At 40.0% G+C, this 423789-nt stretch overlaps 5 protein-coding genes across 14 annotated transcripts; 2 read left to right on the top strand and 3 right to left on the bottom strand.

Moving 5' to 3' along the window:
• Window positions 1-12001: 12001 nt before the first annotated feature.
• Window positions 12002-27566, bottom strand: CIDEA (cell death inducing DFFA like effector a). The gene is made up of 5 exons (XM_075744473.1): window positions 27462-27566; window positions 23233-23389; window positions 22896-23042; window positions 19518-19699; window positions 12002-16332 (listed from the first exon to the last, which is right to left on the bottom strand). Exons 1-5 carry the CDS (start codon window positions 27497-27499, stop codon window positions 16200-16202), a joined length of 657 nt encoding a protein of 218 aa, XP_075600588.1. The 5' UTR covers window positions 27500-27566; the 3' UTR covers window positions 12002-16199.
• A 21893-nt stretch (window positions 27567-49459) lies between these two features.
• IMPA2 (inositol monophosphatase 2) lies at window positions 49460-71507 on the bottom strand. Its single transcript, XM_075744495.1, has 8 exons — window positions 71369-71507; window positions 65531-65664; window positions 60901-61005; window positions 59493-59538; window positions 57077-57185; window positions 53469-53577; window positions 53165-53316; window positions 49460-52362 (listed from the first exon to the last, which is right to left on the bottom strand). The coding sequence occupies exons 1-8, from the start codon at window positions 71486-71488 to the stop codon at window positions 52247-52249; spliced, it is 891 nt and encodes a 296-aa protein (XP_075600610.1). The 5' UTR covers window positions 71489-71507; the 3' UTR covers window positions 49460-52246.
• A 122-nt stretch (window positions 71508-71629) lies between these two features.
• MPPE1 (metallophosphoesterase 1) lies at window positions 71630-105820 on the top strand. 4 transcript variants are annotated; one of them, XM_075744491.1, is made up of 10 exons: window positions 71630-71758; window positions 95198-95582; window positions 96454-96562; window positions 96877-96980; window positions 97559-97639; window positions 100028-100136; window positions 101033-101104; window positions 101216-101338; window positions 102114-102254; window positions 103681-105820. In XM_075744491.1, exons 2-10 carry the CDS (start codon window positions 95308-95310, stop codon window positions 103858-103860), a joined length of 1194 nt encoding a protein of 397 aa, XP_075600606.1. In that variant the 5' UTR covers window positions 71630-71758; window positions 95198-95307; the 3' UTR covers window positions 103861-105820. The 4 variants fall into 4 exon arrangements, with proteins under 4 accessions (XP_075600606.1, XP_075600609.1, XP_075600608.1 ...); XM_075744494.1 differs by having other exon boundaries at window positions 103399-103808; XM_075744493.1 differs by lacking the exon at window positions 71630-71758 and adding an exon at window positions 76318-76409.
• On the top strand, window positions 81880-90447 carry LOC142600404 (uncharacterized). 3 transcript variants are annotated; one of them, XM_075744498.1, is made up of 7 exons: window positions 81880-82108; window positions 82905-83044; window positions 83636-83716; window positions 85585-85675; window positions 86571-86757; window positions 87661-87758; window positions 90097-90447. In XM_075744498.1, exons 1-7 carry the CDS (start codon window positions 82076-82078, stop codon window positions 90223-90225), a joined length of 759 nt encoding a protein of 252 aa, XP_075600613.1. In that variant the 5' UTR covers window positions 81880-82075; the 3' UTR covers window positions 90226-90447. The 3 variants fall into 3 exon arrangements, with proteins under 3 accessions (XP_075600613.1, XP_075600616.1, XP_075600615.1); XM_075744501.1 differs by lacking the exon at window positions 81880-82108 and adding an exon at window positions 82117-82290; XM_075744500.1 differs by lacking the exon at window positions 81880-82108 and adding an exon at window positions 82117-82318.
• Window positions 105821-107157: 1337 nt separating the features above from the next.
• Window positions 107158-318971, bottom strand: GNAL (G protein subunit alpha L). 5 transcript variants are annotated; one of them, XM_075744486.1, is made up of 13 exons: window positions 233434-233450; window positions 232756-232927; window positions 232311-232383; window positions 231416-231470; window positions 231110-231229; window positions 168744-168841; window positions 119931-119985; window positions 117114-117187; window positions 116177-116235; window positions 115810-115930; window positions 114416-114546; window positions 112559-112626; window positions 107158-107459 (listed from the first exon to the last, which is right to left on the bottom strand). In XM_075744486.1, the coding sequence occupies exons 2-13, from the start codon at window positions 232892-232894 to the stop codon at window positions 107313-107315; spliced, it is 1140 nt and encodes a 379-aa protein (XP_075600601.1). In that variant the 5' UTR covers window positions 232895-232927; window positions 233434-233450; the 3' UTR covers window positions 107158-107312. The 5 variants fall into 5 exon arrangements, with proteins under 5 accessions (XP_075600601.1, XP_075600599.1, XP_075600600.1 ...); XM_075744484.1 differs by lacking the exons at window positions 232756-232927; window positions 233434-233450 and adding an exon at window positions 318221-318971; XM_075744485.1 differs by having other exon boundaries at window positions 232756-233506.
• Window positions 318972-423789: the final 104818 nt, after the last annotated feature.

Below are 423789 nucleotides of genomic sequence, written 5' to 3'. Positions count from 1 at the left end.
CTTGTGTTGCTGTGACATGACCGATGTCAGCTAGACTGTGTGCTCTAACCTTGTCTTTCCATAAATGTTCTCCAGTAAGGCTAGCAGCTTCTTGCAAATGACCTCCAAGTAGCCCACAGACACCATGCTTGGCTGAGTCAGATGTCTTTCTGACATCAGTGAAGCAGCTGGAGGATCAGCGTGTTTGCCTTGCAAGCAGCCACCAGCACAGGATTGGATACTATGTGCCTTTTTTCTGCTGAAGGACTCAAAATAAATGTCCTTCTGTGTGTGATCTGCATTTTTGGAAGAGATCCACGAACAAGTCATCTGTTTAGTATTCTGATTAGTGAGGTTGTCTTGGGCTTTGCTTGAATCTATATGTCCTTGAATATGCCTTCCAGGCCTGGCTTTCCCAGGCTCTGCAGATCCTTCCATATACTGTTGTGTGCCATCAACTTGCCATCATTTCTGCTGGTATGCCACTTTTTAAAATTCAGTTAGATCCCAGGTCCAGCTATGGGGAGGGCTGAGCGTGTGTTCCCAATAAGCACATGCACATGCATATGCACACGCATACCCCACACACATATACATACACACATGGCTGGCCGCACTGATTGACACAGGCAGAAAACACAGCACTCATGCAAACACAAACAGCACTAATGGCTTCATCTTGTTTTGCTCTCTGGCTGATCAGGACAGAAGCTCATTAATGGAAAATATATATGTATTTGCATACATCTATACTGTATGGATCCCTCCAGTAGCTGGTCTTAGACACTCACCCTATTCAGTAGCTGACCCCCAGATCCAAAGTCTTCCCAGTTGCTGGCACCTGGAAGTGTTATCTCGAGAGGCTCACAGGTCCACCTCAGTTGCTGGTATTCAGACCTACAGACAGAGACACACACAAACTACGGCTCCCTCCTCCAGTAGCTGGTCTTAGGTCATTCAGCCCATTCAGTATCTGGCCCTTGGATCCCCAGTTGCCTCACACAGAGACACAAACACGCAAACAGGTCTCTCTGGTAGCTGGTGGAGAGTTGTGACCTTAACAGTAGCTGACCCCCAGATCCCACCACAGTCTCCCCAGTATTTGGCTTGGACCCCGTGGTCCCTCCAGTAGCCACCTCATGGATCCTCTGGTCTCTTCGTTATCTTACCTGGATTTATGGCTGCTCCAGAACTTGACTCCCAAGCTTCTTACCCTACTCTCCAGCTAGCCTGGCATGGTGTTTACTAGTAACCACACACTGACATACAGATCCACATAATGTGCACGCACTCTGGTGTCACCAGTTGCTCCATCACAGGCACACAGGACCCTATGTCTTGTGGCCCCCCCTTCTAATTCCTGGCACTCAGACTACCATACACATACATATGCACAGAATATAGACTCCCCTCTCACACAGGAAAATAATAAAAACACAGTTTTTATTAGACAAGACAAGACAGACTGAGGTGATCAGGTGCAAGGCATAGCCAGACAGATGTACTGACCAGCAACTTGTTTACACCCAACCAGGCCATTTTAGCCCCATATCCTTTTATTTTTCCATACCAAACCACCTTTATCCCCGCTTTGATTCCTCCTCTAAACGTCCCATAAGTCGTCTTGTACAATCCCAAACCTGCTCTTCCCCTCCATCCCTTAGAGAGTCCCACACCCCTGCAGGCAGTAACCCTTCTCTGTACAGTGACCTATGAAGCCTCACCCATTGACTTGTGGTGATGGGTGTCACACCTGGCCCATGGGCCTCTCTGGGAGGAGCCAGGGTGGGAGCTCCTTTTCTCTGGGTATGTTACTGGGGTTCCCACACCTGCCACTGCTCCTCAGTGCTCCTTTGTGTTCATGCAGATAAGCCTTGAACCCTATAATCCAGCAGTACATTAAACTAATTTGATCGTCTGAATCAAATTATATTTTGAGAAGAAAAGTAAGAAAGAAAAAAAGGATGTAGGTAGGCCAGTGGAGGCCGGTAAAAGAAGGAATGAGAGTGTATTGTAGTAGAGCCTTTAGTCCATGTGCCTCCTGAAAAGCTGTGTAGGTTGCACTGCCAGTGGCTGTCATCTTTGAAAGGTTTGTCTATTTGGGAGGAGCAGTTGGTCAAACACCGTTTAGAGGCCAAAACTTCAGCCACTTTCCCACACCTACAAAGTAACCCACTGAAGTACGTGTAAAACTGTAGAACCGTGTGCCTGACGGTGAGCAACAGTTTACCCAACGAATTTGCATCTCACTTGTACATATTTTATAGCTACGTAAACATGTTCTAATATACAAGTCAGACCTGAATCAACCTGCAGCTTTTCCATGTTCTATTGCTAGTAATCTGAAAAGAAGCAACACCCGTTTGTTGGTCATTGAATGTAAATGTACCTTCAAATCCTTTTCATCCATGGTTGTGTTTACTTAGTAGTTCAGCTGACTTAGGAGGTGGAGGTGCCATTATAACCTGTGTCTACAAAAGCCTGCATATTCTCTTTAAGTCTCCACAGGCTTGGTCTGGGATTTTAAAGGTACTTAGGTGTTTCAAAATCCTACTATGTACTTAACTGCTATGGATTACTTCTGGATGTATTTTAAAACCCCACTAAACACCTCCTGGAAATTTAAGTCACCTAAATGTCTTTAAAGATTTCTCTCTAGGTGCTTCATCTGACCGAGTCCATGAGATTCATTCTATAAATAGATAAACATGGGAATACATTGTAAATTCAATGTAAATACAATGGATTTTTCACTTGTATTTGGCTGTGTAGTCTCTTTCTCAGATACCTATAACATATATTGACTTCTAACCTTCATAACTCATAGTCTTTTTTTCTCCCCATTCACTTCATAGGCTAATTTAATATTTAGAGTATGCCTTTTTTCACCATGCACAAAATGGGAAGAAAGCTTTCTTAAGATTTCACTTGCAGATTTACTCCCTTCATTGCTTTTCCTTCCTTTTGCAATTTTAACTCCTATTGTTAAAAAAAAAAAGTCAATTAATATATTCAGCCTGAAAATTTAGTAAGATGTCACGACAGCTACAAACTATCAGCCCAACTTTGCAAACTCATGCTCCAGACAGCCTCTTGAACAATTAGTTTACATGACTGACTTACATTCTCAAAGTCTCTCTTGCTCCCAGGTGTGGAAACAAAAGATTAAATAGTGAAAGAGGTCCATGCTTGCATTTTAGGGAGTGGCATGACCCTTTATGATAGACAGGACATGGATTAAGGAAGATCTGACTTTGAGGCCAAGTCTGGATTAGACTGACATTTCTAGATGGTAAAAGGCTAGAACAGTTTGTTTCCACTGGACAACTCTTTGGTGCTCCAATGTGATGGGCAGAGCCTATGTGGTTCTTTATTCCTGTCAGTCAGCACTGATAGGGATTTTGGCTGTCAGTCTTAGCAGTGGTATCAGAAACAGCAAATGAAATATTCATATTGCTCCTGTGCGAGATCTAGGTGCCTTGAAAAAGCTGTATATGTTCATTATCAAGACAAACTGATGGGGCCATGTGGGGTTGCAGAGCCTCCAGTGTTCTTGTCTTCAGCCTTTCTCACGTACTCCTTGCTCTTGCAAAGGCTAAAATAGAAATGGCTACCTACAAGATGATGAATTTCACAAGGCAGGACAAAATGTGTAAGGTGCCCATGCTAACAGAGTAAAAGGATTTTCCAGTAATAGCAGCCCAAGCAACAGTCATCTCCCACAAAGTCACATGGAAATTTGCTTTAATGCCCTGGAAAAACCCCAGCAAAGTTCTTCTGTATTTAGCTAGTCATATGATATGATTGTTAAGCTGCTTCCTGCTTTTCAGGAAACACATTTGTGTTTATATCAGGGTTGTTGCTAGGACTATTTCTATTTACTGGAGTTTTTAAGACTAGAGAGAAATTCATGTCATAGCAGAATAGTTAACATGATAGCTACTATTTTCTTTTTCAGAATGATAAATATGCTGTATTTTGTTACATAAGAACATCAACAAGGGTCTATCCAGTGTTGTAAAGTTCTTTAGCACTTACATTAAGTACGAAAGCAATAAATATAATCCACATGGTAGATTCACTCTGACAGCCTGTAGCAGACTAGCAAATGCTACTAACCCCATGGTCACCTTCAGGAGGAAGGTCCCAGGGTCAGTGTTGTTCCTTTCGTTCCTCTTTAGTCTGAAAGTTTTCATGCAAGTTAAAAAAAGGGGGGGGGGGGGGGGAAACTTAAATCAGTTTGGCTTTGTTGTTTGGGGTTTTGTGTGTGTGTGTGTGTGTGTGTGTGTGTGTTGGTTTTTTGCTTGGTTGGTTGCTTTGGTTTAGTTTTTTTGCCTGGCTTCCTGAGGAAACAAAGCACGGGAAGTCATGCTCTGTGCAAGTATGTACCCATGTATATCTACCACCACCTCCTTTCCAATCTGTCAAACTCTTGTGACAAAATCTGCGAGAAGCACCTGAGTTCCAGAGATATTGCAGCTGCAGAAGAGTCTAGAAACAGCTCAAGAACCTGACAGCATGGTCAAACCTTTTAAAGGGGGACTGGAGACAGCAAGACACACACACAGGAGCGTACAGTCCAATAAGGCTAACAGCAGCGTATACATTTATCACAGGTGTTTTACAGCTTATATTTTGCCTAGAAAAGCCACTATGTTTCATATGGTCCTCAGTTTCTTGATTTGTTCCTCTCCCCTCCCATTAAGCTTGTTGCTGTGGAAGTTGTGGTGTCACTAATTGCCACCTATGCTCAAACATAGTACTCAGGGGGGTTGTTTTAACGCTGCTCACCTGTCTGCTTTATAACTGCAGCTGTCAGGGGAGATAACACTGGTGCTTGTGGTTTAGCCCACAGATACGGGCTGATTTTTGTAATGTTAAAGCAGAGGTCACTGCATCAGGTCAAGGGTAAATATGTTTATGGATGAAATGTCTGAGACACCATGAAGGAACACTGGAGGAATTTCACCATCTTGTCGAAAGGAGCTTCTAGCTGCGTTTTCACATGTTTTTCATTGTTTGATAAGATGAATGGAAACTCACTATAACTCCAACCCTGAATATTAACGTATTTGAGTTCAGTCGCCTTTGCACTTCCCAGCACTTACTGTCTTTTCATTTGTAACACATTTTCTGTCCTTTGGAAACAAGTACTGTGTTTCAGCTTTTTGTTTGTACCTGTGTTTAGCCTCAATGCTAACAATAACTCATCTAGGACTTTTTGCAGAGTTGGCTGTAGTGATTTTTATGCAACAGCTGTAGCAGCTGGAGAAGAGGGAGACATGTACCTGCCTGTTTTGTCAGGCAGAATGTGTGTTTGGTGTGGCTGTGTTTTTAACTTCCATTCTAATAGGTCACTTAGCTACATAAACAAACAGAGACAGAGAATTGGCTGCACCGCGTGTTCAAGAAAGTCAGTAAAATATCCAGGTTATGTTTTGTTACAGCTACAACCAAGAGTATGGGAATACAAAATTAAGGCAGGAATTAATCTACATTCAACTCTCCAGCCTCTCTGCACATCAGAGATTTTGGGGAACTGAGATGTTTGAAGGACAGAGTGAAAACAAATTTTAGCTGGACTGTGTATTCTCCATTATCTGTATCACACAGTGAGTGAGTGGTACAGCTGTAAGAGGATGATGAATCTGAGATACTGCTGACTTGCTTTTGGAGTTTAATCAGCTCTGAATAGATGCCAATACAATGCAGGGCTTATCGGTAAAAAGTCCTGGTGTTTCGAGTGTGGGAGACAGGAGAATGAGGACAACATGGTCTTTTAACCAGAAGTCATGCTAAAGATTGTCAGGAGAAAAAGCATATTCTGACCAAATGAGTACACTGACAGCAGCTGGTCTAGAATACATGGAAGATTCACCTAATCGGGAATTACATCTCTGACAGTAGCCAGTGATGGGTGCCAGGGAAAGAGTATGGTAATGCTTCTCCCAAAATGCCCTTCTACATCCTGGCAATCAGTGACTAAGGATTTGTTGAACCAAAGACTGGATCTGGACCACCATGTTTAATAGCCCTTTTGAAGCATCCATTAAGTTATGCAATTGCTTTTTTAACCCAGTTACACTTTCAGCCTCCAATGACATCACTTGCCACACACAACTGAATTCTGTTCTATGAAGAAGTATTTTCTGTTATAAAGCTGATGCCTTGATTTGGTGCCCCATGATTCTTCTATTCTGAGAAACAGTGTCTAACAGTTCCTAATGACCACTGTAGCTGTGTGTAAGGTGAAGGTTTTAATATTTGTTTCGTTCTGTCTTTCTCTGTCTGTCCAACATTTTCTGAGCTGGAAGTACTAGCCTGATTAAATCTCCCTGTGTTTGAGGGGGACATTCCACTCCTGTGATGGCTTTTGCTTATCACCCTTCTCTATGTGTACTAGCTCTACTGCAGCCTCTGTGAAATGAGAGTGACGGTATTCAAATCATGGCTATTGATTTATGCTTCCTGCTCTGGTCTTCATTTTCTAATAAATCTTAACATTGTGTTCCCCTCTTGACTCCTGCTGAGCTTTTTTTTTTTTTCATTGAACTATCCACACTACCTCCAAGATGTCTTTTGAGGGTGGTAACAGCTAAATTAGGTCCCGTCACTGCAGATACACAGAGTTGGTTTTCCCTGTGTTATGCAGTTATGGGTACTAAATTTAATCAGGTCTTGTTTTATTCAAATTAGTATCATGAAATACTTCTGACCTTCCAAGTGATAGCAGTTTTCACTACCCCGAAGATTTTAATAGAATCAAAAAGCTTCACCAGTTCATTATTTTTTCCTCAGATCGTTTAGAATTAAGCTGATCGAATCCAAGCACAACCAATGGATCTGTTCTAGACTTACTTTCTTGTCTTTTGTTACTAAAGCAGAAGAGCATCTGCCTCTTATCCCATCCAGCTCAGTCTCCTTAAGACTCTTGAGTAAAACACCTTGCAACACTTGACAGTAGAGATCTGTACTGCAAGGTGTTGGAAGGGAAGGGGGGGGAGGGTAGGTGTAGGTTGCATTACACGAAATAACTTCTCATGGTTTTATTCTCTGAGAAAAAAAGAAAAAAATTAGACCTCTAAGACAAAGGGTTGGAGTCCTGTCTAGACTGTCAGTTATTTAACACTTACTAAGCCAAACATGTATTTGAGATGAAATGTGTAGCTTTCCAAATAAAAGTGATTCATCTTACTGTGCAAAACACTTCAGAAAAGTAATTTCGCAGCTAAAATAAATTATAAATCGCTCCGGTCAGGTCTTGGGTTTCACAGGTGAGTCACAGTTTTCTTCCTTACCCTCTTTCTGGGGTGGTGAGCAGCTCCTGGCTGCCAGCCTTCCCTCATCAGCACAGGTCCTACTCATCCATCACACATGTCCAAACCACATGAGCATACCACTTCTAGCCTGCTTGACAAATGATTCTCTCAGATTACATTTGTAAGAAAAGCACCATTTCTCGCAAGTCCATCAGCCCCAGGACAAACAGCACAGCAAAAGCTACGACTGGACAAAGCCCGGCTTATTTTTAACAGCGCAGCCCGCAGCACTGTCAAGGGCGGGTGGGTACGGCCACTGACGGAATGTGGTCTGGTACTGAATGCACAAAAGCAGCTGAAGCATCCCCCTCTGAGCAGGGTACTCCGAGAGCTACCGATTGGGAATTAGGAGAGGAGGACAACGTTTACACACAGAGAACGGATCATTTTTCTTTCAGAAAACCACTCCACAGCAGTGAGACAGAGGGTGTACGCCCATTGCCTCGGACTGCAGCCTATTAGCTGCATTACCATATTAATGATTCAAAGGCTTATGAATGCTAAGAATGTAAAAGGTCAGTTTGGCCCATGGCCAGGACTCAACCCACTGCCCGCCCACGGTGAATAATCCGTTTCACGGTCCGTTTGTTAAACAGTGTACCAGAATGCGGGAGGATATGGGGTTACAATATATGTTGTCTGCACAATTGAATGCCATTGCTTTGCGGGAAGGGTGTGGAGACACAGTTGTTGCCTGTGCGCAGAAGATTTGCAGAGAGATACATCTCTGTTGTGTAAAATGATTTCATTGTGGTGTTCGCATCTCTGTACTGAATAGGGACTTTATATTACATGTGGCCTGTATGATCTGTCAGGAATAGGGCGCAGCTCTAAGTAGTCAAAAGCATTTCATCTCAGGACGGCAGCTTGGTTAGTGTGGAAGACAGTTATGCTAAAAATGCTACATAAACAAGGAGGCTGACCAGTTCCATATAAAAAGACTTAATATGAACTACAGATAGAGCAAGACAGATATAAATGTTGGGAGCTTTTTAATTTACATTGCTTAAACACCTGCCCCTTCCCCACTTCCTCAGTCAAGAAGTATCTTTCGCTTGAATGTGGCCAAAGGGAATCTGGAAAAGGTGATGAAAGGCCACAAGAGGAGCAACATAACAGGTTACATGTGTAAAGAGGTCACCAGAGCAAGGCATAGAAAAATAGCAGAAGAAATTGAGAGCTTGAAGCTGGTGACATCTAGGTAATGGCATCAGACATACAGAAAGGTTTAGATGAAGGAAAACAAGAGTGCAAAAAGTCCTGGGAGTTTCCAAGTGAAAACCGGAACGTAGCAGTTGGAATTTTCTGGGGAAAGAAAACCAAAAACCAAACACATGCCAAAACCAACCAACCAACCAAAAAAAAACCAACCCCAACCAACCCAACCCTTGGGAGAGGTAGAAATCACAGAAATAAAAATTACTTTTATCCATTAGATTGCTACTGCCTTTAGTCATTGCTAATGCTGCTAGTGACAAAACTTGCTTTGTTTTCACTGATCACAACTCTTGTAAAAACTAAACATGGTACCATGTCAGGGCCAGATAAGAGGAACTGAGAGAATTGCTTATTGAATTCAGTGGTCACAGAGGTGCAACTATTAGACACTGTACTTTTCTTATCTAGATGAAATTCTGATCTTAATGTAGTTTGCAAACAATGCTCGTAATGATGATGAAAACCACCTTGACCATCCCATCCAAAGATGAAATGGCTTTTCAGGCAAACTGGAATAGCTAGCTATTTGCAGCAACTTTCAGTAATTTCTGATTTCAGATAAATGTGTTTATTGTTGAATAATCATTTGTCTCTGAAAACACATTAGCTATTCTGCAAGATAGTGACTTTTATTTGAAATGCATGATCACTCAGGCACTCGAGTGCAGATTAGAACAATACTCTGCAACTGTTCTAGGCAGCTTTGCTAGGCAACTTCCCTAGGTGGGCAAGAAAGCAGAAAAGCTGCAGCTGGGAGAGCACCTAAATTAAGCACATTTGGTACAAGGATCACTGAAATGATGCCATTTGTGCTTTCACTTTTCAGGAATAAAATAGAGAGCACCATAGACTTCAGTTTGTCTAGCTCAATAATACATCAGTAGTCTTTAGGCTTAAATAAGATTAGTTATTGTTTTCTTGCTTATTCTTTCCTGATTTTTGAGATGGGGGAAGAGCATTTGAAAACACTACTTAATAAAGAGCAGGAGCAAACCAAGTCACATACCTGCACAAGGGAAGATGCTTTGTAATTAGAAGTGCTTTTAACATAAAGAATTATGGACTTCACAGTGTAATTACAAAATGTCTCAGAAATAATTATACCTAGCTTTAAGACTTTAAAGGACTTCTTAGACATCTGAGATTTCTCTGGGTCTATAATAGACTGACTACCCACATCATTACACTACTGTTTTCTTAAATATAGTTGTTGTCTGAGGATCTAAGCTTTTTTTTTTTCCTTTAAACACATAGCAGAATCACAATCGACCTGTGACAATAGTTACATTGCTTTAGAAAAACCCCAAACTTAATCTATACATAATGTATGCTAATTATTAAAGCAGACTTTTTGGAAAACTGATGATCAATCAACTTTTTATGTTGGAACTGCATAGAATGCATTATCCTGATTCTGGAGTCTACTAAGACATACTGTATTTTTAGTGTTACATTTCATTAGCTGTTTTATAAAATAATTAACAGTACTATTTCAATGCTGTATTTCAAGTGATAATTAATATTTATTAATAAATATTCCTAGCCAAGAATACATTAGGAGTGAAGCCTGCTATGAATGATTCAGATTGATGGGTGACCTTAGAAAAATGATGCTTGAGACTGAGGTTAGTAAATAGTTTGTATCGTGACAACTGAAAATATTAACCTTGTCCTGTGTATGACTAGATTTTGCCTCTGCAAACACGGAGCTGTGAAAAGCCATTCAGAAAACACTCCAAAAGTGTTGCTTCCAATTTTACTGGCCACATACAGCACAGGCAGCTTGGTTTTTGCTTATTCTTACTTTTAGTGCTTTGGGCTTGTGGTGCATTAGCATTGGCTGACTGCCAGGTGCCCACAGAGCAGCTTTCTCACTCCATCTCCTCAAGAGGACATAGGGAGAAAATAAGATGAAAAAAACTTGTGGGTTGAGATAAAGACAGAGACATCACTCACCAATTACTGTCACAGGCAAAACAGACTTGACTCAGGGAAGATTAATTTATTGTCAGTTAAAAAAAGAGTAGGATGGTGAGAAACAGAGACAAAACTAAAACCACCTTTCCCTCTCCTCTGCTTCTTCCTAAGCTCAACTTCACTCCTTCATTCCCAACTCTTCTACCTCCTCTCCCTGGCCCCAAACGGCACAGAGAGATGGGGGTCATGGTCACTCCACAACAGTTTCTCTCCGCTGCTCCTTCCTTCTCACACTTTTCCTCTGCTCCAGCATGGGCCCCTTCCATAGGATACAGTCCTTGAGGAACTGCTTCAGCGTGGATCCTCTCCCACAGGGCGCAGTCTTTCAGGAACAGACTGCTCCAGTGTTGGTCCCCCACAGGCCTTGCCAGAAAACCAGCTTGGGCTCCCCTCCATGGGCCACTGCTCTTGCCAGGAGCCTGCTCCTCCATGGGCTCTCCACAGGCTGCAGCTTCCTTAAGGCATATTCACCCGCTGTCACAGGGCATCCTCCTTGGGCTGCAGGGGGACAACTTTCTTCACCATAGTCTTCTCCATGGGCTGCAGAGGAATCTCTGGTCCAGCACCAGGAGCACCTCCTCCCCCTCCTTCTTTTCTGACCTTGGTGGCTGCAGGGCTGTTTCTCTCTCACCTTTTTCTCTGTCCTCTCTCACAGCTGCTGCACAGCATTTTTTACCCTTTCTTAAATATGTTTCCATAGAGGCACCACCATCTTGGCTGAAGGGCTCATCTTTGGGTGATGGTGGGTTCGCTTCAGAGCCAGCTGGCAGCAGCTCTGTACAATGCAAAGACAGCCCCTGTGGTCTCTGCTCACAGAAGCCACACCCATAGCACCTCTTCATCCCTCACTACCAACACCTTGCCACTAAACCCAATACAGTGCTATTTTGTGCTTTTCCACAGCAAGAAACCAGACCTTGGTTCTTCCACAAGAGAGGGAACCACTCGAGAGTCAAGCTCTGTAAAAGTATCACTTAAGCTGAGTAAAGGATATACTTATTAGACAGAGGTGCACTAGACTGATATCACACTTGCATGCTATTCCTCCTGAAGACTAAGTTAATCCTGAACTAGAGAAATCTAACATTTCACTGAACTACATTCATATTTCCCTGCAATCAAGATACATACTATTGTATCTGCAGGTAAACAACTGCAGGGAGTTTTCCATGAGGAATTATAAGGCCCTTGATCCTTACAGAATTTAGTGAAAACCAGAGATTGCCAAAGCCTTCTATCCCCCGCACTCAGCAGTCTGTAGTCTTTTGCAGCTTTAGGAAGAGGTGGGGGAAGGCATTCCTTTTGTATGAAGGGAAACAGTTTGCACAGTTTCTCTGAGGCCAGAAAGTGAGTCAGCAGTAAAGAGTTAAGAGCCATGTAGTAGTATCCAGTTACTTCACTGCCGCAGTCCAGCATTCGGAAATGGTCTGTGGCAGACCATAGATCCATTAACATTCATGATTATTTCAGGAATGAGTTATTCTGGAAATTAATAAATGACATCCAAAGCCACCACTTGAATTTATTTATTCATGGACAATATTTCTTAAAATTGGTACCACACATCAGAAAAATATTGCCATCACTGACACATAATTCTCAACCATCTCAATTTTGATAGCAAGTTAAATGTACTGAGCTTGAAAGTTGTGAAGTGGTGAAACACTATCTTTTCCCTTAGCAAAACAGCAATGCTCATGTTTATAAATATCTTAACTGTATATATGACAAGGTAATGTAAAGAAAGTAGTGATAAACACTAAACTTCACAAGGGTACTTATACATAACTGAAGTGGTATGTTAATCACATTAATATCTCCAGTAAAACTTGAGGCATCAAGTAAAAAAAAAAAAAGTATCATGATTTTAAACTTTCTTTTGTTTTTAAAGAAGCTTGTGCCTTTAGTTCAAGTGCTATCTCAGGAAGAAGCATGCTGAAATGATTTAGAGTTATAATTCCAGTCAGTTACAAATGATGATATGTAGTTATCTTTCACAGTTAATATTCAGAATTACCAACATTTCCTAAATTGTTAACACCTACCTCTCTACTCACTGTACTGAGAAAACTTCCAGCCCAAAGTCCTATTTTCCTTTCTTTACCCTTCCCTTCTGTAGGGAAGGGATTCAGGATGTCTCTTAGAGTATATTCCAAATGGTCTTAGGAATTTAGATCATGCCTTTTCCTCTCCCCTGGACAGAACAACATGTAATCCTATTTCTTCTGAAAGAATAGGAAGGTGCAAGAAAGCAATAACTTCATGGGTTTATGAAAGGAAGGAAATGAAGTAATGATAAATTACACACAAAAGCTACCAGATTCTTCATTCTGGTCACTAAGAGAGCAACTTTGCTTTGCCTGCAGAACATGAACAGTGCCTGAGTCAACAAGATTGAGTACTTCAGTGAAAATTCCTTTTTTGGTAACTACAGTACAACTTAGTGCACTGCTAGTAAGTGATGCAAAGCAAGAGGCAAAAAGGGCCAGTGCAGGCAAGGAGGCAGTAAACACGTTTTACACCTTCAACACATCCGTGCTACCAGCCTTGACTGCAACAGTAACAAGTGCTGATTAACTGAGCTTATGGAAAGAAAGACTAAAGCTAAAAGTGTCAAGTGGCAAAGCTAGCTGCTTCTCCACATAGTTCCAGTTAAAGAGCCTGTGTGTTAGTTCTGTCTCTTGCCAGATATTATACTCCACTTGTGTATAATTTTCTGAAAGCTAGATAATGCTAAAGTTGTACTTTGCTGTGTACCACATACAGCTGAGGTAAAAGCTATGCCTCCTAAGCAGTCTGTCTAAAAAAAATAATCAAACCTGTTCCAACTCAGGGAATAACTTCTCCTCCAGTTTGGCCCAAAGCCAAAACTTTATCTCTAGAAAGAGGTTGGTACAGTAGCAAATATCACCCCCCCCCCCAAATACTAAGCCTGTGGCAAAACCCAGACTCAGAAGCAATGAAGCAATTTCAGACACTTCTCCCATTTTCAGAAAATATCAAAGCTGAGTTACTTTGTTCAGCTGTTTGCATTTTGAATTAGAGGAAGGAGATGCTCTGAGATGGAGACTTTGCAGCTCACATGACCTTCAGCAGCTCAAGTTTTAAGTGTTAAGCTGCCAAAGAAGCAGCTGCTTAAAAACATTGCAAATTCACTCTGCGTTAGCATTTTAGATAAGGTTAGGTTCTAAGAGTGCCATTGGAAACTACGGAATGTAACAATTGCCTCCGGCTATAGAAGGCTGGAATTTGAGATCTGCACAGTTCAGACTTGCAAAAGCTTTTGCATTTATTAGATGTTGAAGATGCATTTCATACAAATTAATGCAATATTGAACTCTGCAAATTAGGGGGTTTGTGGGGATTTTTTGGTGGAGTTTGTTGGGGTTTTTTTAGTATTGGTGCTCCTACCATTAGGAACAGAAGTATTCTTAGGAGCATTACATAGAATTTGCTTTCAGGAGATGTGCTTGTTTTAATAGAATAAGTTGCCCCCTAAAAGCTGAAAGATTTAATGAGTCTTTGCACTGCATCAGTTAAATGCAATTCATTGATAGGGGTAGAAAGAATTTGGCCAACAGTTATCATAGCAACAATCACTTGGGGCAAGAGGTGAAAACAATACAGATGAAGTATAAAGCTTCCATTTTAACATAAGCTCTCTCTCATTACTCTCAGAATAGCCTATTGTTTTCTTCTGAAGGAAACCTGACAGTACTGCAAATTACTGCCATTCTTCCCTTGGAGAAATTAGGAAAGAACCAGTCTTCCCCTCATCCAGTTGTGTGCCCTCCCCCAGCAAACATGCAGAAGTAGTTGGGAAACAACAGAAAACAGGAAAAAACCCACAAGGTTTTTCTTAGCTGTCTACTTATTTGAATACCATTACTGAAGAGACAGGCAGAGACCTAGTGAACTTGAGTCCATCAGATCCTTTAACACTTGGATTTAGGCTGCTTTTCATCACAACAGTGATTTGAAAAATGCAGCTCCAGCTGGCTAAGTCACAGCCATAAAGGGAAGGCAAAAATAAGCCTATGATGGTAAAATTTGCAGATATAAGCAAGAGTGATATTCCCACGTATTAGTGCCATCTGAAGTGAACAGACCCAGCTGACAGGTCAGACTAGATCCCACCAACCATGATGCCTGGTCTTTTCAGTCCACCTGCTCCTCTTTTAGCAGATTAAGTTTTCCTCCAGCTAATCAGTGCAGTTGATGCACATAGTGGATTCCTGTCTCAGCAGAGGCATGGCAAGCACTGTGGGGTCCATACTGGTCCTTTTCCCTTCCATTCCCACTGCTTTCTTCCCCTGCCTCAATTGTTCATTCTGTCATCAGACCTTCTCTTCCTAGGTGGCACCTGCCATCAGGTCAGACACATTTACCTGTATATGCTGCCACCTTAAGATCTTTCAGTCTTAAGCAAGACTATAACAACTTACTAAAATTCTTCATGAGCAAGCAAACGAAAACATCAAAAGCCACACCTACAAAGTTGGTCTTTTTCCCTTCTTCAATGGGAGTTTGTATTTTGACACAAGATGCCTGACACTGCTCATTTTCCAGTTTTCTACACTGCTGAGGAAAAGCTTGCTGGAAGCTGGTCATACTAGCAGTTCACTGAACTATAGAAAACATTCTGAATAAGTCTATCTAAGAATTAAGAACTTTGCCCTTTAATACAGCTTGTCTTGGGAGACTATAAAACCACAAATGTCGAGTCTAGAGCATATGTTACACAAGACTAGATAGTGTCCTGCTGCTCCCCCCTAAATACAGGGGCATGAAAATCCAGCATCTCTTAGATGTACCTGAAGTACAATTTGGGATGTAGTGTCATCTTGTAACTGAACAGCAAGAACTACAGAAGTGATGGTTTAACCCCTGAAGGAAGCTTCAGCAGGTTGCTTATAAGCCGTATTCATGAAACGGCCAAATTATTCAATACTTCAGGCAGAACTGGACATCAGACCCATTAAAGAAATACATCAGGTTCTTCAACTGGTACGAGCTATGCTATTCAGTACTTTCTGTAGATTTGAAGAAAAGTGTAAAGAGTGAAAATTACATGTTTTCACTTGTTTTAATGGAAGTAAGGCTAAATTTTAAGCTTCTGCTTAGTAGTTGCACTTTTTTCAATTAGACTTCATGAAAGTAGTCAGTCACTGAACCAGGATTCAGTTGTGTTGTGTAGTTCCATTGTTAACAGGAGTAAGTAAGTACACTTAACCCTTTTGTACCTCAATGCCAGTTGGACACTAATACCAGCACTGTTAAGAATTAAAACCAGAAAACGACAGCCTTCTCCATCCCACCCTTACAGCCCAGTCTGTTCAGAAGGCAAGTAGACAGCCATGAAAAATCCAACCAAACTATGTTTTGATCAGTGCAAGAAATATTCCACTGGTACAAAGCAAGCAAGTTTCCAAGTATACTTATTCTCCATTTTGAGCTGCTGGTGCAAAAACCTGCCTTCTCACCTTTTCCCAAATTCTCAGACATTAGGCACCCATCATTTTGCTATGTTAAGAGCCTGTGAACACCAAACATTTTATGACTGAGGCCTACAAGCATTCCCAAATGGGGAAAAATGTTAGTTCACATCAGTGGACATCCCCCTACTATAACATCATTACAATCAAAGTTGGGCAAAACAATCTCTTTAAGCAAAAGGATCCGATATCAGAAGTGCAGCTGTGTTCACTACTCGCGCCTTGATCTTGTACACGTGCCATCTTCGTCATATTCACCCATCAACTGCAACATGTATGTTCCAGTATAGAGAAGAAACTGTCCAGTTATTTGTGCTGCATGGGACATTAACTGAAGCACCTTCCTAGAAGAAAAGCCATTTGTTAAAAAAAATAATTTCACCAACAGGGTGACATTGCCCCATCCCCCCCAACACCTTTAGGATGAGTTAGGTAGATATATTTAAGAGCGCTCTCATTCCTCCTCACTTCTGAGAAGCTGGCCATTTTTGTACCTTTTTTAGAGCAAATACTTCTGTGGCCATTGGTTGACAGACAACTATTGGCATGTTGGCAGAACCAGAAAACACATTTAACAGAGCAAGCTGTCATCCTGATAGACATTTACACTCATTCTGCAAAGCCATTACTCAAACTACCAGAGCACCACCGAAGATTTAACTTTGCCTGGGAGCTCAGCAGCATTCCTGCAGCATGAATCCACCTCACGTCTCACCTTTAGGCCATTCACTAATACAACACTGCATGTATCTCCAAGCTACAGATCAAACTTGATTAGATCTGAAACTGAGCAATCATGTTACAGTGGATGCTCAACAGCAAAACAAGTGAAGCCAGGCAAATTAATACTGTCCAAGCTGCAAGCTTTAAGAATTCTCAGTTCACAACTATTCTTTTTAAAATTTTTAATAAGTATCAGCATTCAAATACATAATACTGTTTGAGAATCAGCACAGATCCATAAACTAAGGTCTACAGGATAGACTGTGGATCACCACAGGATTGCAGAGGAATAGAGATCATGTCTGAGTGGCCATTTATTCAACTTAGTTATACTTGTGTCTTCCTTCCATTCTCCAAGAAACAATGGGGACATCAGTGCTGAGCACTATGTTCAAGCCTCATCCCCTGAAAGTTAAGTAGGCCTTCACAAGTACGAAGCTGAGGATTCAGGGAAGTGGTACACAAGAACTAGAGCCATTCCAAAACTGGAAAGGGTTCAGTTTCTGAAGATGCAGAAACCAGACCAGCCTTCCTCTTCTGCAAAAAAAGGGGGAAGATTTTCTGAATTCCTGTCTGAGAAAACATGCAACTGTGACCCCTCTGCTGCTATTCACTTCTCCTTTGCACTCTAGCGGAGAGGGCAAAGTTGTCTTCATACAAATTCAGATTTTTCCACTGTGATGAAAAAAGGTTTGCAGTCAAAATCCAATGCTTCAAAAGAGTAGAATACCCTGTACTTAGAGCCTGGGAAGCCTTTAAAAAAAAACCCCAAACAAACACTGTACCCTTATTCATGCTTCCTGCACATATGCCATTTGAGTATGTCCTTCCCTCCATCAGTGAGTACAGGCCAAGGAGCTTTACAGCTGTAAAGCAAGCTGCACCTGGTACTAAGCTTTTGAGCAGCTGCAGTGTGTCACTTGCACACCAGAGCAGTTGTCACTTAAGCCATGGAGGAAGTTATTTGTTGAACTGGACATTTGATCCTTCAGTTGGACACTACAGGGAGAAACCGTTAGGGGAAATGCACTGATCAGATCTGGCAGGCTTTGAGTCCCTCCCCCTGAGGAACAACTGCAGCATTTTAAAGTCCTTTCCCTTCACACTCCACAGGTGGGCTCAGGGAAAGGGCATCACAGTTAGCAATTTACAAGTCATTAGCAGAGGGACTACACCAAGAAACTAACATTGCCTGTCCCCAATTTTGATAGCAAGTTGAGACAGGCCATCTCACCATTGTGTTCAAGAGTACCCAAGGTTTTTTCTTCTGTCACACTCATTCTTTGCTAGCAGGCTATTCTCCCACCCTGACACTTCCCTTACAGCTCAACTCTGTAACATAACAGTGCTTCCACAAGAACTCCACAGCTACTTCAGCTGTTTGCCAGTACCATTTCTTTCTCACCAGCTGCCCTGTGTTGGCAGGGATGCAAAACTGTCACTTCAAACTCTCCTTAGCAGTGCAAGTTCCAGTGCTGATACTCATCTCCATAGCAGATAGCCAGAAATCAGAGTTTGTTCTGGCTCAAGAGACTTGACAAACATAGGAACTAGAGGAGCACAGCTGTTTACCCTTTGCTTTGAGGAAACCCTAATGAAGCCAGTGCTACAGGTGGGTGTAGCATATAACTGGATAATCACTGTAGCATGACTGAAGAGATGAGTCTCATCTACAGTCATACCAGCTGTAACCTGAAAGATTAAGCAAGGGACCACTGAAGTAGACTGGGAGAGGTCAGACAGAGACAGGGAACAAGATTAGCATTACAATGCTTAACACCTGCATCATGAGAGAAGGGACAATTTTGAAGGCTTCAGACTACATGTTGTTCAGGGGAAGTGAAAACCTCACTTACAGGCACACACATCTGTGTTCTGTACAGAGCAGATCTTGTACTCAAGTAATAAAAGCCAGCAACACTGCACTGTTGTGTCTCAACCAGAATTTGAGAAGTCAAGTAAAGAAATTCAGGGCTGCAGCTTAAACTGCTGTCAAAGTACAGCACTTCTGTGTAGGAGTCTGGACTCAGATGTTTTCTTCAACCAGGGCAGGACACAGCTGGTTTTGACAAGGCACTGACTTTCAACACACTGATGAAAGCAGTGGACAGGACAGGTATTAATTTGGCCCTGCATAAGGCAGCATTTCCCAACAGCCAGTTCTACCAAACTTACAACTGCTACAGAATGATCCTGCAGGAGACGATGGTCCTTGCTGGGCTCCATTAGCTTGCTTAGAGACCAGCTGGCTTAAACAGTGACATCAGTCTTACTACAGATGACAAATTCACATTAAGACAGTAGAGAAAGTGTCATATCTCTTCCATTTTCCTTTGCCTCCATGTAGCTCAGGTCATGAATTTGGCAGCCAGGTATTGCAAAGTCTGAGCAAGCTTTAAGACCTCTGCTGTTAGATCTCAAATTCCTCTCTTGTTTCATCCCCTTGAAGTCCCCCCTTCAGGAAGTCCGATGCTTCTACCTCAGCCTCCTGCATTCTTCAAACAAGTCAAAGGAATCTGCGGAAATTCTCTCAGGAAAACAAAGAGACTGTACCAACACCCTTTCAGTAAATAAGGGTTAATAAGATTTTGCCTTCAGTGAAATTTAAGATTCCACTGTACAAAGCTATAGTAAGTTTTTACAAACGAGTGATCTACCTTACAAAGGAAGAGTCAGCATATTGGCCAGTATGTAATAAAACTTAGTATTTTTATTAATTCTAAACACACCTGCTTCACCAAATCAACAAGCAAACAAAGATTTTACATTAATGCATACACCTCATCAGCAGTGGAAACATACTTACCGCAATATGCTTTTTGCTCCCATACATTTGATGTCATATGAGACAGAGTAGATCTCATAGAAGGTCGCCTTGATGTTTAAGCAGCCAATAAAATCCTTAGGGTTCAGCTTGTACAGATCAAACGTGATGTTAGCTACTCCCATTTTCTTCTTTTGTCTCACAGTGGCAACTCCATTTCTTGTCTAATTAAAAAAAAAAAAAGAGGGAGAGAGACAGCTTGTACCATGAGCCAGGAAACTACAGCAAGACAATTGTTAACAGTGTGGCTCTTTAGAAGCAGCTTGCTCATTCTAGTCTTGGAGCTAGCTCTTGATCAACTCTAAACTAGAATTAAAAGCATTAGCACAGAGAAAAACAAGGCTGTACCTTACATAATTTTATTCAAATTCTGAGCAGGCTTCTGAAGCTATTCCAAACAGACACAGAAGTTCTAGAGTGACATAAGCACCTCTATTTCTTTTCTGTAATACAGCTGCTTCTTCAGAGTATACTGAAGCCACAGGTAATACCACTGGACAGTGTTCCTGCCATTTAATTATCTGGTGATGTTCCAGCTGCTAGCTGAGGCAGCACAGTCAGTCCCCACTGAAACAGGCCACCAAATAACCAGCATGACATTAGGTTCCTCTGTTTAGGAAGGAACACAATACTGATGAGCACCCTTAGAGATATTGCAAAGATGACATTTGTGAACAGTCATGTCCTCATTTTCAAGTCCTGGCTCACAACAGGTCCTCATTTGAAATCTGGGGTCTCTTTCTTCCTACTAAAAAAGTAACACGGGAAAGGAACCACTACTGATTAGACCTAGGATTTAATACTGAGTTTTTAAGAGAAAAAGCAAAGGAGGAGCATGGAAAGTAATCTTCCACCTTAAATCCAGCCTCCTTTATTAAAAACAGCCCTTGTCTGTTTCAGGGCTGACAATAATGCTTTCAGGATTGCTTGCTTCAAGAGAACAGACAGAAAATAGCAAAGAATACCCATATTTGCAGAGACATCTAGTGGATACACAGGCTACTCTGCTCAGCACACTCAAGGTTAATGCTGTAGCAGCTGCCAAGCTGTTTTTTGCGTGCTAAATGAAGCAATAGAGTTGTGTAAGACTGGGCCTTTTTGTACTTGTCACCCCAGCACTCAGACAGTGCCGTGATAAGTCAGACCAAGTTAGACACCGTAGTATCATTAACCAGCAATTTTACGCCCATTTTACTGCTCCCTCCTCCATTAGCACCCAGAATATTTGGATAAAGCATGGCAGAGCTTGTGCTACACTCCAGATGATTTGTGAAGCTGCAGCAGTCCTCCTGCAGTCATTCAGCACACCCTGAAGACGGGCAGCATCCAAACTTGTTCTGCTGCCATGCCAGACAGGACACAGGGCAGAGGGGAAAGGAGCAAGGTAGAGTCATAGAATCATGGAATGGTTTGGGTTGGAAGGGACCTCAAAGATCATCTCGTTCCAACCCCCCTGCTGCAGGCAGGGACACCCTCCACTAGACCACATTGCCCAAAGCCTCATCCAACCTGGTCTTAAACACTTCCAGTGATGGGGCCTCCACAAGCTCTCTGGGCAACCTGTTCCAGTGCCTCACCACTCTCACAGTAAAATGATAAGAAGTACAGCAGTACAGTGAGCAGCGAAAGCACAAAGCAGCCACTAACGAGCACTAGACTCTAATAGATAGTAAGGCAAGCAAGCCCCATGGCAAGCACAGGAGCCTGCCAATTAATAGCTAAACAGCTAATACTAAATAGCTAATAGCAGCTATAAATTCAGTGTAGCACATTCTGATCAAATCTGTCATTATCTCGAACCCTTCGAGCCCCACGTTGGGCGCCAAAAAGACTGTCGTGGTTTTACCCCAGCCGGCAGCTGAGTACCACGCAGCCGCTCGTTCACTCCCCCCCATCAGGATGGGAAAGAGAATCAGAAGAGTTAAAGTGAGAAAACTCGTGGGTTGAGATAAAGACAGTTTAATAGGTAAAGCAAAAGCCGCGCGCACAAGCAAAGCAAAACAAGGAATTCATTCACCACTTCCCATGGGCAGGCAGGTGTTCAGCCATCTCCAGGAAAGCAGGGCTCTGTCACGCGTAACGGTTACTTGGGAAGACAAACGCCATTGCTCCGAACGCCGCCGCCCCCCCTCTCTCTTCCCCCAAGCTCCTTATAAACTGAGCATGACGTCATATAGTATGGAATACCCCTTTGGTCAGTTTGGGTCACCTGTCCTGTCTGTGTCTCCTCCCAACTTCTTGTCCACCCCCAGCCATCCCGCTGGCAGGGCAGTGCAAGAAGCAGAAAAGGCCTTGGCCTCGTGTAAACACTGCTCAACAATAAGTCCATAGAACAAAAACATCTCTATATTATCAATGCTGTCTCCAGCACAAATCCAAAACATATCCCCACACTAGCTACTATGAAGAAAAATCAATCCTCTCAGCTGAAACCAGGACACATCTAAGTCATACCCTGGCTACAAACTCTTCTCCACTCTCGGGGCTCAAGGCCCAGATGCAGCAAGCTGATAAGCCAGTGAGGTATCTTGGGGAAAAAAACACCATACAAACTGCCCACATGGCAACAGGAGACTTGAGAAAAACAGGGCCGCACAATTGAGCCATCCGTGTACAAACGGAGAAGAGTTAGGCCAGCTTACAGCTCCTCAGCTAGCTCTGCACCTGGTAGAGGAAATTGTCATGCTAGCTTTCTAGCAACAACCATCATGGAAAGAGAGTTAGGAGTTTGACTCTGTCTTATTAACATACAGATGACTATTCTCCCACAAAACCACAAAATGGACACTGATTTGATACAATTAGAAGACTAAAGCTAGCTGATCTTAATAGTTCTTAAAATAGCTTGTAGCATGTAGACTAACATTAGGTTTTGATGACTTTTAGCTGCAAGATTAAACACAGGCCTTCACTAAGCTATTACTGCATTGACAAGGCAGAATTGTTTTACCTTGCTTAATTTGGACATTTTTTTTTCCTAAAAGCTAACCTTTAAAGACATAGTAATTTTAAACTTGATGCAGTCAAAGTCCTAATTTTCTTTGTTACAAAAAAGCTCAAGAACAAATTTATTGCTGAGGCTCTCCAAAAGCAGGGGATTTCCCCTATAATTCTTTGCAGTTGTAATATTTCATTTCAATTCTTGGCAGATCTTTGCCAACAGTTCTGTGTCCAAGCAAGGGACACAAAACCAAATCAAAACATGATTTGTCATGCAGGAAGGCTCAACAAGGAGTTAATACCTTGCCTCCTTTAGGGGAAGTTTTCTTCCTCTTCTCCCCTTTTTCCAAAAATTTTAGCAGCCACCGATGTTCCTCCATCCAGTTCTATTTAAGTGAGAGAGAAGCAGTCACCACTTACTTGTGTCCATTTCTGTCCTTTTTCTAGAACCATGAAGTGTGTATTATCATCCAGGGACCTGAAGAACTCTTCTGTGTCCACAACCGTGCCATCTTCCTCCAAAACCAGAGTAATTATTCCAGCAGATATAAGGAAGGCATCTAAAGTCTGTAAAAAAACCAGTAGATTTCAGCATTTGAAAGAGGGCCTATCATTTCATATTAAGACTTGCTTATCTGACATACTCTCCAGAACTTCCCCAGTAATGATTTTTAGAAGAATAAGAGCATGCGAGTTGCCTTTCTGGGATACTGTACTTCACTATAAGTTTCATCCAGAGTGGGAATATTTGCTGTACCTTGCTGATAAGCTCTTGCAGGCTGCTTGCAACAATTCCTTTCCGGCTGCTTCGGGAGGCATTTGACACACGGAAAGGTCGCCCTGCAGGCATGAGAGGAGGGAACAGGGTCTGTTTTGTTACTGCTCCCACAGATGCTCCCATGGATACCAAAGATCTAAGACAAATAAAAATTCAGCGTAGTTATAAAAATAGTCACATCAAGTACTGTGGAGAAGGAGGAGGACCGTTGAGTTCAGTGACATAAGCACATTATACAAGTAATTCACAGGTCACATTAGACTTGTGGAGCTTGCTTTCAAAGCTAAATACTATATAGCCGTCCAGATATGTTGTCTCTGACCTTTCTCTTGCCAGTGAGATTTGAAAACACTTCTAAAATTAAAAACATTTCAAGCAGATGTGGGCCACCTCTAGCTCAGCTGAAATCAAGGTCACAATTACAGTGAGGCTGACAGGCTTTAACACTGAATTAGAAAGGCAGTAGCGCTTACTGCCTTCAGCCACTTAGATCATTCTCTTTACCTGCAAGATAAACAATGAGATAAATAGTTGAAAGTAGTTTTGTGTGTTAAGACATGAGTTTGCCTTAAGAATACTGAATGTATTATCCATATTCAAAACACACAGCATCAGAACACAAGCAGAGCTTTCCGATATAGTTATGCTTGACCTCCAAACAGCCAAGGCATTTATCTTGTAAATAGTAGCTACAGCCTATAAAACTTCATCTAGTTTGGAAGAAAAACCAAAACCACAAAATAAGACTTGTTTGTGCCCTAATATATCAAAAGAAGTCAAATGAAATGAAAATTAAGATCAAAGTATATAAATGCAGAGTGTTGGAGCAGGCTACCAGAGAGACTGGAAGAATTCAAGCACTTTTAGAAAGATGTTTTAAATTTTCCCAGGCAATCATATGTTTTAATAGTGACTGTTTAGGTTCCCTTAGGCAAGCAGAACGCATAACACCAGTAACTGCCTGCTCCCATACCAACGTACAGACCTGCTCCCATCTACATCTAGTGACAGCTTTTTGCTGCCAAATTACATTGGTTACTTCAATAGCCAGCTTGCCAAAAATCACCCTCTACATGACACCTGAAAAGACTTGATCTCTAGCAAGTCTTTTAAAGGGAGACAATATTTTGTCTCCCACATTCCTGAACTTTACCCCCTGTATACCTTTTGCTCCTTAATACTGAATTGCACAGGAGTGGGAAAAGGGATGCATCTCCATTTTGCTCTCCTACATAGGTGTAAAAGGTCAGCTTTATGTAGGAAAATCTATTCTCAGGCACTTTCACAGAGTGGGAGTCAACTAGCAGTCTCTTTCTGCAGCCAGAGAATGAATACAAGAATTCCTAGAACAATGACGAAGTGGTATAAAGTTACTCAACTAATAATGTCTCAGTCACACCCTTTGTACAAGTCCACATTGGCCAGGGACGATATCTTTTCCAAACGTCTTATCTGGTCTTTAAGCATATTTTTGAGATGTACAGAAAATAGTTTTTATGACTGGCCAAATAGAGTTTCAGCAATTAATTTATTCCCTGCTCTCATTCTGAGCTGCTCTTCTACAGGGTTTTGGGCTATTCCCTTTCCTCTGTGCACTAAAGTTGCCTTTCCTCTAGAACTTCTCAGCATTATTGAAGCTTTTATTTTTTTTAAAGAGGTATGTTCAACAGTTTTATTCTAGCTCAAGCTAATATCTTCTTGGTAGCGTTGTCTAAGCAGTAGGTCCCTGGCATTCAACAGTTTGCATATATACACACACAGAGCTGGTGGAAATCTCTCTCCTTCCTGTAACAAGGCTGGTTAGGATGAGCAGTCAGTATGGTTTTCAGGAGACAGGCACTGTTTCAAATTAAAGAGCTAATAAGCACTTTCCTCCTGGAGCAGGGTCAAGACCAGGGAGGAGGGCAAGATGACAGAGTAGCACTGACAAAGTCACTGAAGCTCCACAGAAGGGAAGTGTGCTAGGACAGGGCATGTCTATTAATCACTGATTAAGTTAATAGTCCCCTAATCACCCCACTGGTCTGTGGGCAGCTCCCACTCTGAGTCATTCAAGTCTTTTCCTCAGAAATGAAGCCTGCTCATCTGCCTTGGGGCTGATGACTCCTGTTCCCTCTCATACATTTGAGAACTAGCACATAGAAGAGTTGAGTGGTATACATACGACAGTACTGCCAAGATTTTTTTTTGCAAGGACAGAAAATACCAAACCTGTTGAACAGTTTTCTTTCCTATCACTTAAGCCAAGTTGTTATTCACAAAAGACAAAGCATAAGGAAAAAAGCCAAAACATACATTCTGATACAGAAGGAAGAGCATTAGCAGCACAGCTCATGGGCAGGACTTGAGCTAACAGGGTTCACATCAGGCATTAGCACAGCCATACAAGCAACAGTTTGCAGCTCTGAGCAGAAGTTTCTTCAGGATTCGAGATCCATTACCTCACACTACTGCCTAGTTCTATCAGATGTAAAAAGTCAGGGGGGGGACCCCAAAACTACAGATTAAGAAACCAGGACTTTCATTAGCTCCACCAGACAGTCACTTAACAGGAGTCCAAGTCTCAGGGAGTTATTTAACACTGATGCCATTTCACCTACATTTCAATAAAACCAGCAATATCATCTTTAAACTAAGCCTGCTTATGAAGCAGTGAGCCTGGGCTCCAGTGCAGGCTGAGGTTTCCATTAATGAGAAGTCAGCGTGATTTAAAAAAAAAAAAAGCCAGATAAACAGAGTATGTAACCCTTCTATTTCTGGACCTATTGCCGAAAGCTTGGGTTTTCTTTGTTTCCCTCCGCACACAAAGGCCAGCAACTCAGACAGGCCAGCCTACACTCAGGGCTCCTAGAAAGATCCCTTTTTGCTGCAGCTGACCTCAGAAACCAGACAAACCAATTCCTGACGCAGGGAATTCCTCTGCTAGACTGAAGGTACCAAAAATAATTTCCTATTAAAAGCTGATCAAGATAAGTCAGGAAACAAGCAGTGGAGAGGAAAGGAACATACTAAGGTGCAATCAGTTTTACTAAGAAATTGAGTGACACATTAGATACAGACAACTCCACTATTATTTTATTATTCTCTAAAGTCAAAAAGATCAAGTCCTAGCTCTTCCCTAAAGGGGAGAGGGGTCTTATGTCAGTGAAAAACACAAAAGTGTATTTATAATTGAAAGAGCAAATATCTTCATACTCTAGCATCTTGTCAGTTTGCTTGGTATAACCACAGCCTGCTAGAGAAGGACTCACAGATACTACCCCAAGCATGCAGCACAGTATCAAGATTAGTGGGAAAAATGAATTTTTTTTTTTAAGAGAACCTGGAGATTAAAAGCCTGCCTTGAGCCCTGTACACATATTTCACTCTATCTTTGTTTGCAATATGCCTCATATGTTTGTCTAAGAATGTGGTGCAATGGTCTTTGGTCTCACTCAGAAAAATCAATGTTGCACAATATAAGTGACTTCAGAATATAGCATGATTTGATTTTTAGGTTAGAGTTCATAGGCAAATGACAACAGCAGTAACAGCAAAGCAAGAAGTGTCAGAAATTAGTCAGGGGACTTAGAGTTCAACCAGATTGCAGACTTGGTCTCCCTGCTGAAACATGACCTATAGAGATATCAGAACCACAGCTAGAACGAGAAGCATTTTTGAGAGGCATACAGAACTATACTCTCATGGAGATGATTAGCACACCTGAAACAGAGGCCAGAAGCCCTGGTCATGTTGTCACTGAGTACAAGTCGCTCCTAACTACACCAAGGCTCCACACCTGACACACCAGCTCCTTGCACACAAGACAGCTGCTTCTCTACTGCTGAGAGGTGAACACATCCCAGCCATTATACCCCAGAAAGGAGTTAAAACTACAAAGCCCCTTCTTGTTCTTCCCTCAGAAGAGCTTCATGCAGGGCTTGAAAAGCTGCAAGAACATGCCTACTTGCTTCTCCCACCTAGCGACTTTCAAATTTAATCACACGCACACCCGCTGTGACCAGCCCTCACACCGTGCTTGGAAAGCGCCCTTCGCTCCTTTAGAGCCGGAGCCGACAGAGCTACTTAGACTCGGCTCTCCCCGAGCATCCCCCGGCAGCCGGACCCACCGCCGAGATCAGGGCGGGGTTAGGGGGGGGGGGAAGGGAGGGGATGCGGCCGCCGGGGGGGGGGGGGATGTGCGTGATGGGGGTGATCCCCACACTCACCGCGCCAGCGAACCCACAGAGTCCCGCACCACCTCCATGACCGACCTGACCACAGAGCAGCGCCGGCCTCGACGCTTAAGTGTTGCGGACGGTGCTCCTCCCCGCGGCGGGGCGGCCTCTCCGCGCCCGGCCCTTCCCCCCGCGGCGGCCCCGGGAGCCGGGCCCAGGTGGCGGGCTGGGGAGGAGCGGGGGTGGGCTGGGGGTGAGCTGCTACCACAACCGGGCCCAAGCAGCTTGTCCAGGCGGCGCTGAGCCTCAGCTAGGCTTAAAGCTCGTCCGCAGCACATAATGGCGTTCGTTAGTGGGCGGGGATGTGGTAAGAGGTGCAAGGTGCCGCACTTGGGAAGGAATATTTCTTCATCTGGGTTTTGTCTTATGATTTACCTAGGAAAGGAGCAAGAAGGATTTTGTTTAGTGTGTATCTGAGTTATATACTACATATTAGCTAGTTACAGCTAATATAGCAACTATGGAAGCCGATCTCATTTGAAGCCTCTCGGCATTAGAACAAATCAACAGATTAAGCGTCTCAGCTTCTGATTTTAGAGCCTGCGAATAAGCTTACAGCTTGGATTAATGTGTACAGTAGCTTCAGTGGAGGTATTTAGTGTTATTCCTACAAGCAGGAGAGCAGTGACTTCTGTTCACTGAGCAGCTACAAAGGCAGTTTTTCCTTTTTATGTATGCCTGTGCGCACAAATACGGTATTTTTTGGCTCTGAAACCAGGTGCTGTTTCTCAGAGCTGTAAAATCTCTGCCGCACAGGGAAAACGGAGCCGGGAGCCTCAGAACCCAGCTCTCAGGCAGCAGCATGACCTCAGGCCAGCCTGAACCGGGAAACCCTACCACTGCTGACGCGGGAGAGGCTCAGAGGCCCTTGCCACCAGCACTCGAGTTACCCCCAGGGCCGGGAATAGGTACTTACCTGGTTGCCTGGATTGTTTTTCTTGCACCAGTCTGTTTAAGGCAGAAGAGCCGCTCACATATTTTTTTAGTCTCCAGGCTGCTCTAGCAGGCAGGCTGACACCTGCTATATGTCTTCAATCCTTGGCTTTAGGGCCCTTATCAGCTATTAAAAACCAAACTAACAACCTTTTAGTTCAGGGCAAATTGTTTTCTTGGATGTTATCTCCTTCCCAGCCTGGCAGGGTAAATAGCTCCTTTCCTCAGAGTAAAGCTTAGACCAACAAACTTCCCACTGGGAAACTGAGCCCAGACTTTTATCTCTTTCTCCTCAGGCTACTTAGGGTGTGGGGACCCTTCTCATATGTTAACTCTTTCTTTTCCTGTTTTCTATGAGATTTAGTTTTGTTACAGTTCTGCAATTTGTCCCTGGCAATACCTCACAGAGAGCAGGAAATGGGGAACAGTAAATAGTTCTCTGAGCACTGGACTCCAAACAGCCTGTTTTTCCCTAGATTTGGATCTTGTGGTTGATTGTGAACCACAACCGAAGTTATTCATGCAAAGTGGCACATTTGTAAGGAATTCTTACCAAGTGTTTCTCTACTGTGGCAGAACTTGTGTATATACTGCAGCTTTTCCTGCTGTGGAGGGAGAAAATAGAGGAGAAGATGTTTTGTCAGATGGTCTGTCTCATCCTACCTCGGTGCCCCTTAGAAACCATATGGAAATTACAGTAACTTTAAGGATTTTTCCTAACAGGCTGGGGCACAAATGTCTGGAGGAGGTGGAAACTTTGGTCTTGCAGAAGCTTACCTTTCCTCCGATCATGTGCCTCGTCCCAGAGGTCTCTGCAGAGACATCCAACCAGTGCAGCCACTGCCAAGCAGCCCCCCCGAGGTGGCACTGGTGCAAGGACTGCCACAGCTCTAGGGCAGGGACAGTGTGTTTTGCAAGGACGCCTCCTCCAGTGGCATTAGTGCTTCAACTTGCATGGCAGTTGTAATAACTGACACAAATGCAGCTGTTTGCTTAAGAGTAACAGGAAAAACATGTCTTTCTGAAGTCTATCCTGATCTGTAAGGAGAGGAGGGTATTACATACTGTTTTACAAGCTGCATTGATGCTCCTTTTTTTCTGAGCAAGTAGCAGTAAAGCCATCAGATGGGTAAAATTACTGACCTAGGAGCCAGGCACCACAGCAAAGAAGTGTCTTTGAACACCAGCAAGACAGCGTGGACATCAGATGTGTGCAGAACCTACTGAGGAAGAGTATAAAACTGTAGCATGAGCCAAATCTGGCAGGCCAAGGCAAAAAATGAGATCTCAGTAAAAACGGATGTGACAAGATAACATTCAGTATAAAGACACTAGCTGTAAGAGGAAAATGAAGGCAGAATCATCCCACTCTTTTCCAGGGAGGCAAAACAAACCGTAGGTTGAGATGAGGAGGCCAGAATACTTAGCAACATTTTGCTTCAGTCATCACTGAAAACATTAATCACGCAGGGGACAAAGTACATGGCTGATGTTGAAGGAAGTGAACACTAGAGGTGGAGTTAAATAAGCAGCTGTGTTAATCCCTCTTACTAAATTACTGTCTTACTGTCCCTTTGCTGAGGTGCAGTGATTGACTCCGTACTTGTTACTTGTTCACTGCAGTTCAAGTTAAACAAGTTTGCTTAAGTCACTCCTCACAGGGGGTCATTTGCTATGAAAAAAGTCTGCACGTGGCACATTTAACAAGGGGGAGAAGGCACTTGAAGTAGTTTTGCATGCAACTTCACATTGGTGAGTGTGCAGTATCAAGCCAGGTTTTCCTTACCTTCAAGAAAAAAATGACAAGTTGGAACAAACTCAGAGGAAAGCGTGAATGATCAGAGATCCAGAAAACATGGTGTATGGGCTGTGTAGTGTGAGAAATAGGAAGATTCAGTGGAGATGTGAATCACAGGCTTCAATGATTTTACAGAACTCCACGAAGATGAATGGAATAAAATTTTCTTTATGCCTACAGGGGCTTAACCTGTAGGAAAGGAGAATTAAGTTGTCCATGAAGAAACATTTCAACTGTAAGTGGACCGTTAGGTGCTGGGATCAGTTGCCTACTGAAGATGTGAAGTCCATTAGATGCAGACATTGCTTGGGCCAGTGTTCAAATGGCACAAAGGACAAATCAGGACACCAAGGATGAATTTGGACATTCTTTCTATTTCTCAAAGCTCCAACAAATTACATGAGCAAGATTAATGCAGAATAAAGTGTTTCCGTACCTTGCCTCCCTTGACCTAAGGGGGGAGTGCACAAAGTGAACAGATGTACTTAAAGCAGCGTTAGCAACAAAGGTGACAGATTACAAAGGCTGGCTTAGATTTGCAAAAGCTAGCCTTCTGTTCAGCCTTTCTCTTTTCGGCTAGGTCTGACCTTGATTTCTTTTAGAACCACTCTTGTGACCACCCTTAAGTAAATTAAATTATTTCTTACCCCTTCCATAGAGACCCAACTTTCTATTCTTCACTGTGTCCTCAAAATAACGATACTTGTTTCTAAACCACTTTTACTGTTCAGCAGATTTCTGTCTCCACTGCCTCTGGTTCTGCTTTATTTCTGTCAGGCTGTTCATGTTAAACATTTGGTCGTTCATTATAAATATTTGTGTTAACCACTACAGCACCATCACTGAAAGTGTTTAAGAGCATCTTAGACAAGCATCTGTCACAGAAGGCTTGGAAACAGCTGATTATTTTGAGATAAGACTGTGGAGTGGAAGATCTCATGAGGTTGTTTTTTATCATTTTCCATCTTTTTCAGAATCTCTGTTAATGAAACCATATTTTATAATGCCTGACACCTTTGCAGGAGCCACCAAGTGTTTTTATTAGCTACACAGGAGAGGATGAGGCTCCTCCTAAAGGTGATCTCACTGATTTGCAAGACTATGCAGAAGAAGCTGGGAACATTTTTTTGGTACTAGTTAAAATCCTCTGTATTTGGCTGGAAATGGTTCTGTGGCCAGCAAAGATTCTGATGTTGGAAGCCCTGTTTGAACAAAAGGCTAACCCTTCGCTGCAGTGAACCACCTGGCCGAAAAAAGTGTTCTTTATTATGAGATTTCATGGGTGGGTATTTTTTTTTTATTTTGCTCTTTTTTTTTTTCAGTGATTTTAACAATAGGATCAAGACAGTGTTGATGGACAGGCACATGCTGTATACATGGGAAAAAATATCCTGCCAAGAGTATTTCAGTGGTGTGAAATTCTTTGAATGCAAATTCAAATTTAGATGTTTTATAGTTAGACAGGATATTAAAATCAGGTCAGGCTTTGCCCTCATTTACCCCCTTTGCAATACTGTATGTGTGAATGAATTGCAGGTAATTATGGACAGCATTTAGCTGAAAGCTGACATTGAGAGCCACATTGTGACAACAGTAATAAAAAGCAGAGATGTTGCCCATGAGATTCATTACTGAAGATAATGTACTGGAAAATTAATATTAATTTATTCTGATCATGCCAAGGATAATCTGAAATATTTTATTTTACATTTCAACAGTTGTAACTTCAAAAATGTGTATGCTCCAAATAAAACTAAATCACCATTAATTTTTTTGTTTGTTTGTTTCTAATGTCTTTAAAGTTTATTGTTGTTTAGTGATACTCCCTACAGGAAGAAAAGAAAATATTATTCAGAAAGAAATACGACTTTTAATTTTATAAACAATTAAATTTTATTTTATGAGACTTTTCTCCACAAAAGGAGAGGCTACCAAGTGTGTAATTGTCCCATAGCTGCACAGCAATGTTATGATTTTTGTAGCAGATCTTGAAGAGGTTCAGACTCCAGGCCGCACTCCAGAACTACTGACCCCCAGATTGAACTGTAAGCTCACACTTCTTCGGAGCTGATCTAAGAAATTAAAAAAGTAGATTAAAAAAAAATTTTCTTGGAGGAGGAGTATCTTTAGTCTATGTCTTATATGACATGCTTTCAAAGTTTAATTAAAAATAACTATTATTGTATTTTGGTTTTGTCCAAAATATAAAGACTAAGGCAATAATAGTCAGACAGCTTAATGGGTGACCTTTCTGAGGGTCCCACTGCATTTGAACCAATGTGTTTCAGCCGGTGATGCATTGACCTCTGAGCTTGCTCAGTCGTTTTTAAGAGATGCACAAACAGGAACTAAATTCATAGATGCTACAGAGTAATCTATGTGAACATGAAATTTCCAAAGCAGTTCCACTAGGAAATTTTTAGGGACTACAGATTGAAACAGAGCGAGAAAAATATTGCTGTGACCTACTGCTTTTAGATTCTGCTCAGGTACTTTTCCTCTCTGGATAAAAAGGCTCTTGGTAAGCTCCAGGAGCTCTCAAAGTCAAGCGACTGTCAGACCTAGTTTGGGGTCCAAGCCCCAAATGCCTTCTGACCAGAGCTGGCCTGCCTCAGTACCTATCCCTGCAAGATATCCACAGTCAGTCTTCAGACTCTAACAGGTCTTTTTTTACACTGTGACTACTGCTACTATGTGTGTAGCTGTCTTTTAGAATCCCTTAGGAATAGGAGTAGTTGTTAATCATGGGGTTGGTCTGTGGTGCACCCGAAGACCCACTGTTTTCCCTCAGGCCTGCCTTTAGGTGGGTCAGGCTGCAGAAGGAGGGGCGTTGGGTTTTCTGCCATTAAGGTCGATAGTTGCCAGATCTGAATGACTGAGCCTCACTTGCTTTCCACCACCGCCCAACTGCACCTTCCTGCCCTTGAGCACCTCGGCTCCAAAGTCCTTGTCCTCTTCTACCTCACGAACTCAGATTACTGTTTGTGCTTTACCCAGTGGCCCCAGCCCATGTAGCTGTCTCCTGGCCTGTCCGCTTTGGCTTTGCTGGTTTTGACTCTGACCGTTGGGTAATATGCCTGATAAACCCAATTAGCGTCGGTCATGATGCTTCAGAGCATGAAGTTAGTGTACCCTTTCACTTATGGTGAGGCTAGAGCAGGTGAGCATTGATAATAAGTCTGGATGATTCTTGAGAAATCATGCTGTTTATCACTTTGCTCCAACTGGGCATGTTTTCCCCGTGGTCTACCATCCAAGCAGCACGTGGCCCAGTCTTCCTTAGTTTCTGAAATTAAGCGAGTGGAACATGTTGAGGAGGATACGGGGCTGCCAGCCTTATCTCATGGTCACACTTGAGCCATTCTCTTTCTGACAGATACTAGGGGCATATTACTACCACCTGATAAGAGAGCTCTTAAACACACCCAGAGCTGGAATATTCACTGTCATGTTCACCCATGTTCCTGTGATGAGTGACTGAGAATGACTCTGTTCCTGTAACGCCTTATTGCAGAGTAACTTTGGAGCCAAGGAGCAGATGTGAGTCTGGATATCAGTCATTCTGCTGGCTTCCATGAGGTTCAAAAAACGTGGTTATGGCTACATTCATGCAGCAAAGATCATGAGCTTCTTCCATGTGAGTCACTAAGGTTAAATACTTTTATCATCGTTTTGTCACCTTTGGACATGCATGTCATCCAAATTAATCTCTTCTGAAATGCCACTGAACTCCTGTAAAGTTATATGAAATCTTCATTTTTTCTGTAAAGTATAGTATGCTGAGAAAATTATAGCTGCTGCTTGGATCTTCTGCAAATATGAAATTAGGAAGTGATTTCTTTGGAGTTGGAGTCAGTAAAATCTTCTGGATGCTTTGGGAAGGTAGCCCAAAACATTCTGTGGGCCACGATTGTATGTGTGCCCATTTTTTGTGTTACTAAACCCAAAGTAATTCCCTGGAATCTGAAGATCTATTTATGTTGATCATGACTTGTGATGGTCTGAGGAAAACACATTCGCTTAGAAGGAGGCTATTTAATCCTGGGCAAAGGATAGCGCTCTCTGATGGAAGAAATCACACTCTTGATCAATTGGTAGAGGGAATAACATAAATCTGCAGTTGAAGCAACCATCTCTGAAGGAAATGGAAAGAAGACCTGTAACTTTTGCAGTGAGAGCAAATGGCTGAAGTTCTTTTGTGTAGATACGTGTCCCACTGGCTCTGAGTCACTGAACTCACAGACTGTGTTGCACGTGCTGCTCCTTCCCATAGAAACAGACTTCACATCCCCTAGATAAACAATCGTCTGTGTCCCCTCCTTCCCTCTGCAATGCTGACCCAATAGTCATTTTTCAGATTGTTGCTAAGCTTCTTGCTTATAGGTGGTTGCTCTAAAAAGAGGATTTGTCCTCCTGTTAGAATGGATCCAATAATCTCGTCCTCCAGAGCTTTTCTCATCCCCATAGTGTCATTCCTTTTTTCTCCCCCAGGTAGACATATACATACGCATATACACTGTGTGTGATGACGTTAGATTCCTATAACCACCTCCATGTCCATATTGTTGGAGAGAGTTGAGCAATCACATGAAATATTACCAATCTTTTATTAAAATAGACTTAAACTCCTTTCTACCCCCAAACCCAGATAATGTTGTTTGTCACTCTGAATACAACAGAAATCTTATAGCAGCTCTTTGAGGCTGAAGAAATCCATTTATTTTTATAATTTGCATGACATATATACATACTATGTAACAGCTGTAGCCTCTTAATTTCATGGTGATTTGTTGTAATTCATGTTGATTTCCTTGTAATTCTGCAAGGAAATCTCCCACATAGTCAATGCCAGTAGTTCTTGTAAAAGGTTGGAAATGCAAACAGGTCATTCTTGCAGTAATTAATTCTCTATACATCTGATGGATTTTCCATTCAGGCCCAGCTGAGTGGGTTAGCAAAACAAAGGCAGATGGCAGCAGATTATTTCAAACACTTTTTTGGTCAGTGGGTAATCAGCACAGATTTCCCCCCCCTCCACCCTTCACTTAGGGCTCAGTCAAAGCCCATTAAGTAAATGGAAAGACTCCTATTGATTTTGATGGGCACTCAGCAAAGCCTCTGTCTCAACAACTTTCTTTGCTAAACTTTGGCCTACTCATCCTTTTTGAATGTTTTGGGGTTGGTTTTTTTTGTTGTTGTTGTTTGTTTTTAAAGAAAGCAATGCTGACATAGTCACTCTTGGGGGAGAGAACAAGCTGTACTTTTATACGTGTGATATACTGCCATAAGCATATCCAAGGTAAAAGGTCAGCCTGTTTTAACTCCATGAATCTTTTGCCAATTAAGTTCAATTTTTAGGGAAAGCATAGGGATGAGGGATCTGGCTGAAATGTGTGCTCTGGCTGCCTTCTGAGCTGCATCCCCTGGAAGAGGTCGATGAGGAAGCTGGATTTGGCCTGAGTGCAGACCTGGGAGCTCAGGTCTGCTCAGTGGATTCTCAAAGGCTCTCGGCTTTAGGTGTCTTGTGAAGGCTTTGGCCATCATCTGCTAGACGCTGCCTACTTGCTTCCACTTCGAGACATGCTTTTTTAGGCAAATCTGTCATCTTGGTCTAAACCTTGTTGCTATTCCTGGGGCAACCTTGTAGAGATCGGTTGTATTTCATGTTATTTCCCAAGATCTAACTGAAGCACCCTATCTTGTTTCTCCATATTGACTATATTCATATCTATTTCTTTTTTCAGTGTAGCACATTCGTTTCTGTGATGCTGGCTCCTGCCTGTCAGTGTCAAATGTCCATTTTGCTTCTACCAGTGGGTACATGTAGACCCATGGTCCCTTAGGATGAATCCTTTCTGTCTTAGATTATATGTTGAGTCTTTCCCTCCTAACACACATAGACAAAAGCATTAAACATGCAGTGCCTACGTGTTGCTTGACAGAGGCTATGCAAGTGTTAACGAAAGAGACGTCTGCACGGAAATGAATTCCTCTCACAGAGCTCAAGGAGAGACACAGGGGGCCGTTTTAAAGCGCTGCTCTTGTACTCCCATATTGCGGCACATCGGCAATGCCAGAGGTGCAGAGCGAACCTGTCGCTTGCCCTGGCCGGCTGACTGGGATGGATGGGGGAAGTCCAGTAAGACCAGCGTGCATCAGCAGGCAGTGCAGGCGGGCGTGCATCCGAGTGTGCGGGCACAGAAACCCATCCCAATGTAGGACTGCCCTCTGTTGGCAAGCCAGGCCGGCAGAGGTAGCCTCTAGGAAAGGGTTGGGTTTTTTTGGGGGCAGAACTCAAGTTAGGGCAAGGTACAGCTCCCCTGGGCTGACAGATGGTGCAGGATGGCCAGACGGTCCGGGACAGCCCCAGGCGGCAGCCATCTCCTCGTCACGCCAATGACATTTCAGGAAAACAAGACCAGAAAGGGATCAAATGTTGCTAAATCAATAACCGCATCAGATTTTGTTAGGCTGCTTCTGTACAACCCTAGAAGGACGTGAAAAGATACCTAAGGATCTCATGTATGCACCCCCCTCACTTCTTCAAACAACTCTAACCAGAAATAAACACACATAGTTGTCAGGATTTGCGGAAAATATTCTGCTTTTGCATGGCCTTAAGTCATCACATGTACTTGCTTCCTAATATACCGGCACTAATTGTTTGGTTTAAAATGGGATTGAATGCAGGCGTTTTGTCATAGCCTCTCAGGTGTGATGGCATCTCCAACGTCCCCAGGTGCAGGAGGCAGAGCAGACTGAATACTCAGTCTGAAAACAGGCCAGTTTAAAACTTCCAGACTGAACAAGTCTTCCAGAGTGAGCTGCTTCGTCAGATGTTCTTGATCCGAACACTGGTCAGAGATGTGCTGTGTCACGGCGTGCTCTTTTCCCTCTGCCTTATGGCAGCTCATTGCACTACTGAACAGAATCAGGGTGAACAGAAGTTTGCCCACCTCTGAAATTAAAATCCAGAAGTGCTGGTAACTGCCAAAAGGTATCCCTCTCAACTGTCACATGTAGTATCTGTGCTGGTTTACAAATGTTTAAAGATACTACAGGATTGCTGCATAGTTATGTTTGTTTTTAATGATCTGCTTTTTAAGTTCTCCTCCTCAAAGCCCCTTGATAAAGAGCCAGAAAAAAAATGCCAAGAACTGTTTTTTTTCCTAGGAAACAGAGACAGCGGTCAAAATTCAACGTGGGTAGGAATAAAAGGTTTCTGTTGGTTAAAATGGACTTACATGTTTTCTATCGATTATTTTCTAATTATCAATATGTGATCCAAGATCAACTGGTTCTGATTTTAAGGATTTAAAATGAATATACTTGACTGTCAGCAGGTGGCTCTGTGTTAGGACCGAGCTCTATTCTTGATGTACACACAGAATTGGAACTGTTTCAAACAATCTATTTTATTTTTTAAGCCAACAGGAAGGTAATAAAGGCCTATGATTTGTCAGTAGGAAAGATATTTGTCAGGGGAAAGATAAGAAAATTAAAATCTCTTGCTTGAAGGGAAGTGTGGTAATGCTGACATTATGCTGCTAGAGGAAACATCTCATCATTTTAAGAGTAGCCATGTCAGCTCTACTAGATATGCAACCAGGTTTTTAGGTAATGCATCAAGCATTTTATTTCTATTTGAAGGTTTGGGTTTTTTGTTTTCCTTCAAAAATCCTTACTACTTATATAAAAGACATTTTCAAGGTATGATGCCACTGAGTGACAACAGTGTTAGTGGAAGCACTGAAACATAGGATCTTAACTGTTTTACCACAGTAAATGGGAGTTGTTCCATTTCTTTCAGTGGGAGTAGGACTGGCTCCTCAGTGCTTCATAGCATCAGGCTGAGGGTTGCTGCAGTGGCTCTCTGGCAGGGCTGCAGATCAGATGGAGTCTGAAGCTAATCCAGCTGCAGCAACCATTTCATGAATACATAACAATATATCCTTGTTTGAAGTTGTTTATGTAGCTATCAAACCAATGTTCATGATCTAGCCCAGGAAGCTTTGCAGCTATCAAAGGTAAAGTTGGCTCAGGGATCCCCTACGCCTTGAGCTGTGCCTGTGCCTGTTGTTTCTGAGTTTGGCATTTTTTGGTCTTTCTTTGGAAACTGAGTTTGCATGCTGCTTTGCACATGTGTCTTGTCCAAAGCAAATGACAATTTAATTAGATAAACAATATAACGCACACTGGATAAATGAGAGGAATGTGCTTTCCCAGTATGTCAGTTATCTTCTTATTTTAATGGTGGGAAGCAGTTGTCTTTCATAAGCAGGTGAGAGGATCCTGTGCAAATGTATATTTAAGAGCCTTTATGAACATATGAGAATTAGAGTTAGGTTTGGACAGAGAAAACTGGCTTATACAGGATGATTGATCTGTGGAGAGAGTACAGTGTTTAAGGAAGAGGCAAAAAAGGAACCATATGTTAGCCACAGCTAAATATTCCTGGCCATTTCCATAGTTCAGCATATAAGTTGCATTAAATGTACTTACAGTACTTATGCTGAAGATGTTTTGATCTTTTTCATGAGATTCAGAAAGAAATTTAGGCTCTTTAGGAAGGACAGGCAGGGCAGACAAGGAGGGGGTGTTGCCCTCTATGTCAATGACCAGCTGGAGTGCATGGAGCTCCACCTGGGGATGGATGAGGAGCCAACAGAGAGCCTATGGGTCAGGATTAAAGGGAGGGCTGGGGCAGGGGACATCATAGCGGGGGTCTGCTACAGGCCACCTGACCAGGGGGACTGAGCAGATGAGGCCCTCTATATGCAGATAGGTATAGCCTCATGCTCACAAGCCCTGGTCCTTATGGGGGACTTCAACCACCCTGACATCTGCTGGAGGGCCAACGCAGCAGAGCACAAGCAATCCAGGAAGTTCCTGGCATGCATTGATGGTAACTTCCTCCTCCAAGTGATAGAGGAGCCAACAAGAAGTACCATGCTGGATCTTGTTCTCACCAATAAGGAGGGTCTTGTAGGGGATGTGAAGCTCAAGGGCAGCCTTGGCTGCAGTGACCATGAAATGGTGGAGTTCAAGATCCTCAGGGCAGCGAGGAAGGTGTACAGCAAGCTCACTACCCTGGGCTTCAGGGGAGCCGACTTCAGCCTCTTCAGGGATCTGCTTAGTAGAATACCATGGGACAAAGTCCTGGAGGGAAGAGGGGCCCAAGACAGCTGGCTAATATTCAAGGGTCATCTCTTCCAAGCTCAGGAGAGATGCATCCCAACAAGAGGAAGCCAGGCAAAAATGCCAGGAAGCCTGCATGGATGAACAAGTAGCTCTTGGACAAACTCAAACATAAAAACAAAGCCTACAGTGGGTGGAAGCAAGGGCAGGTAGCCTGGAAGGAATACAGAGAAACTGTCCGAGCAGCCAGGCATCAAGTTAGGAAAGCCAAAGCCCTGATAGATTTAAATCTGACAAGGGATGTCAAGGACAACAAGAAAAGTTTATATAGGTATGTCAGTGATAAAAGGAGAATGAGGGAAAACACAGGTCCCTTCCGGAATGAAACAGGCCACCTGGTTACCCAGGATATGGAGAAGGCTGAGGTACTCAATGACTCCTTTGCCTCAGCCTTCACTGGCAAATGCTTGAGCCACACTGCCCAGCTCACAGAAGGCAAAGGCAGGAATAGGGAGAATGAAGAACCGCCCACTGTAGGAGAAGATCATGTTCGAGAATATCTAAGGAACCTGAAGGTGCACAAGTCCATGGAACCTGATGAGATGCATCTGCTGGTCCTGAGGGAACTGGCGGATAAAGTGGCCAGGCCACTCTCCATCATATTTGAGAAGTCCTGGCAGTCTGGCGAAGTTCCCACCGACTGGAAGAGGGGAAACATAACCCCCATTTTGAAGAAGGGAAGAAAAGAAGACCCAGGGAACTACAGGCCGGTCAGTCTCATCTCCTTGCCTGGCAAGATCTTGGAGCAGACCCTACTGGAAAATATGCTAAGGCACATGGAAAATGAGGTGACTGGTGACAGCCAACGGGGCTTCACTAAGGGCAAATCATGACTGACAAACTTGGTGGCCTTCTATGATGGGGTTACAGTGTTGGTGGACAAGGGAAGAGCAACAGATGTCATCTACCTGGACTTGTGCAAGGCATTTGACACTGTCCCGCACGACATCCTTGTCTCTAAATTGGAGAGACATGGATTCGATGGATGGACCACTCGGTAGATAAGGAATTGGCTGGATGGTCGCACTCAAAGAGTTGTGGTCAACGGCTCAATGTCCAAGTGGAGAACAGTGACGAGTGGTGTTCCTCAGGGGTCGGTACTGGGACTGGCACTGTTCAACATCTTTGTCGGCGACATGGACAGTGGGATCGAGTGCGCCCTCAGCAAGTTTGCCGATGACACCAAGCTGTGTGGAGCAGTTGACATGCTGGAGGGAAGGGATGCCATCCAGAGGGACCCTGACAGGCTTGAGAGGTGGGCCCATGCGAACCTCAATGAAGTTCAGCAAGGCCAAGTGCAAGGTCCTGCACGTGGGTCGGCGCAATCCCAAGCACAACTATAGGCTGGGCGAGAAATGGATTGAAAGCAGCCCTGAGGAGAAGGATTTGGGGGTATTGATTGATGAGAAGCTCAACATGAGCCGGCAGTGTGCGCTTGCAGCCCAGAAAGCCAACCGTGTCCTGGGCTGCATCAAAAGAGATATGACCAGCAGGTTGAGGGAGGTGATTCTGCCCCTCTACTCCGCTCTTGTGAGACCCCACCTGGAGTACTGCGTCCAGCTATGGGGACCCAGTACAGGAGAGACATGGAGCTGTTGGAGCAAGTCCAGAGGAGGGCCATGAAGCTGATTGGAGGGCTGGAGCACCTCTCCTGTGAGGACAGGCTGAGAGAGTTGGGGTTGTTCAGCCTGAAGAAAGGAAGGCTCCGGGGAGACCTTATAGCAGGCTTCCAGTACCTGAAGGGGCCTACAGGAAAGCTGGTGAGGGACTGTTTATCAGGGAGTGTAGTGACAGGACAAGGGGTAATGCGTTTAAGCTAAAAGAGGGTCGATTTACATTAGATGTTAGGAAGAAATTCTTTAGAGTGGTGAGGTGCTGGCACAGATTGCCCAGAGAGGTTGTGGATGCCCCCTCCCTGGAAGTGTTCAAGGCCAGGCTGGATGAGGCTTTGGGCAAGGTGGTCTAGTGGAGGGTGTCCCTGCCCATGGCAGGGGGGTTGGAACTAGATGATCTTCAAAGTCCCTTCCAACCCCAACCATTCTGTGATTCTATGAATTACATCCTTTTCTGAAATTCAGTTCTGACATATCTTCCAGTCATACCAGTCCTGTTCTGTGACATTCTGCTTGGCAGTGAATTATTTCTCTGTAATTAGAGCTTTATTTTCAGTTTATTTAGGGATGGGGGCATTTTTGTTTGTTTTTAGTATTCTACTTCACTGAAGGTATTGGTTTACCTAAGGTAAACCTAAAGTGAGACTTTAAGGGAGCAAAGTAGTAAATCAGATTCCTGAGGTTCCCTGTGTACCTTACTTTTCAATACAGCCTTGCAATGGCAGAGAGCTACTGCTCATCATGTTGCTGCCACGCTGCATTGCAAAGGAGAGTTTTCCACTCTTTCGGTTACAGACTGGTGCTACTGGTTCAGTTTGTTCTTTTTAAGCTTTAAAACAATGAAGATCAGTTTAGTTCTCCAGGTGTCCCAGGGTACAGTTGTTCACCGCTAACATCAGCATGCTGATGGTGCTTATTTTCTTTTTCCTTTGTATCTTGGAAAATATGTTGTCAAAGGGTCCTGTAACAGCCCCTGAGGAGGGATCACAGATCATCAGAGCATTGCTGAGGTTGGAAGGCACCTCTGGGGATTGCCTAGTCCAACCCACCTGCTCAAAGCAGAATCAACTAGATCAGGTTGCTCAGGGATATATCCAGTGGGGTTTTGAATATCTCCAAGGATGGAGACTCCATAGCCTCTCAGGGCAACCTGTGCTAGTACTCAGTCACCCTTCAAATAAAAAAAGCAAACAAACTTTTTCTTATGTTTAAACAAAATTCTTGTAGTTCAATTTGTGCCCGTTGCCTCTCATTCTGTCACTGGACGCTGCTGAGAAGAGTCTGATTCCATCTTCTTTACTCCCTCCCACCAGGTATTTATGTACTTTGATAAGATCCTCCTGAGCCTTCTCTGTTCAAGGATCAACAATCCCAGCTCTCTTAGCTGCTCCTCCTCTGTCAGATGCTCCAAGCCCTTAATCATCTTAGTGGCACTTTGCTGGACTTGCTCTAGTATGCCTCTCTCCTTTGTACTGGGGAGCCCAGAACTGGACCCAGCACATCAGCTGTGGCCTTACCAGTGCTGAGCCTCACCAGTGCCTCCCTTGACCTGCTGGCAACAGTCCTCCCAATGTAGCCCAGGATACCATAAGGTTTTGTGACAAGGGCACATTGCTGGCTCATGGTCCACTTGTTCTCCAAGACCTCCAGGTCATTTTTGCAAAGCTACTTTCCATCCAGTCAGCTCCTGGAGTGTATAGTACTGGTGCACGGGGCTGTTCCTCCCCAGATGTAGGCCTTAGCATTTCCCGTCATTGAACTTCATAAAGTTTCTGTCTGCCTGTTTCTCTAGCCTGTTGAGGTCCCTCTGAATGGCAGAACAACTATCTGGCATATCAACCACTCCTCCCAGTTTTGTATCATCTGCAAACTTGCTGAGGGTCCACTCTGTCCCATCATCTAGGTCATGAATAAAGAAGTTAAACAGTATTAGTATAAACCCACTAGTGCAGGGATACTGCACTAGTGGCTGCTTTCTACTGGACTTTGTGCCAGCAGATCACAACCCTCTGGGCCCAGCTGTTCAGCCCACTTAATTGGCCACTTATCTAGCCTGTACCTTATCAGTTAGTCCATGAGAATGTTACAGGAGACTGCACTGAAAGCCTAACTGAAGTCAAGATAAACATCAACTGTTCTCCCCTCATCCACCGAGCCAGTCATCACACCACAGGAGGCTATCAGGTCAGTTAAGCATGATTTCCCTTTCATAAATCCATGCTCACTATTCCCAGTCACCTTCTTGTCCTTCATGTGTTTTGGAATGGTTTCCAGGATTATTTGCTCCATCACCTTCCTAGAGATCAGTGTGAGGCTAACTGGCTTGTCATTCCTGGGGTCCTCCTTCTTGCCCTCCTTGATGATGAGTGACCTTTGCCTTCTTCCAGTGCTCAGGAACCTCCCCAGATCACCACAATATTTCAAAGACAATCAAAATTGGCATCATTACAACATCAGCCAGTTCCCACTGCACTTGTAGGTGCACCCCATCAGGTCCCATGAACTTGTGTGTGTCCAGTTCAAGAGGGAGAGCTTCAGCTTTAAAGCATGTCCCATGGGAAGAAGCCCCGCTGATGCTTTTTCCAGGTCTTTTTTCAAAACAGATCTTATCAGCTTGTATCAGACGTGGCCAGCTAAACTTTGGGGCACATGAGTGCACTTAGGGCCCTGACAGTGAATTTGTGAAGCTGGCTATTAGGATAAACTGTCTGATTTGCAGGAGGAGTAAATGGGAATTGGAACTCAAAGCAGCCATAACACTGATGAAAATCTGTGTTTTGTGCTCTGACAGTGGGGAGAAGAAGAAAGGAACTGTACAGAATTTACAGGTTTTAATGAAATTCTGCTCTTCTATGGCTGCTATGAGTCACTTTGTATTTATTTCATCTGAGCATCCTTTTTGCATGTGAAGTTTGACTATGCTGCTTCCTGAGTGGATTTACTTCTTCAGGAATTGGAGAACTGAGAACAGAAAATAGCTTGATTAAAGCTCATGTGCTCACAGGACTTGATTAAACTGAGAGGTGTGTACAGCATGACAGTTATTTACAGATAGTACAATACAGACTTTCTTTCTTTTATTGTTATTATATTGATAATATTTATTTGTACCTGAAAATGACAACTTCACCATACTTGAGAGTTTTTCTAATTTGCACAGTGGTCTATTGATTTCTGTGATCATTGATTTCTAGCATTCATTACAAAATAATGAGAACCTCTTTAAAACTACACTTGTACACGGTACAGTTCAAAACCAATGCTAGTTTCCAAAGGACAAAGAATAACACTGCAAAAGAGAAATACAAGAATGCAACACGGACATTTCTGCATTTTTAAAATCTGTTTTCATGATGAAGTCTCTGTATGATGGAGATCAGCTTAAATTCAACTGATACCAGTGGGTGGAGAGCATTCATTGAAATTGCACATGCTTACGTGAGGAATTAGTAAGGTCTTTGGTTTCTTGATCCAAAGTAGGTTATCAGATATATAATCCATCTTTGCCTTGACTTTATAAAACATCCAAAGGTAATAATTCTTAGCTTCCAATATAATAATTACAGAAGAAGGATGTATTCGACAAAATGGATAAGAGAAGTCTATATGAATTATTAGAAGGTCTATATGAATTCCAATGACTTGCATGTTTTGTTTGTTTCCAGAGGTACACTTAGGTTCAGATTTACTACAGACTAGCAAGTCAGTGGGGGATATGCTGGTGTAAATAACCAGCCTTAATCTCTTTTGAAGTCAGGTTACATCCATAAGACTAATTCCTCCGCCCACTGCTGTTTTATGTCTAGATGGAATAGTGTAAGGATGCAGTGCATCTGAAAAGATCTCCAGTAAAATAGAAGTGATTTTCTCCTAACTTTGGAAATGCAGTATTAAAACCTGGTAAGCCCTTGTACATTGTATATTTATTTCTACATTTGAGAAGTGAATGCAAAATACTAATATTCTATTAATGTAGCATGTCTCGTCCCTTTTACAAATAGTAAATGATTACACCAGGTACAAGGCAGGAGAGAACCAGCATTACATTTCTAAGTTTCTACACATATGTATAATAATGACTATATTTTACAGTAAAGAATCATTAAAAAATTTGTTGTCTGAAATATTAAGCGTGACCCTGAGGCATGCTGAGCACCTGGAAGAACACTTTAGAATAAGTCAGTGTCTCCAGAAACCCTGACCATGTGTCACCTGATGGATGTATTTGTATTGCAGAAGACTGTTAGCTGTTATTTCAGTACAAAGGCTGAGCTGCAGTGATAGTCACGCCGTGCCTTGAGCTTCACAACATCACCAAAGTTGTGTCCCCTTGTGCCAGTAGAGGCTTTGGCTCCTGTTTCCTTAAATTGGGCTCACCGGCATCGTCTGGTGGCACTGCTCAACACCACCAACATTAAACACCACTTGGCAAGAGAAAATATCTGTGTTTCTCAGGAGAACAACGTGTTGCTTATTGCAATGGACAAACAAAAGTGATGGAATTCCAATTTTGGTTCCATGTTGTCTGATGGCTTGGCTAATACTGCTTGAATTCATTTCAAGATAGAATAAACCAGTATTTCCACCATGAATATATCCAATTCATGGTCTTATACGTGACCATTAATGTCATAGTATTTCAAAGGACTGCTGCGTCACTGATTCAGCAACGGTGCGCTTTGATATATAGTTCTGCTTTCTCAAATAGCCTTTAATTCAAATACCACCATTGCATATTTATGGCTGAAAGAAAAGCACTGTGAAAAGACACAGACCTTTCACACTTAAAGAGGTTTCCAGCCTAATGTGATAAAGTTTATCCCTTCCCTACTGACCTCTTTAATACCTGCCATAATCTTTCTGTGCAAAGAATGTGTCTGCAAGCCTTTTTACCTTAGCAAACAAGTCTCAATAAATGTTTTTCTTTCCACTGATTAATACATTGAATTTGATTGTGGCAGGTGGCTGGAGACACAAACACTCAGAAGTTTAAAGATAATATTTGCGAGCCTTTGAATGAGTAATTTGTAAATAAGAAAACCCCTATTCTGGTCTCATTTTTCATCTATTATATATATGTATATATAAATAAAATATTATTGTTCCACCATTCAATTAATACTGAAAAATAAGACTGCATGGAAGTATATGAATATTTTTTTTCAGATAGTATTGGCACACATCCATTAGCAGTGATTTTGACTGTAACTGCTAGGGTTTCCTCCCAGGAGGAGGAAAATGCTCCTTTTGGAGCTGATTGACATTCCATGCTGCAAACTGGGCATTGCTGCACCAGAGGAGGCTTTCCCTCCCTCTGATCAGATAGAAGGTTCTGCCTGTGAAACATAGTTTTGACTATTTTTTTTTTCTCCTGCAAACAGATGCAATTCCACTGATTTATCCAATTCATCCCAGTAAGTGTAAGCAAAAAGACTCAGACCTCAATTTTGAATCCATTTGTTTCAGTGAACTGGGAAGCAATAGTTTTAATGGCTATATTATACAAATCCTGAGTACTCACTAAAAGAATAACAGCTTTTAGTGAAACTGAAAGTCGGTAGCTAACTGAAGAAAGCGTAGTCTATTAGGTTGTAATATTAACGGAGCACGCAGTGGTAGTGTGCATAAAAGGTTGTAGAGAATGACTGTGTAAATGCTGTATATTAGGGTATGCACTGAAGTATTCAGCGTGATTGAATGGATTTCAGTAATTGTACAAAAGCAACTGCAATTAAAGAGCCTTCTGAACATGAAGTAATTCTCATACTGTTTGTGTTTCTCTTGTTACCTGGCTGTACTGCAGTACATTCATTGTATGCACAGATTCCACAGCAGTATGCAAGGCAAATAGCACACGAGTTTTTGCAACTGAAATAGTAACATTTAGTGTGCTGAGATACAGAATTCTGCTGCTCTGTGTTGTGAAACACATACCTTCCCATTCTGTGATGTGAAAGGGCACACTTTGACCTCCAATCCATTTTATTCTAAAATTCACTGTATAAATACAAGGGGCTCTGCAGAAGTACAAACCCACTATTGTAATGCATTTTAAACTTACAACTTCAGGAGTAAAACCCACGGAAATCCAGAGTTAGTGTCAACAGTTATTCCTCTTTTGAATAAAAGTAGTTCTTTTGCTACTTGAACATGGCATGCTTATAAAATGCAGTATCCTATAGTGCTACTGTCACATCTAGTGCATGGATTAAAAGCAAATAGAAGTTCCTCTTTCTGCTGTGTGTTGGTTTTGCGTGGCAAGGTTTTGGTAGCGGGGGGGCTACAGGGGTGGCTTCTGTGAGAAGCTGCCAGAAGCTGCCCCTGTGTCTGACAGAGCCAATGCCAGCCGGCTCCAAGACGGACCCGCCGCTGGCCAAGGCCAAGCCAATCAGCGCCTCTGTGATAACATATTTAAGAAAGAGAAAAAAAACAGAGAGCGCTTTTGCAGCCAGAGAGAGGAGTGAGAAGATGTAAGAACATCTGCAGACACCAAGGTCAGTGAAGAAGGAGGGGGAGGAGGTGCTCCAGGCGCCGGAGCAAGATTCCCCTGCAGCCTGTGGTGAAGACCATGGTGAAGCAGGCTGTCCCCCTGCAGCCCATGGAGGGAGGATGAGGGGGTGTAGCGATTCCACCTGCAGCCCGTGGAGGACCCCACGCCGGAGCAGGTGGAGACACCTGAAGGAGGCTGCGGCCCCATGGGAAGCCCATGCTGGAGCAAGCTCCTGGCAGGACCTGTGGACCCGTGGAGAGAGGAGCCCAAGCCAGAGCAGGTTTGCTGACAGGACTTGTGACCCCGTGGGGGACCCACGCTGGAGCAGTTTGCTCCTGAAGGTCTGCACCCCGTGGAGGAGACTCACGTTGGAGAAGGCCGTGAAGGACTGTCTCCCGTGAGAGGGACCCCACGCTGGAGCGGGGGAACGATGAGTCCTCCCCCTGAGGATGAAGAAGCGGCAGAAACACCGCGTGAGGAACTGACCGTAACCCCCACTCCCCGTCCCCCTGTGCCGCTGGGGGGGGCGGAGGTTGAAGCTGGGAGTGAAGTTGAGCCCGGGAAGATGGGAGGGGTGGGGAGAGGTGTTTTAAGATTTGGTTTTATTTTCTCATTCCTCTACTCTGTTTTGCTTAGTAATAAATAAGATGAATTCCCTCTCTAAGTTCAGTCTGTTTTGCTCGTGATGATAATTAGAGAATGATCTCTCCCTGTCCTTATCTCGACCCGTAAGTTTTCTTTCAGTGTACCTTTTCTCCCCTGTCTAATGAAAGAGGGGAGTGATAGAGCGGCTCTGGTGGGCACCTGGCCCTCAGCCAGGGTCAACCCACCACATGCTGTTGGTGAATGATTTATCACATTCCTTAGTGTTGGGGAGATGTTTTATGAAAGACTTAACTGTAACACACTGTAAAATGGAAACTGCTGTAGGAACCATAATTCTGACTTCTCTACATTTTAAATCTTGGTGATACAGTAGTGAAAAAGAGTGCATTTTTGTATACGGTTTCTCTACTGGCATAAAGGAAAAAATAATTTAAACAGTAGCTCTAGGAAGTTACCAGGAAAAAAGGTTCGGTCTGCGTTAATTTGATATAGCAGCTTAAGTCTTATTTCATTATTCAACAATCCCCTTGCACATTTCCTGTGCATACACTGAACAGATCCAGCCTTGCTGAGGGAAAAGCATAACTCTAATACTGATAGCAGAATGGCTGGTGGTGAGTGATATTTTTATTGCTTTAATTAAAGCCATTGCTAACAGCAACCCAATTCTAGATGAAATATGGAGAATACTGCCTGTGGGCCTCCGGGTAAGTGCTCCAATACATGCAAATTTCTTTAATACTGTGAGATTAGCTAGTGTAATCAAAGGAAAAATATCAGTCCTTCAGCACGTATGAACCATGCCAATACTTGTTGTGTAAAATCTGACAAGCTCAACAAGACACACTGCAAAGGAATCACCCACTGACCCATTTTCCTGGACTTTACAGCTATTTCTGCTCTTTATTCCACCAGAAAGCACCATTTGAGACCAGGCCAGCCAGCCTGGAGGTATAAAATGTTCTCCACCAGTGACCTGGTGAGGGATGCGGACAGAAACTGGGATAGCTCCGGGAGGCTGAGCACCATTTGTGTACAGAGGAAGCACTTGCTTTTCAGAGCACAGGCATCTTTGTGCTGGTGTTTATGGAGAAAATCTTCATCCATCTTGGATGCCTAATTACAGATGCGCTTATGTACTCTAATGTATGTAGTGGAAAACATTCGCAACATTTTACAATAGCTGGTAGGGAAAAGAGTCCACATGTTTAAGTGTTTTGGGGGATTTACGTTTCTGGCTCATGTGCTGCAGTGACTGCGTTATGAATGCTCGCGCTCAGGCAGAGAGCTGCCGGACACGCGTGCTGAGCGAAGTTTCATCTGGCTAGCAAGAAAAAATGAAGGGAGAACAAACTCTGGTACAGTTTAATTCAGTCAATATGTGTAGTCAAACAGTTTTAAGGCTGCACTTTGACGAAAACTTTGAACTGGCGTAATGTGGCCCCCTCTGTGAATGGAGCCGTCCTGCCTGCCCCCTCGCTACCCCCTTTGGTGCCTGAAGTCAGCTGCTCGTGGTGGCCAGGGGCTGAATTGGCTTGGGAAAACGATCTGTCTGTAAAATAATCCCTTTTTTGTTTACTGGGGTACTTTACAGGCAGATCACCACTCATCTGGTCCACTGGAAGGGTTCAGAAATGTTTGTACTGGCACACGGGCGGCAGAGGAGGTGGGGGAAGACAGGATTGCTGCTCCACACACACACTGCCAGTTTCACACACTTGAACTGCAGCCTAAATAAAAACCAAAACTGCATCCCAGGCACAAATGAGAACTTGTGAATGGGTTTCTGCACCTCTCCCTTCCCACCACGCTTGGCTCCCAGTTTCGCAAATTGCTGGCGAGTGCCATGGAAGATTTCCCTGCTTCGCCGAGCCCTGGGAAGCCAGCGCACACCAGCCCTAACTGGGTCAGAGACTTTCTTTGTACCAGCGGGCTGAGCTGCTGGGAAACCTTGCCAGAGCCACGCAGCAGCTTCTCGCACACGCTCCTCTCCCAGAGCAATGGGGGACGGGGTGAGGAGGGGGAGCGGATGAAGTGGGGCTGAGCTCCCACCACACTTGATCCCCTGCCAGTGTAAGCTTCCTGACAGGGCTTACGGCCACGGCAGAAGTCCGAGTATAGCCCTGGCTGCTCCCACGGCTGCCAAGGCTAAGTGCCTTGGGATCAGAGTGATGCCACCAAGCTCCACATCTGTCACTCGGATCTCTGCTGTGCTCAGAAAGTGGGGGGAGGGTGAATAAGAGACAAGTGAGCCTATTAGTATTTATTATTTCTATTATTATAGCACCTCAGTGCCTAGTCGTGGACCAGAATTGCATCCTATTAGCACTGTGCAAACCCAGAGCCAAAGTACTACAGTCCCTGCCCCAGAGGGCTTACAATCTCCATTTCCGAACTGGGGGGGTGGGGGATGTACGAAGAAATGGGGGGAGTATGAGGGAGCAGTGACAAAATGTTGATCACTGTGACGGACAGAGTTGGTTTTCTGGTAAGAACCATCGGTTCTTAAATGCTTAGTTGGATTTAGACATTCTTCACACAGTCAATACTTTGTATTTCTTGTCAAAAAAAAGCATCAAGAAATGAGACAGAATTTTATGTTATATTCAATGAAAAACATTTTCATTGCAATAAACACATGTAAGGTTATTTTAAAAAATATTGTTTAGTTTGTATGTTCTAAGCAGATATCTGAACACGTTTACAAAGGCTACACATGCAGTGTATAAAAAGAGTTAAAATTTTTTAACGAACTTAATTTTTGGCTCACTCTATTTAATTTGCACTCTTGCAAAAAAGCGATACCTTTTAATTAATTTTTTTAAGAAAAAGATAGAAGTTATTTCATCTTGACTACTTTTCTGGACATACCTGTATTTTCCCTGTGCTCATGATTTAAAAAAATAATCTAAAGAGAAATGATCAGCTTGGTGGAATTAAAACCAATGCTAGATACAAGAATAGAGAACAACTGTGTATTTAGGAAATGTGTGCAACTGATTTTACAGGTTTCTCTGATCAAAAAGTGCGATTACAACTTTGTGCGAGAAGGGCATGTGATTTCTAACTTTTAGCAAGCATATCTTATGTGCATATTTTTAATAACTGTAAGGGGCCAAATCCTGCCATTCTGTTCAAAGTTTCTCTAACATCAACAGCTCCTTGACACTGTGCTCTATTCTGCTGGCCTCCTGCTGTGTGTCATAGTTAATACTGTGAATAACTCAGAGTTCAGTATTCCTGGTTCTAACCATAATTACTTTATGGTAGTAAGTGTTTGCAGGTTTGAATATCTTACAGAGGCCGGTAGGACAGTATGATTTATCCCCATGCAGAGGGATGAAGGGAAACAAGATCTAGCTGGACAGTTTGTAAAATCATTAAACATTTTCCATGATCAGCTCTGTTATTTGCCATTTGGATAGCCCCAACCGAAATCCCGTAAGTAACCTATACTCTTTACCTGAAAATAACTTCCAATATTAGCTTTCTTCTATGCATTCTCTAAATTGCTGTAAACATCGAGGATACCCATATATATATATACATACACACATGGGTATGTGTGTGTATACATGCATATACATGTGTAGGTGTACACATATACACACATACACACAGACATACATATATGTACATATTCATATACATGGATATATAGCTATGACATAGTTAGGAAACAACAATAATGTCACTTTTATTGCATTCTTAATTATAGAACAAGGGTATTATAGGCACACGTCTTAACTATTCGTCCTTACTACAGTCCTAAAACTCATTTACCTGAGATCTGCATCTGTAAAAATAAAGTTCCATTTTTAGCTGCATGTTACAAAAGACTAAATATCAGCCCCACAGATATGAAATTACAACTTAATTTTGAGACTAATTTACTACAAGTAAAATATGCTATCTTATAAAAAAGATACTGCTGAAAGAGATACATATTAAAAAGGAAACATGATTCTTAGAGGTTTAAAAATCTGCCTATGCCTTCCCACATTGTAATAAATTTATAAAAAATATTTGACACAGAAAATCTCCACAGAAAGCATCCTGCTGAAATCACGTACCCTTTAAGCCACCCATCTTGCAAAAGTTACATAGTTCAGGAGGGCAGACTCCATATTGTAGGTATTTAATTTTCATCATCCCGTCCGTAGTGAATAGTTTGTATTTCCTGAGCTATGAACATAGCCATCTCTCTGGTGCCCGCAGCAATCACTCGGCAGGACATAAGATCCAGAGGTCCCCCTGAGGACAAGAGGATTAATGAGAACTGTCTTAGGAGATGTAAAAAGGCAATGTAGTCTTAAATCTAAACCATGCCGTAATTAGGCTCAGAAACACTGAAACAACTTCATATGTAGCTCCTTTTGTGGTGGGAAGGACAACCTAATTCAGCAACTCCTATCTGGAAATCTCAGGCAAAAACTGATTTCAGAAAATTCTAGATACAGAGCCAAAGCATGCAACAGAAGCAGCAAATGTCCAGATTTGTTCAGTATCCAACAAGAAATGCAATGTTCCCTTCTTTTAGCAACAGCACGGGATAGAACAGAAATGAGTTCAATCAGCATACTCTTCCTCTTAATCCACCATCTTTCCACAGTATCCACCAGTAAACCATTACTCTGAGATGTGTACCATCTAAATGAATAAAATAATAATCCAGAGACTGTGCTGTCCTTTACTCCGAGAGACGTCCTTTCTCGGGAGGCCCTCTCTGCCAAAATCTGTTTGGAGTCTGAGCATATCTACCAATCTCTAGGGCTAGTTCTTTACTGTAAGTCTGATGCTTTAAAGGAATTACTCAGAGTCACGGTAATATAGTTTGACTCAGAAGACCTTTGATGTGATGAAACCCCGGGCTGGAATTACATCAGCGTGTTACAAATAACCAGCCAGTCTAGTGGAGAGTACAGACGTTTCTGCAGAATATTGCTAGAAACAAGAAAGAGCCACAGGAGAAGGACTGTACTGAGGTAACACAAGTTGCCCTGAAATAGCCACCCAGTCCCCAAAAAGTCAATGAAAACAAGGATATTTTACTCACCTGAAGTGTCTATCACAGTGCCACCCGCCTCTCTAATAATGACAGTCGCCGCTGCCAAGTCCCAGCAGTGTAACCCGAACTGGTAATAGGCATCTGCAGCACCGGATGCCAAGTGGCACAGAGCCAGGGTCGAGCTCCCAATGACACGGACCCTAAACCCCGCGAGAAGGGGACATGGTAACGTAAACCAATTTCAACCTATGTGTCGGGATTGCAAAATGTGCAATGTACTTGTTTGGTTTTTTTGGGGTTTTTTTTGATGAATTTTGGTCATAAATGTGAGACATATTGTAAAATAGCTTACCCGTGTGCTTGGGCCTTGAGCAATCTCTCAATGTTACCAAGGAACAATTTCAAAGTTGCAGGGTCACGTTTTGGACCAATTTCTGTTAAAATTAAGGCCTTCGAGATATCTGCAATGTAGGTAGTTGTTTCCATTAATCCAACAGCTTCCAGGTAGATTCTGGACATTTGTTTTTAAATTAAACACTAATGGACTTTTCATAGAAAAACAATTTTCACGTCCCTTTTTTTTACCCCAAACTCTTTCATAGGATAAGTGACAAGTTTGCAGAAAAATTCAAGCAAGATTAGATTTCTTATATAAAATGGTCTGATCTAAACACACTTTAAAAAAAAAGAACAGGAAGATTAAAAGCAAGAATGCATTCTTACATTCCTTCTCTTTCCATACATTGTTTTATTTCATTGACCGGTCAGCTTTTGGCAAATTCATTAACATTAGCAGTCAACTAAAAATAATCCAGTGACCTAGTAACTATTAATGATGCTAATCTAATCATCTTTGAAAACAGGATGGTTCTTGAATAGGGAACTTTAATGTAATTTGTTAACAAATGATAAACATTTGGGAATACAGTATGAGGAAAGAAAAATTTCTACCTAAATCGCCAACCACCCAGTAATAGCTCCCTTTCATTCTGACATTTCAAAGACCGAAGACACTTTATGACTGAAAAAAAACCCTTTCTTATCACAAACTAGTGTATTAATTAATAATAATATAAGAATATTATATCTGTATTGTGTTCAGCAAGGGAAATTCTGACCTACAGCAGCTGCGGATGTCAGCCTTGTGTGCAGTCAAAGGAAAGACTCATGGTGACTTGCAAGATGTTGAAGTAGTCATCATACGAGATCTGAATATTGCTAGTATATAACAAGCATATGCCAATGCAGGTGGAGACGTTGATCAAACGTCAAGTGTCCCTGCTTCTGCTGTGCCAGTTGAATTTGGAGGCATCAAAGATATGACAAAACTCAAAGGTTTAGTGGCTGATTACTTACTAACTAGGCTGTGCCCAAGTGTCAGGTGTCACCTTCTACCCTGGGTTAAAGTCTAGGCATTCATTCAGATAGGGAATCTCTACCTGGTTATTACAGCTAATTGCATAAGTTGAAAATTCTTAGCAGAAGTAGCAAGGAGGTTTTCAAAAGCAAATTAGGCTGGAGTGAGACATTGAATTAAACAGGCTACCAATGAATTTAGTATTGCAGAAGAACATTATGGATTCAAGCAATGCAGTAAATGTTTGGTGAGTAACAGGTATGTAATTAGATTAAAAGTTACAGGGTATCACAAAGCTTAACTGTAAGAACATAGATTTAACAACCACTTTTTAAATTACTGCATTAAAATATGGAAACACCAATCCAGGCATGCTGCAGGGTATTTGTTGTTTAGCCACCACTGAAAACTCTGGATGGCAAAAGCAATCTACCTTAAATCTTTTTGCGTTAACAGATCCAATTTATAATTACGGAACATTTAATGCATGCCTCATTGTTGAAATGCACCAAGCATTCACACCACAGTCATAGCTAGGTCACGACTAAGACAGTTGTTCTTTTGAGTTATTTAAATATATTTCTAATGTATAAATGGATCTCTTCAATTTTCATCAAGGCTACAGGTAGAAATCGGATGAAGAGCCGAAGGCAAGGAAGAGGGAGGTCTCTGCATAGGAAAAGGAACTGACTGAACACAAGACTTGATGGGGTTTCAGGAATTCAAGGTACAAGAGAAAATTTACTGACTACTCCTCAATCTGATAGAGGCCAGAAAAATAAGGTGGCTGGGTAGAAGAGATTTAATAGTGATATGGATAGATTTATAAGGAAAAGACCAACTCTGTTGACCACATTAAAAAAAGAAAATACACTTACAGTATTAGTATGTGCAAGGCCTGACCTGAATCTAAGCTTGAGAAGAAAAGTATCACTTGAGATGAACGGGAACATGGATCCTTCATTCAAGTGTAACCTGACTGCTTGCACTCCCATACCAGACCTTTACAAAATTTGGCATTGACAAAGAACAGCGTTTGCCTGGACTGTGATTTCAAATGAGTAAATCCGAACAATGAATGTATTGTGTAGATCAATGTTATACAACAGTCACATTTCCTGAAAACAAAAGGCATGAAGTAACATGACAGCCTAGATCTCCAACACATCATGCATTGGTGAAGGCTACTTGAGTTCCAGTGGCAGGTACAGGGAAACACGCTCTCTGTTCCAGGGCTGATTTATTTCACTGAAGCCACAGTCCTTACAGGAAAAGAGCAACTGTGATTTTATACACTTAAAACATCAATAGAAGTGAGACTAAAGAAGATCCATCTTCACTGGTGAAATTACCCACCACCAAATGATGTCTCTCAAAACAAAGGAAAATTTCAAAGCATTTGGAAGGGCAGAAGGTCCACTTCCCTTGCTATGTTCTAGACACTCGTATAGACTGGATGTCCAGAGAAAGGAGGACAGAAGTGTCATGTGCCAAAATTGTTCCTTGCTCAACCAGAAACTTGAACTTTCTGACTGCAAAAGCAAGCAAGGCCATTTCAAGAGTGGCTCAGCCAGCCCACCTGGGAGCACCTCCAGTTTTTCCTAATAGCCTCTGCGAGCATGGGCTTTTGTGGAATATGAGATATTCGAGCACTGACAAAAATGTGATGTATAATCAAGGATTAAAATCTTAGGGGTTGACTTCACAATTTGCTCCATCTCTTCAAATAGGGAGACCTCAGCTCACTATTAATTTAGGTGAATAGCCAAACTTCCCAAATTTCAAGGAAGTTTTGATGCAGGGTCTGCTTGGGGCACTATAACAAATCTGTATGTTAAATTGCTTTAATTTACTGTGTTTCAAGTTCATTAAATCTCTTTTAGAGGTGAAATTTTTACCATCTCCTGTGTACAATGATGTACATTTTTGGCACATGTCTGCTTCTGTCTACAACTGAGTGTTATGTTCTCCTCTGCATTTTGATTGATTAAAAGAAAACTTCTCTGACTATTGTTATCTATTATCATTAGGTAAACAGGCAGATCTATGACTTGGTTTACCAGTAAAAGAATTCCATTAAAGTGTGGACTAAGTGTTGCTAGCTATTTGTATGTTGAAACATACCTCACTCACAAAAGCAAGCTGCTAAAGAACCCCTGATGAAACATGCATCCTTTAGTTTACTGTTAGCATATATGCCTACAGACATAATATACTTTATGATGTACAAATTTATTGGAAAATAAGTGAATAACGGCCGCCATAGTACTCTGAATTTGATTCACCATTCCCATTTCACCTTGCTCATAAAAACTGGAATGAAACTGGTGAATCTGCTCATTCTTCCTTATTTTAAACAATGGTTATGAAGCAAAATAATTTAGGATTATTTAAATAGTTCATATTCAGATGTATATTTTAAAAAGAAAATGAAAAAAGTTGTGATTTTTCAGAAGAAAACAAACACATAACAACAAAGTTATCATGCAGGTGAAATACTTTCCATCAGGATAATGATGTTCATTATCCTAATGATGATTTGCAACAACTCTGAAACAAAATTAACATATTCCTTTTAGAGTTCTAACAAAATCTAGACCAACCTGTCTCTTTTGATACCTGAAGCCTTTTGTCATTACAAAATGCCCCTTGACCTCTTCTACCAGTGTATAATCGTTCTTCAGTGCAGTGGTAAATTACACCAAATTCAAGCTTTAAGATTTTGAAAAGGAAAGAAATGAATGCAACTCAAATTACTCATCATAAATATAAACAACTACTAATGGCAGAAAGATCAGCAATATTTTAATTGGTACACGTAATCAAAGATTATATTGATGCTAATAAACTGGAATCATTTTACTATTACTGCGATATTGAGATATAGGTCATATAAAATTCAGTTTATAAAGAGAAGTTAATGCAATCTGTTTGTAATCTTCTAAACTCTTACTTGCAGCTTGTTTGTGTTCATATTAGAATGGATTAAATGCTAAGTTGATTTCAGATTCAGTTGTACGTTTTTACTGAAAGTACGCAAGTCCTCTAAGGCCAGATTCTGAATGTTTAACTACTGAGCAGTTATACCTAGAAGTAATCCCACTGACTTTGGCCGGACTCCAAAGATTTGAAGCCCCAAATACTCAGGCGTCCAAACTCAGAAGTCATGGCACGCTGTTTATTAACAGTGGATACTTTTATATGCAATTCACCTTTCATGATGCATTTAATTTGCCTACCTTTTCAACCAAAGTAGTACACCCCAGTCACTTGTTCAAACCTTTCTCTGCAAAATCCTTTTGTTTACACATAAAAGTGAGAATCTCATGAAGTCCAAGAGAAGGAGTTTGAAGAGAAATACCAAATATTGTGACCCTCGATGAAAGCTGGAGAATGAGCAACACTAGAATTTTTGTGGGAGTATCTATTTACTAATGAGAAGAGGGTCAGAATTTGACCCTTGATTTAAACCCAAGGTATTTAATATTTCCATTACTTTAATAGGTTTCACCAAAAGATTTTAAAACACTTTACAAACTTCAGTGATCAGCTCCTAAAATCACCCCTAGATAAGTACTATTAGCAATATTTTGTTTAGGTGTGGACAGATACACAAAAATTAAGTGACTTGCCCAAGGTCACAGAAGTTGGTAACAAGGTCAAGGAAACAACTCAGATGTTTTAGACTCCCAATCTTTTCCTGCTGCCCTCCTCCATTCAATGAGAATAATCATTGGTGTTTCATCAGAGGCAATTCAAATAGACTGTCCTCACTCCCTACCCTAAGGTCCCATCTAAACCAAATTGGTCTTTTTTTTTCTTGAGGAACATACTATTAATAGACTCTTTCCCTGAAGACATCTGCAGGAATTTCTTTAGTACTGTTCAAGGCTTACATTCAGGCCGGTTCCCCTGTGTGTACTTTGGCTCCTTTTTAGCTTACTGCTTTTTTCTGCTTTTCCCATTTGTTTACTGAGGGAGATTTAACATAATTCTTTATTTTTGTTTCAGCTTTGTTAAGTTTACATAACCCAAAATATGCAGCATCAAAATCATGATGGTGTTCTAGAAAACATAAATATTAGAGGAACCTGTCTGGTAATAATATGTAGTATTCAAAAGGACCTTTGGGAATGAATAAACTTCAGAAAAGCATAGAAGTGTTTCTCTGCAGTTTCCATATTTGAAAAGTCTTGCTAGAGAAGTACACAACATTATTCCATTTAAATCAGTAAGAGCCACTAGCACATCTGAAAACTACATTGTTATTGCACAGAATTCTTGCTGGCTTCACTTACAGCTATACATATATTTAAGATCGTGGAATTAGGCTGAAAGAGGCACATTCCTTGGCAATTTGAATAGCTATTTCTTCTGTATATAACAAACTGTAAACCGACAACATCTGGAGAAAAGGCACTAACATGCACGAGTATAGCTAGGAAACTCAAAATGGCACATATGAAGACTAGGTACTTTTTTTCCCCCCTGTAATCAAGCTCTCATGTGGGAAATACAGTTATTTTATGATGTTAAGAAAACCACAAAGGCAAATTAAATGAACCAGGCCCATAATTTTGCACTCTTCATAGAAATCAGTTCTGAATTGCCTCATAGCAGCAGTTAGCTTTCACAGGTACTGCTAGCAGGAAAGAAGCAATAACAATAACGTAAGAACACTGGGAGATATGTTTAAATTACAAATAGGCAGCACTATATTTAACTCATTATGGTTTTGTCTTACAAAACCTTGCTCACACCAATACTCTCTTTTTTCTCCCACACAAATCCTATAATATTTCTAATAATTTGTAAGAATTGTCTTGTAATTGCCAGTTTGTGTAAGTAAGTTTCGCAGGACATCCATTTTAGACTAGTGGAGTATGATCAAATGCTTTTAAAAAGCATGGAAAAAACTGAGTAGTGGCTGATTTTTAAAAAATTTTATTTTATTTAAAGTTCCCATGTGGTTGGTCTAACCAGCTCTCAGGTACCCATCTTAAAGAATATACTTCATACCTCTTTGTTAACAGCAAATCCAATGCTCACTGCCACTGTTGGAAATCTGTGAAAAATAAGAAAAGAAGTATTACTGATGAAAAATCTCTCAACTTACTCCTTATGCAATTCCTTTAGGCAACAAAACCCCACATGGAGCTCTGTGATTTTTCTTGTGTCAAAATGCTCTTGGCATTGTACTATTTCTCCTTTGTCAGCCTCTTTAACTTTGTCATTTCCTTTAAAAATGTAATTTAGTATTGGAGAAGGCAAGAAATAAAACACATGAAGGTATCAGATTTTTATACTAAACATGTTGTATATTATCTGTATATGATCTTTTTGCTTTAGTGTAATTGAATTACCCAGTAAATAATCATTAATGTTGTTATAACAAGTCATCACTTTTAAGAGCACATTTTGTTCAAGTTCAAGCATCTGAGACAGCAATTAAGTAGCATGGAGATACCTTGCTGCTGACATCAACACAAGTAGAAACCAGTTCCTCTACCATCTCTTTTATCAAAGTGATGATACTGTAATTAATTTGGTCCTTTTGACTAAAGTATATTCATTGCATTTCAAACAATGAAATAAATTCTTTCCTTAAAAACACTTTTTAAAAAGGGCTGCAAAGTAGAGGTCCAGAAAATATTGCTAGAAAGAGAAAATTTCATTTAATTGCATTAAACACCAGCACATGACCCCCCCCCCTTGAATTCTATGTAGTTGCATCAAAAGTCAAGGAAATGCCTTTTTTTTTTTTTTTTTTTAATGATAACTGCAGTTATGTTAGGTCACTAACTATAAGGCAGAACATATTGAAGGTTTTTAAGTAGAAGTATTATGAATAGTCATTAGTCTACAACTTCTGGCACTCAAACGAAGAATTAAACTTTTGTATTTCTGCAGTAATGATCCCTAGATTTCTTTTTTTCAGAGAGGTATTATAGAAATTTAAAACCAGTATCTATGTACAACTTAGTTTTCAGTTCTACTCTACATATATGCAATGGTTGTACTTCCCAGGAAAAATGAAGCATTTGTATTTGAAAGGAATGTGTAACAACCACATAAGGCGTTAGGCCAAGTGTCATCATAGCACAGCCTTGTTCCTCCAGTTCAGCTCAAGTCTCTGCACGTTAATGTGCGGTTATATATAAACGAGCTGTGAGTCAAGAGCTTTGGGTCATTAAGCAATCAGCAGAAACTTCAGCTTACTTTTAAATAACAGTATAGGGCTCTCTCCAGCACACACACACACTCCCTCAGATACACTACGTGAGGTATGAAGAGATAAAGGGATGACTCCTACTTATGAGTCAAAGGAACAAATCTACCACAGTAAAACACCTTTAAGTGGAAGGGAAGATTTGTGAGAAGCTACATTTTGCCTTTTTCTATATTTCCCAGTTCACTGTCCGCTTACCTGTGCACAAAGTTGCACGTTCCATCAACAGGGTCAATAATCCAGGTCGGACTGTCAGTGAGGACACATTTTGAACCAGCAGCAGTGGATTCTTCTGCAATAAACCTGCATTCGGTGTGGAATAAAACAAGTGTCCCAGAAAATTGGCTTAGATATGTGACTTGGAACGACAAACTCCATCTTTCTGTTTCTAAAGAGATACTTAATTTATATATTTTAATACATATAATATACATAAAGTTTTTGTATAAATGTATATGTATGTATACACATACATATTGCTTTTTTTTCATTTGGGAATGGGGAAGTTTCATAGAAACTTTGAAGCACAGTTCTCAGATTTATGACATAGTATTTTACACGGTAAAAAAGAACTCAGTTTATGCTAACTTTCCCAATACACCATTAAGAAAGTCATGAAAATGAATGCAGAAATGGATATGAACTGGCATCCCTGGAACTCTAAAAGAAGTTTTTTTTATGCAGAATGTAATTTTATGGGTTAGGCCTGTCTCTTGCATTAAGTAATATAAACTGCAAACTGTAGCTGCTTCTCTTTTGCAGTCAAATTCAGTCAGCAGGAAATAATGCACTCTTAGAAAATCCACAATCTCACTCCTACTTGAATTTTTTACAGTAGTCTGACTCAGGAAATTAAAAGGTTTACAAAGCTGAACTTACTTTTTCCCATGACCCAGAGAAAATCAACAAATTAATTTTTTTTGTTTGTTGTTTGGATGCACAAGGCACACATTGAAATCTGAACTCATCTTCTGTTCTGTTGTTCTGTCCCAGTTTCTTTTAGTTGATATGGTTGGGTTTTTTCTTCTCCTTTTTCCCTGGGAAATGAACATCCAGTTCTGGCACACTTCCTGCTGACCTTAATTATCCCTGCTCTCCCATAAACTGTTCAGGGTCTGTTTCTATAACTGTTGTGCAGGTGCTGCTCTCACAGATTTGAATAAAGTCCTGTATGTACAGAAGGTGTAGAATCAGATCACTAGTACTGAATCTTGCTTTTAGTTTCACATTCAAACAACTGATAGTGGTATTCAGAGTTCCGGCAAATGCTTGAAGACAAAAAAGCTTTTCTTGAAGATACAAGGAGAAAAAAAAAAAAAAAAAAGGATAAAATGAAGAGAACATGTCTTGCGCAGAAACAGTTACGTCCCTAGAACTAGAGTAGCAGCTATTTGATTTTGTGCCCTCAACACACACTGCGTGATGCCACATACCGTTTGCAACCATGAGCTTAAAATGTTCTGCAGCCAGCATAGGACACTTCTTGAATTTTCTAAATACTGCTTTGCCAGTCCCTCAGTAGAAAGGGACTATTTTGATGGCATTATGGGCCCCCAGTTGGTATGAAGAGGGAAGTAGGAAGTGTTTGTTACTATTTTCATCTCCATTAAAGATAACAGCTGAAGGACAAAGTGTTAGTGTGCAACTGAGAAGCAAGAAAGACCTGAACAATGTTTGAAATTGTCAGTCAATTGCAGACTCCTTACTCTAAATATCCCATCATTTTGTCTTGTTGGTGCTGTATTGTTTGTCTTTTGCTTTTACAAATCTTGTAATTAGTACCTAAACCCAGCACTACACTCTGGCTGGCTGCTGGCTGCAGAGGAAGCTCATCTTCTTGCAGATGGAGCACCTTACATCCCATCTAAGCTTGTACATCTTCATCCACAAATTATGCCTCTGCTTCAACCCTCTGCCAGCTCCCCCAGCTAGAGCCTGAACTGCAGCTGTTGTCTTGTCAGTCAAAGAAAGGTGAAATGGGAACCTCTTTAAAGACAAGAGTAGTTCTGTGTAAGTTCTTGCTCTCAAATATCCCAAGTCTGCCCCTTGCATTTTCCTTACAGCGGGGTGTGACGCTGCAGACGTCACATACAGAAATGCTAACGCGAAGCCAGGGCATAACAGTGCCACTCATAAAGTCTTGATGTCCTAGAACCACTTTTCCAAAATGGACGCAGGACAAATTAGGTGCATATTTTATGAAATTTGGACTAACAGGTTAAAATAAGCCCCTTGCCATTATACAGTACTGGGAACAGGGAGAGTCCCTCAAGGTCAACATCAGATGTGTTGTTTTATGGCTCTCTGTCCTGTAAAAACATGCAAACTAAGCAAAACATTCAGTCTGAAGTACCGGAGACCAAATTTTAGGAACAGCTTGAGAAGTGGGAAGGGTAGCCATATTATTACAGTAGTTAATTTAATATGCCAGCCTGCCAGCTCTGTTGATCTCTCTTCAAATCTGGATTAAAGTTTTCTCTCCCACTGAAAATGAGTCCAGTAATTTTATCCAAGCCTTAGTGCACATCTGTTCATACCACGGTGCCACTCTGAAATAATTGCTGGAAGAGCAGGGATACTGCAGCACAGCATAAACTGCAGCAGGAGTAATAGCCAGTTGAGTGCAGCAGGTTGAAACTGGGGCTGTCCCTCACCTACCTCCTTACAGGGTCTGAGGGCAGAAAGCCAGGAAGCTAGAGTTGGATGTCACCCTCCTTAATGGCTGTGTCCTGGTTTGAATGTCTACAGGATTAACACCAAAGATGAGAACTTGTGTAATGATAACACTGGGAAATGGTACCATAACCTTTTTCAACCAGTCACCCCTGATATTCTGGCTGTGCCTACCCACACTTCAAAGATCTACCAGAAAAAGTATCCTTTTGAAAAGACTCGCTTGGAGTATGTCAGAGTGCTGAAGAGAGAGTGAGCAAAGATGAAAACTTGGGTGACACATGAATGAGGATGATACATATCGCTTAGCCAACGGAGAGAAGAAGTAACAAACACGGGACAGAATTACATTTATAACAGGTTTTCTCTTCACTTCTGAGTACACCTCCAACATCTCAAGACTCGTCACTGCCACAATGCAAATGGCACAGATTCTAATGAAATCCCTTTTAATTTTACAACTCCTAGGATACATTGTTTTGATTCAGAAAACATAAGAGTCAAGATAGTTTAAGAGAAAGAGAAATAACAGAAATCTTCACTGTTAGTTTCAACAGCCAGATTAGGGGAAAGACTGAACACAATTTAAATGATCTTTTAAAGTTTTCATTGCATTTTAATTTAAACCTTGATTGCTACTGTGCACTCCTCATCGCAAGTGTTTTAATCTAGTCTAGTTAAATCTAGTTTTAATCTATTGTTTAATTTAAATGCATTTACTGTTTGAACAAACTCCAACCCAAAACCAACAACCAATATCAGCAAAAAATAATTCTCTCAAAAACCCAGCAATTCCTTCATTTGCTTATAAACTCAGAAGTTAACTGTATGGAATTAATAAAGTCAGGGGTTTTTTAGTTCCCAGGTCTACATTGACCTGACAACTTTTGTTCCCATTCTGAGTAACTTGAGCGCTTCTGATGATTGTCATTTTATGAGAAATGTGTATGTTTTATGTTCTTTGCCAGACTGTTCAAGAAATAAAACAACATGAGAGTGGAGATGAGAAAAGAGCACAGCCAGCAATAGTAGAAGGAATATTACACAAATAATAGGCTTCTAAAGCCTGGCACTGTCTTGAGAATCGTGGCCAAGAACCACACATTATGCTGTACAGTACTGCTTCAATATGTGATCACATACAACACGTATTTAGAAAGCCATATTTAGTATATAATGTTCTTTCTCCTCCTTCTTATGGTGGTGTTTTTGTGTTGTTTTTTTTTTTTTTTTTCCCAGCAGCATCGACAATCAGATTAGTAGCTGAGCCCTCCAGATTTCCATCTTTGTTGATTTCTGCACAGCGCTAGAGCGTGAGGCTCATCTCCATCAGAGATGCACACAGTTAGAAGGAAGTCATACAGTGTTTAAGGGATACACAGGCTCTGCACTGACTCTGCTGGAAGATGAATTTTATCCCCGTGGACTGAAGTCAAACATGGAAATCGATTGCAGAGTCTCTGCATCAAACCAAACGCAGCCAACTAATACAAAACCACACTCTAATCTGTGCACATGGTAGGAGCTGTTACTTTCAAACTGACCATAATAATTCCAGAGGAGTCAATCATCTGATCTATTTTTAAAACCTTGGGTTGACACCTCATATAGTAATTTATATCCTGTTTATGTATACGCATCAAATGATGATGATGATAAATAACCCTGCTTCTCACTGATTTTAGGATTCTATACAACACAAGGTAAATGTGATGAAATACGATACTTGTCCTGATCTGGCAAATGCTTACGTGTGATGCAAAAGAAGGTGAAGGAAAGGTCTGCAGGATGGGACCTTTTCTATCATTAGTTTCAGCTATATTTTAATAGATCTCCTTAGCATAATTCTTATACAATCGAGAATAGATCAGTATTCTGAAAATCGTGGAGATTCATATGAAATCTTCACACATGATGTCCCTACAGGGGAAACAATACTATTAAATACATATATTAAGAAACATAACTATTAGAAAATATAAAGTATAGGGAAGTGATACTTTTTAAAAAAGGAGTCCTATGAAAGTGTCCAAGAGCAATGGGTTAATATGTAAGAGAGATATATAGACTTCTAAATTTACTTTTAAATGCCAGTCAGATATACAGCTCTTAAAGCAAAAAAGGTCATTGATAGTTTCTTTCTACAGGCACTCACCTGTGGGAGGGAAATTTCTCTTTCAGAACAGAAATAATTAAATTTTCCACAAAATGATCTGTTTCTGTCACAAGATCTGCTGCAGACGTCTTTGTGGACACTTGTTTTTCCTCTGTTAGAGCTTTCCTAATAATCTGAAACAGAAGTTCACAAATCAGATTTGTTGGCCATTCATCCTGTGCACACTAAAATAATATATTTACTGAAAAATTATAGCTAATCCTGAAAAAAAAACTGTAGGTCTAATTCTACCAGAGGCTGTTCTAATTCTTCTGGCTAAAAATCCTTCTGGGTCTTTGGGAACACAGCATTTTGAATCACTCTTCAAGAACCTCTCTTGACAGTTCACAACAGGATTGATGAATGGGATGCAACTAATGGAATAAAAGGATGATGGCAATCATCATGATTTAGAAAACTACAAAAAATACATGTAAGATAAGAAAGAGCCTCGAGGCTCAGGAATTTTTAATGGAAACCCCTTTTTCTTTTTTCTTTTTTTTAATTTACAGGGCCAATACCCCACTGGTCTCTTACTTTAAAAAACATGCAATAAGGCAAACCCCATTCATTTCTTTCTTTGCCAACAAAGACATACAAAGTTTATTTTTTCTTGTGTATATGGGTTTTTGGAACTTCAAGCGCTGACCACCCACTAGTTCCCAAAGAATTGCTATATATTTAACAAAAACAAAAATTTAGACTTTTTCCTAGATATGGAACCAGTGATCTAACCCTGGATTCTCTTCTGGAAAAGTCTGTATCTCATTTTCAAGGGTTATACTGTTATAAACTCAGAACTAAACCACATCAAGTGCAAATGCACATATGGGAAAACAGTTAATAAAAGCTTTTTCCCAATTTTCCCATTTTCTTTGTTTTTTTTCCCCACTCCTTCATTAAAAAGAAAAATAAGGGGGCAGGATGCAAAAGGAGCTGACTTATTTTTTAACCAGTGAAAATGATAAACTATTTGAAATTAGGAAAACCAAATCAAAGCAAAAATTAAGTACCACTTATTTGTCTAAATATTATTATTAGTTAATAAAGTTATATTAGTTGTAACTTAATTTATTAACTAAAACCAGCACCAACAAGACCAACATTCCAAGTCCTGTCTAAAAACTTATATATTTCAATTATTTAACTAAATTTCCATTGATCAAAGTATTTTAAAACCATTGAGAAATGTTTGATGACCAGTTCTGTTGCATTATGCATGGGAAAGGAACCAGCAACTCCCAAATTTCAGTCTCAGCTCTTGGTTTTCATAGCATAAAATACTACATTTGAAGGGTGTGCTGGTTGTTCTGATGAGTGATGGATATTGCTGACTGTCGCCTGGGTATGGAAGGTATCTGGACTAATATTTCTGTTTTGTGAGCTGTAAAACATTAGTTATGCCTATTTACTGAGCTCGTGAGGGCAAGTTAATACTTTTAGGTTTAAGTTCTTGCTGAAGTTCATTATTATATATCAAAATATTAGCCACACTTAATCTTTTTACTCCCCTCAATGCCCTGCACAGTTTTCTTGAAGGTTTTACCATAAAAGCATAAGAAGCATGAAAGTGCAGCTCTAGGAAGGCCCTTGGTTGGGATCCTCTTTGGTCCAAAGCAAAATCCAAAACACTCCAACCACCTCAGCTGTGTATGCTAAAAAAAACCTGCTACCTTTTATCTGAATTGCTTTTCTTTGTTTTTATATTACCTATATGCAAGTAAATGCGCTGTGTAGAACTGGGCTTAGAACCTCGCACAGTGAAATAGATGAGGAATACACTCCTTTTGATAGAAAAGATTTGATTTTCTTCTTAGCAGTGCCATGTTTTTGACTTCTATTCAGTTTTAATACATAGTAGAGTGACAAGATTCTTGCAGCTGTCTAAATCAGTACATGCCACTGCTCAGCAGGGGAGTGAGATCACACCTGAACCTTGCTGCAAAAAGAAGAGCGTAGGTGAAAGCTCTCTCCCATGGATGTCCTCTGCAATCGGTTGCTTTTCATCGTGTGCTCTGGCACTTGATCTCTCCTTTCTGAATACAATCCTTTGCGCTTCTCAGCACTGAATTTAAAATTTTTCATTTCCGATCCAGTTGTTCATGACCATGTTTAACTTTAACCCTGTCTGTTCCTCCGGTGACCTGCATGTGCCTGCCTGAGGAACTCAGAGAGGTCAGAGAGGTCCAGAATTCAACTTATGTTGAATAAACCCTAAAAATCATCTGCCTACAAAGAATGTTAGAGCCTGGTGACTCAGAGCAGTTTGAGAGCATCATTCAGCTCCTCTCCTTGCAGAAGCCTTACAATAAGGTTTGTAGATACTACTGGAACTGCCTGGTCTTCCCAGGTGGGTGTGGAGCTCCATAAAAGTCCCTCTCTAGGTAGCAGGCAGCAGGTAAGTGGAAGACCAAAGGAACTACTGGTTGATGAAATTAAAACAGCTGATTGCTCCTTATCACTGTTGTACAATGAATATTGGCTAGATCTTATCCTATACCCTGTTTGGGAGCATTTGGGGGGGATGATGCAAAGTGAGGAGCATTTACACCAGTACATGCATGAAGATGACATCACAGAGCAAGACCCAGGTTGTCCCTGCTCCTTAATTCATTTGCCAGGGAGCAGGGGAAATGGAGCCCCAAGGGCTCAGTGCAGTCACGGTCCTGCGTTCTTCCTTTCCTAACACCTTTCTGACATTAAGTCATAAAAAAGGAGAATGGAAAGGACAGAGGGCTAAGATGCCTTCTTCTCCAATACCTCCCACCTACAGTGAGGTGCTCATGTTAGATATTTTATCTCACCATACTGCTAGCACTCACCACACACTTCTGGGAGCTGAGTTACTTGCTTGCAATATTGTCCTGAAATATTTGCTCTAGATATCTAGATAAAAAGCATAACTACCTGCAAATAATTTAGGAAATACCAATCTGGTTTGCTAAAAAATCATCCATGTTCCATAGAAAATATCCTAACAATATCCCCTGGGAGCAAACATGGGGGAAAAAAAAATCTTGGCTTTTTAGAGTATCAGTAGAAATTTCACCTTTTTTAAAGTGAGATTCTACTAGGTCTCTTATGCCTTATAAAATTATTTTCTGGGGAAAAAAAAAAGAGAGAAAAAAAGTAGTTTGCATGGACTTCAACATGCTAGCTTCTAGTCTCAGTTTCTTACCCTTGTTTTCACCTGGATGCACATCTACTCATTTTGGTGAAGTTTCTCCAACTGTAATTGCAGAGAACTGTGCAAATATTACTCAGTGCTCTCAACAGCATCAAAGATGCAGAGACTAGTCATGCCTGCTTTTCTTTAGCAAAAAGTCATATTAAGAGTTTACTCACAGAAAAAGGAGAAGGGAGGTTCAGAAAAGTGCACTTATATTTGGCCTTATAGAGCAAATTAGACATAATTTTAATGCAGGTCAATTACAGAGATTACAAAACCATGGCCATTCTCATTATGAAATAGCCATACATATTAAATGAAAGCCTGTGATATTTTGTAAAAATAATGGAACTAAGTAAGAGGACAGGCAAGAGAGGCAATGATTTTTAACCTGGGAATAGAAGTTACTCCAGCAACATCACTTTTGACACATATTCAAGCAATCATTTCATTATCGGTCTTTAAAGTTTAGAAGAAATTATTCCAGATAGATGCCTATCTGTTGAAAAGAAAATATATTTTAATTATACTCATGAAACATGATGCAATATAAACCAAATGGTCACGTAAGACAAAAGGAGAGACCAGGAAACTGTATCACTGGTTAACTTTTCCTAGAAATCCAAAATCTTGACTTGCATGCCTTTCTTCAGGTTGGCTTCTGCACCAAGACCCTTGTAGAAACTATCTAATGATTCCAAGCCTTCCTAACCTGCCGTGGTCCTAAGAAAGGGGGGGCCTTAAAAGAAAGGCTGAAGTGGCAAAATTTCATGCAGGGTTGGAGACAGGACTCAGATGGGGGGAGACAGAGAGTACAAGCAGATTTCTGGGGATGGAGGCAAAGGTGGAGAGGTCTCAGGGATGGGAAGAGAGGCAGAAGAAAAAGATGAACTTGACCAGTGGAATTGATTATTTTTGAAGACCAAAATAAAACTCAATTTTATCAGTCAATTTTCGACAAAAATCCAGTCCTGTCAAACCTATGTTACACTGCATTTTGTGTCCTTATCTCTAGCTTCTTTTGGGAATAGCTGGAAGTGGATTGACACTTAAATAAAAGATACGGCCCTACTTGCACCTTTTCTTTCAAAGGATCACTGATGGTTTTCATAACTAAAAACATTTCTTAACATTACAAAGTTAATAAAATCTCTACCCAGTTCCAAAGTCCTACTTAAACAACATCCTTGACCGGTTTAAATTTGGCCTGCCAAGGAATCAGCCATTTCCTGCCAGTTGCAAGTTAGCGATGGCAAACTGTGAACTAAAAAGATGCAAGGATTAATCTTCTGGAATGTTTATTTCTTCCAGGAAAAGGTGCTCAGCTGTGATCTTCTGGGGGATTAAAATGGCCAGAGACAGTTACAGCTGTCTTCACAAATTGATGTTTTGACAAATAAGGTGTGGAGGCTTGAGCAAGTCATGAGAGTCTCTCTTGTGAAATGGCTGGCAGAATGAGTATGCTGGAGAAACTCCCGTTTGGAGAGTCTGAGAGAGAATGACCTGTCATCCCTATTTGGACTATCCATTCATTCCCTGTATTACTAAACCAAGTCTCCTCTCCAGTGGCGTTCTGTTCATCTTTGTATGCGTCTTCTACTAAGGAGAAACTACGTTTAACAACACATATTAAGGAAAAGTCACAGGTCCTGGACTCAAGATAGAAAAGCGGGCTCCTTAAATCATAGTGTACAGGTCCAAAGTGTGTTTCAAAACAGAGCAGAATGGAAGCACAAAAGAAATACATGTTGCTGAGGTTTGTGTTTTACCCAATTTCTCATCTGAACAATCTGCTGATCCCACTTCTTGGCTCTGTTGAAGCCAGTGGAAGTTTTGCTGCTGCACACAGTGGGGCCAGGATGTCTCCTGAGATGACTAACCTTCTGCTGTGTTGAAACACAGATTTTAAATAAGCTACCCTAGAGCTTTGCAGAGCCACTGCTGATTTATCCCTAGCAAGCAAATTTCAGTCACTCTGAAGACACTGGTGTATATAACAAGAAGACAAAACCTCTCTGACACGACTATTGTTCTCTGCACAAGCTGCCCAAAAACAAATGCTGGAACTCTAATGTGTAAATACACAATATTCTGGATAAATGCACCACATCGTAACCCCTCAGTTGTACACAAATTCAACCTTAGCATCACAGCATGCTCCAACACATTACAATACCACAATAAACGCCTGCTGTATATTTGAAAAAGTTACTAAAGCACCTTCACGCTGACAAATCTTTCCTCCTTATTTTTTGTTAAATGAAATAAAAATACTCCAGGTCACAAAATAAATCTGCTTTCACCTGAAGCGCCTCCTCGTCCTTACGCTGGATGCAACCCCCGAGGGACGCGGCCCCCGCTGCCGTCATCCCTCCCGCTGCTGAGGGAAGCAGCCGAGGGCTCCGGCGGCGGCCCGGCTGAGGGGGTGCCGAGCCCTGCCGCCCTCCTCCCCAGCTCTGCCGCACCGGCCAAGTGCCCACACGGTCCTTCCTCAAATTTAGAAGCGCACCCGGTACAACCGCCCGGGAGAAGGATGCTCCAGCCTCAGGGCAGCTCGACCCGACACCCACCCGCCGCCCGCCGGGCCCTTCCGCAGCTCCGTCCCGCCGCCGGGCAGCGTGCCGGAGCGCAGCCGAGCGGAGCGGGGCGGGCGGCGGCGCGGCTCTCACCTGTCCGGCGCGGAGCGCTAGCTGCACCGCCACCTCTGCGCACTCCTTCCAAGGGTCCCCGCCGCCGCCGGCCGGCGCCGCTGCCCCCCCTTCCTCCTCCTCCTCCTCGCACGGCTTCATAGCGGCGGCAGCAGCTCCGCTGCCCTGGGCAGGGCCGGGGGGCGCTGGGGGCCCGGCTCCCCGCCGAAGAGCGGCTGCGGAGGAGGGTGTCCGGCGCGCACACCGCCGCCCTCCCGCCCGCTCGGTGCGCCGCGGCCGCCGCTGTCACTCTGCGCCCCGGCGCCGCCCCGCCGAGGGGAGCGGGGCGGAGGGAGGTGGCCCGGCGGCTGCTACGATCAATGGGGAAGGCGGGCTGCAGCGCGGCGCCTGGCTGCTGGGCGCTGACTTTAGGTGAGCCCCGGGGGCGGAGAAGGGCCGGGAGAGGCGGGGGGTGCTATGGAGAAGAGCGGCGAGGCAGCGGAGAGCAGGATGTGGCGGGGAGGCCGCCGGCCCGGCCTGCCCCGCGCCGCCGCCGCCATCGCCATCGCCATCGCCGTGGCCATGGCCCGGCCGGGAGCCCCGCCTGACATGGCGCCGCGGCCGTTACCGCTGGCCGGGCCAGGCCCCCCGGCCTGGAGCTGGGGCGTTGTTGTTTCCTCCGAGATAACGAGCTGCCGTTCCCTCAAGCCCGAGCGGCCCTCAGGGCTCTCGAGCGCTGCCTGCGGGAGCTGCCTGTCAGCCGGGGCCGGGAGGCCCGGGGCCTGCCTCCGCGTCGGAGGCGAAGGGCGATCCCGGGGAATGGGAGGCCGGCCGTCGGCGTTATCGGATCTTTGGGGGAAAAGCTGACGGCTAGCATCAGCCAGCTCAGGAATGAAGGGGAAAAGTGTGGGAAAAGTGGCCTCTGGAGTGGAAAGGCAGTTCAGATTTTTAATTTCAGCAGCTCATTAGTGCTTGGGAATCAAATACATTGCCCGTTAGATTTGTCACTTGGCTTTGTACGTCATTTTGGATTTGTCAGGGATGAGAAGAAGAGAATTAAGAACCTGCTGTTCCAGAAACCATATAGCCAAATTACCATGCATTTGAGCCAGCAGAGTAGGGGACTGGTGGCAGACAGCTGAGCGATTCTAGATCCACCTTGTAGAAGAGCGGCCTACAATGAATACGTGCTTACGCAATAGAGCAACCGGTCTGTAATACTTAAAACACTGAGTGCTAGGAACGTACACTTTATCTGCTGAAGTGAGGCTTTTCCAAATGACATCTGATGCACATCGGTGCTGAATCGGACAAAAAGGAGTCCAGGGATTGAGTGCATGAGTGAAAAAGGCATTAAATACATCAGGTGTATGAAATTTGTTATTGTCTTTCAGCACCTGTTTTGTGGTCAATGGTTTCATTTTCAGTGATCTTTCAGGGGTAGAACAGAGATGCTTTAGTGGTGACCGCATTTACATTAAGAAAATTGCATAACACCACCACTTACTATCTCTGATGTGAACACAAAATAAATCGTTAATTTTCTAGGGACTAGACTAAGTTTAATGGGCATAGGTATTCTGTATAACCTAACAGACCCTAAGTCTACATCTGTTTTCTTCCTTGTTTATCTTGTAGGACACAGATGACTTTGGGATGAGAGGGATATAACACTCCTGTCATATGTAGTTCACAAAAATAATAGACACTTTTTAAAATAAAAGGCTTGGACCTTTTCCTTCTAAAATAAGTGACAAAATTTCACAGACTGTAGTGCAAGAATTCAACTTCATTCTTTGAATTTCTAAGCTGCACTGTGGCAGTGGATACCACAAAGACAGCAAGGCTGTCAGTCTACTTAGCAAAACATTTTCTAGGTGCCATTTTGAATCAGAAAAAAACCCAGTAACAAACCCTGAGAAGGTGAATTAACTAATAAGTGAAGTTTAAAAGTTTGTTGAAAGTATGAAATTTTGTTTAAAGAAATCCCCACCAAATGTTTGTCAGTCTTTCTGCTGACTAACTATTCTAAGTCACTTGTTTCCTCCGACCACGTATCTGCTTCGTCCTCACATAGGATTAATTTCATTAAGCACAATAACCCTACAAACATGTAATGTAATTTGGAATAGTGTGGAACAGAATTCCTCTGGATTCTTCCTTAATCTGGGTTTCCTCCAGGTTTTAGAATTTTGTGCTTTTTATTGATGCTATGCTCAGCATAACTTGAGGTGGCATCAGGACCTTCCCTAGAGAGTTTCTGTGCTGGGGCAGATGGGTAGACATATTTACATATTGTGTGTACTGGTGAGATGTAGTGAAAACAGCTTAAACTTTGGCAAATAAGAAAATCTACAGCTAACCATGGCTTTGCATTCTAGGGAGCATCTTAGACGAAGTGTTTTCTGTTTTTTTCCTTGAAAGATGAAGTTTTAGTTACTGAATTGGCCAACAGTAAAACAGTCTATAGCTTTTGCTGAAACCAGCTAGTTACTATTCTGATGTAGAGCATATGGTTTCCTCCCTTGTGTCTCAGGTCCGCTGCAAAGCCTGGAGATTTGTTGTGATTAGGCTGCCGCAGGGGCATTTGAAAGGTCTGTTTAACTCATGTTTTAAAAACAGGGCAGTGTGAATGATAGTGTAGTGGGCAGGATGCAGAAATACCCTCACTGAAGGTAATTGTGGAAAATGGTCATCACAGAGAAATACTGTTGCAAAGGAGGGGAAGTCCTCTCCTCGATATTTTTCTAAGCTAGGAGTATGTCCTCTTTCTAAGTGATGTCTGAGCGACATTTGGAAAATAAGCAACTCCATCTGGCTCAGTAAAATTTCCCCAACCTTTGCTGCGTTCTGCTGGTAGAATATTAGTAAAAGGATCACCAAAGGCTGAACTTGAGAGGCTAAAATGTCAACTGAATGAACCCTCTGTTTTTACAGATTCATTCCAGCTATGTGGCTCATGCAGGTAGAAGATTTAAAACAGAACTAAAAGGCCAGGAAATAATACTTCTTAGAAAATCAGTGGCTGCAGCTAGTGTTTTAAGGCCCTTCAAAATACTTTGCAAAAAAAAATGCAGCTGCCTGTAAAGCCCATAAACAGAAGGCAATATTTCTCTTCATCATTCTCCTAGTCTGTGACAACAGTTTTTATTACTGTTCTGAAGTTTTTTTAAGCCTTCCTTAGCCTAGACCTGCCAGGCAGCATGAGCTTCCTCCTTTGAGCTGCTGAGTAATTTTGAACGTCCCTTCACCTCTGAGCAGGTCGAGACTGCTCTCTCCCTTGCTGGATCAGACTCTTGGCTCATCTTTCATAACTGCCAAGGTCTTTCATAACCTCTGATCTTTCATAACCCCACACACTAGCCAGTTCCTCTCACTTGCCTTTCATAACCTACACACATGCCACGTGTTTAATCTCATCCACTTGGAATAGGCCTGTCCTGGATGAACTTGAAATACTTGTGTTTCTTGGGTGCTTTGTCTGTCTGAATCCTGAGCCCTGACTAGATTAGTGTAGAGGTCAGACTTCCTTCCCTGAAACAACGAACGCTCAGTGAAGGGGAAAACCCATTCCCTCTGACCTCAGAGCAGAAAATGGAGCGTAGTCGTGGATTTCCATCTCTCCCGGGGTGTGAATCCCTTGTCAGCTTAGGTGTGGCTCAGCTGGAGGTGGTAGTCTCCTTCACTTCCCATCCTAAACCACTGCACAGCATTCATCGGCATGGCTGCTCTGCATGCCACCCAGAGATCCCTGTTGCAGTCTGCTCGGTCCATAGAGCAAAAAGCAGAGTCACTCAGAGGGGAAGCTGCTGCAGCTGAAATTGGTTTAATTATGCCTCAGCTGACAGCTTGCCATTCTCTTCTTCGACAGTAATTGCACACTGCAGTGATGCAATAAAATCGGTTGTAGTTTTTGCAGAGGGAGGGTGACCTCTCTGTACCTAGCTGGCCAGTGACATGGCTTCCGCAGATGTCTTCCAGTGTGGATCCTTGTCACTTCACAGGTTTGACAGATGATCTCTTAATAGGGAATTAAATGGGAGAACAAGTGGCTAACAGCTTTAATAAAAAGAGAGAGGGGAAAAAAAAAAAAAAAAGAAAAAGGAAGTAATCTTTTGGAATTATTAGCCTGAGTGTGAAAGAGCATTTCCTCAGCATGACAGCCAGAGGCTTGCTGCGCTGTTATTAAAGCACTTCAGTGGGAATCCAGGCAGATGGTCTTTTTACACAGCATAGGATTATATTGGATTAGTCATATAAAATTGTTGTTTACTGTCTCTAGCCCTGGAGCTTTTATCAGTGTCTCATGACAAATGATGTTTGAATCTGCCTTTAAGAGGTAGCCCAGATGACAAGCTTTTTGACTGTGCAAACTACTACAATATTGTAGTAGTTTAGTGCAATCATAATGTTGCAGTGAGAGATTTTATAGCTGATAAAAGAGGATGTTTGGCCCAGATTTTTCTTTTGCCTTTTGGGTGTACAAGAAGGGAAGGTAAATTGTAAGGAAATGCTCTCTCTTCTTGCTGGACTCCCTAGAAGAGCTGTGCTGATCCCCCTTCTGCTTCATCAGAGACAAACAGCAATTATTAACACTGGCACCTTTTTCATAATGCTCACTAATGACTCATTAATGACATAACACTTGATTAATGCACAATTCTAAGTAGTGTATTAGACGTTTCCTGTGTTCCCTTTCTGTCATACAGAGTCGTACTCTGACTACCTTTCTTCTCTACTTCCAGAAGGCCCAGGGATCACTGCTTGGACTCCCTCCACATTTTTCCTCCGGCCACAAACTAACCAAAAGATAGGCTCAAACATGCAGTGCAGATGTTTCCCTTCATAGCTGCCCTGGGGGCTGGTTAATGTGGAAATCAGAGTTTTGGCTTCAAGGTCTGACAGACAGCTCTACTGGTAAAATGGCATCCTTCAGTGTTCTCTGGAGTTTTCAAACTGGCTCTGTCATCCCGGGAAATTTTCCCTTCCAGGAGGTGTGGCTGTGAGAGCTTTCCTGGGGTGCAAGTCCTTTGATTCTCCACTGAGATGTTTTTTCTTCTCTGGAGGGAGTTCTATGGACAAGGTAATACAGTCCCAAGCTGTTACTCTTTTTCCTAGACCATGTCTGTGGGTGTAGAATAATACATGGTAAAGGTCTTTTTTCCCTGGCCTTGAAGTAGAAGTGGCAGACCGTCTCTGCCACATGCATGCCAGTATTGGTTTTTGAACATTATGCACTGAAAATACTAAAAATAGTACACACACCTCCCACTCCCAACTAGTATTGTAACCAGATGTTTCTGTCACTGAAGGTGATACAGAACATCTGTCAGTGTGCTCTGGCAGGGATCCCTGTAGCTTAATTTGATTTAAGAATATGACCTCTGTTTGGTTTTGTCAGCTTTAAGATTAAACTGATTCTTATGAGAAAAGATTTCTTGTTTCTAATTCTGCAAACAGTCATCTTAAATCCAATCAAATCTTGGTGCTTTTTGTCTTGATATGCAGGAAATGTTCACGTTTTGAACTGAATTATCAACTTTTGCATTTAGCTGTCTTCTGTGGTTGGGCCAAGGCTCTGCAAGGCCAAACTGCTTCTCCGTGTTTCAGGGAAGGCTCCTGAACACAAATGGGGTTATTACTTCCTGACCCAAGCTCAAACAAGAAGGAGAAAGAGCCTTTTTCCCATGTTGGCCATCTTGTTTGAGATTGTTCTGTGATTTTTCAGCCGGCATTTATTAAGATTGGCAGCACCAATTGTGCCAAAGAATGTAACAGGCAGAAAGACTGCACAAGCTTTGCCATCTTCTGTCCTGAAAGGGACGCAGGAGTCATTGCTGACACAAGTGGTGGATGGAATACGAGAGAGATTCATTTGGGGCAGGTGAAATTTTTCTGTGTTTTTACAAAGGCATGTAGATTTTCATGGGAGAATTTTAATTCCTGGAAAATCTCATGAGGATAGTAGGTCTCTGAGGTTTGAAAGGACACGTACTGCCCTTTAATCTGTGCGGAAAAAAGCTATGCTTGGAGTTACTGTAGGATTGCATCAAGTAATTCCATGCTCATATATTTTCTGACAAATCAATTATTTTGGTGCACATGTAGCTGAAAAAAAAAGTGCTATGGGTCACATTCCTGCTGTTTGGCAGTAAGTAGCAGGCTCAGCACCGCTGGAATCAATGATATTTTCATTCGTGTGTGCCAGTGTGAAATGTGTCTCTCTCCATGCCAAGCTGAGTTAGAAACAAAAATGCAAGGAAAAAAGAACATGTTCAACAGACCCGCTGAATAACAGTGTACTAAAATGTTTCTGCTGTAAGTGTTTACGGTGGAAAGTAAATATCTTAGTGGCATTTCATACATTTACTGCCACAGAGAAGTTATTTAAAAATCATGTATTAGTACCTCTGGAAAAAGAACATGTTTCCTAATCAAGTACACAGAAGTCTTTTATCATTTGTATAAACTGTGGTTTGTATATACGTGCAGGCTAACATTATCTTTTGATTTTTGGATGCTTCAAAATCTGATGTCCACTGCTACTCAGCCTTGGGCCATTTTTTCAGATCTATCAAGTATCTTTAATTTGGAAGAACAGATGTTCATTTTGAAGAGGAGCCGCTCAAAATCAGTGACCACTTTTGAAAATGTTTGATCGTAATGTGCATGATAAAATCTACAAGACCTTCAGCTGTAGCTTTTCCCAAGAGTTTGAAGATACAAATAGGGTTTTTTTGGTGTCATTTGGATCAGCACTTGTTTGATAAAATCTGAATCTTACACAAACTCCTTGCAAGTCTAGCTGCATAGTTGAGAAACTTGCTGTTGCGTGTTTCCTCCATCTATCTTCAATTTCCATGCCAGCCATGGAAGAGCAGGACAGAGGAGCTGAGAAACTGCAGCTCAGTTTCTAGGTCAGAAATTGGGAATTGTTGTTTCCTTTTTAGCTCTGTTGGCTCATTTCCCAACTTTCCTGTGTGCTGCTTTCCAGCCCCTATATGAATAGAGAAGATGGTCTACTGGTAACAATTTTTGAGTTCTGAAAATATTTGGGTCTTAAAAGGGTGCCTAGCTGCTACATTGTTGTTGTGGTGGGTTGACCCTGGCTGGAGGTCAGGTGCCCACCAAGCCCCTCTATCGCTCATTACTCCGCTCCTCAGCTGGACAGGGAGGGGAGAAAAATAAGATGAAAAAAACCTCATGGATCGAGATAAAGGCAGTTTAATACAGCAAAAGCAAAAGGCTGCTTGTGTAGGCAAAGGAAAACCAAAAGATTTATTCTCTACTTCCCATCAGCAGGTGATGTCCAGCCACTTCTCAGGAAGCAGGGGTTCAGTACGCATAGCGGTTGCTCTAGAAGACAATCATAAATAATGAATGACCCCTCTCTTCCTCCTCCTTTCTCTCAGCTTTTGTTGCTGAGCAGACATCATATGGTATGGAATATCCCTTTGGGTCAGCTGTCCTGGCTGTGTCTTCTCCTAAGATCTTGCCCACCCCCAGCCTACTGCTGAGCAGGGAATATTGGAGAGACAGCCCCGGTGCTGTGCCAGCACTGCTCAGCAGTGGCCAAAACACTGGTGTATTATCAACACCTTGCTGGCTGCCGATACACAGCACAGCACGGGGAGGGCTGCTGTGGAGAAAATTAACTCCGTCTCAGCCAGACCCAAACCAGTTGTCAACTGGGTAAGCAGGAGAGTGGCAGTGTGCCCAGAACTAGTTGTTGTGTTTGTAGAAGGGCTAGGGAAACAGGGTCTGCAGGTTTCACATCTGAGAATAACCCAAGACCTATCGTGGGCTTGTTTTCTCTGCTGCTTGTGACCTGTCTAGGTTGCTCTCTGAGTGCTGCCCAGTGCTGCCCTTTCCACGCCTGCTCTAGTTTCTGCGGAAGCCCTGAATTAATCCATCTGTGCTTCCTCCTCTTTTTGTTTTACTGCTCCACCCATAGTATTTAAAAAAAACAACAAAACCAAACACCTGGCCACCATAGGAATATAAGTCCTAGCAAGTCTTGCACATTCTTTATAAAATACTATTTCCTGATATTCAAGTGGCCTTGTGTTGTATGGTATTAAGCAATTATGATTTTCCTGATGTTCCCAATGTTGAGGAAAAAAGTTGTTACCCTACTCATACTGTCTACAGTGAGTTACTGGTGTATAGGGTATGATGGATTCCACTGTGCTGATCTTTCTCCACCACACTACAGCTCCCCTTTGTCACTTGAAAAATTATTTCTGAAGTAGTAATTTTACAAAGTTTTGCAAAATATCAGACTTACTATTGTATCAGAGTATGTTTTCTTCTAAATTAATAACATAGAATCATTGAAATGTTGGCCTAAAAGGGGCTTTAAAATGATCTTTTTGTCTACTTGCTGTTTGCCAGTACGCTGCGCATATTAGAAATACCTGTATCCAAAATCATGCCTGATCACTTCGATACATTTTTAAAACCTCTAGTGAGGGAGAACTGTATATTTTTCTTCTTTGATATTCAGAAAACTTGCTGTATTTTCTTCATCGTGCAATTTTTATTCCTGTTTTGTGGACTCCTCAGGATCTCACCTGAGATCTTGTTTGTGCTGGATAAAACAGAATAGAATGGAGTAATTACCTCTCAGGATATTGCTGCTCCATCTGAAAATGGGACCAGCCAGCAATGCTGGCTGGTATTATATCTCCCAATTTTTTTTTTAATGTTTTTTTATTTTTTATTGCTACTGTAGCTAGCTACATCCAGCTGTATTTTTATCAAGAAGTGACTTCCTAGTTTTTATCAAGAAGTGACTTCCTAGTTTTTATACTACGAACTGTCAATTGCTAATTTATTCAATGTTAGTTGCTGATTAAAGTAGCAGTTTTGTTGCCAGGCTATCTATGGACAAGGTGACTTGGCATGAGCCCCAAGAATTAACAGTGTTGTGTGGCTGCTGCTGCAATTATGGAACCAATACAGAAACCTTCACAGACAGAGAGGATTTCTGACAGCGTGGGCATGTCGTTCCCTCCCATGCACTCTCGGATTATTAACAGCCTCACAGCTTGGATCTCATGTATATTCAGCTCAGCACAGTGGCTTTTGCCTTGCACTGTGACCTGTAAGAAGTGCAGGGAGTTGGCCAGATGAGCGATGGGCTGATCGGGGTTGATGGCAGAGGAGGAGAGATGCTGGGGTTGTGCCCTGGAGCTAGAGGTGTAGCCACCTCCCTTAATCTGATTACATCTACAGTTCCCACTTGCAGCCTAATGCAGCCCGAGTATTGTAGAGTTGTAGAGCCACAGTAGTCAGTACTCAGCTGTTGTCATCTCCCCCCCTTCTCTTCCCAGGCATGAATGGTTCCTCGCAAAAATTCCCAGGCTCTGTGATCAGGTGCACAGCACAGTCAAGATGGAGGGTTAGGGGGCATCTGGCAACATTTTACACCAAAAAAAAAGAAAAAAGAAAAAAAAGAAAAGAGAGATGGCAACATGCGATGGGCCATAAGTAACAGTAGAGGAAACACTTTATATAAAGGAGAGAGAGAACAGAAGATGACAGATTTGAGAATTAGCTAGAGAATGAGAAGTAGGGAAGGTTTTGAACTGCTAGTAATGAAGGCTACTGAGACCAGCAGGCAATAATCACTGCTTTGGGTCAATCTTGCTGTGATGGGTGATCTTCTTGTGGCTGGTGAGTGCCTTCTGTTGGTATGTTACCTGTAAGGTTCAGCCTGTCATGAGGGTGGAATGCTTTCGTCCTGCCTGTATGCCCTCCAACCATGGTCTGCCAAAAATACCTGCAAAATACAAAAACCAAAGGCAAACCCCAGCAAACACTAGTAATACCAAGTAGCACAAGCGCTGAGGATACACCCCACACACACGTTGGGCAGCAGCAATCCCAGGCGTGCTGTGATCTCCTGCCTTGGTGGGTATTACTTGAACGGCCTGTGCCGTGGTTTCTGTTGTCATGGGAGCGGGAGATGCAGAATATACATTATGTAGAGATACATAACTTGGTGTGTGTTGATGTACAAATGTGTCCACGCAGATCTGTAATCGGCAGTATTCTCAGTCCCACAAACTCACTGTTACTCGCAGAAAATAAAATTGCGAATAAAACTAACGACGATTTAAAAGAGACAAGCTGACACTGGGTGTTTTTACGCTGGCTCCGGAGAGTGAGTTTCACAGCCCCTGTAATCAAAGCTGATTGCGGAGCCCCGCCGTCACTCCGGTGCGGGCCGGGCGGGAGATCTCTGCCTCAGGGGAGGTAAAACGCGCCTGGGGAGCTCCGGGGCGAGCCCTTCCCAGCCGCGGCAGTGTCCCCCGGGGGGCGCTCGCTGGTCAGGCGGCCGCCGCTCTGGGCCCCGCCTGCCTCGCATCCCGGTCGTGCCGCTCCCGAGCGGGGAGGGAGCGGGAGGAGGAGATCTGCCCGGCGGCCGCTCCCGCAGGGCCCGGGGCTTCTCTTGCTGCCGTTTCCCTGGCAACGGGGGTGGGTAGGTGGGGGGGGGGGTGTAGCCAGGGCCCTTGACAGGGTGCGGTCACGCGCCTATGACGTCCGCTGTTAGGAGCCTATCTGGATGGGCTTTGATGGGCAAAGGCGCCTGCTTGAGAGCCGCGAGGCGAGCGGTGGTGACAGGCAGTGTGTAGGGCAGCTAGGCGGGGACCTTCCACGGCGCGGTCGCCCCGGGGCGGCGGGTGCGTTTGAAAGGGGTCGGGAGCGGGCCCTGGCCCCTCCTGGGGCGTCGTTCCCGGCGCCATGGCCCTGCCCTCCGTCCACAAGTGCCTCCAAGTGAGTGGGGCTCCTTGGCGCTGCCAGCCCGCGGGGTCGCCTCCCGTCCGCCTGGGGCACGCCTCGGCTCTCGGGAGCCCTGCGGAAAGCCCTTCCGCCCCGGCCCGGTCTGCTAGAGAGCGCTCAGGATCCCTCGGGCACGGCGACTCTCGGCTCGGCCTGGTTTACCTTTACCTTCAGGGGTAGAGCTCGCACTTCCAGCAACTCAGGGTTGCTGATCTTCCTTCTTTTGACTGAATATGGGTCGATAGCATCAGTTTTACTTATTACCCTCTAGGTTCGGGCATGGTAGTTGCATTTGGTGCATTGTGGGTGACAGGCGCGATTATATACTCCTGGGTGAGGTTCAGCAAACGTGCAGGCCGGAAATTCTACTAATGTGGCTGTAGTTTATAGTCATTCAGCTTTGGTGATGTTAAAACAAACCAACAAAGAATAAATACAAGCCTAGTTGCAGACCTGTAGTGTGGAATTTAGACGTATAACTGAAAACGTGTATGTTTTGTCCCTTTGTGGTTTATTTTTTTTAAATACAAAACCAGTTTGCCGTATCATCCACTAATGAATTATGAAGTTACATTTGAAACCTTTAATATATATGTTAAAGAAGCTGTGATTTAGTCTATTCTTCATAAAGTTTGGAGCAAATTATTTTTTCTGCCATTTCCCGTTACGTATTTATATAGTTCAAGACGAATGTTGTAAAAATTTTGGGAGAGTTTGAATTTGAAATCAGCTAAATTAACACTTGATCTGTAAAAGTTGCTTGATTTTTCTTTTTTAATTCTCTTTTCAGCTCAGTGATGAAAATGAACAATTACTCAAGAAGCTGAAAAAACTACATATAAAAAATAAGGATCTAGAAAAGAATATGGGTCAGATCCAAGAAAAACTGCATCTTCAGCAGTTAATGCATGACTATGTCACAAGCAGAGAGTAAGAATTGTCAGACATTTTGCATCAAAAGAAACACAGTATTTTAGGACTTGTACCTTGTTATTCTTCAGATGAACTAGGCCTTACCTGTTCTGCATATTTTGAGGGGCTGCCTGTGAACAGGATAGTGGGCATGGAGAATGCTGGAGGCATGTAAAGGAACAAAGGATAGTTGGGGCAACTTGGACAAAACTGGTTGTAGTTAAAGAAACAGTTTTAGTGTGTATAAGTAATACTCCTGCTTAGCCAACATGCTATCTCTGACTAAATGCAAAGAGTTTTAGGCTGTTTTGCCACCAGACAGTAGTAAGGTAGTTAAATGGCCTCAATGCTGTTTAGAAGATTCAGAAACTGTGACCTTAGGACCTGAAAGACTATACTGCTAGTGTTTTGAAGGGTGTCCTCCCAGGATCTAAATACCTGTTGGCAAAAATTTTCGTGTTTAAATGTTGGTATGTTTATGATCCTGCATGGAAACCTCTATTGTCAAATCAAACTGAAAAGTAATTTAGCCTTTTTAGTTGCTTTGTTTGATCTAATTAAAATTGTAAAATCTGATTTTATTAAGCTGTTGTGTTTGTTTCAATTAAGTGTTCAAGTTCAAACAGAAACCCACTTACAGCATGAGGGTGGATACAGCAAGGATCTTAATCTAGAGGGTGACAGTGTCAGGTGAGTTCTTGGAAATTGGTTCTTCACAGAATTAAACATTCTTCCCTGTAGGGTAGAATATGTTGTTCATGGTTAAGTCCGTTGAATTTTGTTAACTGTTATGGAAGCGGCTTTCAGCCTTTGAAACAATGGGAAATAATTTTATTTACATTTTTAAAGGGAATAGTAAATCTTAGATTAAACTTTAAAATAGTGCTAAACAAAGAAAAAAATTAATTTCTTTCTCAAATCTTTCACTGAGAAAAATTGAATGGGCTAAGGAGGCTCCTTCATAGATGTGTGTGCACACACATGATCTTTTTTGTAGATTTTTAACCTAGAATTTAATTTTCTAGTTTGTAGGAGCTTTCTTAGCTCATTTTTATAGCTCAATTTTATGTGTATATAAAATAAGCTACAAAAGTGATTCTACTTTTTAGTCTAATTGATTTTAGAAGTGAGCCACTACTTACTGTAGTTTGCCAATTAATGCTAGAAATAAACTCTTGTAACTGCTTTTTTGATACAAAAGATACATTTTTGCTTTAAGGAAATGTATATTGAAATAATTTAACAACTAGACATGCTACATGTTGGTCTGTTCCTTTATGACTTGGTTTTAAAATAAATAGGCTGTTCCATTCTTTCAAAGGCTACTTTTTGCCCACTTACAGAAGTGGGCTGTGGATCTCACAAAGATACAGTCCCCACTGCTCTTGATTCAAGCACCCTGTTTGTAGTGTTTACTTTAGGTGGCTGTAGAAGGCCCATTTTCTCTTTTTCTTTCTTTTTTTTTTTTAATACCTTTACAGTGTACCAAATTACTTACGAACTACGTAGGAAGGCTGGGTGTCTAGCTCTGGGCTTGAAATGAGTACCTAATTAGATGCTTATGTTGAAGAAGTCTGAGTTATTCTTTGAATCTAGTGCTGGACCTGCTTTGTATTATGTTCCACATAGATAACCTGCCTTAGCTTTTTTCCCTAGCTGTTCTGTACTGGTATCGCTCATCATGCTTTTGGTGTTCAGTCATGACTTAGTATGAATGCCAACTCTTATTCGAATTCCTAATAAAATAGGAAAAATGTCTGTTCATGTTCATCAGTTACATTATGGGCCTGTAGACTGAATGCTGTGAATTACTGTAGGAAATTAGCGTAGCAGAACTTGATGCAAGATAATATCAAAGGGAAAGATAATATCACAAATCTGTTTAGTTGACATCGATTTTGCCCACTCACACTCATTTTTTCATAGATTTCATTCAGTCATATCCTCACACCCACATACTCAGAAGCAATGAGGTGTGTGTGCCCAAGTGATCTGGGCAGGGTTGCTTGTGTGCAACACGGAGAGCTGGGGACGCTGTCTAATGAGTCCTCACCATGGGCTCTTGACTGGTGGCAAGGAACTAGTTTCTGGACAAACGTTTTTGTATCCTTTGGGAGTGGTCTTTTGCTATTCCTGTTGTGCTAAGGGGGAGAAGATTGTTATATGTGACATGCTGCAAACTTGTTACCACCCTCCTTTTGATAGTGTATAGGTCTTCCATCAACAAGTTATTTGTACTGAGATTTAATCAGACTGCAGCCACATAGGCTGGACGAAAACAACAGCATCCTTGGTCTGGCTGAGTGACAGGGATTCTTTGCCATCGATACAGACTGTTCTTTTAACTCTCGCTTTGCTTTTTTTCTCTGGTGCTTTCTCTTTGTGTTGCTGGTCACGCTTCTTTCACACCCATCTTAAATATTTCTGTTACAAGTCTCTACAGTACAGCTATGGTCCAAGTGAGCTCTGTGGGCTGTCAGCAATACTTTTGTCATAAAGGATTCACATTTTGTTTGCTTTCATATTTTGTTGTAATTTATGCATTTCTTCTGTTTTAGACTACTTCATATGTATAATGATCTGCAGAAACGCTATGTTAAAGAAATCAAAACAAACCAGGAACAAAGTGAGGCAATTAAAAATCTCACTGTAAGTAGAATTTGTAGGAGGTGGTGTCAAATAGCCAAACATACATTTTCAGGTAGACTGAAAAGTAATTCTTATATTTGTAAAATGGGAATGTATATTTCTTTTTATACTAATTTTTGTTTCCCATACCATTGAGATAGAGGTCTGTAGTTCACTTTGAAAGCGAACTGAGTCACTGATATGTCTGTAACTTAGTCTCCCCTTTCCTTGCTTTTTTCTTTGCTTACCTACCTACCCCTCCTTCCAACTGTATATGCATCTTCTGACCTCTCTGGCACCAGCCCTGATATTTTTCTGTATGTGTCATGAGCTGTTTTATTTCAGAAATCCAGCAGTAAGCTAACCAAAGGCAAATAGTCTTCTGTCAGGTAGCAAGATCTGTTGGCTTGTTGTGCAAAGAGACGAGCGTCATAATTGGAGCAAAGCTAGGGTAGGGGTTCAAGGAGTTTCAAGTGGGTATTGCCTCTTTAGGCATTGATCAAGCATTACAGCTGACCAGTCTAATGAATTTCCTCCTAGGAGTCTGGAACATGTGCTACATTTGTTTGTAAATTAATATTCATTATGATTTGGATTATATGTACTTTTTCTTAGAAGTTGACAATTGCTGCCGTACAAGTATGCTTTATTGTGCGGAAAGGTTTAGTATCTTTGTGCATGTACATTTATACTTTCTTGTGAGTATGTGCTCAGTAACAGATTTTTTTTAAAACACTTTTGATGTATGCAAAACTTCACTTGCTGTATTTTTTTCTCCTTTCAGACACTTTAGATTAATGTAGTTTTAAGTCAGCAATTGAAAACTCTAGGTTTGTATTCAGGATATGTTTCCAGTTGTATTCAGTTGAACTGTGTTTGTTCTATGCATTTTAAAAAAAAATTAGTTTCTTGACAGATTAAAATTCATGAGCTAGAGCATAATCTTCGAGAGCAGAGGCAAAGAATTGAGCAATTGGAGTGTAAAAGGGTTTCTTGGAAAACTAGTGCTGTTTCTGGAAAAAGAAGGCGAACCCCAGAGGGAGAATTAACATCTTGCAGGGACATTTCTGAAAAGAAGGAATCCTGTTGCAGTAAATATTTAGGTAATGGTACGGTTAATTCTGATTATGTTCCTTTCAGTATGCTCATCACAGAGATTGCATTTAATTTCTGATCCAAAGGCATGCTCCAGGTTATTTCTTCTACTTCAACCAGCAGTATCTAAAATGTTTTTCATTTTTGAAAAACTGTTATGTAAGAATGGCATCTTGTAATCAATGTCCTATCTATGGATCCAGCCCTGCATTTTTTTGTGATAAAAATAAGTTTGCTGCTTTTATCTTTTTCTGAAATTGGTATATCGGTGTAATCATGGATGGGAGTGCATGGCTGTATTTAGTACTATTCATTATTTTTTCCAGTAAGCTGTATCTAAGCACATCTCTTAGTAATGATGTTTGCTGCTCCGTTCTTTGGTTTTCAGACACTGATACACAAAAGAACCTGCTTTTAGGTTTTAAATGTGGGACAAACCCAGACAGTACTGGTTCTTCCTCACATCAGTAAATCCACAAATTAAAGTGCAATCCTGTTCCACTTCAAAGCATAAAAAAAGAGATTGAAGAGATCGTATAATGTAGGCATAATTTTCAGGAAATGTGCTGTCAGCAAGGGCTTTGTGACCCTCTCGTAAGTCAGGAAAAGGTAATCAAGGCATGTGATGTCTGTTTTGTGGATTTTAAAGTAAATTAATCCCACATGCTAAGAATCTGGCAGATTCAGATTATCCAATTGACAGATCTTATTGTTTTTCATAGTACCTGGGAGTGTGCTGGGCCGAGTCTTAAGAATAAATCACTTTATGAAAAAGGTACTTTAAAAAGCTGAACCACAATTTTCTAATATCACAAAACGTAGGCAGCTCTTTAGCTGTAATATGATTCATATGAGGGGGAGGTTGACTGTAATGGTTGAAGTCTGTATTTTTTTTTTTTATTTGAATATAGAGCTATTGTTGAAGGAGATTAAAAAGCTGAAGAAAGAAAATGAAAAGTTGTCTACAGAAAGGAGAGCACTAAAAAATGAATTAGCCGGATTAGACAAGGTAATTTGTTTTAGGACAAGTTTAAGAATAGGTGATTTTTGAAAAACTAACTCTTCTGCCTGAACTGAAACTTATCTTTAGGCTGAACATATGCTGTTATCAAGCAAAATACATAAAAAATAAATCTACAGCATTCTGAGTAAAAACGGAAATTAATGACTTCTTGAAACTTTAATATCCTACAGTACTGCTTGGCTAAGGAAGAATAATGTAATTTAATTTTTTTTTTGTTTTTTAAATAGCTGTGGATTTTCTTTTTTTTTTTTAATGTTTGGGCAATTTGGTTTCCTTCATGAGAAATTATTTGCCTCGGATCATTATGACATTAAAATTCTAACTGCTGGTAATACTCTTAATTCCTTCCAACAGACATTGGCAGAGATAATAAAAAAATATATTTTTATTGAATGATCACTTCCATTGCTTCATGATGTCAGTGAGAGAAAAGCTATTTTCTTTTGAACTTAAACATACCGAAGTTGTGCTGAGAATTCTAGGCTTTGGGAGGGCAGAAGGCTTTGAACTTTTTGTTATAGACTGATAGATGCAGAAAGTGAAAGTGTGAAAACTTGCTCAATTCTTGAAATTATGTGAGAAGATGAAGAGATCTTATCTAGCTATAGAGGACTTAGTTTAATGTACTGACCTAAGATTTTATTTTCAGCAACAAACTTGTTTAAATCTTTTTTTTTTTTTTTCTTATTCAAGTCTTGTGTTGGATTTTTTTTTTTTTTTTTTGAGAATCTGTTTTCTCATCTTGCAATCCCCTCTCACAAGCTAAGTAACGTCCTAGCTTTCATTACAGGGGCAACGGTAAAACATGGTGATAGTTCATTAGATGTGAAACTTGTAGAACATTGAGCCAGGGTGAGTTCTAGATCTCTGTGTTTGGGAGTTAGGGATAACTTGTGGCTGAAAGTTTCATCTTTCAGAAGAGAAATATATAAATCTGAGGTTATGACTTTTTATCTGTGACCCTTTTTAAGGTAGTTTTAAATCACTGTACATTGTTTAAGATGAATGTAGCTGTTCATTTAAAAAAAAAAAAGAAGAATAGGCAGGAGAATATGTCAAATATAGATGGATATACGTAGATACAGTGTTACTCTGGTAGATAGGACTTACCAAGGTTGGTGAAATTAACTCTTGGACGATTACACTCTGCTTGTTTTCCTTGTATTTCCCAACAACTTCTGATTTCACTTACAAAGGATCAGAATTGCTCAATAGACTCAAGTTAAAGGAGCTGAACAAAACACAGTTCCATTTAAGCTATGGGCCTTCAGTATTTTTAATAAATGAAGTTTATTTCTATGAAGCTGAATTTATCTCCTAGTTGAATTAGGTATAGCTAGTACTACTTGTAAGTTAAACATTCTGGGATAGTATAATTACAAAAGGATCAATATGAGAAAGTAAAACCACATAGGCTGACATTAAATAAGTTCAACAGGACTTGTTTTTTATAGCTTTCTTACTGGACTGTCTATGTTCTGTGTAGCCTTACATATTGATCTTTTTCATTCCCTCCTTTGTTGCAAATTGCTTTTATCTGAGCCAGTTGAACCTGTTGGATAGTGTTATCCATTTTAGGCCTTGTCAAGTTTAATGCATCATAAATCTTATCCTTTTGAATATGAAAAATCAAAGTTTTTAACATAGCGTAGTCATAAATAATAGATCCTACTCTGAAATAGGACATTCATTAACAAAGTGTAGTTCTACTTAAAGTTCTAAATGGATATTAGCAATTTACAAAGCAGTTAAAGTCTAAAAATATTTTGTATCTCTCTAGGTCTAAATATGCTATTTATTTTTCCATCTTAAACTCTTTAGTATTATCTTCTTCAAATGCAAACATCATCTTCCTTACTCTCCTTATCTCTCTCCTTGCTTGTTGTCCCCTTCTTGTAATCTTGCAACTTTCAGATCTTCGTTGTTAACGGTGTGTTATCTGCTTTACTGCTGACTTCAGCACATATAGCTATATTTTTGCACAGATGAGTTTAACATTATTCCCTTGTCATTTTGGACTGTAATTTTGTAGCTTTCTGATAAATTTTTTTTCCTTCTCTTAATTCATCTTTCCTATTCTTAGTCTGTATTTCAGGCTCTAACATAACTTGAATTCTGCTTGCATTGTGTGTTCAGGGCAAAGTTTTAAATTATTATGTAAGGTTATAGCTGATTGCCGTAGCTGTGTTTGCATAATTCAGCCATATATTAATAAAAATATAGAAAGTGCCTTTGAACTTGGGAACAACTGAAATACTGACTAGCTTTTATTGAAAATGTCTTTGAAAGAAACTCTAAGGTGAATATGTTTGGGTTTTTCTAGGATTTTTTTGAAGAGATAGAAGATCTAAAGCTTGCTGTACAGGAATCTGTGAAACTGAATAATCAGTATGAAAAATGCTTGAAACAAATAAGTGTAATGTATGGACTTCCTTTTTCAGCACATTTTTAACTACTGATTAATTTAAATGGCAAGTAGATTTTTCCACATATTTTTTATACTTACTGCAACATTTAAACCTACCATGGCTTATGTAGTACCACATTTTGTTAATATTATGGATTCAATAATATGATCTTGATATGACAAGCTGCTCTGAAATGTTTTTGTATTTTGTGCCTCTGATTTTTGTTTATATCGTTTTTAAATAAACTATGGTCTGTATAACTTCAACTAAGTTTCAAAACCTTTCTCTTTCACACTTGTAAAATATATTCATTGCAGGAGGCTGTGGGTGTTTATGGGAATATGATAAAATCTTTGTATTTTAATTTGAGGATTTTCCCAATTTACCCTTTTCTGTAAACTATATAAAACCAAAGTAGATAGGTGGATTTGGCATTCTTTCTGAATGTCAGCCCTAACGATGTGCCAATGCAGACAGAAATTAATTCTATCATTAAATTATTACGAAGGGATTTCTTAAAAGAAAAATGCTAAATTGCTGCTTGGAGTTTTTCTTTAATCACAATAAGAAGTTAAAATTTGTGGATGAGGGAAGGATTTAGGGTTTAGAATTTGAAAGAGTGTATTCAGAAAGATGGGTCAGAGTTGTCCTGCAGTATCAAAACAAGAATTCATCAGAAGCTCTTATTTGATTGAACAGCTCTGGTGTTTGAAGTGCTGAAAGGAAACTGGAGTGCAGAGTGTCGCAGATCACAAGGTAGAAATGTCACGTTGCTTCAGAGAGCGAGCGAGCTTGGAATGATAAGAGACAACTCCCAGCTGCAAGTGTACCTTGCAGAAGGGAAACCTTGTGAGATTTGAACCTGAATTTGTTTGTAACTGCGTTTTACAACAGTTTAACATAGTTGCATTACAGATCTATATTTAGTTGTAAATCTGTAATTTGTGACATTGTAATGGGAGAATTGAGAGAAGACTTTATCATGAGGTTAGAAATACTAAGCTTATTTATAACCTAATACGGCTTCTTTAGCCTAGTAAAAATACTTGCATGCTCATTAGGAATAGGACTAGGGTTAGGACTCTTGTATCTCACTTTCTGTGTTACGACAGTTTTATGTAGTTGTAAATTAATACATAAATTGACTTTAAAGCCTACAGGGTGTTCAGAGTTACGTATTCACTAGATAAGAGAGAGGGTAAAGCTCCAGAAATACTTGCTTCCTGATCTGGCTATAGACCGTTGTGTCAGGTTTCCCTTGTTTCGTTCTTGGCTCACTTGTAAATTAAAGGGATAATGTTCTGAACAGAGATGGAAAAGGGAAAAAGAAGAAGAAGAGGAGTCGTCATGCAGGTTTGTGTTGCCAGTAAATTTGACGGATGAACAGGAAGAATAGCGTGCATGATGGAATTATTGTAAGTGCAAAAATGTATCTAATGTTTATTAGTAAGCAAAATAAACAATGCTGAAGAAGGAAAGCAGCAAACTTTTTTTTTGGAGCACCAGTCACTTGAGCATTGTTTTTTCCACAGTTTTCTGGTATAAAGTTATACTTCTAGCATGTTTAAACTTTGGTGACATTATTAAATGAATCAGTAATTGTCCTTGTCCACAGGGTGATTTTTAAGTGTTGAGCAGAATAGTTCTTAAAACACGTAGGTGAGGAAAGGTTCAAGGTATTTCTCTCTTGCCTAAAGAACGTATATGATGACTGAATACAAAATTGTCGTGACTAGCAGAATTTTGCTGTTTGCCAGCTACTGAAGATCAGAGCTTTCTGTTATAGAGTATGTTCTTTGCCCAAACAATTGAAAATAATGAATATGGTGAAAATACTGATCTCACCTTTATGATGAACTTTTAAAAATCAGTTTTGTATCAGGCCACTGAGATATCATAACTGAGATCCTCAGGCTCTAGTAAGAAACCAGATTCTAGTCTAAATAACCAGCCATGCAAGGAGGAGTAGTACCAATGTATTGTACAGTGACCTGCTGAACCACAGTTCCGTCTTGCAGTGTGTGCAGTCTGACAGCATTATTTTTGACCTTTCCATCATGTGTGAGAGGATTGCTTGTTTTTCTGTGGGTCTCCAGTCCTTGGGTACCCATATGTGAGGTTCAGATTACTACTGCACATGCCTGGTTTCCAGTTAAACTGCTTTTACTTTGGTGCGCAGAGATGTGCAGGCACAATCCTGAGTAAACTGTTCAGCTGGGATGTGAGCAGCCATGGGTGGCAGAGTGAGGCAGGCAGGGATTTCTGTCAGCCAGTAGTAGGAGTTGTCTTTCAGCTCATCACTGACTTTCTGTGATATTCCCCCCCCCCTCCTTCTCTTTTTTTCTTTCACTATCAGAAAAGCTGGAAATGTAGGGTGCAGATGGGAGACCTCTGGCATCTTCCACACCCGCGGCACAAGTTCCAAAATAGCAACAGCTAGCAGCACAAATGCCGCAACAGGGAATGTGTGTAGAAATGACCAGCTCTGTGGTTTTGATTATGTCAGTTCCTGCTTATGACTTGAAAATGGCAGTTTTGCATTGAAGATATTTTTCTTTTCTACTATTTGCAGCTTTTTTTTTTTTTTTTGCATTTGATGGGATCATTTTACTTCAGAGGATCTCCCCCCCCCCCCCCATCTATAAGACTGGCTTTTTGCTGCAGCTCTGTCGCTGTTTGGACAGCTTCTGAAGAAGTTTGATGTGTGAAAACTAATGTAATGAAAAGCTTCTAGAGAATGCATAGATATCGATAACAAAATGACAGATTTTATTTGTTTTAAGTTTTGTGCAGGTTGTGAGTAAGAAGAGACATAGAGTTTTTAGTTTTATATGTATTACTTTTTTTTACATGCCTAATGCAAGTTAAACAACTCACTGGCATTTTCTATTCAAATCAGTACTATTTTTCTTGGAAGAGGAGACTACCTAGGACTACCAAGTCTACTTCCAAATTCTGGGGTAGGTGCAGTTTGTGCAGGATAAGGCCATATGATTTGTGTGCTTACAGTTAAGAATTTACGTGTCTTTTGTCCTTGTTGCTGTATCTGTTGAACAGATGTTTCTGCTTTAATCTTGCCTTGTTGTGAGATGTACAAACAAGATCTTGTTGATTTTTATTGCTAGTTAAGGTGCAGATGAGATTAATATTAAACAAGTTAATCAGCCTTTATCTGTAGTTCCTCTGTGTTGTGAAATTGTGACGTCTGGCCAGTGGCTTTCTCCTGCTAAACTAAGTTTAGATAGAACTGAATTGCATGCAATTAAGTATTAGTCATGCTAGCATTAAATAATGCATATTAGAAATGTTACATGATGCAGACTAATGGTTCTTTGTCTTGAATAACTACTTTGTAGTGGTGATATGGGAAGCTTGTGTTTGAAAATAAGCCGCTTAATAGCCGCTCTTATTATCAAATAGAGGTTTTGATTAGAAAAATAAGATAATTACATGTCAGTTTTTGATTTCCATGAGACATCAATCACATGGGCTAGGGTATAGGGCAGTAAAGCAACTTAAGTTTTGTTCTGTGTTCTGCATGTAACTGAGACTGGGATTTTAGAAAAGATCCACTAATTTTGTGTGGTTCTGTAATTTTGTCCTAGTGTTCCTAATATTTAGGGTCTAAATATACAAAAGCACTAGTATTCATGGTTTTAATCAGATTTAGTCAGTGGAAATGAACATTGGCTGCTAATTGTTGTCTGAGTACTATGTTCAGTAATTGCTAAGATCTTGGATCTTAGTCCCGTGTTAGAATTTTTCTACTGTAGGAAGCAAATTTGCAATCCCATTCTTGGGTGGGGAACAAGACTTCTCTTTCTCTAGAAGTCTGTTCGTGAGCATGTGAAGTAACATCTCTGTAGCTCTGCTGGAGTCCCTTGTACTGTGGCCGTGACCATACCTTTAAAAAGTGGGTCTTTCAGACATGCAGTGCTCTTCGGACTAAAACCCCGAGAGGTTGCGCGTGGAACCTGAGTAACCTTTAAAGTAAGGCTAGTATCCTTGCCCTCTCAGGTGTGGGATACTTGTTTCTTGTGGACACTTAACTGGAAAAGTGTTTCTGCCAGGGACTCTGGAAGTAATGGAACTGTGAAAGTGTGCGTTTCCTCCTTACACCAGGAACAATGACTTTCTGTTAAATGCCTGTAAACAAGTGAAACAATCAGTGAGCCCTGTTACAATTGTGGCTTATCAGACAGAAGACATTTGCTATGGATTGGCCTTTAAAATGGCATAAAATACTAGTTTCAAAAGGATAATTTCCCTGTTTGGGTTACAAACTATCCAGTGTGGAAGAAATCAGTAAATACAGTAAGCTTACCAGCTGAGACTCATTTTCCCACATTTCCCTTCAGCTGTAGCGGTTTCTGTTTCCGAGGCATAGATGTTTCTTGGTTTCCCCTTGTTAGAAGTGAAGCAGTGTTAGCGAACTAGTCATGTATCTGTGCTTCTGTTCCTGGAAAGCTCCGTTAAACTTGCTCTGGGATAGTAAATTGCTTTTGGTTCTTGGAGATTAGTAAAGGTGGTAATTGCACTGATTTGGTGGAGTCATGTTATGTGACGTGTACCAGAAAGTGGTCACACGTGGCATTGCAGTGGCCAGGATGATACGGATCCTAATGGAATTCCCTTCTATTCCTCTTGTTTTGTTTGCTGCTGTTCAAGCTGAGCTGTGTCTTTATGCATCTTTGACCCCTAGTCACAGTGTTTTCACTGTGGAGTTAAAAAAAAAACAAAACAAAAGCATCATGCAGCAAGATCCTGGCTGGCTTTAAACTAGTTGCCTAGGTTCTGGAAGGAGAGAGTACCAACCTAGGCTCAGCAGCATGGCCGTCTGTCTGGGTTATACAAGTGTATCTGAAGGGAAAGACCAACTTCGCTTTTTAGGTCAATTATATCTGAATCTTTCAGGGTGACAAGAAGTGAAGGCTGTAGGCCTTACATGGGAATTTACATGGCTTTTCACAGGGAATGCTGGCTTAATGAATATTTAATTTTTTGCTTTCTCTGCAGGGATTTTGTACTGATATGAAGCCCAACGTGGTCATTTGACTACCCCCTACCACTTTCACCTGAGAGAGGAGAACTGAGCCATTGGGAAAGAGACTTATGCTGGTACTGCGATGCTGACTTCTAGCTCAACTGCTGTGAAGAGTCTTCCTTTGAAGAGGAGGCTCTGTTTCCTGCTGAAACTAGTGTGCTTTGTCAGCTCAGTGTTAATATTTTGTGAATTTTTAATTTATTATGTGGTAATTTTTCAATGTCAATGGCCAGAAGTGAAAGCTGGAGCTCACGTGGGTAAAAAAGAGAGTTCAACTTCAATCCTAAAGGCCATCATTTTAGCTGATACTCATCTGCTTGGTGAAATCAAAGGGCATTGGCTGGATAAGCTAAGAAGGTAATAATTAACTTTTTGAATAATCTCTAGCCTGGGTTTTAGAGTTTTTAATAGTAGCTAATGGGACAGATGTTTAAAATTGATGTTGTGGTACATGTAAGAAGTGTGCATGCTGCCTCTGACTTCCTGTCTGGGTCTGTGCTGGATAATAAACCAGTGTTGAAAGGTTAATGAACGGCACTTAGCGAGGCAGCGCAGTCCTCAATGTGCAGGCAGTATGTGGGCACAAATGCCTGAACATTTTTGATGGGTCAGATAGTCTTTTCCAGTGTGTAACTATTTTATAGAATGCATTCAAAATGAGCCCGATAACTCAGATGTCCCAATAGTTAATACCTTTAACTGCAGAGATAAGGAAGCGGGTAGAAATTATTCTCTGTAGTAGAAGTATTGGCGGCAAAATCACATTTAAAGACAAAGATAATCCCACCCTATGCCTACAAAGCCATGTTGTTTCTGTTAATCCAAAAAAAAAAAAAAAAAAAAGCAGAATGCTGAAAGAAAGTACTAATTGTACCATGATACGAACATTATAAACTTTTGCTGCAGAAACAATAGCGTAGTAAAACATGAGCAATAATTCACTGTTCTAATTAAGGGCTGTTTAATGGAATTGTAATGAGTAGAAATAAACAAACCAATATTTCTTTTTGCATGAGTTGGTCATGCTTGTGTTGTGGTGGAATTATCCACCAGGTAAGATGTACCTACTGTACTTAAGCCTGATTTCTAAGTATTTAATCTGAATTTCCTATTACCACTTTGGGTGTGTAGGAGCCATCTTCCCATTCCTGCCAGGCTGTGTTTGTGTATTCAGAGCTGAGGATCCAGAAGTTAGGCAGTGATGACTGGGTGTGTATTTTCCTTTCAGGGAATGGCAAATGGAAAGATCTTTCCAAACTGCCTTATGGTTACTGCAGCCAGATATTGTTTTTATTCTGGGAGATGTCTTTGATGAAGGAAAATGGAGCTCACCTCAGGTATGACATCAACAGCTCTCTTGTTTCAAAAAATGAGGATTTCTTGAAGGAAATGGATGGCAGAAGACTTGGTATGCAAGGCTGTGTTTAATATTACTATAGTTGTCCTACTGGTAGAATTTCTTGTGTTTTAGATATGAGTTGAAAAGCTGTGATTCTCCTTCATTTTTGGTAGTATCTCTGCACTTTACCCCTCCTCATAAAAAACTTATAAAATGTAAACGTCTCACTGAGTGTGTGCTTCTGTATTATATACCAGTGCTCCCCTTTGATACTGTCAAACAACATTTATTTATTTATTTATTTCCATGCAGGCCTGGACAGATGATGTCAGGAGATTTCGGAAAATGTTTAAGCATCCAGTTTCTACTGAGCTGCTGGTTATCGTTGGGAATCATGACATTGGATTTCATTATGAGTAAGTCTTGTCAGTGAAGGGAGTACGAAGTGCCAAGAGCGAACTGTCGGCATGCAGGTGGTAACTCGTTTTGTGTCTGAGTGACCTCTTGTGTGTTTATCAGAAAGTTTTTCATCATAACCACATTGGAAGGGATTGTAATTTAGAGCAAGATCTTACAAAGTATCCATCTGTGCACAATGCACCCTAAGAATACATTTTAGAACAGTTTTCAGGCTACTTCTGTGCTTCTCTGAGCATATGTGAAGTTTTTCAGAGCTGGTCTTTCTGCGTTGGCAGAGAAGTCTTGAAACTGCTTTTCCTTACGTTGGGCCTCTTGTCTGAGCATATTCCCTTTCCCATTATCTCAGCATAGAAGACTGCACGTGCCCTCGCTCGCTGTACTTCTACAGGGCGGCAGTGCTTATGCTGATGTGACTGGGACAGAGCGCACTATGGGTGTCAGAGCGTCCCCCTGAGTTTGCTGAATGAATATGGGATCTAGATAATGAATCATCTACAAACTGTCAAAGCAACCATGTCAGATGATTTACAATGCCAGTTTCTTACCTCAGTTGTATTTTTGTTCTGTGACACAGAATGACTACTTACAAGGTAAATCGATTTGAAAAGGTTTTCAACTTTACTTCAGGAAAGCTAATAACTCGAAAAGGAATAAAGTAAGTATACTTAAATTTTTTTTTTCAACATTTACAGTAGTGATTACTGAACTAGCAGACTTGAATGATTGAAAACTGAGAAACTACATTTCTAATAAGTAGTATGGGAATGCTTAACTTAAAGCCTTTTTTTCTTTAAACTTTCTATCTAACTTGTGATATGTTAAACATCAAACACTTTGTACGAACCTGTAGTTTGATATGGAGTGGAAGCTGTACTTGAGCTAGGCGAATTGTAACAATTTCCTTTTAAATGGAAAAGTACTGTGGAGTCAGAATCAAATTCTCTGGTTTGCCCTTCTTCTTCCTCGCAGCTGCTAATGACCCGTGGCTGTAAACATAACAGAATAATAGGATTCAGTCAAGAAATGCAAACAAACCCTCTCTGTGCTTACAAGTTAAGAGTTTCATTAATTTTAATAACTTCTTTAGTCTGCAGAACATAAGTCTTGTTTGAGGAATTTGGGAGCGTAGCAGTTGTTTGTCCACAGTTCATCCACAGGGTGGGGTAATAATGCACAAGCTGGTTTTGGCTTAGAGGAGACCTTGTTACAGAGCTTGTTCTCAGAGGTGTGTGGCTGCAGTTGTCCGCCGAGTGCCCTCTTGTTACGCTTGGATACCGTGCAGGAACCCGACGAGGGGAAGCAGTAGTGGGTTTGTGGAAAGGCATTTGTCTGTAAACCTCAGATATATGAAGGGAAGACCCATGGCCACGTGTGCCATCAGGTTATAATCACTCACGCAAATGTAAAATTCAAAACCTACAGGTTTACACTGGTTACCTTAATTAAGAAAACATTAAAAAATATTCTGAACAGGTCTAGAAATGATGTGCCTTTTTTAGGACGATCTATCAGCTTCATGACTGCTCAGTATAATGCTGTTGTTTATCATGGACACATGGGGTCCTCTAGATATGTATTTCAGCTATTTTAAAAAATAGTTATTAAGGAATAACTTTGCCCCTCTGCTCTACTCTTGTGAGACCCCACCTGGAGTACTGCGTCCAGCTCTGGGGGCCCCAGTACAGGAGAGACATGGAGCTGTTGGAGCGAGTCCAGAGGAGGGCCATGAAGCTGATTGGAGGGCTGGAGTACCTCTCCTGTGAGGACAGGCTGAGAGAGTTGGGGTTGTTCAGCCTGGAGAAGAGAAGGCTCCGGGGAGATCTACTTGCTGCTTACTAGTATCTGAAGGGAGCCTACAGGGAAAAATGGTGAGGGACTGTTTATCAGGGAGTGTAGTGACAGGACAAGGGGTAATGGGTTGAAGCTGAAGGAGGGTCGATTTAGATTAGATGTTAGAAAGAAATTCTTTACTGTCAGAGTGGTGAGGCACTGGAACAGGTTGCCCAGAGAGCTTGTGGAGGCCCCTTCCCTGGAAGTGTTCAAGGCCAGGTTGGATGGGGCTTTGGGCAACCTGGTCTAGTGGAGGGCATCCCTGCCTGCAGCAGGGGGGTTGGAACTAGATGATCTTTGAGGTCCCTTCCAACCCAAACCATTCTATGATTCTATGAATATCTCCATGTCCCCTTTGATAAAACAGCACAGCAGAATTCTTGCATGCAGTTGCAGATTGTATGTCTAGTGTCATATTCATTAACTGAAAAGAGCTGCACTATTAATGAAATGTTCCTGGATAAACAAATCTATGGTATAAAAGTAGCTTAATTTGATAAAAGAGAATTTTTTTGGTTTGACCAGTATCTCTTAAGTGGAGGCATTCAGCTCATTTATGTCTGTAAAACATACTGAATTGAACTGAGAATCTATCTTGAGTCCTGAATGAGTGACTAAACCGGTATGAATCTTGTGGCAGAAGTTCAAAGTTGATTTGAAGTCTACAGGCAAATCTTTTTCTATTACAAATAAAATCCTGGTTTCTGTGTGAAAGACTGCAACTAAGTTTGTTCAGGGTAGCCAGCAAATGCAGTGCTGTTTTGCTTTTCAGTTGTTCTGAAGGAATCAAATGTCTAAAATTACATCTCCGAGGTCTAAAACGTGTGTGGGGAGAGAAACAACCCTCAGAATTCAGCTTAGTGGGCTTCTAATATTCCACTAGAATACCACTTCAGTATCTGTTATAATATAAAAAAAATCTTGAAGTGTAAACATGAAGCATAGTATACAGTATATTGTGCAACCTAATTAACAGCTGATTATAAAGCAGCCTACCAGGTAGAGAAACAGCTACAATATGGATACCCAAAAGAAGATTTCTAGCATGTGATTTTGGAAGCTGTTATGTTCTGCTGTTGTGTTGAGCTGTGTCCAACTTTGAAACACTTGCATTTTATAAAATAAAATTTATCCCATGCACGTGCATGAATAGCAAATACTTTCCTGTCCTCCCCACTCCCCTTCTCTTTGCCTGCTCCCTGGTATTTTCCAGCTTTGTCCTAGTGAACAGTGTGGCTATGGATGGCGATGGCTGTGCTGTCTGCCGTACCTCAGAGGCAAAGCTTGTGGCGCTTTCTCACAAGCTGAATTGCTCCCAGCAGGTAAGAGTTCATTAAAGATCTGATTACAGCCAGCAACTCGGCTGCCGCAATGGGAATACTGATGCTGCAGCAATAGTCAGGATGTAACTAAGATGTTCCCGAAAAAAATCTGCTTCCAATTCATACTGCAACTTGTTAGCAAATCTTTCTTCTCCTCATTTGCCTGTTATCATTTTTACTTAACTATTAACTGTGTCGCTCTGTGTTAATGGTGTTAAACTTACTTGTCAGTGCTGCCAACAGAGAGTGTCATTTCCTGTGTTCCAAGAAATAACAGAAGTTCCGTAACCCTCCCTTTGACTCCAGATACATAATTACTGCATTTGTGTTTGTGCATATTGTTCTGTTTCGTGTTCTTCAAGCTAGCCTGTTCTAGTTTTCTGATTCTACTGCAGATAACCTGGTAATGTTTTAATTGTAGTATTTTTGTCATCAAATCCAGTTGCTGCTTCTTTTTCATTCCTCTTCCCTTTTTCATAGGCCAACCGGACGCACGGTAGGCAGCACAACTGACTGGGCTGGCAGTCAATTGGGAAACCAGCTCCCAGGGGAAAAACTGTTAGATTCTAACTGCTCACTCGCTTGGGCTGCCCTGAATCTCTCTTGCCTTGTTTGTGCAGTGAGATTCTGCTGTTACTTTCTGCATTCAGAGAGAGGGCAACTGTAGTCACAGCATATACAGAAAGGGCAATTAAAGCATTTCCCCTTCCATCCACTGAAGAGGCTCTTAAAAGTTTATACAGTGGACAGGATTTAGACACTACTCTGATGTGATACTGCTTTTCACAAAAAACAAAACAACAAAAACCCTCCGACCCTTCAAACCCTAGCTATTGTTTAATTCCCTTCCCTACCCTGTGGTGAAGTCAGTATGTATGGTTTGGTTTTATTCACAGAAACCGAATCATTCCAACAAAAGGTGCAGTGATGTGGAAAAGCTCCCAGCTTCAGAACCCATCCTTTTACAGGTGTGTTGGAGCTGGGGTGAGGCAATGTGTTGACGTGTTTTTAGTGTATTTATTACTGTTCCAGAGAGGCTGGATCGTTAACAAGTGATCCTTGCTTTGAATGTCTCCCAGCATTACCCTCTCTATCGGAAAAGTGATGCTGAATGCAGTGGAGAAGATTCTGCTCCTCCAGAGGAGAAGAACATCCCATTTAAAGAAAAGTATGACGTACTGTCTCAAGAAGCATCGCAAAAGGTTTGATACATTAGGTACTTGAGTATTGGAGGGTGGGTGGGGGGCAGGAGTGTAGATACATGTAGATTAAAACATTTTGGAAAGGTTATTAGCCGAGACAAACAGACCACCGCTGTTCTTGCTTTAGTGAGGCCTTTGAAAGGTGGCTTGTGCAAGCTGCTCCCCTGGGATCACGGTGAGCACGATCTTGGTTCTGCTGGGCTTCCCAGGTACAGCCCCTAAGTCTTGGCGCGCTGAAGTCTGCTGCAGTGCCGTTACCTCCTCTTTAGCATTTGGTACTTTATGTACCGTGTAGGTTATTGACAAACCTTGTAGAAAGCCAGTATTTTCCAACGCTTTGAAAGCACTGCTTTTGCTGAAGTAGTAACTACAAGAAAATACTCCCAGAAAATCTAATGGGCAGTATTTGTGTCCTTCTGCATACATGCCTTCACTTGGGATTGGCAGTGCAAGATTCTCCCTTAGACAAAAAACCAGCATTGCTTTCCTGAACCCATAGTTTTTCTGTTTGTGATGTCAACAGCATGGTACTGTCTTTGTTTTTCTCATCTGTACGGCCAAAAAAAATGCCAGTTTTTGGGATGAGGGACAAACTGGTATGATTAATATCACAGCATTGACACATCTCATTGGAAAACAGAAGTTAACACAAAACGCTTTGTGAGGATATTAGAATTCCCATAATTTCATTCTGTCAGAAGAAAAAAAAGGGTCTTAAGCTTAATTTCTATTTAGTTATGACTTAATTCTTGTGCTTTCTCATTTTGTATTCTAGCTGATATGGTGGTTTCATCCGCGTTTGATTCTCAGTGGACATACACATAGTGCTTGTGAAGTGCTGCACGCGGGGAAAATTCCAGAAATCAGTGTGCCGTCATTCAGTTGGAGGAATATAAACAACCCTAGTTTCATCATGGTAAGTTTTAATTTTTTTTATTTTTGTCAGGTAACTTTCATAAATAAATCAACATGGCAGTCAGCTATATTTGAAAACTGATTCTACCTGTAAAAACAAAAAAATAAAAAAATTGCCTACCCACCCGGCCCACTCAGTACACTGCATCCACTTTATAAAGTCCATCTGTGGGAGCCACATGTTCTATGTGGTACAAAGCAATGCTCCTAAAGATCTAATTAGTGTCTGGGTACAAGCATCGAACATTTTCTTATAAAGAGGGTGCATTGTAAACTATTGACTTGTAAAAATAATCAGTATTGTGCACTGAACAGTAGAAAGACTAGTTTGACTTGGTTGATTTACCAACTACGAAAACAAGACCGTATCCACCTCAAACTCTTTTGCACGGTGATCGTGGTTTTCAGACTTGTGCATTAACCGCTTCACACAGCGAAAACATTTGTCATGTGCCAATAATAGTCCGCCTCCTCGGTTCCAATTCACATTTTATACAGTGTGTTGGCTATGCTCTCACAGGCAGTTCCAGTGCTTGGTTATATCTTTAGAGGTAAATCAATTAGTTCCCCAGTTCAAAAATAAAACAACTCCTAGAAACTTGGAGTAAGAAGCAAAACCTACAATCTGTTCACGGAGTAGTCTGTGACTTGGGAGGGGGAGAGGAGGGGAATCCCTCATGTATTTCTACTGCTGTTGAGTTTAGGCTGCTTTAATACACGGATAATCCCAAACTTTTAAATTCATTTTATGCAAGTGTTAATATTTCCTGTTGAAAGTAGTTCTGTTTATTCCTTATTCCTGAGAGTAGCTGCCTTCAAACTACACGCGCTCTTTGCACACGCCAGACAGTGCATCTTCACTGCAAAACAAGAGGTTGGCTAAGTAAAGTTGCATCATCTTCACTACTGTTTTAACTCGGCCTCGGTCCGTTGTAATCTTTAATTTGAACTGCAAAGTCAAGCCAAAACCCAATGAAGTTCTTTGTTGTTCGGAATTTGGATTAGCCAACGTGTTTTTTGCAGCATGTACTGGGTAGGAAGAGGGTTTGCGGGGAGGAAGGGGCGCATTAAAGAAACCTAACTTCAGCCTGGGAAGGCTCCTTCCAGGTGGATTTACAGCATCTGAAGTTGGGCTTCTCTCAAAGGCAGATCAGATGAGGAGCCCAGCTCTCTATTTATGCTAGATGGAATACAAGGAAGGTTGGCCTCTGGGCTAATGTTGGCCTGGTGAATGTTCCAGTTATTGCCCAGCACCGCAAGGTACGGACTCTTCAGCCCCCTGGAGAAGGCACTGGTACTAGGAAACTGGCCCCAACCCTTGCCACCCAACACAGAATTTAGAAATCGGAGATCTGACAGCCATGATGTTTACTCCTGATTCAGAACCCACTGCAACAGCGAAGTGACAGTCTTCATTTCTTTTCCAGGGCAGCATAACACCAACTGACTTCTCCCTCCACAAATGCTTCCTTCCGTATGAGAGCAGAGTCTTTGCTATATACTGTGCAGCAGGTGCTCTGCTCGTAATCCTGATACTAGCTCATTTTCAGCTTCTCACTCCATTTTATTTTGCTCAGCGTTTAATCAGTAAGCATAAAGCAGTATGAAGAGCCAGACATCTGCATTCAGTCACTGAAATACCAAAGCTGAGAACAGTCAAACATCAGACTATATTCATGCCAGCAAATGACCTAATTTGATTGCTAGTCTGAAGGCAGGTTGCATTTACACATACCATAGAAGTCCTATACAGCTGATATGACTACTACAGGATAAATAATTAACTGAAATGAACGTTTCATGCTGTACAAAAATACTGTATTCTACAATCAAATGAGTCCTTTTCCTGCTATAATTTTTGTATCAAATATGTATATTAAAAGTGTAACTGTACATTATGTAAATCCTATAGCCTCATCACTTCTCTGCACTAGTGTCTTACCCTGGTGGAGGCTCAGTCCTGCAAACTGGAAAGGTTTCTCTGTTTTATTGCTGCATGGCCCTTCTAATGTCATACTTCTTTTTGTTAGGGTCAGGCAGAAACTAGATTCATCAGCACTGAGAGATGTGGGTTTCCGTAACCTTTTTAGGAGGTTGTATGTGAGGGACTGTGGTTCGGGAGAAGGAATCTTCCAGTTCCTGACACGTTAAATTGTTAGCTGACTACAATTGGCAGTTATCGTCTACCAGACAACAATGGGAAGAAGCTTGTGGATCCAGTTTGCTGATACACACTTGAAACCTGCTTAAAAAAAAAAATTAGGGTGACACCTCAAGCTGCTGTTTTTAAAAAGATGTGCTATGATGAGCTTAAAAAAAGAGGGCCCTATTGCATCCCAGAGATCTGTGTGGTGAGGGGCCCTCCAGTTGCCGATCTTCTGCAAGAAGGAAGGTCAAATACAGCTGCAGTAACATTATCCTATGCCTTGGCCCTCCGTCTACGGACAGATAGGGATAGGAATGCGCGTCAGGGCTGCCAAGTTCTGGTAACTTTATGGTAGAGTCACATTTTGAATGGCACTGTCCCCTCCATGGGGAGGTAGAGGCCGCAAGCCATGCTGCAGAGCTGGGTCACGGTCATGTCCCCCGCCCCGCCCAGCCTGGATGGCAGCATGGGGAAGGTAAAATCTGAGCTCAGCATCTTCGCACGCTGTGTAGGAGGGAAGGTGTGACAAACCTACTGCTGCTCCCCACCCGCCCCGAAAAAAACCAGAGGGACTATTTCACACCAGGACCAGTTTTCCTGCTGATGTTCATGCAGAGGCTGGGAGCTCTAACCTGAACTGCTGGGCTGGGGCTGTTGTAAAGAAAAGACTAACTTTTGTCAGTCGTGCTATTACTTTCTTTGGCATAGGGAGTGAGAGAATCTTTGCGTTTGGGAATTTTATTTATTATTGGCTTATTCCAGCCAGCCTTTCACTTTTTGGGAAGTATCTGATGACTAAATTGAACATGCAGATAGCAAGGTATACATGTTTCTGGGAAGAGGAAGTTGTCATAGTATAGTATCTAAACTGAGATTGTTTATCATCAAATAGAAACAAGTTGTCATCTGTCGTCTGAATTTAAAAAAATGATTGGGATTTATAACTACTAACGATGCTTATAGTAAAAAGTTAATCGAACCTGCTGATTTATATGCCCATGTGGGGAATGTGTTAGCTCTGAATCTCTCCCTAAATTTAAAAGGAAGTGAGGGGGAATGGTCCAAAGTGTGGTAAAACACTCTATAAAGTAATGTAGTCTAACACTTCTCTAGGTTTCTGTTATTGCAACTGTAATTTTAGACATTTGTACAGGTTATCTTGGACACAGGAAAAGTATATAGTCACAGACATAAAACACCTATGTATAAAATATAAAGCAGTGTTATAGTTACTAAAAAGGACATGCCTTATTGCTACAGCAATTCTTGCTTTTTATATATTGTACTGTACCACAACTTGTTTTGAGAATGTCATTTGCATAAATTATTCAAGTTTGAGAAATATTCACACATTTTGATTCTACAATATTTAAAATAAAACAATTTTCTAATGTGTCTCTTTATTAAAAGAGAAATAAAAATGTCATCTTGTAATTCTCTTAGGCCAGACACAAGGGTTTATACACCTTTTTTTTTTCTTTTTTTTTTCTTCTTTCTCGCTATTTACTTGCACAATGAAAGCCGCTGTTGGTACAAAGATTGAAGAGCTCTATATAATGGTGCTTTACACATTCACAATCGGTCTGTGCAATTGTGAAGTTCTATGAATGACCAAAGAATTACCAAACATATTTTCTAAATATAAAGGAAAAAAAAAAAAAATCCTTGGTTCCCATTAAAACAACACCAGGTTGCAATTTGGACGCTTGAATGAATTCCAATGTTTTAAAGCTGAGACTTCAAAAGAGAAAGGCATGTTTGCTGCAACATCCGGTGACTGTAATACCTTACTTGGAAAGGTAAGTGGTTAATTTGCATAATTTATAATTTTTATACTAAAGAGCATTTTTATATAAACCAGAAAAAAACCCCTAAACTCTACAGATAAAGTTCTTACCTCCAGTCACTGCTGCAGGTAAGGTTGACATCAAGCTGTACAGCGCAATCAAAAACATACTTACATCTTAGCTCATTTTACAGGTACAGCCATAATCAAGGCACAAAGATCTTCTACAAGTATTTTTCTTCAATAAAGTTGTACAAAATAATATTACATTTTACAGTCTGTACAATATAATAAACCAGCAGTAAAACAAAAAATATATATAGGGAGAGGACTGTTGTCCAAGAATGATCTGAACTAAAAGGATCATTTGTGGACAGCACAAATAACGTAAGTGAGGGTGGTCAATTTTCTGCCTAGATGCAACAGGCTGAAAAGTAGCTGTAATTCAAATGCCTGAGGTGTGCAGAGACACTTGGCTCCAGAACCCCAGCAAAATTGCTTTGTCTTCACTATTCCTCTCATAATCTACTCTACTTCCTGTGCCAGTAACGGCTTAAAAGAGGAGGTCACTGTATCAGTTGACCTGCAACTCAGAAATGCTAAAAACTGTGACAGAGTAATAAATATTGTGGTGCTGCTACATTGTGTGTCTACTTCCTCAACAGTATTTAATAACCTGATACAAAGTGCATTAATCTTTTTTTTTTTCACCCATCAAGTACTCTTCAATGTCATGTTAAAAAGGAAACCCACACAGAGGGATAGCTATGACTTCAGTGTCATCCAGCTGACATACCAGTTTGAACTGACGTTAACCTGCTGGAAAAAATTTAGCAGGTCACGTTCAGTTGGAAAAACAAAACCTAAGGGAACAGAGGTAGCCGAAGGGCTTAGTGGAATGACGAAGAAGTGGCATGTCAAAATAAAGCACAAAAATAGTCCCAAAAAGCATGAAGGAAAACCAAACCAAACTTGCTTCAAATCAGCTTTAAGGTTAAATAATTAAAGTAAACAAAGTGAAGAGACTGACATTTCTATAGTATATTCTTCCACCCTGTGTGGGGTAGTATCAAGAGAAAGAGTAAGGAGCAAAGAATTTAAAACCACAGGTTCCACGGTGATCCCCCTCACAAGAGTTCGTACTGGCGGAGGTGCATCCTTTGAATGATGTCTCGACAGTCGTTGAACACTCTGCGGATATTTTCTGTGTCCACTGCACACGTAAAGTGTGGGTAGCAATAATGCCTGCCGTCTCCGCTCGCCGTACTTATCCTCTGTGGGAAAAGAGGGGGGGAAAAAAAGGGTCAGGTGCCGTGCCACGGGAAGTTTCACATCTCGGTGGTCTATAAACATGGAGCACCAAGAAACCTGGGAAATTCTCTATATAGATCATTGAAATAAATAAGTAAAAAGAAGGAAGGTCTGTGGTCTAGTCCAACGTGAACCACTAAATTGAAACAAAGATGAAAAATAGTTATGGATAACACTATGGGGTCAGTATATGAGTACGTTGTAAGAGCCGTTGCTGCTATTGTCATTTGCATGAGCTGTTATTGTTTGCAGATCTCTGTGCAGCTAATCGGTGCGGCATGCAGCACTGCAGTCTGCCATGCATCTGTCCCAGGATTTTGTTTTCTCTTCTTTTTTAGTGCCATCATGTGGCAAATTTTTGAACTCTTGTTTTAAATCAGCAACACAAAACTGAAAACCTCCCAGTCGTGAAGCCAGTGGTGGCAGAGAACAGCATCCCACTGCTGCTGCTTCTCGCAGCCCCTCAAGTTACCTTTACTCAGAGCACTATTAAGCCAGCTGAAGACTTGATATCATTACTGAGACCAGAACACTGGAATTGTCACCAGTGGCCAAGGTCCCACAGAGTAATAAAACATGCACAAATCCAGTAAACCTTAGACAATGCAGAATTAAATTTTAACAAGGCTATTGCACAATTTTTTAGGTTGCTAACTTAAGCTCCAGCATCACTTCACCTGTGGTTATCTTGCTAAAATTCCCCAGGATCTTAAAAAAATATTTTAAAAAAAATTCTTAATTTTTTCTGTATTACTGTTGGACTGATAAATACAAATCCATTCTAGATCATTATCTTGAAAAATATATATGGAATGTCATGAAAGCAGAAGATGTCATGAAAGCAGAAGATTCTATGATTCTATGGTCAGTTCTTGGGCTAATTATTTTTATAAATCTTTACCAAATTTTATTACAAATTATACTGGCTGAACAACAAAAGACAATGTTTTCTCTCTCTCTCTGGCTACACTATATATTTTTAATACAGTGATTTATTTTACATGGAGGATTCACCTTTTAAATACCTGCAGCTACAGATATACAAAACTACAGACATTTAGAAACCATGATTTACATAATTAGATCAACAAATTGCAGATTTTTGCAGGTACTTTAGGTAACATTAGATATTCAAGTCTAATTAAACAAGGGGTGTTCCATATGTATACTAAAAATTACTTTTTTGTTAGTAAGCTACACTCACTTGAACAATAGTTCAAGGCTTACCCTCACAAAAAATAGTAATTCAATAACGTATTCAATTGATGGGTAAGTTGTTCAGACCATAGCTGAAGCATGAAGTACAATAATGAAACAAGAAAAAAAAAAGTTTTACGAAGTACCACAATGGTGGCAAAATGCTGAACCTCAATTAAAATGTAGATTGTATTTGTCTACCTGCAAAATCTTCCAGAAGGATTTGGGGAGATCTTTGTTTTGCAAAATCTGGGGGAATCAGACCCTTAGGAACCCAAGGACTGAAAGGACAGTGGTGTGCACGGACATTCAACGTGGTACTAATTTTAAACCAGCAAAAAATGCAATAGCCTTTCCATTTTTGATACAATAGCTGCTTTACATTTCCCCCCCTGCCCCCGCAGATCTGTTGTTCTATGACAGTGGTATAATGCTGCCAACTCAGATGCAGCAAGGAGAGACCAGTTACTAAACATTTTATTTTTAATTGGACCTAAAAAAAAAAAATAGTGTTCCTCAGAAGATAGTCCGGTCTGCCTTCTAACTACTGTGGCACTTGCTCATTCTTACCTCACAGGCCTCAGAAGAGTTCAGCTGTGGCCTGTTGCAGGGCTCCGTGGCTCTTTTGCTCTGCACCGAGACCTACGTCCATATGTGCAGCCTGCAGCTGCTATTGCCACCTTGCCCTCATTCCTTCCAGTGCACTTCCTTCGCGCAGCATGAGCTCAGTACACTGTAACAAGCGCATTAATGTCTCCATATGCTCTGCACACAGCAGTTACGTACTGTGAGGATGCGAGAGGGGGCTCAGGCTCCCACTCTGATGTGCTCTTTCCAGGACCAAATGTTACATGCTGTCAGCGAGGGACAACGTTCAAACACTTTCAGGGCCCCACAGATGCTGGCAGTAGGGAGCACACCGTCCTACTGACCCAGTGTGCAATCTTTTGCTTGTGTTTTGGTAAAATGAGTGTTCTTCCACTAGGTGTTTGCTTATGTTTGCCATGCACTGATTCTGCTAATGTCTATGGTAGTAAGCTGCCCACAATGTTCTGGTGACACCTGGTTACATATAAGGCTTGTCAAAGGATGTATTTTCAAAATGTTAGTTGTGTTTTGGTGTTTTTTTTTTTTTTTTCCTTTGTCTCCTGACAGCTCTGTAGTTCTCTCATTTTCGGATAAATGCAGTATTTTCATGCCTACTCAAAACTCATTTTGACTAGTAGTGTGTTACTTAGCACCAGTTCAGAGGGGAAAAATAATATCCCCTGGGAGAGCAGTGAAAGAACATTTACTTTCCTGTAACACAAGCAGGAGTAATAATACTGGCGTCCCTATACTGTGGGGCTCAGGACGACAATTTTCAGCGAGGAGCCAAATGCACAACTCGAGGGAGCCCAGTCTGTGGGTTTGAACAGCAGCTCCTTCACCTCCCAGATTCAGATTTTAAAAAACCAGCACGAACCAGAGGGGCTGGTGCCTCTGTTTGAACCAGGGCTACCTATACACTGGGGATGTATTAAAACAAAACATCAGCAGATGGAGAGCCCTGTGTCCAAAACACCAAAATGGGGCTGGGGAGTAGCCTGAACAAGGAGCACACGAGCACGCTACCTCCATGAAGAGCTTGGGAGGAGAAAGGACGTGCCCGAGCTGAAGGAAGGAGAATTTCCTACAAGAAATGTCCTGCCAGCCCTCACCCACAGCTCCCCCCGTGAAAAACCAATGGTGCCGAGCAGCCAGGCCTGCCATCCAAGCCCTCAGACACCACAGGCATCGGGAGCTGATGTATTTTACCTTGCTAATACTCACATACTACTGTGTAGCAACAGTTGTTGGAAATGTGTTTGTATAGTTAACCTCCTTCTAACATTCTTCGAATTACATGCTTTGAATTTGCCACTACCAGTGCCTACAGCCAGGAAGAGTTTTAAGGGGTGCAGCGCCACAGTGGTGATGTTCACGCATAGCCACGCCTTATGCAGACCCGCTACCATGATACAAATTGTAATAAAGCTTATAAATGAATAAAACCAGATTTCTCTGACTTGTGTCTGAAAACACAGAGGGACAAGGAAAAGGTCCTAAATGAAAAGACTCGGAAAGAAATGTATAAAGCAGAGCCTAGAAGGCTGTAGGTAGAAAATACGCACCTTTTCTTCCTTGCACCTGGCTAAGGACGTCGGACCCCTGCCCAGTCTGTATGCCAAGCTTATCTCCCCTGTCCCCTCCTGTCCCCTTTGCCCCCCTGCCCCGAAGCCTCAGCCTTTCATGCCTGACCCTACGAAACTGGAAGCCACCGTTTCTGCTTGTCCTTCCCCCACCCCATCGTCCCTGCTGGGCCTGTGCGCGGCCTCCATTACTCAAGGCAGGTGCAGGCTGTTCAGAGCATTTATGGGAGTAGAAGCACCTCGCTCGCAAGGCTTTCTTTTCAAACAGCCCAAAAATTTCAAGTGACTGTTCAAATAACTACATCCCTCTGTTTCTTTACGTTGAAAAAAACATGGCCTATGCCCCCTCCCTTCCTTACTCGCTTTGTAGGTGGCCTCTTCTCTAACGCCAATGAGTCATGGCAGGTAAGGACCTTGTCCTTGATGCAGTGTTTTTTTCAAATAATGGAAATAATAGATAAAGGTGGGGAGTTTCACGCTAGTATTTCCAATTTGGTTGTCTTGGACCCTCCTTCCAAACTGGGCACCATCACCTGCTTCACAGCATTTCAGCATTAATGCAAGAGAGATTTGGCTTTAAGTGGGCTTTTTTTTTTTTTTCAGTAACTCTTATGTTAATACAGTGCACTCTGATGTTTTTCCTCATAAGCTGGAAGGTTAAGGTGGTGAATGGAAATCCCTAAAGTGTGAACACAGGTAATTGCTTCTTTCTTCCTTGTTGCATCAACAGCTGTAAATCCTAACAATACTTGTAAATGCATAATGACTTTAAAATTCTTAATTCTAATCATTAAATTTGTTCTCTTGAACACCACCATAGAGTTTCTACCAGAAGGGCAGGATGCAGAGAGCACTGAGCTTTGGTTCTGATCTCTGCTACTGCTTTGCACTGTTGGAACAACTCGGTATGAGGGAAGATTGGATTAAGCCCCTGTTTCTGATGGCAGTGCTGGGCTGGGATTGTGTGCCTGATAACTGCTTCTATCTGCGAAACGCGGACAACACCTCTTCAGCTCCAGCTTTGGAGGAAAACTTAATTACAAGAATAACTGTGACCAGGCAAGGAAACTTTCTTATGATTCCTCAGGAGGGCCATGATACCAGTCCTAGGGTGAGGCAAACCTCCTACCTGGCACAAAAGAAATCTATTTAAGGATAAAATCGCCTTTTTGTTCATTCTTGCTGGCTGACCACTGCCAAAGCCCTGGGAGGAATGCAAGATTAAAAAAGCCTGTTTGCTTAAACATGGACTGGACTGATACACAAAATGAACATTCAAGGCATCAGCCAGTAGCATCTTACAGATAGATAGACAACCACAGAAAACCTAGTAGTTAATTGGCAATGGAAAGAAACGGTGCCTGGCATCTAAGCCCTGCACAAAGAGCGAGGGTCGCCGCACCCACATCGAACCTGGAATCAAGCAGGAAGGCACACGACCTTTTTTCAGCTCATATTTTTTACTTGTTGTGTGATACTTTGCAGGGCGGGTGACATATATAAAATGGGCATAAAAATGTGCAAGCAATAGGGAAGGTTCTGCAAGATGGGCGGCTGAAGAGAATTAGGGAATTGCCAGTCGTTCTCCTCTTCTTCTAGCTTTCTGCAAAAACCCATCAGTTTTCCCTAAATAAGATATGCCATCTGCCAGTATTTCTTATGATAGAATCACACATAAGATCAAAATTACTCACTAAAAACTCATCCCGGATGAAGAACTTGGCTCTTGTGACTTTGGGGTCTTCTCCTGCATCTGGTGTTGCTGTTCAATTAAAAACAAATGACATCAGAAACATGAAAAGCAAACAAACATCTACTTTACATAATAAAGGTTTCACAAGGAGGAAGTAGTCCTTTGATACAGAAATTAAAATATTAAATACCCACAGGAGATTCCCGATAGGTAATTCTAAAATAGAAAGGTACTGTAAAATCTGAAGTAAACTTCTGTGCCTTTTAGGGACCTGAAAACTGCTGAAATTGTTGCAACAATGTCATTGCTCATATCATATCATGAAGAGGCTTACTCACACACACAGGTTTGTTCACATAGATATAAACCATGTGGGAGTTAGGGTTTAACTTTTATCAGAAAATATGACTAGAAAAAGCAGCTGAGCTGTTCAGTTTCTGCATCAGAACAGCATCTCTTGAATAAAGCTTCTGCAGGCAGGAATTTGGGTTTAAAAATGGTTTAGTCCAAGATTACACTTGAAAAAAATGATAGCATCAGAAGGTCTTTCTATATATATTATTTCTAGGCCTCGAGTCAGCAGAATACTTAAGATACACTGCCCATCAAGGGGCCTTAGATTAAATTCTTGTTGAGCAGGAGACTCATTGGTCAGTACTGTTTGTTGGCAGATGAAGTCATCTCTATCTAGGCCATGTAACAACTATATTTACTCTAAGTGTAAAAACCAATACAGTGAAGAGATAACCTATTAATTTCCCTTCAGTGTGATTTCTCCTCATCTAACAACACACCAAATCAGATGCTTCTGAACATAATATGGTAAAGGGTAGAACTTATCAGAATATGGAAACATATTTTTTACTCTTATTTATAGTGGTAGGGGTAAACATCGAGCAGCAGCACAATCAGCAGCGTCTTAGAGTTCAGTGCTGCTGTCCTTAAATAATGTCAGCTGAAATTAAAGAATAAATAAATAACAACAGGTTAAAAATAGAGAACTGCTTCACGTGTGAATATTCTGGGTAACTCTGGATATCCGCTGTGAAACCCCGCTGAGAAACACCAAAAGCTACTTCATTCTGACAGCTGGCTTACTATTAAAAAACGTTGAAAATTTACCCAAACTCTATATATGTGGTGTATGTTTGGGAGAGGGAAATGTGGGTGACAGTGACAGAAGATTTATTCTGACAGCTCTTAGCATTATTAAACTGGTGCCAGGTTAACTCAGATTTTAGGACAGTTTCTTTATCCTCTCGACTTGAAACTCAGCATCATGCTCCTGAAATTCCAGACCTAAATGAAAGCTGAAAATAGCTTATTACCCTCTCCACTTCTATAACCCAGGCTGTTGTTGATGGTTAGTGGAGAAGGAAAGCCCTTTCCTTCTCCTGGTCACTGCAAGCACTACGCCGGGGGCATCACTCGGGTAAGGCAGAGGCTAGCAGTCAGAAAGGACAAGTTTTACCGCTTTTGCTAGCCACAGACCTGAGATATTTGGAAGCCTTCTGCCTGGCATAAAACTGGCATAATATGAGAGTTTACTTATGTAATATGTTATTGCAGTGCAGGAATCACTGTACTTCTTGAAATGATAAGAAACCAAACCCATGCTAATCGCTCCACTGTCACAACTCTCTTTGTATTTATTGATATGGTTTTCCTCCACTAAAGTTCCTTTGCTGGTCTGCTGGGCTTCCCGTCAGTATTTGCAAAGGCTGAAGTTTACAGTGTTGGAGGATGTGGAATGGCCGCAAAATAAATCTAACGAATCCCTAACAGAGAGACACAGAGAGAGGAACTGTGGGCTGGGCTATGCCAGCAGGTCCAACCGCTGCATGGTGAAAAACCTTACCATCCTCAGGTACAGTATAATGCGCGTATTCAGGAAAGTAATCTTCGATTTTTGATTTCCCTGCCAAGACTTTTTCAGCCAGCATGTCCTGTTTATTCAAGAACAAAATGATAGAAATGGTCCGTAACCACCTGTCAAAAACCAAAACAAATGTTTGTGTTATCTCTCACATGTTAATCAAGGAAAACATATCACTTCAATAGAAAATTTTCTGGCTGTCCCTATGTGGACAGAGAGTGAAGTAGAGTGGAACATGCTTCAACAGGAAAAAAAAGATGACCTAAATTATTGTTTCGATTGGGCTGCACCTGTGCTGGTGGATATATTTATAGGATCTGTAAATACATTTATAAAAACCACAGCAGGCATTACTGAAGGGAGCAGTCTTCAAATATTGTTTTCTAAATTATCCTTTTGCTGTTGAGTTGGGAAAATGATGACATTTCCTAAAAGCACCATAGTCCAAACCCAGACATTACTGTCTACTTTGTTTGGTTCTGCTGAAGTGAAAGAAAAAGGCTGGAAAGCTGCCTTCCCTCAGACTGCTCTGCCTTAACTAACAGTTCATCCACACAGATATCCCGTGTTTTAGGGTGGCCTGTATGACACCTGATGAATTAAAAGAAAATAATATCTTTTCTTCCCCAATTAATACCTATCCATCACTGTGACGATGTACTTTTGGGACTTGCGCTTAACATTTTTCCTCATTCTACCTTCAATCACTTCTCAGTGCAGAGCATCCTCATATGTATGTGCTGAAAACGTTGCTACCTTATTTTGTGTGATGTTTTTACTTATTCTCCATCAGGAATCTATTCAGATTGCTATTTGGTTACATATTTACAATTTACATGCACTGTGGTGGAATGGCAATTTAACGGCAATTACAATTAGATTAGATCTGAAATATCATCCCACAAGGCAGAGAAACTGTGCTCTCAGAGACGGGTCTTACGAGAGCGGCTGCCCACGCGGGTACAGAGCGCAGCACCAGCCGGTGAATCGAATGCAATGCCAACAGCTAGCTGCTCCTGCCACTGTGTTTGAGGAGCAGACGAAATGTAATTTGGAGGATGCTCTCAGCCTCGGCCGAGCAGCACAGTGATGCCAGGAACGGGTCTCCCCTGCTTCCTTCACAGCAGCTGGCATGGGGAGCTTGCCTTTTCCAAGCTGTCCCCATGACCCGCATCGTTTTGGCAGCAGCGGCAAAACGCCATGGCTGCCGCTGGGGAGGGGTACGCGCTGTGGGGGCACTCTGTGACCTGGCCCCAGTTGGACAACTTCTGAATAAGCAATCTGAGCATATGGTAAGGGGAGTCCTGTTTTGTAAGGAGTCGAACCGTAGCTGAATTGGGGAGGGTGGGGGGGGGGGAAAGGAGGCATGTTTTTACCTATTATTCCAGATACTTTTGAAAAGGTCCAGAGATTCCCGTAGTCTGTTTGTGTTATTGTCTTCCCTTATTACCATGTTGTAGCTGCTGCAAGCCACAACGAAGATTATAGCCGTGACATCTGGGCAGAGCACACAAAAGAAAGAAAGGAGAGAGAAAAGAACATAACCATTATCCCAGCACACACTCCTTGGAGTAACACTGCCATTATGCCCCAAACTGCCAAAAATACCCAAAGGAAATATCTGTAACACTGGACATTAGTCACTGTATTAGGGACACTAGATTCATGTGTGAACACGAACACTAAGTTGCTCACACTTCAGAGAATAAGTTCAAAATAAAAATATGGAATATTTTTACTTACCATTAAAGCATTGGATCCATTTTCTCCTCTCATCTCTCTGGCCACCTACATCAAACATGCTGTTAAAAAGCCATAGGATGTTATATCACTTATGTGTACTAGGAAAGTCACACAAAGCATGCAGCACGAGGGTTCACTTTAAATTTCTGACAGCCCCAAGGACAGCAGAAGTAAAACACTGCCCAAAGGGGAGAGAGATCTGCTGATGCCGCACTGCATGCCAGAGAGCTGCACAGCTCCACCTGCCCTGCTCTGCCAGGAGAAGGCGACTGAGCCCATAAAATGAGAAATATACTCTTTTTCCAGGGCAAGTGTTGGCCTTTCTAGCCCACAGAAGCGCATGTGGCATTTAACGTTGGACGTACTGTACTAGAAGCAAGGACAAGTTTCGGCCTGTTTTGAAGGATGATGTGGAGAGTGCGTGTCTGTAAGGAGGAGGACACGGGGGCAGCTCTGCCCCATCAGTGCTGCCACCTTTCTGGGCAGCAGTGAGGGGAGGAAGCCCAATGGCAGGTATTTTACACATACACAGCATAAAACTCCTGCAGCCCTCTAGAAGGGAGACATTTAACTCTCCTCGTCCCACCATACAAAGTCTGACTCATGGCAAGATTCCCACTGACTTCTGTGAGATCTTATCCTCAAAAGTACTGTATGAGTTTACAGTGCTGTACCAATGAACCGGTTAGTAAAAACTGCCACAGACAACCCCACAATAGAGCATCACTAATACATATAACTAATATCAGCTCTTTTTACAAAGTATAAGGCAATTTTACTAAGACTTATGAAAGAGAGCTAAAAAACCAAACCAAACAAACCCCTCCCCCCAACTCCCACCCTAAACCTACTATAACAAGCCTACATGATCACAGACATCTGAATTAAGTTGTTAACAAGTAGTATGATATTCATAAATTATTACTAAGAGACTTACTGGAAATTTACTTTATCTACTTGAAATCTTGTTTCAAAAATCCCTGATGTCAACACTCTGCATCTTAATAGGTCCTGGAAATGAGAACACAGAAGCTCATTAGCAAGGTTTTTTCTCTAACCTCATTTTGTTTTTAAAAGCATGGAATATTATTTTCCATGAAAAGTCTTAAATGTTCCATTTAATTAAAGTTCAATCAGACTTGTTAGCAAAACTATATTTGTCCATACTGACACAGTGGATATACACAAACATCATCTCTGCATGGCTTGTGCACACTCGGAAAGCAGGAGACACTAGACATGTTCTCCCTAGCGCACACTGAAACCTGTTACTGATGGTCATATAATTTTGTATGTGATGTAGATAATGAATTCTGAAGTTACATAAAACTAAGAAAAATATGTTATTCATGTCGTAGAGTCAAGTATTCAAATGTTAGAAAACTCTAGATTTACAGTTGCCCAGGCAACCTTAATTCTGCCCTCTTTTGTACTGAATGAGACAGGAATCCTATCAAAATAATCGCTTGTGACTGAGTAATGAGAGCTCTATTACAGAGCACAGGGGAACAGAATTTAGGTTGTACGTAAATCTGCCATTTTTTTCTTATTTTTCAAACTAGCAATACTTTACAACTTAAATAACATTCTTTTAATAATTAAAAAAAAATTAAATTCCTAGATTCTCAAAGGAAGTAGGCAAAAGCAATTTATGATGCATACCTCAGGCAACTAGCTCACCGTGTGCCATCATCATCACCAGCAGCATTTTTAACCTTGACTATCCAGCACTGCTGCTTGGGCAGTGGGTGCAGAACAAAATCGGAGGCCGGAGAAAGCTGCCGGCTGCCTGATGGGGATGAACCCCACTGGGCAGCCACCTCTCGGCACAGCTGCCTGCCTGGGGAGCGCTCCCTTCCTGGGGTGAGGGAAGGGGCGCTCGGTCTAGCTTAGCCCTCTTTGCCACACAGCGGCTGCGAAAAGCGGGGGGGAGGGAAGGAGGCAGTCAGCGGTGCAGAATCCAAGCAGTTTAGCTTCTTCCCCTACCCTACCATCTAGTGCTTCAAGTACTCTGGTAGCTGGGAAACCTCATCTGCTTTGACAGCTGCATGAACTCAGTTGAAGGCCACTTATTTAATTATTTTAGTTATTTTATATGTTACTGTAATTTTCTGTCACTCACTGACATTTATTTGTTATTGGACTCAGTCATTATTTTGAGATGGTGCAAAAAATATTAAAGAAAGTAAGGGAAAAAAGGAAAGTAGTGATTTTTACCAGTTAATTCAGCAGGACAACTGGTACAGCATAACAGGATGAAAAGCCAAAAGCAAAAGAGAATCCCTCCTTTAGAGCAAAAGTTTTGCACCTGCCAAATACCAAAGGCCTCTTTGGATCTTTGGAGACACAGGGCATTTCTTCCCAAAGGAAATATCAGGACAAAATTCTAGATGACGAATGACTGCTCCAGGTAGAGAAAGTTCTCCCAGGAACAAACAGGCCTACACTAACATAAATAATGAGAGCAAAAAAGAGGCTTTGCTTCATTGACTTCTCTCTCCAGCTGAGTGGTATCAATGCTAAAATCAGACTGTGAGGTCTAGATGGAGTAAACCCCATTGCTACTGCTTTGGTCTGAAAATGTCTTGAGGGCTTTAATAATTGATCCTATATTGGGTCAACTATACAAGTTTCACCTTATAATACAATGCATACTACTTTTCACTGCCTTCTATTTCAGGATATGGTCAGAGTAATTGGACAGGCTTGTGGTTATAGACCTACACTCGGTCTGAAGGAACAGGCTCTGCTCCGCATACTTCCTTGTGTGATCTCTGGCAAGTCACTTCATTTCTCTGAATTTCAGTCCCTGATTGCACAATGAGATTTGGCAATTGTATTTTTTCAAGGGCATCCACTCGTTATTACACTTTGCACGGCTAGACTGAATTATCCATTGCAAGGATTCTCTTCTGCCACCTCTATTTGCAGTTTATGGCGTGGTCCACAATCTTGGCTGAGACTACTAGATGACAGCAGCACTGAAAAACAACAACCTCAGAACAAGTTTGCCAAGGAGACAACCTGCCCAAGGAAACCACACAGCCTGAGCTCAGGGAAGGCAGCCAAAGCCATGCACTATGGCGAAGACCATTCTTGCATCAAGGCTGCACCACTTCAGCCTTAACTTCCTGAATGTGTTTGTCATTAGAGCATTCTATCAAGATGTATCTTGATATTTGGGAAAAAGGTGTACTGTCCTGAAAATAAGGCTTAAATAGAAACTGTCTTGCCCACAGGAGATGGGCACAGGCTGGAAAGAAGGTGTCTGCACGCCTGCAGAGAAGCCCATGAGGTCTGCCGCTGCTGCTGGTGTTCTCCCCTGAATTTGGACACTAGATCTGCTGCAGGCTTCTGCCTCTGATGGACACGGGAAGCCTCCCTCGGGGTTTCCATCACTTCCGCCATTGAAATAAAACACTGCTTCTGTGTAGTGAAGGCTGGTGAGGGAAACCGTAGGCTTTTACGTTTATATTTTCTGTTCCCTTCACTTTGTTTGCCGGACACAGAATGGAAAGCAAGAAGAAATAACAGACATATTACAGGAATCACTGACCTACATATAATAAAAGACAAGCTTGCACCAGCAAAAAGCCTGTTCTTCTTTAATATCCATTACTTAAACTGCTAGACTGTATTTTGATACTACGCAGTATACCCTATTTCAGCTGCTGTTGGGACTAAAATAAATTACGTAAAGAAATCATGCGAATGGGCATCCTGGTTCAGACCTTACCCCATTAGTCATACTAACCTGATCTGTGGGTGTGTAGTCATCCATGCTGACGCTGTCAATTCTTTCTAAAAAGCTGGAAGAAAAATAAACATGCACTTAGATATGTAAAATACTGTCTAGTATAACACTTTATACTACCTTTTCTGGTTTAGACTCCTGCTGCAAAGTAAAAAGTCCAATGGTAAAGGTATGAGCCTGATGATTTACTTACATTGATTGAGGTTACATTTTCCAAGTCAAACAGCTTTTTCCCCAGACTTTGTTTCAATACATGGCTTCCATGCTTTCCGTTATGCAGTACTCACAAGTGGTCCAAATGCAGTTAAATGCTATAATTTTGTGAAGTCTACTAAAACATCCTAAGACTAAACATGTGTCATAACATTCTATGGTTGTTTAGACATAAAAAAGATTTTGGGGTTTAAAAAAAGAAAATGGGGCAAAGGGTTGCCTTTATTTAGCATAATACTAATCTAGCATAATGTTATGTTAATTACAGTCTCAGTAACCTTAGCAGAAATGCTTGTTAATATACACAAATAGCTTAGGACTGACATGTTGCCCTCAAACACTGCAACTAAAGCATAAGAAGCGGAAAGCAAAACTGGTATGAAGTGGAGGTTAACCAATCTGACTCTTTATGTCGCCAAAACTCAGTGAGATGTGTAAGGTGAAACACAAACTCACAACTGCAGGGAAGGACATGAGAAAAGGGAGCCAGAAAAAAAGGAGGGACCACATTCTCCAATTATTTAAAAAATCTTGTCAAGCTTTAATTCTTTCCTAGAACATGTTAGAATGGCAGTATTAAGGACATAAAAATATGATTTTGCATGTATAGCTAATATAGTGAGGTTCTCCTCTCTCTTTCACCTATTTCTTAGATTTCATGTGAGCTCAGCTGTCTCATTTTTCCCGGACTGCCTATATGACTTAGAAGCTTTCTGGAATTTCTGCATTGTTACTTAGTATTTGGCAATGAATATCCCACCATCTGACCCATCTTGCTACCACATTATCAAGATTTCTTTATCAACTGGCAAGTTTTTCTCAATTTTACTTGGGTGTGCCTGTGGAATCTACTTAATTGCAGTGGGAAAGATGAAAAACCAGTGAACTCTTGACTTGCAACATGACTCACTGTCAACACAGGGGTCACACACATTGACCAGTTGAAAAAATACACCCCTAAAAGCCTGTTTGTAATTCTCATAGCACTTTCCCACGGATACGAACTGAAATGAAAAGAAAATACGCTACGTATATATTTACTTATACTATATTTCCTTTTTGAACCTCCATTGTTATAACAGGGAAACAAAATGCAGTATCTACAGTTAGAATATCCAGCTTTTCTTTCCGGATGATCAAGGTGTCAAGGCCAAGCATATTGTTAAAAAATCACTGTTTAGCATGACATGATGCGTGCCTGATAACAAAACTATTCTGAACAAACTATAAAAAAAAATAATCACCTTTTTGCAAAACTGCCTCCCTCACCAAAAGCCACCATAAACTTATACAAAGATATAAAAGTACATCTTTATAGTCAGCTACAGTCACTGTGAGAAAGCAGCTGTACTCAGACTGAACCTTTTGGTCAGATGATTTTCATCACCTTGAGAATATTCATTAAGCAAAGTTTAACTCAGTTACCCCTGCAGTTAATACAGACACCGAAGCAGAGCGAGGTATTTTTAACTGGTGCACCTCTCATTAACACAACTCTCATCTCACGCTTGCAGCACACGAGATGTATAAAGAAGGTAAAAAAACCCAAACTGAAAATGCCTCCAAGCTGAAACTCTCCCTAAACATGGAGCAATTTTCCTTAACATGGCTGTTCAGGTAGCACTCCTGTATTTCCAAGTCCATTTCAAAGTTCTCTTTCCGTTTTCTTAACAGTGTGATGCAACAGGCTCGGAAACAGTCACTTTTCATCAGGGTAAAAGGTTAGCAGAGGGGTAAATCCAGGTCTCCGAGCGCAGTAAGGCAGACACACCAGCAAGTTAAACAAGCCTGCAGAAAATGTGCAGGAGCCTGAGGGAGAGCCAGCAGACTGCTGTGGGCAGCACAATCGCTTGCACAGCTCGGGATCGATAAATGCAACAGAAGTCGGGGGAAAAATGCTCCTCAACTACAGCTGGCACGGAAAGAGCTTTGGTTAGGGGTGTGGACAGAAGCGACAGGTGTGGATGGTTGGACTTGATGACTTAGAGGTCTCTTCCAACCTTAAAGATTCTATGATTCTATGATTCCAAAAGTATTTGTGCACAAATACGACTCCATCACAAACCTCACAAGACAGAGTGAATCAGTGTTTTTCTTGCAGAAGCATTCCTTCTGGAGTTGATGTATAAATCAGAGACGATAGATCTTGTCTCAATACCAAGGTCATGTTGGCAGACTTTATCCAGAATGATTAAACATGGTATTTAGTACCAATTCACATCTCTCTCACCTATACAACAAGCACTTCCGGAAGGTTATTGGTTGTTAGCATCTGCATTTTCCAAACAGGCAAATTACAGTGAGGAACAGAGGAGTAACGCAGAATTACACGACAAATAATCCATGGCAGGGTTGGGAATGAGGTAAGTCTCCTAATTAGATGTCCTACGTATCGGCCCAAGTCATTTAGAAATCATCAGCTTCCTCCTGGTAAAAGGATCTGTTTCAAATACCCTAAACAACAACATCACAGCTAAGAGAGTGTGAGCTCTGATAAATATTACGTGCTTTAAAATTATCACTTGACATAGCAGCTGTAACATTTTATGCTTGTAAGGTTGCTGGCCACATAAAATAAATGCAATGATTTACAAGGTTTTACCTGCCATGCTGCTGTATTAAGCTGTAATGATATCACTGGCATCCAATAAATCAACAGGCAATTATTAGGAGTTGGCTAAATTTCGTAGATTTACAGAAAATTAACCTTTTCAGTGTGTGATGGACAGGCTTCTGAAGATTTCTTTTGCAGCTACATTAAACGTGCACTGAGATTTCTAGACACTGAAACACAAAAAGCTATACTCTTCCTGTTTTGAAAGAAAACGATTTCTCGAATATCTTTAATATAAGCTCCTTACTTGGCTAATTAGCACACTATCAAAAAATAGCTCTGACAGGCAAATGTACATAGTAGGTACAAGTAATGGATTCCAGATGAGATAAGGAGTCAGTACTGCCTCATCACTAAATACACTAACTTCATTCTCATTACTGTATTAAAATGGGAAAACTGGAATCACTTTTCTAAATTGCTTTCTAAAGTGCGTTAATTTCTACTAATCCTAAATGCCTCCAATAATTATGTTCTGGCATAATATACATTATTTCACACATATACATTTATATACACACCAGCAAATTTTAAATTTACATGACTAAAATTTCAATTTAAAGTGCTTAAAGCACGAAGATACCTCCCAACTGTGGCAACGCTCATGTCTCCACTCAAAGAATCAGTGTGAGGAAAACACAATAGCAGAGAAATGAATAAAAATGGACATCAGTATCACTTATTCTCTCTTTTTAGATCCTGTATTTTTCAGCTCAGGGATAAAATTATTTTCGCGGAATTATGCCTTTATACAATACTGACAAGTCTTCTATTTATGCAGCTTCTATAGAAACCCATACTCAGGATTTATGTTAATTCTGCAGTGACTACTTTGCATGCATGTGCAATGAACTTTAAACTCACTCATTCAACTGTGAATAAAACTGTAACATACGATATAATATTTATATTTCTACTTCACAATTGTGGTGTTATTTATAAAGGATTCAGTCTGATAACTGGTATGACATTTAAGTTCTTTTTAATTTCACGGTAGGGTGTTTTACATTTCCTTACATGGAACAGCACAAATTTTTTTTTAAAAACTAAATTAGGCAAGATATTGGAAGGAAGGTCTTCACTGCTCTGTTTGGAAATGCAGTGGTTTGGTTTGCCCCCAAATTAAAGCAAAGAAAAATGGACTGATAAAGTTAAAAAAAACCAATCACGAGCTACTGACATTATTATATCTATTATTAAGCTGATCTGTAGTTTTATAAATATCTTCAGTGAGTTTCCTAGGAAACTCAGCTGACACTTAGTTTGACAAGCAATCTCTAAATTTTATATTATGCAAGCTGTGAACACAAAAGTACAGGTTTTAGATGTGCCTGCCAGTGCATGTGGGAACTATCAATAAGCATTATTCTCTTTAAAAACCATAGCAATTTGAGCAGCATTAGCAGCTATACAAGAATTTCTGAAAAAAGGATTCATAAATGCACAAATAAAGAGGAGGTAATGGTACATGAAAATCCTTTTCTTACTGGGTAAATCACTACGCAGCTCTGTAGAGATATTCTGACCCCACAAACAAAATCACAATTAAAAGAAAAATCACGTCTTGAGAAGAATACGACAGACACAACCTCATGCTATATTTGTAAGTGTATTTTGACATCCAAAGAATTGGAAAGATGAAGTGCTAAACCGCAGATCAATACAACAAACTACACATTTTAATAAATCTTCATCTACTTCAACCATTTTTTATACTCTCACCCCAACATTTCAAAGGCCTTGTATCAAATAGTTGCTGTGGAAAACAAAAAATCAAACCCACGTCAAAAATGCTCATCTCTAAAAGAAAAAGGTAACGTGACACATCTTTAAGGCTGTAGCTTGAAGTTCTTAGAGTGAAGAATCTCAAATTTATCCTCATGTAAGTTGTCAGGGACAGTAAACCTTTACATTTCTGATGGACCATTAAGAGCTTTGCAAACTCCTCGGGCTCAGAAACCTGCAAAAGCACCATAATCTACTATGTGAAACCATCCAGGACCAGGACTTTGAATTCCATCCTCTTTGGACTGCAGTAAGTCACAGGTGAGGCAGACATTTCACAAGGACAACACCTACCCCAGGTCTCTAGGGAGCTGAAATGGAATAAATATTTTTTTTTCTTTCTGTTGCAGTTATTGGGGACAATATAAAAATTTGAACTTACCCCCCCCTTCTTTCCATTAAAAAAAAATATATATATATTAATATCAGCTAAGGGATTACAATCCTGTTAATTCTTCCTGCAATATTCGAAATAGGAAACTACAGATTTCTAGTTTGGAGAATACCTTAGGCTTCACAGATGGGCTTCAAGCAACCTCACACCATGCTGATATATTTCCTGGTAACTGAAAAAGACTTAATGAAAACAGCCCCCTGTAGTATTCTAACCCCTAAAGGATTAATTTTCCCAAGTCACTGCCGAAAATATCAGCAGAAATCCCTCAGAGGACACTGGTAAGGTTTAATGGCTAAGGATTTTCCTGTCAAATTTAAATAGTCACTATGTTTTAAATACAGGTTCTGTGTGGTAGTGGAGTATTTCCCCTGTCTCCCTCCCTACCGCTGTCGCAGTGGGTTCCCATGAGGAATCAGCCCAGCAGCGAAGGCTGGAGGCAGAGGGAAGGGAGGGCCTGACGCCTGGTTTGGATCCACTCTGGCTCACCTACGTCGTCCTCCACTCATGAGTGACCGATTGCTGCATAAGCTCTTAGGGAAGAAAACATCCAGTGCAAACACTGAAAATGGTACCGAAATTGTGTATTTATTTCTGAAGGGTTAGCAATCTGTGTATTGATAGTCATTTTCAAGCGTTTTTGGCACCTGCTAAGACTGCCGGTTCCCCAGCACTTCCTTTTTGCATCCGGACGTTAAAAACCCCGTCTATTTCAATACCGACGTGAACCCCCTATACCCGTCTCTTCAGCCGCCCGCGTGGGTGTGACACACTTGGAAGAGGGGAGATGACAGCAGGTAAGGGGGAAGCTGCTGCTCTCCCGCCGGGGCCTGCCGGGGCTGGGGCCTGCCGGGGCGGGCTTGGGGACTGCAGGGGGCAGCCTCTGCCCGGCCAGGCTCCCGGCTCCCGGCTCCCGGCTCCCGGCCCCCGCCCTGTGCCCGCCTCTCCCCGCTCCAGGCACTTCCCGGACTACGGCTCAGTTGGATCTCGCGGTGAGATTTTGCTAAAATACAGGTGAAACTTGAATTTAATAAAGATCTCCAGAATTTACCTTGCTTTTTTTTTTTTTTTTAAACTTTTAAAACCCGTATTTTCTCAAGGTCTGCCAGTCTCCCAGCAGACCTCAGCCATCTCGCCCCGGGGTTGACAAAGGGCTGCTTGGAGGTTACTAAAAAACAGGTAAGATTTATCCACAGAAACACACCTTCACCCATGCGCAACTCACGTCTCGTTGGCAAGGAAGCTGTTGCAGCCAGGAGATGAAAAGGTTAAACAGGAGGCCAAGAGGGAGAGCAAAGTACAGTCATGCCTGAAACCCGCCGGCTTGTTAACAGGCCAGTGAAGTTTGAGGATTTGTGGTTTAAAAGCGTTTGGCCAGCCCTCTGCTTGGGGCGAGCGGGGATGTGGCCGGGCGGCAGCCGGAGGCAGGTCACCCACCGGCCCACCGGGACCATGGACAACCGATACGCAGCCTGGATGTTGTATGACTTCTGGAGAAGCTGTGTGTTTCCCCACAGCAGCACCAGCCCCTCTGAGCTTGCTTAAGAGAGAGAGGGGTAAAAAGACTAGGAAGGGTCTTGGGCTACTGATGGCCATCTCTCCTAGATACACAAGCAACGGCACTTTGTTGTCCCCGTGCCCGTACCACTTGCTGGTGGCACAAGCAGCTCAACAGAGAAGTGTATAACCTGTTTTGTTTCATTGCATGGCTGCTGCCAGCTGTGGCCCCATCCATCATGAAGTCATCAAGAGCAAAGTCATCATGAGACGCTTTATTGGTACCAGCAAACTATGCTCCCCAGTAATCCCACGAAGCAGGAAAACTCTAGTTTAAATCCCATTTACAGATGATGACTTTGGCCGAGACATTAAAAGCAAAGACAGATGACGAAGGTTGCAACTGAGTGCTCATACACCATTCACCAGGTTACCCTTTCCCACAAGGAGCCAGACAGCTGGCAGCAATCAGGAGCACATTTGGAGAGGATAAAGAAAGATGGCTAAAACCTGTAGAAGAGTTTTCTTAATCTATGGGCTCAGTTAAGAGAGTTTCTAAGGAGATACCCATTTTAACCTCACTTTCTCCACTGCTAAGTTCTCTTTTCTCAGTATGTACTGCAGAACATTTCTAAGCTTCACAGGCTTTGGCATGTGTCCAGCTATTAACCTAAACAAATGCACAAAAAGTTCAACTGCATTAGGCGTTTCAGATCTATAAGCAGTACCCCCTTTCTGCTTAATAATAGGAATCCCATTTTATTTTTTTAATTGAAAATATATGAACTAAACTAAAAAATGAATAAACAGTATGACTTCCATAACTGCTTGCCCCCACTGGTTCCCTAAATTTGTTAAGAAGCAGTGTGAATTTTGGGAAATGTATTTCTCCCTTCTAAATTTAGCAAACTAACCACTTTTTGGCTTAGCAGATGTTTTTGCTTTCCGAGCAAGAGGCCTATGGGGATCATCATTAACCCTCTTCTTAACATAAACACTGACTAAGACTTAAATCTGGAAAACTGTCATTCACACAGAAAGGTTAACAGGCTCCAAGAGAAATGAGACTCATCATCTGCAACTTCTGCTATGTGGGATCTCAGAGAAGAGGCAAGAAGATGGGCAAAGAGAGAAAGAAAAGGAAAGGTTATTTTTTTATTTATCTTAAAAGGAACAATATTTTTCTACTGCGTATGATCAGGCGTTTTATTCCCAGGGGGTGCAAGGGCTGAGCTGCTGCAAAACATGGACTAATAATGAAGTACTGATAAAAATCTGAGGCTTAGACTGGCACATGCAGACCCTCCTTCTGACCACATTCACACCAGCTTGAATCCGCTGACTTCAGTGAACTTTATTTTTCCTCATGAGAGGACAGTCCTAGGCAGATAATCATTACATGTATATTGGTACGCCCATGGAGCATTTATATAGACACAGATTTGAGTTCTGCAATGTAAAGGCTACATGGAGCACATTCTGCAATTGTAAGTGCAGTTTTGAACAGAGGACCAAAAGATAATAACCTGAAAACAGAAAGCTCATATTACATCATCCAGAGATTTCTGGATCCTGACTGCTTTGTGAGCTGACGTATGGCAGACTAGGATCTCTTTATCCACTGTCTGAATGAAACAACTGTTTAACATCTTCCAGCAACTACACAAACTGGTGCTGGAAGTGAAGCAGAGAATACCTGAAACATCAGATGAGATACACAGGAAGAATGCAACCGTCCCATCAGGACCTGGAGAATGTGCCTTTAGACAGAATAATAGATCAAAACCCTGGGTTTATGTCCCACTAACTAAAGTGCATAGAAGATCTCACCTCCACCTCTTCAGGCAAATTCTTCAAAAAGAACTTGGACTTTGATGTTCAAGAAGTTGAACTGTGGGAAAACACCTTGATAATATTTGGAAGTGTAAAATGTATCAGGTTTACAAGCACCAACGACATACCACAAGGTTGCCAGGGGATGTCAAAAGTTAGCAAAATGTATTTTCACTGGACGTTGCAGATACAGCTTTCCCTGTTACTTGCAAGTTTATCTTGCTGTGATATGGAAAATTTATTTCAGTGCAACTTACACATTCTGGTTGATGGGTTTGTTTTCAAAAACTGTTGCACTGTGGATATCCTCTTAGTGTATACAAAATCCTCCAAGTGCTGTGAGTCCTGAAGAATGTCAAATCCAGGTTAGAAAGAGCACTGGTTGTTGGAAATTAAAGATCTCTTACTCTGGTGGAAGTGGTTTGGAATAATAAGTCTGCTACGGTGATTGCCAGAAAGGAAAAACCAGTTTGACTGGAGTTTTCTATAGGAGGTTGATAAAAGAGAAAGCAGAAAATCCCCAAACAGGAGAAGCAAAGGTAACAAAACACAGACTTAAAAGGAAGTCACGAGAAGTTTGTGTTTACCTATGGCACCAGTCCAGGCTCAGTGCAAGAGAACTTGCTGCCAAGAGATTTCATGTCTAAAAGTCAAACCAGATGATTCAAAAAAGAGGATGCTACTAACCCCCAGAAAACCCAGACGAAGAAAAGTGAACGCTTCAGGGTGGCGAATGCTCCTGGCCAGGAAAAGCACACATCCATGTTTATTACTGTTTTCAGATCTATGCATTTTTTGTGACATGTAAATGAAAGGAACAGTGTGTTAAAATCCTGCGCAAAATGAGAGCGTATCTGTTTGCTTTCACCTACCGTTTGTTTGTCAGGCATTGACATGACCCAGAGAATTGACATGGCTGGAGTCCTGGTGAGTGCTGGGGTTAAACAGGAGGACTGGCACTAATTCCAAGGCTTAAGATTCAGATCACAGGACCAGCTCTCGTCAGGATGTCTTAGAGGTTCCAAGACATAGACAGGATCCGGTTCTGTAGATACTGTAGATATCTACAGTTCCTATAGATATCTACCATTCGAGGAATATGAGGGCTTCTAACATATGTCCTACCAGAGAAGGAGCTTTCTAGGGCTGTATGTAAGACATGAAGTACATCATCAGTGCAAACTAAGAAAAACGAAAAATTTGCTCTACGGAAAAGTCAGGAAGGTGACCAGCTTCCTACACAGTGGGAACAGAGGAAGTGTTAATTCAGACCTTGCAGAACACCTGATAAAAATCCTTGTCCCATCTCTAACATTGCACTCTCATACCTTTACCTTGTGTGAAGGGCATGCTTCAGGAAAGGTAAAGGTCATGCTGGACACAAACTCTATGAGCAGCCCTTCAAAGTGCAGGGCTGTTGTGTGGTTCACCAGCACATTCTCAGAGTTACTGGAATAGGATACTACCTTGTCAATCTTCAAGGCAAGAAAACTTACACAACAGGGCAAAAATTAGTGGTTCAGGAGTTAAAGAACAGAAAGATGCTGAGGACTGCCATCCTTCCAGTGGTTCCAGAGCATTTTACCCCAAAACACCCAACAGAACCATTTCACCCATCATTCAGAGGTAGACATGTTGCCTTCCCTTTAGCAGAGTGAAGAGAGACGGTAATGTTTAACCTTCAATGGGAAGGACTCAAAGCCTCCTCTTCCCAAACTTGTTTGTGCCATGCACCAGAATTTATTAGGGCTTCCCTACTTGTAATATAGAGCATACAGGTTATCCTGCTTGTTCCCATGCACAACACACTTTGGAGCTGTGCATGAAGAACACCATCAGATAAATATCTATATATAATCAGCTGCCTTAGAAATTACCAGGTGAAAGTAAGAACATCAAGCAGAGCTCTAGCAGTGCAAATACCAATGCTAGACATAACCATTAGACTCATAAGAAAATTCCTGCATCTTTACAAATGATGCTGCTGAAGTGTTTTCATTAAATCACCATTATCCTGCCCGTTTTAGAACAGGATATATTTAACCACTGAATGTATTCAAGCAATTGGTCATAACACCTACGGCTTGGCTGAGTGATTACCTCGGGTAGCTGGAGGAAGGCATGGAGCTGAAGTGGGGAGATGAATTGTTACTACAAAAATAGAAGGAAGAAGGATACAGTCCTTTAGCCATGTCCAACTTGCCAATAATTTGCCTAATTCTGTTTAATAGTTACAAGCTATTATTTAAACAAGGGTTATAAAACTAGTGTTCAAAACTAGCCCTACAACCCTGCTACCCGTACATTTGACAGTAAGTCATGTTAACACTAATGTTTACTATTAATACCGCATTTTGTGAAAAGCATTCCTAACTCTGCACTCTCTATACTTTTCTTTCCATTCCCATCAACTTCCCTTGATGTTTTTCAGTGTACAGTGCATTTGTACTATTAAAACAACAACACAATGAGTTGGGTTTGAGGAATGAGGAAAATAATTATGCAACAACCTATGTCCTGCTTCAAGTTACTTTAAAGATTACATTATGCTTCTGTTTTTCCATCTCTCTACCCTGTACCCAACAGGTGGTTGTCAGTTTGGGGGCCTGGTTTACTACAAGCTGGAGCAAAGGGGTCTTGGTTTGTGGGTAACAGTGAATTCGCAAGCAATCCTCGCATCGCCGCTGCTGCCCGCGTGGGCACCGTGCTGAGGCGCACACCGCCAGTGCCAGCACGCCACCACAGCCCGAGGCAGGAGAGCTAGGGAAGGGGGGGGGGTGCTGAGCAGCACTGGCCATGCCGCGCTGGTGCTGCAATACAGCAGCAGCACCCAGGCCAGCCCGAGGACCCGCGTGGAGCCTCCTGTAAGCCCAGCAGTTGCAGCTCTTTGCAAGATTGTGGCCAATGTCACCACCCCTTAGGGTATCGTGGTGCTCCTGTGAGAACAGCTTTGGCCTTTACAGCTGAAAAGTCACCCTGCCACTTTGTTGGAGCTGATGCTTTGTACCACGTACACATCTGCGAGGAAGAGCAGAAGCTTGATAAAAGCTTATTTTGTAAAAAAAAAATAAAATAATCCACTGAGGCCAATTTTAAATCCTGGACAACTTCTAAAGCTCCTAAAAACAGGCACCGAGAAGGAAGATGAACTTCTCAATCTATCTTCTCCACCCATACAGTTAGTGGAAAAAACATGGAAGATTTATGCAATAGCAGCTGGAGAAGGCTGAAAAGGATCTACAAATAAGGCATAAATGTCCGAAACCCAAAGCCACTTGTCAGTTCACATTTCAAAATGTTGTTTTCTCTGTTTTTTTTTTTTTTTACCTCTTAAAGAGGAGATTAAAAACACCATTCCCATCTTGCATGTAACCTGTGGAAATGAAAACCAGGAATCATTTGTTCTCTAAATATGGAACCATCACTCAGGCGTTTATGTAATGATGTATATAGCCGGTGATATATTGGCAGGTCATCCTGCAGTCGGGCTGTGAGTGCAAGTATAAATTTTGTATTTTCAGGGAGAAAAGCAGATGGATTTTTATCCTTTTGCTTTTTCTTTCCCACTTCAAACCTGAGGGCTCCTAGAACAAAATTTCTTACCAGATTATCTTTTCCCATGAAGCTGTGTGCGCATGTGACATTGTGGCTCGGATGCTGGGAAATGCTCTGAGAAGGAGCGAGCCCAGCACCCGTCTTGAGGGCGAGAACCACTTTTGTGATAGCCACTAAGGATCTGACTTTTCTTCCCCAGGAAAGTCCATAGTAAACCAAATTATTATATAAAAGTTCTTCATACTATTGCTTGGGAGAGTGAGTGCCTTCAGGAGGTAGTGCCAGGAGGATCTAAAGTAGGGTGCGAAGACAAATAAGGACCTTTCACGTTAGCCTCTGGGATCTTGGCTCTGCAGTGAGATGAAACTTCAATCACACAGAGTTGGACATTTGTCAAACAATAAATCTAGGAAGCTTCACTAAGCGATTCCAGACCTAAACTGCAAAGTTACAGACAAAACCCCAGCCGTGCGCAAAGGAGTATCCTATAGAATTACTATCTCTGCCCAATACCTCAAGAGTGAGTTTTTAAATTAATGGTGTAGTATTTTAAAAAATGCTCTTCCCTTTCCTACAAAAAACCTAAAAAATGTTTCTCCAAAATGGCTTTCAATGATAAGGTGTATTGTAGTTCAGTGCAAATAGAGTGAAGATTAATTAGGGTCTAGACATTTTATTAAAGTCATCACAGAAACAGAATCAAACCACAAAGTTTTGTTGTTGTTTGGTTTTCTACTTCCCAGTTAAATGGGATTTCTAATCCCAAATACCAGAGCGCAGGTATGGCAGCCAAATCTGCAGGCATTTATTTTAATCGAATAAACACACAGATAATTGTTAATCTTATAATCCCTTCAAATCATTAGTAACCTTCTTAATTAGATTACAAATAATCCAGTACTAACACCAGCACTGTAAATACTGATCTCTTGCCCTTAACAAATGTCTGTCTTGCAACAGGGTATCACGCATTAGACTTCAAAGCACCCAAAGTTCACACTTCCTTCAGAAAAATAATTATTTTGCTTTGTGGAGGGGCGCATTGACACAAAGTTTAAGTAAATCCAAAAAGTACACCTTTACAACATAACCGTGATGACACTTTGAAAGCAAAAGCCATTCCTTAATTAGGCAGGTGCTGATACTTTCCCTGTTTTACAAGACACTTTTTTGAGATGGTCTCAGTACTACTCATATTCAAAAAAGCAAAAAATAATACTCACACTTAAAGGAACCATCTCTGACTGAGGTTTTTAAATTTCACTATTTTATTAAGTATTTCTAATACCTTCAGCACAAACCCTTGAAAGCCCCACAACAAATGGAAAACAAATCAAGAAGTGTAAGTAAGAAACAACTGCACATCTTTAGAGACATACGTCTTCTTTTACTCGTTATGTCTTGGATCTGGGGCTGCTCTGACCTAAATGCAGCTCGAGCGCTGCAATGCACTTCTGAGCAGATTCGGTGTCAAAACGTTACGTGGACAAAAGCCAAATCACAGAAGTGAGGAAATGGGGATGTTTCCAGCTGGTTTTTATGCCTTTTGCTTGTGTTTCTTCCCTTCTCAGCACTGAGAAACTGTATGACGGGCTCCATCAGGACACTTTCTGGGTGTCCTGGGCGATCCCTGCCCCGCTGGACAAGATGCAGACATTACGTAGACTGACAGCCCACACCGGTAGGAAAGAAATGATGACCAGAATTAATCTGAAACATATTAGAAGTGCATTGAAAAATTGCTGATCTGCTCTTCAAAACTGACACTATTTTCAGGGTGAGTCATTTTCTCATAGAAGCTACGGGTAAGAGGGAATTTTAATAACTGCAGAACAAATGTAGATTAAACACAAATAAACAGCAAGATATTTCAACTATGGGGCAGCGTTGTGCTTTTCCCCGCAATATTTTTTTCTTTGGTCAGAATGATTAAATATTTCAGATACACAGATGGACTAAGAAATTCAGTGCAAGAAAAGCTTTGATTCTATGGAGACTCACTCTCAGGCATAGTTTTAAGTTTAAGATATAAGTAATCCTACTGAATGCAACAAGAGTTTGTAATTCAATGGGACTGCTCACATGCTTAAAAGATCACTAATATGTGCAAAATTTTGGACATTAAGCCTGAGCGAAGGTCTTCCTCTTAAAGCAAATGGAGATCCTAGTTCATACCTGTGTCATTCTCTACAAGTGTAATCATCTTGCTATTAAGAGTAACCTGTAAAGAGATTTTTCTAAAACCCAGCATCTTTAGATACAGATCGTTAGCCCTCTCTCATATCTTCCACGTAGCATGCTTAACAGAGGATATAATAAATGTAATAAATAATGCTTCACGTAATAGCAGTTTTGCCAGCACCTGACCTACAGGAACCATCGGCATACAGTGAGCACTGACAGGCTGCTCTGCAACCTCCCGCAAGCCATCAGGAACAAGTCAGGCTCCAGCTTTACCTCCTGGTGTGGCACATCATTACATTTTAAATGCTTCTCTTCAATACAAAGTGGATGAATTTAAATAATCTTATGAGGACACTGGAACAAAGCCACAACCGAGCTCACTTTCTAGGAAGTGCCTGCTCCCTGTCCGGTACCTGCCGTGGGTTATCTATCTATCTGTCCGTCTGTCTGTCTGTCTATCTATCTATCTCTGGGTTATTATCACCTGCCACACCAACCCAGGGGCTGGTCTGTAAGGTGAGAAGGCCCCAGGTTATATGCTGCTTTATAAAGCAAGACCTGCACATTGATTTGTTCAAACAACTGGGAAAACTAATACTATGCCCAGGTCGTAATCTTCTATCATTAATGCTAATTCATCCTCTGAGAAGAATCACCATACAAGTGCTATGAGGTATCTTCAATTACCCATGCAGACTTTGTTTTCCAATGTGATTGATTTTCTTCAGCAGTTCACCTGACAATATTTTCTGTTCTGGCAAGGAATACAACACCATGCAACACCCATGTCCTGCTTAATTCCAGCAGGAGAATAAAAAAAGGACCAGAAAAGTCAATTAAGCCATAGGAACTCACTCCTTTACGCCCTTACCCCACGGGTATTCTTCTAAAAGCGTTTTTAAGACAAAATTTGTTGGTACTGAGAATTTGAATGACTACGGTCTTTATCTTTAAATGTGACAGAAGAGAGAGGTGCCTGCAAGTAGAACACAGGTGAACAGCATCGGTGACCCAACTAGACTTTTCTGCATTTACTGCTTCAAACACAGCTATACTGATTATCATCAGAAGGCTGGTAATATGTTGGCTAGAATTAAAATTCAGTACAGATATCATATAGACACCAAATGTCAAGGACATGACCACGCATAACATTGAAAACACAATTCAATACAATGAGGGATTGGAAGTACAGTTTTACAGAAGAGCCAGTGCATCATGGGTCATAATATATATTAAAATGACCAATGATATAAAATAAAACATGACCTACAATTGTTTGTTAAGGTAACAAATGGAATGCAAGATACAATGAGAAACCAATGGATTAATATTCATAAATAAAAATAATACTGTAAAACTATACCTAACAAAGAAAATTAATTATGACGTGAAATGAAATACAGCTGGAACGTTCTGAAGGACACAAAATGCATTTTGCATAAACCTGCACCCAACCATTTTTAGGCTGTGCATAAATTAATTGCTCTACTTTTTATCTATAATTGTCAATAAAAGTATTTGTCTAGATTAGCACTAAGCCATCTTTAAAATTGCAAGATGTATTTTATTCTAACTTTCCCCAGAATGTGCATTCAGGTGATCAGGACTGCCCTGGGTAGCCCCAGAGTTCAGTTATATATATATATATACACACACACACACACACACACGCATCTGTATCAGCATTGAAGAGCTTTGTTCCGTTATTTACATCATCTACTGAGCATCTGAAGGAACATCTCTGAACAAAGCATTATGAGGAAAATTGTGGAAGGAGCAATTTAGATAGAAATATATCAAAATTGAAGCCATGAAAGAAGGAAAGGTTTGCTTATTTATAGTACAAAGAAATTCCATCTGGTTAGGCTGTGGGGTTTTTCTTGTAGAAATTAAACAGGAAATTAATCTCTTCCCCCCTTATAAAGCAAGGCATTTTCATTTATGATGCCAATAGCATGATATTTGTAGATTTGTGTGCCATCAGTCGTTAATCAGCCTCATACCATTTATGAGGTAGAAGGATATCTCCTGACAGATACAAAAAACAGATTTAGAACCAAAGCTGAAAATTATATAAAGACGGATATATAGATACACATTTTAGCACCCTGGAGTACATTTCCAAAAATAAACTAGTCAAATGGATATCTTCCTAAAAAAAGCTGATTGCATAAGCATAATTACACTAAACGCAAGTACCTGCACTGGCTCTCTGCAGGTTATATATAGTTCAAAGTTACATTACACATTCTTATTCTAAAATGCTATTGTTCTAAGTTCATGCCTTCTCTCATAACCCCTTCAAAAAAGCCCCCCCGCCCTCACTGCTAGCCCAAGTACTATTTCCCTGACATTGCTGTGTAACTTCTTAGAACCCAAATAAATTATTTCCCCCTTGCAACCCACACTGATTATCAAAAGACTATTCCAGCAGTTAACAAAGTTGCTTAACTGCATCATTCTCTCCAGATTATAGTGATACAGTAGCGCTTTTTAACCAATTCTGGTATTTCTCTATTAATTGCCAGGATTCCTCTGCTTGCTTATAGTTTTAATTTTGTACCTCAACAACTTTTTGTCATCTTGGAACACCGACTGAGAGAGGCGCGTATTTCAGGACGCAATTTATTAGATATGCTGGGGCAAGATCCTCTTCAGAAACCTTAAGCTGAGACTGCTGAGCAGAATACTGAGTTGGACCCAAGGATCCAAAAAAACCTCCTGCCGAGTAGTACCCAAGGGCAGCGCTACCTGCAAGATGCACACTGAGGCAAAATGCTGGTTTTTTCCCCCCACCCTCCTGCCTTGCTTTTTGATAGAAAATCCCATTTACTGAACTTGTACAAAAAGGGCTGAAGTTCATTTTATTATCAAGTAGAAAGTGAGCATAAAAAGCACTTCTGGGAGGAAGGAGATGAATTGGCAATGCCAAGCATTAACATACAGCTCTGCTTATCAGTGCCAAGGCGCCACTCAGACAATCCAAACACCACTGTAGCTTCCACATTATAGATATATAATTTTTTTCCCTCTCGTTGTTACATCCATCAGATATACAGCTGCCTGACAACAAATTCTAATTATTCTGCCATTGAAGGGTTAAAACCAGGAGGCGGACCTAACCCCAAGGAGGAAGCCCTTGTGTCAGCAAGAGCAGTTTTGCTGTATGTATGACACAAGCATGACAATGCTGTGGGAGGGGACCCTTTGCATGACATTTTGCTGACAGCAAAGGCTTTGCTTAGAAATTGAGGGTACAGATGAGCAACAGTTTGTACTGATGCTGATGACAATCCAGATAATAACTTCTGCATGTTGCTTATGACTTTGTATGCACAGTATGCAATTCTTCCAATACGTGGTATATAACGATGAATGTAACAGTATCTATTAAAAGTAAACCAGCTGATGTTACTTAAAGCTACTGAAATAACAGACTGCATATTTCTGAGAAAATGCAGAGTAGAAACAAACAAAAGGCAATGCATACTAGCAGAAAAAACATCTGTATGCTTTACTCGATATATAGGACACAAAATAAGCATCTTTCTGCTTCCTGTTGGGTATTTGTGAAAAAGTTTATTCGATATTTAATCCCATAGGGGAAGACTTCTGTTTGCTCTGCATCTAGCTTCTGGAACAGGTGTCTACCCATGTTTCAGATGCTGGAGGAATTAGGTAAATATGCAGCTATGAGCTGATCCTACTCCCAGTGAAATCAATGCAGCAACCTCACCTTCCCTAGAATGAAATCAAGCGCCCTTTGCAATTTACCTTTAAAGTTCAGCAAGGTGTGTGGAAGTTGCTGAATACACCACATTTGCAGATTAAGTAAGAGGGGCTTTCCCAACGTGCTAAGAAACAGAAGATATTATTAAAATCCAGTACCATTATTTCAAACAATGAGTTGAGAATAATGCTGCAAGATGTATCAGGCCGAAATAGAAAAAGAGAAAAAAGAAAGGATGGTTCGGATAAGGAAGAGGAAATGCTGAACTAGCTGAACTAGAACTTATGAAACTCACATCACAGAAAAAAGACACCCACAGGATACGTACGTAACTATGGATAAGAGAAAACTATAACTGAGCCATTATCTTCATGGTGATCCACAGAATTACTGCAGACATCTACTGAAATTTAAATTAGCCAGCTCAGTTACGGATAGCAGTATATCTGCTATGTCAAGGCTTCAGTGCCTGAGCCCCGTCTTTTAGAAACCTGGCTGTATTTAAGCTTTTTCTTTCTGCACAGGCGCCCAGACTGGTTAGGCTAATGGCAGCCTGGGTGTGTGCAGACAGGCCGCAATTGCACCTGCAGCCTGCGTCAAAAGAGTCAAAGAGCCTGAAAAGGAGCTGACAAAAAGAAGGAATCCAGAAAAAAACCTTCTGAAATACATATATCAGAGAAAAGCTAAGACTCATTTATAGCAGCTTCTTTACAAGAGACTGTGGAACAAGAAAATTATAGCTATTACAAGCTGATTACAAATATTACGTCCTTGAAAAGGTCTTGCAACTATATAGTAAAGCAGGCTTTGATCTACTTGTATTTAATTTACTACATAATTAAAACAGTCCTATAAGCCAAAATTAATTTAAGCAGTCATATGTTAACCCAGCATAATTTTCAAGAAATCTTCTTCCCTTTCAATTATATTGCCATATGTTAATACGATTGCTTTTTATAGATTTTTTTATTTACATACATGTCATAACTGACCTGCTGAAAGATTAGATTTTACAATAGCCCAGTAAAGAAGCATCTGTTCCAAGTTTCACTGTTGCAGCAGATTCACAGCAACTATTATTCTTTTTAACTTGTGATTTTTTTGCATCACTAAGAGCTCAATGCAATTATTTCCTAAGTGTGCCATCTCTGGTTTGTGCTTCATTCAGTAAAAACTGTTTTACAGATGCCTTAGTGGTAAGCAGAGCTGTAGAAGCTATAATTTGTGAGCTGGATGTGACGTACAACTTGGCTTCATGATGCCTCGCAGGCATACCGTTTTATTTATTTTGCATATTACTGATAACACTGAGGTGTGTGTTTGAAAGGCCGACACAGCATCCAGCGAGCAGGAGACTCCCCACCCTTGCTGCCTGCTTTGGTTTCCTCCCAAGGCTGGGACAGGAAACGCCGCGGTTGCAACACACGCAACTCCCCAGCCCTTCGTAGGCAGCATCGGTGCTGCAAAGGCTACTTATTTTGGCCACAAACACATAGGTGATGACTAACTTGTGTTTAACTGTGGCAGATTTGCTGAGAATAAACAGCAAGTTATTTGTTACAGAAAACAGACCATCGTTTGCTACCATCAGCGAAATCACAATTAGCTCTCGCTCACCAAATTCTGTTTTTCTGAGGCCTAAAAGCACCATAAAATTCCTAGCTGAAGACAAACTCCTCTCCTGTGATTTGTTGTTACTTCAAAATGAAATGTTTTCAGCTTATTTATATTCTGACATTACAACAGATGCTGGTAGGAGCCATTCTAGCAAAACCAGACATGAGAATGTGTTGCACCTTGCATTTTAAAGCTATTTTTCCCCAAAGTATTTAAGACGGGAAAGATGATGGGTATTGGAATAAGGAGGTGGTGTATCTGTGCAAGGGAATGGTGCGACAAGGAGCAAGAAGCTGACATTCATGTGTTTATTCAGAGATATTCACGGCCATATCTTCTTGTCATATCTTACAGTAAGGCAGCACAGGACACTTGGATTCTTAATTCAAGCAGCAACTGCGGATTCTGAGTTTGGCTGGACATTCCCTTGCTTTAGCTACAGGCATGTGAAAACATTTATTTATCACCAACAGAAGAGCTGTCATTTTTTGCCTTTCTATATAAAGTGAAAATTTCTATAAATCATATCAAATGTTTTTGCTACCTTTTCATACAAGAATGTTGAACACACTTGGAAAGGGACTCTGGCACAAAAAAAAATTAATCAAAATACTTTCTTTAAAAGAAAGAAACAGTAATGTCTGAATAGTTTACAAACACTCAGCTTGGAGTCCATATCGTTAGCATTACTGAATGAGTTAGTATGTGCATGTAACAATCTCTAACAGTTCACTGCTGCTACTCTTTTTCCTTAGCTATTCCTACTCCCAACATTATATTCTATTTTTTTTTTCCTGGCTGCAACTTGCCTAAAATTTATTGGCAGAAATGTATAGCCAGTGGGTCAGACCAGGTTACAGCTCCTCTTTGACACTGAAGTCTATTAAACCTACAATTTCAGGAAGAATCAGAGTCCTTCCCTGCACCTATGCAGGACTTGTGCCACGTTTGCCATGCCTAAGAACTCACCCATATCGTCGTGCTTTCCAAACCCAGGTGCCGGCTCGAGGCAACTTTTCCCCCAGCCCAGGGGAAAATCCCGGTCGGGAGCGGCAAGGAGGTAACAAGAGGGACTCGCTGCACTCAAGAGTCCCTTTGTGCCAGTGCTGACACAACTGGCAGTGATGTTTGCATTTGTCTTTATCTGCCTATTGTGTATTAATCTCATCTAACCCTTTTTTTTTTTGCATAGGCTGCTGTTGTAGGGAAATCGTATTATTCAGCTTTCTCAGGCTGACATCCGTTTTCCCAAGTCACATTTTCACAGCTCTTTGCGTTTACTGTAAGAGCAGCAAAGACTCTCTCATTCCTCAGGCTCCCAAAAGAGAAATCCCAACAAATTCCAACCCTATAGTTCATTAAAATACGTGCACCTGCAGGACCGACAGAGTATGCATCACCCGAACAGATAGTTTTCAGGAAGAAGGGAAGCAGATTATTATTTTTTTTTAAACCATCGATTGAGATGAAAATTTTCAAAACATTTTTTAACTTTCATAAAGGTTGCACCTCAACTGCTTAAGTAACAATAAACTGATTGACTGACTATAAGCTTTGAGCTTGGCAAGTGATTTTAAGTAACAGACAGTCTTGAAATTACTGAGTTAAAATATATTTGTGCCTTCAAAAGCATGCGTACACATGGAAACCAAAGTAAATGTAAGTGAAAGTTAATCTTTGAAAGGTTCAGTGAGTATTTACTCAGGTTAATGTATAATTTCTCAGGACAGATGCATTTCATGCAAAAAATCCACAAAATAATAAAAATACTAATTATGAACGGAAAACCTCACAGCTGAATATGTCAATCTAACTCTTGTGTAAGAGTAAACTATTAGCTCATATTGCTCTTCTGCTTGCTGAAAAGGAACATCTCACAGGCTGTAAAGCAGTGCTTTCACGGCAAGGACATCCCCTATGCAGTGCCTCTGCAGAGAGCTGCATCTGCTTTTGCTAAGCTTCTGTATCTTCAGACAACAATTACACTTGATAAGAGACATAGACAAAAAAATAAAGATTTCTCAATAAAATGCCTAATGGTAAGGACTGCATCAAGCGAGACAATGGGACACCAGGAAACGCAGAATTCTTATTACGCTCCCATGTTTGCAAAATAGGAAAATCTCCTAAGAAACACAGTTGGTAAGTCGGTGCATTTGCTTCTCGCGTGAGGCTTTGACTCAGGTTTTTTAGGTACCTGAAGCTTGTTTTTTGACAGCGCCCTTGTTTTGTTTACAGCACATTGCTGGGATACTCCCTTTGATTCAGCCTGACACACGTGACGCTCCGCCAGCTTCTGTTCTGCAGTGCTGCTGCTGTTGCTGCTGCTGCACTAAAAATAGCTTCCGCTTGCTTTGGCTCCACATCTAATTTATGGAAACTCACAGAAAAGAAGGCCCCTGTTAGTGGGTGAGCGACGTACGATTTTGCAGCTTGTGCTCTTAATCTCACCCGGCCCATTAAAATGCATTGCTGAAAATGTTAAATTTAAGCCTGGAGTTAATGGTGGTTAGGGGAAAAGAAGATAACGCTTAAAATGTTTCATTTATTTTTAAGGTGGTTTAATAGTAACTTAACTGAAAATGTGGAACAGTCGGGCTATGCTATGTAAAAATGTCTGGAATTTAGAATAGAAATTTATAAAGAGCTACTAGTGCTCACACTTGTTCAGGGCAAATGCTGTAAGGATTTTCTTAATTATTTGACAAATTACAGTAAAATGACAAACCTCCTGTTTGCAGTAACAGCTTTCAGATTTTGATATAAACTTCATTGTTCCATAAAAGTCATCATATAAGTACATCCTTCAAGAAATGCTGATTTTACAGACTTTGCCACAAAATCTGCCTCTGCATGAAACAATATTTTGCAGGCATACCTCAACACAAATCCGACATACATCTTTCTCTGAAAAAATCAAAGTTTACGTTAAAATTCAAATGCCAAAGGAAGTTCAAGTAAGTGGTTATTTTTCTTTCTACAGAAGAAGGGGGTTTGATTTTCTAAAGTGGAATTTTTCAGATATTCATTCGTGGCACCATGTCTATGAGTGTCACTGGCTGCGCTGGAGCTAGTTTTAAGTGAAAACTGAATCGGAAACAGGGATGGCGTTAAGTCTGGTATCTGTACTAATGCACTACTTTTTTAATGGATTAAACCTGCGAAGACAGGAACACTGAAGTAATGAATAAAATTTCCAAAACTGAAAATGAAGGCTTGTTCTGCTTTAAAAGTTTTTAGGGTGAGTAATGAAGACGATAAGGAAATTGGGATTCAGATTTTATTTCAGATATGAACTTCTAAGCTAAGGAAACTTCAGATGGCAATCAGTAGCTTAAGCAGAGGGAGATTTCAAAGCTTTAATCTGGTAAAAAAAACCCCAGCAAATAAACTGGCTGGCTTTGTCCAAAAAGCCTCCCTGCATAAATTTAGCAGTCTGTTTGCAAGCTATCAATTTAAGGATTGGTATCTAAACTGTTATCCAAGTAGGGACATTACTTAGCAACTACCACGGCTAAAAAGGAATCTTCATAAGTCTCAAGAGAGGTTATGATTTATTGACCAAAAAACTCCAACAAAATCCCCAAACCAGTTTAGGCTGGCTACAGTTAGCTGCTTATGAGTTACATGACTAAGTAATGGCCACAGTGAGTCTATATCAACCTATTTACACAAAAAATACTGTGTTGTGTTACCATTAAAAGGTCTTTAATCGAACAGACAATTATTAACTTCAATATGTCTTTTAGGCAAACCCTTTTTTTACATCCTGCCATGGGGAAAAAAAAAAAAGGACAAACAAAACCCCCTGACATGCATACACGTTCAGAAAAAGGGTATAGTCTAAGAGAAGAATGAAAAACAGCAGCTCTGCAGCAGAGTTTTTGTATGCAACTGTGCGTGATGGAGAGGGAGAGGAAGGGAGCGAGGAAACGGTATGATTTAATGCTCGCAGGAGTGTCATTTTCCTTTCTACCCTAAGTGTTCAATTCTTTTATTTTCAAGGAGTTCAAACCAGAGCTTTAAAAGCCTCTTTTTGTATCTGGGGCATATAAACATGAAATTCTGTTTACATTCTTAATTATAAACATGTATTGAAAATCCCTGGTCTATCTCCAACCCCAAATCAGTTTGATAGCATTCAAATCAATGTTTACAGTCTGGCACTTGTTGCCTTCGCAGCCTCAGCTCTGTGCCTCCATGCTGCTGATTGAAGCATAAAGTCCCGCAACCTTGCACCGTAATTGCTAGATAGCAAAAGAGAGAGGTGGGGTGTAGATCTAAGGTCTTCAGCTTAGGAGAGGAGAGAGAGCAGAGGCAGCCATCCCTTTAAACATCTCGCACCCTGCTCTGTTCGTCTCTCCGATCAGCGCTAGGATAACAGCGTGTGAATACAGAGCTCGGCCCTGCCTTAATATAATTCGGAACGTTACGTAAGTGCTTGATAAACAAAGCAGGCAGCTTGAAATGAGATAACCTAGCCATGTGTATATTCAGCTGACTACTTATTTAGATTCCCAGCTAGTATGCTGCGACTGCGATAAAGGGAAAGAAAATGGCCGTAAATACCAACCTCTAAAGGCATTCTTGGTTCTTTTAGGTTTTAACAGCATGTGCAGGATGGATAAGCATGTCAACATTTTAAGTATGGCCAGATTACATTTTTTATTTCCTTTTTCCTCTCCTGCTTCTGAAGAGTAAAATGGCTGGCAATGCAGGAAGCATTTCAAAACCATTTTCCTACCTACCCATAGCTACACAGGCTAGGTCACATCTTCTACAGGCACCTTCAAAAACGTACTACAAACTAAATGATACTTCTCAGCTTTGCAAAGTTAATTCCAGACAATAATTAGGATGGAACTTGCCAGACTCATTATCTAAATGTCCCACTGCACAAAATATGTGTGCAATGTCATGGAAGACCCCAGGAAAAACCTCAGACGCAGTCTCTAAGGTATACCTTTTCTGGCGAGGTAAGAAACATTTCAAGCAACGTTGATTACATCTGTTGTCTTATTGCTGAATGAAAATAAAAGCGTGAGGCCCTGAAAAGAAAGGCCATGAAAATAAAAGCATGAAAGCAAACTGACCCAGCTTCACACTGATAAGCAATTATCGAACATGGTATGTTTCGAGTCAATTAAAAACCTACTTTTAGAGAAGTTTACAAATACCTTAAAACAAAAGCACACTGCTCCAGAACAGCAGCTAGAAAAGGCAGGGAAAGGAAAGAAAGAATGCATGGGAAGTGCTGATAAAAAAACCCCCAAACAAAATGAAACAAACCAAGAACCCCAAATGAGAGTTTAAACATAAGCTACACTTCTAGAAATGTTATCTTAGTTGCACTAAAAATATACATCAAAATGCCCACTACTGCTATCTGAAGCTCCCTTCTGCTGGGCCCTCTTCCTTTAGAGCAAACAAAGTCGTAGTAATAGCTAGCTTTCCTCCAACTTCCCCTGTGAACAAGATCCGCTGGTGGATATAAGCGGTCAACCACTGCCACCAGTTCTACAAACTTCCACATTTCTCTAATCCTATTCATTGTCTTGCCTTATTATATTTCTAAGTGGTTTAACAGCACATGCCAGTATTTTTCATAACTCTTCAGAGGAGTGGCTGTTACTTCTCACCCATCACCATCTCAGGTCAGACAGGAGGCATCGTCCAAAAGTTACACATTTCTTACAAAGTCCAGAAGAAAAAGAAAAGCATGATCGTTCATATTCAATATGATTTGATTTGTACTTTCTCAAATACTACAACTTTTTTAGAACCACAAATCATTTTTGGCTGCCCTACACTGAAAAAATGGGAAGCACACTCTCCCAGCTGCCACATGAAGCAGTCTTTCTCATGAAGAAACGTTTTCAGGTTGTTGGTTGTTTTTTTTTTTAAATTCTAAATTTTTATGCACGTGTCCTTAACTCATGGAAGAAAATTGCTTGCCATGAGATTTATCTTGTAGCTACAAAACACACCTTGTGGCTATCTGGTCATCTGCTGAAGAGTTGGGGTTGACTAAGCAAAGGGATAGAGAGACATATTCAAGCACCTCCCTCCTTCAGGGCCAGAGAAAGGCTTTACTGATCACAATTCTACGCCTCGGTTTATCTCATAGAATCACAGAATCATTTAGGTTGGAAAAGACCTTTAAGATCATCAAGTCCAACCGTTAACCTAGCACTGCCAAGTCCACCACTAAACCATGTCCCTAAGCACCACGTCTACACATCTTTTAAATACCTCCAGGGATGGTAACTCAACCACTTCCCTGGGCAGCCTGCTGCAGTGCTTGATAACCCTTTCAGTGAAGAGGTTTTTCCTAATATCCACTCTAGAACTCCCCTGGCACAACTTGAGGCCATTTCCTCTTGTCCTATCGCTTCTTACTTGGGAGCAGAGACCAACACCCACCTGGCTAAAACCTCCTTTCAGGGAGCTGCAGCGAGTGATAAGGTCTCCCCTCAGCCTCCTTTTCTCCAGACTGAACAACACCAGTTCCCTCAGCTGCTCCTCATAAGACTTGTGCTCTAGACCCTTCACCAGCTTCATTGCTCTTCTTTGGACTCAAGCTCAAGTATGGGGAGAAACAGAGACCAAATCTGTCTACACATGGAATTTTAAAGGCTTGCCATTTGTCATCTAGTCATCTCCACCAGGATGGGTGGAGAAGGAGTTTCTAAAGTGATTTGAAGTTTCCTCATCCCAGAAAATGTTATTTTTTACTATAACTTTGGGATTGAGTGGCAAGACCCAGATCTGCCAGAGTAACAGGGACCACTCCTCAGAACTAAAAAGTCTGGCAGCAGCTACAACTATCATCTCGAAATGTGGCCAAGAGACTGGTTGCAACAGCAGATACGCTGGGCAGGCCTGTGGACTCTCCTGTCTGCGTGAGGTGCAGGGACATCTGAAGTTCTTTCCCAAGTTCACGTAGTAAGCAGTAAAATAAAAGCAAGTCAATGCAGCACACACAGTGTAGTGTACCACGCTGCAAGATTAAAAATAAGACATGGCATACTTGTGAATTACACTTAGGTTGGCTGGTGCAACTCTGTGCAATGTGCAATCAGTACTTCCCATAAAGAGCTACTATGTAATTCAAATATATTACTATTTGTTCTATACCTATTCCAGCAGAATAAATTCCAGTTGAATTTCCAGAATTATGTCTGTTTAGGAGGACTAGCTACCACACATCCACAGATCAGCCAGTACATGGGCAGTGCCTCCTAATATCAGCTGGAAAATCCACAGTAAAAATAGCAAGGACGGTTGAAAATCTGGTGACAACTCTGGGAACTGCTCAAACACGAACCTTAAGTACAGACATGATTTACGCTGGGACTACTCACTGCGTGACAAAGAAAACAGTATAAGCCCCACCAGTGGAGAACAAGTTTATGTTAAGAGTTGTTATCATTATTTATTGCTTTCCTTTCCAGTTCTATCACATCACAAATAAAATATGTAGATATTTTTCTAGCTGTGTTCAACTAGCAACCAAAGCAACTAGAAAAAAATACTTTTTTTAAGACGATGAAGTATTATATGGCAGTGCACCCTTATGCTGTTTGTGTTCTTACACCATAACGGACTCCCCTATAAAAATCAAAACCACTCAAAAGAGATTTTTAAAAGGTCAGCTCAAGCAATAGATCTAATAAAAAAAAAAGTAAAGACGACTGAGCCAGCTTACAGAAAGGATATTTCTAAACTACAAAACAAAGAAAATAATTTGTGCTTTAATGACAGGCTTTTTGATCCTTATGAAAAGCCCCTTTTCTTTCTGAAAGCCCTCTCTTCTCCTGTAACTGCAAGGAGATTTTGCTGCACCATCTGCAGTGGACGTGGCAAACAGCCGTGCACAGAGAGAGTGGCTGCACTGGCTGCGTGAAGACAGATTGCAAGGGGGCTGCTCCACTGCTAAGAATACAAGAAGAAGTCCCCATCACAGCTTGTGGGCAAAGGAGATTACTGAATATGTTTCTCCAAGGCCTTGTCTGCACTAGAGAGCGCCTTTCTGGAAAAGCCTCTTAGGAAGAGCCCTTGTATCAATGCAGCCATATTGATTGTGTGACTCTTCTCATGCTCCTCTTCCAATAAAACCTTAGAGAAAAAGCCAACTCTTTCTGTAAGGCACAGACCATCCAGGTCTATTGCTTAGCATGCCTAAAATGGACAGATGGCAGATGAAATTGTAATATAATTTAATCAGCAGGAAACCAAACAGCATATATAATCTTAGCAGTCAGTCCTACAGAAGGACACTCCATTCAAACACTGCCTACCTGCACTGTATTTATTAAAAAAGATGCCTTCCTGTATCTATTCTAAACACAACCACAGATTATATAGTGTTATCCATTTTAGGGACAGATTACTGCTTCTAACACTTTAGAGCCCTGAATGGTCACTTTCTCCCTAGGCTGCTGGATCACTAGAAATTCCCGGCAAACAGCCCCTGAGTGAACTCTTCTAAGACATGTGGTGGTTATACGGGTCTGCTGCCTTCACCGACGCTTCTGAAATGCAGCCTGAACTAGCTACTGGGTAACCTTTTGAAGACAATATTCTCTGGTGACTTAAACACACCTGGGAGCTTTCTTATCACCAAGCTTGGCTCCTTTCAAGCATCCTCCATGGAACACGCTCTTTCTACTAAGAGGAGCAAAGACTCCTAACTTTGGCTGGTATTATGTTTGTTTTGCATAGTCTAAAGCAAACAACCCTCAAAGTCATTACTGGAAAGTATCTACATAAATATCTACATTGTCCCCAACAGTACTGCAAGCATTAACATTAGTCATAGACTCACCACATTTAAAAGCTCTTTGATGTATGTATTTCACAATGAACAACTTGGATTTTGTCTACATTCGGCACACAGTAAAAACACATCGACTACTGAACACAGTTTTACTGTTAGTATAGATAGGGAAAGTGGTACTTAATGACGTTTGAATTGGTCACAGTTTACACACGGGTCCTTACGCACATTAAAGACAAAACTGTTGACCAATTGTTTTCCTACATAGTGTATTTTCCCAGTGTGGATGAAGAGTTGAACTGGCTAGGGAAAAATGTTCCTCGATCATTTTCTAATTTTCCCCCTGCTGTTTAGGGGACCTTGGAACAACCTGTGCATCACAAATTAGGTAAGCTAGTTATGCTGCTTGTGTCCTTCATTCTAATGTAAGTATTTTTCCAAAAACTTGAAAACATCTGCAATATTAAACAAAATAAAAAAAAAAATTAACTTATAAAGTGGAACTAAAAGATTTTGACTGCACTCATTTTACTTTCATTGAATCCAACTATTAGGATTCATAGCCCAGTTCTTACAAACTTATAATTTGGTCTCATATAAAGCTGTAGTAAAATGGAGCAGAGTTCATTTGATGTGCTGTACAAAGAGAATTGAGAAGGACCAGACCTGTATCTGTACCGCAGCAAACACTTTCCAGGAAGTAATGAAGCTGTACTGATACTTTCTAGACAGAATAATGATGTCTCTGGCAAAGAGCGGCACTAACAATTATTTCACAGCGATCAGAAAGACAAGCCAATACCTACGACGGTATTGTACTGAAAAAGCCTGTGACTCCTCCACAATAACCTTCGATATTGAACACAGTAACAGCTTTTACAAGGTCTTAAGGAAAGCACTATCCTGTTTTTTTTTTCACAGATAGGTACTGCATTCTCAAGCTACACCTCAAAGTTCTTTTTCCTGATCTAGTTTGCCCTTTCGCTTCCCCTGTGTAAATAAGGAAGACAAAAGTCATAAGAAACTGAGATAATGCATAACAGATACCAAAACCCAGCATGATCCATGATTACAGCCTGCTGCGAGCTGCTCACAAATTGAAGAGCATTCAAACAATAGCACATGTTCTGAGATTTGGACATTGAGAATTCCCTTGACTCCTATTCATATGAGCAAGCTATTGAGAAACGCTGACATTTGGGCAATAAAAAAACACACCAAGAGAACACTGATTTCCCAATACAACTGCCGTTGTAGTTTTCCTAGTTGTAAACCGATTCCCCCCTTCCATCTCCACTGCGGAATTGTCACAGCTTCTTTAACCAGCGCTGACAACAGGCCATTCACCTCACTGTGCATTGTATTGCACAGTTTCAGACTGATCCTTAGAAAGGCATCTAGCTGTATCTCAAACTACCAACATGGAAAATACAAAGCAACATTCCATGATTTCTGAGAGTGAATGGGGGGAATAAAATAAAAAAAAAAAAAAAAAAAAAGAAGAGGTGGAATGCTTTCAATTTAGTTCCATTCTTCAAATAGAACAGAATATTACAAATAAAATAACCAAAGATCCCCAAACCTGTATAATTTCACTAAACAGGCTTACTAACAAGCCTGCTGTAAAACCGACAATCAAATAAGATTAGTGAAAAAACAGCTTCCATACTGTTTTATCTTACCGTAATCAGACAACTTACACCACCAGAACAAAAACCAGCCTTGAGCTTTGTGAACAGAATACAATGCAACATGAGCACAGTCGTTCTACGAACGCAAAGCCAATTTACCTCTAATTCAATCTTGCGCAAGAACAGAGAGTCATGCAGTGACCTGGAAGGATTTTTGTTTTTAAAATGGAGAAACACTGCTGCTTGCGATATTCTAGGAATATGCCCAATACTGGACCATTATACTTTGTTTCAAAGTCTGCAGAACGTCTCCGGCATGATCTGACTACAGTGTGAAGTTGCAGATTTGGCTCTATACCACATCTCTGCATACTCGTCTGAAAGCCATCATCCCCAAATAATCCATGAAACATTTATGAGTTGGAGACTACACAGTGCCCTGGGGAGGTAACGGTATAGGGGAAGTGACACAGGGGACTTGAAGACAAGATGAGGGACTAAGAAGCAGAGTCTCATTTAGTGCAGCGGCTAGGCAGAGGGGAGGAAGGAAAGCAGATTATTTTCAGAGCCTCCTTACCTTCTCAAGTAGCAGATCAGGAAGATAGGACTCTGGAGAGAAATATTCTGAGAATATTACCTGCACATGTGTAACACGCTCACTGTTGCTGACACAACTGTATATACGGAAAAATATGGAATTTTCAATGCCAGAAATTGCAACTGATAAGTCACTTCTAGCTCAGAGCACCAGACAAGGTATGCCGATGGGTGAGTCACAGATCTGAATGGGTCCCTGCAACCGTATTACATGGAACCCAGAGGACAGATGCTTTGAGAAAGGTCTTGAGTTTAAACACAAAAAGACAATGAAACAGCCGCGAACGAAGGGAAGCACCTCTTCTGCACAGCCCATAACCCTGTCACGCCGCGCACAGTCTGCCATCACGTTCCCGGTGGCTCAAAATCTTTCACGGTTGATGGGAAGCATTTTCGTTGCTGTTACTGTTTTTGTGTTGAAGGTTAATGCAATTCTGTATATTTTCTTTCCTTTACACTCCTCATCGGCCTCCAGCATGTAACAAACAGTAATCTCAATGCCCTCTTTTAGTTTCGCTTTGAGAAACAATTAGGATTTGATTATTTCATCTCTTAGCAAGAGAGAAATAAATAAGGAGTCCTCACATTCCTCCGAAATGAGCTCAAGGACTTCATCCTACTGGGCACTTCAGGATTTAAGAATTCAGCTGAGGCCATACAATTGGAGAAATGCTCCTTTCAATTGAAAAGGTAGTTTCTTAGAGACAAAGAGTATTTCACACTTCAATAAATATTTAAAAGGATTATGGTTCTAGATAGCTTGTTTCCTGAAACCAGGTTCTACTTGTTACTTTATTTCTGCAAGGTTGTCATCATCTGAGAAGGAGATATGTTACCTACCCACTTTTAAACTCTATAAAAGCAGAAATGCATGTAAAACTTAATATTTGATTTTTTGATAGTTTAAATATTTATGGGGAATTTCCCACATACTTTAGTGGGAGTATCTGATGGATTCTTTTCACTTGAGAATCATGAAGCAAGAATGGATTTAGTAAAAAAAAAGAAAACATCTGTTCTGAAAGAAATGCCCGTTTCCCCTTTTTCTCCTGTTGGTATATTTTGTCTGATTACATCAAATAAGCGCATATCTTTATAAGTGAGGTGGTGCTGTATGTAAAGAGCTTGGGGTCTTCTCTGCCACTACGTTACGAACTGTCTTGTGGAAGCAATTTGCAGCATGGACTGAGAGTGCAACGTGCACTGTACTGAATCCCCGCAGGGACACGGTGAGGGTTTGCAAATGCCCACAACACTCACACGAGGTTTTCCATTTGCCATTATTTCCCTACAGCATTTATGGTTGATTCCTAGCAGAAAGGAGAACCATTTCAAAATGCATGGAGTACTGATGGTACTGCTGAAGTTGGTCTCAAATGAAAAGAAGTCTTTTCCCTTCTTTCCTCCCCTTTTTTCTCCCTAAACTCAATTTTGTGGTTCCTCTGGAAACAGTGCCCTCTCTGTCATGCATGCCCAGATCTTATCAAGCAAATTGCTACATATGATGTTCTCTTCCTTCATCACAAGGTATGAAGAAGGAGCCACATGCCCAGATAGAATGGAATTACCACAATAAGAATTATGCAGAAAGCAGACTCCTATCAAGATAGTTTTACAGACAAATGAGAAGAGCCCCCAACTGTGTTATGAACAACAGAAAAATACAGTTGCATTATACAATCCAAATATTAAGATAATTTCAAAGTTAGGTCAGATGGGTCTAATAATGGCCTGTTCCATAACAGGATGCAGTAAAAAAAAAAAAAAAATCACATATAAGAACTTCTTCAATGTATAAGTGCAAAGCCTTTAGTTCATTGAAAACTGCTACAGTGCTCTCTAGTCTTTACAGATAAATGATAATCTCTGAATGAACAACCCTGCATTCTGCCTATGCAGATTCCATAAAACAGAAAACTATGAAATTATTTTTAAAAAGTCAAAGTAGGCTTGGTAACAGTAGATAGAATAAGCCAACTTTACATATCCAGGCAGATGGGTGAACCTCCTTGTGACTGACCAAGCTGACACATTACCTACTTATCTCAAGAGCCCAGAGGCCCGTATCATAGCAAATGGTCAATCTGTCAAGAATAAAACAACGAACAAACAAAACAAGGTAAAGTAAAGAAACGGATCTGCAGATATTATTAGTAAGTGGAGAGAAGAAAGGGAAATATGTCAGTCAACAAATTTAGACCAAGACCACAAGTCAGTCATACGTCTGTGCACTGGAACAGAGGAAAAAGGACAACGGAAGTAAAATCCAAACATGCTGAATTCTGCTCAGAAGACTTCCAGCCAGTGTCGCAATAACTGTTGCACATGTGTAAGGTGAAAAAGCTCCAGAAAATAAGCAGCTTTTATGTTGAAATCTCTCTGAAACAGTGTAATAGCAAGATACGCCTCTGTCTCCATTTTAAGAGATAAAACTGATTGAAGATCAGCAACTCTTAACTTGCCAATGGTTGGAGAAAGCGAGCGAGTCTTCTGAAGAAGCCACGATCTCTTTCAAGTTTTCAGGGACTTCTGTCAAGGTACAGGGAAATAGTCAGTGTTGTGCCTACAGAGCACTCTTCTGGTCCATTTTTTTTTTACAGTGGGCTTATCCACTGCTTTCAGGCCAAGAGGACAGTAACACACCTGTTAAAAGAGAAACCCTCCCCAGTGCTCTGAGATCCACAGAAAAAAGATAACTACAATCAATTTATTAGAGGCAGAATGAATCTGGGACTTTTCACTTGAAAAGCTTTTTCTGTTTTTCCTCCAGAAAAAAGTGTATTGTGCTCCTAGCCTACTTGCACAGAAGATATCTTCTGGAACAACAAGGCTAGACGAGATGAAGAAAACAGTCTTGCTTGTGGAGAAAGACACTTGTTTTAAGCTCATCACACAGGCTGAAGGGTTCAGAAAATTAAGTATTTTGGAACTGTCCTTCAATTCCTTCCTTCCTAAAGAAATTCACAGAATGTCTATAGAAGATTATTTTTTGCGGATTTTTTTTCTTTGTTGTTAAAGGCATTTCTTTCTATACTTCAGCTTTTGTGGTCTTCTCCTTTAGTTTCATGATTCGACACTGTGCAATCCCATACCGTTAACATTATGCCTTCATTAAACAGACATGGGAGACTACTAGCAAGGTTATGTGTTGGTTCAGTGCTTTAAGACTGTGCATTCCTGCCTAAAAATACTTACTGCTTTATTATTTTTGCCCTATTTGCAAGCTCTGTATTATCTTGGCCAACCTAGAATCTTCTCTTTCTTCTTCTTTTCACCCTCTAAATAGGTATAACTTGTTTACGACTTATGTAAGAGCATTCCTAAAATCAGTTTTAATCATCATATAATCATTCTTTCAACGTATTGTATATTACGATGAGCTCCCTGCCAGAGGTACATAATTGTGTATTTATAAATGAGTTAATTTCTATGAATAAGCTTTAATGGAGGTCTCACGCTTGCCAGTTTTACGTAACGTAATTTGTAAATTATTACTTTTGAAGTACTACCAGGTCAAAAACGCTGAAGTTTTGCCTGTGCTGGTTGGCACTGACAGGAAGCGATGCACCACAACCTCCTCTGCAGCACCTCTCGCCTTGACGTGAGACCCTGCAAACGTCAGCTGCCTACGAACTATGGAGGAAACAAGTGAGTAACCAGTGCATAATATGAGTTAAAGCAAAAGAAAAAAAAACCCAAACAACAAACCAGAAAGACTTCCATGTAGTTCTTAATAGAAAATGAAACTAGGGGAAAACTAGTGACTACATTTGACTTCTCTCTTTCTTTTTTTTTTAAAACAGTAATAACAATGCTGATGTAATGAACTACGCTTCTTTCTGGGGCCTGCCATTCTGTAGAATGCAGCAAAATGTTTGTTCATTGGCATGTCTCTTTAGAGAAAAGCTTTTCAAAGCAGACTCCAGTATGCTCATGAAGAACATCTTGTATATGGCAAACTTGCAGAAAAAAAACATTTCTAAGACCCTGACAATGTAAGGTAATAGGCCAACAAACTCAACGAAGATAAAAGTCATTCTGGATAAAGAAGCTCCTTTACCAGCAGCGCTTACGTTTACATTCCCTAAATAGAATAAACCCTACTGGCAATACTGCTCTTTAACACTCTACTGCTCTTTAACAAACTGTTTTTTAATAATTGCTATGGTAGTGTTGGCAACTACAGGTTTGACGCAGTTGTGCCAGTAAGTAAGTGGAGGCCAAGAAATTACACCCATGCTGATCATTAAACTTCTTCACAACGTGGTTGGAAAGAAACTTAATAAGCAATAATTATCCAAAATCTGTACCATCGGACTTTCAGGATGCTAATGTCCAGAATGCAAATCTTCCCAACCCCAAACACATTCTTCTAAACCAGAAGAAAGGTATGGAAGCTTTCTTTTACAGAGACAAAAAATGGCAAGGAGGCAAAGGCAGGGAGTCAAGAAACGCATCAGCAGGCTTCGGTCAGAAAAATGTACTTAAATGTTATTTGGATATTCAGCCCAATTCCTTTGCTGTGACAAAGTATCTGAAAAACAAACATACACCCCCAACCTCCCCCACAATGTTCATGAAAGGAAACTAAATCTGAAAATTATTCTCAGAAAACCCATACAACTGATTTCAACATTCACCTTTTCCTGCATTAGCAATTAAGTATGAACAGCTTAAGATAATCTCTCTTATTTGATTACAAATAGAGGAATTGTCAGGGGAGTAGTAAAATGAAGGAAAAAACTAATTTTTGAACCAATTCTAGAACAAATGAACTTTCACAAATTTTATTCTGGAAGACAATTATTTGGTGTTCCCATTAAACAAGAACTCTACTGATACATTTTATACATATTTTCTTTTCCACTGCTTAATTTAGGCTCAAATTAAACTTTGTGTAAAAAGCCACCACTATAACAAACATTTCTAATTAAATCAGAACGAATACTTTTACAATAGACACAACTGAAATGGTTTCTCTGAAGTCAAATAAACTTTTTCAAAATTCTGGCAGCACCATTGTTGTCTTCTATTAAAATGAACAAAATCAGCTTTAACTTAATTACCAGAAGGAAAGAAACACCCTTAAACTGCTTAGTCTCCCAGTTTGATTTACCTTAAAATTGGGATTACAACCAAACTGACAAATACCATGACTCTGTTTTGGTTTAGTCTGAGGTGTAAAATTTCTTTTTCAAGCATAGAGGCTTAGCCTTTACATTTTTCCAACACAGTATAAACTGTATTTTATTTTCCTATTTCTTAACTTCTACATTCCACCATCTTTCTTTTTCCAAATCAGTTGGTGCATCATTAATTTAGAAAAACACCGCCACCCAAACTCTGGCTTCTTGTAGATCCTAACATAAACAAGGCTGTGTACATATATTAGCGCAGAGGAGCCCATGTATGCAGAGTCTGGCCAGTGAGTAGCTCCTTGAGGAAGAAATATGATTCTTGGCCTTTCATTATCCTGTGGTGTGAAACTGTCTACTTGAAAAAAGAAAAGCTGACCATCCTAAGTGAAAAAATGCATGTGGCATTTAAGGAAAGTCGAGCCCCAAGTGTAAATAATTTGAAAGTATCCCATATAACCTGCCATTAAATTTTCAGTGCTCTGATTTCTTTTTTAGGCATCCAACTTACAGTTATATATAATATATATAATATATATATTATATATATAAAATACAGTTGTATTATATTAAATTTTTTGGGTAAACAAGTGTTTCACAGTAGGTTACATTTAAGGCAACAGAATATGGAGCACAGTTTTCTCTAAAACATAGCAAAAAAAACCCCACAGAAAAAACTAAAATACATTTGTGTTACACAATGATAAACTTATTAATAGGCACACAATGATAAACTTATTAATATTAATTAATTAGTATTCTTTAACCAACTAATCTCTTCTACTGAGAACATGCACATACTCGCCGATGAATTGTAAATGAACAGATTGAATTAAATTCTGTATCAATTGACACAGGCTGGAGAAGTGGAGTAAATGTAAGTGACTCTTAATGTTTCATGCAATATAATGAAGCTGGCTTTGGTCATAGTTTACTCTTTCTCCCACGCATACACTAGAAGAGTCCTAAAGCAAGAACAGCATATAAATAACAATACATCTGACAGAATGACCTACAACTTCCTTCTGAGATCTACACATAAATCCTGCATGCAGATTCTAGATAACCAACATCTACAGTTTTATTTCATTTGAAGAAGTTTTGAGATGCTGACGCTGAGCAATGATTCACAATAACGACTTCTGGAGTTAAACTGTATCAGCATGATCAGTGGAAGTAAGTGATGCTTAGTTTTACTCTTTCTCTGACTTGATAGTAGGGAATACACAGTGTTTAAGGTTCTCTTTATTGGCAGTTATCTGTATTCTAGATAGACATCAACGTCAAGGCAACTTTCAAGGCCTGCTTTTAACTTTGTTATTTTACGTTCATGTATCTTAAAAAGACTTCATATTACTGGTAATACACAAAATTCAAACAAAATGGCCCTTTAATGAAGCCCAGCCCTACGGAGCAGCCTTCCTTTCCCGCTGCTCAACATCCCAGCTTCTGGCCATTTTCACCAGTCACACTGACCCATTGTGCCAGTTCACTGACTCAGCCCTGCACCAATACCTATTCAATTCTGTCCGCAACTGCTGTGATATAAAATAAATACAGCCTTTCCTCTTTAATAATAAACGCAACAGAATGCTCTTTGTTTTAAAGGCTATTAACGCTTTAAGAGCGGTTACACAGAGGGTGATGCTGAGTGTCTCGATTCTTTGGCAGGTTTTTTGCCCAGGCTCTAAAAGTGCTTGAAGTGCGTATTGCAAATGCACACAAGCCTCTTAAAGTCTGCATTTTACCTCTGCAGAAGGGATACGGAAAAACATATCTCCAAATTAAATACAGGATACTAACACGGAAAAGTAAATGCAGACAAGCTCAGCTGACAGACCTGTTTGCAATCCTCTAATTCGCCTAATGCATTGTATTTCCAAATGGGGCTGAGTTGCTGTGTTACGCTAACATGTCCTGCACCTACTATTACACCGTGTGTGCAAACAGGCAGGAAAAAAATAATTAAGAAAACCAGTCATCAGGCGTCCAGGAAAAATTGAAAAACATTGTTGACTAGGGAGGAAAGAACTCTTTCCTCAACAGAATAAAGCCAGCTTTGCTTTATTTTTCAAAGGAAACTAGAAAGGTCTAATAAAACATCTTAAAAAGAGTCAAAGTGTACTTTCATGCATTTGTCATAACTTTGCTTGGTCTTCAAGCTTGGTCTTTAGACTTTATTACTACCTTAAATTGAGATTAAGGAATATTTTATGTTTTTCTGCCTTACATTTCAACCTTTTTGCTTGTTCTAAACCTGCAGAAAACAGGCTGTTGTGCACACAGAAGTGTGTGGGAAAATGTAGGGTTTAATTTTATGTTTGAGCAGTCCATCCAGGGCTGCCTAAAGGCTTCTCCAATGGTAACCAGTTGATAGGAAAAAATATTTGTCACGTTAATGTTTAAAAGACAGAGAAGGTGCTGTGTTTAGAAACTATTTTCTTTCTTATATTTTAATTGAGAAATATTATTGTCTTCTCTAGGTATGGAAAGCATTTGTGAACTGAAGTGGCTAAAACAGGCAGGTAGATGCCCATATGCCATACCGGCTATTTGTGAACCGTATTTTCATACTGCTTTCTCCAGACTGGACATAGAAAGGCATTTTGGGGGTTTCTACATATGCTGCTTCTTCCATATTTTTGTACTTCTAACTGCTAGTCATGGTCACATTTTGATTACCAAAATTAAGGTAGAATTGGTTAAGTCTAATGATTTTTTTCATAAGTGAGGGCAAAAAGGGGAACAACAACAACAAAATCACAGCAACAGATGAAAAGGTCATTTCAGAGAATTCCCAGTGCATATTTCAAGAAACCAGCTCTCAAGAGTGTGGTCTACTAGTTAGTAAACAGTGAAAAATGTAAGCGTTACACACTGCAGAATGACTTTTGTCCTATCTGGCAAACAACTCTGTTTAGAAGACTCATCAGTAAGTAACCCCTCTCTTTTCTTCTATCATTAAATGACAATTTACCAGTTGGTTAAGATTTATAGTTTAAATCAGGTAAGTGGAGAAAACCTGTTCGTGAATTAAGCAAGCAAAATTTGCTTCTAACTTCTGTAATAAATTTTTAAGGTTTGAAAGTGATACTGCATGAGAGATGTTAAAAAGAAAAATGAAGAAACTTCATCATCACAGTAAGTTGTTTATATATGAACCAGAATAGAATTTTAGACAGAAGAAAATAATATTATATTTTCCCATACCACCATCAAAAATTTAGTTACACAAGGAATGAAACATTTATAATTAATACTTTTCCTCCTTTTTCTAAGTAAAAAGCATTTGTCCAATAAGCAGTTACTAAGTTTAAAAAGAATCACTGTTTTTAAAAATAATTCTCTAGCTTATAATCCATGTTTACCTTAATTTATCATACATACATCCACATTTACTTCACCATCAATTATGATGAAAGAAATTTTATTAAAGACAAAAAGTGAAGATGAAAGGGGGTTCTGAGTTGTTTCACATCTACTGGCTCTAGTCTGCCAATAAAAAGCATGTTTCAAATATGATTCCAAAGCCACAGTCATACTATGTTACATTTGAAAATAAATGTTACCGCCATGTGTAAAGGACTTCAAAAAGGTTTTGACCACGACTCTTTGATCACTATGCATGACAACTTGCCTCATCCTCCCTACTCCTTGAGCTACTCCTTCCCACTCTCGCTCTGCTCCCTTCCTTTCCACAACAAAAACATGGTTTCAGCGGCTGTATTTCCTGGGTCTGCCTCCCTTTCAACGAGCCGCCTTACTTTCTCAGGCATGTGCCAAGAAATACCAACGTGTCTTCAAAGTACGCAGTGAACACAGAAAGCACATGCAGAACTTTGCAAACCTGAGGCTGGACACGTCATGCTCCAAGATGGATGTCTGCACAAAGCCACTTGATTGTCTGTCTTCCCTCTCTGTTTCTGTTTTCTCTACGCAGACGTAATGGCCCTAAGAAAAACCAAGTCTGGCACTGGGATAGTTAGAAAAGTCTCCTATTCAACAGTAACTGTGTTAGTACTCTCTGTTGCAGTTCTGTCACGCTATATGCAAGCACACCACGTCAGATTCTCTTGGCCTCTTCCTGGTGATCTTTCTGGAGAACATAAATGATGAAGAAACTGTTCCTGTTTCCTTCAGCAATAGAGAATGGGGATGCTCTGGGGCTCCAGGCATCCACCTTTGGAGGGTCTCTGTTTTTTGGGTGACTTTCAGTGACCTTCACTATCTGTACTACCCCTATCTCCAGGGTGCCCAAGAGATTATTTTTTGTCATGTTCCAATGTTCTTAAATTAGGCAGAGCTGAACAGCATATGCCAATGGAGAACCCATGACCAAGTACACAAAGCAGTGCATAATCCCTAGATTTGATCTTATGTGTGGTGGAAATTATAAACCACACAAAAATGCTGACATGACAGAAAGCACCTCCTTCCTACTCTCTAATGAAAAAAAAAAGCAATTTTCCTATTTCACTACCAAAGCTGGGAAAGCTGAAGCCTCATATATTGCCAGAATAAAAAAACCTGCTTGAAACCATCGAGACACCATCGAGTTACAACTATGGCACTTTCAAAGGAGACAGAATTAGGAATGAATAAAGACCTTGGCACTGAAAAGGTTAATACTGAAAACAACGGCACTGCTGCAGGTGGTTTGAGTTCACTGACAACTGGTGTTGGGAGGGCACCGCAGGAAGGACTTAGCTGCCACTGCATCAATGTATGATCATGTATGAGAGCTGTAGCGGAATCCAATTTGGAGTATGACACAGCCAATCTTACAGGAAAATCCCTAGAAGAAGCAGTATTAAGTAACAAATCCTGAAGCCACACCAAGTGAAAGTATACGAGTAGCACTAATGCTCATATTTATTTACAGTCATACGTGTAGCCTGTGTACATACCAACACACTGGATTGAAGTGCCACACTAGACAAAAGAAGCAGAAAATGTCAAGGTAGGTTTTCTGACCTCAGACTGTAAGAGGGAATTTAGGGATGACTATGTCCATGCTAGTAATTAAACCTTATGTCTAGGAGAGCACAAGGAAAGTCAGAAATATGCTTGGTTTCAAGAAGTGCTGCTGTTGAGAAAAAAAATTATCTGTTTTCTCACATCGGGAGTTGAATCTGTGGACAACACCACAAAACTTGAAACCCTTCTCCAAGACAGTATAACTGCAAACTCAAGGTGTGTCTGTTCCATGTATATTAGCCCAAATATAAAATCAATTTTCTTTGGCCAAGCTCACATCCCTAGTGTTTGCTTTCCTGAGAACTTGCATAATCAAGTTTTATTAGCCCAAATGTTTGCACAGAGACCAGTTTAGGCCTTCACACATAAGTATATCAGAAGCGGCCTATTTTATCGGGGAAAGCAGACTGATAGAGAAACTGGGATTAAATATTGGCTGAGGGCAGCGTTCCTTTAAATCATAGAATCATAGAATGGTTTGGGTTGGAAGGGACCTTAAAGATCATCTAGTTCCAACCACCCTGCCATGGGCAGGAACACCCTCCACTAGACCACGTTGCCCAAAGCCCCATCCAACATGGTCTTGAACACTTCCAGGGAGGGGGTATCCACAACTTCTCTGGGAAACCTCTTCCAGTGTCTCATCAACCTCTTAAAAAAGAATTTCTTCTGAATATATAACCTAAATCTACCCTCTTTTAGTTTAAGCCATTACCCCTTGTCCTGTCACTATACTCCCTGATAAACAATCCCTCACCATCTTTCCTGTAGGTCCCTTCAGGTACTGGAAGGCTGCTATAAGGTCTCCCCGGAGCCTTCTCTTCTCCAGGCTGAACAATCCCAACTCTCTCAGCCTGTCCTCATAGGAGAGGTGCTCCATCCCTCCAGTCAGCTTCGTGGCCCTTCTCTGGACTTGCTCCAACAGCTTGATGTCTCTCCTGTACTGCGGCCCCCAGAGCTGAATGCTGTACTCCAGGTGGGGTCTCACAAGAGCGGAGTAGAGGGGCAGGATCACCTCCCTCAACCTGCTGGTCATGCTTCTTTTGATGCAGCCCAGTTGGCTGGATACGGTTGGCTTTCTGGGCTAGGCACACATTGCTGGCTCATGTTGAGCTTCTCATCCACCAACACCCCAAAGTCCTTCTCCTCAGGGCTGCTCTCAATCCATTCTCCACCCAGCCTGTAGTTGTGCTTGGGATTGCCCTGACCCATGTGCAGGACCTTGCACTTGGCCTTGCTGAACTTCATGCGGTTCACATGGGCCCACCTCTCAAGCCTGTCAAGGTCCCTCTGGATGGCATCCCTTCCCTCCAGCGTGTCGACCGCACCACACAGCTTGGTGTCGTCGGCAAACTTGCTGAGGGTGCACTCGATCCCACTGTCCATGTCGCCGACAAAGATGTTGAACAGTGCTGGTCCCAGTACCGACCCCTGAGGAACGCCAGTCGTCACTGTTCTCCACTTGGACATTGAGCCGTTGACCACAACTCTTTGAGTGCGACCATCCAGCCAATTCCTTATCCACCGAGTGGTCCATCCATCGAATCTATGTCTCTCCAATTTAGACACAAGGATGTCGTGCGGGACAGTGTCAAATGCTTTGCAGAAATCCAGGTAGATGACGTCAGTTGTTCTTCCTTTATCTACCAATGCTGTAACCCCCATTGGAGGGTCATCAAAGCTGTCAGGCACAATTTGCCCTTAGTGAAGCCGTGTTGGCTGTCACCAATCACCTCCTTATTTTCCATGTGCCTGAGCATAGTCTCCAGGTGGGTCTGCTCCATGATCTTGCCAGGCAAAGAGGTGAGACTGACCGGCCTGTAGTTCCCTGGGTCTTCCTTTCTTCCCTTCTTCAAAATGGGGGTTATGTTTCCCCTCTTCCAGTCGGTGGGAACTTCGCCAGACTGCCAGGACTTCTCAAATATGATGGAGAGTGGCCTGGCCAATTCATCCGCCAGTTCCCTCAGAACCAGTGGCTGCATCTCATCAGGTCCCATGGACTTGTGCACCTTCAGGTTCCTTAGATGGTCTCAAACCTGATCTCCTGCAGTGGGGGGTTCTTCATTCTCCCAGTCCCTGCCTTTGCCTTCTGCAACTTGGGCAGTGTGGCTAGAGCACTTGCCGCTGAAGACTGAGGCAAAAAAGTTGTTGAGTACCTCAGCATTCTCCACAACCCAGTTAACCAGGTCTCCTGTTTCATTCTGGAGGGGGCTCACATTTTCCCTAGTCTTCCTTTTATCACTGATGTACCTGTAGAAGGTTTTCTTGTTGCCCTTGATGCTCCTGGCCAGATTTAGTTCTATCAGGGCTTTGGCTCTCCTAATCTGATTCCTGGCTGCTTGGACAGTTTCTCTGTATTCTTCCCAGGTTACCTGCCCTTGCTTCTACCCTCTGTAGGTTTCCTTTTGGTGTTTGAATTTGTCCAGGAGCTCCTTGTTCATCCATGCAGGCCTCCAGGTGTTTTTGCCTGACTTCCTCTTTGTTGGGATGCATCGCTCCTGAGCTTGGAGGAGGTGACCCTTGAATATTAGCCAGCTTTCTTGGGCCCCTCTTCCCTCCTGGGCTTTGTGTCATGGTACTCTACCATGCAGATCCCTGAAGAGGCCAAAGGCTGCTCTCCTGAAGTCCAGGGTAGTGATCTTGCTGTGTGCCCTCCTTGCTGCCCTGGGGATCTTGAACTCCACCATTTCGTGGTCACTGCAGCCAAGGCTGCCCTTGAGCTTCACATTGCCCACCAGCCCCTCTTTGTTGGTGAGAACGAGGTCCAGCATGGCACCTCTCCTCCTTGGCTCCTCTATCACTTGGATAAAGAAATTACCATCAACGCATTCCAGGAGCCTCCTGGATTGCTTATGCCCTGCTGTGTTGTCCCTCCAACAGATACCAGGGTAGTTAAAGTCCTCCATGAGGACCAGGGCTTGTGAATGTGAGGCTGCTCCTATTTGCGTATAGAGGGCCTCATCCACTTGGTCTTCCTGGTTGGGTGGCCTGTAGCAGACCCCCACTATAGTGTCCCTGCTCTCCCTTTAATCCTGACCCATAAGCTCTCAGATGGCTCCTCATCCATCCCCAGGTGGAGCTCCATGCACTCCAGATGGTCACTGACATAAAGGGTGACACCCCCTCCTCATCTCTCCTGCCTGTCCTTCCTAAAAAGCCTGAATCCTTCCATTCCAACACTCCAGGTAGTAGTGGGATGGATTGAGCTTCCCCTCCCCTGGCAACTTTATTTTAAAGCCCTCTTTACCAGCTTGGCAAGCCTATGACTGAAGATGCTCTTCCTCTTCTCTGACAGATGGACCCCATCAGCCCCTAGTAGAGCAGGATTCTCAAAGCAAGTCCCATGGTCTAAGTAGCTGAACCCCTACCTGTGGAACCAGTCCTGTAACCATTTGTTGCCTCACCAGATTCGACTGGCCCCTTCAAACCCCTTCCCTTTGACCAGGAGGACTGATTAAGAACTACCTGCACTTCAGTGTCCCTTACTGCCGCTCCCACTGCTCTGCAATCCTTCTAGATACTCTTCAGGTTGCTCCTGGCTGTGTCACTGGTGCCCACGTGAAACAACAGCAGAGCGGTGGATAACAGTCAGTGGGCTGTACGAAGCTTGGTAGTCTCTTGATGACATCCCTGATCCGAGGCCCCATTAAGCAGCACACCTCTCTAGAGAGTGCATCAGGTCGGCACACGGGCGCCTCTGTACCTCTCAGAAGAGTCACCTACTACTGTCACCTGTCACTTTTTCTTAGTTGTGCTGGTTGTTACACAGGGAGCAGACCGGGCTGCCTTACTCAGCTCCACCGTCTCTCCTGATGTGGTGGGTCTTTCCCCTTCAGTCTGCAGAGCAGTGAAGAGGTTCTGCAATGGCACCTCAGTTTTTGGGGGAAGTCTCTTCCTCCTGATGGGCCTTACTGTCGCAAGCTTCCATTCTTCGGCACTATTGGCCCCCCTTCCGTGTGCCAGTGGCGGAGCTTTGGGCTGTTTGGCCGTGGGCTGTGGGTCCACTGCAGACTGTGCTTGGAACCAGCTATCTAACTCCTTCTCAGCCTCCCTGATGTTACGCAGCCTTCTCACCACCTCTTGCAGCTCAGCCATCTGCTGCAGGAGGTCCTCTCCCTGGGGCACACCTTTTGCAGACAGGCCTGCCACCTGTACCCTGTCTTTTAACACAGAAACCATTTCACCAGTATTAGAGTGAAGTCAACTCACTTTATATATATATATAACACCAAACAGGTGGTCACAACCTGTAACTCTACCTCATGGTATGCTATTTGTTTAAAGGTAATTTTATTCCTCTTTACTGCCAAATTAATTTACTTAAATTTATGAAGTTTATAAAGACACATGATCAACTCATCAACTCTTTTTCTGGGTCCCTTTTATTTCTTTTGATCTGTCCTACATTCATAGAAGTTTGTTTTGCAGTTCCCTTCCATGGATACAATAAAATTTGGGCATTCCATAACTACTATGAAGAAACTGAAATACAAAAAAATGGAGTTGCAGTCATCTTACAGGAAACTATTTAGCTTTTAGAAAACTGTCCTAGAATTAAAAGACATTTTAAATGAACACATTTTGGTCCATTATTTATACACTAGACAGTTCAATGCCCAGACAGCACTAAATCACAATCTGAATGTCCCTTATAGACCTAGAATTTGCTGAATATAAAGTATGTGAATATAGAGATACTCATAGTAGTTCAAAGTAAGTTAAAGCTAACCAAAGTAAGGTCTAAGATTTATCATCATAACCAAAACCAACCTGCTGAACTCTAGATAAGTCTAATGGGGACACAACAAAATCAAATCAACTTTTCCAATTAAATATATATTTTTTAAATTAAACTTGAAATTTAACTTGAAAGAAATATTAAATCAGAAGATAGGGAAAACAATAACCTGCCAGTTTTATGATATTAATCTCAAAGAAGTATATGCAGGTCATTAAGGAAAAATTATGGTTGATGGCCCTGCAATACTTCACCTTCCAAGAGTTACATAAATATCTTTGTAGTTAGAGATAAAGAACAATTCAGACCTTTGCTTATGATACATTTACCACTGTCAGACCACAAGGCCTAACCTCCAGCTTGGTCACAGATTCATATTTCTTACAACTATCACATGATGTACCAACACGACACTTAGAAGAAGTGCAGATGCATGGAAAGCCATGTATGAATATTAAAATGGCCCAACAAGCAGGACCTCATCCTCATTTCTGTGAAGGAACAGTACCCTGGTAATTTAAAAGGGCATTAAAAATCAAGGAAAAGCAACTTTCAGGCCTAATGTAAATAAAACATTTGCCTTTGTGTCCTTCTACTATGTCTGTTTCCAGCCAAATATTTCTCCCACAGTAATAAAGAAAATTAGGTTAAGTTTTAAAAATACAGAAACTCTGTACTGTAGCCAAATTAAACTATTCCAAAATACACTGTATTTGTAACTCACTAATAGTCAGCATGTTGGGCTGCTGACTTTATAATTTGCTAATAATGCTTTTCAGTATTATAAGTCAGCCACCCAACTTGTAGTCCAATGATATTTTTAACACATGTTGGGATTTTTTTGGTTTTGCTTTGTTTTTTATGAAGCAGAGAAATTAGTGGTGACCTACTGATAATGTTCTTCTTTCACTATTAAGTGAATCTTTTGATTAGGATTTAGCTGATGGCGTGGGATGCTTTCTCCCAAAGCCAGTATAATGAAAACACTACAGATGTTTCAAAACCCCACAGTCAGCATGTGTATCAGCATTACACTCCTTCCCTTTTTTCCTTTACCAATTAAAGATGACTATGGACAGGTTCTGAAAGAAATGCCATCTGCTCCTGTTGAGCCAGAAAGACAGTACCCTCACAGTTAGTATTTTCTAAGTGCACACAGGAAAACATACGTGCCCATCAGAACTGTATTTCTAACCCAGTCTCACATGTTCTGGCAGTTACAAGGCTGACGTGACCCTGACACTCTGAATAAGGTCCATCCAATGCAGCACAGAAATGTTCTTCTGGGTAAAGCAACTACCATTGTTGCGCAATATATAAATACACACACGCAGCAAAGACATCGCAATGTTTACATCTCCTTTTCATTGACTCTGTTGGTACTATTTTAATTTTCAAGGAATGATGGAGGGGCAGAAAGAGCTTGGGTATATTTTTGGTATCTTCTTTCTGTTAAGATTACACTTCACCATTTTAAATCAACACCTGTGAGAAAAAGGCTGTTGGATCAGATCAATGACACGGCTATTCCCAAGTTTCAAGTCTCTGCTCTAAGACTGAAGGCTTGTAAATGTGGATAAGTCACTTAGCTGTTTACATTTTCAGGTAGATCATGAAATGGAAAGCACAGATACACTCAAGGGATATTTAAGTATCAAATACTATTTCATAAAGTGTCTTGAAGGTGAGGAATATTATGCAAGCATTATACTTACTACTACAATAAATAATCTCAGAATAAAGAAAAAGCAAGCCAGATAGAAGATATGGAGGGAAGATACATAGAAAAAAACCACAATAATCTTCCTTTAAGCTTTTAGGAAAAAAAGGTAGTTGAGTTTAGTTTTGTTTCAGAACAGTGGACTTCATTCTAGATCCATTTTTTTCCCCATTTGTGTTTTGATTTTGGACATAACACAAGACTTAATGTTCTTCTCCTTGTCAAAGCCTGTAGATAGGCATCATTTTTTTAAGGGAAAGCACAGTACCATTAATACTATAATTAAGGTATCTTCCTTTTTTTGCCTGGTCCTTTCAGTACCATTTTCCAAAGCAGGACTGGGAAGACACATCAACCTTTACTGATCAGTAAAGTAAGTAAGTTTTACATTCATTTATTTTAAATACAGGCCATTATTCTATTTTCTTGGTCTGATGTCTTATTTGAGTGTATTAATAAATATCATGTCTGGACTTCTCAGCAAGTATGGCTCAGATCTGAACCATGGCAGTGGTGGTGGGTGAGGGCAGAAGGGAAACCCACTGATCACAATTCAGGACAACTTTCTATTTTTTTTTGTATACAACCACTGCTTTCATTTCTAGCCACTCTGGACTGTGAGCAAATGCCCAAGTTTTGGTAAATTCAGTCCACTGAGGTCAAATGAGTACCTTCCTACACATATGTAATTTTCCCTCACTTCCATGTGCTGATGAATCATTCCTGGATCCTTCTCTTTCCCAAAAGTAGCCTGGAAAAAGGGCAAAGAAACTATGATCCGCAGTGCTGAAATTCCCCATTGCGGCAGAAGCGTGACAAGTCGTTCAGCGACACGGCTCGCTTCCTCTGCTTCAGCCTCAGCACCGAGAGCAGAGAGGACAGAAAAACAAACATTGAGTGCTACAACAGACTTGCGGCATTGCTGCTGACCATACTGCCAATTAGACAAATCATAACACACTAGAGTGTGTTCTCTGAAAACCCTAAATCACATAGCAACAGTAGGAGTATACATTTTCGCAATAGCAGTTCACATGAAATGTATATTTTTGGTCAAAGTCTAATTCAGAGCTGGGTTATTACCAAGGACAGCTGAGTTTTGTAGCCCTGGCACGTTAATGGTCTATTTCCTGATTAATCTGTTTTCATCAATGTACTACGTATTTATGAGTTGCACTTTCACAATCTACTACACATCTCTTTTCAGAACATTTCCAATCAGATGAACCTGTTTTAAGGATTATGACTGTGTTACGCACACACGTACCGCTTCACTCGATGTATATGAAGGAGAGAATACCACATGTAGTACTATCTTTAATTCAATACTGCTTGTCATTTTTTTTTTCCCAGAAAACATATTAGTAATGCAGGCATGCATGCGGTTAGGTAAAAATCTCAGAAGCTTTAATGGAATGTGAAAACACAGAGCAATTTCAGCGCTGTCTGGGTCTCAGAATTTAAAACAAAGCATTTTCCTTAGATTGGCTCTACATTTTTTAAACTTAATAGCTTCAATTGAAATGATTTTATGCAAATCTGTTTCAAATGGAATAAAGATACTTAAAATTATTTAATTTGGTTTTTTCACACTCATTTTTATTAGCTGTTAAATATTTAGTTGTATACTAATGGCAAACTATGATAAAACAATCAATTACTTTTGCTACACATGCTCAGTCTATACAGAGAATTAAAATGTTAACTGCTGTACTGCAAAACTCGCAGGTCTTGCTAATAAAAATATATTTTCTAACTTGTTATAAATGATTACATTCTTCGCTATTAATTCTATAAAAAGAAATACTTACTACTGTGCACAGTCAATCAGTTGATATTCGTTTGACCTCTCGAAGCATGCCTTTACGCCTTCATCATCCCAGAGCTTTTTTGCATGTTCAAAGAATTCCTGAAAATTGGAAATGCAACAAATAAGAGAACATTTCTCAATCTTTTCAATCCCCAATCTATATGTGTTGCTCCCTCCCTCCAACTTTCATGCTTCATACTTTTGCAGAATGATAGATTACACCTTTAAAGAAGAAAAGCAAAAAACATTTATTAGCAAAATATACTGAACATAGGGCTGCTGACAGTTTCCAGAACATGATATGTAATGAAGACTGTCTTCAAAATTCATACCAGGCCATATATAAAATTTACTATAAGTACGAATGTTACTGAGAAGCATGCAAACTTAATTTTTAACTGAATTTATGCTTCTGTCATGGAAAAGCTACTCAGCTTATAAACACTAGCTTCCCAGAGAAAGAACCAGTCTGTAACTTTAAAAAGATTGTGTAATTTTTCCTGAAAAACACAACTTTCCACTACTTGGTATTTTCTCATGCAACATAATAACTTGATTGCAAGACTTTCAAAGCCTTTGCTCAACACTGCTTCCTCCAAGCAGCCGTCTGGCACAACGTGCTTTTCCTAGCTGCTATCCCAAGCATCCCAATCCAGAAATATCTGCTGGCAAGCTTATTTCAGAATTATTTGAAAGAGGAATCAAAGTTGTCTTTGGTGACGATGAAGCCATAGCTCCGTTGTATACAAGGCGCAGACGCAGAGTGGTAGGTCTGACCCTGCCTTAGGCTCCCCCAGCCCTTGCTGTAAAGGCCTCACACGTACATTTTATGGCGTATCATTACTGAGAAGTCAAACCATAACTGAGTTTTTCCAGCTAAAGCTTCCTAAAATCAAACAAAGCATGTTTAGACAAATAAATATTTCCTTTATTATATGACTGAGTCTTTCCTCCCTCAAGTGGAATTGTTAAAGTAGTACGTCAACTTAGAAGTTGTTTGTAATCTCTTAACACCTCAACACGGCTACTAAATCATCAGAGTTCTTCGGTCAGTCATAAATTTGTGAAACCTAACAAACGGCTTTTCCACAGTTCAATTTGGATCTGTGTAAACTGGCTGTGAGACCACTATTCCCTTCATAATCCTGTCAAAACACTGTGTAAATACCTGAATTCTGAAACCTTCTGTAATTGTTTGCCAGTCCCGCCCCACACCTTTTCAGGATTAAAAGCTGCTCTCAAAAGACAAAGTTTGTAGCAAAAGATCTTGGCTGCAGCGAGTTCACTTTTACTCTGTATGGATGTCCCAGCCTTGAAGGCCACCCCTGTGAAGTGCCCCAGAAGGTGACACTGCTCCTCAGCAACTGCCTGTGACCTGCTGGCGACGTTTTCAGGGAGAGGCAAAACACAAGACAAGATTTTCAGAACAAACTAGTACTGAAAATTATTTAGTTAAGCTTTGAACATGGCACAGAGGTCCTGAATAACCCCAGAAATGTTTTCTTCTTTCAATTATATTGTGCATAATGTACAGAGAGATAAAAATCCATTCTTTAAGAAGTTTTCAAAATTTTAGAGAAAAGGAGATGTTAAAGCAGATGTGAAAAACTTTCGCAGAAAGTCTTGGCAGAAGAGAGGAAGCAACACTAGAGATTGGCAGATGCTTATACTGCCCTTGGAATTTATTTATTCACTGTCGTGAGGACGTGTTTATTTTGTCTTTGTTATTTTAACGACTTATGTAATGATTGTTTAAAACACTGCAGATCCACCTTTTGAAGTTATGCTACGGCTATTATAAACTCTCTGTTCCTACAGCAGAAGGAAAGCAAAAACAAGCTCAAGAAAGGATAAGATATCAAACTAAATAAGTAGAAGGAGAAAGCGGACACGCATAACAGAGAGCGTGACTACATGAAAAAGAAAGAACTGAAAAAGTCCAAATGATAAATACTCACTGGAAAGAGTGAGCTCTGGATAAGCACCAGAGACCTGAGGCGAAAGGACCCAGCTCTCCCACCTGCCTCGATCAGTACGCGTACAGCGGTGTACAGCCTCAGCCCTCCCTCCCGCAGCCGCTCGCTGCTGCAGGCACGGGGGCCGAGCACGGTGTGCCCACCCTCCTCTCCTCACCATCAGCAGGTGAAAGCCATCTCTGAGTGGAACCTACATCTAAAAAATGGCCCCATTAAGCCCTGTGCAGCATATGGGAAGGGGATGGGAAGATGAGAAGGATGTCAGCGTGAAAGTATCCTTTCCTGTGGGGTGGAATGGATTGAGAGATGGCTGCAGATGTAAATAAATAAATAAAATTGTATAGCAACAGCAGTTTATAACTTCACTTCTGTTTTTACATCCTCGGTGTAAGCTTTATTTACTCTTAAAATTCTCTTCTGCAAAAGAGGCAATCTTTTCAGCTCAGCTTCTGAGACCCTACAAATATGTTGTAAATACAGGGTTTCCGTATTATATGCTTCAAATATTTCCACCTGACCATTATATCTCAAAGCAGTCTATTTAAAACGACTTCCAGACTTCTAGTCCAAAGCAAATCCTATAAAACGGAGCAAATATACTTACCTCATTAAAATGTACCGATCTACTGCAGAGGAGTACACTTGCCTGCAAATTGCTTCCCACACAGCTACCCGATCCTTCTTTCCCAGGTGACTAAAGCCTTCCAGAAAAATCCTGCTTCATTTCAAGACACCAAGTACCATGATCCAACTTTTCACACTTGTTTTTAACCCCTTTCTCGTCTGCTCTGTCTAGTGGAGGGTGTCCCTGCCCATGGCCAGAGGGTTGAAACTAGATGATCTTTAAGGTCCCTTCCAACCCAAACCATTCTGTGATTCTATGATTTTTTCTTCTTGCTGCTGAAGGCTCCCATTGCACGCAGTCAAGCATGCAGGAGGATCCTGCTCGCATATGCCAAACACGTCTGGATCTCAATCTACTCTCCACCGCAGGACAACATCCAGACAGCAGTCACCACGCTAGCTGCAACTTCTGCAACCAAGCCCCCTTTGCTTGAACGGCCTTCCAGCAACCGCTTCCCGATCCCCAATCCCCATGACTCATTTCTATAGACTCCAATGCTTGTCACCTCTTCCTCTGCCACGACTGCATCATGGCCACCTTGTTGGCAAGCAGGCATTGGTGAGCTAATAAAGGTGTGGGCTTTGGGCTAGGCCCCCCTGCGGCACCTGGTCTTGTGGCTGCAGTATCCTCAGGGTGGCAGCCACATTTGGCCGTTGAAGGGAAGAGCTGGGGTATTTCAAAGGACACAGAATTCAAATTTGCTCCAGCTGATAAAGGAAGATGGGCTAAAACTTTTCAGTTAATGCTTCTAGGGAGTGGGGAACTTCATATAAAACATTACCTCAGGTTAGTACAACACAAATAAGGTTTTAAGAGTAAGTTGTGACCTTATCAGCTTATGTTCTGAGATTGCCAAATAAAGATTTTCTTAAGGGTCCAACATCTGTAACGTGGCTATTCAGAAATTCCTAAAAGTCATGAGCCAGGTCCTTTAAGAACTCTCAACTGGGACAGGAGAAAACAGGGACATGGAAAATCACTAGAGGCATCTGATGCACTTGGGTTGCAAGCACATGCAGCTGACCTCTATTGCATCAAAGTCACCAAAATCTGCTTGAAATATTTAGTATACTGAAGAGAACAAGGAACAGTGTACTATGCCTGAAAGCAGAAAAACACCTACATCATGACACGTCTATGAACACAAATAAAACAGAGCTGTTTCATCCAAACTCTTACTTAGGGACAGACGCATACAAATATTAAGACCTCTTAATATTGTTTAAAATAAAACCATAAATATATTTTTTGATGTAGTATTTTAATTAGAACATTAGAGAAGTAAATGATGATGCCTCAGGTCTCATGAGTTACAGGTACTTTTTACTTTACACACATTAATTTACACCAGTTACCTAAGAATTTATAGCCATCATTAGACCAAACAATACCAAAATTTTGATGTGATCAAAATGAAGATGTGACACACAACTTCTCAAATATTTGCTAATACAAAATTATCTGGAAATTTTCCACTCTTCCTGAGACAATCCAAAAAACCTCATCCCCACATTCCTGAGCTTCCTTTTCACTAGCAGATAATTTTTCCTACACATAAATATTCACACATCATCTAAAAATCATAAAGGGACATAAACAGGTTATGATTCTTTTTTTTTCCCCAGAATAAATAAGTTAAAAGATGTACATAAATGTAAAAACATCCTGAGCTGATATCACTGATGTAAACAGTATTGTATTTTTACTACATCTTAAAAAGGTCTTGTAGAAATATTTTTACTCACCTACTCCAAGTTAACATTTTTAGGTTGAAAAAAAAGAGGCAATATATTCCTATACAAAACATTCCAAGAAACCAATACAGACAACAAATGTAGATGCACTGTTGCTAAGTCTCAAAGCACTGTTTTTCAACTTTCTCATACTAGAAGTTACAGCATGTTCTTGAAATTTAATTTTCCTTATTTTGGAAATAAACTTATTTATTGGTAGGTTACCTTAGAAACCTCCTCCCCCTTATAACTCCTACAAAAAAATTTTCAAGTAGCTAAAAAATGGACTTGTTTCACTTTTCAGCTGCCTAAATTTGGAAAAAAAACCAGGGATGATTAAACAGTGACATATCTTCATGAACAAATCTTTATGTATTTTGGAAACAGAACTTTTCATCTAATTGCTTTACAAACCACAAAAGTTCATGTTAGGTCAGGAATACAATTTTTATTCTATTAAGATTCCTTTCTGTCTTCCTTCCAGATGGAGCATACATTTAATAGCTATCCTGATGTCACCTTTCGGTCTCCCAGAAACTGCGATGTGCAAGACTCCACTGTACTTCCTATTTCACAGTTATTTCTTCTGTGAAATAGAAGTTCTTTCTTCTGTTAATATATTGTAAATAGATCAATGTGAAATAAGATCGATTTTGCTCAAGCCAAAATTCATGCTCTTATTCTCCTAAGCTTCAGGATTGTAAGACAATTTCTCATCTAAAACACAGATTAAACCTGTCTGATTAGCCTGACAACCATTTAAAGAAGAGGCAAACATTACACATTTTCAGAGTTCTGCCACTGTGGGTGTGAAATGAAGTCGTCACTTCTATTCTGAATTTCAGTTACTACTTCTTCTCTCACGTACTTAACCAAACAAAAAGTAAATCACACAATGCTTTAAAAATTCCCACTCTAACACCTCCCAAACTCCCAACAATGACCGCAGCACCAGATGATCCACAGAATTCATATGGGAAGGGAGGTATGTGCCTCCCTACCGAGCGGGGTGTACCCCCCCTTGTACTTCCCAATGCAGGCAGGGTAGGGGCAGGGGGGTACCAAGGCAGTCCCGGCCTCCCGTCTGCTCAACTACGGAAAAGTGGAATAACAGAGTGACGACCGATGGGTAACGGTTGGATGACACCCAGTGGAGTCAAATTAAGGTTGCATAGGCAAACTGCCTTCAGGATTTTCTAAATGTGACATGTTTGACTCTGCAATGCAAACATTATTTTAAGCATCTTTTTCTTCGTACCACATCTGAGGTCAAAACTGAACCGGATCCATCAGCCCGCAGCCCAAGCCGCTGCACGTGGCAGCAACATCAAGCAGCAGGACGGTCTGGGAGAGACGAGTAGGAGGAAGGACTCTAACCTAGCACTTTCCCCACTTCCCGGAGAGCTGTGAGGAAGCCCTTTTCCATGCAGTGGCCAGGTGATGACCAGAGGGACAGCATCCTGGGCGAAGGGAAGCTCAGCTGAGCTTCCCCCTCACACTCCAGAACGCTTTGTGGCTGCTAGGGGTGTCGAGGGGGGGCTGCTGCCACACCGGCTGCAACAGATGCCACAAAGCCGATTAGCGTACGGGTATTCTGTTCGGTTTTATAGCATAAGCCGTGTGAAGTAACAGAAGAATGGCAATTCTAAAAAGTTTATATTTCAGCCAAGTAAAACCTGGTATTTAACAGGATAAAGCAAAAGCTACTTTTGTGGCTCCAGGACTCTCTTGCAAGCTTCCACAGTCTCTACTCGCTGCAAACAGTCCTCGGATACTCAGGTTAAGATTAGGGCAATTTAAATTTAAGAGTTCCACCCACTCCTGTATCCATTAGGTTCTGTTTTTTCCTTTATATTAATTTTCTCATTAATTCAAGACTTGTGCATTCGGAATTGGAGATAAACTTTCCCAACATTGCTGTTGTGGCTGGATTCTTCTTTAAATTTAACTTTCTCTACAACGTAACTGCTAAGAAAGAAGGAAAAAAAAAAACAATAGAGAAAAATCTGTGTTTCTAAACATAACGACCAAGATAATCATTAGAGAGCTACAAGTCTGGTCAAAGGAAGAAAACCACTTTTCCCTGTGGAAGCTACTGACACATCCCAGTCCACTGGGTATTTCTACAGTCTATCATCATGCTTACCCTATATGAGCATCTCTGAAGCTCCAAATAGGATGGTAATGCTACACATAGTAGTTTCTTAATCTCTCAAAGCCTTTAAATCACATATGATTATCTTTCTATAAGATATACATGGCAGCTCAACATAATATAACCCAACAGATTTTTAGGTATGTAGCAAAGAATGAATCATATGCTTTTTGTTTTAAGAATACATAGCAATACTATAAATAATGTATAATAAAAGTGATAAGGCAAACTTGTTGAGTGAAGAAACTTGAGGGAATAATACCTGGGGCTTCAGGGTGGATGATGAGAATAAAAAACCAGGTACTTCTATGCTATGCAACAAATCAAGTAGGCAGAAGGGAGATGAATTTAAATCAAACAACCTTTTATTGCAATTTTTTGTATACCATTTGTTTTCCATTGGCTGGGCTTTTCTCTGCAATGCAAGACTCAGGGCCTTATAGAAAAAAAATTCTAAAAATCAATCTGCATAATCTTGTATATAGAGGCATTGCATAGGCAATCTTAACTTTGAAAGCCTGACTTTAAACTTGCATCTTAACCCAGTGTTTAACTGAGGCAGTTGTAAACTGATGTTACAAGAAACCCAGTGAGCGAAAATTTGCCCCAGTGCCTCCAGTTATTGCTGGTTTGATTGTCCCAAGTGTAGCATGCCATTTTCTACAAAAAACACTCTTCACCCCCAAACATCTACCTAGTGCAACTGTAAGCCATAGGAATAAAAATTTTTAAATGGACTTAATGCAAAAATTATGGGGTAAAGTACCAGGTAAACCACCCAAGAGAGAAGGAAGCCTGTTCAGTTACCTCTTCCACAAACAAGTAAAGTCTCTTGATAATCAGCCTCTTGTTTATGAGACAAAAGTGTCCCCTATGGCTCAGCCAGCTCCACTTTTTAATCCTTCATGAAATGTTCTGCCTAACAAGGGAGCTGTTTTGCTGTAGGTATACAAAATGCAGCTGCTCAAACTCCTAATGCCCACAACAAAGACAGGCAAACAGAGTTACAATCTAATAACAAAAGCAGAATACATGACTTGAATTTTTCCAACAGCAGTGGCATCAAAACCTTCATTAGCACCCAAGCAATAGCACGAGAAACACTGAAACCACGTAGGAGTGGTCAACTGGCATGCAAGGACCATGCTTAACAGCAGGGTTCGGATGTTCCTAAAGCACTAGCACTTATAGTAGATTAATTACACAGAAACCTTTAGGAAAAGTACAACCTCCACCCCCTGCAAGGTATTTTCTGTTGCAATTTGAGGGTGTGCAAGAATCAATGCAAACTTTCCTAGTTAGTGACTCATTCTGATAGGCAAAGCAGCTGTTTGGCCTCTAACCCTCCTCCGAAACCTAACTTTGGATCTATCAAAGAGAGTTACAGAATAATATGTCTAGATCTACCTTCTCTCCATGTTCATTGGACTTGTTTTGCCTTTTTTAGGCCGGAGGCAACAGCATTGAAGCACAATCAGTCTGCATGAAGCGTAACCTCAGTTCATTAGTTTCATTAGTTTGTCCTCATGGGAGGATGGTAAATACCACCTTCACAGAACATACTTGTGTTGGGGTATCTTATATTCCAAGAAAACAAAATCAGTTTATTAACATCTAGGAGCATCTTATCCAACTTGGAAGCATAAGGAAAGAAGCTGGGGAAGCAAACAGCATTTATAATGGTATAAAAGCACCATTTTCACATAGCTACCACATGCCAACACATCTAGATAAAACGTATGAATTGTGGAGCTTGTTGACAATGTTCAAAAACCAGGAGTGCAACCACCACAGTACATTCTACATCCCTTTCTTGAACTATTTTTGTGACTTGACTTTTAAGCTCTTACTCTACACTACATTTCTGAGAAGTGTGTACAGTTAAGGTATCAGCCTGATTGCCTTAGCAGCTCTATTTCTGCCTGCTAGAAACATGTTCCATCTGCCATCTTATTTTATAGAAATCAACAAGCTCACTTTTGTAGACCATAGAACCCATCTACAAAGTCTGAGAAATATATTAATACATTTTTCAAACTCATATGTGTCAAACTCTAAAAAAAGGTCTGAAAGTTCTTTAGATCATACTAGCAAAACACAACCAAAACCAAAACCAAAACCAAAACCATGATTTTGTGCTTTCACAATATTTTGGGGCCAGCACTGTGGATAAGATAGGCTTTGAAGATAAAAATGCATTATAAGTCAAAGAGCAGTTCCATGTTTCTTCTTCACTACTAATTAAACAGTGGCTTTTTTTCTAAGCTAGACAATGAAGCTTTTATCATTCTTAAAACAAAAACCTCTGATTCAATCTTCTAGTTTCCATTTTAATTATGTATTTCAACTTTCAGTCTGCCATCACAAATCGTTGAACGCTGCTGCCTACCTGCTATTTTGAGGGGGCCATCAAGCTCTCTGCTAAGGAAAGTAGGAGAAACAATTTAAGCAAATTACTTAGTGTACATAGTGCCTACAAAACGTGTTGTGCCGAGGATGCAAAGCTCATGCACATTCTTTTCCTTGAAGGTATTTTGCTTTCATCTATGTTAGGACCTCTCCCTGAATGCACATAAAGCTCTTCATTTTTTTAAAAAAACTCCCAAATTAGTTGTGAAAGTAATTACAGGTGTGTTACACAATCCTGCAACATTGCTGCGCTTTGCACTTCTGCAGCACTTGTGAAAAGAAAAGGTTAGTATTGTTATAATTCCCTCAAGGAGATTTTTCTGTGGACAACAGATGATGACTAAGCATGAGATACATCTGCAAGTGCTGAACAACATACAAAAATTCATGGTAGTGATCAAATAAAAGAATCAGAAATATGTCATGACTTTACAAAATTTGGTAGCAGGTGGTTTATCCCTGTGATCAAGACACTGATTGCACAGTTGTCTTTGTAGAGCACTGAGCTTTTGAACTGGAAAGAACACTGAAAATCACATAATCTGGGTGTCACCTGTACTGGGAGATGTTTGCTTGCTGTTTGTTTATTAAAAGCAATAATGGCACTGACAAAGCATATAGGTTCTGTATGTCAAAATTTGAATCTTTATCTAATTAGGCAAGACTAGACAGAGTGGAGTCCCTGCAGAGTAAAGGACGGCAAATCAACCCATGGTAGTTTTGTTACTGCTTCTGGTTTTGCTATCATTTAACTCCTGGGCCTCTGTGTAACAAACTGCAACGAACATCATGCTTCCTTTTCTTACAAGTTAATATAACTTCCAGTCGGTGAGTATGTACAAACCACTCTGCAATCCCTGATGAAGGGACGGTCAGAGAAGTGAGAAGTACTGCTGTAAGACATGTATTGGTAAACTTCTGGCATTTCACAGCAAGAAATATTATCAAGATTTTTTTTTTTTTCAAAACACAAGCTAATAATAACTTAGGTGCTGTAACATGGCAGAGTTGGATCTGAATTCCCAATGGTTCTAAATCTTGGGTAGCGTTGTATCAGATCACATTTTTTTTATTAGCAGTATAGTAAGGCAGTCGTCTTTTCCACACTGCACTTTGGCACAGATCAGTACAAAAAAATTGAGATCCTCTGGTGGATTATTATTTCACTGAGCAGTGAAAATCACGCAGTTAATTCTTGCCCACCGCTTTGAAAATACAAAGCTAAACATGCGCTCTGTCACCTTTTGGCGATGAGGGCTTGACCTCCTATGCAAGTCAGTCCTGCAGTGCTCTCAGCCCTTCTTACAAGTCTGCCTTGGTTTCCATTACTCGGGTGGTGGGGATACCCCCAGCGAAGTCGGACCGATCGAGCACAAAGCCGAGGGATGAAGGCAGCCCTCCCCCGTCCCCAGGCAGCTCTCCTGCCCCTGCCCGCAGGGAACCCCTGCCGCTTCTGTAAATACAGTTTCATAGTGAAGACAACCATCGAGCGAGCTGAAAAAACACAAGCCTGCAGCTTATAATTCTTCCAGTATGAAAAGTTTCTACTACTCACAGCTTCAACTGTTTTCCTTAAACCAGTTTTGAAGGTCATACATCAAGGAACTATTTCATGCTCTAGTACGCACTTTATTATTTGTAAGTGATTTCCTACCAGACAAGTGGTTTGCAAGGACCGAGAACACTCATTTCCTTTTATAGATTTGATTCGGAAATAAATGCTGGCAACATCATGTGACTAACAGGCAGCATCCACAACTTAAGCAACTCTCATAATTAAATTGGAAAGTAATGGAAAAGTCAGCCTGCTGCTGCCAGATCTATTTAGCCTCCTATTCCTCTGCACAAATTTTATCTAAATTCTTGAACTTTATCTCTCTTCTTTGACACTTTTTCCTGTCCTCATCCATGTGCAAAAATCGGACTAGCTTCAACACAACAACTTATTCATTCTGAAATATTTGTAATACCAGGAAAAGGAAACACAAGTCTTTATTGTATCTCTGTGATTAAACTAAATTGAGTTTCAGCAAACAAGTTTTTGGAAATTAACAACCACAAATGTGCATATAAGTATATGAATAAGGATTCCAAAGGGAAAACTTTTTGTCTTTTCCATCTGATGGCTGTTGCCTTTAAGAGCTATTCTGGGAAAAGGCTGTGGATACAACTGCAGGAACCAGTAATTTCGGCTATCAGAAAGTAATGTACTTTAAAGGAACCCCATCGTTTGAAGCCATGTGGACACAACTTTTATAGATGCAGAACTACTGTATCTTATTCAGTAAGACTAAGGTGTCTTATTAAAGCTTTGGAAAGTAACACCGATTCCTAAGTAAATCTTGGCCACATTTTATATAATTTTCAACATTCTCCTAGTGCCAGCCCTCATGAACCTAATGCTGAGGAGCCCCAGAAATCAACCTTCTCAGACTAATTCAGAAGAAATTTAGCTAGTGACTTCAGAAAAATAAGATTTTAATTTATAGTGTTTAGTTCTTAATTTCTCCAAAGTACATAATTTTGAAGAACTGAGATAATAACATCCTATTATGCATAACATAGAAAGAATATATATACAGTAACAAATGACATTGCTGAGGCATCAGAACCCAAGTTTTTTCTATTAGCCCATAAATATTCTTGCAACTCAGAAACTGCCTAGAAGTCAACAAAAAACTGTATCTGTAGGAACAGAGATTTCTATGAATACACATGACCAGAGACAATGAACAACCTGTGGATGGGAAATTCTGTTGGAGTTTCAGAGCTGGAAGTTGTTAAGGGGGTCCAGCTTATAGGGATGCAGATGTTTCCAGGGCACCTGAAAAAACTACTTTACATAGCCTAAGCTAGCTTCTTCCCATTCTTCCCAGTCTTTTACTTACTATTCGCTGCAGGATTATTTCTCACTTCCAATGTACTCTAACATGAAAGCTGCTGATCAATATTGTAAACAGATGATTAGTGTCTTGTGACTGCCAAAGAACTGTTAATGAATCTCAATACATGATGTTGAAGCAGGAACATGAGATAAAATAATTGAATTGAGTGAAATAATAAAACCAGGTAATTCCCTCAGTTTAAAAGGCAAATATTGCCAGAGCTTCTTAAACAGAAAGAAATGATTCACGCTCATCTCAGAAATGGTAGGAAATACATTTCTCTGGATTAATTAAAATCAAACTGCCACCAACTGAAGTATTGCCTACTGAACTAACACACAGAACCAGTGAGTTTTTAGTCATTGATACTGAACTCCCCCAAACCGCAGCAACTGAGGCGAGACCACCATGCAAGTCCCCAAGGAGCCTCCCTGCATCTTCCCCCCCAGCTTCCTTCAGATACTACTCAGGCCAAGGAGCCTGCCAGAGCCACCACAGGGCCATCGGCAACTGCCACGCAAGATGGCTGGTCGTACTTGAACAAAAATGAACTACTGGACGTTATACCTGGCAGAAGAAAAATGTGAACTAACTTAATTCAAGTGGATCTGGAGAGAAAGCCTCAGATAGATACGTGAAAGTTGTGAGCAAGGCCGTGAAACAATGCCAAGACAATTCGGACAAAGACTTTTGCTGCCTTCTGCTACAAAACCCAACCAACTGACTCTAAATGAAACAGAGAAATAACTTTTTCCAGCAGCAACCACTCTGAATTTCTAGGGAAACTCCATTCCACAGTTTTTTCAGATCTCTTGCTTCCTGTGAATGACTGAAAGAGAAGACACAGCTGGGCTACAGATGCATACAGGCTATTCCCAAATCTTCAAACATCTCCTGGAAGGATAGTAGGAGCAGGTGCATTGTAGAGCATCGCCTTTAAAAAACCATAAACTTTTGAGACCTGAAGGTAGTAAAATCAACAGGAATTACTTTTAATTAAACAAACAAACAAATACACCCCAAACTTCTCTTCCTCTTTATGTGCCCACTGATCCATTGCTTATTGATCCATAGCTTTTTCTCATTTTCCAAGTTGAAATGCATTTCACTGGTGAGAGAAAGAGCCTTCATTATTGCCATCAAAGACTTCTTCTGCAGTTAAACCAGAAAATGTATGTAAATACCAGAAGTTAAATTCTTTATCAGTTGTAGCAAGTCCAAACCTTAACACTGTGAAATAGCGGAGAATATCTACATTTAAAGCGAACAATACATTTTTAAGTATAAAAAGTCGTTTTATTTCCGTGAAAAAAAAAAAAAGGTATTGGGGGACTCAAGACTCCAACTGGTTCTTTGATCAGTCACACGGGGTGTATGACACATTTGGTTAAACATGTGTCCCAGTTTCGGCTGGGATAGACTTAATGTACTTCCTAGTAGCTGGTATAGTGCTGTGTTTTGGATTTAGGATGAGAATAATGTTGATAACACACTCATGTTTTGGTTGCTGCAGAGCAGTCCTTACCAAGTCAAGGGTTTTTCAGCTTCTCACACCACCTCGCCAGTAAGTAGGCTGTGGGTGCGCCAGAAGCTGGGAGGGGACACAGCTGGGACAATTGATCCAAACTGACCAAAGGGATATGCCATACCATATGATGTCATGCTCTGTATATAACTTGGGGCAAGCTGGCCAGGAGCTGGAACCGCAACTCAGGAACTAGCTGGGCACTGGTGGTCTGTGGGTGTTGAGCAATTGTGCTGTGCATCACTTGTTTTGTGTAGTTGTTTATTATTAATATTATTATTATCCTCTTCCTTCTCCTCCTCCTCCTCCTCTTCCTTTTCTGTCCTATTAAACTGTCTTTATCTCAACCCACAAGTTTTACCTTTTTTCCCCCTGATTCTCTCCTCCATCCCACTGGGGAGGAGTGAGCAAATGGCTGTGTGGTTATTTTAGCTGCCTGCCGGGTTGAACCACAACAACATAAATGCTCTCCTCATACATAGTTGTTTCTGTTTTCAAGTTGTGGTTTTCTTATCTACCTTTTATAGATCAAGTTTTATTTTTTAATGCAATATAATTTAATTAAACAAACATTCAATATACATTTTAAAGCTATTTTTACAGATAACTTCATGACAGATTAAGTTTGTAAGATGAGGAAATGAAATTAAAAACTTTGCTTTCAGGATTTGCTTTCTACAGGATCACACTTTGAAACCGTATTTATGCTGCACTTAAAATGGGAACTAAATAATAAAGCCTTTTGCCTATTATCTTTTTGTTAGAGTGCTAATTTTTCACACAGGCTTCTTTACAAGAAACTATAATAAAATGTGGATACAGAGCAGAGTGATCTTCACATGTGAATAATGATCCACATAATGGAGTTTTGTGATTTTTCTATTCAAAACTAAAGGACACCCACATCCCCTATATAAACTGATTTTTGTTGCTCAGAAGTCATTATGAAAATATAAGTTAATTCTCTAACATATTCATTGACTTTTCAGAAACCATCTTGAAATCTGATAGAGAACAGGCAAGTATTTTAATTAATTGGATCAAATACACTGTATTTGTACAATTTCTAGTTTCTTACTGTTTACCCACGCAGCCTAGTATTTAGCTCTGTCTTTCAGGGATGGACGGTTTCCCACACAAAATGGCTCTGCACTGAGCACATGTAGGCTGCAAACCGGCAGCAAATCTCAGCAAGGTTAGAGGATGTTTTGCTTTTGCATCCTCAGGCACCCGGTACAATGAGATCCTGATGTTAATTTGAACCTTCTGATGCTGTTATTATTTAAGTACATAAACTGTGACTCTTATGCAAGACTCCAGTAGCCATCCGCAACTTCAGACATCACAGATGAGGCAAGGCTTTTCATGCACTGACTTAGTTTTGGGATAGGTTGGAGCCTAAATGCTAGTGCTGTGTCAAGGCTAATGCAGCTACCAGAAGCAAGCCAGGGCAACTGCCCGATTTTGCCCCAATTTCTTCTCAAGGAAAGACCATTATTACCACTTATTTTCAGGACAGTTTTGCACTCTGCTGAGCCCTGCAGACCAACATCTTGAAAATGGGCACTGGCCAAGTACCATCGTTCGCTCTTGGTGAACGGGTTGGCAGAACTGTCTTCTCAACACAGCCTGAGCAGACTGCTGGTCTCCCTTCAACAATTATTAAAAACTTAGCAAAAATGCTGGCTTCTTTAAACAGCATTTGAGTAAAATAGCAGTCTTAAACTTCTGTTGATGGTGACTGCCATGGACATCTATCAATACCTTATTTCTACATTTCTAGTAGAAACAAGAGGGCGATCATACTGCTCCACTTGATCAGCAATAGCTACAGAATCCAGCACACATAAAGATAAAATGTAGGTGTGCAAGGAAACCTTAAAATAGCATAAATAAACATAATTGTCTATTGTCAATAATTGATCTATGATCATATCTGTTTATTATACACTTGTAAATTATAAGTCAACGCTGATAGTCCCTTAATGCACAATTACTGTCTGGTTCATTACTAGATACACTTCTAGTGGTACGAGCTGGTAAACTTAAAGATATGTATTACCAAGAGAATACTGTAAAGCAGTTCTCTCTTTAGAAGCGACAAGGTAAACAAGATAAATGTATCTGCTTCCACTGAAGTAAACTGGCTAGCAGGACTGAGGAGATACTTCAGGTTTTTGGCAAAGCAACAGGCAGCCAGAATATGTATTTTTGTATTTGCCACGTTTCAATTATATAAATTATAAAGGTTCTTTCTAAAATAGATGCCAAAGATTAGACAGCCAACTGAACTGACTTAATATAGCTCATCAGAAATGTTAAGTGGCTCCTGTCAACTGGCTTCAGGTAAGTTGAAGGAACTAAACATTTCCAAAAGGAAAATTGTATTAAGTTCCTCAAAAGGCTGTAGAAAGCTGAACTGCAACACAAAAGTTTCATCCTTTTTATGGAGAAAAAGGACTACAAAGGTATGATAGAATATCATTAAATAAATACAATCTTTGAAATAAAATAGATATCTTTATTAGGTAACAGCCACAAGCATAGAGTTTTTATGTATTAAAAAAAATGACCAAGAATTTTTATAGCAAAGCTGTAAACTGGTTTTTTTTGTGGGTTGTTTTTTTTTGGGTTTTTTTGGTTTTTTTTTTTTTGCTTGGAGGCAGAGATGAGTTGTGTATCATGAACTCTTGCTAGAATAATCACACCTGATTGGTTTGTGAGAAATTCATACCTGTGAAATGGCAGCAGTGTAAAAGCAAAAACCTAGTGTGAACGCAAATATTTGATAGGAGTTAGCTTCTGATAGCTTAATCGAATTATTCAAAAAAGAAAGCATGATTACGATGTGGAAAAACTCCTTAGGTCAGAATACATAGCTATGCTACCTTGATCCATCCACACAGATACACTGAGAAGTATATATGAGTTTAACTTATGAGATGTAAGTGGAGACAAGCATTGAAGAAATTCAATTGGTATTACATTTTTATATATTATGGTCTCTGTGGCTAGAACAAAATGGTTATTAAACTTTTCAGTGAAATGGTGAAACCTATCAAGCTCCCTCATCAGTCCCACATGTTGCAATTTTTATTTTACATTTATATATTGTTTTTATATATGCATATATAGAAACAATTGGTCCTTGTTAAATTTTAGACCTGAAAATATATCTCTGATTATCAAACATAATCCACAGTTACTGATTTTTAAATGTTATTGAACTTTATGTATATTTGATCACTAATTTAAATCAAGACATTCCAATGGCAACTTTAAGAACAATTAAAACGTCCTTCTGCATATATATAATCACTCTTCTTTAGTGCAGTATAAATCTGGTGCATTCTAAAATACAGTCAAACCTTTGACTTGGAAATCTTCTGTCTGCAGATTTATAGCCACATTAGCAACTCCCAAATGTAATTTACTGCTATATCACACTGTATTCTCATGTAGCAACTGTAATGATATCTGCTCATAATATTCTTAGCAAAATGAAAGATAAAATTTCCAGGAACTAAGTTAGAAAACCTAGAGATTATCTAACATACCTCACAGAAAACAGCTGCTTATGACCATATCATTAGATTACATGTCATAAACCATAGAAGTATTCACATCCATCTTCGAGTCCTCTTGTTAAAGCATTAAGTAAACAGATAAAACAAAGTGTTGAAATCTGAAAACGTTTCCCTCATCTTTCTGACTTTGCTACTCATCAGACCTTACTAAAAATCTAACAGAAATAAAACATATTTTTAAAATTAGCACACATATGATTAACACACCTATTTCCGTATCAACATTCAATCTGCTCTTCCACAGCCAGAATAGTTAGTGTCAGCCCTAACATCTTACAAGAAAAGTATGCATATTATTTGTGGATGCACTGGCTTTTCTCTAATGCCTTGTAAAGCGAACTGGGCACCTCTTGTCTAACCCGGGGCTCCCATGCTGTCACGCCAAACCATTGGGATGCCCAAGAGGCCACCCCTGGCTTTCCCTGGAGGCACATGCTCACACCATGGGGTGAGTGCCCACATGGAGCAGCCCCCCGAAAATGCTCGCTCCCCCTTTCCAAGGGCCACTGCCCCCAGGAGAGGCAGTGATCTGCACAGACACCCTCCCCGCCTGCCTCGGACTTGGGGTGGGAGCCCAGCTGGGGCCAGTGTGAGAAGCAGGGGAGAGACGGGTCACGACAGGGATGGGGTGTCCACGCTTGGTCTGGGCACTGACAGCGCCCCAGGAAAACACAGTTTGATGCATGTGAACAGACTATATTTTACTTGATTTAGAGTCGAAACCTTTAACAGAGATAAATCAAACACAGTGCTAAATAACTCTGATTCCATTCTCTTTGGCTTTACCAAACAACTTGGACTTCTTAGGATATATGAAAAAGGTATCTATTTTTAGTAAGCGAAGTAGTAAGTTCTACACTGACATCTCATGGAAAACAACTGTTTTCCATAGCTTTTACTAAGTATAAACAGTAAGAAAACTCATGTGCACTTCCAAAACTACTCTTAGGCACAGGTCACAACGTACTTCAGTTGCAACTGAAGCATGTCATAGCTCTATATTAAATCATTACACTGACTTTTTGGATGGTTAAATTTATTTGGGATTATATATCTTGCTTAAATCACTCAGAGAGCCAGGGCAAGCGCATAACAAAGTGCCAGTGCATCTTTGCCAGCATATAACTTAATTCTTTGCTGAAAGAGATATAGTGTGGTTTTGCTTTTCTTCAAGAGTTTTATTTTCTCTGTCTTTGAGGCTTTTGTTCATAAATTATTTTTAAAAATAAGCAGTCTTAGTGTTATCTGGATCACTGCAGAATCGATAAAAACATGGAAAACCAGTGTATTGCTATCCATTTTATTAACTATTCTATCAGCTGAAAACTGTTAAATATTCTATCAGGGCAATCAGTTCAAGTGCTCCATCTTACTTTCTCATTTTCTGAACAATTTGGACCATGCACTCTATGAATTTGCCATACCATTGTTAGGATTTTTAAAAAATGTTTTTTTGTAATACATCTATTTCAGTATTTAATACAAATAACAGATTGTAATAAGCAAATTATGTTGCCAGAAGTACAGTAGACTAACTGGAAATACCTGTTCATGGAGGTGATTTGGATTGAACAACCAGATAACTCTTTGGACAGAACTTACACAAGTCTCTGTTACATGAGTAGGTTAAGTATACTGCTGGATTTTATGTCACTTTTTGCAACTCAAGAACAGTACAAATATGAACTGAGAATATTTCTGCCACATTCCTTGTCACTGATAAACTAACCTCTGAACGCTGCTTGATTTCTAAAACCAACTAACCAACCCAAACCAATATAAAAGCCCTCCCTAAACCCAAAACCCAACCAACCAAAACACAGAAGCTTCGGCTTTTCGACATGGAGAGACTTTCACACTGACGTGCTGTCCCACCACAGCTACACCGTCTCCACGAGTAGGAGAGGATCCTCAAGCAGATGCAAGAGTATTTGGAAAACAGAGATATATATCAAGGAACAGAAAAATTAGTAACGTATTTGAGAGGCCAACAGAAATAAGAAAAGTTAATTCTAAATAAAAAAATACTAACAATATCCTTAGAGTATCACCAAACCACAGTTACCTCGTTCAATTTGTTTACTAGACCTCAACATTTGAACTGATCCCAAGATGACTAACATACACATTTTAAAAAGCAATTATAGCCATATAAATTATGAAAAAATACAAAATATACAGTGAATGTGAGTCTGCCTGCAAATTTTCATGCAATAATCCTAACAAACTACCTAAGCAAGTTTCAAATGTAGCAATAATAGGTTCTGGAGATGATTTGGGAAAACAAGTTCTGCTTATGAAATATTTTTTATATTGAACTTTATATATTTGAGCCAGATTCGCAAACCCACTGAAACTATGGGCAACAGGCTAATGAGAGAGAATTATAACACTTCGACTGCGGAGTACAAGGACAAAAATAAATAGCTATTGCCAAGGACAAATCAGTTTTTCTGACCAAAACATCCCAGGGAGTGGAAGATTGCTTAACTGAGGATTTTGCCTGACAAAAGCAGAGAAGCTGTAAAGAGAAGCTTCTCCCTGGCTACTTGAGGAAAAGAGAAACAGCAAATAAGACAGGCATTGTGGGGGAAAGATTCTTTTCTTTCTGGAGAAGAAGCCACCAACAGGGAGAGCAGAAGGAGAAGCAAGAACCTTACAAGCGTCTGACTATGGCTCAGTGAATCCTCTATAAAAGAGAAGAACCTGAGATGGGAATGTGCTCACTACAATGACTGATTTTGTTCAGGTCTGGTTTTCCCTTTTTTTTCTTCTTCAGTTAAAGTACTGGTTTTAGGGAAAATTCTTACATTTACAATGCATAACTTGCCTGGAGAACATGACCGCACTCCAGTTTATATCAGATGCAACATTCTTCCCTTTTGAGAAGGAGAAATTTTGGAACACTCCTCGGGAATGCGTTTAGGTTTACGCTCCACAATTAAGCAGCAGATCAGTGGTGTTCTTCAACCTCAAGAACATTTCATTTCTCTCATATTGCTAAAGCTCCTAAGATATGGATGAGATCTAGCCTACAAGTAGTTATTTAACAGATCTTTTCTACCAGCGAACCAGCAGGTTCATACTATTAACTAGTATTAACTGCTGTAGCTCCACTGGATCATCTAGGGATGCCAATATAATCTGTCTGATGCCCAAAGGTAGGTGGACCAGGGAGAAACACGGAGCTGACGAACATGCTTTCCATGCAGAGAGCACAAGTAAATCCATTACGGACTAATCAAGGGTGCTACCGTAACATAACCCTCTCCTTAACATGCCAGCTCTCAAGCAAGACGAAGTTTTCAACATGATTTTACTTGAGGTACTGTTAAAAAGCAGCTTCCTCTAACATGAGGAGTAGTTGGGAAGTTTTTGGGGGTTTGTTTTTTTTAAAATCGGTTATCTATTCCACTATACAGCGGGGAGGAGAGGGAGAAGGGAGTTTGGAGAGAAATAAAGCATTCCAAATAATCTGAATAGGAGAAGAAAAAAATATTCCTAACAGGAAATTAAGCATTCTTAAGAGGAACTTTTGAAACTTGAAGGAAAAAAGGTCAGCTTTAATAACTAATTTATTCACTTGATAAGAATTTACAACCATCACAGCTGACCCTCTAGCAATTATAAAAATGCCCTGACTGATGCTGTCTTGTGACTTCTACAGTATTTTGCAACAAAATATTGCATAAAAGAGTGATTTTTAATTATTTTTTCTGGCATTCCAAAATCTTTCTTCATTCAGTTTCTGAAATCCTAAAGACCTCTCAATCAACACAGAACTTTAATGTGTAAAGTATTTTACTTGAGCCATATGAGTGTGTGCAACTCGCTTAAAATCTGCAGCAGATAGATAGATAGTTTAAAGAGCACTGTGACAAATAATCAAATAACAAAACCTGGTATAAACTAGGCTTATAAATAGGTTGAAATTACCGCAAGACAATGAGAGCCCAATACCAAAGCCCAAGGCAATGCATTTTGATGTATATTTCACAAAGTGGTAGAGAATAAATAATTTAAGGAACATATTCCAATTATGTCTTTAAATGGGGGGAACAAATGTGTAACTTTGGTTATGATGGTTTATCTTCAGATTTTAACGATGCAAAATGTCAAGGAGAAAACAAAAGAACAGCCAGAGACAAGTGAAAACTTCTCAGAATATGCTAGAGTGAATGCAGTCACCGAAAACTTGTTTTCCTCTTCCTTCGCAATTTTATGAACATCCAATTAACCTGCTAGAGTATGTCACAACTGTTTTCTTGCTGATAAGGAAAGGAGCAAATTTGCAATAGCTAAAGTAGAAAGAATAAAATGAAAAAAATGTAGGCATTCCATGATTTCCAACATTCATCATGGAACTGAATCTTTGCTCCGTGAATCAGCCTCAGCACCTACCCCAAGCATCACCCTGACAGTAACTAAGGGAAAAGAGCTCATCGGTGCCACTGGCCCCATGGAATTATTAGCATGGCTGATAACATGAACACGGGTGTTGGATCTTACAGATTTATTACCTGTCTTTGTTGTTCTTCTATCGACAAGGGACAGAAAAAAGTGCTATTAATGAAAGCCCTCCAGTTGAAAGGGACTGAAAACTATGTGCATTTCTGCCTATGACTCTTATCAGTGACCTCTGCCAAAAAACCCAACAAACCCAAACATTTGGTACTCGTAGTGTTCTGCTCTCCCTACGCTATGGGTTTCTAGAGCAGGCTTTACTTCACCTTAGCTCACATATTATAATGTATCTCCATTTTATCAGTTGGGCTTTAAGGTATGTTCAGACTTTGACTAAATTCCCTGCTGTAATTTCCAATTTCACTGAAACAATTTAGGGTAATCCTTCCTTCCACAAATAAAAATCTATTGACAACTGGTTGCAGAGATTTCTTATTAAAGTCTAGCAATACATTTGAATGGCTGTTATCAGGATTCAGACATTTTTTCAGCTGAAGGTTAACATTTCTCAACCAATGCATGCTGTATGTCTTCAAAAATGAAGGAAGATAAGAATGCATTGCAAAAGATATAAACACCAAAACCCTAGCTGATAAGAAATATGTAACTTTTGGTGAGAGTCGCTTGAAGTTTTCCTTCACCTTTCTGGAATAGTCTTGTATTCACTTTCCTACTTGTGCCACCATTAGTCAAATTAAAAAATGATCTTTGATTTTGTAACACTAGAAATAACAGAGAACGACTTTACACAATGGTCTGTGTTGCTAATCCTAAAAGCCAAAATGTATCTATTATGTTTTGTTCCTACCACCAAATTTAATTTCACATTTAAAATATTAATTAAAAATATTCCATAATTACTTACCATCAAATTATTTTTCCCCTTTTGATCTGCCACTTCAAAAGTTAGCACTATTTAATACAAAATAAATCAAAATTCAGCTGCAGCTAAACCCACATTCTTCTCAATTTAGCAACACCACTACCTGAGAAGAATGTAATCAATATCTTGCTTTCTATATCTATGCTTGCATAAAGACAAGGCAAACATTTTGTAAAATTTTCACAAAATACTCAACCCAAGGCTTATTTCTGCAATTCCTAATCATCCTAAATGAACCACACACCTATCTGGAAAAATGCATTCAGTGGAATGTACACGTGCTTACACAAGTAGATTATTATGAACACTATCAGTAAGCATGATAATTTGCAAATGATTAAACTGCAGAGATAAATAGAAGGTTGGTTTTTATAACTTGATTCTGGTTTTGCCCAACAGGATTGATGAGGTGTTGGGATGAATGTGAAATAAAGACATGAATGCACATTTTAGGAATCTATTTATTTCAATAAAATTCCTAAGAGATATTCCATTTATAAGAATTAATATTTTCTATGGTCAAGGAATTTTGAAACTATCCTTTGTATGGAACATAACTTCTTTATTTTTATTTAGTTTCTCATACAAGACTTATCTATGTGGTAGTTTTACTTACAGCTATGTTTTTCTTAAGATTCAGAAACAGGAATGCTCTTACATTTTTTCATACTATCCTCTCTTAGCATACCCAGAATCCAACACTCATATCCTCACCCTGAGAAATACATCATAATTATTCTACATCACTGCATAGATGTTCTTTTGCTATTTTAATTCTCTAACTTCTCTGTAAGAACCAAGTCCAGAAGAGTCGTTACACCCCCCACCCCCCGCTGCCCTTCACCAGTTGTTACGGTACTTAATACAGTAATACTTGTGACTATGGGATCACGTATGGAAGTATGCAGCACGTAAATGATTACAAATCAGCACAACACATCAACATCCAGCCATGCAGCGCGGGAGCCAAGACCCCACCCTTTCCAAACCCAAGGCCCTGGCGTGTCGGCTGTGATTAAGGGAGGAAATTAGCTGAGGGTGAAAGTGTTTTCTAGCAAGTGAAAGGGATGAACAGCATAATATCTGACCTTGTTATTTCCTGGTTATTGCTCTTTGTGCTGAGGGGACAGGCATTTTAGCAACATCAGCTCAAGCAAGCTGAGATTGCCTGTTTTTAATGGATTTAGATGATTTTTCTGTTTGGATAGTAAAATGATATGACACCATGAACTGCTGCTGTGTTTGTTCGCTTTTCCAGCAGGAAAGTTTTTTTACGATACATATGCTTAAAAAACCACTATGTATGTTTTATCTCAACATATATCAGAGTTAAGCCTATACTGACTACCCAAAGCAGAGAAAGAGAATTCCTGCAAATCCAGTGAGTTGGTGGTCCTGACAGTCCTCTGGGAAACGAGAGATCTTGCTTCGACTGAGAACCAGGCAGAGCAGAAATCCGAATTTCCGAGATGAGCGCTCTGACCGTCTGCCTTGGAAGCTCTCCCTGGCTGCACATTTAGCCTGCTTTGTTAGGAAACGCTTTTCCAAGTTTTCTTGGATTCTTAAAAACTTTTGGTTTCAATGAGTCAGCATTTCCAGATGAAAGGCTGCTGCATTGAAAAATTAATGAGCAGCTGTATTTGTAATAACCACTGAGCTTTTGTAGTTCTGACTGAACAGTTAGCTGTGTATTTCTTGACTGTTAGAACATGCCCTCCTCCCCTCCAAGTGCATTTAAGATTTAAATCAGTGAGTTATTAAAAACGTTAAAATTTTATTAATTCAAATAAACTGTCATTTCAAGAATGCATATTCTTACAATGTTGATGTATTTGTGCCACTACAGAAATGGAGAGTATTGCAACTTAAATACAGAATAAAAGATTTCTTCTTATGGAAATGGGTGTACAATATAACCTCACAGAAGCAGATATCCCACTGCAGTAAACAATCACGATATATTTAGAATGACCAAGCTGTTTTCTTTCATGCTGTAACTTTTAAATAAGGATAAACTGTAAGGGACTGAAATTATTAGAATGCTTCAATAAAATTATGTATACTTGTTGCTGTAAAACAAGATCCACAAAAGAACCACTTACTCATAGTTTTCTCACTTTACAGTATAAAATGTTTATTCTGGATATGGTCAGCAGTATTTTCTGATCATTCTCAAAGGCCTGTGTAAATATTTGAGATTAAAACCTGAATATAAATTTTTGTGGACTTTGGAATGCCATTCATAACCTGGCAGAAGACCCCTTAAGACTGTATTAAGGCACGCATCCTTCTGCTGCTTTGAAGATCCAGGCAACAGCTCCCTTTTACCCAGGCAAGAGAGGCAATGCAGTGCCACTGGAGCTGGCAGGCAAGAATGGACACCTCCAAACATGAACCCCCCTCCCCCCACACACACACTTGCAGCTCATGCAACTTGTGCCAGGACTAATTCAAGCAGAAAAAAATGTGGTCATTTCAAAATGCCACTTCAAAATTAGTGATGACTGGCACACTGATAAAACATTATGCTACAGTCCCATCTACGCCGAACACATAGTAATTGCCTGAAACTTGGTTGGTGCTTTAAGTGAAAAGCACAGTAAGTCACTACTGTATTACTTTTTTATTAGTATGCTATTGCTAAGATGGGCATGGATAAGCACAATCCCTGGTAACTCATAATTGAATATTATACGTATATTCTGATGTTACCACTGGAAACCGATTCCTTCAGCAGCAGTAATCCTTTTTAACTAAGTTAAATCAGGTTATAGTAGCTAAGTTAAGTGTAGCTTGTATCTATAAATATTTGTTATTACATAATTTTAAAGGGTTTTTTTAAAAAACCTTTAAAATTAAATCAGACTATTCAGAAACATGGAATACACAATTACAAAAATAAAATCGGTTCACCACACTTTTATGAAAAAGCCCTCTAAATACAAATATTTCTTATTACAGTTCAGTTAATAGAAAAGAAAAAAATTCCAATATCATATCGTGGCACATGGAAAACATCATCTTGCACTTTCCCATATGACTGCCCTCTCAAGACAGCACAATGTTTCTTCAGCAGTTGAATTTTTGAAAGCAAATGTAGGTACACAGAGCCACATTTTCTAACAAAGGTTTCCTTACTACTAAAATAGCCCACTGCAGTAAAATCGTGTTCATGTTTCAAGTGTCCTTCTTCAACTGCAGCAGTACATACCGCTTTTTATGAAGTATTCTTGGAGCATGCATTGTCTGCAAAGCACAAGTGTGACACCTCAGTCTAAGTGACATCTAAGTCTAAAAGAAACACTCAGTACCCACAGAGAAGATACCAGTGTATATGCTGTATTAAGAAAACAATGAAAAGACATTTAGACAAGTACCACGGAAAAGCCCAGCCGTTTTTCACACACACACAAAGGACTTGATTTATTTCAGAAAGACTCAAGAGTATTTCTAAAAACTGCTTCGCATCCAATTCCTCATCTGTTCTGATAGATGCAGTAGAAGAAAAAAGTACATGTATGGTATTGCTCTCACTGATGTAACTGCAGTCAAAAGACTGAAGACAGTAATTATTGTAATTGCTAATCCCACAATGTTTTCTTTAGATCCCTAACACAGATTCCCTTAGTCAACACGAATACATCACCTGATTTTCAAATAACCATACAGAACACTTCAGCCACAGTACACCTTGTGTTTCTGGGGAGAATGGATAGTCTAAACAAGCAACATGATCTTCCTAAGTTTTCCACCTCCCAGGGAAGTTACACTTGCAAAAGTGTATGCTCAAATCTTAATCTTTTCTTTTCCAAACTGTCACGGCACAACTCTCCTGAGGCTTAGCCTCTGAAATAGTTTCATAGTCGATTACATCGTACCTGTGCTTAGGAACTGTCATTAATGTTGCAACTAATATAATGAAAACAAAGAGAATGAAAAGAGTTTCCGTTTTAATGAAATTCTCAGCTGTTCATCTTCAAAGCCTGAGAGAAGTGGTTCTGTCCAGGAGAAACGGAAACCAAAATGAAAAACTGCGTTAATGCTCTTGAAACGTAATTTGTAACAATTTCTAAAGCAGCCCACTTTTACTTGGAGGAAATATCAACAAAGAAACCATCCCAAACCAAGCACAATGTGGTGCTGCAGAAGTTACAGATGACAAAACTGGCTAGCCAACTTCTAGACAAAATCTGAGTACAGAGACACCGTTTGCCTCACGCTTTGGTGAACCCTTGAATCTAGAAGCTGGGAAGAGCAGAATCAGACCTGTGTCCACGAGATGGGCCGCAGCAAATGATCACGGACACCCTAATGAGAAATGCTATCATGTACGTGTCACAGACATGTGGGCCCACAGTCACAGTCACTGATTTTTAATATGAAGGACCTATACAAGATAGGGGAAAAGAATATAAATTTAAAAAAACCCAAACTGATGCAGTTTTATACTTGCTGTGCTTTTCCATGTGATTGTGCCTTTCAAAGTAAACCTAAAATTTCTAACGTCATAACAGCTTCTGTCAGAATTAATCTATTTAGATACTATTTGTTCCATCTCACTCATAACCCTAGCTTTAAAAAAATAGCATACATCAATGAAAATAAAAAAATAACCATAAGGAAGCAGATGCCCATTTTCAAAATGTTAGCATTAATACAGAGCATCTAGAAATGGTCTTTCAAAATCATCAAAACTCTTCTTACGGATTTGGAATGAATTCTTAATTAAAACACTCTAAAGGCTCTGAAAGAAAAACCAGCAAGCTTGATTTCTCTTTCCTGTACAGGAACAGACTATATGTATAGAAAATATCACTTGAAAGACGGAACCAAATAGTTCCTCTTTCTGTGTAGGGAACAGCTATTAACTGGCTTTTAAGCAATGGTACGTAATGTTAAGTTTCAGATCTTGAAAAGGACTTCACATGCCATTTTAGTCATCAAAAGAACTGTACATACATAAATTGTGAGGAAATTTGAAACACTGCCCGAAAGACAGACTAATAATCTTGAAAAGGACGCAAAACTTCATCTTCCAGTAGTCAATAAAACAACTTAAGAAAGATTATTTTACTCTGAAGCAAGCTTAGAGAAAAAAGCAACAGGTTTCTAATTGAATACGAGCAATGACACGAGCCAGCTATGTGCCCTCGCAGCAATGAAGGCCAATGGTATCCCGGGCTGCATTAGGAGGAGTGTTGCCAGCAGGTCAAGGGAGATGATCCTTCCCCTCTGCTCAGCACTGGTGAGGCCACAGCTGCAGTGCTGGGTTCAGTTCTGGGCTCCCCAGTACAAGAGAGACATGGACATACTGGAGAGAGTCCAACGAAGGGCCACAAAGATGATGAAGGGACTGGAGCATCTCTCCCATGAGGAAAGGCTGACAGAGCTGGGACTGCTCAGCCTGGAGAAGAGAAGGCTCAGGGGGATCTCATCAATGTATATAAATACCTGAAGGGAGGGTGCAAAGAGGACAGAGCCAGGCTCTTTCCAGTGGTGGCCAATGACAGGACCAGAGGCAATGGGCAAACCTGAAACACAGGAGGTTCCCTCTGAACATCAGGAAACACTTTTTTACTGTGAGGGTGACCGAGCACTGGCACAGGTTGCCCAGGGAGGCTGTGGAGTCTCTGTCCTTGGAGATATTCAGAATCTGCCTGAAAATGGCCCTGGGCAACTGGCCCCAGGTATCCCTGCTTGAGCAGGGGATTGGACTAGCTGACCTGCAGAGGTCCCTTCCAACCTCAACCACTCTGTGAGTAGGCTGCACCATTTCAAACTCTACAGTTCAAGCTTGAGCCCAAAATACAAATGTATCTGCCAGAAATATCGGGAAAGATAAGGGCACTAGAATAGAACAATTTAAAAATAAAATCAGATTGTCCAGCAACTACATTTGGTTAATTCCCTAGGATAACTGAGATATGTCAGGAAATTTTGGTTTTGGTTATGTTTGTATAATTAATATTTCTTTGAACTATTTTCTTTTCCTTGCTCTCTGATAGATAAGAAGGCAATAAAAGGCATATAAAAGACTTTGCCCCTATTCTGTCAAGAGTTCCAAAGAACGAGATCAACTGTCTCCCCAGCCTGAGTAAAAACTGAGAGAACTCGCACCTTCCACGTTGGCAGAGACGCCTGTATCAGACAGCACAGCAACACGAACATCGCGTCTGTTATTGATACACATATCTTCTGACTACACGTAAGGATAGCCTTGCCTCCCTGCATGGTTGGTTTGCAAGACGTAGATTATTGATTAGATCTCTTGCTGAGTGCGCCATTTCCACCACAGCGCCATCTGCTTGCACAGCTGAATGGGGGACACTCCTCCCTAACCACTTTTATCACATATCGCTATATTGGGGTTGCCCGCAACAGTCTGGATTATGCAATGGCAGAGATGAGGTAAAAAGGTTTGAGTTGGTAACAGCTTTCAAGTCTCACAAACGCTGAAAGTGTTGTGGCAGTAGGTGTGAATGAGGCGACTCTCACCCATGCAGCTGGGAACCAACTGTGTCATTCTGGATCAAAGGAAGTGACCATCTGACTCCGTAGCAGCAGTGGGACAGATGCAAAGTGCCACTGAAGTCCAAAGACGTTCACTTTTTCTCAACAGAAATACGCATCACACAAAATCTTTAGAAAAGCTCCTTCCTGAAGAGAATATCTGACTCCTTCAGCACAGAGCAGGAAGCCCTGGGGAAAAAGACGTTAGACTGGAGAGCAACTGTGTCTCCGTCCAGGCTATCCTCGACTCTCGTTTCTGAGAAGGGAATACACAGTTGTCTTAGATGGTATTTAAGAAATCTGAGTCAGGAGCTTAAAACTATGACAACATGTAAAGGAATAATTATATATCTAGTGAGAAAGGAATGTATGAGGGAGGGATACTCTGTCCGGATGCCAGCACCAGCAAGTAACAGCAAATGGTTCAAACTGGAAGGGCCTTTCCCTTAAAGAACCAGTTGGTCTCCTTTGTTTGGAGGATCCCTGAGTGTTTTGCGGGTTTTGATCTTTGCAAGAATCTGCTCTGCACTTTCTGTGGATGCTGTCTGATCCATTCTGATCCACTGGCTCCTGCCTGACCTGCTCCATTCTGGAGCTTTGAGATTTAAAGCTGGAAAAGTCTCCCGTCTTTTTTTTTTTTTTATACTTAGTCATCATCTCACAGAAATAAGGGGAAACTTCACGGATAATCTTGTTCTTACTGTGCTTTATGTACAAATGTACTGCCATGTACCTCGTGCATCTTTACATGATTATACATGTTCATTTTTCATAGTGTCTATAAGAGTTAAAGAATACATCTGTGTTTATCCCTCATAATAAATGGATAATAAAAATAAATATAAGGATAAACATAATAAACTACTACAGTCATTATTTTTCTTTAAATGATCATCAATACATTTTAACTTGCACTTATTTCCTATATGGAAGGATATGATTTTTAAAAAATGCATGTATTAGAGGTGGAGTTTCTTTTCCCAACAGTTCATACTGATAGTCTGATTACTGTTTCTGGATTTTAAACACTAAGGTCCTGTAAACATAAAATGAAGTACAACCATGCAAAAGTAAACAAACAGAAACATTCTAAGTTTTCCGTAAGTGTTGTCTCTGATCCTTACATATTTCCTTATGATCTGGGCACTGGCAAGAAATACCTTTTCTGTTTCACAACTGTGAAAGTAATAACGGTCTTAGATTTGTTAAAATGCTTTCCATTATGTTCGGTTGTAGGTGATCAGTAGTTCTTTTAAGTTTTGTCTAAGCAACAGTTTTGTGAGGTTCATACATGACCTAACAGCAATGGGAAATTTTTTGTGAGAACTTTATTTTCGATTCTGCTGACAGTTTTCCCATGCCTTCAAAAAACATCTGGGAACTGATCTTCTGCCTTCATGGGCACCTAGCCTTCCAAAGGATAGAGTCTCTAGACGGTACCATTGCCCAGTAGTTTTGATTTTAGAATAGGAACTTCCTCTCCTAGACCAATAAAAAATTGCTGTACGCCCTCTTCATCCAGTTCAGATTACTCCCTGTAGTTGGAGGCATCCCGAACACTTTGAGATAAACTCACAGAGTTTGCTTTCCAACCATATAAGTGCAGGCAGATATCACATTTAACCTGTGCACCGGTGTTCATTCCAACTGGAGCAGTGCTACAGCGAGACCCTCTTGATCGCTGCTGCAGCCCTGTTTGGTGAAGTATTGCTGAAGTACTCTTCCTTGTGTATGATTGTTTTTCTTTAGCTATTTTCAGTAATTTCTTACAGGATTTTGCAAATAGCTTAATTTCTTGCAAAACCAGTAGCAGCTAGACTAAGTACTCCTTAGGTTGTTTTTTCTTCCCTCTAAATAGTACAGCCTTGTTTGGTTCTGCTCAACAACTTGACAATTTAAAAAAATTACTTCTTTAAATCTAAATCACGATCATCTTACTCATTATCTTTTTCTCAGTTTGGGGTCTTTGATCCCCATTTTCATCTCTTTAAATAAACTGTTACACAGATCTTGAATTAGAAATAAATTGCCTCTGAAAAACAATTTTTGCACGTCAACTCAGGAGAAATATGTGTCCTTTCAGGCAAGAGTTCCTTTATTTCTATTCTAAGTCCTTTCTTTCTGTTTTCTTTTTTGGGACAAAAAACCTTGGAAAAGAAAAAAAACCCCACACCTTTCCTCAAATTCCCTGAGCTCTTCTTTTATGTCTCCAGAAGAAAATGTTTCCGTAAGAAAATGAACATTTGATTGTAACAGGCTATGTATGACAGGGCTGGAGGAGGTAAGATCAGGAGAAAGATTTTTTTAAATGGGATGATAGTTTTCATTCCATATAACCTCTGAGTTATCCTTCTCTCTGAGAAATGATTCAGGGGCTCCCAGATGGGACAGTCTGTAGTTACTAGACTGTTCACAGTTACGTATCGAACTGAAGGGCTGCCCCTTTGAGTGACACTAGAAAGACTGTTTTTTTGTTACTGCTTTTTTCGAATACCTTTGAGAAAAAGATGTAGAAATATAGATAACTTTAGGCATTCTTCTGAGCTGTTAATATATTCCTAAGTATCTATTACCCTTATGGTCTACATTTTTTCTAAAGATTTCGTTTGCATTTGCTGTACAAATCATCTCCATCCACTGGAACTTCTTCCACCTACCTTAGCTTCTGGCAAGTAAAATAACTGAGGCAAAAAGTGATGCCCAACAGAAAAAAAACCCCAAGCTACCACTCATGCTACAAAAACCTTAGAGGAATCAGAACTCCAAAACACTTTGAGGGCATCTTGTGCAACAAGCCCACTATGCAAAAAGAGAGCACCAGCTAAGTTTCTTTTGCTCTGTTCTACAATGATTTTGCATCTTTTTTTTTTCTTTTCTCTTGAAGACAACATATAATATGCTACAATGGCTTAAAAATTTGATATGCTTATGACTAATACTGTTAATAAAAATATCTTCCTGTCCATAGACTTCTCTATGTAACAGTTCAAATCACAGTTGTTCACCTCTAACTCTGAACAGTCACCCACATCAACTAGAGCTGCACAGTTTGAGAGAACTGAAAACTAGCATACTAGTACATTTGGTGTCATTTATCTGTTTTCCTTGTTACTTTTTCTACATATGCAGGAGTGAAAAAGATTGGTTTCCCTTGTTCCTTGAGTTTCTCCAGAAATAAAAATGTGATTTTGGTGTTGGAATGAGAACCTGGGACTGCCTTGGCTGGCAAACCCTGGAGATCCACCCTGACTCCAGCTGATTTTCTTTCCACTACCCCATAAAGCAGGGGAGGTCCTTCAAAGGGATGAGGGAAATGGGACTTCTCCTTTTTTATGCTGTCTGGCCCTTTAAGTTTGGATGACTTTTGGTAGCATGCCACTACTGCCTTCCCACAGAGAAAGGGAAGTACTTCTAAGAGGGTTTTTTTAAATATTATTTTTTAAAATGAGATAGAAAGATGTGGAAGTTAGTTTGTTTTTCAGTCTAATGAGAATCCAGTTTCTCATGATGAGTTAATAGTTTTGGATGGAGTATCCTTGTTTGTTGAAGTCTGGTCAGTGGAATCCCTCAGACTTTTCTTTTCACATGCAGTGTGCAAGGATCCCTTCCGATAGATAGCCTTTTGGAGATCAATAACAAAGAAGATATCACGTGCAGAACTTTGTATCATGTCTGTTAGCTTCAGGGAAAAGAAGCAAATGCCCATTTACGAACATGACAGATCTACGTGAAGAAGCAGATTCAGGAGACCTTGCTGACAAAACCTCTTTCACAAACAATACTTTGAGCTTCGTGCCCTCTGCTCAAAACTTCCGTGAGCTCAGTATTTTCAAAGAAGGGTTCCCCTTCAAGCTAGCCTGCATATTTTACAGAGGGTTCAGCTGCCCAACAGAACAAGACACAAAAAGGGGCATAGCTCTCAACCGGTTAACATCAGCCATAGGATTTCAGTAGCTGAAGAAAATACCTGAAACTATGCACCTAACTTTTCTCTAGAAATAAAACGCCGCACTAACTTTAAGTGGTGAATCACCAAAACCAAAAATCTGTGCTTAAAGCAAAAGATACTTGAAGCTGAAGGCTACAATTTAGAATCCTCAATTTTTTTTTATCCATTAGACACTGTAGGAAGAAACCAATGAGGTAAGGGTCTCGACTTCTTTTACAGCCTCAGGTTCAAAATGTTTGTGAATGGTGAAAAGTAAGGCAAACAGGGCGTGCATGTGCATATGTGTGTAAAAGCATGGACATGAGAACTGCTTTCAAAAGACTCTGCAACTAGGATCGTGGAGAGGACTGGCAAAAAAAAAAAAAGAAAAAAAAACAAAAAAGAAAGAAAAGAAAGCACTAGTCTAGATGCCAACTATTGGTTATCTGCACTGCTAACACAATAGGTCCAGTGTTTTCAGTGGACGCTGTCAATGTTCTTAGTCTTAAATTAGAGCAAGCAGCTGTTTTAGTGTACAGCTGAGTGTGACATAAGCCTGTGTAAACACTTTCCTCTGCCACATTCTTCCAAGTGGATGAGGGTTGTATTTTTCCTCCCCTCACGTAGAACAATCCTCTTCTCCAAAAGTTCAAAATAACTCTTAAATCACACTCCAATCCTGCCACTAGAAAGCAACCAAAAGAGCAGGGGGACAATATGATTTGTCAAGTAGGTGTGTGTATCTTGCATCAAAATGTCTACTTTTAATGCTAGCAACCTTGACAGCATTCCACAAACGCATTCCCTTGAGCCTATGTTTCCCAGTGTCAACACACTTGGCAGATTCCAAAGTCAGTTTTGATAGTAGTAAGAGGAAATCCCTACTTCTGGTTCCTATGTGTTTAGAACATAAAAAAATCATTAAAGCACAGTGATATGTGTCTGTACCTACAAAGACCTATTATATGGCAAGAATCAATTGATTTGGTTTCATAAAATTCCTTGCTGTCCTTGCATTTTAAGTAGACTCAATTACTGAGGATTTTTAAAAGTGAAACTTTAAAACTGCATAATCAGCACTGGTAAAATCTGAAAATCCTAGTAGAGTTTACGATAAACATCTCTCTCCCTTCTCCTTTACTCTTCAGTTTTCATATACTTTTTGGGGCATCTAGAGGTCAGTCAGAGAAACTTGAGAACTTACTGCAACAAATGAGCAACAATTTCCACAGTACGAAAATTATTAAATTGAAACCATGACATTGATTTGCATGAAAAAGCAGCTGACCTCCATCTCATGACTTATTTTTAAACCAAATGAACTTTGAAGCTGATGATAGACAAAGGCAGATAAATTGCCCTAACTTCCAATTTTCAGTTAGAGTCTGTGGAGATGGGAGAACTCACAGGAGAGTTGCCCGGCTCCTCTTCTCTACTGTAGAGAGACAAAACCAGTGGCTGTGGACAACACTGGCCAACAGAGAAGACCAAGAATTCCTGGAAAAGCTGCAGCAGAAGCAACAGGTCACACGGAAGACCCTGCCCATGATGAAACTGTGAAAGCAAACAGTTTAATGCTCGATTCTCGCTCTTACCTTTACACGCTACCTCTTTAAAGGCACTGTCCCTTGAAGGGGGACCTGTAATTTCTGTGGTATGGGATTTCTCTACTGTTCTGTCCCTGTAAAACTGTGCATTTTACTTCTTGGTGACTTGTCTTCAGGTTGTGAAGGGTGGTGGCCAACAACTACACAACACTGGGGATGATATAAGAAACGTGCTTGCAATGGAGAACAGTTTCAAGTAGGTTACCTGAAACAGAGGAGCAACTCTGACACAAATTAATACTTTGGCTTTCCGTTATCATCTTATACCATCACCACCCTGGCCACTTCTTCACAGGTTTACTTGGCTCTTGGAGAACTGGGATCCACACAGCTCAGTTACAACAGGTCATCAGTTGCTAATCTAGCTGCTTTTTGTTGATGAGTCAATCTGTAGAGCCTGAATGTTGTTTCACAAGGTGTTCTTTCTCTGTTGCCAAGTTCAAGAAAATTTATAAACCAAGAGTACAAAGTCCATCTACAAGTTGTTCAAGCTGTAGAAAACTGGAAGTTTAGGTTAGAACAAAAAATATATGCAAGCTGCTTATTGCTTTAGAATTCTTGGTTCTGTTATATGTGTTATATATACCTGTATTTTCTTTGCAAGAAAGATGTTGATCAACCTCACTGGTTACAGGTACACCAAAGCCTGTCACCCTGCAAGGAGACATGCCTCCAGCATGAACAAGGTACAGGTGTAAAATCACAGAGAAATTTATGTTGTAAGGGGTCTCTGGATCATCCAGACCCACCTCCTGCTCAAAGCAGGGCTCACATCGCATTTACAGCAGGATGCTTTGGGCCTCGTCCAGCTGAGTTTTGAAAGTGTCCCAAGGATGGGGATGCCACAGCCTTTCCAGGAAACCTGCTCATGTCTGGCCACTGTGAATTTTTTCCCTTTATATCTAATACGACCTTCCTTTGTTGCAGGTTGTGTCTGCTATCTCTTGTGTCATCACTGTGCACATCTGAGAGGGGTCTGGCTCTGTTTCTGTAACTCCCCTCCTCCTTTAGGTGGAGGCCGACTTATTAAATCCTGCCTTAGCTTTCTCTTTTCCAGGCTAAACAAGATCATTTTCCTCAATGTCTCCTCATATGCCATGTACTTCACCCCCCTAACCTTGTTAGCGGTTCCTCCTCTGGAGTCACTGCAGTTTTCTGACATTTCTGGATGGGTGCAGAACTGGGCATGCCCTAGATGCAGCCTCATCAGTGCTATGCAGAGGGGAATAATCCTTTCTCCTGACTGGGTGACACTCTTCCTAACGCACCTCAGTATGCACAAGACATTGCTGACTCATGTTTAACATCTCCACCAGACCTCCAAGATACTTTTCAGTGGAGATGCTACTTGGCCAGCTGGTCTCCTGTCCATACTGATGCTCAAGGTTGTTTCGTCCCAGGTGCTGGACTTAGCACTTCTCTTTGTTGAACCCTTTGAGGCTTCTGGCAGCCCAGCCCTGCAGAGCGTGCCAAGGTCCTTGTGAATGTCAGTCCTGCCTCCAGCCAACCAACTGCTTCCCCCAGTTTTGGAGAATACCAGTCAAACGTCCATTCTAGTCGCTGGTTCATCCACCCTGCAGCTCCCGCAGTGAATTCGGCTCCTGTAGTTAACTATCTAGTTTGGAAGAAGATGAGTTTTTGCAAAAATACCGGCAGCACAACTGGTAGCACTGTGAGTTGAGGAAGGCTGCCGTTTCCCAGCATTTAGATTTATGCTGCTAAACTCCCCAACAGAATAATACTGGACACATAAGGGTTAGTTCAGACACTTCTATATGAGGCACATGTTACGGTACAGGCAAAATCCTGAAGAAGTGAAGAGTCATGAAATCCCTCATCAGAACAGATAGAAGCAAAAGGCCTATGAACTAGGAAGTAAAGTGGTGAATTAAGAGAGAGACTAGAAAACAGTTTGTTTTGTAGTCATGAACCTCCTCTCCCATCTGGTATTTATGCTACACACACACACACACACACACACAGAGCCACAAGTGCATGTGTGTGTATATATATTCCTACCCTCTGAATTTCAAGGCATACAGACAGTAACAATTAAGTCACCCAGATTTTAAAAGTAGATAAAATATTTCTTTAGACACTTTTCAGACATCTGCAGGCAGTTATCAGAAGAGGCTTTTTTTTCCCTTTAAATCAGATTGTTCGCCTCAAGCATACACAGAAAAGTTTTACACACAAAAAAATAGTTCCTTATGCTGCAGAGAAGAATTGCTAAAAGCAGCGGTAGAGAAGAGCTTGTTGTGCCTGGTAAAACCAGTGAACCTGCAGAACAGAGGATTGCTCAATGGGGCCAGCTACAGCACTACCTGCCAAGTCAGCCACTCTCACAGACTGGGAACTAGCAAGCGTGAGACACAGCCAGTTGGCTTTGGCGGAATATTTATGGAGGATGCAGAGGCTTATTTACTGAATAATCTGGAGACCATCTGGTGGTATCCAGTGACAAGAACACTGAGCTGAAAGTGGAAAAGCCTGAGCTCTATTTCTGGCTCTGCCAACTATTCTCTGTGACCTCTGGTGGCTCAGTTTCCCCATATACAAATTAGGAAAAAACCCTACTGTCGTCTGTAGGAAATTTTGAGATACTTCAATAAAAATCATCATTTATTACTATTTTAGGATATCGGCAATCACTTCAGAGTTAATTGTTGGAACATTATTTTGAATCTGAGCTTTCCATCTGTATTAACAAAAAGCTGGTATCAATCTCAATGGTGATAGTACATAATTTGGAGTTAAGACAAAAGTTTTCTGAAGAATTTCAAAACAAGCTGGACAGCTTTCTTAACTGTGACATTTCTAAAACAAAGAGGTCTTCCCCGCCCCCCCCCTTTATGAAAAAATGCACATCAATCAGGAGAAGGGAAGATCTATACACCTTATAGGACTTTCCACACACCCAGCCTAATGTTCACTACCATAACTGAGCTGACAAAAGGATAATCTAAAATACTCCTGAGCTATGAACTTGATAACATCTTGCTGAACCTTTAAACTAATCATCTGTAGGAGACAGAGGCAATTGAGTAACCACATCAATACCCACAAGACATGTTGATGCCCCTCACCACCAATCTACTCTGTTCAGAAGCCCACAGACTTGCTGATTGATAGCAGTCCTGGTAGGTGGGGTTTCTTAGATATATTGCTGTATTTGCTTTGTTTTCTCCAAACTCCATTGACAATTTACCACGGATATAAGCAGCATCACCTCTAAGGGGGAATAAGAAAAAAAAAAATCCCACTGAGGAACAGTAGCTCTTTGAGAAAATCTCTGGATGACTAAAAACTACCATTAATCCGGATCCTGATCCAAGTCAAAAAGAAAACTTCTCCTGCAAGCAAAAACCTGCTATCCTTACGGAGAGAGTTTTGTTGGATTCTCCCATAGGTGATAACATAGTGGAAGGAGAGAGTTTCTGCCTACCAGGAGGATTCCCATGCAAACAAAGCCCAGACGCCTCCCACTTTCTTCTCACAGAACTGGTCACCCTTGTCTAATCTCCTTAAGTCATCTGGTGTCTCACTGGGGAAGTGCTATCTAGGACAAAAAAATCTGTAGGGATGCTGGCAAGAGTGGAAAGTAAATCTTGTGACCAAGTGCACCGGGGCTGGGCTGCTCAGGATAACGGTAATGAAGTGGAGGAGCTCTATTTGTAATGGGGGAGCAGGCACGAGGAAGAAAGGTAGCAGGAGGACCAGACCTCCCTGGGTGGAGAGGGAGAGGAAGAGAGAGAGGAAGGAAGAAATGCACTTCTCTTCACAGATACACGGGTCAATAACTAAACACGTAACAATGAAGTTTAAATTTAAACACAGAGTTATTTTTTTCCAACAATGCTCCTGTATATGATAGTTCCAAACTACGACCTTTTTTTGCTGATGCCGGAAGAGATCCAAGATATTTCAGGAAGAACTTGGGTCTTCAGGTAAGTAGATTAACTTTTATGTAGTATGTAAGATTTTCCAGACAATGCGTGGATTGGAAAAAAGGCTTCTCTCCACATCCACGTTTCTTAGGAAGTGGAATAAAAATAGTCAGAGGCTGTAGCAACTAAACTGAGTCCCAGAAAGTCAGCACTAGACATCCAAAATAAAAATAAGGAATACTGTTTGGAAAGCATTTCAATTGGAGAATTATACAAATTTATAAAATGGAATCTGTGTTCTTGTACTGCAATCATACTACTGCCTGAGCCTGCATGATACTATGTATTTTACAATGCTTTGAATCCCTGCAATCTTACGCTTAGATTAATAAATATGGCAGGATATACTTATAAACTATTTAGGCAGCTTTACAGTTCAACCAACCCTGCTGACAGAGAACAAGAAGGGGCAAAGTCCTTTATTATTCACTCAGTGGACTGAAAAAAAAGACTGTATGAGCTAGAAAGAATATCATTAAGAGGTTAGTAGAGACAGGGAAAAAATTTTAAGCCACCTGCTTGCTTGTATCCTTTTTTGAAGGACTTTTACAATTCACATTTTAAGGTCTGTTTATCTTAGTGTATTTTGTATACATTACAGGAAGATCATATTAAGGAAGATGACAGTCTTTCAACTTATGTATTTTCAACTCTGCTAAACTCAAGACTAGTGCAATGGATTTTTGTTGACCAGAGGGATGTGTACACCCTTCTCCACATTTTGTGAAATAATTCTGTACCACAAAAAAATAATGCTACAAATCATTATCACTTACTGTTGATACAGTATAAAGGCCTAGACATATAAAAAACATACTTTTCTTTTTCTTGTCTCTTAGTTCAGTTGAAATTTCAGTGTCCGCCTTGAAAAAACTAAACCACTCCAAATATTCACGGGATTTCAGTTAAATTAGTAACAGTATTGAATAAACAAAGGCTCTTCGCTGTTATCTTCAGATTTTCTCACATTTTTAACCAATCTTTTCACTTTTGTAGCTACACTGAACATTTTTAGAATAAGGTTTGCTCATAAGAAACTTAAGACTATGCTAAGAAAACTGAAATTATACCTGCAGCTTTTAATGAATAATGAAAGCATACCTTCAAACTATCTAGCTATGAACTGAATAATCTCATCTTGAAATTCATTAAGCGTTCAGTAATCTGAAAAGCACTACACCACTCGTGTCTTATCTGCAATGAGGAAAAACAGAGCTCTGTTGTAATTCACTGAACCTCAGCGATATCATATTACACTTATATTTGTAAAATGGCTATTTACTTTCACATACAAAAGAGTGATCTAACACTACAAAATGAAAAAAAAAAAGGTACTAATGTAGTAATTCAGGCACCAAAACAAGTTTTTAAAGACTGTTCAATATACTAAAAATATCAAACCGTCAGTTCCATGCAGGACGGAAGTTTTGAAGTGTTCCTACCGTCAGGAACTCTCTTTCTGTAAATTCCCCTCGAGCAACAATAACTTTCCCCTACTTTTAATAGCACAGCGTGAAAATGATGGCTATACAACCCTGTATTCTGTACCACCCACGATCATTTTAGCCAGCCCAGGACAACGACGAATTCATGCTCTATGAAACAGACCTACGACAGTGTATCTTTTCTTGGATGAAAATGCAGCTTGAGTATGTTGGAGTATATTGACTGGCTCTTGATGCCACTAAAGTCACTGGCAGTTTTGCCACTGGCTTCAGAAGAGCCAGCCTTCCAACTAAAATACATGAATGGATGAACTGCACCTCAGCTGAATAATTTTTCAAATAATAACATGAGGCATGTCTGTTTAGCTGTTAAGCTCTGCCTAATTTAGAACAGCTATTGAAGGTTATTTTTGTTTTAACAACCGTTAGATATCATGTTTTCCATATTTTGTAGTAACAACTTTCCACAACAGCTATCCTCTTTCCCTGTTACATTCATTTTATGAATCACAAGAAAAAGGGACACTGAACATTTCTAACTAGCAGCATACCCTTCAACTGACCATTTTATGCAGATGTACATGTCAAGAACGACCTTATTGTGGACTTAACGATACGTAGTTAAAATCATACACCTGGAAATGTAATATAAGTTGCAACATGTTCTACATAGTTTCAGTTTTTAAATAAATGTTTAAAAGGTATACCCACTTAAAATGTAGTAATTCATAAATTTGTAAAACTAGTTAAGAATGCTATAATTTTTCTATTTTAAAAATTATTCCTTTCTTGAGTGAGTGTATTCTAAAGGTGGCTTACTATTGATGAGACCATAGAGTAGAGGCAGTCACTCTAAAACTCATGGCAGTGGTGATGCTACACACCAGTCCCAAACCATATGCGGTTCTCCAGCAAATCATACTCTTTATGTTGAAGATAGTGCAGTTATAAGACAGGATCTTTAGATAAGGTACAGGATATAAAGTATCTTCTTCCACAGTATGCTCTGGGAAATTATTTTCCTGGGCTAAAAAAATAGTTATAAACTATTTTTATAGCTATAAATTATTTCCCCTCAAATTAGCCATGTAAAATTTGAGTTTGTATATACTTCTGAAAATTGGTATTGCACACTGTGCACAATTAGGACAGAAATCAAGATGTGTTGTGCTTGACTGAAGCAGGCTGGCAGAAAAGTCTATACAAAAAAATGAAAGCATAACTAGTCAATACAAACATCTTACAAGTTGTTGAAAAGTGCAGAGATACATTAACAAATATGACACAAGATCCACTTTTATACAGAATCCTATTCAGAACACACTGTACATCTAGCCAAGACAGGCTCAGGAAGCAACGCACTGGGGCAATGTTGCACTCGACATCCTGCACCTAGGTCCATCATCCCACTGATCGGTTTACAAGAATTCATTTACTTAAACTTTTTATGAACAGTAGATCTTCCATTCTCCTTGAGAATGAAAAATATTACACAGCACTCAGTGGTTCTTAAAACATATACTGTATCCAAGGAGAAAGGTTATCTGCAGCCTTAAGCATAAAATCTGACCATAAGCAAAAAATGTAAATGTTACATTTAAATTTCAGTTGTAGCCTAACTTATTAAACTGTTGAAGCCCTACTGTAACGTATGGTGTCTCCTTAGCTTGGTTTCCTAAGGAAAGGAGACTTACACTGTCATATCATCTGTCTGACAATCAACCATGCCTTCTACCTAACTACACAACATATTGGCCAGTTCCAACCAAATCACAGAATCCTAGAATCACAGAATTGTTTAGGTTGGAAAAGACCTTTAAGATCATCAAGTCCAACCGTTAACCTAGCACTGCCAAGTCCACCACTAAACCATGTCCCTAAGCACCACGTCTACACGTCTTTTAAACACCTCCAGGGATGGTGACTCAACCACTTCCCAGGGCAGTCTGTTCCAGTGCTTGACAACCTTTTTGGTGAAGAAATTTTACTAATATCCAGTCTAAACCTACTCTGGTGCAACCTAAGGCCATTTCCTCTTGTCCTATTGCTTGTTACTTGGGAGAAGAGACCATCAACCCACCTTGCTACACAAAAAGGTAGAGGACTTAAAGAAGGACTCAAAGTCTTAACAAGAACTTCATCGGCTGGAAGAAGAAGTTGGTTCAACACCTTACTGAAGGGAAGTTTTAGCATGATCTCAACAAGTTATCTGTTTTTGCTGGATTAGCTGCTGACTGATAGGCATGGTCTGACCAGCTAGTCAGCACTTACTTATTCACTAAAAGGTGCCCTGACATGCACTGCCTCTTCGCCCCCTGGAAGGGGACTGGGACTACTCTGAGGAAAATCAAGCAGCAGGAGATCTAAAGGAGAAATGGGCTCTTTATTGTCACTGGACAAGTAGGCTGGGCATCTACAGTACATCCATAGGCAACTAGAATTTATTAGCTCCATTATTTATGGAACAAATTACAATTCACAGGACTGAGAACTACACTTAGAGCTCCCAGTGAAGACCTGAAAGCACATTATGCCAGGCACATAACCCATTCTGCTTTAGCTAAGAAGAAAGGTAGGAGAAGGAATGGAACAAACAAGATTAAGTTACTTGCTGGAATTGCATAAAGGATCAGTGCTCACTGCCAGAATACGCCTCTTTTTCCAATTAGGGATTATCTACTGACTCAAACTACAGCTCAGGTACTAGTACCATGTACCAAGGGTGGCAATATAAAGTTATGTTAGCTCATTTGTATAGTATTCATATACAGCTATATTGAGTGACTCTTTAATATTATATATTAGAATGATATTATCTAATATATACTATGTAAAACTTGCAGAACCCTTCCCCCAAATGTAAGAAACTTTTATGATGACCATCATCATAATAATTCCATATAACCAATTCAAGATTCAAACCACAGCTTTGTTAGCAGCTTCACCAAAATCAGAACACAGTAACTCTTTGGGCTGGCTACTTAACAGAGACTTCTGTAACCAAAGACATAAACAAGATGGCAGTCCAAGATAAAGTCAAAATTAGATTTAAACTGGATTTCTAAACCAAAGTACCCACCAGAGATATACTAGACTTACTGCTACACTGTAAAAAGTTTTAGAACTGCTTCCATGGCAGCAAACATTTATTAACTTGACGGAATGTTCCCATCCCATGAAAACAAGTCTTTGTTTTAGAGGGTGATTGTTTCAAGAGTCCAGAATACAACATTCATTTCCAGCTTACCCTCAAAAGTCAATTCATACAGATAATCAGAAATAGTTAGAAGTTAAAATTTAGTTGAGTTCTAATGAACAGGGCTGGCTACCACCACTTGCTACCAGTCACTAAAATTTTCAAGATAGGTGGCAAGTGGAGACCAAAAGGGTCAAAATAGGGCAATGACAGAAAAAACTCCTGTCTAACCTACAGAACAGAATAGCTAGTAATTTTGAAATCTACAACTGCAGTTACAGGAAAGTTAAAGCCAGAAGTTATTCAGTTCCATATTACACTTAAGGGCATCAGTTCAGAGCAAACTTTTTTCTAGTGTTTTCTTTTTGACATACAAGGTGTAAAACGCCATTTCTAAAATTCATCTACTAGAGAAGCATAATTTCTCGACTACCTAAAAGCATGACTGGCTCTGTAGATTTGGGTGCTATTTTTTTTTCTAGTATCACTGCCTGCTGCTTGTCTGTTATTAAGCTTTTTCTTTTTATAAATACATTTTGATACTTACATAGACACAGTCTGTGCTTCCAGCTCCTAAATGACCTGCAGTGCAATTTACTGTAGTGTGTACTGTACAAAGTTCTTTGGTATCCACAGGAACAGTTACCAACTGATGTGAACTTCCTTCCCTAAAGAGCTTGTTTTGAATAACAAACTACTCCAGAGGGAAATACATTATCTTGTCTAATCAAATGTTCAAGTGAGGCTCATTTCATTCCAGGGTTTTACTATGTGTTGTGGAAATGTGTGTGACACTGACCTTTAATTAAATCTTAACCTTAAAGGAAGATAGTAAAAGCTTAGCAGCCCAGACTGCACATATGAGTTTAAAGCTACATTTAAATGGTTTAAAGAATTAATAAAAATCTCCTAATTTTTAGTGAATGTGTTCTCTAAGATACTTGCTTTCACATAATCTGTATAAAAGGGTTTTTGTAAGCTTCAGTAGTTATTTGTTCTTACTTTGTACAGTCAGCTTTAAAATACAGATGTTAAGCATGCCACCTGACATATAGTTTGTATTATCAACATGCTTCCTTTCACCCAAGTGTATTTATTCAGTGTTTTTTCATTAGCTAAAGATTTTCCACACTGAGAAATACGTACTTTAGACAGAAAACAATTCAACAGGGCAGCATCACATACACGCAGGGCAAAAGTTCATTTTTCACGTCAGAGAGCTTGTGTCAGGTAAAAATATAACTCAGCCTCTCGTGATGTCTCCCCAGGTGGCATGAAGCAGGAACAGCCATGCGATACCTGAGAGGCCTTCTGCTGAGAAGACACCTTTGGGGGAGTCTCCTGCCCAGGTCCCACCAGGGAAGGGAAGGTCAAGTCAAGGACAGGGAGTAAAAAAGAGGAAACCAAGGGAGATATTGGGGCGCCTTCTTCAGCATCCCCTTTCCTTCGTCTCGACCATCCCACAGCAGATGTCCCTAGACAGGAGAAGAAAGGATCTAGCACGTCCATGGAGAGTTGGGGAAAAGGAGAAGGAAAGTCTTGCTGACACTGTGAAAAGTGCTAACAAAGAAGGAAATATTCTGATGAATTATTCAAGTATGCAGTGCTGACTATGTGTATTCATAAGAAAAAACACCCCTACATAATTCCCGTGGTTAAACAGATATCAATACCGAAATTTTTGCCACTTCTTTCAGACAATAAATGACCCTATAAATACAATAATCAGTATAATAAACAACATCTCAAAAACAGCTTCAATACTCAGATGTTACTATACTTTTGTTGTACTGGTCAAATGCTATTTTTATGGTCAACACTTTACATATGCACACAAGGTATAAAGGTCTTGGTAATAAGAATAAATCCATTAAACCACAAGCAAATACTCTGGGTTTTTTGCAATTTATGCAAAACAGTTGTGTTACATCCCTTGAACATTCACTGCTTGTAAAGTGAAGAGTCACAAGTTTAAGGTGGATAAGCTCTCCAATACACCAAAGCTCTATCATTAAAAATGCCTATATTTTAAAAATATTTAAAATTGTTCCTAATGATTTAGTTCTAAGTTTTATTCTGTTTGTTCTTGACATATTTTTGACACCCATTCATATAAGTGGGAAAACAATCTAGTTATTTCTCTTCCTCTCTTACCTACTGTTAATTTTCAGTTCTAGCTGGCTGCAGAGGTTGATTCTAAGTTGGCTGGTTTTAAATCATCTTTTCTATCTGCCACTTTGCAAACCTTCTCAGAAACTTATTCTGATCTTAAAAAATAAAAATCATAACAAAACCTGCTTAAATTAAACCTCTGATTTTGAGTTAAATGTGAATTCTTCCTTTTTTTGGTATTTATTTTGAAGAATAAAGTAAAAATATTGGCTGCTATTGATATATCATTGTACCAGTTTTGAACACATTTTTGTATATTTATATTTTAGATAATTTGTGTTTAGACACAGATGGAGGGTAATTTTATTCTAGTCTAAAGACGCTTGCTTTTTTTTTTTTTAAACAAACCTGGTGACAAACATGCTCATGGCAATATTTTACTTCACATAATTAAAAAAAAAAAAAGAACTTCCTTTCCCCATGTCTCTTTATATGCTCAGGAAACATCACTGGGATGTTTTCCTTGTGATAACACAGCATTCAGATTGCAGAGAAGTGAACATGGAAACTAAGGTAAAGAATGGCAGTAATACAATTTAAAACAAATTACAAAAACTGCTAGATGCAGAGAAGCATTCAGCTTGCCTCCACACAGTACTCATTATTCAAGCATTCACCTAAGATGGTGTCTGTATTTTTGTAAAGATGGATATATTCTTTTTCCATTTTTTTCAGGTTACATAAATCCAAGTGGAAACACAAGAAGGAGGTTTTATTTCTTCCTCTCCTTTTTTCCTCCATGAGAAAAGATATGAAATCATTTAATGCTTGAACTAATACAGGCACAGATACTAGAGGTTGTATTTTAACATTTTTAGCAGGAGTTGAAAAGTTCAACTGAAAAGCTTCACTGGACTTTATGAAGACAAAACATTAGAGCGTATCATATTTGCTCTCGATTCATCTCCTAAACAACACCATTTAGCTTAGCTAAATTCTGAATTGACCCTCAGGCTTTTCAAATGTATACATTAGACATAAGTGTGCCTCTCCGAAAGCACCTCATAGCTTGTGAAACTTCAGGAGTTTCATTGCTGAGCATGTGTCTTTTTGAAACTCCTACTGAGAGCAATTTCCCCTCTAGCCAGCCATAGGCTCTCTCACACTATCAGATAACAGCTTATACAAGGACAGGCTGACAGAAACGGGTTGATGAGTCTCTTTTTGTAGAAGCCTCTCCTAGCTTACAGAAAGAAAACCATCGCGCATTCCAGCAAAAAAGGCAATGCGCTCTCTCACACTTGTTATGGTGCAACTGGAAAAATGAAATAGCGGCTAATAAGGGAATCTTACTGGCACATAAGGCAAAACTTTCACCTGAACGACAGCTATGATTCACTTTTTAGTTAATCTATGCAAAAACGAATCAGCATAGTGCTGATTGGGATATGTTGGAAGGTAATCCCTTCTGGAAATGACTTCCTAAACCTTAAAGCCTTAAAAGGCTTGTGCAGGGTGACACCGGAGGTCTGTCTAGCCCACTACCCTTTATCCAACAGTGGACGCTCAACAAGAGAGGGGCAAGGACAGGACAAGCATATGTAACAACATTTCTCCCCAAACAATCTTCCAAGACTTCTTCTCAAGAATTTGAGCAAAATAGGGTTTCTACGTACTCAAGAGCACTCAGTTGGCTTCTGTTTTGTGAACTCATCCCATCTCTCCCAAAGGCCATGCAAACTTTCTAAAATAGCTTCAATTCTACATACTGTTGCTGACATGGCATGCACTGGAACAACACTCCGTTCTTACTTTACATCCACAGGAACGCTATTACACTGGCTCATCCAATACCCTGGGAACAGAATTCAAACCTATAGGTACCCTCCCCATAATTTCTTTTGTGGCCTAATGACCACTCATGGGATTTTTGCACATCTATCATCTAGCATGTTTTCAGTAAAGATAATATAGTAATACAATGGAAGGGGCTTGCAGTTATGCAATGAAGCCAACAGAGAAGAGTTCTTGTTATATGAGACTCAAACAGCTATGAAGTTTTTTGTATACTGGAGTTCATGTGAATCGATTGCTTTTGAAACACATCAGGCTAAGCCTTAAAGCTCCAATCCACAAAGTTAAGTTTAGGAATATCTGCAGTGAATGTGGCCGTGTTAGCTTACCCAAAAGGGTGAGGGTGAACAAGAGAGACCTGTTCTTACCACCTAACCCCTGCAAGAAATGTCAGATTTCATATCAGGAGCAAAACCAACACACTCCACTGGGTTTCTTCTAACACACAGATTTCCAGTGGCTTTTGGTCTGACCATAATCTGTGACCGTGGATACAGAGGTGGAGGAAGTAAGTCTGCTTGTTTAGATAGCCATCATCTTCCCATTATGTCTTGCCGCTTGTTCCCATCTCTGCTTTCTTCTTCCCCATTTTGTGTCACCCGCCCTCAGTTAAAACCACGGAAACGATCCGCACTAAAAATAACCTCTCCCTCCACCTCATTTGGTCAGGCCAAACAAACAGCTTTACCGGGACACAGCTGAGGGCACAGTGCAGGCATAAAAATGGGAAAGCGGAGTGGATAGTGCCGGGGGGAGGGTTGGAGGAAGAGGAGGATGATGGCTCAGCCTGGCAGCGCTGCTGGAACAGCTGCACATGAAACTACACAGTAAGCACTCCTTAGCATGCATTCTCACAGCAGCAATGCAATTCAAAGACTGATGACTTGCTTAAAATATAAAACCTGGGCAGAAAAAGAATTGATGTAGGGAGAAGAAAAAGGTATTATATGCGCATAAGCATCTCAAAAAAGTAAATGAATTAGCATGTCAGTTGGCCAGTAAAATGCCCTCCAGTTTTGAAACATCAGGTCCCAGTAAGAGCCCACCCTTAACACCACTGGAAAAACCTGCCCAGAAGTAGTATGCACTGACCCAACGCAGCCAGTCCCTAAGTACAGCAAACAAAGAGTGCTCAGAGCAAAGGAGCTCTCTTGCTAGAAGCAAATGCCTGGAATTCCCCCAGCAGTCAAGCTGACAGTCAGAGTCAGGACTTTCTCTTGATTACATCCTCAAATTCCATAGAGCAGCCCTTCATAAACTGATTAACAAACATTTTGTTTTAAATTTCCCTCTTGGTGTCTGGAAGCATACAAAGCAATGTGGGCTTACAAAAAAAACAACCATCTAATCATACTATTTGCAAGGATTTTTTTGCTGTTGTTTGTATTTTAGAAAGAGAAAAAAGAAATTAAAATAAACCTTTGATTTTCCTCATACTTTTTATCTCTGTATTTCCCCCAGGATTCAAAACCCTAAAATTTAGGTACGTTCATATTTATCATGTAAGCATGGATCAGGAATGGGATTAGCATGATATTTGGCTGTACTTACAATAAGTGCACCACTCCTAATGAAAGAAACAAAAAAAAAAAGATATGCCTTTCAGTGTGATCATCCTTTAAGTCAACAACATTGCGAGATGCATTTCAGCATTATTTCCCCTTAAAACCACTCCATCAGGAAAGCAGGGACTACCCCTAATGGGAAAACGAAATGGGAGTTGCTCCTCCTTCCTACAGAATTTGCTACCATGAGCAAGAGAACTAATGAAACCTGACTTCCTATGATCTGTGTCCTTTGAGCCTTTAGAGATAATACTCCTGACAGCATTACTTCCCCCAGCCTTTTTTTTTTTTTTTTTTGCTTTTAGGAAAGAAGATATTAGGCCCTGTCTAATTAGGAGATGTGGATAATTCTCCACCAGAAGAACAGGATCATCTGTATCTTGCCAGGATTTAGATTTAAAACAATCAATAAGTGGAAGCACAAGATAGTTTTGCATACTCTGTATTATAGTCTGCTATACCATCTGAAGAGCACCCTGGATGAGCCTGCGCTATTTAATAGAAATTACCATGTCCGTTTACACAACAAGGCCATGACAAGTCAGGTAGATAACTAATGAAGTCTCTAGATTAATTCAAGACATGATTACAGAAGCTTTGGTTTTGGAAAAGAAGTCCCAGGGGCTTTCAGCCAACATGCCCACGGGACTTTGCAAACAGAAGAAAGAGTGGCAAATGTGAAAGACCAACTGACAGGACTTTGTATCTTCAGAAGTTTACCAGATTTTCCGAAGTTTTTAACCTGAGCATGAGATGATTCACGTCACTGAAAATACCGCCTTAAATGCCTGAAACTAGGCAGTCATATCTCAGTGTATTGGCAAGATTGTGATCCTTAAACTCACTGTTGAAGAATATCCCAAACATGTGGACTACCATACAACACGGAGGAGAGGAATCTTCTCAAGTTCATTTCCTCCCTCTGAAAAGAATATGTAATTACAGCTTTTTAAATACTAAAAATTGTATTCGGCTCCCTTCCCCCTTCAACTTGGAGTGTTCTCTTTTCAAAAGTAAACACACCCACTTTTCTTTGTCTCCTCTTACTCTTGATGCTCTCCTCTGGACTCCATTTGTGTACTTTTTGTTTTTTAAGTCCAGTTCCCAAAACTAGACACAATACCCCAGCTGAGGACTCACCAGTGCCAAACAGAATGGCATAATCACTTCATGTCTTTTTGTACAACAGCCTTGTTAATGCATCCCAGAACGAGTTAATGCATTGTTTGTGGTCCATTACTACAACAAAGAATTTTTCCTGCACTACAAGCAGTTTTTTTGCATCCTGTATCCTCTTCCATTCCCTTCCCTAGAGACTTTCTGTTTATTCCTGCGAGGCTGCCAGAAGGGGATGACCGGTTGGCCTGCTGGAGACAACCATGTTTGACAGACTTAAATGTACAGATTTAGTATTATCAAGACCCAACAGCAACTTGTTCTTAGCTCTTTGTTCTGTGAAAAAAGCTGAAAAGTGAAACAGAATTGAACTATTCTCTTTGAAGTATACTAGTCATAATTGAGAGAAAATATGAGGAACAGAGGTAGAGGTTTAAAAATGAAGAAAAGCCAATCCAGAAAATATTTTAACAGCAAAAAGATGCCTTCTCTAGTAGCCACTCCTTACTATTTTTGCTCATTTAATCATAATCTACAACTCTTTTTCCCACAAACCACAAGTGCTGAATCATGTAAGACCTAAATTGACATAAAAATAACAAAATTCTGCTACTTGCAGCATTTCCCCAAGGGAGATCAAAAAGTTCAAAACATTTTCTCTCAGTGACATACAGCATTAGGAACTGCAAGGGAAAAAAAATGGCATTTTGGTATATTTAAACATTTTATTTCTCTAATGAGAAGGATTCCAAACAATGGTGGTCTTTCTGCTAAATCAGGCAAACCGTAACGAATGATTAAGGAATGATGAGCAGATTTGAAAGCACAAATGTCCTTCATAGTACTGTAAACATTGTCTCTTCAAAATCAGGCTGCAGACCAATTTCTTTTCCATTTTAAGAACAAAAATAAAGTGTGTTTTCCTTCTGCACAGAAGAAAATATTAGTCATGGTAGATAATTTAAAAATGCTTTTTCATAAGGGATACATGGCAACATAGCCATGAGAAGACATGTCATTACACATGAAAGAATAAAAAATTGAATGCAATGGATTTTTTGAACAAACTAGTCAAAATGTATGACAGATCTGAAAATACCAGAGAAGAATAAGGATAATTGTCACTAATAGCACCCTTTGGGCTCTGCTAATGCTGGTACAGAGACCTTCGTGCATATTCCTCTTACCTGTAACTGTGTTCAAGTTCTCTAGGAATTATAAAATAATCTACTATAAATCTATAAAGATATCAACTCAGTGTCCAAAAAAAAGCAAACAATGTTAGGAATTATTAAAAAAAGACTAGAGAATGAAAAAGAAAACATAACGCTACTGTATAAATCCGCAATGTACCTATAACTTGAATACTGTGTGCAGTTCTGGTCTCTATTGCAAAAGGGTCTAGTAAAACTAGAAGATATATGGAAGGGCAACAAGAATGAGGAAAGAAATGGAAGAAGCCCTGTAAGAGAACCAGCTACATAGACTCTTTAAGCAGAAAGATAAATATTTGCAGGGATATGATATGCAATGAGAAGGGCAATGTGGAAAGGATGAAATATTTCTAATAGACAAACCAGGGAAGACCAGTGGGTAGCAGGCTTGGGGGCGGGGGGAAGAAAAAAGAAAAATCAATCAAGTAGTACTTCCTCATACAACACATACTTAAACTTCAGAACTCACTGCCATAACTGAAAGGTCACACAGGTTGGAGGAAAAAAAAATAAATTCCTGGAAGAAAAATCCACCGAAGTTATTAAATACAGCAATATCACTCTCAGTCAAAAAACACCTCAGCTATAAATCTGTGGAGAGTAGGGCAATCATTGTGGGAAACATTACTATGTGCTTGCCCCATTCTTAAATTCCTTTTCCAGTTTCACTATCAGCCATGGTCAGAGATGAGATTTGGTGCTAAACAAACCCGTGATATGATCTGGTACAGTTTTTTTATGGTTTTATTGAGCTGTGCAAATCAGTTTAAGGTAAATTATCTAAGACTCTGTGCATGAAACCTTTCCTTCTGCACAGAAAGTTATGCTGGTGCAGCCTACTGTTCGGCAAGCCTTTTAAAGATATTATTATTAAAAAAAACCACAATATGAAAATGAATCACAGTGATTATTGAAAAGACCTACTGTTCACAGCTTAATAGCATCCAGAGAACTGTCACTTATCTGAAAAAGATTTTGCTTATTTCAAGTTTTGTGCCAATCTGTAACCTACACAACTTTTCCCACCCCCAAGAAAATCCTTAAAAGTGCTCAACGACCTCCCGAATATAAATTTAACAGGGAGAAACTATTTGCTTGTTTTGTTTTTCAATTGAAAGTATTTGTGATTTTGATATTAGTATCATTGTATAACTGGAAGCTGAGCTGCACAAATGCTGTGCTAGCAGTATGTTAGCAGTGCATTTAGGTCCACATATATCCATACATTTAAGCCTTTGCAAGATTAGACCCTAGGGAATAGAGTTGTTTAGGATGACTTCTGTATTTATGGAACATTATACTTCTTGCCAGGCTTTCATTCATCAGCGAGAAGAATCAAAACCTGCTCTGTTGAATTAAAGGCCAAGGACTAAATTTAATCCCTTATTTCTTCAAAATACAGTGAAAATCCTCTGCGGTTTGAATGGCTGGCTCTCAGAAACGTCAAGTGCCATCTTTTTCTACTGCCGTGATTTTTAATCCATGCAATTATTTTTAATTATGATTTCTGACTTACGTATTCCCTGACTAATTAATCTTCAGTCCATAATATACCCACGCTGCTGTTAGTTGGTTAGCATGTTTAGTTTGCTGTTGTTAAAATCTAGGGAGAAATTCAGCAGATAACAACAATGATTAGAAATGGTAATTCTAGGAGTGGAAAAACAAAAGCTCTACTGTTCAGTTAAAAGTACGTTATCCTGAATAAGCAAGTCTGCTCTTCCCAAAAGGAACAGGCAACACTGATGTCCCAAGAAGGAAGGAGAAGCTAAAGTTAAAGTTAGAGGGCACCTGCTTGCCAGAAAGAATATTCTCCCTCAAATGTTTAAGGCTACAGATCCTGCCATGAAGCCTCATTCTTCTGCAATACCTGCTGGGAATCTGATAATTAATGACATGCTTTCAGCACCAAGTGGAGATACCTGACCTCCTTCTCTATCCAATGACAAAGTAGAAGTGACCGCATATTTGTTGCGGAGGGGTTTTTTTTCATTCACATTTCTCCTCCGCCTTTTCTTTTTGCCTGGGGTTGTGAACTCCTCAAGGCACACAGCCTGTGGCAAAGGCACCCTGGAGCTGACAGACAACCAGGTCCTGCTGCTATTCGTGGTCAGCTGCGGGGCTGCAGGCAAGGCGTAGTTAGATGTCTGTACAGAGGGAAGTGAGGGTATGCTTTCCCCTATTTTACTTCACCATTCTTCGTCTTTTCTTGTTTTCCTACCTGACAGTTCTTAAATTTGATATTATTTAGCTCCTATGAAAGAAAGTATGTGGGTGTATGTTAAGAAAAGAATGATCTGCACAGCTCTGTCACTTAACATCCTATGGAAGTGAGGGTGGACGTGATCAAAAAGTGTTCACCAAATTAGCAGAGATAAGAGGGCTTGCATATCTTTAGCCTATTTTATCTTGCTAAACAATTCCGCAGTTCAAAACAGTGGGATAATTATTTGCATTAAAATATGTTTAATTCCTACTGACAGCAATAAGAAAACTCAAATGGAATGAATTGGCAGAAGTGTCAGAAAATGTTTACTTTTAAAAGATTTAAAAGGCAAAGTTCATCTCTAACGCCGACATAACAGACAAAAATTCCAATATTCTTCTTGCCTAAGGATAAATATCCTTTCAAAACATCCAGCATAGTTTTTTAAAACAAATACTAGTAGATTAATTGCAAGAGTGCACTTTAAACCAACCAAAATTAATCTACTGATTTAAAGCAAGAAACCATAATCTGCATGCTTCCAGTGATAGCTGGCATGCTTACAACCAGAGGTAGCTCTGTTCCAAGATACTATTGCAAAAGTTTCCAAAGTAAAAGACAATATAAACTTAAAACCACATTGTACAAATTACATTCTCCTCCTGACTCCTTTTAAAGAGAAGGTCCTAGAACTTCACTACAACACTTGAAATGAATGTCTTTAACTACAGAAAAGGAAATTAAATGAAATAGGTGGCAGAAAAAAAATAAACATTTTACAGAAACTTTTAGCAGTTAACTGCAAATGTGCATTGTTCTTGCATCTGCTTTAGAGTCCTATTTACATTTATCGTAAAGAGCTTCTTAGATACTCAGGGGAAAAAAAAAATGTTCACACTACTCTTTGGTTTTCAACTTACTTCACTGTATGCAAGGTATACATACAGTCTTCTGTTTAGCTTGTTCTCTATTCCTCAGCTCAGGTTGCTACCTTCTGCAAACAAAATATCCTGTCTGTTGATGTAGACTATATTGACATTAAAAAAAGACAATCCACCTTTGATGATACGTACAAGCAATGGACGAAGCTATGGAGGTGATGAAAAAAATAAGCACAGGTCTAAGCTGGCAATGCTCAATACTGTTTTGGAAACTGAAGTTAAAATCTCGTCATGTGCTGAAGAACGGGGACGCAGCTTGTGGCTATTGTGCAGATGAACGCTCACTTCTTTGAAACTCTAAATGATGATACTGTTATTATTTGAGCAGGTGATATTCTCTGTTCCACAGGTCTCCACTGGCTTCAGTGACAATATGCATGCATATGATGATTTATCCCTGATCTGTACACTGTTATCATGGCCACTGAAGTCAAAAAAAGATTCTCCCCGACTAGTAAACACATTACTTTTGCAGAGCACTCAAAAATGGCAAAAGCAGTACATCAACCTGCTATCTTTGGCTTAAGAGATTAAAATAATTAATTGATAATGAGGACAATTGTGAAACATACTGTGCTGTGTTTACCTTTTCTCTGGCTGTGATGGAAAATCTGTTTTAATGTAGTTTATAAATAATGACAATTCATTAAATATTTCACTACCCTTCCTCTGAAAACTGCCACTTGTAAAAGTCTGAAATGTCATCATCCTCAGACTAATTGGACAGTGTGTCTTCATTAAGAGCGTGGTTACCCTTTGCATGTATTTACATTTCCTTTCATTATAATTCAGTTTGATTTACACATGAGGGGACAAACAAGCAAAGTTCTTGCAAATGTTTTTAAGTGCACACTAAGTCTTAATAAACCACATACTAATTTGTAATTAAATCTTCCAGAGATTTCAATGCAACTCAGCCTGAGTGCTAAAAATGCCAAGAATTTCTTTCCTGTTTCTTCCTTGAAGGAAGACTGGGGATCAGGATCAGTTTGTTATTCTGGCCTGGCTACCTCCTACACCTCCGTCAGGCATCAACCCAGTGACCAACGCTATTCCTTCAGCGGTTTTTCTGAATCTTACCGCTTGGGATGGAGAAGGACTGCTGCCACCTGCACATCGCAGAACCGCTTTTGGAAGATACCTCAGCAGCAGCCGTGAGTTGCGAAGGAACACAAACCAGCAGCCCCCCTCAAAGCAACCACAGTTTAAAATAAATCAGTGTGCTTCACAGACCTGCAGCCAGCACAAAGATAATGATAGTACAGGCTTTAACCTATTGCTTCCGCCTTTCTTTACTTTAAAATTAGGGTATATACTGAAAAATACCTGCTGGAAAAAAAATGTTCGAAAGCTCATAAATGATCTTGTAATACATTTTTGGTTCCGTAAGGAAAATCAGTCACTCCTACTTAAAATGATAATTCAAGTTATTAGTCTTCTCATTGCCATCAAATCAAATATCCAAATTTAGATGTAAAAATATTTTTATCCTTGTAAAATGCGAGAGAAGTATATAAAGTTTTCAGCTAAAATTGTACCAAAAAAAAGACAGAATATGACATTTATTACTGTTAATTTTCCGATATTGGACTGGATTCTGGCTTGACTTTCAAAAAACCTCCAACTAATTTGTATTCATAGGTACAAAACTTGAAGTAGTATCAGTAAATGTCAACAATTTTGGAGACTACGGAAGTAATTTAAGTTTTAGTTAGCAGTAATAACAAATGATAATATCTTTTCAGTTTCACAGTGAAAGTCTCTGTGTTGTGTGATGATAACAAATAAGGCAGGCTGGATAAAGTGTGAATACCACCCCACTATCTGGGAAATCAGATTCACAATATAAGACACTAAACATTTAATTTGGTGTTACTATGATGATGTAATATTGAATGTAGCACTGCGCTTGATTCATAAGTAGCATTGTTCATGAGACTTTCTCAAATAATTGTCTTTTCAGAGTGAAATTCATTATTTTATATTGTAAGCTATGCAAAAATATATTCTAAAAAAGGCAAATACATGTGGGAAAGGCGAACTTTTGCTGTGTATTTTAAAGTTGAATCTGTTCTTAAAAATATTGAGATAGGAAGACGTAGAAATGAACACAGAATTTAATACCTGTTTCTTCTCATTTTTTTCTGAATACATCTTATATTTGTTAACTGTGGATCACTTGTGATTATGCATGGGACTTCCCATGGCTCCCAATCTCAATATTTCTACTGTTAATTGTTGGGGGCCTAAGTAGATGCCCGAGCTCCTTTCCTGGGACACAAATTTAATTATTTACTTATTATCAGTATAAACTGTTAACATTTGTGGTTCAGTGAGTTTGGAACAAGGGGAGGAAGAAAGATGTTGCTACACTTTCATTAAACTAAGTAGTGTTTTACTAAAGCAAAACCCTTACTTTATTTTTATGCTTGAACATAAGGAATTCCTCCATCCTAAAGCAAGCACCTCTCAAACACAAACTGTGTGTTTTAAGCAAGAAATCCTGAGCCTCACCGAAGAGCTGTACTTTACACAAACCACTCCAATTTTAAGCCCCAGTTGTGTTTCAGTAAAATCTGAATATTTATTAAAGAATTAAAACCAAAGGAATTAAAGAAAACCATTATAGAATTTTATTCTTTTACAGTTCCAGTATATATTATCAATTTGAGACATTTTCGGGCTTCTTGGTTTTGGATTTTTTATCTTCCCCCCCGCCCCACTTTTCCCCCAAAATTGCCCTATACTTGTTTGTAGTATGATCCCAGTTTTAGTTTTACATTTTTGAAACCACACAGTTACATTTACATTTTTGAAACCACATAATGACTGAATATTTCTGAAAGCACTGCTGTATTGACTGATCCATCAACAGCAAACAATGCTTACAGAGAAAGAGTAAGAACAAAATAACACGTAATATTGAAGTATATTCTTGATCTCACGTATGAAATGTTTACAATTTTCTACTTTAACATTGACTAATCAGAATATTAGGGACTCAGCTTGCCGATTTAATGAAAACCAGACACGCTTACACTACATCTGTATGCAAACAGGTATTTCATATGGAAGGAAAAGTATCGCTGGGCATTAGCAGAATCTGCTCTTAACATGAAAAGAGCTCAACTTCAGTATCTGCTGTTAATTAATAGTTAGTGTACAGTATAAAAATAAGTGCTATCACAACAAAGACATTTCATCCATTACCTAATTGCTACTTCCCCCCAATATCCTCTACTTTTCGATATTATTCCTCTTGACAATTTTAACCTTTTTGTGAACACTAAAGATTTGCCAACAACTACATTAGCATTCGCAGCATTTTCAGCTGTCCTTCTCTGTCACCCTTCTTCATTAGTTTTTCAAATGTTATTAATTCAGGGTAGTAATAATGTTGCTGAACCGATACAATTTAATCATTACTTGGCCTTCCAGATCCTTTCCGTATTTGTGAAATAAGAACAAATTAAGAACTACCAGTGTGCATCTTAGACCACAAGAAAAGGCAAATTACTTAATTTTTAAAAGTCTAGTTGATTTTTAAAATTTAATTTTGACTGGACACCACAGTAGCATTAAATATTACAATCACAGGTAATTATAAAAGCTTGTGGCTGTTCATTCTACCCAAAATGGTAAACGAAGCCCTGAAGTAAAAGTCTAGATAGAAAGAAAAATCAAGTGAAGCCATTGGAGTGGCAATATTCACCATATTTTTTCTTTTATAATATTTTCATGTAAAACCACATTTTCACACTCCTGACAAACATGGAAATACTGCAAGTTATTTGAAAATCGAAAAATGTAAGATGATGCCACTGTGCAATTCCTCTGGGGTACATCAAGTACATATTACAGGGAAACTTAAACACGTTGTGGTCAACTAGGATATTAAAGTCACAGCATTAACTGCACAACCCAAGTAAGTTTAACCATGTATGAACCATATTTATCATGCTTTTAATCTTTTATTTTAGTATTTATTCAGGATAAAGGTTTTCTACAGCCCAGTGATACTCTTCACTTGAGCAAAATTTCCAGTTACGTCAAACATTGAGACACACACTGTGAAAACCAGCCATCGCCAGGCATGAACACGCATTTGAATCTGAATCCCAGGTCTAATAAAAATTTGAAATGCTTAACAGAAGTCTCCGTAACTTCAAACTCTGACCAAAAATATTTTTCTTTCTTGTGTCTTTACATTACAAAAACAAAGTCCTGATTTTTAAGAAAATGTGGAAATGAGGAAAATTAAAGTCATCAGATTGAACTCAAACTGCAACATCTGAAAATATAGAGCAAACCACAGACCAGATTAATCTAAAGCAGTTTCCCTTTCAATGCCCACATTAACATTTCACTTTTAAGAGCTAAATTAAGGAGCTTACCTGATTGATTGATAAAATAGCTTTAAACATGGTTTTTAAAACTCACATTCTAAAATCAGCACAAGGGACTACATTTCCACAATTTTATGAAGGTTCAACAAAATACTTTGCCTCTCTAAACCATTTTTCGCAAAGGAAAATGAATCATTTGAAAACTTTCCCCGCTCCCCAAAACCTGGGTGAAGTGTTTACATATTCTCTATTAAGCAAATGATTCACGTTCACTGGTAACGGGTTCATATAATCAACCACTTGACTGCATAGTTTGGTGGCACCTGACTACCTGCTATATCCCTACACATAACTGAACAGATGAGCTTGATCCAAGACATATATTATAAAAAGCAACTTAATTTGACTACATTTTTGGGGGAAAGGAATTATGCACCGAGCAGCTTTGTAGTGCCCACAAAATTCCAATACTTTAATAAAGACAACTGAACTTGAGTAAACACACACTTACATAATACACCATGTTTTTCCACAGCTACCAGCATAATATGCCCTTAATATGTTCACTGTGATTCACAAAGGACAAAATAAATCCCCATCAATAAAGGATTAAAAATGGCGCAGGTCAATTCCTGTTAACTTTAGCAAATATCAATCAACACTTTGCCAAAAATAATAAAAAAATCCTTTCCGATATAACGTGCGTGCTTCCATTTCACTTTTAAAGCCCTCCTGCTGATTCCACCCTGGAATATGGAACTAAGATAATGCCTAAACTAGTCATCAGATGAAAATTTATCTTGATTCCTTTCCTAACTTCAGGGAAGAAACTACAGTGGACACTTGCCTTGTTCACATTTATTAACTCTGTAAAAAGTCTAGCCTTAAATCTTATGATTTATAGAATTAGACTGCATCAGTCACCCAGGAATTTTTTTGTAAAAATTGTACAGTCCTTCAATAAAAGTAATGGAAGGCAACATAAAAATTATAAAAGAAATCAAGATACCTTTGATTTTCTTTTATATCAACTAACTAGATAAATCATCAAGGTAGCATAAATAAACCAAATTAAAGAATAATTTTTTAAAAGTAAGTAAAACTATTGGGGGAGAGGCACTCCACAGACTCTTAAAGGAATGTTAAAAGGCTGCAAAGGGAAAACCATTTGTTTCAAAAATTGTATCACTACTAAGTAAGATGTTCTGCTTACATTTTGCAGAGCGCTACGTAATTAAAAAAACAGGCAAACAAAAACCCAAAATACATATCTGAGTCTAAATGTGAATCCCATTCTTAGTCAAGTTCTTGGAATTTCAGTCATAAATTGCAATTAAAAGCATGATTTCACCCACAGGAAATCAGTATTTCCAAATCCACTTATTTTAAAGGACAATTTTCACAATTAAATGCATATTAGCTAATTTGTATGCAATTTAATAATACATATACAAGCATACCCAATATGTCACAAATATATTTAAATTAGCGCCTCATGAGTGTTGGTCATATTGTGCCATCAGTGAAGTTTTTTGCATTTCATCAGGGATCTCTCTTTAAAGACTCATGACACAGTGCAGTCATTTTCCCATCCAATGTTTTTGAAATGCACCTTCAACTAAAATACATCGATTTTTACGACAGAGATTAGTGGCTAGCATCATCCAAAAAATAACACATCTGTAATTCATAGTGCTATGTTTTTAACAGCTCATTACCATCCATATTGTTAAAAACCCTAAAATTGCCTCCTCCCTCACTCAAAGGAAGAAGGGTAAAACCTTTGTCACATTTTTAGAATGTGTCAAATTTGCCCCAGAGGCAACACCTAAGCGCTGCCTAAGTCAGCATTTTTTCCTTTACCACTCTTTTTAAGCAGGGATGATAGAACTGCAAGTCCTGAATGTCTGCTACTAAGTACTGTATTGGTTTCTCTGGCTCAGAAGGCCTCATTCCATACATCAGCTATTAATCAGAGAATCAGGAATGCTTAGAAAAGGATGTGTAACCGATTACTATCCAAGTATTTATTTTTATATTTGTCCTTATCAAAAAATACTAAATGGGTCAAAAGTTATTTCAGCTGGAAATGTAATTTTACTTTAAGTTATCATTGACTTAAACAGGAGTAGAATCAAGCCCTGAAGCACATAACACATTTTTTTTTTTCAATCTCTCTTGCTCACACATATTCCTGGAGAGAAATAACATACTAAGTAAGTCAACAAAAATAAATAAAAATTAATAATAATTAAAAAAATCTAGCCAGACTATACATTTTACAAAAAACAAACCTAGGAATTGAGCAGAGGAGAAAACAGGAGGGAAAATATGAAAGCAACATATAAAATACATTCACTTCTAAACCAGCACTAGATTTTTCTCCTTTTTTTTCAGCTTGCAACAACTTTTTTTTTTTAATTAGGACTATTATTTGACATTATTTCAAATAATGTGATGGTATTATCAGAAATCCTACCTAATTAAAAAAGTTATTTTTTAAATTTTAAACCAAAATGGACTTTGAATCAAGATTTCAAATGAATTATCGCCTTTTTTTCACAGTCCACTGTGTCCTATTCTTTCTCCCCTCCAAGAAGAATAAGTTTTCCCCTCTATAAAATATCAGTGAGTCAAATTTGACCAGATATAGTCAGCTTCTATGAAAAAGGAGAAATTTTGTAAACAATAAAAAAAAAATCTCCAGCTCTATGAAAAATCCACTTTAGTTTACTTTTATGCCAGAAACTCAAAAAATCAGATGTTTTATAGAGAATTGCAAAGGATATATGCCACCATTTATTTTGCCCAAATATATAAGGGTCAAAATTCAAGGAAAAAAAAACCCCAAAACCCCACATAACATAAGCAACAAATGCCTCAGAACTGCAATACCTGCATAAGACAAATATTTCATGTCAAACTCGCATTCCATTTCTAAAAAGAGTCTCTCATTTTCACTACCTTACATCTACCAAGTGAGCAATTATGCAATATGTGGGTGTACCTTGCAGTCGTTTTCTTAACATCTGCATTCTGTGTTAAATTCTAACTGTACAAGATGTCTGATATTTTTTCTTTATCTTGAACCTTCAAAGTGGTAGGTTTACCAGAGGCAAAACCACACACCAGAGATATGAGTCATATAATAAAGAAACGACTCTTCCCCTTCTCCCCCTTCCACCCTGAAGCTATAATAACCTAAAGACACTCTATTGTAAATGGCTTCTTTGGTAATATTGATAGCATGAACAACTCTCAATCATTTAGCCAATGAATGAAGATTTTTTTTTTTAGTCCTTACTGTATCCATAACAAATTGCTCTCAGTATCATTTTAAGGCAAATTAAAATTTGTGCTACTGCAAATATAAAATTCCTTATAATATTCAGAATGTGTATGCACTTGCTTTCATGTCATGCATAAAATATAAAACATTCTATGCATTTTCCTATAAATAATAACATAAAAAAGATAAAAATAATCAAACATAAGATGCTTATGCAAGTTAATCCCAAAGGTACCTCTCATTTGTCTACTAAAGAGTAGCCTCTACACAGAAATCCTTAATTTTCTAATGATCCCATATCAAAAGATGGCAAAATTTACATACAAGTAAACCACTGCTCATGTCTACTACAATAAATACATAAGGAAGCAAACCACCTTACTTGACCACGGTTTACACAAGTTTCCACTCTCAAGTACAGTAAGTATGGAAAACACCACTGGGGCCACTCTATTCTTTTATTTCCTTTATATCCCTTTCTGTAGGTAGACTGTAACTCCTCAGACTGATATCCTGCATCTAATTCCACATAGGAAACCAGCTTTCAACAAAACCTTAGTTGAAGGGTCAATGTATAATTGTATCAGAAATTTTGAAGAGAAAAACTGAATGCAAAAACAGCAATTACAGACAGCAGCAAATAAATCAGTACCAACAAAACCTTGCACCACTAAAACAGGTGCAACCACCAGAGTCATGTAAGAAAGTTAACCTAATGGTGATGCTGGCATAAGCTCTTCCTCCCATGGCCATCTTCCAAAAAGTGAAAAAAAGCAACGTTTCACTAAATGAAAGTGAAGCAACGCGTTCCCCATTGAAGCAGAATAAATCAGTGGTTTCTATTCTTACCTGCGTATAGTCAAAGTCAGAAAGAGGAGCTATACTCTTGATGTAGTCCATTCGAAATTGGTTTTCGGGGTTGGCCAATGGAACTGGGGGTATTAAAGTGCTCATAGCTGAAACTATAGTCTAGAATGGGATAAAACAAAAACAAATACATTAATCTGGATAAATCTAGGATACAGGATCAATAGAAGATAAGCCAATCTGATCAGCAAAATGGGATTTCTCTCAGCACAATCTTGGAGAGCACAATCCTTATCCTTATTTCCAGTACACCCAAGCATTTAAGAACAGTATAAAGTGTGTTCTTACCACAATCGCATCTTTAACATTTTTCCGAATATCCAGTATTTTCTGTTTCTTTTCTCTGCATTAAAACAGAAATATTAACACTTTGATTTTTTCTTCCAAAGCAGTTCAGTCAGTTGCATTTGTTTTTCACTGATCGCTTGTTTATCTGCTCTTCAACCATTACAACATACTAACAGAAAAGAACAGCAAGATAAATCTATTTTTCCCCTTATCCCTTTTCTTGCACAGTATGACGAGCAATGCACATTCATCCCTGATATTTTTTTTAAAATCAGACAATCATAGCCACATCTGCAAAGCCTCCCCTGATGGAACTGGAAGTCATTCTTTCATTTCTACAGCATGCTGTAAACATGCTCTAAATTAACAATACGTAGTTGGAGGCCAACAGATATGTAAAATTAACGCTATGGATTAATAGTAATTTCTGGCAAAGAGTTCTTCAGAGAAAAAATGATGTAGCCTCAGAAAACAGAATGATTTCTAGCAAACGTGCAAAATTAGTTTCAGTTTTACCCTAACCCCAATACCGGAAAAACAGCAGCCACTGTCATCCTGAGTACGACTTGACATGTATTTTTATATTACAGATGCAATATTTAGTTATTTGCTCCTATGTAAAAAGTAGTCGCCATGTTGTTGCTACACAGGGGCCTGTCAAGCGCTGCAGTAGCAACAGTGTAAAATACAGTAAAGGGGCCAGAAGGAGAAAATGCAAATATACAATAGCAGTAATTTCCTTATTCTCGCTCCCCTTCCTCCTCTCCCTCCCCAGAACGCAGTGTCAAGCCACCAAAACACGGGGGATGAGAGGAGAAATTTCCTAGCCTGCCGTGTGATAACCTGTTTCCAACATTTAACGAAAAATAAGTCACAAAGTGTCAATAATCCTTACTCTGAATTAAATCCATTGACATGTAGGATTCGCATTTGTTTCACAATAGTGCTTTTTCCTGACTCACCAGCCCCTAAAAGAGAAAGAAGGGAGAACATTGTGATACGCGGTTCAAGCTGGGGGTTTGGGGTGGATTTTTTTTTTTTGGGGGGGGGGGGGTGTGGTTGATTTTTTTTTTTTTTTTGTTTTGTTTTTTTGGACGCGACAGCATCTCCCACCTCCGGCAGCATTTCTGTATGTATGCATCCATGTGGCTGAGGCGCTGAGCTGGAGCTGCGGACGTCTCGCATATTGCTCAATACAACAGCCTACGTTTTTCATACCTAAGGCGCACACACCATCTCCCCTCTCCGCTGCGCCCTGCCGCCCGGGCGGGCTGGGGCAGATGCCCCCCCTTCCTCGCCCTCCTCTCCCCGTCCCCCACCTCTGCCCCCTTCCTCCTTACCCAGCAGGAGCAAGCGGTGTGTCGCTTTATAAGCCAGCCTCTCTTTCTGCAACTGCTTCTCTATTTTTTTGTTGGCTTCTCGCTGCGCTTTCTCATCGATACGCTGATCCTCCGTTTTGCTGTTGCCCAAACACCCCATAGCCGATGCTTAGGATGGATGTCAAACCGCTGCCTTTACAGATTTAGTATTTACAAGGGGGGAGGAGGGGAGGGGAGGGGGGGAAAGGCAGAAGACAAGTCTTTATATCCGTGTGTCCCTGCGACGGTTTCTCTTCTCTTCTTCTTCCCCCCCCCCGGCTTGCTCACAGAAAATGGTCTCTAGCCGCTTTCTGATCGCAGCGGAGTTGGTTGGTTTGCTCCCCCGAAGAGATGCGGAGAGCAGGCGGCGGAGGTAACCGTGCCCCGGCAGGGAGGGGGTGGGGGGGAGAAAGAAATCTGTGCAAAAATGCCTAACATGCAACGAGAGGGAGGAAAGGGCTCCTCCTGGAAACCAGCCGGGTGCCGCTCTCCTCTCTCCCTCCCCACCGCGCACACAATCCCTATATTTCTCTGTAAAGGTCTATTTTTGTCTTCCTAACTCAGCACTGCCTCTTTCTGCGAGACCAGGAAACAGCCCGGCTATACCAGCCCTACGCGCAGGGAAGCCGAAGGAGAAAGGTAAAAGCCGGACCGATCTACCTGGATCCTGCGGGGCCGCGGCCAGGCGGCTCCGCGGGGCCCGCGCCTCCCGCTGCCCGCCCGCCCCCCCCCCCTCCCCTCCCCGGGCCGCCCCCCGCCGCCCCCGCCACCGCCCCGCACCGCGCCCCAGCGCCGCCGCGCACGGCAGCCTCGGCCCTCGCGCCCCGGCAGCGCTGCTGCCGCGAAAACCTGGATCTGGCATCGCCTCCGCGGGACCCGCGGCCTCCGGGCCCAGTCGCCCCCCCCCCCTCCCCGCCGGCCCGGCCCCCCTGCCTGCGGCCTTACGGCGGGCGATTGAGAGGTTTGGTTGGTTCCCCCCCCCCCCGCCCCGATCTTTCCCCGCGTTCCTCGGCGGTACTGGAAGAGCCTGGCTGCTACCAGAGCAAGGTTTGGCACTGCTGGGACTGAAATCCCAGGCTGCCACAGGTGATGGCTGCCATCCGCACCGACCTGCGGGAGAAGAACCGGGAGCGTGCCAGGGCCACCGGGGCGGGAAAGCGGGGAGAGCCTGCCGGGAGGGCACGCCGCCCGCAATCGGATGGGCGTACGTATGTACACCTATATAAAATGCACGCATATGCACAAACACCACGCGTTGACTTACTAATAAACAAAGCGTCCCTTTCCACAAGTTGTCACAGCAGCGCACAGGTGGTTTTTTCCTTAGAATATTCCAAACTATATTGGCTGAATGAGAAAAACGAAGCTGTCCCAATAGCTCGCAATAATGTTTAATCCGAACATGATAACATACATGCTAATACCACCACCACCACCAATCTCAGCAAGAAACTGTATGTTGGTTCCTTCATTTACCTCCATTTTAGGTTCTGAAATGAAACATCAAGCTAGACAACATTACAGGTATTCCTTCCTGCTTCAAATCCCTCGCCTTGCAAACTGGCATCTCAGCACAGAAGCAGTTCAGCATCTGGTTCTTCCTAAACTTCCACCCGCGCTACCCGAACGAGTTCCCCGATTCACAAGAGCACTAATAGAAGGATGGACACACCACCTCTGAAGCCCAAAATATTTTCAGCCTTTATCTCCAAATATTACTATTCCCCCAGACTTTCGAAGACAGATTATTGAAAAATTAGTATTTTGATACCTACGTATGTGTGCGAAATCCTGGTCCTGACTAAAGTCAAAGAGAGATTTCCATCAACTTCAATCAAACAAAATATCACCTTTATCTAAAAAGTCTTGAGATGCACGTGACAAAAAGAAACTAGATTTTACAAGCAGAAGCATTTAGGTTTTCTCAATTGCTTTCTCACTCAGGTGGGAAGTGCTGGATCGAGGAAGAGGAACTGGTACTTTCTACTCTGAGCGCACACCATAGGAAGGTGAAAAGGGCAGGATCCAGAAAAGAAACAGGTACTGTTCCACCTGTAGTTGGGTACATGGAGTTTTCAGGAGAATATTGAATTAAAGTGCCAGATATGTGTTTTTATGGTACTGCTTGATCTAGACTCTGGAAGCTGTTTTATTTTCCCTCTTACACAGGCAGGGGACAGGGGAAAACACGACACACTACAGATAAAAATCAACAGGATCTGCTAGGCCAAAATACGCATTTTCAAGCGTTACTGAACTGCATTTTTTAGGATAGACTGGTTTTTTCCTATTAGTGTTTTCCTGTCTGGAGGGGCAAAACCCGCCTCACATACAGGTAGGTTTGGAAGCACAATTCAGGGTGACTGCTGGCTTTGGAGGCTGTCAGGCACGGGATACACGATGAACAGCTTTCGTGAAGCGCAGTCATGTTTGCTCTCTGCTGCAGCCCTATGAAGGCTCAAAACTGAACAGGCTTGGCTAGAAATCACTAACTGGGTCTGGATTTTCATAGTTCTTCAGTGTCAGAAGCTGTAATTTATGATGCACAAGATGTGCGTAGCCATATTTATTTCCTATGTAAATACCTCAGTTTGGGACCTAGGTCCCAAATCTGGCTAGTGTCAGTCAGTCCTAGGAGCTGAATCTGCCTTGTTTTTTCCCCTCCTCTCCGCAGCAGTTTTCTTCCTGCGTGTACTAACGTTGGGATTTTTAGTGCAGATTTGTTCCCAGCTTTGAAAAGGCTCGGTGCCAATAAATAGGATTTGACAGGATCCTGGTATATCCTGCTTTTACCTTTCTCCAAAAGAGGGAAAGTGTTTCTCATTTCCTCTCTCCCCCTCAAAAAACCCCATGACCCTTTTGGGTCTCTTCCTCCTGAGAAAAGATCACACAGTTCAAGAATGACACGCGCAAGCAACCTGTGCCCAGAAAGAACTTTTGGCTGTAATTATATTCCCAACCCTCCCTTTGCTTTTCCCAAATACAGCACTTATCCTGACACATTTGAAACTACAAGATCCTAGAAGCAATAATAAACACAAGAGAAGCTTTCACCCCCTTTGGACACAGCATTTTTTAATTTTTTTTTTCCCAGAGAGAAATCACAGCTATCCCATGAATATATGTCTCCTCTGCACACAGATAAACCTAAAGTGCGAGCATAATCCAAATACCTGCCTCTATAAAAGGTTTCAGCAATGCTGCTTTACCAAACCAGCTTCTAGTACAAATCGTATATGTGAATAAAAACAAAATCTTGGACAAGGGAAAGGAGATTCTTCCTGCTCTTCCCCTCTCTTCCCAGACAACCAACATGGCATCCTCCTCAAGTCCCTGGTCCTCCTGAAAATAAGGTATTTCACATTGTTTCTGCCCCACCTGATCAAGCCACATACGTATACATGCATATATTTTTATATGCACATATATATAAATATAAATACACACTGAGTGGGTATGTGTGTGCAAAAATAAGATTCATTTTCTGCTTTGTGCTCAAACTTGGTGTCGTCCCATTGTGAAACCAGGCAATACAGCATAAGCCCTCCTGGAGGGAAACCAGAGACACCTTTATTTCCTGCTTTCTCTTGTGAGTTCCCACGTCAGCTTGCATTGTTTGTGAGCCTCAGGCTGAACGTTGGGGAGCCCAAGTCACTTGCGTGAGGCTATGTTTACATTCTTGAATGGAAGAGAATTGACAACCTAGCTGACGCTAAGTTCAGGGAAACAGCCATACTGGGTGGCCACCTCTGCCACAAAGTCATAGAATCGTAGAATCTTTAAGGTTGGAAAAGACCTCTAGGATCATCAAGTCCAACTGTCGACCCAACACCACCATGTCTACTAACCCATGTCCCGAAGTGCCACGTCTACACACTTTTTGAACACCTCCAGGAATGGCAACTCCACCACCTCTCTGGGCAGCCTGTTCCAATGCCTGACCACTCTTTCAGTGAAGAAATTTTTCCTAATATCCAATGCAAATCTCCCCTGACGCAAATTGAGACCATTTCCTCTTGTCCTTTTGCTAGTTACTTGGGAGAAGTAACACCCACCTGGCTACAACCTCCTTTGAGGTAGTTGTAGAGAGCGATAAGGTCTCCCCTCAGCCTCCTCTTCTCCAGGCTAATCAACCCCATTTCCCTCAGCCACTCCTCATAAGACCTGTGGTCCAGTCCCTTTACCAGCTTTGCTGCCCATCTCTGGACAAGCTCCAGCAGCTCAATGTCCTTCTTGTAGTGAGGGGCCCAAAACTGAACGTAGTACTCGAGGTGCAGCGTCACCAGAGCCGAGTAAAGGGAGACGATCACTTCTCTACTCCTGCTGGCCACACTATTCCTGATACAAGCCAGGATGCTATTGGCCTTCTTGGCCACCTGGGCACAGTGCTGGCTCGTGTTCAGCCAGCTGTCAACCAACATCCCCAGGTCCTTTTCTGCCAGGCAGCTTTCCAGCCACTCTTCCCCAAGCCTGTAGCATTGCATGGGGTTGTTGTGACCCAAGTGCAGGACCTGGCACTTGGCCTTGTTAAACCTCATACAACTGGCCTCAGACCATCGATCCAGCTTGTCCAGATCCCTCTGCAGAGCCTTCCTACCCTTCAGCAGATTAACACTCCCACCCAATTTGGTGTCATCTGCAAACTTATTGAGGGCGCACTCAATCCGCTCGTCCAGATGATTGATAAAGATATTAAACAAGACTGGACCCAAGACTGAGCCCTGGGGAACACCGCTTGTGACCAGCCACCAACTGGATTTAACTCCATTCACCACAACTCTCTGGGCTCAGCCTTCCAGCCAGTTTTTTACTCAGCAAAGAGTGCACCTGTCTAAGCCATGAGCCACCAGCTTCTCTAGGAGAATGCTGTGGGAGACAGCATTGACGGCTTTACTGAAGTCCAGATAGATAGATAACGTCCACAGCCTTTCCCTCATCCACTAGGCGGGTCACCTGGTCATAGAAGGAGATCAGGCTGGTCAAGGACGACCTGCCTTTCATGAACCTGTGCTGGCTGGACCTGATCCCCTACTTGTCCTGCAAGTCACAGTCTTGTTTCTCATGCCCAGTCTGTTTGGGCTGAAGAGGGAAAAAACCCCAGTGAGAATTAATGGGGAGTTCCTACAGATACAGCTCCAGAGACCCAGTTGCTCCTTGCCCCTCTGATCCAGATCAGGATTGATGCAGAGTTTTTTCTTGAAATGTTAGGTAGAGGTGGAGAAAATTTCTCTACAGAAACCCTGCAGACCCTTTGCGACCATCTTCCCTTTGCACAGCCTCTATCGTGGCTTTGGTTCTGTTTCTCAAAACAAGAGCAAATGGAAAGACGAATGTAAACAAAAGCTTAGGGGGGAGCTCAGCAAATGGAAAAGAGATTCTTCCTGCTTGCCACTCCTCCTGCCTCAGCTTTCACAGGGGTCTCCGAACTCTCCACTGTCACTGTCCTCAAGTATGGGCACTGCACTAGGTGGGTAGCACTGTGGTGACCTGACCTGCTTCTCCTCACTGACCTCTCTTTTTCATGTAGCCCACCGCTGCACATTAGGATACGTAACTCACTAGTACCCATGGGTTTTACTCCACCTCATTGTCAAACCGTGATCTGAAAAGAGAAAAATAAATTGGTATTTGCATAGATATTCAAGAAAAATAATTATTTCTCTCTGGTAATAAATTCTTGGTAAGTTTGTCTCCCTGCAGATGTCAAATATTAACACAAAAGTACACACTCCCTGGAAGGCTGCATTTGGATTTTTATAAGATACATGAACCAGCAACCAAAAAATTACGACTCTAACTGACTTAAAAATACTGACTAAGGGTCTAGAAAATACACAGCACATGCTTTGCAGAGAAGTGAATGTCATGCTACAAATTCTAACCTTTATCCTTTTGTTTAAACCCATGATCCAAAAAAAGTCATTAGAATTTCGAGAGGAGCACTTCTGTTTTAAGCAGCGGGAATGGGAGAGATGCCAGACAAGGTGAGGTATGCATTTCCTCAGTGACTGCGGACCTGAGCCTGAATCGACATTAAGGACAAACTCACTGATGCAGGAGAGGGTCAGGCACTGCTGAGGGGCACGGCAATGCTCCGAGTAGTTCCCCGGCTCCCTGACCCAGTTTGCTGTCCCCATTCCCATGCCATACTCCTTTACTTGGCAGCCGTCACCGTGCAACTCACCTGACAAACCAACTTCTCACAAACCACAACCTGCCCCATCTCTGCGAGGCACAGGCAAGCAGCGAAAGGGAGAAAGCAGGTGAAGTGATGTGGTAGAAGACTATGGACTAATGGTGATAAGGTCTGAAGAGAAAGAAATGTTTTCCAGAGAAAAACTGCACGCAGCAGCCCACAGAAATGACGATGATAGCCTTTTGCCCTGAGAAAGCATTTGTGAAGGGGAGGATTAGCTCCAAGAAGGAGCCAGATGCTCCTGGGAAGCCTGTGCAGAAAAGCATCAGGTGAAAAGCAGATTTGCAGTATGATTGTGTTGAAGAAAGAGGACAATCCTCTTTCATTCAAGCTAGTTATTTGTTATCCAAGCTAGTTATTCCTCATCCATGTCCCGCAAGGAAGCAAGAGTGAAAGGGGAATCTCTGCTCTGGCTACCCCTATCAGCTCAGGGTTTCCATTTAGATCCTTATTGGTAAGTTAATTCACATGTTTATTACTTGTCTTTTCTGACTAGAAATCCCTTTCTATGACGAGAGACTTGCATGGCAGCACTGCACACACATCCATCTGTCAGTACCAGAGGCAGAAGTTGCTGATTTAAACAAACATAAATCCAGTAAGGTCCTAATAACGTTTAAAAGATAAAGCAACCTCATGTGGTTTAAATATTCTTACATATCACAAATCAAATAACACTGTTAAACAAAGTGACACGGATGCTTTTGCAATAAGCAAAAGGACAACCTCTCATTTGATGAATTTGCAAGACTCTGTTAGGGGATATGCTACGTTGTTAGCAAAACAGGAGGCGCTTTTCTGACAGTATCCTAATTTATGGGGAGTTTCACTTGGCTGGGCACCCCAAGGACTGCCCTCCCCACCCCCTCTTAATTTGTATAAACAAAGTAATACATTCACATTTTAAGGTAATGGTAAATTAGTTCTAATCAGTTGTTTAGGTGAGTCCTTGAGATTAACTAGATTTAAATAAAGCCAGACAAAACATGCTAATGTCACCCTCATTTAGAAGTGAATTCATAAATAAATAAAAAAGTCAGCTAGAATTATAGATGGAGTTGCTACTTTAAAAAATAGAGGGGGAAACCTATACAGGAGACATGTCCTGGATTCTCTACAACATGCTGACCAACATCTTGCACAGCTGTAACAGCAAAGCCAAATCATTTATCTGCAGTTTATAAAGGGGTTTGTATGTCACATAGAATTTTGCATTTATTAGTAAATTCTCAGGTCAACTATCACGATCTCCCTATTTGTACAGGAATGAAAAACTGGGAAAAACTCCACTTGTGAGACACTGAACGTATGTGAGACGTGCCTTAACCTCACCTTTAACTCCGAGGCACATGCCACACTTGCAGCCACAGCGTGCCTGCCTCCACCCCTGTTCATTAGACAACCCTCTGCTGAGCTAGATTGTCTCTACATTCACCACGAACACATCTGATCCATGATTTACTTTTGCTTGTATCGCTCCTCTGTCTTGACACAAATGTAGAGATACTCTTGAGTTTTTTCACTGTTTAACTGTTATCTGCTTGAGAAATCAAGTTTTACCTATCATCTCAGCAAATGGCTGTTTTTCAAAAAAAGGAAGTGTCTACATAGTTATTGGCATTCAAACTCAAAATTATGCTCTAATTCTTCTGAATGACTGCAGTAATGATCAATGGTGTCCCCCAACAGAATTTTTTTACAAATAAACACGATCCTTGCATACAACTACCTTAACATGAATCAAGGAATTCTGTAACTGCAGTCAGTGAGTGCACATTAACACGACTCCCATACCCAGAAGCACTGGTAAATTCATAGCAAGTAACTCTGTTTCCTAACCCTGTTTGAAGATCCCAACATGTAACTACACACAAGAGTAATCAGTAAAAATTGGCAAATAATGTTGCCAAGATGTGTGTAGCCCCACACACTCTCACACCCTGATTTGTATCAATAACATTTATTGCAGAAATACAGCTTTTGCTTGACTGCATGAGCGTGGACTAGCAAATCCAGATAAACCATCAAAACTTACTGAATAACCAACCATACAGTGTTTTTTTCCTCATCCATCTATTCTTAACCTATACATCTGCTTGTAACAAATACTTGTTGAGTCACGGTCAGCTTGGCCTTTCGTGGTACGGATCTTAAGTTTCCTATAGGTATTTTTGTAGTATATGTGTGCAAAGCAGATGATCTTTTGGATTAAATAGCTATCACATGTTTGCTCATAATTGAAGAGACATGACTTGCTGACCCAAGTGTTCCTTTCCAAAACCAGATTTATGTCGCCATTAAACTTCCATGCTTTCATGACATGAATTTATTTCTCTGGACAAATAAAACGGTAGATATGAAGACTAAGCAGATAGATTAGTTACAGAGATGACTATTCCATCTGCATACCTATGTGGGAGAGGGGAAAAGCAATTGTAAACATAGTGTGACCATTTCCTGGGAAATAAGTCTACTTACTCTATTCTCTTTTTCTTCTATTCTCTTATTCACTTATTCTATTCCCTGCTAGTCTCAAAATCACAGTGCTATTCTGATGGAACCTTTATGGCATGAGTTAATGAAAGTCAAATCCCTATGATTTTACTAATCCTATTTTTACTAAAAAGCAAAAGTTTTTTTCCAGCACCCACTGGGCTGTTTGTATAACATGGGTTAGATATTTTGGAGCAAATATTTGTTTAATCTATGCTAAGGTTCAAGAGTATGGATGAAATCTCAGAGGATCATTTTACTTGGGATGAAAGGTGATAAAAACATCAATGTGTGCACAAAGGAGAAGGGGGAAAGGTTGAAAAGTCCAGAGAACTTGCAGACATTTTGGAACAAGTCACTTAAAAATAATAAGTTACTGAGAAATTTGTATTTTCTCACATACTTCGGGACAGAAAAAGTTTGGTTTTGAAATAAAAATGCATAATGTGAGAAAACTTCCTAAAATATGGTAACATTTTCTCTGGGCTTAAAGTTTCAGCTAGATCAACAATGGTATCATGTTTCCATACCAATCTGCATAATTACAGGTACATTTGTTTTGGTTTTGGTTTTTGGTTTTTCTTTTTAAAGAGAACCATTCTAGCTTAATGCCTTAATGCAACCTCCTTGAAATTTTAAATCTCAGCTAATGTCCAAATGATGTAGTGCAATGCTATGCAGAACTATCACAGCAGTGTCCGAGGGTAGCAATAGTACAAATGCAAAAGTGCTATAATCCAGCAAGCTTAGCTAACGCAGCACTATACATTTTAAAACATTAAGAGGGTTTTAAAAAGCTTATAGCTGCTTGGAGTATTTAACAACTTCCAGCAACACTCACCTAGCCAACCAATTTGCCTACCAATCCTAAAACATTTAAAGGTCTTTCAACCTACCCATAAGCAAGCTCTTCCTGCTCAGAATCAGCTACAGCAATCTGCCACCCACATCACCAAACACAATGACAAGACTGTGCCTCCATGCCTTTGCAGCCTATTCTTCATAATATGCAAATCTTCAGGAACTGCATTTCTGATCCTGATGCAACAGCACAAAAGCTATTGTCGTAAGAAATGGCTTAACCTGTCAGCAGCACTGTCACCGCAATTACTACTACTAATAAAGGCAGGATCATAATCTGCCACTAAAGGATCATTAGATACATTATAACTATTGTATTCTTTTACATAGTTCTTTTACATGGGCACTAATTGAGAACACTTGATTTAAATACAAATAACCACTATGAAGTTTCATTGACAAATCTGTTCTTAACCTTTAGACAGCTTAGGATGCTGCCTGCTCATGTAGGGAAAACCAGCTATTAATAGGTTAGCCCTGCTAAACGTTTACCCGAAATACAAACCAGCATAACACTGTATACAAAGAAGAGAGCTTGGAAGAATACACACAAAGATGCTCTGTCTGAACATGTAAATGGCTTACATTAAGTTAGGTTAAAACTTCTCTGTACCATTCAAATGCTTGCGGGTCCGTACAACAATTTATAGTGTGTTTGGCAATGGACAGCTGTGCATTCAGAAAGATTCAAGAATTATATCTGGAAAAGGCACATAATACATGACAGAAGTTTATTCTGTGTTATTCATTTTTACACAATTTTATTGAGGCTGCAAAAGCAAATGATGAAAAAGATAGCAAATGCCCAAATTTTAGTTGCTTATGCATCTCAGATGCAGCTCCTCTGCATGTGTATACCACCATAGCGTCCTCCTGTTTGAAAGCTTCATTTCTGGATGTATTTCACCTCAGAATGACCGTGAGCTATCAGAGTGACCATGAAAACAAAACAAAGCAAAACAAAAGGAAAAAAACCCACCCAAATCCCCAACAAATGGAGGCCCAGAACACATGAAATCAGGTATTCCTCATATAGAGAAAAGTATTAACATTATACTCATTGGAATTCATGGAAAACGTGATCAACATTGCCCACCTCCATTCAAGAGAAATGATTACAAGCTGGCAGAGGTACAGAGTTGCTTTCCAGAGAAGTACCAGAGAGCTTTCCCATGACTAGAGAAAAGTATTTAATATCATACAATCCAAACTGTTTCACCTAATTTAATAATTCTATCTTGAGATGCAACAAGCCACGTGTAAAATGAGACAGGAAAAATAAAAATTCTGAGCCACCAGAAATGCCCAGCTCTGTAAGAGCAGGACTGCAGAAAACATCTGCAATACCCAGACCGGTCCAGCTCAAAGAGCAACAGAACCGCCCGAGGGGAGAAAGGGAACCCGGGAATGGAGAGGTCCCTTTCCTCGCACGTCCACCTCATCATGGCGAGCTGCTGCTTCTGCTGTGGAAGTCCCGTCCGGCGGAGGGAAAGGAGGCAGACGATGGCAGGCGTCCACGCACCTTTCGGAGCCTGTTCCTTCTATTGTGTCAGCAAACAATAGCCTCCCCCCTAATCTGGGAATCTCCTCAGGCTCCCTTCATGCCTTTACCACACCGCTTCCCCAGCCCAAGTTACCTCCTCTGCTATTTACAGCTGTCTGAACGGTCAGATTATTTCTCTGTGCACCCTGCAAGAAGGTAAGTAGAAAGGAGAAAAAGATGTCACTCAGTCAAGTGCCTACATTTTCATGTTTAAGTTGGTTGCTTTCCGTATGTTGTCTCCAAAATTTTGTGTGATTTATAGCATGAGCCGATGGCTGTCTTCTGTAAACTGTACAGAGCACACAGCCAAAGATTAACACAAAAAAACTGATGCTGCGGCAAAATACTTCCAATACTGCCAGACTCTGTGTTTCCCTTCCCGTGGACTGTTAGTAATTTCAATTGCCTACGGAAATCTGAATTAGTGTTAGTATACAACTTACATTACATAATGTTGGAGTTTACATTTACAGCATGTTGTTGCCATGAACTTCTTGAATGTCTAGTAATCCTTCTTTTTTCTGCCTTTTTGGAATATACTGAATGGATAGGCTGTGCTTCAAAAATTCAAAATATTGACAGACATAAAAATACAGATGCTACATACCTATTAAGTAAGGGACTTTTTTTTTTTTTTGGTTTTGAATTATACTAGCAGATTTTAAGAACTAAATCTTAGCAGATGACTGTTCTAATTGTTTACTATCAAAACCATGATGACAACTTTAAAAGTCATTCTTTTCACTAACCAATACTCTGGAATTATTTGGATTATTTACAAGCTAAGCAAATCCATGCTATATTATCTCTATATAATACCAAAATAATGTAAATTTGTTTTTACAGCTTGTTCTATTCCAAATGTACACTGTGGTGGTTTTTTAATTTATTTTTTATTTTTTTACTTGGCACATGAAAAACCTGACACCAGATGTAAATATTGTTATTACATATTCCAAGCTTATGCTTGGAATCTGCTGACTTGAACATTTTGGGGGTTAATATCATATCAATGATAAGAAGAGAAACATCTGATATGGGCCACACAGAAAATCTGCTATAATTGTGCATAGTAAAGACAGGATGTTACATCCACTAAGAGTTAAACTGTATGCATTATGCAAAACTCTACCATCAATAACAATTTTAACCAACTGCAGTGAAAAGGACCAAATCTTATAATGCAATTCATCTGGCTAAATGCTGATTTCTACAGCCGAGCTTCTTACCAGATGTCAAGCTAATATAATAAATCAAATGTGGGGTGCGGTGTATCTCATTCTAACACAGATGTTTAAAATCTAAGAATTACAAAAAATATTATATTATTATCTAATCAATTCCTCCCTTGAAATGCCTATCTCTCTTCACAGACTATAAATGGATTCAAGGTGAGTTTGTCTAAAGATCCAATAATCAGTGATCAGAAATCACTGTGAAATGGAAATAAAGGTTACTAGCAGAAAATACAGCTGAGCAACTGCATTGCATGGCAGCAAGCCAAAATTAGTGTATTCTCAGTGATGTGTTAATAACTTGGAAAGTAAAGGCACAGAGCTGGTCACCAGCAAGAAAAAGAACTTTTGCATGCAGTTTAGCACATTTGCTCATGATCAATCATTTTTAGCGGTATTAATGAATCCACTTTTTTCAAAAGAAGTTAATGTTAATACGTTTTACTGCTCTTCTTCACTTAAAAAGGAATAGTTCTTTCAATACGGTGCTGTTCAACCCGGTCAAGAAACCACTCAATGACCTTAGGCAATTCCTTCCATATTGGGAAGGAATTGCCTTCCATATGGGCAAGCAACTCACATCCTCAAATCTCATGAAACAACCCCAGCTTCAGTGATGCTTCACAAAAGTGTAGGGAACCACTGGAAGAAAAATGATTCAACTGTAAACTACTCTGTATCTATTCATTACAGGTATTGTGACAATACGTTTTTTTTTTCCAAAAGCTGGGATCTTGGCCTTTTAGAGTGGCATAATTCCTCCCCACCCAGAGTCTACCATGACTACAAGTTAGTACAATTTGAATAAAACGCCTTATGTGCACCGATGCCAATACATATGAAAATGAGCATTTACCTATCAACACATTCAGTTAAGCCTGAATTTCCCTTAAAATAAAAATGAAAAGCAAGCAGCAGATGACTACTTCCCCCTTCTCCATGTAGAATTATCTAGGTAAAAATCTAAGGTAACAGGTATGGTGTTGCTTTGTTACTGACAACACGCACACACACAATAATTTTCTGTCTTTTGGTATGAATTTACCTCTGTTTCCTATACTTTTAGGATTATTCTTTCTTTCTGCCAACCCCTTCACCTCCTCTCTCTCCCAAAAGAAAACCCCACCAATAATAAACCTTTGTTCTGTCTGTGCCTGTCCCATGTGCGAGTGAATGTTTCTCCACCACGTTGGTGGCATATATTGCATGCAAGTTCAGAAGCAATTGCCTCGTGAGTTTTACATTAAGAAATTAACAGTTCAGATGAAAACTGAGCCTTTTACTTAATCAGAAAACTAAAGTAAACACAGATCTTTGGACTGACTTGGAAGGGTAACTCGGAGTAACAGTGGTAACCCTGTTGTTACTGCTCTGGGCGCTGGTGGTGCAGCAGGACAACTCATCCAGCCCAAAGCTGCAGCGCTGCTTTTTTAGGAGGGCAGCTCAGGGATGGGGTTGTGGTGGGTTGGCCCTGGCTGAGGGCCAGGTGCCCACCAGAGCTGCTCTATTGCTCCCCCTCCTTAACTAGACAGGGGACAAAAGGTATAATGAAATGCTTGTGGGTCGAGATAAGGACAGGGAGAGATCACTCACTAATTATCGTCACAAGCAAAACAGAGAAAATTTAGAGAAAAATTCATCTAATTTATTACCAAGCAAAACACAATAGAGTAATGAGAAATAAAATCAAATCTTAAAACACCTTCTGCCCACCCATCCCTTCTTCCTGTGCTCAACTTCACTTCCGATTTCTCTACCTGTTCCCCCCCAGCAGCACAAGGAGATGAGGAATGGGGGTTGTGATCAGTTCATCACAGGTTGTCTCTGCCACTTCTTCATCCTCAGGGGGAGGACTCCTCTGCTCCAGCGTGGGGTCCCTCTCACAAGAGACAGTTCTTATGAACCTCTCCAACGTGAGTCTCTCCCATGGGCTACAGTCCTTCACGAACTGCTCCAGCGTGGGTCTCTCCCATGGGGTACAGACCTTCAGGAGCAAACTGCTCCAGCGTGGGTCCCCCACAGGGTCACAAGTCCTGCCAGCAAACCTGCTCCAACATGGGGTCCTCTCTCCACGGGTCCACAGGTCCTGCCAGGAGCTTGCTCCAGCGTGGGCTTCCCACGGGGTCACAGCCTCCTTCAGGTGCCTCCACCTGCTCTGGTGTGGGGTCCTCCACGGGCTGCAGGTGGAATGTCTACACCCCCTCATCCTCCCTCCATGGGCTGCAGGGGGACAGCCTGCTTCACCATGGTCTTCACCACGGGCTGCAGGGGAATCTCTGCTCCAGTGCCTGAAGCACCTCCTGCCCCTCCTTCTGCACTGACCTTGGTGTCTGCAGAGTTTCTTACATCTTCTCACTCCTCTCTCCGGCTGCAAAAACTCTGTTTTTTTCCCTTCTTAAATATGTTATCACAGAGGCGCTGATTGTCTCAGCCTTGGCCAGCAGCGGGTCCATCTTGGAGCCGGCTGGCATTGGCTCTATCAAACACAGGGGAAGCTTCTAGCAGCTTCTCACAGAAGTCACCCCTGTAGCCCCCCCCCCCCCCCAACCTTGCCATGCAAACCCAATACAGGGGTGTAGATCAAAAAAGTGTTTTGATGATGGCAGCAGCCTGCTACTGGTTACCAGCTCTTCTGGGAGCCTAGCGATGTTCAAGAGAATTCATCTAAAGTAAGAGTGATAAGCAATCCATCAACTTTTATCACGGGCTCACCACCACTCAAATGCTGATAGAGTATTTGCCTTCCCTGGTTGAGTTTTTGTGAAGACTGATGAACATACCAGAAAGTACCTTAGGATCCAAGGCCTATAAAGTTTGCTTGTTAATAGTTAAGACTTTTTTTTTCTCTAAATGACCGAATCTTTCATCAAAATGCAAGACAGAAAATATTCAAAATCTGTACGTATTTCTACAAGGTGAGCAAGATAATGCATATGCCCAAGCTAAGCTATTTTAGGTAAACATCAGCTCGACATTTTAAAAAGATCACTGTATAGTAGTGCAATTAAGTTACAATGGACATTAGCAAAGTACCTGGAAGGTACTAACCTGAGTATTTGAAATTTTGGAAAATATACAATTAAAATATTTGTAGATGATCATAGAATCATAGAATGGTTTGGGTTGGAAGGGACCTTAAAGATCATCTAGCTCCAATCCCTCTGCTGTGGGCAGGGACACCCTCCACTAGACCATTGTATTTGCTCAGTAACTGCTGAGTATTTTCAGGCAGGTTTCACTTTAATAATAAGGGCAGGGCCATTAAAACCATGGTAATTAGTTGCTCAGAACAAATCAGGAAAGAGCAGTCAATTGATGGGACATTCATATGTCTGTGGATACTTCACATCTACAGCAGGACATTTTCAGATAAAGCTTTTTGCAGTATTCTTTCTAAAAATATATTCAAGAGTTTCACAGAACTTTATAAGAACCAAAACCTAAATTCTAGTCAGTTTTGAGCAACTTTTTATAGGTGGCATCATGCTTGAAATCCAGATGTCATACGCTAAAATTGTTCAACAAAATGCATTTGCAAACACCACAAGGCCTTCAGTTTCCACAGTGATCCAATACAAGAGAGACCAAATTTGTTATCTCTACAAGAATCCTGTGGCACCCCACAATCTTGTTTGGATACTTCACTGGCAATATTTGTTATTAATTCATAGTCCACAATGTATATTCTGATCTCTGGCACCAACTCAAGCCAGAGACTTGTTCTACATGTTTCTCTCTTATACTGCTTCCACATAAATTCACATTCATCTTGATGGAAACCAAATTTTAGTTCTCAATGAATAATCCCTCAATACAATAATTAATTTTACTAGCACAGGTTTCTTAACTGAATATTTGTGCACGGCACACTTTCCACTTCCAATTTTTGGGCATGTGTATTCTGCTTTCTCAATGACCGAAAACATTTTCCTTTGCAAAGAGTCAAGCTACCATTCTGCAGCTCTACCCCCATTTTGGTTTGCATTTTTATTACTTTTATTTACCCAGCTACTTTTTGAGATCTTCTTCACTGTTGATACCAACTTCCATAACTTGGTGTATTAAAAGAGTTGTCTGCATAACGACCCACTTAATAGAGCAAAAATGCTGCAAGGAAGAAGACAGATAGACCTTTAAAGAGTAGCCAGATCACACAAGGAGAGACCCATAACACACAAGGAACCACTTTCAAATGTGAAATTAAGATGTTAAGTCCACAGAATCTGTTAATATGTTTAAGTTATTGGAATCCACCTGCAATTACTGCTAGTTTTGTCATGCCGTTTCAGTGTGCAAGATGGACCTCACTCTTTGATACTCCCTTTTTGGGGGAAAGAGGGTAGCACAAAGAGAATGATCTACATTAAAATGCCAGAAAACCTAGGTTCAAGCTATTCAAAGTCATCATAAGTTTAGCAAGACTGGTTACGCTGTAAAATGACAGCCCAGCAATTAGACGACCGGCATGGAGAAACTGTTCCCTCACCGGGCTGCTTGCTGGCACAGCAGCTGCACTCCAGTTTTAATCCTTAGCTCCTGACGGGCCTGAGAGCCCAAATATGAATTATTCCAGCATGAGCATCCATGTGTTCTGAGAGGCACGGCAGAGCTGGGCACACAGAACAGTTTTGCTTGAGCTTGAAACATCTGCAGCAAACGGGGTTCAGTACAACAGCCCACAAAACCTACAGAGACACCGATGGGCGTTCATATAATTTTCCACAGCAGCCCAGAGAAAGTGCTGATCACAACATGGCTTGTTTCATTTCAGTCAACAGCTAGGCAAGGTCAAGCAGCTGGAGCAAACTGAACACGTCCTAGTCTACAATTACTCCATAATACCACTGACATTTTTATCTAGATAGCTATCTTTAGAATAGGAAGTAAGCGCATTAAGCAATACCACCTCCTTTTTCTTTCTGTGCCCTGATCTCCTTTACTTGCTTTCCATGTCTAATTGCCAGGACAAACCTATCATTTTATGAAAGATTACATTCTCTAATTCTTATAGATGCCTTCTTTGATAAATTTCTCTCTTTTTTTAAAAGAAAACAAACAACCCTCTGCTCTTCCTACTTTCTTACTTGGGGCCTCTTCAATACTGCCATCCACTGTGACATCAATGCCAGCAGCGTCAGTTTTGCAGGAAATCATATAGATGATTTCACACAGTTGTGTGAGAACTCATAACAATCATAAAAGAACAATATAAAATTTAAAACCCTCTCCCTCCCAATTTTCATGCTCATGAGGTAAGAGGTGTCAGCAGCAATCTGCTTTCCTTTTTGACACAGATGATACACGTTTCAGAAGATTGCACTGAATATCTAATTACCTAAAGATAAGAACTAGCCCTTTGAAACTCTCCTTCCTGATTTATGGGGCATAAAAATCTCTCTCAGTCAAAAGAGGCAGTAAGGCTTCTGTTTCTTGAAAAAATGATGTTCATAGACCACTATATCAAATCCTAAAGAGCAACTCTATTTCTCAGTGCACCTTTTAAGCAGCAGATTAGGCTCTGAATGATCTTGAATAAAAGAAAAACAGACACACCCTACCCCCAAATATACTTTTAAAGAAAAACTTGATTAAAGCTGCTGTAGAAAGAACTTGGGACATTTTGAACAGAAAGAAAAGTATACTGTGCAAGCCTGATGTTACTAGACAGAGCATGTTGTCAGATATCCACTGTTCCCTGAAAAATCAGATGTGAAAACACCAAAAGTAAAGCACATCATTGATTTTTTTTTCCACACAGAGAAATACATACCCATTTAAAAAACTCTCCCTATCATTCAGTATCTTATCTATATCTTTCAAATAGATGTAATTGTCATAAGCAATGATAATCAGTGCATTTCTGTTAGAGTACAGAATGAGTAACCTTCAACCTAAGGCTGAAGGCCAGGTGACTAACCTTAGAGATATGTTTACACTGTTACTTTTAAAATACACTTTATGCCATATATTTAATTAAAAATTTTTAGATTCCACGTGTGTAGCAGGGAAATAAATTAAACATAATAAACGTGACTTATGGAGATGACCTCAGAGTTAGAGCATAGGAGGGACTTGGCTGTGGAACAAATAACTTCTGGAGATGTTCCAGGACAACAAACTCCCTTTTTTTCAATTAGATGATCTAACAGACCCCGTGATGATCCAGCACAACAAACAAATTGTCTGAGGACATGCCAAATAGTGAAAAATAAACAGTAAAACATGATTTTTGGCTCTTAGCACTAGGAATTTACTCTCATTAAAAGGGGGCTCTTCTGCAAATAAAATCCAGTACTGTAATACACAGTACTGGATTCCACCCTTATAATTATAAGAAGATCCTCTTGTCCTAAAAAACTGAAAAAAGTTTGCTGCAGGAGATTAAGAAGTTTAATATAAGGACTACCCTTCATCAACACAGCAAAATGGTTAGCACACTTCCAAGTTAATCACTTGTAGTGTTTAGGAAGAGGACAGTTTGAAATGCAAATCAAACAAAAACCAAATTCTAAACAGGATCGTCTAAGGACTCATCACTGTGTAAAAAAATAGCTCACGTGTTTGATCTTCAATCATGACAACACATTACAGAAACCTGGAAAAAAAATCGCAAACGTACACATGCACACACAGAGACACATTCAGGCACATAAACACACACATGTAGACTTTAAAACAACAAAAATATCCAGCCTGGACATAAACTAAAAAGTGAAAGGAACCCATAATATATGTACTCAAGAAAGAAATAACAGCCATTTAAGAGTGAGAAAGCAGTGCTACAGGGGACTTAGCTGCCTGCTTGTCTCCCGGTGTGCCCCAGTGCACAACTCATGTGTTTGGAGTGCATTTTCCCCCACTCGCTTTCTCAGCTGAAAAGCTAATGAAGTCTCAACAAACAGACTTAAGTTCAAACATCATTAATTCTGCTATTAAGGTATATCACTGAGAGGTTCTCCCACTTATATAGTTGTCAAGTGCTTGGCAACAAGGACATTTATAATTCATTTCTCTAAAGAAGGAAAGAAAGACCTGAATTTTATAGCAGATCACTAGCTGTGTCATTCTTTACAGTTTCAAGCCCCAGAAGAGCAGCAAGAAGATGACAAAAACCCCCAAATAAATGCACAACAAGCTGCTGCCAAAATGGCATCAACAATTACGCTACGGGTCTGTAAAACAGAATGCATCAATCAATCTTTTAAAGCACTACTTCTGATAAAAATTAACAGGGGCCTTCAGACTAGGGTAACATCAGGCTCCTCGAAAGCTGCCTTAAAAATAAAGGCTTCAATGAAGCCACACTGATTAATACCAGTATGGTTGCTGAATCACAGGCAAAGCATGGCAAAGTGGTCTAAAAGACAGGTTCAAGACATCAGAAGGCATCATCAGCCTTGAAGCCCTCCCCTTTCTCCCCCTGCATGGGAGCAAGGAGTGGACCAAGGAGGACCTGTGCCAGCCACCTCCTCCGTGTAGTTCCCTCCCTTCTTCCTCCATGGCCACTCCACTGGCACATGGATTACGGGTCCAGAAACATGCCCCCACCACATATATACTTGGCACACCTTGGTTACAGGACAGCAAGCTGTCACGTATGTTTGCTTCACAGGACCAAAAGCATATCCCATATGAGATGCAGGAGTCTGCATTTTGGCCACAGAAGACATGTGCCTGGTCATTTGATGGGGAGGGATTATAATGCATGACACTCTTCTACAGGTCCTTGAGGACATGTGGCCTGTTCCAGCTGGAAGACGGGCATCGCCATTCACAGCAGGGTGGTTTCTGCAGAACGTGTGAAAGGGGCTTCGAGCTGTAGATCACATTAAAAAACCTGGGATCTCAAGTTGCATGGAACGTTTTTCTTTTCTTGGTTAATTTCCCCCTGTTTAAAAGCAACTTACTCAGTTATAATAGTAAAGGTGAATACCCTGCAAAGAACCGGAGAGAGGCAAATCATTGCTCTAAGGTGCCAATAAGCAATTAGTGCTGTCCATTGTGGGTTCTCAAATGCAAATAAAACACTGGTTTCCACAACAGTTGCTCCCTAAGCTCTCTGCCCAAATGAAAGGGAAAAATAATAAACAATCAGTTAGTTTTGGTGCAAGGTAGATGCCAAACGTGCTATAAGGTTGAAGAATGCAACACTGTACACTGTGAGGATTGTGACTGATCATCTTGGAGCTATATTTACACATTCAAACTATTTTCAACCAAGGTGGCTTTCACAGTGCAGGCAGGAGACCAACACTATAAGGAAGAATTCAACAGTCTGCTTCAGAAACTGCAAGACTTTGGAGACCTTGATGCTGAACATTTAGTTAGTTTGAGTTTAGTATGGTCATCTAGATAAAACAGTGGTGGCAGCTGAAGTTCTGGTGTGAATCAGCTGAGGTATTTAACCTTAAGACAATGACTTCCACGAATACAGACCTTACCCACTAAATCTCAGTATGTTTGAAGTTGTGGAAAACAGTAGTTCACTACCTAACCATACATTCATTATAGCACCACAGAACCAGTAAGTGTCCCCATTATCCTTATTGTGTCATCACTGCACCCACATACATCGTAAGCAGGGTGCTTTCCACGCCCCCCCAGCTGCTGTTTCTCCATTTCCAATTTCTTCTGTTTTCTACAGAAGTCCTCTGACCCCAACATCAACCCATCCACCTCTCACAGATCCATTTCCTGCCCTGTATATCTGTCATCAAAACATTCCTACCAACACGCTGCACACCTTAGGGTTCATCCTTTATCTCCAGTATCACCTGAGTCTCCAATGGTGCTGGTGATTTGGCAAATTGGGGGGATGAGAGGTAGGTACAGGCTTCACTTTAAGAAGATAAAAATGGTTCATTTATTTGTTTTGAATTTAGTCAGCTCCTCTTTCATTCTGCAAAGCTGTTCTTCTGTGATTAAAAAAGCCCAAATGCTCCAAATGAAGGAACACGGTAACTTTCTCAAGCAATGTTCAGCTACAAAACGGGTTGGGATCCACTGCTCCGGGTGACTTCCTCGCAAACCACAGGGCATGAAAAAGCATGAAACTGCACAAGGGGAAAAAACTGACGGGCCAGAGCTGACTTAAGGCAGCATATCAAGAAGCTCATGCAGACCTGGGGAAGACAAGTTAATATAAACATGGACTCAGTAATACGCAGATATGAAGTGCATTTCTCTTTCCTCTCTCTTTTTAACACATAACTAGCCCACCTACAAATTTACTTTGAATCTACATTTGCAGTACTTAGTAAATTATGCAATTGTCACGAAGATCTGAATTAGAAAAGAGGAAAGGTAAATTAGATCATAAGGAGACAACCAACATCACTATCAATCAAGCTTTCGTAATTTTTAAAAAATGAAATCATTCATCAGCAATCAGATTTTTTCTTAATCTCTGAAGAATACCTGACAACTATTGAGGTTGGAGGTGGCAGAATTTTTTCTAGATACCTCCTGATTTCATTAATATTTAATTTCAGCATTCCTTTGATCTCCTCTCCCAAAATAGTGTCTACAAATACCATCTCTAGAACCTCTAGTACTGACATGAACGAAAGGCTCCAAATTTTCTCTCTAAATCTATGGATGCGTACATATTCAATTTTAAACTACTGACATTTTAAGAGGCATCTCTAACTGATTCTTTCTTTCAGCTCTAGCTCACAAGTTACTCAAGACCACAGGAATGAAGGCAAGTGTTACTAAAACTATTTCAGTATTTAAAGCAAAATTTTAATTCCAAGAAAGCTTTGGTAGAGAAGAGACACAGAAAACAGACATAACAGTGAGACAGAGGGAGGTTTCATGCAAAACATCAAGAGGAACAGAGACTGAAGGAATACGCACCTGGTCAGACCTCAGAACTGCATTAACCGGGGCAGAAATGCAAGAAGTGAGATGGTGAACAGGGACAAGCAGCAGTGTGAAAACTATTGTGAGAGCAGCTGAAATGCTGTTTGCCACACATATCAAAGTTAAAATTGTTCAAATGAAGATCAGCACAGACAAACAAGTATGAGATCTGCCCAAAGCAAACCTACAAACAGCTGTTAAAAAACAAATGGAGTTCTTGTGAAGAGAGCTTAAAATGTGATCACAGGTATTTGAACTGCTTTTGGAAATTAAAAAATAAAAAAATTGGTACTTTAAAAAAAAAAAAAAGCAAGTATACCACTACATGTCTCAAAAGCAAAAAAGAAATTCCTGTTTTCTGTAACTGTGCCAAAATTATAGGCTCTCTGATGACATAAATGCAGAAATCTTCCAGCTCACTCCCCTAGCTTGGTCCCTTTCCAAGTTCCCTAACCTCTTCTTGACTTGAGTAGCCAAAATATCTCCTTTGCCTACTGACAGATATATAAAGACATAAAACTTTCTCATAAATCCATTGTTAAAGCAGAGAAACAGACAAACAATTAATATCATAAGAATACTCTGCCACTTTCCCCGTGACCATTTCAGTTCTTTAGTTGACCCCTCTGATAAAACTCGTGAAAGTCCTTTTAAAGAAGAAATCGCCCGCTGGTTGTCTTTGCTCCACTACTCTCCAAACACATTCAAATAATCCTAGAAGATGAGTGAAACACTATTTTCTTTGCAGAAACTGTGCTGCCAGGATGAGTCCTCACCTCTTCCAGAGGAGCAGCCAAGCTCACCCCAAGCAAGCCATTCTGGGGTCTGACTGTGCTTATGACAGATTTTTATGAACTGTAAGTTTTATAGGTGAATTGCTTGACCAGAAAGAACAAAATCATCACTAACTCCATTACAGAAAAAGAAACTTTACAGATTGTTCTTGGTTAGAACTAAGAACGTTTTTATACACTTAGCAGCTGCGAACCCCCCAAAATGAAAAACTGCCCACTCAGTATCTCCACAAACTCAAATTTCTACTGTGATATGTAAACAGATAGCAGCCTTGAATGTAAAAGGGTACTTTTCCAATAGATTCGAAAACAAAACAAAATATACCCTTTTTTTTAGTTTGCCCCAAAGTTTGGCACATTTACTGGGGACTGGGGCGGGAGGAGGGAGAGGAAGCTGGTAACGTTAATGTTCCTAACTTGAGCATCTGTAATTAAATGCGTACGTAATTCTAAGATACAGCTAACTTCTTCTTTCCCCTCCCAAATTTAACTCTTCTAAATGTTGCTGTTCTTTTCCTGCAATATGAAGGTGATCAAACCATGGCTTAGACTGGGAAAATGTTATCTGTCTCAACACGTTCCCCTGTATTTAGAGTATGGCACTCACGGTACAGTCAAAAAAGCAAAAAGAAATCAAGATTTAGAGTCCAAATGTTACCCCAGGCACATGCTTTATACTCATGAGACAGTGCGCTGGCAAAAACTATATATCCAAATCAATTTCTAGCTTATCAGTTTTCGCTTGAGCAAAGCGGATGGAAGAGACAGGCTAAGCACCGAATTTGAACTGTGCTCAATCTGTATCAGTTTGCATAACACGACTGGCAGAAATTTGAAAAACGGTAAGAAAAATGCTACAATTGGCATTTGTAGACTTTTTTTTTATTATTTTGGAGAAATGTTAGCAGAGCATAACAAAATTTGGAAGATTCAAACTACTTTTAAAAAGAAAACAAACTACATACATGAACACACGCTTGCAGGGCTAAGAAAATTAAAGAATGAAGAAAAGAGCTAATAAGAAAAGGGGATTGAAGCTATAGTGAAAAATGATGGGAATAAAAGGGCGATGCTCAGAAGCAGTAAAATTTAGCGCAGGTGGAGGGATGAAAGGAGAAGAGAGAAGATTCTGATCCAGATGCAGAGAATCCAGATGACAAAGAAAATAATATAGGTATTTGACAGAAGAGGGAAATTAGTGGGAGGAATACTTGTCAGCTCCACATTCCCTTCCCTTCAATGCAGGTTCAGAGTAACTCTTTCCTTTAAGTTTCTTTTTAAGTTCCTTTAAGACAACCTCCCTGCTACCCAAATGTGAGTGTCATACTCTTCGTTACTGATAAAACTAGGAAAGGGAGCAGGGCTGGTGGCTGTGGTGGGGAGAGGGAGTATAAGGGATTTGGCTATTCTTTAGAAAAGCCTTGACCTTCCATGTCATTTTAACCTCTTCCCTGACCAATGTGTGTTTCATGATCTAGGGCAAACCTAAAGAAAATCCTGGTGCTGGAGTCCTGGTACTCAGGGACTACAAATCTAAATGCTGTCAAATATGTACTGTGTTCTTCCCTGTAAAATGAAATACCTGCTAACTTTCACCGTTTCTTCACTCTTATGCCACCAACAATATACTTTTCACTAACATCTCATTAAGCCTACAAACCACGATCACCTCCCCTTCACTGCTGAGAGAGATTTATGAAAGCACTTTTTTTTTCATAACATATGCATGATCTTCTGCATCACATTACAATTCCCGCTCTGTCAATTTACTCCAGTTGTTCCCCTCACCATTCAGCAGAGCTGGATGGCGGCTGCAGCATTCCCACAAAGATGTCCAGACTGCTGCGAGCACTTACTAGGGACAAAGCAAAGATGGCATGTGTGTGTGTCTCACATGTTTCTCACTGAATTTTATAAAACTCACCACTCTGGAAGACCATGAGCTATCATCAGAAATCCTCTGAATGCACCACATCTGGACTGCAAATTCTGGGCTATGCCTCCTAACATGTAGCACATCTTCCCACTACAGCTGTCAGATTCGAAAGGGGTGCCGAGTCTTGAGATTTGTCTACAATTATGTCAAAGGTATCTAAAACAGTCTAACCAGTAATTTGCAAACTGACTCCAAAGATGCAAGATCTGAATTTAGATCTTAGTAAGGTCCCACAGTTTGGACTGCGAGCATCACATGTAGTAAATGTATGAATGACAACTTGGTAGGAACTAAATTAAGGACCGTATCAATTCCAATTGCATATGCATGTATTCTCTCCGCCAAATCTGTTTGTTGCAGATTTAGAATTTTGCTATTTGAGAAAAGGATGTGGTTATTTTCTTCCACATCAGCAGCCCCTGAATTTCTAATGCAGTAATTTGAATAGAATTCCTGTCCCCACTATTTGCATGAATTACATAAATACAATATATTGCACAAATTATATGAATCGTACATATATAAACACAATGTATTATATAAATCATTGAACTATCCAACTAGGAGCATTAGTGAATCAGCAAAGATGATGCTTTAAGTCACTAGTGATTCAATGCTTCAGCAGACTGCTGTGAGAACTGCCCTGTTGAAAATCTTGGCATTTTGGAGCCAGGAAGGTGGCGGGGGGTGGGGGGGATGTGTGTGTGTGGAGAGAGAAATAAGAATGAGGGAAGGAGAAGGAGGTTAAGCTAAAGAGTGAAAAGAAATATAATAAATAATGCAAAGACCCTGCCTATAGAAAATTCTACACAGATTTGGGAGGGAGAGGGTGTTCATCCCAGACAAAAATCGTCCTCTAGCAATTACATTCTCTTTAGTTTTCACCTCTCTGAAAAAGCACCACTTCTAATTCTCCTATCAAAAATAAGCCAAACTAACCCTGCCACATCTCAGCAGTGAGCAATATCAATATATTTCCCTCCAAAAAACCTCTCGTGACTCTTACTTTTTGTGATCGTATAGTATACTCATTAATTTTGCCTTGAAACAGTATTTTAATATTTATGTAAAATCAGAACTTCTTTTAGAAAACCATTTGGATAAGTTATACTAGGAAATATTAATGCTTTGCTCAATATTGGAAAACAAAGAAAATGTGAAGAAAGTAATTGCAAGATGGTGCTTTAAGTCAAGATCAGAATCACTTACACCACTTAACTGGATGAATCAAAGCTTGGAGATGAGCTTAAATTTCTGACAAAGTTTAGCTCAATCCAAGCCAGAAAAGCCTCAAGCAACTCCACTGCTCTGAATTGTTTTAGCTTTTCTAAACAAATCAGAACAGCAAGTGCTATTGGAGGCATAAACAGATTTCCTATTTAAAATGCTCAACTTTAAGGCTATTGACCACATTCCCTCCCTTCCTGTCCCAATTTAAACTTGGCTTTCACAGCGCCTGCTGAAATCTGAGGTGAGCCAACTTTGAACCAAATTTAGTTTTGTCTGCTTTTAATTTGATTGGACTGGCTTTCAAAACAAACCAAGCAAACCCTCACAACATGGGGATTTCAAATTACTGAACTTGTTTTGCATAATCTCACCCCTTTTATCCTAACATCACCCCTTATTCAGTGCAGAAAAAATATGAAAAATACATTTTTGAAAGGAGTTTTTCTTTAGAGGTTAGAAACTGCTTAAGAAAATGAAGGAAAAGAATTGAAAATTAAATCAATATGCTCGTCAACACTTTAAGTAACACTCAATATGTATAGAGGATGTGCAGAAAACATGGCCCAAAGCTAGAGTTGTACAAAAAGCCCCAACTCATTGATAGTGGAAATATAACCTCAAATCAGGCAGCTTTTAAGAGCATCAATATGAAAAAGGTCCCTCTTACCACAGGCCAACACAAGGTATGTTCTCACAACCCAGCAATTTTGAAAGTGCCTGCATTGCCTTACCTACAGCCCTGCTCTTGGATGCCCCACCGATTTATCCTTTACCTGCACTGGCAAAGTTTATTAAATCTTGTTAAAAATAGCCCATTGTGATTATTAAGCAGAACTCAGGCAGCTAAAATACTTTTATTTCTGTGACAAGTTCAAACTGGTTCCTCCTGAAAGAAATCAGCCTTACCCAGTACAAACCGCTGCTACAACAGATGCCCTACCGTGGTGTGGACTCATCATCTGAACATCAGTTTCCTGCCCTCCTTGGCATGAAGTTGTATAAGTTTAAAACATAAAGGAATGAACTACTACATGATACTTTTTATCAGCGAAAACAATTCTTAAATCATTGAAGACTGAATTCTTACTCTTATCTCTCATAACTCTCAGGAAGCTTTTTCTGACTAACGATCCTGTTCTCTTACATCGCAGGAAGAGTTTGGAAGAGCAAGGACAGTAAGTATTCCTTGTCAAGAAAAGTTAGAAAATGGACTCTCCAGTCCATTTTTCCTTTAGCTTGCTTAGATGTATCTTATGCTTAGATAAATATGATCTATATCTCAAGCCAAAGAAAAGCTTCTACTGACCACAACGTGCCCAAGATTTTACTCTTACTACTCATCTATTTAGAAAACAAGGAGAAAATAGTATGTTTTGAAAATTAAGTTTTAAATTATCAGTCTCTCGACTGAGTACCTAAGGTAATTTAAGTAAAGCAGCAGCTTGCATCTCAAGCTATTACTTAAAGTGATAGCCTAATTATATACTTTTAAGTGTTGTGTCCCACATGCAGGTAATAGAATAGCTATATATAAATATATATATACACACACACACACACACACATATATACACACCTGGGCTAGCAGTAAAGATATTACAAATATTTGCTTTGTTATATTATTCATCATATACTTCATTGCTCTGGCAGCAGCGTGCTAAAATCAGGCAAATGGCAAACCAGTTAACCATTAACCCCTGCTATTTCTACTATTGCCAATGACTCGGCCATGGAATACCACCAGCACTCCTACAGAAGCAACAAAGAGCTAGTCCAGCTGGTACTTTTAATGTTCCTACTTCCTCTAAGTGAGTTCTTTTCCTAAAGTCCAGTCTTGTTTGTTAAGTTTTTAGCTACTAGTCTTCTCCAAAGCTGCCTCTTGCCTTACTGTCAGGTTCTAGTTTCCCCAGGTAAAAGTACGGTCCTAAGGTTGTTCTGCGCTACCCTCTGTGAAATCGTTCTTTTTCCTTCTCCAGGTTCAGCGTATTTTTGTTATTGCTTTCCCATACGCTTCACAGAGGAGCAGTTTCCAGAACCAAAATAGCTCTTCCACCACTGGGAAAAGAGAAAGTAGACCCATTTTCCTGTACACTTCTTGAAATGGTCTTCTTGCCAAGCATTGTTTCTCATCTGTTGTGGAACATGACACCCTATTTAAATGTCAACAGGAGTTCAACTCAGGCAACCAGCGTATTTTTGAAGTGGCTCTACTCCGAGCTTCTTCCCTACTACCGGCAGGTTACTAAGAGACCACGTTTACAGTCTCTGGATTAATAATAATCCTAATGTGCATGTCATTTTAACCTTTATATACACCAAAATTAGAGGAACTGTTAAATTAAGAATTTCTCATCTGTCCACAGCTATTGGTACTATGCCATATACGTAGCACTGCAATTCTACAGCCACAATCACCCAGTAACTCCGTGGTGTAGGAGCTAAAACCGAGTCCTGTGAGCATGTGTGCAGTGGCTACTGTAAATTCACCTAAAAAGTGAGGGGATCTAACACAAAAGTCTGAATCTGCAGTGGCAAGGCTCCAAATGTGCATTACGAATGTTAAAGAATGAAAAATTTGCATTAAAAACAATGCACAAAAAAGTATTCTTTAGGTAGTCGCTAAGGAACTACACACTTACTAATTGCACACCACTACAAGTGTGAAAAACCCTCACTTAATAAAAGTAGAATAATATTTAAATATTACTAATTTATTCAGTCTAACATTTCTTTGGATGTTTGCTCAAGTGATCACAGTTGATTATTTTAATAAGGTGTACATTTTCATTTTTTAAAAAATAGTTACACTCTAGCAAACGTAATTATTAAAAATGAATTGGAAAGGACTTTTAATAAATCCTTAAATCCTCAAGTTCCTTGGTTAGTTTCCAAGAGAAAGGCATAACATATAAACACTCATTAAAAACCCTAATAATGTGTGTAATTAGTACAGCATTTTAATATAGCTTCAGAAAAATATATCTATTTAAGATCCTAGAATACCTTGCCTTTACCTGTTTTGGTTTTCTGCTCTTGTATCACAACTGCCAAAAGTCAACATTTGAGAGGAAAACTGAAAATAGTTTTTCTTTTTGTTTGTTTGTTATTTTTTAGAGTTTCTCTGCCTAAAGGAAGCATCATCAGTGAATACACTGATGTTCTTGGAGTAAAAAATCAACTGCAAGGCAATTGATAGTTACAGCAAAATAGTTGCTAAGAAGATGAAAGAAGATTTGCCATACCGAGGGTTAGCTTCCACTGCCACCTCAGCCTACCGAGAATATTTCAGAGGCGTCTTTGAGTAGAGGATTTTCTGTTGCCCAAGCGCACAGTCAAGAAGAGTTGGGCTCTAGGAAAGAATTTCTCAGCAGATCTTGCGGTACAGTACTTGGTCACAGAGAAGACATGGACTCAGTATCAGCTGCCAGCAAGCCTAACTCTTAGAAGCCAAAGGATTTCCTACATTAAAATATCAGTATTTTGGTAACAGTGCGAGTTGTCCAGTAGTTATTTTTCAGGTACTGTTGTTTATAATGCCTACTTTTGTTTCAAAGCTAACTTCTGGGAGATCTTTATTAGGAAACCATATAGCTAAAACTCACTGGGGTGTTCCTCACATGCGCTTCAAAGCTTGATTCAAACCAGATGCTAGAAGACATGGAAGTATCTTCCAAAGATGATACACATAACATCTAAATCAAGAACAATCACAATAATAATAATAATAATCATCATCATCATCATCATCTTAGTAGAAATATCTTAGGAGAAATACAAAGGTTTAATGGGAGGGCAATATACTGAAATAATCCAATTTATTTGACAGTCAAAGATGCTAGACTAGGAAGAAAATAATCTAAACCAGCCAGTACAAAGTGGAATGAGAGACCAGTATTTCCCACAAGGTGCTTTCAGGTCTTTACAAAAGCTAAGCTTCTGAAAACTCATGGCTGAAAAAAACAGAAAACATAACAGATAAACAACTGCACACCTAGAAAGTTTGATATAGTACAGTAACTTGCAATTTGTGCCTACTCTTCCATTTTTCTCAAGAAATGTTTAGTTTGTTGTCCTAAGATATAACAGTCTTTGGTCATCATAGATGATTATTTAATTACAAGAACTACATTCAAATAATAACTACAGACTCTGCTAAACAAAGCAGTGACAAATAAGGAATATAAAAACAAAAAAGATGCCAGAACAACCTTATTTTGGTCCTTTGTGTAGACAGGAAGATCTAAGACTGTAATTGAAGATTGGTGTATCAACTTTTCTGTAGGTCATCTAACTCCTTTCAGTGAGCAAGCCAGCTGCTTTCAGCATGATTCAGGGCAAAGTTAAAGACTGTTTTCTCCGAGTCCTGCTTCATCTTCACAGAAGATGTGGAAGTGTATCCATACAATACAAGGACAGCAGCAAGAAAAAGGCTACAAAGCAAGTTCCTGGTCAAATAGTATGAGCAAACAGGTGGACAAGAGGAGGACTGTGGTTAGACAAAACAGCTTCTCTTATTTCAAATATTTGAACATTGTTTTGGAGACCTGGAGTCTATCCTCATCTCTAGATCCCATTATAAGTTTGCCATTTGATGGGTGTCTGATTTGAGACACAGCAACGCTTAGATAAAAAGAGGCTGGTTGAATACCTGTTTGGTTGTTTCTGAATTTAGAAATAGCATCTAAACACTTGCTCTATTACTAAAATACTGTAAATTCGCTAACAAAATTAGCAGTCATTAATTCTTGTACTATACAACCACCTCCTGGCTCTGTAACACTACATGCTAGAAACCTCTTCCCTGGATATTAGCTCTAATTACATCCTAAAACATTTCATTCATGAAAAAATGTAAATGCATCTAAAACCTCAAGTAAGGTTATGCACCCTACACACAGTGTGACTTAGTTCTTTTGATCTCCACTTCTTTTGCATCATGTATCACCAGAACCACAGTGATCTGAAATTGTTTTGCAAATTTCTGAAAAAAAAGCACAGCTGAACTTGACTCATGTCTCATAAGAACACTTAAATTACCAGGATTTGAAATGTTGTATGTCAACTCATTATCAAGAACTATGAACTTTGTATTAAATTGTTACACATCCATTTCACTCATAATCAAGGTCTAAATTATTCCCCCCCCGCCCCCCCCAGCTTTAGTTAAATTCTTTAAAAAAACCCTCTTCACTGGCTTCCATTTGTAGACCTAATATTGCAAAATGCCTTAACATAAATAAATGTACATAGTCAGCAGAAAACGGTGCCTGATCTGCAGGAAGAGCGAGCATTCACAGCTACAAGCAAAGCCAAGGGAAGGGGAGGAGGGCGGGCGGGAAAGCTGGCTGAGGGGGCAGGGAAGGAAGCTGTGCTCTGAAGATATGGTAGAAATTTTGTAATTGTTTAAAATTTGGCAAACGACAAACATCTGGCAACCTCCGCAGCAGCAGGTTCCGAGTTGTGCCTATGTTTCAGTCCCTTATGCAACGCAGCAGGAAGACAGTCATACATTTGATAGAGCCTGAAATCACATTTCATTTTGGTAGTAATAGCTAATAATAAGTCCTCCACTTCCCAGGCAAGGAGAAACCAAGCCTAAACATACAAGAACATCAGTTCTGCTAGCTTATGAGCCAACATGGAAAATCCAGGTTCAAAGAGTCTCACAAAACTTGAGAGAGTAGACATATGGGTAAACTACATCTCACTTCTGCATGTTTAATGAGTATTTATTTTTATGGACAGAGATTTTGAAGACTATCTTTTTCTCGTTGGAATCCCATCTCCAAGGAATTTAGGTCTGCTTAAGCTTTGCTTTCCACATTTTTCTACTAATTTAGAAACTCTATATATACTTAATAAATATAACAAGCCACGTAAAGCACAAGGCATGCCAAACTACCTTCTCTTTTCAATATTTTTAGATTTGGCTTAATATATTAACATGGTTAGACCACGGTTAGGTAAGGGCAGCTCTCACTGCAATAAAAAGGGCAAGGTTTAACTTAAGCTGTAGGTAGTGTGGAGGTTCCTGTCTTCTATAAAAAGAAGTTACCCAATTTAGCATTTTTAAATTTAAATATGGAGTTTGAACTTTATTTTAGGGCTGTTTTCAGACTTGAATGAGTGAATACTTGATCTGAGGCCCTTGAACTTTAGAACACTTTGGGCAATAATCTTCTTTAGCGAAAAAATGTATTTCTCATTTAAGAAATGATATTAAAAATGTCTCTGGTATTACAGCCTTCACACAAAACTTTTCTCATGGGTTTTTCACTCTGAGGACACAGTATTTTTTGAAAGATTTCAATCAAGATATGTTTCTCCATTCTAAGATTATCTTCAGAAAATTCATTCACTGCCTTCTCTTCATTTGAAGCTAATGGACTGGAAAATTTAGGGAGGCATGAATGTTATTTGGGGGATGGGGAAAGAAAATACCAGGCAGTGGTGGCAGGAAAGGCAAAAAATACTACTCACCGCTCCTCAGAGAAAGCAATAGACTGGAGAATGCACTGAGAACAATTTTACCATGTAAAAATATTATTCTACTATTTGCTTAATTTAATTTTATTCTACTGGCAGAAAGCATTGAAGAGCTTTTTTCTTTTTGGCCTTCTTTAAAGATGAAGAAAGAAAGTTTGCTTCTTGTCACGGTTAGAGCAGATGAGGCAACATCTGAACACAGGCCTCAATCAACCAACTTGATGAGAGCCTCCCCACTCACCAAAATTAATCTAATTCCAGGTAAACATATGGCACCTGGCTTTCAGGGTGTATTTCAAGTGTCAGTTTTCCTTTTTTTTTTTTTTTTTTTTTTTTTTAAAGTCAGTTTCCTTGAAGGTACAGGGATTGCTTCATGCTGAACTACACCACGAGCAAGACAGGCTGACACAGTGAGGTCTTGTGATACATATTTGCCGAATATTTGTTGTAAAAGACAGGAAAACAAAAACCATAAGAATAAACCAAAGGTAATGTAGTACATGCAGCAAATGTTCTGTTCTTTCTGCACTTTCTACAAAGAAAAGAAGAAATAAACACAGTTCTCCACAATTTAAAAAATTTAGCAGGTGAAATAACATTAGAATCACAGAATGGTTTGGGTTGGAAGGGACCTCAAAGACCACCTAGTTCCAACCCCCCTGCCATGGGCAGGGACACCCTCCACTAGACCACGTTGCCCAAAGCCCCATCCAACCTGGCCTTGAACACTTCCAGGGAGGGGGCATCCACAACCGCTCTGGGCAATGTAGCTTAATGTAGTGCTTTTCCATCTAGTGCCAAATACTCCAATTTACCACGATGTGATTTTAAGATCTCATCAACCCGGTGCCCAAGAAGGCTCTCTGGAGGTGCCCTGCGCTGCACTACCCACCCCATCTCAGCAGCATGGGTGCCAAGCCGGCGCTACACCTCCTGGGCTTGGCCTTTTACAGGAGCAGCGAGATAAGGATCGCTGTTTGGCCAACCAAAACTTCCTGCTCAGAGAAGTTCCCGATGTTCGCGGATGCCTGCAGCTACCTGGCCAGGCCAAACCAGCCCACCTGGGATCTGCATTTCTGACTCAGCAGGCGGGAGGAAGCCACCATAGGGCTGCATTGAGTGCTACAGAGCACGGGAGTGCGGGAATTGCGTTGGGGGCCGTGTTTGCACGTCGGTAGGTAGGAGAAGTGCAGAAGGAGAGCAGAGCTGGGCAGGCGTGCATTAGATGGGAGCAGGAAAGGGAAAGAGCAGGATTGTGTTTTGCTTCGGAAAAAGCAGGACCTGCAGCTGGAAGGGAGAGCGCACAAGGTTAGATTGGCACGTGCGACAGAGCACGGGCTGGGGTTCAAATTTGGAGAAGTCAGAGGTGGGAAAACATAGGGCTTAGAATGCTGAAATAGGCATCTCCGGATCAGGGAGATGAATGGGATCCTGAGGAGGATCTGTTTCTACTTTGGAAGAGAGAGGTTGCATGAGTACGCTGGGCTACCATCTTAGTCTGGGATTTCCTGGACAAAAATAAATGCACGTGGCCTTTCCTCCTCCGCTGGTCTTACTGCAGCTGTACCACACAGCTGATTTACTCCCATGCACAGAAATGCCCGGGATTTTTCAATTTATGGCAGCCTGATTAGAGGTACTGTACAATAGCTTGAACAAGCTTCCAAAAGTTTGGAAATCCTTAGAGGAAGCTTAGAGCCTGCTTTACGCCCAAAAACGTTGTCCAAGCCGGGCACGAGTGCATAGTTGTTGCTGCTGACAGCAGCAGCTAAGCAAACTTGGTCTGGAAAATCCTCATCCATCCTTTAGCCTAAAGGCATAATTTCTACATGGGGAAGAGTTAGAGAAAGATGACAATACCAGGCATGCTAACATAATTACACAGCAAAGCCTTCAATCGCAGAGAAGGCAATTGCTGCCTGACCGTCCAGCCACAGAACACATGCAGAGGACAGATGAAATGTCTGCTACAGTGAACAGGGCTTCGCATTATCCCTGAAGTGATTTAGATCCCCTCCAAGGATCAGCAGCTGCCAAAATCTATTCTTAGCTATTTGAAAAAGTTACAGCATGTTTGAAGATGGGATACTTTTCTCGTTCATAAACATAGTTTTTATTTTGGAGGAGAGTTACATAAAGTGCATTATTGAAAGCCATATTTAGTAAACCTCTAAGGAAGAGATGCAAATCCATTCCATACTATACCAAAATGTTTTTAATAAAATAAGTTTAGAAAACATAAAGGTACAGTTTAAACTTAAACTCCTAACATTGCTTTTTCGTGGGCCAGCCCATAGAAAATTTAACCCTCCCTCCAAAATGAATAAACCTCTCCCACCACAAACCAAAAAATAAAAGGGGAAGGGGGAACATTTAAAGGATTCTACTACAGCAGCCACATGCTTTGTGATACGGTTTCAGCTTTCTTTGAGATGCAGTATAAAATGAGGTACAGCCATTGTCCTTTTTGTTATGCACACACCTATAATGCAAGTTACGACCCAGTTCCAATCCTTATTTGAAACTTCTAGGCACTAACACAAACAACTGAGATTCATAAAGATACACCCAGTGAAATTAAGAAAAAAAAAGTGCATGCCAATGATAGTAATGCAAAAAGTCACCTTTTAGTTTAAGCCTCAGATGCGAGCAAAACTTCCTCGAAAAAGGAAACATGATGCCTCGTACAGGTAAAAGTAGCACAGTAAGCACTTCACAAAATATAAACACAAAATTACTAGTTCACAGAATTTAATGGAAGGTATTGCCACACATTTCATAAAACTGAAGCCATCTGTTCAGAAGATCTACTATGGGAAAACAGAGATGAGAAAAAAACCCCCAACATCAGAATGTTTCATGCAAGGGCATTACTGAGAGAAGAATTTCTTTAAGAGCATTTTTTTTTTGGAGCCACCAGTATGGTGGGTGATTTTGTGTGCGTTGTAACAGAGAAAACACGCTGCTTAAAACAGGTTAGGGTACACTCTGTAAGAAAAATGACCACACATCTATTGATTACAGTAACAGGAAATTAAATTATATGCACGGTTTGGCCGAGAAAAGGTCCCAACTTCAGACCAGTTGGCAGGACTGTTCTGCACCTGGTGTACATGGCGATTCTCCCCGTGTTCCTTCTCTTGGCAGGAAAGAGTGAACTTGCTCCTGGGGCAATGCAGAGGGGGAAAGAAGGACACAGGAAAATTAAATTTATATTGCTGAAAAATTCACTGCTTTGAGGCATGTCCCTTGGCTGCTTCCTAGAAGCTGTTGTTTCATGATAGTTATATCACATGTAAAGACTCTAAAATCAGGCACTGTGAATACCTTTGATTTATGGTTTTATCACTCATTGTGTAAAACCAGTTCTGTTAATTTAATACATTTACAGTAGTTTTTCTTGAGACAGACGTCTATGAAATGTTTTACTAATTTCTTTTTCTTGTCTTGCTGAAGTACTGGTTCAACCATCGGCCACAGCTGGTTGTCAGCAGAAATTTCACTGTATTTAATATTCAAGTTCTTTTCTACACAGTTTACTATCATTTTTTGAATATCAAATACCTGCACAACTTGACATGAGTACATTTTGAAGATTAAGTCTGGTTTGGATACTAAAAGAACTCCTCAGGTCTGTTAGATTGTGATGCTGTAGCAAAACAGCTATGGAGACCACCCTGCCTCTTAATAACTCATCTTAAAAGAGTTTAACTCATTTAACCTCACAAGTGTAAAGTATCTTGTCAACTAGAACTAAGATTTCTTAGTCTAACATAGTTTGATTTCTTTATTCCTAGTTTTGATTAGTAATTTCTTAGATTTTAAATAGTTGGTGTTATGATAATCCTATACTTAAAAATGAAAACTGTTAAATACTTAAGACTGACTCCCAATTTTAATTCCCTCTTAGAATAAATTTGTTCCATTGAAAAGTAACTTTTTTTGGACAGAAAAGCAGACAAACAGCTGTCTTCTAATAATCCAAACATCACAGTTGCATATTTTGCCATACCTGCCTTGATACTTCTTATTTCTTTAACTCTATGGATTTTAATTTGCAAGGGTTGTAACAACACATAAGTTAGGTGATGAATAAGAAGTCTATACTTACTACGCTTGCTGAGGAACTCATTCTCTAGAATTGCATACTTAATTCACTTCAGAGTTTGGTTCAAGCAAAATATATTTTTCACCAAGTTATTCATTGTGGTTTGGAAAAATAACTAGAAAGGACTTTGTGTTACCCATTTTAAGGAGTTTAGCATGTTTCTGTACAAATTTAGTATGTCCTTGTATAAATCTTTTCAGGGATCCTTTTTACTATATGTTGAATACATTAAAAACCTATTATACATACTCAATATTTCCTCATTGTGGTATTTTTGACATAATTATAGCTTCTTTTAAAAATAGACAAAAACATGTTTAGTGTTTTTCCCCAAATTAAAAGAAAACAACAACAAAAAAATCTCTTCTAAAGCCACGCGACCTTCCAAATGAATTAGAGCAAGCAAGGACAGAAGCCTTTCAAAGTCTGCTAGCCCCTTCAAGACAGACATTAACACTGTAAACACAGTCTGAACTGAAATAAATTTCAAAGGTATAACTAAGAACAGCCTATTCTGGATTTGACTCTACTTATTAATTTATTTCAGTCTAAAACCGGAGTGCTACAGTATCTTATATAAATTCATACATTACATCTTACGAGAAAGTACAGTTCATATTACATTCAGAAATCCAAATACTAATGTTATTTTTTTAACATAGAATCTGTATTCATTCTGAAAGTGGGAGACATTGCAGGAAAGAGAAAAAACACAAAAAATTAAGTAAGGTTATACTTCTGGGCAATGTATCAGCGTTGTGCAGGGACGGCACTGATCCATTTGCAGTAAGAACACCCATTTATTGTTTCACAGTGTGGAAGATTAGAGCACTACCTATATGTGGACTTACAGGTTTAATGACTTCTCGGTTTTTTTTTTGGAAATTCAATAAGACCTTCCACAGTAATTTAGAATGCGTGCTTTCTAGAAGTGTGCTATGTAAATAAAGTCTATTAATACATGGTTGAAGGCAAAAGGTCAGAAGACAAGTATGCATAGTCTTTGCATAAAATGTCTAATGCTACAACACATGTATCTGACCATTTCTGATACTCAAAATCTCAAGATCTGGCCCTGTCACAGAAGGACCATACTATGTTTTTATGGTCTAAGTTGGTATCTAAAGCAGACTCTGGACTTTAGTCCTTTCAATGACACTTCAGTGCTCTGCATCGCCAGTTGGAGACAAAAAGGTTTTCAAAGGAATATAAAGAAGGAGGGAACAATTCTGAGTTCCTCAGAAGTTTCAAGCAGCAGCTATGGATATGTTCCCGAGTGATGTTTTGTGAAACAAGTCCATCCATAAAGAAAGTCGCTGCTCAGATAAAGAAGACAACTTACATCTTGCTTGTGCTTAAATATTGCAGACTATTTCAATTTCAGTTAGAACATTAAAATAACACTGAAATTTCAGATTCTTATTAGATGGGGGTTTTTTGTTTGTTTTTATTCCTTTGTGCTGGCATGAACCAGTGGTATATAAAAAATGTTCTGAATAAGTAAATTTTTAAGACATGGACACATAGTAGGTAAAGAAAGAAGTGCCCTCTAGGAAAAAAAAAAAAAAGGCACAGCCCCAAAAGAAAACAAAAATCCAGATAAAACCACCTGCAGGGACAATTAAAAACGGAAGGTTAGATAAAAGCTGATGCTGTCTCAAGGAGCAGAGGACTGCAAGGCATGAACAAAGTTACCAGCTCATGCAATCACGGACAATCATTCAATAGGCAATTAGTTCAGTAGAGTCCAGAGTACACTAGTAGTGCTTGTTCTACTCCACAGGCCATAAACATGACATGCTGATCTATGTGAGCATGTCAGAAAAGAGCAAAAGTCAGAACTCTAAATTGTTCCAGGAAGAACGGCAAGGTCAAGGGCATCGCCAGTGGCTGAGGTTCCTGCAACGGCAGGAAACATGTTAGTGAACTTGCAAGCAGCACACACCAGCTGGGTACCTACAGTAAGGCAATAAACCACAACCACAAACAGCAGCATATTAGACATTTATATTTTGTCTCTAACCACATCTTCTGCATAATCCTGGATACTTCCTTAAAAGACAAAATTCCATGCTTGAACTCCAATTATGCACTAAGTGTCATTAAAAAAAAGAAAGAAAAGATCCCCTTGATCCTCTCCACAGTCAGAAATACTGAGACTGAATTAATATCAGATAAATATAAAGAATATAAAGTAAACAACTGAACAGTCTTGCTGCCTTTCAAAACTCATTGGATATGTCAACACAGATAAGGACCCATATCACAGATATGGGGTTTTTTTTCTCCTAGAAATTTCCCAATCCATCATAAAGTCTTTTGTGCAAGCTTGATAATGTAAAGTAATTCAAGCTCACAGCGAACTGGAAGGCCATTCCAATCAACGCCGTTCAGGTGGATAAGAAGCTTTCAGTTTCTATCCTTCATTTACTTGTGACCAGCCCACTTACAATTTCTCTAACATGTAAGGAAAAAATTAAGAGCCCCAATGTCAAGAGGTCAAACCAGTGTTTACATTGCATTTGGATGATCTAGGTAATACTGAAGTGGTTGTGTTATTGTGTTATTCATTGGTCACTACCCCACCTGTTACCACCATGTTTTAATCCTGATTATTGAATATAGATTTTCAACAGAAAGGAGAAAATTCAAGCATTAGATAGAGGCCAGATTCCTTTAATACACTTTACAGGAATTACTAACAAGAACTGATGGGATTTTCTCAAATCAATACTGGAGTACAGTGTCCAAAAACTGTAGGACTCATGAAAAACCTTACCTGTGATGAAAGACTGAAAGGATTGTGTTTAACGTAGAAGAGATTAACCTAAAAGAAATATGAAATACTTTTTTAAGATGCAGGAGACTATTGCAAAGAAGATACTGATCAGCTCAGTCAGAGAGATCAGGAAATACTCAGCTTAATTTGTAGCAAGAGAGAGTTCAGCTTGATACCAGGAAAAGGCTTAATTACAAGAATCAAACAAGCACTGCAATAGGTTAATTCAAGAGATCATAAGATCTTTAACACTGGAGAATTTTCAAGAACAAGATGAATACATGTCTGTCAGGTAGAGCTTAAATATACCTCTTTATCAGGGAAACATTTATCTGAAAGGTCTTTTCTAACTCTGTATTTTTATCATTTTAAGGTATACCTTATTTCACCCTAAGTCCAACCATGGCAAATCAAACATCTTTGCATAGCATACTCTGAATTTCATAATAGTATATGTAATATGTCAACAAAATGGAACTTTTCAACAGTTAATCAAGAGAGTCCATCATCATAAACCTAATCCGCATTGCTCCAACAACAAACCTGATCTTTCTTTTGCTTTGACGGATGTAAGCTTAGGTTCAATTTTATTATGATGATGACTATTTTAAATAATGACAAACACCTGAAATTTTCCAAGACCAAATTTCCCTGCAGGCAGGAAGTTGTGTACTTGGTTATCCATTGACTTTCCTGGCTTAAAACAGCTCAGACTGTAGTTCCTAGACTAAGGAGGATATGCAGGCTGTCAGCATCATTGAGAACTTACAGCTGACATCTCAACCCAAATACAGTCTCTCCTTTTTAATCCAGACTTCCTAACAGTACTGCATGAAACACATCCATCACCAAACTATAAAAAACAATTTGAAAATGTCAGCAGACTGCCTAATAGTAGATATTTAAAAGTAACTCCTAAACTTTTTACAGTCCTTAGCCTATCAACAAAACCTTACCAATGCTGAGGCTTTTTTAAAAAGATAAATAAATGGACAAATGCATTAAACATCCCACATTGCTGCATAAGCAACATAACTGTGTAATTCAGTGACTAGCATCGCTGACTAGCTACCTAAGTTTTACAGAACAGTACTTACTGTTCCATTCATGTGTTTGTGTATGATTACAAAACTTATACAATTGTACTTGTGTCTTCATTAAAAATAAATAAATCAATGCTATGTACACCTCATGAATCTTAAATACAAAGTATATCAGCCTGATAAACTAAAGAAGAGAGGTATACTTGCCCAAAATCAAAGACGATGGTAAATAGTGGTTTAAATAATTATCTTTTAATTGACTAGGAAACTGTTAGTTCATAGGAGGAAGTGTCTGTTTACAAAACTGATGACTTCCACAAGAAGAAAGTGGCTGGCAACGTTTCCACAAGACTTCCTTGTATAGTCCCCTGTAAGACGGCAGTGTGCACTCCAGAGGACAGAGGGGATACTCCTTACTTACGCTGCAGCTTTCTCTACCAGTGCATTACTTGACGCTGAATCTATAGTAAGTCCAAACTCCTTTTTTTCAACTTGTTAATAGTGCAAACTTGGATTAATTTATTTGCAGCCTTGAATTCTGAGGGACAGATAGATAGACACTAGTTTCACACTTAGAGTCAAAGTAGCTGTATTGTGACAGTTTCTTATACCTTATATCTTTCTTTTTATACAGAAGAAAGTCTGCTTTATCAGCAGAGACAGTTTGTTCTCTAGAATCATACTGATTCAGAGTAAAATCCAGCCTTTGGGGCAGAAAAGAAAACACCTGGGCACCTCAGAGAAAAAAGATCTCTAGATGGACCAGCAGCAGTGCTTCCAAGCTTGCCTATTAATAAGATTGGTCTGACAACTTCCATTACAAGACCCTGCTTTCAACTGCTTGTGATTTTGCCAAATGTTAGCTGCTGTGCAGAAATTTTCCATGCTGGGAGTCATGTCAGACTGAACTTTTCAGAAAATTTAGCCAAAACAGGTCATCTCTGTGAACGAAGAGGAAAATATATTATTTTGCCCGGTTTAATACATTCTGATGACATCTTCTTAAAAACAAACAAAAAGCCCACAAACACTGCATAACCAAGTCTGAGCATCCACATGCTTTGAGTCAAGATTTAGAAGTCTGCAGGGCATTGTGAACTTTCAGATAATAGGACCCATCTGCTCTCCAGGTGAAAATCTGCCAAAATTAGTCAGTTTTCCAAGCCTGTTCTTTTTAAGTTGGAGTCAAGGAGAGAAGAATGTTGTACCTCCTTGGTACATGCTTGCTCCCCCTAGCTGGAATGCTTCGATCCTTCCAACGCTTCAGAAATTCTTTATTCCCAAAACTGCAGTTGCCCTTGATTTGGGACCATAAAAGTCTAGAACAGAGATATGCTCCCAGTATCTTCTGTGCAAAGTTCAGCCCTTGTGGAGTTAGAAGTGACACTGTCAAAATGCAGAACAGGAGCAGGGTTTGCTAAAGGAGAAGTTACTGTGACTTCAGACTAGTTGAAGAAGCTAGGGGGAAGCTAGAACAAGGAACTGTGGAGGACAGACTGGCTAGGTGTGATGTCTGCCACCTGAGAACTCGGTCACAGAAAAAGATAAACTAGTTCTGGAAGGAGACTGAGACTAAGAAAAAAGTGAGCAGAAGTGAATCTGACAAACTATGGACCTGAGACTGAAGAGTATCTTGATAAGCATCGAACATCATCTCAGAGAGGTCCTGTGAGAATTAATTAATTTGTGGCATCCCCAAATATTGTAATGGTGGAAGAGGTTAGAGGAGTGGAAACACAATGCATTTCAGTCACGCTGACATGACTGGGCTTGAGATCAGGATGGGAGAGAAACAAGACTGAAACTGGGAAAGGAGCAGAGGAAGATGTGACAATGGAGGAATCATGTGGAAGTGCCTATGCTCATTGCCATCTACCTCAGCAGATGCCCAGATGTCTGCAGCTTGGCACTCCTCTACAGCTAACACAAAGTACCTTCTCCACTCCCCAAGTGCTGGTCTGTAGGGAGGATAATGTCACCTCTAATATCAATGTAGATGTTCAAGTGTGCACAATTTACACAGTAGATCCAGAATCTTTCTGATGGCTCATGTCAAGCTGATGTAAGATAACCTAGTGTTTCTCATAAGCTTATTTTAAAAACAAACATAGGAACACCATCAACAAGAAAACATCCAGCAAGGCACACATAAGAACTCGTAAGATGCAGAAGCTAAGCAATCTTCTAAACTAAGGATACCTGTGCGACTTTAATTCCCTCCGTACCATCATCCCTCATGAGTCTGTTTTATGATGCAACCTCCAATTAAATGACAAAGCACTGTTTTTCCCAGCAGGATTCCTTCCTCATGCTAAGCGCAAAACTGACTTCCTCTGGGAACGAACAAGTGTTATACTGTAAGGGATACTTGTTTCTAGGACTCTTGACTCCTCTCTTGCAAAGCTGTAGTGAATGAGTTCATAAACTGCGAAAGTCGTCAAAGCAATCGAACATTTCTTAAAAATAAAACAGAGCATAAAAAACATTCTCTCTTCCAATTTCACATGACTTCACTGTGAATTTAGGCAAGTAGTTTAAACCAAGCGTTCATTTCACTGGGGTTTTTTGTTTTCCAAGCCTGAACTTGGCACTCACACCATTAATATACTGGTATCATGTGCTCAGTACATAAGGTGTAACATAAAATTCAAAGTGCTTACCAGAAAGCATGGAAACAAGTCTTAGGTGCCCTGAACTAGACAAATACTCCCTCTCGAAAAAAAACGCCAACCAACCCAAACCCCAGATAAACAACAAACAGTTGATAATTAGAGAACAGATATTTTTTTAAAGGCTGTGAGACTTGGTTTCCAGGTGCCTATGGTACTAAAATCTCACCTCAATTATATGTTATGCACATCAGTTTATCAGTACTTGTGAAATTCACATACATGGTGGTGGTGAGTGCTCTAAGAACTACAATTCAGCCTTCAAAGCATTGTTTAAATGGTTTGTAGCACGGTATCCCAGCCTTCCATCCTTCCTCACCGTGTAACTAGGATTACCGCCTGTGTTCACCAGCTGTGAAATCTGTGCAAACGGTGGTGTGTAAAGGCAGAGAAGAGCTCGTCCTACGTCAGCCCCTGCTCATGCCAATGATCTCCCATGAAAGACAATACCTGAGAAACAGACTGCCAGAACTGGAGCAATTTAGAGAGCTTGTGAAGAGCTTCCTATTCAAAGGGCAGCCACAAGTGGATTCACCAGCAGGCCTGCGGGACACAGGATACTTATCCCAATAAATAAAACAGGTGCCCTTACAGAGATCAACCAGGAAACCATAAGGAACAGTTCTTACGTATTTTAAGTGAGCACTCGTTCTGTGCTCACAACATGAACAGTTGTGAACGACCTAACACTTCGCTTCTGCTTTAGAAAAAGTGAGAAAGTGTCATTAACTTCAATTTATGAACATGAAAATGAGTTAGGAAGAGCTTATCACTGCCCTGAGTATTCACAGAAGCACACTGGCATTCTTCTGGTAGAGATGTGCTGCCTCTCAGGGAGGTGTTTCTCATGCTTATGTTCATTAGACTTTTCAGATGAGAACAATTTTACTTAATTCTGTTCATGAAAGTTAAGTTCTTCATGCAAAAATGATTAAAGAAAGACTTCAAGGATGTTAAGTTGTTAACTGACATGTGAGTTATGACAGCCTATATAAACTTCTAAAGCAATCTTTGGGAATTGTTAAAACACATTTCCAACATTTGACAAAAATAGCTTTCAGACCAGTGATATTTGCTAAAATACATGCAAATCTACTGCATTAATATTATGAAACAAAGAATCCAAACCCAAGAGTTCTTTGATATCCTAGACACAAAAACTTGAGATTCCCAGTCCACAGAATAAATCTAAAAGTCTGCCTTGCAAACCTTACCTGCAACCTTATCAATAGCGTGGGACTACCAATCAGGTCAGATCCCAGCATCTGACAATTTAATTTCCCCTTCTCTCTTCACTTATTTTCCTACAGAGATTTCCACAGCTCTGTAAAGCAAGTGCATGTGATGCTTCGTGAATTCTAAAACATTTAATGAAACATTACACAAGCATTCAGAATGACAAGTTAAGTAACCTTAACTTAAAGCAGACCTTGAGCTACGGCACACCAAAAATATATTTGGCTTTTACAACAGCTTGATTTATCATTTGAAAAACAAGATTTTAAAAATGAGTGCATTGCTAGGTCAGGAGTATATTGCTCTAGCACTCGTTTCCATTTGCCTTCTTCCATCCCCATGTGAGTTCACATTTTACTAAAGAAGCACTGAACCCAAAGACCTAAAAATGAGGTCTCTAAAGTAGGGACTAATTTGCGGCTGCATGAACGTATCTGCCCTGCTTTTCCAACACCTCACCTCTTCACCAAAATTTCCCCTGTTTCCAACAATAAAGGCAAACATGGCACGATATATGAAAACAGGCCTGGCATTCAAAACTGGTTGGCAGAAAGGCATGTAGGAACATAAAACATGAGCCTGATTTTTCCACGGTTTTTGGTAAAAGAGAAGATAGATTAGAAATAGGGTCAATGAAATACCTACTTTTAATAGGAAATCTGTTAAAAATTGGTGGTGTGTTTGGATGGTTTGCTATAACTGCAGAAGACGGGTCAATATAACCACTGGCTAACCCTTGCACTGAGCCTTCAAGGTGCTCTGAGGAGAAGCAAGGTATAACAGGTGGCTTAAATACTTTATTTATTAGGCAACATTCTCATATACTTGGCCATCAGCTCCCGGTGTACTGCTGTCAAGGTTCATTGTACCCTGTAAAACAACAACTAATTCTCTCTAAGAACATTTTTTTGTTGGAAACTATGTTAAAAAAAAAAAAAACAGATAAAAAATTAAAAATCTAGTATTTTTTAATCCAGATTTATTTTATTTAAACACGTTTTAAGAGAAAAGAATGCTTGAGTTCATTCCAAGTCACATTAATAAAAACATTAAAGTAGAACAGATTTCCCGCACCCCGGATAAGTAATTGAGGATCACAAGTTCAGGAGTTCATGACTTAAATCCTCTTTTGGATGCAAAGACCAACATTTCGTCATGTTTCCTTCTTAACTCCTTACTATTCCCTCATGGAATTCACAGTCTAAGCAAGAAAGAACTTTGGCTCTGATGAAAATAAATCTGTCTCATTAAAAAGTACACATTAACCCCAGCTATTACCTTGGAGGACTATTGGCAATTTCTCCCTTGCAAATATGACCATAAAGTATGAAATTATTCATTTTTTAAATAAATTATTATTTTTAAGACACTGTAAGATTAAGAAGATGAGCCTGTCACAGTAGAAATGCATACCAAAGATAATTTTCTTTCCTGTTGAAAAGGCATACTAGTCACGACCAATACCATACATTTAAAAACCGACAAAAATATAGCATTTGACATATTACATATTTACACAGGGGCCTGCAAACACACAATATTTCCCAACAAAGCAAACCCTCGCTTTCATAATATTAATTTTCATTCTATTTCCATGAGAGATTTTCAGCCACTTTTAAAAAATACCGTAAAACATTAGTATGTGAGAAGCATCCCTCATAAACACAAAATTTATCGTCATGCTGCTAATTGGACATAGCTCCTAGACTTATTTTCAAAACTTGAATTCAGTTACAGGGCCAATAATATCTGTCTCCTGTAATTCATGGAAGGATGCCACCCTGATTTCACATATTCTGCAAATGCACAACCATTCATTAAAAGTTACAATACTAATTTGTGGCAGAACGGAAATATTCTCGGGTGGCCACAAAGTCTGTTTCAGTAAAACATTAAAGCTTAATTGCAGGCCAGTATTCCCAAATCATGGTATATATCGTGTAGCGCAACGTAAGCTAGTTTCCTAGCTGGTACAGGGCTTAGCACAGGCCATAGATGGTCTCCAGCCAGTGCCTTTCTTTGAGGCAGTTTTGATGCCCAACCCTCCTGACAGTGAGGGACCTCATGAAAAATATTTATGGAATCCTGATACAGATGACTTAGTGCTGGCTTTTTTTTTTTTTTTTTGCTTTGTTTTGGTTTGTTTTTTTCTCCCCCAGGCACTTACATACAGTCAAGAGTTATTAATTGCCAAAGCATGGGAATAACTTCGCTGCTAGCAGCCCATCTTGAACTCTCTCAAGCAACTTGGGGTAGAAGGTGGAGCAGTTAAGAACGCTGTCTAAGGCACTAGTTTCACGGGGGGGTTCTCAGCAGTCCTCATTCACTGCAGTTTGATGGGCTGCCTCAGGTCTCCCATGACCTTTAATAAATCCTCTTAATACCTACCCATACATACTATTCCCGCCAAGGCTGTTGCAATCCTTAAGCCTTCATTTTTGCATCACTGGTGCTGGGTGCTCCAGAACATAAAATGATTTCAAGGCCTTCTTGCAATATTTAAGCTATTCTTATAATAGAACTACCTCTCCTTTAGCTGCAAGTCTGCCTTTAAGCTCACTAAGATTCATCACGCCAGTTCTCTTGCAGCAGTGAATGCCAGAAGATCTTAGAGATACAAATGAAATCTGGTTCTGGAAATCCCTTTTTACATACCTGAGAAAAGGGAGGTAAGATGGAATGGGAGTATATTTAAAAGAAGGGGTGTACAAAAAAAACCAACCCCAAACCCACAACACCCTGCAGCTGTGATAAGACACCGCTAAGATTTCAGGAAAGTGCATTTAACTGTCATTAAGTCTGGAAGGGAAACTGATCTACAGTCTGAATTCCCACAGTGCTGGTTAAAACGCTACCCCTGTTACTAAAAACACACCCTGCTCAGCTGCGTATGACAGGAGGAAGAAGTTGGGTAACACCATCTGCATTCACTGGCATGGATTTTAATGAAGAAAAAGCCTCACAAACCGCATCTTTTTGCATGCTCACAAACAGGCTGCAGCACATACTATTCTCCCAAAGGTCCTAAGTAGGCAGGATTTCATCTGACTAGTTGATTAAAGAGATTAGTTCACTTAGTCACGTCATTAGAATGAGTGTCACATTTCTAGTGAGCACAAGAAAAGGCCCAGGCTGTAGCAGAAAAAGAGCTCACTTTACCAACACCAGTGAAGATGTTTTCTGTCAACTACAGTGAATTCAAGGGTTGCCAAACAACTTTTTTACAAAATCATTTTTAGGCAGAAGAGACTTTTCCAGATACAGTTCACCTCCTTCTCATTATGTGAAGAAATAGGAACAAAGCACATACTTAGCAAAACCCTGGGAAATAGGCAAGACTTGGCTTTTTTCTGGTTTTAATATTACCTCCATTGCTCTCAGTTCTCTGTCTCCTCTCCCATCATTTTGTTTACTGTGAATGCTAGGTCCTTCAGGACCGAAAAAAGAACCACCCACCCATCCACCCAACCAACCGAAGGAACACCGCCATCTCCTACAATCCCAGGTGCTCCTTGGACATCTTCCTCTTCCCCCGGTCCCAGCCATCCATGCTAAATCTGCTCTTACGGATTTTGTTACTGCTACAGCCCCACGACGAGAAATTAGTAAGTGGGAAATATTTCACCGCTGCTACCCCGATGAAGCTGAAGACAGCTATAACAAATAATTGTAAAGAGGATTTTATGTTTTAAATTGTATAATATCTACCTTATGAAGGCGTTTTTACTGAAGATTGACAAGTGTGGGAAGTGTGAATTGTGCAAGTGTTCACAAATTATAAGGATCCAAAAAAAAGTTGAAATGCATGTGTTATAATATTGGGGAGAGGGGAAAAGAGTGGAGGTGTCAAAAATAAGAAAAAAAGGGAGGCATTTCGTGAAAAATTTACCTAGAAAAATTAAAATGGTACCACTTCTTCATCAAGTTTCACATTTTAACAAACCCCACCTCCAGTGCTTTTCATGTATTTATTTGAATGTACATTCTACAGATACCAACTCTTGAAAAATATCCTTTTATAACAAGCACTCATAGCAACTTCATGATTATGTAATAAAAATACAGCACCCTCGTAACACGTACAGTTTATCTAACAAATTTATCTGAGGTTTATACCCACCTAATCCAATAAAAATTAATTCACCTACTTCAAGCTTTCTTTAGAAAGTACAAAATCCTAGGAAATGCTAAACAAACAGCTATTATTAAAATATATACATTAATGAGAAATACACCCAGACTGACTGCTGTAGTACTGTCATAACTGAAAACCACCAAAACACAAAATTTTAAGGAACAGTACATATAATCCCCTAAAAGGTAAAGCTTCTGTAAATTTAGATGGATTACTGAAATCACCCTGTGTAGTTGATTCCACCGATCTCGCTTACAGCCTCTTACGCTCTAGTGCTGTAGTCTGTTCCCGAGACCACCAAAATGGTTTACTAAATGCAAATATTCCAACACAGGTGAAGGAGTGCCAAGGAAGCCACAGAGTTCAGCAAACCTCTGCTCTACCTCCAGCAAAGCACAACGTGGATTTGCAAAAGGCACTGTTCTGAAAAAAATGAGAAAGCACGGTTTGGAGTTGAGAAGCTCCCCTGCAGGAAAACTGAAATAAAACAGAAAACAGGGTGATGCGTGTTGATTGTAAAAAAAACACAACCCAACAGACTAACATGGAAGAAGAGGGCTGTAAAGGGAAGCTGCTGTGACCCCTCCAATCCAGAAAAGAAACAAGCAGACTTGTAGGTATGTTCATTGTTTTAAAAATACATTCTCCAAGATTTTTTTTTCTTTTTAACAGACAATGCTGTGCCTTAGAAAGACTCTTCAGTCAGGGGTTAGTAATCCTCTTTCTTCTACAAGGAACATAGTCTTAAAAATCTGCATGCAAGACAGACATGTTAAAAGAGCTGCAGTTTATAGATCCAGCATTTAAACTCAGGAAGAAACAACCGATCCCTCCTGGAAACAAATGGATGACTGGAGCTCATGAGGGAATGATTAACAAAAAGGAAGGGGAAAGGACATGAGCTCAGTGACTGTGACACAGATAACCTAAAACAGATTTCTTAATATTATGCTCTGTATTTTTTTGTCCTTCATAAATGATGCAAATATATGGCCTTTTAAGGATTTGGTTATATTTTTAAACAGAAATTAATTTACTATATCCAATGTACTTACACGTATACATCTTTTATGCATATACAAACAGAATTTATCAGTATCATAGACAAAAAAACCTGACTCCAATTCTGAATCGAGACCACTCCCAGCTAATAAAAATACTTTCATTTCTTGCACTAAGGTCCTGACTTATGCTTCAAAGAATCTTAAAGACACAAAAGACTGTGTGTTTGTAAAAAGATTTCAAAATAGACCCAAAGCCTTTGTTTACTTACTCATAAACTCATTCTCTCCAAAGGAATAGCCCAAGTAAGCGATACAACTCCTTAGGTAGACTATAAATGCTGTCAAACGGCTATATATAAGCATTTTCTACTTAGTGAAGGACACACTGCGTGAGGATGTAGTGATGTAGTTTAGATCTACATTCCACAAAACTCTCAATAGCTGAACAGCTGAAGGAAGTTGAACAGACTGCCTCCCCATGCAACACAGTATAGGAAAGGATATCATGTTCAAATGCTTATTCCTGGACAGAGGTAGACTCCATAAAGTAAAAAGTGTCTATATTCGCTTTATTGTATAGTAACAAAGCGAGAAATCACTGGATTTGCCCTTAACTCTTTGGTAACATACTCTGTAAGTGATGGAAGACAGAATATCATATGCCAATTAATATGGATTTGCTTACTAAGTCTGGAAAGTAAGTCTTGCCAGAATCAGTTGCCAACATTTTGTACAGAAATCTTTTTGACTCCACCCATATGCAATATTAGTCTTTGAATGTTGCCAATACCACTGAAACATTGTGGTTTGAAAACCACAAAGTTTTAAATGCAAAATATATAACAGATGAAGCAACCAGTCTGTTTCTTAAGCAATTACTCTTTGTGTAGCATACACCTACTGAACTTGGGGATTATTTCTTATATGATCCTTGTTACAAATACTGTGAATTAGTGTCGTCCAACAATTAGTGGTTACATATGTTGCACAGCCTTAAAAAATAAAAATAAAAATCAAAGGGCAATAGAGTCACATTTTGATGTCAGCTAGTCAACAGAAGTATGTCATTCCAAATAAAAGACTGAAGTGCTGTGGCCCATCAATTCTCTGCTGAAACCATACAGTTTCCAAAGACTATATAGACAAAAGTACCTATAAGCAACTGCAGTAATTACATCTTATTTTCTGCACCTTTCAATTTTGCATGCAATACCAATCATGCATTAAAAACCCCGCTACCTGATAAATGAGTAGGGTACTGGTCTAGTTTTAATGAATCCATAATACTCACCAGTGTACACCATCCCCTTCCTCCCAAGTGCAAAGCAGTAGCCTCTTCACAAGTAACACTGTGTACAGTGCACACAGCAAGGTGCTTCACGGAGAAGTCAATTCTCCCAAAACTCAAGAACTAATCAATTTTCTAAATTCCTACATCTTGCCCATTTCCCCTCTGAATTTTCAGTCTAGGACACTGCATGTCAGACAGTCCTTGGAGAGGGCATTTTCTATTACCAGATCTGTTCTTGAATGCAAATTTAGGTTGCTCTGCAGGTAGGACAACCCTACCTTTTCAAAACCCTCAGCAAAACAGCAAAACAAATAACATACAAAGAAAAAAATAATCCCCAATAATCAAACTATTCCCCCTTTCCCAATTACACAGAAAAAACCAGCCACACTCTTGTACTCTTTAAAAGGTGGTTCAGCTTTTGCAATACATTGGATTGTAGAAGGAAAGCAATTCTCTGACCATAAAATACACAAAACCTTATGTACACAATAGTTTGCCCACTTCCAACTATACTGATTGGTCTAATGTAAGTTAAGTTATCGTCCCACAAGCTTGCTTTACCCTGTGTAATTAACAGGATGAACAAAGGAAAAAGAATATCCATCTCAGTCACCAAGAAGGAAAGAGGACTTTATTTGTACTCTGTTCCATAACCACACTGCATCAAATAGTGCTTTTTCAGCAGTGAAGGTCAGTAGACTGTACTATATTTATATTTACATGAAAGGGCAATCCCATCATTAACACTTACAATACAAGTAGTAATTTGGGGAATGGAAGTTCATAAATCTACCACATTTAACGGCATAAAACAAGGCATATCAAGCTTCAAAATTTCCTTGGACGAGATGGTGGCAAGAAGGCAAAATAAGTATTATGAAAAAGGAAAGGAGATCTGCCAGTTGTTGAATAACACTGTAGTTAAAAGATTTAACATTGTGATTTTCTGGAGAATTGCTGGTTTAGATCTTAAATTTGCATGACTGCAAGGAAAAGCTGCCCACATCAGCCTGTCCTCTTCAGGATGCATCAGCTTGAGCTCATATACAAATTACCTCATACTAGAAAGAACATTCCTTGTTTTAGTTGAGTTGGGCTTGAGGCATGCTCCTTTGTGCTGGTTTTGGCTGGGGTAGAGTTAATTTTCTTCATACTAACTAGTATGGGGCTATGGTTTGGATTTGTGCTGAAAACAGTGTTGATAACACAGGGATGTTTTCGTCACTGCTGAGCAGTGCTTACACGGACCCAAGGCCTTTGCTGCATCTCACACCACCCCACCAGCGAGGAAGCTGCGGGTGCACAAGAAGTTGGGAGAGGGCACAGCTGGGACAGCTGGCTCCAACTGACCAAAGGCGTATTCCAGACCATATGACATCATGCTCAGCAATGAAAAACAGGGGGAAGAAGGAGGAAGTTTGGAGTGATGGCATTTGTCTTCCCAAGTCACTGTTATGCATGATGGAGCCCAGTTTTCCTGGAGAAGGCTGAACACCTGCCTGCTCATGGGAAGTGATGAATGAATTCCTTGTTTTGCTTTGCTTGCATGTGCAGCTTTTGCTTTACCTATTAAACTGTCTTTATTTGCACCCTTGAGTTTTCTCACTTTTAGTCTTCCAATTCTTTTCCCCCATTCTGACGTGGGAGGGAGGGAGTGAGTGGCTGTGTGGGGCTTAGTTGTCAGTTGGGTTTAAACCATGACAGTCCTTTTTGGGGCCCAACATGCGGCTTCAAGGATTCAAGATAATGACAGGTTTGATTGGAATGTGCTGGATTGAATTTATAGCTGTTATTGCTGTTTAGCTATTAATTGGCAGGTTCCTGTGCTTGCCACGGGTTTGCTTGCCTTACTGTATTTTAGAGTCCAGTGCTTGTCAGTGGCTGCTTTTTGCTTTCACTGCGCGCTGTAGTGCCATACTGCTGATCATCTTACTGCACTGTGCCTGGGAACATTTTGGTATCAGCAGTGGTGATGTGCCTGGGCTGGCAGATGGCCAGGGCATCGCTGCTGTTTCTATGCTGCTGTACTGGACAGGCTGGAACTTCAGTGCGAACTTGAGAGGAAGGGACTGTGACCTGTGCATGAGTCCACGTGAGAGCAGGACACCCCAAAATGTCTGTGGTCGTGAAAAAGTCCCAACCTAAGCAGGTGTATCTCGAAGCATCTGTGGCCATGGATAAATCCATGCTGCAGCAGGTACACCTTGAAGCATCAATGGCTGTGCATGAGGTCACGCTGGAGCACCCCAAAGCATGTGGCCATGGATAAGCCCACGACAGAGTAGGTACGCTCCCAGAGGGACTGCAGCCATGGGTAAGGCCATGTTGGAGCAGGTTTACTTCTGAAGGGACTGTGGAGCAGGTATATTTCTGAAGGCATTGTGGCCCATGGAGAAGACCACGCTGGAACAGGTGCACCTCAAAGCGACTGTGGCTGTGGCTGCGGCTCTATGCCGCAGCAGCTATACCCCTGGAGAGACTGTGGCTCATGGATAAGGCTCCACTTGGAGCAGGTACTCCCCTAAGGGACTGCAGTCTGTGGATAAGTCCAAGCCAGAGCAGGGGCAAAGGGAGGAGTTCATTGCAATGTTAAATCTGATAGTCTGGTCCAACGGGAGCAGGACTGGAGATTGTAATAGAAATACCTTTAAATTGTTGTAACCCATGATTTGAGTTGCATGTTACAGGAATTACTATAGCAGGAACCATCTGAACCAATGGAGGACAAACCATACAGGAAGCAGTGCAAATGCAGCAATGACCTGACCTGAGCTGGCTTTGATGCCCAGTAACTCCATGCAACACACCACCTCTCCTGTCCTGAGTGACCACCATAACAGATGCAGCCCAAAGTCATGGACTAAATTAACTCAGTGGACATTTTGTGGACATTTCTGGAGATTTTATGGACATTTTACAAGGGTGGTCCATAGAACAAGGGAATGATACCTGTGCATTATATCAAAGGATGGGAAAAGGGGTGTGTGTGGTTAATGAGGTTGTATCGGATAGTGTGGGAACTGAGCATGATGTAAATGGTATGGAATAAAGGGGTGGAGAATGTGCTGGTTTTGGCTGGGATAGAGTTAATTTTCTTCATATCAGCTAGTATGAGGCTATGTGCTGAAAACAAGTGTTGATAATATAGAGATGTTTTGGTTATCCCTGAGCAGTGCTTACATGGACCCAAGGCCTTTGCTGCATCTCACACCACCCCACCAGCGAGGAAGCTGCGGGTGCACAAGAAGTTGGGAGAGGGCACAGCTGGGACAGCTGGCTCCAACTGACCAAAGGCGTATTCCAGACCATATGACATCATGCTCAGCAATGAAAAACAGGGGGAAGAAGGAGGAAGTTTGGAGTGATGGCGTTCGTCTTCCCAAGTCACTGTTATGTGTGATGGAGCCCGGCTTTCCTGGAGAAGGCTGAACACCTTGCCTGATGATGGGAAGTGATGAATGAATTCCTTGTTTTGCTTTGCTTGCATATACAGCTTTTGCTTTACCTATTAAACTGCCTTTATCTCAACCTACAAGTTTTCTCACTTTCACTCTTCCGATTCTGTCCCCCATCCCGCCACGGAGGGGAGCGAGTGAGTACCTGCATGATGCTTAGTTGCCAGCTGGGGTTAAAACATGACATCCTTTTAAGACCAATATGAATATGGAAAAGGTATAGTTCTTTTTCCTAGTAGCATTTTAATGCTCTTTACAGTATGAGAAGTGAAAAATCCTCCTCTTGATTCTCATAAGTAACAATTCATCCTGGTCCTATAACCAGTTCTGCAGAGTTTTCTCTTAAGCTCACAAATTGATGTGAAAAAAGACTTCAAACAACTAAAATAAAGACTCAAAAGCAAATGAACAGATGTCTAGAGGCACAATGCTTTATCTCTTCAATTTTTATTACTTTTTAAATGCATCAGAGTCCAGAGGAGGGCCACGAAGCTGACTGGAGGGATGAAGCACCTCTCCAATGAGGACAGGCTGAGAGAGTTGGGGTTGTTCAGGCTGGAGAAAAGAAGGCTCTGAAGAGACCTTATAGCAGCCTTCCAGTACCTGAAGGGACCTACAGGAAAGCTGGAGAGGGACTGTTTATCAGGGAGTGTAGTGACAGGACAAGGGGTAATGGGTTTAAACTAAAAGAGGGTCGATTTACATTAGATGTTAGAAAGAAATTGTTTACTGTCAGAGTGGTGAGGCACTGGAACAGGTTTCCCAGAGAAGCTGTGGATGCCCCCTCCCTGGAAGTGTTTAACACCAGGTTGGATGGGGCTTTGGGCAACATGGTCTAGTGGAGGGCGTCCTGCCTGCAGCAGGGGGGGTTGGAACCAGATGATCTTTAAGGTCCCTTCCAATTCTATGATTCTATGATAGGTTTCACTGGATTCCAGGCCCGACACTATAAACTTGACAACAGTTATGCCACTATTGATCAATCATCCAGGCTGATACCATCTCTCGGCTTCCAACTGCCATCCATCAGACAGACCTTGACTTTGTATGCAAACTGTCGTCTTTAGGCAAGACTACAGTAGTGCAGTGCCTAGAACAACAGAGTCCTGGTACCTGTGCTGTGGTTAACAAAATCCCCCCGCTATTCAACAATTAAAATAGTTTCTGGACAACATTTTGGGCAAACTCTAACCTTGCCATGTAAGTTTTCTCAACGGTTGAGGATCTTCACTAATGCCACCTTTACCTGCTGGTGTGGGGGTGGGGAGGAGAAGAGGAAATATTTCTCCCAATTAAATGGCTCTCAGCAGTTCATACAAACTGAAGTCACAGATGATGAAGTTTAGCACCTCAGGTTGACCTTCTGTTTTCAAGCTGCCTCACTGGAAACAAAAGCTAAAAATATAAATATGAGCATCTTCTTTTTAACTGTAATTGAAATACAGGTCATCTGCACTAGAGTAGTTTCTTCTCTCTTAGTATTTGCTGCCACCACAAGGATTAAAGATATAATGCAATGAATACATGAATTAATGAAGAACCCATGGTGAAGAATAACACTCAATTGCAAACCTTTCTCTGGTCAGTCCCACTTTTGGGTTTGTTACCCCATCTGAGACTGTGGCTCCCAGTCCACCCTGAAAGCCTTGAAAGCATGAAAGTAGAGAGAAGTCAGTAACAAGTCAAGCAGGAAAACTCTCCAAACTGGCTAAGATGTCCTAAGCTGAGAGTACAGCTGAGATTCTACACAGGTCTCACTCCTCCTGCCATATTTACACACTATTTATGCATCCAAGTTTTATTGAAAAAGAAGGCCCCCTTCTAATCATCTTTGTGGTCCACGTAAGTCACACAAGAATGCAAATTTTGGTAAGTAGTCCAGTATCACTGGCGACAGTAGTACCACTTCATTAACACCATACCATTAAAATGCCATGCTTGCTGTTTTGATAAACATATCTATTTAAAAATTTACGAAAAAAAAAAGTCTCAAGAAGTCAATTAGTCAGTTCTCTCAAAATGTAACAGGACAATCACATTTTATTTTTTTAAATCAGAAGAACAATGCACTGGTAATTTTATGGATTATCGGGATGGACAGATTTCTCTGGAATTATTCAGCTATAGTTTTTCCTATCCTAGAAAAGAATAGCCTTAAACAGTTTTTAGTAGAAGACTAAGCTTGCCTAAGAACATTATTTATAATGTTGGCAAGTTGATATACACAAAACTGTAGTAGTCAAGGATGTATCATTCCCTGAGAAGCCATAGACTTTCAATGACAATATTCATTCAGACATAAAAATATGAATACAGATTGCTCCTTTCCCAACATCTTTAGGAAAACATCACATCCCCTTAAATATTTGTATTTGAACCTTCCGAATCGAAGTATCAGGTGTAATACACTTTCCCTTCTGCATCAAAAACTGGAAAGTTTTCTCAGCTTTACTTTTCTCTCACTTGTTTAGTTTTGAGTTAGTTCTGTTTCAAAATACAAGCTTGTATTGGGTTTGCCTGGCAAAGTTTGGTAGCAGGGGGGCTACAGGGGTGGTTTCTGTGAGAAGCTGCTGGAAGATTCCCTGTGTCTGACAGAGCCAATGCCAGCCAGCTCCAAGATGGACCCACCACTGGCCAAGGCCAAGCCAATCAGTGACAGTGGTAGTGCTTCTGGGATAACAGAGTTAAGAAGGAAAAAACCCAACCACTAGGAGCAGCATTTGCAGCCAGAGGGAGGAGTGAGAAAATGTGAGAGGAACAACTCTGCAGATCCGAAGGTCAGTGAAGAAGGAGGGGGAGGAGGTGCTCCAGGCACTGGAACAGATTCCCCTGCAGCCTGTGGAAAAGACCATGGTGAGGCAGGTTGTCCCCCTGCAGTCCATGGAGGCCCATGCCTGAGCAGATATCCACCTGCAGCCCATGGACGACCCCATGCCAGAGCAGGTGGAGACACCTGAAGGAGGCTGTGACCCCATGGGAAGCCCACGCTGGAGCTGGCAGGACCTGTGGCCCAGTGGGGAGAGGACCCCATGATGGAGCAGGTTTGCTGGCAGGACCAGTGACCCCCTGTGCTCATGCTAGAGCAGTCTGCTCCTGAAGGTCTGTACCCTGTGGGAGAGACCCACGCTGGAGGAGTTAGTGAAGGACTGTAGCCCATGGGAAGGACTCACACTGGAGAAGTTCATGGAGGACTGTCTCCCGTGGGAGGGACCCCATGCTGGAGCAGGGGAAGAGTGTGAGGAGTCCTCCCCCTGAAGAGGAAGGAGCGGCAAAGACAACTTGTGATGAACTGACCACAACCCCCATTCCTCATCCCCCTGTGCTGCTGGGGGGAGCAGGTAGAGAAATTGGAAGTGAAGTTAAGCACAGGAAGAAGGGATGGGTGGGTAGAAGGTGTTTTAAGATTTGATTTTATTTCTCATTACTCTATTGTGTTTTGTTTGGTAATAAATTAGATTAATTTTTTCCTAAGTTGAGTCTGTTTTGCCCGTGACAGTAATTGGTGAGTGATCTCTCCCTGTCCTTATCTCGACCCACGAGCCTTTTGTTATATTTTCTCTACCCTGTGCAGCTGAGGAGGGGAGTGATAGAGATGCTTTGGTGGGTACCTGGCCCCCAGCCAGGGCCAACCCACCACAAAGGTAAAATTGTGTTTAAAGAAAGTTCTTTTGGGAGATTTCATGAAGTTAGGAACATCCCCATCTCACTGAAGACCTGTGAGTTTAGTATTTACTCATTACCAATGAGTTTCAAAAGACTGATCTTTACTGTTAATATGCATACCAGTATTGTAAATGTGCACATCATATTGCTGAAAACCAAAGAGCAGGAATGCTTGCATTTGAGCCTTCCTCAAGCTCAGCACATGAATATATACAGAAAAGTAAATCCAGTGACATTGCAAAGCAAATATGCACACAGGGTCTAGTGGTTTAATCCCAGCCAGTAACTAAGCACCATGCAGCCTCTTGCTCACCACTCCCACTCCAAGGGGATGGGGAGGAGAATGGAAAAAAAAACCTTGTGGCCTGAGATATAAAGACAGTTTAATAGGATAACAAAGGAAGAGAATAACAGTAACAACAACAATAATGATAAAAAATAAAACAATTGATGCACAAATGCAATGGCTCACCACTTGCAGAAGGGAAAAAACCCTCCAATGCCCAGTCTGTTTCCAGGCAGCAATCCCACCTCCTGGCTAGCTTCCCCAGTTACATAGGGAGCATGACGTTACATTGTTACATGGTAGGGAATGTCCATTTGGCCAGCCTGGGCCAGCTGTCCTGGCTGTGCTCTCCCAGCTTCTTGTGCACCTGGCAGGGCATGAGAAGCGGAAAAGTCCTTGACTTAGCGTAGACACAACAACTACCTAGCAACAACTAAAAACATCATTGTGTTATCAACATTATTCTCATTCTAAATCCAAAACACAGCACTGTATCAGGTACTAGAAAGAAAATTAACTCTACCTCAGCTGAAACCAGAACACAGGGAGACTAAGACAGATTACAAGTAGAGGGGAAAGTGAACAGAAGAAAGTTTAGAGGCAGAAGATGTCCAGCTGATCTACGCATACTAAGTAACTTGTCTTTCTGCTAATTAGCTGCTCTTTCTACTTGTAAGTGGCATGAGATTTCAGGGATCGTAAGAAGCTGGACAGGGGAAATAACTGTAAAATGAACAATTTACTGTTTCTGAAAAGGTACTTAACTCAGATAATCAGCCCATCAGAAGATGAGAACCAAAGCTCTGCTCAGTTCTTCCACTAAAAATTCAAGGCCCTGGAGCAGAACAAACTGCTGAGTAGTCTGGAAACTGATCACAAAGGATAATCACTTCCTGACAAAGGAGACTTGAGTTTGGGTCTGCTGTCTTGTGGTTATAATGCATCATAGTTGAGACTTTCATCACCACTTTGTTGTAGATCTCCTATGGCAGGTCACAAAGCTTTGTGTGGCTAAGGAAGCTGGTGTGAAGCTTCAGTTCTTCTGAAGATTATACTCTCTGCATGAAAAAAAATTGCTTAGGTGAGCTCCACACCCAGAAGAGGGTGTACCTGTTGAACACTGACAGGGTTGTTTCATAGCTTGATGAACAATTAATGGGAGAAAATCCACTGAATGCACATACCAGTCACATCAGAAACCACTTAACCTCTATCCTGGCAATGACAGGCACAGAGCATCATGAATACAAAGTCACGTGTCTTGAAAAGGATAGATGTGATTTCAGCATTACATCTACCGCATCTTGATCAAGAGATTTATTGCAAAATGAAGTTTAACAGATGGGAATCTCTCCATCTCTAAAGAATGGATAATTCCTTCAGTGAATTCCATGGCTTGTGATGGTGTAAGATTCAGACCAAGATATCAGAAGGGAAGCTCAAGCTCCAGCCAGCCAGAGGGCCTGTTTGCTTGATCAGCTAATTTTCTAGATGAATAAAGGTGGTCTCACTTATATGTCTGATGCGTACAGCAACCCAAAAGTTGGAGGAAGACTCAAGGGATGAAGGCGAACAGCTTGTGAAAGAAGAATCAGACGCACCTAGAATCAACACCAATCTTGTCTAAGACGGTGAAGTTGGTCAGACTTACTGCTTTACAAAAAATAGGGTCAGGCAGTTATAGACCTGAATAACTTTGGATGCTACTACCATATGACTTTGAGCCATTTCCATCACAAGGTGGAAAGGATTTACTAAGTAAAGGACAGTCACCAATCTTCCTTCCTTCCCACGTGGCTTCAGAACAGCAGTTGTAGAAAACACGAAGAGTACATGAACTGGTTTTAAAACTCTCAATGACGTCAATATCTATCTTTAACCAGAGTAGATTCACGACAAGAGGGGTTGCTGAAAAATGGACAAGTTGGGAAACCGTGAGACAGGAAGGAAATAATTGAATTGCATAGCTGTTATCTACTACCCAAGCATCTAATATAATTTCACAATCAATACGGAAGCGTATGCATTTCACCGCAAACATGATGTACGCTGGAAGAGGGGAAGAGGGGGTGGGAAACAGAAGAAAAGTAAATCATAAGCTGTAATAAACTTTAACAAGTATCTTCAGAGCTGCTGTTTCCATGTCTACATTTGACCAGTTACCACTGGTGAACTACAAAGCCTGAATGCAACCTGTAGCTATAGAATACATCTCCACTGAGACTATTCACAGTGGTCTTCACCATTACTGTTTTGGTGGAAACAGGTTTATTCGTGACTTGAGTTCTTGATGCAAAAGAGCAGTCTTCCTCATATAATGTCACAGAGTAGCTCAAGAAACACTTAAAGGAGTTAACAATCAATGTGTGAGGATTGCACAGTGAGATACTACCAAACGTAAGGCCCTAGACTTATGCCTTCACATCTCTGGATCTATGAATATTGCATCCGCCCGTCTGATGGAAAAACACAATGTTCTATATCTGTTGCATCTACTGTAACATGGTGTGATGCATGAGTGCCAATCCAGTGCATCTCATTCCATCAAAGTGCTCTTTGAGACCACTTGGTCTCCCAAAAGGAACTACTCCCTACAGTTAGCAGGGAGAATGTCTTGCAGAAGAGTTTTAACTTACATCTGGCAGAAGGTGACTGAAAATACATGGGCCTGAAAAATAAACAACCAGAAACAAAAGCTGACTTTGGGATATTCTCATTCATAGGCAAGATGTGGAAACTGATAAAGAACATCCACTAAGCCACATGAAGGTTGCAAGTCTTTATTAAGGAACCATCAGGAAGCTGTGAATTAACTTCAGTAGGAACTAAAAAGAATGGTTACCATTATGAAAATGCCAGATCAGCATCTGTCTTGTACAAAAGTTTCACCCAAGATGATCTTTCATGAGCTGATCTTGAGATTAACCACGATGCTCTCCTCATGTTTTAAAAAAAATAAAATTCCAAGCTGCCTGTAAAATAAAAATAACACAAAAAATAAATGTTTTCTTTTCAAGTTTACTTCCAATTCCAAAATTGCAAAGATAGCATGAATAGTTTTAATTATACTGTGGGACAAGCCATGGCAGCTTAGCTACAGAATCCTGCTTCATTCAGTGCAAACCAAGTGAGTAAAGAACAAATCAAGGTGATACAGCAAACTGTTGCAGTTTTCTTTGAGGAAGAGGAACCGTAGCCTTTCTTTGACAGAGAGGTTTGCTTGACTGCATAGCAGGTCATGCACAAATGCCTTCATATCCAGTGGCACCATTCTTTACACCTGAACTAGCAGTTAACTAGGAACATGGGATAAAGCTTTGAATGCTACCACAGAAGTCATTTGGCACCTTAAGTATGCTGATGCAGGTCTTCCACTCTAGTTGCAGTCAAGTCACAGCTTCTTTTGACTATACATCCGCTCAGTCATTCAAATTCTGCCTAAATTTATTCCATATTTGTGGACAAGTCACTCAACTTTTTTCATAATTCCTCTGGCCTTTTTAGAGCAACCAGCAATACCCAGAAGTTACAATAATCAGAAACCAGCTCTGCAACTCAGTCATTTCTGAATTACTGACATGGTTTATCCAACACTGACCTCAGCTTAGGTAAGATCCCACAGGATTTATTAGTTCAGGCATAGTACCACAGATACAAGACAAGCCCTGAGCAACAGAATAGATGTGGGATTTAAAATAGTAAGATAAAATTGCATCGTGTTTTGAATGCGATTTGGATCCCAGTCTGTTCCAATGAAGGAATGCAAGATTTCCAATCTCCATTATTATCAAGCCCATTGATGATATGTTCAATAACTTATACAGCTCACAGAAATATTCATGAAGTGTAATTTTTATAGTCATGCACATTTTCTAAGGAAAAATCTAGCAGATCTAACAATTATACAGAAGCTCTATACTAAAAATTGCATCACTACATAAACAGTTTTATCACTAGAGGTGGTAAGCCAAAGCAGTAAGTATTATGAAGGAGCTTGACCATACAAGAAAATCCTGGTAGCATCCAATTCCTTAACTACTAATCTGCTTCAGCATGGGGTAAATCAGGTTACTGACTGCAAGAACAAGCTGTTTCTTCATTTTTTTTCCAAGCACTCTTGTCATGCATTAGCAGTGAGAGGCAGGGACAAATTTTTTCCTCGCAGGAATATGACTGTCCATCTGTCTAGGCTCAGAGACCTTTGCTTGGTGCAGTAAGAGACTCCCGTTATTCTTTACTTATCCTCTTGCTCCCAAAGCTAAAAAACCAAAGGTAGTAGCTTTTTGTACCAGGTCTCTAAAATAATTTTATAAGTAGACTAGTCTGTAGACTTCTAAACTAATAATTAAAATTTACATGACATGTAAGTTTGAGAATGTTCCACTTTAACCTAGATTTTCCATCTGTACAACAGGAAACATATCTATGGTTCACTCCTTAGAAAAATCCACACAAGACACTAAAGACTTCTGTATACGGTGTAAGAATTACGCCACATTAAAAAACTGAAGATGACATGCAGTGAACATGTCTTATTCAGTTGCTATTATTTATTCTATACTGTATATACCTTAAGGTAGGCATAGACGTATAAGGAATGTAGAAAGGAAGCACAGACAGTCATGTAATCAAAGATAACACATGTTGATATAAAGCATATATACCAAAGTTTGACCAGATACCCTTCATGCTGGAAATGCCTAGCCTTTGCAGATGTGTTTGACAGTTTAACTACAGTTAGAATCAAACCCTACTGATTATTGAGTCTTCCTAATGATTTTCATTATACAACACCATTCAGCTGATTTTATTAGGTTTTAACTTCTCAGCCTGAAGTTTTCCATGATGAATACCAATGGACATTTACGATCAGAAGGGAAAAATTAAACAAACCCAAGCAAATAAGTGTTTCTGTCAATATTTTAAGAAGTCTGCTGTTCTGAAACCTACGTTAATTTTTTCAGCATCCTCTTGTGAGTCAAGGGTGCACGCTGCACTTCATGGGCTTCATGAAAGAAACTGCATTTTCAGTTTTAAGTCTCAGAATAAAAGCTCCCTTAAAAAAAATAAAAATAATATTTTAAATGCATGTATTATCACCATCACTTAAATATGTACCCAATGACTCAACCAGGTAAAGTGACAAAAAAAACCACTAAAAGAAAAATAAAGAATAATCTTCTTGAAGGAATTGATACATTCAGAGTATGCAACATAAACACTTTTGTGTGTAAGTCTTCCTCAATGCTGACCATTTGACTCCAGTTGAAGTTGGCGGAAAATAAAACCACTCAGTACTTTTAAAGCAGTTCTGATGACATGTACCATATTCAAGCTGAAAATGAGACAGTCAAAGATGATGATCATGAAAATCATTTTCTGCCATGCCTCTGCATCTCAGCTCCCTCTTCCAACTTGTGCAGTAAGTTCCAGACTGACGACACTGCAGAGTTAAATTCACATCTGGGATTCTTGCAGCCACTGCAAAATTTACTAGGCTTTCGATATAAGTGTGCATTTTACGTACTTGCACATTACACTGACTTACAACTTCAGATCTTTACATACTAGAGTAGAATCAGTAAAACAACTGCTCCTATACTTAAAGTTATTTTTTCTCCTGCACAGTTTATGCATGCAATCTATTTTGGAAGTTCTTTTTAAAGAAAATGCATGTTTCCTCCACAGCAAGGAGAGTTAATTAAAATGCTAGAAGACCTGGCTCCAGCTAGAACATTTACCAGAACACCCACAGAGCAAGGACTATCCTTTGAAATGTTAAATACATTTTCAACCATGGATGGGGGTCAAGAAAGCTTTTCAAGCCACCTGGTGCTCTGAATAAAATGTATACACCTGAAAAGAAAATAAAAGACTATCTATGATGACAGGATGACAGACTCAGGTATTTTATAAATTGAGATAATTTTTAGTATGCATTTAAGATGAGTTAAAGAATGAGAATACCTCAGTGTGTTCACAGAGACTTAATTCTTCACTCACATACCTATTGATAAAGCAGAGGATTATGAAGGTAAGAAAGAACTCTATGTTAGTAAAGGGCTAGAATAAGAGTTGATTTCCAACATGTAATACATACAACAATCCTGACAATACACAGTTTTTGTAATAGATATTATCTTTCTTAACTGCTACCAAAAAAACCCATCAAAAAGCCGACCTAAAATAAAACTGTTAATTTACTAAGTGCTTGGATTTAAGACCTTTACATTTTGAGTTGGACTCTCTTATGGTAAAGATAATTTCAAAACCAGAATTATCAGTAATTTCTCAGCGATAAACAAAGACAGCAAAAAGTAACAAGAGTCAGCTGATTTCAAAGACAGTGTTCATAAAAGGTCCAAGCAACTGCCTGCAAGATCTAACACAGCACAGAAAACACTTTTGGACCAGAGCCAGTAACAAATAAAAGAAGGAAACAAAAAACAACATCATGCGATTTTTTTTTCTCCTGCTCTGGTCTGTAGTAGCAGGAAACATTCAATTGGCTTAATGTTTCATCTTGACAAAGCATTTTCAGCTTGTTGAAAGTAGCAATTTAAATAAGCAGCTTGTCTCTGTTTAAAAAGAGAGGGAAGTGGACAGTTCGAACCACCCTAAAACCAGACTATAGAGATGGAACGGACCAAGCAAAACACTGCTGTTTCAAAAATATCTCAAGTTAATAAAATAATTTGTTTTGCTAGAAATCATAATAGCACCATGCTCTTCTAGACCATGCTAGACCAAGATGTGATAACCAGCCTCATTGTTTAATGAAAACATTCACCCAGAAATATCAGGTTATGTTCTTTGCCTTAAAATAACGCTTTGTGTGTCAACACAAATAATTCTTTAAACAGAGATTCTTGCCCTCTTTCTTCACAAGGTGATCTAAACAGTTCTCTTCTTAATATTTACAGGAGAATTCCTTACAGGAAGGATCCAGCATATCCTGCAAATCACCACAGATAACGGCATAAACAATGTCAATCGCATTTACTGTTACTCTGCAAAACAACCTCAGGGCCTCTGAAAAGAAAGTTTTTCAGGTATGAGATCCCGTTATTTAGATTACACACAGTTTGAGAAAAATCACATTCCATCGAGCACAGGACAGGTATCTACCACCTAAGGTCAATGAATCAGTAATAAGTTATTTGCTTAATTAAAAAAAAAAACTTGAGGGATATTGATAACAAACACTGTTGATTAAGTTAAAGGCTTATGTCTATATAAGACATTTGATACTATAATTAAGCAGCACATGTATGCCTGATGTTATTCTGCAAATGATCAATACAACAGATTTTAAGTCGATCAGGAATAAGGTAATAGATGGATTTCAAGAACTAATTGTGAATCATCAACTAGTTGCAGTATTGCTAGTAACATCCTCACATGATCAGTAAACTTGTAGTCACTGACTGATTAAAGATAGCACTGTGAATAATGTTTGCTTATCGAAAGACTGAAGTGTAGACAAGCAATAATGTTGGAGACCAGCAACTCTCTGATAAGCATGGTACAGTCAAATAATGCTCTTCGATGAGCCACTACAAGGCCATATCTCTACAAGGAACAGAAGCAGAGCACAAAGGTATTTATAGGCCACTTTCAGAAAGACTTGGATATATAGTAGTTCTGAATTGTCTGAAGAATCAAGTAAAAAAAAACAACGCAAAAAACCCCCCCAAAAATAATTCTGCTCCAGAAAATAAATACAAATGAAACCACCATTGGAAGTGGACATTGCCCACTTCTGAGATATTGGAAAAACAGTTCAGACAAGAGCAATAGGTGAAGAGCATAATTAGCTTTTAAGGAATACTTTCCAGTCTGTTTTCTTTCAAGGAATGGAATAATTATGTGAGTTACAACTACAAACAAGCTGGAAAAAGTAAGTGTAGTACGAATTCCAACCAAGTAGAAGACGCAGTTGGTCAGTCAGACAGAGTGTGTGTCCTATTTAGAACTGAAATAAGGACCCAAAAAATACCACTGCTTGAACATGTTATATGAAGATTACCTTAGTAATATTCATGTTAAAATTCAAGCAACTTATTAATTTAGAGCAGGGACACTACTGGGAAGTAAAATGATTTCTTGGTTACATAGATAGTTGAATGGAAAAATCTTACTGGCCACTTCTGGACTTTCAGTCTACTTATTCATAAATTCCTTAAATCTGCTCCATTATCTGGTTGCTTACCTCATGCTGATGAAGCAGCTATCAATAATAAAGTCTTTATCAGCCTAACTTTAGAAAGAACTGTACTAGGGAATAAAGGATTGAACTCAAAAGATGCTTGTTGTGGTGTAACCCAGCAGGCAGCTAAAACAACCACACAGTCATTTGCTCACTCCTCCTTATCCCATCCCCCACTGGGATGGGGGAGAGAATCAGAAAAAAAGTAAACTCATGAGTTGAGATAAAGACTTTTTAATAGGACAGAAAAGGAAGACAACAACAACAACAACAGAACAGAGTATCCAAACAAGTGATGCACAGCACACACAATTGCTCACCACCGACTGACCAGTGCCTAGCTAGTTCCCAATCTGCGATCATGCCCCTAGCCAGTTTCCCCCTAAGTTATGTACTGAGCATGATGCCATATGGTATGGAATACCCCTCTGGCCAGTTTGGGTCAGCTGTCCTGGCTGTGTCTCCTCCCAGCTTCTTGTGCACCCCCAGCCTCCTTGCTGGTGGGGCAGTATGAGAAGCTGAAAAGTCCTTGGCTTGGTGTAAGCATTGCCTAGCAACAACTAAAGCATCAGTGTGTTTTCAACATTATTCTCATCCTAAATCCAAAACACCAGCTACTAGGAAGAAAACTGACTCTATCCCAGCTGAAACCAGGACAGTACCTACCTCTTATTCTATACCATCTACATCATGTCCAGGTCCCACACTTCCCAATACACTCCAATTAAACACCCCCACTTTTCCTGTCTTTTGATATATACACACAAATATCATTCCCTTAGTCTATGGGCCATTCCTCTAAAGTGTCCATGAAGTTCATTTAGCCCATGACTTTTGGGCTCCATCTGTAATAAGTCCTTCAGGGCAGGAGAGATGGTGCATGGTGTGGGTTTGTTGCATGCTGAAGCCAGTTCTGGTTCTACCACCACTGCCCTTTGTTCAGTTCTCATCAGAGTTCATCCTTAATTTAGGTGACTCTTAGTGTAACACCATTGATATGGCATATAACAACTATGATGACATACAATGGCAGGGTTATTTAACAATTAATATCATTGGCTATTCTCATCCAAAATCAGATCCCCTTGAGGTACACATCAGACTTCCCCATCCTTCTGCATCACCCACCAAGTGCACCCAGGTCCATAAGCAAAAGCAATCCCACGGATGGGTTTGCCTTTGCCTGAAGCAGGGCTAACCCAGACTGTCTTCCCCAACATACTCTTCATGTGCACTATGGGGACTTTATCACCTTCCACAGTACAAGGAAACTTTGATTGGGCAAGGACAGCTCAATTGGTAGACCCCCTAATGTTAACTAAACAGGTGGCCTATGCTAAATGTGTATCCCAATGTTTGAGGGTCTCACCACCCATTGCTCTCAGTGTAGTCTTTAGCAGTCCATTGTATCATTGATTTTCCCAGAGGCTGGCTCATGACAGGGGATGTGATACACCCACTCGATACCATGCTCTTTGGCCCAGGTGTCTATACGGTTGTTTCTGAAATGAGTCCCATTGTCTGACTCAATTCTTTCTGGGGTGCTTTTCAAGGCCCAAGACAGTGTTCTGGGCGGTGGCATGGGGCACGGGATATGTGTCCAGCCATCCAGTGGTGGCTTCCACCATTGTAAGTACATAGTGCTTGCCTTGAGGGGTTTGTGAGGGTGTGATGTAATCAATTGGCCAGGTCCCCCCTTATTTATATTTCAGCCATCATCCTCCATACTAGAGAGCCTTTAACCACTTGGCTTGCTTGATCACAGCACATGTTTCACATACATGGATGACCTGTGCAATAGGTTTGTCCATGGACAAACCCACCCCTCGATCACAAGCCCATGTGCACATGTGTATGTTGTATCTCTTCCTTGATGACCTGAGGTTACTTATAGCCTATCGAGCTACAAATTATTCACCCTTACGTTGCCAGTCCAAGTCCATTTGAGCTACTTCAATCTTAGCAGCCTGATCCACCTGCTGGTTGTTTTGATGTTCCTCAGTGGCCCGACTCTAGGGTACGTGGGCATCTATGCAAAGTGCTTTTACAACCAGCTTCTCTAGCCAGGCAGCAATATCTTGCCACTGTGGGGCAGCCCAGATGGGTTTGCCTCTGCACTGCCAGTTGCTCTGCTTCCACTGCTGTAACCACCCCCACAGGGCATTGGCCACCATCCATGAATCAGTACAGAGGTAGAGCACCGGCTGTTTTTCTTGATCAGCAGTATATAAAGCCAGCTAGATGGTCTTCACTTCCGCAAACTGGCTCAATTCACCTTCTTCTTCAGCAACTTCTGTGATTCATCATATTGGACTCCATACAGCAGCCTTCCTCCTCCAATGCTTTCCCACAACATGACAGGACCCATCAGTGAACAGGGCATATTGCTTCTCATTTTCATAAAATCATAGAATGGTTTGGGTTGGAAGGGACCTTAAAGATCATCTAGTTCCAACCCCCCTGCTGCGGGCAGGGACACCCTCCACCAGACCGTGGTGCCCAAAGCCTCATCCAATCTGGTCTTAAACACTTCCAGGGAGGGGGCATCCACAAACTCTTTGGGCAACCTGTTCCAATACCTCACCACTCTCACAGTAAAGAATTTTTTTCTAACATCTAATCTAAATCAACCCTACTTCAGCTTGAACCCATTACCCCTTGTCCTGTCACTACACTCCCTGATAAACAGTCCCTCACCATCTTTCCTGTAGGCCCCCTTTTTTTCTGGCAATTTATTATACAGTGGGGCCTCTTCAGCACGTCACCTCCTCCTCTAGTGACATTCTGAAATCTTGGCCTTTAGGCCAGTCCATGATCACTTCCAAGACTCCTGGGTGACTGGGGATTCCTATTCAAGCCCACTGTGTGATCTGTGTGACACAATGACTCCGTGTAGAGTCAGTTGCATGGTGTGTAGAGGAGATCCTTCCTTTGAACATCCAGCCCATCACTGGCAGTCGGAGTGCCAGGAGGAGCTGTGCTTTGGTACCAACCACCTCTGAAGCAGCTCAAACCCCTTCATATGCTGCCTATATCTCTTTTTCACTTGGAGTATAGCGGGCCTTGGATCTTCTGTACCCCTGACTCCAAAACCCCAGGGGTCAACCTTGAGTCTCCCCTGGTGCTTTCTGCCAGAGACTCCAGATAGAGCCATTCTCCCCCACTGCAGTGCAGAGCACATTTGTTACATCTGGTCCTGTCTGGACTGGCCCAAGGGCTACTGCATGAACTATTTCTTGTTTAATTTGTTCAAAGGCTTGTTGCTGCTCAGGGCCCTATTTGAAATGTTTCTTCTTCCTGATAGAGAGGGCTTACAATCAGATTAATTTGGAATACGCATTCTCCAAAAACCAAACACAATGCCTAAGAAAGCCTGTGTTTCCTTTTTGCTAGTCAATGGACACAGAGCTGCTATTTTGTTGATCACATCCATCGGGATCTGATGACACCCATTTTATTCCTAGAAACTAGATCTCCTGTGCAGGTCCCTTGACCTTACTTTGGTTTGTGGCAAAACCAGCTTTCAGAAGAATTTGGACTATTTTCTTCCCTTTCTCAGAAGCTTCTTCTGCTGTGTTGCCCCATATGATGATGTCATCAATATAGTGCAGATGCTCTGGAGCTTCACCCTGTTCCAATATAGTCTGGATCAGTCCATGGTAAATGGTGGGGCTGTGTTTCCACCCCTGGGGCAGTTGATTCCAGGTGTACCAGACATCCCTTCAGGTGAAAGCAAACTGTGGCCTGCACTCTGCTGCCAAAGGGATTGAGAAAAACGCATTTACAATATGAATTGTGCCATACCACTTGGCTGCCTTTGACTCCAGTTCACATTAAAGTTCTAGCATGTCCGGCACGGCAGCACTCATCAGCAGCGTGACTTCACTCAGACCACAATAGCCTACTGTCAGCCTTCACTCTCCATTAGACTTTCACATTGGCCATATAAGACTTAAAGGGTGAGTGAGTTCTGCTGATCACTCCCCTTGGCTCTCCAAATCAGCTTATGGATGGGAATCCAGTTGGTGCAATATTGCCATCAGTGCACCACTGCAGTAACGATTGGCACCTTTTGTTCTTTGACCCTGAACTATCCCACAACAGAAGGGTCCTCTGAGGGACCGAGCAAGGTAGACAGCTGTTCAATTTCCTCCATCTCCAAGGCAGCTATACCAAAAGCCCACTGGTACCATTTTAGGTCCTTGAAACACCCTCTCTGGAGGTAGTCTATACCAAGAATACACAGAGTCTCTGGGGCAGTCACAATGGGGGGCTTCTGCCACTCATTCCCAGTTAGACTCCATTTGGCCTCCAGTACAGTTAGCTGTTGGGATCTCCTGTCACTCTAGAAATACAGATGGTTTCTGCCCCTTTATAGTTTGATGGTGTTGCAGTGCACTGTGCACTGGTGTCCACTAGAGCCTTATACTCCTGTGGCTCTATGTGCCAGGCCATTAAATCCACAGTGTCCAATAAACCCAGTTATCCCTCTCCTCCACCTGGCTGGAGGCAGGGCCCCTCTAGTCCTGGTCATCATATTTGCTACTCGCTTCTTGTGAATATAAATCAGAAGTCCCTTATATTAAGAACAGAAGTCAGACCAGCCCTTCTACTCTGTCTGGGGAACTGCTCACTGGAAACTGGAACAGCAATTTTCCTGGAAGAACCCCCTTTTTGATTGTTTTTCCTGGTAACTCACACACCTGTGCCTCCAGGGTTGAGGTAGATTTTCCATCTCACTTCATGTCCTCTCTCTGGTCACACAAATAAAACTACAGGGTGGCCTAAGGTGTGTATCCACTGTACCCTTTCTCCTGAGTAGAGGAACATTTTCTCCTAATAGCGGAGATACTGGTCCATACAGGTGGAGAGTAGGACATATCCTCTTTGAGCTGCTGGAACTCCCAGGAGAGTTTTTCAAACAGGTTTTCAGACTTTTCAGACAGTTTTTGCACAGCCAAGACGCAGACCCATAGGGAGGAAGAGAGACGTTCTTCATATTACTGGAGTTGGCGAGCCAATTCATCCACCATTTGTCCCTCTGCCTCTTTCCAGGTCACTACTGCCAATGAGTTGACAACTATGGTGCACTCTGTAGAAACTTCTGCCACATGGGTCACGTGCATTGGACTTCATCTGGATTTTTGGATAAATGCTTGCTGTTCAGGTCATCGTAAATCACCTCCAGCATGGTTAATTCCCTCAGGTGCTAGATACCTCCCTCCATGGTGGTCCACTTGCCTGGATGACATATAACCTCTTCCTTGAAGGCATACCTTTCCTTCACGCCTGACAGGAGTCACCTCCAGAGGCTGAAGGTTTGTGTCTTTTTTTCCAATCACCTTTTCCATGCCCCCTTCTCTCGACAAGTATCCCAGTTGCTTGGCCTCCCTACCCTCTAATTCCAGGCTACTGGCCCCAGTAGCCCAGCATTGGAGCAGCCAGGTGACATTGTCCAGGTGCTCACCTGGACAATGACTGAAATTTTTTTGCCTATCTCACAGCTCACTCAGGGATAGGGATCGGGCGGTTATCATCTCATTTGTGGGTTCTCCCTCCTGTTCTCATGATGACCCTGGTTCATCTTCATCCCTTACTGAGCTGATTTTTTTTTTGCGTACTACTTCCTCTGTATAGGGGTGACTGATACCTGCACCGGTTGGTTCTCTGGTTCAGCCACAGTACCCATCGTAGGGTTGGAGTAGCTGCAGTGCCAGTCGTGGGGGTTAATCTCTGAGTGGTATTTTTAAATAGTTGTTTAACTCTAAACAAGACCTGAACCAGATTCAGGAAACATAACAACAGGATGACACTGGTTTGAACATCCCAGGGATATTCAACATTTCCAAGAGCTACTGTAATTAGCATGGAGGAGAAGGGGAAGGTGAAGGAAGGTGTCTCTTCCATAGATTAGCTCTCCAAGGAGAAAAAATAAGATGTATAATTATTAATAGTTTCCAATAGATGGCTCCCAAAGTACAGAGGTGACAGTAATGCTGAGTAGAAATACCATATAAGTCTTGCCACCAACAAGTTTGTAATACTGACTCATGATATGATGAAGTACACCACAATGATAACCTTGACCCAGTTCACAGAGATGATAAACAACACAATAGGGAACATACATTGCAAGTAAGGTGTTATATAACACAACTCTGAGAACAAGGGCAACAACTTTGAGAGCAAATAAATCAACATTGTGACCAGCAACTATTTACCTAATATAAAGAATGCTTATAACAAATTTGTTCTAATGAACTCTGGTCAGATTTGTCATGATCTCAACCCATTGAGTCCCACATTGGGCACCAAAAGGACTGTTGTGTTTTAAGGCAGCAAGCAGCTAAAACAATCACACAGCTGTTTGCTCACTCCTCCGTCCCCCATCCCCCACCGGGATGGGGGAGAGAATCAGAAAAAATAAAAAAGGTGAATGGGTTGAGATAAAGACAGTTTAATAGGACAGAAAAGGAATAATAATAATAGAATATACAAAACAAGTGACAGAATATACGAACAAGTGATGCACAGCACAATTGCTGACCACCTGCTGACCAGTGCCTAGCTAGTTCCCAATCTGCGATCATGCCCCTGGCCAGTTTCCCCCCAAGTTATGTACTGAGCATGATGCCATATGGTACGGAATACCCCTCTGGCCAGTTTGGGTCAGCTGTCCTGGCTGTGTCTCCTCCCAGCTTCTTGTGCACCCCCAGCCTCCTTGCTGGTGGGGCAGTATGAGAAGCTGAAAAGTCCTTGGCTTGGTGTAAGCATTGCCTAGCAACAACTAAAGCATCAGTGTGTTTTCAACATTATTCTCATCTTAAATCCAAAACACAGCACTACACCAGCTACTAGGAAAAAAATTAAGTCTATCCCAGCCAAAACCAGGACAATGCTGTAGATTTATTTATTTGGTACTCAGTTGTATCTTCAAATTGTTTTTTTCTGATGCAGGATTAAGAGAGATTATTTCAGCATTTCTTTGCATATCATGTTAACAGTCAGTTCAAGTAAGTTTCTAACCACTCTTTTACCAGGGATATCACAATACAGAATACGTAGGTGGGGGGTATAGGCAGAAATTCTTACTTTTAAGTAAAGTTTCTTTGACCTGTAATGAAACAAAGTGAGATATTACAGAGAGGCTATGGATTTATTTTAAATAGGAAGTTAAAGGGCGGGGGGGGGAATGAACCCACAAAAAACCCAGAAAAAAAACTTTTGCTCCCATACTCTTTCAGCCATCTTTATCTTAGAGAAATATTGTCATTAAGAAAAGGTTACATTTCAGTGGCAGTCATCATAGTAGGATGTACTGATGTTATGCTGTTTAGGCTTGAGAAAATAATGTATTTGTTTTGCCCTGCATCCAATCTACACATACTAGAACACCAGGTGCTGGAGAACCTTGACAGGCTGTGCTATTGCTCACACAAGCAATGCAAAAAAAATTGAGAAACTGGTATTAAGGTGAATGGTTTCCAAGAGCTGAACCAGGTATTAACATGTACCTGTTCTTAAGCATTGTATAACAAGGCAGACCAAGTGTGAAACATCTGCTCATTCTCCTTCAGAGCATCAGAGTCCCTATTTCCCTTTCCTGAAACTGCTGGACCAGGAGCATTAGCAAAGGTACTGGACACAGCATGAAGTAGCACGAAAGTCCCATCTCACCTCTGCCCACCCCCAAACCCTTCTGTAACACAGTCATCTGAAAGGCTGTTTGACTATTTACTGCATTACTTTAACTTTTCCCAACACGTTAGAAAGTATTATTCAGTCTCTGGCAGATAGATCATATATCTCTGAATCCCTTTTAATTAAACAAGTACTACTGCCAAATGGTCTTTGGAGTGGATTACTCTTCAGGTGATCCTTTCTACATTAAATTATGAGCAACTTCAAGTATCAAGAAACTCTTCTCTCCTTTTTGGCTTTCCCATGAAACATTTTTCCTTCCATCTCTGGTAGTTCAAAGACACAGCTGACATACACCTGGAGCCAGAACCCACTGACAGAAGAGCCTTCTGCATATCACAAGTCAAACACCACTGCAGGCATTTTTGTTCTTTTTTTCCCCCTCCTCTCTGCTGAGTCAACATCCTTACTTCTATATATACACACTTAAGAGGTAGAAGGCCCTAGGAGTGAGTGTGTTGCCTCCTGAAATATTACTGTAGTTTCCCCATTAAAAAAAAACCCACACAAACCAGAAAAACACAAAAAACACAGAACCAAAATCCAACAACACACCAGCTGTACTGTTTCAAGAATAATCAAGTTGGAAAGACACTATTGATCAAACAAGCTCATGACTCCAGATGTCACATTGAGTAGAATAAGAAAACCGGAGGGAACAGCAATAGAATTCGTAACAGCAGCTTTATACACCCTGGGTGCACCTGGAAACTCATGGAAGCATCAGAGGGATTGCTATGGCTCTTGATCTGAAAGCAAGGCATCAAGAAGCACTAAATCAAGTGCAGCTCTACTGCTTCTCTATCAGTCTTCCATCAAGAGAAATTAAATGCTTTAGAGCACTGAAGAATCACAGGAAGTGTAAGGCTGTTCAAAATATTCTTAGGAGTAAGAAGAAAAATGTATTTACTAAAAGGAACAATGCATGACAGTTATTTAAATGCAGTTTGTTACCCAGTCTTTCTCCAAGTGCCAAAAGCTTGTGTTCCCCTCCCAGTACTATTTCATCTATAGGGACAATCCAGATCAATATTAACTGGAAGCTCAGTTCTGCTAAACAAACCAAAATCATCAGAATTTACATGAAAGAAGGCTGGTTTGTTGATTGGTTGGTTTTTGTGCTGCACCCTCCCCCACAAGTGTGAGATAATTTAAAATTTCTGTTTTTCTTTCAAAATGTTAAATCAAAGGAAGATCAACTATTCAATTTGACCCAGAATTAGTGTCCTATAGTTCCCATCTGTTTTCCTTCACGGAAATATTTTCAAGGGATAAAAGCAAAACAGTTTGAACAGGTACTGTTCTGCATTAAGCCATGCTCACAAGTCAGCAGACCCAATGAATAAAAGGATTTGAAAATCATGTTAAGTTATAGTTGATCCTTAATGCAGTTTTCCTGTATGTTTATACACGATTAGGTTGCACAGCACCACACATATCAGTAGTATACTACAAGGTTCTTAAGCACACCTGAAGCAGAAAAACTTATCTTGTACACATCAAGGATTTTTTTCTTAGTTCAGTTTTTAATATTAGGTGATTAAATGACTGGGGGGAAAACAGACAGGTTACAAGACATAAATACCTTCCATGGCATCTTGACATTTAGAAAGGGAAAGATACTTTTTTTTTTATTTAAAACCCCCAAAACTCTTTAACCATACTTTTGCAGATTATGAAGTGGTTATTTCTGCATATGTCCTTTATACAAATTAATATATTCTTCTGCATCTTAGGTTTATAGTTTATATGAGAACATAAAAAAATAATTTTGTCTTTGCAAAGGCTGATACATTAGAAGTGTTTAATATCTTGTTCATATCTCTCCTAGAGAGTGAATTAGACAAGTGCAGCAAGCTCAGAATAGGCAGAAGATAACACATAAGTATTTTGTAATTCAAACGTCCAGTGAATCAAAGGATGAAAAAACCCGATCTTGTTATAGAATCCATTAGACTTGCCCTGTTCTTATGAAGCTTTAAGCCTATGAGCTACGCATGGGTATATAATCTAACCATGTACTCTTGAAGACTGGTTTAACTCACCTAGACTCCTCATGGTGATCTACTGTGTTTTACAAGAACTTCAGTGGTCACGTGCATGTATGCACAGACACATGTGCATGCATCTATCTGAAAAAGTATCATCTGGAATAGAAAACTATTCTTCAATCAACATGAAATTAATTCAAACATATGAAATATGAATGCATGCTCACTCAAGAAAAAAGCAACTTGCTACTGTTGTAGCTTAATCCTCCACATGTTAGGCATTCAAGAAAATAAAGATGATTATTAAGAAGGCACTGGCCTAACACCATGCAGTGCATTCTGCATTTGCTTCAAGACCCAGAATGACTAATTTGCCATAATTAAGAGAACTGTAGCATAACAGAGTTAGTAATGTCTCCAGCAACATTCATGACAGTTTTCAATAAAAGATTAAGTTGCTTAATATAAATTACAATTGCACAGAAAAAGGATCCATGATCACCCACACTTTTGGCAGTTTAACATACCCTTCATTCTTCACGATGGAAAAATAAAACTCTTTGTATCCATTTTAATTCACATATGACAAATCAAATATAGAGTATATTACATGTGTCAAAAAGTATGTATTTTCAAATAATTAAAAAAGGGATTGGGACTGGGGAAGAGATACCACAGAGAGTGAAGACTCAGTTTATTGTCAGGTTTTTATTACAGATGTTTTTCAGCCTGTTGCTTATCTCCATTGCATGCGCTAAGTCAAATCACAGAAGGAATGTTCTCCTTTTCTGCAGCTTCTGAAGACCAACTGGACAATTTGCTTGAATTGATTGCTGAGAAGACCTTCCTTTTTGGTCTTTGTAGGAATGAAGTCTTTTTAAAAGAAACTATCAAAATTGTATTGCCTACCATAGTGTTTTGAGTTTGTATAGCAAGGTTTGGTAGCCGGGGGGGGGGGGGGGCGCTACAGGGGTGGCTTCTGTGAGAAGCTGCTAGAAGCTTCCCCTGTGTCTGACAGAGCCAATGCCAGCCGGCTCCAAGATGGACCCACCACTGGCCAAGGCCGAGCCAATCAGTGACAGTAGTAGCGCCTCTGGGATAACATAGTTAAGAAGGAAAAAACAAAAACCTAGCAGCAGAATTTTGCAGCCAGAGAAAGGACTAAGATGTGAGAAACTCTGCAGACACCAAGGTCAGTGAAGGAGGGGGAGGAGGTGCTCCAGGCACTGGAGCAGAGATTCTCCTGCAGCCCATGGAGAAGACTATGGTGATGCAGGCTGTCCCCCTGCAGCCCATGGAGGATGATGGGGAGTACAGATTCCACCTCAGCCCATGGAGGACCCCATGCTGGAGCAGATGGACACGCCTGAAGGAGGCTGTGGCCCCATGGGAAGCCCACGCTGGAGCTGGCAGGACCTGTGGCCCAGTGGGGAGAGGACCCCATGCTGGAGCAGGTTTGCTGGCAGGACCAGTGACCCCATGGGGGACCCACGCTGGAGCAGTTTGCTCCTGAAGGTCTGCACCCCGTGGGAGAGACCCACGCTGGAGCAGTTCGTGAAGAACGGCAGCCCGTGGGAAGGACTCACACTGGAGAAGTTCATGGAGGACTGTCTCCCGTGGCACGGACCCCTACGCTGGAGCAGGGGAAGAGTGTGAGGAGTCCTCCCCCTGAGGAGGAAGAAGCGGCAGAGACAACGTGTGATGAACTGACCACAACCCCCATTCCCTGTTCCTCTGTGCCACTGGCAGGGAGGAGGTAGAGAAATCAGGAGTGAAGTCAAGCCTGGGAAGAAGGGAAGGGCGGGCAGAAGGTTTAAGATTTGGTTTTATGTCTCATTACTCTGTTTTAGTCAGTAATAAATCAAATTTTTTCCTAAGTTGAGTCTGTTTTGCCTGTGACAGCAATTGGTGAGTGATCTTTCCCTGTCCTTATCTCAAGCCAGGAGCCTTTTGTTGTATTTTCTCTCCCCTGCCCAGTTGAGAAGGGGGAGTGATAGAGTGGCTCTGGTGGGCACCTGGCCTCCAGACAGGGTCAACCCACCACACAGAAAGTGAAAGTCTTTCTTTTCAATTCTTTTTCCTTTTTGTTTATTTTAAATACCTGGGTGGGTGGGGGAGGAGGGGAGCTTTCTACTTTTAAACGGCTTTTTAAGCTCCAAAATGTATGTTGTTCCCACATCACATAAATTCTTGGCTAAAATAAAGGTAACAGTATAGAATTTAAAATATGACTTGGATTTAACTTACTATGGTATTTGGGAAAGAATAATTTATTATTCTGAAACCTAACATTAAATAAGTGGAATTTATAATTCTTCAAACTTAAGTTTAAAAACAAAACAAATGTAAAATACCAGATTATGAGGAAGCAATTCAAGTTTGACTTCAAAGAGATCTTATCAGTTAAGATCTTCCACTACAGGTGATTGATGTTATGCCTTATGTTACAGACATTAATTGGCAAGTTTTTTCTTTGCTTTTTTGATCCTTTGCATACAAACACAGAACAAGGAAAAAAAAAAAAAGTATTTTCTTAAATACTTTTATCTATTCTAGTCCCAAACAGCACATCCTTCCTTCTTCATACAGCTTTCCCAGAGAGGCTTTAAGATCTAAAACTTTTATCCAATACTCATGTGCAGACAAATAATGAGACAGGAGTTTAACATACACCTATATAGTGCTGCAGGGATAATATGAAATACTGCTAGTCAGTATATTTAACTTACTCATCCACTTTTGGAAAAGACATAAATATGATGTGCATAGGCCAGGTACGAAGCTGCATTTCTTCCAGAACCTGCACTCCTGGGTATTTAAAAAGCAAACAAAGAAACCACCCAGCCTTATTGATTTATTATATTATCAAAAGAACACATCCAAAATATTAAAAACACTAAAACAGTTGTGCCAGACAGTTATAAGTAATGGCATAGTAAGACAAAGCTTCTGCCCATAAGGTGAAAGATGTGTTGATGACTGCAGGACAACAAATACCTCACAGGGCTAAACAACTATGCAAGGCCGTAAATCTTAACCATAACTGGATGATTTTAACTATCTATGAAAGGCTGTTTTTATTAAGAATATAGTAAGTAACAACTATTGACATACATTTTCCATGCCTAAAAAATAGATCTGCACCTTCAGTGAAAGACAGCTTTAGATTTCTTCTGGACCGTGGCACCAGTCAACGGGCTGAATAACATCTGCTCCGTGCTTCATTTTACTAATCTTTTCAACCCATCAAGCATCCACTCTAAGAAGAGTCTCTTACTGGACACTACACGAGATCCAAACCACACAGAATTTAAGAAAACCCAGAAAGGTATGGTCAAGACTTCCCCAGTGCAAAATGGTATCTGAGAAGTTTCTATCCTATGTACCAGAGGGTAAGCAACAGCTCTGTTATCTTGTACCACTTTGTTTCTCTACTATTATTCAGAAGCCCATAGAGAAGAATCATTCAGCAAAGCCAAAATGTTTCTAGAACAGGCTATGAAATAAATAAAACTTGGTAAGCAGAGGGAGGGCCAGGTTTCCCTCACAGCTCAGTCAGGCTGTTGGATTAAAAAGAAAAGAAGAAAAAACTTTTTAAAAATTAATTCAACTTTCTAAGCTCAAATGGTACCTGACTTGAAAAGTAAGTTGAAGGAAGCCATGACTCTAGGAAAAAACCCAACCAAGCAGTAAATATTTCCCACAAATTTGCATAGTTTCATTGTGTCAAAGATGCTACAATAAAAAAAAAAGAACCCCACAATATAAGTATTATTTATACAGTTATCTTGGAGACTGCAAAAAAATTCTTCTAAGAGTCAGTTAAGGAATGCCAAAGGGCTGGCAAGGTAGGAAATACAGAGTGCAGGGCTGGGCAGTGGAAAGGGATGAACACGGGAACAAAGTTTCAAACTGTATTTCTTCTAAACTGGGGGGGAAAAAAGTCTTGGGGAAAAAGAAAACAAGCAAATCCAGAAGTTTTACATACTCTTTCAAATTGCTGCAGTCAAAAAGTTACAATGGTAATGGGAGCTTAAAAAGACAAAGAAGATATTAGCATAACTTGCTTAATTAAGACCCTATGTTACAATAAGCATTTGTGGAATACACACTGATATACACAACTTGCCTAATAACGGAAAGTTTGTGTTGCCTAAGTAACAGCTGCAGGACCTATCCTTGCAGAGCAGTCAGAGCCTCCCAGCACTGCTATACCTACCATGGAATAGAACAAAACCCCCATTTTTGTTGTGTTTTTTTTTTTTTTTCTTAAATATTAAGTGATTAAAAAAATAAGCAAAATTAATCAAAGAACAGAAACAGCTAAACATGGGCTAAATGCAATTGGTCAGTAATTTACAGAATAAAGAAAAGCTAAGTGTTGTAAATCAGGAATCACTTTCAGTACACTCAAAAAAACCCCCAAAGTTAAGAACTAATTCCAACATGTCCTGATGACTTCTGCCTACTGGTTTCCTCATCTGCAAGGAGTGCATGTACACTTCAATATGATGGCATAAGTTACAACAAAACCAGAAGAGCGTTTGGAAAGGCACACGAATGATGCAAAGGATTAGGGATTATAAAATCCATTTACTTTATTACATTGGTCAGTATTTGCAGCCTGTTATCTTGAAGTCCTGAAAATTTCTGTTCCCACCGAGAACTACCTGGCTGTAAGGATCCTAAATTGATCAGCACAAACCAACAAGTTTTATGAGATAAGTATATACAGGATGCAACAGGAAGGTGCAACACCCTGGAACACAAGTGGCGGTGCCCAGCTCAGTTACGGAGCAGGGAGGGCATCATATCTGGTGGTAACAGAAAAACACTCCAAGCACACAACCTTGTGCAGGCACAGGGAAAGTAGCAGCATATCAAGCTAGGCTAAATTCAAGTATTTATCAGTAAGCATGAGTGGGCACTATATAAAAGTTAAAGTTAATTCTTTAATAAGATTTATTACATTTAATACTTAAAATTGGGTTTGGGGTGATAAACTTAAGGGTTTGCTGATGCAGCATATGTAAATAGCGGACTGCAATTTTAGTCTAAAAGCCACTGTTAGAGCAGAAATCCTTTTTGCAACACAGTTTGATTCTGACAACAGTCAACAGGTGTGTAGTTAAGAAAAAGAAAACTGTAGTAAAGCATTATTTTTTGTTATACACCTCTGAGCTTTCATGGGTCTACTGCTTAGGAACTCCCCAAGCTTGACAAGGCATCTTTGTGTTTGATTTCCATAAATTCAGGGGAACTATGCTTCTTTGTATGGTTTATACACTTTTGTACATAAACATCAAACATGTCTAAATTTCACTATCAAGTTAATACTTAAATATCACGTAAGCAACTACAGTACCTTTTAAATTAAGAAAATTACTTTCTCCATTTTCCCTCCTTCAATTCCTATATCATTACTTTCAGTTTCTGCTGAATAGAAAAGCTTTTAGTCCCAGCACTTTCAGTTTCAGTTTAGCAGGGAAGTGCAAAAGAGTGAGTTCTGCTTGAGAAAGTCATTCAAAGTTAGGACAGCAACCAGGAGTCTGGGGAAATGCAAAAAAACAGGAGCCAGAGCAGACTGGAAGACCCCAGCTATCTAGGAAAAAATTATTTCTATCTATCTAGCCTTTCTTTCTTTAAGATTACATGATCCTTAATTGTACCACCATGGTTAGCACTTTGTTTAAAGCCAATCCCCCTTCACTCTACTTATTTGCAAAATCATTTAAAATATAAGACTGGAAATGAGAATTCAAATTGCTTCCATAAAACGATTTGTAATGTTTGGACAGTTTCTAGGAAAAAATCAGCAGCTAAAACAGTCTTGTAGAAGAGAGTGTGTGCAGTTCTCTGGAAAAAAGACCAAACAGAAAACAAGACAGAAACCAAAGCTACAAGACTCTGACCAAGCCCTGTAAATCTCTGCAGTAAGTATGTATGCTCAAAAAAAAAATAATCCCCATCTCAGGGTTAACAAAAGCATCCTAAGAATTCTGCACAGATTAACATTTTCACTCATAAAAATAAAAGGAAATAAAAAAAGAAAACACAAATAATACAGTGCGCAATAACCAATTCAAGGTTTCCAGCCCTTTCTCCTCTTTTTAAAGTGGACATTAAACAAGAAACAGGCAATTACGGTGGAAAGCAAGTTTCCATTTTATGTGGATTCATCTTCTTGCAGAAGAAGAAAAACAAACAAACCCAAATTGTGTTTGCTGTTATTCCAGTGCACTAGTAAAGCTCATGCATCACAGTTATAGCTACCTACAGATATACCTATTTATGTGGGAGGCACACGCAGACAGCTAATCTCAAGGGCTTACAGCACACCCCCCTTTTCACAATTATTGGTTATGACAAAACAAATGAAGTGTTTCTGAATGTGGGTTAGAAGGGAGCGTCAAAACATCATGTGCAGCATGAGACATTAGTTGGGGGGAAGCTACGACAGGTAAGAATATGTTCTCAGAGAGCTATTTACCAACATACACTAAATAAAGCCTTTGAGACTTCATATTATTTTGGTAACTTATATGCAAAGCTCATCACAAAGCTGACTGTTTTCTTTAGACATAATAAAAAGAGAATTAGTGTGCTTTTAGGGAAAGGTTGTTTTCAAACATTTATAGAAGCTTCTCTTCTAATGTACTACTTATTTAGAGACTCTAGAGATTATTAGTGTTCTTATACTAATGCATTTATTTGCATACCCTTTTGATATCTAGTAGTAGCTCCTGAAAATAGACCCTGCATTTTCCTCTAAAATTTTGATAATATTCTCTAAGCTTGCCCCAATTCACATACAAGACATACAAGGACAAAACAAAATGAAGCTACTATTTACAAACTTGTATTTAAAAAAAAGCAACAAACAAAGCCCACACCAATGCTGTTGCTCAACTTCGTTTATTCTGTGACAGTACTCTGCTGTCACTGCATTCACCATTTCCCTTCTGCTATGCATTTCCTCCATGTTGATCTACAGAAATATTCCTCCTCTCTCTAGCAAAGGTGTGCTTTTTAGGTTCACTCTGCGAGGAAGACCTTAGGGGCAGAGATAGAGTTGTTTAGCACCAGAAATGCTATAAAATATCAGATGATATAAAATATCTAGAAGACCTTTGTATAAATCCTAAGTCTTTTCCTCTGTGCAAGACTGGAAACAATTACCTTGTGCAATGCAATTTTGCTTTACTCGTCTGACAAATAAACCCTTCCCCATTCTAAATATTTCCTCTTATCTAGAGCAGCATTTCCACTTCTTTGCAAAAAGCAACACAAAGCACCTGCAGCTCTCCATATATCCAAATCAAACATATATGTCGGGCCCTGATCTGCCATGGCTGAAACAATAATCCAGCATTTCCTCCAGGCAATATGGAGATCAAGAGAGTATTTTCCAATTATGACACAGATTTAATACAAAATTCAACACAGAGTCTTAGGAGTGTTGAGTTTCTTTCAGGTGCCAAGGGTTGGAGATAGTTTATTTTTCAAATTTCATTGTTTCTGAACAGGTGTTTACTGCTCAGGTTTACTATGACAACCACCCATGTTATAGACTACACGCAATATCTATTTGTCAGTATCCTTTTGTTCAAGCAATTGCATTGCTCTCTAGAAGCAGGCCACCAGCCAGTATCTTTGCCTTCTTGTAGCCATACTAGTCACAACACACTTTCAGAGGTTACAGGAAGGAAAACATTTTAAAAATATGCTTTTTTTAACGGAATATTTAAAATTTTAGAGTTAAATACCATAACAGTTCGAGTATTAGAAGAAACATTTTACAAAGAATATTATCAATTCCATGGAGTATGAATTACACCTTCTTCCTCTTTCCTTTTACTGGTTGCACTTGTATCCTACAGCCCGGTATTTTCTGGGAAATAAAGTCCATGATTTGTTTTTTAGAATTGGGGCACTACAGTTCTGGCAAATATTGCTTATACCTTTTGTGCACTGCTGTATTTCATATTTTCTCCTCCCCTCACCCACCAACAGAAATGAAGGAATCCAATAACACAGAAACACATCTTCACAAAGACGTAAGACTATCCAAAAATCTGGAAAGCACATAGATAATCACCAAAACTCCATATCAAGCAACTTTATGAAAACACGCAAAGCAAGCTAATGCAAAAGTAAATGAGTATCTCCACACTAAACAGAAAACAGAGCTATATGACCACAGCTAAGAGGCCAAATAAACCCTCTCCTCAGACCATAAAAAAAGCCCTGCAGCATGACTGTTCTGTTTCCTGCAGGAAATGAGATGCTTGTATTAGATACCCCTGTGGTTTTCATACTGTAAATGTATCAGCTGGTACAAATCCTCTGGAGAGGACTATTAACTAATGCTTAGAAAGAGCAGCGGCAACAGCAGACCGCGCGTAGCACCTCAGAGAAGAGGGGACAAAAGCTGACAAGTCATCCCTAAAAAAATTTGAGAGCCGACAGCTGAAGAACAGATCTTGTAGCAGAGGCGATGTCTGTGAGGAATGAACATACCTACATCAGCTTATTTCCCCTTACACCGTTCACTGCTTCTTTAAAGAAGGAGCCTATTGCTCATCAGCACTCCTCTCATTTAGGAGCCACAAGCCCATACTACCGCTCCTCATTAAACCATCCCCGGTTACACACGGCAGAGGAGAATCATCTATCCATAGGCTATACACATCTTATGCATGGCCATTTTTCCGCCATTCTACTGTGGTTCTATTTTATTTTATTTAATGTTTCCGAGTTGCTCGGGCGCTAAGACAACTTCTCGCTGAGGCAGCCCCCCCTGGGTCGATGGCCACAGCCCCTCGCCCGGGGCAGGGCTCCTCTCCCCCGGAAGACCCCGCTGCTCCCCCATCCGCATCGCTCCCGCCCGGCGGCCTGGGTGGAGCCGCTCGCCCTCGCAGGACAAGCGCCGATCGTGTTCTCCATTGCAAAACCACTGCCAGGGCCAGAAGAAGGGAGGAGAGAAGAGGGGGAGGAGGAATGGAAAAGAAGGTGGAAACCTGGCTGGGGGAGAGACCGGGGACGGAGACGGCCGGGGGGCGGGAGGGCAGGGCCGAGGGGGGGGGCAGCGGGGAGACAAAGGAAGGATGGAGGGCGCCCAAGGAAAACGGGGGAAGTCGGGGAGGGGGCGCTGCCGGGGAGCCCCGCGGGGCACCTGCCCGCCCCGGCACACGCCCCGCACACGCACATCCATGCACACATCCACACACACGTACCCAGCAGCAGCAGGCGGTGCGTCTGCTTGTACTCCCGCTTCTGCTCCTTGAGCGCCCGGTCAATGCTCTTGCTGACTTTCCTCGCCTCCTTCTCCGCCTCCCGCTCTTCGAGGCGCAGCTTCTCCCAGGGTCTCTGCAGCGCCGGTGGCTGATGCAGCGCTTGTTGCCGCGCCGTCTTCCCCCCGCCACCGGGGCCGCCGGCCTTGGGCACCGGCGGCCGCTCAGGGGCCGCCCCGTTACCGCCGCCGTTCTGCAGCAGCAGCGGCGGCCCGTCCGCCTCCCCGCCGGGCTTACCGCCGGGCCGGAGCGGAGCGCCGAGGGGCTGCGGTTGCGGGGCGGCGTGAGGCTCAGCCGGCGCTTCGGGCTCCGAAGCGGCGCCGGCGCTGGAGATGGAGCCGCCGCCACCGCCGGCGTCGCCGAAGAGCCGCGGGCGCAGGCTGTAGCAGAGCCCCATGGCTCGGTGCCCCCGCTGGGGATGGGCTCTGGCGCGGCGGGGTTGGCCTCAGCGCTTCCCGCCGGCCCTACGCGCCGGGGAGGCGGCAGCGGCGGCGGGCGGGGAGGGGGCGCCGCGGAGCCCCTCACGGCCCCGCTGGGCCATCTTGCATTTTCCTCCCCGGGCGGCGGCAACGGCTCCTCAGCGCCGATCACCTGACACCGAGCTGCCACCGCCGGGTCCACCTTACCGTAAATACCCCAGCGCCAGCCCACCGCGCAGCGCCGGGCGCCGGCGGGGAAAGGGCGGGGGCACGCCGCCCGCGCCGCCACACAGGCGCACACACGTTCAGCAGCCCCCCCCTCCGCCCCAGTCCCTCCAACCGGCTCCGCCGTCCCCTCACGCCATCCCGTCCGATAAACCGCCTGCCCGCCCGAGGAGGCGAGGATCTCCCAGCCTGTGCGCGGAGCGGGAACCGCTCCGCGCACAGGCTGGGAGATCTTCGCCCCCTCGCTGCCTACACCATCCGCCCTCCTTCTTTCCTCTGTCTTGGAAGGGCCACCGGGCCGCTTATGTGAGCCCCGGCTGCCTCCCGAGGGGCGGCCCAGGCCTAAGCCCCTGACGGACAGCCTCTCCCTCGGGGAAAAACCAAGGCTGAGGCCTCTCACAGACAGGAACCCCTCAGGGTGACCAGCGGCCCCGGGGAGAGGTTGAGGCAACTCCCGTTACCCTCACAGTTACAACATGGTTTTCAGCCCCTGTACACACATAACGGCTTCTCGCCCACACGCTGACTATCGGTGCTGTGAGAGGAAGGCTTTGGGTGCGACGGTAGGAGAAAATAATAGGCGATGTTCAGGTTTGCTTGCTTTTTTCAGTCAGCGTTGGCAATAGTAGTACTCCAGCAGCGTGGTGTGTTGGGCCGCGGAGGGAAGGTTGGTGCTTGAAGTCAGTCAGCTCAAAGGCAGTGGCAGCCCTCCTCATGAGAAGTCCTGGACAAATTCAGGTTATTCCAAATGTGTCTCCCTTTGGCTTCATCCATCTCCACGTTCTTCACAATCTCAGCAGTTTTTCTACTATAACATTTCATAAAATTTTAAGTCTTTTTCTGGGGCACATGGCTGCTGGATGAAACAACGTGTCTCTAAATCTTAGAACAAAGGTATGTTCACCATTATGAACTATCACCTTAGCATAATTTAGAGTCTCTTACTTGGTACTATCGACTGCGTTCATGAACCTCTTTATTCATGCAAGCGTCTCTTTAGATTCTGTAACAACCCCGTTGTATTAGGCCATTGTTATTATCTCCTAATTTTTTCCAGTTACCAATATTATATTAATAGATGCCCGCTATTTATATACTGCCATATGAAGAAATGGAGTGAGGTACAATTCCTATACTTCTTTATGATGAATGAATTAGAGCAAATTTGCCACAGTTTTTAGTTCCTGGATATGGGAAACAGAATTGTTTTTGTGACAGATTTGTTCGTGTCAAACGATTTAGCGAACGTCCTCTAAAATATGTATTTACTAAGCAGTGAGTTATGCGTTAACACTCACTGGAAAAAAAGCCCAACACCCTACGTTAGCATAAAATAAATAGATGCCTTTTAACTGAAAGCATCAACTGTCTATGATTGCACCATACAAAGGAAATTTTGCCAGTGAAAATATTAGCAGGATCCAGCACACTGCAGACGTTGTTCTCTTATACCCTTCAAAATGCTTACCAACTATTTGGACAGATGCCTTAGCTCCGATAAGAGAATATAAGAGCTGTAGCTTCTATTGTGTGTTTTAATACATGAATATATAGTGCCCTGGTTGCCATTTTCTTGCAAAACATGTAAGCAGTTACATCACAGCGGAGGATGTTTCACCACTATTGCAGTGTCTTGACTGAAAGTTTTATGGACCATAAGGATATACCATCTCTTAGGTTGTAGGTGAAAGATTTCAGCTTTCAGCTGAAAACGGAGCAGGAATTTGGATAAGTAGAATCGAAATGTTCAATCTAGACTGAATAGCCAGGATCCTGGGATTAGTGGCTGTATGCTTTACCCTGTAATTGGATCACATCGGAGAATTTGATACTCATCCAGCAATACAATAAAAACATGGAAAAAATACAAAGTAATGGTGAAAGTTAGGGAGTTAATATTTGGGCCACAAATGTCAATGTGCATACTTAGTTTTGTGAAGGTGATTCTTAGAGCTCGGTGCATACAGCAGTATTTGCAGAATCATGAGATGCTTTCTAAATACTAAAAGAAATGCTGCAATCTGGCCAAATTATTTCAGATTAGGTAAAATTTCTCCTAAAAAAAGTGCTCCTGGGCATGTACAGTGTATACTCGGTGAGTAACAGGGAAAGTGAGTGATATATTCAGGGTTACAGAGGAGACCTGGCAGAATATGCAGTGTAAAATGACATGCTTTATAAATAATTTTGAAATAGCAGCCAATGCAATAACAACTGTGGATAGGCAGCATCCTTGAAAAGCAAGCCACTCAGCCAAACACTGATATAGCTACTCAACCCTATAAAATGTCAAACAAAGTATGTTTGGTCCACTGAAAGATCCTTCAGTGACCTACAAGAGCAAATTGGGTCTTGAGGAAGAAGTATTCTTACTTTTTTTCTTATGACTTCTAATAAAGAACAATAAGCAGCCTGTCATCTTTCTTTCCGCAGAGGAATACTGATCATCACTATTTCCGGATTACCATGGACTGGGATTTTCAAGAATTTAAAGTGAGAAAGTCACTGTGATACAGTTTTCTGATTTGAGTACCTTTGGAGAATCTTTCATGGAAAAATGTTCAACATTTTCTAAGGTTAGCTATCCAAATCAGAGCTTAATGACTGGCTTAGGTTTTCAGTAGTACTACTTACCTATGATTCTCACTATGTTCACTGAAATTAGAATCACAGAACAGCCCAGGACCATCTGTGGGAAAGGGACCCAAAAAGGGAGCCCTCAAAAGATCATCTTATCCAACTTTTCATGGGAAAGGTAGCCTAGATGAGATTATCTAGCTCCTTGTCCAGTCGCATCTTGAAAACCTCCAGTGATGGGGACTCTACCATGTCCCTGGGAAGGTTGTTCTAGTGAATTACTGTTCTCACTGTAAAAAAAGTCTCTGTTATATCAAGATGAAACCTCTCCTGGTGCAACTTGTACCCATGGACCCTTGTCTTCTCTATGTGGCTCCTTGTGAAGAGAGAGTCTCTGTCCTCTTTGTAGCTGCCCTTTAAGTACAGGAATACTGTGATGAGGTCCCTCTTGAGCCTTTTCTTCTCCAAAGAGAAGAGAAGGTCCCTCCTGAGCCTTTTGCAGGGAGAAAAGACCTAACTCCTTTGATCTCCTCATGGGGCAGGTTTTCCATCCCTTTGATCATCTTCATGACCCTCCTTTGGACCCTCTCCAATCTGTCCAAGTCTTTTTTGAATTGTGGGAACAACTAATGTATATATGTGTGTGTGTGTGTGCATGTAGTTAGATCTGAACTTGAAATAAAACACTTCAAACTGTTTTTTTCTTCTTGCTTTCAATGCATAGTTCCACCTAAGAAATAAATAATTGGAGGTGGTTTCCAGTCATATGCAGCAGCTAGGTATGTCCACAAGATGGCTCTACTTACTTCAAGGAGTAAAACAATTCTAGTAAGTAAATCTACAAATATTCCTATGAAGAAGCATCTTTACTGTTTCTTAAAAAGGAGTGAAATTTATGCATTTCTTGAACTTCATATGAAAATAATTTGTATTCTTTTTCTGGTTTATAAAAATTTTGATTTAACAATACTTTCCTATAGTATGTAGCTTTTTGAGATTTATACAGTGTTCAAAGTTTTAACCAAGAAATGAGTGTTTGTGATCGAACTCAAACAAATGTAGTAACTGCAGTTGCCTTGAAAATATAACTGTGTGCAAATTAAAGAGACTACAGTTAAAGGAATATCTGTAAAGAGTTTGATAAGGCGAGAATCTTAAAGGCAAGGAGAGGCTTTCCTGGGGTTGGACATTTGTTTGTCATTGTCCTGTTGTTCTGTTGTTCCTGTATCAGTGAATGAGTTTATCTGTATTCTGACTACAGTTTTGCTGTATTGTTTTTCTATGTCTTGGTCAGAATAGTGCTATGAATTCAGAAACTATAAACTAAGAGCCTGCACTGGTGTGGTGGGCTGACCCTGGCTGGAGGCCAGGTGCCCACCAAAGCCACTCTATCACTCCCCTCCTCAACTAGACAGGGGAGAGAAAATATAATGAAAGGCTTGTGGGTTGAGATAAGGACAGGGAGAGATCACTCACCAATTACTGTCACGGGCAAAACAGACTCAACTTAGGAAAAAGTTAATCTAATTTATTACCAAGCAAAACACAATAGAGTAATGAGAAATAAAACCAAATCTTAAACCTTCTGCCCACCCTTCCCTTCTTCCCAGGCTTAACTTCACTCCTGATTTCTCTACCTCCTCCTTGCCAGCAGCACAGGGGGATGGGGAATGGGGGTTGTGGCCAGTTCATCACACATTGTCTTCACTGTTTCTTCCTCCTCAGGGGGAGGACTCCTCACACTCTTCCCCTGCTCCAGCGTAGGGGTCCGTGCCACGGGAGACAGTCCTCCATGAACTTCTCCAGTGTGAGTCCTTCCCACGGGCTGCCGTTCTTCACAAACTCCTCCAGCGTGGGTCTCTCCCACGGGGTGCAGACCTTCAGGAGCAAACTGCTCCAGCGTGGGTCCCCCATGGGGTCACTGGTCCTGCCAGCAAACCTGCTTCCGCATGGGCTCCTCCCTCCATGGGTCCACAGGTCCTGCCAGGAGCTTGCTCCAGCGTGGGCTTCCCATGGGGTCACAGCCTCCTTCGGGTGCATCTACCTGCTCTGGCGTGGGATCCTCCATGGGCTGCAGGTGGATATCTGCTCAGGCATGGACCTCCATGGACTGCAGGGGGACAACCTGCCTCACCATGGTCTTTTCCATGGGCTGCAGGGGAATCTGTTCCAGTGCCTAGAGCACCTCCTCCCCCATCTTCTTCACTGGCGTTGGTGTCTGCAGAGTTGTTTTTCTTACATATTTTCACTCCTCTTTCTGGCTGCAATTGCTCTTGGTTGTTACACAGGTTCCCCCCCCCCCCCCCCGCCCCCTTCTTAACTATGTTTTCGCAGAGGTGCTAAGACCATCACTGAAGGGCTCCGTCTTGGCCAGCAGCAGGGCTGTGTTGGAGCCGGCTGGCATTGGCTCTATCAGACCTAGGGGAAGCTTCTAGCAGCTTCTCACAGAAACCACCCTTGTAGTCCCGCCCGCTATCAAAACTTTGCCACGCAAACCCAATACAACTGGGGTATTATTTCTAAATGATTTTGGTATTTTTTTCCTCAAGATTTTTCAGGACCTTAGTGATAATTAGTGAAAAAAGTTGCAAGGGTTTTTTTAAAGAGGAATGCTGTGTAATAGAAGCAAAAAAAAAATGCAGAGAAATGTGTGCTGGACAAATACTAAATATTTGCATTTCGTTATACAAAACTCCTGTTGATGTTAATTTTCCTCATGGATAAAGGGTCTAGGATGTACCCAGCTTCCATCAGATGCTGAACATCCCTTATCTTCGATAGGCACTTGTCTAAAATATACTTGCTTCTTGTAGGATGAATACTATTAGTTTTGTTCTTAAGGTTTATAATAAGCACTGAACTGTATACATAGTGTGCCTGTAGTGCCCTACTGCATCATTATTTATGATTATATATAAATATAATCATATATATGATTTTATGTGGGAAAAAGAAAATACTGTTCTTTGATATGTGTTTTGCTCCCTGAAGGCTGGTACCTATGTTGCTGATAGAAAGCCTACCAGTAAGCACAGCTACACCAACAGATCTTCTCTATGTGAAATGGAGATTAGATGAGTCTCCTGACCTCCTGCAAATCTCCGGAAGTCCGAAGACAGAAGACCAGAAGAAAACTGTATCTTTTCCCTTGGTCTTCTCTTTGAGAGATACCCTAAACCTGCAGCGTGGTTTCCTTCCTTGTGACCTGAAAGGCTATGCAAAGGTATGAATTCAGTAATTTTTGTATTGTGTGTGAATGCACTGGCTGCCTTTACTCTCCAAGCTCTTTACAGGACACCCCAGGTTTTGTAACTTCTCCATCCTAGAGTCTCTCCTTCCCAACATCATCTCCAGAGCTATGATCTCCAGGAGGAAAAGTTAGCTTCACAATTTACCTTGTTATTAGTATTTTAAATACTAGTAATTTGGGGAGCCAATTTTAACTGCTAAATTGATGTAGTCACCTAGTGCTCGCTAGACCTGTGGAAATCTCAGCTACGTGAATCCCATAAGTTATTTTAAGCTCATTCTTTAAAGCTTCTGGTTTGTTTCACTGATAGATCAGTAAATAAAAAATAGGCAAATTATTTTGGACTGAGTGAGCCCTTCTAGCTTCTGTAACACACACAGACACAATAAATATAATGCCTCTGTTTTCAAAGAACAACTGCAACCTTCACCACAGATTTTATATGCCATTTTTACTGGTTACTTGAAGACTTTTAAAGTGGGACCAAAATAAGGCTTATAGTGGGAATTCAGCTACAAATGTAATAGTTGTAGAGCAACAGTTATCCAAATCTAATTTTATCAAATCATCTCTCACTCATCACCATGGTATTTTTTTGTGCCTTGTCGTATCTGAGTATGATAGCAGTAAAACAATTTACCACTTCTTTTTGGAGACCCTCTTTCATATAAATACTGTAGACAATTTAGCAGCTCTTAAAGCAGGGTTTTAGTTTATTACCAATGATAAAAGAATAAAGGATTTAGGTTTATTAAAAGTGAGGTCATTAGTGCCACCTGTATTAAAGTTGCCTTGTACATCCTATTATTGGACTCTTTTTCTTTGGTTAAAACTGTACAAAATGGGATTTGGGCTAAATTTCACCTGCTGAAGTTTGTTTCGACCTGAATTTTTTTGGTTTATTTTAACGTCAAAAATACCTCAGCCGTTTTCACAGAGTTTAATGAGAAACATACTGTTGCAATGTAAAAACATCTTGTTGACTTTCAGAAGGACTAAGAGTTTATCATTCTTGCATCTGTTGTGATAGATCTTTTTTGCTTTAAGAGAAGTGATTACCAATATATAGAAGACATTTTAAGCAATGTCAGAGTAGACAAGCTTAAGGGAATTTACTGCAAGTACCAAAATAAGATAAAGTAGGTCAGCTTGCTTGAAAACTAGGTTCTGAGCAAATGAAGTAAGAAAACAGTTAGAAAGAGATTTAAAATGCAAATTGTGGGGTAAGGTAATTTTCTGTGGTACTGTATAAAACAGGGAAGAGTAGAAGCAAAGCAAAACAAATTGGAGTTTTTGTATGCTTAGCAGTGTTATCAAATAACATAATGCACTATTGTCAGAGGCATAGCTGTTGATTTCTCTGTAGCCTTTAGTTTGTGGCTACCTCTAATGGAATTTGAATAAACAACTTACGAGGCTCCCAGTGATCTCTTTTAAAAATCTTTGTAAAGATTTCTTTAAAAGTCTGGTGAGCCGTGTTGGAGCAGGTGATTGTAGTATTTTTTGTGTTATGAACATGTTTTTTGTTCTGAGAAAATCTGATCGAATCTGACTAAATTGTAACCCTTTGAAAAAAAGTAATTTGCACAATCAGAAACGCAGAGCAGAAAGCCATCACAGCTTTCTTCTATGATGGTCCTCTATGATGAGGAATGGTCCTACTTGTTACAGACCTGATCCAGGCAGAGGAAAAGGACGTGGCTTCAGGAACACTTCTATTAAAAGACTCTGATCCTATTTTGCGTGTGAATAATGTATGTATCTATCACGTACCACATTTCTTTTAAGTCAGGGAAGCGTGCTTTATCTGTGCAACCTCAATTCATTCCCGTATAAATATTCATCATGATGCAGTCTTCAGCTTCACACAAACAACTTCTCCAGACTAAGCTGTTTGTTTTGGGGACTCTCTGCTCTTGATGTGAACCGCCAGCAGAGCTGTAAAAGAAATCTCAGCTAGCTATAGGGACTTCTGGAACCTTCTGAATAATTGGAAAAAAAATCTTTTATTTTAGAAGATATTTTTAGATTAGTGCTTTATTGCAAAAAGTAAAGTAAAGCAAGAGAACACAAAACTGAGATGAACTGATGCATAAATGGAGATCTTCATACAAACTTTACTTTCATTTTAAACAAATCAGTCTTTCTATTTCAACTGAGAATCAACCTCAACAATATATTGAATAATAGACTCATAGACAAGTCTTGTCTGGAAGGGAACTCTAGGTATCATAGTTTAAATATGCATTTTGGAGGCTAAGAAAAAGAGGGGACAACAGTGTAAACAAGAATAGACAATAAACTTTGGTTCATAAAATACTTCTTTTCTGTAATGCATTTTTTTCAATGAAAACTGACAGAATTGTTAAAATCAGAATATACAATGTAAAAATTAGATTAGACTAAATCAGGATTGACAGTTCCTTCCAAGACTAACCACTTAACAGGACTGAAATAGCTTACACTAGGGAAACTGATGGAAATAGGAAATAATTAATCAATGCTTATTGTAGAAATCAAGGAGAAAGAGCAGAAAGGAATATTAAAGAAGAGCAGCATTTATAAAAATATGTTGAAATGATGTTTGTCTTAGAATAAAAATATTGAAGTAGTTTTAACAGAAGATGAGATAAATGTTCATGGATTTTTATGGTTGACAGAGTTTATTATTATTTCTTTTTACTGAGAAATCCACTCAACAGTGGGAACCCCAGAGAAATTTTTATAACTTTTATAATAATTTCTTAGTCCTGTGTTTTCTAGATTTCCACTACTGATTTAATTTAATTGGCCTATGAATTAGCATGGAAGAAGCTTTACCATTCCTTTTTCCCCCTTCTCTTACTCTTTTTCATTTCTTGATTTATTATCAAGGAAATAAATTAGGAACCTGAATTCTCAGCAGCCTTCCCACACGTCTTGGTATTGGCACAGCAGAGAAATTTGAATACCTCGAGAAGCATGGCCTCTTCTGCAGTTCTCATTGCTGGGGAGAGACTGTCCCTTTCAAGCAGCTTTATGCCAAAAACAGTATCTAGACTGATACAAGCTTTCCTCTCCTCACAGAATGTAAACAGAGAGGATCATCTGCTTTCCTCATCTTCTGCTTTTCACTCCTTTTCAGCCTTCACTTGTTTCTTTGAATAGGCAGCTTTCAAGTATACAAATATGTTTAAAGTCAAAGTACTACTAAAAATAGACTGTAACTAGTCGTATTGTCCTGTTAACCCTCTGCGTATGCCTGGCTGTTCCTCAGGACAACATACATTCCCTTGCATTGCTTAGATTCAGATGACGTTAGCATTAGATTTCTACAATTTCTCATGAGGGAGAAGTTTTCAGCCTTATGGAAGATCTCCCACAAATGAAATCCTGTACATGACATTTGTTAGTAGTTGCTTTACAGCAAGCTAGAATAAAGCCTTTAGTCTTCCAAGTTCTTATTGTAAAGAGGTTCTACCCAAGTAATACAATGGAGATGTGGAAAGGTTTGGTATTTTTTTATTAAAGATTTTTATTAAATGCTTCTGCAACACAAAAGTGCTGTAAAGTCCCTGAATACCAATTTTTCTTGAGTAGATGCCTGCTCATGGCTAAAGTTAACACAAACTTATACAGCTATTAGATAATATTTATTTTTTATATGCTAATAGTAGAGACACTGTGAAGATGTGAAAATATGCACAGAACATTATTCTTAAGAATATACAGAGGGACTTTATATTTAGAAAAGAGAAAGAAAATTACAAACACCCCAATTACACATAAGCAGCTTCAGAGGAGCATTTAAATCCCAGTGATTATGGGATTATGATCAATCCCATATATGATCAATATATAATTAAAAAGCCATACATATTTCTACCCTTAAAGATGGATTTTATACCTCAGTTTCACTTCGCTTTAACTGACAGTCTTCCTAATTTCTATCTGATTTCACTTAAGGTATATTAAACAGCTGTGCAGTGACAAACAGGGCTCCCTGACTGTACAGCAACGGACTTCTGCTTGCTGTATATTAGTTTCCCTCCAGTGGCTGTTATCAGCAACTTCAGGTCCAGTTTGAGACATTTAATTCAGCATTTAATTCAGTTAGGTTGGGTCTTACAGAAGTACATTGCAACAAATTATACCTTTATTCATACCTAAATGGCCTTAGTGAAGGCTTTAATGTTATTTAAATGCAAATGCAGAATTTGGTCATTCTTCTCTTAAATGGACATGTTTTGGTTCTTAATATAGAGTGCATAGGTTTCAACACTGTTCTCTTGTCCTACATTATGCAAGTCATCAGGCTAGCAAGACCCTGAAATCAGGGTGTATAGAGAGGAAAAGATGAGAGAAAAGTGTGGTACTTGCCTTGTATGCGCAGGAGTCGCCGGTTTATTTCTTGCATTGTGGCTCTCGCAGCCATACTGTATTATCACAGACCTTTTCTTTAATAGTGGTGAGTGGCAAAGCCAACATTGGAAGGTGTCTTAGACATTTTTAATTGTGAACACTATAGCCAGAAAGGCAAAAAAAATTAAAGAGATGCTAGAAAGTCTGGGAGGTTCATTAGGCTATGATCAGTTTCCCCTGATAATGCTTAATAACTTCCTGTGATGTTAGTGAAGGAATTGCATATATCACTTCAAGTGGAATGTGTTCCCTCTGTCTGTATGACTCATTTATTTTCTTTATTATTAATTAATACTGGTTGAAAAAACAAAGTTTTGATTACTACTGTCTTTGATTTTTCTTTAGAAAGAGTGGTAGCAAGACAAAATCAGGCTGTTAAAAACACAGTTAGAGAGCAAAATGTCCACCACCTGCTGCCCAGATTCTGTAGGCAGAGGTGGGTCCTAGGGTTTTTCTACCACTGCTGCCTCCTGGGACTCATTATGAAGCTGCCCCGCTGCTTGAATGGGTAGCACGCTTTGGCCAGGATTGTTCAACATTTCCTCATGGCTATGCTTAGGCATGAGGGGGAGATCTGAAATTTAAACAAGTTTATAACTACTTATAGTGCCAGTGGTCCCACCATGCAGGGGCCAGAGGAGATCCTGGAAGAGGGTCTCATATTTGTGATAGACTTCTTTTTGCGCTTGATGATCCCTGTAGTCAACAATTTTGATTAAAATTATGTTGGTCTCTTTTGGAACTGTAAACTATAGGCATTAAAAGTTTTAGGAATGCTGATGTGGGAAAAGTGCTCTAATTCGCTAGCTCTCCTGCCTTCTGGGAAAAACAGCCTCTAGAGGAGGTAGCCAGAGCTCTTTTGCCTTCTTTCATCATTGTTTTGGGAGTCTGGTGATGCTTGTGGGAAGAGAGCAGCTGATACTGTTTCTGTAAGAGATAGGAGGTTCCGGATCTGTAAGAGAGACTCAATAACATGAGAGAACTACTTTTTCCTGCTCTTTTATGACAAGCCTACTCTTTTTCCACTTCTTATCCCATATAGTTCCTCCAGGCTTTGTTGAATTATCCCTTTACTTTGTCCTGTGAAGAACTGTACTTTTAAAGAAGCTCAGATATATGCAAGTTATCAGAAGCTAATTCTCAAAAAGTGCTGCTCAATTGGATTTTGGATGCTGAATGAAGGAGTAGACTATCAGTCTTTGCCTCCAGCTCGAAAACACAGGGCCAAAGGAAGCGGAAAGAAAATAGTATATGGAAAGCAAAAGCATGCTGGGAGGTTGTGTGGGTACAGTGGTTTGGGAGGCTGGAATAGATGTGAAGGCTTTGAAAGCCATAAAACTAGTGTTGGCTGTGTAGGTCTCAAGACTAAATCGTAGAATCGTAGAATCATAGAATCATAGAATGGTTTGGGTTGGAAGGGACCTTAAAGATCATCTAGTTCCAACCCCCCTGCTGTGGGCAGGGATGCCCTCCACTAGACCATGTTGCCCAAAGCCTCGTCCAACCTGGTCTTAAACACTTCCAGGGAAGGGGCCTCCACAACCTCTCTGGGCAACCTGTTCCAGTGCCTGACCACCCTCACAGTAAAGAATGTCTTCCTAATATCTAATCTAAATCGACCCTCTTTTAGCTTAAACGCATTACCCCTTGTCCTGTCACTACACTCCCTGATAAACAATCCCTCACCATCTTTCCTGTAGGCCCCTTCAGGTACTGGAAGGCCACAATTAGATCTCCCCGGAGCCTTCTCTTCTCCAGGCTGAACAACCCCAAGTCTCTCAGCCTGCCCTCACAGGAGAGGTGCTCCACCCCTCCAATCAGCTTCATGGCCCTCCTCTGGACTCGCTCCAACAGCTCCATGTCTCTCCTGTACTGGGTCCCCCAGAGCTGGACGCAGTACTCCAGGTGGGGTCTCACAAGAGCGGAGTAGAGGGGCAGGGTCACCTCCCTCGACCTGCTGGTCATGCTTCTTTTGATGCAGCCAGGACACGGTTGGCTTTCTGGGCTGCAAGCGCACACTGCCGGCTCATGTTGAGCTTCTCATCAACCAACACCCCCAAGTCCTTCTCCTCAGGGCTGCTCTCAATCCATTCCTTGCCCAGCCTGTAGTTGTGCTTGGGATTGCCCTGACCCATGTGCAGGACCTTGCACTTGGCCTTGCTGAACTTCATGCAGTTCGCATGGGCCCACCTCTCAAGCCTGTCAAGGTCCCCCTGGATGGCATCCCTTCCCTCCAGCGTGTCGACCGCACCACACAGCTTGGTGTCGTCAGCAAACTTGCTGAGGGTGCACTCGATCCCACTGTCCATGTCGCCGACAAAGATGTTGAACAGTGCCGGTCCCAGTACCGACCCCCTGAGGAATGCCACTTGTCACTGTTCTCCACTTGGACATTAAAGTTACATCACTCACTGTAAACTTGCAATGCTATCACACATACGTTGGATATGTTTCCATAGTGAGAATTAGGAGAGAGCTTAAAATCAGTACTTCAAAAAATCCTAGTTTTTTTAAGCCCTTTGTACCAGGCTATTGTAAAGCTCATTGGATTTGAATCCTGATTGTCAAAGGCAGAATCTTCAATCACACTGCTTCATGTGTGATTTTTGAAAGAACAAACAAACAGACAAACAAAACCCAAACAATACCCTCCCTCCCCAAAATAAAACAAAAAATCCCCAACAAAACCAAAAAACAACCGAAAAAAACTCTAAAATGGCATCATCCTAACTGGCAGTAACTACTTTTTACACTGTTAGTAGTTATTTCTTCTACTAAATAATAACAACTTAGAGAAAAGCCTTTGTAAAATTAAGGAGGTAGGACTATATATGGGTATTTTTCTACAGCGGGGTGGTGACTAAGTTCAGTGCAATGCCAGCCAGCACAACCTGCGAATGGCAAGGAAAGTAATTTCTTTAGGAGAGTCCTATATTACTAGTTGAAACCCATAGACAGACCTTATTCTCAGTTGGAGATTACCCTCTGTCTGAAGCAATGAATCCCTTTTATTCAAAACTACCATGCTATCCTTGACTTTCTCTTTTATTTCTTTTGCTGCATAAAAATTTACATTGCAGAGTGAAAGTGCCATCTGTGAGATATTTTCAAAAACATCTACAAAATGTCCCTTCATGTTCACACCTTTCTCTCATTTTGATCACATATCTTATGTAGTGTGCTGCACAACATAAATATGCAGCCTTTTCCAGAAATATGTACATGTATACCATATAAATATAATGCATAAAATGTCTGTGTATGGCACCTATGGACATTATGAAGATTTTGGGCCCAATTCTCAATTATTCCTATCATACGTTTAGCACATAGCAAAATGAAAAGATAAATAGTGCGCTCTCTTGCTTTTTTTTGTGGTGTGTGGCAAACTTAGCTTAGCTATTTAGACATTTTCAGGATACAAGACTATAACATTCACAATGACATTAAAGAATGAAAAATTTTGAAATATGTAACTTAAAAAACTTAAAACAAAAACTCCTATTACTTTAATCAAGAAGTAATATTAATATTGATTGAATTTATCTTATTAATCATATCACTATACATTATAATATATATAATATGAGGCAATATAATTATTAATTATTTTTATCATTAGTACTGGCATTTAATATATTAATATTTATTAACTGAAATAATACCAGCTTAAATATTATAGAGAAGACAGAGAGAGGAATCTCATCAACTCTTACAAATATCTAAAGGGCGGGTGTCAATAGGATGGGGCCAGATTCTTTTCAGTGGTGCCCAGCGACAGGACAAGGGGCGATGGGCACAAACTGGAACACAGGAAGTTCCATCTCAATATGAGGAAAAACTTCTTCACTCTGAGGGTGACCAAGCACTGGCACAGGCTGCCCAGAGAGGTTGTGGAGTCTCCTTCTCTGGAGATATTCAAAACCTGCCTGGACACAATCCTGTGCAACCTGCTCTAGGTGATCCTGCTCTAGCAGAGGGGGTTGGACCAGATGCTCTCCAGAGGTCCCTTCCAACCCCTGCTGCTCTGTGATTCCATGATTATACAAAATCAAATATTTAATCCAGCTTCATGCCACATTTTATTTCTTCTGCTTGTTATGGTGTGCAAGAAACAACCATTAATCCAGGATTTGATTTCCTCAGATTCAAACAGATATGCAAGGATAAGGAGTGCTAACACACACTGCAAAAGGGAGCAGAGTAGGATAATTGCAGGTTTTCAAACCTTGTATATGCTGATGGGTTGCTGAAAGCTGGTACCAGAAAAAGTGTCTATTTTTATTTCGGAGAGGAAATGAAAAAAAAAAAAAAAAGACTCCCTGTTACACTTTGGCACTTTGCCTGTCTCAGCATTGACAGAGCGACAGGCACCCTGCAGTCTTCCCGAAGCAGCAGCAGGGCTCCAAAATGGGGGATGCGATTCTACATGGAAAAGAGCTGCTGGAATTCTGCTGAAGCTTGTTTTAGTCTTGCTCCCTCCTCTCCCTATCCCACCCAGAATGGGAGTTTTTTGTCAGAGAGGAAAAAAAAATGTTTGGGGAGGGGCTGTTGGGACACCCCACATAGCCTGTGAGGCCTGGGCTCTGTACTCTGCTCCAGCAGTTGTACAGATGATACAGTACTGTTCAGGACACTTCTCTATCCTAGCTTCCTTCCAGCATCAATTATCTCATCTTTTTTGAATTGTCAACTTACTGGTGCAGGTCTGTTCACCTCAGTTCTTGACGTTATATGGTGCACAACTTAGGGTTATCAGAGGACAAAACCTAGGAATTGTATCATACCATAACATGCCATATAGTAGCATGATTATCTTAATAATCACTCTGTTACTCCAATGAAAGAACAGGGTTAAGTATGCACGTCATTGCCCCAGTTGCTTCTTAATCGACTGAAAGAATCAATTTCCATTTGCCACATGGCATTTCTTTTTTACACCTCATTGATCTGTTTCTGTTTTAAAATGACGTATTTTGCTTGGTGCTTTGTAGCTTCAGCAATATAGTTATTTACAAGTAACGTAACTGATACTCTGACCTACGTTCAGGTCTAAGAACAGAGCTTACAAAACCTTCTGCTTTGTTAACTCAGTGCTCTACACTGTGTTCAGGTAGTGTGTGCTCATCATCAGTGTATTGCCGTTTTGTCACTCTCTGATACGGTATGTTAAAAACCAGCAATTACGCTGAAGAATGCTACGTTAGTGAGACCCAGAAAAGAAATGTTCAGCCTGGCTGACTACAGAATCTACTAGATAGACATGCAAAATTTAGAATCCACATTTAAAATCAGGTGATTAGCTGATTTTTTGTTGTTGCTTTGTTTTGTTACGGAATAGCTTGTTTAGTTTGAGTTTCATTTCGTGCTCACATAAATCCATCATCAGGTTCATGATGACAGTCTTCTGCATATGCTAGTTATAGGGCTGTGAGAGTTTCTTGCTAATGTCTGTGATTTAAAAGTAGTCTTTGACTTCCAATTCCAGGCTTTAGAGACTTCAACAATGATGTGGTCAAAGATGAAAGCAGCAAAAGGGTGAGAAACTAAGGAGGAGGAATATTGGAGGAGTGGACTAGGAGCTGTTATTATTAAAGAACAAGTGGAGAGAAGTCATTATGTAGGTGTATTGTGCCTAGTGGTATCACTCAGGCAGCAGGATTAAACTGTACTGCCAAATAAAAGTCATCCTGCACTTATTCACTGGATCAACTTTATCCATCCAAATTGCCAATATTAATATGCTGTGAATGTTACATATCTTTGAGAATGCCCAAATATAGACAAGGAAAAAGAAAGAAGGTATCAGTACATCTGCAATAAAAGCACATTCAACCCTTTCCCTTTGTGGATTTGGGAAAAATATTTGCTATTGGACTCTAGGTGAGTCACTAGATTTTTTTAATTATGGAAGTGACTACAAGTCAACTTTACATTATATTTTGTGTATGAGAACACCCCAGTTTTTAGCGGTGCTATAAACATTCAGATTTCTCCCATGTATTATGAATATAAAATGGTATTTAATTCTGTATCTGGATTTGGGCTGATACTGCAGGTACAAAACATTTTGATCCTAGTTTTCCTACTGACACAGATGAAAATATATCAGTAACCACACCAACTGAAATTATCGGAGATGCAGAAGGTTTAAAACAATTGAGATCAGAACCTGAGAAACCTATTGTTGCTAGCTAAATTAAAATCCACACAAGTAGGATGATCAATTTTTATTAAAAATAACCAAACATTCAGTTGATGACTACATCAACATCTTAGAAGAAAACCAATGACTTTCTTGGGTTCAACGAATTTTCTCTCTTGTAACTTGCCTCAGCAGTCTAGTTAATCTAGAGGAATCTTAGTTTTTTTCTGTTTTATTCCCAGTGTTAAAAGAGAAAGGGTCCCTTTCTTAGGAAGTTTACAGACAGGTTTTCTGGCATCTACAGGAAGAAAGTGGAAAAAAGTGGTCAGAAAGATTGACATTTAATAGCTGCTATTGTAATTGTTATTCAGACTTCAGCAATATATTTTTAAAAAATATGTATAGACTTTTTTTTTGGTGTGGAATGACACTTGATATTGGGGACTTTGAACCCAGCATGATTTTTTTTTATGTAGTACACCAAAAGAGGCAAGAAATCAGGATTTCTCTTGTAAATGGTAGCATAGTTTTAGCTATCATTATCCAATATTAAAATATTACTTCCAAAATAGCCAGTCATTTCTGTTACTGCTATGAAATCTCAAAAAGCTTCATGAGTATTTTTCTTTTCACATTCAAATAACACCTTCATGGAGTCCTGTTGTTGTTTCTCCAATGTCTTTATGTAGGTCATTTGCTAGTGGACCTTAAAGATACAGAGAAAAATGCAGGGAGAGGAACCATTTTCTGTGCAATTGGTCTCTGAAGACAGAGAATATCTTTGATCAGGAAAGTGAATAAATGTTTATGAGAAGGAAATTTTGTTTTAAATTTTAAATTTAAATTTCTTCTGAATGAGAAATTCAAAGAATGGGAAATAAGTACTAAAAAGTAACTACTCCAAGTATTTGTTAGCAATACAGTAAGGTAAAAAAGGCGGTTGCTTACCTTACCGTGCGGATAAGCCAAAACCGCCAGAAAATTCCGATTTGGAAAGTTACCTGTCTTGGCCTGTTTATAGCAGAAGGGGGCAATGTTGGCCTTGGAAAGAGAATTTTTCTCTTGCCTGTCAGTCCAACTAAATGACATACCTCGTGCTAGAAGCAACGTTGAATTCATAAAGAGCAAAGAATTGCTGTTTCATAGGGCTTCTTCACAGGAGGAGTGACTTTTCCTCAATTTACCTAACTCAAGTAGTGAGACTATCAGATAGTATATAATGAATTTTTGATCCCAATTCCAACCTAGGGGAAGTTCTTATTTTCTGTATATCATAGCTTTTATAAATTTTACAATCATATTAGAAATATGAAGTGGTCCAGGAAGAGATTTTTGAGCTTTATAGCAGCTATTGGGTCACACTTTTTATGTGTTATAATTTATAGTTTCCATTTCAATCCAGTATTCAATGCGATATAAACCTTTCCTCCCTGCATTGCTAGCATCCCTGCTAAGAAACAACAACAATAACAAAAAATCTTAGGGTTTTTTTTCCCACACTGTTATGCATGTATAGCAGACATTTGGACCAACTCACTACAGTCATTTAACACAGAACTCCTATATTTGACTACATTCAAAACCTGCCACATGAGTTCTCAAGAAACTTGTTGCTTGCATGATTTGGATGGACTCAGAGCAACATAACGCTATCACACTAATAGAATATAGCTGAGAAAATAATATAAAAATAAACAAAACATAATAATATATAAATAAAAAGAAAGAATAAAACTAAATAGCAGGAAAAAAAATAGTCTTCGTTATACTTGTTTTGTACTACAAAAATTACAAAAAAGAGGCAAGGCTAGCCAAAAATCTACTGAAATTAATAGACAAAAATATTTTTCCCTTTTCTTATTACTTAATGTGTGTTAAACTGAGGATGCTATACGGAAGAGGTGCACATAATTAAAATAAAGCTTGATTGGTGAGTAGAAATAAGTTTTATGATGTAATTATAATTTTAAAAATGGAAGTATGCCCTTTTTCTTCAGCTATCAGAACTTTTAGTTTGACAATATTCTGAATAATGTGAAAAAAATTCACTGCTGTGAAAAATGGTGACTACGATAAATGAGCAGTTCACAGAATTATTTTCTGCAATAGAAGCATGATATCCTCCACATGTAATGAAAAAGATTTATTCAGTTATCTAATTTCTGGATTAATTTGATATTCATATATACTCTCTGAAAATAGAGATACATTGTTGGATCATTGGGAATATTGAATACTGTTTAAAAATCAAATTCTTTGTTTTTCTTAAAGTTTCATTGATTGAAGAAGTCTCATTTATTAAATTATTTTAAAACCTTGGTAGTCCCTCAGCCAGTTTTACAGCTGCCTGCTCCATGCCAGTGACTCACACAGAGCAAAGAAAAGGAATATGCAGGAGAAGTAGTTGTGCCTTCCTCTAGCTCTTGGCACTAGCCCAACATAGAAGCTGCTAGAAAATGATTCTCTTGAAAGAGGAGATATGAAAATTCAGTGAGACGGTGCATGAGCATGAGAAATCCAAAGGGAAATAATTCAAAGAGAAGCCCCCAGTGGTGTGTAGAGAGGGTGAAGGAGGTTGCCACTTCTGTGGAGGAAAGGAAGCCTGGATAGAGGGAGCACAGTGGGGTCAGCATTGGAAAAGGCTGGCAGGGAAGCAAGATAAAAGAAAGGAATAAGCGGAATCACTGGAAATGGAAAACTGAGCTTATTTTATTTTTTTATTGTTAAGCTGCAATGTTGACAGTGAGATCTGGATGTTCTCTCAATGTGGTATCCTGTTGAGATCCTCATGTGGTATATTATTATGAGGACAGGGAATGAACCATCTGTGATTTTTGTTTACTGTGAGCAGAAAACTCACAACTGGAGCTGGAGAGAGACTTGTAGTGATAGGACAAGGAGTAATGGCTTTAAACTAAAAAAGGGTAGATTTAGATTAGATATTAAGAATAAATTCTTCACTGTGAGGGTGGTAAGGCACTGGAACAGGTTGCCCAGAGAAGCTGTGGATGCCCCATCCCTGGAAGTGTTCAAGGCCAGGTTGGATGGGGCTTTGGGCAACCTGGTCTAGTGGAGGGTGTCCCTGCCCATGGCAGGGGGCTTGGAACAAGATGATCTTTGAGGTGCCTTCAAAACCAAACCATTCTCTGATTCTATAGTTTATGACTCTATGAAAACCCGAACATTAGCCTGATATGTTTTGAAGCTTCTCTTTGATGATATTACTATAAAAAGAACCCAGAATATACCAAGGTGAAAACAAATCACTATGAGGCACGATGGTCCTCTTCCCTAAGAAAACTATAATCTTTTTTTTTTCAGTCCTCGAGGTTGCTGCCGGCCCTTTTTCCTTGAAAAGAAGGGGCTTCCATCTCAGCTCTTTGGAAGTGCTGGAACGCTGATTCATGGAGTGAGCGTCTCTCTTCCCTTTGAGCCTGCCACAGCTCTGCAGTGAGCAGCATGCTGCTGGGGGAGGAAGATGTACTAAAACTAAGGTCTCAGAACTTCTGATGAACAGTTCCATGGCTCTTTTCATGGTACTGGGTGTTAACTCTGTAAATTGGCCAAATATGTATTTGAAGAGTATAATTATGCAGAACATGTTCCAGCCAGTTAGTATTGTTTTGTGTTATTAAATTGTGGTTTCTAAAACAGCCTTGCAAAAAATTATTGTAAAAAATATGTTCTAGCTCAGTTCCATTCACATTTTGGTGAAATTGGTCATTTGGTAAATGACCAGTCTCAGCTCTTTTTTATACCATTACTGAAATGCTTTTGATGAAAATTTAATTCTAATTTTCCTTATGATCCTCAAATGTGTCATATCAGAAATTCCTAAATTATAGTTTATGGGCGATATGGAATTGGTCAAAAACAAAACAAGAAAATGCAATTAACATTAAAAATGCATTCAAATATAAAAAGTTCAAGAAAACTGAGAATAAGTCAATATATATGTTATAAAATTACTGTACCACAGCACATAAGGGAATCCAATGGAAATCTTCCTTGAGTAGAGGCTTCAGAACTCGACCTCTTTTTATTATTTTCAACAGCATTGTCAAGGTATCTTGCACTTTTCATACAAAAAATACGTCTTTGTCTCTTGGAGTTAAAACAATTTTATTTTAACATTACTGCTATTATGTCTCAGGATCTGCCTGAAATAAGTTATAGTAATTTCTGGAAACAAAATACCACCTATACCATAAGCCTCTCAGGGTTTTCTAGTTCTAAAACAATTTGCAAATTGTGTCCACAAGTTCCTTGAATGGAGATAACATTTAAAAATATGTGTGTGGTAGAGTAAGGTGAAGTCTGGTGTCTTTTGATAGTGTATTTAAGGCTGAGGACAAGGTTTATAAAAAACTAATCCACAGACTATCTGTACTGCTTATCTGTTGGGGTATCTTTTAGCAAGCCGGGTAGTTTGCTTAGCGTAAAAGCCTTCTGCGTGCCTGCACTTTGCTCAGGCTAGATTACTTGCAGTCTGGATGGGCTCTGGCTTGCTTTCCATGCCTGGTGAGCTGTTTTCTTGTGTGGCTTTGCGCTGATGTCTGACAGTGCTAGAAGACTGACGTCAGATAGACAAGAGATCCAAGCGCAGTGTTGTCTTCGGGAAGGGGAAATAGGCACCTTGCGAGCAGGTTGAACCAGGCTGACTACAGGGCAAATAAGCACTTGGGAGTAGGATTTTGGGAATGCTGGTTTTTTGGTCCCTCCTGGCAGCTACTAGAGCAAGTACAGCATAGATGTAGACTGGGAAGTTATAATGCAGTTTTCACAAGAACTAGGATTTTTGCCCACACTTTGAAGATTTTTCTCACTGTACCACAGAAGCCTCTTGGGAAGTAATGCATTTAATCATTTAATCCTGTTTTCTATTTCCACTTGTCATTCTCTTAAACATTGAAAAATGTACAGCATTTGCTTGTTGATGCCGTGGTGGTCTGACTTTCAAATAAATAAACAGTTACTGTGAGCTCAGAAGGCATTGCCAGTCTTGCTTTTTACATGTTACAGCATCTGGGAATTTAGTCACAGTTGGTTTTGTAATCTTCCCAAAAATATGACTAGACCATTTCCTCAGTCCCTGAAACGTGAACTTTTAGAAGCTGGATGAGCCTCAGAAAGTCTAATAAAAAATCACTTTATGTTGCCCTTTAAAAGTGTAATTTTAGCCATTGTATGGTCTACACCTGCGCATATCTGCTAATGAACTCCTGAACTACTTTTTGGCAATAAGTACATGCTCTCCTCTAAAAGGATTGGTTTCCTCAACTTAAAGTAATTAGTAAAATAATAAAGCTAAAATTTAACTTTAAAAAAAAAATTATTTTTGCTTAAAGCATGCATGGGACAAAATTGCATGATGCCCTTAATGATTAACGAAGAACAAAAGAAGAAAGATATTCAATTAAGAAGAATTTTAAGAAATTAGTTTAGACATGAAGTCTATATAACTGGTGTGATTTTTCAGAAATATGGAACAGTAATAGAAATATTTTCTAAATTTAGGCCATTAATTTGCATATTTAAATACAGGAATTCCCTTTAGTGGGAAGATTTCAAATTGATATTCAGGTCTGCTACGCCTACCTGTCAGAGACTGTTCTTTTATTATGTACCAGTGTGCAGATGGCAGCTGATGGGAGGCTTCAGCTGATGGTCGGTACAGTGTCCCCAGTCAGTAGTGCAAAAAGCTAGTTGTTTAACTCCTGGTAGATGTCACGCTGTGGCAAAGAGAAATAGGGATTTAGTTGATAGGTGCTAAAACAGAGAGGAAAGTACACTAGCAGGTATCTGAGATGGCATATTTATGTGTTGAGTGTGTATTGGTTTTACAATTGGGTTAGCCAAGGCATGTTTTGGACCACAACAGCCCCAGTTTTGGAGGCAGCAGTCCTCCCTGATGAATGGAGGAGGATGGGCTAGTCTCACTGCAATCTCTGAGCAGCAGCCCAAGGCATGCTAGACGCCGTGAGCTGTGGGCTGGAGTCACGCAGGACAGGATGGGTAAGGCCTGGCATCTCTGCTGTCATTTGAAACTGGATAGGATGTAACTGTTATTTGCAACTTAATTGCTGAGCACAGGTATCCTACGTTTATGAACTTGTCTTCAAAATCTTGTAAGCCTAGCATTTTTCTCACTCTGTAACTTCACTTCTGTAACACAATCTGAGATTGTGAGTTTTTGTGAAAAACAAAGGCCCTGCATTTGAGGAACATTAACGAGTTCTTATCTCTTTTTTGTCCTCTGTCAATCCATTATGCTATACGCAGGACAAGGTGTATTGTCACCCAAAGGCTTCCCCCCTTCCCCAGCCTGTTGAAAACAACATTTGCCAAGCAAGATTTTGTGCACAACAGTATCACAACCATGGGTTAAAGGGCTAAGAAATAAGCTTTATATTATTTCTTTTTAGTTCACTGTACATGCACAGCACAGGTGGCCTGCAGATGTGTAGTAAATCTGATGCTCCGGCGACATGTTAGACTTAGTGATCATGCTCAGGCGGTGTGAGTACAGTAAGTCCAGTGCTTCCGAGAGAGTGTGCGGTGTGCAGTTATGTTGTAACTCTGAGGTTTCCTGAATAAATTGCATTTATGAGGTCTGTGCAATATAACCCCAGGCATGCCAAAATGTACAGTAACAGGTAGAAGTTACTGGGCTTACCTACTGATCCGATTAGGCTATGACATGTAAGAAAGTCCTTGACAAATGCAGAAAACATTAAGAACCTCCTAGATAAAATTTATGAAGTTCCATCCAAGAAAATAATCCAAGAAAATCCCTGCAGAGACTACACTGAGAATCATCATGGATCTCTTCTATTTCTATTTCATGATCAAAATATTTTACAATTAGCAAAACCTAAGATATCATACACTGATTAAAATAAATCCACCATATTTATTTGTTTTGTAATAAGAAAAGAAAAAGAACATGAATTTTCTTGTCATGTCATGTGTTGCGCTTTTGGAAGGAGCACTGCTATAACTGTCATAGGTGTAGCACGTGAGATGGAGTAGAACACAAGTCCACTTAGCAAATGGTTGAAACATCGCATTCATGCATGTCTATGGATTAATGAGGAAAATTGGGGTATGAAACAGAAGGAGAGGATATACAGAAGATTTTTTTTTTTTGTGGTGGATTTGTACCTCCAGTATTGCTTGCCTTTTTGGGAGTTCTGAACCTCTGCGAAGCCATCAAGGTTTGCATGGACTTAGTACTAAACAAAGCTGCTTCCCAGCAGCTGAAAGAAGGAAGAAGGTCCTTTCCTTCAAATTCCATTTTAGGATGTATTTCTTCCATCAGCACTCTCTATCTGTTTCTGCACTTCCTTCCTCAGCTGCAGCTGTCTTGAAATAAGCTTTGAATTAACTCATGATTTGAAAAGTACCAAAGGAGGCCCTTTGTTTACTACCAAGGCATGTGTGAAGCTGTACGCTGATGGTCTTTCATGCAGAGACTCAAAAGGGCGTCCCACAGGCCGATTTTGAACTTGACTCCCTTTGCCACAAACTGATATATCACATGTAAAATATACAGATTGTGATTACTTATTTGGCATTTATATTGCAGTTGTACCAAGGGTCATTGAGCAGATCAAGGCTCTTTAGTGTAGTACAAAGATGCAATGAAAGATATGCCCCCAAAAAGCATGTATATGCACTAAAATAATCCCAGGTTGCTCCTGAGGAAGCATGGTAACCCTTTATTTTAGCAAATTGACTTAGTTGGATTCTTAGAGTATACATGCATGTTATGCATGCTTAATGCATAACAACTCAGCTCTGTTGTGTGAGCATTTCTTCTCCCTCTATACCCAGTGGGACAGTGTTTTCATAGAATCATAGAATAGTTCGTTGGAAGGGACCTCAAAGATCATCTAGTTCCAACCCACCCTGCCATGGGCAGGGACACCCTCCACTAGACTTGGTTGCCCAAAGCCCCATCCAGGCTGGCCTTGAACACTTCCAGGGAGGGGGCATCCACAACCGCTCTGGGCAACCTGTTCCAGTGCCTTACCACCCTCACAGTAAAGAATTTCTTCCTAATATCTAATCTAAATCGACCCTCCTTCAGCTTAAACCCATTACCCCTTATCCTGTCACTACACTCCCTGATAAACAGTCCCTCTCCAGCTTTCCTGTAGGCCCCTTCAGGTACTGGAAGGCTGCTATAAGGTCTCCCCAGAGCCTTCTCTTCTCCAGGCTGAACAATCTCAACTCTCTCAGCCTGTCTTCATAGGAGAGGTGTTCCATCCCTCTGATCAGCTTTGTGGCCCTCCTCTGGATTCGCTCCAACAGCTCCATGTCTTTCTTGTACTGGGGCCCCCAGAGCTGGACGCAGTACTCCAGGTGGGGTCTCACGAGAGCAGAGTAGAGGGGCAGGATCACCTCCCTCGACCTGCTGGTCATGCTGTTTTTGATGCAGCCCAGGACACGGTTGGCTTTCTGGGCTGCAAGCGCACACTGCCGGCTCATGTTGAGCTTCTCATCAATCAACACTCCCAAGTCCTTCTCCTCAGGGCTACTCTGAATCCATTCTCCGCCCAGTCTGTAGGTGTGCTTGTTTTGCATCACTGTGTTGAACTAGTTTCAAATACATCATGGTCACTGGTCTTCTTTCCAGCCTTTTTGAGCTTATTATTATTAAATCCATTGCTGCCACCACAGAAGTGGGACTTGGCAGTGCTGAAGCATGCAGCGCCAGTTGAAATCTGCCAGCGCGATATAGGAGGATGACGAACTGGCTCAGCAAGCACAAGTGCTCTGCCTGCATGTCAAAAGCCAATATCCACTAGACACAAAACCATTAAGTTGGTTAGGAAATATTGTCAAACTAAATAGTTTCTGGGTTTGCTTTAACCCTGATTGCTTTAACACTGTCTGTGGAATCTTTTGCAGTCTACTGAGGTTGTCTCAAACTAGTTGAAGAGGAAGTTTTAACCACATTGCTTTAATTTCTTTTACTTTGACTTTTTAGGCTAACATTTGCAAATGTGCTTTTGGAATCTTCACACATACACTTGGGAGATCACATTTCCTAGGAAAATCTTTAGGGTCAAATGAATTTTCCATATGGGGATTCTAGCCCCAAGAACCGTCCTACGAAATAAGAGCTATCAAGCTAAAAAGACTATATATATTTTAAACAATATTTTTCTCACTTAAGTAGTGAACAAGTGCTACTTCCCGACGGTGCCTTGCATGTTGAACATATTATGCCGTGTTTGCCCTGAATTCTGTTAAATTAAATCAGTTGAGCAGTTTCTGGTATGGAAAGGTTTGGTTTCAAGCTTCCTTAAAGTTGGTGATAAAGTTTGCTATAAAAGTAATGATAAAGTCTTAAGTCTAGTGACAAAGACAGTATGTCTGGAAATGCAGCAAGGAAACCCAGTTTGTGAGATCTGTGGAAACCAGCCTTCAGTCACTTGTTCACAGCTTTCTCTTACACCCCAACACAGAAGTGATGCAACGTATTTCCAAGTTCAATATTATCTTAATGGGTAAAAGGACAAGAATATGTGCTCTTTTCCAGCCATAAAAGGAGATACACTGATAAAGATGGAATCAAACTCTGTACAAGGAAGTACTTTTGTCTCTGTTTAGCTTTCCTGAATTTTGGTGTGGTGTCCTGAGAATGGTGAGACAGACAGACAGACAGAAAGTCCTCCCATTTCAGTCCTTAGATCCTTGCAGTGCTGGCTATGTATCAAGCATACATTTCTATGCTCTAGATAACATCTGATCTACTTGCCTGGACTCTTTGCAGACAAGAGAAAGGAATAATAGTTTTGAGGAGGGGAATCGTCTTATACAAACACTCAAACTGACCAGCTAAATTTTGTCCTCGAATTTCATATTTCTCTTCATTGATGATGAAACTAGACAAAGAGTTGAGAAGGAAATGTTTCTACTACGAAGGTTTAAAGTTAGGTGCAATGAAATCTCAGTCTAGGAATTGCAATGGGATTATAGGAATTAATATGCTAACATTGACCTTTCCTAGTAAACATGGAAACATTATCAAGGCAAGAACTGAAAAGCTATAATTTAGACATAAGTTTTGGTGGTGACCACAACAGAATATGTTTTTTGCTTTTCCTTATTTCTCCTACCAGAAGGCTTCTAAAAAAGTAATTGTTCTGATGAAAAGAAACTACTAGTCTCTATTTTAAATATTTTCATGGATTGTTTATTATCTACTTTCTCTTGGATAAAATTGTTCTTCATCATAATACCTTCTCTTCTCTTATATTTAACATCCTTCCCACCACCTTTGTCTTTTTGTCTTTACTGTCAGCCTTTATTTTTCTCAACTAAATGAACTGGACTCTTTTTGTAGTTGTCGTTCTGGTATACTGCAATCTCTAATTTCCCTAACAAGTCCTTATGTATTTAAACAGCTATCCTGATGTTGGATACTGAGTGGGATCTAGCGGATCTTCCTTTACTGTGTTTTTTCCAGGCGATTAGGTATTATTTCATGATACAAATGGTTGTAATTATTTACTAAATTTTGTTGGATTTCTATAACTTAATTTCTCAAACCTGCATTTTTCTCTTATTTTGCAGTTCTACCCTATGTTTGCACTGCATCTTAACTTTCTTATCAGTGAATTTAACTAGCCATTTTATATTTGTGGGCCAGAATGATTACTGCAAATATGACATAGCCAGCTTATGAATGCCAGTTGTATTGCCCTCCCATTTTAATAGATTTTGCTTTCAGCACAGTTCACTGCTCTTTTCCCTTAGTTTCAAATGCATCCCAAGTGCTATTAACTCTTGCCTTTTCTATTGTTTGTTAGCTGTCCATGTACAACCAAGCTTTCTCTGCCTTAACAAGTACAGATATCACACTAGTTTTACAGTTGTAGTTCACTCTATTTTCCTTTATTCTATATTTTCATTGCATTTCTCTTTTGCGTACATATTATGTCCCACTAGCAGGCCTACAGGATTTTTTTTTTGCAGTAGAGGCAGTGTATTTACTTGGCTATTTTAACTCCTTCTTCAGGCCTTCATGGTTTTTAGGAGGATGATAGCCTTAGCATTATCCTAAGATTACTAACTCACAAAAATGGAAAATTAAGGGAGAGAAGCAAAAGATTACTTGTGAAGCTGCCTGTTATACAGGGTCAGTGAATCAGCTCCTTAAAAACTCCATTTGTATGAAATGAAACTCTTTTGTTAGTGTGTTTGTATTCCAATTTCTTTCAATTATTTGTCAGAAAACTCTCTGAAACGGGTTCGTACCATGAATGTATGGCAGGATTTTTTTTTTTTTTTTTTAAATGGATAAGATTGTTTGGATTTACTATCTAGTTAAAGCTGTTCTTCATCCATCGTGGAGGCTGTGCCATTATCTAATATGTAGAAATGTCCTTTTTACTATTGATGAAAGCACCTGGTGTGGTGTAAAGTGGTGTGAGACTGTTAAATGCAGCTTTACAACATGGTGTCATATTTACGAACAAGCCAAATTATTCTCCATGGAATTTTACTGCAGAACAATTATACAGTATAAAAGTATGTATCACTGCAGCCTGGCTGTTGCTTCCCATTCTCAAAAATGAAATTGCATCAAATGTCGGAAAGAGCTAGACTTTTTTCTTTCTGCCTTCAGTCACTTTCTCCAATGAGTTGGATGAGTACTCTGTAACTGGACTCTTTTGGCTTCTTTTACTACTGAACTAAAGCCAGATCTATGAATTAATTCAGCTTTTGCCTCTTTTAAAATGGATGAAATCCCAATGAAAGTCCCTAAGCATAAAATTATTTCATAAATAGCAGATTTAGAGGCAATATAAATACTATTATTTGGATGATTACATCTCTTCTTGGTAAAGGAAAAGAAAATATTTTAAAGTGAATCACTAGCTGCCCTTTACAGTTTTCTGTATAAAGACCATTGTTAATAGTCAATGACACTTGGAAAGACAGCAGAATTGCATAAAAATCATCGCAATAAAATATAAAAGCTATTTGAGTAGACTTGTCATTCATCAGTTAAAACCAATTAGAAAAAGACAAAAATACCTGCCAGCAGTAATGCTCGACCTAATCATTAATGTGGTAGTCTTTGCAATAAGACCATTCATGAAAATCACATATATACTTAAAATACAATGGAATAAAGAAGATTGGAATTGAATAAATTTTCAAATTGCTTTCAAGGACTGGCACCCTCACAATTAAAGCTATTTGGAAGATATACTAAACCAAAGGATATGGTGCATATAACTTCTCCATTAACTTTTGAGCATATGGAGATACAAACAGATGAATGAAGTAGCTCTACCTAAATCACTTTGATGCTTTATGTAATTTACATGAATTTTGCTTGTAGTGCCAAAACTTACTCATTCCATTCTGGAGTACTGTAACACCTATGATCTGACCACTATAGAGTTCTGGGGGTTTTTTGAATGGAGGACAACTAACTACGAAAAATATTGTAAAAACAAGTTCACTGTAACTTGACTTCCCAGTCAGGATGCAACTGATTGTATACTGACTTGTTCTGTAGTTATCATTAGAGCCTTGCTGAGCTGCTGTGATGAATTTTACCTACCATTGGTTTTGCTGCTATTATTTCATACTGAGTATTGGATTGTTATTTGAATAGTCAATTCACTGTTAGTGATTTCAAAAATAATATATGTATTTTTTTGGAAGGATGCTTGGCTTCAAGCTAGCATTGGAAGTTATTTAAAAGCCCATTAGCCGTAGCCATTAGAGCTTAATTTAAAACTTCAAATGAGTATGTAGCTGATAAAAATGCAAATATAGAACCCTTTTTTTCAATCTAATTAAACAATAAGTTAAACAAATGATGTTATGCTGCTGAAAGTGTTAGCTGCAGGGTACTGCTTAACCATTGATACACTTCTTAGCACAGTTTTTTCAAAATCTTATTGAAAAAGATGTTTCATACTAATTTAAATTTCTGTCTAGACCAAGGAGAACAATGTGCATGGCCCAGAATGGAAGGGGTAGTCTACCCACAGTCCTTGGTCTAGTAATTCAGTCTTGCAGTCCTAGAGCATCAGGCAGGGAAGGTGTTAGATCTACCTCCCAAAGTTCTTCTTTTCCACATGCGCCTTCTACTGCTACCCTGGACATGTTGGGACTACTATGCTGGGACTACTTAGACAGGATGTCTCAACCCTCTTCTCAGTAGTTACCGTTTCCTTGAACTGCAAAGTTGGTCTCTTCATTTCAATTGCTTTGTCCAGGACAAATTTAGAAGTTCAGGGAATAGGATGCCAGCGTTGCCTTTGGGAGGCTGTTTGACACCTTTGGATGGCTTCTTGTCAAGAGTGTTGCCCCCACTTTTTTTCCATTCTGATTTCTAATTATTCTTACTTATACCTCACAGAATAAATGATTTTCCTTGAAGACACTCATTATTCTTTTTATATCTTAGTAATTTACACTCAGATAACCTAATTGTATCTTTTTTCTTTTCCTTGTTCTTTTTTAGTCATGCTATGTGAATTTTTCCACTTGATTTTGTTTTCATTTGTTAAACAACTCTATCCTTCTGTCACCTTTTTAAAATTTCTCTAATTCTGCCCAATTTTCTGCTGTTTTTCTAGCTAAGAGACATTTAAGTCTGAAAATTATTTACTAGAGTCAGAGAGTGAGAGAGGGACAAAGACTAAATGCGTAGATCACAAGAAGCCTCTATACAGAGCAGGCTGAACTGATTTTCTGTTACGCTTTTTCATTACTAATTTACTAATTTACTGATTTGCTGACTCCTCTAGAATTGTTTTATAGATTTTTTTTTTTTTTTAATTCTCTGTTTTTCATTGAATGTCTTTGTTTCAGGTAAGATTATTTTTCCCCTGAAAATGTTACACACACACACACACACATATATACTTGTTTCCACATTAAAATTTTTTCTTTGCTTGTTCCACTCCTACCCCTGCAAAATTTATATAGACTCCACATCTTTTATGCACTTTAAAGAAAGACAGACCAGAAAGTTCTGAGTCAATGGTAATGACTTAAAACACACATGAGAAGACAGAAAGACCTCTGGTTCTGTTTAAAATGAGGTGGAGATAATCTGGATCTCAAACAGGAACAGAGTCTGCAATTGGAAGGTCACCAAAATGAAAGCCTGGTTAGTGGCCAACTTAAACACAAAGGAGGGTTTAATAAGACATAAGTAGCACAAACAACTTCTAGTAGGAAATAAAAAAGGAAATCTAAGGCGTTTTTCCATTGATTTTAATTTGAACAGGATTAAGTGCTCAAATTATTGTGTCTCATTTCAGGTCCTTCCTTTGCAGTTTGCTCTTTTGTGAGTTGGGAACTACTTAAATGGTGCTGTACAGGACTTGAAGGTTCATATAGTCTTTCCCTGATTGGCCCCATCGTGTACTGTCCCAGGAGAAATCTCTCATGTTTTGCACAAAACCAGCAATTTTTGTTCCTTTTTCTGAAGACAGGGAATATTTCACAAAATAGTTGATCCATACAGGGCAAAAATGTATTTTCTTTATAATGTCATTATAAGTTTTACTTATCCCTGCAGCAACGAGAAGGTTCATTTTACATGCATACTGGCTTTGAGAAACTATGTAATTTGGATCCCATTCATTCTGAATATATTTTTTAACTGATTGTAGAGCTTTGGGTTTGGGATTTAGAGTGAACTGAGCCTCAATTGGATGATATAACTTTAATAAAGGGAAATACAGCCAAGCTACATGAGAGCATCATTAACACATCCATTATGTTCCTGAGACTTGAAAAAGAACACCCAGGAGACTTCACAAGTTAGGAACATAGCTAACTTATGTAAAAGTTCCTTGCCTGTATAACTGTCCTTGTTTCACTACAGTGTTGAGATCTGGACTGTGTGAAAAGAGTGGGTTTTGTCCTTGTAAGTCTAAAAATAACAGTAAGTATGAGTGAAAAGTTAACTTCCTTTAAAGCTTCTTTCTTTAGTCATCAATAAACTTAATTCCCTTTCTTCCCTCTTCCAGGCTGAACAATGGAGAAAGTTATTACCTCTTGGGATAGTGAGATTTACATGAAGTAAAGTACCACAGAGAGTGGCTTGGCAGCTACGTCAGCCAATTCCCTCAGGATTCTGGGATGCATATCATCAGGTCCCACAGACCTGTATGTTCAGGTTCCTCAGGTGGTCACGAACCTGATCTTTTCTTACAGTGCGAGAGACTTTGCTTCCTCAGTCCCCATCTTGCGGTCTGTGCACTCGAGAGGTGGGGCAAGAGAGGTTGCCAGTGAAGACTGAGGCAAAAAGGTTGTTGAGTACCTCAGTCTTCTCCTCATCCCTTGTTACCAGTTTGCCAGTCTTGCCCATCAGGGGGATTCGCTTTCTTTGACCTTCCTTGTCTAGCTGACACAACTGTAGAAGCCCTTCTTATTCTTCTTTGCATCCCTTGCCAAGTTCAGCTCCAGCTGTGCCTTGGCCTTCCTGACCAACCAGCCAGCATCCCTATACTCTTCCCAGGATACTTGTTCTTGCTTCCACTGCCCATGCATTTCCTTCTTGCCTTTTAGTTTGACCTGCGGGTCTCAATTCAGCCATGCTGATCTCTTGTCCTCCTTTCCTGATTTCTTACACCCGGGGATCCAGAGCTCTTGCACTCTATGGAAAGCATCCTTAAGGATCTGCCAGCTCTATTCTGCTCCCTTGTCCCTGAGGGAAGTTTCCCAGAGGGTCCTATTGTCTAATTCCTTGAACAGCCAGAGGTTTGCTTTCCTAAAATTCAGGGTTCTGAATGTTTCACCAAGTTTCAGTAATGGCAACTAGGTTGTAGCTTTCTAGCAGCACAGTGGCTTCCAGCTCCTCCTGTTTGCTGCCCATGCTTTGTGCATTGGTGTAGGGGCACGTCAGCTGGGCTGTCGGCCATGTCACTTTCTTAGAGTAGCACCCCTTAATTCCTTCAAGGTATTATTTCACTGGCGTTTCCCTGTTGGCTCCTATTACTCCATGAGCCCACGTCTCATCTTTGTAAGACTTCAACTGTGCTCCAGTGTAGCCAGCACATCTCAGAGCAATAGGCTGAGGGCCCTCACTAGCACCCTTGTCCTCTAACCTTGGCGTGTCATCCCACAGCTTGTCGCAGGCTTCCCCCTTCCCCCTTCAAGCCTAAAGCTCTGTCAACGAGCCCCACAAGGTCCTGGGCAAAGACCCTCTTCCCCCTTTAGGAAAGATTGAAATCCCATTAGAAATAACATGGACAGATTGAGCTAAAGACTGAGACCATAAGGGATCCAAAAGTGTAGAGGTGCACAAATGTTCAGAGAAATGCACACATTTCTTTCCAACACTTAATCCAGGAGGAATACAATATGAGATGATCTCAATTTTCATTGATTCAATGTTGATAGGTTGTCTTGCTACTATAAATGCATCATCAGCTAAATATGAATCTTCATGATAAAAAGAGCCTGTTTAAGGAACACTTTTTCAGTAGAGGATCTGAAAGTTTCAGTGGTTTATTCTCTGAATCAGAGTCAGCAACACCATACTGTTTTGAAAACAGCAAAATCACAACAGAAACAGAAGTGTTGTGTAATAAATATATGAAATACTCTTTCTGCTCTGCTCTGTGGTAGCAAATCCAGCCCTAGGACAAATCCAGTTTTGGTTACTGCTCTTCAGAATAGATACGACCTTGCTGGAAAGAGAAAACCAACAGGAAAGATCAACAGTCTTGAAACAGTCTTAAATCTAAGAGGAAAGTTTAAAAACAGTACAGTTTAGAAAAGACCAAGACAAGATGCGATAAAAGTCTCCCAGTACATAAAAAGTATCTGTAAAGTGGAAAGAAAGATACTGTTATTTATATCTGTATGGACAACAAATAATGGCTTTCAATTGCATCAAGGGGAATTTAAATTAAACTCACAGCAAAATTTTTTATGGACCATTGGGTGTTGGGATAGATTGCAATGGCTGTGTGATCTTATCTTGGGCAAAGAAACTGGATAAGGGACAAATGGGTAAGGAAGGGAAGAGTGACTGGCATCATCTACCTGGACTTCTGAAAATGGTTTGATATTGTCCCACACAACATCCTTGTCTCTAAAATGGAGAGACATGGACTTGATGGATGGACCGCTGGGTGGATAAGGAACTGGCTGGATGGTTGCACTCAAAGAGTTGTGGTCAATGACTCGATGTCTGGGTGGAGACCAGTGACAAGTGGCGTTCCTCAGGGGTCGGTACTGGGACTAGCACTGATTAACTTCTTTGTTGGTGACATGGACCGTGGGATTGAGTGCACCCTCAGCACATTTATGAATGACACCAAACTGAGTGGTGCGGTTGATTTGCTGGAGGGAGGGGATGCCATCGAGAAGGACCTTGACAGGCTTGAGGAGTGGACCTGTGAGAATCGCATGAAATTCAACAAGGCCAAGTGCAAGGTCCTGCACATGGGTTGAGGCAATCCCAAACATGTTTACAGGCTGGTCAATGAATGTATTGAGAAGGACTGTGGAGAAGGACTCAAGGTATTGGTGGATGAAAAACTGAATATGAGCTGGCAATGATGTGCACTCACAGCCCAGAAAGCCAACCGTATCCTGGGCTGCATCAAAAGAAGCGTGACCAGCAGGTCGAGGAAGGTGATTCTGCCCCTCTACAGATTTTCAGTTGTTCTTTATTCAGCTTATTTTACAAAATACCTCTATAGTTCCATCAAAACTCTGCTTCCAGATGACTCCAGACATTTCTCTTTCCTATAGCTAATTCTTTTGGTCTCAGAATACATCTTTAAAAGTCTTTAAACTTGAATGGTTATAAAATAAATTCTTGCCTCATCTCTCCTTGCTGTGGATATTAATCTCTTCCCAGAAGATGTGGTGTAAGTTAAACATTAATGGATAAGCAGTTCCCCCAATAAATTTTATATTGCTTTAAATACTCTTACAGTGCAAAATTATTATGGAATAATTTTATACAGCCCTGCACTTCAATATATCAACATCTTGAAGGAGGCTTCAGCCATTTTAGTAATTTGAAGCATAAAAGTTCTTAGGAAATGCTCAGTAGTGAAGATGTTCTTGTTAAATCTTAGAAAACCAATTTAGAGTCTTTATAAAGTAGATCCTTTTTAAAATGGATGGCTTGAGAATAAATTATGGGGTATAAAATGACAGATTTTCCCTTGAAAAGGTAAGTGACATAGATCGCTTATGACTTGGTGAATGTCCTAGAATCTTACTGAATGCTAATGTCCTAATATCACTGTGGTGTAATATACAGTCTAATTAATAGACAATATCTTTGCATTATTTTGCATAAATTGACCCTTTCTAAATGTAAAACAAATATCTTACATTTTTTCCTTGTGAAAAAAAAATCCTTGTCTCATGCAAGCTGAAGTATCTTTCCCCTTTGACATCATTATTTCTTGTTTTTTCCTCTTTTGACTAAATGGATTTTGTCACATATATGTGTAGCTTATAAGGGATGAGTCATTTAGTAGTGTAACAAGCTGCAACTACAGACTTTCATGAGATGTTCTATGTGAAGCATGAAAAAGAGTTACTAATGTTTTGCATATACGAGTATACCTTGTTCAAAGGCACAATACAAAACAAAACAGAGTATAATCCTAAAACGAAATTTTAAAAAATCAACTTAAATGTTGAATCACAGAATATGAATAAAATCTTTTAAAGCAGTGAAAATGTTTTTATTGTTAGGTAGGTGACCTCTTCCATAACTAAGATCTCCAAGGGACTTATCAAGTCAGATTTCCTGGTAGGTTTTTTTAGTTAGGATTAATTTTTACTGTAATTTGATATAAAATACATAATTATGTGAACAATAATATTATTTTTCTTTTTTTCCTCCAAATGATGAACACAAATTCAAAGCTTTCAAATATAGATTAGATAGCATGTTTATGTGTGAAGACTGATCAGCTTCCTGGGCCCATGCTTACTCTTCTGTAGAACCTGCATCTAAGGCAGCAGCAGTCACTGATGGGGCTTCTTCAAACAGGGAGTTTAATTTTCTCTTGTAAACTATGGTTCTACAAATAATTTCTAACTGGATGAAAATGCCATAATGGATCAGATTCTATGCAGTAATAGCCTACTCATGTCCATGGAGCTATAAAATACTTCCATTTTATGCTACACGCCTGGTTCAGTGCTTTGGGAATAATGTTGAAGGATGACTTCAATCTTGCTCTTCTGGACAAAGGAGAGTGAAAAAAACCATGCTGTGCTCCATAAAACTATATATTATTCATATACATTATGTATATATATTTTTAATATCATCTGGATAGTATTTAGTACTATATAGTTTCACAGACTTTATTTAGATAAACATGCACCTTAATGATCTCTGAGAAATTTCATGGGGGATTAGCCGATTGCCTGGAGTCATGCTTTCCTTGCTGCTATTAACAACATCTGCCGTGAGGTTTGTTTCTCGTGGGTCCTTTCAGAGCACCTTTGGGAAAAGAGTGGGGCAAGTGAGTTTGCCATCTTTCAGTGTTAAACTTATTTTTTTACTGAGCTCATGAGAAAAGAATCCATCTATAAACTTTCTGAGACCTTAATTTGTTAGAGCCAGCAGCCAAAGATGATCAAAATTGTTTGTTCTTGCTCAGTATTTCTTTACATTAAGCTTCTAATGAATGGAACAGCCAGCTATCAGAAAGTATATTATTTATTAACTATACTCAACACATTGGGAAACCAAAATAAAAAACATATTTTTGTCCTTGACGGCATAGTGGAGCACATTACCATGCAGTTCAGATCTGAAGAAATACCTCATAGCTATTTGCACTTCTATTATACATGTGAAATCAATCTCTCTGCTGTCTTTGGAGAGCAACGGAGCGGAAGAAACCCATGTCTCTACCAAGAATCTTAACGTATGGCCAAATGTAGAATAGGTTTGCAATCTGAACATTTTCACCAACAGTGGCCGTGTCTCCTGAACAAGGCTGAATTGGTGCCTGCCAGGCAACCTGGAGACCAGTGCTGCAGTTTTGCTCATTCTGTACCTGCTCTAGCAATAACATGGGAATTCAATTCCAAATATATCAGGTAGTACCACATTAACTAGTCAGCAAATAAAGGCAAAGATTGAGACAAATCCAATACGTAGGAGCTACGTTATGTTTTTAACTGTTTCCAGGATGATTCAAGAAGAATAATAAAAATCATTGCTTATTTGATAACAAATGTTTTATAACAGCTTTCTCATCTAGTTATTGCTTGATTTGGATTATTCCCTTTTCTGTGTTTTGAGGTTTCATGACTTCAATAGAAGTCACATTCAAGTCTTTTCTAAGACAATTTTTATATACATATACCAGAATTCAATGGGGAGATTATAGACAACCCTCGATTATATCACAGCTACCTAACAACTGGCTTCAGCATATATTTCTTGGCTGAAGATAGGAATTTAAATATCTTCCATACCATGGAATCAGGTGAAAAAAACAGTAGTTTTCCTAAACTCTCCAGAATACCATGTATGTGTTAAGGCTGACCAAAGAGAACCTCCCTAACTGTAAATCTGCCTATTTTTCTGCTGATAGTACATTTTTAGATATTTAAATATTAATGTCCTTTGGCAACTGAATTAGGACTCAAGTGATAAATCAAAAACATATAGCTGCTTATCTCGAACATTAAAGTTAGGCTGATGGTCTCCTGAGGATTGGGGATTGACCATATATACATTATTCATCCCAGACGGTTACATGTCATTAAGCCCAGACTCATTTTCGTTTTACTTCCTCATGTGCTGTAGGCAGCAAGACTAGATATATATTGACATTTGCAAAGTATATTGCAGATCGATATGATACACTTTAAGGTAATTGTCCATACAGAAGGTAGTCACAAACTTGTGAGAAAAAGTTACCTTTCATGAAGTAGGAGCTTAGTTTTAGCATTTTACCTACATATATACTCTGAATTCTGCCCTTTCTGTTGTAAAATAAGCTACTATCATTTCAAGGCTGGCTATTCTGACAGAATGGATCAAACAGTGTTTATTTCTCAAATGTTTCTTCTGCTGTGCATGGTAACCCCTTTGGGCTTTCTGAAAGCGCTTTGCTTACAGAAATCAGATTGTGCTTCTTTGGTACATCTCATCAGTTTGATATGGCATCAATCTGCACATCTATTGCATGCTCCACCAACGGCACCTGCTGGAGCTGAAGGAGATCAGGTTGTGCTTTACATTAACTTTCTGGTTCTAGTCTTTAATGCAACATTTAGTAGTCAGGTTAGTGTGGTGTGCTAAATAGCAAATAAACACAGCTGCTACATCTCTAATGTAATGCAACCCACACAAGAACCTAGATCTCATCTTTGGGTGTGACTGCATTGAACTGAAGGTGCAGTATGTGATTATCAGGCACATTGCCTCAGAGCCTCATATGTCTTGACTGACTGGCTACAACACTATTGAAGGAGACTACAATGCTAAGAACTACAACTATGACAACTGCTGCACTGATGCTGTGCCTCCTAGGGCCCTTATACTAAATTCAAAGTGGATGTCACATCACCTGTTCAACTCTGCCTTTCTTATTTTGGGGCGGAGGACAGAAGAATCAGAAAGTATTACATGCATAAAATTTTCCAAGAATGTATCAGGTGTTTTAAGTTTCACTGTGTCATTGACCTGCCATAAAGGGAACCTGCCAGGCTAGAAAATCTGGCACAGAATGGTTGACGTCCTTGTTTTCTTTAGAAAATGACTGCACACCGAGCATCTCAGAGCATGTAAACATACTTTACCTGCAGCTGAAACAGAAAGGAAATCTAAGCTTATTTATATGCTTGCATGTTTGAACTATGACTATCCTTTTTTTTTCTTTTTCTTTTTTTTTTTTTTTTAAGCTGATACAAGAAAAATTGCCATTATAAATGATATGACAATTCTGCCAGGCAATTCCTTTCTCCTTGGAAACTAGGGATCCCTTATGTGACTATAATGATCATATGTACCATGTTGTGATCTTAGCATTTTGTCTATAAAAAAATACAGGACCTACATCTGCTCTCAGAGAAGTTAGCAGGTGATTGACTTGCTATCAACATGTGGGGGAAGAGGACTGGGTTGAAATTCTCACAACACAAAATATGTAAGATCTCCTCCTTGTATTTCTGACAGGTACTCAAGAGATACATTTTTGGTGTGTTAAATATAGAATGCTTTTATTTATAAGACTAGCAATGCCAAGACCATTTCCTAGCAAAATGTTCTGATTTTATTACTTATGATTTGCCTTATAGTTTCTGCTGGAAGCCTCTGTAAAGATCTGGAGCTATAAATGCATATTAACAGTCCCAGCTTCACAGAATTAAAAATCTAATTAGGCAACACAGATGGTGGATGTGGAGAATCAAACAGTGAGAGATTAAGATGCTTTTTCACTGCAGTCTTCCAGTTGATTAATAATGGTGGGAATGGAACCCAAAAGTCCAGTCCTGCCACCTTGGAGCAGCAGAACCCCAGCAAATTCTGCCACTGGTCCCTTTCAGTGTCTTGATTCATTCAGTTCAAATGTCTGAACTCTACAGACACCATTTTTGTTTCTATACTAACAGCCCTTCAAGAGAAAGGCTATCTGTATTGACTATTTCTGGAGAATTAGTTCTGCCTCTCCCTACCTGGGAGTTCACCCATGTGGCAAAGGTTCTTCTATCTGTAGCACATCTTCATAAGAATCAATAAATGCCAAAGTGCAGGGAATAATGAAAGAATTTTTAGAAATAGTTTTGATTTGGTTTTTATTTTTTTAAAACTACTTTTCTAATTTTTTTTCCAGTTATAACTCACACTATGTTACTGAAGAGCCTCAGCTGAAAAATGTATAGAAATTACATTTATAGAAAAAGCTCCACAATTTTTCAACTCATTTTATTTAGAATTAATGGAAAAACAGACTGCCTGGCTTTAACAGGAGGCTTTTAGAATGGACCCCTGAAGATATGTCCTATATAGAAGTCAGATAGTTTGCCCAGTCTTCAAAGGGAAATGATGAATAAGTATGATTTAATAATTATAACAAACTTAGGTGGGACACTCAGGAACACTGGTAAATAAATGCGTAGGGGACAGAATTAGATGACTGAACATGTAATGAGCATCTCAGATCTCTAAGTTCTTCTGCTTATATGATACTGGGATTATAAACTAGACTATGGACCATTTTTCAGGATAAAAGGTTCATTGGCCTTGAGGCCATAAACTATGACTGTTTCTTCTAAGCAGCTACAGTCCCTTATATCGTAATATGCATGGGACTCTTATCATGTGAATAATATTCTAGTTAAGTGTAATATAAATCTTTTTTTTTTAAAGTCCCTGAACACCAATTTACATGACATATTGTAAGGGTTCCAAAAGAGCCTCTTTCTGAATCGTTACAGTCAATTGGACTCTTAACTGGTGTAGTAAGAAGTTGAGAATCTGAGAATTAAACTGCTCCCAATTAGGCTGTAAAAGTATTTTATAAATGAGAAACACACTAGTGATTTGAAGCCAACTTAGAAACAGAGCACTACTGTTTCACATACAGGACTGAGATGGGAGGGTAAAGGGCAATTTCAAGAATAGCAACTTTATACTTCATATGTCTCTATGTCCAAATAAGCCATTATGTTACTTAAAATTCACTATAATGATTATATTTCAATGGGGTAAGAAAATGACAACCCACTTTAGCTGCAACTGGCCAAATAAACCCAGTACGTGGCTTCTTACTGAGAAACTGCATCCAAACTTTCCTTTCTTAGGGCCACTCTCTTATTTCCAGTCTCGCTGCAACTACTAACAACTCTGAACTCTGAATGCATGTGGAAGACGCCCGAATTAATTCAGTAAACATTCAGCGTGTCCCTGAGTATTTGTTCTTCGTGGTTGTTGCTCACCCATCAATAATCAAAAGCCAAAGCCCTGATGCATTTTAACCAAAATTGGTCAGGAACATGTACAGATATCCAGGTTCAAAGGGCTTTGAAACAGGTAGAAGGCCTCTGAGCTCAGAGATGTGCCCTGCTTAAGAGAGATAATGCTGAGGGTCAGCAAAAGTCTCTAGAGATGCAGCTGATCCTCTGTCTCAGAGCAGACGACTGGGACCACGGCAACAAAGAAAGCATGGAAAAGATACAGCTTAACTAAAATCAGGCTATGTCCTGGGGTCTGCCCTTCACTTAGCAGCAGGAGTGCATTTTCTGTGCTCCTGAATGCATCTTCCTGCTTAGTTTTAGCCTAAAAGAAACCATTTTGTGTGCTCCAGGATGTAATGTAATCCAAGGGTTTGTCTTCTTTTGAAAACTTCTTTCCCCATCACACCTTGTTGTCACTGATCATTTACTTCGATAGACCCAAGGAACTGCTGACCCAGCATTATGCTTTGTTACGGGGCTCCTACTTAACACTACACATAAATGGTCTTATTCAGAAAAATAAACAAAATGAGAAGTGCAGAAATGTCTACATCTTCATAAAAAATTAAAAGAGCTGCAATTTCCTGCACTGCATATTAAACAGCTTAGATATCTGAAAACTTTCCTTCTGTCTTCTACTACCTTTGACATTCTGTATTATCACTTAAATATTCATAACCTCATTCTAGCAGCATATAGGCATATTACCATCCTCCTGATGCTCTTGTCCAGGTTGAACTGTGTCTTCTGTCCTTGCAACAGATTTAATTTCTTCGTGTTCAAGACCAAACTGAGGTCAAGCATCTATTTGGAACAACTGTCTCTTGCAGCAGCCACCATGAAATGCATTAACTGGACTCTTATTTCTGACTGCAGATGTTTTGCATCTTCTGTTTGCATTTCCCGAGTGCTTCAGGAGAATGAGAAGTTGCTGGCTTTGATAGTCTCAGCCCTACTCTCTAGCCCTTATCCATGTGAACTCTCACAGGCAGTGGAACTTCATACAATGGCCAGTGCTGCAGGTCTTGGGATGTTCTAAATCTGAGAGTTGGGAGGTCACAGAGGAAACAGGCACCCACTGGAACTAAAGGGCATATAAGGATGCTTCATTTGCCTCAAGAGCACTTTTGGACAGTTTTATGACGCAGAGAATCACATTGAAAAGACGGTCAATTAAGTGTGGCTACAGCAAAGGCATGCTAGAAATTATGAGCGTTAGTGTAGTTCCCCTGCCCTCTGAAATTTGGAAAGTGCTGACTTCCCTAACTGCAACAAAAGTTGAGACTAATTTTCAGTGTTCCAGACACATATTCCCTGAGTCTGTTCTTTAATGCTTGATGTGGTTTGATATCAGCTATGACCAAGTACTTCTCAGATGTCTACAATTTAAAATGAAGCAATTATTATTATTTGCTTTTGACACCTATCGCTTATTTTCATTTACTAGTGATAGAGTGCAAAGATCATAAAACCACACTACCAGAAAACACAGATGACTATGGATGGGGACTTAAAAATATTTGCATTCTTAGCTGGAAAAAATTAAAATTTGGATATTGGCAGAGTTGCCTACTGGCATAATACAATTTAATGATTATCCTTTTCAATACTTTTTAAACATAGTGGCTGTTTTTGATTTTTAAATTTTTACAGATTTACATAGACAAAAATTTTAATCAGGTGTCTGTGATTTCTTTACTTTTGAAAACTGGGGCTGAGAAACATTTTTTCAAGCAGCAGTAGAGATGGTTATTATTTATTAAAATATTCAAATATTGAAGAAATCTGGGGGTTTTTCACATTGAGCTTGGGAATACTGCTAAATAGAATAGAAAGTAAAAACGCAAAACCTGAATTTTCTACAGAACTTTGAAAAACACAACAGGTTCCCAGATTTGGAATAGTGGAAAACAGAATTTCCAAAAAGATTAATACTTTTCTGTTTTACAGTATAGTAGATATTCTGATTTGGGTCTAACGATTTAAGTGATTTAGATCATAAAGATGCATGCTTTGATGCCACAGAGAGCAGTGCATTAGTAATACCTCTTTATAACTATTGGTTCAGTAGCATTCTCTGGACTATTGACATCTTTTTGGCAAGACTGGTGCTAATGCAATATATTGCAAAAAACCAAACCTTTTCCTGACTCTTCTGCATCAAAGACAAGCTGTGAGAGGCACCTGTTCACAATAAAGGAAATATGAGGACATGTAATGACCTTGACATAATTTTTCAAGTCTTCTGGTGGAACCAGCCACTTTATGGAGGTTTGCTTAGAAATTGTGTGCTTAAAACAGTCTCTGTGGCACCACAGGAAAGTCCATGGTGACATGTGTCCACCAGTGCAACCGTCTACCTTAATAGCAGCATCGCGTTCCCTAAGACCAGGTTGAGGTGAATTAAGGGGACAGAAAAAAACATTCTACTGCCATCCTCATAACTCTTTCTAGTCTGTGACCATTAGAGGATGACAGCCTCGTGTTAGTGCAGAGCCTTTCACTGTCATAGCACAAAACGCAATCAATTCTGACTGTTTACATTAAATACTTCTCAATGTTGTTCTCTTGCAGGGAATGTAGAAATCAGTTTGGGGTATGATAGTCACATGTGAAAGGTTGTGGCTGTTTGTGGAGTTGCACATGAAATGTTCAACTAGTAATATAACCAGTCAAAATAAATATAAATACTTTTCAGCTGATAGAAATATTAAACTCTTACAGGCATACAGTTATTGTAACAAGAGATCCCACTGAGTGTGAATCAATGTGCATTCTGCAGTGGAAGCATTAATCAAAATATGTTCTTATTCTTGCGTTCGTTGACCAGAGAATTCCCTACACTGAAAATCTTATTTATGCATTGGGGGAAGTCGGTGATTCTCTGTCTGAAGTGATCACACGGTACAAACCTAAGGAGAAGAGACTAAACTGATGATTTGGAACCATCCCACTACCTAATCTGGGGAACAGACGGCAGGTGGGTTGCCTCCTGCCCATGGATTTAGTGCAACTCAAGAGCTGCTCTGTGTTAAGCAAGAAAAATGGGCCCTGGGAGGCAACCTACCAGCCGAAATAGAGATGGCATTGCTCTCTGACTGGCTTTTGGGGTTTTGCCTTCTCTTTGGGATGTGGGCTTTGGAATTAAACAAGCTTTTCTCTAACTCCTAAAATGCAGGTAAAATGAGGAAAGAAATCTTAATTTCTTCCCCCTAAATGGGTACAAGTCTTGGAGGACAAGAGTTTTCATTTCAGTGAACTTTGAGGTTAATCTGAAGTGACCTTTCAGTTTCTCCATCCAACAGAATAAATTAGTTCTTCACACAACTTTAATTAAGTGGGCCCAGAACACTTTTGTTCTTTTTTCCATTTTCTGTTTTCTTCTTACTTCAGATTTCCAAACCTATTCTATTTACATATAAATGCACTATACATATGTATATGGGTGTGTCTATATATGTGTATATATATCAATGAGTATATATAAAAACAATTGAGCTTTACTTCTAAATCTTTCCTTTTAAAAGAAAGCTACTACTGAATCATACATAGAGATTTTTATGGTGCTATACTTGGACATAAAATATTTACTCCTGAATCCAATCAAAAATGATTGGTGATCTGTATGAGCTGCCATTTACAGAGAGATTCTGCTTCTACTGAATCTGTCTCTGGGTTACAGCAAGGCACTAATACCCCAAGAAGGACTCAGATGTTTCTGTTGAACAAAAAGATGTGGTGGGTGCTCTTGACCCCACTGGTTGTTTTTTTTGTTTGTTTGGGGTTTTTTTTGTTTGTTTGTTTGTTTTTTTTTTTTTTCCAGCTGGTCTAAGATTTGTCCCAGAAATTGTGCAGGAAATTTCTTGACGGCATCTTTTTATATAAGCCTTACTACTATAGATTATGATCCATAACAGAAATGTTTCACTTGGAGTAGGGAGAATTTTCTGGGGCATTATCCCTGTGGCTTTCTCCTACTTTCTCTGTGGCATTTTTTTTAAAAATTGAAGCTCTAGTTATGACAACTGAATGATTCAAACTGCCCTAACTGATAAAACATAAACCCTAACTGATACAACATAATTGTACCACAGAGGTTTTCAGCAGAAGTTAATTTGCATTTTATCTATGAATTGAACTGGAAGTAATAACATCAACATAAAACCCTTATGGTAATACAGATTAATGGAATTTTTTTAAAAAAATTATTATTTATTAAAACACAAATAACAATGTTAGAAGCTGTTACTGAAATCATCTTTTTCCATATCTTTGAAATCAGATGTTCTTATTTCCACATTAGACATTCAATGTTTTGTTTCCTTTTGACTTTAAAATAAAAGCGCACTTTCAATAGAAGTAGTTTTAAATAGAGATGTATTTGAAAGGCATATATTAAACTTCATTTATTGATCCATTTCACTAAAATTTGTTGTGTCTCTAGCCAGTCAGTGCAGAACAGCTAAAGATAAGGGTAAGGATCAGATAAATCTATCTAATAACAGTTGAGCTTTTCACTGAAATGTTGTTTGTGATTATGAAAATGAATTTTTCACTCTAAAACATTAGAGAGTGAGAAAGATTATCGGATAGGATTAAATCTTTCAGAAAGATGTCTCTCTGTCGTTTTGTGTAAACACCTTGTCTCTTAGCACCTATTTCAAAGTTGCTCGAGCTCATCCACAGACACCTTCGCTGCTTTTCCCAGACCCCGGCTACCTGGGCTGGGCTCCAAACATCTGTCCAGCTGTGGAGCTGGGCAGGGCGCTGCCCGGGGCGGTGAGAACTGCCTGAGGAGGGGGGGACAGGCCGCCTGCGGGGCCCCCGCTGAGCACCACAAGAGGGTGCGAGTGCCCCGCGCAGCCGCCCACCGCCAGGAACATTTGGGTTTGTGAGTGACATTAGCAGAGAAAGGCTTTGCTCTGATACCGGCGAGAGCAGAGTGACCGAGGTCTAAGAAAATGAATCATATTAGAGGGTCTAAAGCCTCAGCTTGTTCCCCCATGGATGATGAAGCGAGGTCAGTCAGCACCCACCGTGGGCTGTTCCTGCACGGGTGAGTGGGTCCTCAACGGAGAAGCTCTATTTCTGGATTTTCTAACCCAGCCCGTTATAAGGAGGCAGTGGGAAACCCCCTGACGCTTAGTGAGTCAGTGGGAACAAGAAAACCAGCTTGAACTGAATCCCTTCCTAAGACTTTCTCATACTGGAGGAAGTACCTAGCTGGTGTGTAAACATGTCTAGGAAGTACATTTCAACCTGTAGTAGAAAAGGAGAGCTACCCTAAGGCCAAACAGCCGAAGGTAACACTCTGATGGGAAAAATATTTCCTACTCAGCAATATCTCAGTTATCCCTCAGTTGTTTCTCCGTTTCTTGCTTATTTCACAGCAGTAGTTAGAAGTGTTTCAACAGACTGTATGCTCTTCTTCAGCCGCTTGCTCTTCAGGGCAGCTGCCGTTAGGGGCTACACATGCCATGCAGTGGGTAACTCAGATCTGCTTTTCTGATGTCACAGGAAACGAACACAGAAATACATTTTCTACACTCCTCATTTTTTAAGTACCTGGGGTTTTTTTTGTTTTGTGTTTGTTTGGTTTTTTTTGTTTTTTAATTGGGGATAATTACTTTATAAGCACTTTGCTTTCTCATTCCACCTTTCAGTTCTAATTTTTTTATGAGGTAAATTTCCAAGTTTGTTCCTGCTGGTTTTAGGGTTGATAAAGCCAGAAGCATTATCAAGCTGGAAGTCTCAGGGATAGGCAGGGATAAACCATGAGCTAGGGAACGATATCTAAACTAGACAATAGCTCTCACGTGCCACATTCTCAAATCCTCTTCTCCCCAAAAGCAGAGCCAATATTCCTTCGCAGCTTTTGGAAAGGCTTCTCTATCCATTCTTAAACACCCCAGGAATTTTTTTGTAAAAGTTTCCAGAATTTAGTAATCCCATATTGGAATCTGATTATATAAATTATTTTCTATAAGAATTACATTTGAAGCATAACTCATAAAATATGATGACAAGTGAAGTGTAAACCCAAAATAGATACAAAAGTCCTCTGAAGTACTGATAAATTAGTAAGTAGGAAATGTAGCTATAATGAAATATTGTTAGTCTGTGAATCTAAAACCCATAGTAAGTGCAAGTACTTAATGTGGCATGCTTGGGAGGGACAAATTTTGATCCAAGCAGAAAACCAACTATTTAAGTGCTCTGATTTTAGTTATAGTGCAGTGATCAAAATGTTTCTTAGGAAAACAAAAAGAGAAGTTGTTAATTTCTAGAGCTGGGAAGTGTCTGAAGATGGTTACAACTGTTCTACCTGCAGCTGACATGTTATCTAATGAGAAATCCTGCTGCTTAGTTTGCTCAGTAAATACATGGAAGGAAGGATTTTCCTTGTCACTGCAAGGAAATTCAGAAAAATGAAGGAACTGTAGAATGTAGGTTCAGAAACTGGTAGCATTTCCTTTTGGACAAACTGAACAGTTCATTTCAGTGTTGAAGTTTCTACATCAAACAAATATTGAATCTGTTAAAGACTTGATCTTGGTCACTTGACTAGCCACAAAAATAGAAACATTACAACTATATTGTGGCAACATTCCATCCTGATGATCATAATGCTGTTACACACCTTCTATGGGCATTTTCACGTGAATGTAATATTATAATTTTTTTTTTTTTTTTTTTGCTAAGAAGATCCCACAAAACAAAACACTACCAAAAGCCAAGTATTTAGGTAAATGCATGAGTAATCAGTTTTTCAGAATTTGGAGGTTTCATAAAAAACTGTAGACAGTTTTAAAAAGTCAGGCATCTTTTGTCCCAAGCATTGCATTTGCATCACTTTTAGTGCATATCTACTAGCACTAGCTGTTAATTTTTGACATGATACTTTGCTTGGATTACTTTGATTGAGACTTTATTTTATTAATACACCCTTTGTGATACTCTAGAATGCCCTCAGGGCTTGCAAAGTGATGAGATTCTCCATATTGAAAAATGCAGACCTCACTATACACTTTCCATTAAGTTACTCATAATATTAGACATCTGGAAAATATTTACTGGTTGAAGAAGTGTGGGGTAAGACTACACGCATAACCACAAAAAATGCACCATCTTACATGTGGAAATAAAGACAATGATGATACAGTTCCTTTTCCAAACATGTTTTAGGTATATAGCATAATTTTACTGCCCATTAAAAGACAAAAAAATTATATGACATAATGACTGCTTATGCAGAATTCTCTAAAGAAATAATTATATTCACCACAGAGGTTTTACTTAGTTGAAGGCAGTCAGACCTCTCATATAGTCCAGTCTTGGATGAGTGTGTGGCTGTGTATATGCACACAAAAGTATTGACCGTGCATGTATTTTACTGTTTCATCTTGTCATTACACTATGAACAGAAGAATAAGGCTATTTTGGGATGCATTTGGAAAAGTTAAGTACCTATGCAGACACATAGCAAACCAGTGCATAGACATGTAACGTGTAGTTGGATGAATATTCAATCCTTTTGTGTATCCAGGGTATATGTGTACACTAGCACCAAACCTCTCATCTGTAGGTAGGTCATTTAACTTCTGTAGAAATGCAGTAGCTTCATGCGCCTGTGTGGTTATATTCTTCATTTCCATTTATCTGGAATATGACTTCCTAACACGTGTTCTTCCTCCTTATAACATGTTCTTCCTCCTTCTAACTCAGCTTGTCTGTTACTTAGGGGTAATTTCTCCAACTGTTTTAAGATATGCTTCTGTTCTTCTTTTTAACATTTTCCGGCTTTTTTGCTTCCTTCCTTTGGGTGACTTAATGCTTTTGTCTTATTTTTGTCAGTGCTCTACCATTCTCCACACTTATCATTTATAGCCTCACTTTCCAACAGTGCTTTTTTAAAGCTGTTGAAACAGTGGAAACTTAAAAGCAGCTGTCACTTTGAGAAAAGAAAGATCTATTATAAATATGTTTATAAATCAGTTACTTTTCTGTTAATGCTTCAAAATGCACATGAATTGACACATTCCTGTTTTACATACCAGGAATCCTGGTGGGTTATTTTTTAATTCTGTAACATCCTCGTCCTGATGGGGATTTGTATACTGGAAAAAAATACTCTGGCAACCAGGCACATGATTTCTTACTGATAAACTTGGGGGGAAAAACAAGCAAACAAACAAACAAATGAACAAACAAACAAAACAAACCAGAAAGGCTGAGAATGGAAGAAAAATTCATCCACGTGATTTTGATCACTGAATTTAGAGAAGTCAGACACCTAGAAACGAGGATTTCTGGCTTATGTACAGACAGAAATGGAAGAAAAAAGGAAGTGGTGGTAAGAGTGGGACCGAAAACTGGGGCTTGTGGTGAGTAATCAGCTCCTGAAGCACTGCAGTGGAGAAAGGATTAACGTAATCTTTAGAAGCATAGGCACGTGAGTAATGTAACCATTGGGAAACTTTTTGGCTTACATGTGGCTTTTACCTTAGCATAACTGGCATTCTATCTCTGGTTTTGATATCCACATTCAAAGATGGCCATTGGTAACTAAGGAAAACCATAAGAATTATTAAAGAATTGGAAAAGATGCTTTGTAATAGCAAGTTTAAAATGAGTCTGCCTATCAAAGAAAAAGAAAGAAAGAAAAAAAAAAAGGATAGATATAAAGGGAAGATTTTGGAAGGTATATGGGGAATAGAAATTTAACCATGGTCTCTTCAGTCTAACAGGCCAAACCACTACAAGATCCAGCAGCTGGAAGATGGAAGTAGGCTAATTCAAAGTAGAAATAAATCTTACATGTACAGAACAGTTAAAACCACTTGAAGTGGCCCACGCTTTGGTTGCTTGTACAAGACAAAATTTTATAGTCAGTATACCACCAACATATTCAACAGTACTACAGTTTTCTACAGGGCCCCAGAGTTTTGAAGAGCACTGGGGCATGCCCAGAATACTCCTAGAAGCTCACTCCGCTGCCCCTTGAACTGGTGGTGGCTGCAGCTGCTTATGGTCCTTTGGAGCAGCCAGCGTTTGGCAATCTTCCCTTAGTCCAACTTCATTTATATCACTGAAGTTGACAGCTTCTCAGAGGTGGCCACTCTGAGATGACAGCTTGATAAAATTATTAAGAAAGACCTGCCTCCCATTTTAAAATTAATATGTGCTCTATCTCTGCTTCTTTGAACTTCATTTACTAGCTTTGTAATTTCTCAGGCTTTCTGAAAAGTAAAAGCACTTTATACAAAAAAATGATTAATTTGGAAAAGGAAATAAACTCAAAGACATTTTCCATGTAACTCAGAACATTTGCTAAAATTTAAAACCTGCTTTGAATGAAACAAGGACTTTATACTAGCTCCTCAACAGTTATTTGGCACAGACATACGGCTCAGGAGACAGTTCATATATGTGTTATGATTGAGAGAATAAGCTTTTGGGAGTCTCAAAAGGCAGAAACAGACTGATTAAACAAGTGGAAATAGAATTCAGAAAGGAACAAATAGAAAATGAAGAAATGCATCATGAAAGTTTTACTTTCTGATTTTCTATGTTAACCCCCCCCCCCCTAAAATCTTTACCCTGCAATCTGATCTGTATGGGCATGACTTCACCCAGTATTTAAATGGCTATAGATGACAGCCCCCATTTTATGTAGTTTTTCAGAATGAAATGGCAAGATCCACTAAAGTGAAATTCTTCTGTTTAGTTATGACAAAACTGTTGATGAAAGCAGTGGGAGTTTCATAGAAGCAAGGCAAATAATTTGGGTTTTGAAAAGCTTCAGGACTATTAATTTAGAGATTGTTCTCAAAAGACTCCAGCCTCCACTAAGGCTGATAAAAACTTAGAGCACTCATCAATTTGTTGTAGGTGCTCAGCATTACAGAAATCACTACAGTGCTTTATGCAGCAAGAAATAATAAGTGTCTTTTGTGAATAGTGAAATAAAACACCATCTTCTGAAATCTTTCAAAATTTTAACAAAGTGCAGTTTGAGAGAATGTGGTACTATTCACTGTGAAATGCTATTGTCCTACCTTTAAGGAAGGATAGTAAGAAAGCATGCAAAAAAGACCTATATTATCCATACTGGGTGGTATTGCTTGCATTTAGTATATTTGAACATTCACTGAGGATATTCAATATTTTGACCATGAGGATGCTTCCTTAGGAAACATCTGGCGCTAACTGCAACTGGAAACAGCTTTCTAGAACAGATGGACCACTGGTCTAGCACAATGATGTCTTTGTTCTCAGTGAGTAAATTTAGGCAGATGAAGAGGAAGGAAACAGAGTACACACAGGGTGAGGTCAGAAAGCAGCATGTCTCAGAAAAGCTTCTGCTTGTCAAACAGAAAATTGCTATTGCAAGATATGAATCAAAGATAAAAGAAAAGAAGTAGAGGAGAAACAATCTCCAGTTTTGTACTAACATATGTGTGAACAAAATTATTCCCATGCTATTTTTGTGGATCCCCATCGTCCATTTTGCAGGGGATGATGCAAAGTTCTGTCCTTAGTTCTCTTCCCGACACAAAATCTAGTCCCATCTGCGACCACAAATTCAACTACCATCTCTTCCTGGAAAACCTTTGGGCATACCTCTGTGCTGCAGCCTTGTCATCATCAACTTTGATGTATTTCTCCACCATTTCCATTGGGAGTTTGGCTGTGAGTTTGAGATCAGCGTGACTAAAGTAGGGCTCTCAGTCCTGCCCTAGACATATTTAATACACTTGTAAGGCCCTTGTGATCTCAGTTATGGTCACAGTTTCTTCCCATCAGGCCTTGGCTATGGAATTGAGCAGCACTCTTACTCGTTTATGGTGCTGCAGCCCTAGGCAGAGCTTGAGCTTTACGTTGGCTTGGGCACACTATCCGTCTGGGCCAACCTACAGCTTACGGGGAGATGCAGGGAGCTGTTTTAACGTAGGGGCCTTAGTAGAAGGGAACGTTGTTACTACCCTTTGACCTTAGCTACTGTCTTCTCTGGGAGCATAAAAGAGAATCTGCTGCAAACCTGTTCAATTTGCTTTTTATAAAAGTATATGTAATTCTTGGAGAGTTTTGAAAGGTGTTGCAGGTTGAAAAATTGTTGACTGAACTGTGTTCTGCTGTTAAAGAGGGTTCAAGAGACAACCGTGAGATGCTTATTTTTTTCCTGAGCCTCTGCCACAAACAGGGTTCTCAGGTAATGAATAGTGAAAAATCTAGATCTGAGCTTAGAGCTATCACAGACCTTTCTTATATTAACGTACTGAGCAAGCATCAGAGAAAAGAGCTTCTGCAAGAGGGGAGAGGCCTCTGTATTTAAATGCATGTGCTAGTCTGAGCTTGTGTTCGGCAAGTCTAAGATTTCCATTTGCAAAAGGCCAATTGCTGTTGCTTTACATTTTCTTCTTGAAAAGTGCAATTTTGCAATATTTCTCAGTCTCCTTTATCACTTGGATCTCAAAATCCTTTCAGGGTTTACTCTCTACACTGTTCTCCTTGGTCTGTTTTCTCCTGCTGTGTAATCCACTGGCTCATCTGCGGCTTGATTTTTTTCTGATGTTTTAGGCAAAGAAAAAAGACAGGTGTCTTTTTTATTCTTTTGTGGGAGAGGTTGTTCTCCCTCCCACTCTGTGTACCAAATTGCCTTTCTTTAATTTAAGGAGCAAGGAACAACTTCGTAAGAAATTAACATTTTTTGGTGCCAATCTGCAATGATATAGATGTAGTTTATATGCAAAAACTAGCTCAAGTGAATTTTTCTTGCAACGCATGTTATGTTCAATCATTTCCTAGAGATTTGGGGAAAATTTTTGATACTTCTGTTTTCATCACCAGTGACCATATAATCAAGTAGTTTCATTCTAAGACTTACACTAAACATTTCAGAAAAAATAGTGCAGTGACGAACAAAGATCTTGATTTCTTAGCTGTGTAACTGTCCATTCAACAGCTCAGCATAAACCTGAGGTTGCATATTCAGCAACTGTATTCTCTAATAATTCTGTTACTAGTAAGTGAGAACACTAATACAGAACCTGTTTGTAATTTTCCCAGCATATAGACATGAAATTTATGCCATAGTCAGACCAAAGATCTGACATAGATAGATTACAAAGATGAAATGGAAGAAACTGTCTTAATTCATGTAACCATTTAAAATATCTATGTCAAGACAAGATATTATGTCTAGAAGTACCTGTCTCTTGAGGTGCCTACTTTTGAGCAGATTAATCTTACACTGAATGTCTGACATTTTCAGCAGCAGAAAAGATATTTTGTGAAAGAACTACATACCTTATATTTTGAGGGATTTTTTAAATTTACATTCAGCTTGTCAGGAGGAACAAATCCTTTGCTGTATGCTTTGAGTTTTACCTGGCTATGTTCAACTAGATATTTCTTCAAACTTGCTATTGTATCTTCAAGTGTCACATAGATCATGCATAAGTGAATAACTTCTGGGTTATTTTCTTTTTCCAGCTAATATTCCAGTCAGTGGATGTAGCTGTCATTGTGTAATGCCTGTGAATAATAAAATCTTCTTAGTGTTTGAAAGTCTCTGTGCAAAGTGGTGTATAATAATTTTCATTGTATAGAATACATACCTTTTTTCCCCTGTTTATGTAAAACCTGTTCTTTTCTGTGGGTTTTTGCAGAAAGATTCTGCACTGTTAAAGTATAATAGCTGTGTCCCAAGTCAGCTCACTGCTGATACTTTCATGAATGTAAAATGCTCCAGTGCTGGTTCCTCCTAGGTTTTGTTTACAGACTACAGTATAGAGCTTTCAGTTTTATCTGCTTCTGCATTTTTCTGGGCATCTGTGCTTTTTTTGTCCTAGGTGCATAAGAAATTGTTTTGTTTTGCCTCAAAATACTTCAGACTGATCTAGTCATGTTCTAAAGTCTGGCAAGTTTTAGTCATGTTTCTGAAATGTGAATTATCATCTTTCTAAGCAGTTATTTCTTCAGCAAGGGTTTTCAAATCTCCATTACAATTTTGTCTTGAATGCTCAGCAGTCGCAGATCTGTCTTGGTTCTTGGTTTCTATACACATTTGTTCTTTTTATTTTTCCACTGACTACTCGTTCATGTAGGATCCTCCAATGACAACTAATGAGAAATCTCACGTGTTACTTCTAAGAATATAAATCTGTAATATTCTACCAGGTAGGCTAACAAACATTAGAGAGAAGGACTTGGAAAGGAGTGGTAGTGATATTTTCTGTGTAATGATACTAAATGGAACAAAAAACAACTGACTTGAACCAGAGTATTTCAGTGGGTGACGCATTTTCAGCCAGTAGCTTTTAGAAGTGCTACAATGTCCTTCAAGGGATATGCTGCGAAAAAACATTTAAAAATATCCCTAAAAGATGTAATGGACATTTGGAAAAGAATTGGGGGATATTCAGATTTTGATATATAACTTAGCTCAGCTGCTTCATTCCAATGGGTCCTGGTACTATCCTGCTTAGGCAGGGTTTAGGTGCCTAGATGCATTTGGAAATCTGACCCATTGTCACTAAATTCTCACCTGCAGGAAGAGCTGAATGGGTGAAACTTGACATTTTGTAGCAGAGATAGGTAGGAGAGTCTGTGCTGCCATAGGGCAATACAGCTATTATTTGTCTCGTGTATTTTGCAATTTTAATGGTTGTTTCTAATTCTGCCAAATCCTCAGCAAATTTAAGAGGCTACAGGATGGTATCAAAACTAGAGTGGGAAACAGATAGCTCAGAACTTCTTCACAGTCCTTTACATAGCAAGACTTATTTTCATTTCGTTGCCTGGAATTGAAGGTGGGAGGAGGAAAGGAAGAACAAGTGTAACAGTAATGGGAGAAAATAGACAGTGATATTAGAAATGGAGTGAGTGTTTCTAAATCTTTTATTCTTCTGTATGTACAAAGGAAAAATCTTCAGTAACAAAACATCCTTTTGCAAACAATTTTAATGTAGATATTTTAACAATCTTTGCAAGGAACATCACCATTTTCTCGTGACTGTCACTGGCATTCATGCCACGAAATTCAAACTGATTACTCAAAAAGGGTAGTACAATAGATCAGAAACAAGCATATGGTTTGAATATTTGCAGTACAAAAGCTTCATGAACCATTGAGTGCTTGGGTGATACTTTGAGGGCTGAGGAGACTACCGATGAACATTAACGATTGCCTGGGTGGGGGCCTCCACTGTGCTTCTTCCATCAGGTCCCTTTTCAACCATTGCTCACAAAAGCGCTGCAAATAATGTTCTGCTCTCACATGGCAACTTCATAAATATTGAAAAGAAAATTGAAATTCCATTGTGTGAGGTTACTCTTTGTTGGTGACAAGAAACTTTCAACTGATATTTAATCAATTTTCGGACTCCCAGATTTCAGGTGCTATGTGAAACTCATTGTTGCAGCAGTTGTTCTGAGTATTGCATTGCTGAAGTCACTGTGAGTTGCAGCATCTTGTACAAGAGTAAAATTTGGGCTTCCTGTCATCCTGTATTTTTAATCTTTTTAATTTTCTCTTGATATTTTTATGTATGTTATGAGATTACCTAAGAAATAATGTGCATTCCAATACCAGCCCCAGAATTACATGCTCTATTTTGAAGCCATAAAATTTACTGTCTCAGTGACTCCATTAGGCACAGCCGCCATTAAGGAACGAAGACTCATCATGTCAAAATTTGTTTAAATTAACATAAATGCTAGTGATAATAAATAACTTGTCCTGAAAGTCGCTCTGTTCACCAGCCATATTCCCTTCTTGCCACAACAAAAAGGAGTAGATCAAAGCACTTGATCTTTAATAATGCTGAGCAAGATGGAGCTACCATTACAGTGTTCAATAAGATGGGAAATATGTTCAGGATTTTGTTACTGTTATCACCTTTTATGATCTATTATATTGCATACCTTCATTAGATCATGTTGGAATTTTCGGCTCACACAGTCTTATCATTAGAGGTATGGAAATGACTGTCTATTGATGATCTCACATTTTAAATGGCACTTCATTGCTATCAAAACAAACCAGGAATCAGTTTATATAGCAAACTTCAAATGTAGCAGAGGAAGGAAAGGTTAAAACATAAGGATGGTTACTAATCCCATACATCCACTAATAATTTGCTTCTTAATTAGCTGTTAATATCAAGGTACTTTTCTGATTATGTTTTTAACTTGTGGGATTTCCTCCATTCCCAGGATGGCTGCTGACTTCTGCACAGTATGTGGAAGGCAGCTGTAAGTCTTCGGCTACGCTCTGTCTTCCCAACTAAGTATATTTCTTAAAGTAAGAAAGCTCCCCATGGCAGTCAAAGACCTCTGGTTAGATCATGACTGAAAATCAGGTTTCTTCCTAGAGTAGAAAGTATGCAATTTATAACCTTTAAGGATGTCAGAACCACTACTTCTATCTTGACTGTATATTGTGTATTAAAGAATTGGAAAATACCCAGCTATATCTCTTTAACATGTTTTTATCCATCTTTTACATTCCTGTTGTGCAACTTAACTCATGGAGTTTAGATTTGCATATGTACTTATCAACTTCCAGCTTCATAAGATGCCTAATAGTATCCAAACGCAAGGCTTCATAGTGATTAACAGTGTTAATTATTACAGCTCCCATGAAACCAAGGGTCTTTGGACAAGATATAAGACTCTCAAAACAATCTTAGCTGTTCCAAGGGCACAGTCAGTAGAACATGATTTTTAGATTTTACATGCGTGATATTCAAAGCTAAAGCGAAGGAAATTGTGTACTAAAAATAGCTCCATGGCTAATATTGCAGCTGTATTAGTGCTGTGCTGTCTGACTAAACTTGATCTACTATTTCAAGAAATTCCCTATTACATGGCTTTTGTAGGCAGGAATAGGAAAGAAAGAAATATGTTCGCTGAAGTGGGAATTAATATAGGGTATCTTTTCTTGTTAGTTTTATTAGATGTTATATGTATTACTGAAAAAATCTCTAGGGGTCACCTGAAGTGGAATTTTCTGTTCCTTAATATCCTGCTGCAGGGTCCCTGGGGTCTGGCAGGAAAAGGCTTGTCACACAAGGGACATGTTCATTAGAATTGCATATTTTATTGTCCTGAATGAGCTGGAAACTTCTCCCTTTAAGCAAGATCCCTTCATCCCTTCATTGTTACAGGGATCAATATGATTTCATATCTTCATTAACAACAGGGACAGTGGGATTGAGTGCACTCTCAGCACGTTTGCAGACGACACCAAGCTATGTGGTGTGGTCGACATGCTGGAGGGAAGGGATGCCATCCAGAGGGACCTTGACAGGCTTGAGAGGTGGGGCCATGCGAACCGCATGAAGTTCAACAAGGCCAAGTGCAAGGTCCTGCACATGTGGGTTGGGGCAATCCCAAACATGTTTATAGGCTGGGTAATGAGTGGGTTGAGAGCAGCCTAAGGAGAAGGACTTGGGGTATTGGTGGATGAAAAACTGAATATGAGCCAGCAATGTGCACTCACAGCCCAGAAAGCCAACCATATCCTAGACTGCTTCAAAAGAAGATTCTCCCCCTCCGCTCTGCTCTGGTGAGAGCCCACCTGGAGTACTGTGCCTAGGTCTGGGGTCCTCAGCACAGGAAAGACATGGAGCTGTTGGAGTGGGTTCAGAGGAGGATCACTGTCGTGGTTTAACCCCAGCTGGTAATTAAGCACCATGCAGCCACTCACTCATTCAGCCCAAGTGAGATGGGGAGAAGAATGGAAAAAACCCAAATTAATGGGTTGAGATAGAGACAGTTTAATAGGGTAATAAAGGAAGAGAATAACAATAACAATAACAATCTAAATGCACACACATATACATATATATGTGTGTATATATATATATATAAAACAAGTGATGCACAAATGCCATTGCTCACCACCTGCAGAGGAAAACAAAACCGCCGATGGCCAGTCTGTTTCTAAGTAGTGATCCCGCCTCCTGGCTATCTTCCCCCATGACATTATATATGGTATGGAATATCCCTTTGGCCAGTCTGGGTCAGCTGTCCCAGCTGTGTCCCATCCCAGCTTCTTGTGCACCCTCGTGGGGTGGTGTGAGAAGCAGAAAAGGTCTTGACTGTGTAAGCACTGTTCAGCAATAATAAAAACATCCCTGTGTTATCACCACTGTTTTCAGCACAAATCCAAAACAGAGCCCCACACTAGCTACTGTGAAGAAAACTAGCTCTATCTCAGCTGAAACCAGTAGAGCCACGAAAATGACCAGAGGGCTGGAGCACCTCTCCTATGAAGACAGCCTGAGAGAACTGGGGTTGCTCAGCCTGGAGAAGAGAAGGCTCCGGGAAGACCTTATTGCAGACTGCCAATATATAAAGGGGGCTTATAAGAAAAACAGAGAAAGACTGTTTACAAGAACTTGTAGTACCAGGACAAGGGACAACAACTTTAAACTGGAAGAGGGTAGATTTAGATTTGACATAAGGAGGAAATTTTTTATAATGAGGGTGGTGAGGCACTGGAACAGGTTGCCCAGGGAGCCTGTGGAGGCCCCCTCCCTGGAAGTGTTCAAGGCCAGGTTGGATGGGGCTTTGGGCAACTGGATCTAGTGGAAGGTGTCCCTGCCCATGGCAGGGGGGTTGGAACAAGATGATATTTGAGGTCCCTTCCAACCCAAACCATTCTACGATTCTATGAACAAGGCAGGTGACCATCAGCTCCCACTTCAATTTTCTGTATAATCAGAATGAATGGGTTAGAGGAAGTCTAAGGACAAATCCTGGATGAATAGAAGAACAGGTGAGAGATAGATAGGAATGTCCTTTTCTCTGAATGGCAATGCAAAACCCTGTTTGCTGTTACATTTTTTGTTTACTTCACCTCCTCAGCACTGAGCTTTCCTGCCTGTGGGAGTGGGGCTGGCTATCTAAAGGAAAGCTTTTGGGCTTTTACGGAGGGAAAGCATGTAGATAGGCATGTTTGGAGAGTAGAAGCTAGGAATAATGAAAGCACCTTCCTTGTGTCACAGTCAAGTTCTCTTTAGCTGTTTCCTTTCTGCATCTCCTCTGTGGAGTGTTGACATGTTGTTCCTTCTGCACAAGAACAGAACAGAGCTCTTAAAGGGCTTGAAGAACTCAACCTTCTTCACCTGTTTTTTCAGGTTACTTTGCCTTCTTCTTGGGGGTTCAAGAAACCCCCAGAGCTGTCTGTCTCCAGCATCCTCATACTCCTCTGCTAATGCCTCCTCTCATCCCATCAGCTCAGCCAACAATAGCAAAGAAACAAGGAGCAGAGAAAGTGAAGAATCATTCTCCTTTTTTTGTGTGGTAGGTTATATGGCAGAGCAGCATCTCTCAAATGTTTGAAAAGAAGTTCTTTTCCTCGAGTCGTGCTGTGAGTCTCTTGAGCATGAGGACTTAAATCCACACTGCACATGTTTCTTTTTTAAAACTTCTCCACAATTAAAAAAAAAATGTTGATTTACAATTAGTAACTTTACTGTTAGCATGCAGCTTCAATTCCCATTCTCCATCTAAAAAAGTCAATTAAGCTGTCAGTTACCACTTCTCAGACAAAATGGCAGCAGTTCAATTTCTTCAGGTCTGGGGAATATGCAATAGCTGTAATTACTGGCTACAAGTGTTTACATCAGCCAAAGAACTATTAGCCTCCTTTAATTGCTGGTAGCAACTCAGTTTCCCCATTGCAGACGATTAATATCGTCTGTTCTCACCCCACAGCAGTCTGTGACCCACTTTGAACTTTTTCATGGGCCCTTAGGGGCCGTGTTTGTGAAACCGATGTTGGAAGAAGTCAAAGTGGTATTATGGAACAGAAAAGAAAATGCTCTGCAGTGTGCTCATGCAAGGAAAGAAGTATCCCAAACTTCTACAACACTTGCCTCATTTTCACTAACTGGAATTAGGACAGTCCAAATAAGAGCTTCAAAATCTTCTCCCTAGGTGTGAGTAGAGGACCCAGGACCATATGTGATGTGTCAGAGCTTCTTCTTCCTCAGCTCTCACACTAACACCACCAATGGTTGTGTTGGTGTGATATTCTGTGGTGAAATACAGTGCTGCTGCTTTTTTTTCTTTGCTTTTTTTTTTCCCCCTTGACTATGTTGTCTGGGCCAGGATGCTTTGCAAGTTGTGATGTAATTCAATAATGAATGGGTAGCCAGTGGTGACAGGATGATGCAGGTGAAAGTTCTGGTCCCATCAACATGTATTTGACTTGTGTGAATATGCTGGTGGAGGGAGGGTGAAATCAAACTGGCTTTAATGTTGTTTTCTTCAGTCAGTTAGCTGCTGTCAGTATGCTGTCCTCTGTAACACCTCAGCATCAGCAATGTACTAATCTCCACCTCTTCTCTCCCAAACTATGAAGTACTTTTGTTCAGACTATATGGATGACATTTTTATCTGGTGTAGGGCACAAACTAAAATTTTTCATTTATGATCCATTTGTTCTAAGAGCTGATATTGTACTGTGATTATTTCTTGCTCTGTGATACCATTTTGGAGGGCAATGGAGATAATGGGAATATACTGTGGGGTTTTTTAATGACAATTTGGTGAATAGCTTCTAATTCCCAGTCCCTTTTAGAATTAGCTTTAATTTACTGAGGCCTGTTTAAAAGTAATGGATATAAATGTAAACCAACAATATCCATGTTCTTCTATATCTTATCCTCTCAGAGGCTGAAATCAAGCTCTACTCCTTAGTTCAAACCTTTGATAGTAATGCAACATAGACATAAAAGTGGCTTGATCTCTTATTGCTTTCCCGTCTCTGTCTAGCTTTCCATCTGGAAAAATATTTAATAATCAATTTCCAAAGCAGTTGTTGAAAGTCTCCTTTGATTCCCTTCTACAGGTGAGAGAACCTAAAGATGACCTTGTCAGACTGAAGTATCCTGGTGCTGCTATCAAAAAAAACCCTCATCTGATGCAGCAAGGTGCCAAAGTTTTTTGGCTACACATAGGGAGAAGCTTTTGTTTTTCTTGTGAGTGTATAAGGGATTATTGGCCCAGGCTTGAGAACCTGGCAGGGAGAATTTCTATATTCTGGATAAATGTCAAAATATAAGCAAATCCCCATACAACATACTGTAGATTCCTGGTTACTGTTGCTGGCTGCTACTGAAGTTCATTTTTTTTCACTGTGACCTAGAAATGATTCCAGCAATAATCTAATATCTCCTCCCCCATCACACATATCCACCCTGGAACTCAAAGCAAACTATTTGCTTTCTACAACAGTACATAGAGACCATTTCCCATAGGCTTGAACTGTTATATACCCTTTTATGTAATGGTCTATGATACATGAATCAGATCCTGAGTGGGAGAAATGTCCAATGCAGAAGAATTTCTTAATGGACATTTATATTCAGTTGTGAAATTCCTGCTTAATGTTTATGTATTGGAGTCGCTGTATTGTGATTTAGTTACAGGAATACACTCAAACTTCTGAGGAAAAACTCATGATACAGCTAGTGCTGTCATGGATGGATCTTTTGTGAACTTTCCCATCCCTCTTGCTGCAGTCGAAGGGAGTAACTAGACTTTTGTCTTCCAGGGTACGTCCTTCCTCATCCTGAAATTAAAACTTCCATATTTAAAATTTTCTTAAAGCTTGTGAACTATAATGAATTATAAGATTCTCCTTTGCTGCTTTGAAATATAAAAAAATAAAAATCTATGTATGTGGTGAACAAAAAAGCCTTCCTTTAGTTCCAAGGATTATATTCAATTTTATGGACCTTTGCTTTTTCCAAAAAAAAAGCAACCAAGATTTATCAGAGCAATGAAAACTCTTCTAAGACACATAGAGGATGGGCAATGGTTGGAAGGAAGGCAGAATTGGGGCAACAGCAACATACTGGTGGGGTTCCTAGGAGCCACTTAGCCTGCGGTTCAGGAACTAGGAGACTGTTCTCAGCATTTATTTAAAGGCTCTAAGGCCAAGATGTTGAGCACTGTGGAAGCTTTCAAGCAGCAACAGTGAGGTGGAAATGGGTATAATGCTTTATCGTGTGGAACTGGAAAGATCAGCTAAATTTTTAAAAGTTTACCCATAAAAAAGCCTGCAAAGAAATGAAGCATCTCCTAGGATGCTAAGAGGCTAGAAGCATTTTCTCCAGCTCTAAACTGCCAGTAGGGAAAGCATAGCATAATTCAAACATGAAACCTGAACCAAAACTGAAAAGCTCGTGAGTAAGTCTGAGCTGGGTTTCAAAAGACTACGTGTTGCCCACTTGTCCAGTAAAAACAGTATTGTCTCTGCTAGTAACAGACTACAAGCTTAATACTAATTGTGCAAAGCCCCCATCCTGGCCTATTGCATTTATTATCAACTTCTTAGATGGACTTGTTCTGTGAGCCAGAGCTTGATCCTACGTGTCTCTCACTGTGATGTGGTGTTTAAATGTGGGACAATAGTAAAGGTCTTGAAAATATGAGCTGAGGTTGGAAACAGGTCTCAAGAGTACAAGCAACTCACTGGTAGTCAAGTACTGGACACTGAAGAGTATCCTTAAGAGCTAGAAGAAACTGCTTTAGGGATAACAAAAAAAGAAGCAGCAGTGAAGCAAGAAAACACAGCTGAGCAATAGGATAAGGCACCTGATGCAGCCTGGGAAAGCAACACCTTTAAGCATCAGGCAGCACATAGATAAGGGGATGGAAGTGCCTGGAAGCTCAAATGTCTTACAAAGGGACAAGAGATCAACTGTGGGTGGGAGGTGGGGGAAATGATTCTGCTTAGCCTGTCTGGAGCTGCTTGGTGGGGTGAGCTGCCTACTCACTGCCTGCTTCTAGGACCCTGGCTCTCCTTCTGTCTGCCTGCCCACCCCAAGAACCCTGGACTCTTCAAGGACCATTTTGACCTGCCAGTTAATCATTTGGGATTGCGTACAACAGTATGATGGTACATCTGCATGTCTGTTGTTTCCCACAGATTCTGCTCTGTGATGCTCTAACCCCTCAATAGAGCATTACTGCATATAAACTTCATTTTGCTAGTTACTATTGACTATGGTTTGGGACTGAACATTAAATCTGTACAAGGGAAATCACAGTGGTAGTACATGTATGGTATTGTTCAAAGCACTATACGTGCTGTACATTTTCTCCTTTTGTTTTAATGAAAAACCCTGAGGATGTGTCTTTTCTGCTATGAAAGTAGGAATCCTAAGACGTTGGTTCTAACTCATCCCGTCTATGGCATTAGCTCTGCAAGCTTTAACCTGAACACTCATTTGGTTCGAAGTCTGAAAAAGATCAGCATTGACAAGACAATACTGTTAAACATATTTACCCAAAACTCGTCTAATTTTCAGTAGGGATGCTCAGGTTTTCTTCTTTTGTCTTCACTCCCTTTTGACACTTTGTGTAGATAAATGTAGGACCTACTTATATATTATGTTAGACTACTTTAGATGTCTGCATATCAATATTTGGAACCCAAATTGAAAATAATTTGATTCATCTTTTCTGAGCATACTACTCACTTATATTTTTGGTTCATTTTTAATGCTGTGAAGGACCACTGCTTGGTTTTGCTTGATTTTTTTTTTTTGTGTGTGTGTGTTTTGTTTTACTTGTGCCACTACCCAGCAGTATCTAATTAAAAACAATGCTTACATAGGAAAAGTATCTCTGATTCCCCTAAAAGGAATTCTGTGTTCTGAGACACCAGACAGTTTTGGAACCACAAGATTTTATGCAAAATAAGATTTGAAAATAAGTCATTTGTATGACTGAGACAAAACCTTCAAGTTTGAGAAATCAGTTTCATAAGAAAGTGTTTTAAAATGAATTGTTAAAAATAATACATTGTTCTAAAACTTTCATAAAAGTGGAAACAGTTTAGATGGCTGCAGTGCAAATAATTAAGATTAATATCTGACTACTTCTTCAGTGGCTGTGAACAGTAGGCATTTTTCCAGATGGACAATATAGCAGATTTGGCATGTCTCTAATAAAAGGAAGTCATGAATAAATCCGAATAGCAGTTGTGGTAGAAGTCTAAAGAGCAGGAAGGATACGTTTATTAATAGTTTCAGTTCACAGTTAAAAAACTTTGTAAATTGAACAAAGGATTTGCTTTCCAATAATGTGCTATGTGCTAACAGTGACCATCTCTGTTCATGTTTAAAAAAAAAAAAAATGCCAAGAGGAACCTCAAAGTTATTACACATCTTTCTGTCAGTAACAGGTTCTATTTTTTTATTAGAAACAAAAACCTCTTTACCTCCCTTAGGCTCCTGTCTGGATAAGATTTGGATCAGAGAGATGAGTAATCCTGATTTGTAGCAGTCTTGGTGGTGTGATTATAAAGGCATACGTAAGTTCTCCACCATTCAAGATTAGACAAAAAAATGATTTATGTAGATCTTCTAGTTCTATAATGTGTCAGTTCAAAAGGGAACCTATTGTTCCGTTCCTGCTGGAAAACCTTTATGTAGGTGATAACACTACATAAAGAAATCGAGTTTAGCTTCCAGAGTTAGTTCCTTGGCTGCTAATGAAAGGCATATGCAAATAATGAAGATTATTTTTTGCTTCAAGAAGCTAACATGACATTTGTGTCATATATAATATGCTTTGTACCTAATTGTTTTGAATTTCATTCAACCATTCTCATGCTATGTGGCTTGCTGGCAGAGAGCTTAAGCAATGTGGTAAAACAATCATGTTCAATACCTAGGTACCAAGATTGGAGAAGTGCAGTCCAAATTTCTTATGTTCAAGAATGGAAAAAGTGTGTGGCATTATATACTAGGGTGTCTTCTAGCAAGATTGTGGTTTGGCTTCTACTTTCTCTCTGTTCCTGGCTCAGTCTTCTGATTTCAAGATCTTATTTAAAAATAGTTTTTACTATATTTTAATCAGGTTGTTTAAAGATGTTTTTACTTTGTGCTTCAACTTTTAGGTGGGCTTGTTTTATAATAATTTTACATTTTAGTTTCTCAGTATTTATTTTAGCTTGCGTACTATTAAGAACGCCAGTTTCCAGCAGCCAGGCCAAGTTTCCAGAAGTGTTCAATAGTTTCATGTGACACAATTTTTGGGTGACCTATCTGAGATACTTTGTTCTCAGAAACGTTTAGGACCCTTAGCTGCTATTGAAACCAAGTATTAAGGAAGTGTGTTAGATGCAAGTGTGTCAGCTCACTCTGGATGTCAGAGGGGTTCCTTTAATGTGTTGCTGACACTAACCTACCCCAAATCTTGCTCCTGCCTGTGTGAAATTGATTCCAAAATCATGATAATATTTGACTACTTATGCAGCTCCCAAAGGTTTGGTCATACATCAATAGATCATCTCAGCAAATACAGAAGACTTACTGGTTTTCTCCTCATTCTTTTATTTTTTCTTTCATGTGTGCACTTACTCACACCTGCATGTGTATCTATTAGAGATCAGTAGAAACCGGACTATTAACTGTTACTTAGATTATGGAACAGTCACTTGCTTTTAAAATTCATTGCCAGTAGAAGTAAGGAATGTGCCAACATGGGGGACTTTTAAATCTAAATTTAGAAGCTACTTATTTCATTCACCATTTTTAAAATATTTGTTTTGGGTCTAGCCTGTGGCTTGGCAGTTGTACGTGGCATGCTTCAGTGTGAGGAAATCAAATTTCAGAAAGACTAAAATTTACTGGATCCCCAGAATTCAGTTTGAGAACTGAAATGGGGTTCTAATTTAGGATCTCCAGCTTGCTCTTTTCTTGGACTGCGTTGAGCCCATGCAAGCCTGGGGTCTGGGGACAGCCCCAGGGTGTGGGTTCTCTAGGGAGAACCTTTCTCCCCTGAAGTAAGCAATGCATTTCCAGAGTGTGCTAATCTTCACCTGTGGTCATTTTTCTTAATAGCACATTGAATACGTGCTCTTGGGTAACTTGGATTGAACAAACAAAAGAAGGGAGAGGGAGGAGAAAGGTGGAAAACTACCTTTTAGCTAGTTCAGAAACAACTGAACCGTCATACATCAACCAACCAACCAACCTCCTTTATCGTGAGCAGCTACTGTATTAGGAAAAGGGATGTGGAAAAGGGACACTGTAAAACTAAATATGAAGGCTATGTTAATAATCTATTAGAGGACACACAATAACGATCACAAAAAGGCAAGATATTTAATAGTTAAATGTTTTTGAGTAACACTAAATGCAGTACTAAACCTCCTGCCTATTTCTTTATATATACTTAACGCTATAAATAGTAATATGCACGACTTTATAACTATATTTAACTTTAAAGCCAGATGTTACCTGGTAACATATCTGAATTAATATTAGTTTTAAATATTGAAATTTTAATACAATCCTAACTGGCATAAGCTCTGTTCTTCTTCACCTGACCTTCCTTTTAATCTCTTTCTCTCCTAGCCTTTTAGAAGTCGGTTCAAGATACTGGGTTGTATGCCCTGTCTGGGGCTTTCCTGAGCAGTTGCAGTAGGGTGGTATGATAGCTCTTTGAATGCTGTCATCAGTCCCCAGTATATTTAGCTGTCTAGTGAAGATAAGTTAGCGATCACAGGTGAGTAGCACAATGGTGTCCCTACGTCATGGCAGAAGCCAGAATAGCCTGACAAATAGTAGCAATTTTCCGAGTTTCAAAATGGGCAGCTTTCGTAATGTTTAGCACATGTTCTGTGATCGGCTGCATCCACATTGGAGTGTATCGTTGGCTAGGAGGAAGCACATGCTTGTTTTCATTAGGCTTTGAAATGGTTTATTCCCAGCGTGCTGTCAGGTTTTAATACAATGAAAAAGTAGTAGTCAGCTCTCCCGGGACACACTGGTCTCTTAGGTGAAAACAGGACATCTGGAAGGAGAATATCTGAGCAAGAGGCAGCTGCTATTTAGCTGATGCAGCAGGATTTTACTAGTCAATAGAAGCCTTGACACACTTCCCTCCCGGGCAGTTGGGTTACAGCCTTGCTGCTGGGTACCACCAGATAACGTCACTCCTGGCTCTAGCTGGAGATAAGAGTAAGGAGTCTGTCTGATAAAATCCAGGAGGAACTGGATGTGTGAGGGGGAGGGGAAGATATGACCAACCAGGTTACATTAACAACAATCCTTAAAAAAAACCCCAAACAACTTTGTGGAAGAAAGTATGATTATCACTTTCTTAGATTCATGGTATGTGAATCTGTAATATTCAAAGGCATGCAATTAATTGCTTGATATTTTTCACTGAGGACATGTTCATGTACTCCTGGAATTATTATTTTTTCTTTAAAAAAACCTCACTCTTTAATAGCTGTGGTTTTCTAAAGAGAGTCATATTGAAAATTGAATTGACAGGTCTTCATTCTCTTCCTGAAGTCATCACCCATGTTCCAGAGGGGATTTCTACAGTTTGGCTAAACATTAGACATTAAATATTTAATGCAGAAGAGAAGCAATTCAGAAATACTTGGAAACAGTCTTGTACCTTATAGCAATTATGATCTCCCTAAGCTACCCTTAAACAAAGAGCTTTGTTCTTTTAAAGCAATTACCAGAAGTTTTAAAAAAAAGAAAACCAAGAGAAAAAACAACGCAACACACAGAGCAAACCTTCTAATGCCAGTAAACTTTAAAAGGGCAACTTTTCTCCAGAAAGTGGTTTCTGTCATAGGCACTATACGAATAGCTGGTTGTCCTACATATGATTCACATTACAAAAGGAATAGCCCTTACTCAAGCAGTTTTCTTGAACTTATAAAGAGTATTTTTCTCTTGCATTTGCAGCAACACAGGAAAAATAAAACAATACCGGAGCATCATGTGTTTGCTCTGAAATGGAAAACATTTTAGGTGTTTTTGCTATCCACTGGATGCATATCTTTTACCTTGTATAAATACTGTGACTTGAACAGTGATTATTATGTCTGCATGTGCAAAAAGCTGAGACAGTTTTACAGGTGAGGACACCTTAGGTGTTCTTTCTTATTTTCTGTTCCTCCTATTCCATATGCTATAGATGAAATTTTTGAGTCTTTAGCTTTTAAAGGCTTGTCAACATTGACTGGAATAAACGTACTTTAGTCTCATGCCTGTCTTTAAATGCCAATAACTTTCAAGGATAGATAAGCACTAAGGCATGTGATTAACTTCCTACGAGTTTCTTTACACTCTGAAGTTAACACAGAAGATGGTTCTGTGCTGAGCTTAGTAGGGCGTTGGTGATAAGACAGGTACAGGCAGTACATCCAGTTAGTTGGTGTAATCATTCTCTGAAGCTGAATGGTAGTGTGGTGTACTCCTGAGCAAGGGAAATTCATATAATGTGTTTCCTCAAGCTATGACAAGCATGAGGCCCCTATTGAAGTATGAGCTGTTTGACCATATGGAATGTCAGGCTCATAGGCCTATGATTGTAGATAAATTGAGTTATCACCTGTTGCTCTACAGATATTTAGACTCAATTTCTGCTCAGGTAATAACTTAACCAATGCTCTCTCAGGCACACCATGATCTTCATTTCTGAATGACACAAACACTGCTGCATATTTTTTAAAGCACCAAGTTTCTTTACATATTAAAACTTTTAGTGCTCATATTCTGCCAGCGCATATCGCTCTTTGGATCTGTCTTTGTTTCCCAGGAACATGTTTCTCACCTCTTGTTTTGCCATTTTCTGGGAGAAATCTAGGAGTATCAAGTATCCCCTGCATCCAGTCACAAATACCATCTTGATTCCTCCCTTGACACCCATTTCTTCAAGAAGGAACATAAGCCCATGCTGTTCTGTCAGGTCCATTCCCAGCTATCTTCCCTTTGGTGCTGATTTCACCTGTCACTCAAAAACCCCATGTGCCTTCTAACCTTGTTACACAAGGAAATCAGCACGCAAGTTTGCTAGACCTTCAGAATATACACAGCGCGCTTAGACTTACACTATCAGTGAACCCAGAAGGCCAGGCCACATATAGGGCAGGAAGCTGTTCATGTATTTACTGTGCAATATAGAACAAAAATAGAAGCCTGACCTGAAACAATTATGAGCTTAGACTAAGATAAGAGTCACCTGACGTTTAGAAAAATGGAAAGGTGGAAAGAGGCAGCACACAATAAGCCAGCCACAAGATATTACTAATCACCCCAAACAGCAGTGGTAGCAACACACATGTTGTCTGCCCCTTTATAAAGTTTTGACAGCACTGCGGGGAGACACAGCTTTTGGGAGCATCTTTAGGGAGAGACCTGAAAGGCAGTCAGTGAATTTTTATAGGGCGTTCCCCTAACATTAAGGTGAAAGGTCTGAAAATCATCTCCATGGACAGGTATCTACTTTTGGTACAGAATGAGAGATGAAGAAGGAACAGGCTGTAAATCTACTGAGGGTGAAATCATCAACAGCTGAAGCAGCAGCAGAGGAGTGTGTCAGTGGAGAGCAGCAAAGGGAGAGGTGAAACAGTTAAAGTTAAGCAAGCGATCATTGCAGCTGCTGTCTGAATAGCCATCACATGAGGTTTTTCATTTGGTCAGGAAAGACAGACCTGAAGAAGGGGTCTGGCAGTCAAGTACAGTTAAATCTCTACTTGAACTTGTGGATGTAAATCTTTGCAAGATCAGGACCTTAATGGTTTCTATATGAAACAGATTGTTAATCTTGCTTAAATTACACATCCAATCACTGAAGTTCCTTTAGAAAATTAAAATTATTCCATTTGGCTTATGTTGTTAGACTTAGGGGTATATATATTTTTTTTATCCAAACCTTGATGTTTCTAAAGTTATATTCTAGCAATGTTTCATATTCATCCAAAATGTGTTATTGGGAAGTAAAAAGATCAACTCTTCTTTTGGCGGGGTGGGTTATTATTCAGATTTACTAAACAGTCTTGTTCATTCTATTTCCATGGTATACAAGTTATTTGTTTTTGAATGTTTTGGATCATGTCTGTCTGTATAATCAAGCATAATTCATTATGTAGAAGCATTAACTTTTACAGTGTTGATAGTGCAAGTATGAATTCACACCTTACATGACATTATCTCTGTATTATTATCATTCTTTCATGTTTTCTAACCTGCTTAGCACTCCCTCTCATTTGTTTGAAAATGAGATAGCTGTTCTACAATTAACGTTAGATGTCAGGCATGCTGATAAGAGATGTGCAGAATTATATAGACAATAGAAGAAAAAAATAGACACAGGTGTGAGGGAAAGCCAGTCCTAAAATAAAGGACATTTTGTGAGACCATGCAATTGATTGCCAGGGAAACCTGTCTTCTCCTTCACCCTTATGATTTTGTAGAATGGCTCAGTGGAGTAAGTGCTTCTTTGAGAGCAAGGAAGAAAATTCGACTAGAGCAGGGATCTTTACCTACGGGATACACTCAGCCCCTGTTTGGGGATTCAGTAAAAGGAAACTGTATTGATTATGATGTTTACAGTCAGAACTCTCTGTAAGATTTTAACACTGACAGTTTCTCTGTAAGTGGCTACCGAAGTATGATCTGCTTAAAATCGTCTCCAGAAGGACAGCAGTATTATTGAGCATACCTCCTTGCATTAGAACCAAGGCTCATCTTATCATTGCAAGGTAAGCTGGAGACAAATAGACTGTGAACTTTTAAAGTAATAGGTATTCCTGAGCAATACCCTTTTTAGATGAGCCCTATGAAATATTACACTATTCATGTTGCAAAAAAGTGTGGTAGCTCTATTGGAACAGCTGAGCTGCGGCGCAATTGCTCTTGCACTATTTAAATATGGGATTATACAAGTTGTGTATGAACTCAAAAGGGACACAATCAATCCAAATTAAGAAAACAGCAACAAATCAAGAGTTTTCCAGCAAGCATTTCAGTGATATTCCCAGAGAACTTCTCCCAGGAATGCTGGCTTATAAATCACTGCTGTGAAGGAGCAATAGTAACTTCCAATAGCATGTTGCTGGCACAGCTTTAATATATTCTGAACTTGTAATGATATGTACAGTACATTACATCTTCATTTTGAAAACCCATTATGACCACTGGGGGAGAGGGTCAGGACAAGTGAAGAATGAGATACTAGTGATTTTCCCATTATACCTGTAAGTATGCTTTGAAACAAAGCACTTGAAAACTTTCATCACTTTCTTTTAATAAAAATAAAAACATTTCTACTTTAAACTTGCCAGAAGAAATGTGGAGAGCAAGTGCTCTCATCAGTATCAAAACCTGAAGTGTCCACATTTGTGATATATACCTCAGTGCTCATGGCAAAAAATGTGGGACCAAGGCACTGACCTATAAAAGCAATAGTTATCTTTCTCAGGTAGAAGAGAATGGATTTCCTGAAGTGAGTGAGATTATCAACTGTTCTGGGTCTGACTGGGATGGAGTTCATTTCCTTCATAGCAGCACATATGGTGCTGTGTTTTGGATTTGTGACCCAAACAGTGTTGATAACACGCTAGTGTTTTGGCTATTGCTGAGCATTATACAGCATCAAGGCTTTCTCTTTTCCTCACTCTGCTCCTCTAGGGAGTAGGCTGGGAGTGGGAAAGAGGTTGGGAGGGGACACAGCTGGGACAGTTGACCCCAACTGACCGAAATAACATCATGCTCAGCAATAAAACCTCAAGGGAGGAGGCTTCAGGGTAGCCATTGCTTTGAGACTGGCTGAGCATTGGTCTACTTGTGGGAGATGGTGAGTGATTGCTTTTGCATCATTTTTTTCCCCTTTCTCTTTCCTTCACTTATTAAACTGTCCTTATCTCGTCCCATGAATTACCTTGCTTCTGCTGTTGTTCTTTCCCCTGGCCTGCTGTGTGACTGAACTGTTGCCTAAAAGCAGCTGTGCTACCTCTATGATCTTAAATGTCCTGAGTGCAAAAAGGAGACTTCCAAGAGACAACACTACCCCTCATAGCATTTGTGTCTTTATGCAAAAGATGAAATTAGTTAAGAACATCATATATCCTGAACTGTCAGTTACTAAATTGGGTAAGACCTTCCAGGTACGGTTAGGCTGTATTTCTGTTCCTTTCAGAAATGAGTTTTAATAGACAGTTTCCCTACTGCCTTGCTAGCTCTCACTTGCAAATTTAAATTGTCCAACTGTATTCAAGACACATTCTATTTACACAGGCTCTGGAGCCATTTTTCAGAACTGGAATATCAGCACAGATTCGCAGGGTGGATTACTGCACGTCCTTCTGTGTTTTTAGTGGTCTCACTTTCCTGCAGGCCAGACGTGGGTGCAGCACAGTGCTTTGTTTTGCCATGCGTAAAATGTCAGCATACTTCAGCGTATAGGCCATGCCCAGGCCTGTACTTGCTTCACATACACTCAGCTTGTCCAATTGCCTAAGAAAATTAGCTGTATGAAAAGGCTATGTCAAATAAACTAGGGAGGGTAATGTTATATGAATGATTATAAAAATCATATGCAACCTGTTAAGATTCTGTTCTGCTGGACTACTTTCAAACTAAACCCAGTTCAATTCAAATTTTTTTTTTTTTTTTTAATGCGGAATTACTGGACCTGTCATGACAACTTTAACCCTGAATTTGTTAATATTTTATGGTTAAATTCTCAGCATTAGATTTGATTTCTCTATGACTTTAACATCACATTGAATCACAGTTCTGTCATTTTTTGGACCACTGAACCTGGGGCTTCTGATCCTGTTCTATTGCAAATTATACAGGCAATCCTCATTACACCACTGTTTTTTAAGAAAAATTATTTTTAAGAGATACATCAAAAAAGTGAACTACTTTTACGGAAAAAGCCATCAACCAGTTTATATATTATAAATAAAGAGAAATATTACATGGTATCTGCATGTTCCATATGTACTAATCTGGCTCTTTAACAAAAACACACAGGTATCGAAGTTATTTTATGTTTAAATTACTATGTCCTGTTTTCTAATAACCTTTTCACTACCACATTTTGACCCAGTCATGGTGAGCTTTAATACTTTTGCTATATCTTAAAATCAGAAAATCAAACAAAAACTTTATTTAAACTACATTTTGTCACCAGGTCCTGATTCTGGAAAGCACATTAACATACATTCTGCTTCATGCCTGTCATCACAGTACTTACCCTTTATCTGTTAGCTCAGTTGTAGTCACAAGCTTTTTGTAGATTATCTTACCAATACTAGAGTTTTCCAGATACTGTGTAAAACAGCCTTGTTTCTGGCATTAAGAACATAATCCTTGAAAAGAATTGCTTGGGTATGGAACTGAATGAATGGATTTTGTATGGAAGGAAAAATAAATGCGATAATAATAATAATAGTAATAAAGTAATAATTTGTGGTTTGAGGCATTCAGGGAACACAAATACTATTTCATATTTGCAAAGTGCAAATATAATTCAGCATGCCACCAGAGTGCCCAGGATGTCTGAGCTCTTCATTCACCCCCTTGATACAGTATGTAACAGTAAGACAGTTACAACCTCAAAACCAGAAGTGAACATGGGTTTGAACTTCAAATTCTAATTTTCCAATTTTCAGTGTGATTTTGGATAGAAAGCTACATGTTGACTGACAGAACCTCGTCCTCTGTGAGACACAGGTGGCTGAGGTGCAGCTATGCCTCCTCCTATCACACCCTGCTCCTCCCAGAGGAGGTGTCATGACTAGCCTTGATCAACACATCTAATGCTCCCTGATGTAACAAGTTAGAAAAAGACTCACTGTAGTGCTTTCTCTTTGCACACTTCCCATGTCAAAATGTCAATCCTGTCCTGAAGCAAATCTTATTCTTTCGAACATTCTTCAGTGAGATTTTCTTTTCCATTTACATCTGAAGGTTACCAGACAGCAAAATGCCTTGCCGCCTTCTGCATTATATCTAGGAATGGTCAATCAGTGTTTGGCCAAGAACTACTCCAACTAGTTCATGTTCCGCCATAAAATCTGAAGCTTATGCTTTTGGTCTTCAAATTTAATGTTCTTCACTTTAACACAAAATAAAAAGTAGTATTTTATTAACATATTCTTTATGAGGTCTGCCTCTGAAATGGCTACTGTCTGTGGGAGAAGCCAAGTTGCTCAACATGTTGCCCCCCTTCTTTCAGCACTGTGACTAAAATTGATTTTTTCTACTCATGTAGAGCCCCAGAAACAAGATGTGTTACTCTGATAACATTCAGGAACTTCCAGTTTCCTCCTGTGTCTGTGACTCCGTACCTTGTGACAAAAGTCTGTTTCTGTATTCTGAATAGTTTGAAAACTTAAATATAAATACTCTTTGTTAGGAAGAAATAAAGGTCATGATAGTCAAAACAGTGCAAGTAATAAGTGAAGATAGTCATTGTGAATGTATGCATGTATAATATATAAACCAATAACGTAAACATCTCCTGAATTCACACAAAAATTTATTATTTTTAACATTGGGATTTTAGTCTGCTAATTTTTAGCAAATTTAATGTCCATTTGTCCTTTCTTTAAACTTTAAACTTTCTTTAACATCCTTTAAAACATCCTTTAAAATTTAACATTTGAATCCAAACTAACCTTTGTTAGTTTGTGAATGTGCTTGTTAACTTTGCTAAAATATGGAACCCCAACAGGTAGAATTTCAAGAACTTGACAATGATAAGGACAATGGTGGGTGTTAGAATGAAAAAACTAGCTCTCCATGAAGATGACAGTATAACAGGAGATGCCAATCAAGACAATCGAGTTATGGGAAACAGAGTTTGGAAGGACCTCTTTATATGACTTTGAGACAGCTTATAGGCTTGTGTAAATATGCACTGATGAGAAGAACTTGCAAGTCTGTTCACCCTGGTATATTTTATATCAGCTCATATTGTGTTGGAACATCCCTTAATCTCAGTTTAGTGAAATGGTTTTTCTATAATTATTATGCCTCATAATCATGCTATCCAGTCATGCTTAACGAGTATTGAAGAACTTTAAAAATTCAGCACTGTCCATCTATCAGGGGCTGCAAGCATTTTCTGGCACAGCAGAAATTTTAGAGAAATTTTTCATATAATCCTTAGTCATCTTTTTTCAAAGCTGAAGAGTCCTCATCTCATTTTGTGTGAAAACTGTCCTATTCATAACATTCTTCACCAAACTTTCTCTCTATTTCTACTATCCATTATGTGCTTCCTTAGAGCAATTCTGACTGGTATTCAAGAAGTGGGCACACTTGTTTTCTTAGCGGCATAAAGAGGTTTTCTGTTTCCTTTTCTAATAGATTCTTAAATGTTCTTGACTGCTGCTGAGCAGAGATGCAATTTTCAGTTTACTCTAAAATTTCTATTCCTGAGTCATAGTACTAATTTAGAACCCATCATCTGTATCTGTTTAGAAATACTTTTCTCATGTGCAATACTTTGCACTTATCAACACTGAATTCCACCTGCCTTTTTATCTCCCAACCACTCAGTACAAGATCCTCTGCAAATCCTCACAGTCAGTTTTTGACTATCCTGAGTAAGTTTGTATCACTAGGAAACTGTCACTTTTCTATTCATCTTGTTCAGGGCATTCAGCAAAACTGAATCATCGGTATAGGAAAATGCGCTTGGTAATTGAACACCGAACTATTTTTGGTCAAGAGCATTTATTGTTGAATCCACAACTTATTGGAAGTCAGCCGTTTGTGGAATACAGAGATACAGTAGGTATCACAGAGTATACTGAGATCCTTTCCCTTCCTGGATCTTTTGGACTATGGGAGCAGAGCTGGAACAGAGTATGTCTGCTGATCGGGAAATGCACTGAGATTTCTCTTACAGACTTAGATTCTAATTTCATTTCTAATTTGGAATGGCTCCCAGTGCTCTGCAAGGCCTGTCTAAATGACTAGAAGGTAAGTCTTAAAAATAGTAAACCAAATTAGAGATTTAATAGTCTAAGATGTTAATTTTGAAATGGCAGCTGTGATTTCTCCTTAGAGGCATTGCATGGGATACTGTCTAAGGTAACTCACTCACTGCATTCCTGAAAGCTTTAATGAATACTTAGCCAATTTTACCTTCAAACTGTGGATCGAAGCAGCCTTTGCAGCAGCCCCTCAACCCAGATGATAATGATTTGTGGCTGTAGCTGGAATAGACCAAATATGTTTCATAGCTGAGGAAGGCCACAGATGTGTCTGTCCTGAGATTTGGATTTTTTGTTCCTGCAACATCCCGATTCCAGGCAGAAATATTTTTTTTCCTCTTGTAGGCAAGTCTCTTCTTTCCCTAAGGGATAATTTGCATGCCAAGCAAGCCCAAGTTTGATGGTGTATTCAAGCCAATCTGCATAATCACATATGCTGTAGGTAAACATGTCCTCCTGATCTGAATCTATCCCACTGACGGTAAGGATCAATGATAGCTCAGAGATCAGAAGTCCCACATTCCCAGCTCTCAGCCTCACGCTTATGTTGTTCAGCCAGTCATCAAATTGTACAAGAAGAATAGGAACTTAAGGTTTTTTGTATGACATGGTGATGGATTTGTGAGACAGAAAGGGGGTCTACATCATAGCTTTTGTAGGATAAGTGTGCTTTTGAGGCAAACAGCAAGACTGGTCCCTTTACTATGTTATGGTTTGCACTGTGGAGTGATCTCAAAGCAACCAGCTGGACTGCTTTTGAATGAAGCTAAACTAGGAAGTATGTTTCAGGAGTGAGTATAATGTGCTCCAGCTATTAATAATTGTTTAGTTGTTTAGATGTAAAATCCCTGAAATATGTATAGAGTAGATGTTGGGTACTCAGCACCAGCTATTTCACCTTACAGATCTGCTTCTCTTACGCTGCACTACATACTCATATAGGCATACTCCTACTGCTTAAAAGATGAAAGGACCTGTTATGAAACTGGTCTATTGTACAAGTCCCGTACTGGATTTTGGAGTGGTTGTGAAGAGAACAGAGAGAAGTTAGATCTGACTTTAACACAAATCAATCTGCACAGACTGCTTTCTCAACAAAAGGGACTTCTTCTGCTTACTATAGATATGCACTAAACCGCCTCTTTAGAGTAGATAAGGATACTGTAGCTACTATTCAAAATGTCAATGAGTTAAGTTTGAAATATAATGGAAGGTCAGTGAAAATCATGTCTCTGGTCAGTAACACTGTGTATTTTTAGTATTCTTTCCTCCCCCTTCCCCCCACCCCCCCACCCCTTCTTATTATTTACTTTTTGAAAATCATTCAAAATGTATTTTCCAATTTAGCTTGGAAAGACTGTGAGATATGAGTTTGGTAGTTGGCTCAGCCACGTGGTTCCTCTGTGACTTGGTCATTCACCTGTGAAATGAGAATGTTACTTTATAAAGGTGTCATGAAGATAAATTTAGTTAATTTATTGTGAAACTCTCAGATGTAGAGTCCCTGGCTAGGTTCTTCTACTTGTCTTCTACCTCCCCACTAGCAGATTTGCTTTTTCTATCGGTATCCCCTCTACTAATATTAAACAACTACCTTTTCTGTTTCTAATAGTGTAGCTTACCCTAATTCAAATAATGTAAAATACCGTTTATTTGTTTATCTTGCTTATTCGTTTGTCAGATAGCCTTGTCTATCTTCACTATTTCACTCTATGTGGATATTGCTTTAATACGTTTCTGTTGTCTCTGCTGTCTGCCTGAATTTGTTTTATGAAATGACATATCTGACACATCTGACACATTGTCCTTGACTGATCAATGAATCTGAGGACTAGAGATCATTATACAATGCGTTAAGAACTGGATTTTCAAGCTGAGGTCCTCACTTTGCATCCAAGTTTTTTTCTGAACACTTCATGTACTTTAAGCTACGCAGGTACAAACTTTTCCTAGTCTTGCTTTTTACCGGGCTTATTGATCCGGTTAGAGTCTACTTTGCAGACAGCTGAATCAGCAAAACTGGAAGTGCAGCAAACTGCATAAGTCTTGAGCTAATTCTGCCACCAGAGAAATCATAAAGTGCTATTGTGTCTCCTGTCAGATTGGCAGTTTTAAATCCGCATTCAGACTATTTTAGGGCTGACACCGGTATGTATGCTAGCTTGCCTCCCTTCAACAGTCTAAAAGAAACTGCAGATTGTCTTTGGGTAAAACAAAAGCAAGAAAACACCATAAGCTGTTTCTGTAGGAAGATTCCGTGTAACCATAGAAAAAGGGCAAGATGGAGTGTAAAGCAATTTGAAACAGATAACTTGACACCCTTATTGGGGTACCTACCCTGGTGTACCAGGACACTGCGACAAAAGAAGTCTGTGGAGATTGAGAGTAGAAAAAAAGCAACCCCTTCCCTCTCAAATGAGATGAAGAAAAAAACCAACAATACTTCCTGTATTTAATGTTTAAGGCCTCTCTCAATGTTTATTTGGTAACTTAAATTTATTTTTCACACCTTTTTTTAACACCTATTAAGTCCCACTTAGTCCCTTGGCATTAACAAGGTACATTGCAAATAAGCAAGATATTTACTAATAGGATTCCAAATTGATCATTGTGTTTGTTAAGTAAGTCTCACATTTTCATATTAAGTTAAATACTCTTATGAAAAAAAAATTTTTTTTTAAGTCTCTAGAACTAAGAACTTTTTTAAAGAAAAAAGTCTTGAATGGAAAAGTGAAAGATACTTATTTAGTTGAAAATATTTCATATATTTTCTCATAGCTTTTTTGGAACATTTTATGGTTGTGTATCTGCCTCCTACAATAGATGTTTTGGGACTTCAGTTGTCCTCTAGAATGAGTTATGCAAGCATTTATGCAACAGCTTCCCTTGACATGCAGTGAATAGTACAACAATGATTCACCCAACAGTGTATGCTTCAGCAATCTGAAGGCTAAGAACCATAAATCACATCCTAGAAGCTCTGAGATTGGCTCAAATTTTTTAAAAGAAAGATTATACCATACTCTGTTGTCTTTTCAGTGACTTCTGTCTCTCAAACATTATGTGTCTGTGAACTAACAGCTGTATTTGACTGCTGGGTTTGCCATATTTGTTCTGACATCCTGAAAATGAAAAGCCTCATTTTCCAAGGTGTGCCCTCTGCAGCCTGGGATGTCTTGCAGGGCATGGGTGGCTGCTGGAAGGGACTCAGTTCTCCCAAGGGGGGATCACATTCTGAGCTGATAAAGCCAAGAACATACATTAGAGCACAACAAGAGGAAGTCTTGCAGTGAATCTCCCCCTCCTCATCGTTTGGGGTTTTTTTTTTTTTTCAATGTCTCTGGTCAGCTGTGCCCTATGTGTGCGTTAAGATTGTCTCGAGTTGCCTCAATAAATGTAGTTCTAAATTTACATTTTCCCTGTCAACCTTCCAGTTAGCCAGCCCTGACATTTGAGCTCTCAGACCACACCTCGGGCCAATTTGTTGGATTTTTGGAACATGCTCTACAAGGCTTTAGAGGAATGAACCAGCCCTGTGGGATCTTGCCTCTTATTCTAGGCTGGGATAAACTTGTCCAGAAGCTCCTATTTTGGAGGCAGGCTGGATGTTAAAGGAGGAACTCAAGAGCTATCTAATTCCTAAAAGGAGATGCAAAGGAGAGAGAGAAGCTGCCCATAATTGCTCGTGTCTTTCTGTGCCTTATTTACTGAAGAAGTGTGGAGATGCTCAGATGTGAAGGTGGGAGAGCTCTGATGACTTCATCCAGCGGCCCTGGCTTTTTGGTCTATCTATATGAGATGTGAGTGACAGGCAGTTGGGAGGGGGGATGGATTTTGTAAGAGGCTGTTGCAAAGCTGGCTCCAGATCTAACTAAACTTGGATCACATTCCAGAAGAGATCTCAAGAGCTGGCAACACTCAACATACGTTAAGCCTTTGGCAGAGGTTTTCAGAAAAAGGACTGCCTCTCCTGCTGCTGGGAAGGCAAACTGTATGTTCTGATAAATAAATGTCACAAAAGTTGAGCATCTGCAAGCAGGGGGGGTGTTCATCCTTCATTGTCTAAAGGGAAACAAAGCCTTATGGACTTCATCACTGTATCAAAATCTTCTCACAGTACACTCATCATTTTCATTTGTGGAAGGGTACAGACACTTCTTTCAGTTGTTTTAACAGATTCAGAAAAATATTCAGTGGCTACTGGGACTGTGGAAAAATGGCAGCCTGAAGTAAAAATCTCTGTATGGGATGGAAGTGAAACTGAGATGATGATAATCCATTTGTGATGTTCAGCTAGACAGCCCGAGAGTATGGAGCTTTGCTTGTATAAATTAAGTGCAAAAGAACACCTATGGCATTTCATACCAAACAAAGTTATGTTAAAAGTATTTTTAAGTTCTGTAGTCTGATACACAAATATCACAAAGTGCTAATTGCAAAGTGCTATTCAAAAACTTAATTGTTTTGTGGTGGTTTTTCTACTTCAGTTAATCATGCTGTAACAAGGGTAAGCTTTACTTCCAGAAGACTGCAGTAGACAGGATCTCTGAAATAAAGTATCTTATGTCTAGTAAAATTGCAGTTTCTTATAACTCTCATGTAATACTAGTGACTGAGAATATGGCCATCGTAGGAGAACTTGGCTGTAATAATTCACTTTGTATGTTCTAAAGTGGCTTGTGCTTGTCTAGTATTAAATCAGAAATTTCAAATAGATTTTTTTAATGATATGAAAGCATACAAATGTTGCTGGGCTAGCCAGAAAGGAATTGTATTCTCAGAGGATGCTTAGCTTTCTACATAGGACAAATCTCTATTTATCACAGAATCATAGAATCATAGAATGGTTTGGGTTGGACCTTAAAGATCATCCAGTTTCAACCCCCCTGCTGCGGGCAGGGACACCCTCCACTAGACCAGGTTGCCCAAAGCCTCATCCAACCTGGTCTTGAACACTTCCAGGGAGGGGGCCTCCATCTTATCCTCTAGAATGTGAAATATAACTGGTTTTCCCAAAGAGATAGAAAGGTACAAATAAAATAAGGGAATAAAGTAAAGAATATCATGCATTGATTACTTTGTGTTTACTTCTGTTTTCAGCCATGCTCAGACAGTGTTGACGGTAAAAGTCATAAACAGAAATTGGAAAATGCCACTGTTACATATGAAAACAAAACAAAGAGCTCTTTCACTTACAGTGTTTTCAAATAAGTTTTAAAAGCAATAGGGCTTTTCAGTATTGACATTATGAGGGTTTTTTTCAAAGCAGAGTCCCAAAAGAATTGTGAAACTCTCACGGTAGCTTACCTTCCATAAAGCTTTAAATGTTTTTTTCTCAGGCGTATACTTTCTACTGGCAAGTTCTTGTGGTTTAGCAGAGGCATACTGAAGCTTTTTGTTTTTTCTTCGCCAAGCCTCTAAAGACATAGAGAATTAACTCTATTCCACTGCTCACACTCCTGAAACACAGTAACATCTACTATCATCTCCTTCATCCCATTGTTTCCTAAGAGAAAGATGAGATCCCTCATGAATACATTTTAGCCTTAATAATGGATACTTCAGATCCACAAAGATTCTGTATTAAACCACTGTTTTACATGAAATAGTAAAATAAGTATAATCCCTATAGCAAAGATACAGCATCATCCACAAAAAAGTGTTAGGACAGTTTAAAGGTTTTTTTTGTTTGTTTGTTAATAAAACATTCAGTGGTTAATATTTTCCTCTTAGTACATGGGAAAATTTTTCAAAGTATATCGCCCATTTCTTCTCAGCTCTTTGCCTTCCTAGTTTCTCTACTGATGGACTGGTATTTCAGCAGGACCATAGAGATTATGCTTATTCTTGTGCTGGGAAAATTTAGTGATATATATGCAAATGGTTTTATGTAATCTTTGTTTAACTCCTTTGTTTCCAGCTTTTAAAGCCCTTTTGTTTTTGGAATAAGACCAAATCTCATCCATTTAAAAATTTCCTTAAAATCTGCTAGTATTTTGGACAACAATGATAGTGGTTGTTTCTGCTACAGTTTCAGCTAGGATTAACTGAGCTCCCTCATTATTCCCTGTAAACTATGTGTAGGCATTATTCTTGGTTGCCACCTAAAAACTACATAGTTTTGCTGATACACAATTCTGTTTTGTATACCCACACATTATTTCCTGTTGGATCAAATGACACACATAAAAGTGGATGGTTGCATTACAGAAATTTGCTGCAAGCAATATCTTTTCTTTACAATCATGATTGGGAGGAATTACTTTCTCTTTCCTCACCAGTCTCTCAGTTTCACCTGTACGTATTTTAGGCATAAAATGTGTAAAAATAGGAATTAAGAAATTTTGTATGTGCTCAAGGAAACACAACACAAAATATATATTCCATTTTAGAGACAGCTAATTTTCTACAATGAGGAAATTAATGCTGTACAGCAGGGTACCCTTTCAGATAAGACAAGCTGCACGAATAAGATATTTAATGCAGAATAAACAATGCAGGAAGAATGGAGCATGTTTACTCACTCCTGATTGTGGAAGGCACAACAAATTGCATTAAAATAAATAGAGAAGAGATCAGTGGATTATTTGGAGTCATAAGGGTTATGGTAGAGAGATAACATTTAAAATGTATTTTCGTAGCTAATTATCCTGTCTATATGTTTCCTTTCCAAGACACTTGAACTCCTACTGACATAGGAATTTCTAGTAACATTAATTTTTCTGGAGAGGGCTCAAGAAGTAGTATTCAAGAATTAGAATATAAAATTAATAGGAAATAACAGCAAGACTGTGTGGGTCACAAAATCTGAAGGTTTTTGTTATTCTTTACTAAGGTTTAAATTCTGCAACCTAGCATTCATATTGCTATACTCTCAACAACTTCCATGAAGTCAAATCAGCCATAAAGCTGTATCAGAACTGTTACCTTGAAGCCACAACACTTTTACATCATGGCTGGCAGGTTAGATATCTTTGCTGCTCTCTAGTCCCCCCATACCCATCTTGCAGTTCTCAAGCCATGTGTCTGCAACTGTAGAGATAATGGACTTACTCTTGGGGGCAAAGTTTTTTGGCTACAAGCTGAAATTAATTTTTGTTAATACTTTATGTTTTGGATATTTGAATAAGACTTTATTTCAAATCTTCTTGGGGAAGAGAAATAAATAAGTAAATATAAATAAATAAATAAATATTTTCCTCAGTTTTAAGATTTCACCTGACATGAAAATTTTGCTTGGAAATACTGAACATGTTCAAAAGAAATTCTGGCAGTTCCTAGACTGAAGAGTGGAAATATAATAGTTTTTAAAGAAGGTTTCAAAAAAGAACATGGAAGCATTTAAATCTTTCGGCAAATACCTCATCACCTCTATTTTCTTGGTTAAATACTTGCTGCATTCAACCTGCACTTGTAAACAAAGCCACTCCAGCAAATTTGCACTTTTAAGTGAATGAAGAATCTAGAGACAAAAATCCTTCGCCTCTCATTTACGTTTATACCTATGCCTCCTTTATACCAGTCACTGTTGTCTTTTAACTTTCAGGAGCTGTCTTTTAACTAGGAGTGACTGCAGTGCTGTGAAAGGCTGTCTGGTCAAAGGGTTCTTTAATTTTAATGGAAGTAGAGCAGTTTGTAGGAGGAGGATTTTTTGAAACTGTTAAACATTTACAAGTATTCCTTCCACTGTATGAGAGCCATGTGTCTTTGATGGATGTCAGTCTCATCCTATGAAGCATTTATTTGACATCTGTCATTGCCTCTGACAGAAAGTATCATAACTGAATACAGTCTCTTTTTCTGTTTTTCTCAGTGATGTTGGCTAAAAAATTACATGATACATGCTTCTAGGCTGATAGCTTGTAATGTAGTGTGTGTTCAATAATTGCCCATAACTGGGGCATTTTCTTCTAACTTGATTCAAACGTTTCTTCAGAGTTATCATCTTTACTAAAATCATTGTCTTCCAAATTTACCCTACAGGCCTAACTGTAAAAAACTAATATAAGTAGTAAAAATTCAAGCTGCTGAGACTGAAGAAGGTAAAACAAGCTTAAAGGCCATCTCCAAATTACATGCTGAGTTACAGCTGCAGGCTTGTGCAGGATGTTAATTTCTGTAGCATTTGGCAGTCTTGCTGTGAAAAAATACACTTTGTGATCACTCCCCATTTCAGATTTTTCAACATTGAACAGTGAAGGATTTTCTGTTAGTTTTGCAGTGTATCGCAGATTAGACCAAATACATTAGCGAATCTTGCATAGTGTGCTGCTGGGCTGATGAAACTAGCTTGAGCTTTGTAATTTATGATTTGATTTGCACGATTCATGGTCACACTTAATATTGTATCGATAAAACAAACATTTGTTTCTTCTACATTACCATTATGTACTTAAATATCGAGACATTATTGAATGCTTTCAGGTTTCCCCTCAGTGGCCTGGCAAATCAAAAGTCTGATAGCGTAATGATTCAAAACATTTGTATACGCCTCTTAATGCAGTTTAAAATGTCCATGGTAAAATACAATGAAAGGAATTATATTTTTAAACCTTTTTGGGCCCCAGGGCATGCGGCTGGGCCGTACAGGCACATTGGCAGTGGTGGCCACATAGCTGTGCTCCACGGCCAGTGTCCTTCCATGGGCTCACTCTCCCTAGACCAGAGCTTTCACCCACAGCTAACATTTAAGGCTTTTTCAGCTCTTTTCCTGCTTTCTTATTTTCTAATTGTGCAATTAGATGTGCACATACAAAGTGTAGCATGTAAAATAGTCACTAACCATTTCAAAGAACTGTAGAGGGGGAGAGCAGTGAGTAAAGGGGTGAGCTCTGACCATCCCCACCCTGGCTGCAGGGGCATCTCTGCCCTGGCCCTGGGATCACCTCCTCCCCTTCCTCTTTCTCCTCCTCCTCTGCCCTTGGTGTGTGTGCAGGGCTATTTCTCACACTTTTCCCCTTACTGATCGCTCCCAGGCAGTGTTTTGCCCTTTAAACATGTTTTCCAGAGCCCACTATCTTGGCTGAGGGGCGTCAGCTGTGCCCTGCAGTGGGTGAGGGGCGTCAGCTGTGCCCTGCAGTGGGTGGGTTCCTTGGAATCAGCTAGGGCCAGCTGGAACCAGCACAGGGCAGCCCCAGCCTCTCCTCACAGAAGCTGCCCCTGTACCCCCCCTGCTGCCAACACCTAGGCTCCTCTGCCCAGTACAAAAAAGGACAATAAACTGGTGAACAAAGATGCCATCACTGTGACCTGTAAGTAATACCTCAGAAAAATTGTATTGTTGAGCTGTCCTGACAACTTGAGCAGGCGGGAAGGACTGGCCCCTGTGATCTTCTGTAGTCTCACTCTGACAGGGGTGATGGGTGCCATGATAGTAAGTAACTAACAAACAGCCTCGTCAGCTTCAACGAGAAAGAAAAAATCAGTTTGCTCCGTTTGAGCTAACAGACCCTTGTTTCTTTTGGTGCTGTTTTGTTCAGCAACATGATTAACACACCACACCCCCCACACCCCCCAAAATTTTTTAGCAGTAAAAGCTCTACAGTAAATGTGCTTTACAATTATAAAGGCCCTTTAAAATACTGCAAGATTTCCCCTTCTCATACAGGAATGAATGCTGTCTTTTTATACTGATGGATCTTGTACGTCCAAAACCAGGATCTTGCACAAAACTGTTAGTTTACTTTTGTCTGGAGTGAGACCTGAACCACACTGGTACATGGGATAGTGCCGTGTTCTCTGCTGGAATACAGGGTTGGTTTTTTTGCCAACATTGGTATCTGACTATTTAGCAGATCCTATTTAGCTTGTTCCTCCCGCAGCTCAGGAACAAGGACAGCAAATGGACAGCATGTCCAGGTAGTCTACAATAATAAGCTTAAAAAGAACCAGGAAAAGGCAAAATGTTATTACTGTAACTATGCCCAAAATGTCCACATAATGTGCTCACTGGTGCAGAAGCAATTGCAAGAAATGTGGAATGCACTCAACAGTGGCTGGCACTGTTGTATCATTCCTGTAATTTTAAATCACCGTTCCTGATGCTGTAATATTTAGGGATGGGTGAGCTGGTTAAGACCACATAAGCATCTAACCTAAACATTTGAGGTTTGAAATAGTTTGGTTAGTTTCCCAGCTCCACTCCCAGTTTTCATATGCTCCAGCACTTCCCTGTTGGGACAAATCCAGAAGGGGAAATATCAAAATACCATGAGAGAGGCTGTTCTCTGAAAGTTGGTGGCTCCATGCCAGTGACCTGTTAACCTAGCAGCCAGATGAGCCATGGTCATAGGTAATGCATCAGTACAATCCACAATGCACACCTTGTTTTATGGCTGTGCCTGGTTTTTTTACAGTGCAACTGTTGGGACTTAGAGATGGGGCTTTACTTAGAAAATATTCCTGAAATCACAAATAGCAAAATGTGTACTTTAAAGTAACAGGTGTGATATTGATTATTACAGAAAAATCCAGAATTGAAAACTAGAGAATGAAAGTTATCACTCAGAATGCAAATATATCTATGTCAGAGGCAAACACTTGATGTACCAAGACAAGTATATGTCATTCTTCAAAGTGAATCACTTTTTTATTAAAGACACATGACAATTCAAGCATTTTCTTAGCTGCTTTGGGGAGTGGAACCACAAATAGAAGAAACCAAGATGAATTAGAGACTCTTGTCCAATAATTCCTGATAAAATAAATTCATAAATTAGAACAAAGAGCATTCTCAGAAGAATATTTTAGATGTTAAAAAGCAGAACAACACTGAAGTACCTTACTTAATCCTGGATTTAGAAAAAGTAAGTTAAAATAAACACTATTCATAAATGAGTACTTTATCACAGGTCATCTATATATTTGTATCTCTATTGCTATACACATACTTACACAGAAATATGGAGAACATCAACTGCTCAAGAAGATTTTATATGATTGTAAAGAAGTGGTGAACTTATTTATCACAGCTTTGGTGCTCTAGGGACATCAGGTAGTGCTTTGTTGCTGCTTTTTTTTTCTTCCTAATAGATGTCCTTTCTTACGGTGCTAGTAAAAGGCAGTTCCACGGAAATCTTGCTTAAGGACAGAATTGATCTTAAACCCAATGAATTCCTTTGCTATTGTCTTCAGGATTGTGGAAGTTTTGGGGGTTTTTATCAGTAGAAAGTCTCTAGATCTTCTGGTAAAGCTACGTGTCTTTGCATGACTGATTTTAACAGTGATATCGCCATTAATCAACTAGGTTGAGTATAACAAAAGATCTGGGTAAATCTTGTAACATCCCCATCTCAGAGCAACAGCTCCAGTTTCCTAATAGAAGTGAAGGTGAGAAACTGTAGGAACTTATACCACCCTCATTAACTAAGTGCTGGAGCAGTTCCCATGGCACTTAAGAGACATGACTCACACTTGTCACTTCTGGTAGTTCTTTCTCTCAGTCTTGTCTCTAGCCTTGTTTGTTTTGTTAGAACTTCTCTTTTATTTGTTCTAAAATCTAAGTATCGCTTTGCTAGAGAAGGCACATGTTTATAAAAAGCATAACTTGTATGTTAATTAAAAGTTTGTGATGGTTCTCAGTTCTGTAATTAAAATACTAGTAGATATTGCTGCTCTATAGCAGTGCAGGATCATCGATGATCAGACCTCTGTTCTCCAGAGAATAGGGTAGGACCTGGGAGCAGAGTGTGTCTCCACAGGGAGTGGTGAATGGGGGCTGAAAAATGGAGAAGATGAGGAATGCACCGCAGACAAGCACCCTTGTCTTCAGTATACCTCAGGGCAGAAAAGAGCATTTTTTTACAAGTCAGAGGCTTAAAAACTGAAAAGCATTCTGATGTTTCCATTGAATATACAAAGCAGAACTGAGAAATTCTGATGCTATTTATCATATGGTCCAAGGCTGATATTTTCTAACCACACATGTCTAAAATTAAGCATCTAAATGCATGAATAAGTAACAGATTTAAATAGAAGTTGGAAGTACTCATCGCTTGCAAAAGTCAGTCCATTTGGAAAGAACATAAATGGAAGATGTAGATATTCAGCATGTAGAAAAAAAGTACTTATGAACAGGTCTAACTTGGGTCCAAATTCCATCCTTGTTTTTCTACCCTGTCCTCACAAGAAAGTCTGGTATCCTAGAGGTGGGAATGGTTATGATTGCTTTCTACTTTTTTTTCCTGAATCTTCCTTTATAACTAAGAACTCATTATGCCTGGGCACTTCAGTTTATGCTTTCTAGTCACTCTGAAACTAAATATCCAACTGGAGGTGAAAGCCAAAATGCAAACTGTCTTAATACTTGTTTATGTTTTCTTTTCCTTTCCTGTTCCCTCTACCTCCATCTATAGTATTGAAGTTTACAAATCCTTATACGAGGTCATCTGTCAATTGTTATCCTTGTTCCCATTCTACAGGACTCATGTTTGATCTAAAGTCATTGCTCAGTTCATGAAAAAGCTTGTTGTTTGCTGTGAAAAAAAAATAAATATTGAGGCTGTGGTTATAGGATTTTCATTACTTTCTGGGGGTGCAGACTGGGAACAGATGTGAATGGGCAGTCAGCCAGGTCCTGTCATCTGAGACATGGCACATGGGCACTTTTTGGTATAAACTCTTTTAAATGTAAAATCACCCTGGCAGCAGACCAGATTAACCCATGTTACAAAATGACTTTTTTATAAAAGACTCTTCTCCATTACAAAACTATACCATTGTTGTGGGTTAATCCTGGTAGGCAACTAAGCACCGCACAGCCACTCGCTCATTTCTCTTCCCCACAGTGGGATGAGGGAAGAGGAAAGGCAGAGTAAAAGCAAGATGAGTCGATATAAAAATTGTTTAATAAGTAAAGAAGTGGAAGAAGAGAGAAAGTAAGTGATATAAAGACAATCACCCACCAACTCCCATAGGCAGACTGTTGTCCAGCCAGTTCCCAAACAAAAGATGGCTAACTTAAATCCCACTTCTCTCCATTTTATTGCTGAGCATGATGTCATTGGTTTGGGTCAGCTGTCCCAGCTGTGTCCCCTCCCAGTTTCTTGGGCATCCCCAGCCTACTTGCTGGCAGGGCAGGGTGAAAAACAGAGAAGGCCTTGACACTGTTCAGAAATAGCTAAAACTCTGGTATGTTATCAACACTCTTTTGATCATAAATCCAAAACACAGCACCGTATTAGCTACTATGAAGAAAATTAACTCCATCCTAGCAAGACCCAGGAGAGTTTTGCATATTTCTATCATCAGACCTACAAATGTTTCCTTTGCTATTTACCTGAGAAACATGGAGTATGGAGCAATTTCAGGCCACTGGTCTTTTAATAGCATTTCTAACCTTTACTGATTCTAAAGGCTGATATTTTCATTTTTCTGCCCCTGGGTAAAATTGTATGAGGTTTATAAATTTCTTCCTTATTTCCTGACTTTTTTTTTTTTTTCCAGAAAAGTGGTATGCTGCTACTGAAATAAAAAAGATTCACCATATTACAATGTCTAACATACTTTGCATTGTTAATAAGGGTTAAGAGATCTCTCTCAGGCAGTGGTGTGCAACCAATGCTTAATAATGGGTTCCCATAGTGAATATATCATTAATCAAGTCAGGATATCTATATACTACTAGTTTATGTGCCACAGGGAATGTTGATGATGGATTTAAAAAAAAAAAAAAAAAAGCTGTCAATTTTCTTTACAGCTTTCCCAGTGTTTTATCTTAATTTTGACAAAAAGGGAGGAGACTTTTACCTGATTGCTCCAGTGTAAATGAATTCTTTCTACTTGATAAAAGAGAATTTTGAAAAACATATCTTGCTGGAAACTGTAATTTTTTGTCTCCAAAATGCCCCACTCTGACTTGTTCAAAAAAACAGTGCAACATACTACGTCTCGTGTTACAAAATAGTAAGGGATATCCCAAAATGGGATATTGAAATATATCCCAAGACTGCTTTGAAATGATGGGTTCCTGTTCTTTATAGTCCAGTATTCATTTAAATATGATATTTTCTTTCTTAAATATTGTCAGTAGAATTCACTCCACAAAAAACCCTAACAAAAGAAGGACCCAAAAACCTGCAAAATCTTTTTGTACTTTAAACTTAATCTCTTTTCTATTTAAGATATAGATTATAGTACTACATATTTTAATGTATGTGTGTTTTACCTTCCCTTCATTTTTGTGAGCACTTTCATTATCTTATTTCCTAATGCCAATGTGTAATTAGAAGTTTTTCATAGTTATCTGTATTTTATCTTTATTGCACTGTAACATAAAATGAACATGGAATCTGATTTTAAAACAGACTGATTTTATGCACCTGCACAGGTGTATTTCACAGAGAGGGAGAGATTTGAAAGAGTTTTGTTGATTCCACATTAGGTTTCAATTTAGATTTTGTTTTTTAAAAAAACACACAATCCAACAAAAAAACCCCAAACCCTATGGTAAAATCATAACACTGGCAGAAATATTTACATTCCTTGATATAAGAATTCTAATAAGAGTTTTGCTAAGTAAACATGGCAGTGCTGAGAGCTCTGCCAGGCAACTTGAACAACTGGAATCTAAAATTGAGTCCATACTAAGGGGAGTGTTTTCATTATCCAAGTTTTGGGAAATGTCAAGAGTAAGCAAACAATATAAGAAATTATAAGTATACGGAAAGTTTAAGCTTGGACTTTTAAGTTCCCTTAACTGTTCTCTTTCATTAGCTAAATAGATAGGACATTAGTAGTTTTGATGATTGCATGTGTGTAGTGAGCCTCCATGTTGTATGATTATACTCACAGTGTATAAAGAAACTCAGTCCTGAAACCTCTAACTTCCTTTGAGTATTTTAAAGTAAGACTTTCAAGAATGCAATGTCCAATTAATCATTAAGCTAATTTACTTGGAACATTCTCAACATTTTCATGTCAATTCTTCTGTCAGCTCCTAAGTTTCCTACAGTACATTTGCTGGAGTTTTATCTAACCTACTTTTCTCAGCCAACGGGAGGAGACTGACTCTCCAATTAATTCATCCCCATTCAACCACACTTTTCTTTTTAATCGTACCGTCTCATCGTTCCTTTGTGTCTGCTTAATAATTGCACTACTCTGCTTCCTTGGTATTGCATCACTTTTCTTAAACAAGTCATGAAAAGGGAGGTATCTTCAGTATTTTCTTTTTTCTTTTTGTACCCTTACCTGTGGCACCCATCAAAGCCACTGCATGCAGTTCATGTTGTAGTTGTCTTCAGTGTTCACCACAAGGTCTTAATTTTTTATGTTTTTGTAGCACTAAGCTATTTTTTCTTCCTTGAAGTGCATCTTCTTGAGCATTTAAACGGAGAGATGTCTTCCTTTCTTTTTCCTCACGTCTGTACGGGACTTAGCCCATCTGCCATTAATTGCAATGGGGATTGCATGACTGAAAGTGCTGTAGAAATTCTGGGGTTAATGGCAATCAGGCTACGAGAAGATGCCTCTAGCCAAGCACGACATTATAGAAGTCCAAGTTCCCTTTATATAGCATTGTGAATAAGCATTAACACAAAACAAACTTGTTTAAATTAGTTTAGCAACTGGAAAAACTTAGCACTTGGCAAATCAGCAGTGTTTGTCTCAGCACTCCAGTGCCAGGGCACTTGCACACCCAGGCCCCTCCCTTCTCAGATGGCATGCAGCCCCTCCATCTAATCTTGAGGACCTCATCTCCCTTCGGTGTGGTCCTGTTGGCACCAAGTGCCTGCAGAGATTAATGGGACTGGATCTGTTCAGCTAGAAGAGACTAGAACCCTCTAACTTGGCCCTTTCCTGGTTGTATTTTTTTTTTTCTTTGCCTTTTTCATGGTAGTCTGTAGCCTGGATGCCAGCCAACTTGTACTTCAAATAAAAAGTTAACTTAAAAGTGCTGCCTGCCATAAATGCTATAGGGGTTTGCTGAAAATGAAAAAGAAAAATAAACGCAAGGGCCTACTGCATTACCTAATTCACAGTAAATACCAATTTGTATGCAAGTTTATGTGTAAGAAGACATAGCTTATAGCATGAACTTATAAAGCGTTTTGCCTTAAAATTAATGAACAAGGAGGCATGATCATGCTAACTGCTTGACTAAAGATATTTTCCTTAAAAGTACAATTAATTAATTAATAGTAATTAAATGCTATTGTGTTGTACAGGCTTGTAGACCAAACAAAACCTTGATGATTAACTCAAATTTTAGATGTCATATGGTGAAGTGATAGTTTGCTCCATGCAATAAGTCTGATGCTGCTGCCAAGATTTATGGTACATATGTATATTAGTATATTAGAATATCTATTGTCATACAAATTAAATAGGAGATAAAATGAGTGCTAAATTTTGGCAATAAAGCCAAAGCATTCATAGCACAACAAAGCATTCATTTGACAGGACCAGAGGCAGTGGGCACAACCTGAAACACAGAAGGTTCCCTCTGAACATCAGGAAACACTTTTGTACTGTGAGGGTGACCGAGCACTAGCACAGGTTGCCCAGGGAGGTTGTGAAGTCTCCATCCTTGGAGATACTCAGAAGCTGTCTGGACATGGCCCTGGGCTACCATGTGTGGCTGGCCCTGCTTGAGCAGTTGGACAGGATGACCTCCAGAGGTCCCGTTCAACCTCAACCATTCTGTGGTCCTGTGATAAGGAATACATAGATAATGGCAGCAGCAGAGTCTACTGTATTCGTATGGTACCTATAGTCCTCGTGTGGTATATTGATGCACCCTTATTGCAAAACATAACCTCTTTTACTGAGGCTGGTTAAGAGGAGAAGACCAATCTGGATGCTTTAAGTCAGCCTTTGGAAGAGCTTTTCTTTGCCAATGGATTACAGGAGAAATCCAGAGAAAATAGCACCCTGTGCCATTACATTTTAAGTTGTAGTGTAGCACCTGACACCAATATGTACTTTACATTTAGTCTTTATAAGATATTTCGTGTAGGACATGTCATTATTTTATTTTACTTTTTCCTGAAGGATGAAGAGAATAATGCTGCCATTTTCCTCCCACGCAGGCAACAAAGACCCTGGACTTTGGATCAAAATCTAATATTGTGTCATGTCCCAGATGGGCATTAGGAAAAGAGTTTTGTTATTTATCATACTTGCTAATTCCCTTGTCTTATTCTATATGCTAGTATAGAGGATGTTTAACTAACAGAATTTCTGATTTGAGCATTTATCTACTTCTTAATCATTTTGTAGAAATGCTAAATCGGGTTTTGAGTATACCTTAGTCGGAGACCTAACAGTCCTGCCAGGGGAAATACGTCAGTATTATTTTGAGTCGATGTGCAGGAGAAATGGGCTTAAATGAGTGTAAATCTAGAATATTTCAAATACCCTCATTGCTGACCTGCCAGTAATCTTTTTGTTTGTTTGCATTGTACTATAGTGCTTTCTAAAGCAATCTAATTGCCAAATTCCCTCTCATTTTCCTTTAGTAACTCCACCAGGTTGTGCAGGTTGCTTATTCCAGACTTCATTATCAATGAGTCTTTGAACTCTGTCAGCAATCCAGTCATCTGCTAATTAAGGATCTAGAGTTTCAGTTGCGACAAACATGAGGTATATTCATTTATTAGGTACTCGCAAATCACATTACAACTCAGTGTATACAGTGGATTCCCTTCAGTCTGTCTCTGGATGAAAACTTGAACTTGTGAGACCACCTAGAATTGAAAATGGCTGTTTTAGCTGGTCATCACATATGCAACGTAAACACGCACAGTGAGGCAGATTCCTTCATAAAATGTAAGAGTTATCACATAAGAGTTATCAGGCTCTGCCCAGACACCAGCCAGACTATGACCAAAGTTTAAAGCAATACATCTTTTATCGTTCTTTTGGGTGAAGTATTTCAGCAGATTTGTGCCCCAAGCCAAAAAAAGATTTTGTAGGGTAGTCCCACCTGCTATTCACTGGGAAAACTTATTTTTAAACTGTTTCCATGAAGTATGCCTGGTATGGGATCAGACTTTACAAGCTGAATGAGGGTTCTGCTGGATACATATGCAGTACAGTGCCTCAGTGTATGCACCGGAAAAGGTTCAATGCTGGACTCTCTCTTTCCACACCTCATTTTTAAACTGTTAACTATAAGCTCTCATGGTAGCAACGCTACATCTGTACCTCAGAGGCCACTTTCAGGTGCCATTTACCTCCTAATAAGTACCCCTTGTATGCATTCCTTATGTAGAAGTTCTCAGGCCAGAAGTGAAATGTCATGGAAGGTTCTTGACACAGTTCTTCTACGCTGCCTGTGCTATGAAAGTGTTAAAATATTATGGAGGCATTTTATAGAAAGTAAAATCCTTCTTGTGATCACATCACTTAACAACAATGTTTTAAAGATTTCTGACTTGTCTCTGACTCATTCTTCAATAAAGATAAGTGTCTTGACAAATTGATGTAGTTTAAAAGTCAACTACAGTACAGCATGTGATCCTTTACAGAGAGTAGTCTTTCTAAATCATGAACTGAATCAGAAGAGAATTGTGAAAATAACATATATTTTTATTTTTGGAAAAATACTTATTTGCAGGGTGTCAGTGTGATTTGCATAAAGGTTTCACCACCAATTTCAGAAAAGTAAATGTCTCTACTATCTTTCTAGTTGTTTGACATCTTCACAATAATGTGAAGGACTAAAAAAACAAATGTCTAAATGGATCTTAAATTTTTGTCTTTGGTAACTTTATTTCCATTTTTTTTCTGCTGCAGTTCTGTCCTGTTCTGTAGAAAATAAACTTTTCCTGATACAAATAAACTATTTTCCACAATGGTAGAAAATCTTCCCTGTATTCTGTTTATTTTGCATTCCTTCTTTGCCTTTGATTTTCAGGGTGTGATCCATGACACTATTTACATGTTTCATGTTGGGAAAATAATCTACTAGGCAAATAAATCTATGAAATAACCTCTAGAGCTGTAATCTAAATGATGTAGGATTCTTGTCTGCACTTTATAGAAAGCAGCATACTCTTTTTGTTGGTTTTGGTTTTGGTTTTTTTTACAGTTTTATTAAGTAGTTTTGTATTTGCTGTTTGTATTGTGGCTATTAATGCTATAGCCCACGTCTCAAAGAGTACTCTCTAAAGGTGTCTGAAAAGCAGGCTATGAACTGAATGGTGCAGTTTATGTTTTCAAGTTTATTGCCTTATGCTTTTAATGTCTTCTGCATTTTTATTAATGCAAACTGCTACTTAATGCGGGGGGACTCTGAAATCTATCCTACTGTGACTGGACTTACAGAATAATTTTTTTTTTTTTTAAATCAGCAGAAATTTTCAGTCCAGTGCCTTCCTGTATGTATCACTGGTAGGTTTTTTGGCATACTTTCATTATTATGCCTGCAAGCAGACATTACCTGTTTGCAAAAATATTAATTTCTTCTGGAGTTACTAATTTTTAGTATAGTTTGAAGTTATTGTGAGATCTAAAACTTCACAGTTATATCATACTGCTAAAAGAATGGTATTACTCAAGTACTGAACCTGTAGCTTAAATTCTTACAGTCTGAAAGCCTCCTCTCATTCCAGGCAAAACATGGAGGTGGTATGACAGTGTTCAGACTTGGGTGGCCCTTAGGATTTCAGATTGTATTGTTTGGGCAAGTGCTAAATATACTGGGGCATATTCCAGAGGGCTCTGTGGCATAAAATTCTAAGTGTTATAAAAATGTAATGGAAAATTGTAATGTAATAAGGTGCTCATGTGTATATCTGGAGTTCTGCGTGTATACATCTGGAACTCTACTCTCTGGAATAAACACAGCTGCATTTATTTGAATGTGTGAAACAGATTTATATACACGGGAGAATAAATCTTGTATTGCACACTCAAATACACCAGAGTACAAAATTTTAGTTGGCTGCGTAACACTGTTGTGAACTTTTGTTTTTTCTTTTTTTTTTTAATTGCATGAGAATTACTTCAAAATTTGTCCTCTGATTTCAAGTTCAGAATTTAAACAATCAAAATCCATGTGATTTAGCTATATATACCTCTGCAAATAATTGTTGCAGGCCACAGCGAATAGCACTGTCTTTATAAGGTCCCAGAGACTAATGGCACTTATTCATAGGTTTAGCCACTGCTGTGTGCGTGAGAGAAAATATTGCAATGGGAAAGATCAGCTTGGGATCTGAATTTAAATAAAATGTTGTCAATTCACTGTGATGTGAATTTTAATCTTATATTATTAGAACTGAGTTGTAGATATTACAACTATATGTCCAAGTATAAGCATTTATCTGTTTACTGCTACTTTGAAAGAACAGTGCGGTGGCGGGATTAGTTATCATTAGGAGTATTAGATGCTGTGGATGAGTTTTATCTGCACTTCCTCCAGCTCAGCACTCTTTGTTCTGAGGTCAGCCAGGAAGGCAAAGGATGAGCGCCCTTCTTACCTCCCAGACAGAAACATGGAGACAGGATGAGTATCCCCTCAGGGACAGAGTGCAGCTGTGGATCTGCTGTCACTGCAGAGGAAGTAGCTGGTGACAGTAGTTCTGTCAAGAACTACTTACCAAGAAGTAGTAGTTCTTGTTAAAGCTCTTCGAAAACATTTTATTTAATAAGGCACATGAAGAGGGAATGCAAAGCCAAAGACACCAGAGAACCCAATCTACACATTGACTTTCTAGGAGACAAACAGCCGGAATCATGACATTTCCTAAGTGTGACTGTGGATCCACAATGAGATGAATAAATCAACATTGTCCCTTAAATAGATTAACACTTCCTATACAAAACCCAGTTTTGCTGTGTCCTGCCTGAAAACAGACAAACATGCATTAGAAAGGAGTGTGTCTGTCTTGTGTAGAGCATATAACACAAATATACTTTTTTTTCCAAGACTGCTTCCTTTCCTTTCTTGGACAATTAATCTTCAATGTAACAGCTCATATGCAGAAAGGGGACCGAAAAAAGCCTGACTGTGCACATTGTATGTGCCAGCTCTCCCTTCTTTCACTTGCTCCTAGGCAGCCCCTAAGATACAGCTCCACAGTCTGTACTACACTAGAGCAAACCTTTCTCCTGAAAGAGAGGAGAGCTGCCCAAAAGGCTCCGCAAATGGCATGCCAGTTGCCTTTAGTATCACCCATCCAAAGCATCCTTAGACACCTCATTGCAGATCCAGGAGGCTTGTTAGCGCTGCTACTTTATTTAAGTCTGCAGGCGTTCAGCTCTCACAGGCCCAGATAGTCAGAGGATACAGCAACTACTGATGCCACATATTTATTGTAGTTATGAAGTGGTGAAGCCTAGCCATACCTAGACGGATTCGCTCTCTTTGAGATGAGTCAGCCAGATATCTAGGTCAGTCAGTAACCTGAAGAGCACCTAATTCTTGCACATGTTCACATGATTTCAGCTCTACACCTACATCTGTAATTTCGAAAATTACAGATGTAGGTGTAATGTTAGCAGAAAGAATCCATCTTAAGGCTGCTCTGGAGAAAATGTTATGGGAAAATGGAAATGCAAGATGCTGCCCAACCCTAGCAGGGGCACTCTGCTCAGGCCGAGCGGATGAAAGGCCCAAGTAATGCAGTTACAGTAATTGTAGTCCACAGTAGATAGATAAACATGTACTTTGGTATAAGGAATCAGATTTTTTTTATAACTGAACTGCAAGGATTTGAAAAACTCCAGCCCAGAACTGATGTTTCTAGGTAGTGACATAAGTAGTTTTCTCAGAGGTAGCCTGTTTAACCTGAAGGAAGGGAGAGAACTGGGAGAAAAATATTTTGGTATCAAGTTTGCATTAGTTTTATTTAAAAATATGTATATGAGCTTGGTAGCTTGACTCTCTTGCTCAGGAGCTGTTCCTTTCCCACATTAAAAGAAAAAGAACATATGTGTACATCTGTGTGACAGAAAAAGGAGGGGAGATAAAATGCTCCAAAGAACTGAAGTATGGAGAGAGACCATTCACACAAAGAAGTAAGGTGGAGTTTTTGGCTTTAAAGAACATAATGTTTTCTGTTGGACAGGCTGTCCTCCCATAAAGCTAGTATTAGTTCTCTGGGACTTATTGGAAGCACTCAGGTACCTTATGTGCCATTAGGTCTGAGTTAATAGGGAGGAGATTCTGCAGCAGAGTGTACAGAACCAGTGAGCAACGTGTTTAGTGGATCATGACTAATTGAAAAAAAAAAAAAAAAAAAGTCAGATGTTCCAAATCCATATTTATTGCAATTACTGGATGACTAAACTGGTATTCCACAGTCCATAGAGAAGGAAATTCCTCCATCCGTTAGGGAGTGTCTGTGACTTATCCAGCCTCATTTTTTTTCTGGTCCAAACTTCTTTATGTAACTGGAATAAGAACACTTCCTTGCTGTACTTGTCAGAGGAAAGCACTTTAGCTTCTCAGGCTTCTCTTTTAGAAAAACAGTTTGCAAGCTGCTGAGATGATGATCCCTAGTTTTTTAGGCTGGCCAGACTCTTACAGACCAGCTTATAAGTGACTGTAGCAAAAATGTAAGAGATCTTTCTAATATTCATTTACTTATTGCTGTTGTGCTAAGGTAGAGACGTTCATGAGAAGTCCTTGTGTTGTTCTGCTGCCTGTGAGCAATAGTCTGTGCTAGTGGAGTTCTGAAGCTGCTCATTAATTAAAATCACATCTGCCAATCTATTTTGCCTGTACTTATGATGCCATATTATCATGGTATTTGAGGATGTCTAAGAATAGATTTTGAGTAGAATGTCTAATATAAACCAAGTGAAAATATGCTTATATTAAAATCTCTAGAAGCCATTGTTGACTAGGTCTGGAATTAATTATTAGAGCACAATCTTGTTTTGTTTTGTTTTGTTTTTTTCTTTTTTTAGAATTTATTTTCCTCTTTCCCCATCAGGGATACTTATAGCAGTACAATTTTTTCTGTATATGTTGATTTAGAAACAAAGTTTGCTTTTTTGTGTATTTGCATGTCTCTTGGGCTTGCTACCTTAGGAAGTTCTGGCAAACAGGTAGTTGGCAAGAAAGCTGTCACCTCAGATTACTTTATTCTGCCCTGTTGCTTTTAATTTCAGCTGTATACTCAGAATTTAGTCTGATAGTTTCAATAACAAGGAAGAAATCTATTAACTATCTCTGTACTGGTCACATTTATGTTCCAGTTACAAATGATGGCAAATGAGCCAAATACTTGGGTTTAGAGCAGCATTTTGGCTCATACGTGCACCAGAATGAACAAATAGTGTCTTTCCTTCCCATTAGCAATAGCATTTCCTAGCTTTACAGACAATATATTTTTTGCTTCTTTGGCTATGTTTTTCTGTGGCCCACAGTCTGGGAAAGAACAGATTAGCCACAGCTTTTTTCATGCTCAGTGGGCAAGATCTATGGCTGATTTAAATCAGTGACATACACATTTTCATTCCTCAATACCTGGCCCATTGTATGATGCTTAGGAAAACAAAAATCTTTGTGGAGCATTAGGGCAGGTTTCTTAGTTGGAAATACACAAAATGTTGCAGAAAGGTCAGCCTTGTCAGCTCTTATGATATCAGAGAATCATAGAATGGTTTGGGTTGGAAGGGACATTAAAGATCATCTAGTTCCAACCCCCCTGCCATGGGCAGGGACACCCTCCACTAGACCTGGTTGCCCAAAGCCCCATCCAGCCTGGCCTTGAACAATTCCGGGGCGGGGGGGAAGCATCCACAGCTTCTCTGGGGAACCTGTCCAGTGCCTCACCACCCTCACAGTAAATAATTTCTTCCTAATATCTATAACTACCCTCCTTCGGCTTAAAGCTCATCCTATCACTACATGCCCTTGTACAGAGTCCCTCTCCAGCTTTCCTGTCGGCCCCTTCAGGTACTGGAAGGCTGCTATAAGGTCTCCCCAGAGCCTTCTCTTCTCCAAGCTGAACAGCCCCACTCTCTCAGCCTGTCTTCACAGGGGAGGTGCTTCATCCCTCTGATTGTGGCCTTCCTCTGGACCTGCTCGAGCAGGTCTATGTCTTTCTTATGCTGGTGACCACCAGCATACTCCAAGTGGGGTCTCATGAGAATGGAGTAGAGGGGGGGAATCACCTCCCTTGACCTGCTGGTCACGCTTCTTTTGATGCAGCCCAGGATGCAATTTGCTTTCTGGGCTGCGAGAGCACATTGCCAGCTCATATTCAGTTTTTCATCCACCAATACCCCCAATTCCTTCTCCTCAGGCTGCTCTCAACCCACTCATTGCCCAGCCTGTAAACATGTTTGGGATTGCCCCGACCCATGTACAGGACCTTGTACTTGGCCTTGTTGAACTTCATGAGGTTCACATAGGCCCACTCCTCAAGCCTGTCAAGGTGCCTCCAGATGGCATCCGTTCCCTCAAGTGAAACAACTGCATCACTCAGCTTGGTGTCGTCTGCAAACGTGCTGAGAGTGCACTCAATCCCACTGTCCATGTCCCTGACAATGTTAAATAATACTGGTCCCAGTATGGACCCCTGAAGGACACCACTTGTTATGGGTTTCTACCCAGACATTGAGCCTTTGACTGGAACTCTTTGAGTGCGACCAATGCTGGTTGTAAAGCCACTCCAAATGAAGACATCTTGTATCCCTTGTAGTTTTAATTTTCAGGACACACAAAACCTGTGTGTGTTTATCGCTGCCTGATCGTCAAGGTGATAGAGAAAATGAGCTTCAGCATGATGGACAGAGAAATGTATTAGAATTTTGAAATGCTATTCTCATTTATGGTGCTCTGTAAGAGTAAGAGTAGGTCTTGTGTACTTGGTTCTTGTGCAGCTGGAAAGGCTGAAAGGTCTAACCACTCTTTTTCCTGTGCTTTTTCAGTCTCTCCACTTGAGGAAAGAAAGGCATGTATAATGCTGTGAGTCCCCAGGGGTGCAAAATGCATTGGCACTGGATGAAGGCTGTATATGTTGTCTAGGTGTATGGAAGCAAGCACTTAGGAACTTCCTAGGGGATGGTGGAAAGCATCCCAGTCCATCAGATGGCTTGACACAAATGTGTACAACCTCTCCCCAAGCTCTTTTTACAATGGTATAACTCCATGCTACTTCTTATGTGCTGCATGCACGTAAGATCTAAAAACATTATATGGCAAATGAACACAGATTTTAGAATACCTCAAAGCCATCAAACCATTTTAACTAGGTCCTCTTTTTGTAGCAGACTAAATGGTGTGATGATACATTTCAACTGCTTTATCTGTAGGTAGCACCATCCACCAATGTATCTCTAACATGTTATTTCCTACATACCATAAGTAGCTTAATACAAGATTATCATGTATCATACAGCTAACTCTGGCACTTGATGACACTTCATATTTAATAATAAAACACAATGAAAGACAAAAGATATTGAAAAAATGACCTGTTGAATTTTTGTATTTGTTCTGACAGGTGTTTTTTGGGTGGGAAGCTATTTATGACTGTTAAGACAATGCCCTTTGCATATAAACAGTGAGCAGCTGTTCCTTATGCACTCTGAGCAGCTTCTTAGTTCTCCAGAATATTTAATTATAGCATGCTCTCTAGAAGTCTTAAAAATAGGAATTTAAAAATTTGAATTTGTCTTCTGTTACTGAACTTAGATTGACAAACAGGGCAAATAATAGGATTTCCTTTGATGAATTAGCTGAAGTTTACAGTGTTGTGATGTGAATAATTTGTAACATACCTTGTTTTTTTGCTTGTAATGAAAAATATAATTCATTAGAATGGATTTTTTTTTTAGTGACTAAACTGACCTGGTAAATGCATTTTTGTGTTAATAGTTGTTTGAAACAGCAAGAGCCACCAGTATCAAGCATAGCTGTCACACAAAGCACTGCAACTTTCCAGAGAATGCAGAGATTGCAAATTATTACTCTCCTGGTTAGTTAGACCTTTATCATCTAGCTTTTATTTGAAGAAATTACTTACTCTATGGTAATTTTTTCAGTCTTTTTCTTTTTTTAATACTAAAAGCAGTTTTTATTAAAGAATAAGCAATATTCCTCAAGTGCATTTCTTAGATGCATAAAGAAAATGGGAGTTTTTAAAAAAGTTCTCATTTGCTTTCCATTGTTCTTATAAACTATTTTATTCATCTGAAGCAATAGAAACAAATGTTTTTGTATCTATGCATGCACTAGGAAAGCAGATATTCTGATCTGAGCGTTGACAATTTTAGAATATATAACAATTGTCTAAAAGTCCTATTAGAAAAATACTTCAGACTTCACTGTTTGATTGTCAATATCACAAATGATTCTCTCAGAGTACAATTTTAAATTCATACCATAGGTGGATACAAAAACCTCCTTGTATCAACAAGCTGTGTTTTCTAAAAATACCTAGCACTTTATCATTAATAAATAATATACAAAGCCTCTACCAAAAGATGGAACAGTATGGCCTCTTTTATCCAAAACATGATATTGTTTTGCCTCAAAACCTGGCTGATTTCCTTGTGTGACTGTCTCAGAGGAAAATAAATAAGCTTTTTATCACAGCATTGTTCATGGCTTTTTAAGTGTCTGAAATTAACGTGACTGGAAGACTCTGATGAACTGGAGTAATGAGGAGAATAGGGGAAGAGGTGAACAGGAGAATAGTCTAATAGACTCAACCATGAGTATGTTAGGCATGGAAAGTGACTTTACCTTATGATTAATGTTGTGTATATGTCTTTATATAGTATGTGAAATGGGAGGGGGAACTTTCACTGTCACCTTGATAGTCTGACATCAACCGGTGAACATCTGTCTGAGCTAAAGATGCAAGAATTGCCTATGGGACTCAAAACTGCACACAGACCTGAAGGGAAGCTGATGGCAGTGGCAGTGAAGTGCCTGTAAATACAGAATTTTACCTACTGCTAAAATGTATTCTAGGTTGTGAGTGTCCTTTCTGTCCTCTTTCCATCAGTTGGAGTGTAAAGGTCATTCACAGGGGCTGGCTGGAGGAAGACTGTATAAATAAAATGTTTTTATAGAAATAAAATAAGACTGGACAGTGTACATTAGAGCAGAGCTTCATATAGCTCTACAGGTCCAGAGCTGTAAACTATTTAATAGTACCTAAAGACTATTTTAAAAAACTATTTCTTAAGACTGTGATTGCAGTATTAACTAGGGTGCATTTCTCCTTGCAACACAGCTTATCAAACCCTGTTATTCTCACTGTTCACTCTGCCTTATTGGGCATATAATGGCATGTCATGACTTCTTGAAAGTGAGAAGCTTGACAGTTGTTTTAAATCTATATTAAAGAAATGAGGTGTTATTCTGATTCTTTCTTTTTTGTCAAAATGGGTTATCAGTTTTTCAGATCTCTTGAGTTTTAGGGAGGCCAGGCAGTGGAAGGTTCAGAGTGCTCCAAACATGAACATAGCTCCGGTAAGTGGGATGCAGGGTAGGAAGAAGGAGGAGAGGGGTTATTTCAGCTAAAAAGCTCTATTCTTTATATGGCTTACCCAAAGACACGGTAGAAATCAGCAGCAGATCTAGAAACAGAATACAGTTATATTGCTTTCCAGTCTGAATACTGTTCTTACTCCAGTCACAGTAAATCTTTCACTTGAAAATATGTAAATGGTTGTGTTCCTACAATGGAGTCATTTTGCTTTTGCAGTGTTATTCCTGTTCTATTTGGTATTTTGAAGATAGGCTGTTTGGATCACATTTTATCCAAATCTTAGTTGTTCATAGTGTGGTGTGATTCTGAATAGGATTAGAATAAATGATATTTTATCAATGCACACATTTTTGCAGCATGGATTGTGAGAGAAACAGACAATAATTACTCTGCCTTGGCTATGCCTCTGTTTAAAATTATGAAAGAAAAAAAATCTGTCATTTTCTATCCCATTTCCTTTCCTTCTCCTACCCTACTGAACCTGTTCCACTTATTAACATTTACAATATGCAGACATTTTGTGCATTTATATGGAAACTGGTAGCTATTATACATTGGCTAATGCTGTTAAAAAACTGTAGAGAGCAACAGCTGAACAGGAATCTGAGAATCCACCCCAGAACAGGAATGATTAGTGACAGCTGGTGAACTCAGGCAGCATAGTTGTATTTGGAGGAAGGCAACTAATTAAACAGGCCCACCTACTGGAAGAGCTCAGCTGAGCTGGAAGTATGACTAGAAAAAGCATGCATAGGTCAGCAACCTAGGTCTAATAGGATTAAAGCCAGGACATCTTTTTACTCTGTTACAAAAAAAAATCCCAGAAATATGAAAGGAGAAGAAAGTCATGTCCACAAAAAGTTCAAGTTGAATTTTCTTATTTTTCTGAGTGCATGAGAAGGCTCCTGTGGAGAAATTTTTAGACATGGGACACTGAAAGAAGAAATATCTTGGAAGAGAGGCTCACATATCACACTGAGAAACAATGCTTAGCATGGTAGTGTTTTAGACTGTGTGGTTTGGCCTCTTATTAACAATTCTTGCTGAAAAATGGGAAGCACTAAATGAGATGTGCTCAGGGCGCTGACTTGCAGAAGAGCTGGGCTGAAGCTGGCATCAGCACTTGTTAATGTCAACCCTCTGTTATCCTCTCAACCTGAGGAACTGTACCACTGAGGCAGCTGTTAAGTCATGCTTTGTGTTGCATCTCCAGCCACCCTAGACTAATGGTATATATAACAATAGCAATGGGTCAAGAGTATAAGCCAGGCTGTAAATAATGGTGTAGAGCTAGGAAGAAACTTACTTTTGGGGATGGTCTTCCAATATTGTGTTCTGTGGAATTTAATAGTCCTTCCTCTCAAATGTCTGGTACTGGTCATAGCTGGAGGGCAGTACTGGAGCAGGCTATTGATCTGATCCACTTTAGCTGTTCTATAGGCCTACTGAGAATAAGCTGATGCACTATGAGCAACTTACTGTAATGTAATTTTTATATTATTCCTAACTTCATAACATAATCCATTGTACTGAAAACACTGATCTTTCTAGTACTAAATGAAGCCCAACTAAAAATACATAGGGGTTCAACAGCATTATAAACAGAGCTTGTCATACATTAGGGAGTTCAGTCAGATTCTTAAATTCTTAAACTGTATTGATTGACTTTATGGCATGTATTCATTCTCTGTGCTCCTGAAAACTAACCCTGTCCAGAAAGGAAGTTCTGTGTAGTGATAGGAATTCTTCAATACTGCAGCATAATTAGCATTGTTTCTACTGTAGTACCTTTCTCACTTCCCAAAACAGATTTTTTTTTCCTCAAGTGATACAACCTTTCCTTGGTGGATGCACCCATCTCTCTTCTACTGATGGCCCATTTTCCTGTTGTCCCTGGTACTGCCTTCATTTTGGTTCTCATCTAACCCCATGCATTTGTGCTCTATTCTGGCTCCAGGTTTTTTCCAGTCTTAGCTGCTATGTCAAAAACCAGGAACTGGCATGGAGGTCTTGTGGGAATTTCAAACTGGGGATTAAGGAGCATATTCCACTTCTGAAAAGGTATTTAGGGTAGCGAATATCACCCTTTGTAACTGGAAGTTCCAGTATTCACCTGTTGGGCCTAAAGGCCTCTAAGTCTGCTCTGCATGGGGTTGGGGAGTTAATGGGGTTGAGGTGCGAGAGAGAGGAGAGAGACAGTGTAGGTTTCTTTCTGGATCTCAGTAAGAAAGGCCCAACAACAAATGCATTAGTAACTGCTTTAGTGAGACAGAATAAGAAAATGAATATAGATAACAAGTAAATCTTATGTCCCTTCAGATATCGGGCACTTCGCATT

Source organism: Balearica regulorum, chromosome 2 (assembly GCF_011004875.1).
Source record: "Balearica regulorum gibbericeps isolate bBalReg1 chromosome 2, bBalReg1.pri, whole genome shotgun sequence".
In the NCBI taxonomy this organism is placed as follows: domain Eukaryota; kingdom Metazoa; phylum Chordata; class Aves; order Gruiformes; family Gruidae; genus Balearica; species Balearica regulorum.
Note: the sequence above shows the minus strand (reverse complement) of the source record. Positions and strands in the feature narration are given on the sequence as shown.

What these genes read in the sequence shown, in the direction of transcription:
- CIDEA (XM_075744473.1), bottom strand. Translation starts at nt 27,499, where the DNA reads ATGGAGGTGGTGCGGGACTCTGTGGGTTCGCTGGCGCG. An exon ending in TGCAAGAGCTTATCAGCAAG is followed by an intron (nt 23,043 to 23,232) that starts GTACAGCAAATA and finishes GTTTTTTTACAG; the next exon opens with ACTTTAGATGCCTTCCTTAT. An exon ending in AAGGACAGAAATGGACACAA is followed by an intron (nt 19,700 to 22,895) that starts GTAAGTGGTGAC and finishes TTTTTTAATTAG; the next exon opens with ACAAGAAATGGAGTTGCCAC.
- MPPE1 (XM_075744491.1), top strand. Translation starts at nt 95,308, where the DNA reads ATGCTGACTTCTAGCTCAACTGCTGTGAAGAGTCTTCCTTTGAAGAGG. An exon ending in GAAAATGGAGCTCACCTCAG is followed by an intron (nt 96,563 to 96,876) that starts GTATGACATCAA and finishes ATTTCCATGCAG; the next exon opens with GCCTGGACAGATGATGTCAG. An exon ending in AGCTGAATTGCTCCCAGCAG is followed by an intron (nt 100,137 to 101,032) that starts GTAAGAGTTCAT and finishes TTTTATTCACAG; the next exon opens with AAACCGAATCATTCCAACAA.
- IMPA2 (XM_075744495.1), bottom strand. Translation starts at nt 71,488, where the DNA reads ATGAAGCCGTGCGAGGAGGAGGAGGAGGAAGGGGGGGCAGCGGCGCCG. An exon ending in GAGAAATTTCCCTCCCACAG is followed by an intron (nt 61,006 to 65,530) that starts GTGAGTGCCTGT and finishes CACCGAATGCAG; the next exon opens with GTTTATTGCAGAAGAATCCA. An exon ending in TCAGGTATCAAAAGAGACAG is followed by an intron (nt 53,578 to 57,076) that starts GTTGGTCTAGAT and finishes CCTACATTGCAG; the next exon opens with ATATCTCGAAGGCCTTAATT.
- LOC142600404 (XM_075744498.1), top strand. Translation starts at nt 82,076, where the DNA reads ATGGCCCTGCCCTCCGTCCACAAGTGCCTCCAA. An exon ending in CCGTCCACAAGTGCCTCCAA is followed by an intron (nt 82,109 to 82,904) that starts GTGAGTGGGGCT and finishes TTCTCTTTTCAG; the next exon opens with CTCAGTGATGAAAATGAACA. An exon ending in AATTAGCCGGATTAGACAAG is followed by an intron (nt 87,759 to 90,096) that starts GTAATTTGTTTT and finishes GGGTTTTTCTAG; the next exon opens with GATTTTTTTGAAGAGATAGA.
- GNAL (XM_075744484.1), bottom strand. Translation starts at nt 318,674, where the DNA reads ATGGGGCTCTGCTACAGCCTGCGCCCGCGGCTCTTCGGCGACGCCGGC. An exon ending in GCACCGCCTGCTGCTGCTGG is followed by an intron (nt 232,384 to 318,220) that starts GTACGTGTGTGT and finishes TTTCTCTTTTAG; the next exon opens with GGGCTGGTGAGTCAGGAAAA. An exon ending in CTGATTGACTGTGCACAGTA is followed by an intron (nt 119,986 to 168,743) that starts GTAAGTATTTCT and finishes TTTTTCTTCCAG; the next exon opens with CTTTTTAGAAAGAATTGACA.